The sequence below is a fragment of the Saccopteryx leptura genome, chromosome 6 (genome assembly GCF_036850995.1).
Source record: "Saccopteryx leptura isolate mSacLep1 chromosome 6, mSacLep1_pri_phased_curated, whole genome shotgun sequence".
Classification (NCBI taxonomy): Eukaryota; Metazoa; Chordata; class Mammalia; order Chiroptera; family Emballonuridae; genus Saccopteryx; species Saccopteryx leptura.
This window is the reverse complement of record NC_089508.1, coordinates 175,171,702-175,748,417: the sequence shown is the minus strand read 5'-3', so window position 1 is coordinate 175,748,417 and position 576,716 is coordinate 175,171,702. Positions and strand designations below refer to the sequence as shown.

The window sequence follows — 576,716 nt, the reverse complement described above, 5'->3', positions numbered from 1 at the left end:
CCCATTCATAATATCTTTTTAAAGGCTCTTATAAAACTAGGGTTTCTCCTAACATTCTCAAACAACAAGGCTCTGAAAGAAGCAGATATTAGTTTCATTGATTTTCTCTATTGTTTTTCAATTTTGCCTTTCACTGATTTCTTCTCTGCTCTTTATTATTTCCTTTCCTCTGCTTCCTTGGGATTTTATTTGGTCTTGTTTTCCTAGTTTCCTTAGGTAGAAATAAAATAATTGATTTAAGACCTCTCTTCCTTTCTAATAAAGTCCTTTAGTGCTATAATTACCCTCTAAGTATTTCTTTAGTAGCATCCTACAAATTGTGATATATAGCTCATTCATTTTTTTTTTTAGTACAAAACACTTTCCTGTTTTACTTTAAATCTTATTTTTCACCCATGAGTTATTTAAAAGTATTTTATATCGTTTCCAAATACTGGGGAAGTTTCAGAGAACTTTTTGTTATTGATTTCTAATTTAATTTTATTGCATTTAAAAACATACTTTGTACAGTGCTAATCTTTCTAAATGTATTAAGACTTGTGTAGACCCAGAATAAAGTCTAACTTGGTAAATGTTCTGTGTGCCCTAAGAAAAGCAATGTGTATTGTTGTGGTGTGGAGCAGTCTATAAATATCAATCAGGCCAAGATGGTTGAGAGTGTTGCTTTAGACTTCTCTATTCTTACATATTTCTGTCTACTTGTTCTGCCAAGTATTGAAAAAAATATTTAAATCTCAAATTACAATTGTGCAGTTGTCTGTTGCTCTTTGCAGTCCTAATGGCTTTTGTTTCACATATTTTTAAGCTCTGATATTAGGTGTATAAACATATAGAAGTATGTTTGCTTGATAAACCAACCTCCTTAACATTATAAAATTACCTTCTATAGCCCCAATAACATTCTTTGCTCTGAAGTCTACTTTGCCTAACATTGACATAGCCACTCCAGTTTTCTTTTGATTAGTATAGAATAGTGTATCTTTTTTCTTTTTTCAATTTTAACCTCTTTGTGAATTTATATTTTAATCAGCTTTTTCATAAGTAGCATTAACTAACACCTGCTTTTTAAATTCAATCTGTCTCTGACTTTTTTAAGTGAGAGGAAGGGAGATAGAGAGACTCCTGCATGCACTCTGACCGAGATCCCACATCGGGATCCACCGATGTTCTGCCCATCTTGGGCCATGCTCATAATTAAGCTATTTTAGTATCTGAGGCGGAGGCTTCACAGAGCCATCCTCAGCACCCAGGGCCAATGCATTCGAACCAATCGAGCCATGGCTGCGAGAGGGGAAGAGAAAGAGAAAGAGGAGGGGAGGAGAAACAGATATTTGTTTCTCCTGTGTGCCCTGACCAGGTATCAAATCCAGGACTTCCACATGCTGGGTCGATGCTCTACCACTGAGCCAACCAGCCAGGGCCTATATCTGACTTTTAATTTAAATATTTAGATCATTTACAACTGATGTGTTATATTTAGCTGATAGATTGTGTTCTATTTGTAACATCTAATCTTTTTTCTTTACTATGATTTGTTCACTAAGATTCTGTACAAAAGGGGGCAAAATAAGTAAGCAGAAAGCTCACAGGAGACAAATGAAACAAATAGCCATTGCTAGTTAGGGTGAGAATAAACAAACATTATCAAACCCTTCTGGTAGAAATATGATTTGGCACAACTTTCTAGAAAGCAATTTGGTTACCTGGACAAGCATCTTAAATTATTTCTACTCTATGGCCTCATAAGTCCATACATAGGGCTCTCTCTTAAAAAAATATTCAGAGACATAAGCAGATACTTGGAAACATAAAAGTCCACAGCAAAATTAATTATTAGAGCCAAAAATAGCACAAATAAAACTTGATATTTTAATATTACGGAACTACTTTCATACCTTTTAATTTATCTTTTCAAGGTATATAATATAATCATCAAAAACTGTATTTTCAAAGAATTGTAATAATGTGAAATGGTCTTGATATAATATTAAATGAATACTGAATAGGACACAAAGGCATTCAGTTTCATTTTTGTTATTTGTAATGAATTAATTTGTGTGTGTATGTGTGTGTGTCTGTGTGTGTGTGTGTGTGTGTGTGTGTGTGTGTGTTTGAAAGAAACATAAAACAAGGTTAATGGTGTTATTTCCAAGTTGTGGAATTATGGGTGATTTTTGTTTCTTTTTATATTCCATCTGAGATTTTATATCCTCTACATTTATATGGCATTTCTTAGGAAATCAAAATAAAATGAGCACACATTTGAACATTTAAGTATCATTAATCTCAAATAAGAAATAGAAAATTAGTCTGGATTTGATTATTTTAAGGAAATAAGTGAAAACATGTTCTCACCCACCACCCATGGAAATAAATAGCATTATTTTTAAGTACATCAATTTCTTAACAAACCACAGTCATCACATAGAATACACAGACTGCAAATTCTGTGCTCTTTTCAAATATTTTTTACATCTTTCACTAACATTTGCTGATTCACAAGTACAGTGTGTCCGTAAAGTCATGGTGCACTTTTGACCGGTCACAGGAAAGCAACAAAAGACGATAAAAATGTGAAATCTGTACCAAATAAAAGGAAAACCCTCCCAGTTTCTGTAGGATGATGTGGCAGCATGTGCGCATGCGCAGATGATGACATAACACCGTGTATACAGTGGAGCAGCCCACGGCCATGCCAGTCAGTACAGAGGAAAGTTCAGTGTGTTCTGTGGCTCACTAAATTCGAATCCGTGACCAAAGTGCAACGTGAATATCGGCGCGTTTATAATGAAGCACCACCACATAGGAATAACATTACTCGGTGGGATAAGCAGTTGAAGGAAACCGGCAGTTTGGTGGAGAAACCCCGTTCTGGTAGGCCATCAGTCAGTGACGAGTCTGTAGAGGCTAGCAGGGGTCCCCAAACTTTTTACACAGAGGGCCAGTTCACTGTCCCTCAGACCGTTGGAGGGCTGCCACATACAGTGCTCCTCTCACTGACCACCAATGAAAGAGGTGCCCCTTCCGGAAGTGCGGCGGGGGGGGGGGGGGGCGGATAAATGGCCTCAGGGGGCCTCATGCGGCCTGCGGGCCGTAGTTTGGGGATGCCTGCACGGGATAGCTACCTAAGGAGCCCTAAAAAATCTGTGCGTGAGCCCACATCAAACTGCACTGAATAGGTATGAAACTGGGAGGGTTTTTCTTTCAGTTGGTACAGATTTCACATTTCTATCATCTTTTGTTGCTTTCCTGTGACCGGTCAAAAGTGCACCATGACTTTATGGACACACTGTATATGGAGATACAAAGTTAAACTCTGGGATACAAAGCTCTACAAGCCATAATTCCTGTTCTCAAGAAATCCACAGTCTTATGAGGGAGATGAGTATACCACGTTCAGCAGGAAGGTTGGAGAGGGTATCAGTAGAACACAACTAACCTGAGATTGCATAATAAAAAAGAAAAAGAATACATCCATTCACTTATTCACTTATTTATTTAATATTTATTGAACACCTACTAGCTGCACACTGTTTAACTTCCTGGTTAACAAAACTGACACCATCCCTGCCCTGATGGAAATGGGACAGTTAACAAATAGAAAAGGAAATACACTTCACAACTCATGCTCTGGAAGAAACAAGCTAAATTCAAAGAAAGATAGTAATAGAAAGGGGAGAGATGTGAAAGCAGTAGCAAAATAGATGAAAGGACCAGGGTAAGTTTTTCCTGGGGAGGGGGCATTGGAGCTGAGACTGAAGATGAAGGTGAACCAGCCATGCTAGATCGGAGAAGGCCATCAAACAAGACTGACCTTGCACTGTTGATGGGACCAGTGTGCTGGAGGCAGTGGACAAACAGGAGAGTAGAACACAAGAAGTTGGAGATGAGGTAGGGATCAGGTTATGCAGGGCCTTGTATTTCCCAACACTCAGAATAGACTGAAATCTGAGCCTCATCTTTATATTTTTGACATCCTCAAAAGACGTTTTAGCAAGTATAAATTTCAAGAGGCATTCCTGGAAATATTTGAGCAACCAGATGCCCAAGATGCTATGTGAACTTGAACCAGCTTAGACATTGCATCTCCTCCTCTAGAAAAAGAGGAGTGATGTAGAGTAACAGTTCTGTTGGGAAGGAAACTGAAGGAGAAACATGTCTTGTGCAAAAGTATCACTTTTCTGCAAAGAGCAACAATCAGGTAAGACAGAGGAGGGGGTTCATCTGCACTTGAAATATAAATTTATGAACTCTCATTGGTCGTTATTGAATGCTATCAAAAATAGTTCTTCAGCATTGATTCAGAACCATGGGGTGCACTACTGGCATAATTAAAATGAAAGAGTCTAAGCCATTTCCCCATCTTGCTTCCTTATTATTGTCTAATTGTTCAGAATGTCTGTCTGTTATGGAGACAAAGCAATTATGCCCAGCAAGTCGCAACAATGGGGATCATAAAATGGGGGCCTGCTTCATTAGCAACTTGGATATCAGCGTGGAAAACATTAAAGAAAGAAACGCAATTGTAATTGGAAATAATTGGATGGCACAGTTCACTTAGCTGGGGAAGATATGCTATCTGCATTTGCAGGCTTTTTTACATTTTGTGGGTCTTTTTCACCTGGGCTCTGTAAATTGAGTTCCATAAACATCACAGTATCATAGTTGAGGTACTGAGGGGCTCAGTGAGCACCAGAGTCTTTTTAAGGTAATAGCACCTGTTCCCTGGGAAACCAAAAAGGATTTTGTTTTTTGTTTCATGCTAGCTGTCAACAGGCCTAGGAAGAAAAGAGCAGAGGGGTGGGGGTCAGTCAATGCTTCAGTTAAACACAAATCACAGGGATAAAAATTTGTGTCTCTATTGCCCTATTTCTCATAGAAAAGAGCTCTCTTCCAAAATTCAAAGTCTACTCTTGGAACATATATATATTTTAAGTACTGGTCATCCTTAAATACATTTACAATGCAAGAAGTTATGTTACAAACAGAAAGAATCACAGGCATTATTAGATCTGGGATTGACAATAGTTTTGAAAGCCCCCTTGTTTAGAAAAGAAACAAAAACAAAAACTGAGACTCAGAGAAGAGACTAACATGACCCGGGTAAGAGCAGGTAGAAGCAGTAAAAAACACAGGCCCCCTGGTAACAATAATAATAATAGTTATAGTTATTATTATAGTTATTGTAGATTATATTAATATCATGAGGTGAATACTATAATAACAGTAGCCACTCCAGATTATATTAATATCACGTGGTCAACACTAAGTTTAATGTTTCATGTATGTTGTATCATTTAGTCCCATGAGGTACAGGAATATGACTTTTATGGATAAAGAAGCTGGTGCTCAGAGAGGCTATGCAATCTTCTCTACAGTGAATTAAAGCTAAGATTTGAAACTAGTTGTGTCTCAGTGCCAAGCCCACGCTGGTAACTGCTAAACAACTCGCCTTCCGATACCAAGGACAAAACGTGAAGCAAGAAATGTGTCCTATTGTTCCTGTTACCAAACTAGAAGGAAGAGACAGGAGAGGCAGTCAGGTACTGGTCATGAATGGCTTTATATCTTTTAACGGCTTTAAGAAATCCAAAGAGGAATATTTTGTCACACATAAAAATGATGTGACGCTCAAATTTCAGTGCTCGTCAGGCTTGCTGGCGCACAGCCACTCTCCTTCGTTTATGTCCCCTCCGTGGCTGCAGAGCTGGGGAGCGGAGAGGGACCGCATGGCCCTCCAAAGTCAGAAGTAGGTACAGTCTGGCCCTTGACCGCAAACATTTGCCAATCACCTTAGACCACACCGAGTTCAATTCACCGAACAGGACCATGAGGAAGTATCTATACGGTCGAGGTTCTGTACTTGCAGAGAGAGAATCACGTGGTAAGAAGACAGGAAGGGGGTGAGTGTGTGTCCCGCAAAAGGGAAGAGCAGGGAGGAGAGCCATGCTGCTGAGTCTACTGAACTGCTGGACCCTCCATCCTGCCAAAGGGGCCCTCTGAAGGGAAATGTTGTTAAAAATCTTAGTGGCGGCCAACAGGGGGCAGCCCTCAGGCTGTACTTTTCTCCTACTTAGGCCCAAGAGTTGGCCAATGAAGTGAGTTAGGTAGGAGAGCAAAGACCTTCCTCTTTCAATACCAGAAAACACAAAAGAGAAACGGTTATCATGCTGGGCAATGGACCCTATTCTGTTCTCCCTGGAACTCAGCCCCCTGGGTACCAGTAGGGGAAAGTGAATCCAGCTGGGAATGAAAGTGACCTGTCCACCCTCAGTTCGTGCCATCCCCCAACTGCCAAGCTCGCAGGCCCTTCCCAAAACACACGCCAACAGAAGGACTCGCTTGGGAAGTGAGTTAACCCTCAGTCTACCAAAGGCTTTTAGCAAATAAGCTTGGACCATTTCTCATTTCACCTTCAGTATTTCAGGATTGCTTATGTAAATAAGTATAATTTGACTTCCTGCACGAGCTGCCTGTAGGAAAATGACAGTGATCTGCTGAAATCAGCATTTTAGCTTGTGCAACAGATATATTTCTCAGTGTAAATGGAGACTCTGCTTCATATGCTTATTGGTCTCTATTAACCAGGGAAACAATTGCTGTTGTCGAAATTCTGAAATCATTAAGATTTTAAGGGCCAGACTCTGGATCATATTAAATTCATTAAAGACCACCCTATGACTCCCGAGAACACAGGCATCTGATTCTCTCCCGATGAAAATGCTCTATGAAATTGTGTGCAGAACACAGAGACCTTGCAGCATATGCAAATTTAAGATATGTAAATTCAATAATATGTGCTGAGACAGAGAAAGAGACACAGAACTATTTATGTAGTATGGATGATGCCCTGGGCCATTCCACTAACCACATTTACCCCGCCCCCACGGCTCAGGATGGGAGATAGAAATGTGCTGTTCCCTCAGTCAGTCTTCATTTCCACTCTTTATTTTTTTAGTGAGATGAAGGGAAGCAGAGACAGACTCCTGCATGTACCCCAACTGGGATCCACCTGGCAAGCCCACTAGGGGGCGATGCTCTGCCCATCTGGAGCCCTTGCTCCGTTGCAACCAGAGCCATTTTTTTAGTACCTAAGGCAGAGGCCATGGAGCTATCCTCAGCACCCGGGGCCAACTTGCTCTAATTGAGCCATGGCTGCAGGAGGAGAGAAGAAGAGAGAGAAAGAGAGAGAGAAGCAAGAGGGGGAGGAATAGAGAAGCGGATGGACACTTCTCTTGTGTGTCCTGACCAGGAATCAAACCTGGGACATTCACACACCAGGCCGATGCTCTACCACTGAGCCAACCGGCCAGAGCTCCACTCTTATCTTAAAATGTGAGCATTTCATCCTGATGAGTAGGATTCTAATGCTTAAAGACACATGCTCCTCAAACTAGATGGTGTCCAGACACTTGATCTGGTACTCACAAAACAGTGACTGTCCTGGAGCAACACAGAACGTCTCAAGTGATGGAAAGTCAGTCTGTCATATCTGATACCATCTCACAGTTGTCTTCAAAGAAAATGTTAACTGCAATGCACCTTTTATTTGGTGCATTGACTCTGGTTTCTAACCCTCAGGCGCAATGTAACTTCACGGCAGGTTCTTTAAACTTGAAGAATCTACAAATTCCAAGTGCAGGCAATTAAACAAATTGATCTCATATGGGGACGGGGATGCAGGATTATATACAGTTTACCTGTGTCAACAAGAACAATGAGTCTTTCCAGACCGATACTTCCTATACTGTGTTTTTAATAGGTGTTCCTTCAAGCCAGGGCTCTGCCATTTTAAAAGTTTGGACAATGTGATATATATTACTCTTCTTAAATGTCACAATGCACATTAGCATTGCTACAGATGAAACAGTGTCCCCTCAAAAATCCTGTGTTGAAGCCCTACCCCCAAATGTGATGATATTTGCAGAAGGGGGCTTCAGGTGGTAATCTGGGTTAGAAGCGGTCATGAGGGTGGAACATGCATAAAGGGATTAGTCCCCTTGTAAAAAGAGATACCAGGGAGCTTGATCTCTCTCTGCCATCCATGTGAGGGCACAGCAAGAAGGTGGTCATCTGTAAGCCAGGAAGAGAGCTGTCACCGGAAACCAACCCTGCTGGCACCCTGATCTTGGACTGTCAGCCTCCAGAACTGTGAGAAAATAAATGTCTGTTACTTCAGCCATCCCATCTATGGGGTTTCTTAGAGAAGCCTGAGCAGACTAAGACAAGCATGCTGAGAAAATCCTGCAGGAAAGAAATCAATTTTGCTTTTTTAGAACCGGCGTTTTCCACACGCAGTTGGGAGAAGGTCTCAGCTGTTTTCGTCCCGCCTTTCCTCCTCAGTTCATTGTGGTAGCAGCGAGTCCGAATCTGATTGCTCAGCTCTGGGTTAGAGATTGGTGCCCGCTTAGTAGAAGGCAGGATCACTGTTACTAAAGGCAGAGAAAGACCCACAAGCGAGTGAGCAGACCCAAGGCCTGAGCTCTAGGACAGAGCTTCTCACGTATGAACATGCATACAAATCAGGTGGAGATATTGGTTAAAATGCAGATTGTAATCTAGTAGGTCTTGGATGGGGCCCCAGATTCTGCCTCTCTAACAAACTTCCAGGTAATGCTAATGTTGCTGGTCTATGGACCACACTTTGAAGAGTACGGTGCTGGGAATAATCCCAGCCATCTTGCTCCGTCTTCTTGTCTCTTCCTGAGTTGACATTCAGGTTATTTATGTCTCCAGCAGCCAACTGACGGGAAGACTGGAAATTAGAAGGGAGAAAGGGCTTTGCTAGGCTTGGCCTGGCATCCGAGCTGCCTGCTCCAGCCCAGCTGTCGGACACAGCTCCCATGGGGGTACAATGCTCTAGCTTCAGTGGGGCTAGTTCTGATCCCCCACTTGCTTTGCCTCTGGTATGAGAGGTCTCTTCAGTGACCCCACAGTGAATGTGGAGACTGACAAAACAAGATCCTTGCATTTCTGCGTCCCTTAGCCATCAGACCATCTTAACACAGCCCAGTTTTCACCTGTGCCCTTTACACAATCCCTTCTAACTGATGAATCCTTCTTTGCAGGGCACATCTTTTAGCTGAAGGAAGACCATGAGGTGGGAAACAGAGCTGCTAGTGCTTTCCTTGTTTAGGGCCTATGCTGTGGTCATTATCCATGCTGACGGAGCATAACACTAGACACCTGCACGCAGAGCTCCCCGGCCCTTGTCTTACAGTACCTGTGGCGCTCAGATCCCGCAGCAGCAGGGAGTGCGTGTTTGGAGTGTGGAGCCCCTTCCTTTACTCTCTAGAACACAGGCGAGCACGTGCTAGATCTGCTCCTAGGCACCAGGTAGCCCAGATCTGCAGTCTACCGGGTAACTCGCAAACAGGGTGATCCAGGGGGACCCTCTCTGTCGCTGCTCAGAGGAAGAGACTGATCTCCTGGGGCGTGTGGACTCAGCTGGGAAAATGGGCCCTTACTCCATGTCCAAGCGCTAAGGGAGAGCTGTGCACAGTTGGGAAACTGAACCACCAAAACAAGCAGAAGGACCCTCCCAATTCACACCTGGCAGTTAGAAAATCCTTTCCCTTTGCGTTTATTTCTCTGTGCATGACTAAACTGTCTTTCCTATTGGATGACGATGAAGGTGATTTCCACAGAGGAGGGTAGGGGGAAGATAGTCCAAACGACCTCGTCGAACTGCCTTGTAATATCTGAAGCACAATTGTCTAAAAATTACGTCTTGAGAATTTCTGATCTTCTATGCAAGAAGGTAAACTGCCTCCCCTACCCTGTTAGCAGTAAAGGATCAGTATCCCAAAGAAGGATTTAATAAATCCGGCATCCTTATTTCAGAGCAAAAGGAAAAATGTTTAAAAAAAAAAAAAAAAGCTTTAATGTGCATTATCTTGTTTGCAATGCACGACCTCTTGAATTCAATAACAAAAACAAACTTCAGATATATTGAAGGGGATGGCTGTGGTCTCCCAGGGGTCCTCTTTAACATAAAGATCTGACCTTGGCCACTCAGTCTTTCTCCACGCGTGGAATATCATCACACATAAATGCCGGAAGGGAAAACTGAAGTGTGTCGCGAGGTGAAGGCCTTTTTCCGCTTGGGGTATGAGCCGAACACAGAAACCAAGAAATGTGCTTCCCGCTTGGAACTCTCTAACCAGCAGAATGGTTCAAAACAAGTTATTGCACCAATAGGCCCCTGGGTCAAAAAAAAGGTGAGGTATGTGTGTGCAAATCTTAACAACAGTGGAAAGAACCACTTCATTGTCCATTTAATAACTTAGAAAAGTGGGTAGATATGTTCTCATTCATTTGTATTTAGATGTGGCTTGAAGAAAAATCCTGGAAGCATAATGATCAAAGGAAGCTCTTAATAATAGCCCTATACCTATGGTGTTTCTTCATTTCATACAAAAACAACCCTTGGTATTTTTCTAGAGATTTATACTTTTAAAGTATGTAACATATGTATAGAACATACTTACCTATAGAATAATCCATAAGGTGGGCAGAAGAGGTAATAGAATGGCCAGTTTTAGAAGCCACATGAAACAAAATTTGAAATACATGTGAAGTTATTTTATATATTATTTTTTCAATAAGAAGAACAATTGGCTACTTTGAGGAATTCAGAAGCTCACCCACAATCCACAATATATTGTATAAGCATGGTCCCCCTTTCTCCAGCAAGTCAAGGTGTTCCGTAACAGGTTTTAGGATGAACTAATGCACACATATTACTATGAGTGGAAGTCCTTTAGCCTTTTTCAACCTCAGTTTCCTCATCTGACATAAGAATTAATAAGATGAAATACCTAAAGTATCTAGGACATAGATAATTAATAGAAGGAAGTGACTAATTTGTTAGTATGCCTTAGAGAAAGAACACTTTAACATGTATAACTGAGTGTAAATCTTTGTTCCCTTGAGGGTCACCTCCTGAGGCTAAATGCCAAGAGAAGCCATTCCTAGGTCTCAGAATATTTTCACAGTTTTAAGCCTCTTAATGTATCTTTCTTCAGGTTACCTTCCAAAATGGATTTGCCATGCTTTCTTCCCACCAGCCACATATTTATTGCAGTGCCTGTTTTGTTCCATTTCATCACTAATACAAGCTGATATAATTTACAAAATGTTTTCTAAATTGATAGGTCAAGAAAGTACTTTTTTTTTTGTTTTTTTTGTTTTTATGACAGAGACAGAGAGAGGGACAGATAGGAACAGACAGACAGGAAGAGAGAGAGATGAGAAGCTTCAATTCTTTCTTGCAGCTCCTTAGTTGTTCATTGATTGCTTTCTCATATGTGCCTTGACCGGGGGTCTACAGCAGACTGAGTGACCCCTTGCTCAAGCCAGCAACCTTGGGCTCAAGCTGGTGAGCCTTGCTCAAACCAGATGAGCCTGTGCTCAAGCTGGCAACCTCGGGGTCTCAAACCTGGGTCTTCCACGTCCCAGTCCAATGCTCTATTCACTGTGCCACCGCCTGGTCTAGCAAGAGTATTCTGTTTTAAGATGAGTAATCCTTTTATAGCTACTATAAGGACTAAGCATGAAAAATGTGAATAAGTGGTATATTATAAAATTCCCAATAAAGGAAGACGATCTCAGTGACTCAAGGATATACCTAATTGCATAGAGAAGCAACACATGAAATTTTGGAAGCCAGGTTTAAAGGACATGAAAAAAGCTCATAGGGCCCTGGCCAATTGGCTAAGTGATATAGCATCAGTCCACCGTGTGGATGTCCTGGGTTCGATTCCCAGTCAGGGCACACTGGAGAAGTGACCATCTGCTTTTCCAACCCTTGCCCTCCACCTTCTCTCTCTCTCTCTCTCTCTCTCTCTCTCTTTTCCCCTACCACAGCTATGGCTCGATTGGTTCAAGAGCTTCTGCCCGGATGCTGAGGATGGCTCCATGGAGCCTCTGCCTCGGGTGATAAAAATCATTCTGTACTCAAGAATTGGCCCCAGATGGGGGTTTCCAGGTGGATCCCAGTCAGGGCACATGCAGGAGTCTGTCTCTCTATCTCCTCTTCTCTCACTTGGAAAAGAAAGAAAAAAGTTCTTATGGTTGCAGAAGGGAGATAAAGTTTAGAAGGCACAACCAGCATGATGCAATTTCCTGGCACAGATCCTATACTCCCCTTTCCTACACTCATCAGACATGTCTAATTGACCACAGAACTCTTTCCCTATGAACTTGGAAGCAACCTGGGTATCCTTCTTGATACAGCACACCAAGCAGCAGTTGACTGCAGTTGGCACATAAGATAAAGCCTCAAGCTCTCCTTGATTTAATACATTATAATTTGCAGGTCAAGACAGGAGGAAGAAGCACATAATATTTAATGTTGCTTTGTATTTCAGCCAATACAATTTGTAGCTGGGTATAACGAATAAGTGCTATTTGCTGACAGGCTGTGTTTACTCAGCCCAGAACCAGCCTCATTATCATTGCTGAAAAATTCACCATTCACAAAGCAGGATAAAAGGAAAGAGATAATACCTGGAGTTCAAGAGGTAACCTAAATAATGATACCTGAGCTGCCCAGCTAGGGATGGGCTTCCTGTGGAAAGAAGAAAGCGATCAGGCCATCTCCAAACATCTCCTGACATTTAGCAAAGCCTATTTCCTTTAGGAAATCAAGAAGAGGGAGACAAGAATGAGGTTCTTCTTCTGAGGTCTTCTTCCCTGCCCTATAAAGATTCAGGTCACAGTCATTGGAACTCATCAAATTCAAATTTCTGGAGGTGGGACATAAAGAAAAGCAGGACTTGGAAAAGGAAGAGCTGTGTGTGTGCATGTGTGTGTGTGTATTAGTATATTACAAAGTGTTATGAGAGAGTGTAGCTTGCATGATTAGAGAGGTATAATAAGGTAGAATAAGGCAATTTACTCATAAAAACAAAACAGTCACGGGGATGTAAATTTTTTTTCTGCTCTCAGAAAAAAGAAAGAAGAGGGTGTTCTGCCCTGGCACTGGCTCAGTGGTAGAGCATCAGCCCAGCATGTGGAAGCCCCAGGTCCAATTCCCGGCCAGGGCCCATAGGAGAAGCACCCATCTGCTTCTCTACCCTACCCCTCTCCTTTCTCTCTCTCTCTTCCCCTCCTGTAGCCAAGGCTCCATTGGAGCCAAGTTGGCCCGAGAGTTGAGGATGGCTCCATAACTTCCACCTCAGGTGCTAGAATGGCTCCGGTTGCAATGGAGGAATGCCACAGATGGGCAGAGCATTGCCTGCTGGTGTGCATGTTGGGTGGATCCTGGTCGGGTGCACCTGGGAGTCTGTCTCTCTGCCTCCCTGCTTCTCACTTCAGAAAAATAAAAAAGAGGGCATTCTGACATGCTTGTCAGACAGTAAAGACACAATGCCTGGAGACCTTAGTTTCCACCCTGTATCAGCTCTCCAAGGAGAGGAAGTGCTCAGAGGGAAACTCTAAAATGGACGTGTCAACTCAGGAGCCCCAGACAGAGGTTTCTTTTTGGTCTGTGGCTCAGTTTTTGTTTTTGTTTTTGTTTTCACTGAGATGCAAATTTGTAAGCCGGTTAAAGGCTACACTAAGGGTCAACCAGGGTCACCACCACCATTAACAAGCCAGTGTGACAGCATTCACGTCCCCACTCCCTCATTTTTCTACTTTCTGCATCTCACCCTAGTGTGCTCCTACAGGGCTGTCTGGTGATGTACAATTAAGATAATAAGTAAAATGACACATATCATAAAATCTAACTACCACTAAGGGAAATTTTCCAATATAAAGAAATATGTTTATAATCCTCTTCCATCCAACCTGAGTATTTACATGACTAGCCATGCCTATACTTTCTGGCTCTTTGAGCCAATCAGATGACTTCCCATAACCTGTTTCTCCCTGCTCTCTCCCAACAATGGTAACATTTCTATTCCTTATGAGTAAATTGCCTTATTCTACCTTATTATACCTCTCTAGTCATGCAAGCTACACTCTCTCATAACACTTCGTAATATACTAATACACACACACACATACACACACACACACACACACACACACAGCCCTTCCTTTTCCAAGTTCTGCTTTTCTTTATGTCCCACCTCCAGCCAAGATGGGGCCATCATTGTCTCCACTGGAATAGGGAGAGGTTTAAGATGGTGAGAGCAAAGTGAGGACACAGAGACCCTCAAGATGAGAAGGTAATGGCTCTCAGGATGCATTATTTTAAAGACAATCAAAACTTTGCACGGCAGATCCAACATGGTAGCAGAGTAGGTGGAAGACACACTCACCTCCTCCCAAGGCCAAACTGCAATTACAACTAAAATATAGACCAACCAACATATATATATATATGAACAAACAACACAGAAACAGACTCACAGATACAGAGAACAGACTAATGGTTGACAGAGGGGGGGGGAATTGGGTGAACCGGATGAAAAAGGTGAAGGAATTAAGAAGTACAGAGTGGTAGTTACAAAACAGTCATGGGGATGTAACGTACAGTATATAGTCAATGATATTGTAATAACTCTGGATGGTGCCAGGTGGGGACTGGAAATGCCAAGGGGAACACTGTGTAAAGTATATGATTGTCTAATCACTGTGCTGTACACCTGAAACTAATACAAAATAATATTAAATATAAGCTGAAATTGAAAAAAATTTTAATGAATTAGCAAAAAAAAAAAAATCCACCTATTTTCACAAAGCAGACAATTTGTCAAGTAAAACACATTCATTTTGGAAAAACACTGGTGCCCAGATCCGAACCCCTGTATTGCACGCACATATACACACATCTAAGCACATATGCACCTACCAAAAGGCACAATATCACAATAGCGCCTGTACACATGCTTTTTAAATCAAAATGCAATAGAAAAGAAAACACATATTATACACTGCTACTTAGTAAAATTGGCTTAAAAAACAGCATGTGCCATTTATTCCTGCTTTGTGTTACATCTCCCTTTTGTACACTTCACAATCTCTCCTGTGTGCCAATATGCAATCGTGGCTTTATGGAGGCTCACAACTTCTCAATTAACTGTGATTATCATTCCCTTTTTAGTGTTCAAACTGGGCAGAGGGACACCCTTTAAGCTGACTCCTTTGGGTTTTGGAGTTGCTGTGTTGTTGTTTTCACCATGTCTGCTTTCTGGCAAAAATATGGTGATCCAGCCTGACCTGTGGTGGCACAGTGGATAAGGCATTGACCTGGAATGCTGACGTCGCCGGTTCAAAACCCTGGGCTTGCCTGGTCAAGGCACATATGGGAGTTGATGCTTTCTGCTCCTTCCCCCTTGTGTTTTCCTTCTCTCTCTCTCTCTCTCAAATGAATGAATAAAATCTTATATATATATATATATATATATATATATATATATATATATATATATATATATATGGTGATCCAGCCCACCCTGATTTTTTCCCTATCCCAAGATGTAAGCTACTGCCCTTTAAGTAATGGAAGGAGTTCGGGCTCCTTTCAGTAACTGATTGCACTAGAGATCTGGGCTTTATGAGTTTACATGAGTAATGGTGGTGAGCAAAAGTGTTACCCTTGGGCCATGTTGGTGACAGGGCTTAAAGAGAGGTTTGTTTATAAGCTTGTAAGTTCAAAATGAATTTTCCCAATTTAACATAAGTTAAATTGCTCTGCTTTATTTTTTATAATGTGAGATTTCAAAGACCTCCAAGACTTCCTTTCCAACAGAAGTATTGACTATTCAGCCATTCTAAGCCAGACAGCCCTCTGTGCATGGTTTTAAATTTGCATGTGATCATTTTGAACAGAAAATCTTGTATCTTTTCATCTCATTTAAACCTGCAAGATTATGTTCATTTTTATTACAAACCTTTATAAATATGATTTTTAAAATTCTATACACAATCCCATCATTTATAGAAACCATAAAGCAAACATTTCCCTTTTATTGAACATTTAGTTGTTAACTTTTTTTTTTGCTATGATAAATATGACATTGATGAATTTCTTTGTGGATCTAGGTCTTCTATATTAAGTATTGTTTCCCATGGAAGGAATCCTTACAATTTGAATTCCAAGGTCAAGGGTTATGAATATTTTAAGAACACCTCGCATGAAAACAAAGATGGTAACTATAACACCTACGTCACTGGATTGTTGTGAGGAGAAAATGAGTGCAAAGCACTGAGGATAGTTCCTGGCACGGAGCGAGCATTCAATCAGTGCTGGCCCCAGTTATTGTTGCCGAACGGCTCTCCACAATGGTCCTCCCCGCTTACGCTCCCATGAGCAGTATCGCAGAGAGCCAGTATTGCAGGCAGCTCCTGAGCTCAGAGGCTTTCCAGGAAGTCTGCGATGGCACTGTGAACAAATATCTCCCCAGCTGGCCAGCGGAGATAGCTATGAGTGTGCTGGCTGCTCACCAAGAGGGGCTGAGATTTCCCATTTAAAACCGCTGGTGTCTGACTTGCTCTCTGCTCCCTGTAATAATGGGTGAATAGAAGTCATCCCCGGGGCCACAGACGTGGCATGGTGCAGCACCCTGAGGGAATTAGTCCCTTGAATTTCCTCTAGGCAGCAAAAGTTGTGAGAGGCTGTATAATCCTGTGAGGAAGGAGCTCTCCACCTCCATTTCAAAGATTCCTCCCCAATAGTCTGGAAAAAAGGAGGAAGAATGTATCTCAGCTCTGCAGACCCTGTGCTAAGCGATGTAGAGAGTTAAAAATAATGAACAACAAGACCAGTGCCTACCCTCAAGGATTGTATGATTCTGTAGACATCATAGTACAGAGAGGATGGGGTCATAGACTGTTTTGGCTTTGTCCAGATCTTCTGTGCCTTCTGGTACACCCAGCCCCCAGCAATGGCATGTGTTATGGTTAACGGAACCCTGTCTGGGATCTTGCCCTTGGCTGAGTCCGTCCCATGAGGCTCCATGCTCCACCCTGCCCTCCAACCAGGAGCAGCCAATGCCTGACTGACATGACTTCAGGGACGACACTTTGCGGGGTGGTTTACGCTTCCGAGTCTCCCCCACCCCCACTCAACCCAAGGCTGGACTTTATTGGATACCACATCCCTGCTTAGCAATCTACCTTCCTCACATCTATCCCCAACCCCACCCCTCCCCACCCCAGCATGCCCTGGATAAATCGGGTGTACCTGAATTTCTCTGTTTTTAAGGAAATCTGACCTAGGACTAGGAAACAACATGGATGAGCAAGGCAGACTGTTCCAGGGGAAACACAGATGTAAGGGGGAGGAAGCGTGTGTGTGAGACAGGGCGTGTGTGTGAGACGGGGGTACTTCCTGGAGGTGCTAACCTGTGAGTTAGGTATATGTGTATAGACACATACTGCATGTAATTACAGCAGAAAACAAACATGTTTCTTAAAAAATAAACAAGCTCATTTTATACAATGATGAGTGTTAGGAAGAAATCATAATGTGATGTTTTAGGGAGATGTAATATGATGACTTAGAATAATTATTTTAACCTTTTGGTTCTCTGCTTAGAATGACCTATACAGCACTCAGGGATTCTGGCTGGTGTCCTGGTACCAACTCTATAATCCCAGCTGCCATTCATATAACAAATATGTACTGAGCATTTACAGTGTTCCAGGCATCGCATTGTGTGCTGGAATAAAAAGAGGGATCAAGTCGGGTCACCTCTCTATTAATTGCCTCATGCGTAATTGGAGGGAAGAACATCTAGCTGTCTCGAGGAGTTCTGAGCATCCACCTCTCCTGCTCCCCTCCCACCCTCCCTTTGCTGCACAAAGAGGAAAGTCATTTAATGGCTTCATTTATCTGCTCTCCTATTACTAGGGAAAAGAAAAAGCCCCTAGTGTGAGAGGATTTCTATAAAGACTTAACAACTTTATTATGACATAAAAGAGTCATCATGTGTTATCCAAGTCCTCCTGCCTCTGTTACATACACATTAGAAGAAGGGATTGAAAACTCCAGAACTTTATGCTGGTTTTTCCTCCCACGACTGGAAAGCCCACGGAAGAGCGATGAGAAATATATCAAAACAAGTCGCACAGTGTTTGATGGATAACAAACCCTGAGCCCCGAGATGTATAAAGTATACAATTCAATAGAATGCTTTTTTTTTTTTTCAAAAGTAGCTTCAAGGGGGGAGAAAAAACGACAGACAACAGTGGTTTCACACACAGCTGAAAATTTGCTCCATCTCTTAGGGGAGGAAATCAATAAACACTTCCCGGGAATGAAAGGTCTTCTCTCCCAGAGGACAGAAAAGAGACAGTGGTCATGAGCTCAAGATAGCAGCTACAAAATATGTTTGCTCTCACATTAATTTAAGGGGAAAAAAATGTTCAATCATAGGTAATTGATGTCCCAATTGGAATGAACTCATTAAGTCCAAACCTGCCCCTCCCCCTCCTGTGGCCCAGTGTGCACAGCACACATGTGCACAAACCCACACACAGTCTCAGATCCAGCAGACCTTCCCAGGCCCCTGGGTGTGATCACGCAGGTCCTGTTAGCTTAGCCTCATGCCCTTAGATTATAAAAAAATTCACTTGATCTTTCAGTTCCCTAGGAAGTTTCAATTCAGCAACCCATGTGTTTTGTCCCATCGAAGAGTAAGGGCTTGAACTCAAATCTAACTTGCCCCCTTCCCCAGCTCTGGCCGGGGCTGGCCACCTCCAGTGGGAAAGGTGAGGGTGGGCACCCCACCAGCTCGGCTGTTACTCCGCCTTTTCCGTTATATCCTCTCACTTCCCACGTGATCCCCGCTAGCTAGCTATTCGGTGGAGGTCAGGAAAGGATTTAGAAGACTGGCATTAGTTTTTTCCTCTGGCCTTGCCTCGTGTTTCAGGGTGACTTTCACATGAGCTTCAGTGAACAATCACAGGTGGCCAATGGTGGGCTCTTTGGAGACGCCCCCCCATACTTGGGTAGATAAACTGTCTGCATTTCCTGCAAAGTAGGTGTTGCTTTCTCATGTGCTGGCCTTTTGAATCTCCCTTGTCACTCCCAGGGACTACATGGTTGACCTTGTTCTTTAATATTTTTTCACCCTTTCAGATAGTACTCTAAGCCAGGGTTTAGAGAAAGCTGGAGGTCAGTTCTCCTCCTCTCCCCTGTGGCTCATGCCTAGGACCCAAGAGACCTTTCTTTACGCATACCTGCACTCTGTCCTTTGGGGGTGGGCAGACAGATCACAGTGCAGATGGGTCTCTCTCTGCCCTGAGGCCTCAGGTTCATAGCCAAAGCCTCTAGATTCCTTAGTTATGAGACTGCTGATCGGTCCAGGGTTTCTCCAGATCTCCAGGAGACTCATATCAATCTCTACTGGGGCAATACCATCTTTCTCAGTCTCCTATCTTGCCAGCTGAATTCTTAGTCACAGCATAAGTAGCTTAAGGTTCAGACAAGGGTGAAGATAACACGGTAAGGTTCATAAGGAGGTAGCCCAAATATCGGTATTATCCACAAGGGCCCCTCCCTCAGCTTAGACCTCTGCCTGCATAAGGCACCCTGTATGACTAAGTGATAGAGGAGGAAAAAAGCCAAACTCATTTATGAATGGATCGACATGGTATGTGACAGCAGCATTGCAGTCTCGAGACTGTGACTGAAGGACAGTGACAAAGAATAATCCTCTCAGTGGGTGGAGCTCTGGCAGGGTACCTGACTGCCCATTTGGTATGTAAGGAGAAGTAGCCACAGGTTAAAATATATATGGAATTATGAGCAGTATCAAATATATATGGGCTTATGGGACATATATTTTCTTTGGTATCTGTCTTTATTCCTCCTTTACCTCTTTCTTGCTCTTTTTTCCTTTTCCTTAGTATAGTACTCGGAGCATGAAAGTATGATTATTCATTCAAACATCTATTCAGGCTTACTTTGTGCCGTGCACTGTTCTAGGTGCTGTAAGGAATACTAAAGTGAAACAAGCCATCACTTTATTTTTTTTCTCTCCTCCTCCTCTTCACTCATTCATACTTACCATGTGCTTCCTATGCACTTGGCATTGTACTAAGTGCCTCACATTGTGCGTGAGCTCCTTGAACCCTCAGGAGAAAAAACCATGATGCATTGGTGGTGCTACGAGATGAAGTTTATTTCAACAGATGCTCAAGTAACTTGTCCAAGATTTCACAGCCAGTAAGTGGACAGATACACCGTTTTGACAAAAGACTTAATGTCGTTATCCTATGAAGTTAAACACCTGAAATGAGACCAGCCAATAACACCTAGAACATAAACAAGCTTTATTTTCTCACTTGTATCCTTTTTATTCATGTTAATGTTGATGCAGGTCAACTGCTCTAAATTGCCTGTAAATTCTCTGTTGTACTGAGGATTCCTCATGCTACGGTATCCTCCATGGGTCATTTCTTATATCCAGCCGGCAAGATGGGTCCAGACCAGACGGATTCTCTCTGAGCACTCTAACCTGATGCTCTCCAGTTTTTTTAATAGAAAGTCTTAAATTTTTAAAAATCTTTCAATTACAGTTGATATACGATATTCTATTATTTCAGGTATGGAACATAGTAGTTAGATATAGTAGTTTATATAACTTGGGAAGTAATCACCCCAGTAAGTCTAAAGCTCTTAAAAAAAAATTCTCCTTCCAGCAAATTCCCAGAAAAGTGGCAGTGCAGCAGCCACAGAGCAGTATGATTGACGTGTGGAGGGGTCAGATTGCTTGCCCAGGCAATTCTGCAGGCTAGGACGATGCCAGTACATGACCTGTAATTCTGGCTCTGTGCCCTTAGCTGTAACCACTGGATCAAAGAGTCATCTTAGAATCAGGGGCACCTGTACACAGCTTCGGAGTGGCAAGTGCATTGCACACTGTTGGAATTTAATACACTACCCGTGTGATCAGCAGGCTCTCTGTGTGTGTTTCCTTCAGTAACTGCCTCTTCGTGGAGGTAACTTGACATTGTTTGCTTAATTTTATTTTCTTACTTGTATTCTGTTTATTTTAATGTTGTCTCCATCATCATTGGTAATAATACGATATTGAACAACTTCAAAGGAATAGCACTGATAGTGATATATGAAAGTTCTATTTAAAGTGCCTTACGTCAACCCTGATGTCCTCCTTGTGACACAAATCTCAGGCTGACGTTGATCATCTAAGCTGCCAGCAGTGATGAGAATTTACTTCAAATAAAATGATTTTGCATAATGAGTTGACTCCAAAAAATTATCTAATAAATTGGCATGTGTTCACAGATGACTTTATAAGCTGGGAAATGTACATTGCTCAGCAATTAGACAATGAATGAACAAATACTTGCTTAAATATATAGAACCTTGTCCCATTCAGAAACAGACTGACAGCCACAGACAGTCGTAAAGATTCTCTGAAGATATATGTCATAAAGGCTTGGTCATTTGCTAATGTCCAAGAATTGTTTGGTGGTTGGGGAACCATACGTCCCAAACTGAAACTGGGTGCAAAATCCAATTTGGATACACACACACATTTTTTTAAATCATGTAAACTACCCTCCCCCGCAAAAAAAAGTGAGGAAAATGGTCCCCAAAGAGATAGGCTTATTTTAGGAAGGGCAATCAGCACCAACAGTCATTCGTAATAAACCAAGCAGAAGGAGATCTCTGCTCTTCGTTAGCGCCAGTAATCAGACACGGTGACCAGTTGAAGGAGTAGGTCTAGCAGAGTGCCCCACGCTGATCAATGAGCAGCGTTACAAAGACGAAGGGAAACTAAGCAGACTTGACTCCTTATCTCCTAGAAAATGGAACCTTAAGCTGACCCTCTTAATTATAACGAGGTCCTGACAAGGCATAACAGAACCTACCAGGACTATACACCCTAAGGGCAGAACAATGGGATAGATCATGGAAGCCAGACTAAAGTTCAAGAGTACACCACCATCTCTTGGAAAGACAACAGTCATTTTTTAAAAAATTCACATGAAAATGATAAATCATGGCTTAACCAGAACATCCTGACTGTAAAGGAAGAGGTAGGCTAATGATGCGTGGATTGGGCACGAACTACCTTGGACTTCATAACCAAGGCCCATATCCTAACCACATGGACATCAAGCCAGGTTCTAAACTTCTACTAATCTAAAATAGTATATCTATTTTTTCTTTTGAGGTGGGTAAATGTGACGATAATACTAGGAAGATGTAAAATGACATTCAGCAAAACGACTGCACCCTTAAGAAGGTAGCCTTTGAAAGAAATAAGAACAAGAGAGATAATGAAATACTATATTTAAATCTACAATATTCATACTTTAGATTAGATTTTTAATCACAGTATAGGAACCAGTTTAGTAATCATTTAAAAATGTTTCTTCTACATCTCTGGTGCTTACAACATTTAAGCTCTCCTAATATATCAAACTTAAAATTGTAATAAACTCCCAAAGAGTTTATTAAATGAGTTGGCAACCCAATGTTTAAATATTTAGGGAAGTATTGATTTATCAATTGTGTAAGCAGTATACAAAATTTAAAGAGGTATTTAGAGGAATGTTTATTATTAAGTTAATAAAATTTTAACATCAAGCTTTATACCTAATACAAATTGTAGTGAATCTTTTTCTCCATGCCCAGGAGTTGTTTGGGTAAAATCTACTACTAGAACTTCCTTTAGTATCCTGAGACACCATTAAAAATGTAATAACAATGTTTAAGTTAAAACACACAATAGTGAGAGAAAGAGAAGGAATAACAGAAGAAGGATGTGTTTCTTGAACACAGACAGAGCTGGGTAAGTGCTGGGTGATGAGCAGAGAGGGAGAAGCTGAAATCCATGGAGTGTGCGGAGACAGAGCAGAGGAGAACTAGGGGTAGCAGAGAAAGGAGCAGGGAACTGACACAAAAAGGGGGCTCGACCAAGCCAGCCTCTCGCCCACCCAATGGCAGGACTTGAACTACCCACCTCTTGCTCCAAAATCTGGAAGAAAAAAAAAAAGGCTCTCAAGAAAAGATCTGAGGAGAACAGGGCTAGCTGGCAAGAACATCCAGGTTTTAAAAGAAGAAGCAAAGAGGATCAGAATATGGCACTCCAAAATGTGCCACTTTGATATAAGGATTATTTTGAGCTGAAGGCATTTGAAAAACAGCAGATGCAGAAAAAAGCTCTCTACTCTCTCCCTTTCTGTCTAAAAGCAGGGCATAAATTTCCAGCCACAAATGTGTCCCTGTCCCCTCTCCCAGCAATAAGTCATCGCTGGAGATGGCAATAACTTGAGCTACATAAACAAGCCTTACTGATAAAACCTTTATCTTTCATTAGTTTCCGCCTTATAGTTACCTCTCACAATATCCGCCCTCTGGAAGCCCAAATCCCTTCCCCTTTGCTTCGGCACACACCCCCACAATGTATCACTCTTTGTTAAAATGGTATATAAGCTCACAGGTCTAAGCACTTCTCTGGGGTTTTCACTTCTCTAAGAAGCCCCATGTGTCATGTTTTTTAAAAAAAATCATCAACATCAAATAAAATGTGTATACTTTCTCTTGCCTATCTGTCTTTTGCTAGCTTAATTTGCAGGGTATATAGTGCTCAACTTCAGAGGGCAGTGGGGGAAATTTTTTCCTTCCCTTCTAGAAGCAAAGATCATGACATAATTTAAGGGAGTTAAGTACCAGGAGTGGGATTTTTAAGCATGAGGAGCAGAGCTGCCTCAGACAGAGAACATTCTCATCATTTCTGCAGTTTCCCCCAAATAGGCAACTCTCCACCTTAGGACCTACTCTTAAAGTCTCTCTGCCTTCTTAGTATAGTACTATTACCTTCAAGAAGTATCAGTGGAGGCATTAACAAATTTAGAGTTAGAAGAGTTTTCAGACCTATTCCGGTCTACCGTCCCTGAAACTGAGAAGAAGAAGGTCCTTGGGAAAGCCACTGCACTGGACAGGGACAGAGCAGGGTTTCCTGACTCCCGGGTTCAGCCCTCGTGTAAGCTGGGCAGTCAGGTGAGGGTTCCACGTGAAATCCAGAAACACAACTAAAATCTGCCCCGCCCCCCCCCCCCCCGAAAAAGAACATCTCCCACATATAAAATTCTAAGCACATTTGGAATTTGTTTTAAGTGATCTGATGTTGAAATACTACCAAATTCATCAAACAAACTACTAGCAAATTCATTGAACCAAAGAAATGTTTTCTTCAACCTGAAAAATAAAAAATGTAAGAGCTCTTAGCATGTTGTGCACAACCACTGAGCCACTGTTGCTTGAATAGATGAGATTCACACTGTCACAGAGTTGAGCAGAGATGAACACAATTTGTCGTTAATTTTTTTTAAAATCTACATAGAAAAGAGAAAAGATGAAAGTTCTTTTTTTTTCTTTTCTTTTCTTTTTTTATTTTTACTTGCAGTGAATCAAAGACATGAATAATAATGATTCTCAATCACAACCCACAAAGCATCAGCCTGGTGCGTCAGAAGGAACCCTGATTATTAAGACCCCGTCTAGTATGAACTATGGCTCCTCCACAGACCTCAGAGAACTCCATTTCCTTCTCTGGTTCTTGGTTTTTACATCTGAATCTTTGGGAGGTTGAACAGTCCAGATGATCCTACCCATTTCTTTCCTAATTCTTTTATATGTATGTATGTATGTATGTATGTATGTATGTATGTATGTATATATGTATTTTAAATAACTTTTTATACAATCCCATTTTTTATAAGTCCATGTTTTTAAAATGTCTCCTCTTATTCTTGTAAGCATGACCACTAGCTTTTATAAAAACGCACTTGTATCCAAAGTGCTGAATGGCTAGAACTGCAGTATTTTTGGCTAATAAAGCTCCAACTCTGAGCACTGGGCCTTCCTCGTGGAGCGAGGAACTAGGCCAGGCTAGCCAGAGCTCTGAGAATATAACCCGAAACAATAGAAATGTTGGCAACTAGAAGAGACATTCAGGAGCTTATGACAAATTCTTACAAAGAATCAGCCCCAAAACAATATTTCTTGATATATAGTCAGGTTTATGAAGGAAGAACTAGGCCTTAAATTGTGAATAGGACCTGGGCTGGGAATCAACTTTCCTCAGCAAATTTTCTTGAGTTTCTACACTGTACAAACACCAGTGCTCAGAGCGGTGGAGGATGTCAGAAGGCACCACGTGGTCCCCCACTCCTGAGTTCACAGCATCACAGAGTCAAGTCACTAAAAGCACGGCTTGTGCATTTCTTCCTGACTCCACCTCCTACGAGCTTTGTGAGGTTAGCCAATGTACTTAATCTTTCTAAGCCTCCATCCCCTCCTTGGTAAAATGGAGAGGATAATGACAGAGGATAATATGCCTAAAAGTACTAGGCACACTGAATTCTCAGTAAATAAGAGTTAATATGTTATAAATGTTAAAAAGACTGAGCAAGGTAAAAACAAACAAACAAACAAACAAAAATAAAACACCAAGCGGTAATACAATCACAGGCAAGGTGAAGTAGTACTTCAAAGATACAAGCAGACTGTCAGGAGTGCGGAGGCAGGGGACGAAAGCCAGCCATTGCGGGTAAGGGCGCACCAGACAACACGCGACAGGTAAGGAAGGTAGGGAAGAGTCAAGTTCTGACTTGTTCCTTTTCTTGGGGCCCATGATCAAAGCACTCAAGTTATTTCAACATTTCTAAATAAAGCCCTTCTAGCACCAGAAATGTTTTAAAAGGCGTAACCGGCAAAGGATTTTGGGTGATGCGAATGCCACAGGACGCGGAGGCAGGCCTTGGTGCCTTGCGGGGACAGGAGGCTAACTATGCTAAGTAATTCATTATTAAGATGTGTGAGGTTGCAGTCAGAGAATAAGTCGGTTCAAAAGAAGCCAAAGAGTTAGGATAATAAAAATATCTAACCCCACCATACTCTAGTCGGTGTGTTTGTTTCTATACGTAACTCAACTCAGCCAGAGTGATGTACGCTCTGTCCCTATCCAATTTTCCAAGTAAAAGATAACTTACTAAAATGGCTATCACTTTATGAAGTTACGAATAGTCCCATCTTACAGATCACGTAAGTAAAGCGCAGAGAGGGCAAACAACACACCTAAGGCCATATAATCAGTATGTGGCAACAGAACCTTCTCTGATGGTCCACCATTCCGGTGCCCAGAGGAGTGAACGTGCATAACGGGCACTGGACAGCAGTGTGTTGCTTGGATGAATGGAAAATGCTGGGGATTTTCCCCCCAGCACTGCTTGGCTCATATCAAGGCTTGGCCCTTACAACACTCACTGCCTTTCTTGTTAACAATGTGTAGTCATGTGTCTCAGCAGTTGCTGCCAAGCCTCACTTGGAAATCTACAGATCCTATGGTCTGGTCAAACATCAACACAGGCTCTAACTGCACATATTATTAATTTTTAAAAAAAAACTAACATTTAGTGAGCACTTACCAAGACCCGGGCACCATGCTAAGTACTCTATCTATTAAGTCCTTTCGTCCTCATATCAGCCCTTTGATTCAATTACTATTATCATTTTCATTTCCAAGAAGAAAACTGAGGCACAGAAGGGTTGAGGAAAGGAGCAGAGCCAGGATTCAAACGGGCGCGGCCTGACACCAGCGTCCACGCTGATAACCAGCTCGGCACACGCTACACGTTCTCCGCAGTTTCATCGTGGGCATCAATCAAGTTGACTTTCAGTCCTTGACTGAAGAAATAACAAACAGTGTGTCTTCTCTCCTCTTAGAATAAATCTTGATGGTGAGTCCCCAGGCAGTGACTTCCTGGGGGGAGCTTTGCTGACCCCAATCGTAAAACTAGATTCCAGGAGGAGGGAGGAAGTGGAGCCAATGGTGGTGATGAATGGGAGGGATATTGAATGTGAGCCGTGCGACGCGTGAGTGACAGCAGCTGCCTTGTTAATCTTTTACTGGCTTCCTCTCCTTGTAAAATCCCCACTCTACTACATTTTAATGAAAAGGCTGATTTGGGCCCTGATTTAGTGGGTGTCTTTACATATGTCTTTCCGAGACGGGCCTGTAAGACACAGCTTCTCCTGACCTTGGGAGTTAAAAGGCAGAGTTAGGAGCGTCCCCACTGCACAGGAGGCAGTTGCCTAGGAGACGGGACTTCCATGGGTGGGCAAGGCTCTTCCCTGGGATAAAGGGGAGGGAAGAAGCCAACCCTTTCGTCTCTATGAAGCCTGAAAGTCCTCAAAGAGGGTAGAATAACTTTATTCCACAACGACGGATGGGGTTTACATGCAAAAACCCATAAAAAGGAAATACAGTGATTTCAATGTACATTAAAGAGGAAAGCGCTCATATCAGAGCATCTCCTGAGAGTCCATGGCAAAGAGGAGAGAACACACAAGGAGGAACGGGGATCCCATAGAGGAGGAGGGGAGGACCAGGGAGGAGTACCGCTCACTCACACGTGAGACCCAAGCACCTACCTACCCTGCCTCTCCTGTTCCCATAGCACTTTCTACATCCTTTTACTACCATTATTCATATTCAGTTTGTCAATAAAAAAGAAGCTGTGTGATATACCTGACAAGCTCAAGGGGGTCACATGGCAGGCCTGAAAACCTCAATGACCAAAAATAACCACACAGGATGGGCAGAACATAAATTCCTAACGGGGCAACCATGAAGGGTCACCACCCCTGGGCCCGTCGCTTCCCTACCAAAGTCAGTCTTTACCTTAAGTGAGCTCTGTCCCCTGTTTCTCTGCACCTAGGATAGCAAGCCTTTGAATGTCAGAGTAGTTTCCTCTCCTTACCCCTGGAAGGCATGACCGCTGGGACCACAGCACAAGACCTTCGTTATCTTGTTCCCACATCCCAACTGTGTGCCGTAAAGGCTGGTTGTTAACTAGCCTGCACCCACCGATGTCATATATGCAAAAGACATGTGTTTCTCCATTTTGCTTTCTATCCAATCCTAGAGATGTTCCTGCTTTGCTTTCTCCTGACCCCTTAATCCAGAACCAGTGGGTTTCAATGAAACCCCTTACATCTTCTTTGACTCTAATATAGAAAATAAGCTGCCAAACTGCCTTTCTCCTTGAATGTTTTCTCAGTCCGTCGAGATTTTACTTTCAGGCGTGTCTTCAAAATTTGGCTCAAATAAACTCTTATGAAAGTTTTCTATAGGTTGAACATTCTTTCTTTGACAAGTTTTTTTTTAAAAAGGAGAAAGAGACAAAGAGGGGAAGAGGAGGGGAGAGGAGAAAGGCACCACGTGCTTTATTTCATGTCTGTACTATTGTGAGGAGGTACTATTATTTCTAAATTATCTATAATACAAAGATATGGCTTCACAGAGAGTAACTTTGGAGAGAGCCAAGAGTGCAACCTGTTGACCAACTAACTCAGGGGTCGGGAACCTTTTTGGCTGAGAGAGCCATGTACGCCACATACTTTAAAATGTAATTCCGTGAGAGCCATACAATGACCCGTGCACGTTATGCATTATCCAATAAAAATTTGGTGTTGTCCCGGAAGACAGCTGTGATAGGCTCCAGCCACCCGCAACTATGAACATGAGCAGTAGGAAATGAATGGATTGTAATACATGAGAATGTTTTATATTTTTAACGTTATTATTATTTTTTATTAAAGATTTGTCTGCGAGCCAGATGCAGCCATCAAAAGAGCCACATCTGGCTCACGAGTCATAGGTTCCCGACCCCTGAACTAACTCAATCTGGCTCCAAGCCCTCTTCCTTATCAGAATTTATAATCCAGTGTTTTCATGGTCATCTTCCCTGGTAGACAGACCACGAACTCACTCCTTGAGCAAGAATTCTGACAAATGCATTGTTTCCTTTTGTGCTGTCCCCAGTTCAGAGCTAGAAAAAGCTTTGCTGAAGGGAAGAATAAGAGAGAAAGAAGGAAAAGAGGAAGGTAGCAAGGAATAGAAGAGTGATTTGATAAAGAAGGAGATGGCGGTGGGGCGGGGGGGGGGGGGTAATCTCAGTGCGACAATCAAGTGTTTGCAAGCAGCCTGACCTGTGGTGGCGCAGTGGATAAAGCGTTGACCTGGAAATGCTGAGGTCACCAGTTCAAAACCCTGGGTTTGCCTGGTCAAGGCACATATGGGAGTTGATGCTTCCAGCTCCTCCCCCCTTCTCTTTCTCTGTCTCTGTCTCTGTCTCTGTCTCTCCCTCTCCTCTCTAAAAAAAAAAAAAAAAATGTATAAATAAATAAAATAAAGTGTTTGCAAGCAAAGTTATGCCCAGGAATCCACAAGTAGGTCCTGGAGCTGTGTCACCAGCTCTGCAAAGACTGACACAGGCAGACGCAGTCTCCGCCCGCAGTTGCAGTGGCGGGATCACATTAACCTTAAACAGTGTCTGGTACACATTATGCCTTCTATCTAGTAGTTGGGACAATCTTGCTCTTAGAAGAATGCTATTTTTTAACAATCACTGAGCCAGACTCATTCAGTGTGCTTACAGCAATGATTTCTAAGTGCTCTGCAGTTCTGACAGCCTGTGAGCACTTGGCCTCCGGACAGAGGACCGCCATCTTCAGCAGGAATGTACGGCAAGCATTTTATCATTAGAGATTTTGCTGATTGCCAATGTAAAGCCAGCTTGTTGCAAGATTTGAAATGATGCTGAAATGTGTAACCTATAAAGCGGAAGTTCCTCTTACCTCTCTCCCTCCCAGCCCCCATTCCACCCTTCCCTTGGAGATAACCACAAAGAACCACTGGCATGTCAACTAATAAATGTATGGTCCTTACACAGATGGGGACTATGCTATATGGAGTCTTACAGCCAGTTTTTCTCACTTAACGGATTTTGGACACCTTCCCACAGCAGTGCAAAAACCCTTTTCATTCTTTTTAGTATCTGCATCAGAGTCCACTGGGTACTATTATTTATTTAACCAATCTCCTACTGATATATATTAATACTGTTTCCATTTTTTTTCCTATTAAAAACAATTCTGCAATAAAGGTCTCTCTAGTGATGTAGACGACACAGATGTAGATAAGTATGAGTGTGTATACATATTTCTACATATAGATGTTAATGTAAATACCTATCTTTGCATCTTGTGCAAAAATTCTATAGTATAGATTTCTGGTGAGGGATTCCTGGGTCAATAGGCATGTATATCTAATTTTAAGAGATGTGACAAACTGTCCTTGAAAAAGTTTTGGGTTTTTTGGGTTTGTTTGTTTTTTTTAGCTAGAAAGAGAGACAGACAGACAGGAAGGGAGAGAGATGAGAAGCATCAATTCTTCGTTGCAGCGCTTTAGTTGTTCATTAATTGCTTTCTCATATGTGGCTTGACTGAGGGGCTACAGCAAAGTGAGTGACCCGTTGCTCAAGCCAGCGGACCATGGGGTCATGTCTATGATCCCACGCTCAAGCCAGCCACCCTGTGTTCAAGCTGGTGAGCCCATGTTCAAGCTGGCGACCTCAGGGTTTTGAACCTGGGTCCTCAGCATCCTAGGACAATGCTCTATCCACTGTACCACTGCCTGGTCAGGCAAGGAAAAGTTGTACTATTTTATACTCCCACCAGGTACTACACGTGATGAAAAGAATACTTTTGGGAGTGTGATTCAGACAAAAATGCTTCTTACCTAGAAGCTTTGTTTTTCCTTGTTTTAAAAAGAGAATATCTCTAAGATTTTAAATCTTTGTGGAGAGGAAGTATTAGAAAACCAAGTTGGAAATGACTCCTTTGAGATAAATAATTAGATCCCTAATGTTTTAGAAGAATTCAGGTGAATCCCAAAGGTGCTTCACACACTCCCCCATGTTGAGAAGGTGTAGAAAATACTTCCATTTCCCTCACTTTCCAATCCTACACATGGGCCCATTGACTCCTGAAGCCTCAACCTCAAACACCTGCAGGGCCAGAAGGTGAGGTCAGGACCGGAGCAATCCAGGGTATCTCGAGCTGAGTGATTGTTCTATCACTATCATCCAGAATCCCTAATGTTAGGTTACACCATAGATATTAACATTCAGCCACCATGCTTTATGTTCATTGGCCAAGGGGAAACTACCCTACTAGAGTGAAAGAACATGGTAAAAGCTGCACATCATTCGGGGTCCTCAGTACCACCCAGAAGCCAGGTTTTAGCTTGCTCGGTTTGAGCACAAATTGCCTGGCTCCAGTGTTCCTTCCCCGGAAACCCAAAGCCGGCTCACGCATCGCGGCTCCTCCTCCTCCCCAGCACCTCCGTCAGTTTCCCAAGCTCGTTTTTCACTCTGATGCTGGGTGAAGAAAAGGTTCATTCACATAGGTAATAAATGAACCCCGGACTTTGGAAGAGGGGTAATTAGCGCACATTATCACTTGGGCTAATGAGATCAAGAGCGGTGCTGTCTGTGCCCAACATGCCTAATCGGAAATTTAAATTAAGAAGTCCCACTCTCTGTGATTAAGGAGATAGTCACGGAAACACTGCACTCCTAATTCCTTTGTATTTCCATTCACCAACGCTGTATCAAATGTTTTATGACAATGAAAATACGCCCAAATCTTCTAGTGCTTATTTAGAGAGACTGCTTGATTTCTCTTCATCTGGGGTGTTATCGTTCAGGATTACACACAGACACAAAGACACACAAGTAATTTTACCTAGGTTTGGCTGGAACTGTTGTTTTGCAAGCTATATTACAGAGCTTTACCAAAAATTCCACCACCTCAGGAAGAAAAGAAAAGGTTAGATTTGATAGAAGGTAGAAAGGGACGTGTCTGAATCCTATTTTCATAATCATTCTGGCAGGGAATAATGTACCCTTGAATAATCCAACACATTTTCATTAATTCTTACTCTACGTCTGACCATCTTCTAGACACTGTTGCACGGAGAAGGTCTAATCCGACAGGAGATCAAGTTTTCCCTCAGATTCGGACTTAACTCCGTCTCAGCCACCTATAAAAAGACCTTATGGAAGACACGAAGAGGCTAAGCCTCGATTTCATCTCTTATTAACTAGAGTGCATTAAAATTAAAAACTTCCCTCCGGCAAGAGGGTGAAAAGAGAAGTCACAAGTGTAGAGAAGCTATTTGTAATAATGACGACAACAAAAACAAAATCTAGTATACAAAATATACAAAGATCTCCTGAAAACAAATAAGAGAAAAGATAAACAACAAAATAGAAAAATGGGCAAAAGGCTTGGACACACACTTTACAAAGAGAAAAATCCCAAGGGCTAATCAACATAGGGAAAGACACCATCTCATTAGGAATCAGAGAAACGCACACCATTGAGATGCAAACCAAATGAACTCCTGAGGACCATTTCACACACTCGCACCCAATGGGGGGGGGGGGGGGGAGCCTAGTGATAGCAAGTAGTAACAAGAATGTGGAGCAATGGAATATTTACACTCCGCTAATGGAAGTGAATTTTGTTATAATCGCTTTGAGAAACCATGTGGCATTATGAAGTGAATGTGAAGATGGGCATACCCCCTGAACCAGCAATTTCCAATTTTCTCCTTCAGGTACCCGCTCTTAAGAAGCCCTTTCTAACGTAGACCAGCATTTGATATATTTTTATAGCAGCATTGTTTATAGTAATAAAAAATATGGAAATCACCTAAATGCCTATCAACTGCAGAGTTGATGATGGGTTACACATTCATACTGTGGAGTATCATACAGTAGGAAAAATGAAGGAAAGCTACGACATGAATGAGCCTCCGGAGCATAATGCTAAACCACAAAAGTAAACTGTAAAGTAATTTATGGAGCATGATTCTATTTATATCAAGTTTTGAAATGTGCAAAATTAAATCCTATGTCAAACCCAAAAGTCTTACTTCAGAGCCCGTCACTCAAACACAAGCCTTAACCTTCTGTGCACAGTGGGGCACGTGGGAGTGGAACAAAGGAATATACAAGAGGCTACAGAATTGCCTGGACCTCGAGAAGGACATTACAGTGGTGTCTATGGAGTGGATAAAGTGGACAGAGAGGCTAAGGGAAGAGACACAAATCACGCCTGGTAGGTTAGCTTCGAGGGGTTTTGCTGATTCTGCTATAAGAAGATTTCTTAGTGCTTGGAGCCCATTAACCAGAGCTGATGCCAGCAGGCTCTCCCAGGACAGCCTAATGACAGCAGCGAGCCTTCAAAGAGCAGGCATTTAGAAGGTGTTAGCTTGTGCCCACTCCTTAATCCCAAATTAACACTGGGCTGCAGCAAAGACTCCCACTCAAACGTGGGTGTGCGAGTGCCTGCTTCCTTTTTCAGGGAAAGAAAATGACAAGAAGCACCTGCTATGATCTAGACACAACACACAGCATCACCTCAAATCCATGCTGCAGTCTTGGGCAGGAGTTAAGATTATTCCCATTTCCCAGTGAGGGCATCAATGCCCAGAGAAGTAAAGTAACTTGCAGATGGCCACACAGCTAGACAGGCATTCAAATCTAAGTCTGCAAGCACCATAGCCCCATAATCATCCTGTTAGATATCAAAACCATCCTCTGGCATCCTTAAGCTGGAGGCCATGTAGGACAAAAGAGATGGGTAGTAGAGTAGGTATGGAGAGAATACAGAAGAGTATAAGGTGTCAGAAGTCACATCTACTACCAAACAAATAGCTTTTAGCTACTGGAAAACCAGCAACCCAAAAACCCACTCATTGGAAGAAAACAAACACAAACTTAGAAGATTTTGTAATGGGAGAGGATTTACGAGAGGAGATAAGTGAAAACCCAGAGCTGGAAAAAAAAAAAAAAAAAAAGAATGATGTAATAAGAATTACAGGCCTCAGAAAATTCTCTTACCACCCTTTGTGGAGACCAGAAGTCATTCATCTCTCTGTTTAAATCAGGGTCACCATACCATTGGCTTTCTGTCCCAAATCCCTCGAAGTAAATCCAGGCACCACAGCCCACTCGCACTCCTTCACCCCAGAGAAGTGAATAAATTAGCTATCAGAGGATGTTTCTGTCTCCCTGCTCACCCGATTGATAATCTACTGGGGATGAACAGTGCACAGACTGATGCCAGGTGAACACTAAGGAATTCCAATTTATTCCTCAGAAACCAAGTCTCCTCTGACGGGTTTCTCTGCAGAAAGCCCCCGCCTTTACCAGAGCCAAAGGGAGCAGCAAGGTGGTCCAAAGCCTTTAGAGCAGGGGTCTCAAACTCAACTCAGCATGTGGGCTGCAGAGCAAGATCACAGCCGTTAGGCAGGCCGCACTAGGTCTACAAAAGGCAACTGTTATGCAACACTTTTCAGTGTCACAAAACGACCAGAAACTGTAGTTCGCATCAAAACTGCTGTTAACTAAGCTAATATCTAGCTAGGATGCTAGAGAAGTGAAAAATACAAGTAGGCCCCTAGGCTTACTTAATTTTATCCAAAATATTTTGAACTTCGTGGATTAGTCTGCGGGCTGCACAAAATTGTTCGGTGGGCTGCATGCAGCCCGCGGGCCGTGAGTTTTAGACCCCTGCTTTAGAGAAAGCAGCCTTTGACTCCTACTGGGTACGGCACTGAGCCGACAGTGCAACTAGGGGCTGCCTGGAGCAGGAAGGCAGGTGGAAGTCTCCCAGCCTACCTTCTAGCCCGATATCAAAGCCCACTTAACACCTTGCTCATTTCCATGACCAACCAGTCTCCCCACAGACTTTACCCCCAGTGCTGCTCATTGCCATCACTCGTGAGGTGTGCACGCTGTGCCCAGCACTGCGGGGAATGCGGTAGGGGGTAGGGGCACAGCTTTCACATGAAACTGCCCTCAGTGGAAAGATGGCTCTGCCTTTTGCCAGATGTGGGATCTTTTCATTTTAATAATTTTTATTTTCAATATGCATCCATATGTTCTCTGCATCATTATTTACAATAGCCAAGTATGGAAGCTACCTAAGTGCCCATCAAGAGACAAATGGATAAAGATGTGAATTATGTATGTGTATATACATGTGTGTGTATATTATATATAAATATGTATGTATATATATAATGAAATATTACTTGACCCTGAAAAAGAATGAAATCTTGCCATTTGCAACAACATGGATGAACCTGGAGGGTACCGTGCTGAGTGAAATAAGTCACACAGAGAAAGACAAATACCATAGGATTTCATTTATATGCGGAATCAGCCATGTGATCTTGAACAACTTGCTCAACTCTCCCAACTGCTCACAGATACAGTTATTATGTTTTAGAGTTCACTGTTTGACTCTTGTGTAATTTCCCCAAATCTCAGCGTCCTTACCTAGAAAATGGTTACATTAAATTTATGCACAAAAGATTACATGATTAAAACACTTAGGGCAGCAATTTTTTAAAACTTTTTCAATCTTACAGCACACATAAACTAATTACTAAAATATTAAATTTTAAAATAGTATATTTCTGGCTGATCTGACAAAAATAGCTGCAATTTTGTGCTGATTTACAAAAAGATAATGATTATCCTACAGGTAATTTCTGTGTAAGCCCAGTTTTATTCCACTGGGATATTTACCCTTAGGACCATGTGGGGTAATAGGGAGGCAGCCTAATGCTTCATAAATGGTCAGCTTCAATGTTCATATATTGGTTGTCACTCCTGCAGGAAGTAACTATGGCAATCCTGATTCCACAAGTTTGGAAGGAAATCATTACCTCCTTAATGTTAATCTCAGAGACCCAGAATGGCCCCCAAAGCATCCTAGAGCATACATTTATGCTCAGTGTCGCAAAAACCCCTCTAGTTGCTAATATTTGTAAATTTTTTCACATGAGAAGAGGGTAGGCTGTTTCCCATCTCCCCCATGACCCTTCTTAATGGTAAGAGGCAGGAACATGATATCACAAAACTTATATGGAAGGAAGCTAAGCAAATCACAGCTGGTACAAGGGGAGAATTCTATCCTCCGCACATCATCTCTCCAATTCACCTTTTAAGACTCACTTTAAGTTCCATCTTTTCCAAAAAGCCTTCCCTAATGACCACAGACAGAACTCCAGCCAAAGAAGACCATGAAAAATCTTAGAAACAGTCTCAGCTGGCCCCTTATTCTTTACTGTTTGATCACATCGGAAGCTCACAGATACAGTTATTATGTTTTAGAGTTCATTGTTTGACTCTTGTGTCATTTCCCCTCTTTAAATTGAATGTAAGCTGACTAAGGGAACTCCCTAATACCTGCAATGGCTCATGATACAAACTTCAGTTGAGGAAGCACGAGTCACTTGCAGGTGACACCATCTGTGTTTGTGTCTTGCCAAACTTGTCATTTCACTAAAGCTTTTTATCAGTCCTGGTATTAGTCAAGGAAACATAATGGAACCATTGCATCTAGGCTGAGACTTCCAGTGGAAGGAGCAACAAGGTCCTGACTTCCTTCCCCTGATAAGCCAGGAGGCCCTCCTCCCAGGCAGTTGCTTTTACTTGAGTGTGACCAAGGAAAGAGGCAATGGGGAGGGCTGTGTCTGGCAGGTGTCTGGTTTGGGTCTTATGAAAATAGGGTCTAGAGGATTCATGAGATTTCCACATTAACTAGTTCAGCTGACCAGGATGTATCATTTTACTGTTCATGGTTCATTACATTTTTCTCTCCAGCTTTAACCTCTTCCACAGAACGAACTCTGATTGGTTCAGGGATGAGCACATGGTCTGAGTAGAGGCAATCAGAATTCTTCTCTAAGTTACTATATGGGCATTAAAAATGAGTTCTCCTTCTGCTGTGGGGGTTCCAAACTAGATTCTATTAGCAACCATCTTCCATGGCTGTATAGAATACTGTCTGTGGTATGGTAGAATGATGTCATAAACATAGAAAAGCAAAGACAAGAAATGAGGGAAGAAAGTCACCCTCCCTAACATCATTTGAGCCACTGAATCCATCCATGCTTGAATCCACCCTCCACCCCTGGACTTCACAGTTTTTAGAGCAAATTTATCCTCTGAACTTATGCCAGTATACTGTGGGCTTCTGTCACTTGCAGAGACAAAATCCTGACAAATAAAAGAGAAGCTGTAGTAGGAACAGAAAGTGTACATGAGGGTATGGGCCATATCTGTCTTGTTACCTAGTGTCCAGCTTGATAATTATTTGGTAAATGAATGAATAAATCTCCATGAATTCTGAATATCTCAGCAGGAATTGGTCCAGCAGAGAAGAGGCAAGCACTTGAGTCATGACCATTTGCTCTTTGAGGAAGAGTACTATTACTTCTCCTTATTCTAGTCTATCCTATAAGGTTTTCAAGAAGGCACCTGACAACTTATGTTAAATACTCCAACTTTCTAACTTGACTACTCTTTCCCTTGGTGATGTACTCCAATTTTTAACTATATATTATGACTAGAATGCTTCTTATGTTTCTGAGGTATTTGTCTCTGAGACCTTCTGGGTTTTTCCCTCATCCATCAAGCTTCTTTAGTCCCTGCAGACACTTACCAAACTGCAAAGAAGGTCTTTGGTAGGATATTCACCAGATGCTTTAAAATAACTTCCATTCCCCAAAGTAGAATCCTTCAGCAGTGGTAACTTAGCAACATGACAAAACCCTGCCACAAGCAAAAAAAAAAAAAAAAAAGGCAGGAAAGAATGGGTCTTTTGACATACTTATTTTCTTGCAACAAGTGTGTAACTTACTGATAAGCAAAATAAACAGAGAATTGCCACCACATGTATGTTCCCTTTGTTGGTGTTGACAGAGATGTCTGTGTGCAAACAGGATGCCAACAGAGCCCATGGACAAAAATGGAATCTAGCATCTGCAACATTTCCAAGTCCCTCAGTTCATTTTTCAGCCCCATCCCATCCATGTGAAATATCAGAGACTTAAAAGAGAGAAAACCCTTGGGGTGAATTTGTAAGTATGGTCTTTTTCCTGTGCCTTGGCAGGGAGATAAGGAATACCAAAGCAAAATGTTCACGTGGATTCTAGGCGCTGGTATATCTGGTGAAGTCCAACAAAGTGTCTGCAATTAGGAAAAACATGCTGAGGATATCACTCCTGCTTTTTAGGTCTGCATCCAAGGTTACTAAATGGGCTCCCTTAACGAGGCACGGGATCATCAATGGTAGTGATGGGAAGGCATGGCAGAAAGTCAGGGCTAACATGGTGAGGCAGGTACCCCTGATGAGGAGAGTTTGTGAGTCAATAGTATGTGACTTCTGAGTTTCCCAGGCCTTTTTGATGTTGCTCTAAGATGTTCATGATTACAAGCCAATGAGATCACAAATGCCATCTCAACATCTGTTCAACATCTGGTAACTCTGACAACTCCAAAATGTCACCAGAACACCAGAGTGATCTTACTTATGAAAAAATTAGTCCTGGCTTTGGATCAAGATGATGATATAGGTAAATATGTTACTCATCTCCTCCCACAACCACATCAAAAATACAACTAAACTGGCCCTGGCTGGTTGGCTCAGTGGTAGAGCATCGGCCTGGCGTGCAGAAGTCCCAGGTTCGATTCCCGGCTAGGGCACACAGGAGAGGCACCCATCTGCTTCTCCACCCCTCCCCCTCTCCTTCCTTTCTGTCTCTCTCTTCCCCTCCCGCAGCGAGGCTCCATTGGAGCAAAGATGGCCCGGGCACTGGGGATGGCTCCTTGGCCTCTGCCCCAGGCGCTAGAGTGGCTCTGGTCGCGACAGAGCGACGCTCCAGAGGGGCAGAGCATCGCCCCCTGGTGGGCAGAGCGTCGCCCCCTGGTGGGCGTGCCGGGTGGATCCCGGTCGGGCGCATGCGGGAGTCTGTCTGACTGTCTCTCCCCGTTTCCAGCTTCAGAAAAATAAATTTAAAAAAAAAATACAACTAAACTACAGAAGAACCATCGTTTAGAACCACCTGAAATCTAGCTGAACAGAAGTCCTATAACTAAGGTTATAAATAATAAGCCACATGGAGACCGATAGGATTGGGCAGAGATGAGGAACAGAATAGTCCCACACCCATGTAGAGCAGATAAAAATCGGGAGGGGTATCTTGGCTGCAAAGGTCCCCCTAATGACAGAGAGGTCCCAGTTCCATACCAGGTCCCCATCCCATTGTTCCAGTGCTGAAAAGAGAAGTCCTCATAACTTCTGACATGGAAACCATTAAAAAGAACCAGCCAAAAACGAAGGATGTACTAACTAAAATGAAGACTAATTTATACGGTATCAACAGTAGAGTAGATGAAGCTGAGAATCAAAACAGCGATTTGGAATACAAGGAAGCAAAATGCACCCAATCAGAACAGCAAAAAGAAAAAAGAATCAAAAAAAAAATGATAATAGTGTAAGGAGCTTCTGGGACAACTTCAAATGTACCAACATTCACTTCACGGGGTGCCGGAGGAGAAGGGAGAGAGCAAGAAATTACAAGCCTATTGGAAAAGAAGAATGACAGAAAAGTTCCCTAACATGGTGAAGAAAATAGTCCAGAAACACAGAGAGTCCCAAATAAGATGCACTCAAATTGATCCACACCAAGACAGATCATAATTAAAATGCAAAAGGTTAACGGCAAAGAGAGAGAATCTTAAAAGCAACAAGAAAAAGCAGTTAGTTACCTATAAAGGAGCTCCCGTATACTGTCAGCTGATTTCCCAACAGAAACTTCGCAGGCCAGAGGGACTGGCAAGAAGTAGTCAAAGTGATAAAAAGTAAAGACCTACAACCAAGATTACTCTACCCAGTATGACGATTATTTAGAATCAAAGGACATAAAAAAGAGCTTTCCAAACAAGAAAAAGCTCAAGCAGTTCATCACAACCAAGCCAGTATTACATAAAATGTTAAAAGGTCTTCTTTAAGAAAAAGAAGAGAGAGAGAGAGAGAGAGAGAGAGAGATGAAAAATATGAACAATAAAATGGTAATAAATACATCTCTATCAACCATTGGATCTAAAAGCCAAAATAAACAAGCAGAACAGATACATACTCATAGATACGAAGGACATCCTGAGGGCTGCCAGGTGAGAGGAGGGCAGGAGTTTGGTGAAAAAGGTGAAGGGGTTAAGAAGTACAAATTTTTTGTTACACAATAGTCATGGTGATGTAAAACATAGAGACTATAGTCAATATAAAGTCAAGAATAACAAAGAGCCTGACCAGGCAGTGGCGCAGTGGATAGAGCGTCGGACTGGGATGCCCAGGACCCAGGTTCAAGACCCCGAGGTCGCCAGCTTGAATGTGGGCTCGTCTGGTTTGAGCAAAAGCTCACCAGCTTGGACCCAAGGTCGCTGGCTCGAGCAAGGGGTTACTTGGTCTGCTGAAGGCCCGCGGTCAAGGCACATATGAGAAAGCAATCAATGAACAACTAAGGTGTTGAAATGCGCAACAAAAAACTAATAATTGATGCTTCTCATCTCTCTGTTCCTGTCTGTCTGTCCATCTATCTCTCTCTCTGACTCCCTGTTTCTGTAAAAAATGGGTCCAAGCTTTATCAGGATGGTACCTTAAGTTATCTAATATCTAATCACTGGGGTGTATTCCTGAAACTAATTTAGTACTGTATATCAGCTGTAATTAAAAAATAAACAATGATTTTTAAAAGTATAAAAAAAAAAGAAAAAGTTAGTCCTTATCATTCCACTGGTTTAGAGTAGAGGCCACACTGCTTAGCATGGAACAGAGTCACTGGTGACCTGGGACCTCTACACTCAGCTGCATCTCACACGTGCACAGCTGGTGCTTTTCTCTCCAAAAGCACAGACTTCCTCAGTATTTGCACTCATCTGTCACTGATCCTGGCTCCAGTGTCTTTGCTCATTCCCGTTCCTCTGCTTGGCCTCCCCAGACCACCTCAGTGGTCAAAATCAAACCCATCTCCTCCCAGACTCCTACCCTGACCCTTCTGCTCCACCCCGTACACCCACAGGCTGAGTCGGGCCCTCTGGTTAGCACTCCCACAGGCCCTGTACCTGCTGCTCCTGTTGCATTTATCACAGATCATTATAACTTTCTGTTTAGTAGTCTGTCTCTTCCACTAGACTAAGACCTCCTCCTGGGTGAGAACTGTGTCTTAGGCAATTCTGAATCACCAATGCCTGGCACAGAAATTAGCACAAAGAGATGCTCAAAAATATTAAATAATGAATAAATTAACTTCCAGGTTTTCCCAAGTAAATCATGATTCCCATTAAAGCACACCCACAAACATTCACATATCCTTGCATATGCATACATACATCTTATTACCACCTTTTAACAGTGAGAAAAGGAATTCTAAAACAGTAACATGTCAGCATTAGAAATAAATTGTTAAAGGCTAACCTTTGTTTATTCATGAATACATTCTGTAGCCATCCCAGTAGGTCATGTCCAACTTGTACATCCCCAATGACTGACAGGAAACTTGCCGCCTCCAGAAGCAGCCTTTTCTATTCTTGAGCTACTCTAAGTATTAGTGGGTTCCTGCTTATGATAAGCTGAAATGTGCTTGACTATGACTTCCACCAACTCATTGGTCCTAGTTCTGCTGCCTCGTTCTACACAGAGCTAATTCTTCCCACAAGGCGGCCCTTCAAGTAGTTAAAAAAGCCAAGTCCTCTTTTCCAGGGTAAACACTACAAATTCCTGAAACGATGCCCAACGACTTGCATCCTGAGTCCCCCTCACAGCCCTGGTCATTCTTCCTGGACACGCTTCCAGAGTCAGCCCTTGAGATCACCTGTTAAAAAACTTTGGAAGTACTTATCGGTGTAAATTCTAAAATCAAATTCTTCAACTTCATTGGACATTAAAATCACCAGGAGAATTTGTTTAAAATGCCCCATGGGGGACCTTCACTGCAGAGAGTCAATCTCATGGGTGTGTGGGGGCCCCAGGGACCTATTTTAAGAAGGTGTTCAATCATTTCCGCTGTCGGAAATTTCTCTGTTCCCCAGACCACTCTTTAAGAAACACTCATCTACGGCGCTGCCAATTCCTGTTCTCTCATCTGCAAATGGGGGCTCAATCTGTCTTCCTCTTGGATCACAAGGTAAGTTGGGACCTAACCCCTACATCGGTTACAAAACACTGCCTAAATACTGACTGCATGTTAACAATGACAGAGTGAGACACGAGCATTTACAAACCTACACATTTGAGCAAAAGAAATGCTGGCAGATGGCGTCCCTTCGTCAGAGATTGAGTTAGAAGAGCTGGTCAAGGAGGTGAGAACATATTTCATGCTCTTCATCCTTCCTAACGGTCGTGTTTTAAAGATAAGTGATCTGCTCTCTGCATTTTCTGAATGTGTCCTGGGAAGCCTCTTCCATGCCATAAATACTTACATTAGTAAATCAAATAAACTGGAGAAGCAGTTAGGCATGATGCCAGGAGAAAAAAAATCAGGCCAGCATTCTTTTACTTGGTTAATATTATTAGTAAATTATTAATTGCCACTATTGATGAATCCTACTTAAAGAGAATCTATTTGAGCTACAGAGGACGAGCTACAGAGAGTAAGGCAGGACGAAGACATTCCCAGGGATGCGGGTGAGACATGACACATACTAAAAGCTCAGACTCCGGAACCAGACAGTACTGAGTTTGAATCCCGGCCCTTCCACTAATTCCTTACCTGGAGTAAGTTACTTAACCCTTCAGACCTATCACTTTCTCAACTGCAAAAAGGAATGTCTAATGGTTCCAATATTGTCACAGTGTTATAAAAATGAAACAGCACAATGCAAAGTCCCAACTCATTAAGCATTACTCATTTCCATATCCGTGTACGCTTGTGTTTATTTACTCATGTATCATTTCTTCCACCTCCATGCTGCACGAATTTAGTAGTCAGACTGCTGCCATCATTTCATTGATGAAGACCCCAAGGTGAAGGTTTGGCAAATCACCATGGAAACAAAATCCAGGTCATTCAACCATGAAACCAAAGCTCTACCTCCCATCCATCTCCCTCCCAGAATGCTGCCCTGGTATCCACAGGGTCAGGGAAGCTTCTTGGAGCAAACGGGCCAGATGCCCAGCCCCGGGGGGGGGGGGGGGCGCAGCGACAGGCCTAGATTCCATTCTCTGCCACGCATTCGATTATTCCTTCATTGTTTTGTTTCACAAATCTTTACGGAGCCCCTGCCCTGCATCAGGCACCGGGCTAGCACCTGGAAATAGCAGCGTGTAAATCAAACCTGATGGTCCTTGTTCTTGCTTCATCTCTACTCAGATGTCACCCTTCCAAAGAAGCTTCCCGGACCGGCCGCCCACTGTGTCTGACCCAGCAGCCTGCAACCCTGTCTCACTCTCTCCTCTCACCTGCTTTCTCACATACTATTTTTCTCTATTTTCTCACATACAATTTTTATTTCTTTTCTTGCCCATCCCTCCAATCACATAAGCTCAGTGAGGCAAGGACCATCTCTAGTTTGCTCACCTTTATGGCCCCGGCTCCAAGAATGGTGCCCGGCTCTCTGTACATGCTCCACAAATATTTGTTCCCTGAATACACAGAGGGGCGATATCTTGAGGGTGAGGTTGGCAGGGAGATGAAATATTAAGTGACTGTGACTTGTAAAGTACTAAGAAGGAGACGTGTAGAGGTTGGCTAGGGAAGGACAGGCAGGGGGTCACTTGGTGGACAGACAGAGGGTGACGAAGACGCTCTCTGAGGAACTTGTGACTGATCAGGAGCCGACAGACAGGGCGTGAGCTCTGTCCTCTGTTCCCTGTGACCGTGGGCCAGTCGCTGCCCTTTCGGAGCTGCAGCTGAAGCCGGATTCCCCATCAGAAGGGATTCTTGCCTGTCAGACCCCTCCTAGGGCTCGGCCCCGCCCCGGGACATGAGACCCAAACAGAACGCCTTGCTAAAACCCGCGCACGTAACGCCGACTTTACAGCAGAAAGCGGATGTAAGCCGGGGCTCGCAGCTCGGGAAGCCGCACGCCTCTGCAATATTTTGGTTCTGCTCTAATTAGTTGTTAGCATAGGGTGCAGGTGTCAGATCCTCTGCACGTACCAGAAAGACATCTGCAAGTAGCAACCAGCATAAAGGGAAACCGGGAAGCCAGGGCACGCCCACCCCTGGAAGAAATCTCCCATCCCCTGTGCCAAACGTAGGTGGTACCCAGAGGCAGGACTGAGAGGGCTGTGGCGTGGTGTGCTAGGGACTTGGGTGGGAGCTAGAGATCTGACGATGAGCTGCAAAGGGAGGTTGGTTCCCAAACCAGCAGGGGCCATTGGAGCGTGGCTCCCCATGGAGGTACTGGGAGAGAAGTATTTCTCGTGTTTCCCGTTGTGTTGAAAAACTAGGTAGCATGAGTCATTACTATATCCTCGTACTAGAAAGGGAAAGCAGGGGACACTCAGAGGGGACAGAGCTCACCACGCAGGTGCCAGGCCACCCTTCACCCCCTCCTCCTCTCCTCCCTGCCTTCCCGAAAACACGGGTCCTGCAAGTGTGAACCACGATCCCCCAGGCCGAGAGTACGCGCACCTCTAGATTAAAACCACCACACTCGAAGTCGGAGAGCAAGATTTATGTCCCCGTCCTGGCACGTGGCAGACCAAGACACCCACATCCATCACTTCAGCCCTGGACCTCAGGAGTCACAGGCCCACACATTCAGGAGAGAGAATCATTCCCTACAAGATCATTCACATTATGCCGTCATCGCTCTACCTGGAATTCATTTATTAGATTAGCTTTAAGGGAGAGATGATGATGAATGAATAAAATCAAGAACATGCAAGTTTTCATGAAAATAAAAGTTAGAAAAGAGCAAAGATATGGCCCTCTGCTGGGGTGAGCCGGCCTGGGGGTCTTACCGGCCCACCCTGAGGGTTAGAGGAGACAGAATGCTAAAAATCTGGAGACAGTGGGCTCAGAGAGGAAGACACGAGCCAGAAAAATAGCACTTTCTGCCTAGTTGTGCCAAGACTGTGTGATGTTCCCCACACCCTTCTTGGGTGCCAGTCTCTCTACCTGCGAAATGGGCCTCACACCACCTACGTCTTACGTTTGGGTTAAGATCGGGTAAAGCAGCATTTGCCCAGCACCTGGCCGAGGGCTTGGTATGTAGAAGGCATTCAGGAAATAGGACCCACCTTCCCCTTCCTCCTCGAATGAGGAGCTGATTAAAAAAAAGAAAGAAAGAAAGAAATACTAATGGTAATAAGATTATGACAAAGTGAGCGCGCAGAAAGGAACCTGAGCCCTGAATAATGAAGACGAACTTTATATATTCAGCCCCAGAGTTGGAGGACAGCTACGTGGAAATCATTTCCCTAGAGAAAGAGGCGGCTCAGAGACGGGCTGCTGAGGCCTCCCCCACACTGAGTCAGGTGTCTGTGGGCCCCGAGCATCTCAGGTTTGCCTGAGGTAGACAAATGTTCCCACCTTATCGGTGGATTTCTTTCCCAATTAAAATGCATGAAATCCTGTAAGCTCCAAGTGCCCAGAGGAAGGGGGAGGGGGTGGAGAGAATGAGAGGAGGAGAACAGTAAGCCACAAAGAATTAATATCCAACAACAAAAAATGGTTATTACCTAAAAATGTAAGAAAAGATCGCAGTTGGCCTGGCAGGAGTGTGCTCTTTAGAGACAGAGAGACACCAGATTAGGACAGAAGGAAAAACACAAGAACGGATGGCCCGAAGGTCCTTCCCCAAAGAAGTGGGTACACGCTGTTCGGGGCGGGTGGCACGCAGTCTCTTTCTGTCTCTGCTGGTACTTTCCGAGTGATAACACCGCAGGGAGCCAAGAAGTTTCCATTAAAGGGCTGTGAATGATAACAGTGACAGCTGACCCTCACTGTGTGTCTCCTTCGTCTCCTTCAAGGCAGCACTTTCCACTCATCATCTATTCCATAAGAAGGCTCTACATTTTTCCCATTGATTTGAGAGAGAAAGAGGAAGGGGGAGAGGGGGAGAGGGGGAGAGGGGGAGAGGGGGAGAGAGGGGGGGAGAGAGAGGGAGAGAGAGAGAGAGAGAGAGAGAGAGAGAGAGAGAGAGAGAATCATCAACTCGTTGTTCCATTTTTCTTTTTTTTTTTTTAGTTGTGCACTCATTGATGGCTTTTCATACTTTCCCTGACTGGGGATCGAACTCGTGCCTTCAGTGTGCCAGGACACTTTATCCACAGAGCCACCCGGCCAGGGCCTAAAGCAACTCTTGCTTTGGTACGATTAGTATCCTCGTTTCACAGATGAGGCACCTGAGGCACCAGAGAGGCGACGTTCTCAGGCCTCTTAGCTAATAAATGGGTGATGAAGATGGGATTCCAACCCCAGGAGAACAATAATAATCACCAGTATTTGCAGGGCACTCACTAGATGCCAGACACTGTGCTCAACCCTTTACGACAGACATCCTTCCGTTTCATCCCCATGACAACCCGAGGAGGTGGCCTTGTCATGGTATCCGTTTGACAGATGAGTAAACTGAAGTTCAGGAAAGTTAGGTGACTCATTCAAGGTTATACAGCCAGTAGTGGAAATAGGACCCAAACCCGGAATCCAAACCCATCTTGCCAAAGGCTGTGCTCTACACGCCCCACTAACTGAACCACGCAGTACGAGGAGGATGCGAGGTGTCTGAACTGGAATACCACGTGCTCCGGAACGGGCCTGGGGAACTGGCGTGTCTGACAAGTTCCCAGGGGATGCACGTCTCGCATGTCGGGGGTCTCACTTTGAGAACAGCTGATCCAGGGAGAGTGGCCTGAAGAATGAATGTGGGGTGGGTAGAAGGTGGAATGAGCTGGAGACTAAGAGAAAGGAAAAGGGATGGAGGTACTCAGAGGGCAGCTGCTGGGTGGCACACCCCCATAGGTCACCTGACGAGGCGGACTGAGGCTCTGACCGTCACTTTCTACAGGCGAAACACCTTGTGACCCAGCCCATCCTCTGACTGACCTTCTGTCCTATGAGGTCCCAAGTTGGATGTCATGGACTCCAGAAATCTTCTCCCCCAGCCGCTCCTGAACATTGAGTTAGATGTACTCTGAAAGGCACGCACCCCGTAGATCAGTGGTCCCCAACCCCCAGGCCACGGACCAGTCCCGGTCCATGGGCCATTTGGTACTGGTCTACAGAGAAAGAATAAATAACTTACATTATTTTCGTTTTAGTTATATTTAAGTCTGAACGATGTTTTATTTTTTAAAAATGACCAGATTCCCTCTGTTACATCCGTCTAAGACTCACTCTTGACGCTTGTCTCAGTCACGTGATACATTTATCCGTCCCACCCTAAAGGCTGGTCCGTGAAAATATTTTCTGACATTAAACTGGTCCATGGCCCAAAAAAGGTTGGGACCATTGCCCTACAGGACCAGATTCACACTGCAATATAAAGGCACAGGTCACGTATGTCTGCCCCATGGTGAGATGTCAGGCCTAGAAGTAAGGTCCAATATGACGCACTGCCTTGACATCTGAAATAGGGAGGGCTTCAAATGACCTAACCACGAGTTGTCCTGAAATAAATTAAGCCACCTTTTTTAAGGGGATCAGACACAGCCCCTGCTTATCCCTGAGTAGTGGCTTTCAGTTCCTGGCCAGGCCACAGAGTAACCACAACCCCCACATGTCCCCAAGTGGTACGCAGGCTCCTCCCCCACATGTCAGGCATCACGTGTTCAGCTGGACCCACAGCCCCAGGGAGGGAATCCTTTCCTCACCAATAGGGAGAAGAGCAGGGTGTGAAAACCCTCTAGGTGACAAGATCCATGCATGACAGGGGACATTTATCCATCTTAGTGTCCTCTCCACAGCCTGCCAGGAGCCCAGGGCGTGGTAAGAGCAACTAAAGACACAGAGGCTTGAATTGTTTCAAAGCCTCACAACGACCCTCTGGTGCTTTGGGGGGTGGAGGGGCAAATGGAGAAACTGAGGCTTCAGAGTTGACATGACTCGCCAGGCCTGCTCTCTGCTGGCCCACCGCAGAAGGGCAATGTCTGTGGAGAACACAGACATGGCCTTGCTTGGTAAGCAGCGCCCTGTTCTGTGGACCACCCTGCCAGGCCTACTCTACCCTCGCTGAGGGGCTCCAGCTGCAGGGAGGGGCGTTGTTGTAAATGAACAGAGAGGAGCAGAGGGGAAGGAGACAGAACACAATGTATCAGAAGGCAAACCACAGGGTTAAGTATCATTTCATTGATTCTATTTCAGCATGTGTATGTGTTTGTGTGTGTCCAATGAACAGTACTGTAAAATAAAATCATTGCTTTGGGTCTCTGTGGAACCTCTGAAAGTCACCGTGTCAAGTGACTTGCCTGAGGTCACACAGTGAGTGATTTGTGGAGCCAGAGTTCAAATCTGCATAGCTGGTCCCCAGAGCCCACGCTCTTGACCTCCAAACCAGAGCTGCCCAATAGAAGTATAAAATAAACCACGTATGTAATTTAATGCTTTCTAGTGGCCATGTTTAAAAGGTTTAAAAAGCCACATTTAAAATTAATTTTTAAAAATATTTTATGTACCTCACTATTACAAAAGAATACACTATCATTTCAACATGCGAGTATTAATTTAAAAATTAAATCGATACAAATTGATTTTTTTTTTTTTTTTACTTTTTCTGTTTTAAGTCCCGGATATCTGGTGTATATCTTACATAGCCAGCACATCTCCGTTCAGACTGGCCTTCCTTCAAATGCTCAGTAGCCACGTGTGGCTAGTACCACCTCTGCTATCCCCTTGGACCCGGGTCCCCATCCTCAGATCTCACAACGAAGGAGAATTCCTATCATATTCCATTCATCCCTTTTACCTTCACACAGTTTCCGGGGCATCTAAACCCAGTGCCTGTGGCTCCTTGTTTATTCTTGGCTCCTTGTCGATTTCACATCCTCGCCATGACTTCCGGGAGAAGAACCCAGTAGGGAAGACCATGTAGCCAACCGGTGCTGGAGCAGGGGGAGCACAATGCCCGAGCAATAGGAATGCATGCGGGGCAACAGCCCACGCGTGCTCTTTGCAAAGCTGCAGGCTCCCTGGCTACCGGACACCAGCTCTGAGAAGTACATCCTCCTATTCCGCTTTGCAGAGACACACTGGACCCTTCACACTAAGCCCTGACAGGAGCCAGCCGACCCCATTTCCGTTCCTTTGCCAAAACAGGCGGACTGCGGAACTGCAAAAAGACTGGCGTCTCAAGTCCTTAGAAGAAGAGGCGACGTCAGAGCCGTCTCTCTGTTAGCTAATCTGATAAATATCACACATAGATATGCCATAACCATGTTCTGTAGGCTCGAAGCCCCAGGTAGCCATCACCTAGGCATGCTCACGGCTCCTGCAAGGTGAGAGAGAGGTTTGGGCACAGGCAAAGGGAAGGCCGGGCTCATCACCCAGCAGCAGCCAGAGCTAGGAAGCCAGACGCCTGCTTCCAGCTCTCTGAAGTGTCTCCTGGCCCCTGCTGCTGTATACCGAGGAAGAGTGGTTTTAGTCCATCAGTTTGGTTTCCAAAGCACTGGATAAGAGAAGCCTTGCTGTAGAACAGGGGTCCCCAAACATTTTACACAGGGGGCCAGTTCACTGTCCCTCAGACCATTGGAGGGCCGGACTATAAAAAAAAAAAAAAAAAACTATAAACAAATCCCTATGCACACTGCACATATCTTATTTTAAAGTAAAAAACAAAACGGGAACAAATACAATATTTAAAATAAAGAATGAGTAAATTTTAAATCAACAAACTGACCAATATTTCAATGGGAACTATGGGCTTGCTTTTGGCTAATAAGATGGTCAATGTGCTCCTTTCACTGACCACCAATGAAAGAGGTGCCCTTTCCGGAAGTGCGGTGGGGGCCGGATAAATGGCCTCAGGGGGCCGCATGTGGGGACCCCTGCTGTAGAAGAAACAGGAAAACAAGGCAGGGACCGAGAGAAGGCCATCAGGCACTTTTACCTGGATGGCGTGTCATCACTCTTTGGATGGAGAAATAAAACTCCAAGTCCATGGGGCGTTTGTTCATGGCAGTGGAAGGGATCAAGAGTTCTTCCATCATTCACTGGCTCCCTTGTTCAGTAAGCAACTGCTGTGTGCCAGGCATCCCAGCTGGGACCTGGGCACTCAGAGATCTGCTGCCTACCCTCCGCCCATCCAGGAGCTCGCATACCAGCCAGCAGAACAGACTACAGAGAGTGCATGATGCAGGGGCAGTAATCACGGAGCAAGCAAAGTATGCCATGGGCCTGGAGAAAGGAGTAATTAACGTGCCCGGGGAGGGTGGCCGACTGGTACACACAGGATGCCAACAGCTCTTTACAATTTATAAGAGCTTCCAAAGAACAATCTAGTCAAGTCTCATATTTATTAGGTCCAGCAGGATACACATTTCATCATTAAGGAAACAGTCCCAGTCACCAAGCTACCTCCCTCAAGGGGCACAGAGAAGGCATTAGGTGAGGGACAGCCATGCATAACTGTTTTGTCACAGAAGTGCCAGGCACACCTGCTCTGCCCTTCTGCCCCTACATCACAGGGTCGCCTCACAGCCTCTGCCCGGGAGGACAGCTGCCACGTGACCACAGCCACCAGAGTCTTTTCTCTAGGAAGGACCAGCCCCTTTTTTAACTCTCTGTGGGCTACCTGCACTAAAAGGTTACGCAAAGCCACCTGGACAGCTATTTCTCCCACTTTCATGGAAAAGTGAAAGTCAACAGTCTACTCATAATAGCCAAATCATGGGACAACCCAAATGTCCCTCAGCTGATGAACAGATAACCAAAATGTGGCCTATGTATACGGTAGACTATTCGTCAGCTACGAAAGGGAATCCAGCTCTGAAACCTCCTACAACATGGATGAACCATTATTCCAAGTCAAATAAACCAGACACAAAAGGCCACAGAGTCTATGACTCCATTTACACAAAAATCCCAGAACAGGCGAATCCATGGTGACAGAAAGCAGAGTAGTAGTTCCCAAGTGCTGGAGAGGAGGAGGCATGGGAAGGGACTGCCCAGTGGGCATGGGGTTTCTTCTCGGAGTGATGATGAAAATGTTCTGAAACCAGGTAGTAATGATGTTTGTGCGGCTCTGAAGCATCTGGAAGTCACTGAACTGTACACTTGAAAATGGTGAAAATGGTGAATTATATGTTCTGTGAATTTTGCTCCAAAAAAGGGGATGGGTGGCGCAGTGGATAGAGCATCAGACTGGGATGCAGAGGACCCAGGTTTGAAACCCCAAGGTTGCCGGCTTGAACGTGGGCTCATAGACATGACCCCATGGTTGCTGGCTTGAGCCCAAAGGTCACTGGCTTAGAGTCCAAGATCACTGGCTTGAACCCAAGGTCACTGGCTTGAGCAAGGGGTCACTTGCTCTGCTGGAGCCCCCTGGTCAGGGCACATGTGAGAAAGCAATCAATGAAAACTAAGTTGTGGAAACAAAGAATTGATTTCTCCCTTCCTGTCTGTTTTGTCCCTATCTGTCCCTCTCTCTGTCTCTGCCACACACACACACATACACACACACACACACACACACACACACACACACACACACACACACACAAAGGAGAGGCAGGGGGAATTCACTAGCCTACACTGCTCTCTTGAAAAGAGCTGGCTAGGATAGATTTGTATCTATCACAACTTAAAATCGTTGACTAAAATGTGAGGATGGCCAATGTCTGGTCCTGCTCCTGCCGATTGCTGACCTGGCTCCCTGGCCTCCACACCATGCCCTGACTTAGCGTGGAGGAGGGACGTCTTCTGCATCTCCTGGACAGACAGCTGGCGGCCGCCCAAACCCACCCACAGGTGACGAGCGCCCGTGCAGAGGCGTTTACTTTGGGTGCTGTCAGCAGAAGCCAGACTTCATTACGAGGATGTTAGGCCTCTTTGCTTTTCCGCTTCTGTGAGAATTCTCACTGGCTCCAATGCACTTATGTCATTTTTCAGCAGAATCTAATATTTGTGTCATTTCCAGGCAAAGAACATTTGAGGCTCCCGTAATGTTTCACCCTTTGCTTCACTCTACAGCACAAGCTAGACAGATCGCTCAGCCATTTGTCACATTTCCCTCACCTACCTTCCAGGTTGAGGGTCAACGACACCTTTCACAGAGGCAGGGAAGAGGGAGTGAGGTCCCAGGACAAAAACTGAACCAATGTGGCAGAACCTCCCTGGTCTGGTGTTCCACAGAATCTTGGATCTAGAAGAGACCTTGAAACTTAAAAAAAAAAAAAAAAGTCACAGAACTTTTGCATTTAAAAAAACAAAACCCCTCAAATCGTGGCTTTAGCGAGAAAGTTTGAATGTTATATTTCTTTATACTTAATCAGTCTTCTTGTTACAGCTTAAATAATAATACAAATAGCTAAAGTTTAAGGAAGCAAAGATGGTGGGTGAGGTGGGTATATATTCCCTACTTGAAAGTTGCTTATAAGAAGATGGTGGGGGGACCCTGGCCGGTTGGCTCAGCAGTAGAGCGTCGGCCTGGCGTGCGGGGGACCCGGGTTCAATTCCTGGCCAGGGCACATAGGAGAAGTGCCCATTTGCTTCTCCACCCCCCCCCTCCTTCCTCTCTGTCTCTCTCTTCCCCTCCCGCAGCCAAGGCTCCATTGGAGCAAAGATGGCCCAGGTGCTGGGGATGGCTCCTTGGCCTCTGCCCCAGGCGCTAGAATGGCTCTGGTCGCGGCAGAGCGAAGCCCCAGAGGGGCAGAGCATCGCCCCCTGGTGGGCAGAGCGTCGCCCCTGGTGGGCATGCCGGGTGGATCCCGGTCGGGAGCATGCGGAAGTCTGTCTGACTGTCTCTCCCCGTTTCCAGCTTCAGAAAAATACAAAAAAAAAAAAAAAAAAATAGAAGAAGATGGTGGGGGGCAGTGTGTGACCCATACTGGGTTCACAGTTTACATGTGTCATCTCACATGCTGGGTAGTATTACCCGCCCTTCACAGATGCAGACACTGAAGCTTGGGGGGGGGGGGGGTTCCATGACATGCACCAAGTTCCAACATAAAGTGAGTGAAGAAGACAGATCTGATCTCAAAACTCCATTATTTTAAACCACCCTGATATAATAGAATGATTATGTAACAATGAATACGTTAGAGCTGCAATTGCAGGAAGACATGGTGCTTTATAATTTTCAAAGACATTTCAGACCTGAAATGCCTAACGTACAGTCACTGAGGGATACAGCACTTCTGAGAGGAGGGCGGTAAAGGGCTAGAGACCCCAGGAGAGAGTGATAGATGGGGCGGGCCTTGAAGGATAGGGCGCATGGTAGCAATTAACAGGAGAGTGAAGAGAGCAACATGGAACTGAAAATCCAGCAAGGCCAAAGCATGAGGGCAGAGGGGTGAGAAACAGCTGGCTGGGGACATATGCATCCCTTCATTTCCAATATGGAATATGGTCCCTGGTTATCACAAAGACACCTGCTTTGGGTCCCTTCCTTAAGGAACCAATAACAATAGCACAGCTACCATTCAATGGGAAATTTATAAGTGAGCCTATCACTGTGCTAAACTAAGCACTTTTATGGTCCTCTGCTTTGGTTACCTCCTCTGGTAACCCACCATAGTTCCCCTCTGGGTAATTATCTGCACACACATTTATATGCACATTCAGGCCCTACGGTTCTCTCAAAGCTCAATGCAACCCCAGCTCCCCAGGTGAGCCATGGGGCCCAGGCCTACACCACTCAGGCATCATATATGAACTGATACGGGCCTCAGTACTGGGGCAGAGGTGGACATAGTGGCCCGTCAGAGCCAATGACAGATAACTTTTTCCTTGAAACAGTCCAGGGTTGGAGCTACTGTTTCTCTCTTGGTTAAGAGGTGCAAGGTCCTCAGGACATTGTCAGAGCCCTGAATCCAGCCTCCATCCTGGTCTCTTGCTCCAGTGAGCAGTAAATTGACTTTTGGCTTATGCCAGTTGGTATCAGCTTAGGTCTCTTCCAACTGAGAAAGTCCTAATCAACATAAGCAGATCAATGTACCTCATTTAACCCTGACAGCAATACTGAGGTGAATATCAGTAATCGGTACTGTTCCCCCCTTTTTGAGATACAGAATTGAGGCACAGGGCGGTCAAAGCACCTGGCAGCTGGTAGAGGCAGGATTTGAACCCAGGTAGTGTGTGGTTCTAGATTCAACACTCCCAACCTCCACACCAGCCGCCTGGAGTCGAGCTCCCCTCTTGTGAAAACCGGGCTCTCCGCAAGCCTAAAATAAGTCTTTTCACTCGAAATAGTTCCGAAGGCTTAAAATACCTTAGAGAGTGTAAATTTTCTCAAGCTCCTTTAGGTTCACAATGATCTCTTTTTGGCTTCGGTTGTCTCCCTGAAAAGAATCATTTAAGCAATAAAAATGTCTCTTCGCCGAGTCATCCTTCAACTGCTGATACTTAGACTTTCCCAAAAATTACAGACAAAAATAACAATGCACAGAAGCAGAGACGACCCAACCATTCAAACGGACTGGAGGGGAGGAAGGAGGAGACCCTGGCCGACTGTTTGATGTGTTGGCACATGGGAAGCATGGATCCGCACTAGATGGTAATTTTAGAAGTCTATATCTTAATTCAAGTGTGCTTTTGTTCAAGTGTGCTCACAAAACCTGACTGGTGGCATGGGGAGTCATAGCTGCTCCTGCCTGAATGCTTTGGAAATTAAAAAATAAAATAAATACTGGCTAGGAGGACAGTTTGACATGCGTATCTTGTCTAGGCAATTTTCTCTCTTCGCCCAGTTTCCCAGCAATGTGCCAGAGGCCGGGAAACTCCTCGATGAAGGAATAAGAGGTAGCAATCTGGAAATGGAATGAAAGCAAGGAGGATGTACTGCACTAGAACCATGGCTTCAAAGAACTAGAAGACCTGACTCTGGCCGATTGGCTCAGCAATAGAGTGTCAGTCTGGTGTGTGGATGTTCCACGTTCAATTCCTGGTCAGGGCACACAGAAGACACGACCATCTGCTTCTCCAGCCCTCCCCTTCTCCCCTCTCTTTCTCTATCTCTCTCTTCTCCCCCTGCAGCCATAGTTTAGTTGGAGCAAGTTGGCCTTGGACACTGAAGATGGCTCCATGGCCTCACCTCAGGCACTAAAAATAGCTCAGTTGCCAAGCAATGGAACAATAGCCCCAGATGGGCAGAGCATCACCCTGTAGGGGGCTTGCCAGGTGGATCCCGGTCAGAGTGCATGCCGTCTCTCTGCCTCCCTGCTTCTCACTTAAATAAATAAATAAATAGAACTGGAAGACCTACTGGTATTCCTGGGGAGCATCAAAGGTGCGCCCCAACCATGAGTACTGGCAACTCCATCACAGCAACTGAGGCAAATGTCCGGGAGCGAGGAGCAGGAGAGAGATGTTCTATAGTTTGAACCACCTCTAACTTTGAACCTCACATTACCAAATATAATTTTGTTGTTGTTGTTGGATACCAGTAAATGGTGAAGAGGTTATATAGCACAGGGAACGAAAGTATGGGCTTTGCCATCAGAAGGAGCTGGATCCCAACTGCAACTCTGTGATTCCATCAGTAGGACCTTGAACCACACCAGCCACGGTCCTTCATCTGTCCAGTGGAAGAAATGCTGCCTATTTCCTAAGGCTATGCAAGGGTTAAAGGAGAAAATACACTCAGCACAGGTCCTCACCCAGCTTTAGGAGGAGGAAAAATAAATAAACCATCATTGTTTTATTTGCATTATTAATAAAGTTTAAAATTCCATATAATGACAAAAGCAATAATGCCCTTCCCCACCATAAGCTATGTCTGAATGCTTTCTGGAAAGGGTGGCAATATAAAAATCTGGCCTTTAGACAGCTCAGTTGGTTAGAGCACTGTCCTGATGTGCAGAGATTGCCAGTTCGATCCCCGGCTGGGGCACATACAGAAACATAGCAATGTTTTTGTCTCTCTCTTTCTCTCTCACTCTCTAAAATCAATCAATAAATAAAATCTGGCCTTGAACTTCAGTAGTTTTTTAAAGATGTTTCTGTTCTCTCTTTTTTGTTTGTTTGTTGGTTTTGTTTTGTTTTGTTGTATTATCCAATTCTTACTAAAATGCAGAGTTGTATGTCTGAATACTCCCAAGCATATGTTGACAATACAAAGACTTTGACTCAATTTGACTAATGGGAAAGCTCAGGGGCCAGCAGATGGGCAGGTTAGACCCACTCCAGCAATGCTGCCAAGTCCGGCCACCTTCCAGCTTGACCCTTCACGGCTGCCTTTAAGGGGATCTTGTGAGACACTGGTACTTGAGTCACCTATTAAGTCATCGTCATTCTCTCTTGAGAACCATTCGCTATCATTTGGATGTTTCCAAATGATCAGAAGAAAACATGGTTAGTCATGCTTAGGTCTTCAGCCCAAGAATAATTCAGCAAACCTCAGGACTCAATAGCATCTAGTTGGCCAGAAATCTTTGGTTTTGACCGGCCAATACAAAACTCCCAAGGTAGGATGCCTCGTGTGGAATGGGGCAAAATCAGAGAAGTCAGGCAAGTTAAATCATTGTAGCCACAGATTCAATGGCTCCTTTTCTGCTTGTTTTTTTGGCCTCAAAGTAACATCCTCTGAAGGAGTCTATATTGATTACAGTAATTCACACAGTCTCCTCTCTGAAACTCAGCAGCTCCTGGTGCCCACACCACGCAGTCGAACGCATAACTACACGCCATCTGGTGGTAGTCTGATTGCCTCTGTGAGTTTCAATGTAGAGAAGACAGAACAGCAGGCCAGGGATCAGGACACCAGGCTCCAGTCGCCATTCTGCACTGATGCTCACACAGCCATGGGCATGTGCAGCAGCCATGGAGAAGTGCCCATGGATCCCTCTTCAAGAAGGGACTGGTCGCCTGACCTGTGGTGGCACAGTGGATAAAGCGTCAACCTGGAATGCTAAGGTCGCCGGTTTGAAGCCCTGGGCTTGCCTGGTCAAAGCACAAATGGGAGTTGATGCTTCCTGCTCCTCCCCCTTTCTTTCTCTCTCTCTCTCTCTCTCTCTCTCTCTCTCTCTCCTCTTCCTCTAAAAATGAATAAATAAATACACTTTTTTTAAAAAAAAGAAGGAGGGACTGCAAGGAAGGTCACTGTCTGACAGCCAGAGCTGCAGGACCTACCCCAGCTGTCCAGTGAAGACCTGGCTTCCCCAGGCCGTCCCAGCCAAAGGATGGTCATGGCGAGGAGACCAGGACCTGGCTGTGTCTACTCAACACGGGACTCCTCCAACGGAGGTCTGCGTCCTGGAGCTCCTGGCTCCATCAGATATGCACTGAGGTCTGAGGCATTCATGTCTTGAAATCCCGTTTTCCCCTTCTTTTCCTTTCATAGGTGTCAGACAGGCACCATGGTCTGGAGCCTCTCCTGATAAACCTACTTCCTTCCTTCCGTTGTATCGTTCATGAGAGTTACCAATGGCTTGTGCTCCAAGTTCAGTCTCAACATCTCTGACCTAGAATACCCAGCTAACACAGGATTCAGTTTTCTAAACCTCTGCTGACTTTGCTTCTAAAGTAGGCCCAATAATAATGAGGAGGAGGCGGAGGGGAGGAGGAGAAAGAGGGAAGGAACAGGAGAAGGAGATGGCAGTTTTGCGAGATAATATCTTGAGGTATGTAAACAGAGAGGAAGCCCTCACAATTGCCATTTACTCTGAGGAACCATGAAGCCTCGGGGAATGGGTGTCAGGGCAGAAGAGCAGAGAAACTGCTGCAGAGATTCTAAGACACACCTTTTAAGTCATAATAAGGGCCAGACATTTTGATGTTCACACCTATAAGCCCTGAAGTATTAAAGACAAAATTGATGCCCTAAAAAAGTAGATTTGAAAGAGAAATTACTGTACCTAGGGACCCTTTAAATAAAGATGGAGTGAACTGGAAGAAGAGAGGAGAAAAGGCCTGGTGAGAGGGTGGTCAGTGGAGCCTGGCGTTAAAGGGACCACACCTTTGAGGAGCTCTGTGAGGGCAATCAAGGTAATCATTGTCATGAATGAATCACAGCGCTTCCCTTCGAGAAAATGCTGACCTTCTCCCAGCACTTGGGGCCTTAACCAACTGAAGCCCCAGCTTCTTCTAGGTGGGCCCCTGCACGGCCAATGCCAGGGGACTTCCTGAGTTGTTCCTGCTCTGGGAGACCTCCCCCTGATCACAGCCAGCAGGAGTGTCACCTCTCTGGGCAGTGAGACTTCGCTTGATTTCCATTAATTTCCCCTCCATGGACAACCTCTTTCTCAACAGCTTGAGGTGCTCGTCATCAGCCTACAGCTTCCTGAGGGATAGGGTGAGCCCCACACACCTCGGGGAATGGTGGTGTGGGAAGAAAAACAAATTCCACCCCAACTGAAGACAGTGATGGAACAGAAGTAGTAATAATAATTCTGTTATATAGTTCAACATAGGCCTGATTGCATGGCAGACATAAGCCCCTGACTCCTCACAACAACCCTATGAGGTAGGTGACAATGCCATCCCATTTCACAGATAAAGTAAGTGAGGCTCCGGGACTTGCCCAAACTCACTGAGCTACAAGGGGAATAACAGGGTTGCACTTTAATTCAGGTCCCTTCCAACCTATGACATTATACACCTTGAGGACAGGACACACCCAAGACTCTTCTGCCTCCTCCCTCTCTCCCATAACTCCCAGCCTAGTGCTAGGCAATTGGAAGAGTTTCAAGAAATACTTTGTGGTTTGACCAACCAATTTCCTTCTCTCTCTGGGGGCGGGGGGAGGGGGGACTGCTTGAAATGTGTGTCTCCATTTTCTCCATAACAGCAGAGCTCCTGGCGCAGCCCCTGGAAGGAGGCGGGAGGCAGTGAGTGTACCTCCATGGAAGAGATCATATTTCAGTCTTTTCATTTGACAGGAGAAATACTGATTAAAACCAGCTGCACATGTCACAAAAGGGTAACTGGGTTCTTCACTTCTCGTGTGCCGAGACAGCCCCCACTACACTCCGGGAGCTAACTCCTCATGCATAAAATTACTAATAGACACCATCTAGCTGATGAATGTCTTCTTAATAATTTATATCACTTGATCTATTTTCAAAGGTTAGTCTTACATTAAAATTACAGTTCTGAATAGGTCAGCCCGTTATTTAAGGATAAATTACTTCACCCCTTCATGTTAGTGTTGTGTTTGGATAATGAGGAGGTTTTCGTCGTGTGCCATCCAGGAAACCATGAAAGAAACTGCTTGCTTGACCCAGCCCCTCTCACCCCAAATCCGAGTCCTCGATTCATGCTGACTCACTGTCAGTTTCCAGCCCGCATCTTTCAAGATGCTTGATTCCCAGTCCTGTCCACCTGTTTGTTACTTTTCTACATTTCTCTCCCCAATTCTTGTCTGGCCATCTCTGCCGACTCCCTCTCCTCCCCACCCCCACCCCGCCTCTCCTCTCCAACCAAAGAACAACCCATTGTCAGGACCCCCCACTGGACACACAGCCTACATGTGTCTCATCACTGGTCCATTCCATTTCGTTCTGAACAGGTGACGCCTGTAAGGAACGTCCATAGCTTTTCCCAGGCTCTGACATCACTCGTTGGCTAACAAGGATGGACAGGCCCTATTCTTAGTGGAAAGAAGACTAAAGAGAAACTGGTTGGAGTCCAGTAAGATCCAGGTGTGAACCCCTCCTGGTTCCAGGTTTTCCAATGTGATGGAAAGAACACAAACTTCCGAGTCAGAGAGTCCTGGGTTCGAATCCACATTTCTTATTAAGAGCAATATGGGGCAAGGCTCTCTGAGAATCGGTTTCTTCTTCTATGAAATGAGGATGGTTAATACCTTACACAGAGGGTTATTATAAAAGCTGACAAGTTAAATGGGGGAAAATATCCTATATAATACAAACACTATAGGAGACAGTTAATAAAAGTCTGTTAAATGGATTCCAGGTAAGTGAGTGATCAATAAACGACTCATGTTATTATCAGAAAAGTAACTATTCATGAAAAATTTGCTTGGCCAAGATGATTAAAACTGGCAGGCTGAAGTAAAAGAAGAAGTCGCCCGTGGTGAATTATGTTTAAAGAGCATAGGTCTCTCAGACCTGGCTTCAGACTCTGACCCCGTCACTAACCAGCTGTCTAACCTTTGGCGGGTTGCTTAACCTCCACTTTTCCATTCTGTAAATGTGACAAATACTATTTCCACTTCCACTTCATTGGGTTTGGGGAGACGTAACTGGGGAAATGGCTGGAAAAGACCTGGCACAGCGCCCAGCGTAGAATGAGCCCTTCGTCCAAGGTACTGTTGCTAGGATAGATACAGGTAAACCACAGTGAAGGGTCCAGGTCACATCTACCCCGGGCCGCCCTCGCCAAGGTCAATGGAAAAATAATGCTTTGTAACCAGAAACTATATAAGTACATAAAAGGCTTTTTATTACTATTATTAGAGATAATGACAATCTGACTGAATGACCTGTTGGGACAAGCACCAACCCCACAAGGCCCTGCGCTAATTGACAAGTACAGACGTGCAGCAATGCCAGAGAAAGGTACAGGGTTGGCTTGTTTAATTAAAGGATCATTTCTGTTGTTGCTCCGAGTGCACAGAGTCTCAACGTGTGGATGTTTAGGAGAGAGAGACTGAAGTAATGTGCGGAGAACTTAATTGATACTCTAGTGCTGTTGACTGTAAATATGCTCAGGAGGTAGAGAAGTTCACACTGTTTGATGGCAGAAAGGCTTTTCATTGGTAATTTCACGTCATTGTGAAATGGGAAGGATCGTAGGGCAGGAGGTTTTCTACATATCCGGCCGGGAAGTGTTTCCTGTTTCCCAGCTTTGAGGAGGCCCCCCTCCAAGGCCCTGGCCATGAGCTTCCACTTCCTCAGTGAAAGGTTTTCTCTAAAGGGGCCAAGAGAAGGTGTTGCCACATTCCCAGGGCGTCCATTACCCATAAGCCTGTGTTTGGTAGGGTTCCCTCAGCTACTGGCATCAGAAAACCCCTCTAACTAGCCATGCTGGGAGGGGAAGGGATCTTACTGTGGGCAGGCCCCAGGAACTGACGGGGAACTGAGACACCGCCCACCTTGCAGGACCGAGGCTCCGCCTCCTCCTCCTCCTCACCTGCGTGCTTCCCACTGTGCTCCTTCGCTCCCTCTCATTGGTTCCCAGGGTCTCTCCTATTTCATCCCCTTGTATGGCTGCCCCATCGCTCTCAGTAGACTGGCTCCCCTGCTCCTTCATGAAGGTGACAGGCGGGGGATGATTGTGACACCACTCCCAAGTTTGACTTAAGCTCAAAGAGCTAGCGGAAAATCGACCTCACGGTGAGAGACTATTGGGTCAGATGTCCATCCTCATGGCCTACTGGGTCACACAGTACCAACATGGCTGCCAGCACCTTTGGAGGCTGCTTTCAGACAGGTCAGAGCCTGAGCAGATATCCTATTAGGTGTCTATCACACTGAGGTATGGAAAATCTGAAGGGAAGTTTTTCATCCCTAGAGATGAGGCCCAACCACTGACTACATACTCATGACTTTATAGCTCCTCAGACTTAACGGAGCTAAGAGCTATAAGCTGCTCCCAATCCAAAGACCATCTCCCATATGTGCTCAGAGGAGACAGGAAGCATGTACCATGGACCCTTAAATTCTCCAATGGCTCAATTTGGCATCGTCTTTTCCATGTTGAATGAGTGAGAGGAATACCTTCTGGAACACATATTAGAGCAGAAATGGAAATACTCTTGTGAGATCAACGTGGACTTGCTATTTCTGCTTTGTTCCAAAGCCACAGAAAGAAGCTGAGGCTCTTACCATGACCTAAGTTATACCCACTCCACACAAAATTAATTAGATTTACTGTCTATTGTATTGCTGATGGACTTTCCTAATGGCCCCTTCCTTCAAAGAGCATTGTTCTTCAAGTATTATTGCATAATTTATTTGGCTCAGAAGCCAGACCTGTGTCTTCCTATGCTATATAGCTGGTAAAACTTCATCTGGAGGATAAAGTGATTTCCCAAAATCAACTGACTAGTAAATGTCAGAGCCAATAACAACACTCATATCTTCTCATTTATAATCCAATTGCCTTTTTGCTATGTTGCTTTGTCTCCCTATAGGCAAAATTACTTGTTTTCTTTTCCCTTTGCCCTTCCCCCCAGAGCTACCCTCACTCTCCTCCATCCTGCTCTGTGCCCTGGAAAGATAACCTTAGGGAATAAATTAACATGGTCCCTTGGCCTCTGCCTGCTAGGGGACTTAAACCAATGGAAGGCACCAGCAAGAACTCAGAAAGTGAGGTCAGAGAGCGTATTGTTGCATCCTTCCTATAGGATATATCAAAGGCCAGTCCACAGCACCTTTTGGACAGCCCCTGCTTTCTCCAGGTTCCAGTGACACCTTCCTCTCTCGCCTTGGCCTCTCAGGGCTAAGGGTGGTAAGGGTCCCCACTGCTGCCAACCCTGAGGGGCTGCACCTTTCCTGGTCAGCGTCCCTTAGCCCTTCCTTCTGTTAAACTCACCTGAATCACTCTGTTGGCGTGATCCATCCCTTTTCTGCCAAAACTATGACTGATCAATAATCCAACAGTGTGCCTTAAACACCTGATTATTGTGTTATTGAGGTGTATATATTTTTCATAGTAATCACCTTTGAGAGGATAGGCATTACAGTCATCTACTTGCCACTCATCACCCACAAATACTTTTCTGATTTTAGTCAAAGGGTGCAAGTGTTTCCCCATACTGTGTTCTAGCTTCTCCCCATCAATACCAAAGGAAACATCCTTTTGCTGATCTGAGTCTTATATACAGCAGGCAGTCTGGATGGCTGGAATCCATCGTCATGGTTCTCATCCTTCACAGGGAGGATTATCTCTATTCCATTCATATAAGAAGCTCAAAAGAAGAGGAGATTTTGAAAGGACTTGCCTATCTTGAGAGACATGTGGGGCAAAGACTGGGATTGAGAGACAGAACATAAAGAAAAACCAGAGAGAGAGAGAGAGAAGGGAAGAGACGTTGGTGAGTTGTATATAGACCTGCAAAATTGTGCCCCAGTCCATTATGCCTGTAGATAGACAGGGATTGCACCTGAACTGCAGTCAGTTGTTCATTTTCTGATAGGCTTTATTCTGCAGAAGGTGAAATCCAGTAAGTGGCTTATTTAAAAGTTGAGTATTTTAAAACACTCATGTATAGAGCAACTTTAAAATGGGTCACTGTACTCTTCTCTCTTCACCGAGATCTACATACACCGAGTCGACATTCCCCATGCAAATTACTCTGTATTGCTATTATGGTGTTTACTGATCCCTGTCAGCCAACTGTGCTCAAAACTCCAGCAACCATCCTGCCCCAAATGACAAACGCACTCAATCAGAGCAGCTTTTCTCCCTCTCCTGACTGCCCCGGGACCTAGCACAGGCCTGGCACACAGCAGGCATTCAGAAAATGTTTCTAGATAACAATGAATGGCTGCAGGATTTTGGAAAGTGCTAGAACACTGGCATCATGTCAGAGAAAAGAGCAAAAAGATGGAGGATGTTCTGAGAGAGAAAAACAGTGCTGGGCTGTGCCGGGCTACTTCCTGTCCCTATCTTCAGTTCCTGCGGTCCAGCCCCTCGGAAGAGCCGCATTCTCAAAGCCACTTCTGCCCCAGAGCTTGTCAAACCCGGCAGGCTGGCTGCTGTCATTCTAGCTGTAAACGAGCATTAACACAGGCATCTGAAGGCAAGTTGGGTCTGCCCTTACCAAGCAATGCTTAACAATGGAAGGCAATCAGTCCCCAATTACTCTCAGAGGAGGGCACAGCGAGGCTGTATTCTAACCCTTCACACCAACAAGTCACATACCTGAAGGGCTGTAATAAAAGACACCTCCTGCCCTTCTTGCCAGTTAGCACCTTAGCTTTTCCTGGGTGACGGGAAAACTCAAAAATAGTTTCCAGGCACTGTTTTGAGCCTCCACAAGGAACACAGAATGTCACTGGAGGTAAAATATGCAGCTCTCCTACAGCAGAACGGCAAAGTGGATTCTTTCCGGCTGCAGCACAATGGCTTACTTCTCTGGTACAGCGAAGGGCGAGGGCCACCACCCCCCACCCACATCCTGCTGGCCCCTGTAGGAACTTTAAGGTATCGTCACGCCACAGCACCACAGAATGTGCCTGATATGCCTTAATCCTCAGAATCGGGAAATTTCACCGCAAATAAATTCAAGACACATTTTTCTGAGGTCTAGAACCAGGGGCTGCAGACTATGGTGAGATCAATTACACCGGTCCTTATGCCGAGGAATTTATAATCTAGTATTTCTTTATATTTGCATTTACCCATTTATTTAATGGTCCTCCAACCTAATAGGGGTTAAGTTGGCTTATAAAGAATACAAATGCTACAACGAGGTAAAATGACACTTAGAATTAGCTGGTGAAGAACTCAGGAAAGAAGTGAAATGAGGACAAGGAGCCGAGGCGGAGCTGGGAGGGAAGTGAGCACCCACACGGCAGGCTGTGAGATCCCAGGCACTCGCTAGGTGTCGTGCCCAATGTGACTGCGGGATTTCTGGCAGACAGGACACAGTCTGGTGGAGAGAAGCCAGGTCTACAGAGAACTACGAAGATGACAGGTGTGAGCTCTGGGGCCAGATCACCTGGATTCCAAATGCCAGCTGCCGGTGATGGGATTAAGGGGTATCACTCGGTTTTTCTAAATGGCAGTTTTTGAAAAGGCACATTCGCTAAATGTCTAAAATGGGAATAATGGCACCTACTCCGTAGGGGGATTTGAGGAATAAAGAAGTCTATGACTGGAGGAAATAGAAAGCACCCCCTACCTAGTCAGTGCTCCATAAGCCTTGGCTAGTATCAGACACAGTATGACAAATGCTCAGAAGTTCAAGTTCATTATCACTATAAGAACATCGAAGGAAAGGATTGATTTTGGCTGATGATAGGAGAGGGACATAGAGTAGGGCTCCTTTGCAGAGGTGGCAGTAACCCAATAAAGTAGAAGAAAGATTTGTGCTACTAGATGGGAGGGGGGGGAAAAAGGGAAGATATTTTGAGCAGAAGGAACAGTACAAGTGTTAAAATAGAAAAGCACGGTGGGTGCCCAGTATTTGAGAATCCAGAAAGGAAGGTTTCGGGATTTTCTAATCATCACTGCATTAGTGAGGAAATTCAGGATTGCAAGAGGCAGAAACCTAGTGCAAATTGGCTCAAGAAACCAAATCAGGCAGGCTGTATGAATTGTGCATAACTCAGAAGCTCAGGGATGGCTTCAGACACACCTGGCTCCAGGACTTCCCCCAATATATTATCAGAAGTTACTTTCTCTCCCCTCAGCTTTATTATCCTTTATGTTGAATTCCCTCTCAGGCAGGAAAATGACCCAGCAGTTCTGGGTTTTCACCTACCCGGTGTCAGGCCAGTAGGGATACACAGAGAATAACCTCTTAAGAGATCAGTGAAGATACTTAGGACATCTTGAAGAAGAGTTCTGTACTTCTGGGCATATGGTGGCACTCAACTCCCCCAGGCCTTTCTGAAGTGAAAGGGGGCCATGTGACTGCCATTAGCCAAAGAAATTTGGGTGGGATAGGTCTGTTTTCACATTCAGGTGGGAGCTTTAAGAAGCAGCCATCTTCCCTTCCCTTGCCATGATAAATAGGGTTCCCTCATGTCAACATAGGGCTCTGTCTACCCACCTGGGTCATCGATGAGCAGAACTCCCAAGATGACCTTCTCTGAACAGGTGGCAAAGGGGAGGACCATTTTTTTGTTGTATTATATCACTGGGTTTTGGAAGTTGTCAGTTACCACAATATAATCTAGCCTCTCCTGTGATAAAAAGACTCTCTAGTGGGATCTGTATTGGGGTTCTCCAGAGAACCAGAACCAATAGGATGTGTGGAAATATAGAGGGATAGAGATTTATTTTAAGGAATTAGGTCATACAATTATGAAGATGAGCAAGTACAAAATCTTCAAGGTAGGACAGCACCTGGAGAACCAGGAAAGCCAATGGTGTATTTCAAAGACCATCATCTGGCATGATTCCATTTTGCTAGGAAGAGGTCAGTTTCATTCTCTAAGGCCTTCAACTGATTGGATAAGGCCCACCCACATTCTGGAGGGTAATCTGCTTTATTCAAAGTCCCATGATCTGATTTAAAAGTTTATCTTATTCCTGCCCCTCCAAAAAAAAAAAAACCCTCAAAAATATATAGTGGTACCTTGAGATACGAATTTAATTCATTCTGTAACTGGGCTCGTAAGAGAGTCAATTCGTTTATCAAACTGCCAATACTGGACCCATGTGCCAACGCACCAACTAGTGGCAGCTTCCCGAATCACAACTCATATATCGGAATTTTGCTTGGATCTCAAACAAAATTACAGACCGAGTCGCAGCTCGTATCTAAAAAAAAAAAAAAAAAAAAAAAAAAAAAAAAAAAGCTGATACATAAAATTAGCCATCATGGGATACAAGTCACCATGTCAAAGTGAGCATGGATAAGTCCCTTGACAGATACTTGGTCAGAATCTTATTTCTGAGGGAAATAAACTCATGATGTGAAACTTAAAAAAACGTAAGTCTCACCTCTCCTCCTGTGGGTTATGTTCATGATTTACTCCAGTCTAGAGAAAGAGCTTGTCGATCTCACTTCAGTATCAGTTCACTTGGCAATCAAGGCATCTGTTTCTATATATCCCATCCTGGTTAAAGTCTTGGTGCCTCTCTCGAGCTGTGTGTTCTAGAAAAACGCTTGATCTCCCTTCAATGCCTTCTTCTCTGTTGCAGACACAGCTGCCCACTGGTCAAGCATTACATGACCGATCACAACACACAGGGCAGGTGATGTGCCTCAAACCCTGTGCTAACCAGGTGAGTTAGTACAAATCCCCGGGAGCTGGTTACCGGCCCTATTTGATGAAGCTTCCAGGCGTCCCCAAACTACGGCCCGTGGGCCGCATGCAGCCCCCTAAGGCCATTTTTCCGGGCCCCCGCTGCACTTCCAGAAGGGGCACCTCTTTCATTGGTGGTCAGTGAGAGGAGCACTGTATGTGGTGGCCCTCCAGCGGTCTGAGGGACAGTGAACTGGCCCCCTGTGTAAAAAGTTTGGGGACCCCTGCTAGGCAATGAGTCTTTGGCAGGTTTGGGTCTTTCTAAGCTCCTCGTGAGCAGTGACTCTCCTCTGGGCCTCCCTCTCCATCACCTAACAGAGGTGAATGTTCAGCACGTCTGTGGCTTTACCCAGGAAACAGCTTCAATGCGTTCATAAAGGGAAAGTGGTATCCGGCATGGATCAGGAAGGCTGGTAGCACTGAAGTTGTCAGCACTTCCCACCCACCAGGGAGAAGAACTCTTTCCAAATTCTAAAGCAGGCAACATTACCTTTGCCCGCTCAACACCTCTGCTTCCCGAGCTCCACCCTTCTTTGCCAGCACAAACTCCCTCACGTCTGCTGCTTTCTGCTGACAATTCAAACACCCCACATGCGGAACCCTCTCGTCCTCCAGCCCACCCACTCAACTCATCACCTCCGGGACCTCCTCTCCAGCGGCTAGCAGACAAGATGGTAGGTTTGACTAAGTCATTGACACTATGGTATTCACAACTGATAACAGCTTGACTGTGAACCTTCTCAAAAGCATTTGAAAGCTAAAAGATGATTCTTTTAGGCATCATCAAGCTAAGCTCATGAAACTGCGATGTGCTTTCCACGTCCCTCTGAGTGGAACCTCTGTCTCTCTCCACAAAGCCCCGGGTACTCCATGGTTAACCAGCCCAGAGCATAACCACCCAGCACAGACGCACGGACCCAGCCTCGTGCTTTCAGACAATTTCCACTTGAGAAAACCTGACCTTTTCTCCCCACTCTTCCATTCAGTCTGTGTCCTCGTGGTGAAAAACAAAGGGACAGCTCCTACATCATCGTTTGCTCTTCCCTACCCTTGAGGTGTCGAGTGGGCCTGTACACAGGGAAATTACGATACCGGGCACCGAGGACAATGAAGATGAATGGAACGGAGCTCTAGGGAACAAAGGCATGAGCACTAACGCTGCCCTGATGGCAACGTCTTCTCAGAACTCCTCTGTTTACTTTAAATGTGAAAAAGAATCCAAAGCAAGTTATTACCATTCAAAACAGACATACTTCAACAGGAATCCAGGTTGTCATGTTGCACATATCCAAGAGACATCATTCAGAATTCTCCAAGTGAGTGGCGCCCCCTGGAGTTGTGCAACAGAGTGATGCTGTCAGGAAAATATAGCATAGTTAACAACAGGCTCTTCCATCACTTGGCAACCAGTTCTATTAGACAGGTAAACCTGTTCGGGGGAGTTAATGGAGATCAACGACAGTATTCTCAGGCTTATTTTGACTTCTGATGCTCTTGGTACCTAATATGAGCCTCCAATCTTACTAAAGGTATTATCTGGCTCTATGACATCTTTCCCTTAAGTTTGGCCAACAAATGGTGACAAAATTTAGTTAAAAATTTTAAAATTCTTTCCAGGCAAAAAGAGTTTTGAAATTCTTTCCACATATTGCCTAGAACTTTCTAGAATTCTTTTTTTTTATTATTCTAAATTTCTCAGTAACCATCTTTTAATGTTTTTCCTAGCAAAAGATTTTCCTCCTAACTTGCCAATTTGTGTTCATGGCACCATTTTGATAAGTACCCAGCCATCCTGGCCAAGCCCTCTTCTCCCTCTTTCCTATAGCTTAACATCCACTCAGCTCACCATGTCTTGGTTCTATCTGCAAGGTTTCTATCACCTGTCTCACTTCCAGTCCCCAGGGCACCACCTCTCTCTTAGTCAGCCACCTGCACACCAGCCTCTCTCTTCTCTGATGAAACCTCAAAAAAATTCTACTTCTTTCTCCAAATACTTTTAATGGCAAGTAAGTACACATCAAGTATAACTGTTCATTCCAGCACAAAAGAGTCTCTCCAATATGGTCTCGGTTGTTTTATCTTTCATCATCACTTTTAACTGCTGTTTCTCCAAGTATGGTCAATGGCCCATTGATCAGTCCCAAGGATCACTCAATGGACCATGAACACATCCTAAAAGGCAAATCCTTTCCTCAAATCTCAAGTGCTAATCATGATCAATTCCATAAATTGCTATTTATACTTACAAAGGAACACTTTTACTGGAATCCACTAAGTAGGTAAAGGGAGCAAAATTAGGTAGTCATAAGCTGTAATGAACACCACTGGAGAGTTTCTAAAACTCTAATTCAGTATTCCACTCAACTAGTTGGCTTCTATACAACATTGAAAAGCTACAACATATATGCACATGTGGATGAATGGAATTCCCATGAATACGCATGGATGGCATGAGTGGACTGTGATATGTGCTGCTTAAATGGTCTCATTAAAAAAAAAGTGGAAGGAATAATCTAAATTCCAGTCAAATTAATTAACTAGTCTCGGAATGAGTCTGTTAGCTTTCCTGCCTCTGTTAACTCAGTTCTCTCAACTTAGGATACCCTTCCCATATCTGACTGTGGGAATATACCTCCTTTGGGGCCCATTTCACAAACTCCCCACCCCATCAGATACGCTAATGTCTCTCTTGAACCCCTGGTGGTCCTTGCATATTTCCTGTGAAACAACTGACCCTATCACACATTACCATTGCTAGCTCCTTGTATTAATCCCTCTGCTAGAAAACAGTCTTCTTGAAGGTACGCACTGTGCCTAATTTATAGTTGCATCTACAAGCACCTAACACAACGCCTTACACATAATGACCACTCCATGTTTTCCCCAAAAAGAAAAAAGTACTAGCCACAAAGATATAATCCACAATGAATTTTCCTGGGGTTAATGGAATGGAATAGTTTTATATAATTGAGATACTTTGGCTAATACAAATGGAACTGTGGACTGTTTGGTCCCCAAAGATAGTTATCACATATGCAATTTCATTATAAAATTAGCCATAGGCTGGAATAAAACATTTTAGGAAAGAAATGGCAAAGATATCTAAGGCTGGGTCCTACTGAGAATTATAGTACCAAGAAAACTTTCCCAGCATTTTCCTGAGTCTGAAACCTCTCCACAATTGGTCTCTACTGCCCAGAAGCAATCCCTCTGCTCCACACACTCACGTACACACACACATTTGAACATACAAGTTGCTGCCATGGCCCATTTAGGGAGCTCCCTAAATGTTGCCTTTCTCAGTATCTGTGCCTTTAAAATGTCTTACAGAATTAACTACAACAAGAGCACTTTCCTAAAAAGGTCAACATCTAGAACTGTATGTTCCAATGGTGTTCTAGAAGGCAGCTGAGGCACAATACAGAGAACACTGGCCCTGGAATCTTGTTGCCAGGGCTTCAGTTCCAGCCCTGCCTCTGTCGAGCTGCCTGTCATGGGGAGTCATCCTCTCTGAGTCTCCGTGTCCTCATCCTGAAGATGGGGTACAACAAAGTCACTATCTACTTTGCAAGGTTTTTTTTTCTAAGAAGTCGATGCAATCGTGAATATGGACTCGCTCCCTAAGCTCTAAGGCGCTCAGGAATTATTTCTGCTTTACTCCTTAAGAGAGGAAGGTAACCGAAGTCCAGGGATTTCATCTGCCTGTCACATCAGTGCAGAACACGTCAAGTTCTCGTTCGTGATGTGATTTCGGACCTTCTGTATGTAGGCGGCATGGCTGAGATCTGGACTACACACCTGATCGGTGAGCAGAGGGGAAACAAGGACAAGGAAAGTCAAAAAAACTTCTCAAATGCTGATGACAGCCTTCGAGTCGAGGGGGACACATGTCCAGTTATGACAGAGGCTGAGCATCGCTGCCCTGGTCACATGCTCGCCTGTTACGTGCACAAACGGGGGTGCTGGTGACCCAGTTGAGAGCAGTGTCCCCTGAATCCACAGTCACCTTGTGTAAGCCTCTGCTCTCTGGGCTTCAGCCTCCGTCTCCTGGAAAGCAAAGAACTCCCGAGGCAGTTCTGCCAGCTTTGTGGCTCCTCCCAGGAAGGAGATGAGGAGGGAAATGGCAAACCTAACAGACGACCAGTTCCCCAGGCTATTAATATTTCAGGTCTAGTGGCCTGGTTTGTGGTGCAGAAGGTGGCGCCAATGTAGACATAATCCTCAATGAGGCAACTGTTTTCTCACAAAGGAGGAGGAGACTGATCTAAGATGACAGACCCTACATGCCTAATACCCTCCAGTCATCTAACAGCATAATGGGAGAAGACATCCATCCATCCATCCATCCATCCATCCATCCATCCATTCACTCAACAAATATGTATTATGTCCCTACTATGGGACAGGTATTGGTTCAGGTGCTGGAAATAAAACTGACGAGAACTCTGCAGAGTTTTCTGTCTGGTGTGTGGAATGGGGGTTGGAGGGACAAAAGGGAGAAGAATGAATAAATAAAATGAGGTCATTTCAGACAATGGTCGAGGTCTTTTAAAAAAAACAATACAGAGTTGTAAGATTGCAGGGTGGCTGGGGAATGGTTTCAGTTTGGGGGTCAAGGCAACCCTCCCTGAAGAGGTGACATCTGAGCTCAGAACCAATGAGAAGGACCCAGTTGTGCAAAGATCTGAGGGAAGAGCATTCTGGACAGAACGGGGGACATGCCTCTGTGAGCAGCCCCACCACCTCAACTTGAGGTATATGTTTTACTCATAGTGCTTCCATGATGGAGTTTCCATACAAGCTTAGTAATCCATAAGGAATTGAGCTGCCGAAGGAGCCGACTCCGCCAATCCTTGGGAGCCTAGAAGCACTTCCGAGGCGGACCAACCAATGATTTGGAGCCTCACTGTGCCCCTTTGAGATGGGATGTTCCTCAATCTTTCAGCGTCCCTTTTCTCAGAAGGTCCTCAAAAGCATCTCAACACACACACACAGAGAAAATGGTATATATGTGTATGTATACATATGTGCATATATATGTATGTTTCAAGTACACACACACACATATGTATACATATATGTGTATATATATACACACATAGAATAATTCAGACCTACCTTCTAGGCAGGTCAGTAAGTTTGGGACAGCCCTTAGGAAACCTGTATGAGGAATCCAGAGGGGAAAACTAAGGCAAATAGGGGGACATGTTGTCTGTTGATCTTGGTGCTGTTGACCCCCACCCACTTCATATCTACCTCAGGTTTGGACATGAATCTGTGTCTGAGCCACCCAGCAGGCAGAGGCTGGAAATGGGTTCTTAAGAGGTCCATGAAGCTGATTAGGGATCACTTCGCAAGGTGACAGGACGTGGTGGCAGGAAGTAGACATGCTTCTGTTCGGTGAGAATGTGCACCTTTCAGCATCTCAACAGAAAGCATCTTCTGCAGTGACGGGTCTGATTAATGTACGCTCCCCTCGCTGGGATGTCCGTAAGGCTGGGGACTCTGAATGTCAGGATATTGCCTGAAACGTAATAGATTCACAATGGGCTTTTGCTGAATTTGCTGGATTCATACGAAGGTCACTGGGAATAATGACAAAAGATAGACCTCACTGAGGAGTTCAAAGACAAGAACAAAAGACACAAGGAGATTATTTACAAGCACATCAGACACTTCCTCGTATATCCATAAATGCATAGGGGCAAGTCGTGCACATTAGCAGGGGGACAGAGGCAACTGAAGGTAGGTCATTCCCATTAGCTGGCTCCCTTTGCAGAAGCCTACAGATGCAAAGACGGTCCGGGATGATGTAGCATTTGAGGTTCTAGAGACCATCTCAATGTCTATGGTCAATTTATGAAATTGTTTGAAACTGTCAGGAAACCATTCTATTTGAGCATGTGCTCTGAACACAGCCCCAAGTAGATGCTGAATTCCAAACCAAACCAGGGTTAGGACCCTGGTTTCCTAAATCATTGCTGCTGGGCTCACCACCCTCCTAAAAAATTCAGGTGACACCGACATCCATGTTTTCTCAGTAACTTCAATACCAGGATTGTAGCTCTGCAGTCCCTGCTGAGAAAGCAATGACTTTTTTTTTTTAATGGGGCAAAGAATCTCACTGTTGCCTGTGGCTTTGCATGGGCAGCCCAGTCGGATGTAGTTGGAAGACCTTCCTTGAGGAATTTTGACCTGGGTCACTTTGAGGATCTGGCAATATTCCTTCCATCCACAGAACAATTTTCTTCTTCATTTAATTTGAACTCTGTGCTTGCTTCATCAGACAAAGCTGAGCCCTCCGGAGGTCAGTGTACAACTCTCGTTTTCTGGAAGCCCAAATATGTGTAAACTTCCACTGGGAGTGCTCACCCAGGACTTCGGAGCTGTTAACTTTTACAAGCCATTGTGATATGAACGCCAGCTTTCACATAGAGAAGGGGATAGAGGCTTTCCTTGAGAAAGGGAGACTCAGCACTTCCACTGACGATGAGATCCCTTAGCCAATGAAGCCAGCGCACGCGTGTGCTCTCTCTGTCACACGCACACATACACAATGCATTCTAACAAAATGGTGCTGGGAGTGCGATCTTCTGTCCCTGTTCAAACTCAGGCTCCAAGGTCCGTCAATTTTGCAAGCCTCAGTTCCTTCACCAATAAAATGGGCATAATCATGCCCACCCACCTTAGTGGGTGAAAGGATGATTAAATGAGAAAATACATGTAAAACCCTTAGCAGAGTTTCTGGGATTCAGCAAGCATTCTGTGAACATTAGCAAGTAAAGAGAAACCTAATAGAACCCCGTAAATTCCTTCCCATCCCCTAAGTAAACATGACTTGGGCAACTGGAGATACGGCGACAATCACTTGCATGTTCTAAGAAACAGCTGAGTGGGGTTTGTGGGTGAGAGAGGCGCCAGGGGTACTCTGGTTTTCGCTACTGAGGTGACTTCATGAGAAGCACAGGATGAGGAGTCTGGAGACAGCCCACATGACAGATTCGCTGGTCTGTGAGCCCAGTGACAGAAACCACTAATACAGTACTGGGCTGGTCCTTCAGCAGTTTCCTCGTCTGGCCCTGCCCTAGGCTCAGAGAAAACACATTTCCACTTACCCAGATACCAAAAACAGACTAAGAATCTGCCCTTCCCCAAGGCTGCCTCCTCCATGAAGGCTCCTGATTCCCTTTCCCTCAAAGACACTGACTGCCCCCTCCTCCTGGTCCTGCCAGTTCCTGGCATCCCTAGTCCATACTCAACACAGAGTCGAGCGTGGTGCTTACGACCACTAGCTCTGCAGGGAGCTCAGCCGCCTTGAGTCTCAGATCTGCTGCCTTGGAGCTGGAGGACCCTGGGTCAGTCACCTAGTTTTTTTTTTCATCTATCTGAAACCAGGAGGAAAAGGTTAGTACTGACTTCCTAAAGAAACAAGGTGAAGAGCAGAAAGCCCCTAGCATGGCTCAAAGAGTGAATCACCCTGGTTACCATTTGTTGAATCGGAACAGGGTCAGAGAGCAGGGGAAGGGTCCAGGGTTCACCAACCCTTAGTGGCCCAAGTGGTCAGTGTGAGCGGACAAACCGCAACCTTCAGAAGCGCCCTTCTCACCGGCTTCAGCAAGACAAACAGGGAAGGGACCCTGCGCCGCCCAAACTTTGCATGGTGAATAATTGATGCCCCCGCCCGCCTGCCTGCGCGCCCGTCCCGTGTGTGTTCTTTTATTCAGAAACACCTTTGAAGTTTCTCCTTGCCCTTGCCGGAGGGATTTGGGGGATGGGGGGGAGCAGGGAGGACGTAAGGGAAGAAACCACAGAAGACGAACGGGTCGTGTGTGATCAGCAAGATGGAAAAACTAAAGCCATTTCTGGTCTCTGTTCAGGTCTGAAGTCCATAATTGTAACTTTTAATCAAGCAAGGATTCCTCGCAGCCAAGCACCAGAAAGGGAAGACGGGGAGGAATATAAAAGCGAGTCTGAGTAACAGCTGTGGGTGCTAGACCGACAGCTCCCTCCTGGGAAGGCGACAGTTGGTGAAAACATTCAGCTGCCGGCAGGAGTTTACCTGGGCAAGAGCAGCCAGCCGGGCCTCACAGGGACTAATTATGAAAATATGATTATAATGGATTAGTAATCTTGTCAATCAAAGCCACATGCCAGGAGCACCTGGCAATGGGTGAAAATGCCATAGGATAGAAGAATTTGATGATGTGATTTTTTTTTCCACAAAAGGTCCCCCCCCCAAGAGGGAAGGCCTTACTGGGCCCCCAGGATGAGAATGGGCAGAGGAGGCACTGAGAGACCCTCTGGGGAGAAAAGGGCAGAACACACAACAGGACGGCCCTAGCATGTCTGAACAGGAAATTCTGGGTGGCACCCTTGAGATGTGGCCCAGCGTTTGCTCCTGTTTGGTATAAGCCTGACGGAAGATTAGTATTGTCTCCCCATGGCAGTCAAGGGAAAGTAAATAGAGGTTAAGAAACGATGCTATTGGTAAAAATCCTAATATCAGAGCTCCCTCTTCCTGAACACATAAAATGTGCCTAGCCAGATACCCAGAACTTTATAGTCTTTATCTCGTTTAATTTTTACAGAACCCTGTGAGATAAGCCCTATATCTTTACTGAATAAACGGAAGCTCACAGAGGCTGCGACTTGGCCGACGCCATACCACAAGAAAAATAGATTAGCTCATTCTCCTAATCACCAGCTTCGACTGCCTGTTGTAGAATGGTAACCCCAAACCAAGCTCCCCGCCCCCTGTCCAACAGCTGTAAAAGCATTCCCCATGTTACAGGGTCAATCAAGAAAAAAGAAAGGGAGGTGGCAGGGTCAAGAGGACAAGACACTGAACCAGGAATCAGAAGACCTATGTTTCCTAACAGGACTGAGAACTCCTGTTAATTGAGCATTTACTATGTCCTGTCATTGTACTCAATGTTTGGATTACTTATGATATTTATCCCTCAAAGTAAATGTGCAAAGGAGGTGTCATTAATCGACTCACAGATGAGAAAACCAAATCTTAGGAAAGCTGAGCAATTGCCCCCACGCTGTAGAGCTGTGAAGAGTCAGAAGAGAAATTCCAAACCAGGTTGCTCTGATCCCCAAGCTTGGCTTCTGAGGACTCCTCTCTCCTGGGAGACACTGCGAGAGGTTTACCAAATCCTCATCAGCCCTCTTTCCAACCCTGGACGCGGGGCACTGGGCTGGAGACCGATCGACCCGGGCTTTGCAGACCCCTCCCTGAACAAGGATAATGTTTGTCAAGTCTCTTGTTCTGACCCATCACGAGGAAAAGTGACCTGAGGTAGCGGGAGATAGACTTCTGTCCAGATTCACCAAGTTATTGTTAGTAAGGGAAATTCTAGAGCAACCTAAATTTCATTCATACTTCTTCATGCTAAAAGAACAGTGAAGTTAACAGATGTTTCCCAGCTTATGATTGTTAAGAGCATAAAAAGTGGAGGTGTGCTCGGTTCCATTTACCGAAAAAAGCATGTTGCACAATGTATACGTGTATCAGAACATCACATTGTACACATTTTTCAGTTGTCAATTATTTGAAGGGAAAATTGGCACACACACAAAAACCCCCACAGTAAATTAGCTTACGAATGAGTACATTTCTAGTAAATATAATAACATGCTGCAATCATTATAAATAAAAGTGTGTGCTAGTGAAAAGGGAGAAAATGAATAAAACATGTTTTTAGTAACACCGTGATGGCAAAAATGATACGAATAATAATACATCAAAGGTACAGGGGTCAGGCTTCCACCTCTGCTCTGCTCTCTCCTGTGAAAGCACTTACCGTCCACTGCTGTGATTATTTATTTAGATGGTTTACAATTTTCCAGCACGCACCTGTGTGCCAGGGTGCAGGCTGTAAATCCCACAAGTGCTCCTCCACTGCCCGCTCCCCCCACACCCAGCAGAGAACCTGGGGTGGCACTGAGCAGGTCCGCGGCCCCGCCCTGTGTCATGCGTTCCCTCGGGCTGATCCCAGTAGAGGCACAGAGGGAAACTGAAGAGTCTCTCCACTTGCTTTCAAGGCTCTCCATTCCGCAGTTCTCGGAGAAATGGGTCTCAGTGATATATAGGAGGCATTCACTCCTCAGACTTGTACTCTCTGACCTGAAAGAAACAAACCTCTAAAAATATGGTGGGGGAAAAAAAAGCGATGTGCACAATGGCCTTTTGCAGTGACAGATGATGCTGTCAGAGACGTGAAGGGTAGCAGGAGCCGCCATGAAAAAGGATCCATGCATAAAGTACACAAAGGAGTAAGAGAAGTACATTCCGGCAACCCTGATAGATTCCCCCATTTCATTGATACGTCCCCTGGTGCACGGCAAGTAGCCGGGACTGAAGTAGAATTCCTACACAGGGGCTGATGGATGCACATCAGGTGCTTTGAGTAATACCTGTGTGAGAATCCCGGGAACCAGGGGGTGAGTCTGTTCACAAACTCCGCAGAAGCAGGAATGTGCCCATAGCTCAAACACAGCCTTGAGCATCAGTGTCTTCACGGCAAACAGCAGCCTTGAATATACAATGCACATTGTGAGCCTGTTTCTGGACACACACACACCCCCATCCTAAGCCTGCAGAATGAAACTACAGTGTTTCAGGTGAGGGAAGAAAAGAATATCCTTAACACAGCTGAATCATCCCTTTGAAATATGCTGGTCACTCTTATCCAGCCTTCAAAAATAAGGGTGTTTTAAGAAACGCCCTCTTCCTGTTCTGAAGAGATGGAAATTGCACTGTGCTTTTCGGTCAAAGGAAATGACTTGTGAGTTTTCCTCGTGGTGCTTAAAGCAGCATCTTTAGCATCTCATTTCCTCCAGGAGAAGGTCTCATGCCTCCACCTAACGAATGGCCTTTACGTCTCTGCCTAACAGCATCCCTATCCCTTTGCCGGCATATTCCTTTCACTGTCCTGCATAACGGGCAAGCCATCCTCTGCCATGTCCCCAGCATGCCAGCTTCAGGGTCACCATCATGCTTCTCTTCATGTCATTAGCATTCACTGGACTCTTCTTCTCTCCAGGAAAATCTCAGCTAACCCTCAAAATCAAGTATATACTTCATCCTAAGAAAGCCTTTCCCAAATTCTCAGTCTATATAATCTCTTTCCTCTCTGAGTTATTCTCTAGGTCCTAAATCTGACAGTGGGCCCTACTATAATTTAATGATTCCCCAATGTTCATATATTTGATCAATCCAATAAAATGAGAAAATCAATCATTGATATTTACCAAGTACTTAACACATTTTCAGACATTAAACTAAACCCTTTATAAACACTATCATATTTAATCCTTAAAAGCAATCCTTATGGTAGCACCTACTATTATTCCCATGTTACAGAGGAGGAAAACTGAGGCACAGAAAATGTGTCTGGCTCAATGTCACACCGTCCAGGCATGAGTCCAGGTTTTCTGATTCCAGATACTGTGACCTTAACCCTGTGTAACCATAGCCTAAAAAATCTCAATGTCTCTTAGAACCTTATACTACTGTGTATTTATATTTTGAGTGAGATAAATTATAGAATGACCTAAATATGACTCTTGACTTCTCAATGCCATTGCCCTTGAGAATTTTTCATATGCAAAGCACTGTGCTAAGTACTGGGGATGCAGCCCCTGTCCTCAAGGAGCTAATAGAGTAAGGACTCAATAACTATTGCAATTGAATTGCCATAAACATAAACTAATTACAAGCAGCCTCAATCAGGTATGTACAGTAGCCACTTAACTCAAAGAAGCACTAAGTTACGGAGAGAAAACAGAACTTAAACACAAATACTCTGGGGTTTACCCAGACTCCCAATAATCTGCCATTCGATATCCAGCACGGAATATCCCACCCATTGATTGGCTCATGTCTAAAACTGAGACCACGTCAGTGAACTCACAACGTGAGTCCATCATCAGAATCCCCTGTTCAATGGTTTTTACTGTATTGCCCAATAAATATCTGAGTGACTGGAGTCGGGAATGAATGACTGACTTGGCTGATCTGTTGTGAGATTTGGCACAAAGGCAGAAAGGGACTCTTCTCAATGATTGTCCTTTAAAGATATATATCTGTCTTCATTATTCTCAGATTCCTTCTCTTCCTTCTTGTGAATTTGTCTACTCACCCAATTTCCTTGTAACCCCCAAATCAATACTCATGGTGCTTTTGCAGACACTCACAGACATGCTCAGAGCAGCAAAATAAAAATTGAGTTGGTCAATGTATCTGTCTGACGTGAGGTCAGACAAGGAGACGCTCTGTTTATTGGTTCCACTCTCATACCGGAAACAAGTGTTCTTTTCTCAGTCTATTTAGTGCCACATTTTTCGCATTTTTGTTGGTGATGTCACTGTTTAAAGCAGCCCCAAAGCCTAGGGCTGAAGTGCTGTTTAGTGTTCCTGGGCACAAGAAGACCGACGTGCCTCACAGAGAAGACATGTGTTAGAGAGGCTCCCTGGAGGCATGGATTGCAGTTCCCTCAACATCTCTGAGCCTCAGTTTCCTCCTCTGGAATAAAAGGAAAGTATCGGTCTTGAAAACCTGTTGTGAAGAATAAATGGAGTTATCAGTCAAGGATCCCTGAGAAAGAGATGCCAAGTCAGAATTAGGTAGTAAGAAATTTATTCAGTGGACAATATTGTACAATGAGTCAACAGTTTCTCTCTGGGATTAAAAAAATTTTGGAAATAGACAGTGGTGATGGTTGTACAACATTGAGTATAATTTATGTCACTGAATCCTGTACTTAAAAATGTCTAAATGGCCAATTTTTATGTTATATATATTTTATCAGAATTTGTAATAAATAAATTTATTAGGGGAAACACCTGTAAGATAAAATGCAGGAGAACTTAAGAGAGGCTAGGAGACTTTTAGGAATATACCCCAAAACACCATAGCACTGTTTCAAAAGAAGAAATGCACCCCCATGTTTATGGCAGCATTGTTCACAATAGCAAAGATCTGGAAACAGCCCAAGTGTCCGTCAGAGGACGAGTGAATTAAAAAACTGTGGTATATATATATAATATAAAATACTATGGGGCCATGAAAAAGAAGAAATATTACCTTTTGGAACATGGATGGACCTGTAAACTATTATGTTAAGTGAAATAAGCCAGGCAGGAAAGAAAAAAAATCATATGACCTCACTCATTTGAGGAATCCAGGAACAATGAGAACTGAGGAATGGAATTGAGACAGAGGAGGGATCAAAGGGACCAGAGGGAAAGAGGACAGAGGGAAAGGGGAGGTTAGGATGGGATAAACCTGAGGGGAAGGGGGAAGGGAGATGTTGAAGGGAATATGGGAGAGGGGAGATGCATTTGGGGTGACACTAGAATCTATGTAAACACAATAAATTAAATTAAAAAAAGAGTGGCTGGAAGAGCCATCGGTCTATGACAGGTATGGCCCCAAGTGGAGAGGCAAAGGAAGGAGGGTTGGGTGGAAGGGTCTTAGACTAAAGTGTAGTTCTGAGAAAAGTTCAGCAAGGCCATCAGGGGACCCACTGTCTCCCGGGGCTCCTTACTACCCCTGCCATTCTCCGCTAGCTGGGAACCCATGGGGGCGTGTTGTTGGCAAGAAGGCATTGATGAACTTCAGAGCCCAGCAGCTGGGGCCATTAGCCACTACCTTCTCTGCAGCTAGAGATCTGAGAGGCCCATTCTCATGGCTGCCCCAGGGATCATGCATGTTAAGGTCCTTACCATCAAGACAAGGCAGTAGAAAGCAAAAGTAGTAGTATTTTTATACCAACTCTCAAAACCATTGTCAATCATCATCACCATAATCTTTATCTCAGTAAAAGTTTGCTCCACGTAACACATAACCAAGTCTAAATTCTTTTCCAATGAAGATGTGATTGTGATACTCATCTGGACATCTTAAACTGCACTGTAAACATTAGAATCAGTTAACCTCTGTATTTCTTATAGGTACAGAACAACCAGGTGTGACTCAAAAAACATGAGTCAAGAGTTGTGAGCAAAACTTAGGCAGTGCCTTTAAACCCTGCAGCTTTCATTCACTTTATAAGGACAGTGTTGGCCTGCACTGACTTGGGCACTGTCACACTACTCATGTATTATCTGCCTAAACCACTTCATCACCTACAACTCATGTGACCAGGACAAAGAAGTCAGAGTGAACTTGCCCTCACCAAAAGTGGACTAGGAAGCAGTTTCAAAGTAGGTAAGTCTCTCTTGTTATTCATGGCAGTAAGATTACAACTTTGCAACTGTCCATTTAGATACCTGAGATGATTCTTTTGCCCTGAAGACAACATATGCTTCATTGCAATATTCCCTTAGGAAAGAATAGTATGACACTCAATCAAACATAATGGGGAAAGACATTTCCCTGTCTTTCCATAAGGAGAAGTTAGTCAATTCTGTTTTAAAAGTAAGAGTGGATGACTGGGAGAGAGAGGTATTGAGAGAAAGGTACGTTTAGACAGCATTTCCACATTTGAAACTGTTAGCTTTCCCCAGTCATTTAATTAAAGGCAGAATTGTGTGTCTTTTATCTATTCCTTAGGAGAAAATTGAATCTGTAAAGGAGAGGTAAAATCTTAAACAACAAAGCTGAATGCTCCTTTCTATTGTCACATGTTTTCTACCAAGTAAAGGCTGCTGCTTGTCTTCCCATTATGATCCTCTGACTCCTCTCCCTTCTTGTGCAATGCCTAGCTCTCTGGACAAGGGGATTAGGCACATGATCCTTGACTGGCCTGGAGCACAGTCACATGAGTCAAAATGACCAATGAGAGTCCTTCCCTGATACATTTATATATACTGAAGGGGAGAGGATGGGTCTGAGGCCAGGAACCAAGGGCTTCTCTCTTTCCTTTATGGTAACTAAGCTTGAGTTATTTCAGTCTAAATTTCATTTTACTGTGTGAAGAAAAACAATATGTAGGAAAGAATCAGATGAGCAAAGAGAAACAAAAAAAGAAGGAAAAAAAGAAAAGAAAAGAAAAGAAAAAGATGTCAGTCTTGATGATACCTCAAGTCATGTGTTTCTGTAGTGTTTTTTTCAGGGGTTGTTACCATTAGGTAATTTAAATAATATATATCATATTCATTATTGTCCATTATCTCATGAGTGCTTCTGCACTCCATCTTCCTTTGCTACTGCTAATCTTTGTCTTCTCCCCTTTTTTGTTTTTGTTGTCACAGATTATTCTTGTTTTTATTGTGATCTTATTGGAGCTTTTACTTGTGATTTTGTTTTGTTTTGTTCTTTGTATCTGGTCAAGTTACCCCCTTTAGTATTTCCTGAAGTGGGGGTTTTCTGGTGATAAATTCCCTCATCTTCTCTATATCTGTGAATGTTTTTATTTCCCCTTCATATTTGAAGGATAGCTTTGATGGGTATAGTATTCTTGGCTGCAAGTTCCTCTCTTTCAGTACTTTAAATATTGGGGTCCACTCTCTTCTGGCTTGTAGAGTTTCTGCTGAGAAATCTGATAATAGCCTAATGTGCCTTCCTTTATATATTGTGGTCTTTTCCCTAATTGTCTTGAGGATTTTTTCTTTGTCACTGATTTGCGATAATTTCATTACAATGTGCCTTAGAGTGGGTCTGTTTGGGTTAAGGTAACTCGGTGTTCTGTTTGCTTCTTGGATTTGAGGCTCTAATTCTTTCCACAGGCTTGGGAAGTTCTCATTGATTATTTGTTTGAATATGTTCTCCATTTCTTTTTCTCTCTCTTCTCCTTCTGATATACCCATTATTCTTATGTTGCTCTTTCTTATGGAGTCAGACAATTCCTGTAGGGATTTCTCATTTTTTTAAATTTGTGAGTCTCTCAGCTCTTCTCTCTCTGTAGTCTCTCTAGTTGCCTGTCTTCTATGTCACTAATTCTCTCCTCTATCTGGCCTGTTCTATTAGCTAAGCTTGTTACCTCATTTTTTTTTTCAGTTCATGTATTGAGTTTCTTATCTCTGTTTGGTTCCTTTTCATAGTTTCAATTTTCTTGGTGAAGTATTCTTTTTGTTAATTAAATTGTTTTTTGAACTCTCTAAATTGCCTTTCCAAGATTTCTTGTATTTCACTAAGTAATTTTTAGGACTTCAATTTTGAATCCTCTGTCATTTAACTCTAAGATTTCCAAGTAATTGAATTTTTTTTCTAGAGATTTTTCATCATCTATCTGTGCTACAGCTCTGTCCTTTGTATCCATGATATTTGATTGCTTTTTCCTTAATGGCATTTGAGAGTGGTAGTGTTAATAACACTAATAAGAGATAATTAAAAAATAAAATAAAAATTGAAAAAATGAAAATTTTATAATGATAAGTGGAATAAGAACTACAGAGAACAAGGATCAGGAACTGAGGAAAAATGACAAAAGAGAGAAAAAATGAGGTAAAAAACAAACAAAATGCCACAAAGAAAAATATGAGTCCAAAATATAATAATTTCATAATAAATGATGATCAAATATGAGAAATAGAAGAAAAAAGAGAAAGGAGAAGAAACAATAAGAGAGAAGAAAGAAAAATGGAACAAAAACAATAACAACAACAATGAAAAAAAAGGTTTCTGAAATGAAACCCTCACAAAAAAAATGAATGAAAAATGTAACAACTATGGATAATGAAGTTCAAAAGGAAAAGGAAAAAGGAAAGAAGATAAAATTACTAAAATGAAAAAAAGTTATAAAAATGTAATTTTTTCCTGGTTTTGAGAGGTAACTTTTTTTTGGTCAGGTGGCACTGTACTACAAGTTCTGCCCCTGTGGGGCTCTTGGGCAGAGGTCTGCTGGTGTGTCACTGTGCCAATGACATACACTGGACCTCAGTCCCATTGATAGGCAGGGCTTGTTAGGGCTTTAAGGCTCTAACAATGGCAGTCTCAGCTTTCCAGGTGCCTCTTCCCATGTCCCTCCCACCTGAACCAGCAGCCTGGGGACCCAGCTGTGAGGTTCACCCCAGCCACTGTCTGCAGAGCAAGAGTTTCTAAGAGCAGCCACGTCCTTCCTCCAGCACTGCTCAAAGCACAGTTCTGGGTAAGGCAGTAGCAATTAGAGCTGCCAGCAAGAGCAGGCAGGGCTGGGAGCCGACTGCAGATCAAGTGCCTTTCTATGGGCCTGAGGGCAGGTCCAGCAGGCCTCAGCATGCTGCAGGTCTAATCTCCACAGGCTTCTCCCTCGTGCACTGTTGGGTAGCCTGCAATAAGCCACATGTGTGTTCAGCTCCCATGACTCCAGCAATGCACACAGCAGCCTGCACCCGCCCACTCAGGTACCCAACGCCTGTGATCTCAGTCAGAGCTGGGAATGCACTCAGAAACCTACATCGGCCCATGGAAGCATCCAGCCTGGCAGTCTTAGGCCAAGGGTGTTGGCCTATGTGCGCGCCCTGCACTGGTGATCCTGGAGCCTGGAATGTACAGAGATGCTGGCAACAACCTAAGCAGGTGCCTATCACTGATAATCTTGGGCTAAGCCCTCTGGTCCACGTGCACACTCACACATGCCAGTAATGCTAGGTGGAGCCACTTGCACACTGCGGGTGAACATGGAGCCGGGAATGCACAAAGATGCAGGCACCAGCTCACGAGGGCACCCTGCACTGGCAATTCTAGGTGGAGCCCGTCGCCTATGCACGCGCCCTGATCCTGAAATCTCAGGCAAAACTGGTGTGTTCTTTCTTCTGTTTGAGCACCTACCCTAACTCAGCTCCTTCCCCTCTAACTCAACTCTTCACCTCACTCGGCTTCAAACAAAAGCGCCCCTTCCTCAGATCAGTGAGGAAAGTGAAATACGCCATTCTCTGTCTTATTTCCTTCAGAGTGGATTATATATTCAGCCACCTTTTCGCCTAGTCATACCTTTGTTTGGTGTGTTTATATTTCAGGTGCTCCTGAGATTTTTTTTCTATGTGTTTAGTTGTTAAATTTGTTGAAATTTTAAGGGGAGAGATTAGGAGTGTCCCTCACGGTGCCATTTCTCTGACATCACTCCCTGATGATACTTCAAACTCTTGGTCCAATCCAGTCACATGCCAGGTCCACTCCCCCACCCCCCACACAACCTTTTCTAATACTAATAGATGGGCTCTACCATGTAATATGTCAAGAACTCACAAGAAAAAGAGCAGCTACCAGATAAAAGTTCTGAAGACAAATGCCCCTAAATTAGGAGAAAGGTTTACAATGACAGCAGATGTGTCCTCCATCTCCTGATAATTATCCCTCTGATTGCAATAAAATTTGTGCTAACATGGTGAAGGGAGGAGACTAAGGCATTTCATGACTATAAAAGACATAGTGATCTGGAGAATGACAGAAAATATCTAATCTCAGTCAGTACTTATTCCTTTAAGATGAACTGGAAAGCTAACATCACTTGATCCCTTGGCAACAGTAGGCATAAAAAGGACAGTTAAATTCTGCAAAGCAGAATGGTCCTGAAGGAGGTCCCAGTTATTAAGAGAACCCAGGATCAGTATTTCTGATCCCAAGAAGCCATTAATTCCAGAATGACTAGAATCAAGATTCAAGATAACAAGCCACACTAGGACACTGACATTGGATTTCAATGACAAAACTACTGCAACTCTTCTTCCATTTGAGGATCAATTTATAATGATTTCTCCCTTTGGACGATTTGCTCAGTAAGAGGTGCGGCACTGGTTTTCAAACTTTTTTAAGAAGGTTTTCACCTTTCAAGATGCCGAGAGAAATGGAGCCTTAAAAGTTGGGTGTCTTCCTTCTCACACCCAAGCAGGATATGGTGCACAAGACCGATTCAAAATCTAGAGAGTAGGTACAAAGAAGGGCAGGACTACAAAGAAGGGCAGGTGTGGCCAACCTGGCAGCTCTGGTGCAGCAGAGAGTCAGACACTCTCCAGGTCTCTCAAGAAGCTGGGCACACCCACTGTCTGGCCCACCTCTTCACGGCACTCACCGGCCCAGAGCTAGCAGACTCCTCTGGATGGGAAAAGGTCACTGCTGGCTGGTTATACTAGATGACGCCATCTGCTACAAAAGGAACTCCAAACACAGAACCCAGGTCTCATCTGGAAAGGATGGGTTAGATAGGGCACGGTCAAATAATCCATTTACAGGACCAAGAGATTTGGTCCAGTTGTTGGACACAAACTCCATGCTGCTCTCCATTCCAATCATAGCTCAGCTACTTAGCACAACAAAGCCATTGTCTCCATTATCCCACAGGCACCTTGCTGGTCACAAGAGGCAATAGTGAGATGCCTCAATTTTCTCAGTGATCAAGTATAAAAATATTTTGCTTCAACAAATCTGACCAGTATCATTCCTTACTGCTTGCAAAAGCATATAAGGCTCATGAAGTAAGAACCTGCCCGCTTTCCTTTGAAGCCCTCCTCTCTGAGAAGGGCACTGCAGGAGAGAGAGAGCCTGCCTGGCTGGACTCTCCATGAATGCACGTGGGGCCAGCTCAGCGGGGTCCTCACTGCCCTTGGCAATGCAGGATCTACTAATTCACTGTCAGACCAGCAGACATCTTTACTTGACTTTAAATTGTAATTCCAACTGCCACTCTTCTAAATCGCTCACATTTATTTCAAGCCTCCAGCCCAACATTATCACTTTAGTCTTCGCATGAGGCTCTCTTTCTTCCCTCTGAAAAAGTAGGGTATCTACTGTGAGCTTCCTTGTCTCACATCTGTCCCCACTCTTCTCTTCCCTTTGTCACCACTCTACACAGCCCCTACTCATCTCCATGCGACAGTGAGCATAATAGTCTCTTAGCTCCACTCTCTCACCAGACTCTCCCCCACCTGTCTATCCTCAATACTGCCTGCCAGGTTAATATTATTACAGCACTTCTTTAGCCATTTCACAAACACACGCCATAATTTTCACTGGGTCCTAACTACCTAAAGAGCATTCTTTCCCTGTTGGTAGGCATGCTCCAGTCATACCTTGGGCTCCCTTTCCTCTGCACCATTGTTCAAGCCACTTCTGCCACCTCCGCTTCTCTCTCCTCATCGCCATCTATTCCGATGCTCCTCACAACCTCAGGACCAGGTGACAAGCCGCTGGCTACATGAAGTCTGTCCTGATTATTGCTCTCACCTCTACATGCCCAGAGCTCTTTGGGATATTATGGACTCATGCATAAGCATATCATTACTGAGAGGCATCCATATGCCAGATGATATGTTAAGCACTAGCATAATAGAAATAACAAAGAAGAAAATTGGAGTGGGGTAGACAGTAAATTGGTAGTAAGGACTATGACAGGGATAAGCATGGGGTCTCTGGGATCCACACATATGATCCCATCAAGTCTTCATGGGTTCCTATCAAGACTTCTTGGAGGAAATGACATACACATGTCTAAGTTAAGTGCTTCAAAAGAAGTGAGAGTTCTCCCAATGAAGATGTGGAGAAAGAAAGGACCAAATTTCAGCAATGAGAATAGTATATTTAAGGGACTGTTATGGTTTAATAGAGCTGGAGCACTGAGGGAAAAGGCTGGTGACAGAATCAGAATGGCTCATAAAGAGGCTTGTGGACCACACAAGAGAGCTAGGACCTGCTCCCGAGGGCACTGAGGAGCTACTGGAGAACTGTACAGGTGTACACAATCCCACCTGGATATGGTGAAGCCTTTCAGTAAAGAGTATGAATGAAGAGATCCAGTTGTTACAGTAAAGTAGACATAAGACAAAGGTGGCCCCCAGTTCCATGATGATAGAAAGTGATTGATTTGAGAGTGATTATGGAGAAAGAGTTGATGTGACTAGCCAGTGATTAGGTGGGGGTGGGGAATGAGAGTCAGGGGTGATGCTTAGGTCTCTGGCTGGGACAACTGTTTAGACAGTAGTATCATTTACTGAGATAGGAGAACCTGGGGTAGAAACGGGTTAGAATGAGCTGACTATGAAACACCTGTGAGATGTTCAAGGCATCGTGTCCAATTCACCAACAGTGAGATAAATGAGTCTAGAGTTGAATAAAATGATCTGGGCTTAACTCTTCAACTTGGGTCTCCTCATTTGTAGGTAAGTGGTAATCGATACATAGTAAATGGATGAAATCAACCCAGAGAAATGTATATATGAGGATAGATGAGGGCCATGAAAAATACAAATAGTTGAAGAATATATAGAGGGGAAAGTGCCAGAAAGAAGCCAAGAAAGAGGGAGCCCAAGTTGTAGAAGGAACAGCCAAAGAAGTTGAAACCATGTAAGCCAACAAAAGACAAAATTCCAAGGGAAAACTGCTAGAAAGTCAAGTAAAACAAGGGCAAACAATCAGTCTTTGGATTTAGGCACAAAGAGGTCATAGACGACCTCAGAGAAGGTGTTTCCCGTAGACTGGTAGCATCAGATGCCAGTTACACTGCAATGCAACTACACCTCGACATGAGCCAGCTTGTGCCTCCTGACACTCCTCCAGGACCCCCAACTCTGACCAAGGACCTATCGGCTCTCTACCTGGGCACCTTATGCAGCATCTCACACAGAGGAGGCAACCAATAAAAACTTGTAGGAAATAAATGCACGTTGACATTCTCACCTTTAAAAAACTTCATTTGGAAGCAAAATAAAAGTTTCTTGAGAGAGGAGAGAGGAAAAGATGCTTACAGTTGCTCACTACCTTGTATGGCATTTGTCTATCTCCCTGCCATTTCCAGGCATTAAATTAATCATGCTCTCTCTTCCCACCTCTCCGCCTGAGCCAATAGACAAGGTCGTTCTGGTCTAATCAGACTCCTAAGTGAGCTCTAGAGGTTTAACGCAGAGCCCACACCGAGGACTCCTCTGCTCCTTTCTCTCTTCTATCTAATTGTATTTAGTTGACACTACCAAAACAAGCCAAACAAAACTAAACTAAAGGAAAAACTAGGCTGGTTTTGCTTCTGATTATTTCTGTCTGGCAATTTGTGTCCTTTCTCAGAGGGTGACCACTCATCACTCAGATGACACAGACGAGAGCCGTACCAGCACCAGTCCATGTAGCCACCCCTAATTAAGAATTTCTACGAGCCAGGTACTGTGCTGCCCTTCCTGTAGAACGTCTTCAATCACATCACAATTCTATCCAAAGTCCTTCCTGGCTCCACATAGTCCGAAGGATGAATTTAATTTGCCTCCATTTCTTATTTAATGCCTTTAAATCATTCAGAACAATGCAAAACAAAAAACACAAAAGGATACATTAAGTTAAAAAGGCTATTATCAGATTATAAAAACATACATGGGCTAAAAGTACCCTACTGCTTGTATCTCTAACAAAGTTCATCCTAAAAGAATATTCTCTTCTCTTTAATTAAAAAAGACAGCAAAAAGCCCTGGTCCAATAGCTTGGTTAATTAGAGCATCATCCTAAAGTGCAGAAGTTGCCAGTTCAATCCCCGGTCAGGGCCCATACAGGACCAGATTGATGTCTCTCTCTCTCTCTCTCTCTCTCTCTCTCTCTCTCTCTCTGGCTAAATCTTTCTCCCCTCTTCTCTGGCTAAATCAATAAATAAAATATTTTAAAAAAATTTTAAAAAGACAGCAAAAAAAATTCTCTTTTACTGGTGTAATCAATTTATTAATTGTGGCACTAGTCATATGTTGTCAATGGTAGGACTCATTCTCATGAGGGGATTACAATCTCTACTACATATCACCTTACATAGAGGAGGCTTTACTCAAAATTGCAAGGTTAAACACAAAAAAGAAAAGGAAGTACTTAGTAGAGGCTGCTGAGTATTAGTAACTATTGTGGGTTACTCAGTGACCTCATGCCAGGGGCAAAATACTGGATATGACGACACAGTCAGAATGCAGGATTCGTTTCTTCACCATTTACTCCAGGTATCAATTTATTGCCTGTCGGCTCCAAAATCACCCTTCATTACCTGCTTTATAAAAATTAAGGTGGGTCCTTTCAGTTTCATGTGCTGGCTAGCATGCTGTAGGGACTGGAGCCGGGAAGGGTTTTTCTTCCAGGTTCCGGTGTGCTCACGGGCCAGGCTCCTGCAGCACAGGTGGCAGCTTCTCCAGCACCTGGTTCCGGGACAGCACAGCTCCTCCCAAGCCAGCTCCCACAGCGCATGCGCTTCCTGCAGCCTAACCTTCTGTAGACACAGTGGTCAGGAGCACGGGGGAGGTTTTTATAGCAGAATGCCTCCAGGGGGACGGCTCTCTGAGGCAGCTTTCCCCCGCCCCAGAGAGGGTGCGCTGCCTTCAGGTGCCAAAGAGTAGATGTCTAGTAAGTTCCATCAGCACAGTACCATGGCCTCTTTGTCGTGTAGCAAGTAACAGCCCAGTCCTCTCAGCTACGTCTGAGTCTCAGCCTGGCGGGGGAGGGGCAACTTTCTCCAGCATTTTATCTCAGCCCTCAGGGGAGTGGCTGTTCCTTCTCTCTAGTATGTCTAACTTCTTTAGAGCTCTCCTGACTCTTATTAACCAATCACTCATTACTCTAACCCCCTCTACTAGTTAACAATTCTTTATATAAAATTTTCCCTGTTCAAATTACTGTATGACTGCTGTCTCCTGATTTGGCTTTCCAAAACTGGAGATTTTTTTTTACCTAAGATTGAGGATTATTCTCACGTCTTTTATCCTAGCTTCCCTTTTAAAAATCAAGATTTAAACCCAGGCTCACTGACTCAGAAACCTACGCTCTTAACTGCTGTCATATACTCACAACCTCCATCCACACCCCCAACATTGCACCTGCTCTTTAATGGGGCTTGTGAGGGTAAAAGTGACTTCTAGTCGAGACTTCAGGCTTGCCTTGGATTTCTGGGAAATAAGCTCTTGGTGAAACTCTTCCCATGTCCAACTGTGTAGGCTGCTGCAGCAAAAGGGGCCCAGCCTGTGACTCAGGAACTGAGGAAGGGGGCTGACGTCAACCAAGCGACTTCCATGCTCAGGTTGACACCCACTATTCAGATGAGGAGCCAGCATTTTTCATCCAGGGACAGCTAAGAGCATGAGGACTGGCTGTGTTTCTTCAAAACGGGGCAGGCCCTGGCCAGTTGGCTCAGCGGTAGAGCGTCGGCCTGGTGTGCGGGGGACCTGGGTTCGATTCCCGGCCAGGGCACATAGGAGAAGCGCTCATTTGCTTCTCCACCCCCCCTCCTTCCTTTCTGTCTCTCTCTTCCCCTCCCGCAGCCAAGGCTCCATTGGAGTAAAGATGGCCCGGGCGCTGGGGATGGCTCCTTGGCCCCTGCCCCAGGCGCTAGAGTGGCTCTGGTCACAGCAAAGCGACGCCCCGGAGGGGCAGAGCATCGCCCCCTGGTGGGCAGAGCGTCGCCCCTGGTGGGCGTGCCAGGTGGATCCCGGTCGGGTGCATGCGGGAGTCTGTCTGACTGTCTCTCCCCGTTTCCAGCTTCAGAAAAAAGAAAAAAAACGGGGCAGATATTTACTCAAGATTAAGGATCCTTCTTCCTTTTCCCCCCCTGGTCTTCTCCTTTAAACAAACAAACAAAAAAATACCACCTGCTAAGCATTTGTTGGGGAATTTTTAATGACTTGTTAAATCCCAAGTCATTATCAAAACAAGACTTGCATCTGAAAAGGCTTAAACATTGTGATCCGTTCCCCTCTCTCTAGAACTCACATTAACCTCCAAACGAATGGTGCCAACAGATTAAACAGACAAAACACCAAACAAATAGGAATGTTTTGAAGCAAAATCCTTCCTTGTAAGAGTGACTACATCTTTTTATATTCCAGTTAAGTCCTGGCTTAGAACTCTGTTTTGCCTGAATCAAAGACCAAGGTGGGCTGCCAACAGTGGCTTCCCAGTGCCTGCTGGAGGCAGTTCAACTCCACAGGCGGGAGCTCAAGGTCTTTAGAGACTGGCTTTGCCTCTTTGGCATAGCAGCATCTCCTTCACTCCCAGAGCTGAGATGCAGCCAGAACTCACCTGAATAGTTCCTCCAGTTGTTCAAATACCATGACCTTTTCTCTGTTCAGTAAACAGTCCCTTCCTTCCCCAAGACTTCACCGCCTACCCTCCCACAATCCACCAACTAAAATGATAGATGCTTTGCACAACCAGGAGACCTTCTAAGATGTGTTTCAAGCTTCTGCCAGCATAATACCTGGTCCATAAGTGTCCCTACCAGTCAGCCCCTTATGTGGGCTTTGCCAGAGCAGCTGAGGACCTCAACAGAAGAAAGGATACTCTGCACAATGGCCCCTGTTACTGACATCATGGTAGATAAATGTGCAATACCCATATGGACCCCCAAGGCTGTCACAGACACCACCAGCCTACTCTCCCTGGGGTTGATCTCATGTAGCCACTGGCGGTAACTATGGCCTCTGGGTGACTTAAACTGTGAGATATTTTGGGTTCAGCAAGGAAAAATGAAAGAGCTGGTGGTAAAGTGGTCCACCCCAGATACTGGCCAAGCATTATGAGTTCTATACATATGGTGGGATCTATTAGGCACTCTAGCAACAAGAAGAGGCTACAGATAAGAGACAGAACCCAAAGGAGTCAAAGGAGTGGTTAACCAGTCAGGTAGCATGCTGGCAGTAGGCCCCTCTACAATGCCACTACTGAACTTCACCTCCATTTAACAGAATGGGTTAAAACCTTCTGAATTCTCACCCAACATGAGCTTTACCAACATTAATTCTATTCATTTATATGAGAGCTATCATGTACATAGCAAGAAACACGTTAAGTACATATTAACTTATTTGAGGACTAAAACCATCAATATCATCATCCCCATTTTACAGAGAGATATCTGAGGCACAGAAGGTTAGATTTAAGAGGCAGAGCTAAAAGTTAAGCCAGGCATTCCAGCAACAGAACTGTTTCCTCTCTTCTGGCCTGAAGGATTAAGTTTGACCTAATCAAATATGGCACTCCAATAAACTGTGTGTGTGACCTGCTTAATAATGGAGATGTTGAACATTTTAAAACTTCACACAGTATTATAAGAACTGGGGATTTAGCAGATGTTGAGATTTAGCACCATGGACAGTAACAGGGAACTCACCGGATGGCTCTGATGCAGTTCCCCAAGCTTTAACCTACTTTTGTTTATCCACAGGACAGAATGGTGGCTGGCACATTGCTAAATTGAATAGTCCAAGCATAATGGTTGAAACAATTAACTTTATGCTCTTAAATCTTATTTTCTCATTTGTAAAAAAAAAAAAGGGGGGGGGTTAGTGGTACTTAAAAGGAATGTTCGCAAAGATTGAATTTAATAACTCACATAAAATGCCTATGAGACTGCCTGGTTTCCGGAAAGTGTGCAATAATGTTAAGTACTACTATTTTTGAATGTTGTCTTTATTAATCCAAAGAGTTGTCTGGGATTTTCTGAAACAATGGATATGCCAAAGCTGAAACCCAGAACTTGTCAGAAGTCTAAACTCAAGCAGTTATGGACTTTGTGCAAATGATGTAGCCGAGGAATAGCTACTCATGGGTTACACAAACCCTATCCACTGCTCACCTTGACTGTGGATAGGCAAAGCATTGATGCCCCAAGAAGGTTGCTTAGAGCTATATTATGCCTCAGTCACTCTAGCTATAACATTAAGAAGAATTCTGAGTTTTGCAGAAAAACAGTATGGTCAACTCAAGAGAAGTCAAGATATGTTTGATATCAAGACAGTGAGTAACGAACCTCCCCTCCCAGGAGGTTAACTACTTTGATTAAAGGGAGGAAGGTGATTAACAACATTCAAGAGTAGAATACTAGTGCAAAGTTTAGAGTCCTCAAGGAGATGGGTGGTTCAATTCAACAGAAGTTAGTTGAACATGTGCATTCCAGGCAGCGTGCTTAAACATTGGCAATGCTGTGGTGAAAAACACCAGTGAGGATGCTACCATGGCCTTAGCGTAGAACAAGGTATGAGTGAACATCAGCATCATTGGTTAAGCCAGAAACAAGAAATAGAATGCAAATAATGCAATTGCTGGATTTGTTATTCCTTAGCCCCCTTGACTGAAAGCAATGCCAGCCTCCAGGATGAAAGTCCACTCGAACATAGGTGTATGATGGGGCTTCTCAAACATATTCCCCAATTAAGCACCAAGTCAGCTGTTGGGGCCCCTTGGACCTTCCTCTCTGGTCCCGTTCTCCAGCTCCTTCCCAGTTCCTTCACTACAAAACCTTTCTTACATCCCAGTTTCAGAATCTCAGCTCCTCATTATTCTCCCTGCCTTTGCTTTATCCAAATATTTGCTTTGGATTCTTCCCCAAAATCCAGTTCTTCACAGGCATGTACTCCCATTATTATTATTATTATTTATTATTTAGGCAAGAGGATGAAAGATAGTGAGGCAGACTCTCATAAGCACTCTGACCAGGATCCACCCAGCAACCCTAGCAGGAGCTGGTGATCAAGTACCAAGCTACTTTTAGCACCTGCGGTTGATATGCTCCAATAGAGCTATCCTCAGTGCTCAGAGTCACATTTGAACCAATCGAGCCACCGGCTGCCAGAGGGAAAAAGGGAGAGAAGGGGGAGGGGTGGAGAAGCAGATGGCTGCTTCCTGTGTGCCCTGACCAGGAACTGAACCCAGGATGTCCATTCTCCAGACTGATGCTCTATTCACTGAGCCACCAGCCAGGGCCTGCATTCCCATTATTCTGTCCAAGTTCCTGAAGCTGAGTCATCACTACCTCCTAGAAGCTAAATGCCCAGCTCCCCCCATCTTTGCCTCAGACCCACACAGAGACCTCCACTGATGCCAACTGCTTATGGCATGGACTTCTGCCGATTCCATGACCCCTCTGGTCCCCGGTCCCAGTCTTATTCCGGTTCATCCCGTAAACCCAGTTGTGTTCTCTAACAAGCTTTGGTAAAGAGGAGGCCAGTTTTAGGGTCTCAGTTTAACTGGAAAAGAAGAAATAAGAAATAAAGTCCGAAGGAGGCCAGAGGCAGAGCCCCAGAGCCTACCAAGAACAAAGTGTGCTAGCAGCAAGCAAGAATTTAAAAAACAAAAAACACAAAATGAAAATAGCAGATGAGAAAAAGAGAAGGCCCTGCCCTAATCAGACATTTGACAATAGCACAGCTAAGCTCACAGTCACCCAATGTCCAGGCTTCCAATATTAATGGAGTATGAGTCCTCAATCACAGTACTGTGCACCTGATTCCTCCCTTACCCCACCCCCACCCCCAAAGGAATCATGACCTCCTAGCTGGCAGATAGCTCAATGGAGCAGATGGAGACCTTGCTGACACTTTTTTTTTTAATCAAGTGCCACTGAAAGTGGAGGAAAATTCATGCTGCAAGATCCTATGTCACATAATCATCACAGTGGAGGTAGATGATAATGAAAAAAGCAAGTGCCGGCAGAAAGCTAGAAGGCACCAGGCAGCACAAAATGAGGCTGTAAGTGGTCCTCCGAGCGAGCGCTCTTTCCTTTTCAGAGCCAATTACAGGCCACCCAGCTCAGAAAATGATATTCACGAAGTCCACCCAGGAAAATTCCAAGCAGGGATGCAAAGGATGAGACTTCTCCTTCAAAACCAGGAAGGAGGGAGAGCGCGTGTTCAGACTTCAGCGCTCGTTCCAGCCCCTTTCCTCCGCTCACCCCGCCCTGACTATCTTGTCCCTTCCTTGATGCTCACCAAGCGGAGGAACAGCAGACAGGGAGTGGGCGCCCACTGTGTCCCAGCAGCCACAGAGACGAGTGCTACAGGCTCAGCAGAGATGGGACATCTGTGGCCTCGGCCTCCGTGAAGGCTGGTTGGGAAGATGAACAGAAATTTTTAAATGATTATGTAAGGACACTGATAACATGTGCTGAGGAGGAGGGCGGGAGGAAGAATACCAGTATGTATTCAACACAGCCTGACTCTCCTTCGCCAGAGAGTACAGTACTAAACTCTCTCCCCAACACCCGCGTCACACTGCTGAGACATACCTGACACTGACATGGGCTGTTACTGATGTCTCTGTGAATTTAATTGACCGGTGATTTCCACTGGCTCAGGTCCTTCGTGTTCCAGGTGAGCAACTTGACAGACTGTTATGATCTTCCACAACTTGCAAAGGAAGGGGACCAGCCTGTCTTTTAAATAGAGCCCTGCGGTTTCTCTGGGACTTAGATACTGTTTTGGGAAATGCCTAAAGCATGAAACGTAAAACCAAAACTAGACAAAAAGACTGCAAGAAACAGATGGAGTCCTCGCTCCAATGGTAACATACATAATCTAAAGAGAGCATTGTACAATAAATTGGGAGAGTGTTAGATCTGACACAGATTATAATGTCACCATGAAGCCTGACCTGTGGTGGTACAGCGGATGGAGCATTGACCTGGAACACTGAGGTCGATGGTTCGAAACCCTGGGCTTGCCTGGTCAAGGCACATACAGCAGACAATCAGTGAGCAACTAAAGTAAAGCAACTATAAGTTGACACTTCTTGTTTCCCGCCTCTGGATAAAAATCAATAAATAAAATCTTAAAAAAAAAAATCACCCTGCAATCTGGTTTTCACTCAGCCTTGGTTTTCCAAGCAGTAGCTTTGGTTTATTAACTTCACTCATACCTGGGTTAAAAATTATTCTTGACTCACAATAAAAACAAGCAATGTTCTTTAAGAATGTGTCTTTTTTCCTAGAGATCCCATCTAACCCCTGTAGACCATCTAAAGCCACTCGGCAGACAGGACCATGGATATATAGTAATCACCACCATTCACAAAGGGACCTAGAAAACAGCCCACCCAATAGAAATGCTAATTCTTCCCACAAAGACATCTAACCTGGTACAGCCCAACTGTCTGCCCATCTCCCCCAGCCAGTCAGTGAGTCCATGGAATTAACTGGGCACCCACCAGACACGCTGCGGAAAATGTTCACAGTGAACAGGGATGTGGTCCCTTCCATCATTTGCGGTCTCCAGATACCATTCAATGATCCTTAACTGAATATGTCAAAATGAAAACAGTGCAAATGAGTTAAACGGGTTCGGGTGTGGTTGCACAGCCTGCATATAAAGACATTCAAAGAAGGAGGAGGAGGAGGAGGAGGAGGAGGAGGAGGAGAAAGAGAAGACTTATTGAATGAAAAACATAGATCAGTTCAATCAAGCATTAGTTAGAGCCCCAGAACTTAGCATTCTCCTTTCAGATCAGAGTGGAAAACAGGCAGAGCAGGACAGAGAGAATGGAGACAGAATCTACAACATAATTGCTTCTGGCGCCTACGGACAGTAACATTTAAGGAGTGCTATTCAGACTGCCTATCTCCAAGATGGGAGAAGCCTCTATTTACACAAGGAATAACCTCCATGTTGGTTAGCCCCCTACAAGGAAATAAGGAATCTGAGTCAGGATGCAGATCAACATACTACTTCCTTGAGAGAATTTTGCCCCCTCTCCACTTAAAAAAAAAAAAAGTCATCTGGCCTCATGATATAGTTGACTTGCAAGCTAGCTCAAGCTCCTTATGACATCAGGGACTGGTAACAGTTTAGAGGCCTCAGCGGGTCCTAAGACCACACTTTGGGTGGAGAGGGGTTAAGGTAAAAGAACTCAGACCCCGGTTTGGGAAGGGGGATGGCGGCTGGGTACGAATCACAATCTCATTCTTCCTGTCGATGCAACTTTGGGCAAATAATTCTCCTGCCTCGCCTACTCATTTGTACAATAAAGGTGTTACTACCACCGACTTCATTAGGTCATGGTGAGGATTAAATGGGAAGGTGTCTACAACACTTACGGAACTTGGTGTGTGACCAACAACAGCGGAATGTTAACCAACCTTACGATCTGGGTTCTTCATATCCCTCCTCTTCGTATGTTAGAGTTAAAAAGAAACTCAGAGCTAACAGTATCCCTTCCGATGCAAATGGGCTCCTTCTCCCTTGACTCACTCCTTCCCGGCAGAGCGACAAAGAACAAATGCATGAGGAGGCACACAGAAATGCTGATGGGAGGCCAGACTTCCCAGGTTCCAGTTCTCACTCACTACACAGACCCCCGGGGCAATCCATGGCCTCTGTCGCACATGCCACCATCCTTGCTAGCAAATAAAACCGTGTCTGTGAAAGCATTTTCTTTTTACTAGCCACAGAACACGAATACAAGTGGAGGTGTGCGAGGAGGGCCCCGCACAGGAGCACTTCAGATAGCTGAAGGGGCATCGCTGTCCTTCCTGGTCCAGAGTCACCCATTCTCGAGTTCCTGCAGTTACTCGCCACACAGTTTTCCCCTGGATGAACTCCACAGCAACTCCCCTCCGTGCCAAACCACCAAACCGGGGAGGAGCTGAGAACGCCGTCCCAGGGCCATGTCCCTGTCCGGCAGCGCTCCCAGCTGTCTGCAGACACCCACTCCATGAGCTCATTACCCGCGGTGAAAGAGCCATTTATCCTCAAATCCCCGAGCGCAGAGCGCTTTCGGGTTGGGGCCCTCTTGGGTTTTGAATTGTGTTGCTTCTAATTGGCTGCGACGTCCACCTTCTCTGTATGCTGCAGAATGTTCTCCCCGGTGCCTCTCTTCCCGACGTCCACACTGGTTCCCACTCTTATTAATTCTGGGGCTTGGGGAGCCCTTGTGGACTTCAGACATTAAGAGACCTTAAAATGTCACCTAGTGAGAGAGACAGTGATGGATAGGCAGAGTCCGCTGCAAAGATATTGACCTGAAATTGGAAACACTCACAGGGCAGGGAAGGCAGAGAAAATATCCAGATAAGGAGGAAGGGCATGTCCTCGGGTGAATTTTTATCCTACAGGTAGAATTTGGTGTCAGGTGACAAACCTTATGTGTGTATAATGATTTCCTGCTGTGGGGGCACTCACTCTACAGCTGCATTATGGCTCCAGGGGCAAAGGCGTCTGGGAAGTGGTGCGCTCTCCGTGAGCGCTGAACTCCCTGTGACTCTGCAACCCGACACTGGGCTGCCTGCTCAGAAAGCCGGAATGCCCAAGGCAAACTTGAGAATGCACGTTTCTGGTGGTCCCTGGGACTACCCACCAGATGGCTTTGCTATTAGCCCCCCTAACGCTCCTCACCCACTCTAAGAAGGGAGCCTACCCCAGGAGGTGAGTGGATTCCTCCTGGCCCACCCCCACAGGCAGCCGCTGCTTTGCCTGTGTAGGTGAGTTTCTTCTATTGAAGCACTTGTGACTTTGAATCCTAAGGTTCCGTGTCAGTTCTCTGGAAACAATCCTGAACTTAGACTTTTGGGGCTTTCCCCCAACACCTGGGGAATCTTTCTCCTTATGCCCCTTACTCCTTGCAGCAGAGGACAAATAGGAGTTACAGGGAGACAGTACCTCCAGCAGTGTCTCCTTAAGATGCAAAGTCTAATTCAGTGAGTCTAGGCGCCTATATTTTTAACAAACTCCCAGGCCATGCCAACACTGCTGGGTTCTAAGCAAGCTGGACTCAAGTGGCTAAAACAATGGGTAGCCTGTGATTAAAAAACATGAAAAGAGGCAGATAGATTGTGTGCCAGTCTAATTCAAGGGAGGCAATCATGAAGAAGCCTCTATTTACACATGTAATAAACTCTTGTAGATTCCTACCTTGTGCGAGGCATGCGTGCTGTAGGCTACCGTCTCTAACCATAAAGCAATGAACAGGACAAAAGGGTTTCTCCCCCATCAAGCTTGTAACCCAATACCAGACCATAGCTTCAGTGCATCGGGAGACAACACAGGTGAGATGTAGGCACTCCCGGTAGAATTCCCACATCAGTAAGTGCCCTCAGCCAATGCCTCCAAAGAGAAGCTCAATGCCCCACTCCTTCCCACTGCCCGTGCCCTTGCTGCTGCCCACATCACATCACAGCCAACTCCTGGACCTGGACAACCCCCACCCCCTTAACTATGCTCCAGGATTCATTCCCCTCAACAGTCAGGACCAGTCTTTGTTAGTTTTTTCATGTGAATTAGAATGCTGCTTCCGCTCAAGACGGAGTAACAGAGAACAAATCTACCCTCCTGCTCAAAAACAAATAAAAGATAAAATACATGAAACAATGGTTTTGAAGACACGGAACATCAGGCAATGAAAGACCGATCCCTTGGAGACAGGAAAAACAAACACACACAGCCAGCCCCAGGATTTCCCCAGCTAACGGTTTTGAGGCCCGACTCCAGGCAGTGGCTCCGGGAGGGGGACCCAGGCAGAGCCCGGAGGACTCCCTGAGTTGAGACAGAGCTGAGAGTCTGGGGAGACCCAGGCAGCTGAGACCCAGGCAGCTGCAGTACAGAGAGGCAAGAGCTGCACAGACCGGAAGCCTGGGTCTCTGCCCCAGGTCCCTGCTGAGCATCCACTGAGCACTCCTCTGAGTAGGGAACAGCAAACCTACGTGAGAAAACTCCCAGCATCCAGGTGGTGGGTGGGTGGGGTGCGGGGGTAAGCACGGGGAGGATTGGGTACCAATTCCCTGTGATCCTCCCCTGGGAACTCAGGCTCACCCCAGGTCAACTGAACCCCTCCCTCCGGGGGTGCGACCCAGACATCTGGGTTGGAACAAGCTCTCCAGGTGATATTCCGAGGCACACGCACTTTTGAGAACACCTGCCCTGAGACAGTGATTCTCAACTCTGGATGAATACTAGAGCCATCTGGGAGATCTGACGGAAATAAATCCTGATGCCTCAACCCCCTCCAGAGAACCATCAAATCAGTCTCTGACTCAGTAGGTCTGGGTGTGGCCTGAAAACCTGCGTGCACTTCCAACAGGGTTCTGGATGATGCTGGAGCCGCTGTCTGAGAACCACTGGTCCAGGGTTCGAGAAGGGACACTGCCAGCCACGAGGAGCCAAGAAAGATGCCACAGCTCGGAAATCAGACGGAACCCGACAGGTTTCCTCAAACCCTTCTAACGATGGGAATCACCACATTCCAAAATATCCTATTTGGGGACAAAGCTAATTATAAACAATTTCTTTTTGGTTGTTTTTGATATGGTTCTAAAATGCATCGTCTGTACATTGTCCTGTGTGCTCACCACCCCGAGTCAAGTCTCCTTCCGTCACCATGCACCCCCTTTTACCCAATTCCACCTTCTCCTACCCTGCCCCCTTTTCCTCTATGAGGTTTGGGGGGGGGGTTCTGTTCATCCCCTCCCCTTTTCCACACTAACCCTCCAGCCCCTGAACAATTTCTTACTTAGTGAACAAACTCTAACGTCCTATAGCCTTTCAATAGTTAGTCTGTTTTAAGGTTGTTTTCCCTTTACTGACTTTATTTTTCTCCCCTTTGCAGAGCTTAAACCATAACTATTCCCAAGCTCCAGTTAATTATTTCCAGTAAAATAATGCTGCAGTGCTCCGACCCTGTCGCACGGGAACCTGCTGAGAACGCTCCCATGTGGGCCCCCAGCCCCCAGAGCGTCTCATTTCACAGTCTGGGGTGGGCCCCACATGTCTGCTTACCAGGGGCATTCCTGATGCCCAGTGGCCACGTCCTGGGGCCTACGACCCTCGGGGCCCGCTCTCGAGTTCAGTATCCAATGAAGCCTTCTCAGAATGGACTCACCCAGGGATTTTTAAACAAAGCTACAGCATCCTAAGGCCTCCTTGTCCTAACACTGCCTATTTTGCTCAACTCTCTGAGCGCCATCCTGCCAACAAGGGCCCCTGCTGTTTCCAGGTGGCCTGGGTGTCCGGATGACAGTCGAGGTTTATGTAAACAGAAGGCCTCCCTCCAAGCGGCAACGTCCATGGCCGCGGTGACTGATGGGAATCATATTCATTTTCTCCCACTTTTTTTTCCTAATGTTTTTACCCCTTTTTTTTTTTCCTCTTTGGTCCCCATCCCTCTTCTCTGTATCGTCTAATGATGACAATAGCTACTATTTGTGGAGCCTCTATTTCAACAGCCGGCACTCAGGTAGAAATTATATATACGCTATTCATTTAGTCTCCATGGTCACCTGTGAGCTCAGCCTTATCTTACAAATAAAGGAAATGTCAACCTGTTCTGTGCCACACAACCAGTGACTGGCAGCACCTGACCCCGGTCCAAAGGCTTCTGATCCCATAGTCTAGTCTGTTGCTCCCACTTCTTTTTTCTTTTCTTTTTCTTTCTTTCTTTCTTTCTTTCTTTCTTTCTTTCTTTCTTTCTTTCTTTCTTTTTCTTTCTTTTCTTTCTTTGTTTTCTTTCTTTCTTTCTTTCTTTCTTTCTTTCTTTCTTTCTTTCTTTCTTCCTTTCTTTCTTCCGAGCACTTCTCCATTCCCTCTTCCACATTACCTCGTTGTCTTTCTCCACCACTCTTGGCACAGAAGTCGCTGCTCCAGCTGACAGCACGAGCCCAGAGCTTAGAGTTTGAGGGTACGTCACACCCACATGCACGAGACAAAGAGGGCACAGGCTGCCCTGAGTGGTGTGTGAGTGCCTGTGTCATGGACCAGGGTGGGTGGGGAGTCTATGTCCTTTGTACATTTGAGGCCCCAAAACAGAGACAAGTAGTAGAAATCCGGTGGTTAAAGATACTTGAGGCTTTTGATGGCATGCTGTCTAACAATCTCTTCCCAAATCATAGCCCCACCCCTAGCAGCCAGGCCCAGGGACTGGTTTCCTGCTTGCCAACCTGCAGAATCCCCTCTCTTCCAGCAGGGGCTCACCTACATGCAGATGGTACACTTACTTGGCACCAAGGAGGGCAGCCTGGGTGACAAGAGTCAGCAACAGGACTTCAGGAGCTGGATCCGCCCCGACAGCTCTCCTGGCCCCAATGAGAGCTGCATACAGAGCCATTTGGCAGAAAAGCTTCATCGGCTCCCTTGCCAAGAAGCCAAGGCCGTGCTGAGCCGAGTACCCCTCCGCTTTCATCTGTAGCGCTTCAGGTTCCTTTAAGCATCAGTTAATGGTTCATGACTCATTCAGTGTATTCAGGATGGTTAGAGCCCAGATTCAGAGAAAGTTCGCTACAATCCTAGCAACCCCCACCCCTGGAGGGCTTACAGTCTGGCTGCAAGTGGAGCTCTCAGACCGTCTAAGAATTCCTTTTCCCTAGGAAGCCCTGGGAGCTATGCAGAGACCTCCAAAGAGTGTGAAAGCATACAAGGTCTCCATCCAAGTAGCAAGAATTAGTATATTTCATATGAGAGGGAAAATGGCCGCTAAACACAAAGAGCTCTCTGGGAACTCAAAGCAGATTTCCGATAGCTACCGAGCAGGAAAGGAATCAAGTCATGGGCAGATTAGCACTTATCCCTGCAGAGTTAACTCTTAAAGAGTCCCAGTTTAGTTTAGCTAAGGGTAGGTACTTTGTTTAACTCAGCTGAGGGTAGACACTTCCCGGATCATGTTGAAAGACCAGTTAGTGTTTGTTGGCATACTGCAAAGATGACATCATATTCAAAATCAATCTACATAACTTTGGGCAAGTCTTTAATTTCCCTAACCTATACTTTCCAAATCTCAACAAAAGGGACAATAACCCCTGTCCCTTGAATCTCAAAGTTCCCTACAACCATAGGAAAATGTCAACCACGTGAGTGCAAACAGGAAATGCCACTTGGATTTTGACATTATGTGTTTCTTAATTAACCCCTAAGGGGGCATAGTCATGTTGCCATGAGAAACAGAACCAATAGAATAGATACCAATATATCTAAGAGGATATTTATTACAAGAATGGGCTTACATAGTTAGGAAAGCTGAGGAATCCCACAATCTGCCACCTGTCCACTGGAGAACCAGGGAAGCCAGTGGTATAATTCAGTCTGAGTTCAAAGGCCTGAGAACACTCATAAGTGCCACTGTGAGACTGAACAGCTAAGAACCAGGTGCACCGGTGTGCAAAGGCATAAGAAATGGATGTCTCAGCATAAGCAGAGAGAGAGAATGTGCCTTTCCTCCTCCTCTGTTCTGTTCAAACCCTCAATGGATTGGTTGATGGCCACCCGCAGGGATGAGGGAAATCTGCTTTACCCCGTCTACTGACCCAAATGGTGATGTCTTCCAAAGACACCCTCACAGACACACCCAGAAATAATGTTTTACCAACTATCTGGGCACCTCTAAGCTATCTGAGCTCATTCAAACGGACACGTAAAATTGACCGTTCATAGGAGGCTTTCCTTATTGATCATGGTATAATTTGTGCCCACAATGCCCTCTAAAGAAAACTTGCCCGCCCATAGCTTTTAAAGGTGGGGCAGCCACATTCCACACCTACCACCTCCATCACTGTCTTCCAGTGACTCTTGTTGGAGTAGGATGACACTTCTGTCCCAAGGTAAGCAGTTCATGAGCTAGTTGATGGGCCCTGAATTCTCATGAGGACAAAATGTTCTGGCTAATCTCAGGAATTTTAAACAGGGAACGAATGGGAGGATGCTCAAGCCACTAGGAGAAAAAGCGTAAAGAAGCAGAAACCGGGAGCACGAGAACTGAGGGAGAGAAAAACTGTGGCAGCTGTGGAACACAAATAGTAATGGAAGGGAACAGACTCAAAGCAGCAGAGATGGAGAGAAGACCTCGTTTGAGTTCATGATGAACCACAGACTGCAGAGCCACCAACGCCTACTGCTGGCATCTCTACAAATATCTTTAATCTGGTCCCTGACTCCAAGAAGCCAGATTATACCATGGTTTCATCTTTTGTATCTGCTGCAAAATCCCTGTTTCCTTTATTGCCACGTGTCTCCTCTCCCTGAGCTAGGTTTTTACAGGTCTCTGTCTCTTAGAGCCAGAAGGACTTAATTCATCTAACATCTGAATGTGTGAGATTCTGGTCAGATAGTAATGTGACAGGTATTAAAAGGGGTCCATCTCCAGTAATAATTGCAAGGAACCCTTCAAAGCCTAGCCATTTTGCTATGAGTCTTTGCAACTTCAGGCAAAATAAAGTCTTGGTGATTCTCATCCTTCAACTTCCTACCAGGCGGCAGGAAGGACTTGTCTGAGGAGCCTGGACATCAATACTCCTAAAAAGGGAGATACTGATTTGCATAATAGTTATGCCAAAGCTTCAATTTATTTCCTTTTCTCCAGAATGCATCATTTTTTTTAAAAAAAAGAAATAATAGTAATAAAGAGAGGGGACCCTTGATGATCTCTATTTTCTCCTCCAAGTTTAATGCAGGCAGCAAAGGAGAGGAGAATTGGAGGACTAAGCAGTTTGCCGGAGCGGCTGTTAAAGTGATGTGTGGAGGGGACAGCAGCGAAACCTGCTGGGAAACTCCTGCTGGGAAATATTTTTTCTGCATGGGTTGCAAATAGCATGAAAACAATTTTCTTGCCTTTAACAAAAGAGGGGCAGGTGGGAGGGGGCAGCTGCGTTTCCGTGGGCTAGCATCGCTGAACGGAGCTGCAGCCACTGGGGGCTGAGAGAGCAGGCAGGTCTCCGCTAACTCTGGCCCGAGAACTCTGCTGAGCTGACCCTCGTTCTGCAGTGGTGAAGGGAATTTCTGGCTCAGGGCACCAACTCCCACGTGGCCACCCTCAGTTCTGAGGTGTAGGGGATTTCAGAGTGCCCTCTCAACCTCGACTCCCTGTAGCCAGGGTGGCAAAGGCATTTTATTGAGTGCAGATGGTGAGGAAAACACATCCCCAGCTCCCCTCTCTCTGGGGAGGTCACGAGCTGACACCCCCCTCCTGCCCGTTCCGCCTGTCCTAGTTCAAGTTCCGAGCAACTTTTGGCAGAATTATCCCGGTGGCCACCTAACTGGGCTCTCCGTTTCCAGTTCCTCTCCCCTCCCATGAGTCCTCCACACTGGTGCCACAAGTATCTACAATGAAACAGATCCTACGGGGCCAGTGTCCAACTACTTCCACGGCTTTCGTTCGGCCAGAAAGTTAAGTCCTAACCTCTGAGCCCTGCTAGCCACAACCTGATTCAAAGCCACGGATCCATCTTCGAATCTCCCATTAGGCTCACACTGTCCATCTCCGCTCAACCGCTCCTGATCCCCTAAGCCCTCCCCGAGGGTCCTTCCCCCTCTGCCTCTGCTCCTGCTCCTGCTTTCCCAGGGGTACCTTTCTCCTGCCTGAAGGATTCTACATGCCAAGGCCCTGGAGACCGAAAGAATAATGACATCATGGACATAAATAGGACATTTGGAAAGTAACAAATTCAGATTCACATAAGGTTGAGGTTTCAGATGATGCTGGGGCTTCCGAAAGTGTTCAAGGGACTGAGGCAGTATTATTCAGATCCCAAAGGCACGTCTGAGCCAGGGCTATAGATCTAAGAGTCATTGTCTAGAAGACGATTAGTAGTTAAACCAGGGGTCCCCAAACTATGGCCCGTGGGCCGCATGCGGCTCCCTGAGGCCATTTATCCGGCCCCCGCCGCACTTCTGGAAGGGGCACCTCTTTCATTGGTGGTCAGTGAGAGGAGCATAGCTCCCATTGAAATACTGGTCAGTTTGTTGATTTAAATTTACTTGTTATTTTAAATATTGTATTTGTTCCCGTTTTGTTCTTTTACTTTAAAATAAGATATGTGCAGTGTGCATAGGGATTTGTTCATAGTTTTTTTTTATAGTCCGGCCCTCCAACGGTCTGAGGAACAGTGAACTGGCCCCCTGTGTATAAAGTTTGGGGACCCCTGAGTTAAACCATGGGTTGTGTTATATTTGCTAAGGAAGCAGGTGCCTTGGAGATGGGGCAGTTCTCTCCCAGCTCTGAAATACTTTTGTTTTTTATAAGTGAAGCTCTTGTTTCACATATTTTTCTTCCCAAAACTTCATCAAGATAGCTTGGACCTCCAAAGAACCAGAACAATTGCATACGGATGAAGAAGAGGGACAGATGGGCAGCCATGGTGGTGCGACATTTCCTGAATTATTCCAACCCTGATATTCCAACATGGAACTCTTTTGCAGGGGGCACTCATTAGGGTATCAGACACAGCCACACCTGCAGCAGTGAACTGCATTTTTCTGTCTTTCCCCCAGAACACATACAACCTTCTCCCTCACTGTGTCCTACTTGGAAGTAACCACACCGATATTGTAAATAGTACTCTGAACTTTGAACTTTTCCTCTTTCCTTTTCCTTATCCTCTCAGGGGAAATCAGTAAAGAACACCTCAAGCACTGCTAAGAACAGGGAAAACCCAGGTCAAAGAACACCTGTCGTGTGGTCTTTCCTCAGCCCACTGGGAGTCCCTAAGGCAGAGTGGTGACGCCCTAGACTCACGCGTCCCTTGCTGGACCCTTGCATCTCAGATGCAACAAGATTCAAATAACCAAATAAACTGCAGAGAGAACTAAAGGAGCAACCCTGGGTAAGACCATGGTCCATGGCTTTGGGCAAATGCACTCATCTTCCTGTTGCCATTTTAACAAGACCGGAGACCTCTCAGAACACTAATTCCTCCCCGGATCACTGCTTCCCAGAGCAATCACATAAATCCATCTAACATTTAAGCGAAAGGATATTGAATTGGGCAGATCAGTACAGTGTATGTTTGCCTCCTGGAGTGATAAGGTCACCTACTAGGAAAGGCGGGTGGAGGCGCTTAGTGCCACAACGTGAGGTGGTCAGACAAAAAAAAATAATGGGAGTGTCAAGCCAGAGCCTGTAAGAGACACAGACTTGAGGGTCCAGCTGTTACTAAGAAATGCAAAGAGTTAAAAACAGGTCAAAAGGCATCCTGGCATTGCAAGGACATGAAAATGGACATTCTTACATTTGGAAGCCCCGAAGAGGCAGGTTTGCAGCCCTGAAACAATGAGCTTTACCTACTCACACCTGATTAGGTGATACTCTGCATGTCAGTTCACAGCCTTCTAAATCTAACTTGCACCCAGATTTTCCCGACAAAACACCAACGTTTTCCTCATTACAGAATGTCCTGGACACTGGCGAAACCTCTCAAAGATTGCATGAGGAAACAGACATCCTTCAGGGTTGGTGACAGCAGTGTAAATCAGACCACCTTTTGGGGGAACGGCTTGGCAATATCTAGCAAAATTTCAAATGAACATAGCGTTTCATTTGGAAATTCCACTTTGAGGAATGTATCCAAAAGATACATTCATACATAGGCAAACGTATGTATACAAACTTGCCTCACAGCAGTGATTTTTGTAATAGCCCTAAACGCAGAATATTTGAAATATACGTCAGCAAGGAATCTGGTTGAAACCTGCCATTGAGATAGGAAACAGCCACTAAAAAGGATGTAGCGAGCCTAAAGATACTATGCCAGAAAGAACAACCTCCCAAATGTACTGTTAAGTGGAAAGATCAAGGTGAAAGATGGTATGACCACATGCTACTACTGTTTATACAAAACACAAAAATGGGATATAACTTACATATATACATACATGAGTACAAACACACATAGATACACACACACATACTCATATCCATGTATAAGCATAAAATATCTCTAGAAGGCCCTGGCCAGTTGGCTCAGCGGTAGAGCGTCGGCCTGGCGTGCGGGGGACCCGGGTTCGATTCCCGGCCAGGGCACATAGGAGAAGCGCCCATTTGCTTCTCCACCCCCCTCCCCTCCTTCCTCTCTGTCTCTCTCTTCCCCTCCCGCAGCCAAGGCTCCATTGGAGCAAAGATGGCCCGGGCGCTGGGGATGGCTCCTTGGCCTCTGCCCCAGGTGCTAGAGTGGCTCTGGTCGCGGCAGAGCGACACCCCGGAGGGGCAGAGCATCGCCCCCTAGTGGGCAGAGCGTCGCCCTGGTGGGCGTGCCGGGTGGATCCCGGTCGGGCGCATGCGGGAGTCTGTCTGACTGTCTCTCCCTGTTCCGGCTTCAGAAAAATACAAGAAAAAAAAATATCTCTAGAAGGATAAATAAAGGCTTATAAGGATACACAGGTAACAATATCTACCTTCCAAGTATGGAAGGAGAAATTTCCTTTCGGTTGTTTGAATATTTTACTCTCTGCAAATATTACGATAGATGATTAAGAGAGAAACGTATTTTAACGTAGATTATTTGGTAGGTTTCATATGCGTGGTAGCTACAGAAACCCTTCAAATCTACACCTCTCAGCAACCTCCATCCCAGCCGGAGGGTAGAACAGAGATCAAGGAAGAGCCCAACAGATAGTGTTAACTTGCAGTCATCTGTGTACACAGGATACAATTTTGCCCATTATCAACTGTAATTCTTTGTATTCGAAGGCGTATTATCCCTGACACACCAACATCCTTTTGATCCAATTCAGCACACCATTGGTTTGCAGTGAAAACTAATTTTCAAATGAGCCTAAGAAAATATGATTTAGAAAAGTAAATCTGCTCACCTAGGGACAACATACTCAAGTCAAATCTAAATGCTTTATTGGAGCCGATAGTGTGCCTAGAAACACAGAGGGACAGCCCATCATGAGAACACACTTTCCAGTTGGCAGATACAAGAGGCTTGTTTGGGGTGCAGCTCTGTGCAGGAAACCTTCTGCGGCACACGCACCCCCCACCTGATCAAGACTCGGCTTCTGTGTTCCCATCACACCCTGCAGCACTCTACTTACCAAGCTGTGTTATAATTGCCTTTCTGCATATCTGTCCCTCGCACTAGAGACCATAAGGTGCTCAAGTTCAGGGGCCACGTCATTATTGTTTCCCCAGCCACTCACTGGGGATGTGGCAAACAGGAGATGCTTAATAAACATTTACAAAATTGACTGCAGCAGTTTCCCGGCAACACAGGGCAGCGTTCATCGCATGTAACCTTTGTACAACATCGAACACTGTTACCTTTCACTGCTGAGTATCTTTTTGTGTCTGATTCAAGGGGCTTTCAATGATAGAAGGAGCAGGCAGAAGTCTGAATCATGACAGTTGTGTTACCGCAGGCAAGTTACTTCATCTCCTGGACCACGTTTTGTTACCCATGGAACAGATATCACCTACCGAGCCAGACTGAGGTGAGGAGTAAGTCTGATTATGTACAAACAGCATACCTTACACATGGCAGCCACTAAATAAATGGCAATGGTTACTGTTGTGTTTTTTTTTTATCTTCCACATCTTAAAGCTGAGTCCTTGTAGAGTAGGGATTCTCTTACTCTGAACCCTTCTCATGCTCACCATGGTACCTTGTGCATACTGAGTGATCAGCAAATGAGAGGAAATGTATACTTTTTGAAACAATTTCTTTATTTAGAAATTTAATTTAATGGGGTGACATTGATCAATAAGAGTACACAGGTTTCAGGTAAACATTTCCGTAGCATATGAACTGTAGATTGTGTGAAAATGTATACTTTGACGCTGTCAGACACGAGCTGGCATCTGGGTGTTAGCTGATTGTTTTAGAAAAATATACCCAGGCAAGTTACCTCACCTCTGAGTCTCGGTTATCTGTGAAATGGTTATGCGGATGCTTATTTCACGGAGCGGGGGTAAAGGTTACATGAGATGGCACACTGAAGGCGTGCAAAGCCCGAGGGCAAAGTGTCACTAAATAGTAGCACTTGTTCTTACCTACAATAAAACACAGACCACCAGCACAGTGGGGCTTTGAGGCATGCACACAGCTCACGGGGTATCCACCCCTTCCCCTGGGAGCAGACAGAATGATGAGGCGCGCTCTGCTGGGAACGAAGAAGTTCTGTGAGAGGTAACTTACAACAGCACCGCTTGCAGGGGCTGAGATCAGCCCCAGGGGTGAGAAGGAGGATTTGTCTAAGCAGTTCCAGTACTTTGCCAAAAGCAGTCCAGGAGGACAGCCTCTAGCAGGCCACACGGGAAGGTAATAGCTACCCAGGAACCTGGGTACTATAGTCCCCATTCCCTGGATACAGAAACCGAGGGGGGCTAACTTGGCCAAGAACACTAAAAAGTAGTAGAGCTGATCTTTATACCTTGAACTCTGGACAAGTAGCCCGATGCTCTTTCTACTGTCATCTACCTTTAAAAAAGAAAAGAAAAGAAAATGAAAGAGTAATAGTAGTCACAAGCTACCCAAATGATAATAATAGATGCAATTTCTGAAAGCATAACTGCAAAAAGTGAAAAACATGACCCTTCCATATTTAACTTATTAAAGAGGAAACCAGCTGGAAGGTGACACTGGTTCAAAGGTCATTAGAGGAAAAGAGACTTACAGAGACAGAAAAGAGAAGACAAAGTAAGTTTGCTACATTTGTTCTGTTTCAGTCCTAAGGAGTAATAAAACTTTAACCTTTGAGGTAATCTCCTTCCGTGGACAGAAACTGTTTGACTCTCTACTGAACAACTGATTATATCATTTCACAGGGTCTGGTTACTAATAAATGATAAATAACAAGATAAACAAAGATATGAGCTTTAGAATTCAATGATCCTTAACTAATATTACAATGAAGGAACATGCAGTCATCTTTTCCCCAAATTTGAATACTCTTTAAAACACACAAAGTTCACTTACTTTGTGGAAGGTATTGTGTTAGTGCTTTTGTATATTCCTTCAAGAGATCCTAGCCACAGCTCTCTCAGATAGTTGCTATAGTTACCCCAGTTTTACAGATTAGAAAAGTGAGGTAAGTGACTTGCCCAAGGTCAAGCAGCTAGTAAGTGGTGCAGCTGGGATTCCAACCCAGGCTAATGACAGAACCCCCATCCTTGGCTGCTAAGCCATTCTGCCATCCCAAGATGTACTGTGAATCAGCCTTCACAGGATGGACTGTATGTATCTTGTCGTTATTGAACCCCTAGCACCTAGCTCAGTTTCAGTCAGACAGAGAGACAGTAAGTGTAAGCTTGCTTTTCAAGTCTAGAGCTAGGCGTAAAGAAAGCTACAACCCAGGCCATGAATTATTCTGTGCCAGTTAGTGCTGGACACTGAGCTGGTTCATGAACTAACTCGAGAGTTAAGTTGAGCTACCCAGAAGCATTAAACTGTTAAATAAGCATGAGAGATAGGGCCCTGCCCTCACAGAGCTTATAGTGCAATGGGGAAAACAAACATGAAAATAGCAGAAAAACATGACATATTGTGACAGAGAGTACAGGGTGCTGTGGAGTACAGGGATTCATGAGGCCCAGTGATCGGGGTCACTGAACAATGACCCTTGGCCATTTGTGACTGTTTGGCTCTTAGGGACCATCTCTTTCCATTTCAGGCCAAAGTCAAAATTAGCCTTGTGTAGACCTTACAAGTGGACTCATAAACATACTGACGGATTGGGATGATTGGGAGAGGATAATGGTGGACATATCACTCTAGGGGACCTGTCCATTCTTATCAAGATACTCAATAGTACTGTGCAAAGTGGATATTCAAATACAGTAGTACCTTGAGATACGAATTTAATTCATTCTATAACCGAGCTCGTAAGTCAGTCAACTCATATATCAAACTGCCGATACTGGCCCAGTGCGACAATGCGTCAACTAGCGGCAGCTTCCCGAATCACGACTCGTATCTCGGAATTTCACTCGAATCTCGAACAAAAATACAAACGGAGTCACAGCTCGTATCTTAAAAAATTCGTATGTTGGTCTGTTCATATCTCAAGGTACCACTGTAATATTTATCAAGTTCATCCACTGGAATAGATCAATTAAATATGACTATTTTTTGCAAAGATTGGATGCAACAAATAAAATAACACGTTAGATTTTAAAAAGACATATTTGAAAATTTCATCTTGGAGCTGAAGGAAGGATCTGCTGTCACCGGAAGTGTCAACTACTCGTGTGAAATAGCACCCCACTCCTCCTGACACCCATGAGACTCTAGAGGAAGTATCTCTGCACCAGGGGGGAAAATGGTATTTTCCCAGGAAGAATGATAGGAAAGCCATGCTTTTAAGAGTTCTGACTCATAGCTCCTGAGAAGGGAGCCTCTTCACTAGCTATAAAGAAGAGAATTGGACCCAGTCGGTGAGCCCGGCAGGGAAGAAGCTAATGACATATTTTATTCAATTAAAGCTGCTCTCTGTGTGCACAAGTCTTGGTGGGCTTTAGCTAATGTAGCATAGACCAGCAGACAGGGAGCTACTGACCGACGCTCAGGAGTTAACCTCCTGTGCTCATGCTTCCTACAAACGACTGACACTAAGCCGAGACTCGACCTTCGCTCTTTCCCAGAATGTCTATAATTCTATGCACACCTCCAGGCCAGGGACTCCAAACCTGTCTAACCCAACTGGGCATCCCAACAGCCTGCCACAGGGCCTGGAGCACAGAAGAGACACTGCCAATGCTTATCCTGTCCAGGTATGTGTCCGCTGTCCCAGACAGATTCTCTTGAGCTGGGAGTTTCCTGTCTTAGCAGCTGGGCAGAGAGCAGCTTCCTGTCACGCCTCCCGGCTTCAAGAAGAACCTCGCTTACCTCGCTGTGACAGAAAGTCAATGAGAACCATGTGATTTGTGGAGCCTGGCTTTATCAAGCAGAGATGAATGGCCCAAGGTCAGGCTGGCCTCTGGGCTAGGGTGGCATCGGGCCAGTGAGTTCTTCTGGGAGGCAGGGCAAGGGGCGTGAAGAAGGGCAATTTGTGATGCAGCTCTGAGCCCGTTCTGGAGGGAATTTACTCCTCAGGCTTTGATCTTGGGGCTTTGTTGCTGAGGACTGCATCTTTCAATAGTGAGAACTCCAAGTTGGCGTCTGAGAGGACATGGGATATGATTTGGAGTCTTTCTTTCTTTCTCTTTTTTTCTTTTTAATTCTTGAGGTAGAAGCTAGATGCCTCGAACTCCCCAGGGGTCCTCCTGCAACACTGACTGAGGAAGCTAAGGCTGGCTGATTTGTAAAGCCCAATGACATTTTGTTATTTCCAAATCAAACCGGGGTTTTCCAAGTGTTTTATCCACCACTTCCAAGTAGTGCTGACAGAAGACGGCTTGTTTTTCCAGGTTGTAGGATTTTATGTAAGTTAAATACCAAAACGTCATCTATGCCAGAGGTCGACCCTGCTCTTATTATGAAGTTCGATTCAAACACAGCCGCACTCCCTCCTTTCCGTGCTATATAAGGCAGCTTTCACGCCACGCAGCCCTGAGCGGCGTGCCAGAGACAGGGGCATCCACAGAACCCAAACCATTTCCTAACTGGGCCGGTATGGAACAATGTTGCTGGCCCCCGATCTGGGCTGTTCGCACATTTTGCATTACTCTTTCCAGGTGAGAAACAAGGCACACCCCTTGGCACACTACTGTGGGAACTTGAACAGAACTCGACTGCCTATGATCATGGCAGAAAGTATCGTCAGATGTGGAACAATGACAATTCTGTGGCTATTTCCCCAATGCATTTTCTAATTTAATTATTTATTTATTCATTTTAGAGAGGAGAGAGGGGGGGGAGAGAGAGAGAGAGAGAGAGAGAGAGAGAGAGAAAGGGGGGAGAGCAGGAAGCATCAACTCGCATATGTGCCTTGACCAGACAAGTGCAGGGTTTTGAACTGGCAACCTCAGCATTCCAGGTCAACACTACATCCACTGCGCCACCACAGGCCAGGCCCCCAATGCATTTTCATGTTCCCCTCACTCACAGTCTGTTGCAGTCTCTGAGTTTTCCGTCCCAAGCACAGGAGAACTATTTCCCTAGTCTTCACCGAGACGATCAGAGTGGAAGCCAGGCTGTGGGGGAGGTAGGGGGGCGGCGGGGTTCATAGTGTGTGGATCTGATAGGACTTCAAACCCACTTCTTTATGCCAAAACCGACCTTGTCTTTAACAGTGAAGCAAGATGTGTCAGGAGAGCATCATCTCCCTGTGGTGGTTCACCACTCAGTAGCTCAGCTGCGGAGGGGCACTGCTGGGGGCTTATTATTATAAAACCTCTGACAATGCAGCGATGGCAAGGGGACATTTAGAATGTAAATACTCATATTTGAGGACAATTCAAGAGTTTTGATCTGGGCAAGGCGCCTCGCTGCTGACCCAAATAGTGCTCCCAACACCTCTGGGGCATCAGCTCCTGCCCCGGGAAAGGCTACTCTCCCAGAGTGATGCAGAAAACCTGGCAGTGGCCCTCGAAAGGGGGTCCCTTGCCCATCAGCACCACCCCATCCTCCCGAGCAATGTGCTCTAGAAACAAGGGACCGGCTGTGCTCATTTGCCCCGGCAGCTGGACGTTGGCCCTGGGTTGACTTAGCCATCTCTCCTGAGCACCAACTCATAAACAATACACCCCAAGCTAAATTAGGACTTGCCCAGAGCAGTAGTGTAGTTAATCAGCCATTGCTTTGGAGTATTTGTATTGGCTTATTAAGAGACATTATCCTGTGCACTGGCCGGTTGGCTCAGCAGTAGAGTGTCGGCCTGGCGTGCAGGAGTCCCGGGTTCAATTTCCGGCCAGGGCACACAGGAGAGGTGCCCATTTGCTTCTCCACCCCTCCCCCTCTCCTTCCTCTCTGTCTCTCTCTTCCCCTCCCTTAGCCAAGGCTCCATTGGAGCAAAGATGGCCCGGGCGCTGGGGATAGCTCTGTGGCCTCTGCCTCAGGCGCTAGAATGGCTCTGGATGCAACAGAGCGACGCCCCAGAGGGGCAAAGCATCGCCCCCTGGTGGGCATGCCGGGTGGATCCCAGTCGGGCGCATGCGGGAGTCTGTCTGACTGCCTCCCCGTTTCCAGCTTTGGAAAAATGAAAAAAAAAAAAAAAGAGACATTATCCTGTATGCTATTGGCTTGTGAAATTATAATCCCTGCAGTGGACCCATGTTAAGTAAAATGCTAGAAAAACAAGCTCAAGTCTCTGAGCATACTTTTGCTAATTGAAAAAAAAAAAGCAGATCCACATCCTACACCCGATGGTCAACTATACTCAAATTAAAGAAACTGCATTTTGCCTGCAGTGGATGGACGTTGTAGACCTGGCTGAAAAGAATCTATTTTGAAGCCCTTTGGTGGCTCACTTTTTGGACAGTAACTTCTGGTTAACACCATTTGCCACAGTCTCCGTTTTCTTAATCTCAGGCTAAGTGTTGACCAGATGGCCAGAAGTCACACATAGAAGCAATGTGTATAGCAGGGGTCGAGAAACTTTTTGGCTGAGAAAGCCATGAACGCCACATATTTTAAAATGTAATTCCCCTTTTTCCGCCATCTTTCCGTGCCGGTTATATTGGCGAGTTTGAAATTATTGATGACCACAGGGCTGGGAAAATTGTTGTGAACCTCACAGGCAGGTTAAACAAGTGTGGAGTAATCAGCCCCAGATTTGATGTGCAACTCAAAGATCTAGAAAAATGGCAGAACAACCTGCTTCCGTCCCGTCAGTTTGGTTTCATTGTACTGACAACCTCAGCGGGCATCATGGACCATGAAGAAGCAAGACGAAAACACACAGGAGGGAAAATCCTGGGATTCTTTTTCTAGGGATGTAATACATATATGCAAATAAAATGCCTCAAAGGACAAAAAAAAAAAAAAAAAAAATGTAATTCCGTGAGAGCCATATAACGACTCGTGTACTTTACGCCTTATCCAATAAAAATTTGGTGTTGTCCCGGAGGACAGCTGTGATTGACTCCAGCCACCTGCAACCATGAAAATGAGCAGTAGGAAATGAATGGATTGTAATACATGAGAATGTTTTATATTTTTAATGTTGTTATTTTTTTTATTAAAGATTTCTCTGTGAGCCAGATGCAGCCATCAAAAGAACCACATCTGGCTCTCAAGCCATAGGTTCCCGATCCCTGGTGTACAGGGTAATGAGGGAAGTAATGCTAAATACCAAAATTCATCAACACCAAAGATGGCTAAGCCTATGGATCACCCAATAAACTTGTTTTGGTTAGTTCATCTGTTCTTTCTCTGGTTCACTCATTCATTTCTTCCTTCAACAGATATTTAATAAAACACCTGAAACATGTCAAGCGTTGACCTAAATTCTGGGGAGATGGAAATTAACACAGCAGACAACAACGCTTCCTCGTGGGCCTTATGTTCTAACACAAGGACAAATAAGTGAATGAGTAAAATTTCCACATGGTGATCGTTGCTAGAGAGGAGACCGGCAGGGAGAAATTATAGGGAGTAACGGGGAACCGACGAGAATTCTTACTGCCTCGCATACAACCGGGTACAATGAATGTGCACTGTTTTGATTCTAAAGGACTGACTGTGAAACTGAATGTTTAAAATGTTGTATTTGCTGTCACTTCTACGGGACCAAAGCTCAGGCTAACTTTGATTTGTGAACAGGACAAAAATGGAGAGAGAAAAGGCTTAGACAGCACTCCTCGCCTCCACGGAATCTGTGATGGACAAAACCACAAAGTCTCCTTCAAGAGGAATTGCCATGACAAGGCACGCGCTTTACAAAGATCTGTCTCAACAAGCTAGTCTGGAAATCAGAACTGAGCTCAGTGGTTAAGAGAACAAGATCTCAGGTCTGACATCCCGGGTCCAAGACCAGACTCTGATCTTCACTATGTAGCTTTGAGCCAGGGCTTATCATGTCCAGGCCTCAGCGCCTCATGTTTAAACTGGGTATAAAAACAGTACCGACTTCTTCGTATTATTATAAGAATTTGGTGGTTTAATGTTATGAAAATGACTTAGCACCGAGGCCAAGCATGTTGTGGGCATTTAACAAGTGTTACAGTCCCTTCGCCTCTCGCCTGTTTTCTTATCTGTGTGAGGAAGATAACATCCCTTCCCCACAGGAATGTTGAGAGGATTAAATGAATTCATGCACATTTAGCAGCTACAACAGTGAATACTCAGTGAGAATATCAACTAGTATTATTACTGATCTGATTCACTTGCTGGTGACAGTGGACGTGAACCCAGACCATTTTAAAAGCAGAAAGGAGGGCTCTGAGCCCTAAATGTCCAAGCAAATCTACAGAGGAATCAGATGAACTGAGCCAGACCCACTAAAGCACTGATTCCCGTGGACTAAATTCTTCACCACTTTTGACAGGGAGGATGGGGTGTGGGAACCCAGAATTACTTTAAGTATCTCAGAGTTTATGTGCCTAACATGCTTTAACCGCCTCCTCTGAATTTATTCCCTTACTCAACTTTCATTTTCTAAACCACATTCTTCTCTGTGTTATCATACTGTTTCTTCAGTTTTTACTACTGGAAGCAGGCCACAATTAGAGCAATCATAACGTCTTCCATTTCTTCACTCTGAAGGTCTATTTCTGCTCAAGACGGCACATTCCATGAGGGCAGGCGCCATGCTGTTTGGACCTCACTGTGTCCCCAATGCCTGTGAGGTGCCTATAAGGTTAGGGCTTTGTATATATCATAGGTGCAGAATTATAGGGATGCAGAGAAACAGAAGTGGGTGGGGAGTGTCTAAGGGACTTTGCCCACCACAAGTCCTCCACCTTCAGGCACAACCAACCCAGGTACTGGGATGGGCATATGCTTTCAGCAGAGCTGATCACTGTCCTCTCTCCAGTTTTTCTGGCCAGAGCTGGTAACAGAGATTCTTCTGCTCACTGGCCACAAGTTACAAGAATGAAAGCTCAGAGCTCTCTGAGGGCACCTTTCCCTGTGTGGCAAAAGCCTTCTCTGAGGGCACGTTTCCCATGTGTGGGAAAAGCATTCTCTGTAACAGAAGAAAGATGGTGCTGCATAGAAGATGCTAAGAGGAAAAGTTTGAGTTCAGATGGTGCATAAGACCCAGTACCTAGTCACCAAGGCCACTTCTACACCTGCCATTCCCACAACTTACATCAAAGAAAACCCAGAGGTGGACAGTAGTTGAAGTGGTAAAAACACGTTTTATTCAGAAAATATTGCTATAGGGGAAAAGAGATCTCAGTATAGAGCTGGGCTCGGTTCTGAATACAGCAGGGACAGTATACAGCCAGGAATCAAAATGGGGTGGTACTAAAAGTAAAAATCAGGGGTAAAGGGATTCTGGTGAAACCCATTTAACAGGACTCTTGCTGAAGACCCGCCGGGGTGATCAGACGTCACCTGGGCGATGGTGGCAACTGAGGAACCCGATTAGACATCGAGGGCAGTCAGATATGAAGACGGGAGACACTTGCTAAAGTGACTTGCAGAGTTCTTGCTCAAACTGGATCTTACAAGAACCTGCACTTGTGGGCTTAGGAGAAGCTTCAGAAGTCTGACTAAAGTGCGGTCAAGCAAAGAGTCTTTGTTGTTTACTAAGACCAGTGATTTCCAACCTGTATGCTATAAGAATTATTAAAACATGCAATACCTGACTATTTAGTCAGGGGCACTGACCTGTTTCCCCTTAGATTTTTCAATTTTTAAAAGATGACATCAGCCAGCACAATAGCTGTCTGGTGTGAATAAATCAAAATTATATCTTTTTTTTTGTCAGATCAGCAAAAAAAAAAAATGTACTTTTTGGGGTGGCACAGAATTTCAGTAATTAGTTTATGTGTGCCATGAGATGAAACAGGTTGAAAATTGCTGACTTAGACCAATACACTCCACTTTTACTGAAGTTTCCTCTCCTTCCTTATATCCTAAAGTCTAAGACGGCTCAGAGAAAAGATGGTCAAGTCCATTATCAACATAACAGCATGGCATGTTGAGGGCTTACTCTGCGCCACACACTGTATTAAATACGTTTTTCTGCATCACTTCATTAAACACAACTTAATCAAGTAAACACTAACATTATGCCCCCCCTTTTTTTTGCAAGGGGAAATGAGCACAGAGATATCAAGTAATTCTCTCGAGGTCACACAGCCAGGAAGCAGCTGAGCTGAGATTCACACCATACCTACCTGACATCAGGGCCTACCACGGACATGTGCCAATGTCAGTATGTCCTCAAACATGTTTTCTGGACTACTTCCATTAGGATTACTTAGGGTGCTTGTTTAAAATGCAGATTAGGCTCCACCCTCATTTTCTGAATCAGAAACTCAGTAAGGGGATTAGACTACAGGATCATAAATTGGTGGAAGGCCTCTAGGGAGAGACCAGAACATACCATTTTCTCGGCAATGCATCCTCACCGTTATACTCACTGTGCACAAAAGCAGATTCGTCACGTCAGCAGTGATGTCCCTTCAGTCTTTCACAATGAAAGGAGAACAGTGGGATAAATAGAGAGAAGGAAAGACAGCAGTGCAAACGGACAAGAATCAAGAAACCACTTCCCCAGGGCGACCCCTCTCCTCCATACCCAAGTGGAGCCTCTGACGTAAGAGAAACAAAGCTAGGGTCAACAGGTTTAGCAACCGGACCCACAAACCATTATAAATAATTCTCCCCTCTGTCTACCTTCCGTGCATGGCTTAGATCTCCAAGCTGGTAAGCACTTTGCACGTTACTTCCTTATTGTAACAAACAATTTCAGACAGAACCTTCGAAAGCTCTTTTAGCCCCACCAAGAACAGAGTTAGGTAATAACAAGAAGTTATGAAGTGCAGGTTCGATTACCCCTCGATCACTTTTTCCTCCTGATGGCTTTGCCTTCTCCCTTCCTGGAGAGATGTTTTCATTTTATTCTCACCTCTGAGTCTGTTTGGGTTCCCCGTCGACCCTGGAAATCGTGTTTTCTTGCTGCTCCTCCATCGACTTGTGTTTTATTTATTATACTTCACCCCCCATTAAAAGTTTCTCCCTGGAAAAGTTTGATCTGTATGTTGCAGCTTCACCTCTCTCCTGACCCGCTGCGAGGAACTGATGGGCCGCTGTCCCCATTATCTGTCAGTTACTCTCCACCAGCAAGAACTGCATGTCCACAGGAACGGGGCGGGCGATGACTCTGAATCGAGTCCAGGACCTCCTCGTATGAGCGACAAGAGACCTGGCTGGTGCTTACAATTCTGTCCTAACTCTGTTCATTTTTGCTGTTATTGTTGATAAGAGGTCCAGAATCCATTTCCCGCCATAGCGATGGCCCCTCGAGCCAACACTGAGGGGACAGAAACCTTGTGACCTCAACAAATCCTAGGAAGTTTAACTGGGCACATGGTGGCCCAAGCTCATCAGAAAGACAATTTCACAAATCTTTCTTAAGTCCCAATATTATAACATCCCTCCCCACTATTTCCTCCCAATCTCATGGCTGACACCCTGCCACCACCGGTCACCATGGCAACCCGCCTGAGGAAGGAGGACAAAATTCCTCGTACATAATATGTTTGGGGTCTTATTCATCATTTGTTATTTCATGATTTACATCACCATCAAATAGGCCTCAGCCAAACTCCGTGACTGACACCAACAGCAAACATCCCTGAAACTCAAATATTTAAAATCCTAAATAAACAAATGTAACATATATATTTTATAAGGTATGCTACCCCCACGCCTTGAGACCATAGCACAGACATCTTAAGGCAGAGTTGGAAACGATAGGAAAGCCATCTTGCAAACATATGGCCCTTGAAGGCCAGTACGTATGAGGAATTACAGACCAGGGAACAGTGGGGTAAGAGGGTTGGAAGACTGTGATCCTTTCTGTTTCACACCAATTCTGTTTGGATAGCAGATCTCTGAAATCTTGACGTCCTTGATACTCTGCAACTCATTTTCCTAACTTGGACTCCTAATGCAACAAATAACACAACAAACTATGTTTTGTTATTATGTTAGCTAGGAGTAATAAGTGAAGAAGAATCACCTCCCCTCAACTAACACCACTGGGCCATTGTACTGAAACGGTTAAGTTATAAAGATGTTAACAAGGGAGGGGCTGCTCAGTGACACTATGTAGGAGAAATGCCCTGGGTCCCTGGAACAGGCATGTGTAGTGTTGCCTGCCAACGACCTAGAGTCGACTAACCCTCCTGGACCTGGCTGAGGACCATGGTCTCAGCTTTAGTGACACAACACTGAATAACAGCCTATCTCAATAGAGAACTTCCAGGCCACTTTGGATCCCATCAGACATTGCCCAGACTTTCAGCCTACTTAGACAAAACTTCTCTCTCAGGCTACATCTAGCTCTCTTTCCATTTGAGGAAGCTAAAGTAGCTTTCCTAAAAGAGATGAGTCTCCAGTGCCTAGCAAACACAGCTCTGTTTGGGACCATTTAAGTGGCTTTGGGTCTATTCTGTGATAGCCCCACCTACTTCTTTGAGTCCATTACACTGTCCATTACATAAGCATTATTGCTCATGGGTTGGGATGTCCATTTATCCATCCATCTACATAGTTATTATTCCATCCACCCAATAAATACTGCAATACTTACCAACCTTTTTAACATCATAGCAATTTCATTTCACCCTAGAGTGAACAGAGGAAGCTTCTAGAGGTGGGAAGAGACAGCCCCAGACCCTTGGCAATGTCTACCCCTGCCTGAACTTCCCAAGGGCTGAGCCCTCAGAACACACATCTGTGCCAGGCACCTGGGTGGGCATGGGCAGGGGGGCTCAGGGAAGATTCTGAAGTACTGTATCCAAACCAAGAACCGGGCTAAACCGTGAACATACAACTAACAAGTGTGGTCCTGGCCCTCGTGGACCTTACAGCCAAATAAGGACAAACCGTGAACACATTATTTCAACAGCAACAAACGCTACAAAAGGGAAGTTATGGGGGTGGCTCACACCCATCAGAGCCGGGGAAGCCGATTAATCAGAGCTCAGTGAACTGGGGAAGTGATCCAAAGGCACTAAGTCGGGATTTAGCTCTGTGGGAAGATGAGAGATGCATGTAGAGAGGTAACGCTGTGTGAAGGATTAGTGGTGCAAGTCTCTTCTCCCTCTTTCTGGGATTATGATAATACGTGACTCCTGACCGTATTCGAGATCACGGACCACTGGACCATTGTTGCATAGCTAACATACTCCCCAAATACAAAAACAATTTCTCAAGTATGTTATCTTTTCCTTCAATTTGCATATTACCTCTGAAAACATCACCACCCTTACTTGAAAGCTGCAAAATACTGAGAAGTGAACTGATGATGCTTAACATTTATCAGGTACTTAACATTTATCGAGTGCTTAATACACACAAGCCACGGTGATGAGCATGTTTGTATGAAATGCATCTCCTGAATCCTCACCACGACTCTAAAACATGGAGACTGCGTGTTCCCCCCACTTACCGATGGGGAAACGGAAACTGAAACAGCAAGTCGCTTACCCAAGGTTGGCAGTGATGGAGCTGATGTCGAAAGCAGGCAGCCTGGAGCCAGAGCCCCTGTTCATAACATTCGGCAATACTGTCTCCATTGCGGTGAGAGACCAGAAAAACCCAAGACCACAAGTAGGGATTTACAGCCAACATGAACATCCATTTTCCTGCACACACTCGCTGAACACTTCTGACTGCAAACACTTGTTTTTCTAGATCTAAAACCTGAGTGCTAGGTTGCAAGGTTTTTTTCACGTGGTGCCCCAGCATTCAGAAGGTAAACTGATTTCTATGGTGCAGAAAGTGTTCCACTGACCCAGACGTGGCAGGACCAGGGTACAGAATCAGGCAGAATCTGGGGACCAGAGACTTAACCTCCTGGAAGTGACCTCGGAGAATAGGAAACTGTAGCTGTCATGGCCGTCCTGCAGCGTCACCTCGGCTTCCGGGACCGTCTAAGACCTGAGCCTTTATAATTATATATTTATGATTATTCACAGCTGTTCTCAAACTCTCATGAGCTCCGCAGGTACTAATAATAAAGCTGGTCCAGAGCCACAGCTCCAGATCTAGAACAAACTTCTCTTTTAAAGATGGGGAAACTGTGCTCGCTTCGGCAGCACATATATACTAAAGATGGGGAGGCTGAGGCACGGCAGGATGAGGCAACTTCTCTGGGATCACATGCCAGCTTCTGACACACAGTCTTCTTTCTTCAAGCATGTGGTGGGTCTATCACTTCTCTTCTCCCCCTTTTCTTCATTTAAAAGCTATACTTTTTCTACATATTGCTTTTCCTTTAAAACAACAGAAAGCTTGTCTATCACTGGAGTAAATGTGTAGAATTAGGAAGCAATTCCATTAAAAAATAAAAGTAGGAGCCTGCTTCTTCGATAAGCTAGCTTGAAATAATACTTATGTCCCTCTCAGTTCTTCACGCTTATATTTAGCAAGCCATCTCCTGCATTGTACTTGGCCCAAGGTCAACAGCAAGGAAGTTCACGGCTGGAATCAGGCATGCCAGCTTTCCGCACCAACCGCAAGACAGGTGTTGCCTCTGCAGTGATTCTCCCAGTCCCCATGTCAGAGAAGACAAGAGCCCGCGCCCAGTGCCAGCGTTGCTCTGGGTTGTCAGTCCTCTCTTCTGGCCTCAGGGTCCTCTTTGTTTGTTTTTATGTTTTTTGGGTTTGTTTTTTTTTACTTATAAAACGGAGGAGCGTAACCTCTGAGGTCCGTCCATCTCGCAGCTCCTCGTTTCTACAAAGCTGAGTGGAAGTGGAAGCAACGTGCTTGAACCCCAGGAAGCCTGAGTGACGATGAGTGCTCGTGTGAGCGGCATTCCCATTACGCAGAACCACTGGGAAGGACACCGTGGAGGGAGAAGACTGTCGTGGTGGGGGCGCAGAACAAAAGGCAGGAAGGGAGAGGGAGAGCCATTGGGTCTGGGTCTGAAAAGACGAGAACAAATGACTCAGCACATTCAGAGCAATGACGTGTCCTCTTGGCCCTCCTCCCCGTACCCCATCTCTCCCTTGGATAAATAGACCCAGGACACCTGCAAGGATTTTTTTCACACCATTTCCATTTATAATGACTTCTCATTTATGCTTGGCTAAAAAGACCAGGGAGGCAAAGGAAGCTTTTTACAACCAGAAAAGACACTGTGGAGGAACACAGAGTCTTGCTCATTAAAGCAGAGTCCAATCCCTGCCTAGCAGCCAAGCAGAGGCTGGCCGGAAACACTGCGGAAGCCAGACCTGCCCCCTTTCAGGTAAATGGATGAAACTGTCAAAAGACTACAGGGCTATCATTTTGGAATTAACACCCGTCAAGGAGAAAAGAAAACTATTTCGGGTGCATAATCTGTCTGCTAGTCAAGGTCAGAAGCAAGCAGGTCTCTCTTATTTTATTCATGTTTCCGCAGGTATGAAAAGATTGCATGTGGCTGATGGAGGTTTTTCGCATAAAATAAATTCCTGCACCTGCATTTCTTCACAACAACAAGAAATATTCAACTGCAGACGGGGATCTGTTTCTAAATCTTAAGGTAGAGGGCAAGGAAAGTTTTCAGGTTTAGCTTTTGGATTCACGGAATAATCATTATTTTCAAGCACAGACACCATTAACATCAACCATACTACGTTGTTTGTTGTCTAAGGTCATGCATATTGTATAAGGGTTTTTGCAAAAATGATAATACCAGGTGTCAACATATATATCTCAGTAGCCCTTTAGGAAAAGAAAAAAAAATGACTGTGTTTGCAAAGTATTACCTGAGCACCCATTCCTGTGAAGAGTTCAGTTTGCATTTGAGCCTTCTTCTGTGCTCTGATTGGTCCACTTACACAGAAATGGAGATTAAAAGCTGATGGGATTTACTGTCTTTTTCTCAGACCTCCAAATCAGACCCGTGACACACGACACGTTCTAAAATGCCCTCATCTCTTTGGACACACATAAGGGCAAAGCATTGACACTAACCGTGTCCTGAAGACTCAAGATCTGAACTGGTTACTGACTCGGGAAAGTCATCACAGGCTTATGTATGTAACATACAGTAGTAGGACCAGTCCTGAGTGAGAACTAACAGGACACTCACTACCTCTGCCTGCTACCTCATTCCACTGTGGGTCAGCTCGGCTTTTTAAACCTTTCTAAGTTTCTAAAAAAAAAAAATTTAATTTATTGATTTTAGAGAAAGAAGGAGAGAAACCTCAACTTGTTGTTCCACATATTTATGCACTCATTGGTCGTTTCTTTTATGTGCCCTGACTGGGGATCAAACCCACAACCTTGGTATAATGGGACAATGCTCTAGCCAAGTGAGCTACCCAGCCAGGGCTAGACCTTTCATCCTATGTTCGGCCAAAGATCTGTTTACCTGGAACTTCAGAAAAGCAAGCCTAGCCTGACCAGGCGGTGGCACAGTGGATAAAGCGTCAGACTGGGATGCGGAAGACCCAGGTTCGAGACCCCGAGGTCGCCAGCTTGAGCACAGGCTCATCTGGTTTGAGCAAAGCTCACCAGCTTGAACCCAAGGTCGCTGGCTCGAGCAAGGGGTCACTCAGTCTGCTGAAGGCCCGCGGTCAAGGCACATATGAGAAAGCAATCAATGAACAACTAAAGTGTCACAACAAAAAACTGATGATTGATGCTTCCCATCTCTCTCCGTTCCTGTCTGTCTGTCCCTATCTATCCCTCTCTCTGACTCTCTGTCTCTGTAAAAAAAAAAAAAAAAAAGAAAAGAAAAGCAAGCCTAGACTTGAAGTTCCACAAATCAGTATCAGTCACAGCCCAATCCTTTGCACCAATATTTACAACATGATTATGTCAACACTGAACTTTTTAACTAAAATAATTACTTCTGCTGGCCTTTAACAGCACTTTATGCAAAGCAGCAGTGGGCCATCAATTCTTAAAAACAAAAAGATATATCTGGGCGGAGTGGAATTTTGCTGATTCTTAGCATTTGGGGGGTATTCTGGGAACTAACATTTCAAGGCTCTGCAGCTGGGCTGTTCTGTGCAATAGCCACTAGCTACATGAGGTTATTTTAATTGAAATGAAATAAAATTTAAAGTTTGGTTCCTTACTCACTATTATATTGTCATATCATGATGACATATTTCGGGTCCTCAAAAGTTATGGCTAACGGTCACCGTATCAGACAGCGTAACAGAGAACATGCTCAGCATTTCAAAAATCTTGGTAGAGCAGCAGCAGAGCTTAATGTAAGAAGGATCTTTCCAGTCTCTCTAGTTCTGCCTGACATTTAATCTAGGACTTTCTGTATAGAATCCCTAAGAGTCTAAAAATAAAATCTGAAGAAGGAAAAGTGAAGATGTTTAAGATTTTTCTGAAAAAAGTTCATCAAAGTGATGAAGACCCCAGGTACAACAAGGGTTGGATCTTCATTCAAAACCTTGTTCTTGGACCTGCTGGCATGTAATATCGGCATGTCACCTCGTCTCTAAGCCTCGGTTTCCTCACTGCCCAGGGCCTGTCTAGTTTCTCTCCACTTCCTTCTTCCCTAGTAGCAGAACCCAATATATTTCAGCAGTTAACAGAGATACCTTGATTTCACGAGGACCCCTCCACAGATCTCGGTGAAGCAGTGCTATACGATGGGATGTTGGGGGAACTCTGCTGGGGAGGAATTGCCTTCCCAAATAAAAAGGCAACACCTTGTGAAGACAAAACTTTGCATCTTCTTCTTGCCTGCTGTGTGGGTATAATGGCTGGAGCTACAGCAGCCATTCTGCAGCCATGAGGCATCAAGCGTGAGGACAAACGCCAGCATGCTAAGCACGGAAGAACAGAAGAGAACTGCACTCTGAATGGCATCACTGAACAGCCACATACTTCTATATACTGTTTTATGTGACAAAAATAAACCCCTCTGTAAGATTCTATAGGTTCTGTTCACAGTTGCCTATATTCAAAAGATTCCAAATTAATATCTCATCTTCTATCAGTTAGTGTCAAGTTTGGCCGTTTTAATAAAAAACCTCAGATAAGTTTTTTTTCTATAATAATTTTATTTTTTTAATGGGGTGACATCAATAAATCAGGATAAATATATTCAAAGATAACAAGTCCAGGTTATCTTGTCATTCAATTATGTTGCATACCCATCACCCAAAGTCAGATTGTCCTCTGTCACCTTCTATCTTGTTTTCTTTGTGCCCCTCCCCCTCCCCCTTTCCCTCTCCCATTCCCCCCTCCCCCCCCATAAACACCACACTCTTATCAATGTCTCTTAGTTTCATTTTTATGTCCCACCTACGTATGGAATAATGCAGTTCCTGTTTTTTTCTGATTTACTTATTTCGCTTCGTATCATGTTAACAAGATCCCACCATTTTGCTGTAAATGTTCCAATGTCATCATTTCTTATGGCTGAGTAGTATTCCATAGTGTATATGTGCCACATCTTCTTTATCCAGTCATCTATTGATGGGCTTTTTGGTTGTTTTCATGTCCTGGCCACTGTGAACAATGCTGCAATAAACATGGGGCTGCATGTGTCTTTACGTATCAATGTTTCTGAGTTTTTGGGGTATATACCCAGTAGAGGGATTGCTGGGTCATAAGGTAGTTCTATTTTCAGTTTTTTGAGGAACCACCATACTTTCTTCCATAATGGTTGTACTACTTTACATTCCCACCAACAGTGGATAAGGGTTCCTTTTTCTCCACAGCCTCTCCAACATTTGCTATTACCTGTCTTGCTAATAATAGCTAATCGAACAGGTGTGAGGTGGTATCTCATTGCCGTTTTGATTTGCATTTCTCTAATAGCTAAAGAAGATGAGCATCTTTTCATATATCTGTTGGCCATTTGTATTTCTTCCTGGGAGAAGTGTCTGTTCATATCCTCTTCCCATTTTTTTATTGGATTGTTTGTTTGTTGTTGAGTTTTATGAGTTCTTTGTATATTTTGGATATTAGGCCCTTATCTGAGCTGTTGTTTGAAAATATCATTTCCCATTTAGTTGGCTTTCTGTTTATTTTGTTATCAGTTTCTCTTGCTGAGCAAACACTTCTTAGTCTGATGTAGTCCCATTCATTAATTTTTGCCTTCACTTCTCTTGTCTTTGGAGTCAAATTCATAAAATGCTCTTTAAAACCCAGGTCCATTAGTTGAGTACCTATGTCTTCTTCTATGTACTTAATTGTTTCAGGTCTTATGTTTAGATCTTTGATCCATTTTGAGCTAATTTTTGTACAGGGGGACAAACTGTAGTCCAGTTTCATTCTTTTGCATGTGGCTTTCCAGTTTTCCCAGCACCATTTATTGAAGAGGCTTTCTTTTCTCCATTGTGTGTTTTGGCCCCTTTATCAAAAATTATTTGACTATATATATGTGGTTTTATTTCTGGACTTTATATTCTGTTCCATTGGTCTGAGTGTCTATTTTTCTGCCAATACCATGCTGTTTTGATTGTCGTGGCCCTATAATAGAGTTCGAAGTCAGGTATTGTAATGCCCCCAGCTTCATTCTTTTTCTTTAGGATTGCTTTGGCTATTTGGGGTATTTTATAGTTCCATATAAATCTGATGATTTTTTGCTCTATTTCTTTAAAAAATGTCATTGGAAGTTTGATGGGAATTGCATTAAATTTGTATATTGCTTTGGGTAATATAGCCATCTTGATTATATTTATTCTTCCTAGCCAAGAACAAGGTATATTCTTCCATCTCATTATATCTTTTTCGATTTCCCTTAACAATGGTTTATAGTTTTCATTATATAAGTCCTTTACATTCTTTGTTATGTTTATTCCTAAGTATTTTATTTTTTTTGTTGCAATCGTGAAGGGGATTATTCTTTTGAGTTCGTTCTCAATTGTTTCATTGTTGGCATATAGAAAGGCTATTGACTTCTGTATGTTAATTTTGTATCCTGTGACCTTACTGTATTGGCTTATTGTTTCTAGTAGTCTTTTTGTGGATTCTTTGGGGTTTTCGATGTATAGGATCATATCATCTGCAAAAAGTGATACCTTTACTTCTTCTTTTCCGATATGGATGCCTTTTATTTCTTTGTCTTGTCTGATTGCTCTGGCTAGAACCTCTAGTACCACATTAAATAAGAGTGGAGAGAGTGGACAACCCTGTCTTGTTCCTGATTTAAGGGGGAAAGCCTTCAGATTTGTGCCATTTATTATGATGTTAGCTGATGGTTTATCATATATGGCCTTTATCATGTTGAGATATTTTCCTTCTATATCCATTTTGTTGAGAGTCTTAAACATAAAATTGTGTTGTATTTTATCAAAAGCCTGTTCTGCGTCTATTGATAAGATCATGTGGTTTTTGTTCTTTGTTTTGTTGATATGGTGTATTACGTTAACCGTTTTACGTATGTTGAACCATCCTTGAGATTCTGGGATGAATCCCACTTGATCATGATGTATTATTTTTTTAATATGTTGTTGTATTCGATTTGCTAGTATTTTGTTTAGTATTTTAGCATCTGTATTCATTAGAGATATTGGTCTGTAGTTTTCTTTTTTTGTGCCATCCTTGCCTGGTTTTGGTATGAGGGTTATGTTGGCCTCATAAAATGTGTTTGGAAGTATTGCTTCTTCTTCAATTTTTTGGAAGACTTTGAGGAGAATAGGAACCAAGTCTTCTTTGAATGTTTGATAAAATTCGCTGGTATAGCCATCAGGGCCTGGACTTTTATTTTGGGGGAGGTTTTTAATGGTTTTTTCTATTTCTTCTCTACTGATAGGTCTGTTTAGGCTTTCTGCTTCTTCTTGACTCAGTCTAGGAAGGTTGTATTGTTCTAGGAATTTATCCATTTCTTCTAGGTTGTTGAATTTAGTGGCATAAATTTTTTCATAGTATTCTACAATAATTCTTTGTATATCTACAGTGTCCGTGGTGATTTTTCCTCTTTCATTTTGGATTTTGTTTATATGAGTTCTTTCTCTTTCTTCCTTGGTAAGTCTTGCCAAGGGTTTGTCAATTTTGTTGATCTTTTCAAAGAACCAGCTCCTTGTTCTATTAATTTTTTCTATAGTTTTTCTGTTCTCTAATTCATTTATTTCTGCTCTGATTTTTATTATCTCCTTTCTTCGGCTGGTTTTGGGTTGTCTTTGTTCTTCTTTTTCTAGTTCCTTAAGGTGGGAAGTTAAGTGGTTCACTTGGGCTCTCTCTCGTTTGTTCATATATGCCTGAAGTGATATGAACTTCCCTCTTATCACTGCTTTTGCTGCATCCCATAGATTCTGATATGTCATATTGTAATTTTCATTAGTCTGTATATATCTTTTGATCTCTGCACTTATTTCTTCTTTGATCCATTCATTTTTTAAAAGTATGTTGTTTAGTTTCCACATTTTTGTGGGATTTTTTTCCTCTTTTTTGCAGTTGAATTCTAGTTTCAAGGCTTTATGATCAGAAAATATGCTTGGTACAACTTCAATTTTTCTGAATTTGCTGATGTTGTTTTTGTGGCCCAACATATGGTCAATTCTTGAGAATGATCCATGTACACTGGAGAAAAATGTATACTCAGTCACTTTGGGATGAAATGTCCTGTAGATGTCTATCATATCCAGGTGCTCTAGTGTTTTGTTTAAGGCCACTATGTCTTTGTTGATTCTCTGTTTGGATGACCAATCTAGAGCCGTCAGCGGTGTATTGAGGTCTCCAAGTATGATTGTATTTTTGTCAGTTTTTGTTTTAAGATCAATAAGTAGCTGTCTTATATATTTTGGTGCTCCTTGGTTTGGTGCATATATATTAAGAATTGTTATGTCTTCTTGATTCAGTGTCCCCTTAGCCATTATGAAATGGCCATTTTTGTCTCTGAGTACTTTTCCTGTCTTGTAGTCAGCATTATCCGATATGAGTATTGCTACACCTGCTTTTTTTTGGATGTTATTTGCTTGGAGTATTGTTTTCCAGCCTTTCACTTTGAATTTGTTTTTATCTTTGTTACTTAGATGAGTTTCCTGTAGGCAGCATACAGTTGGATTTTCTTTTTTAAACCATTCTGCTACTCTGTGCCTTTTTATTGGTGAGTTTAATCCGTTTACATTTAGTGTAACTATTGACACTTGTGAGTTCCCTATTGCCATTTTATATCTTGCTTTCTGTTAGTTTTGTGTCTTGTTTGATCCTTCTCTTTCGTTTTTCTATCTTTTGTTTTTATTTGGTTGTATTCCATACATCTTTCCTCTGTTGCTATCTTTTTTATCTCATGTGCTTCTGTGGTGGTTTTTTCAATGGTGGTTACCTTTGAGTAATGAAAAGGGTCCCTACCCTGTTCATTGTAGAGAACTATTTTGTGAGTACTTTTGCACTCCATCATCCTTTGCTACTGTTAATCTCCATCTTCTCCCCCCCTTTCTTTTTGTTGTTGTCACTGTTTAAATTTGGTTTTATTGTGTTCTTCTTGGAGCTTTTACTTGTGGTTCTGTGTTTTTTTTTGTTCTTTGTATCTGATTGGAGAACCCCCTTTAGTAATTCCTGGAGTGGCGGTTTTCTGATGATAAATTCCCTCATCTTTTCTGTATCTGTGAATGTTTTTATTTCTCCTTCATATTTGAAGGATAGCTTTGATGAGTATAGTATTCGTGGCTGAAAGTTCCTCTCTTTCAGGACTTTAAATATTGGGGTCCACTCTCTTCTAGCTTGTAGAGTTTCTGCTGAGAAATCTGATGATAATCTAATGGGCCTTCCTTTATATGTTGTATTCTTATTTTCCCTGGCTGCCTTGAGAATTTTTTCTTTGCTGTTGGTTTGTGTCAATTTCATTATGATATGCCTTGGAGTAGGTTTATTGGGGTTAAGAAAACTCAGAGTTCTGTTTGCTTCTTGAACTTGAGGCTTTAGTTCTTTCCACAGGCTTGGGAAGTTCTCATCTATTATTTTTTTGAGTATGTTCTCCATTCCATTTTCTCTCTCTTCTCCCTCTGATATACCTATTATTCTTATGTTATTCTTTTTGATGGAGTCAGATAATTCTTGTAGGGCTATCTCATTTTTTTAATTTCTGAGTCTCTTTCTTCTTCTGTTGTGCCTCAAGTTGCTTGTCTTCTATTTCACTAATTCTCTCTTCTATCTGACCTGTTCTATTAGCTAAGCTTGTTACTTCGTTTTTCAGCTTGTGAATTGAGTTTTTCATCTCTGTTTGATTTGTTTTTATAGTTTCAATTTCCTTGGACATATATTCTTTGTGTTCATTGAGTTGTTTTCTGAGCTCCCTAAATTGCCTTTCTGTGTTTTCTTGTATATCTCAGAGGATTTTTAGGATTTCTATCTTGAATTCTCTGTCATTTAGCTCCAAGGTTTCCAATATATTAAATTTTTTCTCCATAGATTTTTCCTCATCTAGCTGTGTTACCTCTCTTTCTTTTGTATCCATGATATTCGATTTTCTCTTCCTTAATGGCATCTGAGGGTGGTTTTGTTGATAGTATTAATGAGATTTAATAAAGAATAAAAAGTTAAAAAAATAAAAAATAAAAAAGAGGTTTTTTTTTAATTAATAATGAAATAAAGAAAAATAAAATAAAAATTTTTAAAAAAGGAAATTATTCCCCCCCTCCTTTTTTCCTCTCCTCTCCTCTCCCCTCTTTCTTGAGAAAATCTTGTGGTGAACTGTGAATTATAACAAACAATGCCTGTAATGGAGGGCCTGAATTGGGGAAAAGTAATAAAGGGGCAGAAAAAAAAAAGAAAGAAAGAAAGAAAAAAGAAGGGGGTATGGACCCACAAAAAGCAATTAAGGAAAAAATTTGGGTCAAAAATAAAATGATTTGCTTTTAGGTGTTGGTTGACTAAGAGTTATGATGAGAGGAATAAGAGGAAAACAGAAAAATGGGGGGACAAATTAAAAAATTACTATTGTATTTAGTGGAACAAGAACTAGATAAAATGGAGAGCCAGGGATGGGAGCACTGCTAGTGAGTTAAAAAGGTGAAGTAAAAACCCCCCAAAATGCCACAAACATAAGTTTGAGTCCCAGATAAGATAATTTGTTTGTTATTGAGGTTTGAATGAGAGGAGATGTAAAGGAGAAAGGAAGAAACTAATATAGAGGGAGAAAAGAAAGAGAGAGAGACAAAAAAAGAGGGAACCACTAAAAGAAGAAAAAAGAAAAAAGAGGAGAGAGAGAGAGAGAGAGAGTTAAGGGTTTTGGAGTGCAACCCTCATAGAGAGAAAGGAAGAGGAGAGAAAAGATAATGGGAGATGTAACACTTATGGGTAGTGTAGTTCAAGGAGAGGAAAGAGTAAGACCAGCAGAGAGTTAATCGACCAAATTGGAGGAGGAAAAAAAATATCAAGAATGAAGATAAAAGAAACAAATGAACAAATATAATAAAATGGGATAGGTTATAAAGTCTGCAGATTATTCTTGATTTTGAGAGGTTATCTTCTTGCTTTTTCTTTTTTCTCCCTCTTCCTGGTCGGTGACTCTGTACCCCGGGTTCTGCCCCTTTGGCATGCTCAGGTAGAGGTTTGCAGTTGATAAGTCTCTATGGCGATGTCATGTATTGTGCTTTAGTCTCATTGGCAGTCGAGGCTCATTAGCATTTATAGGCTCCGACAGTGAGAGAGTCTGTGTTCCTGGAGCCTTTCTCCTAGTCTTTCCTTCCTCAATTAGTAGCCTGATAATCCAGCTATGGGGTTGCTGCTGCCTCTGCCTGGATAGTAAGAGGCTCAAAGAGCTGGCAACTCCCCACTCTATTTCCACTCAGCACAGGGCTCTGGGTAAGGCTCAGTCAGTCAGAGCTGCTAGCATAATCAGGCGGGGTTTCTGCCTACTCAAAGACCTCTGGCTCTGCCACTCTGTCCGGTAACACAGGCGGGTGCCCACTTCTGGGGCGCTTGGAGGAAACTCTCGCTCACTATCTGCCCACGCAGACCAGGATATCCGGCCAGCAGTCTCACGCTCTGAGTGAAACCCCCAACCACATGGAAAAGTTGCAGCGTTGGAATTGGCTCTCACTCCGTCCCATGTGCGGCTTTTGCAAGGCGCTGGGGCGGCCCGAGATTCCGCTTTGGCCCACACAAAGGCCCCTGACTCTGCCCCTCTGTGCGATAACACGGGCGCGCACTGCCGGGGCACTCGGAGGAATCTCTCGCTCACTATCTGCGCGCGGAGACAAGGATATGAGGCCGGCCGCGTTTCCCTCTGAGTGAATCCCCTACCAGCACGGAAAAGTTCCACCACTGGAATTAGTTCTCGCTCCCTCCCGTGTGCGACTTTCCCAGGGCGCTGGGGCTGCCCAGAGATTCCGCTTTCGGCCCACAGAAAGGCCTCTGACTCTGCCTCTCTGTGGGGTAACATGGGCACCCACTCCTGGGGCTTAGGAAGAAATCTCTTGCCCACTATCTGCGCGCCGACCAGGAGATCGGGTAAAATGGCTGCCCCGCTTGTCTTTCTTTGTCTGGGTTTGGCGCGAGTGTTAGCTTGTATAGCCCAGGTTGCCACAGGATCAGCTTTTCCTCAGCTTGGATCTCTGTGCCACAGCCTGGTTCGGCCGTTTGTGCCGCGGTCTAGATCTATTCCCCCCTTTGCCCGCCTCAGTTTCTATATTCACGGATCCCAGAGAAAGCCGCCCTGTTTAGGTTAGTGAGGAAGGCGGAGCATTTCTTACTCCCTATTTCCTTCGGGGTTTGGTTATATATTTAGCCAATTTTTCACTCGACCATACCTTCGGGTGTATTGCGAAACATCTGGAGGCTCCAAAGATAGGTTTTTCTGTTTCTGGTTGAAGATCTTGTTGAGTTTTGGGGGAGATTTATTGGTATCGCCTCCTACCCCGCCATTACTCTGACGTCATCTCGAAAGTTTTAAAGATAGAAGTTTATTTATATCTCAGGTAAAAAGGGGTACAAGGTAATAGTCAAGAGAAGGTACAGCTCCATGCTCATCACGGCCTCTCACCGTTTCTCTCTTTCTACTCCACCATGCTCGCATTTGGTTTCCATCCTCAAGTTTGTTTTATGTTCCAAGGTGGCTGCTGGAGTACCATCCATCACTAAGGCATTCCAGGCAGCATGAAGGAGGAAAAGGGAAGGACACATGAGCACTTCTTCCATATGAGTTAGCTTCCTGAAAGCAGCCTTAGTTCCACACAACTTTGAAGCTCATCATTTTTCGTTCATCTGTCAAAACAGTCACATAGCGTTCCTGGTTGCAGAGCTACCTGAAAATATAGTCTTTCAGCGGAGAGTCATTTCCACCCCCAATAAAATCAGAGTTCTGCTGTTTAAGAATAAGAAAGGAATAATTCTTGGGTGACAACGGTTGTAAGATAAAATGAGCTGATACAAGTGAAACATTTGGCACGGTGTATGATATACAGTAAACCTCGGATAAAGGTTGAGAGTGAGCTAGGAAGTAAAATATCTGTGCTTCTGAGCTATTAAACAACTGGTTGGTCTTTGCTGCTTAAAGGTGTTCCCCAAACGTTAGCCATGTGCGTACCATCTTTGTTTTTTTCCCATATTCATATACTACCCTGTGCTATTATTTTTTTTAATCAACTTAACTTTTCAACTTAAATTTAAGTTTACCATTCCCAGAACTAGGAAACCGATATTCATCTAACAAAACGAAAATTATAAATATTAAAATAAAATATTCATTTTGGATAGTACTGAACACCACCTCGCATGCCACATTTTAGAAAACGTTTCTCTGTTGAGAGCTCTGGAATAAATGAGTTCTGTGATTGATCGCCTCCAGCTTGCTTCGGTCATGAATCAATCTTGGCTGCTATTTATTTGCTTCATCTAACATTGTAAGATGGAGATTATTCCTTAAATATCTTCGGTAATTAGCAAAACTGGCATTTTCTTTAGGTTCAACCAACCTTTAATGAGAATTGATAGCAAGAAAAATATGGTTATGGGACCTAACAGAAGGCTGACATATTCAGTAGCTTTGCTTTGCTTTTTTTTTTTCTTCTTTTTTTAAAGATCCAGACAGAAGCCTACTAAGAAATAATTATTAAAGAGATTTCCAACTTCGGGTATGTCTTCCATGTCTTTTCTTTTGGACCTCTAATTGATCTGTGTTTAACTTTCGCTGCCAAACTTCTTGACATGACATTCACTGTTCTCCGTGATGCATCCCGACATTCCCCCTCCTGCCCCAGGCTCTCGTCGGAGCCGGCCTGGCCTTTTCAAGCCTCCCTGCCATTCCTCATCTGCTACTGGCGTCCCGAGTCCCTCCCCTATAAACTGGCAATTTTGCCTCCTCCCCCATCTAACCACTAAGCCTGTCATGAGGACAATGTAAGACCACCCTGTGAAAGTTCTTGGAAAAAGGAGATGTTCTACACAATTTAAGATGCTATCACCTAAGTCAGCTGCCTTCATGCTGACATGGTTCCCAGCATGGGTGCCACAGCCAGAGCCCCTAGCTCATCACCATTTTCGTGCTGTGTGACCTTGGGGAAGTTACTGTACCTCTCAGTATCTCGCTTTCTTCCTCTGTTAAATGAGGACAGCGTACAATGCCACACAAGGTCGCGTGAAGATGCATCAGGAATACCTAGAACGGTGCCTGGCAAATGCTCAGCTCTCAGAACAGGTTAGCTGCTATCTTTATTATCTCCATAGCGATATGTAAACAGGTCACGAATCTGCTCACGTCACTCTCCCACGCGCCAAGGAAGTGGTGGTGCTTTACCCATCCCCCTAACAGACCCGCTCTTTCACACGCGCCAAGGAAGTGGTGGTGCTTTACCCATCCCCCTAACAGACCCGCTCTTTCACACGGCCCTCACACCGGGCAGTGGGGAACAAGCAAACAAACAAACAAACAATGACGAGAAAACCTGGATACCAGATACAGCCTATTCCAGCAGACCTAGACCGGCACGATAATTTAAGATTCCTTAGAGAAAGCTCTCTTGCTTTCAACCTAAGTGTTGGGAGACTTTCCCTCCCTCACCTGCTTCTCTCTGAGGTGTTGACTGGGAATACAGGAGGTGGATTGATGTGACCTTGAGGTGGAGGAGCTAGTGCCTCCTCCCGGGCTGTGACCGAGGCAGCTCACTGTTGTCACTGTAGTCCCAGCCCTGGGCAAGAGTATTCTGGTCTCCAGCTGGCCTCAGGCTATGAGCCAGCCTGCTGGGGACCTTGTAGATGCTACTGGTTCTGTCCCGTGAGTATCCTGCGACGCAGGCAGGTCTTCCTCTTTCAGTGATGGTTTAGAGAGGATCTGTCCATAGGTGGTTCGATCCCACCTCAGCCCTTGCTGAAGCTCTGAACATGTCACCTCTTCCAGGCAGTCCACACACGTTCTCCATACACAGCCCCGAGGTCCCTCAGACCCCTATACAGGGCCCACCCTCAGGAGCAGGTGGGAATGCCGGGTTTTCCCCATACCACAAGGGCACGGAGACAACTTAGGAAGCTACACGTCAGCCCTCTCTCTCCCTAACCACACTGGGCGGCCAGGTTCCCTCACTGCGGCTGTCCACCTATTTGGAGCAGGGCAAACTGGAGGTCATTTCTCCCCAGAGCCCCGAATGGGCCGTGAGTCCAAAGCCCCTGACCTTGTCACCTCCTCAACTAACCCGCCACCTGCTTACTCCAGCAAGTCCCCAGTGGGGAGATGGGGGCCCACAGTCCCAGCCCTGCCTGTCTTGTCACTTCTCCCCATGAAAGGCCCAACCAGAGGGGCAGGATCCTCCCTTTTCCATCAAACGTTGCCATATCTTCCTCCTGACCTGGGGCGGGATGCCCGACAGCCCGGCCAACGGGGAGAAGAGGCTTCTTTTCCACCCTGTGGAAGAAACTGTGATCTAAATCTCCCAAGTGTTTCTTCTGATATGCTAAAGATAACAAAAATAATAGACAAATGTCCTGTCTTCCTCACTTCCCCTCTCCTACAGCCCCTCCCTCTAACATCTGGCCTTTAATCTTACTATCTTGTCCCCAATTCTTTTATTGAGTGTCGGAAGCCAGTTGACTTATTCTTCTGTCTTTGCAATTCTGCAATGATGTTCCTAATACCCCCACCCATCACGGAGGTAGAGAAATGACTTGGGCTCACTGAGGAATCAGTCAAGTGCATGCAAGTGCCCAGGGAGAAAGTACATTCAACAGTTTTTCAAACTATCACCCCTGTTGCATTTACCACCTTGGGCAAGTTTCATCATTTGTTTTCATTGTCCGAAGAAAAAGAAATTATGATTCTAAACCATAGGGTAATTGAGACAATTAAGATTTTGTGTGTAGTCGCAGAGCTCCAGGGAAAAGCAACCTGGTCTCAACTCTCCAGGCAGAGGAGAACAGAAACTCCATCTCCACACATGCTGCAGATAGCTTTTCCAGTCTACCTGAATCATTACCAGCTAGAAGCAGCGGTCATTGGGTCTTGGACATGAGCTGCAAAGTATAGAATTGTGACAACAATTCCAGTGCCATGCGGACTTTTCCTGGAGGTGGACTTGTCCTGGACTCCTGCTCCTAGTGACAACTCCTAACAGACTGAACTGGGGTTGGGTTGCATTTTTCAGGGATTTGGCATGGTGTTGGGGCCAACTTGGACTTGGTAAACATGTTTAAGGACACTACTCTTTTATGGATTCTTGCTGCATTGGCCAAGAGTTTGCTTAAAGGCTTTAATCACTATAGCCAACGAGAGACTTAAAAAAAAAATAGAAGACTGGATAAAGAAGATGTGGCACATATACACCATGGTATACTATTCAGGCATAAGAAAAGATGACATCGGATCACTTACAACAAGATGGTGGGATCTTGATAATATTATACGGAGTGAACTAAGTAAATCAGAAAAAAACAAGAACTGCAGGATTCCATACATTGGTAGGACATAAAAACGAGACTAAGAGACATGGACAAGAGAGTGGTGGTTACAGGGGGCGGGGGGGAGGGAAGGAGGAAGAGGGGGAGGGGGGAGGGGAGGGGCACAAAGAAAACTAGATAGAAGGTGACGGAGGACAATCTGACTTTGGGTGATGGGTATGCAACAGAATTGAATGACAAGATAACCTGGACATGTTTTCTTTGAATATATGTACCCTGATTTATTGATGTCACCCTATTAAAATGAATAAAAATTTATTTATAAAAAAAAATGACATTGATCAATATGAGTACATAGGTTTCATTTCTGTATCATTTGAACTGTTGATTATGTTGTGTACCCACCAGCCAAAGTCAGATCATTTTCCATCATCGTATATTTCTCCCTCTTTACTCCCTTCCCTTCTCCTCCTCCCCCATAGATTCAAAATCATATATGCGACCCTTTAGGGAGTTGTAGTAAATGCAGAGGTGTGATAAAACAGCTTGGGCAATACTTTTTTTTTTTTTTTTTTGTATTTTTTCTGAAGCTGGAAACCGGGAGGCAGTCAGACAGACTCCCGCATGTGCCCGACTGGGATCCACCCGGCACGCCCACCAGGGGGCGATGCTCTACCCATCTGGGGTGTCGCTCTGTCGCGACCAGAGCCACTCTAGCACCTGGGGCAGAGACCAAGGAGCCATCCCCAGCACCCGGGCCATCTTTTGCTCCAGTGGAGCCTCGGCTGCGGGAGGGAAAGAGAGAGACAGAGAGGAAGGAGAGGGGGAGGGGTGGAGAAGCAGATGGGCGCCTCTCCTGTGTGCCCCAGCCGGGAATCAAACCCGGGACTTCCGCACGCCAGGCCGATGCTCTACCACTGAGCCAACCGGCCAGGGCCTGGGCAATACTTTTGAACATAATATTTATTGATGGAAAATTTAATAGATGATCTGGCTTTATTTGTTGTTAACCATGATTTAATAAAACAACTGCATTTCAGCAAAAAAAAAAAAAAGAAAAAGATTTTGTGTGTATACAAAGACACGTAAAAAATAGTCATTGCAGTATTACAGTGATTCAAAATTGGAAGCTATCCAAATGCCCATCAACTGCTGAATGGGCAAAGAGAATGTTGCACAGCCACACAATGGAATACTATTTGGTAATAAAAATGAATAAACTCTATAAGATGCTCAGAAGGAATAAATGAATATACAAAATAAATAAACACCATGTGTACAATGACCGGGAAAAGAAATGAATAAACTACTGATGTCTAGTACTACATGGATGAACTTCCAAACCATTGTGCTCAGTGAAAGAAGCCAGATGCAGATGGCTCCATTTATATGCAATGTGCAGAATAGGCAAGTGCATAGACAGTGTGTAGAGCAGTCCAGGTCTGGGAGATAGGAGTGACATGATGCCAAACAGGCACCAGAGAACATCTTAGGATGAGGGGCACGTTCTAAGACTGGTTCGTGAGGATGGTTGTACAGTTAGTTCTAGAAATTTAGTAAAATCACTGAATTGTAATTTGCAATGAGGAAATATTGATATGTAATTATACCTCAATAAAGTTATTTTAGGACGGTTTTTAGTGCATATGAGTATGGTTACACACACACAAAAGAACGTGTGTTTCAAAAGAGAGAGAAAAAATAGCCCTGGCACCTGGCCTGTGGTGGCGCAGTGGATAAAGCGTCGACCTGGAATGCTGAGGTTGCCGGTTCAAAATCTTGGGCTTGCCCGGTCAAGGCATATATGGGAGTTGATGCTTCCTGCTCAACTCCCCTTCTCAGTGTGTGTGTGTGTGTTCTCTATAAAATGAATAAATAAAATCTTTAAAAAAATAGACCCAGCTGGGTAGCTCAGTTGGTTAGAGCATTGTCCCAATATGCCAAGGTTGCAGCTTCCACCCTCAGCCAGGGCATATGTAAGAATCAACTAATAGATGCAAAAATAAGTGGAACAACAAATTGATGTATCTCACTCATTCCTTCCCCTCTCTCTCTCTCTCTCTAAAAAAAATCAATAAATAAAACACTTTTTAAAAGCAGAGAAAAACTTCAAACTATATTATAGAGCCACAACAATCAAAACAGCATGGTATTGGCAGAAAAATAGACACTCAGACCAATGGAACAGAATAGAAAGCCCAGAAATAAAACCACATATATATGGTCAAATAATTTTTGATAAAGGGGCCAACAACACACAATGGAGAAAAGAAAGCCTCTTCAACAAATGGTGCTGGGAAAACTGGAAAGCCACATGCAAAAGAATGAAACTTGACTACAGTTTGTCCCCTTGTACTAAAATTAATTCAAAATGGTTCAAAGACCTAAATATAAGACCTGAAACAATAAAGTACATAGAAGAAGACATAGGTACTGAACTCATGGACCTGGGTTTTAAAGAGCATTTTATGAATTTGACTCCACTGGCAAGAGAAGTGAAGGCAAAGATAAATGAATGGGACTACATCAGGCTAAGAAGTTTTTGCTCAGCAAGAGAAACTGATAACAAAATAAACAGACAGCCAACTAAATGGGAAATGATATTTTCAAACAACAGCTCAGATAAGGGCCTAATATCCAAAATATACAAAGAACTCATAAAACTCAACAACAAACAAACAATCCAATAAAAAAAATGGGAAGAGGACATGAACAGACACTTCTCCCAGGAAGAAATACAAATGGCCAACAGATATATGAAAAGATGCTCATCTTCATTAGTTATTAGAGAAATGCAAATCAAAACTGCAATGAGATACCACCTCACACCTGTTAGATTAGCTATTATTAACAAGACAGGTAATAGCAAATGTGGAGAAAAAGGAACCCTCATTCACTGTTGGTGGGAATGTAAAGTAGTACAACCATTATGGAAGAAGATATGATGGTTCCTCAAAAAACTGAAAATAGAACTACCTTATGACCCAGAAATCCCTCTACTGAGTATATACCCCAAAAACTCAGAAACATTGATGCATAAAGACACATGCAGCCCCATGTTCACTGCAGCATTGTTCACAGTGGCCAAGACATGGAAACAACCAAAAAGCCCTTCAATGATGACTGGATAAAGAAGATGTGGCACATATACACTATGGAATACTACTCAGCCATAAGAAATGATGACATCGGATCATTTACAGCAAAATGGTGGGATCTTGATAACATTATACAGAGTGAAATAAGTAAATCAGAAAAAACCAAGAACTGTATTATTCCATACGTAGGTGGGACATAAAAGTGAGTCTAAGAGACATGGACAAGAGTGTGGTGGTTATGGGGGGGGGGGGGGGGAAGGGTGGAGGAGGGGAAGGGGCACAAAGAAAACTAGATAGAAGGTGACAGAGGACAATTGGACTTTGAGTAATGGATATGCAACATAATTGAATGACAAGATAACCTGGACATGTTTTCTTTGAACATATGTATCCTGATTTATTGATGTCACCCCATTAAAATTAATAAAAAACAAAGAAACCTCAAAAAAAAAAACAGTCACTAAACAAACAAGAACAGAGATCAGTTGCTTGGGAAAAGAGACAAGGGCCATTGAAATCCCAAAGATATGGATGCAAATGCAACATTTACCCAGTATCTCGTCAATGGAAATATAAAAACTTGGATACAATCTTTTCAAAACAGTAAAATTATTCCTACATGGTAATAATTCAAATGAATTATAATAGTGGTTAATTTATATGGAAGATGCAATAAGTGTTCTAAAACTTCTACCCTTGTTACTTCTGCTTTCTTCTGTCTCTGGGAAGAACTGGAGTTGTGCTGTCCAATATGGTAGACACTGGAAACATGTCTATTTAAATTCAATTTTAATTTATCTAAAACTAAATCAAATTTTAAAGCAAAAAAAATAAAAACAGAGAAAAGATACAAATTAAATACACAAAGACTGTGAGTTCAATCCCCAGCCAGGGCACATAGAACAGATCAATGTTTCTTTCTCTCTCTCTCAAATCAATAATTTTTTTTTTTTTTTGTATTTTTCTGAAGCTGGAAACGGGGAGAGACAGTCAGACAGACTCCCACATGCGCCTGACCGGGATCCACCCAGCACGCCCACCAGGGACGATGCTCTGCCCACCAGGGGGCGATGCTCTGCCCCTCTGGGGCGTCGCTCTGCCGTGACCAGAGCCACTCTAGCGCCTGGGGCAGAGGCCAAGGAGCCATCTCCAGCGCCTGGGCCATCTTTGCTCCAATGGAGCCTTGGCTGCGGGAGGGGAAGAGAGAGACAGAGAGGTGGGGGGGGGTGGAGAAGCAAATGGGCGCTTCTCCTATGTGCCCTGGCCGGGAACAAATCAATAATTTTTAAATTAACTTTAAACAAATAAGAACATAGGTGCATGCACACACATGCACACACGTACATATATGCAGTCCCTGTCACAGAATAATCACTTTAAAGATGCTGTTTGTCCAAGAGGAAGGGAGTTGGAGGCTGGATGGAAAAGGTGAAGGGATTAAAAAAAGAAACAGAAGCTCACAGACACAAACAGCAGTGTGGCGATTCCCGGGGGAGAGGGACCTGGGGGAGGTAGAAGAGGGTAGGGGGTCAGTGGTGATGGACGGAGACTTGGCTTGGGTGCTGAGTACGCAGTGCAGTGTACGGATGGTGTGTTATGGAATGATGCACTTGTAACCTACGTAATTTTATTAACCAATATCATCCCAATAAACTCGGTTAAAAGAAAAAGAAAAATGTCGATCACATTTATTTTCATATTATTGAAATGTTTATTTTTGTTATTAAACCTCTCCTGGCATATCATTTACATGGCTCTTGCACAAAAATAAGTTGAGTGGCTATTTATGTTTAGGGGATTATCTGTTTAATTAAAATCCCTATCAAATTCTTTAAAACTTCTAGGAGCTACACGGAAGTTTCAGAAATGCTCTCATTATTTGCATGTACTTTATAACAAACAGGTGAATGTATATTGTTGGCATAATGTTAGCACTCTCAATGGCTCTTCTGCCTATTGTGAAGGTCAATTTTCCCAGTCACAATACCTGGGACTAAAAATAAGTAGTAAATAAAAACAAAAGCATTCAGCTCACCTGCTTCAGTCAGGTGCTGTAGGCTTTTTACAGAATGTTGATATTTTTACCCTTCCCTTTAGTTTTTATAAAAGATCGTTCTTTGTGTTTCAAAGCTTCGCTGTACCACCCACTTCCAAGTTCCCAGCCATTTGTTCTTATTTATAAAGTCACGTGTGTTTCAGCAGAAAAAGAACACTGACAGACACGTGCCCCCCTCACGGAAACAGAGGACTCACACAGCTTACACCCCTTCCTGAAGGAAGCCTTTTTCCTCCACATTAGATGTGACTGACCCTCTGATCTACATTCTCCGGGATTAGACTTCTTCTCCATCCAGCCTTTTGTGTCCCCACACTGGTCTTTCCTCTCCAGCCAGCCAGGTCTCCAACTCCTGGTCCCCTGATCCACACACATCCACTCTGCTTTGAGAATTCCCTGCTGCCATCGACCCGCCCCCAAACACCCTCGCTCCTCCAAGCCCCACCAGTGCTTCACACTGCTCTGACCTTCCACCTCCATCCATTTACTGACACTCGGGACAACTTTCCCTCTATTTGCCCGGCTTGCCTTTGCTTCGGGGTAAGTGGCATTTTTATTTCCTCCAGCGTGAATGAGGTGACAAGTGTCCCAGACACCGTGACTTCTTTGAGAGTCCCCTGGCTCTAGTAGGTAGACGTCATCTCCCACTGCACACTCACCACAGGCATGTGCTCGTGGAGGAAATGGTGTTCTGAACTGCCCACCTGTCGTAAGACCCCCCCACCGGGTGAATTCTCCTAGCTTAGTGTATGTCAAACCCTGGTCCCCACCTGGCAGTGTGTTGTTCAAAATGCAGATTCTCAGGCCCAATCTCCAGTGTAGCAAACCCTCTGGATTATCCCGATGTCCACTTAAACTGGAGAACCCCTGCTCCGAGCTAAACACTTGCGCGATGTAACCCCACTGTCATTGCGGTCAGTGTGGCTGCACGCTCAGAATTCTCACTGCACTACCCACACTTCTGAGTGGTCAGCTACCCCATGAAAAAGACCTCCGTTACCTTCCAGACTTTTTGCCTTTACTGTAGCCAGACAACCACACAATGAGGAAAAAGCAAGTCAACTGTTTCACTTCCCAGACTTTCCAGAGCGGACCCGACATTATCAATGATCCTTGTCAGAGACGTGGATGGAACTGAAATGGACCTTTGGTGAAACCACCTCGGTTTGTGCTCCACAGGAAACAGATATGGGAAAGGCTCGGCCTTTGCCGCCAGAGAAGGACCAGTGTAACTGGAGAGATCTGGGAGCAGGACTCAGAAAGGATAATGCAGTGATTTCAAAACATTTTATTTAAAAAAAAAAAAAAAGTAGAGAAGAGGTCAGAAAAGGTCTCTTTCAAATAGCAGCTACAATGGCTCTATTAGCAGAATAAAAAGGAGTATAATTTTGAATTTTTAAGAAATCCTTTTAAGATATCATTCTGGTTCTAACATTGGGAGCCTCTAAGAAGACATTCCCTTCGCTGTGGCCTAAAAAGATACTACAGCTAAAAATTACTTTAAAAAAGAAAATAAGAATGAAAGTAAATGTGTTTAAGGCCAATTTGTACAGCTATTAGAAGGAAGTGGCCCTGACCTGTTGGCTCAGTGGTAGAGCATCAGTCCAGTGTGTGGATGTCCTGGGTTCAATTCCTGGTCAGAGCACACAGGAGAAGCGACCATCTGCCTCTCCACCAATCTCCCTCCCCTTCTCTCTCTCTCTCTTCTACTCCCACAGCCATGGCTCAATTGGTTCATGCCCCAGCACTGAGAATGGCTTCATGGAGCCTTTAGCTCTGGTGCTAAAAAAAAAAAAAAAAAAAACCCTCAGTTGCAAGCATGGCCCCAGATGGGCAGAGCATCCGCCCCAGACAGGGGTTGATGGGTGGATCCTGGTCGGGGCACATGCAGTCCTGGTGAATACAAAGGATAATCATACAATGAGCACCTCTTGTAGGTCAGGCTCTTTGCTAAGAGTGGATCACCACCTTCCCAGCACACCACCATCATTTCTCACCGGAACCACCGCAAAAGTCTCCTAGCAGCTTCTGGCTTCCATTCTTACCCAGCATACAGCAGCCAGAGATACTTCAGAAGTATAAATCCTTGCCCATCACTCCTCTGTGTAACTCCACACCCCCAGCATGCCATAACCATCAAAATGAACTCCACAGTCCCAACCTGGACTAGCTCCATCCTCAGTGACCTGTCTTCTTCCCACACTACCTCTAAATCCTGTGCCACTACCCCGCCCTTCCTTGCTGCACTCTGGCTCCTATTGCCTTGCTGCTGTCATTTAAACACTTCAAGCACATTCCTACCTCAGGGCCTTTGCACCAGCTGTTCCCTCTGCCTATAACTCTTCCAGATAACAATATGGCTTCTTTCAGCAGCCACCTACAGAAAACAGCACACATGCACCCTTCCCTTCACTCTCTCTCCCCTTTTTCTCTTTTATTTCTCCTCATATATGATGTGTTATATTCTTATTTCTTAGCCTTATCTTCCCTTAAGAATTTTAGCTCCAGGCTCTAGCCGGTTGGCTCAGTGGTAGAGTGTCGGCCTGGCATGCGGGAGTCCCGGGTTCGATTCCCAGCCAGGGCACACAGGAGAAGCGTCCATCTGCTTCTCCACCCCTCCCCCTCTCCGTCTCTCCCTTCCCCTCCCGCAGCCGAGGCTCCATTGGAGCAAAAGATGGCCCAGGCACTGGGGATGGCTCCTTGGCCTCTGCCCCAGGAGCTAGAGTGGCTCTGGTTGCGACAGAGCGACACCCCGGATGGGCAGAGCATCGCCCCCTGGCAGACGTGCCGGGTGGATCCCGGTCAGGCGCATGTGGGAGTCTGTCTGACTGCCTCTCCGTTTCCAGCTTCAGAAAAATACAAAAACAAACAAACAAACAAACAAAAAAGAATTTTAGCTCCAAGCAGAGATTTTGTTTTCTTCACGGCTATATCCTCATCCAGCACCAAGAACAGTGCCTGGCACATAGTAGGTGCTCAGTAAATGTTGGTTGGATAAAATAGCTGTTAAATGGCTAAGGGAGTGTGAGGTACTAAGGAGACAAAAAGATAAACCACAGATCCCTGCCCTCGATGGACTCGCCATCAGGTTCTCACTGATGTTCTCTCTCCAACTGGAGAAGTTAAAATTGGTGGCAGATGTCAATTCTGCAAGGTGTCTGCCCCTCATACATTCAGAAAATGTGCAAACATATAGGTGTTTGAATTGTTTTGTAAACTGTCTGGTAAGTCAAACCCATCCAGTGGGACTCAAAAGGACAATCACTTTAAACTGTGTCTCCTTAATCTGTCTCCATTCACCAGAAGTAGCCACATTACTTCTGACTGATGGTGGAGCCCGGTGTCCTGAAGTTACTTAATAACTATTAGGTGACCTTCCTCACATATTAGTCCCGAGAAAATGAAATGAAAGTAATGTCCTTTTTTTTTTTTTTTTTTTTTTTTTTTTTTTTGCGAGAGAGAGAAAGGGACAAGAAAGGAGAGATGACAAGCATCAACTCATAGTTGCGACACTTTAGCTGCTCATTGATTGCTTTCTCATATGTGCCTTGACCAGGAGGCTCTAACCAAGCCAATGACCCCATGCTCAAGCCAGTGACCTTGGGCTCAAGCCAGCGACCATGGGGTCATGTCTATGATCCCACACTCAAGTGGAGACCCCCCGCTCAAACTGGTGAGCCTGCGCTCAAGTTTGTGAGCTTGTACTCAATCCAGCAACCTCAGGGTTTCAAACCTGGTCTTCAGCATCCCAGGACGATGCTCTATTCACTGTGCCACCACCTGGTCAGTCAGAAGCGATGTACCTTTAAATGTGATGTACCTTTTCTAACTGCAAGAAGGTCAATAAGATTTATGGTTTAGCCCTGGCCGATTGGCTCAGTGGTAGAGCGTCAGCCTGGCGTGCAGAAGTTCCAGGTTCGATTCCTGGCCAGGGCACACAGGAGAGGCACCCATTTGCTTCTCCACCCCTCCCCCTCTCCTTCCTCTCTGTCTCTCTCTTCCCCTCCCACAGCCAAGGCTCCATTGAAGCAAAGTTGGCCCGGGCGCTGAGGATGGCTCTGTGGCCTCTGCCTCAGGTGCTAGAACGGCTCTGGTTGCAACAGAAGCAACGTCCCGGATGGGCAGAGCATCGCCCCCTGGTGGGCGTGCCAGGTGATCCCAGTCGGGCACATGCGGGAGTCTGTCTGACTGCCTCCCCATTTCCAACTTCAGAAAAATACACACACAAAAAAAAGAGATTTATGGTTTACCTAACATGTAAAATACTTCACTTTATACTGAATACCCCCGAGAGCTGGAGAATACTAATAACCTATCTTCTGCAAAGGCAAGTAAAATAATCATTACTATTAGAAATGTCGTTTGCTCATTAATGTGGAGGAGTGAGTCATGAAACTGATGTCAACAATACTTTTCCTTTCTTGTGGTTTATTTTAGTGGAATCAACCTGATGTAGTCATTCTCTCTCACTGTAACCAGTTGTATGATGAAGTGATTTTAAAAACACTCCCCCTCCAGACAAATTCACTCTTTGTACTGTCTGTTCCCTTGGTTGCTATCCTTTTATACACGAGACATATGGGGCAGCTTGGCTTTTAGCACAAACCAGGACCTGATGGTGAAACATTAAGCAACGGTTGCCTAGCGATGCCCCTGCAGACCCTAACTCAGGACGTACTTTGCAAAGGTCTCCTGTGAAACTATATCCTTAAAAGGACTGTTAAGTCAGATCCAGTGAATGGCTAATAGGATTTCTTAAACAAATTTGAAGATTTCAAGTGTCACGAAGGTTGAAGTCTGAGGCTTTGTGCATGGCCCCCGTGTGGGATGGTATTACATCTCTGCATGTACCAGGTAAGGGGCTGAACTGTCTGCGTGGGCTCCCCTCCCTGTCGCAGGGAGCATCCACAGGAAACATTTCCCATGCCCAGCTGGGCAGGTGGGGCTTTTCTGGTGAGAACAAGACCGCTGGTCCTCCAAAGGGCTCCTGCTGTGGGCGCTGAGTGGTTTTCAAGTTTCCCCTCGACCAGTCACAACAAGCACCCTGCCACTAGCCTGACTTCCAAGATTAGTCCAGCGAGAGTTCAGTGCTGTCAAGGATGCTTAAGCTTCAAAAGAGTCAGCAGCCCGAAGGGCGGCTTTGTGAGATGTCTCCTTTCTGCCGATGGCTCGATGGCTCGTGGACAGGGCTCCCCTGTGCTTCCCCTGGTGGCTGTGACTCTGCAGAGGTGGTGCACTCAGAAATGCCCGGACTGTAAGCTTCACTCCAGCCTGATGGGAAACCTGGAACTCCCACAAGAGCTTGGGGATCCACGTTTTCCTCAGCCCCCAGGTCCCAGCCTAGGCTCATTCCGGCAGCGTGACTGTGTGCTCTGAGCCAGGGACACAACAGGGGTGCTCAGGCATGTCCACCAGCAAGCACTTCAAAGGCGGCAGCTGTGAAGTTGTATGAGCCGGAACGTGCCAAGATATGGACTACAGACAATGAAATGGAGGAACGGAGAAGGGGAGGAGGGAGACGTCTGTGGTAAGAAAATGAAAAGCTTTTGCTGACATGGCTAGGAATGATCGAAGCAGCTTAGAAACCTCAGATCTCTCAGATTCTCTTGGGTAGAAGGGAAAGGAAGAAAAACCCAATGCCAAGGGATCTCAAATATGAAGAGGGAGAGAAATGAGATGTGCTTGAAAGATTAGAATAAGGAGCCTGGGGAGCTTGTCTCAGGAATATTCTGATGCTCAACGTGGTTTTTATTCTGAATAATTTGTTGGTGGTATTTCTGAATGAATAGAATATGTATGGAATATCTGGGGGACCAACTGATCTTATAAATAATAACAAAGAACATTAGTGGAAAGACTTTACAAGACATCTTGTTGGACGAGTCTTCGAGGCCAAGCATTAGGAGAGACTTTACAGCACCCAAAGAGTTCCTGGGGACATAAACACCCCACAGGGAGTTGGTGGCCCTAACAGACTGTGACTACAGCACTACCAGCCCACTCCCAGCAGTTCCCGAATAGAACCATTAAAACAGCATGAAATCAATCCGAGTGAGATTGGTTCTTAACTATGGGTTTATCCCATTATAAAATGTTTAAAAAATTCATCACACGCCCTATCAGCCTAGGACCCCCGGTGTATGTGAAGCAGGGGACTCAGCACCATGAGTAGTTAAACACCTGGGTTATAAACTCAGACAAGCCTACGTTTGGAGTTCAGCTCGACCAGCCATGAGTGGAGGGGCCCCAGAGGAGTCCCTAACACTGCAAACCTTAGTTTCCTTGCATATTCTGATTATCCCCACCTTACAGATAACTTTTAGAGTCACTGTCAGAGTTCACTGAGATGACATGAGTCGAGCACGTGACATGATGTCCAAAGCAGACTCAACTCGAGATGCCATCGAATGACAAGGGGCTTCAGGAAGCGTGTAATGGAGCTTAGCAGTGGCCAAGATGTTGAGTAAGAACCACTATCCTCACGTTGAAAGAGGATTTGGAATCGTTTCCAGACAGACTGACTGAAAATGCTCTCAGGACCACAGGCAGGTGAACTCTGAATCTATTATGTCTTATTCAACTCTTGCCTATGGGATTCCAAACGTTAGCCAAGGAAAGGGCTCCACGTGCCTCTCTCAGACTGAACTGAATTTGCGAACGAGGCCAGACTTCAGATTTGTGTCTGGCGGTATCCCACTCAAACACCTACATCTGTTGTTTGTTTTTTTTAATTTTCAACACTAAAAGAAATATTTCAGGGCTGATGTATTCCGTTATTTATTGTGCATGAGACTAGCATTTGCTAAATATTTTTTTTAAAACTTGTTGTGAAGCAGTCCCCACGTGTCTGCAAACATGTGCACCCCCACACTGCAGGGGGGAGAAGAGAGGCACAGCCTCATTTTACGGAGGGGAGGGACATCAAGGTGGGCACGCAAACTCTCCAGAATACTGAGAAGGAGAGAGGGGGCCTTTTAACAAGGAAAAGCAACAGGAACGGGCTGCTCTAAAACAGAGAAAATATCTCTTTACAGTCTAGCTTTTAAAAAAGGTCAGAGGAGTTTAAGGTTTACTCGAGTGTAAATGTCAATTGGAATAAGTGATACCTGTGAGAAAATGGGAAGACCACTGACCTTTTATCCAAGAGGAGGCTAGAAATGCTGTCAAGAGAAGGGTGAGGAGAGGGGGGAAAATCATAGGGATTTTGAACAAGAAAAGGAAGCCAGGATAAAGAAAAATTTAATGAACTGAAATCATTAGTTCCGCACATATGATGCTTTTACTTGCAAAGCCATACACAATCTGGTGAAATGTTTTTTTTTGTTTTTTAATTCAGTGAGGGGAGGTTAGGTAGAGAGACAGACTCCTGCATGTGCCCCTACCAAGCCCACTAGGGGGTGATGCTCTGCCCATCTTGGGTGTTGCTCCATTGCTCAGCAACTGAGCTTTTCTTAGTGCCTGAGGTGAAGGCCATGGAGCCATCCTCAGCACCTGAGACCAATGTGCTCAAATCAATCGAGCCATTGATAGAGAAGAGAGATAGAGAAGGGGGAAAGAAAAGCAGATGTTCGCTTCTCCTATGTGCCGTGGCCGGGAATTGAACCCAGGACAGTCAAATGCCAGGCCGGCATTCTAACACTGAGCCAACCACCCAGGGCCTGGTTAAATGTTTTAAAAGGGCCCTGGCTGGTTGGCTCAGTGGTAGAGCGTCAGCCTGGCATGCAGGAGTCCCGGGTTCGATTCCAGGCCAGGGCACACAGGAGAAGCACCCATCTGCTTCTCCACCCCTCCCTCTCTCCTTCCTCTCTCTCTCTCTCTTCCCCTCCTGCAGCCAAGGCTCCATTGGAGCAAAGTTGGCCCGGGCGCTGAGGATGGCTCTGTGGCCTCTGCCTCAGGCGCTGGAATGGCTCTGATTGCGGCAGAGAGACACCCCAAGATGGGCAGAGCATCACCCCCTGGTGGGCGTGCCGGGTGGATCCCAGTCGGGAGCATGTGGGAGTCTGTCTGACTGCCTCCCCGTCTCCAGCTTTAAAAAAATACAAAAAATAAATTAATTAATTAAAAATGTTTTAAAAGGTGATATGTTAAGTTATTAGTTGGTCAACTTGCAGGAGAAATTTAACACTCACTGTGACCTCCGGGCTTCCTCTTTCCTCCTCAAGACTGGGCTGCACTCTCAGACACATTTTCTCCTGGTCATACCAGAAACCTCCATCTCCACACAGAAAGAATCCGCTCACTGGATAACTTACACAAAATCCTAGAATGCGGTCTTTTCTTTATTGGTCTGTATGGTTGTCTCTGCCCTATAAGCTCATTAGAGGTGGAAACAAGTTCTTATGCTCGTGTTTATCTTCCCAGAGTCCATCACATTGCCTCGCTCAAAGGCGTTCAGCCAATGTTTGTTGAACAAAAGGCATTAATTGCTTTCTCCTGTCAAAGTGGTTTTTGGAAGCAATAACCTGGTGAAGAAATCACCCCATCTTCTGTTTCTTCCCACCTTTTGATCTCACACACAGGAGCTGTCTGTCCTAATGCATGATGAGAAAAAGCCCCCAGTACCTTAAACAATCTTCTCTCCAAACTGCACAAGTCAATCTATGACAAGAAAGCAGTGATGAATGGCTTTTCTGCCAAGGGACACTTACTTACCTGAGAGGAAGTATGATCCATATTTCACATGAGTTTCCCTAAAGTTCAAACACAGATGGAAAATTCAAACTCTGCTCCACCAAGCTGTGGCTTCCCACTGTGTGTCTTTACCCTCTTCTTGCCCTGATTAAGCAATAAAAACTTGAAGGGAAAAATCTACAAAATGTACTTCTCCGTATCCCACGCAGTACCTAGCACAAAGCTCTACAAAGACCTGTTGAGTGAGGGAATGAAAAAGATTAACTTCAACGGCTCCAATGTTGCAGTCCAAACAAACCGTGTCAGAGTGACATTCTTCCACCGAGCGTGGGACGTTTTTAGGATACATATAATTTAAAGGCTTGGCACAGACTGTTTCTGGGATAAGTCGGTCTTAACCAACGTGGGTGAATGTCAGTTCTGAATCTTTGTGCTTAATATTCTCCTTCTGATTCTTCGATTGGAAAGGCTGCTGGACTTGGGAAATATAAAATCTAGGTTCTTGCTCAAACTTCGCCATTTATTAACATTTAAAAATAAGGATAATAGTATCTCAGAAGCTGAGTTGTAAAAATGGAATGAGTTGACACTTGCAAAAGCACCTCAGAAATTATAAAGCATGATACAAATGGCTGTATTCTCATTGTAATCATTCCCACTTGGGTGGATGCATTTAAACCCGATGCTTAATACTTGGAGCGATAATAACTAAATTTTAACGAGGGTTTACACAGTTCTAATTTACTGCTCACACAGAGTCCTTCTGTGTTAGGTACCACCATTATCCCCATTATATAAGGAAACCGTGAGACTCACAAAGTTAAAGGGCTACGTTAAGGTCACACAGTTACAGAGTTGGGATTCAAACCCAAGCAGCCTGGTGCCAGAGCCACTACTATTATGCACTGCGCTCTGCTGTCTCCTAAAGAGAAGGCAGAGACTTTGTTAAATCTAGTTATGAGAAAACTGGTTAGAGAGGGGGATCATGGGACATCTGATGTGTTCTGTCCTTGACCATCATTTCTACACTATCCCCAGATGATCTCCTCTGCTTCTCCTCCTCGCTACTTCTACCATCACTGACGTGCTAACAGTATCCACACCTCGGTTATCCTGGCATCTGGACACACCTATCTACTTAACCACCCAGTTATTCGTTCAGCAAATTCACCAAGCATCTACGTGCCAGGCCTGAGCTAGATGTTTAATAAAGCATAACATAAACAACAGGCCTGATTTCATGCAGTTCACTTTAGGCTGAGTGGAGAAAGGCAATGAATAAACACATTAATTAATACAATCATTTCATATAAGATTACACTGCATGCATTTTCAAGGGGGTGAGCAGCCTAAAAGAGAGACATTCTGGTGGAGCAGTGTTGCCTTTTGTAATATAGACACCTGAGTCAGCAAAGTCACTCACCTCATTCTATTCATTAAAAGCAAGTCACTAAGCCCTGGCCAGTTGGCTCAGTGGTAGAGTGTCAGCCTGGCATATAGGAGTCCCAGGTTCGATTCCCGGCCAGAGCACGCAGGAGAAGTGCCCGTCTGCTTCTCCACCCCTCCCCCTCTCCTTCCTCTCTGTCTCTCTCTTCCCCTCCTGCAGCCAAGGCTCCATTGGAGCAAAGTTGGCCCGGGTGCTGGGGATGGCTCTGTGGCCTCTGCCTCAGGCGCTAGAGTGGCTCTGGTTGCAACAGAGCTACTCCCCAGATGGGCAGAGCATTGCCCCCTGGTGAGCGTGCCGGGTGGATCCCAGTTGGGCGCATGCAGGAGTCTGTCTGACTGCCTCCCCGTTTCCAACTTCAGAAAAATACAAAACAAACAAACAAACAAACAAAAAATAATAAAAGCAAGTCACTAAAGCCAACCCATATTCAAGAGAGGGGAGTTAGGTGCCGTCTTTTGATGGAAGGCATGTCAAAGAACTTGTTGATGTATTATAAAACCACCATACCAAGCCATTTTTTCCGACCTTCAGAAGGAGATGAGCATCTCAGTTCCCACCGTCAAATCTGTCAGTTTTAGGTAAAGTTGCTCTGATACCCACAGTGTAAACTCAGCCCCATTCGTGTGTGGCAACTCCTCTGAAACGCCAAGACTCAAAGGAGCTGGCTGTGTTCATCCTGCCCAGGGGGACCCTTCCTCTTCCATCTTCTGAGCTCAGAGCACCCAGTGTCTCATCATGACACTACCTCAATGGCCATTTCATATTTCAACCCATTCCATATAGAATTTTGTCTTTCTGGTCTCCTCATCTAAGTCATAAATTCCCAGAGACTATCTGATATGTATTTCACAGTATTTTAAGTGGAGCTATTCTCATAGATCGTGGAATTTTAAAAGAGAAAGAGAGAGAGAGGAAGAAGGAATTTTTTTTCCTCTTCATTTTCTGAGAATACCTATCCCTCTAAGGTTCACAGTAACTTCAACACTATATGAATAAGATGCACAGATACACACATGGTGTGGATCCCTCTGCAAATTATATGAAATGTCAGATTCTCAGATACCTAGAAAGCCCTTGATGATCATCTCGGGCAAAACCATCCTATTTTCTCCTCAAGTTTTGCAAGCATTGCTCTATTTAATTCACACAAGTCCATGCGAAAAGTACTGGTATTTCCCTCATTTCTCCTATGGGGAACATGAGGCTAAGAGTATGATATTCCCAAGTTCACACCAGTCAGTAAGTGAGAACTCAAATCTTGGTCTGCCTGACTCCAAATCCAGGACCCCATCAGAGAGGAATCTCAGGTTCGGAGAGAGCCAGGGACTTACCTAAGATTAGGATTTGAGTTTCCCAATTGCCCATCCAATGTTCTACTCATATAAGAAAGAACAACAAGTCTTTCCTCTCTAAATTCAAAATAGTCATTTTACCTCCAACCTAAAATTTCAGACTATATCTTTTGTCTTCATTTTTTCCCCTCTTGAGCATGATGGGAAATAATTGGTAAAGGGCAAAAGGGCAAAAAAATCATAAAAAGAGGGAATTCCAATAATACAACATCTTGCCACATGAAAAGGTCAAATGGAGCTCTGTTTCAGTCAGTAATAGGCTACGATCTGAGCAAGCCCAGCCATGAAATATCAGGCAATTTCCTGACCTTTTTAGCTGTAGCTGCAAGTGCTTTGATTCTTGGGACATTCTACATCTATATTTGAAACTAACTAAAAAGAAAAGGGAGGAAAAGGTGTTTCCAGATACTCTGCTCTCATGATAGAAAATGTAATCCACAGGCATGTGTGGTAGACACTGTTGGTGGTTTTATTCGTTTGCTGTGTTTTGTTTTGGTTACAAGTTATCCTAATGCCCTTCCTATGGCTGAAGATTCCCTTCTTAGGAACCCTGGTGGGGAGCAGGATCCACCTCCCACTGTAGAAGCTAAAGAGGCAAGACCAGCTTCCCTTGCAGCTAGGTTATAAGATGTGGGCTTGGTCAGTCAGATGCTTCTACTTTGGACTGTAAGGACATAGTGACAGAAATAAGCAGGAACAGAGAAGGATCTCTTCTGGAACAACAATGGCAGAAGTTTCCAGTTTCCAAAGACATCAGAGTCAGGGATGGTAAAGTATCCTCCGTTCAATGCCAGTGGCGGTGCAAGCCATGGCACCCAATGTTCTACAGAGGGGACAACAGTGTCTTCACAGACTGCTTCTCAGCACTATTTGGGCAGTGGAGGTTGTTGCTACCATTATCCTTTGTTTCTGTCCATTCTCTGGGCAAATCAATACCACTTTAATATGGTTCTTCCCTGTTTAAGTCAGCCAGAAGCGATTTCTTTTGCTTGTAACCAGGAACCCTCATACATCAAAAAAGTAAAATTAAAATGTAATAAAAATACTGGGTATAGAAAGGAATAGAGTTTCTTTTAAACATTATATTCAAATGTACTTGATGGAAAATTTTACTGACACTGACTTGTATATAAAGGAAGCAATACTGCCGCCTACTATCTATCTCATTTTCACAGTTTGTAAAACAGGGTGAAGATATAGACTAATTCCCCATCCATACTCAGTCTCCATCTAGACAATCTCTGTTTCTGTCGAGGATACCATTCATTTCATTACTCAAGCTCAAAACCCCACCATTATCTTCACCTCTTTCTTCTCCCTTATATCCATTAACCAAATGCTCTCTATTTTCCTTAATAATGACCTCCCAGGTCTCTTTCTGCCTTCATACTCCCAGTGTCCAAACTTAATGCAGAAAATTATCTCTTACATGAGCTAATGCTATAATTTTTAAGCTGGTCTATCCATCTCCAATGTGTCCTGTGCCAAATAAATTTTTCCAAGTCACTTTTTGTGGCTTATCACTCTCCAGATCAAATCCTTGATGGCTGAACATTTCCTCCAAGATAAAATTCAAACTGTCTAGCATAACATAGGAGACTCCTCATGACCTGATGCCTTCCTACTTTCCAATTTTACTGCCACATGTTTCTAGATATTTAATATAATAATATTTGACCAAGAAATATATTTTAATGAAATCAAGAGATATAATACATGCTTGAATAACAAATACAGCAATTAAAACTTATAAAATATTGCCCTGGCCGGTTGGCTCAGTGGTAGAGTGTTGGCCTGGTGTGCAGGAGTCCCAGGTTCGATTCCTGGCCAGGGCACATAGAAGAAGCCCCCATCTGCTTCTCCACCCCTCTCCCTCTCCTTCCTCTCTGTCTCTTTCTTCCCCTCCCGCAGCCAAGGCTCTATTGGAGCAAAGTTGGCCCGGGCACTGAGGATGGCTCTGTGGCCTCTGCCTCAGGTGCTAGAATGACTCTGGTTGCAACAGAGTGATGCCCCAGATGGGCAGAGCATCACCCCCTGGTGGACATGCCAGGTGGATCCCAGTCGGGCACATGTGGGAGTCTGTCTGACTGTCTCCCCATTTCCAACTTCAGAAAAATACAAAATAAATAAATAAGTAAACATATAAAATGTTGCAAGAAGATTTTTATTGCTGCAATGTTATAATAACCAGTACTAGAAATAACCATCATGTTCAAAATGCTTCTTATCTGCCAATGTTCTAACTCTCCTATTAGTATTGTATATATAAACATTAGAGCAACTTTATAAGGGAGGTGTTACAGTTTCTGTTACATGTGGCAAAACTGAAGCACTGAGGGGCTGAGAAACGTACTCAGAATCATTCAGCTAATAAATGAGTGAAAATTCAAAATCCAAGAAGTCAATTCTTAATAAGGAGCATATTTTCTTAAAGGCATATTATCACACAGGTAGAACAATTATATAAATGGGTCCCTTTTATGTGATCTATGCTTTAAATCAATTGTAAAAGAGACAATATTGCCAGCATTGATTTCCCAGTGGAGCCTTACTAACATTTTATAAACTATCACTGTTTTATGCACAATAACTTAGAAAGTGTGTTTAAAGCCCACAATACCTTGTCCTACCTTATAATAACTTAGAAAGCTTGTTATGAAAATTCATATTCTCAGGCCCCATGCTTCAGGAATTCTATCCCAGTTTGTCTGGCATGGAGTTTATGCATTTTTATTAAGTGCTTGGGTATTGTTCATGTAGCTCAGGGGTCAGGAACCTATGGCTCGCGAGCCAGATGTGGCTCTTTTGAGGGCTGCATCTGGCCCACAGACAAATCTTTAATTAAAAAAATAATAACGTTAAAAATATAAAACATTCTCATGTATTACAATCCATTCATTTCCTACTGCTCATGTTCATGATTGCGGGTGGCTGGAGCCAATCACAGCTATCCTTCGGGACACCAAATTTTTATTGGATAATGCATAACGTACATGGGTCACTGTATGGCTCTCATGGAATTACATTTTACAATATGTGGCGTTCATGGCTCTCTCAGCCAAAAAGTTTCCTGACCCCTGATGTAGCTGGTGCAACTGGTCCATGACTCTAGGTTTAAGAAATCCTGAGATAGGCAATCATCATAGAATACTTACTGATCCTAAGACTTGGGCATTGTTTCTCCGGGCTCTGCCCCTTACTTGTTGCATGACTTTGAATAATTATTTTATTGATTCTTAGTTATATAATCCTTAAGTGAAGGAAAGTGGAGTAGATACCTAACTTTAATCACAAATCCCACTTACAGATGTCCTAGTTCAGAAAGACCAAAACTCTTATCTCCCATGTTCAAATTGTTCAGTTGGTCATGCCTGCCTGAAGCCCTATGTTCCAAAGGATTCTGAAGTGCTATTTCTGATCAGTGGGAGAAATCAGATGATCATGAAGAGAAGTGTACCATGCAGGTATGACACACACGTGTGCTCTGATTGTTTGACTGTCACAGCATAGCCACACAGACCTATTTTCCTTGCCCCAACAGACTATTCCTTCACTCTCACTGTCCCCTAACCTTAATGAAATTACCCCTCTAGTTCCACTTCAAAGGCTCCATAAATACTTTCTTCTCACTTCTTTCCACATCCCAATTTGTTTACTTCTAACAAGTAATTGCTTCATTTTTCGTAGCAACATGATTAGCAGTTTATCTGCTTCTCTATTCTTTGAAAGAAAGTGAGGTCACTGAATTGTGGTGAGGCTGCATGGAAATAAATCTAAAATGCTTAGGAAAACATTAACTAACTTAAAAACAAATAAAATAAAATGCCTAGAACACAGTAGGAATACCATGATTATTTACTGCAATATAGCCAGCTCTAAAATAGAATTCTAGACTTTTATGGTAAAAGTTAGTCAACATTGGTAACGGATGCAATAGACAAAAATGCTTGAGAGAAGGTTGGGGTCAGCACCTTGGACAGCTCAAAGGCTACGCACCTTCCTGCTGCAGCTCCGACACAAACCACGGGGTGTTCCAGCCTCACCACTCTGTAAGGAAAACCTACAGGCTCTCGGACGTCTTACAATGAGGGGATCTGTGAGTTTCCAAGAAGAGGGGTCCTACTAGGCACCTGTAGTCTATGACATGGTCTAACTAGCTTTCTAACTGAAGAATAACAATGAGGTTAAATATGTTATTAACCAATGTTACCCCCAATAAATTTAATTTTTAAAAAAGAAAGAAAAAATAAATACAGGGGTAGGCAAAAGTGGTTTTACAGCTGTTCATATGGAAAATAATACAATGATTAATCATTATAATACAAGAACACACTCTGTGTTTCGGCTACTCACAACTGCAAACCTACTTTTGCCTACCTCTGTACAAAGATTCTAGGTTCTAAGTCAGCCTCTGATTTTAAGTCCTTATTCCCCCACTTACCAACTGTGTGACAATAGACAAGTTGTGTGATACCTTAGTATCTCATTTACCTTCTCTCTTAGATGGGAGTAATCATAGTTAACTATTTCATGGAAATTTAGTGAAGACAGAAAGATATTTACCTACTGTGTCTACAACAGTCTACAACATGAGCCCAGACCAGGTCCTCAGTAAACGTTAGCTGTCAGTTGTCACCGTAAGGCCACAGAACTGGTCCTCTCCCGGCCCTGCCACCGACTCGTGTGACCCCCAGCAAAGCCTTTTACTTCTCAACAAGAGAGCTGGACCCGAGCAGATATTTCTAACATGATTACACAAAGCCTGAAATTGTCCATCTGATGTCCCAATAAAAATGTCGCTAGTCACCTGCTGTTCCTTGGTTCAGTCATCCTTGGGCGCGGTCAAGGGTCAGGCGTGAAGCACTCGGTGGATCCTGGACACCATCAACCCAGCCCTGCAGGTCAGGCCCCTGACTTGACTGTTTTAAATTTTGGATGACAAAAATAAAAAAACATGAGGTTTTCAACATCCCTCTGGGCCCAGGTTTTCTGAGCCTTCCCCAGGCTTAACTGCAGCACCAACACCAACTTCTGAAGGAGGGGCCGTCAGCAAAAGGGAGGAGGCGTGGGCCAGCAGCACATGCAGGCCACTGCCTTGCCCTCTGCAGCCCATCAGGACCCCCCCTTGGTCCCTCTGGCTATTCACTTCAATAGCTCAGACTGTGGCTGCAGGTCGGTGGGCGGTCTGTGTATTTCAGTTCTTGAGTGCCCCTTTCTCATTGGGAATTCCTGAGCCCAAGCCCTGCCGCCCTCAGTTCCTGTGTACAGGCCTGCTTAGGAGTTGCCCCCTGAACCCCCTGCATCTTTGTCCAAGTGCTTCCAGAAGCATTATGAACCCAAACAGTCTCCTGGCCCACTGGAGCTTCTCACATGAGATCATAGCTTTAAATCTCAAAATCACAGCATACCTGCTTATTAAGAGCAAGAGATTTCAGCTTCACACAATGCTCTGGTAGACTGCCAGCAATCCAAGTTTAACATCCTCCAGGGTGTGAAATTAAAAGAAAAAAGAAATCTTAAAAGCCTGAGAGTTTCTGTTTGTTTGAACTAGAGTTTTAACTCCTTCTCTACACCTTACACTTTCCGGTGACTGTAAGAGCACTGCTCTTTAGGGTTCAGGATCTTTTTTTTTTTTTTTTTTCACTCCTAGGGCAAAAGACTATGCCTTATTCATCTTTGTGGCCTTAGTGACTCATATATAATAAGTGCTTGCTGGAAGATTGGATTATTGTTCGATAATAGTCACTTTCTCCTGTTTACTTCCGTAGGAGGAGCAAGTGTGATGGATGTTGGGTTTGGCCACGTGGCTTGCTTTGGCCAATGGGATGCTAACAAATGGACCACAGCCGGCCGAACACGCGCTCACGCAGTGGGACCTGCTCTCTTGGATCTCTGCCATTCCCTGAGAAGAAAATGTCTAAGCTTACCCACTGGTCCCGGAAGGAGGATAAGAAATATGGTGAGCTGAACCTAGTGAGTCCTGCTCACCCAGACTATAGCACATTTGAAAAGTTAGTACACATGACCCATAATTTGTTATTGTTATTTAACACCAGGCTAAGAGACCAAGTTTTCCAGTTTTGCTACATACTCTCTTTCTTTCACTGACCTTGTCTCCATCCCACAAATAAGAAAACTGCCCCTTCTGAGAAGGGCAGAACTGTCCTGAAGTCACGCTGTGCTGGTGGAAAAAATCTAATCTCTGCTGTAATAAAACTCTGCAGAATTTATGAGAATCGAGAATTCCCAATAAGCATATAATTGAACCTGTTTTTACTACTGTGGTAAAAACTGAACTAAAATTAAAAATTCATTACCTAGTGCAGTTTACAGAAGCTATGTTTCAGCTCCTTGGAAAAGGTTCCCAATCCACTTGATGTAGCAAATATAAGAACACAGAAATTACCAAACCAGGTCAGATCCCTCGTACCCTTCAGCATAGAATTCTCTAGCAGGAAAAAAAAAAATGTCGTCCTTGATGAAAAGTGAGGTTGCAAGCAAAAGACCCCTGGTTGTCCTTAATAAATCATCCTGAATCTGTCATTCAAGTAAGCTTCAGATAGAGTAGCAGGGACCAGACTTTCCCCATGCCACAAACAACCATTAAAAAAAAAAAAAGATCAAGGAAGCCACTGTTTTCAGGTATTGAAAAATAGTACAAGAAATGCAACTCCTAACAGACAGGAAACTCAGGCTGCTGCAAAATCACCCCAGCAATATGCCCAGGACAATTTCCCAAATAGGGCACAAGGAGCTGAAGTCCAAGCAGAGGATGGAGGTCCTTTTGAGCTTTGGTGGCAAAGGTCATGATTTGGTACATGAAACTGCTAGAAATTGTGGGGCTTGTCATAGAGAGGAGAGAACTGCAAGAGAAGGGCGCCCGGAAGTCTGTGTTGGGGTCCGAGTCCAAGGGCTGAGCTCACAGCATGGGCTGAGACGGGGCTTATCTGACACTGGCTGCTGGAAGCGTAAGAATGGATAAGGGACACTGGAGGTCAAACAGGACTAGAACGCTCCAGAAGTCCAGCCTGACTAAGTAAAGAGACCTATTAACAATGCGTTGGCTACCAAGGCAACAAGCTTACATACCAGCAATTTTCCTCTATGAGTAAGGACTCTATCTATTCTAAGCCTACCCTAATAAAACCTTAAACCTAGCCCTGACCAATCCAAGGAGGACACAGCTCAGAACCTGAGTCCCACCAAATAAGAGGGACTTGTGAACTATATACCTCTTGGGTTCTGCGCAGGTATGGTGTAACAAAGTAGAAAACCAAGTTGACACAAGTTACTAGGTGATCATCCAATAATTCAGCTGTCTATCAAACAAAGGTAAACCATCTTCAGAGGAGGATTACAGAATCAGAGGCTACAAAATATCATCAAGGAGCAGTACAACAATAAAATATTACAAGATGTGGAAAAACAACAACAAAAACAAAACCCTAGAAAAATGTAATCATCATGATGAAAAATCGGCCAAGAGAAACTGACACCCAACAGAAATGAAAACTCAGACTCCTACAAAAGCCTGCACACAGATGTTGAAAGCAGCTCTATTCATGATCGCCATAAGCTGAAAACAACTCAAATGCCCTTCAGTGGGTGAATGGATAAACACATCTTTGCACATCCATCCAAAAGATTGCCACTCAGTAATAAAAAGAAATAAGGTATTGGATACTTAAACAATAGGGATGACTCTCCAAAACATTACGCTGAGAAAGAGAAGCTAGCCTCCAAAGTTGTATTCTGCACAGTTCCTCTGGTATTACATTTGAGAAGAGGCAATATGACAGCCACTGAGAACAGAGCAGTGGTTGTCAAGGGTGAAAGGTGAGGGAGGGTTTGACTGCAAAGAGGCAGCACGAGGGAATTTTCTGGATGATGGGCCCATTCTACATCCTGATTGTGGGGGTGGTTACAAGAACCTCTGTATGTATTAAAACTTATAGAACTACACACCAAAAAGATAAATGTTACTATATGTTAACTTTTAAAATAATGTTTAAAGTCTGGAAATGGATATAAAGGGAATATTATAAACATCTTTCATTCATTCACTAACATAAAATTATTATGCATCTGAACCAATCAAAAAATTAGCAAAGGAATAGCAATAATAAAAATAAAATAATAAGATTGCCTAAAATTGATGGAGCACTTCTCAATTGTGCTTAGTGTATGTGGCAGGCAGTTCACTACGCCCTTTACATGAGTCATTTCAATTTTGGCTTCAGTTATAATTCCTTGAGGTCATGCAGCATTGTGAGGGGGTGGAGGGTTTACAGATTGGTAGGAAGGGAAATCAACACACATTCAAGCATAAACACAAACACACACTCAACTTTTTTTTTTTTTTTAGTAAATTTTTTTTTTTTTTTGTATTTTTCTGAAGCTGGAAATGGGGAGAGACAATCAGACAGACTCCTGCACGCGCCCGACCGGGATCCACCCGGCACGCCCACCAGGGGGCGACACTCTGCCCACCAAGGGGGATGCTCTGCAGCGACCAGAGCGACTCCAGCGCCCGGGGCAGAGGCCAAGGAGCCATCCCCAGCGCCTGGGCCATCCTTGCTCCAATGGAGCCTCGACTGCGGGAGGGGAAGAGAGAGACAGAGAGGAAGAAGGGGGTGGGGGGTGGAGAAGCAAATAGGCACCCCTCCCACGTGCCCTGGCCGGGAATCGAACCCGGGTCTCCCGCACGCCAGGCCAACGCTCCACCGCTGAGCCAACCGGCCAGGGCCCACTCAACTTTTTAATATGAGGAAGCTGAGACTTAGAGAAGTAAGCTTACATAAGATGAGCTCATCTGTTACATCCAAGAGCTCCAGATTCAGACACGGGCAGCCTGACTCCAAAGCCCACGCTCCACCTGTTACCCAGCACCACCTGTAACTGCAGAATTTTTGCACAGGAGGAAGTCTTGAGGTCCCCTGGTTAAATCTCCCACTTTACAACATGCTTGACAAGCAGCTACCCAGCCTCTGCTGAGTGACAGGAAGTTCGTGCTCTCCTCAGACATCCCATTCCATCACAAAACATCTCTAATTCCTGAAAAGGCACTTCCTTTCTCAGAGCTCAAACCAGCTGCTTCCTGACACCCCCTTTTCCTTTCCTCTGGAGTAACACACAATGGGTGACTAATCCATCTGTCACAGGACGTTCCTTCCAGTTTGGTGAGACAGCTCTCCTGCTTCTCTCATCTCTCTCCTCTTCTAATGGGTCCCTAACTCTTCCTGAAAAAAGACTCCAAGCCTCCTTAACATCCAAAAGGTCCTCCAGTTCAATACTTCTTTAGGGTTCTTTAAATATATAAATCCACTGTATGCAGCGTAGCTTACATAGAAAGCACAGGCTTTAACTATTATAACTTAATGGGTTTTGACAAAATATCCACATCTGTAAAACCCACACCATTATTAAAATATAGACTATTGACCCTGGCTGGTGGCTCAATGGATAGAGCATTGGCCTGCGGTATCTACGTCCCAAGTTCAATTCTCAGTCAGGGCACACAGGAGAAGCGGCCATATGCTTCTCTCTCTCTTATTCTCCCTATTCTCTCCCTCTACACCTCCAACTGCTGGTGGCTCAATTGGTTCGAGCATGGCCCCAAGCACTAAGAATAGCTGATTGGTCTGAGCATGCGAGCCTCAGACACTAAAAATAGCTTTGTACTCAAGCACTGGCCCCAGGTGGGGTTGCTGGGTGGATCTTGGCTGGGGTGCGTGAAGGAGTCTTGGAGTCTGCCTCACTATCTCACCTCCTCTCACCTAAAAAAAAATTGTATATATATATACACACACACACACACACACACACACACACACACACACACATATGTTGTATATGTATATATACACATATATGTATATTTATATGTATATATTGATATACAGATATACACACACATGTGTATAGATAGATTAGATAGATAGACTATTGCTACCACCTAAAAAGTTCTCTGGTGCTCCCCTCCCAGGGGACCCTCCTCACATCCCTTCCCTAGGGAACTCCTGCCCTGCTTCCTATCACCATAGATTAGTTTTACCTACAATCACACAGTAAGTACTTTTTTGCATCTGGCTTCTTAAACTCAGCATAATATTTTGGGGATTCATCATACTATAAATTATAATAATGTGTTCCATTTCTTTTGCTGGGTAGTATTCCATAGTAGGAATATGTCATAATTTATTTATCTATTCTCCTATTGATGGACATTTAATTATTTTCAGTTTGGGGCTGCTAGGAATAAATAAAGTTGCTATGAACATTTTTATACAAGAGTTTGAAAGTCCTTTTCATTTTTCTTGGATAAATACTCAGAAATGAAATAACTAGATTCATGGGGTAAATGTATGTTTAATTTTCAGGGAAATACAACTACAGAGAGATACAACTTGACAACTAGTAAAATAGGTATAATTTAAAAGACTAAAAAAAAAAAAAAGACTGATAACCCCGAGTACTGGCAAAGATGTGACACACTACTCCTCTTAAAGGAAGACTCTACAAATTGCACGTACAACCATGATGTTGGTTGACTAGCTCCGGGTGCAGTCATCTCTTTCGTTCTGGGCCCTTGGCCTCCATTCATCAATTGAGCTGGACTTTGTCCTGCCTCCTCCTAATCTGGCCACCAGCTCTCACACCACCACAGACCTTTCACATGTACTGTTGTAAACTTTATTCCCTTGAACCACTTGTGTGAAATGATTTTTCTCATCCAGGTGCTAGACATAATTTTCCAATTTTAAGGAACTTCATAACACATTACACATGTTAAAGAAGGAAATCACTATGTACCATCAAAGCAATTGAAAAAAAGCACCTCAGGGAGGAAATAGAAAAAACTATTAAAAACCTCCCCAAAAATAAAAGTCCAGGCCCAGACGGTTATACTAGTGAATTCTATCAAACATTCAAAGAAGACTTGGTTCCTATTCTACTCAAAGTCTTCCAAAAAATTGAAGAAGAAGCAATACTTCCAAACACATTTTATGAGGCCAATATAACCCTCATACCGAAACCTGGCAAGGACGGCACAAAAAAAGAAAACTACAGACCAATATCTCTAATGAATACAGATGCTAAAATACTAAACAAAATACTGGCAAATCGAATACAACAACATATTAAAAAAATAATACATCATGATCAAGTGGGATTCATCCCAGAATCTCAGGGATGGTTCAACATACGTAAAACGGTTAACATAATACACCGTATCAACAAAACAAAGAACAAAAACCACATGATTTTATCAATAGATGCAGAAAAGGCATTCAATAAAATACAACACAACTTTATGTTTAAGACACTCAACAAAATGGGTATAGAAGGAAAATATCTCAACATGATAAAGGCCATATATGATAAACCATCAGCCAACATCATATTAAATGGCATAAAACTGAGGACTTTCCACCTTAAATCAGGAACAAGACAGGGTTGTCTACTCTCTCCACTCTTATTTAATGTGATGCTAGAAGTTCTGGCCAGAGCAATCAGACAAGAGAAAGAAATAAAAGGCATCCATATCGGAAAAGAAGAAGTAAAGGTATCACTTTTTGCAGATGATATGATCCTATACATCGAAAACCCCAAAGAATCCACAAAAAGACTACTAGAAACAATAAGCCAATACAGTAAGGTCGCAGGATACAAAATTAACATACAGAAGTCAATAGCCTTTCTATACGCCAACAATGAAACAACTGAGAATGAACTCAAAAGAATAATCCCCTTCACGATTGCAACAAAAAAAATTAAATACCTAGGAATAAACATAACAAAGAATGTAAAGGACCTATATAAAAAAACTACAAAGCATTGTTAAAGGAAATCGAAAAAGATACAATGAGATGGAAAAATATTCCTTGTCCTTGGATAGGAAGAATAAATATAATCAAAATGGCCACATTACCCAAAGCAATTTATAAATTTAATGCAGTTCCCATCAAAATTCCTATGACATTTTTTAAAGAAATGGAACAAAAAATCATCAGATTTATATGGAACTATAAAATATCCCAAATAGCCAAAGCAATCCTAAGGAAAAAGAATGAAGCTGGGGGCATTACAATATCTGACTTCAAACTATATTATAGGGCCACGACAATCAAAACAGCATGGTATTGGCAGAAAAATAGACACTCAGACCAATGGAACAGAATAAAAAGTCCAGAAATAAAACCACATATATATGGTCAAATAATTTTCGATAAAGGGGCCAAAAACACACAATGGAGAAAAGAAAGCCTCTTCAACAAATGGTGCTGGGAAAACTGGAAAGCCACATGCAAAAGAATGAAACTCGACTACAGCTTGTCCCCTTGCACTAAAATTAATTCAAAATGGATCAAAGTCCTAAATATAAGACCTGAAACAATAAAGTACATAGAAGAAGACATAGGTACTAAACTCATGGACCTGGGTTTTAAAGAGCATTTTATAAATTTGACTCCACAGGCAAGAGAAGTGAAGGTAAAGATAAATGAATGGGACTACATTAGACTAAAAAGTTTTTGCTCAGCAAGAGAAACTGACAACAAAATAAACAGCCAACTAAATGGGAAATGATACTTTCAAATAACAGCTCAGATAAGGGCCTAATATCCAAAATATACAAAGAACTCATAAAACTCAACAACAAACAAACAATCCAATAAAAAAAAATGGGAAGAGGACATGAACAGACACTTCTCCCTGGAAGAAATACAAATGGCCAACAGATATATGAAAAGATGCTCATCTTCTTCAGCTATTAGAGAAATGCAAATCAAAACTACGAGATACCACCTCACACCTGTTAGATTAGCTATTATCAACAAGACAGGTAATAGCAAATGTTGGAGAGGCTGTGGAGAAAAAGGAACCCTCATTCACTGTTGGTGGGAATGTAAAGTAGTACAACCATTATGGAAGAAAGTATGGTGGTTCCTCAAAAAACTGAAAATAGAACTACCTTATGACCCAGCAACCCCTCTACTGGGTATATACCCCAAAACCTCAGAAACACTGATACGTAAAGACACATGTAGCCCCACGTTCATTGCAGCATTCTTCACAGTGGCCAAGACATGAAACAACCAAAAAGCCCTTCAATAGAAGACTGGATAAAGAAGATGTGGCACATATACACTATGGAATACTACTCAGCCATAAGAAATTATGACATCGGATCATTTACAACAAAATGGTGGGATCTTGATAACATTATACGGAGTGAAATAAGTAAATCAGAAAAAACCAAGAACTACATGATTCCATACATTGGTGGGACATAAAAACGAGACTAAGAGACATGGACAAGAGTGTGGTGGTTACCGGGGGTGGGGGGGAGGAGGGGGTGCGGGAGGAAAGGAGGGAGAGGGGAAGGGGGAGGGGGAAGGGCACAAAGAAAACTAGATAGAGGGTGACGGAGGACAATCTGACTTTGGGTGATGGGTATGCAACATAATTGAATACAAGATATCCTGGACATGTTTTCTTTGAATATATGTACCCTGATTTATTGATGTCACCCCATTAACATTAATAAAAATTTATAAAAAAAAGAAAGAAAAAACTAAATTTAAATGTTTATAAAATATCTATAAAATAGTGTCTTTAAAACAAATCAAAACAAAATCCAAAAAATGTAAACATAAGAAAAAGAGAAGTGCAAGTGGTTGGGAATAAAATACCTTAACTATAGTTTAGTCTAGAAAAGATCTCCAAAACATGATCTTATTCCTATCCCAACCAATCTGTCCAGTGAGTATTTATTTCTATTGCTCCTATTTTGTGAATAAGGAGGCAAATTTAAAGAGGGTAGGAAGTACTGAAGGTCATATGACTAATAAGATACCAAATCATAATCTAAAACCAAGTGTATAGCTGCAGATTAGGGGGGAGTTGCTTGTTTGTTTTTGTTTTTGCCACACTGGCACACCTCACCCAGATTACTCTAAATATCCCATAAGCAATCCAAATCCATTTGGCCAATTTGCAATAGACTTACTGAGGACTGTCTCTGGCCCCTATTGTATGACTCTTGGTGGTTAGTTAAAATGTGACGCATCTTTTGAAGCGCTTTCATTAGCATTTTCTTACTGACAAAAGAGTCTAGAGACTTGAGTTCTGATCCTGCCTCAGCAATGACGAGCTCCAGGACCAGAGAAGAGATAATACAGCAAAGGGAAAGAACAACTATCACCCAGGTTACTCTGGGAAAGTTGGCATGAGGCATTACCACTTAAAGAAGAACCAGAGGTGCTGGCCAACTGTCAACCTTGATAAACTGTGGACCCTTGTCAGTGAGCAGACACGGAGAAATGCTGCCAAAAACAAGACCGGAGCTGCTCCTATCAGCGATGTGATACAATCAGGCTACTACAAAGTTCTGGGAAAGGAAAGCTCCCAAAGCAGCCTGTCATTGTGAAGGCCAAGTTCTTCAGCAGAAGGGTGAGGAGAAGATGAAGGGTGTTGGTGGGGCCTGTGCCCTGGCAGCTTGAAGCCACACAGAGGGAAGTCCATTAAGTACTCACAAGTGCAAAAAAAAAAAATGATTTCTTGACTCAGTCATGCACTCATCCATTATTGGAAGCCAACTATGTGCGAGGCAGAATGTTAGGCAAGGAATAAGCATTCAATGAACCTGACAATTATCCTGTTTACAGAAATATGCATCTTTTTTTCTGTAGACACATACAACAAGCAATGAATAACTAAAGTGAAGCAAATATGAGTTGATACGTCTCACTCACTCTCCATCCCTCTCTCTCCTCTCTCTGTAAAATCAATGAATAAAATCTTTTTTAAAAAATCAGTAGCAGAAGTGAACCACACTGGGCTGTGTGGACTCAGGAAAGGAAGTTACAGGGAGGCAAAATGAGGGTTTTTGAAGACAGGTTCAGGGGGTTAGCCCAGGACGAACTGCCGCTGTCCACAGCTGCCCTGGTTGCAAGTCTCCAGTGACCTTTAATGCTTAGGAGAAAGAAAGAAAAAGTCCACTCCTGAGGAAACGGGGTGGGGAATGTGTGCTCAAGAGAGAAAACACCATGGTGCTAGTCTTTAAAACTAAAACAAGTGCTTTTGCAAAGCTAAAAATCATCTGAAAAAGTAAAGAATTATTTCTGAAATAAATTTTATACATCTAGACTTCTAGTAAAGTCTCTAGTTCTAGGTTCATGCATCAAAGTTGCTTAATAAAACAAGGTATATGTTCATTTTCTACGAAAATTCCACTTAAACCTTTTACACGCATGATTATTTATCATTGCGGTCTTCAGCCACCAATGAAGTCCAAAAATAATTCATTTCTATTTCATTTCATGAGAAAAAGGTACATTAAGAAAACGAGGCAATAAATGGCAATTTTCGTAAGATTTAGCTCTTTCACACAATGAATTAGCAGTAGCTGAGAGTATCTGAAGGTTTAAGTTAATATACAACCCTCTTCCTCATTACAAAGGGAGTAGCATAAGAAGGGCGTGAAGACAGGACTGGGAAGAAAGGCCCACCTTCCAGAACAGGAAATCTATTTGACTACCAATTGGCAAACTGCATTTTATTAAAACTATAAGTACCCACAGGACCCTTATTTGCAAAACCCACGGAACGAATATTGACAGTTGGCCCTGTATTAAGGTGCCTGGTGTCATCACAGAGCACTGGAACCTTCCTTATCTGGATTAGTGTTTGTGGAGAAGAGTTTTTTTTCCTCCTGAAAAGGCATAAAAAACTGGGAGGAGGTCCTGGCCGGTTGGCTCAGTGGTAGAGCGTCGGCCTGGCGTGCAGAAGTCCCGGGTTCGATTCCCAGCCAGGGCACGTGGGAGGGGTGCCCATTTGCTTCTCCACCCCTCCCCCTCTCCTTCTTCTCTGTCTCTCTCTTCCCCTCCCGCAGCCGAGGCTCCACTGGAGCAAAGATTGCCCGGGCACTGGGGATGGCTCCTCGGCCTCTGCCCCAGGCACTAGAGTGGCTCTGGTCGCAACTGAGCGACGCCCCGGAGGGGCAGAGCATCGCCCCCTGGTAAGCAGAGCGTCGCCCCCTGGTGGGCCCCGGTCGAGCGCATGCGGGAGTCTGTCTGACTGTCTCTCCCCGTTTCGGGCTTCAGAAAAATACAGAAGAAAAAAAAAAAAAAAAACCAAACTGGGAGGAAATTGCTTTATGACAACAGCTCCTCAGGTCAGCTATCAAAAAAGGGAGAGAGCAGGTACAGGGTCTTGGGGTCCCTTCTTTGCCTCTTTCTCAGCCCCTCTCCATTGCACCCCAAGTCCCCGGCAGGCTTTGTGGATGGATATGCAACGTGTGCACAGAGCCCTGTGTTTGCTCGAATGTTCTGTTGCGGTCTTGAAATTAATACAATTTTGAACAAGGGGCCCTGCATTTTCATTTTTCACTGGGCCGCACAAACGCAGCTAGTCCTGCCAAGCGGGAAGCCGCCTGCACACACATGTGCGTGCACATGTGCACGCGTGCATGCGCGTACACACACACGCCACAGACATCTTCTCTGGACCCTCATTATAACCACTGGTTCTGATCTCTACAGGGTCAAGTCGGTGGAAAACTGACTTGAAGCTAGAGTTCTGAGTGGGCTGCCTGGGTTCAAACCCTCCTTTTTATTATATAATGAGCTCTGTGGCCTGAGTTCTTCATCTGCATAATGGGGAGAGCAGGCGTCTACACTCACAGGGTTGTTCTCAGAGTTAAATGAGGAAAGCATGGAGAGTGAGTGAGCACTCCTTACAGATAAGGATTCCTGCCTTGGGAAACACATACTACGAACGGGGAGAAAAGAGAGAGAGAGAGAGAGAGAGGGACAACGGCCTCCACTGGGAAACCCTGCCTGCCCTCCCTGACTGAGCTCATGGCCCCTCCTGTACGTCGTGGACCGCACTGGGCATAGCGTCACTGCCCTTCTGTTCAAAATGCAGCCTTTCTGAAACCTCAGATATTCCTGTACCACTGTCAGGATTTTCACTCTGTCAACCACTTCTACTTACTGAATAGATTTGTTCAGATTAAATAGCTTTACCTTACAAACAAACTTTCTATCACTGCTATAAATGAAAAACCAGTGTCTCCCATGAAAAAGAGGTCATACACAACAGCTCACATCATTATAAGTTTTTTTTTTTCACATAGTACTTAAAATCCTTTAATAGTATCACCAGTATTAACCCTGCTTCCTCTTACACCAGGCCCTGAGCTCTCCAAGGGGAGCGATTGTATTCTCCTTTCTACATATTTCACCCGCTACAGCACAATGCACCGTGAACAGCAGGTTCTCCCGAAAGGACTGCCGAATGGAGACCTGTTAACAAACCGGTAGGAGGGATAGCTCCTTTGCCAAGATGCTTACACTGGCTGGTGGCTATGCTGAGGCCCTAAAACCTTTGTCGCCTGAGAGCAAGGGGTTTCTCTAACGCGCCGTCTCCCAAAATGTGGTCCTGCATTAGAATCACCCAGTGAGTTTGCTGAAAAGGCAGACCTTGTGACCCAGTCTGAACCAACCGAATCAGCACCTCTGCAGAGGAAGTAGCCCCAGCGGTAGAATTTCAGGCATCGGCATTTAGGAGGAGTGATAGCAGTATTAAAACAACTAACGCACTGTGTTCTTCATATGAACCAGGAATTACACTAAGCATTTTACATGGATTGTCTCACGCAATCCACTTAACAAGTCAATGAGGTAGGTACTTGCCAAAGTCACAAAACTATTAAGGGGCAAGGACAGATTTTAACCCAGGGAGCCTGACTCCTGGGCAGAGGGGAGGCTTCTAGAGGGAGGTCCCACTCATGAGTTCATTCATGGATCCTCTGGGTCTCACCATACATGTTTCAGTTTGTAAGTTAATTCCCTGCCTATCTATGGTACAGTCATCATCCAAGCAGAACGCATCACACACACACACACACACACACACACACACACACACACACACACAAATCAATGTTATTTCATCATGTGCATTCAATCAGCATACTTGCCAAAGTTGCCAGAATACAATTGGAATCAGAAAGGTTCCTTTATTATTAAGGGCAAGGGGACCATCATTACTTGGAAGGACAAAGCTGCTCCTTTCAGATTCACACTAAGGAAGCCAGGATCACTGACCTCCGAGGACTGGTAGAAGGTTCTCCTAAGTGAGCGCTCTCAGTCTGAGGTCACGAGTTCCCCGGCACTGTCTGTGAACAAGCCAGGGCTAGATCATCTCTGTCCACACGTTCTACAGATTTCTGCCCTAGCTGGGGAATTTGTCGATCAGTTCCTGAGTTCTCTTCCAAATCTAAGGGTCCAGGAGTCTGTGATTTTTTGCAACTAGCAAAAAGAATATTGATTTAAAGCATTGTTTAGAATAAGCACATTTGTGTTCTACTTTTTTTAAAAAAAAGCAAAGAAAAAGCAAAAAGAAAGGGAAAAACTGCTGGCTGATGTTAGGAGTCATTAAAGTCTCCTAAACACAAGAGAGGAGCAGACCAGCTGCCGCACTGCTGAGCAGGCACATTATTAATCACAAGTCAAAAGAAAACAAAAAACCCACCCAGTCGGGCGACATCCATCGGGGAAATATCGCGTGCAGTGTGGTTTCTGTCCATGTCCTGAAGTGGAGATTTACAGGTCAATGCCCAGTGGAATCGCGGACCTTTGTAAAAGCCGAACACAGTGTACATTGAAGCCAGATACGACGCACGTCTCTGGTTCCATACAGTTAGCGCTCTTGACGGTGGCAAGAAAGATTGTAAAATAAATTCATTAAACTGTATCACTCCCTGTGCTGGAGTCTTCTGCTTTAATTCAGCCAAAGGGATGGGAGTCATCTTCCTCTAAACTAGATTAGTCAATCGGTGATGAGCAGTTCTTGCCAGGGACCAATGTGTTGAGCGGAAGAGAAAAGAGTCACTTCAGAAATCGTCACCAAAAGAAGGAAGTCCTCGAAGGAGTTCAGGTTTTCTGCAGCTGGGGACTTTGTGTGGATGCTTTATTTGGGTCTCAGAGGGGAAAAAACCCACAGAGAGGCCATGTTCTCAGGGCTGCTGTGGGCCTGGGTGCTTTAATACTATTAAAAGTCACTTTGTAAATAAATTACTATGAATACGCCCATCTTCTGTCTGTGCTATGAGGCATTATGTGGCCCAATAGTGTTCTAGTGTAAGAGACGTTAATGGGGTGGCCATTTTTTTCTCCTTGCTAGTGTTTTTGTTCCCTCAGCTAGAGCTTTATGTACCTGCTGGCCTTTTTCTCCCTTCTGCAATGTTCTTATTTGTTCGTTTCTGGTTTAACTATTTGTGGTATGAAACACTTAAGAGTTACTTTGCATAAGTGGAGCTGTTTGGGAGGTGTGTTTTTGCTTTTTTTTCTTCTTCTTCTTTTCCAAGTAAGAGAAGATAGAGAGACAGATTCCCACACATGCCCTGACCAGGATCCACCAAGCAACCTCTGTCTGGGGCTGATGCTCTGCCCATCTAGGGCCATGCTTGCAGTTGAGCTATTTTTAGCACCCAAGCTGAAGCCTCCACAGAGCCATCCTCAGCGCCTGGAGACAACACACTAGAACCAATAGAGCCAGGCTGTGGGAGGGGAAGAGAGAGAGAGCAAGAGAGAAGGGGGAAGGGTGGAGAAACAGATAGTCACTTCTCCTGTGTGCCCTGACCAGGAATTGAACCTGGGACATCCACACGCCAGGCCAATACTCTACCACTGAGCCAACCGGCCAGAGCAGGAGAAATCTTTCCTGAGACCTTTGCATTTCCTTTGGATCCCTTGGACAAAGAATGCTATCTTCTCTGGGTATAAAATTTTGGAGTCACAGCTGAGTTTTCTTGGAACTCTACAGGCGTCATTTATGTTCTTCTGGTTTAGATATTCAAGTAAAATATGGTGAAAACTAACTTGATTGATGTCCTTTTCAAATAGCCTCTTTTCTTCTGTTGTCTCTAATTTTCGGTTTGGAAGCTAGTCCCTGAAACGTACAATCCTTCGCAGAGCTCGCCTTGACACAGATTCTATTTCAGGTTCACCTGAAAAGCCTAGGAAACACTCACTTTCCATCTAAATGTTTGCTAATTTTGGAAAGTTTCCTTCTATTGTTCCTTCCATCATTGCCTATATAACCTGTTGGCACTGTGTCTTTCTTTAAAATTTCTTATTTTTTTCTAGGTTGCCCTTGTCACCTCTGGCTTCTATAGCTCTTCCCCTCTTTCATCTTTCCTGCCCTTTTCTGCATTCCCGGGAACTTTCTCTCAAATGTACCCTCGGCCCTGGTGACATTTTCTGTGGTGTAGATGCTCCTTCCCTGTTTCTAACCAACAGTCTCAGGTGTGCTTTTTCATCTTGCATATTTTAAAGTCTTTTTCATCCCAGGCATTTTCAGAAAGGATACCCTCCCTGTGCATTGTTTTCAGAATAAATTCACCTCCTCGATGTTGCCTCTGTTCATCGGGAGGTTTATTTCAAGAGGAGAACTTGCCTCCGCATCTCTGCCTCTTCACTCCCCTTCCCGCTGCGTGCCTTCTCCCCGAGTTCTCCTTTTAGAAGGCAGTTTCACCGGGATTTGTGCAGCCTCTATGGATTTGAGCTTTCTTGGGCTCTGGTGTGGAGATACACCTGCTCTCTCAGATCCTATGCTCCCAGAGAACTCTTGGCGTAACGAAGAGTGGCAAAATATTGCTACTTTGGCATAAGGGTTATTTGGAGCTAAAGGTACTTCTAAAAAAGCAGGAGCAAGAAAGGCATTCTAACCTCCCCCTTTTCTTCCTGGAACCAGGACACAGAGCCCCTCACCCTCACCCCCTCACCCCCCCCCCCCACACACACACACCAGGAGAAACGAAACATTCTTCAACAGGGCATCACAGCCCAGAGAATTCTGCACAAACAACCCTTGTTGAAACTATTCTTAGCTGCCCTTAGCCTCCCCACATCGTTTAGGCACCTTTCCCAACTGCCTCTCTTCGTTCAACCTGGTGTAAGAATACTTAGGTAGGTGTTGGCGCTTCTCTGGGTCTCCATTTCCTTATGAGAGCTCTCTGGTCACGTGAAGCATCTATTAAACACATGTGTATGCTCTTCTCCCGTTATACTGTCCTGTGTCCATTTCATTCTTAGGTTTAGCACCCCCCTAAAATAAACTCTAATAGAGTGGAGGTAAGACGTTTGCCTCCCCTATACGCTAACAGTTCCAAACTCAAACGCCTACAAGCTCAAGTGGGGAGTTGAGAGCCAAGAGAACACAAGGACAAATGTCCTGACCAAAGGTACCATCACTCAGTTCTAGCTGGAAACTGCAATGTTCTGGAAATAAATCTAGATGTTTATATATTAACACCTAATTTGGAAAATTTTTAAAACTTGGTCCAAGCCAATCCACACTACACACACATATGGATAAGAGTCAGGCTAGGGGGTTATTTAATTATTATTTTATTTATTTACACAGCTATTACTAATTTATATTTTATATATAATTATATCTCTATATTATTCTATATATAATATATAGTTTATTATACAGTAATGTATAAAATATTTACTAAAGTGAAAAGTGGTTTCCCTACCATTTTAGAAAATAAGAACACACTTCCCAATGATCCATTTTCCCTATTTAAAGGCTGATAGGTGTCCACACCCAGTTTCCCATCACATTGGCATCTGAGCCCCAAATGCTCCTCTGCAGCCAGTGGTCCCAGCTGTGAGAGCCTTGGACAGTTAGCGCTTTCCATGGTTACCAACTCTCTGGCCCCACCTGCTGGCCACTCAGTGCATCAGTTAGACACAGTACAAAGATAAAAGTCCCCAAAGATGAAATAGAATTCATTTGTCTGAAAAAGATGAAATATCTTTAAGGCCAAATTTTAAAGGCTCAGGCCGTGGCTGGATAGCTCAGTTGGTTAGAGCAACGTCCTGAAGCACAGAGGTTGCCGGTTCAGTCCCTGGTCAGGGCACATAGAGGAACAGACTGATGTTCCTGTCTCTCTACCTTCTTCTCTTTCTAAAATCAATAAAAGAAACATAATAAAATAATAAAATTTAAAAAATAAAGGCTCAGATGGACATGACAGGAAGTGTGGCCCAAGAAAATCTCCCCTCTTCTCATTCATCCTCTGTGTTCTCAAGTTAAAACATTTGTTTCTTTGTTCGTTTGTTCGTTTGTTTTTATTAAGTAAGAGGTGGGGAGGCACAGAGACAGATTTCTGCATGTGCCCCGACAGGGATCCACCTGGCAAGCTTCCTACTGGGCGATGCTCTGCCCATCTGAGGCCACTCCGTTGCTCAGCAACTGAGCCATTCCAGCTCCTGAGGTGGGGCCATGGAGCCATCCTCAGTGCCCAGAGCCAACTTGAACCATTCAAGCCATGGCTGCAGGAGGGGAAGAGAGAGAGAAAGAAAAAGAGAGAGAGAAAAAGAGAGAGAGAGAGAGAGAGAGAGAGAGAGAGAGAGAGAGAGAGAGGAGAGAGAAAAGGGGGAGGAGTGGAGAAACAGAAAATCGCTTCTACTGTGTGCCCTGACTGGGAATTGAACCCAGGACTTCCATACACCAAGCGATGCTCAATCACTGAGCCAACTGGCCAGGGCCAAGACTTTTTTTAAAATAAATGTGGCTAAAAGAAATTTGTGTGAGTGGCAGAACAACCACAACCATGACAGCACCTGCACCATCTAGTGAGTTTACTACGTGATGTGCACTTTATAACCGTACAATAGTCCCAGAATGGAAGGGGCCGTGCCTGGAGGACAGAGACTAGTGTCCAGTTCCTCAAAGAACGCCCCTCAGCCCCATGACTGTGATAAAGGAACCTCTCCTTTCGGTGCCTGTAGTGAATACCTAGTTCACTGAACACTGGGCTCCAGCTCTACAATAACCCAGTGAAGCCATGAACACTAGCATCAGGCATTCAAGTGACCTTACCAACTCCTCCTGTCCAGTCCGGAAGCCACAGCCAGGGATGACTGAGAACATGCAATGCAGCTGGTCCAATCCACGATGCACTGTAAATGTGAAACGTACACTGAATTTTGAAGACTTAGTGTGAAAAAAAGAATATAAAATATCACATCCATAATTTTTATATTGACTACATGTTGCTATGACAATACTTTGAACATATTGCGTTCAATAAAATGGTATTAAAATTAATTTCACCAGTTGTCTTTTTATTGTTTATTGTGGCACTAGACCATTTTAAATTGTAAAGGTGGTGCATGTTGTATTTCCATTGGACAGTGCTGCTTTAAAGTAGCCAAATGTTGTTTGTTTGGTTGGTTTTGGTTTTGGTTTTGTTTGTTGTTTTTTTTTTGGGGGGGGGGGGTGACAGAGACAGAGAGAGGGACAGATAGGACAGACAGGAAAGAAGATGAGAAGCATCAAGTCTTCGTTGCGGCTCCTTAGTTTCTCATTGATTGCTTTCACATATGTGCCTTGACTAGGGGGCTACAGCAGAGCAAGTGACCCCTTCCTCAAGCCAGTGACCTTGGGCTCAAGCCAACAACCTTGGGCTTCAAGCCAGTGACCTTTGGGCTCAAGCTAGCAACCATGGGGTCATGTCCATGATCCCACATTCAAGCCGGAGACCCTCACCAGCACTCAAGCTGGTGAGGCCACACTCAAGTTGGATGAGCCCACGCTTAAGTCGGATGAGCCCGTGCTCAAGCTGGTGACCTCAGGGTTTCAAACCTGGGTCCTCTGCATCCCAGTCCAGTGCTCTATCCACTGCACCACCACCTGGTCAGGCCATAGCCAAATGTTTTAAATCCACAGTTATCTTAAGTCAGCAGATGGAAGACCACTGCCAAATTAAATTTGTTTTTAATTTTTAAATTCTTTTTTAAATTTTTAAATTATTTCAAAATTATTGTGTCCTTTTGGTATGAGTCTCTGTGGCAAATAAAAATACCTGCGCCCTTGCCGGGTAGCTCAGCGGTTAGAGCATTGTTTCAATATGCCAAGGTTGTGAGTTTGATCCCCAGTCAGGGCACATACAAGAATCAACGAATGAATGTGTAAATAAGTGGAACAATAAATTAATGCTTCTCTCCCTCTCTAAAATCAATAAATCAAAAATATTTTTTTAATTAAAAAGAATAAATACCTAGATCTCCCACTCATAGGATGGTCACTTTTTTCTGTCAGCACTTTAAAATTTTGCAGATGGCCTCCATGAAGCTAGAGCCAACCTGCCCAAGAAATCGTGTGAAATCTTTTCTAGAAGACGCCCTAAGGGGGTGTGAGGTATACTAGAAGGCAGTCTGGTCCAGAGATGTACATCCAGGGGCCAGGAGCAATTTAAGGAGAACTACAAGTAACCAGTACATATGCTTATGAAAGAAATGTTCTCTCGTGCTGGTCATCACAGAAATGGAAATTAAAACATGAGTTCCTGTGTACAGCCCATCAGGATAAAGACTTGTTTTAAAATTATAGTCAGAGCAAGCAAAGGTATGTACATTTGTTCTCTGCCTTTTGAGACGTAACTTAGCATATGGAAAAACAGCCTTAAAACTGTGCATGCCCTCCCAGCCTGCAACGTTACACACACACACACACACACACCATGCTTTCATGGAAAGCAATCATCAGGCCTGTGCACAATAACTTTGCTGTGGGGACATTAATTATTTTGAGAATTATAACAGAGATAACACCAAACCGAGGCATCTTCTTAAATTAAGGCATATTGAGGAAATAGACTGGTATGTTACCGTTAAAAACTGTGTTGCAAAATATTTAGTGATCAACTCCGTCTCTCCTCTCCTCATCCATACTCCTCAGCTCAGCCAATGCTGATCTTTACACTGAAGATCACGGCACTCCCTGTAAAGTCCTTCAGGGCCTTCACTATAATTAGGATGGAGCCCCCGCCTGCCTCCCTGTCCAGTTTCACCTCCCGCCAGGCTCCTCCCCCTTGCTCGCCCCCCACAGCTTCTCTGGGTCTTTTCTCAGCCCCACAGCCCTGCAGACTTGTTGGCTCCGCGCCTTCCCTCGTGCTGACCAGATGCTGCCTGCACCCCGCCCCACTCCTCTGCACCAAGCCCTCCTCACCCTAGAGTACTTGGTGTCCAGTGCCACTTCCCCAGAGAGCCAGCCCCTGACCGCTCAACCTAAATTATGTCTCCTGGGCTCCTGCCTGCCATCACCTTCTCTCTTCCTCGCTGTGACTTACCACAGTCCCTGACTCTGCATTTATTCCTGTGATTATGTATTGCATGCCAGTCCCCCCATGTGACTCTGGGACTTAGAACACACCTGGAGTATAGGAGATGTTCCCGCAATGCATGCTAAATAAACGAGTGATATTCTAATTTAGAAAAAGGCAGGTGATGTTGAAATAAGTCCGAGAAAGACAATTATAGCATAATTTCACTTATATGTGGAATCTAAAAAAATAAAAAAACAGAAAACCCTGAATTGATAAACACAAAACTGATTTGTGGCAGAGGGTAAAGGAAGGGGTGAGAAAATTGGATAAAGTTGGTCAAAATAAAATAAATAAGTAAATAAGTGCTGGGGATGTCATGTACAGAGTGGTGACTATAGTTAATAACACAGTATTGCATATTTGAAAGCTGCTAAGAGAGAAGATCTTTAAAACTTGCATTCCAAGTGGAAAAATTATAACTATGGCCTGACCAGGCAGTGGCACAGTGGATAGAGCATCGGACTGGGATGCAGAGGACCCAGGTTAGAAACCTCAAGGTCACCGCTTGAGCGCGAGCTCATCTGGTTTGAGCAAGGCTCACCAGCTTGAGCCCAAGGTCGCTGGCTTATGCAAGGGGTCACTTGCTCCGCTGTAGCCCCCGGTCAAGGCACATATGAGAAAGCAATCAATGAACAACTAAGGTGCCGCAACGAAGAACTGATGCTTCTCATCTCTCTCCCTTCCTGTCTGTCCCTCTCTCTGTCTCTCTCTGTTCTGTCACACACACACACACACACAAAAAAAAATTATAACTATGTGTAGTGATGGCCACTAACCAGACTTACTGTGGTGATCATTTCCCAATCTATATAAATATTGAGTCACCTAAAGTAGCACAATGCTACATGACATTATACCTCAAAGAAACGGGTTATAAAATGGTATGTGTCATAGGATTTCAACATCAATAAAAATGTGCATATGTACATAACTAACATATCTGAACATAAAAATTTAAAAAGATCAGAAGAAAATCCAAGTGGTTAACAGTAACTAGCTCTGTGTTATGATTTTACCTTTTACTTTTTTCCAGATTTCCTACAGGAAACATATCTGACTTTCAAAATCAGGAAAACCTATTCTCAACACCATAATAGAAAAGAAAGTCCTGGGTTTGAGTCTCCACTCTTAATAACAGTTTGCTCCTGGAAAACCTCAGCTATCCACAGCGTCTCCATTATCAACAGGGCGAGGAGACCTCCCCTGTCCCACAGAAGAATCAGTGGAATAATGGACTTGCAACGTTTTACACATATTTCAGCAATCTCTCTCGGTGTTTGGGGGAATGCAAAAACCAGATAGAATCACGCTATCTGCCCAGTGGCTGTGAATTTTGCAAACAGCACAAGGAGATGACAGTTGAGTAACTGGGACCCGTGCCTTCTGTTGGACATATTGACAATAGTCACAGGAACAAGGACATCTCCTCTCCTTGCCCCAAAACCAAATGCAAGGAAACAGGTGGCCTACAGAACCCCTGCCAAGTTCTCAGCATGGGTAAAAAAAATACAAGTTGAAACACAAAGTTATTGGGAGAGATGGTATATTTTGTGCTGAATAACAACTTGGTGGACATTTTCTGCATTTTCTCGGCAAAAACAAACAAACAGAAAAACAACAACATTGATTACGGGCAAGTTCTTTGGGATATGCTCTGGCTCTAATGGAAGACAGCAGCTCATTCCTTTATTCCATAAATATTTATTGAGCATTAATAATGTGTTACGCACCATGGAGGGGCAGTCTCAAACAGACAAGGCACCGTGCCTGCTTTCAAATAGCACACAATCTCTTCTCTATGATTTTCCGGTCATCAGTTCCCTCGAACTCCCCCAGCACTGCCCATCTCATGACTGTTCTGTGTCCCTCCTACTCCCATTTCAGCCTCCAGTCACCTTGGACCCTCTGTCGTGAGCCCCTCAGCTCCTGGCGAACACAGATTCTGAATTTTCATCTGCAGCACAAGGCTGCGATCTATGGTTTTCAATGAACAAATGACTTAACTGCTGGAATCGTTTGGCAAGTCAATGCCAAGAGCACAGTGAAGATCATCTGGAAAGTGCGTGTGCAGCGAGGCTTCGTGTTCTGCAAGCTGAGCGGGGAGGGCTGCCATCTTTGTTTGTGCGTCCTCTCTCTAGTAAGTGCACTAGAGATGGAAGAAGCCAGGTATAGGAAATGGGGAGCTGTTTCAGTGTTGACCTTTTAATAAGCTCCCCAGAGGAGTGCAGCCTACAGAGCCCCACAGACTAAGAGTTCTTCTTAAGAGAAATAACTGCCTTTATTGAAAGCTACCATCAAAACACAGGTCATCTGTACCCTCAATTATCTCACCAGAAGGTGTTAAACTGGCCCAAAGTGGTAAACACAGTAGCTATGTCAACAAGAGGTACCAAGAATGGGGTGAGCCACGTTCACAAAAACAAAAGAGAGAAATGGAGATGGTTAACTCAAAGGAGACAAAATTCAGGGGATGCATAACAGCTGACTGAAAATATCAGAACAACCAGGGTGCAGAAAAGAGGTAATCCTTTCTCCTTATGACTTCCAAGGTCATAAGTGAGTCCCACAGTGGGTGTTAGAGGGAGAGAGAGTCTTGGCTCAAGAGAAGAAACACGTATTAAAAAATCACAATAAACAAGGCAAGTTTATAACTCAAGGTCAGAGGCAGCAACACTAAACAGAAATGCTTTTGAAACGCTGCTTTCAAAGTTCACAAAAAGAGTGCTGGGTATACATGCTGAGGATACATAACTATGTCATCTTGCTCCCTGTCTACCAGGAAAGAATGCTAAATCTCACATCCTATGAAAATGCTCTACTGAGGTTGATGGACTCACGACACTCTGAATGGGCTTTGGCTTTTCAGCAACACACCCTGCTCATAATAGCTCTACTTACTTTGAATGCACTTTTGACCTATTTGAGTACACTAAGCCCAGCTAACATCTCTATAATGTAGTGTCCATAGATGACTGCAGGCTACAGTGATCCCTCCATTCTTCAAAGCTCTCATCACAGGGTCCTTCTACTTTGACTTCTTTAGGCTTAGCATTTTAACTCCTCAAGTATTTTTGTTTGGCACTCTCATGAGACTCTAGCCTCCTTAAAGGAAGACATTCTATGCTGTCAATCCACTGGAACTTGCATTCAACAGGCCCTCGGTACACATCCACAGATCTGGTGCTGCTGGATTCCAGCCAGAGAATGGAGGGAACCATTCTGTCAAGGTCTTGGAAAACATCTGTGTTTTTTCAAGGCAGCATTTGCCATCCATCACAGATGAGATTGAAACAGAAAGAAGTCGAGTAAAGTACAAGGTCATTTGCAGGAGCCCCAGAAACTCCATTCCCCAAGGTTGGAATGTCCTATCCCTCTCTTCAAACAGCAGACCAGATGGTCTCCTAAATCTTGGCTTTTGTGGCTTCACTCTAATTACAACGTTAGTTCCAAATGAGTTCAGTGATTCAAAATCACTAGTAGATTCTATCCAGGCCGTCAAACGTCGTGGTTCTTTTTGCTCTCACAAAGAACAGGGTGGCTTGGTCATCAGCCTTGCTCTTGTTTCCTGTATTAAAATCGCTTTGCTGTTTAGAAAATGAAATGGGCCCGAGACTACCAAGCCCAGCTGAGAGAGGCCCACGCCCCAGGACACCCGAGGTAACAGCAGCCAGGTGGTTAAGTGGCCTCCAATGACACAGCAGTCAAACTGAGACACACAATCAGGAAATGCTCCTCGATTGTGCAAATGCCACATGCCAGGGGTTGAATTCAGAGGTACACATGTGTCGGGTTTGCCAACGTGGCCAAGAAGAAAGCCTTAAATGTAAGTCTTTGGAATTGTAAATGTTGGGAAGAACATTTCAAGGTTGTCCGATCCAGACCCTTCCGAATGCACAAACCCACGCTCTGTTCAGACATTTCGCATAAAGGAAACTGGTGACTTCGAGAGGCAGTACAATTGGGAACAGTTGCAATTAGAGTTGGTTTTCTCTAATATGCTCAGCACCGAACTTTCAACTCCCTGAAGCGAAGCAGAAAAAAGGACCCCCGCATTCATGGGATAATTATTTTCTAACAATTAAGGAAGCTCTCAAGTCTCCACTAAATCTTTATTTCTTTAAATATCCCAAGTACTTAACTGCTCATTACTTGATGTAATCTCAAATCTCTGCACTTACCCTACCACATCATTCCCTGGAAGAATCTGTTCCCTGCCAGAGCCTTGCTGAGTCAGCTTGATCAGGATCCATACTACATGATTCCACCCCCTCATCACATTTGATTGGTCCAGGGCTGGAGGCCTGGCACAAGCGCAGCCACCCATTGGCAACCTGTAACATCAGTCTAGCAAAAAAAAAAAAAAAAAAGATGAGCTGAGCCAATCGGGTAGCTCGTCTGAAAACTAGGAAATGGGTAGCCAGGAGATTGTTGTCATGTAACCCTGGGCTACTAAGCTGGGGAAGGTCTTGAATGGCAAGGTTCTTAGGCAAAAGAGAGATATAACCAGAGTTCTGCTTAAGGTGATAGCAAGGAGAATGGAAATGAAAAAGGGCTTAGAACCAGGTCAGTGGTTGAGTCGTCACCGTAGCACCAGGGTGTTCCAAGAGTCCTTTCCCCAAAAGTGACAGTTTCTTTCATGCTAAATTGGCAACAGGAAAGTGGAATTGCATGGGCCTGTTTAATATCACCCTAAAACATGTTTCAAGGCACCTGTGCCTGATACCTTTTCTATCCATTTCACCTAAGTTACGCTAACTGTGGCATTCAGAATGCTTGATAGCCAAACCGGATTCACGTCCTTCCGGTTTCTTTGGGGGCAAGGTTAGGGGTTCTTGTGTGAGAAGTCAGTAACTGAATGAGTATTAAGGTGAAGGTGGAGATGGGGTCGTAATGTAAACACAAAATTTCAGCAGAAGGTGATGGTGAGCATGTGTTGGAACTTTAAGAAGGTTCTTCATATGGTTGGACTGCAAAAGCTCCACTCCCCCTGAACCAGGAGTTTTGAAATACTGACACTTAGCTTTGGTCAGCTGAAAAGATGTATTCCTCCATGTGATAGAGCCAGCATAAATTTACAGAAACATCGGGGATCAAACTTCAGCTGTGTGCACCCCAGGACCCGGACCTTGCACCAAAAAACCGCAGTGTATTCTAACCCACAGCCAACTTTCTGTCTACCTGGATGGCAGTTTCAGGCTTTCAGTAAAGGCAAAAATAGCCTGTGAGAAATACTTTGCTTCCAGATTCAAAGATTGCTTACAGAAAGGTGAGCCAGCCTGACCTGTGGTGGCGCAGTGGATAAAGCATCAACCTGGAATGCTAAGGTCGCCAGTTCAAAACCCTGGGCTTGCCAGGTCAAGACACATACGGGAAGCAACTATGAATTGATGCTTTCTGCTCTATCCCCCTTCTCTTTCTCTCTCCCTCTCCCTCTCTCTCTCTCTCTCTCTTTCTAAACTGAATAAATTTAAAATCTTTAAAAAAAGAAAAGAAAGATGAGCCAGTCATTAAAAATTATTATCAACCTTATTTCACAGAATAATCTTGTTTTATCACCCAATAAACTGCCCATTGTGGGAAGAAATGTTTTACTGTCCACACAAGAGATCAAGAAACAGAGCTGAAGTAGAGGCAGAGACATAAGGGGTGTGCAAAGGAAAAGAAGGCATTTCAGAGGTAAGAGTATCTGATGACTAAGACTAGTGATTGAGAAAGAGAGAGGGGTCAAAGAGGGCACCCTCACTCAATCAGCAAGTACGCTCCCTGAGCCCAAAGCCTGCTCAACATTGTGCTGGCTTTGGACAACTGCAACCTCTCTTGAAGATGATACAGATGAGATATGTAGGCAACTACAGCAAAGTGGAGGAAACAGATAATGCTGTAGAAACAGCTAAAGGAAGAATTCTAACAGAGCTGGGAGACATCAGAAAAGATTTCCAAGAGGAATCTATGTTACAGTTGAGACCCATTAGAGGTAGTGTATAAAAATTTAGTCACGTAAATGAGAGATCCACTAGAGCAGGGGTCCCCAAACTACGGCCCGCGGGCCACATGCGGCCCCCTGAGGCCATTTATCTGGCCCCCGCCACACTTCTGGAAGGGGCACCTCTTTCATAGGTGGTCAGTGGAGGACCATAGTTCCCATTGAAACACTGGTCAGTTTGTTGATTTAAATTTACTTGTTTGTTATTTTAAATATTGTATTTCTTCCCGTTTTGTTTTTTTACTTTAAAATAAGATATGTGCAGTGTGCATAGGGATTTGTTTATAGTTTTTTTTGTAGTCCGGCCCTCCAACGGTCTGAGGGACGGTGAACTGGCCCCCTGTGTAAAAAGTTTGGGGACCCCTGCACTAGAGTGATTCAAGGCATGTGCCCTGAGTAAGATTTTGCAGATTCAAATCCTGGCTCTGCCATTTGCCTTCAGCAAGTTACGTAATTCCCTTTGTTTCATTGTCCTTCTACGTTAAGTGGTGATAATAATTTCTTCCTCATAGGGCTCTGGTAAGGACCAAATTAAATAAACCAAGCTCTTCGCACAGTGACGGGCACATGGTAAGGGCTAAGTGAGTGGCAGCACTTTATTATTAAGGGATTAGTATACATATTATCGTGTATAAGCATGTGCAAAGGCTCGATAGTAAGGAGGAACATGGCAAGTTCAAGGGAAGTAGTTCAGTGTCGCAGAGTGGACGGCATTGCTAGGAGAACAGTAAATGATGAGCCTGGAGAGGGAAGCAAAGGTTCAGGGCAGGGAGGCTCTTTAATATAACTGAAATGGGCAACAAGGTGCAAGTCATCAGCCAAGACACTGACTTGGAGAGAAATACAGAGCGTTCTTCTGGGGGCCAAAGTCACAGCAATTACTCGACAACCATCATATGACCACTTTCCTGGGTGCGTGCTCTTTCGAGGGGGAAAAATGCTGGAGGGGAGGTTCAGGTAAGAGCTACGAGCGCTGGGTCCATGGATGAGAAGCAACCAGAGCGTCAGGAGTGGAGAATAAAACCGGAAGAGAGCCAAGCATTTGGACAAAAGGTCTCAGAGCAGGAATAAGGCCCATTTGGATAATGTGGCAGGAGGAAAGAGCACCTTATAAAGACTCTGTTTCTGACCCTGCCGATTACTGTGTCTTGTAAACAGGAGCAGCCTCCATTGGTCATTCACAACGTAGGGTACACAGACACCTAGGGATCTGTGAAGATGTGAATAGAGGTCCACAGTCTATTCTCAACACACTTTTTTGAGACACCTCCCCCCAAGACAACACTAGCTCTTTCAAGCCAATCCAGAGCTCCAGGGGGCATGGCATGCCTTTAATTGGTCCATAGTCAGTGGGAGAATCAATTAATAACGCCCAATTACCGGTAAGTGCTGTTTTTTCTTTTCAAAATTGAAAAACATAAAAGAGAGGGGTAATGGCAATGCACAAGTTTGACAATACTGGACCAACTGGTTTCCAACGGTCATTCCAGCGGAACATTCCAGAATCCTACTTTCACCTAATGTTAGGTATCTAATGTTTAAAAACATGGGATTCAGAATCAGACAGATCAGTACTCAAATCCCAGCTCCGGAACTTGCTAGCTGAATGACCATGGCCAAACGACTTAACCTCTCCCAATCTCAATTTTAGAATAACTAGGTTGATTTTAAAATAGTATCTTCCTGCCAGAGTTGTTGCAAGGAGTGAGATAACGCAACCTTTAGTCACAATAGCCTGTGTCCTCCTTCCTGATCTTTGCTAGATCTGCATAAAACCTGAAATAGTAGTTAGGTAATAACTAATTTTCTTTAAATCAATCCATATTTTCACTGAATGTCCTTTAACAGGAAACTTTATATTGCTACCATAAATCGACAAGCAGTATCACTGTATAAATCGATAGTGACCATAAGAATAATGCCAATAAAATTGCATTGAAAATTTTGTCTAATAATGAAAATTTGGTTTAATTCTGGGTAAATACTATTTCCCGTCAAAGGCTCTGTGCCTGAGGCCATCCTCTCTTTGTAACAATGGAGAAGAGCATGAACAGAAGGGAGTTAAAAATGGCAACTTCAAAACAAGGCTTCCTCCCTGAAGGAATCAGAAAGCTCCCAAGAGAATTAAAAAGGAAATTCTTCATGTGATTCAGTGTCATTCAATGCCTCTACAGGTATTGCCTAAAATAATCCCTCATAATACATATGCCACATTTTGGGGTACACTGAGACAAAGAAGTCAAAGCACTTGTTGCTAGGCTTATGTTTTTGTTACTGTTGCTAACAGAGCCACGCATTTGGCCTTGACACAGGCCCCTGTGCTGTGTCCCTCCCACCCTGCGTGCTGACAGCCTGGCCACCCACTGCAGAAGGCCCTGTCGGTGGCATTGCCACTATTGAGCAAACAAGTTTGTAAAGTGTGTTTAGGTTTGCTCGCTTGTATTTTGCATTGGCACGGAGCAGCACCGTGTATGTGGTCTGTGGAAGGTTGCAGTGCTTGCCCTAAGGGTGGCAAGGTTGCAAATTGCGGATTGCCGACCTCCTTGGGGAGGGCGATTGTTGGCGATGGTTTGCTATTGTTTGCTGGAGAAGGGGTATTGCCCGCCTAACCTGTTTTACTTGTGGGGGCCTGTGAATCTGGTGAGACTGGTGAGTCCAGGGAGTCGGAGAGGGAGTAGAGCTTGGGAGCCCTGAGAGAGAGGGAAGTGGTCCTCCTACCTGGTTGCTCCTCCGCCATTGCGAGACTCTAATAAACGGAACGGCCCACCATTTTCCAGCTCCACAGTTCCTTCGCCGTCTGCCCGAATCCCAGGTGAACCTGCACGGCCACGGCAGCGGCCACTGGCCTTACAGTCCCTCACTCCTTCTGTATCAACAGCACTTAGTTTCTTCTCCGTCGTGCATCCTGAATGCACCCCCTCTGTCCACTTCCATAGTGATCACCCATTACATAGCCCCGGTTCTCCCAGCAACCTACCCGGCCTCCTGCCCCCAGTCCCCCTGCCAGTCAGAGGCCACAGCCCTTTTCTCCTGTGCCCCCTGGGCTGCCAACACACATCTCTGTGGTAGTAAGTGCCTGGCCACATGCAGTGCTCTGTTTGTGTCTGTCTTCCCTACTCAAGCAGAAACTTCTAGAAGCCAGGGACTATGTATCACTTGTCCTAATAGATGCTCAATTTTGTTTCCATATATAAATGGAGAAAGAATGGAAACAGGGATAGTTGGTGGGTGGGTGGATGGGTGGATGGATGGATGGATGGATGGATAAATGAATGGATGGATGGATGGACGGACGGACAGATGGACAAATGGGAGGGAGCAGGGGTGGGGAATAGTCAGTCTGACAATGGTAGGTCACATTGCTTCTGACTTTATTCCTTAAGACAGAAGAAAAACAAGGTAATTCAGGCAGAGTTGGCTTAGTTTCCCCCTTGTCCAATTTCTGCGTGCACCCTTCACACGCCATCCATGGCATTTCCCTCATCTCCCAAACACCTAAGGACTCCAGCCTTTGCAGTAACTACCTCGGCACCTCGCCAGGAAGCCAACAAGCCTAGGAATAAAGGGAAATAAATAAATAACAACAGCCACGTCTCGTACTTTGAGGTCTGGGGAATGAATTCCAAATGGAAACCGAACTCAAAACCAAATGTTTGGCTTTCAGTGACAAGCGGCTACTTGGCAGAAATCCTCAACCCCCTCCTGAGACCACTTAGAAAATGATGGCCCAGAGCTCTTTCTGAGAACAGCAGCCTCCCTCCTCCTTCCTTCCATAGGCCAGGCAGGAATACTGCCAAGTGAAAACAATCACACTTCTACCTGCTACCTCAGGGCTGTTCACAGACGGTGTTTTTCTATCTTGGGAACTTTCCAAATAGTTCCTAGGGAATCAGACGGTATTTGAAGAGAGTTACTTAAACCAGCAGATTAACACCTGTCCGTGTGTGACGCGCACGCGCGCGCGCACACACACACACACACACACACACACACACACACCAGGCTTTTAACCTGGCACCTCGGATTCCAGAGGAATTTATTTGTGACAGCCTGTAGCTACTTATGCGCCCTAAGACTGGGGACAAGATAAACTCCCGGGAATGGATGACGTTGAGCAGAGGGACTGAGGAGGCTCTGAGGAGGGAGGGAACCCTGGGGAAAATGCATGAGCAAAAGAAAGCCTTTTCCATGCACTTGACTTAGCTAGACTAAGCTCCGGGAAAGATGCTACTAACACGGCTCCTGCAAAGATCCTGGAGTCACTTATCTGCTCCTTTCTCCTCTTTAAAAACATCTCTTCAGACCACGCACTGAAAAGCCAAGTTCAAGGCCTCAGTTCTCACGTCCCTAGCTGCAACATGGGGCGTTCGCCCTTTTCCTCTCGCCGATATTCCCCTGCGGCAAGGCATCCACAGCGACCCAAGCAGGCCCGCCTTCCTGACCACGCCGTTGCGTCTCAGCACAGCCTGACAGACGCAGCAAGCTCTAACCACACATTACGGCAAACGCAGACCTGGAGACTTGCAGAGCTTAGATGCGGGGCAGCGTCCCCAACCAGAGGTGCAGCGTTAGAAAATGCGTCTCCCTAGGGCACACCTTCCACAGTCTCTAGTGATGGAGGCACCCACTTCACTGGGCCAATCACACAAGCCTTGGAGGAAAGCCTCGCAGACTTCTTAGAATTACCGCTGTCCCGATCACCCTCCGCCATCGGGCAAGGTCCTGAGAACTAAGGGAAAAAATGGACCCGAGCAGAACAAGCCTTAACTAACATGCATGAGACTGCAGACACTGAGGACGACGCTCTAATGTTTTGTTTTCCAGATTTCAAGAAACCTTTTCTCTTAAGCTATAAACAATTTGGGAAGATATACCTTTGTGAACGAAGATGAAACATTTACTTTTCTCCCCACCTGATCCCTTCTGAATTCAGAAACTCGGTGAGCACCTTATTCTTATGATAATATATTTATTTGCATAAGTTCAATAAGAATCTCTTCTCCTTGTAACAAAACACAATTGGAAACACTGGCTGTGTTACCAAGGCTTTGTCAGGAATGACTTATTTGAGATGTGCATCGACTGGGATATGACCAGACAGTTTCAGGGAACTGCTTGGAAAAATCAACCCAGTACGCAGATTACAAGGTTTCAGTTAAGCAGTCTGAGAAAGAACTCTCATGGTCACTCACTATTTGTGCTACCATCATATAAATAATCAGGCCAGACTTAATGCAAACAAACTGAGTTCTGAGATTTTCTATGATTTAAGAATACATGGAGACCCTGGCTGGTTGGCTCAGTGGTAAAGCGTCGGCTTGGCGTGCAGGCGTCCTGGGTTCGATTCCCAGCCAGGGCACACAGGAGAAGTGCCCATCTGCTTCGCCACCCCTCCCCCTCTCCTTCCTCTCTGTCTCTCTCTTCCCCTCCCACAGTCAAGGCTCCATTGGAGCAAAGCTGGCCCGGGCGCTGAGGATGGCTCTGTGGCCTCTGCCTCAGGTGCTAGGATGGCTCTGGTTGCAACAGAGCGACCCCCCAGATGGGCAGAGCATCGCCCCCTGGTGGGCGTGCTGGGTGGATCCCGGTAGGGCGCATGCGGGAGTCTGTCTGACTGCCTCCCTGTTTCCAACTTCAGAAAAATAAGAAAAAAAAAAAAAAAAGAATACATGGAAATTAGAAAAATTATGTTTACATCTTTATAAATATTAGACTGTAGTTCTGTTCATTGTCTTGGAGGATTGTTGTTTTTTTTTAAATATCTGTAAACTGAACTGGTTCCAGAGTTCTAGTTTCCTCAAACATCTGGCAATGACCCACTAAATGAATGTTTTCAATGTTCTCCAACCCTTTGACTGGGAACCACCAAGCTCCTTGTAAGGGACTGTACCAGGTCCTCCTCCCCAACCAGATGGCAGCCAGACTTCAGGGACGTGAACCGTGCATACACATCTCAAGACTGTGACCCCTGGTCCTGCGCAAACACTGGAGACCTTCTCATCAAATCGACTGGGGAGAGAAAGAACAGACATCGGTGTTGACTGTTTCCACCCAAGAAGCAAATCAAGACTTCCTACTTTAGCTAAACATGAAATCCTTTCTTCTTTCCTTTCTTTTCTTTGCTCTGGCATTGGCCTGGAAAGATCACGCTGTCACCTGTATTTCCAAGGCCATCGCAAAAGGGATGGGTAACCTCTGAAATTTAGAACGACGTTTATCTCAGGCTAGGAGAAAACCTAACTGAGCCATGCTTTGAATGGGCAGTTGTGCACTGACAGGAATTATCTTTGTCGGTGGTGGCCGGTCGTTATTCTCCTTGGGCTTCTGAATGCCTAGATCGGGGGTGCACAATGCCTCTTGGGTGTTCTAACTGGTCTAGGCAGGACCTGCCAAGAGGCATTGATGATTCAGCAATCACTTCCTTTGGCAGGGCCATATTTTCCTGTTAGAAATAAGTGCAAATGGGAATATGATCAGAAACCCCCTCCTTCACTCTGGGAGGCATTGCAGACTCCCTTGCTAAGGCATTAGCTGCCCAGCAGAGATCTTTTGATTCTCTGATCAAAGCTGTTCTTGATAATTGAATAGCCCATGATTATCTTGAGCTGAGCAAGGACGTGTCAGTGCTGTGGCCAACGCTACCTGATGTACCTGCATCCACACTTTGGTTCCATGAGGTCATTGATCAAGCCATTTGGCTTAAAAAGATAGCTTTTCTGGATTGGTTTGGGTCTTGGGGACTATGGCCCTGAAGTACACTCCAAATGCTGGAAATTATCCTGCTTATAGTTATCATAATAATCTCCCCGGTGTTGTATTCCCACAAAAGCTTTTAATGCATATTTGTACGCGCTAACTGCCAAGCAAATGACCTCCCTAGGACATCAAAGAGGGGACAAAGAGAATGACCAGCTGAAGGATCATGAACCTGAAACTGTGACCTGTGAATGTCACAAAGATGAAACCAAATGGCATGCCACACCAAGGGTCAACAGAGTTGCCGAGACTTTGGTCAAAAGAGGGAAACTGTTAAAGAGAAAAACCACAGGCTCAAAATGGCATCACTTGTGCTAAAGCCCATATGCCAAACCCAGATCTAAAACCTGACTTAACTGCTGTTTCAACCTCTACCAGAAATAAAATCTTAATCAGTCTGGAATTTTCTGGTCAACACCAACAACATAATCTGTTACATAGGATAGGTCCTCTCTATCCCCATAGAAAGAAGAGGCACTCTGCATTTAAAAACTATGTCATTCCCTTCCCCCCAAAGGATGTTCTAGTCTATGATAATCGATAATCCTTCTTTCTTTTAACAGTTCTCTTGCCCCACCCTTCTCTCTATACAAACCTTCCACTTGTACAACCCCTCAGAGCACCACTTTGTTGCTATGTGAGATGCTGCCCAATCCGTGCGTCACTTAATAGAGCCCAATACATTTTCAAATGTACTCAGTTGAATTTTGGTTTTTTAATCACAGTTTTGGGAGTTGATGCAGATCCAAGCTCAACGGTGTGAATTACTTCACATCTCTGAGCTTGAATTCCTCATCTAGAGAAATGCTGCTTGTCTTAAAGTGTTAAATATGATAATTAAATTAAATGATGTTATATATGTATAGTGTAATGCACAGGGCTTTTTAGCAAGTAGGCACTTAACAAATATTTGTTAAATGTTAAAAGAATGATGGACTTCCCTGTTCTGACCGCTTGTTAAAGAAACCCAGGGAGCTCGTGGACTCTCCAAGAGCAGCCTGCTCAGTCCCCAGCATCCCTAAACTCCTTCTCGCCATAGCCCCAAAGCCTCAAGACAGATCCTGGACCTGTGTTCAGAGGCATACAGGGTAGGCAGTGGGACAGTCGGCCCTGTGTGCAGATAATAAAGGGACGCACTGTCTTCAGAGAATTTAAAAAGTCTGATTTTGTTATCATTATGCACTGCAATACCAAACAATGTTGATAAAATACTCCCCGTTCCCACCACCCACCTGGGTTACAAAACGATTATGCACCATGAGTAGCCTGAGTCCATGCCCGGCCCTAAGACTCCCATCTGGATGGGTCAGAAGCCAAACCCCTGGACTCATCCAGCAACTGGAAATAGTTCTAGATCTTTGTATTTATTTACCCAAAGAATCCCTAAAGACTTTTGGCCCCAAAGTATCTTGAGAAGAACACAGTGTAAGATTAAGAGGTAAAGTTATTGCAGGCCAGCAAGTGTGTAAACAGGCCCAGACCTGAATAAATAATGAGGTCAATTTATGAGACAGACCTTTTCATCTCTCCTGTCAGGGCCCCTTGCTTGGTGTTGTTCAATGGGCCTAATTTGCTTGAAAATTGAAGCTTGACCCTAGGTGGTCCTAGGCCTCTATTTGGGGTTGGAGTGTCACATGAGAGAGCTGGAGCAGTTACCTAGTTTAAATAAATAAGGAAACTCATAATGCTCAGAGAGGTAAAGGAACCAGCTGAAGGTCACATAGCAAGTGAATGGCAAAGAAGGGAAATGAGCTTCTGTGTCATGTCATTATGAAAAGTAAGGGCATGCACATAAAATGCCAGGCAATTCTGCCTGACCAGGCAGTGAATAGAGCATCGGACTGGGACACATAGGACCCAGGATTGATACCCTGAGGTTGCCAGGTTAAGCAAGGGCTCATCCTGTTTGAGCACAGGGTTGCTAGCTTGAGCATGGGATCACAGATATGACCCCATGGTCGCTGGCTTGAGCCCAAAGGTCACTGGCGTAAGCCCAACGTCTCTGGCTTGAGCAAGGGATCACTCACTCAGTTGCAGCCCCCCGGGTCAAGACACAAATGAGAAAGCAATCAATGAACAAGAGACTAAGGAATAGCAATGAAGAACTGATGCTTCTCATCTCTTTCCCTTCCTGTCTGTCTGCCCCTGTATGTCCCTTTCTCTGTCACACACACACACACACACACACACACACACACACACACACACACACAATGCTAGGCAATCCATAAGCACTGATACTACTTTTGTAGGGTTGCAGTTGTTGTTCTTAGGGTCATTAAAACGAGACTAGAACCCATACCTCCAGGCTTTAGGGAGGGCTCTTCCCAGCACCCAGCTCAGTGACATCCAACTGAGATCCCTACCCTCCAGAGACAACCCCCTCCCACCTTTGGGCCTCTCTATTAAACAGCTCTCCTTTATAATGAGTCCATTCTAAAAATCTATATCTTTATCCCTGTGCCCATTGGATAGTACTAGATTTAATCTCACTAGCATTGTGCTTTTTACAAAGAGATTTCGATGTCAATTCCACATGTGTTGGTCTCTGGATAGACACCATCCAATTAACCTGACTGAGTGGTAAAAAGAAATAAATTTATCTTCCATCAGTCATTCACCTCGAGAAAGAAAAGGTCAGTCTTTATCTTAATAACAAAGAGGATACCTTAATCATGGCGAACGTGCTGAATGAATCAAAACAGTAAGTTTGCAGGAGACAGATGCCCTCAATCAGATCCATTAAGATGAGCGCCTCAGAGAGTGCCCGGTACCCTGACAGGAGCAGGGGGCGAGCCTGTCTCTGTCCGTCTTCCACCTGCGAAGGCAGCACGGATCAGACACTGGCGCCCGTCTGTGTCTGAAGAGCAGGAATGGAAATAAACAGAAAGGATGCCTCAGACACCACCTTTCCACTCAGCCACACGCGGCACGTCCAACACTGACTTGGAGCTTCCCACGCCGTTTGTACACCGGGCAAGGGCTCCTCGTTTTATCTGGCCCTCGAGAGAATTCTGTGATATGAGTGAAGAAGGCGCTGGGTTTTACAGATGAGGCAGAGACACAAAGGGTGGCCAGACACGGGCTGGACAGGCTGTTGATTCATTCATTTGGCACGTGAATAAAATGCCAAACGCTGTGCTAGGTTCCACGGAGGAGATGGTGAGCACGGCACGCTCTCTGCTTCCACACCACTCACAGGGGAGAAAACAGCGGATTAAACAGACTCTTGAAGTAAGTGCAAGGGCAGGGGAAACAGGGAGAAGCGTCGAACCTGGTTGAGGGTCCTGAAGGATGACCAGGTGGCAGCCCAGCAGAGACTTTGACCTTGGGAGGCAGGCTAAGGTCAAAGATGTGATAGGGGACATGATGAGAAGTACCAGCAAAACATGGAGATACAAGCAGCAGGCCTCAAAACAAGAAGGGAAACAGAATGGTAAATCCAATCGCTTTCATATTTCACAGGTTCCTGGGGCTTCAGAACGTTCTGGAATTCCATAGTGATGGTGTTGAGATGTAATAAGATTTGTCCACAACATTTGAAAGACGAGGGCTGCTGCTGCTTCCTCCTGCCAGGTGCCTCCCTTGGACTTCCTGTTTGCTTCTCCTGGCAGCCGGACAAGACTGAACGTACGAGTCCCAGGACGCCCCTGCCGTCTCACTGCCCATACAATAGGTCGTGCCTGATTTGAGGGGGCTCTGCATCTCACCAGACAGATACAAAGAGGAAAAGGCCATTTATCTCCTGTCCTCTCTCAACTTGAGCCCTAGATCGACAGGGACATACGTAGGAACAAAAGGGTGGCAGGCACTAGGGAAAGAGGAGAGACTTCAGGACCCTCTGACCTTGTTCCTGTTGACACTTTGAATCACTTTTTCATATTGGTGCACTATGTATTTTTGAAACAAAGTTAACATGGGTTTTTCCCCCCATCTTTATTCCTATGACTGGGTCAGGGGGGAATCCCAGTACAAATGAAACCAGCTATGGGTCCTCAGTTTGGCTCCTTTGAGGTTCTCCTTGTCTAACTGTTTATCAGTCCTTCTCTCTGCAATGTGGAGTTCTCGTCCATAACCATGTTCTCCCAGCTCTGAGTTCTACTCTGTCTGGTTTGTTTTCCAAAATCGTAAAATGTTTTGTCTTTCCCCAGTCAACGGAATTTATGAAAGTTATTTTGCTCTAAGTTGCTACTCCAGCACCCTGCTCCAGCAGTCATAAATTCCTAAAACAACCCCTCTGGGCACCAATTTTGTGAAGACTGGGCAGCTGTTGCGACATTGCTCTAGGGGCAGAAGCACTGCCAGGGAGCTCAGACACATGAAGAAACAAAGAGCTCTAGCCACAATCCTCTGCACCAAACTCCCCCTCAATCAGGCAAATGGAGTTTCTCTTGTGCCCCATGAGAACTCTGAGATTACAATGGCTATGGTTCTACTCCTATGTTCTTGGAAGTATCTGCTGTCGACCTGTGGTCTGGGGCCACTGGTGGCCAGTAAGAAGTCTTTATTGATTTACTTAACAAGCATAGCATACTTGCTATTTATAAACTCCACCCTTACTTCCTTTATAGGAAAACAACATTTTTGTTGCACACATTACAGTCTGAAATGATATTTTTGTCTTGGTTTTTTCTGCTTTTCCCAACCAAATATATGTTCCATGAAACAAGGACCTCATTGGTTTTGCCCAGAATTATAACTCCAATGTACAGTGCCTGATATAAAGTAGATGCAAAATAGGTGTTTGTTGGATGGATGGATGGATGGATGGATAAAAAGATGGATGGATAAAAAGATGGATGGATAAAAAGATGGATGGATGGATGAAAAGATGGATGGATGGATGGATGAAAAGATGGATGGATGGATGGATGAAAAGATGGATGGATGGATGAAAAGATGGATGGATGGATGAAAAGATTGATGGATGGATGAAAAGATGGATGGATGGGTGGATGAAAAGATGGATGGATGGGTGGATGGATGGATGGATGGATGGATGGATGGATGGATGGAAAGATGGATGGATGGAAAGATGGATGGATGGAAAGATGGATGGATGGAAAGATGGATGGATGAATGAATGGATAGATAGTGATAAGGTACCATAAGGATGACTCAGTCCACTCAAGGATTTTCAAACAGAGCAGCTGGTTTTTTAACTCCTTCATATTCACAATGCAATTATGACTTGGTGTTCTCTTGTACATGAATCTTTTTTCCCCAGACCAGGCATCATATCACTTGGCAGGAAGTCAAACAAGTATCTCTCTCCTCTGCCTTTGATGAGGGGAATTTGGTCTCACACATTAGATGTCAAAGTTTGAGACGTAATTGGCAAGGCTGGGACTTTAACATGCTGGGATAGTTTAAATACTGCCTTCTGAACATTTCTGGGACACATGTCAAATTAAACCTATTTAATGGTGCTTAATCTAAATCAAGAATCTGGGAAGACTAGTAAGAACTATGAGGTTTCAAACAGAACAGCATCACTTATTGGTTAATTGTATTGAGTGCCATAAAGAATTCTGTCAGGGGAAAAGGGGAGTTTCTCAAATTTTTTTTAAAAAATTTACAGATCGTACCTAAGGCCCTTCCATTTCTAACCTACAATTCTATTTCCACTCAAGGACTCCAAACTCTTTTTTCCATACACCTTACACACTTATAAACTTATAAATATATGTACAATGGAGCTCTGAATCTTATTTACATAGATCTGTATACCCTTCAAAATGGAAATATAACCATATATTATACAGATCTCTATACAATAATGGGTCAAATCTTTTTTTAATCTTTATGACAGACTTGTGATCTTTGTTTGATAGACTATCTTTTGTCCCCTACATTGGCATCTGTGAAAATGAGACTGCTGAGCCTTGTCCCAAATCACATAGTAGGTTATGGCTAAACCAAGACCAGACCCATTCCTAATCCGGCCATTTCTGCACTGGTTGAGGATGGCATAGTAAATGACCCTCTTCCCATTCCAATCCATGCTAGGCATTACTAATCAACCACTGCCCTCCTCACTGTACCCGGAGCCAATTTTATTTAGAAGCCACTACCAATCGACATCAGGTTGAAACCTATTTTCTTTCCCTGTACCAACTGAGTTTCTTCCTCTAGTTAGGAAGCCCCTGGTGAAAAGCAATCTGGGGTGAAAATTGTGGTTTACAAAAGGAGAATGAGTATTAGAGGAATACAAGGAAGGTGAGTGACTAGGACGGGAGACGGGGTGCATTTTGAATTTTACACTCTACAGTTCCCTGAAAGTCCAAAGACCTGGGTTAAATGTTCCTCTAGTTGCTGTCGGAAGCAGGAATGAATCATTGTCACCACCATGAAATATTCAACTGCTACACACAAATGGATGTTAATTACATTCCCGCTTCCATTAAAAAGGTAAATGACTATTTCAACCTCTCCCTGGGTGACCAGCAGGCACATATTCCGTTCCTAATTTCTCCGTGAAAACATTTAAACGGTGCTCTTGACAATCAACCTGGCTTTCAAGGGGCAGCACTGGAGACCCCGTGCTGACTTTGGAATAACATCTTACGTAAACTCAAATAATCCTTAGTTAGGGGGAAACAAGTGCAGGTGCTTTTCTCTCAGAATCTTCCTTTCTTGGGTGACTCATTCTTATTCTTAATTTGGCAAAGATGTTAAATAATAACAAAACTGATAATATACCTGAAGAGGTGAGTCAGCCAACACAGAAAAAGACGGGCTTACAGCATCTGTCCTATTTTCTCCCAATAAAGAGGTTTTAAAAAAAAAGAAATGCTTCTGAAATGAGCATTTAACAGAAACAAAAACCTATGTATTATTTGCTGGAAAACTAGAACAGAAATAGAAATATGACTGTGTCCAGGGATTGACGTGTTTCCCAGAATTGCAGCCTAAGCAAAGGTTGCTGAGATCATCTGGGGCTAAAAACATCTTCCGTTTGTGTTCTGCAAAGAAGTGCCCCACCCCAGAACAAACCTTCTGTAAACTACAAATAAACATGTTTCCTGAGCTGACTCACATCTCTGCCTAACCTAAGCAGATGGGCCATCGGGATGGGTCTGCAACATGAGATCATTGAGTCTCTTCCTACTTAATTGTACGTTGAAAGCAGATTGTATTCTCGGGCACCTGTGGCCAGCTGGCATGGGAGAATTTGCCCATCTTGTTTGAGAAGGATGTCAAACTCAGAGTCACCCACTTCAGCATTCATTATGACCTCCCTGCCCCAGAAGGCACATGGCTGGTACATCCCGAACATCTGAAGTCCTTGTATTTTGACTCTTCTGGCTGATCCCCAAACTCAGGTCTCTCTAGCTTGGCCATAATAACTACTATTTATTAGATACTGTTATATGCTTGGCACTGACCTCAGAGCTTAATGGCTGTCATCTCACAAGAACCCTATGTATGAAGTAGGTGGCAAGGTTCTCCGCAATGAGAAAAATCGAGGCTATCCTGGGATAGATGAAATGATCGCTCCCAAGTCACCCAGCTGCTAAGTGGCAGAGCCCGACTGCAAAGCCAGGATCCAGAGCATTTGCACCAAATTCTACAGACCCTGGCCTCATAGCCAATGACATTTCATTCTGGCACTCAAGAGAATGAAAGAGATAGTGGCTTCTGTCATGGTTCTTTGGCCATGTTGTTGTGTTGAACCAACAAAACATGTTTACTATCAGGATCTAAAACACTGAGGAGATGATTTTCTTACTGTTACCAACAGTGGTTTAAAATGAAAACGTTATAGGCATTTGCATTGTGGTGACTCAGCAGATGAAATTCTTTTTCATGTTTGGGGCATTTTCTCCACGGAAGCTTCTTGTTAGGAGGTAGAGCCCACATTGGGATGCCTGCCTTCCCAGTCAACTTCGATGGTTGGACATGGGACATGGTCTACACTTGCTCAGATAGCTCCGCCCAGGACTTTAAAACAGCAGGTAGAGAGGCAGAGTAGTGGTGACTGTGAAGAATCTATTCTAAGGGCAAGTGGTGGGGAAAAGCACCCATTCCCAGGGGAAGCAGGGTCCGTAGTGCCCAGTGTACCAGCAGCAGCTGTACAGGCTGAGGCATCCGGGCACTACTCCTCAGCAGCCTAGTTCTGCGGCGAGGGTCCGTCTGCAACTCCAGCCTTGCTCCTGGTGGCCCAGCGCCCCAGCCTTTGCAGACATTGTGGGGTTCGCCCCCCGTGCTCTTTCAGTCGGTTTCTGTTGCTTGCTCTGACTAGACCAGGGAACAGAAATCGAGGGTCGGGGGTGTCTCCATTCCCCACAATCCCTTGACAATCACTAAAGGGGCAGGGGAGAAGCAGGGGGACTTATGTTTATGTTAAAATCCAGAGTCAGGAACTTCTGCACCCACTGATAAGATGATCCGTCCAGGGGTAAAGGTCAGCTCTGAAATGATTCATTTGTACGTGACCGCTGCTGTCAAACTTACCAAATTTGCAGTTGTCCCCAACAGTGTAAGTTTCTTCCCAGCAGGATGGAGCTGGATCCCAGTAAAGACCATGAGGGTCGCAGAAGTACGAAGTATCCGGAGGAGCAGGATAATGTGTCTCCAGATGAAAGAGAAAAGACTTGAACACCACACAAGGCAAGGAAACTGCCTACGGGAAGAAGGCTTTTGTGAAAGAAAGCGTTCTTCAAAAATTGAGTGAGTAGAAACTGACATACCCAGGGTGCACGCGTCCTGTGCTTTACCCTCTGTGACTCGGTACAACGTTCAAAGCCGCGTGCCTTTGTGGAGTGGGCTTTCAACCACGCACCTGCTATAAAATCCTGTTTCCATGTTTCTACCTCCAATACACTTACCCCTTAAAATTCCCAGCTGCTTAGAATTGTGCTTCTGGTAAGATACCCACGCATGCTTATTTCATTCAACTGTAATTCACCAGATGTGTTCCATGCATGAAGCACTCAGCTAGGCCTAAGAAAATAGATGAATCAGGTGGGTCCCTTGCCCTGAGAACGCTTGGGCTGCTTCAGGAATGGCCTCCTGAACAGATAAGACGCAGCGTGACAAGAGCTAACAAAGTGTGACAGGGACACTGAGAATGACTGAGGAGCTGCCAGGGGAAACCTAGAAAGACAAGCCATATGTAAACAACCCTCAAAGGAAAAAATATTAAGAAGTTGACTCTTAATTAATAAGTCATCAGATTTCGTTGTTTTACGTGCTGCAGGTGCCTACATCCATTTTCTCCATCCCAATGATGCCCTGACTTCCTGCCCAGGGGAGTCACCAGCATGCCCGTGTGTTTAATGGAGGATGGATAGTTCTGGGTGCCCGCCTTCCAATACAGAAGCTGGAGTCCCCAGAGCCTTCCTCTCAAAATAGCCAAGAAGCAGACCTGTGGCCTATGCTCAGCCAGTGGGACCCGTTTCTGGGACTCTGAGTCTGGAGAGAATCAAAACTGTAGGAGAGAAGGAAGCGTGGATGGTAGACCAATGGTAGAGAAGCCGGGCTCTCAGAGCTACGGGTCCACTTGCTGCGGTCCCAGTCTTCCCGAGTCCCTGTTGCTTCCTGCCCTTCCCCACACTGGGTCCGCCAGCCCGTCTTGGCCTCTGAGAACCTCCCATCATTTCTCCCTATGAAAGTTCCATTCAATTCTCACTTGTTTAAGTAGCTAGTGTCTTTGCAACCAAGGATCCTTGGAAGCTGGACCTCTCGTGGCAGGGTGTGGAGCCCACCAAAGCTCTCCACCGTCCAGGTCACGTCTTTTCTGACAAAGACCACCAACCATTTTCCCGCCACAGCTACCTGCATGCTCCTCTTACCTGTTATCTACCCCAGCAGGTATTCAGCAGCTCGTCTGAAAACTACAGCCTCAAAACCCAAGAAGGTATTTTCCATGGGACTTTGGGGCCATGGCTAGGCGCTGGTTAGTGAGGAGCCGTGCACACACCCTTCCAAGACTTTGAAAAGCATCCATCGGAATGTCGCAGGTTTGCCCACAAATAGATTACTGAGCCGGAAAATGATGTCAGACCTCAAATACCCTTGTTTCAGTTTTACGAGGAATTAAGCTGAAAGTGCTGCCAGGACTTGAGGAATCAATTAAATCGAACGTATGGAAGAGAGTGTCCGTCCCCACTCCTTGTTCTGAAAGGTGTTGGGGGCTTACTATCCAGACGGAGTGGCCACGGGAGCTTCCTGTTCAGCCTCCATGCACAAAATAAATGGGCTAACAGCAGGGGGTTATTGCTGAGGATAATAAGCAGTTACCCCCGCTATTTATCAAAGTGTTTCGAGATGGCACAGACCAGATCTACTTTGTCCACCGCTGAATCCCCAAAGCCTAACCCGCACACTAAACCAAGCGCTATTTTTTGCATCAATGAATGTCAGGCATAAAGCTCAAGACTTTCTCGACATGATCTCACTACATCCCTTCCACAATGTGGCAAAGGCGGCTCTCCATCTGGAGCAGATGTCACAAGGGAGGCTCTCAGAGGGCACTTAGGAAGTGATGTGAGTTAGGACTTGAATCCAGGCTCAAGTGACTCTAAGGCTTAGGCTGTTTAAGTGCCACGCTGGGCAGCTGTGCTCCACACCGACTGCCCAAGCACCGGCCTCACAGAGGCCACTGTCCAGGTTAGGAGGCGGATATGGACAGAACTGTCATTGCAGGCAACTGAGCAGCATAGGATTCAAGAATGAGCCGCAGGCGGTGCTCACATGCCCACTGCCACCAACTTAGTTGACAAGTCTCACATGACTGTCTACTGCCACCCACTCCTGACTGGTTTCCATTTTCAGGTTTGTTCACCTAATATCCACTCATCACAATGCTGAAGATGGGATATTCCTGCCACACAATTAAGTCATTTCCTTCTGCTAACTAAAACTTTTCCATAGTTTGGCCATTGCCCTTAGGATCAATTTAAAAGCTTTGCTACTCAAAGTGTGGTCCATGGACCGGCAGTATTATCATCAACTGAGAGCTTGTTAGAAATGCAGTCTTAGGCCTTGGCTGGTAGCTCAGTGGATAAAGCCTCGGCTGGGTGTGTGGACATCCTGGGTTCGATTCCCAGTCAGGGCACACAGTAGAAGTGACCATCTGCTTCTCTCTCCCTCCTCTCCCCCTTCTATCCCTCTTACCCTCCCACAGCCAGGGGTTCATCTGGTTCAAGCATGGCCTCGGGCACTAAAGATAGCTCAAATGATTTGAGCACCCACCCCAGATGGGGTTGCTGGGTGAATCCCAATCAGGGCACATGCAGGAGTCTATCTATCCCCTTCTTCTTACCTTAAAAATAAAAAATAAATAAATAAATACACACACACACACACACACACACACACATACACACACACACACACACACACACACACACACACACACACACACACACACTAGAAAGCCCGGCGGTCATATGAAATGACCGCTGTTCTAGATATTATAAATTGTAATTAAAATGATTTGTGCAAAGGTGTCTGCTAATTCAAACTGAATTACCCAGGGCAGGCAGCGAGGACGCCCCTTTGCTTACTGCCCCACGGGGTTTCCCCCTTCTACTTTCTTAATTGCTTAAAGTAGAGTGCAATGAAGGAAACCACTGGCGGTACATTTCTTAAGAGCCACAGCTAGCTCAATAAATAAAGGTGATTTAAATAATAAAATGTTAATTCACATGTCAAAGATCTCTTTGTACACAACATTTCTTGTGTAGATCTTTCCATCATTTTTAAGCTCGCCTTGCAGAGGACCATCAATTATTTTTAATTTTACGTCCGTTCTTTCACGAACTCTTGAACAGGCAACATAAAGTTGACCGTGTCCAAATGCAGGCTCAGGTAAAAAAAATGCCAACACGCTTAAGCGTTTGGCCCTGAGACTTATTGATGGTCATAGCAAAGGCAAGTTTTACAGGTAATTGTCTACGTCTCAATTGAAACGGCAACCCTGTTTGAGATGGAGCCAAATCAATTCTTGGAATGACATGTATTTCACCTTTAGAGGAGCCAGTCAAAGACTTAGCTATTATGACATTATTTTTCAATTGGAGAACCTCTAGTCTTGTACCATTGCAAAGACCCCTTCTGGTGTTAAGATTTCTTAACAGCATAATAATTGCTCCAATCTTTAACCTCAATTTGTGAAGTGGCATGCCAGAAGGCAGGACTATTTGAATGCCGTGGCAACTTCACCCCATTGGCTAGTACAGTTACGCAAGCAACCAATAAGCTATCGGCGACAAACAGACACTTAAGCCGCATATAATATATAATATATATATATATTTATGCAGTCTTTCATGCCAACTTAGACCTTCTGAATCCAGATCTGCCTTTTTAACAAGATCTCCAGGCAACTCCTAAGCAGATTAAAGTTTGAGAAGCATGGATTCCTCAAAGTCATACGACCTGCCTACTTCTATGGCCAAGTTTCCAGCCTCTTCACACCTCACAGTGAAGCCACTCTGAACATCGCCCTGTTCCCGGCACGTGCCAGCTCTCCCCACGTGGTTTCCGCCCTGTGCTGCCCTCCTTCAGCCTCGGCAGCGCCCACCGCACTCCTTCAGCCTCAGTTTCTAAACATCAGCCTTCTCCACAAGCCACACTGCCATCACCCTGATCCGGCCCCGGCTACGTCAGGTGCCTCTGCTATGCAGGCCAGTAGCCCAGTGTTGTACCCATTTGCAGCTGCAGGTTAAACTCTCTCTCTCTCTCTCCAGCAAAACAAGGAAGGGGCCTGGTCTGTCTATTCTCATCATATCCCTGGTGCCTAGAGCAATGCCTGGCAGAAAGTACATAACAAAATCACTCTACTAAAAATAATGGTCGACTCCCTAACTGTACTGTTGTCCAGCTCACATTTCTACCCTTTCATCCCCCAAAATTTTGGGGAAAGGATGCACGGAACCTATTGAAACAGTACTTCTCTCCCTGTTGGCTTTTGTGAGGAGTTAGTAGAAGAGGTGGCGGACAAGCTGATGCCAACACACACACTCATGCCCGCTTACTGGCACAAAATAACAGCAATTATTCATTCAGATAAAGGGAGAAGGAATTTGCACACAAGTCAAAAGGTCTAGGTCCCTGGTCGGCAATCTGCGGCTCGCGAGCCACATGTGGCTCTTTGACCCTTTGAGTGTGGCTCTTCCACAAAATACCACGTGCAGGCACTACCTCATCGATAAGGAATGTACCTACCTATATAGTTTAAGTTTAAAACATTTGGCTCTCAAAAGAAATTTCAATAACTGTACTGTTGATATTTGGCTCTGTTGACTAATGAGTTTGCCGACCACGGGTCTAGGTGAAGGCGCATTAGTAAAGAAAATTAAGTCTCAGCAACATGTGCTGAGTCATAAGAGATGGGGGGAGGGGCTGTGATACTTTAAGAAGTAAGGATGAAAAGGTAAGCAAATATTTAACAGACAGGGTACAAAAGTAAAGTGTGATGGTTTGATCCAGTGCCATCTGTCTCTAATTTTCTTAAGAGCTCAGCTAGACTCAGGGGAATAAGTGAAAAATTAGAGGACAAAACACAGCCATTGAGAGGTTTCATTAAAATAGCAGAATATGGAAGACTCTTCACACCCATGGTCATGGTGACAACCTAAACCAGGGGTCCTCAAACTTTTTACACAGGGGGCCAGTTCACTGTCCCTCAGACCGTTGGAGGGCCAGACTATAAAAAAAACTATGAACAAATCCCTATGCACACTGCATATATCTTATTTTAAAGTAAAAAAACAAAATGGGGACAAATACAATATCTAAAATAAAGAACAAGTAAATTTAAATCAACAAACTGACCAGTATTTCAATGGGAATTATGCTCCTCTCACTGACCACCAATGAAAGAGGTGCCCCTTCTGGAAGTGCGGCAGGGGCTGGATAAATGGCCTCAGGGGGCCACATTGCGGCCCACAGGCCGTAGTTTGGGGACCCCTGACCTAAACTATGTCTTTTTCCCAATCCCAATAAGGTTGTCTTTATATCATTTTGCACAAATGTATGCATGGATTAACATAAAGTTACTGACACGTTCCTATAACAGAAAATAAAGTTAAATTGGATTTTCATCAAATCCCCCCAGAAAGGTGATATGAGAGAAAAGGAACTAACTAACTTCCAAACTTACAAAAATTTTACTCTCAGCATCAACTGAGACACCAGCCCATGCTTTCAGGCTGCAAGTCTGATACTGTCTCACCCCGCCCCCCAGCTCTGGGAGGGGTGAAGAGCACGGGGCAGGCATATGCTGAGTCCCTCTTCCTTGTGTCCATATCAAGTACCACAGTCACTTCCAAAAGCTCATGGTCCAGGCAGCCACCACTAACCAATCAGGACCAGCATCCACAACGAACCTTCTTTGCCTCTGCTCATTTAGAGCATGATGCCCTTCATAAAATAAAGCTGGTTTTCTCCCTCCTTCCCACATAGCTGCACATTTGGCTCAAATCCCCTGATCTATCAACCAAGGATTTTTCTTTGCATCAAAGTACCCTTTCCGTGCACATCTTGAACGGAGAGGTCTTTTCTGATTCGAGTCAAATGTTAATCCATTTAATGCCTCTCTTTTTATTGTGCTTTTAACTTTTTTTGAAAGCATTCTAAATTATATTGCCATTTCATTCTCAGAAAAATCTCTGGGAGCTACGTTAACCAAATACTATTATCTCCTAGAGAACTAAGGTCCAGAAAGTTGAAATCAATCACAGGACATCACCCAGTGAATTAGCAGGAAAACTGGGTTGAACACTCAGGTTGCCTAGCTCTCACTCCACACCCTTCACACAACACCACCCTGTCGTATGTTCATCAACATCTCTCAGGAGCGTGCTTCTTCCTCTCAGCTTCCTCCACTCCGCTTGAGCTCTAGACAGACATACACACATGTGCATGCACACCTATACACAGACACTCATGCAGTCAGAGATACAGGACATACCCACACATCGGAAAATCTGTACACAAAATGAGGTACCTACACAGAAAGAGACATACTCAAATACACACAGAGATACCTACATACTTGCCCAGAGAAAGAGACACAGAGGCATACACTCAGAGAGACACACAGAAAAAGACACAGAGAGACACAAAGAGGTACATACACATAGACACATACACACAAAGCACACAGACACCCAAAAAGACACACACAGGGATAGATATACACAAGGTAAATCACATGCAAAGGCACACACCTACAGATACACCACACTTTCTAACAACTTTCATTTCATCTTCCCAAAATGAAAAAACCCCCATTTTTCTGTGGGACGTTACCCACGGGAGTCTGTTCTGTAAAGAATGGGCCTCCCTCTGTGCGCGCGGTGAGAGGAGTGTGTTAGATGGGAGATTATGGCTCTTAGCAGAACTGGCATGTGGCGATCTGAACAGCACTCAACCACTTATTAATCACTCACTCACAACCTAGTTTGTGTTGAGATATTCTCAGAGGCTGTTACGCTTATTATGATTAATCAGGGATGCATTGTAGCTGTCACATTGGGTTCTGATGACCCCATCTGAGGGCCGGATCCCTGTAGTAACTGTCACATTTGCTTTAAGAACATGTTATTTGTGCCATCATCTGATTTCCCAAGAACAGAAGCGTTTGCTCTTGGAAGTAAAAATTGTAATGGATCTCTGTAGAGAGGTAAAAGGAGGAAAGGACAAAATATAAGAGGAAGAGAATGTAAGAGTAATACAGAATTAAAATTGTGGCCTTTTTTAGGGTCTTAGGCTACAAAACTAATAAAAGCCATCTTTATCTTTTTTCTTCAACACTTCCTAATCAGGCCAGACTCTTCTTATGGGAAGTTTATGCAAGTACTGTCGGTCCCCTACCTAAATCCATTCTCTCTGAAGGTTGTCCTGTGGTTGCAGAATTCCAGGTTGAAGAATATTTGCTGCCCTGGCTGCTGGCACAGTGGATAAAGTGTTGTCTGGGAGCACCAAGGTCACCAGTTTGATCCTGGGGTCACCAGTTAAAACCTGGTCACATATGAGAAGCTATCAATGAATGCACAACTGAGTTGTACAATGAGGTTGATGCTTCTCTATCTCTCTCTTGCTCTCTATCTCAAAAAAAATGTATCATCTTGGCCAGTTTGCTCAGCAGTAGAACATCAGCCCCGCGTGTGGAAGTCCGGGTTCGATTCCTGGCCAGGGCACATAGGAGAAGCGCCCATCTGCTTCTCCACCCCTCCCCCTCTCCTTCCTCTCTGTCTCTCTCTTCCCCTCCTGCAGCCAAGGCTCCATGGGAGCAAAGTTGGCCCGAGCGCTGAGGATGGCTCCATGGCCTCTGCCTCAGGCGCTAGAATGGCTCCAGTTGCAGTGGAGCACTGCCCCTGGTGGGCATGCTAGATGGATCTTGGTCGGGCACATGCGGGAGTCTGTCTGTCTGCCACACCCCTCCCTTACCACTTCGGAAAAATACAAAAAAAAAATGTATCAATGGAAAAAAAATTTTTAGTAAAGTTTTTTTTAAAAAAGAGTATTAGCATATTTCCACGAGACTTTATGCTCAAGGAAAGTCATCCTATCTTTAGGCTAAGCTGAGTACAGTTAATTACATTCTTTTTGCCAGTAACTATCCTGGGAAAGGGCATATGCCCCAATTCTGGTCATGAGATTTGGGGAGAAACCTGTTGGTAGATCTTCTGGGAAATGTTTTCTTTTTCTCCTGGACACTGACATACAAGACAATGATTCACAGAGCCACTGCCGCCCTCCTAACGGCCATGGGAGGAAGCAACTCACAGGCTGAGCATGGATTGGCAATGTTTTTTAAATGGCTGACAGTCCTTTGACATTCCTGGTACCTGTGTTCATCTGCTGGCATTTTAGAGGGCTTTTGAATACTTCAGCCAATATCACAGAAGACACACTAGGTCATGAAAAGGCATGCAACTTCTGCCTGTTTCTCGTGAACACTCACTCCTGGAATGCTTGTTCTGAGGAAAGCCATTCGCTGTATAAAATGCCCGCATTCCCTGACACCCTCGTGCTGGAGGGGCCCAGTGTAGCTGTTCTGGCTGGCGGTCTCAGCAAAGTCCAGCCCTCTCGTATCCCAAGGTTCCAGACACGTGACCTCTCAGAAATGGAACTTGCAGCTCTTGCTGCTTCAGTTCCCGGTGATTTGAGTCACCTTCAGTCATTCAAGGCATGTCAGCGGAGGGCTGAGAATCATAAAGCAGAAACAGATCATCCGTGTCCGAAGTCCTGGCCCACAGAATCCACGAGTAAAATAAAATGGACTTATATGCTGCCATTTTGAAATGCTTTGTTTGGTCAGCAAAAGTAATGGGGACAAACGGCAGAGTGAAAAGATAGAAAAACCTGTCTCCTTGATGGCAACACTGTGTGGGTCAATTAGCCAACCATAGAGCTGCCTCCTCTCTAGGCCCCTGGTTACGGAGCTAATTAGTTCCCCTACTGTCTGAGCCCTTTTGAGATGGTATATTAGTTTGCTAGGGCTGCCATCACAAAATACTACAGACAAGGTGTCTTCAACAGCAAAGATTTGTTTTCTCACCGTTTTAAAGGCTGAAAGCCTAACATTAAGGTGTCAGCAGGGTTGGTTTCTCCTGAGGCCTCTCTCCATGGCTTGCAGATGGTCAGCTTTTGCTGTGTCCCCACATGGCATTTCCTCTCTGCATGCCCCAAGCCTTATGTTTCTGTGTGTCCAAATTTCTTCTTCTTAGAAGACCATGGGTCAGATTGAATTAGGGGCCACCCTATTGGCTTCATCTTGACTTAATCAGCTCCATAAATGCCCAGTCACCAAATAGTCACATTCCAAGTTACTGAGGGTTAGACATTCAATACATGAATTTGGGGTGGACAACACATTTCAGAGCATAACAGATGGCTTCCTTGCTGCTGAAATAGCGCTTAAAAATAAAATGAGAGAAAAATAAATCATCCTACCTTTGCAAATGCTGAAATAGCTAGAGAAGTGAAGAAAGAAGAACATGACAGAGAAGCTCCATCATAGAACTGGGGGTTCAATGACACCCAAACACACAGTCCCCTCGCTCTTTTCCTCTGACATCTCTGATTCTCTCTGGGGTTTGCCTGCACTCTCCCAAGAGCCACCACACCGAGCAGCACCTTGTCATTCTCACACTGAAATGCATCAATCCCCCAGTGACCTATGGGAATGTTGAGGAGACTCAACTAGACCTGGCAGAGTTCCACACACCTCCTTCGGGAAAGCAGCAAGATGCTTGCTGTTAGTGAGAAGAGTGAGCAAGGCATCTTGGCTTCCTGGAGCTGCCTGCCATCAGCCCACTGACCTTTTGTCCCAGCCAAAGACATTCCTTACTTTATGATATCAAGAGAAAAATGAGCCTGACCAGGCGGTGGCACAATGGACAGAGTGTCAGACTGGGATGCGGTGGACCCAGGTTCGAGACCCCTGAGGTCACCAGCTTGAGCGCGGGCTCATCTGGTTTGAGCAAAAGCTCACCAGCTTGGACCCAAAGTTGCTGGCTCGAGCAAGGGGTTACTCGGTCTGCTGAAGGCCTGCAGTCAAGGCACATATGAGAAAGCAATCAATGAACAACTAAGGTGTTGCAACAAAAAAACTAATGATTGATGCTTTTCATCTCTCTCCATTCCTGTCTATCCCTATCTATCCCTCTCTCTGACTCTCTCTGTCTCTGTAAAAATAAAATAAAATAATAAATAAAAATAAATTTTAAAAAGAGAAAAATGAGGCCCCAGCTGGTTGCTCAGTGGATAGAGTGTTGGCCCAGCATATGGACATCCCAGGTTCGATTCCCACGTAGGGCACACAGGAGAAGCGACCATCTGCTTCTCCCCACCTCCCACTCCCCCTTATCTCCCTCTTCCCCTCCCACAGCCAGTGGGTCGATTGGTTCGAGCATGGCCCCACGCACTGAGGATAGCTCCTTTGGAGTCATCAGCCTCAGGTGCTAAAAATATCTTGTTACTCAAGCATTGGCCCAGATGGGTTTGCCAGGTGGATCCTGGTTGTGACACGTGCGGGAGTCTGCCTCACTATCTCTTCCTCTCCTCTCACCTAGATAAATAAATAAATAAATAGTTTTTAAAAAAGAGAAAAATAAAACATGAACTAATCTGGTGAGAACAAAGCCACATGGTAGCCCTCATGGAAGAAAAGTTGTTGAAAATTGCTGAAACTGAGGCTTCTGCTATTAATGCACCGAAAATCTCATAACATGTATAGAACTTTAAAATAATTCTCTCCCTTGGCCCTGGCCGGTTGGCTCAGCAGTAGAGCGTCGGCCTAGCGTGTGGAGGACCCGGGTTCGATTCCCGGCCAGCGCCCATTTGCTTCTCCACCCCTCCGCCGCGCCTTCCTCTCTGTCTCTCTCTTCCCCTCCGGCAGCCAAGGCTCCATTGGAGCAAAGATGGCCCCGGCGCTGGGGATGGCTCTGTGGCCTCTGCCTCAGGCGCGAGAGTGGCTCTGGTCGCAACATGGCGACGCCCCAGAGGGGCAGAGCATCGCCCCCTGGTGGGCAGAGCGTCGCCCCTGGTGGGCGTGCCGGGTGGATCCCGGTCGGGCGCATGCGGGAGTCTGTCTGACTGTCTCTCCCTGTTTCCAGCTTCAGAAAAATGAAAAAATAAAAATAAAAAATAATTCTCTCCCTTGGTGATAGGTGGAGATTTGACTTGGGTGGCGGGGCTGGGGGAGGGGAGAATGAGGGATGTGAACAAACAATGCAGCGTACAGAAGATGTGTTATAGAATTGTATACCTGAACCCTGTATAATTTTGTTAACTTGCATCTCCCCAATCAACTCAACTTCAAAAACCTAAACAATAAAAACAAAGAAAAAAATTCTCTCCCTTAAAAACAAAAAAACAGAGAGTAACCTAAAATCTGAAATGTAGATAAATTATGATGTGCCCACAAAACAAATGATGCAATCATTTAAAAAGGATGCAGCTTCTCTACATGGATATAAAGATAAAAGCAAGCTGCACAACATCTATAGGATGCTACTGTGGGAGGAGGGGGAAGGTATAGATATCTACATCTTTTTAAATGTATGCATTATCTCCAAGAAAACAGTGCCCAATGAACTGGTAACAGTAGTTGCTTTGAGATAGGGAAAGTGGAAGACTGGGTCACAGAAGGAGAAGAAAGATCATTATACAGGAAGTAGTCACCCCTTAGTAGAGGTCTCATTTTTCACAATTTTGTTTACCTATGGTAGACCACAGTCCAATAGTATTAAATGCATAATACCAGAAACAAACGATTCATAAATTTTAAATTGCACACCATTCTGAGCAGCATGATGAAATCTCGCACTTTCTGCTCTGTCCCACCCAAGATGTGAATCCTCCCTTCATCCAGCACATCCACACTCTATACAGTAACCACCCATTAGTCACTTAGTAGCTGACTCAGTTATCAGATTGACTGTCACAGTATCATAGCGCTTGTGTTCAAGTAACTATTATAATAGCTTCACGCTGGGTCACAATGCCTACATCACTCACAGCACCGTCTCATCACGTAGGCACTGTGTCTCACATCATCACACTGGTGAGGACTGCACGGTAAGGTTTTTTGAGAGAGACAGAGAGACAGACCACCGTCACATAACTTTTATTACAGCATATTGGTATAATTGTTCTATTTTATTATTAGTTATTTTTGTTAATATCTTACTGTGCCTAATTTATAAATGAATCTTTATCATAGGTATGTATGTATAGAAAAAATAAAACATAGTGTATATAGGTTTTGGTCCTATCCCTAGTTTAAGGCATCCACTGAGGGTCTTGAAATAGATCCCACATGGATAAGGGGGACTTATTTTGACAGTATGTTAAACACTGCAGAAGAAAATATTCATGAACCTGAAGACATAGCAATAGAAACTATCCAAAATTAAACACAGAAATAAGACCAGAAAGACAAGTGAACAGAGTATCAGGAAACTGAGACAACTTTAAGCAGCCTAACATATGTATCATTTGAGTCCCAGAAGTAAGGGGAGAAGAAAAAGATATATACTTTAAAAAAATATTCCAAATTTGATCAAAACAATAAACTTACAGATTCAAAAAGTTCAATGAACTCCAAACAAGAACACAAAGGCACATGATGATCAAATTGTCTAAAACCAATGATAAGGAGAAAACCTTAAAAGAAGCAAAAGGAAAAGAAGATACACTAAGTACAAAGGAAGAACAAAATAGAATAAAAGCAACTAGAAAGCCAGAAAACAGTGAAGCAACCTCTTTCAAGCACTGGAAAAACAAATCAACCTACAATAGAATGCAATATCCAGTGAAAATACCTTTGAAAACAAAAGCAAAATAAAGAGGCTATTTTGGTGTTTGGTTGTTTTTTTTTACAAAGACAGAGAGAGAGTCAGAGAGAGGGATAGACAGTGACAGACAGACAGGAACGGAGAGAGATGAGAAGCATCAATCATTAGTTTTTCGTTGCAACACCTTAGCTGTTCATTGATTGCTTTCTCATATGTGCCTTGACCATGAGGCTACAGCAGACCGAGTAATCCCTTGCTCGAGCCAGCGACCTTAGGTCCAAGTTGGTGAGCTTTGCTCAAACCAGATGAGCCCACGCTCAAGCTGGCAACCTTGGGGTCTCGAACCTGGGTCCTCTGCATCCCAATCCAATGCTCTATTCACTGTACCACTGCCTGGTCAAGCTAAAGAGGTTTTAAGATATAAAAAAAAAAAGCTAAAGAAATGCATCACCAGCAGTCACATGGTATGAGAAATACAAAAGGAAGTTAATTGGGCAGAAGAAAAACAATACCAGATGGAATATGTGGGCAAATACATAGTAATTTGGGGGTTTTCCTGTTTATTTGTTCTTTGTTTTTGTTTTGTTTTTAAGTAAGAGGAGGAGAGAGAGTGAGACAGACTCCTGCATGCACCCTGACTGGGATCCACCTAGCAACCTCTGTCTGAGTCCATGCTCAAATCAACCAAGCTATTTTTAGCACCTGAGGCCGACATGCTAAAACCAACTGAGCTATCCTCAGCACCCAGGACCAACACACAAACCAATTGAACCACTAGCTGTGAGAGGAGAAAAGAGAGAGAAGGGGAAAGGGGGGGGGGGGAAAGCAGATAGTCACTCTCTTGTGTGCCCTGACTGGGAATTAAACCAGGACATCCATATGCCGGGCTGACGCTCTATCCACTGAGTCAACTGGCCAGGGCCTGTTCTTATTTATAAATCACTTAAAAATATTTTAAAAATAAAAGTAAAGTATCAGGATGCATTTTACTGTAAAAGTATTATATGAATTCCTATATGATGGCAATAAGAAAATACTTTCATGCCCAATCCATTCAAAAGAAATGCTAAAAAGCAACTGAATTCAGTTAACAGTTTACAATGGATGTTTTTAAATTTTAATCATAATATTATCTATATATATTTTTAAATAGTCGTGTATTATGTGCAAATGCCTATGTGTCAGTAGATTTCTGTATATTATATATTCTTGGTGAACGTATGGATTTGTGAACTTCTTGCGACAACCCCACTGCCCAGGGTATTCCACAAGCCACAGACAGGGAACCAGGACGAAGATTCTTCTGCAAATCAGACAAGAATGACACAGCCAGTATAAACACTGACACATTCCCTCTCATTAGCACCTTGATAACAGACCATTTTATTTTTTTGTATTTTTCTGAAGTTGGAAACAGGGAGGCAGTCAGACTCCCACATGCGCCCAACTGGGATCCACCCGGCATGGCCACCAGGGGGCGATGCTCTGCCCATCTGGGGTGTTGCTCTGTTGCGACCAGAGCCATTCTAGGATCTGAGGCAGAGGCCATGGAGCCATCCTCAGTGCCCGGGCCATCTTTGCTCCAATGGAGCCTCGGCTGCAGGAGGGGAGGAGAGAGACAGAGAGGAAGGAGAGGGGGAGGGGTGGAGAAGCAGATGGGAGCTTCTTCTGTGTGCCCTGGCCAGGAATAGAACCTGGGACTCCTGCACGCCAGGCTGACACTCTATCACTGAGCCAACTGGCCAGGGCCTGATAACAGACCATTTTATACATCTGGGTGTCTAAATGCTACTTTACCATCACACCTACTGTGTCACAAAGCAGAGCCTTCCTCAGGCACTCAATAAATAGTTGTGCAAAAAATGCATGGCCTCTCCAACGTTATCAATAGATGGCAACTATTTTCTGGTAGCTACTAAAAAATAAAAAAACCCATAAGTCCCGAGTCACAGATGTCAGGACAAATATCTAAACTTGAATTTCTCTTCTCAGTTATCTCTGCCTTTCCCAGTGCATATCTTCACGTCTTGCTGCCCAAGCCTGACGCCAACGACCCTCTCCTGCACGGCATTGGCTGAGTCCACCGCAGTAAATCAGTCTTCAGAGATGGACTCAAGAGGATATATTCAAATCACAAAAAATTGCAGGTCAGAGTTGCAATTATGATCAGTGAAGCAGACCTCAGTGTGCTGCATGTAATTAAAATGACCGTAGGGCTGATTTGTATACAGCACCTGGAAAAACGTCTTTCTGTGGGAGCAGAAAAATGAGACATGAGCAGGTTGTTGTACCGAGGTGAAAACTTGACCTTGAAATCACTTTATCATTTCCATTCCCCGGGCGATGAGGACTGTTCCCACCTCACCTGTTGCCTTGAACCTTGACAATTTCAAGATGGTAAAAATACCACAGTCATAAACCCCTCGAATAGGTCAGAGATTGTGGCCTGGTCTGAACTCACCTTGTCAGACTTCCTTAAAACCTGAGGGGGGTTGAAAAAGAAGACCTTTCCCCTGGGAAGTTCCCAATGCTCACAACAATTTAGAATGTGCCTGCAATAAACAATGGGTTCCCACCCAAGCTTGATCTCTTCCACACCTATTTTACTTGCTTCCTCTCAGTGTCCCCACCAAGCGGCAGGACCTGAAGAATTCTCATACCATGTGCTCCACCAGCATCACGGGAAAGAGAAATGATTATCCACACTCTGCCTAAAATGCCAGCTTAGACAGAGTGGGAGCAGTCAGCAAACCTAATTTTCTTAGTTTCATTTTTGATTGAACAATGTTAAAAGAACTGTTAAAGTGGCCCTCAGCCCTGGCCGGTTGGCTCAGTGGACGGCGCGTCGGTCCAGCATATGAACATCCTGGGTTCAATCCCCGGTCAGGGCACACAAGAGAGCAACCATCTGCTTCTCTCCCCCCCTCACACTCCCCCTTTTCTCCCTCTTCCCCTCCCACAGCCAGTGGCTCTACTGCAGGGGTTGCCAAACTTTTTACACAGGGGGGCCAGTTCACTGTCCCTCAGACCGTTGGAGGGCCGGACTATAAAAAAAAAAACTATGAACAAATCCCTATGCACACTGCACATATCTTATTTTAAAGTAAAAAACAAAACAGGAACAAATACAATATTTAAAATAAAGAACAAGTAAATTTAAATCAACAAACTGACCAGTATTTCAATGGGAACTATGCTCCTCTCACTGACCACCAATGAAAGAGGTGCCCCTTCCGGAAGTGCTGCGAGGGCCGGATAAATGGCCTCAGGGGGCCGCATGTGGCCCGTGGGCCATAGTTTGGGGACCCCTGCTCTACTGGTTTGAGCATTGGCCCCAGGCACTGAGGATAGCTCCCTTGGTCCAAAGCTGGGCCCTAGACAAGGGTTGCCTGATAGATCCCAGTCAGGGTACATATGAGAGTCTGTCTCTCTATCTCCCCTCCTCTCACTTAAAAAAAAAAAAGAAGAACTGTAAAAGTTATGAAACTCCATGCTGTATTCAGTTTAGGATGGGGTGGCTAAGGATACATATAAAAAGAGTTCTTTTACTCTTCTCTTCTTAGCAATAACATTTGGCACTCAGATATTGCTTTTCCATCTCCATCATTCTGTATAAATATTAATGGTACAATTTCATTGCATTAACTGCAAAAAGAGAGTGAGAGGTGGCCCTATAATTTTGTAGTCAGTTTGGTAGCATTTATTGTCTCTCAAAATGATATACTATACCTGAAAGTATATGTTTTACCCTGGTTCGAGGTAGGAAGGTTAGAAAAAAAAAAGAAAAAAAAGTCATATTTTAAAATAGCAGAGATCTCGGAAGCCTACCAAGGATTCCAGGGTTAGATTCTACAGATTTAGCACATGGAGTTGGATGAGTTAGCAAGCCGAATGGCATAACTAAATTTTGAATAATATAGTGTTATGCTTAGCAAATGACAATTTGTATTTTTATTGTTATATACATATATATTTTTAAAAAAACAGCAAAAGTTTCCAAATCCTTCCTAGCAGAGAAAAGTGCCTCCAAACTAAAAAATAATAATAATAATAATAAATATATTGAGTATCTGGATTTAATACAAACAAAGGGCATGCTATCATTGCTGTCATTGTTGGTAATACTTTTATAACTCACCTCCCCCTTGAACCATGTTTTAGGGAAAGGCCCTCCAAACAATACAAATAGCTACCACTTGTTGAATATATACTATGCATGAGGATGAGGCACCGTGCTAAGTACTGCAAATACGCTCATTCAACTCAGTCTGCCCACTTGCAAAGTGAAGGGACTTATCTAGAGCAGGGATCAGAGAACTACACCCCCGTAGGCTAAATATAAATACTACTTTTGTAAATGAGGCTTTACTGGAACAGAGCCATATCCATTCACTTACGACCTGCCTGCGACTGTGTTCACACTGCCAGGGTCGAACAGAATACTTGTCACAAAAACCGTAGGGCCTGCAGAGCTTAAAATATTTACTATCTAGTTTCTTTACACACAAAAAAAATATGCCATCCTCTGATCTACAAGATGAACTCAAAGAACCTTCAATACTAACGTCCTATTCCCTGACTCCGCGTTGCAAACGCCTCCCTCACTGTGCCATGAGTAGCATCAAACATCAAAAAGGGTCCACTGGCCTGAATTTTGCCTACTTAGGCTTCTATCTAGGTGCCAGTTCTTCAGGAACATATTCTTTGTGTTTCTAATTCCACAATTCACTTATCAGCCCCTTGCTGAGAGCTAACAACTTTGGTTAAACCAATCTTTTCTTTTTTCCCCATTAATTTGAGAGAGAGAGAAAAAGGTAGGAAAGAGAAAAGCATCAACTTTATTGTTCCACTTACTTGTTTCATTTTGTTGTGCACTTATTGGTTGTGTGTCTCATGTGTGCCCTGACTGGGGATCAAACCCACAACCCTGGTGCAGTGAGAGGACATTTTCCCCACTGAACCACCTGGCCAGGGCCTCCATTAAGCCACTCTTAAATTGTATGCCACTGATAACAGCCACTTCAACTGTTAATCGGTAGAATTTGGGGGCTCATAAATCACCCCAATAAAGGAAAGAACGTCAAATTCTGCCACTTCTTCCCTCACTCTCTCCAGTCATTGCTCCTTTTCCATTTTCTCTGCCATCCCATTGCCTGTTGCCCTTCGCCTCGTATTTGAATTATCACCCGAGCATCCTTCGGCCCAATCCTAGGCATGAAGTAGGAGTCTGCACACTTGAAACCCAAGAGTCGCCTTTTGAAAGAATAAAAGCTAGAGATAAGAATTTTTCTTACATGTTTTCATTTATTCTCACAACCAGACACAATAAAGGCTTCGCCCATTTTTTTCATATCCTCTCATATTCACGGCTAATTTTCACACGAATTCTAAGCAATGTGATTGGGGTGGGAATTTACAAGGCATTAAGTAAGCATTCTTGTCACCATAGTTGTTTTAGAAAGCCCAGGGATATCAGTAGTTCACAAATAATTTGATTTCCTACACTAGCTTAGGTTCTGGGGGGGGAAAAAAAAGAGCAGTCTAAACAGCCAGAGCCCCAGTGGAGAGAGGACACGAGCACACTGTGATATATCAGGCTGCCGAGTTCGCATCAGCAGGTGTGGGGCACCATGTCACATGTTTCTAACCTCAATAAACATCAGGTGCTGGGTTTCAGCATTGTCCATGAAAACTCTTTTTCCTATCAACCCTAAAATAGTCATCATTTCTTCATTCAATTAAATCACTGGCTTCTCCATCCAATTTGTGAATAGTTTTCATTGATTCACTCTGAAATACTTCAGGACTGACCCAGTAACATCTAGATTCAGTTATTAATTGTAAATTAAGTATTATAAGAAGTAAAAGTATCCTCTTTACCTCCTTGAGTGTCAACTTCTGATAGTATCATCAGAACAGCAGTTAAATACCACCCATGAGCCTTCCATGACAAGATTGGCTGTTAGGGAGAAAGATTAAAAAATACAAATGTAACCCATCTTGAAATGGGTTCTGTAGATGTGAGCCCCCCAGGAAGCGCCCCAGCACACCAGGATGCTGGATGTCTGTCTGACACTTCCCTTTCCCCACTGGAGAAACGATAAGCCAGGGAAACCCTCCAGTGTGACACCGAGCCCTTCTAGCGCAGGGACAACTGGTCAAAGGGAAACTGCTCTTCTTAACCTTTAAATGCAGCTTTTCTCCATTTTCGTCCTCTAATGGGGGTGTTCCAGCTTCACCTCTATGTTCTGGGATCTTTCACAAAGACATTCTTGTTTGGGAATAGCAGCCAATGTGTATTTTTGTAAGGAGCGCTACAGCCAGGAACCTCCTTTTCTGCTGAAACCCTGTGCTTTGTCTACACTACAATGTTACCGGAGAGACCCACAAGCTTCCTGCCTTCCGTGGTCTCTCATCTTTTCCCTGGAGCATATGTACAGTCTCTAGTTGCTACAAGCGTCATATAAGGAGACCCATTTCAGAAGAGGTAGACTCCAAGCAACACCCCTTGTATCAACATTAACATGAAGGTCAAGAGCACACCAAAAAGAGACCGGAGAGCCTTCCATGGCAGCCAGCTCCTCCCGGTTAATACCCCTTGTTACTCTGGTAATGGAAGGAGATTGAACCCAGAGGGCACAAAGAAAGGGCACAGTGGGGAGGGACATTCTTGTACTTCAATTTTAATGATTACTTCCTAAACCTGCTTTAGAATATAATCACAAGACCTAGTTCATTGAAACCTCAATTGCTCTGCTGTAGGCTTTGCATACATTATCTCATTTAATCCTCTTAAAAGCCTTAGCAGACGGAACTACCATGTCCACATTTACACAGGAGGGACCCTGGATGAAGGGCTGTAAGAAGGGGAGAACCAGGACTTACACGGGGTCTGAATGACTCTCTGAACCGGGCTTGAGACACTCTTATTTTGACTCCCCTGACATGTCCCAGATATCGAAGGACAAAAATGCTCAAGACAAAGAAAGTCAGATGAGTGTATATTCTTCTTACATCACTCCAGACCCCTAAAAGTTCAAACTATTTAAAATGGGTCCGAGGCCCTTCCTGGATAGCTTGGTTGGGTTAGAGCGTCATCCTGATACACCAAGGTTGTGGGTTCACTCCCCAGTCAGGGCACATACAAGAAGCTACCAATGAATGCATAAATAAGTGGAACAACCGATGTTTCTCTCTCTCTCTCTCTCCCCCCTTTCTTCTCTCTCTAAAGTCAATTTTAAAATGTTGCCTGGCCTATGGCGACACGGTGGATAGAGGGTTGACTTGGAATGCTGAGTTCACCAATTCAAAACCCTGGGCTTGCCCAATCAAGGCACACACAACAAGCAACACAAGCAAGCAATGAACAACTAAAGCGAAGCAACTGTGAGTTGATACTCCTCACCCTCATCCCGCCCCCACCCTATAAAATCAGTAAATAGAATCTTTTTTTTAAAATGTTTCAACAGGTCCTGAGGCTCACCCTCATGCTGGGACCTCTCTCCCCCCGTCTTCTTCTCCCAGGCACGTTGCCTTTGCCTTTCTCTCTCCTAAACTCGGGCACCCTTCTGCCTCTGTCACTTGTATCCTGAGCCCACACAGCCCAGCTGGCTCACTGCCACTACTACCTCTGCAACCTTCTCAACAAACTTCTCTTATAATCTGAAAAAGAAAGTGAGCCCTAGAACTGGTGAAAACACATATTTTACCAAAAGTGAATAATCTACTGATATTTGGCTTCTAACGTTACAGCGGGGGGGGGGGGGGGGGGGGGGGGGGGGGGGCGTGTTAAATGAATAAACAAAAATAAAAGTGAACAGAGATCAGAGGCAAGCATATAATACATTCCCCTTGTCCTTTCTCCGTGAGTGTTTGATTTCCTTGGCCCCAGCCACACACCAATAACACATATGTGTATGCCAAATTCACACAGACTACACCAGCCCGTTGTCCTGACACAGGCCTTGAGCAGACAAAGGAGAAAGGGCACAGTGTCTGGGCCTTGGGTCCTGCTGAGAAAACTCCTAGCCAAGTGTGGAAGCAGGAGCAAGAAAGGACCAAGCTGTTCTGCATAATCAAGTGAAAGGAAGTCTTTTCATCGTTGGAGGAGTGGAGAGGAAGACAAAAAAGAACACTGTGGAATGGATGTAGCTCAGGGAATGTTCTTAAGGAACGGGAATGTCCAATATTCACATGTAAATCATATACAAAACCTCACCATGAAACTGTCCCACCTCCCCAAATTCTCAGGGAAGTTAGCTGAACCTCACGAAACCACTAGATCATTTTTCCTTCCTTCGATACAAAGATAAGTGAAGAGATTGGAAGAAAGGGCAACTTTCTTAAGTCTTTCAAAATGGTGGCACTTCCTGTTTCACAGGCTAAAAGAAATGCAGATGGAGGATAAAGATAGTGTCCCCAGAGAAGCAAGGAAAGGCTAACAGTTAGAGCACACGCTGGCCACCCGTTCATTCCTATAAAGGAAGTTACTGCCTATTTTCAAAAGTGAAGAAGTGTGTTCCTGAAACTTTCCAGGACAGGACCAGCCAGTCCCCATCTCTGACCCTATTCTATCACCTCTCTCCCTGAGCAGCCCAGAGAGCAAGGAGCTCAGCCAATAGACAAGCAGAGTCAAACTCCAGGTGCTGAACTTCTCAGCTCCCCCACCCCCCTCCCCCGCCCCCATTTTCCACATTCCACCTAATCTGATCCAACCTCAGGATGCATGCGGAGCGCGAGTCCTTTGAACTTATTTACAAGTTTTATCATTATACTTGCCCACATTATGCAAGCCGTTTGCAATCTCCCCTAATTCTCTGACTTTAATTATATAATTGAACAAGGCGAAAACTCATTTTTCCCAGGAAACATTAAACCATTACCATCTTAATGAAATTTGTAATGAAACGGTCCACTCTGCATGCAAATGACCGGTCGTGCCTGGGCCACCAGCTTATCGCTGGGCCAGGCAGTAAGACAAAGGCTCTTTCCTTTGTCACTCAGTGGGCATGGCAGGTCTTGCCCACCCCACCGGCTGGAATGATAACTCCGCAAAACCAGAAGATGGGGACTCGGTGAGACACGTGGATATCATTAAGATTGGATGAAAAGACTTCAAATGAAGTGGGAACTGATCTTAACCTACACAAAATCAAAACTTATTTTCAAAGCTGAAAGGACTCACACTTTTCTTGCCAATTAAAAAAAAAAATTAATGTTATCATCTGTCTCCAGAGACGAGAGATCTGAGAGATTAACAATTCTCTTCTCAACTTCCTGTCCAGGACTGAAAGCAGAAAATGGATAAAATGTGAGAAACTTGAGGGCCTTCTGAAATGTTCAGCATAATGAACAGGTGCCTCTTTGAGTGCCTGTTCCTTCCCGACTGCATTTTTCAAATACCTTTGTTGCATAAAAATCAAATTCCTTATACGCTACACAGTCCCTACTTGCTAAGACAGACGCATGGACAACAACGTCCTGTGCTAAGTAGGCACCAAAGTAAAGTACCTGATAATAGCCACTATTTGTATAACAAATTCCCAGTTCCCAGTCCTTGTCGAATCTTTTCATCGCCAGATAAGTCAAGATACCCAAAAGGTTCAATGGGGAACCTTACCCTAAGCGTTTATAGTGCTTTAGACAATGTAGCCGCTGCTGAATAAATAAACCGTTCCTAGCTGAATAAATATTACTTCCCTTCTTTCTTAACTTCTCCCATTTTTCCACAGGAGGACTTGATGGCAAAGACACCCTATGTTTGTAAATTTTTTAACACCTTGTAAATTATTGGAATATAATTCACCTATCATGTTATTTAGCCATTTCAAGGGCACAATTCGATGATTTATGGCGTATTACATTATTAAATTTTTAACTCTCCATTTCTCCTCCCTACGGCCCCTAAAAACCTCTAAGTTTCTATCACTACACAGTTGCCTATTTTCAATATTTCGGAGAAGTGGAATCTGATAAATATCTGTCCTTCTGTGTCTGGCTCATATCTTTTTACCCACTCATCTGTTGATTGCAGGTTTATTTTTAAATACTCTTGAGTATGAAGATTTGAGAAATTTCAGTTCACAGCACACCCTTGTCCTCAGTCCAGATGTGCCCCTCTCCCAGGCCCCATCAATTTCTTCATCCCCAACTGCCTCTCCCATTCCCTCCCCTCCACCAGGTGTGCACGCTGATGTGTTTGACTTGAGTCCTTAAATACAGTGTGTCCATAAAGTCATGGTGCACTTTTGACTGGTCACAGGAAAGCAACAAAAAACGATAGAAATGTGAAATCTGCACCAAATAAAAGAAAAACTCCCCCAGTTTCATACCTAGTCAGTGTAGTTCGATGTGGGCTCACGCACAGATTTTTTAGGGCTCCTTAGGTAGCTATCCCGTATAGCCTCTACAGTCACTGACTGATGGCCTACCAGAACGGGTTTCTCCACCAAACTGCCGGTTTCTTTCAACTGCTTATCCCACCGAGTAATGTTATTCCTATGTGGTGGTGCTTCATTATAAACGTGCCGATATTCATGGTGCACTTTGGTCATGGATTTGAATTTAGTGAGCCACAGAACACACTGAACTTTCCTCTGTACCATCCACATCTCGACTGGCATGGACGTGGGCTGCTCCGCTGTACACATGGTGTTACATCATCATCTGCACGTGCCACATCATACTACAGAAACTGGGAGGATTTTCCTTTTATTTGGTGCAGAATTCACATTTCTATCATCTTTTGTTGCTTTCCTGTGACCGGTCATAAGTGCACCATGACTTTACGGACACACTGTATGCACGTAGGTTTGTAAAATGTAGAACTGTGTTGCTTTAATTTATATAAATGCATTTAATTCATGTAAATATTACTCTGTTTCTTACTTTTTCACTCAACTCTGTGTTGTTCAGAGCCACATTTTTTACTCCATCTAGTTAATTGCTCATTGTTTAGTCTCTGAAATCTGGCATAAAGAGATTAAATGGTCTCACGCTATTAGATATCCTCCACTGAGGAAGTTGACTTCCAAGGTCAATTTCTGTACTTCTCTATGAGCACTGAACAAATCTCAATCTCTTCAAGTCTTAGTTTCTTTATCTGTATAATGAGGGGGTCGCACCAGATCAGAGAGTCTTGTTGGGTAGTGTACCTCAAATGACTGGGGAAACTTTGCCAATATAATGTGCCCAACCCAGGAGCAAAATCTGAGGCAGTAAAATCCTGGCACAAACAAGTATTAGAGGGGAGGGAGCTCAAGTGATTCTGGTGCATGTCCCTAGTTAAAACCCCTGCCCAAGGTGGAGCTCTGAAATCCCTTCCCTTTAAGATACTAAGATTCTATGATTATAGGGAAAATCTCTTGGCAAAGGTCCTACAGAAAACCAAAGACTAGAAGCTGGCAATAAAAATGATGCCCATGTCCCTGGCTCTTTGTTTTCCAAATATAAAATCTATTTTTAAAGCACATATGCTATTTTATTGCTACCTTCTATAAGTATATTCCGAGGATTAACTGCTCCCTGGTTAACACACTCATCCATAACTCCTCAGGGCTCAATCTTTCCTTAGCTTGGATCATACCCTCTGGTTCTGGTATTTGATAAAAGCCGCAAGAGGCTGGGAACATTTTTCATCTCTATTCCCATCAGAAATTTGTGTAGCTCAATAGGGTCACCTCTGAGTCTCTGCTTTTGCAAGGAATACAGATCTGGTTTCTATAGTCTGGTTTAAAAAGAAAATGCCCGGACAACTCGATGCATCCATAGCCTGTTCTGAATTCCATCATCAGAATTAACCTTCACAGTCTTTCAGGCCCCCAAATAATGTGGTTTAAAAGTCTGGACATGCAAAAAACTAGGAAGAAGAAGAAGAAAATAAAAATGACTATTAGCCCACTCGGTGAAATCTTTTTTTTTTCTCACAAATGTGACCCCGACCCAATTGTCTCAGTCAGTTCAGGCTGATTTAGCCAAGTGTCCTACGCCGGGTGGTTATAAATAGACTTTATTTCCTCCCTGCTGGAGGCTGCAAGTCCAAGATCAGGGTTCCAGCATGGCCGGGTCCTGGTGCGAGCCCTTTTCTGGGCTGCAGATGCTGACCTGTGCGTCCTCACAGAGCGGAGAGCAGAGAGGGGAGGCAAGCTTGCGCGTGACTCTGATAAGAGCATTAATTGAATCATGAGGCACCATATTCGTGACCTTCCAGTCACCTCACCAAGGCCCCACCTCCTAATACCACCATGTCGGGGAATAGGGTTTCAACATATGAATTTGGGGTGGGGACACAAACATTCAACCATAACATTCTCACCCATTTTGGTTAGTGGTACTCTATTGGTCCCCCTGCAGGCCCCCAAACTCAGGAATTATGTTTGTCCTCTCTTTTCCTTTCTACCTCTGACCCATCAACCCAACCCCCAAATCTACCCTAAATCCATCCTTGTCTTTCTGTTTCCATTCCCTACCGCCCCAGGGCACACTGCCGCCATCCCTAGCCCAGCTGCTCACTCAGCCTCCCCGGTAGACTGCGGAAGGGATGAGAAACATCAACCGACAGAACCAGGGAACAAAACTATCCAGGCTGGCGGAATGAATCAAGTCAGAACTAAGGAGATGAAATTTAACACAAACAGACGTAAGCCTCTGCATTTACTTTCCCAGATTCCAAGGTGCACTCGTAAGATGTATGAAGGATGTGGGTGAGTTACTTGACTGTGAGCTCAAGTGGGAAAACATGACGGATCCGATCAAAAAGAAAAAATAGGGGGGAAGGGTTGTACTCCTTTGGCCGAATGAATAAGAATGCAGCATCCAGTACAAAGGGCATAATATAGTCCTTCTGTGCTGGTCACAATGTTTCACTCTGGGGGGGAGGGGAGAGTGTGTGTGTGTGTGTGTGTGTGTGTCCAGAATTGATTGAAAGAGATTCTGAGAGCTAAATTAGGTCACATGAGCAACAGCTGAAAGAACTGGGGTGCTTTTATGGGAAAGACTGAGGGTCTAAAGGGCATACCCACACTCAGGACACATGAACACACACCCCTGACAGGAGGACAAGCCTCCATCCAACCAGGTAGCTCCAGAAGGAGGGGCAGGCTTTGGTTCAAAAGAAATCCTTCCTTCAGAGCGCGGCTGAAATGCCTCCTCCTCAGAGAAGCCTGCCCTGATTGCCCTGTCTAAATAGCCCCATCGCCCTTCAGCAAATCACCCTGTTTCATTTCCTTCCTTGCACTTACTGCCAGCAAGAGTTATCCTAGCTTTTTGCTGAAGCATATGCTGCCTCCTCGACTTTAATACACCATCTGTGAGAGCTGGGATCTTGTTTATCCTGTTCGGCATAACATTCAGGACCCAGAAACATATAAGGCCCGTAGTGGGAGCTCAATAAAGCCACTGAAGGAATGAATGGAGGAATAATGCTTTCCTCTCCAGGGTCGCTTCCAGCAGTCGAGGGTCATGAAGAGGCATTCTCGAGGAGACCAAGCAAAGCATGGGGGGCCCCTGCTGGGAAAACACTTGCCGAGAGCTGGATTCGTGCCTGCCCGCCTCCTGGGCTTTCCCCTTACTCAGTATTCTTCATTCTGTGACTCAGTCTGCAGGTCCACAACTAGAGAGTCCCTGGACGTCCTCTGGTCTCAGCATGTCCTTGGATCAGAACCTTCCTTTGGGTTCTTCCCAGAGTGAGCTCCTGCTCTCACCTCTGGATTCAGCCGGGCCTTCCTGAAGTCCGGGACATTGTGCCCTTGACCTTCCTCATGCTAGATCATGTGGAGGTACGTGAGAGTCCCGGGTACTGTGAAAACCCCACAGCCTGGTACGTTCCTTCCCAAAAGGTGCCCTGACTCCAGCGAGCAGGTTGCATTCCCAATCTCGTCTTTAGAAGGCTGCTTCCCATGTACAGCCATTAAAATAATAGGTCCCTTTTGCCTGTAGACATGAAAACCTGCCAATGGTATATTTTTAAATTAAAAAGTAAAAAAAATAGACTGACTATAATCCCATTCTTGTTGTAAAATAAAATACATACAGAAAATTTGGCAGGAAATATACCAACATATCAGCTGTGTGATCACTGGGTAGATGGGAGACGTGAGTATCCTTCCCTTCCTTTTTATAACTTGGAAAAATCACTTGCAATTATCCAAAAGCAACTTATTTTCATAACTTTTGAAATGATACTTTGGGGTCCAAAGGGGGGTCTGCTAAGAGAGGTTGTTTGACCTTGCCCCTGAGCCCGATCAGGACGTCCGGAGGAAGAGGCCACTGATGTCTGTGGGGCGCGCACTGAGGCAAGTCCTGCCCCTGCTTCCTCTCCTTTAACTAAACCTCACATCCCTCCCAGGACGTGATAGCCCCATTCTATAGCTTAGAAAACTGAGGCTCGGAGCATGGTTGCGATCTGCTGAAGTCATACAATCGAGCAGAGCTGAGATTTGAACCCAGCTCTGCTCAGTCCTGCCCTGGGCACAGGGAAGACACACTTCCTGTCCCGAAGCTGGCCTGAGGCCAGGAAAAGAGAAGCACCAGTCTTCGGGGTTTGGTGGACTTAACATGAATGAGTCTCAAAGTTTTAGACTCCTCTGTCCACGACCAGCTTCTTCACTCACAGAATGGTCCCTAGCCGCGCTGAGAACACCTGGGAGCCCGTCAGACATGAAACATCTCAGGCGCCATCTCAGACTTCGGAATCAGAACCCGCTGTTTAACAAGATGCCCAGGTGAGTCACCTACACATCACAGTTTGAGAAGTGCTGCTTTCAAAATGCCTCCCTACCCCCACTCCCTACCCACATGGCTATGGAAACCACCTCCCCTGGCCCTGGCCAGTTGGCTCAGTGGTAGAACGTCAGCCTGGCGTGCGGGGGACCTGGGTTCGATTTCCGGCCAGGGCGCATGGGAGAAGGGCCCATTTGCTTCTCCACCCCCCCCCTTCCTCTCTGTCTCTCTCTTCCCCTCCCGCAGCCAAGGCTCCATTGGAGCAAAGATGGCCCGGGCGCTGGGGATGGCTCCTTGGCCTCTGCCCCAGGCGCTAGAGTGGCTCTGGTCGTGGCAGAGCGAAGCCCCGGAGGGGCAGAGCATCGCCCCCTGGTGGGCAGAGCATCGCCCCTGGTGGGCGTGCCGGGTGGATCCCGGTCGGGCACATGCAGGAGTCTGTCTGACTGTCTCTCCCCATTTCCAGCTTCAGAAAAATAAAAAAAAAATAAAAATAAATAAAAAAATAAAAAAGAAGAAATCACCTTCCTCTGCCTCTCCTCCCAATGCCTCTCCTCTCGAACCCTGAAACAAGGTGCTCTGTCCCAGTCACACAAGCCTCGGGGCCCAAAAGGAGAAATGCTCTCTGCAAAGACACTTTATTCATCAAAAGTAATGCCTGGCACTTCACAGTTTAAATGTGTTCGCCTCAGGGCTAGCTGAGCCTGGTCCCTCCACCACAGCCAGAGCAGCGTTGTGTTGATAAATGTTTAACGCCCAATTCCCCTGGAGTAAACACTCCCACCGGGACCGATGCCAAGCCCCCACCATGATGCCACCGAACGTGGACTTGAGAAGGGATGCCCGCAAGGGAGTAGGTGGTTCCGGCCCGGGACACTGCTCAGCCGGAGCCTGGTTTTTTCGGAGTTGAGATGCTTTGTATGAGAGGGGAAGCCACCGCATTACTTCGGCTAATGAGGACATAATGTTTTATGGTTGGCTTCCACAACCATTTGAATTTATCCATCTCTAATTAGTTTTGGCAAACAGAAAATGACTCGCCAAATATACGCTGCAGCAGGCTGTCAGACCGTGAAACTACGCTTGGCTGTTCTCTCGGAAAACAGGGGAGACTTGGGTGTGTGGTAGAGAAGGGCTGGGAAGCCCGGCCTCCACCTCAGGAATTAGACACTTCTGGGGGCTTCTAGCTGGGGGGAGAAAGGGATCCAGGCAAATTCTATGCCAGAAATGTTCCCGAGTTCTTCAGTGTCTATTGTTGTCTTTCTTTTCTCAACAGGGACAAGCTCTGACCACAGGGCCATTTTGAGTTGGGAAGACGGAAAGTCCAGGTGGCATCTACTGCATGCCAGACTCTGTGCTAAGTGGGTTTTGTTTGTTTTTCTTTTTTAGCAAGAGAGACAGAGACAGAGAGAAGGACAGATAGGGACAGACGGAAAGGAAGAGAAATAAGAAGCATTAATTCTTCATTGTGACACCTTAGTTGTTCATTGATTGCTTTCTCATATGTGCCTTGACAGGGGGGCTCCAGTCATGCCAGTGACCCCTGGCTCAAGCCAGCAACCTTGGACTCAAGTCAGCGACCTTGGGCTTCAAGCCAGCAACCATGACGTCATGTCACTGATCCCACGCTCAAGCCAGCCATCCTACCCTCAAGCCAGCCCCCTCAGGGTTTTGAACCTGGGTCCTCTGCGTCCCAGGCCTACACTCTATCCACTGCACCACTGCCTGGTCAGGCTGTGCTAAGAAGCGTTTTAAGTCCATTGCCTCAATGACTCTCACAAATCCTGTATCATCACCACTGTCGTCATTGTCATTGTCATCATCATTTCTATTTTACAGGGGAGGAAAATGTGGTTTTGAAGTTGAAGAGATTTGCTCAAGGCTGCATAACTAGTAAGAAAAAGGGGCAGAACTCCAACCCAGTTCTGTTATATTCTGAAGCCCATGCTGTAAGCACCACAAAACATCACGTCTGTGTGAGTGGGGCAGGGGCGTGCCTCACGTGGGAAAGGGAGCTGTCCCTCCCTAAGACTCATACCCCTGATTGGCCAGACTGGCAGAAGAAATGGAGGTGGGAGGGACCACTGATTCTCCCCCAGGGTTCTGAGGGCTGAGAGCGAGTGCTAAATTCCAACAGCCTCGCCCACGTCCTGCCCAGATCAGACCACTCCCGGGGTTCTGAGGGCTGAGAGCGAGTGCTACGTTCCCAAAGCCCCACCTGCATCCTGCCCGGATCAAACCACTCCCAGGTTGAGGGCTGAGAGCGAGTGCTAAGTTCCCAAAGCCCCGCCTACATCAGGCCGGATCAGACCACTCCCAGGTTGAGGGCTGAGAGCGAGTGCTACGTTCCAACAGCCCCGCCCACGTCCTGCCCGGATCAGACCACGCCCGGGTGCCACGCTCAGTTCTGGAAATGAGATTTTCAAAGAAACACTGAGAAATCAATGCATAAGCAGAAGAGAACGACAAGATGGTGGGAAAATTCAAAAAGCTCCCCTTGTTGGGTAAGAATCAGGCCAGAAAGGATGAGACTGAACCGACAAACACGTTCGTCAGAGCTTGCTGGTTCCTCTTCTTCCAGAACACAACTAGGCCTCATTTTCTAGTTGTCCTCACAGTCCAGCAGCGACAGGCTGAGTTCTGGCCCATAGAATGTGGGTGGAAGTGATGTAGCAGACCACGGCTTGGCCCCTAAAACCCCCCGTGTGCAATTCATGCTCTTCCCTTTCACGGCAGCCATGGAAGCCATCTGTTGAAGAAGACAGAGCCTCATGATGAAAGGAGCCTGTCTTGGAATTACTGCTTGGAGACAAGCCTCCCACCAATCAAAAACACGGAGTTAGACTTTATACGAAGGAGAAACCAAGCTTGTACTTAGAAAGGTTCTCTTTTTCAAAGACACTCTTGCCAAAGCAACTGGAACCTTGAAGCTGGAGAAAAGTCAGAGGTGGAAAGTGATCATGACCTCCAACTTCAAATATCTGAAGTTGTTAACCACACTTAAAAGATTTCTTGAGGATACTCCAAGGTAGGTAACTAAGACCAGGGGTAGTGACTCCAAGGGGACTGATTATAACCCGCTGTAAGGAAAATCATTTCTACCTATTAGAAATGTCCAAAGATCTAGCTCCTGCCCTCTCTCCAACCTCATCTCCCATCACTCTTCAGGGTCTCCCCACTCTTCCTTCTGTTCCAGGAGCTCTTTCTTGCTTCTGGGCCATATGCATGCAGATCCTTCCACTTCAAACACTCTTCCTGACACTTGAGAGGCCTTACGCAGGCCTTTACCCATTCAACAACTTGCATTGCTCCATGCCACTCCATGACAGGCATTGTTCTACGTTCTTGGGATATAGCAGTGAACAAAACAGACATGAGTCCCTGCCCTCCTGAAACTAAAATTCTAGTCAAAGAGAAACACCATAAATAATGAATGTAGTTGGGTGAATAATGTAGCGTCTTAGATGATTGTAAGAATGAGACGGGACTCGATCACCAGGTGTGCAGGCTTTATTAGAGGAGCAAGACCTGCCAGGGCACTCCTCTGGGAGAAGTGCACCAGTACAAGCTAGGGGGACAAATTATATGGGGTCAAGAAGAATTTCGAGCATGTGGGTGTTGAATCAAAAGTCCTGGTATGTCCGGAGCCCCTCCTTGGGGTGGCTTGTCAGCTTCTTGGAATTCCTCTCTCAGGGGCGATAGTCCAGTAAGGGTGAGGTCTGACAGATAAGCGGAACATCAAGAGGGCAGTTTGGAATAGACATATCTATCATTTATAAGTTCTAAGGAATATAAAATGAGATATAGCAAAGAAAGGAAAATTAGGAGTTCTACTCTGCAAGGTGGGCATCGTGACAGACAAGCTGTCACTTTAGGGAGGGTGGGCGTGGTGATGGCGGGCCTCACCGAGAAGCTGATGTTAAAGGGGACACTTGAGGGAGGTGAGGAACTTACGATAGAAGCTGGGGGGAGAGGGCATTCCAGGCAGAGGGGACAGCGAGAGCAAAGTCCTCGCAGTCGAAGCATCTCTGGTCTGTTCAAGGAACAGCACAGAGGCCAATGTTCCGGAGTGCAGTGAGCGAGAGGGGGCTGAGTAAGAGGGGGGTGAGGGAGGCAACAGGGTAGGTACCCTGGGCTTCAGATGAAGTGTCACTTTCTAATAGAGGCCTTTGGGAACCCGCCACCCCCAGTCTGAACTACACTTCTGTCTCTGTACCGCATGATTTTTTTCTCATAGCACATTTGTCTTTTGTGACATCGTGTCCCTTAGGCGGGACGGCCACAACAAACTGGGTGGCTGAAACAACAGAGATGCATTGTCTTGCGGAGCTGGAGGCCGGGAGTCTGAGACGAAGCTGTCAGCTGGTTCATTCCTTCTAAGAATGGTGGGGGAAGGGTCTAGTCCAGACCTCCCTCCGTGCCTTGTGGATGGCCATCTTCTCCCCGTGTCTCTTCACACCACCTTCCTTCCATGCACACCTGTGTCCAAATGTCACCTTTTTATCAGGACACCATTCCTACTGGATTAGGGCCCATTCTGATGACCTCGTTTTAACTTAATTACCTCTGTAATGACCCTGTCTCCAAATAAGGTCACATTCTGAGGGACTGAAGGCTGGGACTTCCACATATCAATTTTGGGGAAGACAACTTAACCCATAACAGACACTGTAAGTTATTATTATCTCACCCAAGCATTTAACTGTTTTATGTCTCTAACCCCTGCTGGACCGTAGGGGCCACCAAGGCAGGGACCGAGTCAGTTTCACTCATCTGACTGCCCCCAGCACCTCGTCCAGGGCCCGGCAGGTGCTCAGTTGCTCAGTTGCTATTTGGTGCTTCGTTAATATTTGTTGACCAAATGAGTATTGGAATGAGCTGCCTCTGAGCCCGGAGTTGCTTAGGACAGAGGTTTGGGAGTCATCCCAGGGTGTGGGTCATCACAGAGTAAACCCCCAAACTCATTCCCACCCTGAGGGTTGGTAAGATCCTGGCATTCCTGAAATAAAGCCTGAAGTTGTTTTGCTCTGTGGCAAGCAGGCAGAACAACCTCCTCCTGCCCTTCGGTTGTGCTGATTTCTCTGTTCCCGTTTAAAATCCTAGTCCCTCAGGGCTGGGCTGGGTTCTGTTGACAAGTGAGAAATCTGCAGGGCTTCCAGCCTGACGCTGCCCTTTAGCAACTGGAAAGAACAGCCAGGTAAAAATCCCGGTAGTTTTCATAAAGCTGGGGTTACTCAACTCTCCTCTCTCTCCACCCCACCCCCCACCTTTGCAGGCTCCTTAACACATTCAGTTGGCTATGGAAGCGCACAGTGTAGCAAGTGTACACCTTCCTGACAGAAACCAATTAAAGCATCCAGACTCTCCCTGGGAGAAACTTGCAGGAAAATGGCAGAGAGAGCAAAGGTACAGGGTGGAGTTAGGTCTCTGTTAGGTTTAGGTTCAGGGCTCCTTTAAATGCAGAGCCCCTTGAAAACTCAAAATTCCCCTCAGCCAACTTCTCACCCAGGCTCAAAATAGAATATTCTCACCACCACCACCACCACCACCACCCCACTGTGAGGCTGTAGTTAATGTGCTTGCTATTCTCTCTCTTAATGGCTTCCTGGCCTTCACTTTGAAATGTAGCAAAAAGTTTTATCTTTGCAGAAACGTCAGGGAAAGCTTACATTGGAAAGGGACCTGACAATTAGGGGAGTTTAAATCACAACAGTTGTTTGTAAAAGCCTAGCCACGGGCCCAGAGATGTTGTCTTCTGACAGATCAGCCCTCATCCCAGCCAGAACCTTTGAACCCGCCCAGGCCTTCTTTAGACAGTGTAGCAGGGAGATAAACAATGTGGAGGAGCTTTGGCACTGCTCCAATCCACACACGGAAAAATATTACCTTGTACCCATAGAGGCAACGATGCCAGCTGTTTTTTCCAAGACCCCTGACTAACTTATATATTTATATATATACACACCCTACTCTGTTCCTACCAGGGACTGACAGCGCTTCATCTGTCTTGGCCGCCTGCACCCAGACATTTTAAATAAATTTTCCTTTTGGAACATATCAACCTTGTGTTTTTGGTCTGGCTCTCCCCAGCGCCCACCCAGAGACCCGGGAAGGGGTTTAGCCTGCCAGCTATCTCATACGGAATAAGACAATACAGCTGGAGTCCCTCCAGGTCTGACCTAGTTGGGGGTTTATACCGACCTGCGGTTGCCGAGAGAAGCTGAAGGGAGGCTTCCCCCCTCCCCCCTTCCTCACGGCCACCTTCCAGTCGGATGCAAGGGGCTTAGCCTGTCCATTCCCCCTTACGGTATAAGGCAGTCCAGCTGGAGGCCTCCAGGTCTGACCTAGTCGGAGCTTCATACCAACCTGCCAGTGGCCAAGGGAGACTGACAGTAGGCTTTCTCCCCCGCCCCAGGCCCCCCCCCCCCCCCCCCCCCCCCCCCCCCCCCCCCCCCCCCCCGTTTCAACTGTTCAGTCTCTGTGACTGTGCAGATGCTGTTTAGTGATGGGATTTCAGAGTGGTCCTTTAATCCCTCCGGGTCAGAAAGTTAAAGTAAACAAAGACATACAGAAACAGTCAAATGGCTTGCTAGGTTAGTGGGACTGTGGGTGTTTCTGTTATTTTTTTCCTCTTTCATTTCTGCTTTTATTGCCAGAATGCCTTTGCTGAACAATTATAGTTTACTTTTCATTGCTAAACCAGGCACACTGCAGAAATGCCCCCAAAAGGATTCAGACGTTGTTCACAGGAGGATGCAGAATAAACTTTTTTATGCATTTCTAGAGCCAGCTATGGCCTGCTGAAGTGGGGAGCAGGGGGCAGTGTGGCCTTTTGAGCCCCTATAAACTTGGCCTTGTAATTATCCAAAATACCTGTAATAAGGTGACTGATTTCCCAGAGGGGAAGTCAGGGTGTGGCAACTAATTAAGAAAGAAAATGCCCGCTCTCTGGCCATAAACAACTCCAATAACCCCTCCATCCGTCAAGATTTCTCAGAGCAACAACTTACACGTGCACAATGTCCCCGTCTTTAAAGCCATTTGACAATCATATTCTCGTTCGACCCTCACGACTCCTCTTGTGAGGCCCTTGGTTACCATACCTATAGTACCAAGCACACACTGACCCGGAGAGACCACTGTCTTCTTCGTTCTTACCTTGCCCGCCACTGCTGCTTCAACACAGGTGGGGAGGGCTAGAGCCCAGAATCACGTTCCTGGGAAGAAAACTGCGCCGTGAATTTACTTAGCCAGCTCATTCGAGATGGATTCTCACGACTACACAGCAATAGGAAGGCTAAACAGCCAGGGTACACAAATGCCTGCCCATGAAGCCCAGCAGGCTGGTTCAAGAGTCCTCAAGCAGTTCCCCATTGAGACGCAGATGACGGATGACACTCACATGTGTGACAACCTCCATGAAAATCCTCAGGGTCACACACAGTTACCGGTCACTCACTGATAGGACTTTCTCACCTGGCCAGGGAAGCACCCTCTGGCACAAGTAAGACGGGAGGTAAGCAAGTAACTCATTGGAACACCTCGAGGTTTTCACAGCTACCAGCATGGGAAGCAGTTCTGCGCAGTGGCTAAGAGCACAGCCTTTAGTAACAGGCAGAACATGACTTCAAATATCAGTTCTAGTTCTTCCTAGCTTACTGAACCCCGAGCAAGTTTACTTACCTCTCTGACCCTCGCGTTTGATAAACTGGGAATAACAACACCCATCTCATAGGATATCTGGAAAGGGTAAATAAGATAATACAGTTGTGCCCCATATAACAACATTTCGGTCACAGACAGACCACATATACAATGGCGGTATACCGGATGGCCTAAGTGTGTGCTAACTAGGCCATGCCATCTAGGTTTGTGTAAGTACACTCGGTGATGTTTGCACAGCAATGAAATCACCTAATGCTGAATTTCTCAGGACATATCCTTGTCAAAGCACGGATAGACATCCATATAAAGTTCTTTCCAACAGGCACGGGACACAGCACGTGCTCAGTAACTGTTAGCTAACTGCGGCGGCAGTAGTGCTATTAGGGATGACTTGAAAACTCCAGAGATGACCACAGCACACTAGACAAGCTCTGGCTCCAAGTGACCTTGTTCCCAGAGTTTGGTCCACAAAGAACCAAGAGCTGGGCAGCTGGCATGAGAAAGTTCAGGATGAAAGCGTGAACCGTTCCAGCAGAAATCCTGCCAATTTCTGTGGGGTTCCCGCATTGAGGTTAGACCCTGTGGCGGGCCTCGAAGGAGAAAAGGTCACAGAACCCATAAAGGGATATGTGGATCAATCAGGGGAGGGAACTTGGCACACCCAGCACACATTTACAAGAAATACAGACATCCAGATCTCTTTGGAAGGCTTCCGGAAGGAGGAAGGGGTTGGCCTTGAAGCGCAGGTGAGATGTGGGTGGGAGAAGAGAAGCAGGGCGGAGCCAGATATGCAGGCGAAGGAGGAACCCATCGCCCAAGCAGGGAGCCTGGGCCCGAGTGCTGTGAGCCAAAGGCCCCTCTGCCTTCTCCTCGCCTCTTCCATCCCCTGCCCTTCCCAAAATAACTCAGCCCTTTGGCTAAGCTATCAGGATGTTCCAAGTGGGTTCTGTCTGCAGTGTTTCCTCAGCTAGCTAATTAAACATAGGACATTTAATTGAATCATAGTGAAGCCCATCGCTGATGGCTCTGCACCCCGAAGGGAAAAGGTGGGGTATGGGGAAAACCAACTGTGTCCTACGGGGACCAGCTGGAACTCGGTAGATATTTTCAGACCTCAGCATAAAAAGCAGGCTATTTGAGGCAATATCACATCACGTACGGATTAAAGTCATCTCCCAAACACGCGAGGAGAAGATATCCCTTTTATACAACAACAGTTCAGTAAATTTTGTTTAGCTTGCGTAGGATACTGTTAATTACAGTAATTTATCAAAGTGGCATAAGGTGGTATTCACACGCACAAAGAGTATTTTCCCACCGCTGAAAACCCTTAGTTTTATGTAAGCTGAAGCTAGGACTAATTGAATTTTCACTTGGGTAGATAAAATCTTTAACAACTCCGGAATAACAAAATGCTCTTTGCTCAATGATGTGCATCGGAATGATTTACAACACCTTTCACACAATCATGCTAATTTTGCTTTCATATGATTAATTAAAACAATATGTTCATTCTTCCTAAAGTGGAATTAGGGCACCCAAGGAGTTGGCTTTTATTGCCAGTTTCCCTATCCAGCAATAAAAGCAACGTTCACACATTGTCTTCCAGACAGGGGTAAGTGAGCACGTGGAGCCCCAACGAGGAGCCTTTGTCAAGTTCAGCTCGGCTGTTTGCAGGGCAGCCGAGGTGACTCTGATGGGCGGAGAGAGGTTTCTAGACTTCAGAACCGAAAAGGACTTGAGGATCTCGTGAAAAACCTCCCGTTTCACAGAGGAGAAAACTGAGGCTTGGCAAGGCCAGCAAGTTGTCCCCAACTTCTAAGGCCCCATTTCTGGCCAGAACTGGTATCAGTATCCAGCTACCCCAAGACTTAACTCGGTCTTCTGGAAAAACAGCACTGGATTCGGTATCAGCAAACCTGGATTTAAGACCCAATCCTGCTGATGTCTCATCGTGGGACCTTCCGAGGCACAGAGTCTCTCTGACTTGTCCCTTCTGTGGAACGGGGGTTATAGCATTTGACTGTCATTCTTCCAAAACAAAAGCCTCTGAGATACATGACACCTGAGGCCCTACTCATCCACCCCCTCCCCTTGCTCCTCAATTTCCCAGACCTCGCTGCCGCAGTGCCTTATACCCTCCATGCCTCGGGTCCTCGAAAGGGGCCCTCTTGTTTTTTCCAGCTGGCAAAGCTGAAGGCTGGGAGGTCCCACAGCTAATTAGTGGCAAAGTCGGTTTGGAGGCCAGCGTCGCTGCCCCCTCTCGCTGCCTGGACCCCACACCCGTTCCCTCAGAACCCTGCCCTCTGCTGTGGGTGAGAGTGGGGAGCAGCTCTCTTGGGTAATTAACATGGAGGCACTTATCCACCAAATCAGTCAAAAAAAAAAGACTCCTTTTTTTCTTTTATCAGGACCTCTGATACGAGCCTGACCAGAGGTGGCACCTTGGACAAAGCGTCGACCCAGAACACTGAGGCTGCTGGTTCAAAACCCCAATGTCCCTAGCTTGAGCAGGGGATCATCCACGTGATCCCAAAGCTTGCCAGCTTGAACCCAAAGGTCACTGGCATGAGCAAGGGGACACTGGCTCAGTCCCGGTCAAGGCATATACAGAAAGCTCAACATACAACTGAAGTGAAAGTAACTACAAGTTGATGCTTCTCACTCCCTTCCTGTCTCTCTCTCTCTCTCTCAAATAAATAAATAAAATCTATTAAAAAAAAAAAAAAAAAAAAAAAGGACCACTGATATGAGACTCAAATAAGCAGTTAAAGACAGAAAGCACCTTAACCACTTCACTTTACAAATGGAAACACTGAGGGCCTGGGGGTGGGGCCAGGGTGGGGGTGGAGGGAGTACCATTTACTAAAATGGCAGAAAAGTCCCTCTGATTTGATCTGCCAGATACCATTTAAGGTGCTTTCTCAGATGATCACCTTCAAGGGCAAGAAAAGATCGTAACCAGGTGGTGGCACAGTGGACAGAGCATCGACTTGGGACTCTGAGGACCCAGGTTCAAAACCCGGAGGTCACCGGCTTGAGTGCAGGCTCATCCAGCTTGAGCACAGGGTCACCAGCTAGATCAGGGGTGGGGAACCTATGGCTTGTGAGCCAGATGTGGCTCTTTTGATGGCTGCATCTGGCTCACAGACAAATCTTTAATAAAAATAATAATAATGTTAAAAATATAAAACATTCTCATGTATTACAATCCATTCATTTCCTATTGCTCATGTTCATGATTGCGGGTGGCTTGGAGCCAATCACAGCTGTCCTTCGGAACACCAAATTTTTATTGGATAGTGCGTAATGTACACGGGTCGTTGTATGGCTCTCACAAAATTACATTATAAAATATGTGGCGTTCATGACTTTCTCAGCCAAAAAGGTTCCCAACCCCTGAGCTAGAGCGTGGAATCATAGACATGACCCCATGGTCGCTGACTTGAGCCCAAGGTCGCTGGCTTGAGCAAGGGATCACTCGCTCTGCTGCACCCCCCCCCCCCCAGCAAGGCATACGTGAGAAAGCAATCAATGAACAACTAAGGTGCCACAACAAGGAATTGATGCTTCTCACCTCTCTCCCTCCCCGTCTGTCCCTCTCTGTCCCTATCTCTTGTGCGCACCCTCTCGCGCTCTCTCTCACTCTCTCTCTCTTTCTCAAAAAAAAAAGAAAAGAGGGGTGAGGCAAAAAAGAACTACTGACTTGTCCAAGGTCGTCTTGTTGCTAAGGGCTTAGTCCAGACTTGGACTGCTCTGGGGTGCATGCAAATATCCGCCCCTCCCCCACACGCAGCCTCTTCTCGACCATTTATGGAGCGTCAGCGTACAGTGTGAACTAAGTATCTCACATGGACTAATTCAGTGTATACTTTAAACCAGTGGTCCCCAACTATTTTGGGCCACGGACCGGTTTTGTCAGAAAATATTTTCACGGACTGGTCTTTAGGGTGGGACGGATAAATGGATCACGTGACTGAGACAAGCCTTAAGAGTGAGTCTTAGACGGATGTAACAGAGGGAATCTGGTTATTTTTAAAAAATAAAACATCGTTCAGACTTAAATATAAATAAAATGGAAATAATGTAAGTTATTTATTCTTTCTCTGTGGACTGGTACCAAATCTGCAGCCCGGGGGTTGGGGACCACTACTTTAAACAATCCTCTACAGAGGGTCCTTCTCTCACCTCCACTGGAGAGATGAGGAAAGGGAAGCAGGGAGGTAAAGTCACCTGCCTGAACTCACAAGACCAGGAAGACGACAGACTGAGATTCCAATCCAGACTGTGTGTCCCTGTCCCCAGAGTGCACAATGTGACCCTGGGTGCTCCCTCCACTGCCACCTGCAATGTGCTACCTGTCCTTGGACTTCCGTGGGGCTTGCAGTTTGGACCTTTAATGGAGCAATGCTCTCTATACCCATGTAAAATAAAATCAGGAGGGGCCAGGTACAGATGTCACAAGCCTTCAAACTGATAGCTCAGAGACTTCACATGGACCTTCAAGAGTTCTTGCTTCTCCCAAGGGGTCACTGGCTCTGGCTCCAAGGATGTCATTGGCATAATGACAGCCCTGTTCTCAGCCCCAGGCCCCTTGTTGACAATACCTGAGTGAGTGGCTGCCTCCTTTCCCTCCCCTCTGCTCCGTGCTCCGGAGAGCACCGGTGGCCAGGTTCATTTATGGCAGAGGTCCTAAAACCCACTGGGACAGTGCGTGGCCGGTTCGCCGCAAAGGCCTGTGGGTTTCTCTAAGCTGGCCCGACAGTCAAAAGGAAGGAAAGCAATAAAATAAAAATCACAGCAATCTGGGATAATCGAGCAGGGGAAAAAATGAGGCTTTATGATGAAACCATTAATTCATTTGTCCATTAACTCATCATTTTTATTATGACAACTTCTCCCCTTCCCAAACTCAGTACCTAGTAAGTGAAGTCTAGAATTACACCAAATAATCAAATGTTTCTTCCTCACTCTTTTAAAATGAAAAAAAAAAAAAATTACAAGGATTTGTATTTCACTTCTGCAAAACAGAAGGAATTATACATACCTCTGTAAAAGAGCCACGAATTATTTTGTCATCTTTTGGAGATAATTTCAGGTGGAGAAACAGAAAGCAGTATACATTTTCCACAAACCATGATGTTAAGCCTCAGACTCCCATGGGGCTGTGCTAAGATTGTGAACCTGAGAGCCAGGCTGCCCAGGACCTGCTCCCATCCTCCCACTGACACACTGTGTGACCCGGACAAGTCACCTGGCACGGCCCAGCCTCACTCTCTTCCTCTGTAAAGTAGGGATCATAAGTATACAAATGTGAGAATCCTTATAAGGATTGAGGTTATTGTCTATGTAAAGTTTTCAATAAACGTTAGAGGTGATCAGCATGGGATTATTTTCTTTCGACAAATATGTGTTATGTCAATGAGAATTCTTCCTATTATTGGGGAAAAAAAACAAAAACAGAAGTTAGCTAAAACAAAAAAGGGAATGTTTCTGGCTGACTCATCTGGAGGTAGGTGTACAGGGGGTGCTGGCCCCAGGCTAGTCAGGGTCCCGGAGTCAAACAGTATTAGAATCTTGTTCAGTTCTCTGCATTTCATGCTGTCCTTGGTCTATGAGTCGTCCTCATTGTGTCAGCCTCCTTGGGGACATCGTTTGCAGGACCAAATCCTACCGCTCATGATGCAGGGGGAAAGATGGAGTTGCCACCTCCACCTTCAACTCAAAAAATTTCAGGGAAGTTCTATGCCTTTTCCAGTGGCCAGGGAAGTGGGGGCTATAATCAGTAACCCCATCAGAACCACATGGGGCAGGAGAGAGGTTTTCCAAAGAAAAGGGTGTGTTGCACTGGACAGACTGGAACAGTAGATGTTTGTTACACCTGTTTTTAATTTGTGAACCAGTCAGTATTTTCACAACAAAGTCCCGAGTACACAGAGCACTACCTACGTAGGTCTGTAATATTCAATATATACGCATGCTATTCGACAGACAATAGAAATGAGCCCTAAATTGTACAAACTTTGCTAACAGAGATTGAGTTTACTCTTTGTTCTATCCTCCATAGCGCCCAGCACAGAAAAGACACTTCGAATAGGGCAGGAACAGAGCAGACTGCTGGGATACCTTTCACAATTCAATATGGAGTCACTGTCAGCCACTAGTTACGTCGAGTGCTATGTCAAGATTGAGGTAAGAGGGTGTAACGGGAATGCCCTTAGGTGGGATAAGGAACACCCAAAACCATAAGTCTGGACACTTGGGTCAGACCTCCATCTGGACACAATATGTGTGGGACCTCTGCCCCTGTGCGCTATAAGATCTCAGAGCTCTGACCACCCAACGTTGAAGCTAGAATGTACCACGGGCCACACCCGGATCCAGTGGGACTTTCACCCCACAGGACACGTAACTGCACAGTAGCTACCTGGCTTGAAAGCAAGGCCCGCCTCTCCGTCCGCAGGCGCCACAGTGGCCAGGACTCTGCACCGGACACTCGCTCGGCTGCTTCTATCGTAGCTCCCCCTCTCTGTGCGTAACCTGCACGCGACTCTCTGGGCTTCCTGGGAGGTCTCCCGAGCAAACCGGGCCTTGTGGGAAGACACAGCGTGTGTGAGGAGGCCTTTCAGGGATGCTCCCTTGCTCACCACACACTGTAAGAACTATTTCTGACAGGACTAATAGCTTAGCTCTGGAATCAAATTATGTCACTGGATTATTAGTCTGGATTAATTAAATTGTGCTTCAGTTAAAAATAAAATAACTCCCAAGTCTTAATGACTTAGCAGTTTATTTCTGGCTCACTCCAGGTCCACTGCAGGACAGTTGACTCTCCCGGGCACCTGTCCTCAGGAGAAGCTGAGACGCAGGTGGATGGAGGACCCCCATCCGGCAATGCACCACCTGTAACCCGAAATCTGCTCAACCAACATGCAAGAGCTCGAGGGGGTCGCCTACTGGCAATTAAGTCCTTCCCTCCCGATGGGACCCTTGTCATTCTGCTCACAGCACCAGCTAGACACAGTCACCAGCCCCTCCTACTGCAAAGAACTGGAGAACGTCACCTTCCATATGCCTACACAGAGAGGAGAATCAGGTATGCGTGAGCTCTAACCATCCCTACAAAAATCAACGAAAATAACACTCTATTCTATAAAAATTATACCCCAATTTTTAAATATTAACATCTGAAGAAAAGAAAATTGCATAAAACCTACAAGTATGCCTTTCCTCCCAGTCTTTCCCTACACCCAGCATTTCTGTCTAAACCCACAGTATAGTCCAGCAGAGACTAATTCCATTTGAAAGTATAAAGTGTATTTATTTTGCACACTCCACTCTTGGACAGAAATGACCTTCAAAATCCAATTGATCACGCAATCTTTCTAGTGGCAATTGGCAGTTCTTTGCACAAAGCCTTTTTAGAAAAAATAGGCCCACTCTTTGACCCCATCATTCCATTTCTGTGACATAACCTGAGAAAATAGCACAGAGGTACACATAGGCTTAGCGACAGGGACGTTTCCTCAGACCATATGTACCAGGGAGAAGAATTAACCTAAATGCCAGCAAGAGTGTGTTGGTTAAATTCAAATGTGTCCTCACACCAGCACAATATGCATCCATTAATAATCACGCTGTGAAGGTGGGGGAAATGCAGGCTGTAAAATGGTATGTATCTTGCCTGGGCCTGGAAAGTTTCCGGAAGAAAATACGTCAAAGAATTAATAATGTCTGCTTCTGTGTGGGCAGGAATAAGTGTTCTGTTTGTTTGCTTTGCTTTTTAGCAGAAGAGAGAGAGAGAGGGACAGATAGGGACAGACAAGAAGGGAGAGAGATGAGGAGCATCAATCCTTCATTGAGGCACCTTAGTTGTTCATTGATTGCTTTCTCACATGTGCCTTGATGGGGGTGGGGAGTTTCAGCAGAGCAAGTGACCCCTTGCTCAAGCCAGTGACCTTGGATTCAAGCTAGCAATCATGGGCTTCAAGCCAGCAACCTTTGGGCTCAAGCCAGCAACCATGGGGTCATGTCTATGATCCCATGCTCAAGCCTGTGACCTCGCGCTCAAGCTGGTGAGCCTGTGCTCAAGCCGGATGAGCCCGCTCAAGCCAGAGAGACCTCAGGGTTTCAAACCTGGGTCCTACATCCCAGGCTGATGCTCTGTTTACTGCGCCACCACCTGGTCAGGCTGGAATATGGGTGTTTTTATTTTCTCTCTCTCTCTTTTTTTTTTTTGCTAGACTATTACTCTGCTGTTATGCATATTGCCATTGACAAAAGAAAAATGAGGTAGTTTAAATTATAGATAAATCATGTCCTGGGGCCTATCACACATCCACCACTCGTAATGGGGCTTTTATCTAGAAACTGACTGTGGGTGATTTGGTTTTTTTTACTCTTTCCTGCTCACCATCACTACCGATGACAGTGAGAGCAGGAGACTCTGGGGAGACCGTGCTTCCTGGCTTAGAACCCGCTTCACACTCGCAAGCCGCCTAGAACTGTAAGGGACAGCGGCCCGCGCCTTGCCAGCCTCAGCTTCACAACTAAGGCTCAAAGTCACAGAGTGACTTGCCCAAAGTTGGAGACTGCAGGAGAATCCAGGGCTGTTTCGGGCCACCGCCCCGTCCGACTCCAGGGAACGTCACTGTGTCCAAGGGGCGCCGTTCACACAGATGCTCGTGTGAGAAGTGTCATCCCCCTCCCCGGAGTTGTGCAGTGTCCAGGGCTGCCCCCACCCTCGCCGGGTCGCCAGGAGCCCCCTGCACCAGCTAGCCAGCTGCGTCAACAGTGGACCACGGGGAAGTAAGCAACTTAGGGTTGCACCGATGTTTCTTGAGCATCCCTATAAATTAGCACCGTCAGGGTACCTGAAACTAATAGCCGTAGTTCCTTTAAGCAAGGAGGAGATACTTGAGGGTCCTATGTGATAAAATGGTGTGATCAGAGGTGTGTTTTAGAAAGAAAATGCTGGCAGGAATAAGAGTCGGGGTGGGGGGGTGAACAAGGCCAGAGGCAGCAGGGAAACCCAGGAGATGGGAGCAACAGCCCTTGTTTGAGCAGAAAAAATGTGATACATGGCAGACCCTGAGTGACGGAGATGCCCCCGGGCAGTCGCCCAGGGTCCCACGGAGGGAAGGACCGCAGAGGCAGAGGTAGACCCTTTCGTGAGGAAATTAAAGAATGCTCAGTCAGCACCGGTGGGAGGAAGATGAGTGGACAGGCACCCTAATCAAAGAGAAACATAGACATGGAAACGCAGAGTTCTATGAAAACTAAAGAAGTCTACAACTTCGGCGTTGGAAGAGGCCGGAAAGGCTGTTCACCAAACGCCAGGGGGAACGCACTTTCTGGCCCTCTGTGTTTGTGCGGGGACAGAGGACCAGGTCCATCCAGTGAGTTGTGAGTGGGCAGGACATATGTCACCTCTCAGCCAACTGACTGGCAGTGAGAGCGCCTGGAGAGTGCATCCTCCTTCTGTCATAGCAACCTGCAGTGACAGACATGGTGGCACTCCACCCACCCGAGACCCGGAGCAAGGGGACACGGAAGCAAGTCCCTACCTGGCCCACAGTGGACACCTGGCAGGAATGAGAAAGACACCTGGCTGGTATCACACCTTAAACATGACCTGCATGGGGAAACTGAAGAGCCGGAAGGAAAGGGGGCAGCCCAAGACCACCCAGTCAGCCGCCCGGAGCCACCGAGCAGCCAGAATCCTAGTCTCCAGAGAGTACTTTCTCTCCACCGCACGGGGCCTTTCACCCATCTTGCAGGTCACTGCCCCTCCTAACCTGAAGCACATTCTGCTTCTGTAGAATAGATTAATGGCTAAGGCAGAATTAAACTAATCCTTGCCTGATTTTCACATACTGACTCCTAGTACCTCATGTTCAGAGTGCGGTTTTCTCAAGAGGTAAAGGGAGAAGGCGAGGGGGTTCCGCAGGGGCGTGGAAGAATACGCTGCTCCATTATTTATAGAATCAGGACTAATTTAATTAAGTTTTGACAGAAAGTACTCAGTTTCGCCGACAACTGCCACCCGTCCTCGCTGCAGTCTGGGGATCCCCGTAGTAACGGACTCTGCTCCGTCTTCCTACTTGATGTATGAGGCTCTAAAACGGAGTGAGAGGTCACCTTCGGAGAGGCCTTTGTCGTCGCAATAGCTAGGAGTAATTTACAGGCACCCAGAAGTCGGGTTCGCTGTCTCTGACTCAGCAACAGACTGAAATTACAATCGGTTTGCTGGCAGCCAATCGGGAGGTCAGAGTGACTCCCAAAGGTATCAGGTCTTCTAGGATCTAGGATGAGAAAACATCCGAGTCCTCACTCAGCAAAAATTTTAGACCCAGCCTGCACCTTGGCTATTTGGGATTTACTTCACCTTTGGGGTGTCCTGGGATGCCCTCTCCCCATTCTGACCAGCATCCAAGTCCCTCCTATCCTTCAAGGCCCCGTTTAATCCCTGCCTCTTCAAGGAAGCCCTCCCTGACTACCCTAACCTATGATATGTATTGTATACGCTGACTTGATTCTTTTGGCACCTGTCACTTTCTTGTTCTTTGTGTTTGTATGTCTGGACTCTGTAGGTCATGTTTCTCATAGAAATAGGTTTCACCTCATGTGCCAACTCTGATCAATTAGTAATGGCTGCCAAGAGTGGTGTATGAGAACTCTGAGGCTGCCCTGGGCTCAGTGGTTATGAGTACAGTGATTGATTAGTAAGGTCTGCAATGGGCATGGCCAGGTTAAAAAAATATATGACATATACATTCTTCAAAGATAGAGTCCATAACATTGACTTCCTCTTATTCCCAGGAGCATTTGCGTAGGAACGCAATGCATGCTCAAAAATCATTTGATGACTAAGTATTCCCCATGTTAACCATGACCTAACTCTAATGCATTAATTATATGTGTTCTAATTACGATTCTTTCAAACAACCCCTAACACACATATGTGTGTAGAACTGACTGACAGCAGAAATGTTTCCAAAGGCAGATTTTATATGGTTTTGGCATACCAGCCCCGTTTTCTGAATCTGAAAATATTAATACCTTAGAAACGCTTAGTGCTGCGCAGTTATTAATGATTTCCAAAGTTTCTGTAATGTGTCGCTCCACTGATTACTACATGACTTTAATGAGGAAAAGATGTGAAACGAGTAGTTGAGTAGCATAATGACTTAGCGAGGACCGAAGAGGTGACCCGCGAACATTTAGCAGTCCGTCTGAAAGTCCAAGTCTAGGCCAGTGTTCCCTAGAGTCATTGTCTGGACATCTGTAGGGCTACTCGATGTCTTTTTGTGGTCAAATAGGTTTCAGAAACAGCAACAGATTATCCTACAATAGGACTTCTCAGCACTTTTACTGCATTAAAGCACTTGGTGAATGGCACAGAGGACCCCCAACATGAAATATTTCTCCCCTATTTGACTCCAAAACCCCTTTTGACAAGAAGCATCTGAGTTTTACAAAATCATCTGGGAAATGCTTGCCTGGGCTCATCAAACTCCTGTCCTTACACTCATCTAGGGACAGCGGAGGAGTTTAGAGCCCGGGCTCTCGAATCCACCTGGGTTCAAGTCCTGGCTCTGGTGCTGTGAGCTTTGATGGGTCCCTGAGCCCCAGCCTCTACTTCCCTGCCTGTGACATGCAGGTCCTCCCAGGGCCTGACTCACAGGGCTTGTCGGGAGGACCGAGCGAGACAGGGCAGCTCGAATGCCCAGCTCCTGTGAGCACACTCCATACATGCCAGCTGACATTATTGCCGATGAGTAAGAAGTCGGAGTGGAATCTATTTTAGAACAGAACAAAAGGTCAGGCTCCTGAGAAAGTGGATCCCAAGATGAGGTTTAGTGTGCAGGAGGCTTCTTGAGGAGTGATCCTGAGCTGTGACAAAGCTCAGTGACAGTCACCACATGGAGAGAGATCTAAAGTGAAATCCACCCCCAGAAGTGGCCCCAGTAGGGATGAGAAGGCAGGACTTCATCACCCCACGTGGGTCAGCCATCAGATGCGGGCCACCTGGGAAGGACTGACCTTGAGTGAGAGAACTCTATACAACTCACGCAGCCCCGCCAGGGGCCACCAGCATGCTCAGAAACCGGGACAAGGGCTCCAGCAGAGGGGCGTCTGAGCAGAGCACACAATGTCCCACAAACAACATCCACCACACACACGTACACACACACACACAAAAGAAAGCAGAAGCTTCCTCTGACCCTCTGGGAAGGAAAAAAGGCAGTCTGTAGACATCAACCAAATCTAGTCACTCATTCATTTATCATTTATTAATGCCTACCATATGCCAGGTCCCGGGGCTTCAGGCTTGTGAAACAAGCACTGCTTCTATAGCAATAACAATAATAACATTTCCTCTTGACTTCTTAAGGCATGAAAACAAAGTCAGGGAAACATGGGAGGAAGAGATATCAAACCACTTGCAGCCAGGAGATACTCTCAGGTGATCAGTCACCTGTCAGCCCCATAAGGAAAGGTGTTCACGAGCACAAAGGGACGCGGCAACTTTCCCCCCACAGCAATACATTAAGTTGTTCTCCCAACGACTTTGCGTTCTTGGCAAACCATGTGCACTGCACAGAACTGAATTCCCAGGCTTGGGGAAGGCAGGGTAGGCTCGGGGGACAGGGGGATTTATCGCGTTAGGTACTAATGTGCCTCCCACTAAATTTGTTATGACCTTCTCCCCGTGCACACGGCCTCAAGTTAAACACAGCCTGGGGCTGAGCGAAGGGTAACGCACCCCCAATCAAACAAGAGCAGCCCAAGGGACAGCTCCCTGCCTGGTGTGGGGAGAGCAGATTCCTCCCCCCCCCCCCAGGCTTGGCTGCCTTCCTCCCTCCCCTTTGTGCTTAAGGTGTTCCCTTAAAGCATTGTTCTTTCGCACCAGATAGCTCTTGCTTTCCACAATAACTTTCTCACCTGTTTATGTCTTGTCTTTTCCAGAAGGTAGCAACTCACAGCTCACATTTGCATATCACACTGCAATTTATGACCAGTTTCTGCGCCTCCCCACCAGCCGGGAGGCAGGCATGCAGAAATGATCGCTTCTGCTCTGGACAAGAGCAGGCGGAAGCCCACAGAGGCAAAGTGACGCCCAAGGTCACAGAACAAAAAAGGCAGGACAGAAGCCAGGCCTTCTGTGCCACCAACCAGCTCCACTCACTGCCTCTCAGCCACCGGGAGCAGGCCATGCATTGGCAATGTGTCTTACTCTCAGTGGGACAAACATTCCAGACCACAGGCTTGGGGGGTTACCTGGGAATCCACGGTGAGGATGTGCAAATATATATATTATCTAACTCTAGCAAACCTAGAGGAACCAAAGGGTTCTTTTCCTCTTTGTATTACTTACTATCAAGCCAAAGCAACAGATTGAAATTTTGGAATCGAACTCTTAGGTTTCATTTCTTTAACCTGCCAGTAAGTCTCCTTCCAGGGCCTGCAGCAAAGGACTAATCGCAAAGGAAAGTCTGAGGTCACAGGCCGAAAAGTCCTGGCAAACTTCCATAAAAGACCCTCCTTGGTCCAGCAGCCAATGGGCTAATGCCCCACGACCCCGTCTCACTCCCCCTCCCCAAAACTCTTAAAAACCTGGTCCCAGCCTGACCAGGCAGTGGCACAGTGGATAGAGTGTCGGACTGGGATGCTGAGGACCCAGGTTCGAGACCCCGAGGTCGCCAGCTTGAGCGTGGGCTCATCTGGCTTGAGCAAAAGCTCACCAGCTTGGGCCCAAGGTCGCTGGCTCGAGCAAGGGGTTACTTGGTCTGCTGTATCCCCCAAAGTCAAGGCACATATGAGAAAGCAATCAATGAACAACTAAGGTGTCGCAATGCGCAACAAAAAACTAATGATTGATGCTTATCATCTCTCCGTTCCTGTCTGTCTGTCCCTGTCTATCCTTCTCTCTGACTCTCTCTCTGTCTCTGTAAAAAGAAAAAACAAAAATGGTCCCAGGCTGTGCCTGGTGCGGGACTCTCCCCTGCGAGTCAGCCCGGCAGGGTTCCTTTCTTCCTTTCTTTTTTTTTTTTTTTTAATGGGGTGACATCAATAAATCAGGATACATATATTCAAAGATAACATGTCCAGGTTATCTTGTCGTTCAATTATGTTGCATACCCATCACCCAAAATCAGATTGTCCTCTGTCACCTTCTATCTAGTTTTCTCTGTGCCCCTCCCCCTCTCCTTTTCCCTCTCCCTCTCCTCCCTCCCCCTCGTAACCACCACACTCTTATCAATGTCTCTTAGTCTCACTTTTATGTCCCACCTACGTATGGAATAATGCAGTTCCTGTTTTTTTCTGATTTACTTATTTCACTTCATATAATGTTATCAAGATCCCACCATTTTGCTGTAAATGATCCGATGTCATCATTTCTTATGGCTGAGTAGTATTCCATAGTGTATATGTGCTACATCTTCTTTATCCAGTCATTACTAATGGGCTTTTTGGTTGTTTCCATGTCCTGGCCACTGTGAACAATGCTGCAATGAACATGGGGCTGCATGTGTCTTTACGTATCAATGTTTCTGAGTTTTTGGGGTATATACCCAGTAGAGGGATTGCTGGGTCATAAGGTAGTTCTATTTTCAGTTTTTTGAGGAACCACCATACTTTCTTCCATAATGATTGTACTACTTTACATTCCCACCAACAGTGTATGAGGGTTCCTTTTTCTCCACAGCCTCTCCAACATTTTCTATTACCTGTCTTGTTAATAATAGCTGGTATCTCATTGCAGTTTTGATTTACATTTCTCTAATAACTAAAGAAGATGAGCATCTTTTCATATATCTGTTGGCCATTTGTATTTCTTCCTGGGAGAAGTGTCTGTTCATGTCCTCTTCCCATTTTTTTATTGGATTGTTTGTTTGTTGTTGAGTTTTAGGAGTTCTTTGTATATTTTGGATATTAGGCCCTTATCTGAGCTGTTGTTTGAAAATATCATTTCCCATTTAGTTGGCTGTCTGTTTATTTTGTTATCAATTTCTCTTGCTGAGCAAAAACTTCTTAGTCTGATGTAGTCCCATTCATTAATTTTTGCCTTCACTTCTCTTGCCTTTGGAGTCAAATTCATAAAATGCTCTTTAAAACCCAGGTCCATGAGTTGAGTACCTATGTCTTCTTCTATGTACTTAATTGTTTCAGGTCTTATGTTTAGATCTTTGATCCATTTTGAGTTAATTTTAGTACAGGGGGACAAACTGTAGTCAAGTTTCATTCTTTTGCATGTGGCTTTCCAGTTTTCCCAGCACCATTTGTTGAAGAGGCTTTCTTTTTTTTTTTTTTTTTAATTTTATTTATTAATTTTAGAGAGGAGAGAGAAGGGAGAGAGAGAGACAGAGAGGGAGAGAGAGAGAAGAGAGAGACAGAGAGAGAAGGTGGGGAGGAGCTGGAAGCATCAACTCCCATATGTGCCTTGACCAGGCAAGCCCAGGGTTTCGAACCAGCGACCTCAGCATTTCCAGGTCCATGCTTTATCCACTGCGCCACCACAGATCAGGCTGAAGAGGCTTTCTTTTCTCCACTGTGTGTTGTTGGCCCCTTTATCAAAAATTATTTGACTATATATATGTGGTTTTATTTCTGGGTTTTCTATTCTGTTCCATTGGTCTGAGTGTCTATTTTTCTGCCAATACCATGCTGTTTTGATTGTTGTGGCCCTATAATATAGTTTGAAGTCAGGTATTGTAATGCCCCCAGCTACATTCTTTTTGTTTAGGATTGCTTTGGCTATTCAGGGTTTTTTATAGTTCCATATAAATCTGATAATTTTTTGCTCCATTTCTTTAAAAAATGTCATTGGAATTTTGATGGGAATTGCATTAAATTTGTATATTGCTTTGGGTAATATGGCCATCTTGATTATATTTATTCTTCCTAACCAAGAACAAGGAATATTCTTCCATCTCATTATATCTTTTTCGATTTCCCTTAACAATGGTTTATAGTTTTCATTATATAAGTCCTTTATATTCTTTGTTATGTTTATTCCTAGGTATTTTTTTGTTGTTGTTGCAATCGTGAAGGGGATTATTCTTTTGAGTTCATTCTCAAATGTTTCATTCCTTTCTTCCTTTCAATAAAGCCTGTCACACTGGTCTTTTCCGACTCCCATGGATTCCAACATAAACAACATAGATTTTTTTTTTTTTTACCCTCATTGTCCTAGGTAAAAATTAGGAAATTATGGTCCTCCAAGCCTGAATACTTTTCTTGTCAAAGTTCTTGTTTAAAAATTTTTCCCAGTCATTCCCTTTAAGAACGAGTCCTTGGCAGGAATTCCTTCTACACCTTTTCCCTCGACAAATGCTAGCTGAGCACCTAACATGCCCATTCGCTGTGCTGGGTGCGAAGGGTTCAGCTGAGGACCAGGTGGGCATATTCCCACCCTCGGGGGTCTTCGAGTCTGCAGGATACTCTGGTTATTAAACAAGTACCTTGCAGAATTTAGAAACCTCACCCTTTGTCACTTTGTCGGTGGGAATTTAAAATAGCACAACCTTTATGCAGAGTGATTGCAGCCATAATGATAAAAGTTTTAAATGTGCGTCACTTAGGATCCAGCAGATGCAAAAGTAAAAAAAGGCAAAGTAAACTAAGGTATGAGATACTAAAGCAAGGGCATAAAGTTATAAACACTCTCGTTCCAAGATTGTTAGCAATAGCAAAAAAAGGGGGGGGGGTAGACGGATGGAAGAAGGAATACAGTTTTTAAAATTATGGTACACGCATAGATTATTATGAGGTCAATAAATATATGAGATCTAGCCCTGGCCGGTTGGCTCAGCGGTAGAGCGTCGGCCTAGTGTGCGGAGGACCCGGGTTCGATTCCCCACCAGGGCACACAGGAGAAGCGCCCATTTGCTTCTCCACCCCTCCGCCGCGCTTTCCTCTCTGTCTCTCTCTTCCCCTCCCGCAGCCAAGGCTCCATTGGAGCAAAAATGGCCCAGGCGCTGGGGATGGCTCTGTGGCCTCTGCCTCAGGTGCTAGAGTGGCTCTGGTCGCAACATGGCGACACCCAGGATGGGCAGAGCATCGCCCCCTGGTGGGCAGAGCGTCGCCCCATGGTGGGCGTGCCGGGTGGATCCCGGTCGGGCGCATGCGGGAGTCTGTCTGACTGTCTCTCCCTGTTTCCAGCTTCAGAAAAATGAAAAAAAATAAAATAAAATAAAATAAATATATGAGATCTATATTTGTACTGACTTGGGGAAGCATTTATAAAATGTGCTAGGTAAAAGCAAGCGCGTTGGAAAACAATGTATGCATTATACATGTCTATGGACATGTAGCTATACCTGCATAGGCACATATGGGCGTGTATACGAGTATGGATTTCAAGTCAAAGGGGAAAAATCAGAAAGGCTACAGACCGATCTCTCTGAGGAACGGTGAGGGTTTAAACTGATAAACTGAACTGTTGGCAAAGCCATGTTACCATTGTAATTTTCAAAACCCAGTTTAGCAAAATAAAAAGTATTAAATGCTCTGACAGGGGAAGAAGAGAGGGTGTTACTTCTGAGCAGCAAGACTTAGTCACCCTTCATTTCATGTCCTTTTTAATCTGTTTATCCCAAAATCTCCAACCTGTCCCAGCAAGACCCCGAGCATCCTGCAATTTATAGCCCCACCTAGTGGCAAAAAGATGAATTTCAGACGCCAAACAGTAGGGAGACATTGTTTTGCCAAAGGAGGGTGGATGTGATGTACGCTTAGCTAACTGCTACAATATGACTAGTGACTGAAAGGGGTCCTCAGGCCCCACTGACCTCAAAGTTTCCTGTGAGGAGAGAATGAGCCCAGTACATGTAGAGGCTCTGATTCCCACTCGGTTCACACACTTGCTTGTGCAAGAAACACAATTTCTCATATTTTTTATAATTCAGGGAAACTTCTATTTTGAGCTCTTATTCTGCCAAGAGGAACGAAACTGATTGTCAGTCATTAAAGTACCGCCGGCTCTATTCCCACCCCCAATTCCAATAGCAGGTTTCCACAGGTCACAGCAGGATTGTGTGGCAGCCCCCGGGGCAGGAGTGTCCGAGAGCACCTGTTCTGGGAGCGGGGCTCAGGTCCACACAACTGCTGTGAGGTGCCCCGGTGCCTTTGCACTGGCTCCTCAGGCCCAGCAGCTCCTCCGGGCTCCCCTCAGGACCGGCCACACCACTTTTTTCCTTTGCCGCTCCCTTCCTGGTGCTGAGCTCAGGGGCAGGACACAGGACATCTCTCCCAGGTCCACAGAGGGCACTGTCTCACACCTGGGCCTCTGCACTCCTCCCTACGCAGCGTTCTATGACTAAGTCTGGATAGAGTTGCCGGGAGTCAGGACGCCTCTGTCTTCCAACATTCCTGCGGCCAGCTGATGGAGGCACATGGAGCCTGGAGGCTCCGTCCAGCCTCCCTGAGATGAGGGAGCATCGTGCAGGGCCAAGGGGCAGTTGACACCCAGGGCCAGGGAGAAGGGCAAATATCAAGGGGAAAAGAAGAGGCTGTAGCATTGTTGATGCTCGCTTAGGGGAATGCAATTGCATGGGTCTGAATCCCCATGCCACCCCTTACTAGGAGAGAGCCAACTATTTCACTCTTCTTCAAGGATAACAGTATCCACCACAGGGGTCTCTGTAGGCATAGAGGGAGGCAGACACTGAATCAGTCTTATTCCTTTCCATTCTGCTTGAAAATAAAGATGGACATTGGACCTTGGTCCATTGTGAACCAGCTCAGAGTGCCTTACACACCACCCTCTGCCTGAAGGTGGGACATGTCACGTGTCGGACCATGGACCTCTCATTGCTATCACTTACTCTTCTGAGGGATGAAGGACCCAGAGTAGTGTCACCATCTACAGCTGAGCCTCTGTAAGGGGTTTCCAGGCCAGCATCTCTTCAGGAACTGTAACTTTTTCTGAGGCTAAAGCTAATGGCAATATCTGCTCAAGCCTCCTCGGGGCCTCTTCTCAAAGATTTGATCAGGAAAAGCCTTCGCATATATGCATCTTAGGGAGCCTTGACCACAGAACACACCTCTCCCTAAACAGACGAAGACCAAGGCCGTGACTCCCCCCAGTGCTCACATGCATCAGAATCACCGCGGGACTTTCTGGAACTGCTCGCTGGACCCCAGGCCCCAGGGCACTGATCCTGCAGGTCTTGGGAGGGGCCATGAACTTGCATTCCTAACGAGTTCCCTGGTGGTGGAGACATGGCTGGTGGGAGACCGTTCTCTGAGAAGCACTGGATTAGGGAAAAACGCAGCTCAGGGGGAAGGCCAAGAGGAACTCTAAATCGGGGATTTGCACATGTAATTCACGTTCCCTCAGGCGAGTTTACAGAATCTTACAGCAAAGAGCTCCATGATCTTCGGCATACCTTGTTCAGTCTCACATTGATTAGCACTTTTTTCTTTTTCTTTTTTTTCATTAGAATGGAAAATGTTACATGGCTGGTCCCTAGGATTCAATGGGAAGAGAGTTTTCCCCAAATCCTTCCAAACACCACCCCAATATAAGCCACCTGGACACGACCAGGGGACCCATCAGCCCTGTAAATGCTACACACACCTTTCCCCAGCCTGTGATCACTCTCACCCCTACTGTGATTGGCCCCTTCATCCACAGACTCAGTAAAGCAAGGCGGCCACTAAACTAGACATCTGCCCCTCACAAGTCCCTTCTCCAGAAACTTCTCCCTGATCCACGGGACGGGACGGGGTCCACGGGACCCTACTCCCTGTCAGGTCTGATTAGACCAGATATGACTAGACCTGACCCAAGATCAGCCAGTGAGACTCACTCCTGGGAATCTGACACTGGGATTCAGAGACGCCTGTCAGCATGTGGAACTGGCTGGGCTGGTCCTGATGAGGTGGCCGGAATTCACCAGGTAGCCTGAGAAGCGGGAGAAACTAATCTATAGAGAAACAGAAGGAGTAACTGTGCTCAGGCGGAGAGATGACAAGCATATCCCACGGCTTTCCAGGCCCCAGCGTATTTCTCCTCCTGGGGGCTTCCCAGGGCCTTCCCCACAGGAATCACACCTACATAGTCTGGATCTTGAGAGCCACTAAGAAACCAGAGAGAGAGAGAGAGAGAAGGCTCCAGAACAAAGGTAGATAATGAGGGAAGACACACACACTTACACTCAAACACGTGAAGAATTCCGGGCCAGCTCTATCAGCACAGACAGGGATCCCTTTGTTCTTTGCCAGGGGCTGGCCTCTCCGCTTCATCTCCATCCTATAAGGAGACAAAATTCAACCCCTCCCCCTTCCGGAAATGACCTTGAGGGGCAGCTCACTAATACTTTAACTGGACATGAGCCTTCCAAATGTGGCCTCCTGAGAACAGCAGGGGTGCATTCCCACCTGCCTTTTAGAAAATGTGCCCTCCCCAGACTGCATATGAATGCTATTAGGAAAATGCCAGAGAATCACTTCTAATGTTTTCTACCAGTGGTTGGCACCTACTTACTGGACACCCCCCAAGAGCTCCATTCAAGTTCCCTTTCAGTTCCAAACCGGTCTGCTCCCTACCAGGCCCGGGAGAGCAGGCAGCAGCTCTGATCCGGATGGATGGAGGTGTGGGTCGTCTCCGCACACAGCCTCTCCCACCTCGGTGAGAGCAAGCGAAGCACTCCAAGGCTGGCCAAGGCTTCAAGCCCACAGAGGCTGGGAAGGACCCGGGATGGCAAGAGGCAAGAGAGAACAGGGAAGCAGGGTGCAAAGACACAGTGTGTGCACCCCAGTTTCTTCATCTGTAAAGCTGGGAGTCTACAACTGACCGTGCCTGGAAACACACACCATTTACAGAACACCGGCACCACGTTAAACAGTTGCATGTGATTTTAAAGAACCCAAGTAGGGAGAGATGACTGTCCCCACTTTATAAGTGAATACTGAGGCTCCAAAAACTAACATTGGTTCACATAACTAGCAAATGGCAGAGCCGTCGTTTTCCAAGTGGCATGCTCTTAGCCCCTAGCTGGCTCCCCTCGCCTTGGGAGGGGAGGAGCGGCAGTGGGAAGGGCACAGCCACCAGCACGCCTTCAGAACTTGCCGGCAGTCAGCCCCTCTAGCTGGAACGCCGTTTCCTCACCCCACCCCCACCCGCACCCACCTCTTGAATTATCTCCTAACCCAGTTACCAGCTTCTAAGAACCATTTTCAGGATCCTAAAACAGGAGGCTTCACCCCAGGTCTCAGCAGCCAGTGTACAGAGCTCTGATACAAACAGAGCCCGACAAGTCCATCTCCCCCCCATTGTGCCTGCAGATTTTTTTTTGTATTGTTCCAAAGTGAGAAGTGCAGGTGGAGAGGCAGACAAACAGACGTTGCTCCACTGCAACTGGAGCCATTCTAGTGCCTGAGGCAGAGGCCATGGAGCCATCCTCAGTGCCAGGGCCCAACTCACTGTAATGGAGCCTTGGCTGCGGGAGGGGAAGAGAGAGACAGAGAGAAAGGAGAGGTGAAAGGGTGGAGAAGCAAACGGGCACTTCTCCTGTGTGCCCTGGCTGGGAATCGAACCTAGAACCTCCACACGCCGGGCCGATGCTCTACCACTGAGCCAACCAGCCAGGGCATGCCTAGAGATTTTTAAAAGCAGAAATCTGAGACGTGCAGAAGGAAGTAGTGGGAAGGGGTCTCAGAGTTTAGGCTTCGAATGCTTCTGTAAAGAACATTCTGAAGTGTCTGCCTTAAAGCCCCGGAGAGTGGAGCTCTGTGATAAATTTGGGGAGATCTCTTTGAAACCCTTTCTGCCTCCCCGTCCTGCTGGTAAAAATCACTCCCACTCCCCATTCAGTATTTCCTGTTTTGCCCTCACACAAGCTTCAGGGTGAGCTCTCTTTCTCTCTCTGTCTCTATTTGCTCTTCCTAAATTCACAAGGTTCTCAACAAAAGAAAACTAAACTAAAACTACCAAACATCCATTGCCTATGGGGAAAAAAATCCTCACAGACACGTGTCCCAGGCCAAAGCCATCCCTCTAACCACAGAAATGGCAAAGGCCTCACGAAGGAAGCATGGCTTCCCCAAACTCCTCCGAAGGTGCAGATATTTCCAACCAGGGGGCTCTAAGACCTAGATGCTCACAGCAGGGTCCCCACTGGATGGGAGGCATTCAAAATCCCATTCAAAGTCCCCCGAAAGGCTTCTCGCCAGCCTTCCTTCAGTTCCTAGTCTGCTCCTCAGCGCCCACCGGCTCCATTCCATCCCGAACAATTTCCTGGTGGCCGGTGTATGAAAAATTCTAGGTGCCGGTAACCCTCAGTTTGCATATGAACAAAGGAAATACTGTTTGGTCAGACTAAGCCAGGGGCTGACACAGGAGAGCAGCTCAACAGTCTACACGGGCCAAGTAAACAGCCTAACAGTATCAGCAGAACTAGAGCAATGGGAGGCCCCATCACTCTCCACACCACAGACTGAGTGACTGAAGGTTGGAAAACGCTGCCTACAAGCCAGTCCCATACCCGTGTTGTTTTTCCAAATCGTTCAGCACAAGGACTACGGGCTACACTGGACCTTCTGACATGAAAGACGCGGCCAGATAACTGACCATGCGTGAGCCCATTTACCGTAGTTTATGACCCCTACGAAAGAAAAGTTTGGAGCTGCTCTTTAAAAGTCCAACACTTTTTTGCCTGACCAGGCGGTGGCGCAGTGGATGGGGCGTCGGACTGCGATGCTGAGGACCCGGGTTCGAGACCCCGAGGTCGCCGGCTTGAGCGTGGGCTCATCTGGCTTGAGCGAAAAAGCTCACCAGCTTGGACCCAAGGTCGCTGGCTCGAGCGGGGGGTTGCTCAGTCTGCTGAGGGCCTGAGGTCAAGGCACATGTGGGAGGGCAATCGGGCAACTGGGGTGTCGCAATGCACAGCGAGGAACTGGTGATTGATGCTTCTCATCTCTCAGTTCCTGTCTGTCCCTGTCTATCTCTCTCTCTTACTCTCTCTGTCTCTGAAAAAGAAAAAAAGAAATAAAAGTCCAACATTTTTTATTTGTTTTTTTGTTTGTGTTCAGAGAGGGAAGAAGAGAGAGAGAGAGACAGAGGAGAGCATCAATCGGTTGTTCCATTTATTTATGTACTCATTGGTTGATTCTTCATGTACCCTGACCGGGGATCGAACCCACAAGCTTGGCATGTTGGGATGGCACTCTAACCAGCTGAGCTATGGGGCCAGGGCCTAACATAATGTTATGCATGATCTTAAGGTTCCCAGGCTGGCCACAAAAGCCTCTTGACTCCTACAACGCTAGTAGCATGCTAGCTCAGTTACAGAACAAGTGGCTAGGTAGGTAAATGTACAAAATCACAGACAAGTAAATCAAATATATTCACAGACTCTTTCAGAGACTGTCAAAATTAGGGATCTCTCCCCTCCATAGTCAAAACATTCTTTGTTTTGTTTTTAATTTTCCAAGAAACAAAGAGGCAGAGACACATAGTGCTTTCCCTCTCCTTCAATCTCAACCAACTGCAGCGTTTAGTGATGCTGTCATAGCTAATGATCATTTTGGCCACTCAGCGTCTTGGAAGCATGTTATATAAGTCCATTTCCCCGAGGAAGAAGCCACGCTCACCCAGCCTTCCTCGCAGCTCGGGCTTAAGCCTGTGGCCTAGCTCCGCCAATCAGACATAAGCAAGCTTTCACTTTGGAAAGGAACCACGAGGAAGCAGGCACCGGGCCAAGTCCATACATGAATGGAAACATCTAGACTTAGGGGCCATCTTGGCAGAGTTCTACGGTCCAGTCTCTAGCGTTATCCGTGACTGTGCCAGTGTTTCTGCTGAACAGGAGGGCCGTCTTCATGATAGCACCTCCCCAGCATGGCCAGGGTTTGTTTCTGAATGAAGAGCCAGCCTCAAGCATCATCTCTGTCCTTCTTAAAGATTGCATGAGGCTCCTCTACCCTTTGATGAATTCCTTCCCTGAATAAACCAGCAAAAGTGGGTGACTTTGCTTGCCACTAAGAACTCTGACTGATACGCCATCTTCCTGGCATTGCTCCAGCCTTTCGCTCAGAGGTGTGATTCTTCAACTGTCTAGAGCAGGGGTCGGGAAACTTTTTGGCTGAGAGAGCCATGAACGCCACATATTTTAAAATGTAATTCCGTGAGAGCCATACAATGACCTGTGTATGTTATGCATTATCCAATAAAAATTTGGTGTTGTCCCGGAGGACAGCTGTGATTGGCTCCAGCTACCTGCAACCATGAACATGAGCAGTAGGAAATGAATGGATTGTAATACATGAGAATTTTTTATATTTTTAACGTTATTATTATAAAAATAATAATAAAAATTAAAGATTTGTCTGCAAGCCAGATGCAGCCATCAAAAGAGCCACATCTGGCTCACGAGCCATAGGTTCCGACCCCTGGTCTAGAGAGACTGTTGTGAGAACCAAAGCTGGCTTGGTTCACACACAGCTGCAGAAGCAGGTGACAGGGCTGTTCGGACACCTTTCACTGTTTGCTTTTGGAAGCGACATAGAACCCATGGTGGCATCTCCCATCCAAACGGAGAGATGCGCTTTTCATAGAATGCTATGGAGATACCAGTGCCGAGAAGCATAGTATCTAAATAATGGGGCTTTAAACAATAGTTTTTTACAAGTGATATACTCCACCCCATGGCTAAAATGCAGCTTACCTTTCCTGAGGTACACACCACAACCTTAGCATGTCTTGCTTGACAAGAGTAGCCTTTAATGTATGCCTGACCTGTGGTGGCACAGTGGATAAAGCATCAACCTGGAATGCTGAGGTTGCTGGTTCAAAACCCTGGACTTGCCTGGTCAAGGTACATATGGGAGTTAATGCTTCCTGCTCCTCCCCTCTTTCTCTCTCTCTCCTTTCTTTCTAAAAATGAATAAATAAAATCTAAAAAAAAAAAAAGATCAGAAACAAGAGTAGCTTTTAAAACTCATCTGTTCTCCCTGGAAGGAAAAGTGATCCCATTCCAGTGATGGGAGTGTCAGGTTCCACAATGGATATCTTCTCAGGGGGTCTTTGCAACTCCATCCATCTGTACACATTCTCTTCTGTGTATTTTAACACACATCTGATCATGCCACTCCACTGAGCAAAACTCGGTCACTCTGCAGTGAGTTTGGAAAACAGTCCCAGTTCCTCAGCATGATGCCTAAGGCCAAAACGCTGGTCCCTCCAGCCCATTGTCTAGCTGTCCTTTAAAACTCTTCTCCTTGCCTCCAACATCCCAATCTCTGGTTCACTCATGGAATGGAATATACTGCCCCTCACTTCTGTAGCTTTGCTCATACTGCTTTCTCCAACCAGGGTCGCTGTCTATATTCCGTCTAAATGGTGAACCCTGACCCTTCTATCAACACCCGCCACCAGCTATATTACGCTAGCGGCTAGAGGATCTGCATATTCACATACAGATTTTTCTTTTAAACAGCATCCTTTCATTTGCAAGCAATGGATCATTCAAACTGGCTTTAAATGCGCCAAAGACTGGACCAGACCCTTTACAAAAGAAAATTTACAAGCGGCCAATTAGTACATGAAAATGTGTTCAGTATCATTAGTCGAAAGGGAAATACAAATTAAAAACCATAATAAAAGGCCATCTTACATCCACGAGAAAAAAGAAAGTGACAACAAATGTTGGCAAGGTATGCAGCAACTGGCCCCTTCAGACATTCCTGACCGCAGTGGGCAGTGGTGCAGGACTGTCTGCCGCTCCCTTCTAAAGTCAAACATCCCTCTACCCCACGCCCCGCAATGCCAGCCCTGGATATTTACCCAGGAGAAATGAAAATGTATGTCCACAAAAAGACTCACTCATATTCATGGTGGTCTTATTTATAATAGTGTAAAATGGCAATAATCCAAATACTCACCAATAGGACAATGATAATAAAACTGTTATATATTCATACCCTTGAAGACTACTCAGCATATAAAATAATCAACTAGCCTGACCAGGTGGTGGCACAGTGGATAGAGCGTCGGACCGGGATGCGGAGGACCCAGGTTCAAGACCCCAAGGTTGCCAGCTTGAGCGCGGGCTCATCTGGTTTGAGCAAAGCTCACCAGCTTGGACCCAAGGTCACTGGCTCGAGCAAGGGGTTACTCGGTCTGCTGAAGGCCCACAGTCAAGGCACATATGAGAAAGCAATCAATGAACAACTAAGGGGTCGCAACGAAAAACTGATGATTGATGCTTCTCATCTCCGTTCCTGTCTGATTGTCCCTATCTATCCCTCTCTCTGACTCTCTCTCTCTCTGTCCTTGTAAAGAAAAAAAATCAACTACTAATATCCACAGGAGCGTGGATGAGTCTCAACAACACTGTGCAGAGAAGAAAAAAATAATAAATACTACACCAAAGAGTAAAGGCTGTATGATTCCACTCATAGGACATTCTAAAACAGGATACAATCATCTATGGTTAGGGAAGCCAAAATGGTTACAGGAGGATAGGGAAGGTTCAGTGAAAAAGGACACAAGCAGGCTCTTCTGGAGTGAAGGGAATGTTTTCTTATCCTGCGGGGGCTTCTAAGGGCTTTGCAGTTCTTCACAAACTCGGAGTTCTCTGCAGAAAAGCCAGTCGTGGAATCCTGCTGCAGCCACCAAGTCAATAGGGGAAAGACGAGTCCCTTCAACTCCACTGATTCATTCACCTTTCACCCACTGCATAAATCAAGAAACGCTGCTCACACACAGCTTTCCTGGGCGTGTGCTGCGAAGGTCCACTTCTTCATCCCAGCCCCATGGAGCAGGAGTGGAAGTCAGGGCGCTCTTCCTAAAGAACATGGACTGGAGACGGCTGCACGCCAGGGGAGATGCACCATAAGCCCCGCGTGGGAGCCTCAGCTTTATCACCAGCAAGCTGAAGAAACCGAGGAGGGATCCATTGGGACAACTGCCTCACTTCAAATAGGAGCCCACTGAGTCTCAGAGAGGGGGACTGGTTGGCTCAAGTTCCAACTGCTAAGTAGCTAAGCCTGGATTAGCACCCTCCCTTAACAAACCTCACTGTTGTGGATCCCACTGCATTGTTTACCCGGGGTCTATTTCCTAGGAATTTCATTTCCAGGGCGGTGGGGAGGAAGGAAGGAAGAAAGGAAGGAAGGAAGGAAGGAAGGAAGGAAGGAAGGAAGGGAGGGAGGGAGGGAGGGAGGGAGGGAGGGAGGGAGGGAGGGAGGGACAGTGGGTGGGGGAGATGGGAGAGAGGAGGAAAGGGGGAGGGGGAAAGGGGAGAAGAGAAAGAAGGGGAGGGGGAAAGAGAGATTAGATGCTTGTACTATACATATACACTGAGGAGCTGTTGGCAATGGTACGTCCCATGGTCTGAAAAATCCGTAAATCCGAGGTACCCAGGTCTAGGACCGCTAATCAGGAATTTTCAGAAATTGCTAAACAATCTCTCGGGCTGAGATTCCTTATTGTAAGGAAAGAATGTGTGAAAAGATATGACTGCTCATCATAGTTATATTAGCAAAAATTAGCAATCACCTAAATGTCCAAAATAGGAAAAGTGTTCAATTCTGATGTAGCCCTGTGACAAAATATTACATTGACATTAAATAGCCTGTCTGAGAAGAATATTTAATGATGTGACCATTGCTTTCAATACGTTAAGTTTAAACAACATAATATCAAACTAGATAAACCATAATAATCCCGGTTTTGTAAAAATACAGGGATACATATTTATATTTCTATGCACAGGAAAAAAGACAGGAAGGAGAAAATATGCCAACAGATATTATCTCTGGTAGCCAAATTTTGGGTTTATTCCGATTGGCCCCCTGGTTACCTAACAGAATTCAGGACAGGGGAAGCAATGTCCCCTGCTTCCACCTGATCCACCCATGACATTCAACACACAAAAGGACAGGTGTCTTTAAAATGGGACTTATTTATTGGAATTGCAGTCCGATAAAGACTTGACACCAACCCTGTGTTTCTCTGGATGTTTTGCTCCAGGTCCCAGCAGGATGCTTTCAGGATTTTAAACATCACCCTCAAGCCAAGGTGGCTGGGGCCGGCTGCAGCCCTCATACTGGACAAGAAGCGGTATGGGAGTTTGCCTCACTGCCAGGCTCCTGCCAAAGATGCTCGCTCTGGGGAAACCCAAGTGGGCAAGGCGGCCTCAGTGTGCCGCCAGATCAAATGGATGTGACCTATAGCAGTGGTCCCCAAACCCCGGGCCGCAGACCGGTACCAGTCCGTGGGCCATTTGGTACCAGTCCACAAAGAATAAGTAACTTACATTATTTCCGTTTTATTTATATTTAAGTCTGAGCAATGTTTTATTTTTTAAAATGACCAGATTCCTTCTGTTACATTTGTCTAAGACTCACTCTTGATGCTTGTCTCGGTCACGTGATACATTTATCCGTCCCACCCTAAAGGCTGGTCCGTGAAAATATTTTCTGACATTAAACCAGTCCGTGGCCCAAAAAAGGTTGGGGACCACTGACCTATAGCATCCCAGCCCACCATCTGAGCTCTGTCTTCTCACAGTCCCCACCCTGCTCCTATCACACTCACAAAATTGCCTCTGCAGAAGCAAGGGCATAGTGTTTGTTGGTGACTGACTCATCAACGGGAGTTAATAGTCAAAACGCCTAACAGCCTGACTGGCACATCTGCCATCCAATCAGAACAGCTCTCGGAGAGTATTCTAAAGGCTTCCATGTGCTTGGCATTGACCTGTGGGTCAGGGGCAGAGCCAGGGCAGCAGGAGTGCCGGGGAGGAACCCCTCAGGTCTCAGAGCCTCATCTATTACCAACCACAGGGACGTAATTCAGTATTTTAACAACCAGGAAGGTCATACCGGTGTACAGTGCCGCCCACAAGCCCGGGCAGGAGGGGTCCCACAGTTTGAATGGCCTCACGTGTTACAAAAAAATGCATGTTTATTTACAAATATATTTATTAGATATAGGCACCTCTGACAGTGCTCAACACTAGCACATGTGGCCTAGTCCCTAAACACCTGCTCTCAAGACAGCACCGTTCAGGCCCCAGGGAAGCAGCTGTGGGCCCCTCTTGCCCAGTGGGTCCTTGAACAGAAGATGACTGAGGCCGAACGCCATGCAGGCTTGTGGGCTGCACCCCTGCTGGTATCACAGACAGACACTAGGCAGGGTGCGAGGAGGATTTGTATGGTGGGAGTGCTGAGGTTAGAGAAAAGACAAGTTAATTAATCTGTCTAATCCTCCACTAAGATAACACAAATGTGATAGATTCTTGAATAGTGAAGCATCATTTCCCGGTTGTGCTGAGTGTCCAGTTTTTTGCTTCTCTTGGTCCAATATGTTATTCCAGAGGGTATGTAAAAATTAGCGTGGTATTCATAACTGCAGATGGGGACTAAGGCATATTTGCCGTATTGAACACTTCATCTATCATGGAAAGATAGATGGCCAAAACTCACTAGATAAAATAATAAGGTGCAGAATAGATGCATTAAGATCCCTTTGTTGTTGTTGTTCACACATATAGATACACACATCTGGACAGTCATAGCAAATTTCTGGAATTTCCTGTCTTGCTGGGTATTTGATGAGAGAGAGGGACCTTACTTTATTATTTCATTCCCTTCCGAAGTGTTGGAATATTTTTTACTGTTATAGAATTCTTTTTCCATTAAAAACGAGTATTTGATTAAAAAAAGAACTTCCTTATACACTGAATAAATTTAATTTTCTTTTTACCTGTACTTTCTAATTTTTCTATGTTGAACATGTATTATTTAGTGACTTCCCTAAAAAAATAATCACTTCTAGTGAATTCATAAAAGTTATGGAAGGTACAGTCAGCAGTACCTTTCCTTGTTCATTAGCCCAGTATGCTTCCATGGTTCACTGTCCCCGTAGCTGAGCACACGGGGCCCTCTAGTCATGCTGGGAGATGAGCCACTGTGCAGGGTGTGTGCGTGTGTGAGAGAGACAGGCAGAGGACGCAAAGACAGGGAGAAGACAGACAGACAGAGAATAATCACAACAGTTACCCAAATCTCCCTGGACAAGTATAGCAAGGAAAGCAGCAAAGATAACACTGTTTTGAGATACATTCCTGCTGGGGTGTGTCGGAAAACCTTCCCAGCATTCCTCTCTTCTGGAAATCCCAAGCCCAGTGCCGCTTGGGTAGCATGCAGATTGCTAACAGGAGCGGAGGCGTCCAAAGAACACAGGTCCGGCCCTGATGTCCGGTTCGTATCAGCCCTTTAGAGTGCAAAGCCCATTCCCGCAGCCGCCCGCCCGCTGATCTCCCCCACCTGAGCTCGGTTGTCCGTTCCAACACACACTCCAGCCCCCAGCTCTGTAAGCAAGCTGTCCGCAACTATAGAACCAGAGCGCGAAGACTCCGCGGTGTTCGGCTCCATACCTCCCGCTCCAAATCCCTATCGGCCTCCTCTTTTTAAAAAAAAATGCCCATTAGCTCCATTTCATTTCATTTCATCTCACTCTAAAATCCACTAATTCATTTGGGGAAACAAAGCCTCTTTTCATCTCTGATTGCCATTCTTAATTGATAACCTGCATTGAAAGAAAAAAAAAAGTCACCGTTAGCTGTTCCATTTGAAATGCCCCAGAGCTTCAATTATGGACACCCTACTAGTTGAACAGAACTTTATTCCAATGAGATGCATCATTAGTGATGGGGGGCAGAGGAAGGGTAGGAAGAACAAGAGCAACAAAGAGAAAAGGAGACAGATCATGAGTCCGAGCACCAGACACAGCGAGGGAGGAGGTAGACACAGAGAGAGAGAGAATCCTTCAAACCTCCAACACCGAAAGCATCAGCCAGGGAGGCTTCCAGACCATCCAGGCTGTTCTCTGAACTCAGACGTGGTGAGATCCCCGGGGAACGTCCTACCTCCCTTCAGCACAGAGAACAATAGGAAGCAGAGCTCCCTTCGTCTGGCAGCTCCTCGTGCTCAGCACCTGCGACCTTTCCAGCATGCTCACTCATTATCCCAGAGGCCTCAGCCCCCTGCGACCTTCCGAGTGAGCGGGAACAGGGAGGCACTGTGCCCTTAAGGATGCTTCTGTTAGGAAGGCTTAGGTGCAAAGCAAATGAGAATGGGGGAAAGGAGGCAGAGGGAGGTGGTTCAGGGGGGTGGAGGAAGGGGAAAACCTGGGAGCAAGTTCAAAGGAAATAGACTTTCTTAACAAGAACTTTGAAGTAACCAGCTCTTCTTAAAAGAATGCTCCGTTGCCTGACCTGCAGTGGCACAGCGGATAGAGTGTGGGCCTGAAATGCTGAAGTCGCTGGTTAGAAACAAGGCACATACAACAAGCCACCAATGAACAACTAACGTGAAGCAACTATGAGTTGATAGTTCTCATTACCCCACCTCTGTAAAATCAATAAATAAAATCTTAAAAAGAAAAAAGAAAAAGGATGTTGTTTCACTACTTAAGCCTGACGAGGCAGTGGTGCAGTGGATAGAGCGTTGGACTGGGATGCGGAGGACCCAAGTTTGAAACCCCAAGGTTGCCAGCTTGAGCACGGGTTCATCCAGCTTGAGCATGGGCTTACTAGCTTGAGTGTGAGGTCACTGGCTTGAGCTTGGGATTATAGACATGACCCCATGGTCACTGGCTTGAGCCCCAATGTCGCTGGCTTGAGCCCAAGGTTGCTTGAGCAAAGGGTCACTTGGTCTGCTGTAGCCCTCTAGTCAAGGCACATATGAGAAAGCAATCAATGAACAACTAAGGAGCTGCAATGAAGAATTGATGCTTCTCATCTCTCTCCCTTCCTGTCTGTCTGTTCCTACTGGTCTCTCTCTCTCTGACTCTCTGTATCTGTCAAAAAAAAGAAAAGAAATATGTTTACAGTGTTCAATCATATCACTGCTGACAGAAGTGGAATGCTTCAGCTATCTAAGTAGAAGGCTCTTTCTGGAATATTCTATTGCAATGCAAAACAATGTGCTCAAACACACACACATATCAAGTAACCTGACCCCCAAGTAGTTTCATAGGCTCCCAAAAGCCCCATCAAGGTGACTGGCATTAGCAGACCTATGTACAGAGGGTCATTAGGAAAGAAAGATGTAATTCAGTCCCCACAACTACAGCGTACAGATCACTGATGCAGCAACAACTGAATTCTCATCAATTTGCTTTGAAAAGCCTGACACAGGCATTTTTGAGCCCTAAACCAAGATGACTGCAGCTCTCCTTAAAAAATCTGATCAGCAAGCTAGTTGCTGAATTCAATGTCCAAATCCCTTAATCGTGGGAAACAAGTTCTCAGATGATACCGTTTGATGGATTGCACCGCACCTTGTACTCTCCAGTTCACGTGCGTGGTCGCATCTGAGCCTCTCCGCTGCTGGCGCTGGAGTCAGGGCTGGGCCCAGGGCTGCACTCATGCGAAGCGATGTCCCGCCTGTACTCTGTGGATGACTCAGGGACAAAACCCTGACTTCAGGATCTTTCTGTGATGTGTGGGAAAACTTGCACACTGACTGAGCCTCACATTTTGTTTTATTTTATTTTATTTTACTGAGAGAAAGACAGAAAGGGAGGGACATGAGAGGCATCAACTTGTAGTTGTGGCACCTTAGTTGTTCATTGATTATTTTCTCATATGTGCCTTGACCAGGGGGCTCCAGCCAAACCAGTGACCCCTTGATCAAGCCAGGGACCATGGGCTCAAGCCAGAGACCTTTAGGCTCAAGCCAGCAACCACGGGGTCATGTCTATGACCCCACACTCAAGCCAGCAACCCCACAATCAAGCTGGATGAGCCCACAATCAAGTCGGCAACCTCAGGATTTCAAACCTGGGACCTCAGTGTTCCAGGTCGAGTCTTTACCCACTGTGTCACCACTGATCAGGATGTTTTATTATTATTGTTATTAAATTTACTGAGGTGACATTGGTTAATAAGATTATATAGGGTTCAAGTGTACATTTCTATGATACAAGAGCCTCCCGTTTTAACTGTCATCACTCTGCTAGGTTGGAGACACTCACAGCCTCCCCACCTGGGCCTTTGCCTCTCCCTCTGTTTGGAATGCTCTGCCCCCAGGAACAGACACTTCTTTCTCATGCTTCACATCTCGGCTCAAATGTCACCTCCTCAGAGAGGCCTTCCCTGACTACTCATTGCTATCATATCTCTTGCTTTACTGTCTACATAGACGATTTATTGACTGCATAGCCCTTCCTGAAATTATTTCCTGTATTAGTGATCTTGTTAATTGCCTATCCCCCCAGAAGTACCATAAGGACAGGACCCTTGCCTAGCTTGTTCATCATTCTGTCCCATGTGCCTAGAACAGGAGATGTCCCAAAGTATTTCCCAAATGATGAAACTACTTCATTAATACTCATAGACAGGCTTTAATCACTGTAAAAAATATATATAGAAGACTGGATAAAGAAGATGTGGCACATATACACTATGGTATACTACTCAGCCATAAGAAATGATGACATCGGATCATTTACAACAAAATGGTGGGATCTTGATAACATTATACGGAGTGAAATAAGTAAATCAGAAAAAACCAAGAACTGCATGATTCCATACATTGGTGAGACATAAAAATGAGACTAAGAGACATGGACAAGAGTGTGGTAGTGATAGGGGGGAGGGAAGGAGGAAGAGGGGAAGGGGAGGGGGAGGGGCACAAAGAAAACTAGATAGAAGGTGACGGAGGACAATATGACTTTGGGTGATGGGTATGCAACATAATTGAATGACAAGATAACCTGGACATGTTTTCTTTGAATATATGTACCCTGATTTATTGATGTCACCCCATTAAAATTAATAAAAATTTATTTATAAAAAAAATACTCATAGACAACCTTGTAAAACAAATAGGGAAGCATTATCATCCTCATTTTCCAGGTGAGGAAACTGAGCCCCAGGCTGATTAAGTGACTTAGCTCAAGACCACACAGCTAGAAAGTGAGAGTTGGGAAAAGAACCTGGGTCTCTCATATCAGGTCCAATGGTACCTATACCGTAGAGCTTTTTTAATACCAGAAGCTTGGGGAATGAGAAATTCTCACGAATCAAGAATTACTGTACCATTCATTCACAGGCCAAGTCTCAGCTTCCCCGTCCCTCAATGAGGCCACTGAACCATGTGGTTTGGAAGGGCCTCGGCAGCCGGCTACTTCAGAAGCTGTGAAAGACACCCTCTCCCCGACTCAGTTAAACAGTTTTCTTCCTGGGAGTATTCTCCTCACAGTCGACAGGCCAGCCCCACACATTTGAACATGATCATTAAACACCTGGCGAGAAACGCTGCCCCGCATACAGTTTAATAATTCACATTCCGATCCAATTACCGCGAGTTTCATAAACAAGTGCTTATTAGAATACAGTCGTTGCCTCTGAGCAAGGAGGGTTTTTAGAGGGGAAATTACAATGATTGCCTTCAAGGTAGAGACATGAGTAATATAATCATTCCTCCTCTCCCAGTTTCCCTTTCATGCTGCCTCAGATAGGAGGCTCCCGGCCAGTAGTGGTAGCTCAGTGCGGCCACTTGTTCCACTGCAGACCCTTTGGTCCCCTCGATGTAAGGTCCTCCCATCCCCCTGTCTCTTCATCAGAATGCATCTGTCCTGGGCCCTCGAGGAGCTGAGGGATTCTGTAAGGGTCCTATTTATCACTTACTCATCTCTGCCTTACTGTTGCCTGTGAAGTTGGAGGGAGTCTGGCGGGCGATGAGCAGGAGACTGACAGTGAAGCAACTGTACCCCTTTGAGCTTTTGTGACCTCTTTCTGGGTCTCTGAATCCTCGTTTCTAAAACAAGGGGATTGAGTGAAACCAGGAATTCTTAACTTGGGGCACACGGGCAAGCTTTGGGGAATCTCAGTATAAGCCTAAATCGTCGGCAGTAAGTTGTGTGTATGAAGGACACTGGTGTCCCCAGTCTCTATTTAGAGAATAATGTGGTCCCTGGAACACTAACTCCGTATCAGTCCCATGGCAGAGCCAGTGGCCTAGCTAAGACAATCAGTGCTCTCTATTTCCTGGCCGAGGTATTGGTTCAGAGACGAGCATGTGCCTAAACCTTCCAATCAGATCAAATCCTAGAACCTTTGCTGGGAATGCTGGAACAGAGACACTCTCTCATGCTCGACATAAACAAGTAAGAACGCAGCGCCAGGAATTCCCACCAGCTTTCTTGGAAGCCAGAGGGGAGCCAGCCTTCAGACGAAGCTGACATGGTAGGAGGCAGAACGGAGAGACATAAAGAAATGAGAGACTTAGCCCTGGCAGGTTGGCTCAGCGGTAGAGCATCAGCCAGGCATGTGGATGTCCCAGGTTCAATTCCTGGTCCAGGCACACAGGAGAAGAGACCATCTGCTTCTCCACCCTTCCCTCCTTTCTCTCTCCCCTCCCCTCCCACAGCCATGGGTTAAATGGAGCAATTTGGTCCCAGGCGCTGAGGATGGCTCCATGGCCTCACCACAGGCACTGAAATAGCTCCGTTCTGAACAACAGAGCAGCGGCCCCAGATGGGCAGAGTGTTGCCCCCTAGTGGGCTGGCCGTGTGGATCCTGGCCGGAGCACATGCGGTAGTCTGTCTTTCTGTCTCCCTGCCTCTCTGCCTCCCCGCCTCTCACTTAATAAAACAAACAAATAAATAAATAAATGAGAGGCTTAGTGAAATTGTCAAAGTGCTAGATCAAGCTCTACCTGACTCCCTGGAAGTTTTTAGTTACATGAACCTATAAATTTCTCCCACTGTTTAAGCTGCTTTTGAACAGGACTTTCTATAACTTGAAACAAAGAGCAACTTAAATGATAAATACAGTATGTTTATTTGTGAAATGTTCTCAGGAGAGAAGCCATAGTTTCTGGGAGATCTTCAAAGGGATCTGTGACCCCAAAAAACTTTTAAATCTTTAAACTAGGATAATCTCTCAGGCCCCTTGCAGCCTTTAGCATTCTATAACTGTATGAATCTATACGGTTCTAAATTGTTGGTTTGACTGATAACATGTAACCTTTGCCGTAGTAAAACAGTTTTATTTTTAAATAAAATTGAGTTTTTCCATTACATAAGAAATGCATACTCAAAGAAAACTTGTAAACTATAAGAAAAAAACTAAACAGAAAGACCACCACAAATTTCCTCTTAAATTTTTCATTTTTCCACACATAATCTTAGGGAAGTTTTAATACAGCCGAGTTCATATACTATGTGCAATTTTGCATCATGCTTTTTAAACCTGACATTACCATATAATTAATTCCCACACCATTACAAATCCTTTATAAACAATCTTTTAAAATGGCTTAACATTCCACTGAATGGGTATTCTATAATTTACCAGGCCACAAATGTTGGATGAAATGAGGCTGTTTCGGGGGGGGGGGGAGGCGTAGGGGATCCCTGTTTGTTTGCTTGGTTGTTTCTGCTATTCTATTTCTTTTTATAACGAAGAACTCCTGGCTGAAGGCAAAGGAAGGAGACCCCAGCCCTGGAGTGCCCGTGTCCGACCCTGTGCGGAGGGAGGTGAGAGCGTCATCAGGACACTGGGAAAGTCTGCCTTGCCGTGGAGACAGCTCTTACGGAGCCGTAGCTGTCCACTGTTAAACCACCTCCACCCTTCTCGTGGCTTTTCTTCCATTTAGACGGAGCTCCACTTGGGGCGCTCCTGGCTTCTCTCCCACAGAGGTGGATGGAGGGCCAGTCCTGACTGGTGGGCTCAGGAAGGTACCCCCGCATTGAGGGCCAGCGTACCCCTCTGTTCCTTCGTGCTGTAAGTGTAGCAGGAACAGGCAGCTCTGCAGGGACCCATCTTTGTCTATGACAGGGTGAGAAGTCTCATTGTGGGGTCTGGCAATAAGAAGTCCCATGAACCTTCGGAATCATCTGGATTGCTGTAAAGGTGATATTTTGGTCACCTGATCCCTTAGGTTTTGTCTTATCTCCTCGGTGGTTCAGGACTCAGGCAGGGAAGAAGGATGCTATTTTTATTCAACCCCTTCAAAACCACAACTAAGTCCATAATACCCTCTGCTGTTGCCGACTTTCATCCCTGACCCACAGGCAGGCTGCTGGGGTCTGGGATTCTGTCTGAAGCACTTAGCTGAAGGCGAAACTTCTTGCTCCCTCTGGATGCTGGCAATCAAAACTACACTCGGGCCATCACCACAGGCAACGGAGTTTTATTTATAATAGCCACTACCATCTATTGATTGGTGATAATGTGTTGAATGCTGTGACATTTAATTCACACTAACAAAATCCTATGAGGTGGATATTATCACCTCAATCTTACAAGTGAGGAAACTGAGGCTCAGAGAGGTTCTACAACATCCAGATTCACCCTGTCAGTAGTGGCTGGGTAAGGATTCTCACTTAGATTAAGGTCCCTTGGAAGCCCAGGCTCTTAACCTCCTGGGTCAGGTTCGGGCAGCACTGTGCTTCCTGTGAAGGGGGGGGAGGATGAGGGAGGGGGCGAGCCAGAGGAGTGAGGGGCCCAAGCTCCCACCACACTCAGTCCGGGTCATCCTCCCGTGAGCCCGGCCACAGTTTTCATCTTTCCAGAAGCCACCGCAAGGGCATCAATGTGGTTTAAAGGGACCTGTGGGAAGGGGGGGGGGGGGGTCGGCTCCTGTTCTCTGAGGCAAAATCCACATAACATACAATTCACGATTTTACAATGTACAGTCCAGTGGCATTTGGCCCAGTCATAATATCGTGCAACCTCCACCTTTATCTACATACCTCCAGCATCACTAAGTCAGTAAGCAAATACCAGGACCTCTTCGGGAGGTTAGTATTCAGTGGTTCTATTCTTAAATCAGGAAATGAATGTTCTACAGCTAACAACCCTAACCTTAGATGCTTAATTGGAAGCCCAGAACACTCCCCTCCACTGATCACACTGTGTCGGTTTCCTAGGGCTGACATAACACATTACCACAATCTAGGAGGCTTAAAACCACATAAACATATCGTCTCACAATCTGGAGGTTAAAATTCCAGAATCAAGGTATGGGCAAGGCCATGATCCCTCCAAAGTCTCTGGGAAAGAATTTCTCTTTGCTTCTCCCAGCTTTGGGTGGTCACCGGAAACCCCTGATACTTCTTAATTAGTGGTTGCGCCACCCCAGTCTCTGCCTCTGTCATCATATGGCATCCTCCCTGTGTCTGTGTACAAATCTCCCTCTTCTTATATGGACACCAGTCATTGAGTCAGAGCCTGCCCTAGTCCAGTATGACCTCGTTTTCACTTGATTACATCTGCAAAGACCCTATCTTCCAAATAAGGGTACGTTCACAGGTACTGGCAGTTAATACTGGAACACATCGTTTGGGATCATACAATTCAGCCCGCCACACCCTCTAATAAGGACCGAACCAGAGGCCTGTGGCATGTAAACAATAGAAAGATTTTCCTGCTGTCTGTTTCCGGAACCCCCCAAAAATACATCCTCATCAATACCACAAAATAGCGATATTTACTGAGAACTTACTAAGATCCAAGCTCTGTGCCAGCTATTTTACACAAATTTCCTTGTTAATCCTCATATTTACCCTATGAAGTAGGAACTATTACTGGCCCTGTATTACAAGTGAAGAAATTGAAGCTTTAGAAAATTAAGTAACTTACCCAGGGAATATAGCGATCGATCCAGGATTTGAACCAAACTCTCTCTGACCCTGAAGCCCACCAGAGTTCTTTTGTATACTTCACTTTCGAGCTAAGCTGTGTGACTTTGGGCAAATAAGCACCTTTCCCTGGGTCTCAGTGTCCTTGTCTGTACAAACAACAGCTCCCCTACATTCCCAAGGGCGCTTCCTGCTGCAAGTCCACGGCTTCGTGAGTCCTCTCAACCAGTCACTCTGGCCAGCTGATCTACGTTTGAAATCCACTGCAGAAAAACGTGCTCCCCCTCCCCGAGAGCAACCAGACGTCTTACAGAGCGTGTTTACGCAAGATTCAAACAAACAGGACTTCGAATACTTTTCCCCAATTTCTGACACCTGGCTCTGACAGCTTCAATGGAAGTGGTGATCACTTTTATCTGTTTGTTTGTTTTTTTTACAGTGACAGAGAGAGAGTCAGAGAGAGGGACAGACAGGAAGGGAGAGAGAGATGAGAAGCATCAATCATTAGTTTTTTGTTGCGACACCTTAGTTCATTGATTGCTTTCTCATACGTGCCTTGACCGTGGGGCTGCAGCAGACCGAGTAACCCCCTGCTCGAGCCAACGACCTTGGGTCCAAGCTGGTGAGGTTTGCTCAAACCAGATGAGCCCATGCTCAAGCTGGCAACTTTAGGGTCTTGAACCTGGGCCCTCCGCATCCCAGTCTGACGCTCTATCCACTGCGCCACTGCCCAGTCAGGGCATTTTTATTTGCATCTATGCTGCAGAGACAGCCTAACTGACCCACATGGAAAGACCAGCTCCACCTTTACGGCACTTAGTGGGGGAGACTTGCATTTCTAATTTACTTCTTACCAGCAGTGTGCTTCTGCAAGTAAGCAAGAGCGTTGAGTTTGCAATTGACTTAAATGAATATTTCATATTCCAATTCTAGAGAACAGGTTAATAGAAGGGCCTTCCATATTTCTTGATTCCCTCTCCCTGGCGTTTTCCTTCTGGGCAACATTATGTGGGGCTCTAGGCATCATGACAGGACAGAGGCCAGCAAGGGAAGCAGGTGGGGAATGACCAGAAAGATTAGGATCAGCCAGGGGACCCTAACTGGTGAAAAGACGAAGAACAAGCTGGGGCCAAAATGACCCCCAAATCCTAAAATGATTCACGCTTATTGGACACCACTAGTTTCAGGTGCATTTTCTCGTGTGATGCACTCAGCAATTATGTGGAGCAGCTGTGTGATGGTCCCACCTTGCCGGAGCAACAAACCAAGGCTGAGCTGGTAAATGAGATTCAGGACCAGGTGTGGCCTCTTTCCTCTACAATCCAGGGCCCAAGGATCACAAAGAATAAAACAGTCACCTCCCTCTTACTAGAGTTTCCGCTGCTACTGGGGTCACGGCTGCCAACTTCCAAGAGCATGTACTCTTTTTATCTATTTTTTTTCATGGAGGAGGAGACAAGATCTTACTCTAAATAAGCCAATAGCAAGTGAGATTACCTTAGGTCCGGAGTCTCCGGCAGTCAGTGCTGGGAAAAACTGCGGGTGGAAGGGGAGGACGGCGTCCTCCTCATCCTAGGCTCTCCCCTCCTCTTGCTCTTGATGCAGAGTTAGAATCAGGGGCTGAATGACCTCTGCTGTCCCTTAAAGCTGCAGGACCGGACCTTCCTCATCCCACCTCCCTCCCACCCTTCCCCAGCAGCACACTCAAGTCTCACAGGCCCAGCTGCCAGTCCTGGCTCTATGAGCCTCCCTCGTCTGTAAGCTGAGGGTGATATTCATACCTACTTCAGATACACCCCGAATCCCAACAGTCCTCACTCTCCGCACTCTCGGGCCCCGTCCAAGCCCAGCCTCCTGCAGCAGCCACCTAACTAATGCTCCTTCTCGCCCCCAGCCACGTCCACTATCCAGTGGGCCCCGAGCCTATATAAAATGCAAATTGAATCATGCACCTGTCTTGCTCAAAACCCTTCAGTGTTCTCTCATCATTCCTCAAGTTTCAAAAACTCTATTGTGCTCTCCAAGGCCCGCCCCTGCCTCCTAACCCCACACTCTCCATGCCGACCACGTGCACCTTCTGTTTCCTGAAGCACGCCAAGGTCATTGGGGCCTTTGCACTGGCTGGTCCTGCTGGTGGGCGTGCTCTTCCCAGAGCTTCACATGCTTCCTCCGCTCTTTCTAGAGAAACTTCCCCTAGCCCCATCCCACCCCATTTAAAAAGCAGTATCCCGCCTGACCAGGAGGTGGCGCAGTGGATAGAGTGTCAGCCTGGGACACAGAGGACCCAGGTTCAAAACACCGAGGTGGCCGGCTTAAGCACGGGATCATAGACATGAACCCATGGTCGCTGGCTTGAACCCAAGGTCGCTGGCTTGAGCAAGGGGATGTTAACTTGCTGTAACCCCCGCACCCCACACCCCGCTCAAGGCCCATATGAGAAAGCAATCAATGAACAACTAAGGAGCCACAACTATGAGTTGATGTTTCTCATCTCTCTCCCTATCCGTCCCTTTCTCTCTCTAAAAAATATATATATAAATTTTATATACATCAAATTTGTGAGCAGTATATTTACATATATAATAACCACAACTCTATTTTGCATATGAACCAAATAAAGCTCAGAGAGGCTGTGACTTCCTGGAGAAGCTAGCTCAGCACCAGGGCTCCTGAGATCAGCCCAGGACTTCTACCGCAAGGGATAGGGAACCGTCACTCCACAAACACACCAACCTCAAGCAAGCTAGAAGATCAGAGCCCTGAGTTTTCTAAGGAGCCGTCTAACATGCTTAACCCAGCACCGCAGCCCAGCAGCAGGGACCTGCCTCTTCCATGACACCATGCTGAGGGTGCTGCTCCAACAGACAACAGCTCGATACAGACCCTGTGTCACTTACTCTCCTTTGTGATAATTAACTGGCTTGGGGACCAACGGTGAACACACAAAGGAAAATTAAACATTTATGTGTCCTTTTATCTCTTCATTTCCAGACAGATAAGACCTAGCAGGTGTCTACAAGATATTCTCACTGACAGTGTTCATCTAGTCGACTTGACTCCAAATGACACTTGAAAAACAAGAACACACCTACTGTGTTTTTATACAGAAGTGGTGACCACAGGGGGCCAGATAGTAAAGAAAAAATTTCTAGCTGGCGACCCTAGTACAGCATAAACTCAGTGCAATTCGACACCAAGAACCAGGTCCAAACGGGTCGGAGCTCAGTAAAGCCTTCTTGGAAAAACACACCTGGGTCCCTGAGTCCCTGCTCACAAGTAACATTGTGCCAGGGATGCACAAGGGTTTCAGGTCACGTGCCGGCTTTGTGCGAGCGCGCAAGCCACTGTGCTGAGAACAAGCCTGAGGCCTGGTTCAGCACGGTCACAGCACAGAGCCAGTTATAGTGCCCTGTGATCTTGTCCCCCACCGGCTTTCCCGCCTCACTTAGACCATCTGTACCTCTTTCCTGTGGCGGCCCAGGCTCAGGTCTATCTTGGGCTTCTCAAGGTCGGGCAGCATAAAGGTGAGCACTGGGACCAGAGACCTGTGCTGGAATCTCAGTGCCTCATTCACCACCTGTGTGATCTGGGGAAGTTCCCTGACGTCACCGGTCTTGTTTTCTCGTCTCAGAACAGGGGAAAATGAAATCGCCCACCTAGTAAGAGTGTCATGTGAATTAGGTGAGATGATCTGCACCAAGCACTGAGTGCCATGCCTGGTGGCAACAAGGAGTAAACAGATGGGCTAAGAAGCCCACAGAGCCTCCCACTGTGTGAAAGCACACAGCCCACTTTCAATAAGTATTTCTTAACGGTTATCTCGGGGTGATAGAATGAGTGATCTTTTAGTTGTTTTGTTTACTGTATTTTATTAACACTGGGTAGTATTTATTGAGCACATATTATGTGGTAGGCTGTTGCAAGTGTTTTATATGCCTTAACTCATCTAATCCTCACAGAATCCAATCATTCCATGGGCAGGGGGAGCAGGAATGTGCACCCAGGCAACACGGCTCCAGCTCTTGTCCTCTTAGCCATGATCATTGCTGCCTCTGCCAAGGAGCGGCTATTACATCCTTTGCAATCAGAAAAAAAAAATTTTTTTTAAGGTGAGAGAAGTGGAAATAGTGAGGCATATTCCTGCATGTACCCCAACCAGGATCCACCCAGCAACCCCATCTGGGGCCAATGCTCAAATACAGAGCTATTTTTAGTGACTGAGGCTGATGCACTTGGACCAACCAAGCCATCCGCAGTGCCTGGGGCCATGCTTGAACCAATGGAGCCACACTGGCTGTGGAAGGGGAAGAGGGAGAGAAGGGGGAGATGAAGGAGAGGAGAAGCAGATGGTCACTTCTCCTGTGTGCCCTGCCAGAATCGAACCTGGGATGTCCATATGCCAGGCCAACACTCTGCCCACTGAGCCACCAGCCAGGGCACAAAATATTATTTTTAAGACAATTTAAGATGTTAAGTATACATTGGATGAATGACTGTCTGCTCCCATCTGAATCTGTAAGAAACTCAAGATTGAGGGATTAAAACATCTTTAATTGAGACTAAAGTTTTTATTGAGGATAGAGTGTTAGACACTGGGCTAGACACTGGGAAATATAATAGAAGACATGATATCTTGCCTCCAGGGGCTTATCGATGTGGAAGGTAAATTGTTACTGCTAACAGCTCACATTCATTCAGTGTGTACTGTGTGCCCAGTCACTGTGCTAAATGCTTTGTCTACATTATCTCATTTAATCCTCATAACAAATCAGTGAGCTACATACAATTAATATGCCATTTTGCAAATGAGAAAACAAAGTCTTCAAATGTTAATAATACTTTGCTCAGGCTTCCGAAAAGAAATACCGTAAAGCTAACTGGCCGGTGCTGCCACAGGCACTGATTTCTGTCCATTCTTCTTTTCCCTGCTGTGTCTTCCAAAGCAGGTCACCTGGCCCTGGCCAGATAGTTCAGCCAGTTAGAGCATTGAACAATACACCAACGTTGTGGGTTCAATCCCCGGTCAGGGCACAAAAAAGAATCAACCAGTGAATACGTCAATAAGTGGAACAACAAATCGATGTTTCTCTCTCTCCCTCGCTCGCTCCTGTCCTCTCTGTCTCTCTAAAATCAACCAATCAATAAATAATTTATATTTTAAAAAAGAGGAGGTCACCTGACAAGTGCTTGAAACATTCCTGACAAAGTGAATATCAACTTTTTAATACACTCCCATCACTAAATATCAGTGCACTTACCGGACATTAAACTTCACAGACACACACTTACGGAGCTCGTGAGCACTAAAGGATTCCACTCCCTGAGCTCATGGTCCTCTCCTTGCATCCTCCCCACCGGGACGTCTCCCACCTTCGGCATTTGGAGATGGCCTGCAACCGACAAGACCCTGCTGCCTTCCTGCTAATTCTCAATTTCGAGATGTTCTATTCCACCTTTTATGAGCTTGGCACGGCTTGGCTCGGTCTAGCCCACAACCTTGAGCTTGTCAAATGCCCGGAAAGGTTGGAGGCAGGGAGGGGGAATTTACTAATGACTGCGTTCATCTTAACACACTGTAGGGAATTTTTTATTTTTTTTTTAAGTGAAAAAGGTTCAAGAAGCAGGGAGGTTGCAAATAGCCAATTATGAATAACAATCGCCGGATGGCCGAGCGAGCACAGTTGATCTTCCAGCTCCTTTGGTTTTCATCTAATTAAATCTTTCATTTCCACCAGGCGGGCACCGTGCCTGCGATGCAAGCTTGCGGTTGGCTTTGTCAGCAGGAGACAATCAATAGGAGTCGTGTGGATGCGTCTCAGCATTTATTAGCGGCTCAATTGGAAGTTGTTTTATTCTAATAACATCCTTTGCCTTCTTTCTGTTTGGGGTAAATCGACAGCTTTGATGAATAAGGGACGACAGAAAACTGCTTTCTATTATCCCATTAAGAGTAAAGAAATCAGAGAATGAAAGAGAGCTGAGAGAGAAATTGAAAAACACTTTAAAGCTGCATTTTCTTTGTTCCAAAAAAAAAGAGAGAGAGAGAAAACAAATAAAAATGCCTTCCATTCCCTCTAAAAGATCATCCGACCTATTTGATTTCAGCTGGCTATACCTGCCAAGGTCAGGACAACGAATTCCCTCTCTTGGAGGGTTTCCACCACATCTATTTGCAGCCCATATTTAGTTATTCTTGGTTAATTTCCACTGGAGCTGCAAGACGGGTTAGAGAGAACCGGGAACAAGATGATATTTGTTCACCAGAAGTAAGCTCAAACGCCTAGATGCCCACATCCTCCCACAGTGGGCATGCTGGTGGGGGCCGGACACCCTACGAACAAACACAGGAGGTCCTCAATGACGGGGCATTTACAAGCACCCCTGCGGGATTTCAACTGACCCGTGGGCCAGAAAGGCCTCTTTCACAATCCTGCCTGATAGCGACGAGCATTTACTTTGTGAATATATCTCAACTAAAAATCTAACTGCCTGGCCTGGGGATGGTGTAATGAATAGAGCATCAGCCTGGAGCACTGAGGTTGCCGGTTTGAAACCCTGGGTTTGCCGGGGCAAGGCACATACGAGAAGCAATCAATGAACAACTAAAGCGAAGCAACTACAATCTCACTCCCTCTCTCTGAAATCAATAAATAAAACCTTTAAAAAAATCTATTTTGCACAATGAGATATCACCTCACACCCATTAGGCTAACAATTATCAAATTAATAAGTAAATAACAACTGTTGGTGAGGACATGGAAAAGTTGGGACCCTTGTACACTGTGGGTAGGAATGTAACATGGTGCAGCCACTGTGGAAAGCAGTTTGGTAGTCCGCCAAAACTCTAACAGTAGAATTAATTATCCTATGACCCAGCTGTTCCACTTCGGGGTTCACCCCCAAAAGAAGTGAAAGCAGGGACTTGAACAGATATTTGCACCACTGGTGTTCATAACTATGAATCACAATGGCCAAAAGGTGGAAGTAACCCGAATGTCTGTGAGCGGATGAATGAGTAGATGAAATGTGGAGCACACGTACAGTGGAATATTACTCAGCCTCGGAAAGGAAGTTCTGACCCACGACAGCATGGAGGAACCTTGGTGACACCATGCTGAGTGAAATAAGCCAGTCACATTACATGAGAGGCCTCGCTGAAGCAGTCAGAGTCACAGGGACAGAAAGAGGATGCCTGGAGCTGGGGTAGAGGGGACATGGATTTGGTGTGGGATGGGGACACGTTTCAGATGGGAAAGTGAAGAGGTATGACAATATAGCAGTGATGGTGACACGACGGTGTAAATGCATTCACTGTGACAGACACCTACATTTGGAAATGGTTAAATAGTGAATTTTGTTACATATATATATATTTACATATACACATACACAAAATGCCTTTTGAGTATTTCAACCCCTAGATGTGGTTGTCCTCTGAAGTTTCCCATCTGAGCACACGGCACATCCATGCATCCCGCAGCCAGAGACCTGGAACCAGCCCCACCTCTGAGCACCCCCTGGACTCTACTGCCTGAATGACCGCCAGGCCTACTTCCTGTCACGCCAGGCCTACTTCCTGTCACGCCAGGCCTACTTCCTGTCACGCCCTGCCATCTCCTCTTACCTGAATCCTCAGGTGACCTCTGAGCTGGTTTCCCACTTCAGCTGATCCCTGCCCACTCCAGGCCAACCCCCACCTGCAACCAGACTGAGCTTGTAGGGACAGGAGCCAGGTCCTGTCACCCCCCAGCTTCCAAGCTTCTGGTGGCCCTCAGCAGGACACCTGGACTCCCCTGCAGGCCTGCCTGTCTGGAAGCCAGCCCACCTCTCCTACCTCTCCTGCTGCCATGTTCTCCCTCACTCCGTTCTTCCTCTCGTTCCTCAAACCAAGTAGCCCCCTCCCCATGCCCGGCCTTTGCCCATCGCACCCCTTGGCCTGGAATATTCCCCCACCCCCATTGTCGGCCTGGCCAAAGGCTCCTTTAACGTCAAGCCTCAGCATAAAGGGCACTTTCTCAAGGGTCCTTCACCGATGCCACATTGCCAAAGGGGTCGCTCTGCTCTGTGGCGGGTGCTCTCTCCTCTGCCTCTGGGGCACTTTTTACACTTGTGTATTCGAGTGTTCCTCCTGACCCACGCGACTATCATATCCTTGACGTTGGCACCATGTCTGCCTTGATCAATATTCCCAGCGCTGAGTGCGACCCCTGGCCCAGGGTAGGTACTCACCTGTCAGATGAGTGAACACATAGAGGAGGGCCTGTCCTTTTAGGTCACAACCATGAGGAACAGACACCCTGCCTTCCACCCAGACTGCCTCCACCGTTCACTTCCTTAGCGGCCCGGGCGCTGATCCGTGGCGGTGACCGTGATCTGACGTCCGCTCCGCCCGCATCATCCCACGCGCCTGCTCCTCACCACTTGGTGTTGGACCTACACACCCAAAGGTCCTCTTGCAAAAGTGTCTCGCTGTTCCCAGGACGAGGATAAGAGTGACGCTTGTTAAGGACAAGGTGCTGTGATTGCTTGAGTTGTTTCCTGAAATCACATAAATCCACAAAGGCCACACAGCTCCGCGCGCTCCTGGTCCCACTGCTGCATGTGTGAACAAATGCCATGAAACAACACGAGGTCGGCGACATAGACGGGATATCGAGGTAGGTGTGTCGGTGCCAAGCTCCCCGGAGCTGCCCGGACCCCCACTGCAGCAGCCGTGACGAAGCCTGGGCTCCCTCGGATCCTTCCGCCCCCTGGGCAGCCATCCTCCCGGGGCCATGCGCCAACAAACGGCAACCTGGGTAATGACCGATGCTACAGTGATTATTATTGTTATTATGGACTCCGTTTTATTCATTTAATTAGCAATTATTTTAAATTACATGGCTGAAGAGCCGCTACAATGGGCGATTCCTGGCAGTCAGGGGCGGTTTCTCCATCAATGCAGAAATATGGGCAATTTTCAGCTCCCCGGTTAGAAGCTGTAGTGACGGACGTCTCTCGAGGCCATATGGTGCAGTGTAAGCCTCGTGTCTTTTTACAACCATACTTTCACGTCGATTACCATGGAAGAGAAATGTGTAGGAACGGTCTGCTCGCTGAGAGGAGGAAACCCACCAGTCCTGCCGCTCAGATAGACGCTCGTTCCTTCCTGTGCCCCCTAAGGGTTATTCAAGTTTACAGCTGATATCTAACCGGCTCTAAAACGCACATGTCTTCTGTTGGGGTTGACGCCAAATGAATCTGGCGACAAACCAGGGGTGAAATCTCAAACCCGTGTGGCTAGTGGGTGCAGCCTTTTGCACTTTTAAAGTTTTTAGAAGTAGCCTTATTTCTACAAATAAATATGCTCTCTTCAAGTTGCTGGATGGGGGGTTGGGGGAGAACATAAGACGAGCCCAGAATGTGTCATAAAGTAAGGAAGTGCTCGCACAATAATGACAAAATGTCAGAGGGGCACAGGAACCAACCTTAGTGGCTCCCCCCGCCAGATCTAAGAAATTTTGAGCCTTAAAATAATGATCATAACAGATTATAGTCCACTGAATCAAGTACTCAGTATCCGTGCCCATACTGATAGAAATCAATCAATCAATGTGAAGAGAAAACTCTTTATAGTAGAAAGAAAACTAATAAATGCAGAAGGAACAATGATGGTATCAGAAAAACCACCCTTGGTCAACATTATAGTAATAGCTCAGTCAGCACACATCAGTGGATGTTCAACTCTAGTGAAGAAAGAGAATATTGACATAGTCTTAAAGTATCTCCTCACAAGTGTAAGGTATTTTTCCCCATCAAGGAAGAAGGAAGGGGCCGGAGTCACGAAGTGTGGAATAATAAAAGGCTTTATTGAGTACAGAGCGCATCCCACCCTGCGATGTTCCCTGGTCCTGGGGACACAGAAGCCAGGGAAGTCGCATGGGGTGACCCGCGTGGGAGATATTTAAAGGGTCTCTAGGGTGGTCAAGCTAATATGACGTGGTGAAATCTCACTGGCTGGCAGACAGTGGCTTTTTTCCAAAGGATTCCTGAGAAGTTTCTTTTGGTGCACATGGTTGTGGGCGGTTCTAGCCAAAGTTCCCGGACCTGGGTTCCTCACGTGACCGTCCCCCATTGCTGGCCACCCCACATTCCAATCTTTTTGTGTTAATTAGGGACGCCGCTTATTCGTCTGGCTACTTCCTGCTGATTAGGGGCGTCGTGGGGAGGGGGCGATCGGCAGGTGGTGGCTTTGAGGGGTGTCAGGAGGAACATCTGTTTGCCCGTGAGTTGTGAAACTTCGCTGATGCGGTCCTGTAAGGATTTTAAAAAAAGAGGAGTAATAAGGGGATCTGCAAGGTCCAGCCTTTTGGTGAGCTGGAGATGGGTAGGGGCCAGCAAATTTGAGGCAAAACTGTATGCCAGTAGTGGCGTACGAAGGGAAAAAACTGCATGTCAGAGGTGGTGTGTGAAGAGGAAAAGAAGGGGTCCCATTCACTCCCATAACCGAGACCTGGGAGGGAACCAGAGATCTAGAGTGTGATGGCAAACACACAAGGCAGCTCCCGTGTCCACAAGAAATGAGATGGACTTACCCGTTCCTGTGGCATTACCCTGGGGTTTGGTGAGGATGATGGGGGTCCCCGAGGCCAGGCCGTGTCAGCTGTCCATTATGTCTAGGAATTCGAACGATGGCCCGTCTGGCTAGCTTGGCCTCCCATTTGGGTGGCTTGTCCTCCATGTAGAGACACTGAGGAAAAGCCTGTTGCCCAAAGGGGGCAATCGCTCTGCCAGTGACCGGGCTGCTTGCAGTCAGGGCAAGGCTCAGTGGGCAGCCACGGGCAGGGGCCCTGCCGGGACCATTGACCCTGCTTGCCACATTTAAAGCAAGCTGCTGGTGGGATTCCTCCTTGCAGCGCGGACTTGGGTTGGGCACCTTCTGTGCCTTGTCCCTGTTGCTCTGCTGGCCTCAGGGTTGCCACAAGAGCCTGGGTTTGGAGTGTTACCTCTGCTGCATGTGGGCCTGGTGAACAGCCTTGGCCTGTTCCTACTAGTTGGGACCATTAAAAACTTTAAATGCCATTTTCACAGGTCTTGGATAGGGGTTTGGGGGTTAGAATAAAAGGAGGTGGGCTCCTGGGGAGCCCGGCACCCAGATCCAGCTGGAAACGCTGGAGCCAGAGGCAGGACAGGGCCAGAATTTCCTGTAAGAAAATTGGGGTTGGGTCTTGGGGTTCTGCAAACTGGTAGAAGAACCAATGGCAGGCTGAGAATGGCCTGATGGAGGAGGGCCTTAAGAACACAGTGGAGAAGGGAGGGGCCCCTGACCAGCAGGGGAGGAGAAAGAGAGACTGGTATTTGCAGGTAAATGGAAACAGGATCCAGCAAAGGGAGGAGAGGGGCCTCTTGGAAGGAAGAGACCTGAGCAAAAGATGTCCACAGAGGCACCAGAGAGGGGTCCCAAGAGAGGGGTGCCCCCAGGGTCAGGCAGGAGGGGGAGAGAGTTGGGGTTCGGGCGAAGGAGAATTAGGAGTGGAGGGTTTTAAGTAAGGTTTCTCTGGCTAGAAAAAGGGCCTGCATGGTAGAACAGGCAGCACAGAGTTTAGGACGGGAGCGTGAATAACTAGAATCCCTGGATGTAAGGGATCTCCAACCAGTTCCCAGCTTTCTTGGAGACAGTTAAATTGGTGAGGGTGTTAACACCGAAAGTCCCTTCAGGAGGCTAATCTAGTGGGTTCTGTGGCCTGGCCACAGGGGAGAAGAAGAACAGTTTCTTCTTCTTTAGGGAGGGAGATTCCTGTGCCCCCAGGGCCGCCCTCAGTCTCGGAGAGGTCAGAGTTGAGTATTGGCGTCCAGCAACTCAATCTCTGGCCACCGGACAGTTAAGTAAAGTGGATGTGCTCCAGACGCCTCCACGGGCACACACACACTCGGAACGGAATGGAAAGAGGTCCCTGACGCAGCTGCAGTTTCAGACAGGGAGTCTCGGTGGAAAGAACTGAGGGGAGGTTGGAGGCAGGGGACTTACCGCACTGTGCACTGAAGTGGGTGGAAGGTCGGAGGTCCTGGTTCTTTCTCAGAGGGGAAGGGGAGAGGAGCGGTCCTTGCGGACTTCAACTCTTCCCAGGTTTTCGGCACCAGAATGTAAGGTATTTTTCCCTGCCGAGGAAGAAGGGAGGGGCCGGAGCCACGAAGTGTGGAATAATAAAAGGCTTTATTGAGTACAGAGCGCATCCCGCCCTGCGATGTTCCCTGGTCCTGGGGACACAGAGGCCAGGGAAGTCGCATGGGGTGACCCATGTGGGAAGTATTTAAAGGTCTCTAGAGTGGCCAAGCTAATATGATGTGGTGAAATCTCATTGGCTGACAAACAGTCGCTTTTTTCCAAAGAATTCCTGAGAAGTTTCTTTTGGCGCACCTGAGTGTGAGTGGTTCTAGCCAAAGTTCCCGGACCTGGGTTCCTCACATGACTGTCCCCCATTACTGACCACCCCACAACAAGATACTTATCTCCTCACAGAATAGTTATAAAAGGACTTTACAGTAACTTTACAGACACCTGGCACCTACCAGCATTAGTGGCCAAAATTAAGAACTCTAGCAAACAGACATTGTGTGCCACCGCCTGGGGTACGACAAATAACAGCAGCATCTGTGGCATTCCGGCCACAAGGCATCATCACCTGTGTCTAACCACGAGGAAACAGATCCAGACCAAATTGAGGGAGATCCCACAAAATGACTGGCCAGTAATCTTCAACCATGTCCACGCCAGGAAACACGGGCTTGCCGTGTGATCCAGCAATCCCAGTTCCGGATAAGCACCCCAAAGAAGTGAAAGCAAGGACTCGAACAGAAATGTATCCACTCGTGTTCACAGCCAAAAGGTAGAAGCAACCCAAGTGTCCCCTGATGGCTGAAGGGATAAACAGAACATGGTCTGTAGACACACACTGGGATACTATTCAGCCTTGAAAAGGAAAGACATTCTGACACAGGCTACATACAGAGAGGATGAACCTTGGAGGTATTATGCTAACTTAACTAAGCCAGTCACAAAAGGGCGACTATTGTATGATTCCAACTGTCAAAGTCACAGAAACAGAAGGTAGAATGGAAGTGGCCAAGGGCTGGTGTGAGGGAGAAATGGGGAGTTACTGTTTTATGGGGACAGTTTCAACAGGGGAAGATAAAAAGTTCTGGAAGCGGATTGTAGTGACGGTTGCACAATAATGTAATTAATACCACAGAAGTACACACTTAAAAATGGTTAAAAGGCTAAGTTTTATATTGCATATATCTTACCACTTAAAAAAAAAGGAATTCAAGCTTTAAAGTCAGGGAGAAGGAGGTAATTTGGGGAGGTGATAAGTTAATAGCACTGACAGTTTCACAGGTGTCTACTTATCTCCAAACACATCAAGTTGTGCCTACAGCTTTCTGTACGTCAGTCATATATCAATAAAGCCATTCATTCAAACCTAGGTTCTAATTCTGACTCTGCCACTTACTAGCTGTGTATACCTCGGCAAATTATTTAATTTCTTTGAACCACTGGATTCTCATTTATAAAAGCAACACTATTCAAGCCTACAAAACAGGAGGATTGTGACGAGGAGGAAGATAATGCATTTAGCACTACATCTGGCCCATTGTAGGCATTTGAAAATACTAGCAAGACTATCAATGCCTAGAAGCATAAAACAACACACCATATGTGTTCAGAAAACTAAAGCTGGTTTGGTATGGTTTGGCGTATGTGGCGATGAGCAGGGATGCTAGAAGGAAAACCAGCACTTTTGCGCCAAAATAAAGACTTTACACTTTGTCCTGAGCCTGTGGAAGATCACTGGAGGGTGGTGAACAGTGAGGGGAAATATTAGAGAAGGCAGCAGAGAGGAGAGGGGAGTCAACACTAAGCTACATTTTAGGGACATTTTATAGATGTCTGCATATTTCACTCAGTAATGGGTTTTCTCCTCTCTAGTAACACAGATAATTAACACCATTGGCTTATGGGAAAACAAATCATTAAAGGAAATGCCACATGTAACACTCTCACTTTGCACCTAACACCTCATCAGAACAGGAAACTGGATATAAAGTAACTAGCTGCATGGGAAAGTCAAGTTAGGCTCAGCATAAACTCCAGAAAGACAGCTCGCTCCTCCTTTCCATTTTAATCACCGGGCGGAAGGTACAAGGGCTTCCCATGCTTCTGTGACTTCACTGAAGCTTCCCACTGTATTCTCCATCTGTCCTCTGCCTTGTGCCAAGCTTTCCTTGGACCCTAACATCTGTGACGAGCAGGGCTGGGTCAGGAAAGTTTTGCTCGGATACAACCTGCACAGCAAGGATGGCCTATGTCACAAACCTCATCTCATTTAGACATTCCAATGTGGCCATTTTCACCACCATCCCTGAAGGTCATTCTAAATAGCTGCTCTCCATTGCTTTCTCTGTCTATCTATTAAGCTGAAGCCTGTATGAGAAAATTCAAGGTAATGAAAGAAGCCAAAGCACCCATTTTCCCCTGGGAAAGTCACATGCTTGATCTGCTTCTGCTCAGTCCTCTAGATTTATTTTTGATTTGACAAGATTTTTTTCCTTCTAATTATATGAGTAATATATATTCCACCTAGAAAATAGCATAGGCATAGAAAGACACAAAAATTTTTAAAAAAAGAAGTTGGCCCTGACCAGATAGCTTGGTTGGTTAGAGCATCATTCCAAAGCACAGAGGTTACCGGTTTGATCCCTGGTCAGGGCACATGCAGGAACAGACTGATGTTCCTCTCTCTCTCTCTCTCTCTCTCTCTCTCTCTCTCTCTCTTTCTCCCCCCCCCCCGTACCCCTCTCTTCTTCTCTCTAAAGTCACTAGATTTTTTTTTTAAAGTTGCCCATAATCTTAAAATATTGGTATATATCCTTCTAGGTTTATTGTTGTTTTTGTTGTTTCTATGCATATATGACTTACTCTTTTTTAAATTGGGCTTATGTTGTACACACTTAAAATAATACCATTTAAATAATAGCTATTACTACATGCCAGAAAATATCCTTAGCACTCCCAATTTGATATGATTAATAGCATTATGTGAACATATCCGTCATTCAAAATTGTTTTTTAAAATGTTATAATGGCACCTGACCAGGCGGTGGCGCAGTGGGTAGAGCATGGGACTAGGACGTGGAGGATCCAGTTTCGAAACCCCAAGATCACACTTGAGTGCGGGTTCATCTGGTTTGATCAAGGCTCACCAGCTTGAGCCCAAGGTCGCTGGCTCAAGCAAGGGGTCACTAGGTGTACTGTAGCCCCCTGGTTGAGGCACATATGAGAAAACAATCAATTAACAACTAAGGTGCAGCAACGAAGAATTGATGCTTCTCATCTCTCTCCCTTCCTGTCTGTCTGTCCCTATCTGTCCCTCCCTCTGTCTCTCTCTGTCTCTGTCACACACACAAAAAGATGTTTTAATGGCTGCCTACTATAGCATCACATTGGGTATACCAGAAACATTGTATCCAACATACAATTGTTGCCCACACAAGCCATGGGCCTGGCATGGGGCAGGGTCCTCCTGGAGTAAGAAGAAGCATCCTTTCTAAGTCACACAATGGTGCCATTTTGGCTAGCAAATGCTCAAGTATGCAAAGGTAACGTAACATACCCTAGCCAGTTTCCTGTCACTGGAATGCTTTAAGTCATTTCCAATTATCACCATTATAAATACTTTTGTGCATATCTTGTTAAATCAAAGCATAGACCAGTTTTGAGGCTCTTGTTAATGTCGCTGAATTCCTCTCTGACAACTTCCCAATACCACGTTTCCATTCTTCTCCATCCTGGACAACTGGATGTGTGATAAGTGCACATTTTTAATGTGCAACCATTTGATGACTAGAGAGAATGATTATTTTTAAATGCTTATAAGTCACCTGTATTTCTTCCCTTAAAAATGGCCTGTCCATATTCCTTGCCTGTTTTCCTACTGGAATATGGGTCTTGTTGGTTTTAAGGGCTCTTTGTATTTCAAGAACGTTAACCCTTTATCTGCCATATATTTAAAAAAATATTTTCTCCAATTGCATACTATATTTCAATTTTGCTTTGATGTTTTGAAAATTGTACGTCATTTTTAACTTGGGAGTAGTCAGATATATTGCTCTTTTCCTTTATGGCTTCTGTCTTCACCGTGATGTTTGAAAAGGCTCTCTCCATTCCCTGTCAGACAGATTTCACCTGCAGTTGTTCATTCTTTTATTAACCATCTTATTTATACCTGCAACCTACGTTCTTTCTGGATGGCCTTGGTGTATGAGGCTCAGAGTCTGTTAACTTGTGCTAAGTCACATGGCTGCTTCGGCTGGTAGAGGTTTGGATCCGGCATGGAGAACTGGACCAGGAAATGGGAGAAATTACAGTGGTGCCTTGACACACGAGTTTAATTCGTTTCATGGCAGAGCTCGTGACTCAATTTGCTCGTGTGTGAAATCGAGTTTCCCCACTTAAATTAATGGGAATGCAATTAATCTGTTCCGGCCCCCAAAAACCACACAAATTTTTTATTTTATATGCTTTTAAATAAGAAAATGTACTTTATAAGTAACAAATACATATATACATAATAAAAGAGAATGTAAAGAAATAAACTGGTTTATGAAGTGTATTTACCTTCAAGGTCAGGCGAAGATGCTGGTGGGAGGGGGAGGAGACTGTCAGAAGAGGTTTTCATTTCGTGCGCTATTGCTTAACATAACTTACTCTCTACACACTTAATGCTACAATTTAACTGCAAACTTTAATTTACACACGACATATGATATGTAACTTTATTGCTAAACCTAATTGCTATTTTTTTACTTTGCTTAATCATCACCATTTTCCTCGCTGACTTTTTGGCTTTTTCACCACACTTTCCTCACTTTCACTTAGAGGCCATTTCAACAAAAACCTTTCCAGGGAAGTTTGTTTCTTCCTTCCTTTCAGAACGTTTGGCAACCTATCTAGTGGAGGGTGGTGGAAGCTCGTGATTCAAATATCCACTCGTGACTTAAAGCAAAAAATCCCGCGAGTGACTGCTTGTCTCTCAAATTGCTCGTGATTTAAAGTGCTCGTGTGTCAAGGTACCACTGTAATCTTCACCAGTGGACTTGGCCTTTCTGTGTCTAAATCCTGTGTGCACAATGTACGCAAGTACGTTTGAACTCCAATGGCACCTCTTTTTTTCTCTTGGTCTGTATATAGAGGGCCACAGTGTGATGAATGGTCACAATAAAACAAATGTCCATGTAGTTGCCACCCATATTGATGAGATAGAGAAAGGGAAAGAGAGAGGGGGGGGAGAAAGTGAGGTAGGGGGAAGGAGGGAGTAAAAGAGAAGAGAGAGATTCCTGCCTAGGTCCTGCCTCAAGGACACCCTCCTCTTAAATCTTGGTAACCATTATCCTCAGTTCCTTGTTTTGCTTTATCCTTTCATCTCCTACCTGTATTTTCCGCCTATTTCTAAGTTCTTAATGGTCTTATCTTTTCACTCATAGCTATCATCCATTTGGAATTTATCTTCTATGATGTGAGGAATCAAAAGTTATATTTCCCAAAATGGTTTACCAATTCTTTCAGCACTGTTTATACCATTGGACTTTCTTTCTGAACCACTATCTGGTCAGGTTTCTTCAGATGTAATTTCACCCTTTTTAAGAATATAATTCTATAAATTCTGACAAACACATTCAGTCATGTCGTCACCATAACCAGGACACATAGAGTATTTCAATCATCCCAAAAAGTCCTGTTACGCCTTTCTGTAATCAATTCTCCACCCACCATCCTCCCCAGACCCGAGCAGCCCCTGAGCTGGCCTCTGCCCCTAGTTGTGATTTTGCCTTTTCCCAATCTAATATGATCACACAGTATTCAGCCTTCTCTCATTCTGCATAATGCCTTTGTTGTTGTTTATATCAGACGTTCATCTTTTTTACTGATGAGTAGTATCCCATTGTGTGGGTGATTTATAAATTCAGTGTTTCACCAGTAACTACCATGCAAGCTGCAGGTTTCTGGAGAGGTCTTTCATCAGATTTGGAACTGGATGTTCAATTATATCAAAAGTTTTTCATGCAGCTACTGAGCAATGCAGCTCCATTTGTCTGCTCTGGGAGTAATATACTTTCCACCACAGAGACTTGAGACTTTGCTCAACTGTCCACGGAAAACTGTCCAGGGGAGTGGGCAGGACCTTGTGCTCCACACCCACTGATCACTTCCAGCCCTGTGGGCAACAGGGTTTGCTGCCCTATCCCTAGTAGCTTAAGGCTTTTGATTTCTGAGAGCGAAGAACCCAGGGAATGCCATGGCATCACTGACTGCCTCCTCTGGCCTGAAGCTCAGAAGTGAGCTAGAGCTAGAGAGAGCCAGTCTCCGGCCCGGCCCCGCCCCAGCAGTTCTTGTCAGCACCTGGCCGAAGTCCAGGGAGGAGTTTGCAGCTGAGCGTGAACTCCTCCAAGACCTCAGCTACGCCAGAACCCGCGTGTGGGCTGTGGTGTATGTTACAGTTCAGCTGATTTTCTTCCTACATGGGTGGGTACTGGTAGTGCCTCTGCTTCCTGAGCTCTGCCCGGGTAGAGAGTCTGTGTAGCCCATCTCGCCTCCGAGGGGTTTGGTTACCGCACAAACCCATCTTTCTCACGGGCTCAACAACGGTAATGAATTTGTAGTTTATCCTTTTCTCATTGTTAGAGCAGGAACCATGTGTTAGCAGCTTTCCATAGTCTAAGAAGCCTAAGAGCAGTTCAATCCCACCTTGATCCTACACACTGCATGCATACTTGAACCTGTGTGGGGCGATTTTTATTCTTCCACAGGAATCATGCTGCTTGGTAATAAATTGTTCCGTCTAGCAGTGTAAGTCACCCCTCAATCTTCCAAAACCTCTCCAGCCTTTTATCAAGTTTCCCAGGTGACCTTGTATCGTCCAGTTAAAAAAAAAAAAAATGACCCTGGCCGGTTGGCTCAGTAGTAGAGCGTCGGCCTGGCGTGAAGAAGTCCTGGGTTCGATTCCCGGCCAGGGCACACAGAAGAAGTGCCCATCTGCTTCTCCACCCCTCCCCCTCTCCTTCCTCTGTCTCTCTCTCCCCTCCCGCAGCGAGGCTCCATTGGAGCAGAGATGGCCCGGGCGCTGGGGATGGCTCCTTGGCCTCTGCCCCAGGCGCTAGAGTGGCTCTGGTCGCGACAGAGCGACGCCCCGGAGGGGCAGAGCATCGCCCCCTGGTGGGCAGAGTCTCACCCCTGGTGGGCGTGCCGGGTGGATCCCGGTCGGGCACATGCGGGAGTCTGTCTGACTGTCTCTCCCCGTTTCCAGCTTTGGAAAAATACAAAAAAAAAATACTTTTCACATGTTTATTAGAACTGAAATGGCTGAATTCTTGAGTTATGCAGCTAAGAATACAGTCTGCCCTATTATTTATTTAAATCTTCAAGTCCCCCAGTAAAGTCTTACAGTTTTATTTATATGGGTCCTTCATATATTCCTTATGTCAAGTTTATTCCTAGGTATTGTACATTTAAGTCTCCATTTTAATGCCTTTTTAAAATTGTATTTTCTGATAATGGACTTAAAAATAAGCATTGATTTTTGAATACTGGTTTTGTAACCAACCACTTCATTGAACTCTCCTTACTTCTAATAATTTATCAGCTAATTTTCTTGGGTTCCTAGGTAGGCAATTATAGGCGAATAATAATTTGTCTTCTTCCTGTCAAAGGTTTTTCCTCTTACTCCATTTTGTCTTGCTGCTTTGACTAGGCTTTCAGGAAACATCAAATGGCCATGGAGAGGGTGGGCATACTTGGCCTTACCTGACTTGGGTGGGAAGCTCACACCAGAGCTTTACCATTAAGTGTGATGAAACCCGAGGCACGTAGAGTAAATTTGCTCACTCAACACTCTAATGCCCTTTCAGCTCCTATGTGAGAAATGAAACAGCAGCCACTAACCTTCAGAAACTGGCCACGCACTCACAGCGAGGCCGGCTTGTTCTCCAAGTTGGACATAAACCATCTCACTGAGCACCAACTCAGACAAGCTCACTCTGAGGCCACGACTAAAGGAGGTAAAGCAAGTCCACACCACAGTTTTGTCTAAGCACCGAAAAAAATAGGGGTGCTTAGACAAAACTGCGCCACTCACAAAATACCAAACATCTCCCTCTCTTGGTTAAAATCAGTGACTATAAATTCCTTAACAATTTTGCCTTTTTTCTCACCCTCGTTTGCTCTCCCAATAGATGGAATTCATTGCGATACTCCACCATAGAATCCTCACTACCACACACACTTTCTGATGGCATCCAACCTAGGGTGAACCGTTGCCTCTTTGGACTCTCCACAAACCATCCAACCAAAGCCCAAATCCTGTACCAGGTTCTAACACTCTCTTATCAAGACAACCTATGGTTCCCCACAGTGTGTATTCTCTCTTGCTGCAACAGTGAGCCGAACTTGTTCAACTCCAGTCATATTCATGATGGTCTCTGGCTGGAGGACACTGACATGCTTTGAGAGTCTAGAAAACTACAAAGAACATTTCTAGACTCCCTTATAGCTCAGGTTCAGTCAGATGACCTTTCTGCCCACAGTTCACACCCATGCAAGAGTCAGAGGAGGAAGGGAACGATGTGGAAGCAGTCACAGATTGGGAGAGTCCATATTCTAGCAAGCACAGAGCAAAGGATCTGGCTCTCTGGAGAAGCAAGGTGGAATCCTAGTATCACGGCCAGAGCATCATGGTGGTCTTCCCACCAGCCCAGTCCTGTTGTAGTGAAAGTTTTTTCCTGGCTGTGTCATACTGGCTGCACAGTTCCTGACTATGTAGCTCTAAATGCTAGTTCTTGGGCCCACCTGGAAATCCTTTCTCTTGAGCTATCTAACATTCTTTAAAAATTCCCTTTGGTTTAAATTAGTCTTGAACAAGATGACGGAGTGGGAAGCTTGCTACCTCAGCATGGAGTCTCAGACTGAAGTAGCATGGTGATAGATAACATATGCCAAAATGATTGCAAGACCGTCACTTTCAACTCTCAAATCTTATTCATCTTTTGGCCAGTTCTAACTCTGAACCATAGAGGAGGGGATGCTGGGAAATGTAGTTCCAGGTCAACCAAGTGGGCAATAGAATGATCCAGCTCATTCCTACATAGGATTCTTAACGTTTTTTGTATGTTTTACGCCATTTGACCATATCTAATGTTTTACATTTTTTTTTTTTTTTCATTTTTCCGAAGCTGGAAACGGGAAGGCAGTCAGACAGACTCCCACATGCGCCCGACCGGGATCCACCCGGCATGCCCACCAGGGGGTGATGCTCTGTTGCACCCAGAGCCATTCTAGCACCTGAGGCAGAGGCCACAGAGCCATCCCCAGAGCCCGGGCCATCTCTGCTCCAATGGAGCCTCGGCTGCGGGAGAGGAAGAGAGAGACAGAGAGGAAGGAGAGGGGGAGGGGTGGAGAAGCAGATGGGCGCTTCTCCTGTGTGCCCTGGCCGGGAATCGAACCCGGGACTCCTGCACGCCAGGCCGATGCTCTACCGCTGAGCCAACCAGCCAGGGCACATTTGTACTTCTTAATTGGACTCGTAGAATCTGTCCATTTCAATGATTTTTCCCCAAAGAACCAAAAGTTAGGAATGTTCTGTTATCAAATATATATCTAGAAGCTCACCTACTCCGAATCATTTCCTGTTTTAAATGCACGCATGTGATGAGCCCCACTTAATTAACTGAAATTGTTATTCCAACCTCTGTATTAAAATAAAATGCTTGGGGGAAAAATTTAATTTTTTAAATCACTTACAGAAAAACACGCCCATCTAATTTTGTGATGTTTGCAGTTTACTTCATGTCCTTCCCCGGGGGCTCATTTGGAACCTCATAAGGTTTGATAAATCTGAGTCAGCTCCTAGGACAAGAATATTCCCCGTCTGTGTCACGCATCCCACATACATCTGAACTGGTGGAGAGATGATGTGGTCCTGATGTTTATGCTGTTAAAAACAAAAGCCGAGTTGGCATTCTGGTAACAACTCTTTACTAATCCAGATGACATTGTGGTTGTTATCCTTTCCCCTCATTCTCTCCAAGAAAACTAGTAACTAGTAACTGCCCTGGCTGGATAGCTCAGTTGGCTACAGCGTCGTCCTGAAGCACAGAGGTTGCCAGTTCAATCTCTGCTTAGGGCACATACAGGAATAGATCAATGATTTTGTTTCTCTCTCCCTTCTCCTCTTGTTAAAAATCCATAAATAAATTTTAAATTGACCTTAAAATGTTTGCTAGTACACTTTAATAATACCTTAACTTTAAAGATTGTAAGCATTTTCAGTTTAGCCAGTTTAGGAAATCCAATAATAGAACAATGCATACAGACAATGAGCTATAACATGCTTAGCAGCCTCTCCTGTTCTGACAGAGGTTACTATAGATCCGGAATATGTATCCACTGTAATGTGGACATACGACTGTTTGCCAAATGAAGGTATATGAGTAACATCCATCTGCCAAAGTTGTCCTGGTAGGGGTCCTTGAGGGTTAACTCTAAATGAAGGGGCAGTATAGGACCCCTTGGACCGGATTTCCCAATCTGCCGTGCTGCTTCCCGAGAAAGTTGAAACTGTTTACACGGGGCTGCAGCATTCTGGTGATGAATAGTATGAGACTGACTTGCTCGGTCTGTCATGGTTGCTCTATATAATTTTCTTTTGGGTAGCTTGATCAACAAGGGCATTCCTAGGCCCTGGCCAGTTGGCTCAGTGGTAGAGCCTTGGCCTGGTGTGCAGGATTCCCGGGTTCGATTCCCAGTCCGAGCACACAGAAGAAGCGCCCATCTATTTCTCCACCCCTCCCCCTCTCCTTCCTCTCTGTCTCTCTCTTCCCCTCCCGAAGCCAAGGCTCCACCGGAGCAAAGCCACCCCGGGCACTAAGGATGGCCCCATGGCCTCTGCTTCAGTCACTAGAATGGCTCTGGTTGCAACAGAGCAACACCCCAGATGGGCAGAGCATTCCCCCTGGTAGGCATGCCAGGTGGATCCCAGTCAGGCGCATGCGGGAGTCTGTCTGACTGCCTCCCCATTTCCATCTTCAGAAAAATACAAAGAATAAATAAATAAAAGAAAAAATACAACAATAAAAAAAAATAAAGAAAAAAGAAAAAAAAGAAAAGGAAAAAAAAAAAAAAAGGGCATTCCCTTGTGCTAAAGCTCCAGGGAGCATGAAGTGAGCTTGAGTATGTCCTATGAAACATGGAGCTCTATGTTGACATATAAGTCTTTGAAGGAGGAATCCATAAATAAATTTTAAATAAAAATTTAAAAAGACATGCCTTTAAAAAAATAAACCAGCCTGACCTGTGGTGGCGCAGTGGATAAAGCGTCGACCTGGAAACGCTGAGGTTGCCGGTTCGAAACCCTGGGCTTGCCTGGTCAAGGCACATATGGGAGTTGATGCTTCCTGTTCCTCCCCCCTTCTCTCTCTCTCTCTCTCTCTTTTCTATAATGAATAAATAAAATCTTTTAAAAAAAATAAATAAATAAAAAATAAACCAGTAACTCTTTCTCAGGGCACCCTGAGGTCTGCTCCCGTAGTCCTCTACTTCCGTGACATTCGGCACAGTCAACAGTTGCAGTTACGGATTGACAGTGTCTTACCCATCAGCGCATAAGCTCTGTGGGGCCGGAGCTGTTTCTTCATTCACTGTCTGTATCCTCAGCACCGGGCATATCATGGTTGCCAAATAAATTGTGTTGAACAGAAATAAACAAGATAACCATTTTTAAATCCCATCATGTTATAAGTCAGGATAGTGGTTACCTTTGGGGACGACAGGGGGTAGTGACAGACAGGCACGAGGGGACTTCAGGGTTGCTACCATGTTCTACTTCTTCAGCTGGTTACCTGGGCACGTTCACCAGTTGATCATTTATTGAACCATATACTTGTGATTGGTGCACTTTCTGAAGGTGCTTCACTCCAACAACAAAGTTTAAGTCTATCATAATCCTTGGACAAAGAAACAAGGAGATTCCAAGCACTCAGAGATTGCCATACAAGAATAATAGACATTAGTTCACAAACAAGTAACATTAAACTTCAAAAGTGGGGACCAAAATGTTCGTATGTGTTACAAAGTGCACATTTGGCCATGGAAACCAACCAGATGCATGTACTACGCACTAGTCACAATGGGATTCATTAATTGAGATCATGTATATTAACACACTTAAAACAGTGCTATGTACATACTGCTACATGTCAGCTATTATGACCCTTTTTAACACACCAGAGGCAGTTCCAAATGATGACTTATGCTCTTACATCACAAGCAGACTTTCTTCATTAGAATCCAAGGTCTGTTTTTGTCCTTAACTTTTTCAAAATAGCTTGAACCGCCTTACTAAAGCAGTACCTTCATTTACATAATTTATAGTGATAGAGTCCACATCGCACCTGGCCTGTGTTAGTCACACCCGAGCAAATCAAAACTCCAAGCCAGGCTGAGTCACGGAGCACCTCCACTGAAGAACAGCGGAGAGATCCTGCGACCCTGGGACGCTCCAGCACGCATCACCGGGTGCTGGTGAAAGGGGCACGTTTCCTGGTATCCCACACCAGACTCTGCTTCTCCGAGTCTGAGAGCAGGGCCCAGGAAGTGATTCCAGAGGTCGTCTACAGAGAACACAGAGCTTCGTGGCCTCCTGCTTCCCAGGGAAGCGCCCGGTCCTTTCTGGTTATTGCGTGTGCCGGGACTAGAATGAAGGTCGCCTTTACCACTCATGTTATTTCCACGAGGCCACGCTACGACAGTTCAGGACTCCAGGATCAAGCTGTCCTGACCCTCAGGGCTTCTGCCGCCGAGCCCTCTGCCCTGTGCCCACATGTTCGGTTCACCAAAGAGGCACAAAACCCCCCTGCGTGTTCATTAGGGACGCAGAACCAGGTCCTTAGAGACCCAGTTTAAATCATAGCTCCAATAGTTACAAGCTCTGTGAACCTGAGGGCAGTAACTTGAATCTTGTATGCTTCGGTTTCTTCCTTTATAAAGTGGCAAAACAACACCTCTGTTTGCAGGCTGTCGTGAAGGCAATGTGAAATAATGCCACAGAGGTTGGCAAAAACGAGCTTCCAGGACAGAGTAGCTATGATTAATGTCATCTTAAAACATGGCACTAAAAAATATTCTTCATTTGATTAGAGGAGTGTTCTCAAAGTGTGGTCCCCTCCACCAGAATCTCTTGAAAGTGCTTGTTTAAAACACAGATTTCTGGAACGAACAGGACCTAGGGGATCGGAACCATCGGGGCAAAACGCAGCGGCCTGCATGAACTAGTAAGCATCCAGCTCTTCCTCTGTCTTCATAAGTTTGAGAACCGATGACCTAAGGCCAGGGACAGAGTACCTTCTTGTCAACGGAAACTATTTTATCAGTGAGAGCCAGCTAGTACTGAACGCTGGAATTTCATACTAACAATTTTCTGCTAACAAGAGGTACATGAGCGCCACCTACTGCCTTGTTTTAGAATGCGGCGCTGAGATTGGTTCAGTTCTTTCTGTAACTGAATTCACTCTGAAAAATGAATCAATCCTAAACAAGATATCCGACCATGAGAAAGCAATGTTAGAAACAGACAAGAAAACAGTCTTTATTAATAACTAGAAAACTTTCTGAGTTAAAGGGTTTTGGGGGGTTTAAATTAATATATCTAATGAACTCCTGTAATTTCAAGTTACTGCTAAAGCAGTAAAGGAAAATATAATCATTCACCCAATGGCCTAAGGGAATAACAGAACCACAGAACACTCTAAAATAGCACAATGAGACATTCAGCTATGCTCACGCCCCCAGTCTCTGCCCCAGTCCCAAGGGAAAACCCAGTGACATTAAGGACAAACTTTCCTATTCTATAGTCTCCAGGGGTCCCCAAACTTTTTACACAGGAGGCCGGATAAATGGCCTCAGGGGGCCACATGCAGCCCGTAGGCCGTAGTTTGGGGATGCCTGGTACGCAATCCAGTATCAAAACTTACACCTGCAGGACACTAGCTGTACAGTTAACATTCCCTTCAAAAGGTACTCAGAAAAGCCTAGTGAATTACAGTCTGTTATGTTTCAAGCTATTTCCCCTTCCAAGTGGCAAATGCAGAAAGTACACCCAGAGGCTCAGAGAGATGGACAACTGTATACTCACAGAAAGCTAGCAGTTGTACTTTGTATTTCAATAATTCAATGACAAGTCATAAAAAGTATCTGTCTTTAATTACTATTTGTGTTTCGGACATGAGTGGCAAACTATCTACACTGTGGAGTCCGAGCTCCCCTCACAGAGTGTGGATGATGGTCCGGTTCCGAAGCTCCTGGATATACTCTTTGGCGTGGGCGACGGCTGTCTTCGGTGGCTCGGGTGGAGGTGGAGGGCCTTCCACCAACTTCACAAAATAATGGCAGAAAACCTTCTCCATGAGCCCAGAGCGACCTCTGCCATGGTAGCGAATGCGTTTCAGGTACTGGCCTCGCCCGGAGGTGGACTCAGCTGGACAGGGAAGAAAAGGAAAATTATAGGAGATGATTGTACTAACAAGACGACAGCCTGATCAGCTGAGTAATTCCTGTCCTTTCCTTGACTGGATTCTCAGCCATCCTGCTGGCTACAGGAGGCTGGTCTCAAACAAGTATCTCCCGAGCACTGACTACGGACCAGGCTCTTCTAGGCGTTGGAGAAACAAGAGTGAAGACTAGTCAGGACCCGGCCTCCATGCAGCATATGTTATAAGGAGAAAGACAGAAAATATGGCGGATGAGGTGTTGGGGCAACTTCAGTTTGGGGGCCGGTGTCAAGAGGCATCCTTGAGGAACAGACATTTGATCCGAGGCCAGAATGAATAATCTGTGCAAATATCTAGGGGCAAAGTGTTCCAGGCAGAGGCAGCAAGTGCAAAGGCCCAATGGTAGGAATGTGTTTGGCCTGTTTTAGGAACAGAAAGAAAACCAGCCTGTTCAAGCACAGTAAAGAAGCTGCAGAGCCTTGTAGAGTGAGGTAAGGACTTTTTATTTTATTCTAATTGTGATAAAAGCCCCTGGAACCAATGGTTCCCAAATGCTGGTCCTTAGGTTAGCTACATCAAATAACCTAGGGAACAAATGCTGATGCCAAGGCGCCATCCCTGGAAATTGCAATTTAGTACATTTGAGGTGGGCCTTGGAAATTACATCCTGAGCAAACACCACCATGCCCATCCTGCCTCCCTCCCATTCTGATTCACAGCCAGTTTTAGGAACTCCTGAATCACAACTGTCCCCTCATCTTCCATTCCCCATTCTTCATGTCACAGTTTGACCTCGTAAAATTTGAAAAACTCTTTAATACTACATAAGAAATCTGTGCACCCACAGTAAATCAGTAATAACCACCTTCTGTTATTTTCTGAATTTATTTAGTTACTTTTTAATTCAATTTAATAAGCCTTGTCAAGAGGCAAAATATTGCTCTGGCCAGGTAGCTCAGTTGGTTAGAGTATCATCCCAATATGGCAAGGCCGTGGGTTCAGTCCCCAGAGACACCAATAAATGCAGAAGTAAGGGGAACAATCAATTGGTGTTTCTCTCTCCCTCCCTCCCTTCCTCTTTATCTAAACTCAGTAAATTTAAATTTTAAAAGAAAGGTAAACTCTATAGACTACATATCAAATTAATCCACTTCAATACTCTCCATATGTATATTCTTACTGCGACATAACTGCGTTTACGAATGCAGGGGACCATAGCAGAGTACGCACTGGACAGCCCTCTAACCGCAATCCTCTCACAAAATGGGTCTCGGCAGGAGCATCCTAGCTCAGCCAACGGGAAAGCTAAGGACAAAGTGATGAAGAAAACTGCCTAGGGTCTCAGGAGGTGAGGAAAGAGCTACTGCTCTTCTATCAACTTCATCGACTTGGCACTCAAGAAACGAGTTTAAGAGTTTCCAAGGTGGTCAAAAGGTACAAGGGTACAGTTATAAAAAAACACAACACACAAGTCATGGGTTACAATGTACTGCAGGGCAACTATAGTTAATGACACATATCTGAAAGCTCTTATCATGTGAAAAAAATTCTGTAACTATGTTTGGTGATGGATATTAACTAGACTTATTGTGGTGATCATTTCACAATATGTAGAAATACTGAATCATTATGTTGTACATTTGAAACTAAAATAATGTTGTATGTCAATTATACCTTAATAAAAAAATTTAAAGAATTTTCTAAGAGAAAATAGCATTATCCAAATCACTTTATAATGAAGTGTCAGAAAGGTTCCCTAGATCTATCCATCAGGAAGAAACCTACAAATAATGATGCCGGAAAGAGTGCACAAAACTTCTACAAAGCATTTTACAAACATGGTGGCTGCTTCTATTCAAAACTGCTACTCTACCCAACTGGAGCACCAACTTGCGAATACTGAGGATAAGGTACACTACTCCAGTGAAAGAAGTATCGAGACCAGCTAACTGTGTAGTACTAAAACAACAAATCAAAACACAATGAATCTACACCAGGGGTCCCCAAACTACGGCCCCCTGAGGCCATTTATCCGGCCCCCACTGCACTTTTGGAAGGGGCACCTCTTTCATTGGTGGTCAGTGAGAGGAGCATAGCTCCCATTGAAATACTGGTCAGTTTGTTGATTTAAATTTACTTGTTCTTTATTTTAAATATTGTATTTGTTCCCATTTTGTTTCTTTACTTTAAAATAAGATATGTGCAGTGTGCATAGGGATTTGTTTATAGTTTTTTTTATAGTCCAGCCCTCCAACGGTCTGAGGGACAGTGAACTGGCCCCCTGTGTAAAAAGTTTAGGGACCCCTGATCTACACTGTCAGGGGCCATGTTAACTGCCATTTTCCTCTGTCTTCCCCAAAACACATAAGTAGATTCTCAATACCTGCTAAATGCCGGTCAAGCCAAAAAATATCACCCCACCTATCTTTTTTTTTTCACACGCCTATCTTAATGGCACATAATGCCATCAGTTTTTATGTCAAAATAAAAACATTAATTCTACTGAAACACTGGGATTCTTTAATACACTCTAATGGGAATACGCAACACAGCTACTCTGAGGTCTGAATATAGTCAGAACTTAGAATCTAGATTCCAGACTGGTTCCTGGTCCCCCTCCTCCAGCCTCTCCTCCTCTGATTCTGTATGCTAGGGGTTTCTCAGCACGTCTGTGTGGAACCACTTCAGTTTCAGTGCAACTATACATACAACCCCACTGTCATGTGGGTCTGCTTTGACTGGAACACGGGTGGGGAGACACAAACCTGTGCCATTCATTCACCCAGCAAATGAGTTCCTCCTGGGTGCCAGGCTCCATCCTGGGCTCCCAGGACACAGCAGTGACCAAGAGATCAAGAAGCCCTTCTTTTTTTTTTTTTTTTTTTTGTATTTTTCTGAAGCTGGAAACGGGGAGAGACAGTCAGACAGACTCCCGCATGCGCCCGACCGGGATCCACCCGGCTCGCCCACCAGGGGCGACGCTCTGCCCACCAGGGGGCGATGCTCTGCCCCTCCGGGGCGTCGCTCTGCCACAACCAGAGCCACTCTAGCGCCTGGGGCAGAGGCCAAGGAGCCATCCCCAGCGCCCGGGACATCCTTGCTCCAATGGAGCCTCGGCTGCGGGAGGGGAAGAGAGAGACAGAGAGGAAGGAGGGGGGGGTGGAGAAGCAAATGGGCGCTTCTCCTATGTGCCCTGGCCGGGAATCAAACCCGGGTCCCCCGCACGCCAGGTCGATGCTCTACCGCTGAGCCAACCGGCCAGGGCCAAGAAGCCCTTCTGTTTGCTGCAGGCCCCACCCCTGCAGGCCCCACAGCACAATTTTGAAACCATTGCTTAGAGTTGGAACAGTCCTAAAACACTGCCTTACTAACATAAAGCCCTTGCCCAAAATGTCCTGTGGTTCCTCTTTGATATGGTCTTAACCAAAGCCCACCTGCCATGTTCACCACTACGGCATCGGCATCGAGCCCAACCCACCCTCTGACTGTGTCTTCTCTAGGCCAGCCCTCTGCCTCCTTCACACCGTTCACTTGCTGCACCAATCACTGCCCATTCCAACCCATGCGCCTCTGCGTGTGCTCACCTCACTGACGGTCTTCTCTCCTCCCGAACACTCTTTCAGATCCTCAAAAGCTATGTTCAAAAGCCAAATTTTGGGGCCCTGGCCAGCTGGCTCAAGCGGTAGAGTGTCAGCCTAGAGTGTGGAAGACCTGAGTTCAATTCCTGGTTAGGGCACACAGGAGAAGCGCCCATCTGCTTCTCCATCCTTCCCCCTCTCCTTCCTCTCTCTCTCTTTTACCCTCCCACAGCCAAGGCTCCATTAGAACAAAGTTGGCCCGGGCACTGAGGATGGCTCCATGGCCTCTGCCTCAGGCACTAGAATGGCTCTGGTTGCAATGGAGCAATTCCCCAGAGGGGCTGAGCATCACCCCTGGTGGGCATGCCGGTGGATCTCGGTTGGACGCATGCGGGAGTCTGTCTGTCTGCCTCTCCCCAACTTCTCACTTCAGAAAAATATAAAATAAATAAATAAATAAAGCCAAATTTTTGTACAAAAATCTCCACGACTATTCTAACCCATACTGATCTCCTCTACTCCAATACTGTTTCACTATATTATTCTTTGTGGTCCCAAACTATAGGCTATCTTGTGTAAGTGTTCATATTTCCTCTGAAAACTCACTTCTTCAACCTTTTGTATTGCCCCAGAAATCCATGCTCCACAAGAAATAGACATGATTTTAAAATACATCCTCTGCTAATTGTCATACCTTTAATACAGATATCTGGTAAGTTTGCCCAAATTCTAATAAGTTTCAAAGTTTTCCAAGAACATATAACACTCAACAGTGTATATAGTTTTGTTCCAACTCAGAAGAAAAATTTGTGTATCCTTCCAAAGGGCTATTACTGGCAAAGAACAGAACACTTGTGCTAAACGTTTGAAACTGCTATAAAAGACACACCATCATGTGTGTGCACAGTGTCCACAGAGAAGGTACTGAGATACTTTCTGAATAAGAGAAAAAACATTAAGACATCTCAAACATGGGAACAACCTTCCAAAGGCAATGCCCAGGAGACACCATGTATTTAAAATAATGTCAGTATTTCCTATTACTAGCATTTAGATAAAAGGGAACTTTGACAATTTTAACATTAGAAACCCTCCCCTCCCCACTTCCTCGCTCTCAGCCCAGAAGACTGATTTACAAAGTCAGCTGATCACTCTCTAGTGAATCACTTCAGACGCCATGAATCACTAAGCAGTGACATTTTATTAGTCCGTGTCCGCTTGTTAAGGCTATTCACAGTGCCATTAGTCATCATTATAAGTTTGAAAGGGAAATGAACTTTCCAAGTCTGTGGTCATGCAACACCAAGTATTAGCTTCAGACTGATGACAGGCATTTGAAGAAATTACTGTATAATGAGAACATATGCTACCAAAAAACACTTCCTTTAAAATACCTATACTTTGGAAAGAGACTTTGCATGGGCCAGGGGGCGGACCATGATGCGGTGTGTGGAGTGTGTTTCTTGAGTGGGACACTTAAAACCATGTTAACACAATAAATTAAAAATAAAAATGTAAAAAAAAACAACCTTATACTTAATTATCTCAGGTGACTGAAAGAGCCATTGCTGAGATGAAATGGTAGCCAATAAGGAGCTAGTCCTTCAAAATCTTACAAGAAGTCTATAGAATGAAATATGGAGGTCTTTCCCAATGGTGAGGCCTTAGAATCTGTATTTTTGTAAGAACCCAGAAGACTCTAATCAGGGCATCGGGCAAACACAAGGATAACACGTCTGACGTGTGCAAGACACTTCATCTTCCTGAACTCGGTATCGACTCTTTCTCACTCTTCATGGAATGAGGCAATAAAATGCTTAGTAAACGAGTTTTTAAATCATGAGACAAATACAAAGTACCGTCCCTACTTAAGAAAAGAGATTTTTACACAAAACTACATGTAAAGAAGGTGCAGGTGGGACAGACATTTGTCAGAAGAAACCGCAGCAGAGCCCAATGAGTTAAAGGCCCATTCACATCGATTTGGTTGTGCTGATTTTTGCTTGAGGGCAGCAATGAACTTGGCTCATTCATTTGGGGGGACAGGATTCCGCTCTTCATGCTCTCTCTCCACTACAGTTATTAAAATGGATTTGAAGACAAATTCTATTTCATTGCATCTGAATTCCATTGCAAGGTGTTGTCTATCAGCTAAGAAGCCCAAACATGCCAGTGAGATTGAATAAAACTAATTAACTTTGACTTGATATTCAGCCACGGAGCAGGAAGGTCACCATGAGGTTTTAAGCAAACGGCCTCGCTCTTCATCCATTTCACCTCCTCCAATAATTCTGGGTGCTCCCGGCATTATCTGCTCAGGCTGCTCCCAGGAGAAAATGCTTAAGACTAACTCCTGTGGCCCTGAGTCTTCTGAGATGCAGTGTTGATTTCCTTTGGCATCCATGCACGTATCAGAATATTAGTTATACCAGCTTCGATTTTAAAAATGAGGTATTTCAATGGAAAATCTCAACCCATTAGAACCTGAGAAGTTGCAGGGTTGCGGCCCCAGGTCCCAGAGAGCGGAAATGAGATCACCACTGACCGGAGCAAGGATCTGCCCCAGGACACGGGTCACGTGACACAGCAAACTTAGATGATCCCAGAGAGCAGAAATGAGATCACCACTGACCAGAGCAAGGATCTGCCCCAGGACACGGGTCACGTGACACAGCAAACTTAGATGATCCCAGAGAGCGGAAATGAGATCACCACTGACCGGAGCAAGGATCTGCCCCAGGACACGGGTTACGTGACACAAACTTACATGATTCCTTTGTACTCCAATTGTTGAAAAATTATAAAGTACTCTAATCTCCCCCATAATGATTCAGTCTTTCTTCCTCTACTTGAAGAGTATCAGTTCCCCATCTCTTGAATTTTAAAAGCCTTATGATGAAATAATCCTTCTGATACGTAGGTTTGGCAAATGGAGAATATTTTGCCTTGACATCAACATCTTCGTTTGCTTACAAAACTGCTGAGGTTAGGAGTACCGGCTGCTGAAGTGAGGGGAAAACATTACCTCCAACACTGCTCCACTTCGCTGCGGTGTCGGGAGGGGCAAGGGAGCTTGGTGATAAACGCTGATCTCTTTCTGGGAACAGAGCTGTGTGAAAAGTACACTACAAAAAAGTCCTTATATTTGTACAAACGCTTCCCAAAGCATTTTATGTACAAGTCTAATTTGATGTTGGAACAAGCACACAAACCAGAGAGAATGCTTCAAGATGTGATACCAAAAAGACCGAGCACTGGGTCATCTGGGTCTTCTAGGGTCCCTCGACCTCACAATTAAACAGATTTTCCATTCTGGTGACTGAAGGCTCACTTACCGGACACCTTATGGAGTAGGCACCTGGCTTGGCACATTATAAACAAAGATTCTTTTAGGTCCACCTATGATCCTTGTACGTCCTTTCTTTGGGTTGACAAATAATCCGTTTAAAACAAAATCAGTTATGTTCTTTCTTAATTTTGTTATGATTAAAGGACCACTCCATATATCACCTTAGTAGCCATTATTCAATAATTACTGGCAACAGGTTTGATAATCTCATTCTCATTACAGAATAGGCAACAATAAAGCAGTCAGCCTATTACCATTTATAACTGATTAACATTAGCATGTTGAAGGCTGAAAAATAAGGCATTATCAGCAATTTTTAAGTGGCAAACCCAGTCCTAAGGAATTAGATATCAAAGACTGCTATTAGATAAAGAACTTGGCATTGCTATTACAAGACATTTTCCAACATTAAAAATTGTAAAGCTCTTACCTATGTATAAATTGGATCTGAATTCCACATTGTGGTCTCTCACCGCCATATCTTGTGCTTCTAAAAGAACCTTAACCAAAGAAAAGAAAGGCATTCATATGGCTGACCCTGAACTAAAATGGAATTAAATTTTCATTTCTTGTTGCTATCTCTATTCTATGACTGCTAATCACATGCCTCCATTGTGTATTCAATTTTAAAAAGAGAATATCAAATGTAACGTGACCAAGGAAAAGGGATAGAGGGAGCTTTCCTCCCTCAGACCAGCACTGCAAATGCAGGAAACAGAGTCCGCCCGGCTGTTCTAAAGGGAACGCGCAGGCTGTGAAGGAGACAGCAGCGCTTGCAGCAGCACCCTCGCTGATGAAGATTACGTCTCTGAGGCTGAGACTGGCCAAAAAGTTCAAGAAGCTCAAGAGCTAAATCTTTTTCTTTTTTTAATATTTTTTTCTTTCTATAGAGGCAGAGAGAGAGTCAGAGAAAGGAATAGATAGGAACAGACAGGAACGGGGAGAGAGATGAGAAGCATCAATCATCAGTTTTTCATTGTGATACCTTAGTTGTTCATTGATTGCTTTCTCATATGTGCCTTGACCGTGGGCCTTCAGCAGACCGAGTAACCCCTTGCTTGAGCCAGTGACCTTGGGTCCAAGCTGGTGAGCTTTTTCTTTTGCTCAAGCCAAATGAGCGCGCGCTCAAGCTGGTGGTCTTGAACCTGGGTCCTTGGCACCCCAGTCCGACGCTCTATCCACTGCGTCACCACCTAGTCAGGCTCAAGAGCTAAATCTTATTGAAAATACTTAAACTCAGGTCCACAGTAACCATTGACATCAGGCAAGTACAGAATATCACACTTGAAAACTTCCTTTAAGAATGATTAAATTGAAACTCCATAGATATTCTGAATTAACTTCCCCCACAGTACATTTTTTAAAATAGGACAATTGTCAGAAATAACAGAGACCCTTGGGGTGGAGAACACACAATACAACGTACAGATGATGTATTAGAGAATTGTACAGTTGGAAATATATATATATATATATACCTTTTTTAAAAATTGACTTTAGAGAGAGAGAAACAGAGAGACAGAAATATCCATCTGTTCCTATATGTGCCCTGACTGAGGAATGAACCTGCAACCTTTGTGTACTGGGACAGCTCTTAATGCTCTAACCCCTGGTCAGAAAACTGTGGCTCGCGAGCAACATGCGGCTCTTTGGCCCCTTGAGTGTGGCTCTTCCACAAAATACCACGTGCAGGCGCTACCTCGATAAGGAATGTACCTACCTATATAGTTTAAGTTTAAAAAATTTGGCTCTCAAAAGAAATGTCAATCGTTGTACTGTTGATATTTGGCTCTGCTGACTAATGAGTTTGCTGACCACTGCTCTAACCAACCAAGCTATCTGGCTGCAGCAGAACATATATACCTTCATTAACAAACATCACTTCAATAAATTCAATAAAAATTCTAAGAAATCATAACGAAAAAGAAACAAAGAAATAACAGAAACCAGATCTTTCACTTCTTTAAAGATAAAGAACATAGTACAAGGTTGGATACACAACAGACGCTTGGTAACTGCATTCTCAGTTGAATTAAATATACACATGCCTGGCCCGTGGTGGCGCAGTGGGTAGTGTGGACCTGGAGCACTGAGGCTGCTGGTTCAAAACCCTGGGCTTGCCCGGGCAAGGCACATATGGGAAGTAATCAATGAACAATTAAAGTGAAGCAACTATGAGTTGATAGTTCTTGTTACCCCACCTCTCTCTCCTCTCTGTAAAATCAATGAATAAAAATCTTAAAAAATAAAAGAACTGATTTACCCATTTAAAAAATAATAATATATATATATATACACATATATACATATATATACACTGTGTGTGTGTGTGTGTGTGTGTGTGTGTGTGTGTGTGTGTGTATAATACAATGGAATGTCTTAGAAGTCTGAATCCATTGATCTTAACTATTCACCTACTAACCTGAAAAGACAAGATCTGACTTTAGGTGAGAGACTTAACTGAAGTACAGAGAACAATGCTGATGTCCCTAGATGTCCTCACCCAGTTTTGTGAAACAAGAGTTAGCACACTTACTATTAGCATATTTTTACATAGTGAATCAGCTACATTTAGAGCTGGGCCTTTTAAGATCATCTAATCCAGTCCCACTTAGTTTATAAATAAGAAAAATGGGACCAGACAGATTATCTTGTCCACAGTCACAACAGAAATATCAGACAGAGAAAGAACTAGACTCCAAGTCTCCAGAATCCAATTCTCTTTCCAATCAACTAGTTATAAAATCATAAACTCTTGGCCCTGGCCAGTTGGCTCAGTGTAGAACATTGGCCCATCGTGTGGAAGTCCCAGGTTCAATTCCCAGCCAGGGCACACAGGAGAGACGCCCATCTGCTTCTCCACTCTTCCCCCTCTCCTTTCTCTCTACATCTCTCTTCCCCTCCGGCAGCCAAGGCTCCACTGGAGCAAAGTTGGCCCAGGCACTGAGGATGGCTCCATGGCCTCCGCCTCAGGCGCTAGAATGGCTCCCATTGCAAGAGAACAATGCCCCAGATGGGCAGAGCATCGTCCCCTAGTGGGCTTGCCAGGTGGATCCTGGTCGGGCATATGTGGGAGTCTGTCTGCCTCCCTGCTTCTCACTTCAGAAACACACAAAAAAATCATAAACTCTTAATTGGGGAATTCATAAAAAAAAAAAAAAAAAAATTCTAAAAAACATATCAGGCCCCAAAATATTAAAAATAAGATTTATCATGGTTGGCTCAGTGGTAGAATGTCAGCCCAGTGTATTGATGTCCCAGGTTCAATTCCCAGACAGAGCACACAGGAGAAGCGCCCATCTGCTTCTCCACCCGCACCCCCTCACCCACCACCCACCCCCACCCCTGCTTCTCTCTCTCACTCTCTCTCTTCCTCTCCTGCAACCACAGCTCAATTGGAGGGAGTTGGCCCCGGGCACTGAGGATGGCTCCATGGCATCTGCCTCAGGCACTAAGAAGAGCTCAATTGCTGAGCAACAGGGCAACACCCTAGATGAACAGAGCATCACCCCCCAGTGGGCTTGCCAGTGGATCCTGGTTGGGGTGCATACAAGAGTCTGTCTCTCTGCCTCCCCTCCTCTCACTGAATAAAAATAAATAAATAATAATAAGATTTATCACTATCACTTCAAATATAAATGTCTGGTGCAAATGAAAGTATCTCAGGAAAAAATGTTTAAAGCACACAACATTCAGAGGTATAACAAAGTTAATGAACCTGAGCACTTTAAATCGCATTATATAAACTATGCATTAACACCAGGAAATTCAGAATTTAGGCTGAGCTTACCAACACTTGCAGTACAACTATGCACCCCACACCTCAAATCACAGTTTACCTCTTTAATTATTTGGGCTCCTTTTTTGTCACTGAATTCCAACTGAGCCAAAGCCTGATCAATGGACATTCCTCGAATCTAGAATTAAAGGGTGACAGACAAGAGAAAATAAACAAAATTCGTTTACCAAGTCAATATTCTCCTTTTCAATAAAAAGAAAAGCCTTATATAATCTAAATAAGTTCTAAAAATAGCTAAATAGTTACAAGTCAATTATACCTCAATAAAATGGGGTGAATGAATGTTTAAATAAAATAACAAACTAAATGCAGGCAAAAGAAAAGTTTGAGAAGGGATACCGCCCTCTTCAAGCTTAAACATGTTAACCATAAAACCTAGATTGTCAATAGTTTCAATAGTATTAAAGAAGAGAGCAGGCCCTGGCCAGGTGGCTCAGTGGATAGAGTCATCCCTGAGCCCAAGGTCTCCGGTTCAATCCCTGGACAGGGCATATATGAGAAGCAACCAACGAGTGTGTAACTAAAAACGGAACAACTACGTGGAACGAGTTGATGCTTGCTTTTCTTTCTACCTCTTTCTCTCTTCCCTTTTCCCTTTCTCACCCTCTCTTTCTCTCCTTCTCTTTCTCTCTCTCAAATCAATGGAAAAATTAAAAAAGAGAAAGACACAACAGAGAGAGGTCATGGGTTGGCAAGGACCACATCAGGCCTTAAAGGCATCTCTTTCTTCTGAAGGATAAATCTGTTACTTGTAAATTTGTTGCTTGTCTCCTCTCATATCTAAATTTCATTTTCCAGAGAAAAACCTTAGAAAGCAACAGTTTTAAATCAGGGTGAATCAACCTTTACATGTGAGTAAACTTGCTTTCTGCATTCTCTGGTTACAGCCAGATTCCTGATGCCTTTGTTCTAAATATCTATGTATCCAATGTGACAGCTTCTCAGAAGAAAGGTAGAATCAAACAAAATCACTCACCTCTAAGCAATCACTTTTGAGTTATCTCTTAATTGTCTGAACATGCAATTACACTCCTCACTTTTTAGAGAAACTGGGGAAATTTATTTAGAGTTTTCAAATCCTGGGGGGAAAGTGACAGCTTAGCTTCTTTTCCTAAGTATTATATGACAATAGTCATTTTAGCTTACCAATTTTGCCAAATACCACATCTTGTCTTTGCTATACTTTATTTGTCTTCGACAATGGTAGATTTCCTTACAAACAGAAGAAGAAGAAAAGAAACTTTAGCAAGTTTATATCAAAATGACGGTAACATACTGTAAATAAAGTTTTCACTTTCTATGCCTAATGAAAATGGTGCCATAAGAAGAAATAAAACTACTATTAACAATTTGCAGCCCTCGCCGGGTAGCTCAGTTGGATCAAGTGTTGTCCTGATATGCCAAGTTGCAGGTTTGATCCCCAGTCAGGGCACATATAATATCAACTAATGAGTCTGACTGGTGGTGGCACAGTGGATAAAGTGCCGACCTGGGACCCTGAGGTCCCAGGTTTGAAACCCCAAGGATGATGTCTTGAGCGCAGGCTCACCAGATGAAACATTTGATAATACTTTCACAAAGTGAAAATCAGAGAAAACAAGCGACTTGTTCAAGACCCGAAAGCTTGTGAGAGACAAAGCTGGAAGCCGAAGTGCCGTACAGGGAAGTACGTGAATTCCTAATACAAGGTCCGGCAGATATAGCTTCAAAGTTCCCCCTCTGACTCTAAAACCCAGATTCCTTCCACTACTACTTATGTTATTAACTAGCCTGTACAGTAGATGAGTTAAAGTTATGTTAGGATATAATGTGCAAAATAATTATTCGAAAGAAGTAAAAGTAGGTCTAACTTATGAGACATATAATCCAGTACCTAATGCCACTTTGAAAAATTTAGGAAACAGAGCTGGCTGTTCCTCTCTCTCTCTCTCTCTCTCTCTTCCTCTTCCTCCCCCTCTAAAATCAATAAATTTTTTAAAAATTAGGAAATATTTGTCATGGCAAGCAATAGCAAGGAGACCTCAGAATTTTCTAACATTCCCACTCCTGCAGGAAAATTTCCAATGCCTTAGAAACAGCAGAGTTTTCTTGAGTGGCCATCTTTTAATCTGTAGCAGACTTCATTTCAGTTGCAATAGAAGCTGGCAGGCTGGAAACAGGAGCAAACCCTAAGTACATTTCCAGCAGTAAGGTATTCTGGGGCGCCTGGGAGAGGAAACAGAACTGTCATGACTGATGATACTAATCTGCAAAAATTAATGCCCTCAAAAAATCCTTCACACAAAACCTTTCCATTTTTGGTATCCCATGGTGGGCTATCTTTAAACCTAAACTGTATATAATTCTCTTCAAATTTGTAAAAAAGATATTGTAATCGTGGCAATAGCATGGGAAAAAGGGAATCAAAGATTTACAAAAATGTCTGACTGGTCATGGCATAGTGGATCAAGTGTCAACCTGGGACGCTGAATAACCAGGTTGGAGACCCAGAGGTCACCGGCTTGAGCAAGGGGCCACTGGCTTGGCTAGAGCCCCTCAGTCAAGACACGTATGAGAAGCAATCAATGAACAACTAATGTGACGCAACTATGAGTTAATGCTTCTCACCCTTCTCCCTTCCTGTCTCTCTCTTCCTTTAAAAAAAAAGTTTACTAAAAAGGGAAAAGTTCTTCAATCACCCTCTTATAAAACTAAGAAGATCAACATTTACTTTAGGCAGGTGCAATGTCTAAGGATGCTTTCTGAAGATAAACGTAAATCTCAGTAAATAAACCTATCGTGGCCAAGCTGGAGGTCAGAAGGCCTGGCTAAGTATCACTGCATTAACTAACCTGTATGGTAAATGAGGTAAATTAGGATATAATGCATAAAGTAGTTATCATCCAATGAAGTAAAAGTCTAAATCATGAAACATCAACCAGGAACTTTTAAAGAAGTTAATTTTTAAAGAAAATGTATATAATTATTTAAATGACAAAAAAAAATACCACTTAACAAAAGTCCTTACAAGAGCCAAGATAATCTACATTATTAAAGTATATATAAGCATGACTTTTTATCAATGTTTTCATTAGTTCATTAATTTAAAATATGACTCTTATAGATATGATTGTTCAAACAGTTTTGATATACAGTGTGGGGCAAAGTAGGTTTGCAGTTGTTCATATGGAAACCATTATAGCCCTTACCAGTGGCACAGTGGACAGGGCATCACCATGGAGTGCTGAGGTCACAGTTCAACCCCGGGACCAATGGCTTGATCCCGCTTGATCCCGAGGGTGCCGGCTGGGTCCCCAGGGTGCCAGCTGGATCCTGAGGGTGCCGGCTGGATCCCGAGGGTGCCGGCTGGATCCCCAGGGTGTCTGTCGGCTGGGTCCCGAGGGTGCCGGCTGGATCCCCAGGGTGCCGGCTGGGTCTCGAGGGTGCCGGCTGGGTCCCGAGGGTGCCGGCTGGATCCCCAGGGTGCCAGCTCAAGCCCTCATCAGAGCACGTATAAGAAGCAATCAATGTGTGCACAACTCAGTGGAACAACGAGTTGATGCTTTTCTCTTTCTCTCCCTCCCTACTCCCTTCTTCTCTCAAAAAATAAAAATAACATAAGAATAGAGGCTGTATTTTGCATATATACAAACTCACAACTATAAATCTACTTTTGCCTCACCCTGCAGTCTCACTACACTTTTTATTTAACAGATTTTTTTTTTCAAAGATACTGCAAAAGTAAACCCAAGCCCAAATTAACAAAGTATGACTAGTATAAAGAAACCATAATAATTTCTCTTCTGGCTTATTTTCTTTACCATGATGAACCCACGTGTAAGATAAAATTTACATAGGAAATTACATTGTTTGGAAATTTGTGCTTTTTAAATGAAGCAGGTAATCTTTAAAATAACAGGAGTGGCCTGAAATATGCCTAAATTGGTGTCATTAATTTAAACTTTTTTTAAATTCAGTGAGAGGAGAGGAGGCAGAGAGACTCACACATGCGCCCCGACCAGGATCCACTCAGCAAGTCCACTAGGGGGCGATGCTCTGCCCATCTGGGGCGTTGCTGCATAGCTCAGTAACCGAGCTCTTCTTAGCACCTGAGGTGGAGACCATAGAGCCATCCTCAGTGCGCGGGGCCAACTCGTTCCAATCGAGCTATGACTACAGAAGGGTAAGAGAGAGAGAGAAGCAGGAGGGGGGGAGTGGAGAAGCAGATGGGTGCTTCTCCTGTGTGCCCTGACCAGGAATCAAACCCATGACATCCACACGCCAGGCTGATGCTCTACCACTGAACCAACTGGCCAGGTCCTATTTTTAACTTTTTAAAATTTATTTTAGAGGGAGAGAAAAGGAGATAGAGAAAGAGGCAGGAACATCTATCTGTTCCTGTACATGCCCTGGCCAGGGGTCGAACTGGCAATGTCTGTGCTTTGGGACAAAGCTCTACCCAACTGAGCTACCAGGCCAGGGCTGGTGACACTAACTTTAACTTACTGCTATAGAATGTACTCAAAACCCCATATACTACTATTTGTTTAACTATGTATTCTAATGCTGAAGGTCAGAATGAGGTAGAGTAGGAAATATCTGGTCCTCTGTTAAGTTAAAAATAAAACTAATTTTTAGAATGTTTGCAGCTAAGAGATTGACAAGTGTAAGGTACACTGCACATGATGGCACAGGGTGTGAACTGTGTGGCTAGAGAAGCAAATTATTCCTGTTAATAAGGTAGGTATTTATGAAGGGCATTCATTTTCAGTCATAATCGGTATTAGTGATACTGCAGAATCAATTTACAAAAATACTATCTAAAGCCAGAAAATGTTAAGGTATTTTCCAAAAGGCTCCCAAAAGATTGCTCACTCAAATATAATCTTTGCAAAATAGAAAATTAAATTGGGTTTCTCAAAGTGCCCATATAAAATCAAGCCAAATGTCTTCACACAGGCACTTGTGTAATAATGAGTATAAATGATACAAAAAAAGTTAATCGAAATAGTTTCAGGAATTATACCACATAACAAATGACTGGGCTGACATTGCTCTTCATTTGCTGAAGTTAATGTCCTGTGCTTTTAAAATTAATTTTGACATTTGGGATGTATTCTGGAATACATTTGTTTTAATATCCAAAAAAGACTAGTATTACAAAATATATAACTTTGCTCTTAGATTCTGATGAATACGTACTACAGTGTGTCCATAAAGTCATGGTGCACTTTTGACCAGTCACAGGAAAGCAACAAAAGATGATAGAAATGTGAAATCTGCACCAAATAAAAAACTCTCCCAGTTTCATACCTATTCAGGGCAGTTCGATGTGGGCTCATGCACAGATTTGTTAGGCTCCTTAGATAGCTATCCCGTATAGCCTCTACAGACTCGTCACTGACTGATGGCCTACCAGAACAGGTTTTCTCCACCAAACTGCCAGTTTCCTTCAACTGCTTATCCCACCGAGTAATGTTATTCCTATGTGGTGGCGCTTCGTTATAAACGCACCGATATTCACGTTGCACTTTGGTCACGGAATCGAATTTAGCAAGCCAGAGAACACACTGAACTTTCCTCTGTACCGTCCACATCTCGGCTGGCATGGCCGTGGGCTGCTCCGCTGTATACAAGGTATTATGTCATCATCTGCGCATGCGCACATGCTGCCATATCATCCTACAGAAACTGGGAGGGTTTTCCTTTTATTTGATGCAGATTTCACATTTCTATCGTCTTTGTTGCTTTCCTGTGACCGGTCAAAAGTGCACCATTACTTTACGGACACACTATATTATGATTTCTTTACTCTCAATTAATAACTAAGTTCAAGGGGCTCAAGGAAGAAGTAAAGAAATCTCATTAATTATAGGGCATATGCTATTTATGATAAATTGTGCAAATGTATAACCTTTTCCAATTTTTGGTTAATTACAAATGGAGTTAACATTTGTACAGATTTTGTTACAAACCTAACTGTTAAGTTCTGATGGCATGATAAAATATAAAAATTAAAACTTATTTAATTAAACTATTAGCATCTCTTTCTCCTCATATTTCCCAATCAGATGGGAATTCTTTGAATCAATAAATTAACTTCATTAAAATGAGAAAAGAAAAAGAAAACATAAAACTGTATTAATTCGAACCAATACTTAAACAGCAAATGAATCTTAATAAAATGTATACTGTTAAGTTCATATAAAAACTAAGTAAATGACAATAATTAGATAGTATTAATTTTCCAGGAGCCTTAAATAACCAAAGGCCTTTAAAAGATGTTTGTTGAACTGAATGGTTTATAATTAACATAGTAATTCCATTTCTAAAGTACAACCCACAGTTTGAATCTTAATGATTCAAGTGTTCCCATCTTTTTTATGCTCGCTATTACTACTAGCGTAAACTTTTCCACAGATGTAAAGGTATCCCACAACCATTCACATGAAGCTGGAAATCAGTCATGTCTCAGATAAGAACAATCCCAAGCAATATGAAGAGAGTAAACAAATTCTGAGCAGCTAAAGATAAAACCGCATTAAATTCAATCCTTTGGTTCAAAGGTTTGTGAATTATAAAATAACAAAGTATGTCTATATTCAAATATAAAACCCAGGAAAACCACATATGATTTAAACACCGGCCAATGGCTGAAGTCATTCTTGCCAACTCCTCAGGCTCCATTACCAAGAATTGCCTAGTAAGCCTCTTGGAATCAAAACTGAGTAAGCTTTAGGGTTAAGGCCCCTATCCAGCAGGTTCAGTACAGCAAACAAACAGGTACAACAAATACAATCTTAAACTTCCAAAGCGATAAATCTAGAACATTTTCTTTGTCAATTAAAGGATCATGCCAATTGCTATGTAATTTTTCTTTCCTTAACATGGAAAAATATTATAAATCACCGACAGCCACCTTAGAGTGGGTGTGTTTTATCAGAATTGAGACAGCAGTTGTGCCACAAACTTACCGCGGGTCTCCGAGGTTCTCCCGGCAGTTGTGGGGGATAAACAATTTCATTCTTCTTCTCCCATTTTCGATAAATGTCAAGAGAAGCACTTGTGTGGATGTGTGATTGGGGTGAAACACTCTGAGATGAAAGAAGCCTGTAAAACAACAGACATTTAGAATCTTTCTGTGGAGCTTATGTATCTTTTGAACCACATCAGCTCTACTTTGGCAGAAACGATTTAAGGATCAAGAGTGGAAACAGTCTAAGCATATTCATTAATAGAGACTGCTTTTACATAAAACAGGCTAAGAGTGAAAAGCTGGTTACTTGTAAAAGTCAAATATGCACCCAGGATCTCTTGCTCTAATTGGCCAATAAATATTGACTTTGTACTATAAGTCAGCCCAGTCCTAAAGCAGATTTAGAAAAGAAACATGGTCCTGGTCAGTTGGCTCAGAGGACAGAGCATCAGCCTGGCACGTGAATGTCCAGGGCTTGATCCCTGGTCAGGGCATCCATGAGAAGCAATCATCTGCTGCTCTTACCCTCCCACCCCCCCCCTCTCTTCTCCTCCCACAGTGTCAGCCCCAGGCATTGAGGATAGCTCAACTGATTTGAGCATCGGCCCCAGAAGGGGGTTGCTGAGTGAATCCCGGTCGAAGCAAGTGCAGAAGGGAGTCTATCTCCCCTCCTCTCACTTAAAAAAAAAAAAAAGAAAACATAAAGGATCCCTGAGATTTGGCATGGTGATGGGGCCAACTTGGACTTGGTGAACATGTTAAGGACACTACACTTTTATGGATTCTTGCTGTATTGGCCAAGAGTTTGCTTAAAGGCTTTTAATCACTGTAAAAAAAAAATAGAAGACTGGATAAAGAAGATGGGGCACATATACACCATGGTATACTATTCAGCTAGAAGAAATGATGACATCGGATCACTTACAGCAGAATGGTGGAATCTTGATAACATTATGCGGAGTGAAATAAGTGAATCAGAAAAAAACAAGAACTGCAGGATTCCATACATTGGTGGAACATAAAAACGAGACTAAGAGTCATGGACAGGAGTGTGGGGGTTACAGGGGGTGGGGGGAGGAAAGGAGGGAGAGGGGGAGGGGTACAAAGAAAACTGGATAGAGGGTGACGGAGGACGATCTCTCTTTGGGTGATGGGTATGCAACAGAACTAAATGACAAGATAACCTGGAAATGTTTTCTTTGAATATATGTTCCCTGATTTATTGATGTCACCCCATTAAAATAAAAATTTATTTAAGATAATGCTCCAGAAAAAAAAAAAAAAGGATCCCTGACCTGAAGTTTGGATTTCCTCAACTTTGTTGGGTAATAAGACAAACAGTATTATTTTATAATCCCTAAGAAATTAATGAATAAAGTTGGAACAATGTGTCTCCTGATGAAAGAACATATCAACCATTAACCATGAAGTAGTCTTTCCACAAAAAATGAAACTGAATTGATCAAGCCTCTAGATTCAATACAGAAATACAGAGACAGGGGAACATATCAAACAACATCAGGAGACTGCACACAGCAAAATCCAAGCTGTACAAAACTCTACAAAACAAACAATGTTTTTTTCAACAAATAAACTATAAAGGGAATAAAAGAGAACTGAATAAAGAACCTACAGATTAAAAGAAATAATTAATTTCAATGTGTGGACTATTATCATTTCAAAAATATGACAGCTACTTAAACATTAGAAATTGAACACTAAATGGACCTTTGATTCTTCTTCTTTTTTTCTTTTTTTTTTTTTTTTGGTATTTTTCCAAAGTGAGAAGGGGGGGGAACAGACTCCCACACACACCCCACCGGGATCCACCCACCCAGCATGCCCACCAGGGGGCAATGCTCTGCCCATCTGGGGCTTTGCTCTGTTGCAATCGGAGCCGTTCTAGCACCTGAGGCTGAGGCCATGGAGCCGTCCTCAGTGCCCGGGCCAACTTTGCTCCAATGGAGCCTTGGCTGCAGGTGGGGAAGAGAGAGACAGAGAGAAAGGAGAAGGGGGAGGGTGGAGAAGCAAATGGTCGCTTCTCCTGTGTGCCCTGGCCGGTAATCGAACCCGGGACCTCCTCATGCCGGGCCGATGCTCTACCGCTGAGCCAACTGGCCAGGGCCACCTTTGATTCTTCTTAATGAAATGTTTCAGAATCTGATGGGGGAGAGCAGGGGCTGTAGTCAAAACAAGATTAGCCACTTGTTAGTAATTGTTGAAGTTGGGTGATGGATTCAGGGGAGTTCATCATATTGTCTATTTTCATATATGTCTGGATATATCCAAATAATACAACAAACTTCGGTGTCTCCCTACTGCGTAGAGTCCAAACTCCTTAGCAAGACACGAAAGGCCTTTTATAACCTAACCCCGACCAGCCTTTCAGCTTATTCACTTTATAGTCAGTCTAGCCACCCAGACATTCTTTGTTTCCTGAAGGATGTATATCATTTCATACCTCTACACTTTCGCTAGTATTGTTTTCTCCTCCCTCATTATCTCCTAAATGAAATGCTTATCCTGTTTAAAGTTCCACCTCAAATGTCACCTCAATGTGACGTACCACCTAGTCCTCCCAGACAACCATCCCAGCAGTCTCAGAACTGTGTCCTGACCAGCCATGCAGCAATGAGCTGGACTGTACAGCTCATTGTACAGTGGTGGTTACTGCACTGGACTGTACAGTGCTGGTTACTGCACTGTAACCAACTGGCTGAGTACAAGGAGCTCCTGTAGTCAGGGTACAGCGTTGAGCATCTTGAGGGCAAGTCTGATGTCCTTTGTGTTCTAGCACCAAAGGCAACATCCGGCATCTGGGTAACGAGTCAATATTCAAACCAGACTTCAATGTACAAAGTTGTTGTATATTGGCCGATTCCCACACAACACATGCAGCTGGATGATATGCTTGGCCACGCCTTTGTTTTTAGCCCTCAAACCATTCAAACTAAAGAATTTTTAAAACCAATTCTTCTCCTGGTGGCTCATTTTCCCTACTCTACCTCAAGTAACCATTGTACATCACAATATCAAGATCAGTGCCTCCTAAGAACATCACAATATCAAGATCAGTGCCACCTAAGTACATCATAATATCAAGATCAGTGCCACCTAAGTACATCACAATATCAAGATCAGTGCCACCTAAGTACATCATAATATCAAGATCAGTGCCACCTAAGTACATCACAATATCAAGATCAGTGCCACCTAAGTACATCATAATATCAAGATCAGTGCCTCCTAAGAACATCACAATATCAAGATCAGTGCCTCCTAAGAACATCATAATATCAAGATCAGTGCCACCTAAGTACATCATAATATCAAGATCAGTGCCACCTAAGTACATCACAATATCAAGATCAGTGCCACCTAAGTACATCACAGTATCAAGATCAGTGCCACCTAAGTACATCACAATATCAAGATCAGTGCCACCTAAGTAGATTTAGGTTCCAGGGTTTTCAGTGAAAAGCACAAAACTAGGATGCATGATGTTAAAGGGCAGGATCTCCTAATGAAACTATAAGCCAGGGGACGAGGGCAGAGACTATGGAGTCAGGCAGACCTGGGTCTAAACTCTAACTCTAATTTACTGGGTGAATGTTGGAGAAGTCACTTTATAGATCTGTTTTCTCAACAGTAAAAAGAATAATAACAGTAATTACTTCATAGGCTTCTTCAGAAACTCAAATGAAATACTGTAAGTTAAATACTTAACCTGACACTTAATAGGATTCAATAAATTTTAGATATTACTTTTAGAATGAGGAGAATAATACCTACTTCACTCGGTTGTTGGTAGATTAATAATTAATGTGCCATATCCCACAGTGTCTAGAAGATGATAAACACTGATGGCTATTATTAATTTTACATTAGGCCCTCTCAACAGTTCATCTCCCCTGTTACCCAGAAAGATAAACCCCAGGAACTATAAACTTCATAGTATACACATTTTCTAATCTTCCCATGTTTACAGTCATGACCATTTATGTTTCTACAAAGTTCTAATTAACTTTGGGTACACTACTTCTGTCACCTTAGTTTCTTTTTTCTATGAAAAGAGGAACTGGCCTGACCAGGCGGTGGCGCAGTGGATAGAGCATTGAACTAAGATGCGGAGGACTAAGGTTCAAAACCTCAAGATCACCGGCTTAAGCACAGGCTCATCTGGTTTGAGCAAGGCCCACCAGCTTAAAGCCCAAGGTCACTGGCTTGAGCAAGGGGTCACTCGGTTGGTCTGCTGTAACCCCCAGGCCAAGGCACATATGAGAAAGCAATCAATTAGCAACTAAGGTGCTGCAACGAAGAATTGATGCTTCTCATCTCTATCCTTTCCTGTCTGTCTGTCCCTCTCTGTCCCTCTGTCTCTGTCACACAAAAAAAAGAAAAGAGGAATTGGATTATGTCATCCGTAGAGTCTCTCCAAACCTTAATTTGGTCTCCAATGCAAATATTTATGAGAAGTGCATTTTAGTCAACTGAATGACCAAATACATACGTAATCTTACAAGACACAATACCATAATCCCCCAGAACTAGCACTGTGTCTTGCACTTAATTCTCAATACACATTCGATGAATTCAATATGACGCTTAATAAACTAAACATATTATGAATTAATGACAAAGCTTTCTGAATACCTACAACACTTTTAGGGCTCAAATGGTTCATAAAATGAATCAGCAAGTAAATATAAAACTATTGTAATCAAATTAAATTATTACTCAGAAGTGTATCAAATCCAAAGTTCTTAAGTGCCCTCTCCTGGCCAGCTGCTAGAATAACACTAAAGTAAAAATAAAAAATGAAGCAATCATAGGGGTAAAATTGAAAATAAAACTAATTCAAAACTTAAGGCTTTGATGACACCTTTTTATGTGAGAAAGCCTATGAAGGGTCACTGGAGAAAACAAACTCAAAAAAAGGAAGTTGTTGAAATTAAAATATGGTAACACAGGTTACTGCTATTGGTTTTCCAACAAACATTAAATTTTAAGTCTACCTAGAGCTCCAGTTTATTTTTAGCATTTTAAAGATTCAAAACAAGCCAAGTCTCCTTTTTTTTAAAGGCACTGACAGACATCTACGATCAACATTTATTATTTTGAAATTCAAGTATTATCACTAATAAACAGCCTTTCATTTACTAGGAATCCTAAATCCCAGTAACTTCACTGTATATCTGTAAGTTGGATGGAGGTATGTAGGTGTGAACCAACTCTCCAGGGTGCCTGTACACATAACACACACACAGGGGGCCTACAGTAAGGGGAGAGGGCCACAGGTCACGTAGAAAGCAGGTGGGACTGAAGCTAGCACAGGAGGCATTTCCCTACTCTCATTATTCTGGCATTTCCTATCTGCCCATACCTCAGGATTAAGTTTAAGGATCACTTTTTAAATTCTGAGAGTCTTTAGGCGTTGAACAGTAGTAGATAAAAGCCAAACTGTAGAATTAAGAGTTAATTCAGATAAGATAGAAACTCTGTAATTTTCTAAAGTCACAATTGAAAGAAAGAACTAATACTTCCTATTTATTACTCAAAGTTCATTTTGAAATTCAGAACAAGTTATACCCAGAGAAGATAATACTGGCCTCAGGCTCAATCTTGAGAATATCATGCAATTCTATGCATTAAGGAAAAAATTCTTTGTTCCAAATTTACTTCTGATAACATTAAGTTAGTCTTACACTTGAGACTGAATGAAAGAACAGCCTCCCTCTTGCCTCATTTAAAATCTAAAATAAAGGGCTGAAGTGATATGTACATTCTCATAATTCAATATAACCTTGCTTTGTGAAAGTCAAGGACAATCAAACAAGGACACAGTTTAGCACAAAAAAAAGTGAAATTCCAGCAACTTTGGATGATGATATGCTCAGTTTCTCAACCTCTGCACTATTGACATTTTGGGCCAGATTATTCTTTGTTGTGGAAGGCTGTCCTGTCCCTGTAGGATGTTTAGTAGCATCCCTCATCTCTACCCACTAATGCCAGTAACGAACCCTGCCTCAGTTGTAAAAAATAAAAATGTCCCCTTGGTTGGCAAAGTTGCCCCCTGTTGAAAGTCATTATTAACTACAGTGACAGTAAAAAAAAAAAAGAAAAGAAAGAAAGAAAAACAGTGGTAGTTTTTGTACAACAGGAGCATGAGCTCTCTGTCCCAAAAGTTCCTGTTATTATGTCATACATACTTAATGGTAAATAAGGCAGATTTTCTCACTGTGTAAGCCAAGCTAAACTAAATGCCTACATTTTACATTTTTATTCATAAACCCCAAGTAGACCCTTACCGCTGCCTGGCATTCCTATCATATTTCCTTTGTCCATTTCCACTTCTAGCCCCTACAAGCAATATCATACTTCTTCTCGCTAGTTCAACCTCCCATATCTCCTCTCTCAACCTGGGTCTCACCTGATAACCACGCTTATTCAGTTAAGAAAATCAAACAGTTGGAAGATAATTTCCACAGGCTCCCACCACCTAACCCATATACCTACCTAGATCCATGTCCATACATACTTAACTACTGTACCTTTTCTCATTACTATGCACAAACTGTCCACGGCTAGCTAGGACCCCTTTCATCCCTTGCTGCCTAGATCCTATTCCTTCCCAGCTACTCACCTACATTGCTCTGGCAATTCTTCTCTCTTTTCATCAGCAATGTTTTCCTCTCTATTGAATCACTCCTCTCAGCAAACAAATATACTACCAATATCTTCCAATTTAAAATCAACACTCCCGCCTGACTGGTGGTAGCACAGTGGATCAAGCATCGACCTGGAACGCTGAGGTCGCTGGTTCAAAACCCTGGGCTTGCCTGGTCAAGGCACATATGAGAGTTGATGCTTCCTGCTCCTCCCCCTCTTCTCTTCTCTCTCTCTCATCTCTAAAATGAATAAATAAATAAAAATAATTTTAAAAAAAAATCAACACTCCCCTAACCAAGTCCTCTACTGCTGCAAAACTCTATTGTGTACTAACCAAGTCCTCTACTGCCGCAAAACTCTATTGTGTACTACACCAATCATTATTGTGTACTCGCTGGAGACCACTACAGTACCTCATGCATCACAAACAGATGCTTATGTGTAGCTGTGATGTCCCAGTGCAGATTCCTAAATTGAGGATTATGAAATTACAAACACAACTATGACTGTAATATGCATTTAAAGATGCTTGGTGGCTTTCCTCATATTCTCAAGGGGTCAGTGACTCAAATTTAAGAACCAGTGTCTCTTCTCCAATGCATGTGGAACATTCTCAAGGATAGATCATATGTTGGGTCACAAAACTAACCTCAACAAAACCAAGAAGATTGAAATTATACCAAGCATATTCTCTGACCACAACACTTTGAAATTAGAAACCAACTCCAAAAATAAAGAAAAGAAATGCAAAAATATGTGGAAATTAAACGACATACTACTAAAAATGACTGGGTCAAAGAAGAAATAAAAGGTGAGATCATAAGACATATAGAGACAAACAAGAGTGACAATACGACATAACAAAACTTCTAGGATGCAGCTGAAGCAGTAACAAGAGAAAAGTTTATATCATTACAGGCCTTTCTCAAGAAACAGGCAAAATCCCCAGTAAACCTAACACTACATCATAAAGAACCAGAAAAAAAAGAGAACAAAAGCAACCAAAAGTTAGCAGAGGAAAGGAAGCAAAAATTACAGCAGAATTTAATGAAATAGAAAAGAAAAAGGCTATACAAAAAATTAATACAACAAAGACATGGTCCTCTGAAAAGATTAATAAAATTGACAAATCCCTGGCTAGACTCACTAAAGAAAAAAGAGAAAAGACTCATATAAACATAATCAGAAATGAAAGAGGAGAAGTAACCATAGACATCACAATATACAAAAGATCATACTAGAGTACTATGAAAGACTATATGCCACTAAACTCAGTAACCTAGAAGAAATGGGTAATTTCCTAGAAATATATAACCATCCTAGGCAGAATCATGAGGAATAGGAAGATCTAAATAGACCGATAAACAGTGAGGAAATCAAAACAACCATTAAAACCTCCCATCCAAAATAAAAGTCCAGGACCAGATGGTTTCACTAGTGAAGTCTACAAACATTCATAAAAAATTTGGATCTTGCCTGACCAGGCAGTGGTGCAGTGGATAGAGTGTCAGACTGGGACATGAAGGACCCAGGTTTGAGACTCTGGGGTCGCCAGCTTGACCGCGGGCTCATCTGGTTTGAGCAAAGCTCACCAGCCTGAGCCCAAGCTTGCTGGCTTGGGCATGGTGTCACTCAGTCTGCTGTAGCCCCAGGTCAAGACAACATATGAGAAAGCAATCAATGAACAACTAAGGTGTCTCGCCTGACCTGTGGTGGCGCAGTGGATAAAGCGTTGACCTGGTATGTTGAGGTTGCCAGTTCAAAACCCCAGGCTTGCCTGGTCAAGGCACATACAGGAGTTGATGCTTCCTGCTCCTCCCCCTGTTCTCTCTCTCTCTTTAATTTCTCTCTCTCACCAATAAAAATGAATAAATAGAATCTTAAAAAAAAAAACAACTAAGGTGTCTCAATGATGAACTGATGCTTCTCATCTCTTTTCCTTCCTGTCTGTCCCTCTCTCACTGTGTCACACACACACACACACAAAAGAATGTGGTACCTATCCTTACCAAACCCTTCCAAAAAATGGAAGAAGCAATACTTTCTAACACATTTTTTTTGTATTTTTCTGAAGCTGGAAACAGGGAGAGACAGTCAGACAGACTCCCGCATGCGCCCGACCGGGATCCACCCGGCACGCCCACCAGGGGCGATGCTCTGCCCACCAGGGGGCGATGCTCTGCCCCTCTGGGGCGTCGCCCTGCCGCGACCAGAGCCACTCTAGCGCCTGGGGCAGAGGCCAAGGAGCCATCCCCAGCGCCCGGGCCATCTTTGCTCCAATGGAGCCTCGCTGCGGGAGGGGAAGAGAGAGACAGAGAGGAAGGAGGGGGTGGGTGTGGAGAAGCAAATGGGCGCTTCTCCTATGTGCCCTGGCCGGGAATCGAACCCGGGTCCCCCACACGCCAGGCCGACGCTCTACTGCTGAGCCAACCGGCCAGGGCCTCTAACACATTTTATGAGGCCAACATAATCCTGATATCAAAACCTGGCATGAACAACACACACACACACACAAAAATCAAGATCTCTGATGAATACTACAAAATCCTAGACAAGGCCCTGGCCGGCTGGCTCAGTGGTAGAGCATCCGCCTGGCATGCTCAAGTCCCGGGTGCTAAAGTCGGCCAAGGCACACAGGAGAAGCGCCCATCTGCTTCTCCACCCCTCCTCCTCTCCTTCCTCTCTGTCTCTCTCTTCCCCTCCCGCAGCCAAGGCTCCATTGGAGCAAAGATGGCCCGGGCACTGGGGATGGCTCCTTGGCCTCTGCCCCAGGCACTAGAGTGGCTCTGGTCGTGACAGAGCGACGTCCCGGATGGGCAGATCATTGCCCCCTGGTGGGCGTGCCGGGTGGATCCCGGTCGGGCGCATGCGGGAGTCTGTCCGACTGCCTCCCCGTTTCCAGCTTCAGATAAATAAATAAATAAATAATCCTAAACAAAATACTAGCAAATAGAAAACAACAATACATTTAAAAATATATAATGATCAAGTGGGGTTTATTCCAGGAGCACAAGGATGTTCAACATATACAATCTATATAATATACCACATTAACAAAACAAAGGATAAAAATTATATGATCTTATCAATAGTTACAAAAAATCCATTTGATAACATACAACCTTTTAGGATTAAAACATTCAATATAATACATATAAAAGAAAAGTACTTCAACATAAAAAAGGCCATATATGACACTCAGCCAATATCACTCTCAATGGTGAAAGGCTGAAAGCTTTTCCTCTAAAATCAGAAACAAGACAGAATGCCCACTCTCACCACCCTTATTTAACAGAGTTCTGGAAGAACGAGCTAGAGCAGCAATCAGGCAAAAGAAAGAAATAAAAGGTACCCAAATTAGGAAGGAAGAAGTAAAACTACCACATTTGCAGGTGACATGATTCTGTATATAGAAAACAGTGTATAGCATCGACCTGGAAATGCTGAGGTTGCCAGTTCAAAACCCTGGGCTTGCCTGACCAGGCGGTGGCACAGTGGATAGAGCGTCGGACTGGGATGTGGAAGACTCAGGTTCGAGACCCCGAGGCTGCCAGCTTGAGCATGGGCTCATCTGGTTTGAGCAAAAATTCACCAGCTTCTGCTGAGGGCCCGCCGTCAAGGCACATATGAGAAAGCAATCAATGAACAACTAAGGTGTCGCAATGCGCAACGAAAAACTAATGATTGATGCTTCTCATCTCTCTGTTCCTGTCTGTCTGTCCCTGTCTATCCCTCACTCTGATTCTCTGTCTCTGTAAAAAAATTAAAAAAAAAAAAAAACAAAAAAAACCCTGGGCTTACCTCACCCAGTCTACGCACTTATGGGATTGATGATTCCTACTCCTCCCTCTCTTCTCTATCTAAAATGAATAAATTTTAAAAATCTAAAAAAAAAAAGGAAGATGCTCAACCCAATTGAGCTCCCTGGCTGGAGTCCTAAATTTATTTATTGTTTCTAATAGTAGCAGCACCTCAGTTGTCCACTGACTGCTTTCCCATATGGGCTTTGATTGGGGGGGGGGGGGGGGACACATGCGCACGCCAGCGGAGCTCCCACCAAGCCAGCAACTTTGTGCTCAAGCCAAGGACCACAGAGTCATGTTTATGATCCCACGCTCAAGCTGGCAACCCAGCTCTCAAGCTGATGAGCACGCACTCAAGCCGGCAACCTCAGGTTTGGAATCTGGGTCCTCAGAGTCCCAGGCCAATGCTCTACCCACAGTATGACTGCCTAGTCAGGCTTAGTGATTGAGGTGCAGTGATAGAAAGTAACCTAAAAAAAGCAAAGTAGGCAAATCCTAAGGGCTATGCCCCCTATTTTCTTCATTAGCCCACCTCTTCATCCCCTTAAACCAAGAATCTACGACCACCTCTTCATCCCCTTAAACCAAGAATCTACGACAAAGCTAAAATAATGAGAACTCAAAAACAGTTTATAATGACACAAACAGCAATGGCAGCTAGAATTTAGGGTGGAATTATTACATGTCATGCACTGTACTAAACATTTCATACTCATTATCTCATTTAATCCTCATAAAAATCTGTGAGGTAGTTACTAATATTCCTCATATAGCATATCTGAACTGAAACTTAGAAAGGACAAGTTTCCCAAAATCAAACGTTAAAAAGTAGATCTGCGCCCATCTGTCTCCAAAGCCTATATAAACCAAAATAAATGCTAAGTGCACTGATCAGAAAATTTACAGATTATCAATCTCCAAATATCAACAGTTGTACTGCAAAAGAGGACAATAAGAAGGGGGCGGGAAAGGGTTCTTCCCAGTCCTGACCTAACCACATTCCCTAATCTTGAAGAACACTTTTGTCCTGAGGTCAAAGAATGTTCTGGAGAGTAAAGTATAAAGCTTCAAAACTTCCTATAACTGGGAGACCTTACAGGTTATTTTGCTTTTGAGAGCTCCAAGCTCCTTTTCGGAAAAATGGGTATAGCGGTATGTATACTACACAGGATGTTAAGAGAATGAGAAAACGCACAGAAGGCGATTGACACAATGCCACGCACGACGTGAGCTGCGGCCGTGGGTCACACAGTCCCTGCTCTTGTAAGCGAGAACGAGAGCCGTAACCAGGAGAGCTGGACGTTGCGACACGGTTGGGAGAGTCAAACCACGTTCAGAAAGCTCAGAACAGAGTGTTTAGAAAAGGCACTTATCCCTTGGGTGACAGACGCTCCTGATCCCCTGAAGGCTATGTAATAAGGCGGCGAATGGTGAGGTGACAAAGCGGGACTGTCCATAGCCCCAGGCCCAAAGCAGAGCCCGGCACAGAGGCTCTTAGTAGTTGACTGACAGAGCGGTAAGGAGGCCTTCGGCCCTTCTGAAACTCCGAGGCGACTTACCCCAAAGCCAGTTTCCCCCTCAGATTCTGCATCCATAACGCACCTGCAACAGCAACACAAGATGTCAACTCAGATTCCCACCTCCACTCCGTTCTACCGCCCCTTAACCACTAAGAAATCCTTACCAAGACGCTCCAGCACCGCCGCCGCCATCTTTCTCCCACCCTCTACGGAAGCCTCCGAACTCATTCACCGTCTGACGAGACGCATGCGCAACTCTCCGCTCCCCTCCCCCCCCCCCCCCCCCCCCGCAGAAAATTCACACCTGCGCTGTTGTTATGGAGACCAGGAGCAAGCGGCCGGCGTTTAAGGTGTGGTCAGCCCAACGTGGCTTGGGAATTGAATGACTTAACAAAGGCAGCAACTAGTGAGTTTTCGGAAATTAATTGGGATTCAGAAAAACTGTGAAATATCACTGCACAAATGGTCTGAAAGGATTAGGAAAACAGAGACCGTTAACAAGCCGCCTAACTTGGGTGGGCCTCAGTTTTCTATCCAGTAAAATAGTCAGAAAAATGATCCCTACAAGCAGTTTTGTTTTAAGATCATTAGAGATCATGTGGAAAGCCCTTTTATAAAATAAACAGTTCAAATATAAAAGTATGATGTTCTAATCCCTATTCATCTCCAGGTTGACCTACAAGAAATAAAAGTTAACAATCATTGGGCACTTGCTACCATGTATGTCCAGCAGGCATTTCACTAAATCTCAGTATTCCTCACATCAATCCCACAAGGCGTGGATTATGGTCTTCCTTCTTTAAAATGAATAGATTTAGGATAGGTTAAAGATAACTGGCAAAACCAGTAGTTAATCTAGGGCTGGAGGATGCCTCCAAAGTTAGTGCCAATACCCACATCCAAAGTATGTCAACGTAAGAAACCTCCAAATCTGTAAAAATTTTTACGAGTTTATTTGAGCCAAACTGTCGACAACTGCTAGGAAACAAAGTCTCAATGGATTAAGAAAGTGCTCCGGAAAATGGAGGTTTCACCACACTATACATTAGAATCAAAGGGGAAGATTTCAAAAGCATGTTATCTGGTACCTACCCTATTGTAGCTGCAAAAGACAACAGACAGGCTTAAGGTAAGCATTGACCTTTGTTAGAGAAAAATACCTCCCTAGGTCAGGTCTACCCATCTGTAAAGCCAGAAGCCATGGCTACCAACACAGCAGCCGCCTGGCCCATGCAGGTTCGCATTGGATTCGGACAGTCGGTAAAGAAACAACGGAGCCACAAACTCGTGGGCCATAGTCTTTAATTCTAGCTTGCACCCGGAGGGCAAGTAAAAACACACACTGGGCTCCAAAACCCACTCATATTCAGTGCTCACAAAGCCACTGACTTATCCGAGTTTCCTAGAATCAAAGGTTTCTAGCTCACCAGCCTTATTCTCCTCAGTTCCCCATCTCCTTCCTTATCCCAGATACAAACTCTGCACAAATTGGCATCTCACTCAGCACTCCGCCATCTTGGCCGCTTCTCCTGGCCACATGGCCTCTTTATGCTCTCTGCTCTGCTCCCTCTGCTCTCTCATGCTAATCATCCCAGGAACCAAGAGCGCAAGCTCCTATTCTGCCCCTATTTTATAGTGTAGAAATCCAAACCTTTAATCCAATATACAAAATAGGGAAGTCTCTAATACAAAGTCACTTCTCCGAGGCATGATTGGACTGTACCGCCCCACATCAAAAAGGGTGGGAAAGGCTCAATTCCAAAACCAAGCCCCAGGCTACAAGGATTCTCAACACACATTAATATCACCTGGGCGACGGCCCCACGTGGGCAACACCATCTCCAACAAAGTGAGCACAATACACTTTATCTGCCCAACACCATCATAAACTGTTTTTAGTTAGAAAGTCTCAATTTCAGACCACCCTGTGTGGTCACTTCAGGTCTCTGAGTTTGCAAGGCCACCATGCAGGCTTCCCTTGAGCTTGTCAGGTTCAGCATGTGGCCCTTCTATTGTCCACAGATATAGCAAGTTTCAATTACTACATATGCAGAAGTGCCAGATACCCACTGCAAACAAGCAATACTGGAGTGGGAACAGTGTAAATCCAGAAATCTGAGCCGTTCAGCATGTTTGAGTTGGAAGGAAACTTCCATTCTTTTTCCTCCACAGCACTTACCCTGTACAGTTTCACAGAGTTGACATTCAATCAAATTGAGTCACTATTCTTCTCCTTAACTTACCAAGAACCCAGAACTAGAATTTCTACCCAATTGCACAAACTCTTTCCTTTTTGAATTCTGATTCGAACTTTTATATTTTTAACTGGCTTCTTGTACGTATCTTTAGAGCATTTCCAGAGCTAGCCAAGTGCCCTGATATATACTGCCCAAAAAATACTTGATGGATCAAAGTTAAACAGGGCCAAACAATAAACCGGCAGAGCGGCAAGATGACTCCACCAGTCAAACCCGTTAATTATGTACCTGAACTGTATGAGCAAGAATGCCTTAACCCCGGGGCTGAGCTCAAGAAATAACTCCCTGCCGCCGCAGGCGATACTGGAAGGCAAAACGACCGGAATGCGGCGACCCTACCCTCTTCCAAAGCCCTGCGACGGCTGGAGCAGAGCGCGCAGTGAGGCCTGGACCTCGGCGCACGCCGTAGTAGCCGCCCGGGGAGGCGGGGCTCCGAGTTAACCCCGCCCCCTTCCCGGCTACAGCGTGGGACTGCAAACCGCCTGTCCCAGTGACTCCTTCCCTCTTCCCCGTGGCTGGTAATCATGGGCCAGGAGCCACGCACGCTGCCGCCTTCCCCTAACTGGTACTGCGCCCGATGCAGCGATGCCGTGCCTGGGGGTCTCTTTGGGTTCGCGGCGCGGAACTCCGTCTTTCTTGTCCGCGTGGGCCCGGGCGCTGGCGCGATCCCTGGGACGCCCCCTTTTCGAGGTAACTCCCTGTCTCTGTCCCCACCTTCCCTGCATTTCTTCCATTCCCTGGGGGCGCCGAGTGTACGTCTTCAGCCTCCCTCCTTAACTGATGGAGAAACTGAGGCCCAGGCAGAGAGAAAAGTCTGCTCACAACCCCTAAGCCGAGTCTCGTCCGGATCTCCAATATTGAGCTCCCCAAGGCTGTGGATGAGCGGTCCCGCCTCCTGGCGCTCTCACTTGGGACTGCTCGCTTACTAAGAAAGTTATCCCTGTCTAGATCCAGGCATTTTTAACATCTGAGGGACTCCTCCCCTTACCCAGTGTGCGTGGACCCCTTAGAAGCCTTCCAGGGATTGGGGGCTTCCTACAGCGTCAAGGCCCTAAGCAAGAACCTACAAATATATGACACTCATTTCTGTAAAGTGGATGAGTTGAGCTAAATCCTTTTAAGCTCCAAATTAGATTTTGATTATGCCTTGGGATATGGCACGCCAGATACTCTATTTCAAACGATGTCTGGCCAGATCCAAATAAAAATTACTTATACTTTTCATTTGGGCTGTGAACAGGCACAGCAGGGAATATCAGCTGCGCTTTACAGTTGACACAACTGAGGTTCAAGGAGATAAAATGACTTGTTTGCAGTCACGTGGCAGAGCCAGTACCCACAGTTGGGGTTTCTGAATGTGAGTCCCTGGATACCTTCGTTATACCATGAGATAAGTGAGATCTCTGCATTCATCATCTAACAACAGTATGACTCGAACAGTATGCCAGAAATCTTAGGTAGCACTTTAACTTGGAGTCTGGTTTTGCTTGAAGTCATAGGGGAGTTGGTGGGACACACCGAAAGAGTCTCTGGCTTCACATTTTCTCATCACCCGGATCAGTACAACCTTTGTGCCACCAGCTCCGATGATGGGACTGTGAAAATCTGGGATGTAGAGACCAAAACAGTTGTGACGGAACACGCACTCCATCAGGTACGGTGGCTTATTGGTCTCCCAGACTGCTATACGTACATCTGTGCCGAGGGTTCTTCTGCCTCAAGAATAGTTTCGCTGGCACACCTGTGCAACATAACTTTTATAACTGCATTCACTAATTAGAAAAGAAACTCTGTAAGAAATCTTTTTGGAAGGCAATATTGTAAACCAAAGGTCAGCAAACTACACTGCAGCCTGTTTTTGCAAATAGACAGTCATTCATTTAAGCACTGTCCACTATTTAAGTATTGGCTGCTTGTGTGCTACAATCTCAGAGTTGAGTAGTTGCAACAGAAACAATGTGGCCCACAAAATCTAAAATATTTACTATCTGGTTCTTTACATCAAATAGACTCCTGACATAAGACTGTAAATCTGTACATGAAACTTGTTTCTAAACCAGATGATTAGTTGATATACCTGCCCTTTTTTTTTTTTTTTTTTTTTGTATTTTTCTGAAGCTGGAAACGGGGAGAGACAGTCAGGCAGACTCCCGCATGCGCCCGACCGGGATCCACCCAGCACGCCCACCAGGGGGCGATGCTCTGCCCCTCCAGGGCGTTGCTCTGTTGCGACCAGAGCCACTCTAGCGCCTGGGGCAGAGGCCAAGGAGCCATCCCCAGCGCCCAGGCCATCTTTGCTCCAATGGAGCCTCGGCTGCGGGAGGAGAAGAGAAAGATAGAGAGGAAGGAGAGGGGAGGGGTGGAGAAGCAGATGGGCGCTTCTCCTGTGTGCCCTGGCCGGGAATCGAACCCGGGACTTCTGCACACCAGGCCAACGTTCTACCACTGAGCCAACCGGCCAGGGCCTATATCCCTGCCTTTTTTTTTTTTTTTTTTTTTTTCTCTTTTTTTTTTTTTTTTTTTTTTTTTTTTTTTTCATTTTTCTGAAGCTGGAAACAGGGAGAGACAGTCAGACAGACTCCCGCATGCGCCCGACCGGGATCCACCCGGCACGCCCACCATGGGGCGGCGCTCTGCCCACCAGGGGGCGATGCTCTGCCCATCCTGGGCGTCGCCATATTGCGACCAGAGCCACTCTAGCGCCTGGGGCAGAGGCCGAGGAGCCATCCCCAGCGCCCGGGCCATCTTTGCTCCAATGGAGCCTTGGCTGCGGGAGGGGAAGAGAGAGACAGAGAGGAAAGCGCGGCGGAGGGGTGGAGAAGCAAATGGGCGCTTCTCCTGTGTGCCCTGGCCGGGAATCGAACCCGGGTCCTCCGCACGCTAGGCCGACGCTTATCCCTGCCTTTTGAGAGACTGTAGGAACCCTGACCAGATAGCTCGATTGGTAGAGCATCAGCCTGAAGTGCCGAGGTTACTGGTTTGCTCCCCGGTCTGGGCACACACAGGAATGGAATGATGCTCCTGTCTCTCTCCTCTCTCTCCCTCTTCCTTCCTCTATGGCTAAAATCAATCAATGAAATTTAAAAAAAAAAAAGAAATGTAGGAAAGGAAAAGACTTACTTAATCTTAGTAAGAACTTTGCATTAATCTATTAAAGGAAGTTATTTTAAATGGTTTTTTATCCTTATTAGCCTAAATTCTACCATTTGGTTAGTATAGTCTTGCTATATAAGTGGTACTAACTACTTATTAGGTACCTATAACATGTCTAGTATTATACTGGTTAAAAACTAAGTAAAGTCTGACCAGGTGGTGGCGCAGTGGATAGAGCATCGGACTGGGATGCGGAGGACCCAGGCTCAAGATCCTGAGGTCGCCAGCTTGAGCGCGGACTCATCTGGTTTGAGCAAAGCTCACCAGCTTGAACCCAAGGTCGCTGGCTCGAGCAAGGGGTTACTCTGTCTGTTTAAGGCCCACGGTCAAGGCACATATGAGAGAGCAATCAATGAACAACTAAGGTGTCACAACGAAAAACTAATGATTAATGCTTCTCATCTCTCTCCGTTCCTGTCTGTCTGACCCTATCTATCCCTCTCTCTGACTCTCTGTCTCTGTAAAAAAAAAAAAAAAAAAAAAAGTTCTAAATCATAAACAACTGAAGAGAAATACAATTTAAAAGAATTTGGTTACGCTTTCCCCTAAGGAGTAAGACAATAAAGGCTGAATTATTTAAAAAAAAAAAAAAAAAAAAAAAATCTAAGTAAAAATCCAGCATTGACAAATGAAAAGCAAACATATATTTGTTTTGTGTTAAAGCATACAATATCAGCATTGCATTGGTCCCCTCGAGTAAAGGACTTAATAGTATCTGGAGATGAAAAAGGAGTGGTTTTCTGTTACTGGCTTAACAGAAATGACAGCCAGCACCTCTTCAAAGAACCCAGGACAATTTTCTGTCTCACTTGCTCACCTCATCATGAAGATTTAGTAGCCATTGGGTAAGTACTGTACTATCTGTGTGGATCGTTTGTTTTTGCTTATGATCATATTTTACATTTGCTTTACCGCCTGCCCCTTATTCTCAAAGGAAACCACTTGCAGATGTTAACCTCTCACTCTCCCACTGAGCCCCTGGTACCATTTGTTCCTGTGACCTCCAGGTCCTGACTGTCTCTCCCACTGTCTGTTTGTAATACCTTGCTTCCCACAATACCGTAGTTCCCTCCATCATATTTGATTTCTCCGTTCAGCCTCCATGGGTAGGAATTGTCCTCTTTCACCTTTTCCTCCCTCTTTACTTGCCCTCAGATAGAACGTTTTACTTCCAGAGTGTCAAACGACTCAACTCTACCTGCTTCTCAGCTCTCCCTCGAGGGGAAAAGTGATCTGGCATAGGGACCTCTCTCCTTATTCATCACCAAGGCTGTGGCACATGCGCTGCCGGAGTGGGGCCTCCCCCTTTCTCTTACCACTCAATCTACTTCTCTCCAAAAGATGTCTGTTCACTCCGGTTTGAAGACTGGATAAGCATTAGAATGTTGGGAGGAGAAAGTCTGACTGGAGAGGATTCAGGAGACGGGAGTTGAGGGTATTAGGTAGTAGAGAACACACGGAGATAACTTCTTCACCGTTTGTTACAGAATACTGTGCACAAACATGAAGCCAGGAGCTATGGGGAGGGGAGTTAAGGACATATTAAATTGGAAGGTAACAAGGGCAGGTTTTACTTTGCTGGAAATGAGGCAGAAGAGAGAGAGCTTGTTGCAGGGGTAAACCATGCTAAATGCACGATTGGTAGGAGTGACGTGGAGAAGTCAAGAGGGGACTGGATCCAGATCGCGAGCAGAAGGAACAGCTGAGACTATGGAATTAGGAGCAGGTGGATTGGTAGATCTGGTTAGAAAGAGGGTGCTTCGTTCTGACAGCTTCTGATTTTCTCAGTGAGGCATAACTCAGAGAGGAGATGGAGTCAAGTCCAGGGCAGGAATGGGAGTGGATGCAGGAATAAGGAATGAAAACAGTCATCTCAGAATAAGAAAGGGAACTTACTGAGAGAAATTGTAGATCCATTGGTCCCTGGTGAGTGCCAAGCTAAGGGTCACAGTCATGACTTTACTCAAACTGGTTGAGGAAGGAGATGGTTGAACTCAACCAGGTTTGAGGTTTTGTGGAGTTGATACCCCTGAGAGAGGGGGTCAAGGAGATTAGGGTTTTCTAAAGGAGTGATTATAGTGATGGATTATGAGATCTGTGCTGCATGGGGGGGGGGGGGAGGTAGGAAGGTAGGTGGGGTGAGTAATAGTAAAAATGGGAGGGATCTGTAGAGGCAGTCTCTGCGCAATGGGGGTACTAGAGAGAGGGGGCAGAAACAGTGGTGGGCAGGGGTCTGAGAAGGTGAAATCGAACTGACCTTGAGAGAAGAGCTGGAATTCACAAGAAGAGAAGAGTTTTTCAGGGACAGTCAGACCCAGGATTGAAGAAGTGTGATTCATCTTCCAAGGATCTTCGAAATGCCTGACTATTTTGTTACATATCTCGGTGGTTTTTCAAAGTCTGTGTCTTCAAAGATCAATACAGTCTATGATTTCTTTTTTTTTTTTTCAATAAAGTTGTAGTGGGGAAAAAAAATTATAAAAGGAGAAAACTAAATAGATAAAGCTGTTAAAGGTATTTTTCCCTGTGGGTTTGTGTCCTACCCAGGTACCAAAAGAAGAAAAGGTATTTTTCCCTGTAGAATTATCTAGTGTGTAGGAAATGCAAATAGGTACACACACTTTGGAGAGCAGTTTTGCACTTTTTAATAAAGCAGCAATGTATGTATTTTACATCCTGACAGTTCCATTACTAGGCATCAAACCTGAAATTGTCTTAGCAGCATTTTTTGTTTGTAATACCTAAAAATGTAAGCCCTTCAAGAGGAAATGAATAAAGACACCTGAGGTGTATTCACACAGTGGAGCACTGCACAACAGTATGAAGAGCTGCCCGGCAACTAGAGTTACATGTGTCAGCGTGGTGAGTCACCAACAGAATGAGTGAAGAAAGCAAGCTGCAGGTAGACCACGTGGTATCATGTGGATGAAGTTTTAAAATACAGAAAATGATTCTTTATCTTACTTAGGAATATAAACAAAGAAAGGCTAGGAATGATATAACAAAATTCATGAATAGCAGTTTCCCCCTGGGGAATGTTCAGATGGACAGAGGACATCAACTGTGTTGGAAATTATTTTTTTCTTAGGCTAGGTCAGTGGTCAGCAAACTCATTAGTCAGCAGAGCCAAATATCAACAGTAAAACGATTGAAATTTCTTTTGAGAACCAAATTTTCTAAACTTAAACTATATAGGCAGGTACATTCCTTATCGAGGTAGCGCCCGCATGTGGTATTTTGTGGAAGAGCCGCAGTTTGCCGACCAAGGGGCTAGGTGGTAGATACTATACTTTGTGTCTGAAATACTTTATCACTTAAGAAAAAGCTATTAGAATTTCTCAGTTTCTTTTGAATTTCAATAAATGATAGCCTCGGAATATCTACATCTAGAATTTCTAGAGTTCTGCAGCTTTTGTTAAGTTTATAGCTAGAAAAGCAGGAGCACTGGTAAAAAGGAGTTTTTTGAATGTATTATAACTGTTCATTTCTAATTACAGGAATTGGTAGGCCCCTACAAGAACTTAGAACTTAACATGCTCCAGTTTAAGCTCTGTGCCAGGTTACATGTACACTGTTACTATTACAAAGTTGACCATGGAGGAGGGTTTAAAAACACTAAGAAGCGCCCAACCAGGCAGTGGCGCAGTGGATAGAGCGTCGGACTGGGATGCAGAGGACCCAGGTTTGAGACCCCAAAGTCTCCTACTTGAGCGCGGGCTAATCTGGTTTGAGCAAGGGGTCACTTGCTCTGCTGTAGCCCCCGGGTCAAGGCACATATGAGAAAGCAGTCAATGAACAACTAAGGTGCCACAACAAAGAATTGATGCTTCTCTTCTCATCTCTCCCTTCCTGTCTGTCCCTATCTGTCCCTCTCTCTGACTTTCTGTCTCTGTCACAAAAAAACAACTAGAAAGCATAAAATGAACACTTTGAAGAAAAGACAAAATTAATAATGTCTTCTTCCCTTCTCCCCAACCCCCAATGCACTTAACTTTTACAATCTAAAATAACTCCTAAGCCAAATATTTTAATGGAAAACAAACTGTTTTTCAACTCTTATTTTTCAGCTACAAGGATGGCATGGTGGTTATAATTGACATCAGCAAGAAAGGAGAAGTCATTTACAGGCTTCGGGGCCATGATGATGAGATCCACTCCATAGCCTGGTGTCCTCTGCCGGGCGAAGATTGCTTATCAGTAAATCAAGAGGAAATTTCAGGTAGAGGTCATTAGAGGCAGGTAGAGGTCATTAGAGGCAGGGTTCAGTACTCTTGCAGTGGGCGGCAAACTCATTAGTCAACAGAGCCAAATATCAACAGTACGACGATTGAAATTTCTTTTGAGAGCCAACTTTTTTAAACTTAAACTATATAGGTAGGTAATTCCTTATCAAGGTAGCGCCTGCACGTGGTATCATGTGGAAGAGCCACACTCAAGGGGCCAAAGAGCCGCATGTGGCTTATGAGCCACAGTTTGCTAACCAAGGCTTTAGAGCTTAAGAACACAATGAATAAAACTGTATCCTTTAAATTACGTTTAAAACGTTAGGTTTTACAGGTCAGATCTATGAAAGCAATAGCTAAGTTTCAAGAACCCTTGCAAGATACTTTTTCTTTGAGGTAAGCACTTGTTTCATGCAAATTTTTAAAAATTACCATCTCTATCCTAGAAGAACCTGAAATTCCTAATGGGAAAGTTATAGCACAAACTCCAGTAACAAAAGGCTGCTACTTAGCCACTGGAAGCAAAGATCAGACCATCCGAATCTGGAGCTGCTCTAGAGGCCGAGGTAAGATGGATGTTTGATATTTCTTTTGTGATATAACCTGTATTGATCTGGTAGAAGCAGAAAGTTTTTTTATTCTGCCTTGTACTCAAAATAGATCATATGTCAAAAGCAGTTCTTTTACTTTTCTATCCAGAAAGCTGTTTCCCAGCCTAGCCTGGACTAGAGCTCTGTTCTTAACATCTGGCTTTGGTACTGGAGATGAGGGTTTCTAATACATTCGTAGAAGGGTCAGTATTTTGCATGCAGTATGTCTGTTATAAGGCCGGGAATATTGGGACTTGGCAAAGCCTAGATCAGAGGAATGGAAAAGGTCACTAGAGCTAGAGCTTACAAGCACAAATGGAGAATAAATAATCTGTGCCCAACAGAGAAGTGCACATTTAAATGTAAAAGCTCAGTTAACCCAATTACGGAAACCCTCAGTCATTCAGCTTTCCTTAGCATTTCTTTGAACAGAACTTTCACCTTAAGACTGAAACTCCAGACAGAGTGGATGTTATCTATGTAGTAAAAATCTAGCCTTTCCTTTTATAGCAGTCTTCTTTCTCCACTTTATTTAAAACCATAGAAGTTTTATTATCTTTGTCCAAATGCATTAGTATATGTAAAGCAAGTAGCATAGTCAGAGCTTAATCAGTGGTAACTTATTATTATTTGGGGAAAGAGAATATTTTAAGGTTTATGGACCATGGCCAGTTAGCTCAGTAGTAGAGCATTGGCCCAGCATGTGGAAGTCCCAGCATCGATGCCCAGTCAGGGCACACAAAAACAACCATCCCCGGCACTGAGGATAGCTCCATGGTCTTGGTCTCAGGCGCTAAAATAGCTCAGTTGCCAAGCAACAGAGCTGCCCCAGCCGGGCAGAGCATCACCTGGTAGGGGCTTGCCAGGTGGATCTCGGTCAGGGCATATGTGGGGAGTCTGTCTCTGCCTCCTTGCCTCTCACTTAATGAAAAATAATAAAAATAAAAAAAGGTTTGCGGGCGGTTTTTGGACATACTTGGCTAATACTCCCAAGTGGAGACAACATCAAGCTAAGAGTCTGTCCAGAAGGGTAACCTTACTAAACTTATGGACAATAGTCTTCAAATTTACTAAATCAGAATCTCAGGTGTTGGGCCCTGGCATATGTATTTTTAGAAGTTGCTTCTGATACACCATAGGGACTTAAGAACCACTCGTTAGTAGCAGGTCAGAGGTGGAGGGACTTCCCTGTCACAGTTTGTTAACTGCCAAATTTGTCACCTTTGTTAGATTTCTTCCCAGCTAGAAGGAAACCCACCCTCTGTCCTTCCAACTTTGGAGAATCAGATTGTGTTACCACCTGGAAACTCATTTTCCCAAACAAACAATATCCTTGATATGTTTAAGTTGCCATGACAGCCTGTAAAAACTTATCTGACTTAGATTAGCTAGACTAGTATTAATTAGCCACTATGCATAATAACGTTACCATGAGAAAATGAGTTTTAAATGCTAAGTAACCAAAACTAACAAACTTTTAAACCACACACTGTACAGTAGTCCCCTCTACCTGAGAGGAATCCGTTCCTAGAACCCCAGCGGATGCCTGAAACCACAGGTAGCACCGAATCCCAGATAGACGGTGTTTTTCCTACACATACATAGGTGTGATAGAGTTTAATTTACAAACCAGGCGCAATCAGAGATTAATAATAAAATAGAGTGATGATAACGACACACTATATTATGTGAATGACTTTGGGGTCATTATTAAATAAAACAGGGTTACTTGAACACAAGCACTGTGACACCACAGTAGTCTGATAACCTGATAGCTACTAAGTGACAGACAGGCAGGGAGAACAAACAACATGGATGCTTTGGACAGAGCGGTGATTCATGTCCAGGCAGGACAGAGAAGCAGGACAGCACAAGATTTCATCACGCAACTCAGAACAGTACACAATTTAAAAATTATGAATTGTTACTTCTGGAATTTTCCATTTAATATTTATAGACCATGGTTGACCACAGGTAACTGAGACCACAGATACAGGGGGGCTACTGCACTGTGTATTGATCATGACTTTACGCACAGAGCTTCACTATCTTGAGCGCCCACGGGCCTTCTTTTAATCTGCAGATGTGATGACTTTGAAATTGCCCTTCCTGAAGAGAAGAGGAGGGATAGACCCGACTGTCAAGGAGCGCCTTTGGTTGACGCTCCATTGGCCCAAAGACCAGCCAACACAGCTGGTATCTAGCTGTTTTGGGTAAGTCTTTTTTTTGGTCATGCTCTTTGACATACTGTGTTTTCTTCTCTAGTCTCAGGAATTCCTAGACTTTTTTCTAGACACAGAAGATGGAGAAAGCAATGGCTGAAGCCTTATATGTATTATAAGCCATTTGTAATGGAAATATCATGGGACCAATGTCTGTGTTATCTGATAACAGAGTTGGGAAAACACGAAATAACTATCGTCTGGTGGTTAAGAGTGTGGACTCTGGCCTGACCAGGCGGTGGCACAGTGGATAGAGCATCGGACTGGAACATGAGGACCCAGATTCAAAACTCCAAGGCCACTGGCTTGAGCAAGGGGTCACTCACTCTGCGGTAGCCCCCCCCCCCGCCCATCCACCCCCCGTCAAGGCACATATGAGAAAGCAGTCAGTGAACAACTTCCAGCCTGTCTGTCCCTTTCTCTGTTTCTCTCTGTCTCTGTCACAAGAAAAAAAAAGTGTGGACTCTGAAGTCAGGCAGAATTTCAGTGTTAGCCTGCGACTTACTTGCTGTGTGTTTGTGAGCAAGAACCCTCACTTTCTGAACTTCAGCGACTTCACATATGAAAAGGGGAGGTTATAGTACTTCCTGTCTCAGGATGATTGTAGCCATTCATTAAACAAAAATTATTGAGCACCGGCTTCTAGTTGCTTGAGATAATAAGTGAATTTAACAGAAAAGGCCCATGTTTTTAAATGAAACAACAGGAAAAGCATATAGAAATCCCACCAAAACATTAGTCGTGGCCCTAATCCCCACTGACCCATAAAAGAGATGTGTCTTAAAGCCCTTGGGGTTGTGCAAATTGTGGCATTTACTAATTACAGCTGTTAGCAAAATCTGTTCAAAAGGGAGTCCAACACAGTGACATGGTCCCAAAAGAAGGAAAGATACAATAAAGTAAATACCTTCCACCTCTGGGTCCGCGGGCGCCTTGGTTCTCCTGCCCATAGGAGTGAGTCCGTGTGTGCGCACGCGCGCGCTTCCAGAGATTTCTGTGCATATTTCAGAATATGCAAGTTTTCTCTCCTTAAAGGAACAGTGAACAAATGATTTTGCAACTCAGGGTCCACACACTTTGGCCCAAAATCTTTTCAGATTGCTTGTGAAAGGGAATGAATGTCTTTCTCCTTCACAGAGGTGAATTGCTGCTGTGGGATCTCACTCAGTCTTGGAGACGAAAATACACCCTTTTCAGTGCTTCATCAGAAGGGCAGAATCACTCACGAATTGTGTTTAACTTGTGTCCGTTACAAACTGAGGATGGCAAGCAGCTGCTGCTTTCCACGTCAATGGACAGAGACGTAAGAACAGTTTATTCTCTGCTCAGCACTGAATTCACGGCAGTGGTTTGTGCTTAGATGGGATTAGAGGGCTGTTTCGAAGCGACCAACAGTTCTCATACCCACCTTGTCTCCAGTTCCAGAGTTACTGATTGGCAATAAACACAGTAACAGCAGAGAGGCAGAGGAAAGGCAGGGATCCACCGAGATGCCTTTTCGTTCAAGCAGATACGATAGTGAAGAGTAGACGTGCTGGGGAAGGAGGGGTGAGATCATCACGCTTTGGCTTTACTACATCCTTGTCTAGTTTAGGTAGCAGTCCTCTGCTCTTGGTGAGATCTCTTTAAGGCAGAATTGGCTTTAAGAGTCTGTGGCCTGAGAAGCAATCAGTGAGTGCACAACTAAATGGAACAACTAAGTGGAACGAGTTGATTTTTCTCTCTTCTTCCCCTCTCTCGCTCACTCCCTCTCAAATCAGTGGGAATAAACAGGGTCTGTGGCCTTACTCTTTTGCAGTTAAACTAGGCTCATTTGATAGACTTTTTCTCCCAAGTCCCTCTGTTAAACAAGTGACAGGTAAAAACTTAGTACTGCTCTTCCCTACCGTATGCTAAGATATTTTGCTTTTTGAAATAACAGCTCTGATTTTCCCGCTGTCCTAAGGCCATCTTTATTGCTTAGAGTTTGCCAAATAGGCTAATGCATTAGAGTGAAAAGGCCACTGAACTTGTAAATGGCAGGCCTGGGTTCTGGTTTATTAGTTGAATGGCCCTGAATTCCCTCGTGATCTCTGGGAATAAATGTATGCTAAGATTCCTTTGAGCTCTACAACTTATTACTGGTGCTTTCTTTTTTCTAAGAGACACATTTCCAGTTCCTATTAGAATAGTTAAATTACATTATCCATATCTACCCTCTGAACCCATCCTATTTGAAATGTCTTTTTCCTGTTTCTCTGATCTTTTTTGTATTTAGTCCCTAACCCTTCATCTTTCCAGGTAAAATGTTGGGACATGGCCACCCTGGAGTGCTGCTGGACCCTGCCTTCCCTCGGTGGCTTTGCCTACAGCCTGGCTTTCTCTCCTGTGGACACGGGCTGTTTGGCCATAGGTGTCGGGGATGGCATGATCCGTGTATGGAATACATTCTCCATAAAGAACAACTATGATGTGAAAAATTTTTGGCAGGGCGTCAAGTCCAAGGTTACAGCGGTAAGGATGCTTTCTTTGAGCTTGCTATGAACTATTTTTCAAGTAAGTAATTCTTTCTTAGAGAATATCTTTTCATTAAACGAACTCTGTTGGGAATCACAGATTGTTCAAGAGTATTTTCAGTCAAGTTTGAGACCAGGAAAACATAAGGACCCTCTCTAACCAAACCCATTCTCTCCAAATTTAGGATATAAAATTAAAGCTTTGGTCATGTCACCACATGTTCTAATTGTAAAAAATCAGAAATAACCTGGTGTGCATTCATAGACACTACATTAAGTTCTAACCACATGTTTGAATGTATCAAACTATTAGAAATGATAATGCAGATCTTTACTTGATGTGAACAGATGTTAATGACTCAGGAAGCGTGCAAATGACAAAACACAGACAGCACATGACAAAAACCATATGTATAAGGTTTTCTTGTTTTTCTCCAAAGTGAAGACCTCGGTTATGGCCACTTAGTCTAAAAGCAATAAATGTGTGTGGTTTTAAAAGAAAACCATATAGTACAGGAGTGCAAAAGCGAAAACTTTTCCCTACTCTGCCCTCCACTCCATTCCCCCACTTCCATAACCCAGAGAACCGCTGCTGACAGTGTGTGATGCATCTGTCCGAATTTTTGTTAATTATTGAGAGAATCATATTTTCTAAACTGTTCTAGCAGCTCTTGCCCCCACTCAATGGTGTATCATGTACATCGTTTATATGTTTCAACCTATTTTTGTTTTTTTGAATTGTGTATAAAGTTTATTCATAAAAAAAATTCTGGAAAAATACAGTAGTGGCAATGGGGTGTTTTGGATGGTGAGATAACTGGTGACTGTTCCTTTGTTCTTAGCACCTTTGTTTTTCTTAAATAACGAGAACATGTAAAATTAGAAGACGCCGAGAGCAGGAGAGTTTTCCATTCAGCCACTGAAGGACAACCCGAGAATTCCTTTAACGGTCTGCCCCCTCGTGTTTTTGCAGCTCTGCTGGCACCCAGCCAAGGAAGGCTGCTTAGCGTTTGGAACTGATGATGGAAAAGTGGGATTGTATGACACCTACTCCAGCAAGTAAGAGAAATAAACAGATGATTCTTTGTTTAGACCAGAATGTCAGGGATGAAGTTTCGAGTTCAGAAACCTGGGCACGCATTAGAATCAACCAGGGAAGCCGCTTTAAGATTCTGGTTCTGACGCCGGCTTGAAACTCAGAATTTAACTTAAAAAGAACAAAACATTTTTCAGGTGATGGTGGTTCAGCTTATCTTACCTATGGGAATATAAAGTATATTTGCTTTTCTTTTCCCTTAACTTTGTTTTAATTAAAGTTTCCGTGAACATTGAAAGCCTAGTACAAAGAACATCTCTGTATCTAGCTAGATTCACGTTAACATCTTGCCATACTTGATTTATCTATGTAACTTAATTAACAGTAATTCCATAATATGATCTTATATCCAGCCATATACAAATTAAATAAAGTTTTATTGGAACCCAGCCACACTCATTTGTCTGTGTCCCGCCTGGGGCTGCTTTCCTGCACCACAGCAGTGGGCTGACTGTGACAGGGCCACGTGGCTCAGAAGGCCCGAAAGCGCCACCGTCTGGCTCCTTGCTAGGGACGTTTGCCTACCCCCGTTGTAGATTCTTTGCTTTCAGTGAGAATCATATACTGCAGGGCGAACGTTTTTGCAATTACTCTAAGTACTTATATATAATCTTTCAAAGAAGCATTTAAGAAAGTAAAACTATATATTAATTTAAATAGCTGTGTCATCATAAAATTGCCTACTAATTCTATTACATTAATTTCTTCTGGTTATTTAAAGCTAAATATTCAGACTAACACTAGAAAAGGTATGAAGCAGGAGGAAGGGAGTTGCTACGGACATAGTCTTGGGCATTCACCCAGAACTGCCATTCTTCCTTCACGAAAAAGACCTGGTCTGTTGTCTAGAATGATAATAGTGAGTATGTCAGACACTTGCAAGTAAGTAAGTCACCAGCTAGGCAGTCACAGGTTCTGGGTCCTGGGGTTCCAGAATTATACAAAGATTACAGTACACACTAAAGGTAATAACCGTACTGCCTTTTACTGACACATTACACATATTATTTCTTAATCACCATAGCAACCTTAAAAAGTACCCTTGAGACCAAGGTTTCTTTAAAAAAAAAAAAAGGTCCATCCACATTATACTGAGTGAAATAAGTAAATCAGAAAAAACTCAGAATTGTATGATTCCATACATAGGTGGGACATAAAATTGAAGCTCATGGACATGGACAAGAGTGTGGTGGTTACGGGGAGGGCGGGGGGACATAAAGAAAACCAAATAGGTGACAGGACAATTTGACTTCGGGCGATGGGTATACAACATAATCATACGTCAAAATGAGATGTTTTCTCTGAATCTATGTACTCTAATTGATCAATGTCACCCCGTTAAAATTGTCTAAATATAATTTTTTTAAAAAAAATCAAAAACTTTAAAATCTAAGATCTTGTCTTAGTTTAAGAATGTGATGTTAATGATATTTAGGGTAAAACTAAAATGACTTACAATCTTTTACTTGAATATGAGGTGGCTACATTGGCATGATGATAACGTACGCCTAGCAGTGACCTTCGTTCTGGGCTGTGCAGTTTGCATTTTCTAGCTAATCCTATTTTTCTCTTGTGATAGCCTTTACCACTGCTCTATAAATACTGTAATATTAGAATATTTACATTTAAATAAAGTGAACAACTCGGAGAGGGGGGGAATGATTACAAACTGGCCAGATGAGTTGGTCAGCTGAGGGGAGGGGTATAACTTTTTTCTGGGTAAAGTGTATTTGAGACTTACTCATTTTGTTCATAGGTATCATTGCATGATATGTTATTTAAGTATTTGCTTCTTTACAAACAGCTATTTGAAGAAGGTTACTATTATTATTTTTCTCCAATATCAGTAACTAAGTTTCTAATAGGGACCTTTTAGAAAAAAATGTGTTTCTTTCCCTTTTTGTTTCAATCTTTTTGTTTGTAACCCCCTTTCCTTTCAGACCTCCACAGATTTCTAGCACGTATCATAAGAAGACTGTGTACAGTTTAGCCTGGGGACCACCAATACCCGCCACGTCCTCTGGTAAGTGTCTGAGCCATTCTCTTACAAATGCTAGAGTCGTCCCTTACTTTCAGTTTAATCCTAGGATATTCAGGAGTCATAAATATTCTGGTGCAGTGACTGCTTATGCTGGCTGCTGTGTCCCTGGGGGTCCATGAGGGCAGTCGTGATGGGTGATAAGTCAGAAACCATTCAGCCAAAATAAGCCTCCCTAAACTCCAAAGCAGACTAAGGGTTTCTCCAGTGATCTCTCTTTGCCTTTCATTGTATTCCAACCTTTCCCCTTCCAGCCCCTCAGCCTCGTCTTTCTCTTTCTTATTCCTACAGTCATAGTTCTTTCAGAGTATCTTTTAAAATGTGTGCTCAGCAAAAATCTTTAGGAAAGGTCTCTTTCTCGCTACAACACTGAAATAATTTCTTTGAGGACAGCTCCTTAGAATTAGTCATAGGAAGTGTTATAGCTCCATATGCCCAAAGAATAGAGTACTTATTTCTGAAAGAAAAGATAAATTCTCAAAAAATCTGAGTACATGTATTCTGATTCCAACTTTGGCTCCCTACTATTTTGAATGGCAAAAGAATGTTTAAAACAAATGTTGCATTATAACTATTAATGTAGCATTATTAGTATCATTTTTACTTCTACTCCCAACAACTATGTTCAGATGCAAAGAACTGTGGCTTTATGACAATGTATTAATGTAATCCTTGTAAACCAATTGATAGTATGACGTGCTCATACTATAGCTGGTGGAGTGCAAAAGTGACCAGCTTCGGTATCTGATACAGGAGAAGGAGACAGACCTTCGCTCACTTTGTACAGCTGTGGAGGGGAGGGGCTTGTCTTACAGCACAACCCCTGGAAACTCAATGGAGAGGCCTTTGACATCAACAAACTCATCAAGGACACCAATTCAATCAAAGTAAGTTCTTGTGGTCTCAAGCCTTCTCTTGATCTCCATATCTTGGTTTCCTGTCTTACATAATAAATGCCATTATTAGCAAGATCTGTTATGCTCAGATTTCTTAGATGTTCTTAAAAAACTCAGTGAGTGTATATTATAACACATGTCTTAGAATTCTTTATCCTTAATTAGAGCAAGGAACTTAACCAAAAAGAAAAATGCATTGTCTCAGTTGCAGTGGTGCTCCAGTATAAACTTTCAGATCTTGGAATCAAAGCGTCCCTTCTGGCCAGCACTTCCTCCACGGGGAGGCCTTTGCATAATACGGTGTCCCACTGCGGCTGCGGGGTATTTCACTCAAGGTGGAATTGTCATTTGTTTTTAATTTTTTGTACAGATTTACTCAAAAGCTGCAAAAATACTACAGAAAATTCCCTGTTTTCCCTGACTCAGATTCCTGCATCTAATCACATGTGCTTTTCATGCTAGACTGCTTTTGAAGTGAAATCGTAAATGCGGCCTATGATTTCTTACTCTTTCAAATGAGCATTTTTTATTGTTGCTCATTATTTTTGTATGGCTAGCATACAAATAACTCCATTTAATCATAAATGGAATTATTTTTATTGACTACATTTTTCCATTGTCTTAAATATTATCTGAACATTAACATTCAGCAATAAATAAAAGAGACCAAGTTCCCGTTCCTAATGAGCTTTGAGTTTCGTGGCAGTTGTGTATCTGGGTCAGAAGCTCTTCCAGGAGTTGGAGCTGGAAGTAGAAATCTAGAATCCCTTTATGTGGATGGTAGCCGAAGCAGCTGCAGGCGTGTATGAGCTGGTCTAAAGAGACGGAAGGCAAGCCCTGGCTGGTTGGCTCAGTGGTAGAGCGTCAGCCTGGCGTGCAGAAGTCCCGGGTCCGATTCCCGGCCAGGGCACACAGGAGAAGCACCCATCTGTTTCTCCACCCCTCCCCCTCTCCTTCCTCTCTGTCTCTCTCTTCCCCTCCCGCAGCCGAGGCTCCATTGGAGCAAAGATGGCCCGGGCGCTGGGGGTGGCTCCTTGGCCTCTGCCCCAGGCACTGGAGTGGCTCTGGTCGCAACAGAGCGTCGCCCCAGAGGGGCAGAGCATCACCCCCTGGTGGGCAGAGCGTCGCCCCCTGGTGGGCGTGCCGGGTGGATCCCAGTCGGGCGCATGCGGGAGTCTGTCCGTCTCTCCCCGTTTCCAGCTTCAGAAAAATACAAAAAAAAAAAAAAGAGAGAGACGGAAAGCAGAGGGCCTAGGCAGCCCTGGGGAACACCAACATAGATCAGAGAGGCATGAAGAGAAATAGAAGGGTAGGAGGAAAACAAGGGCAGTGTGTTGTCAACGCCAGCAGATGCGTTTCAGTCTTCATAGGGGGATAAAAATCATTTTAATGAAGTTCATTTTACAACAGTAGGCATTGTAGACATTTAGTATTTACTGGCTTCTTTTTGTCCCAAATAGGAAATTACAATTAGAACATTTGCTCTTCGTAATTCTTTGGTTAATCATGTAGCTTATTTACAAGAATGGCTGCTGTGTAATTAGAACATTTTTAAACTCTAGGAATTTTTTTTCTAATGCTGTCATCATTGATTTGTAAGATATATGAAGAGAAGAGCAATGTTTTTAGCCAAGATGGTTTCTTTTGCTTTCTAGTACAAGTTGCCCGTACACACAGAGATCAGCTGGAAAGCAGATGGCAAAATCATGGCTCTTGGCAATGAAGATGGGTATGTGTTTGTTTCTTTTAAAAAAAAGACTTTGTGATGGCACATACATTTGATCACAAGCTGGCTCTTGCCATCTGTAATGTTAGTTGGAGAAGCCCAGCTGTATTTGATATTCTGAAATATCCTAGATATCTGTGAATGATCCAAGAGCTCTCTGCATCTTGGAGAATTACAAATAAGTTGGGTGTTTTCATTCCAAAGCGTGTTTGCCGTCTCTCTGGCTATTTTATGTTTCCCGAAATGCTCGTCTCTGCACTGAACTGCCTGCATCCCCTCCGTGTCACTAGAGTAAGCCTAGGCACAGGTCCTGCAGAGGTCAGCGTGCCCTTCCGTGTTGTCCACAGTAACGCAGTCCTGATTCGGCCACTGAACTGCCTGCATCCCCTCCGTGTCGCTAGAGTAAGCCTAGGCACAGGTCCTGCAGAGGTCAGCGGGCCCTACCGTGTTGTCCACAGTAACGCAGTCCTAATTCGGCCACCGGTTCATTCATTCTTCTCGTAGTGCTCCACAGCACTGTTTATTACAAGAGCCTGATAAGCACAACTTTCCAAAGACATCTGGGATTTTTCAAAGCTGAAAGTATTTGTTTGAGACACAACCTTTTGTACCTGGTTCTTTGTAAGAGTACCGTCCGCAGCGATAGATAGGGTTATCCTCTTCCTTGACTGATGGATTGAAGGAGGTACCTGCTTGTGATGACTGTAAATTGATTATTCACCTTTCTTGTCTTGGTGTGTTTCTTATTTCAGATCAATAGATATATTTCAGGTCCCCAACTTGAAACTGATCTGCACCATCCAGCAGCATCACAAGCTGGTGAACACCATCAGCTGGCACCATGAGCACAGCAGCCAGCCAGAGCTGAGCTACCTCATGGCCTCCGGCTCCAACAATGCGGTCATTTATGTGCACAACCTGAAGACTGTCGTAGGTACTGTGCTGTCTTCCTCCTGGGCAGCTGTCACCTGTTCAGCTACTTTCCATTCCAGTCTGTGCACCTTTTCACTTTCTCCTTTGCTATTAGAATAAGTGGTTTTTTATTTTTTTTTTTCTGTTTTCAAAGGTAATATATTCATCTTACTTAAAATGAGAAAAATTTCAAATATTACAGAGATGGGAAGAAAGCAAAGTTCTTCCCCTGATTTCATCTCTGCCTAATAACCTATGTTATCAGTATGCTACGTGTGTTCTCCAGATTTTTTAAAATTGATTTTAGGGAGAGGGAGAGAGGAAGGGAAAGAGAGAAAGAGAGAAACATCAGTTTGTTGTTCCACTTATGCATTTCGTTGCTTGATTCTTATCTATGCCTTGGCCAGGATCGAACCCACAACCTTGGTATATCAGAACAATGCTCTAACCAACTGAGCTACCCAGCCAGGGCCTCCAGATTTTTTAAAAATTGATTATTGCCAAATGACTCTCTGAAAAGACTGTTCCAGCTTCTAGCCTCTTCCTGTAGTGTTTGAGTACTTTACACACACAGCACATCCCGTGTCTGAGTACTTTACACACACAGCACATCCCGTGTCTGAGTACTTTACACACGGCGCATCCCGTGTCTGAGTACTTTACACACACAACACATCCCGTGTCTGAGTATTTTACACACGGCGCATCCCGTGTCTGAGTACTTTACGCACACGGCGCATCCCGTGTCTGAGTACTTTACGCACACGGCGCATCCCGTGTCTGAGTACTTTACGCACACGGCGCATCCCGTGTCTGAGTACTTTACGCACACGGCGCATCCCGAGTGTGAGTACTTTACGCACACGGCGCATCCCGTGTCTGAGTACTTTACGCACACGGCGCATCCCATGTCTGAGTACTTTACACACACAGCACATCCCACTCACAGGTTTGGCTGCGCCCACTTCTCACAGTCCTGTGAGGTAGTTTGTTCTCCTTTCCCCTTGTCTTTCAGAGAGCAATGCGGAGTCTCCAGTGACCATCACAGAGCCCTACCGGACCCTCTCGGGGCACACAGCCAAGATTACCTGCCTGGCGTGGAGCCCGCACCATGACGGAAGGCTGGTGTCTGCCTCCTATGACGGTACAGCTCAGGTGCGGTGTGTCTCTGGTTCTGGTTCCGTGGGTTCTTCACTGTGTACTCTCACTGATACTCTTTCCCCTAGATGGGTATGTTTTTCCTTCCCTCACTGTTGTCTTTTATAGAAGGCATTTTAATATCCTGCATATCTGGGCCCTTGACAGGCTAAGATTGGGAGGGTTTTTTTACTTAAATGAAAAGGAAATTATTAATAGGAACTAGCTAAATTCTAGTATGTCTTAAATTTCATTCTGACCTGCTGTCAGTAATGATGGACTTATAAATTGATATGAAAAGCACTTGTTCAAACACAGAAATGGTGGCTAAACAAATTGGTAAGTCAGAAATCTCCAGCCCGACCAGGCGGTGGTGCAGTGGAAAAGCTTCAGCCTGGGATGCAGAGGACCCAGGTTTGAAACCCTGAGGGGGCCGGCTTGAGCGTGGACTCACCAGCTTGAGTGCAGGGCCACCTGCTTGAGTATGAGATCGTAGATACGACCCCAAGGTCGCTGGCTTGAGCAAGGGGACTCGCTCTGCTGTAGCACCCCTCCTCCCATCAAGGCACATAGGAGTAATCAATGAACAACTAAGGTGCCACAACGAAGAGTTGATGCTTCTCATCTCTCTCCCTTTCTGTCTGTCTGTCCCCATCTGTTCCTCTCTCTGTCTCTGTCTCTCCCCCCCCCCCAAAAAAAAGAAAGAAAGAAATCTCCAGGTTCTAAAAATGAAAGATGGCATGCCAAGCCAGAACTGTGAGGCAGGAGTTTGGGACTAGAACCAGAATAGAACTTAGGAGCTGAAGGGCAGAGACCCCTGCGGGAGATGTCGAGCTCAGTGTCGAATGTAACTGAGCTATCTGCACAAAGCTGACAGTCAGGAAGGCTGCCCTCTGTGAAGTGAGGACTGGTATAATTCAGGAAACAGCAAGGACACTGATCAGTCGCCCCGATGCTTGGGGACAAAAGACTCCCCTATGAGAAATTACAGCCCTAAGTATGTACCTCCCATGCAGGTGTGGGCTGAGTTGGAATTCCCTTCATAAATGGCACACAGGACTACTTCAGATAGTGAGATCCATGGGCCACCACTAGAGGCTCACTCAGAGCCACCCGCAGGAGACAGCACCCTCTGATATTGAACTCCTAAGAGAATATTATAAATCAGGGGTCCCCAAACTTTTTACACAGGGGGCCAGTTCACTGTCCCTCAGACCGTTGGAGGGCCGGACTATAAAAAGAACTATGAACAAATCCCTATGCATACTGCACATATCTTATTTTAAAGTAAAAAAACAAAACGGAAACAAATACAATATTAAAAATAAAAAACAAGTAAATTTAAATCAAGAAACTGACCAGTATTTCAATGGGAACTATGGGCCTGCTTTTGGCTAATGAGATGGTCAATGTGCTCCTCTCACTGACCACCAATGAAAGAGGTGCCCCTTCCGGAAGTGCATCCGGGGCCGGATAAATGGCCTCAGGGGGCCTGCGGGCCGTAGTTTGGGGACCCCTGTTATAAATCATAAGAGGAAATAAATGTGCACAGATTTATTTTTTTTTTTAATTTAATTTTAACTTGCCCCCGGAACAATTAGAATGACCAGAAATCGTCTATTCTGCCCCGGGACTTTGGGTTTCAGGTGTGGGACACTCTCCGGGAAGAGCCCCTGTGCAATTTCCGAGGACATCGAGGTCGACTGCTCTGCGTGGTGTGGTCCCCCTTGGACCCAGACTGCATCTACTCGGGGGCAGATGACTTCTGTGTGTACAAGTGGATCGCTTCCATGCAAGAGCATTCCCGGCCTCCTCAAGGTCAGTGAGAACCTGGAGCCCATAGGTGCTTGCCGACTGCCCCTCCCCCTTCCCCAGGAACGGGCTGGTCAGGGTCAACAGGCAGACATTCGGGCAGGCAGCTGTGACAGCGCGGCAGGCGGTTAGAGCCCATGCCGGGGAGGCAGCCACGAGGGGCCTGAGGACCACACCCAAACACACTGCACACAGAAATGAGGGGTATTTCAGAATGAGTATGAAGCAATAAAATACCCCCTAGTTTTTGTGAGCAGTGTAGTAACAAGTATACCTGGCACCCGGCTCTTGGTTTCTAAGTACCATTCTCTGTTAAAAGGGGCCAATCAGGGCTTCTTGGAGAAATGGCTAATTCCAAGTTGGGAGAGGAAAAATACAAGATGAACCTAGAACATCATTTTATACCACAAAGGAAGAAGGTGCTCAAGGAACTGAGCTACATCAAAAAGACAAGCCAACTCCACTAGCCAAATCTGGGACAGTTTGTGCTTAAAAATAATTAACAGGAGAATTCTGTTCCTGGCTATGAAAGATGAACTGGTATCAGACCTGCCCACTCATCATAAACAGCTAGATAAATACACTATATATTAAATAACTAGAAATGTCTCCAAAGAAATGAAATGATATATCCACACAGTACTTGTAAAGGAAGGCTCATGGCAGCTTTATCCCAAATACCCATCAACCAGTAAACAAACTGTGACATATCTTTAAAATGGGATTTTTTTCTTTAGTAAAAGAAAAGTAACTATTGGTACAACGAAATGGGTGGATCTCACAAAATATTATGCTGAGCAAAAGAAGCCAGCACAAAAGACTACATACTGTACAATTCTAATATACAGCACGAAATATAATTATACACAATATGAAATTGTCAAATAGACAGGTGGAGGGAAATCCGAGAGAATTAACAGTCCTGTAACCTTCAAGTTTCAAGTCATGTAACCAAAGGAAAAGAGAGCCTGTTCCAGGCTGAAGGAAACAGAGCGAGCGTGGTGCATGGCTCCTCTCACTGAGAGACCCCGGGCCAGACTGGGGAAGCCTGAGTGGAGAGTGTGGGGTGGGCGGCAGTGATGTCCGTGTTCATTTCCAGAGGTTAATGGCTGAGCCGGATTGATGGAGGAGACTGCCCGTGTTCGTGGGACACACGCTGGACTGTTCAGGGATAATTAGGCATGGGATTTATGATTTAATGAAGTCCCAGAAGAGGTTGGTTTGGCTTGGTTAACATTTTTGTAATGTAACTAAAAATCCATTGTGAAGGAAGGGAAGGGTAAGAATGCTATTCAAAAACAGTGGTTGTGGTTTGGAGATGATCTCTTAGAGCGCTTTAAACCAGGAATATATATTTTTGTCTTTTTTTTTTTTCATTGTGATTCCTATAGGCAAGAAAAGTATTGAATTAGAGAAAAAAAGGCTCTCTCAACCTAAGCCAAAGCCGAAAAAGAAGAAGAAGCCCACGTCACGAGTGTCCGCGAAGCAGGAGTCCGAGGGCAATGAGGACGCGAGCGCGAGGGAGAGCGCGGGGCCCGTGGAGAACGGCAGCGTGTCGGACCAGGAGGGGGAGGAGGAGGCCCGGGAGCCAGAGGCGCCCTGTGCTGCTGCCTGCGCAGGTATGTGCCCGAGTCCCTGTCACTCACTCTCTGGGACTGCGTGGTCGTCACCAGGAAACTAAGGGAAGTCCTTACTCAGTGTGAAACTGCTCTGCTCTGACCTGCCTGCTGCCCCACTCCTTAGCTTAGCTGGGATTCCAGTGCCTTGGTAACTACAGTAGGTATTCTTCAAAGGGCGTCGTTAAGCCTCCAAACACCTTTGAGTTGTTATTGAGGATTCGGTGGGTGATTGGGATAGAAATGTTGTAGTAAAGTTCTGTAGAGAAACTTATCAACTTGGGCAGGGTAAGCTTGTGGGACAGAGCAGAGCCAGGGGCACATACCTAACTTACATGGGAGAAGTTCTGACGTTTTGACATCACCATCCACATTTACTGAAAGAAACCAATTCTCCCTTACAAATATCTGATCTAGAAGCTATAAATAGAAGCAGTGACTAATGGTTAATTCTAAAACAGCATTTTGGCCTGACCAGGTGGTAGCGCAGTGGATAGAGTATTGGACTGAGACACGGAGGACCCAGGTTCAAAACCCCAAGGTCGCTGGCTTGAGCAAGGGGTCCCTCACTCTGCTGTAGCCCACCAGTCAAGGCACATATGAGAAAGCAATCAATGAACAACTAAGGTGCCACAATGAAGAATTGATGCTTCTCATCATCTCAAAATGGCTGCAGAGAAAACATCCTTTGCCCCTGTAGATCAACAGCTGGTTGACGTGCATGGTTGTGGTGTGCTCAGGATTATGACTCCATATCACACACCCTCAGTCTTTTCTGTTAGTAAAGTTGTTCCTTGTTTGTGTAATCAAACATGCAATTAGTACTTTGTCATCTAACTATGTAAAAAGTCCTTTGTCACCTGAGCAAAGTCTAAAGTTATGGAGGCTTGAGGCTTATACCTTTTCCTTAGCTCAGTTAAAGTTGTAAGCAGTGAACTTCGAGGATCCTGTTACACTGAGGGGAGAAGGGGACAGCACCCACACTTCCTTTCCAAAGTATTTTCTCTCATATTCTGAGTAATAGATAAAATTGCACCATTAAACCTAGTATCGTTTTTAATTTTTACAAAGAACTAGATTCTACATTGTCCTTATCCAAACTTTATTTCTCTCCTATGATGTAGTTTCTCGAGAACCAGTTTTCTGCCCTCCAGGTTCCTTAGGCTTAGAAAAGCCAAAAGTCACTGTTAATAACAAATTCGCTTCACTGAATAAGGACCCACCTAAAGACAAGCCAGGTTGGTATCTACTAAATAGAATACTTTATTAAAACATCCTCAGATGTTACATGTAACTGAAAACTCAACAGTGTGGGTGGCTGGGTTGTTTTGAAGTTTTAAATATCTATTTTGATTATATTAATTTGGGGTCATGCTTTTTTAAACATTTGTTGCTACATGTTCACATGCTTGTGTTAGGAACACTGCCTCAAGCTGATGTGATGTGAAAGCTTCTTCATAATAGTAGGGACTTCCTGTGCCCAGCAGATCCCTCCAGCAGGCGACATTCACACAGGGGGCTCACACAGGGGGCGTTCAGTGTTGTGCTTCTGATCAGCTGTTCTTCAGTCTGCACTTCTGTTACATTTCAGAAGCCTTGGTCAAGAAGCGCAAAGCCCGTTCCATGCTTCCACTGAGCACAAGCCTGGACCACAGGTCCAAAGAGGAGCTTCACCAGGACTGTTTGGTCCTAGCAGCGGCAAGACATTCCAAAGGTACAAAAATGCACTTCCTTGGCCCCCGTGTAGTCCTCTGGAAACTGGTACACAAGAGGCTTACTTGTTGAGTGAAGGCTTCCCTGTCCTGCACTCCACGGCAAGAGGCTTATTATTATTAGTTGAGTGAAGGCTTCCCTGTCCCACACTCCACGGCAAGAGGCTTACTTGTTGAGTGAAGGCTTCCCTGTCCCGCACTCCACGGCAAGAGGCTTACTTGTTGAGTGAAGGCTTCCCTGTCCCACACTCCACGGCAAGAGGCTTATTTGTTGAGTGAAGGCTTCCCTGTCCCGCACTCCACGGCAAGAGGCTTATTTGTTGAGTGAAGGCTTCCCTGTCCCGCACTCCATGGCAAGAGACTTACTTGTTGAGTGAAGGCTTCCCTGTCCCGCACTCCACGGCAAGAGGCTTATTAATTGAGTGAAGGCTTCCCTGTCCCGCACTCCACGGCAAGAGGCTTATTAATTGAGTGAAGGCTTCCCTGTCCCGCACTCCACGGCAAGAGGCTTATTAGTTGAGTGAAGGCTTCCCTGTCCCGCACTCCATGGCAAGAGACTTACTTGTTGAGTGAAGGCTTCCCTGTCCCGCACTCCACGGCAAGAGGCTTATTAATTGAGTGAAGGCTTCCCTGTCCCGCACTCCACGGCAAGAGGCTTATTAGTTGAGTGAAGGCTTCCCTGTCCCACACTCCACGGCAAGAGGCTTACTTGTTGAGTGAAGGCTTCCCTGTCCCGCACTCCACGGCAAGAGGCTTACTTGTTGAGTGAAGGCTTCCCTGTCCCACACTCCACGGCAAGAGGCTTATTTGTTGAGTGAAGGCTTCCCTGTCCCACACTCCACGGCAAGAGGCTTATTTGTTGAGTGAAGGCTTCCCTGTCCCACACTCCACGGCAAGAGGCTTATTTGTTGAGTGAAGGCTTCCCTGTCCCGCACTCCACGGCAAGAGGCTTATTTGTTGAGTGAAGGCTTCCCTGTCCCACACTCCACGGCAAGAGGCTTACTTGTTGAGTGAAGGCTTCCCTGTCCCACACTCCACGGCAAGAGGCTTACTTGTTGAGTGAAGGCTTCCCTGTCCCGCACTCCACGGCAAGAGGCTTACTTGTTGAGTGGAGGCTTCCCTGTCCCGCACTCCACGCCAGGCTCCCTTTCCTGCCCTCTCAGCACTCCCCAGTGCCTTCGGTAGGTGATGCTCTGCTTTTATCGTTACAAATCACGTTATTACCAGACAGCTGTGTGCTGGAGTCAGAATGCTGGCTTAAATATCTCAGCATGAGTCAACAGTATCTTCATGTACAAACAAAATTTGCTTAGTAGAAATATATACCACAATATAGAAGTTCCTTGAACCCTCTGAGTAGTATAAACATTCATGTACGTCTTCATGCCTCCTGACCATTATGAAGACGATTGCACAAAAATTTTTATTTTAAAAACGTGTAAGGCAAAATATATGTTCTTCTTCTTTTCATAAATTGGTTATCAAACAAACATGATTTTAAGTTAATAAAACTGTAACTGGAACTGATTTCATTTTTTTTAAAAAAACTCACTCCCGGGGGTCAGCGAGCATGAAAAAAACTCACTACTCAAGGGTTAAGAAGAATTATGAGGTGAGTAAAGAGGGACAAACATACCCCACATAGATGGGATATAAAACTGCGACTTACGGACACGGATAAAAGTAAAGCAGTTCCCAGAGGGAGGGGTGGGGGGTGAGAGGGACAAATACAGTGATGGAACATGATGTGACTGGGTGATGGTGCACAACGCAATCAACAGTTCAAATGCTGTAGAAATGTTCACCTGAAACCTATCGATCAGTGAAACTTACTGATCAGTGTCACCTCATTAAATTTAGTTTCTAAATAAAAGAAAAAGAAAAATTATGGAAGTTTTTGTTTACAGGAAGTATTTTGGTTTTAATTTTTCAAAGCCATCATTCTAACACCCACTCCTCCATTTGTCCCCAAGGCCACACTGTGATTAGTTTGTTGTCTCCCTCCTGAGGTACTTCATGCTCTTATTACACACATAGCCCTCTTTTGGGAACTTTGTGATGACTTCTTATAATTTACACAATTAACCATGTAGTTTTACATTATTTTCCTTATGGGAAAATTAGTTGATTTTTAAAAAAATGAGAATGAATACTGAATCCCTTTGTGGTAGAGCAGGGGTCGGAAACCTATGGCTCGCGAGCCAGATGTGGCTCTTTTGATGGCTGCATCTGACTCTCAGACAAATCTTTAATAAAGTAATAATGTTAAAAATATAAAACATTCTCATGTATTACAATCCATTCATTTCCTACTACTCATGTTCATGGTTGCGGGTGGCTGGAGCCAATCACAGCTGTCCTCCGGGACAACACCAAATTTTTATTGAATAATGCATAACATACACAGGTCATTGTATGGCTCTCATGGAATTACATTTTAAAATATGTGGCGTTCATGGCTCTCTCAGCCAAAGTTTCCCGACCCCTGTGGTAGAGCCTAGTGATCATCAAGGACTCTTTCTTTTTTTTTTTTAAGTGAGAGGCAGGGAGGCAGAGACAGATTCCCACATGTGCCCCAACCAAGATCCACCCAGCAGGTTCCCTGCAGGGCAGTGCTCTGCCCACCTGGGGTTGCTGCTCCGTTGCTTGGCAACTGAGCTAGTTTAGCTCCTAAGGCAAGGCCATGGAGCCATCCTCAGCGCCAGGGGACAACTTGCTTGGACCATTCGAGCCATGGCTGCAGTAAGTGAAAGAAAGAGAGAGAAAAAGGAGAAGGTCGGAGAAGCAGATGGTTGCTTCTCCTGTGTGCCCTGACCAGAAATCGAACCTGGAACTTCCAAACACCAAGCCGACACTCTACCACTGAGCCAACTAGCCAGGGCCAAGCACATTTCTGTCTTTTGTGTGTGTGTGTGTGTGTGTGTGTGTGTGTGTGTGTGTGTGATAGACAGAGAGAGACAGATAGGGACAGACAGACAGGAAGGAAGAGAGATAAGCATCGACTCTTCGTTGCGGCACCTTAGTAGTTTATTGATTGCTTTCTCATATGTGCCTTGACGGGGGGAGGGGCAGTACTGCAGAGCGAGTGACCCCTTACTCAAGCTAGCCACCTTAGGCTTCAAGCCAGCGACCTTTGGGCTCAAGCCATTGACTACAGGGTCATGGTTATGGTCCCACACTCAAACTGGGACCCCACACTCAAGACGGATAAGCCTGCACTCAAGCCAATGACCTCAGGGTTTCGAACCTGGGTCCTCTGCATCCCAGTCCGACACTCTATTCACTGCGCCACCGCCTGGTCAGGCCCAAGGACATTTCTTTACTTACTGTTTTTGATTTTTGGTTTGTACAGCATTTAAATACATGTTAAATTTGGGGTTGGCTTTTTAAATTCTTTCCTCCCCCCCCCCCAAGTCCTTCTTTGAGCAAATTAAAAACTAAATTGTCTCAGTGGATTGGCGCAACCTAAGCTTAACAAAACTGGAAATATTTTCATATTTGGCTGCCTTTATAACCTGCAGGGGTCTCTGTTAGGGTCAACAGGGCATGGGTCTCTTAGGGTCTGAAATTGGTGTTCTGGGCAAAACATTTGGAAGTTATTAGAAAACAGTAAGCTACGTAATCATTTCATCTGGTTCTTTTGGTCTTTTTGAATGAACAGAACTCAATGAGGACGTGTCTGCTGACCTTGAGGACAGATTTCACCTGGGGCTGTTCACAGACAGGGCTACCCTGTACAGAATGATGGAGGTTGAAGGTGAGGCCAGTCCAGTCAACGCAGTCCCTCCGTCTTTATACTTCCCGGATGCTTTGTCCGTGCCTCTTTTACGGCTGCCTTCCTGTGGCCTTGTAGCTGTTAGTTTTACCTGTCAGCTCACTAGTTTTTGAGCTCCCTGATTTGCATACTTACAAATCTCTTGCATTTGTCATAGGTCCCAAACACAGTGTTCACTCTGAGTGACTGAGGGAAAGTGAGTGGGTGGACAAGTGACTGGGCTTCAGGCCCCATTCTGCACACTCTGGGAGGTGACTTACCAGTCAGCAAGTGAAGACATTTTCTAGGAGTTGGTTCCTCTCTTTCATCCTGCCTTTCTTTATGTGGAAGTTAGTGTAGGCAGGTGTTTCTGAAATAACTTCCATACATCATCTCCTCCAAACAGGAAAGGGTCACTTGGAAAACGGCCACCCTGAGCTGTTTCACCAGCTGATGCTTTGGAAAGGAGACCTGAAAGGTGTCCTCCAGACTGCAGCAGAGAGAGGGGAGCTGACAGACAACCTCGTGGCCATGGCACCCATCGGTACGTTCTTCCCAACAAGGTGCTGTCACCTCTAGGATATGTCCTCTAAAGATGGCAGACAGTGCTTGAAGGACAATTTGGCCATGTCTAATAAACTTAAAATGCACGTCCCCCTTGATTCAGCCGTCCTAATTGTAGGAATTTAACTGTGCTCATATATGTGAAATGACAAATAGACATGGACTATTGTTGCTTCTCTCCCCCTTCTCCTTCTCTTCCCCTCCCACAGCCAGTGGCTCAATTAGTTTGAGCGAGCGTGGCCCCCAGGCGCTGAGGGTAGCTCGATTGGTCAGAGCGCATCAGCCTCAGGTGCTAAAAATAGCTCAGTACTCGAGCATGGGCCCCAGAAAAGGTTGCCGGGTAGATCCTGATTGGGGCACTTGGAGGACTCTGCCTCACTATCTCCCCTCCTCTCACCTAAAAAAAAGAACGAAACATAACATTACCAGCACCCTGGTAGCTTCTGTCATGTTCCATTTCAGTCAGTACCCACACACCCCAAAACGGGAACCATTATCCTGGTTTCCATACTTTCTGTACCTTTTGAGTTTTGTATGCATTATATAATCAAAGAAATAATTTATGTTTCAAAATGCGGGTATGGGGAGGGGTAGGTAAAGTAAATGCTGTATAATGGCAATTGAATTATCTAAATTTTCTGCTTACTACAGTGACTAAAAAGGTATTTTCAACCCAAATGAACATATGTACATGCTGGGGTTTTTTTCTTAAAACTGCTTTTTATTTAACCACCATCTTTTCTTTTCTTTTCTGAAGCTGGCTACCACGTGTGGCTGTGGGCCGTGGAGGCATTCGCCAAGCAGCTGTGTTTTCAGGATCAGTATGTCAAGGCCGCCTCCTACCTCCTTTCTGTCCACAAAGTGTATGAGGCTGTGGAGCTGCTCAAGTCAAACCACTTCTACAGGTCTGTATAAGCTCCAGTGAGCCGGCAGCTGGACACAGTGTGAAGTAGTCTATATACTTAACAGCTCTAGCTTACAGCCTTTACGGTAACTAAACATGTGAAACATACAGAAAAACATAGACTAGCCGAACGAACCTCAGTGCGCCCCCCACATAGACTACTTAACAAATGTTTGATTTTGTCAGTATGTGCCCCTCGTCTTCCTTTAAACTTTACTTTTGTAAACGTCTTTACTGTGTGTGCTACTTTCACACACGTAGAGAAGGCAGTGAGGCAGATGAACAACTTAGTGAATTATTAAAAGAGGAGTTCGTCCTTAGGCTCCATGTGAAGAGACAGGCTCCCCAGCCTCCCCAAAGCTCTCCACATGCCCCAGTATCGGATCTTGTTTGGGGTTTTTTTTAAAGTATAATGTCCACCAGTCAGACCAACCTTTCTTTATAAAAACTAAGGGCCACTCTGACTGGGTTGCTCAGTGGGTAAAGTTTTGTCCCAGCGCCCCAAGATCACAGGTTCAATCCCTAATCAGGGCACATAGGGGAAGCAACTAGGTGGAGAACAAGTTGATGCTTTTCTCCCATCCTCTCTCCCTCCTTCTCTCTTTCTCTCAAAGCAATGGAAAAAATTTTTAAACATAAAAATAAAAAAGTGGTCCTGGCCAGCTAGCTCAGCGGTAGAGCATTGGCCTGGCGTGTGGAAGTCCTGGCTTCAATTCCTGGCCAGGGCACACAGGAGAAGCGCCCATCTGCTTCTCCATCCCTCCCCCTCTCCTTCTCTGTCTCTCTCTTCCCCTCCCTCAGCCAGTGCTTCACTGGAGCAAAGTTGGCCCGGGCACTGAGGACAGCTCCATGGCCTCTGCCTCGGGCACTAGAATGGCTCCAATTGTAACGGAGCAATGGCCCAGATGGGCAGAGCATCGCCCCCTGGTGGGCATGCCAGGTGGATCCTGGGCGGATGCATGCAGGAGTCTGTCTGACTGCCCTCCGCTTCTCACTTCAGAAAAATACAAAAAAAATAAAAAAGTAAAACTTCACCTGACCAGGTAGTGATGCAGTGGATAGAGTGTCAGACTAGGATGCAGAGGACCCAGGTTCAAAACCCCAAGGTCGCTAACTTGAACACAGGCTCATCCGGCTTGAGTGTGGGGTCGCTGGCTTGAGCGTGGAATCATAGACATGACCCCATTGTCGCTGGCTTGAGCAAGGGGTCACTTGCTCTGCTGTAGTCCCGTCGTCCGTCCCCCCCACCTCCCCAGTCAAGGCACATATGAGAAAGCAATCAATGAACAACTAAGGTGCCACAAGGAAGAATTGGTGCTTCTCATCTCTCTCCCTTCCTGCCTGTCTGTCCCTATGTGTCCCTCTCTCTGTCTCTCTGTCTCAGTCACATACACACACAAAAAGTAAAAGTTCAAGGGCCACTACCTTGGTTCTTGCTCAGGTGCCAGCAGTTACCGCCATTGCTCTTGCATAATCAGGGCAGATGTCAACACAGAAAACGCAAATAACTTCTTAGCATTATTATTAAAGTAGTTTTGACCTCACCCCCCTAAAAGGGCCTTGGGGGCCCTTGGGAATCCACAGAACTGCTGACCTGGGAGAGGACTGAGCATATAGGCTGTGGCGTAACGCCCCGTGTGTGCAGGAACACAGTTTTTTATAGGTTGGAATAACACAAAAGGGACAGTTTGTCCTATCTTGCAGCTCCTCCTAGGGGCCCCTTACAGAGAAGGCTAATTATCTATTTAGATAATTGGCTAATTTCAGATTGGCTAATTATGTATTCTTGCCCCTAGGGAGGCTATTGCTATTGCCAAGGCCCGGCTGCGCCCAGAGGACCCGATCCTGCAGGACCTGTATTTCAGCTGGGGAGCCATCCTCGAAAAAGATGGCCATTACGCCGTAGCTGCTAAGTGGTGAGCTTCCGAGACAGGAGGGAACCCGAACGGAAAGGAGCCGTGACAGAGAGCAGGAGAATAAAAGTGATCGGCTTAGGGGTGGCAGTTAGGTGACTAGAAAACAAAGAAACATACGTGTATGAATCCCAGCTTCATAAGACTGATCAAGTTCTACCTCCTTGATATTTATATAAATCACTATAACTATTCAAGAAACCCCACAGCAGTAAGAAGTTACCTTTTTCTAGGGAGGCCTTGTATCATCAAATATAGAAATTGGGAGGGAGGGAGTCCTTTGCTTGGGATCAGTTCAGCAAGTATTGAGATTCCTTTAGGTCCTTAACCCATACGATGCTGTCTCATTCTCTGCTGCGCTGGACATGGCCCTCACGGGGATAGCCGGCAACAAGGGTCTCATTCTCTGCTGCGCTGGACATGGCCCTCACGGGGATAGCCGGCAACAAGGACCTACCTGGGGCCTCAGGAGAGCACAGGAGGCAAGAGAAAGCCAACAGAGAGAAATGATTTGACCCTCTGGGGAGGAACAGGAGATGTGTTTATGCCACTTTGTGTGAGTTTTCTTTTGTATTGTAGCTATTTAGGGGCTGCTTCTGCTTATGATGCAGCCAAAGTTTTGGCCAAAAAGGGGGATCCAGCATCACTCAGGACAGCAGCGGAGCTGGCTTTAATCGTGGGAGAAGACGAGCTGTCTGCCTCCCTGGCTCTCAGAGGTGCCCAGGAGCTGCTTCTGGCCAGGAACTGGGTGGGAGCCCAAGAAGCCCTGCAGCTCCAGGAAAGTCTGAAGGTCAGTCTTGACTCATCTCCTGATTCTTCGGAAAGAAGGGCCCCAGCCTGACCGGTGGTGGTGCAGGCAGAGAGCATCGACCTGGAACATCGAGGTCCCAGGTTCGAAACCCTGAGGCCGCCAGCTTGAGCATGGGCTCATCCGGCTTGAATGCGGGCTTGCCCACTTGAGGGCGGGGTCACTGGTTTGAGTGTGGGATCGCCAACATGATCCCATGGTCAAGGCTTGAGCCCAAAGGTCGCCGGCTTAAGCAGTGGGTCACTGGCTCGGCTGGAGCCCCCTAGTCAAGGCATATAAGAGAAAGCAATCAGTGAACTAAGGTGACACAACTATGAGTTGATGCTTCTCATCTCTTGCAAAAAAAGAGGGGGGGCAAGTCCTTTTCTCGTCAAACTCCAAATGAGTAACGCAGCCGCACAAGCTGTACTAAGTTGGCAGGTGTCCTGGACATACTGCCCTACTGAAGTACTGTGGCCTGTCAGTTGCCACGTGCAGAGTAGGAGGTAATAGGGTCGTTCACATGAATTCCCATTGCTTATCAGTTTGTGTACCCGTTCCCGAGTAGTCAGCTCTGCCCCTGCCGGCCTGGCAGTCTCGTGTTTCTTCATTAATGTCACCGGCACACCAATGAAGAGGGAGAGGGATTTCTCCAACAGAAATCACAGTGCTCTGCCCATAGCACCCCCCTTCGGCTGTCTGCTATAAAGAAGTGTGAAATCGAAACATTTTGTTAAATGTTTTGTTCCCATGACGTTAAAAATGAGTAACTTCCACTGTCCTTTTTGACACATGAAAATTGAGAATACTTAAAAAGCTGCAGCAGCCCTGGCTGGATGGGTCAGTGGGTAGCGCGTCACCCCAGCACACCAAGGCCATGGGTTTGACCCCCAGTCAGGGCATGTAGAAATACCAGTGAAGGCACAACTGAGTGGAACAATAATTGATGAGCTGATGCTTTTCTCCCTCTCTCTCTCTCTCTCTCATAAGTAGGAAAAAAAATTTTTAAGAAAAGCTGCAGCACTCACCTAGTTTTCAAAACACTTAAACACCTGGTCCATGTTAGATAACTTTACTTTGTGAGATACTAACATGAACCTTTTCAGTTCCTCTTTCTCTTGTAGAGTAGTAACCGAGCCTTAAAAGTAATTCCTGGCTGAATATTCAAAGCCCAAGAAAAATGCTACTAGCTGAGGAAGTCGCTTTCTGGGAACTGCAGAGTAAAAGGAGCGAAGGGAGTGCGCCCTCAGAGTCACTGGTGGATTACTTACAGAATGGCCAAGCCGGGGAGATTTTAGCTTATCCACAACAAAACGTTTCTAGAATGGTCATTTAGCATTTCTTTTTTTCTCCTAAACAGCATCCTTAACAAACCGAGTACAGCGTTCGCTTATGCTGAACGTTCTGATAAGGGCTGTCTGGCCGGTATGGGACAGACACCTCCCCGGTTTGGCTGAGAAAATAGGACTGGTAGGGTACACAGAATCTCATGGCACTGAAAAACCCAGCAAAGAGATTCTCCAGGCCGTTCTCTGTCTTTCTGTTCTCTTCCAGACAGCTCCCTCTGTTAACCCTGCTATGTGGACATGCCCCTAACCTTGAACTGCCCAGCTCAGAGCTACAGTTTGTCTGCTCTGGCCCCTTCTGTCATGAGGCTCTTCTCTGTACCCTCAAGTCTGGCAGGGGAAGAGCTGGATGAGCCCAGACCATCTTATTTCAAATCGGGGCACAGTCTTGGCTGTTGTGTGTGGCTTAAATTGCAGTGGGTGGGGCTGTATTTCGGGTTCCATGTTATAAAAATGGTTGTTCGGCTCCAAGGGCTGTGGATAGGAATTCCTCCTGAAGACATCTGGGAAAACTGCCAGGTCACCTCTTTCCCCTCCTCCGTGACTCGGGTTGGCAGGCCGCCCACTGAGGGCGTTAGGTTGCTACAGATGTGGGAGGGATACGGTGAGAACCGTAGGGAAGCTGTCTAGTTACTAGGTACTTCCCTGCATAACAGCTCCTCTCCTTTGTTGTTGGGTTCCAGGGCCAGAGATTGGTGTTTTGTCTCCTTGAGCTGTTCTCTCAGCGCCGGGAGGAAAGGCAGCCGTCCGAGGGCAGAAGCCCTCCTTCCCACAACGCCTGGTGCACAGACACTGAGGGGCCCCTCGCGGAGAGGGTGGCTGCCGTGTGGAAGAGCGCCTTCAGCCTGGCCACGCCGGAGCAGTACCAGGCAGCATTTCAGCAGCTGCAGAAGATCAAGTACCCGTCTGCTACGAACAACACTCCCTCCAAACAGGTACCGTCGGCAAGAGCTGTGGACAGGACCCACTCCGTTGGAAGAATACCTTAGTCCACGTCTAGGACAGTAGAGAAACAAGTCCAGTGCCAGTCTGCACTTCAGCAAAGACTAAGGCAGGCCCCGGCAACCTGGGAAGATCCCTTCAGACTTAGCTGTTCCACTAAAAGAAACAAAGTCAAGGGTCCACACAGACTTGTGCACGAATGTTGGTCACAGCTTAGTTCACGATGGCCAAAACTAGAAACAGCCCGAAAGTCCATCAGCTGGTGACTGGGTGCGTGGCTGACCCATTCAGTGGGAGACTACCGTGCGCAATAAAAGAAACAGACAGACTGACGCACAAATAATGTCAGTGAAGTCTCGAAAGCGTTAGACAAGAATCGACACAAAAGACGACATACTCTATGGTTCCATTCCTGTGACATCTATAAAAGATAAAATTATAGTGGCAACAACCAGATCAGAGGTGGCCAGGGGGTGGGAAGAGGGGTACTGCAAGGGGCACATGGGAGTATTTTACAACGATGATAATGTTCTGTGTCTTGATTTTGGTTGTATTGTTACAACATATATATCGATACAAGTATATATTTATCAGAACTCAACAAATTGCTCACTTAAAATTGATAAATTTTTCTTAATTATACCCCAGGTTTGCTTGTGGTGGTTGTTGCTGTTTCTAGTTCCAGGAACTCAGTTTTTGCTTTTAATTAAATGTGAACAGCAAGGGATTTTCTTAGCATGAGCCAACCTAAACTCTGTACGTTGCTGTGCGCCTAGATGTGACAGTTTCAGGTGGCGAAGCAAAAGCGGAAGGTGGAAGGGGCCCTTCTTAAACGTGGGCCCTGTGTTCTGTCCAAGTGCAGTTACCAGGAACAGGTCTGGCGTCATCCTGGTGCCGTCTGGGGGGGATGTTCAGCTGAGACTGGCTTCTCCCTCCAGCTCCTGCTCCACATTTGCCATGACCTGACGCTGGCAGTGCTGAGCCAGCAGATGGCCTCCTGGGACCAGGCTGTGGAGGCACTGCTCAGGGCTGTGGTCCGCAGCTACGACTCGGGCAACTTCAGCATCATGCAGGAAGTGCACTCAGCCTTCCTGCCTGAGGGTGAGTGACCCACACCGCCGACCGGACGGCACTGGGAGTGTGCGAGTTACTGGCCAGCTGTGTCTCTGAGTAGACAGTTGTACTTCGCTTCCCTAGGCTCCTAAGAGGTAGCCTGAGGGACTGAGCTGACTTCACCTGGCCCTGCCAACCTACTGCCTCCCTACTTACTGTGCTACAAACCGTTTAAGAGCAAAAGAAATAGCACTGTGCTCATAAGTTAGTAAGACTGGAGAAGCACAACAAAAGACAGCCCCTTGAGCTGCATAGTGAGTCACTGAATAAATCACTGTGTTGCTGTGCTTTTTCTTCTGCAGACAGTAGGACCCCCAGAGCCTTCGGTAGGACAGACTGAATACTTTTTCTGTCACGCTTTGACTGCCTGGTAGCCTGTAGCAACAAGAACATTGTCCTAAGCCAGGAAATGTTTATCTTTGCTTGGCTTTTGGTAGAAGGCACTGGTCCCATGGGTCACTGTGGTCCATTTCAGGGAGTCTGCCTCTTCGGTGATGGGACACAACACGCAGGTGGGAAGCCAGGTTTCGGGCAGGTAAAGACATGCACAGCTCTAAGTCCCCCTCTTCTTCTCCTAGGCTGTGACCACCTACGAGACAAGCTGGGTGACCATCAGTCCCCTGCCATGCCAGCTTTCAAGAGTCTGGAGGCCTTTTTTATTTATGGACGTCTGTATGAATTCTGGTGGTCACTCTCCAGGCCCAGCCCCAAACCCAGTGTCGGGGGAAGGGCTGCTCACAGAAGGACAGCGTCTACGGAATGGAGCCTGCAGTCGGACAGTGCCAGCCCGGGAGACGCTGACCCCCACGCCTCTCAGCCGGAGCCAGGCAGGCCTCCAGAGGCAGACACGAGGCTCCTGGGAGAGAGCGAGCCAACGCTGAGCGCTTGTAAGGAGCTCTTTTCAGAAAAGCACGCCAGCCTCCAAAACTCACAGAGAACCGTGGAGGAAGTTCAGGAGACCTTGGCCGAAATGATCCGCCAGCACCAGAAGAGTCAGCTCTGTAAATCCACAGCAAATGGTCCTGATAAAAATGGCCCCGAACAGGAAGCAAAACAGGCCCCCTCCTGTCCTCAGAGCCCGTGGTAAGTGCTAAGTCAATACGAGATGGAACGTGAAATTCCCTGCTGGGTTCTCATGTATTCGGATGAAATTCAGTACCTGGTAAGATTGGTTTCGGGACACTCAGAAGCAGCATAATATAGTGAGGAATGCACAGGCTTTGGAGTCAAATGCAGGTTCTTATCCTAGCCCTGCTAAGTGACCTCAAGCAAGGGGTGTTTTTTGTAGTGAGAGGAGGGGGCGGCAGAGAGAGATTCCCACATGCGCCCCAACCAGGATCCACCCAGCAAGCCCACTAGGGGACGATGCTCTCCCCATCTGGGACATTGCTCTGTTGCAACTGGAGCCATTCGAGCCCCTGAGGTGTGGAGGCCATGGAGCCATCCTCAGCACCGGGGCCAATTAGCTCTAATCAAGCCATGGCTACAGGAGGGGAAGAGAGAGAGAGAGAAGTGAGAGGGGGAGGGGTGGAGAAGCAGATGGTCGCTTCTCCTGTGTGCCCTGACCGGGAATTGAACCCTGGACTTTCACATGCTGGGCCAATGCTCTACCACTGAGCCAACCGGCCAGGGCCAGGCAAGAGTCTTAATGTCTCTGAACCTCCGTGTCTCTGAGCTTTAGTTCCCTCATCTATAAATGGGAGTACCAACTCATACCTTGCTTGTTTTGAGAGTTAAATGAAATCACAAACATTATTAATAGCAATACTACAGTTAAATCCTTTGTGCCATAAGTAGATTCCCAAAAAATCACTCATGTAAAATGAGTTGTATTGTTGCACCATTAGTGAAACCACTGAAACGGTAGTATGTTGTGTACTATCATAAAAAATACAGAAAGAGCTCTCTTGGTTCCTGCTATCACCATTGCAGGGACCTCCCTTATCCCTAGCCCTTAATGGGAAAAGCAGGTTTTCTGCTTTCCCTTGTCTTCTCTTGTGGCTTGCCTGCCTGCCTTGGTGAGACACCAATAAACAGAATGGCCCACCATCCTCAGACTCCACCATTTCTTTATCGTCTACCCGAATCCAATGGGAACCTGCATGTGAATGGCCATGATGGCGGCTCCTGGCCTTACATCCTCATTTTAATAAAACCCTTCAAAATTAAAAAAAAAAATACAGAAAGAGGGCTGTGTACAAAACTGCTCACTGAGACTCTGGCCGGTTTGCTCAGTGGTAGAGCGTTGGTCTGGCGTGCAGGAGTCCCGGGTTCTATTCCCGGCCAGGGCACACAGGAGAAGCGCCCATCTGCTTCTCCACCCCTCCCCCTCTCCTTCCTCTCTGTCTTTCTCTTCCCCTCCAGCAGCCAAGGCTCCACTGGAGCAAAGTTGGCCCTGGCGCTGAGGATGGCTCTGTGGCCTCTGCCTCAGGCACTGGAGTGGCTCTGGTCGCAACAGAGCGACGCCCCAGATGGGCCTAGAGCATCGCCCCTTGGTGGGCATGCCGGGTGGATCCCGGTCGGGCGCATGCGGGAGTCTGTCTGACTGCTCCCCATTTCCAGCTTCAGATAAAAAATTTTAAAAAAGGCCCTGGCCGGTTGGCTCAGCGGTAGAGCGTCGGCCTGGCGTGCAGGAGTCCCGGGTTCGATTCCCAGCCAGGGCACACAGGAGAAGTGAAAAAAAGAAGATAATGAACAAAACTGCTCACTGAATTGAGAAAATTCCAAATGATTGGGACGCTGCAGCACCCTCATCACTTCCATTGGAAATAGGGACCCGAGGGCTGCCGGAGCCAGTGAGCAGCCGCGTGGAGCATGCGTTATTCAGGCTCTTTGCTGTGGGTGTCTGCGGTGATTAACAGTTGTTTACTATTATGATGAGTGCCTTTTACCTTACATCCCCGGCACAAGGCCTAAACCATAGTGATTAGAACAGTTGACAAAGTTATACCTGTTATTACTAATTTAAATTAAGAAGCTTTGAAACCCTTATTTGTTGCTCTAAAAATACTCCATTGAAATGTTGAGTCAGAGTTGTTTGATTGGTTGGTTGGTTGGTATTTTTTGAGTCAGAATTTTGAGTTACTTCTCCAATAAGCTTCCACACTCTAAGCAGCTTTAGGTTTGATTTTAGTAAAAGTTTTCTAACCAAGCACTCTAACCTTTGGGTCAGAGTGTGTTATACTTCTCAAAGCTTCTCTTCTTAGAAAAATGTGCATCTGTATACCCCCACGGGTAGGAGCCCGGCTCTGTCTAACCGTTCCCCAAATAAATATAGCCTCTCTGCTCATGGCTGCAGGTTGACTCTCCTGAGGATCCTATATTCTCATTGGAGCTGTGTGTCTAAGATTTGGGGGTTTAGAAAATGATAAGGAATAATGGTGCATTTTGCAAACTTTATGTGACATCACATTAAATTGCCTTCTCTTAAACCTTGTATTTAAAGATGGGAGCTAGCCCTGGCCGGTTGGCTCAGCGGTAGAGCGTCGGCCTAGCGTGCGGAGGACCCGGGTTCGATTCCCGGCCAGGGCACATAGGAGAAGCGCCCATTTGCTTCTCCACCCCTCTGCCGCGCTTTCCTCTCTGTCTCTCTCTTCCCCTCCCGCAGCCGAGGCTCCATTGGAGCAAAGATGGCCCGGGCGCTGGGGATGGCTCTGTGGCCTCTGCCTCAGGCGCTATAGTGGCTCTGGTCGCAACATGGCGACGCCCAGGATGGGCAGAGCATCGCCCCCTGGTGGGCAGAGCGTCGCCCCATGGTGGGCGTGCCGGGTGGATCCCGGTCGGGCGCATGTGGGAGTCTGTCTGACTGTCTCTCCCTGTTTCCAGCTTCAGAAAAATGAAAAAAAAAGCCTAGCGTGCGGAGGACCCGGGTTCGATTCCCGGCCAGGGAACACAGGAGAAGCGCCCATTTGTTTCTCCACCCCTCCGCCGCGCTTTCCTCTCTGTCTCTCTCTTCCCCTCCCGCAGCCAAGGCTCCATTGGAGCAAAGATGGCCCGGGCGCTGGGGATGGCTCTGTGGCCTCTGCCTCAGGCGCTAGAGTGGCTCTGGTCGCAACATGGCGACGCCCAGGATGGGCAGAGCATCGCCCCCTGGTGGGCAGAGCGTAGCCCCTGGTGGGCGTGCCGGGTAGGATCCCGGTCGGGCGCATGCGGGAGTCTGTCTGACTGTCTCTCCCTGTTTCCAGTTTCAGAAAAATGAAAAAAAAAAAAAAGAAAAGAAAAATAAATAAATAAATAAATAAAAATAAATAAATAAAGATGGGAGCTAAAGACCCAGGTGACAAAGGATTTTTATTTCTAGATAATAGAGTGAAAAGTTACCCAGCGCAAGACACATGACTTATACTTTCTGTTATTCCTTACTAGTAAAGAAGAGAAAAATGAGCCAGTCTCTCTGCCTGAGTTAACGAAAAGGCTTACGGAGGCAAAGGAGAGGATAGCTAAGTTTCCTGAGAGTGTTAAGGTAAGATTTACAGCAGTTCATTTGGTAAAAACATCACTTTTTGTGTTATCAATTGACTATACAAAATTCTTTAAGATCCTCTACTTTTCTGTTCAGTTTCTGAACGCTCAACACATTTATGTATGCTTAAAATTTTAGGGTCCAGTTGCTTTTGGTTAGCTAAAATGTTTGGTGACAGTAGAATTATTGGCAACATGAGCAGTTTTCTATCTCAGTCCTCAGAGGAATCTAACAAACTGTGTAATTGGGAGGTAAAATAAAATTAAAGTTGGTGCCATGTATTTGGTAGCTTCCAGATGGACAGGTGTATTTGGATGTGGCCCTAGTAGGAACAGAAACACGTTTTAAGTTAATTAGAGCTCTAGAAGGCTGTGTTGGTTGGAGAAGGACATCCCAGTAGCCATCCCCGTTTTGAGTATCGTCTCTCCTTAGAGTAACTGACGGAGAACCAGACATTGTGAGAGGAACAGCTTAGGTGGGCCTTGAGAAGTGTCGGTGGGTGAGACCTGGAGTTGCTGGTGCCCTCTGTGCGGGTGCTTGTGGCTCCTTTGCAAATGCCCCCTTGTTCATCCTCATGTCACCTTTCAGACCTGGCCCTTTCCAGATGTGCTGGAGTGCTGCCTCGTCCTGCTTCACATCGGGTCCCAGTGTCCTGGCCGCGTGACCCGCGAAATGCAGCAACAGGCCCAAGAGCTCCTTCAGAAGTTCGGCAACACCGAAGTTTACCAAAGACACTGCCAAGCCTTTTGCACATGAACTGTCGAAGACCTTTCCGAAAAATTGTGCCAAACTCAAAGTGTCTGACACACCTTTCGGCTCTGCCAGACATTCGCTCTGATCCCTACATGCTTTTGCGGTGATCCAGATAATACAAAATGAGGGTCAAGTTTGAGTCGTCTCTACTCTTAGACAGGAATATCTGACTCTGGACTCAGTGTGGTTTCCAGCTGAAGGATCACCAGAAGCCAGCAGCAGTTATTGGAACACCTGCCAGAGTAACTGGGTCATCTCTAAAGCCTTACGTGGGTTTCACCCAAAGAGGAGAAACTTAGTCACCCAAAGTGTTAATGTTCTTACACACAGCTATCTTTATAAACACTTCCCCTGACCATAAATGTGTCATTCTTGTTCGAGATAGAATTGCTGCAGTTTGTGACAATTGGTATCATTTTTTAAGTTGTTTTTGTTAACTTGGACTCTGCTTCTAGTCTACTGCTACTACTTCTACTGACTGTGAAATAGGCCTTCCCCATCATGTGACACTGCCCTCTGTCTGAACTTTAGGTAAGAAATTTGGATTTATGTAATTGCTTATTTGAACAGATCACTAAAAGTGTTAGAAGAACAAATAACTCAAATGTGTCTTATCCCTTCAGTTGTTTTTTTTTTTTTTTTCATTTTTCTGAAGCTGGAAACAGGGAGAGACAGTCAGACAGACTCCCGCATGCGCCGGACCGGGATCCACTCGGCACGCCCACCATGGGGCGACGCTCTGCCCACCAGGGGGCGATGCTCTGCCCATCCTGGGCGTCGCCATGTTGCGACCAGAGCCACTATAGCGCCTGAGGCAGAGGCCACAGAGCCATCCCCAGCGCCCGGGCCATCTTTGCTCCAATGGAGCCTTGGCTGCGGGAGGGGAAGAGAGAGACAGAGAGGAAAGCGCGGCGGAGGGGTGGAGAAGCAAATGGGCGCTTCTCCTGTGTTCCCTGGCCGGGAATCGAACCCGGGTCCTCCGCACGCTAGGCCGACGCTCTACCGCTGAGCCAACCGGCCAGGGCATCCCTTCAGTTTTGATGGTGATCAGAATAGCTCAGGAATTAATTACTGTTTCAGTTGTCCTTAATCTTTTTGGGTCACAGGACCACTTGAGAATTAGATGGAAGCCACAGATGATCTTCGAAGAAAAATGCATATTCCTCCCTAATTTTGTATATGTAAGTTTTGGATCATTGGACTCAGACTTGCGGATTATTGCCTAAGGGGACCCTGCATCCTATTTAATTACAAATCCTTGTTCTTTTTTTGACTAATGAGCATCCTTTTGAGGTCTGTTTTTCTCTTCAGTCATTTAGATAGCTGAACGATGTCAGGAACAGGTTTCTGTAATATCCCAGTTTGCTAGGACATAAAAATAAGAAAGTTGGGTGAGGTTGCAATGGAGAAATCTTTCCCAGTAATTGAACTGTTTTCTTTTGGGAGTCACACTAAAGGCTTTTCTGCTTCAGTGTCCAATTTATTTTCCCCAGGGTTGGGATTGTTGTGGGCAGCAATAAAGAAACTCACTCTCTAATAGGAAGGGAAACGTTTAAGAGGCAGTTTAAACAATGTGATTTACTGGGGGGGGGGGGGTTAGACCTAGCTGTAGAGTTTTAAAATGCTAAACTCAAAAATGGAAGTATTGAACCTCATAGCTCTTTACAGAGTTAAGTGAGCTCTAGGAAAAAGATGGTTGTCAGTAGAGGCTGGAAAATCTTGGTTACAAAGATATAAATAGGCGTGGCTAACTGGAGAACTAGATACCAGTTCTGCAGTCTGATAAAATGAACAAATGCTTCACTTGCAGAGATGGAAAAATATTTCCTTCCACTTACGTAAAGGGAAGTATGTATTACTTAACTAAAAAATCTAAACTTCGTGATTTGCCAAAACCATCCCCTGTGAGAGGAGGCACCGACACTCCTCCGTTACTGCTCTGGTAAGAACAAGAACTACTACTTGACAACTAAGCAGTAAAACTACCCAACAGCGTGTACGTAACAGAAATGGCACAGCTCCGTTTTCTTGCCCCCTCTCCAATACTATATAATGTACTCACGCTGTTCTAACTTAAATAAATGGCTTTCATTTCTACCTCCCTAATTATCAGAACTGCAAAGACCAGAACACCCTGGAGTCCACTCAAGCTGAGTGGATAAAATATGTCACTAAGCAACTGAAAAATTAGTTTTGGTTCTTTACCCGATCCAGAGTAACTCTAACAGGTGTCTAATACAGAACACCACCCTTAAACGCAGACGACTGCACTCACCTCCCAATGTCTCTAAATGTGCACTTTCCTAGTAATTCCCCATTCCTTTATATGCCAGCGCCTCTTCTGAACTGCACATCAGACCTCGTCAGCACCCTGTTTAAAAAGTCTTTCAGTAGTTTCCCATTGCTCCTGGCAAAAAGGTCATCTTGAGTGAGCTGTTTGATCCCAGCTTTTCCCTCTTGGTCATCTGTCAAGATAGTCTCATCCCTGCTTCTAGCGACCGCCACACTGGTCTCTGAGCTGCTGGAACCCACCACGTAAGATCTCTTGTCGTTTCAGGTTTGCCCGTGTTCCCCTGCCTGACCCACTCCTACTCGTCTCTTAGGTGTCACTGTCTTCCCTCTGAAAAGCTCGTCCCTGAACCTCAAACCCAAGCACGTCAGTGTCCTGTACTTCACAGTTCACAAATTGTACTTGTAATTATTTACTGTCTATCAACACAGGTAGATTTGTAAACTCCAATGAGGATAAAGACTGTCTTCCATGTGCTGTTTTATCCCCAGCACCTCCTTATAGTGTCTAGATGGTGCATAATGGAAACTTAATGAATAAATTATGAAATTGAAAGAATACGCATTAATTGCTTGGACTTGAAGAGGATTCTAAACCGAGCTCGTTCACACCAGCACCTGCTGACAGCAAGGCTGTGGGGACAACCTCACAGTGTTGGCAGAACACTGGAGGGTGGAGCTACAGCTAGCCTCCTCCTGGTCACTCCTCAGCAGTGTCCTTTCTGCGTGGAACCACTCCCACGGCCTTACATACACACACGAACACAGACGGCGAAGTTCCCGTCGGCTCTGTACTTGGGCCCTTGAGCACTTTAGGAAACGAACTTGACTCCAAGGAACCACTGAGAATTCCTCTTTAGGCATCTTAGTAAGTTCTTCTCTCTCCCATGCAATAAATGACCAACCCCCGCCCCAACTCAACACTGAATTCCTCAACCCCTCATTTCAACATTTCTTCTGACACATCAGTCTGCCTTGGTGCAAAGGTAACTCCTCTATTTTAATCCAAATTTGGAAGGACATTGTGCAGTTGTCACCAGCATGCCATGCACCTTGGTTGAGAACCAATGACCTATAAAATGTCACTAAGCAACTGAAAAATTAGTTTTGATTTTTACCGCAAATCTTAGTGATAAATATCTCGCTTCCTGTATGTGAACATCCCAGTCAAAATCTTCAGTCTGCTCCTGTACCTGACTGCTTACAACCCACATTCCTGTGCCAGCAGAAAGGGTTAAACACAAAGTTCTGAAGCAAGCCCAGGATATCAGAAATTCAATTTGTCTAAAAGCCCACTAATTAAGTTAACTCACCATACATAATAGAGTGGTCCCACAAAATAGTTAAACCTGGTTTCCAAGTAATGCCCAATAATCAGTGGTGAGTGTGAAGAGATGATTCCACTTACACAGCTGCTCATGAAAAGCTTCCTTCGAAGTGAGACGTTTTGTCTGCAAGCCGACTTGTGGGAACGGGGAGCAAGTTGGGAGACAGACAAGACGCTGCTGGTCCCACGGCAAACGTCCACCTCTACAGCCAGAAATCCACGGCTATGAAAGACCACACCTTCGTGCCAGTGGTAAAAAGAAATCTTTATTATACAAAATTAAAAACATAAATATATTTACAAGCATCTTAAATACCAGCTTATAATACTTGACATTTTTTAATCATTTCATATTGAGTTTTCTATAAGCTTTTAAAATGCACGACTATTCGGCCACTTCAGTGAGTTATCAGTTTTCATTTCCACCATTGCAAATGGGTGTTTGGTTTTTGAAAATTGTCCATACTGTAGTCATTCAAAAAAAAATACAATGTACTTTTTAAAGACTACTTTGGTGTATGTGGGGGAAATCACAGTCCTGAGCTTTCTACCCCAGTTGTGGGACGCTACTACAAGATAACTCGATAAACCCCATTCTTTACCGCCTGCTAGAACTTTTGAGAAAGACTCGCATTGCTGGTACTCCCATTACTCCGTCGCCCTAACTTCTGCTCAGGTCTGCTCGAAGGAAAAGCAGGGGAAACAGAGAAGAGAGGTGGGGCAATACAGATGACCACCTGAAATCAACAGATTTACGATCCAAAAATCTGACCTTCGTGAATTTCCTTCAGGATCGAATCCATGATTTTAATATATGCACTTGTGACAGCAAATCACGGTGGCATAAAAGAACATGAAGACACTTAAGGGGTTAACTCAATACCTACTCAAGTTCCGCATCAATAAAGAGTAAGACATTCAGGGGAATTTTATTTTTTAAAAAAGTTTTCATTATCCGGTCTTCAAATTTCAGCAGAGTATGTAATTCATTTCCATATAATGGTACATAAAAAACCAACAAAATGAGAAGAAAGAAAAGTTGAGAGGGGTCAGAAAAGGGGGGGGACTAAACACCTATCACCGCACTTAACAAGAAGACCCTTTCGTTCCACTCTTCCTGGAAGCCTTCAGCTCAGCTGAGAACCACTGCAAGAAGTCTTCGTCCTCCGAGATTAATAACAAATTTAAAAGAAAAAGAATGACAACAGGTAGAGTTATATACATTTTACTAGTTTGTTTCGCACTCGTCCTGGTATTTAAAAAGATGTCAAATGAGCCATGGATGCTGGTGGCAGAAGGCAACGAGAAGAGGCCTGGGGACGAGGAGCAGGTCAAACTGTTTACAAATTCAGGGCAGACTCCCTCTTCTGGATCTAAAAGACCTCTTGTCTTCAGTAAAACCAGTGTCTTGCTGCTCAATGCAGATGGTAAGTACAGTTTGCTCAGAGCAGCGTTCTCTCTCGGGGAGGAAGGCGAGCGCCCAGGCAGCACGGAAGCGCACAGCCTCACCGCCATCACTGCTGCATGTTGTTGATGATCGCCAGGATGCTCATCTTCTCCTGGGCAGAGTCCACGTCCTCGTTCTGCTTCTGGGCCACGCCCGTGCCCAGGCCATACAGCCGTCCACAGTACTTAGCATCGTCAATGCTGTCCTCAAAAAACAACTGCAGAATGGGACAGAGAACCCGTGTGAGAAGCATGCCAAGAATCCTGTCAAGTCTCAAGACTACCACACCAGCACCTCCCAGTTCTCAGAGCCCTGACAATGCAGCCAACTAGAACTAATTCCAGAGAAAGGCTCCGAACCTTCTCATGCTCCTTTCTCAACAGCCTTCTATTCCCCATGAGTTCTTCTGCCAGGATCCCTGGGCGGCTGCTGCTGCTGCTGCTGCTTAGTACAAATGTCCCATCTCCCTTCTCTTGAACAGCCAGTGCAATCGATGGTTAAGAGCTTGGGCTCTATAGACTGACTCACTGTGACCTTGGGAGAGTCACCTCTCTCTCCAAGCCACTGCTCCCTATCTACAAACAAAGTAACACAGTAACAGGTTGTCACGCGTGAGAGAGGGACATTAAACACTTATACCGGTGTTATCTCAGCCCTGACACTACTGGGCAGGATAACTTGGTGGGGGTGGGGGTGGGGTGGGGTGGCTTTGTAGTACCACGAGATGCTTAGCAGCATCCCTGAAAGGTAGCACACTCCCCCCAACCCCTACCTCCAGGTTGTGACAACCAAAAATGTCCCCAGACATTGCCAAAAGTATGATACGGCCAGCTTTGTTCTTTCTCAAGATGGCTCTATTTGGAGTCATCTTGTTTCCATACGAATTTTAGAACTGTTTACTCTATTTCTGTGAAAAATGCCATTGGTAGTTTATAGGGATTGCACTGAATCTGTAGATTGCTTTGGGTAGGACAATTTAACAATATGAATTCTTCCAATCCATGAGCATGAAATATTTCCCACTCATTTGTATCTTCAATTTCTTTCATCAGTGTCGTAGTACTCAGTGTACAGGTCTTTTTTCCTGCATTTTAAAAAAGATTTTACTTATTGATTTTACAGAGAGGAGAGAGGAGTGAGAAGTATAGTTGCTTCACTCTAGTTGTTCACTGCTTGCTCGTTGCTTGTCTTGTGTGCCTTGACCAGGCGGGCCCCAGGTTTCAAACTGACGACCTCAGCATTCCAAGTCAACGCTCGATCCACTGCACCACCACAGGCTAGGCCAGTGTACAGGTCAACAGTTAAATTTATTCCAAAGTATTTTATTCTTTTTGATGCAATTATAAACTGGATTGTTTTCTTAATTTCTCTTTCTGATACTTCATCATTAGTGTACAGAAACACAACAGAATTCTGTATATTGATTTTTGTATCCACCAACTGTACTGAATTTATTAGTTCTAATGGGTTTTTTGGTGGAGTCTTTAAGGTTTCTATATATAATATCATGTCATCTGCAAATAACGAGTTTTACTTCCTTTTTTTAACTTACTGATTTTAGAGAGAGGAAGAGAAAGAGAGAGAAATGTCTCTATTGTTGTTCCGCTTATTTATGTATTCATTGGTTGATTCTTTTATGTGTCCTGACCAGGGACTGAACCTGCAACTTTAGTGTAGTGGGATGATGCTCTAACCAACTGAGTTACAGGGCCAGGTCTACTTCTTTTTTGAGCTGGATGCCTTTAATTTCTTTTTCTTGTCTAACTGTTCTGGCTAGAACTTCCGATACCAAACTGAATAAAAGTGGCGAGAGTGGACATCCCTGTCTTGTTCCTGATCTTAGAGGAAGAGCTGTTGAGTATGATGGTAGCTTTGGAATAAGGGGATGGTCTAACAACTGTGTCCACATTACAGAAATCAGAGGAAAAATAACTGCAGCAATTAGAGCTGCTGGAAACACCAAATACTCTTCTAGACTTGGGCACGCTCCATTTCTTTGCTTCTCAAACTACATTTAATATATTGAACATAAAACAAACCAAAAAGACCCCAAAACCCTGCTTCCAATGAGGTCATCAACTTCCAACAGAAACTAGGTTTTTACCAGCCCTCAGCCCAGTCACCTGTGTCCTCAGCCTTACCTCTTTCATCCTGAAGAATGCCATTCCCGTCAGCAGTGAGTCTGAGCCCGCCTGGTGCTGTCTTCCAATTCTCTGCAAGTCCAACTGGTCAGCAACTTCCTGAAGACCTCCCTGGACATGTAAGGAAAACAAAGACAATAGTACAAACCTAGCTCCTCTACTAGAGTCAACTAAGTCCATTCTTGAGTTTACTTCTTAGGTGATGAGAGGTGGTAACAGGCCATTTACTTTTAATAGGCCTTATCCCAGCCCTCCAAACAATTCCTTTTCACTCCTTTTTTTTCCCTTTATCATTAATTTTTTTCAGATCTCTGCCCTATCAAGTCTTAAATGCTACAAAACAAGGCTTAAGAAATAATAAATGCCAACCTAATTCAAGAACGCAAACTTCTTGTCTGACCAGTGGTGGTGCAGAGGGTAGAGAACTGACCCAGGATGCTGAAAACCCAGGTTAGAAACCCCAAGGTCACTGGCTTGAGCAAGGAACCACTGACGTGACTAGTGCCCTCCACCGTCAAGGCACGTATGAGAAGCAATCAATGAACAACTAAAGAGCCACAACTACGAGTAGATGCTTCTCATCTCTCTCCCTTCCCATCTCTCTGTCTCTGTCTCTATCTCTTGCTAAAAAAGAAAAGGAAAAATAGCAAACCTCTTATGTCAATAATTTATTAGAGTAGGAGTTCTTAAACTGTCTAGGGCAGTGGTTTTCAACCTTTTTCCTCTCATGGCACACATTACTCAAATTCTACAGCAAGCCAAAAAATTTTATCTTTTTGCCCATCTGAAAAAAAAGGGTAATTTTAATTGACTTACAAAAAAAAATAATAGTAATAGTAATTACCTACTCGTTTTGCATGTACTGACTTTCTAAAAAATCAGGTGCCTATACTTATATAAGGATTTCTGATACCAAGAATTAACTCATCAGACACCATCTTATTAAGCGATGTGACCAATAAGATGCAACTCGATTACATGACCTATATATTTGTTTCAAGACAGGGTATTCTCACTGGATGGCTACTGTTGTGTTGGCTGTTGTCACTTTTTTATTTGATAATCTAAAGGAAAAGGGGTCAGTGCCCCTGACTAATTAGTCAGTTATGGCATGTTTTAAAAATTCTTACAGCACATGGGTTGAAAATTGCTGATCTAGGGTAAAGAATTCTCTGATCTGAGAGTCTGGTACACTGTATACCCTATTCCTGACAAACTGAAGATACACCTCACATTACCAACTGCTTCACTAGCTTTGTGGGCCTGAAATGACAAAAAGCTGCCTTAGGATGAGAGAATCAAGGGGTTTACGCCCAGGTTGGTGACAGTCATCACAAACTCCTGTGCCAGTCAGGTCCACATACGGCCGGTCAAGAACGCATGCTGAACAACAACAAAGCAAAGTGCGAAGTCTGCTTTTTTGGCTTCTCTTGTTGCTGTTACTAGTATTAAGGAAAATAGTGTACCTTAAGATTTTTGCAGCTCTTCATCAGGTATTTCACATCGTAAATAGATGGGAAGAAAAGGTTCAGAATATGAAAGAATTCATGTTCCTCTTCTGGCAAACGAGAATCCGTAAGTAACTTAACCATGTAGCCAAAATCATAGCCACTACGAGGAGAGAAGGGGCACGAAGTGAAAAAGCAGCTGTTGTCAGGCCCAGCGTTCAACCACTTCATTTCCCAGAGTTGATGATGCTGCCTTTCCGTCTTCCAAAGTAGTTGAACCTACTGTAATCTGAACTTTACATTAAAAAAACAGCAGACTAATATGGAAGATACGGAAGAAAGTGCAAAGGTTTATAAATGGGGGTTTTATTCATCAAAAATTCAGAAGTACTGAGAAGGTAAAATAACATCTTCTAAGGGGAATCCAGCTATCACATACATAGGAAACTCCAGGCAAGACACTTTAACAAATAAGAAAAATCAACCAAGTTCTTCAATCCTCCACATCCTCCATCTTTCCACTTGGAATATACCGCTGACAGCCCCACAACAGAGCCCAGTACCATCTGACACAAACAAGTATGAGCTCCACAGTGTTTTTTGAAAAACATTGAGTAATAGTTACCATTTCAACTTCATAAGTGCTAGTGACCAACAGAAGAGAGCCAATAGGACTTCAAAAATAATGTATTTCAACTCCCTGCCCCCAAATGGAGAGACACACGTTATATGAGGCTGACCTGTGAAATGAAAGCCATTTGACGTTGTCACAGAGAACCACCCCTGATGTCATAAGCAGCTCTGCAAAGTGCAATGTGTCAATCCCTTCTTCTTCATGCTTCTGAAACTGCAGCCCGGAGTTAGCAAGCAGATCTATGGAATCCTGGGAGTACATGTCCTCTCTAAAACAGAAGGTGTTCGCATTTTAGCTAATGGGTAATGTAAGAAGTAGTGGGCAACAATATTACCCCACTTATCACAGAACAGGTATTCTTGAAATGCTTTCATAATTTAAAAATAGACCAATTTATTCTTTCCAGTATTCCAGCAAGCATGGAAAGTGGATGATCTTATCCCTACACCAGATAAAAAATGGGATCTTTTCCCATAAAATAAATGTCCTATTTATAAAGTATCCACATTTTGTCACTGTTTCAAGAAAAACTGAATCAACAATACAAAAATATTTCAAATATAAGAAAATGAAAAAAAATTAATGTTCTCATAACGCTGCCCCATAGAAAGAACTGTTAACAACTCGGTTTGTATTATATATCCTCGCAGGCCATCTTCTCTGGCTACACATACACTCTCCATCCCTACATCTCCGTCACCATTCTTTCCAGATCAACTCAGACATGCCACAGCCTTTATAACTCTGCCATAGTGCCTCACTGTGCAAATATCCCTTAATTTAAACACAGTGACATTTAGAATAACACAAAAGTAGGGAAATAACTCATTTACCATTAGGTTTCACTGTTATTTTCTTTTTCATATAAACTTAGGCAAGATGACTAGAGAGAAAACCACCACAATTTTTCTGTTTCCCGCTAAATTAAAACCAGTGTAAAATTACATCAAGCCTGACCTGTGGTGGCGCAGTGGATAAAGCATCAACCTGGAATACTGAGGTTGCTGGTTCAGGCTTGCCTGGTCAAGGCACATACAAGAAACAACTGCTATGAATTGATGCTTCCTGCTCTCCCCTACCTTTCTCTCTTCTCTCTCTAAAGTCAGTAAATAAAATCAATAAAAATAGGCCTGACCTGTGGTGGCGCAGTGGATAAAGCATCGACCTGGAAATGCTGAGGTCGCCGGTTCGAAACCCTGGGCTTGCCTGGTCAAGGCACATATGGGAGTTGATGCTTCCAGCTCCTCCCCCCTGTCTCTCTCTCCTTTCTCTCTCTCTGTCTCTCTCTCTCCCTCTCTCTCCTCTCTAAAATGAATAAATAAAAAAGAAGATTAAAAAAAATAATAATTAAGTCAAAATTTTCCCACTACCTGATAGGCTTTCACGTTCAACCACCTTTGATCAGCACCCACTCTATACCTTATTTTTATTACGAAAACTACTAATAACCCACTTTTACAGATAAGAAAACTGAATTACAAAAGGAAAAATAACTGACCCAAAGTCAACAATAAACAAATGCTAGAACTTCAAATACCGATCTCTTAACTGGAAACTTGACTTGACTTTAATTTTTCCATTGGTTAAGAGAGGGGGAGGCCCTGACCAGGCGGTGTCACAGTGGGTAGAACACTGGACTGTGATGCGGAGGACCCAGGTTTGAAACCCTGAGGTCGCCAGCTTGAGCACAAGGTCGCTGGCTTGAGCCCAAAGGTCGCTGGCTTGAAGCCCAAGGTTGCTGGCTCGAGCAAGGGGTCACTCGCTCAGCTGTAGCCCCGTGGTCAAGGCACATATGAGAAAGCAATCAATGAATAACTAAGGAGCCGCAACAAAGATTTGATGCTTCTCATCTTTCTCCTTCCTGTCTGTCCCCATCTGTCTCTGTCTCTGTCAAAAAAAAAAAGACAGAGAGAGAGAGAAGGGGAGGGAGGAGGAAGTAAGGAGGAGGAGAAGCATCAACTCATTGTTCCCCTTAGTTGTTCCATTTAGTTGGTACTCTCTGATTGCTCCTCATACGTCCCTGACCAAAAATCAAACTTGCAGCCTCAGTGCGCTGGGACAATGTTTTATCCACTCAGCAACCCGGCCAGCACCCACTTTAAACAGCCTTATTGAGATATAATTCACAAACTAAACAATTTACTCATTTAGAGTATTTAATCGTTTTTAGCAAAGCAAAGATTTGCAACCACCACCACCATCGATTATAAACCCTTTCATGACCTCAAGAAGCCCTGTCCCCACTCTGCACTCACTCCCATTATCCCTTACCCTCCCCACCCTCTGCTCTAGAAACCACGAATCTGTTTTCCGTAACATTCACCTACACGGACACATTGCTTCATTTATCCATTTGTCAGTTCACAGATATCTGGACTGCTTCAATTTGGGGGCCTTTATGAATAATGCTGCTATGAACATCCATGTATAAGCTTTTGCATGGATATGTTTTCATTTCTCTTGGACACACGCCTATGAGTGGAACTGCTGAGTCATATGGTAACTCTCATGTTTAACCCATTGAGGAACAGCCAAACTGTTTTCAAGAGACTGTATCATTTTACGTTTCCAATAACAATGTATGACTACTCTAATTTTTCTACATCCTTGCCAACATTTATTTCATTTTGATTATATCCACTTAGTGGGTATAAAGTATCTCACTGTGATTTTCATTTGCATTTCCCTAATGGCATGATTGTGAGCATCTTTTCATGGGCTTATTAGCCATTTATATATCTTCTTTAGAGAAATATCTATTCAGATCTTTTGCCCATTTTTAATTGGACTGTTTGCCTTTTTACTGTTGACTTGTAAGAGTTCTTTAAGAGGGCCTGACCGGGTGGTGATACAGTAGATTAGAGCATCAGCCTGGGTCCTCAGTGTCCCAGGCCGATGCTCTAATCCACTGTGCAACCTTTGGGCTCAAGCCAATGACCATGGGCTCATGATCCCACACTCAAACCGGCAACCCCATGCTCAAGCTGGTGAGCCGCATTCAAGCCGGATGAACCCACGCTCAAGCTGGTAACCTTGGGGTTTCGAACCTGGGTTCTCAGCACCCTAGGCCGATGGTCTATCCACTGCATCAATGCCTGGACAGGCAAAAAAACAGTTCTTTAAGAGGAACATTAGTTTCTGAGATTCTTTATTCCATCCTTTGCTTGTCCAACCCTTACTTAAGGCTTGGTGGAAACAAAACTTAAATTCAGTTAGAAATCACAGTCTGCACAAATGTAGCAGATCTAAGAATAACACTCAGAAGTGTCTCCAACACTTACGTAAGGTTGAATTTAAAGTTGAACTGCCAAGTGTTGATTCCAGAAGGATATTCTCCCTTCTCATTCGTGAAGGTAAGGCCCAGCTGGATAATTTTTAAAAGGTCAACATTACACCGTAAAAGCTGATACTGGTAATCTATGGAACTACGAAATTCACCAATTGGTCGCACCACAACACCTGGAAATTCTGTATCCTGGAAAAGAAAAGTTTCTTATCATAAGGTTTCACAAAATAATGGATGCTGAATTGATCATTCGTAAATATTTTTATAAAAGTTATGTGGCAAGTCCCATGGTTAAACAGAAAATCTATCTTAAAATATGAATCTTGGCACTTACAAAAGCACTGAAATAATGAAGCACTGCACAGCAACTTGGAGATCCTCCGCAGGATGTGAATAAAGGTAAGTACTGTAACTACAGGTAAATATGTAGGCAATTAAGAACATTCTAGCCTGACCAAGCAGTGGCGCAGTGAACAGAGTGTCAGACTGGGACACAGAGGACCCAGGTTCAAAACTCTGAGGTCGCCAGCGTGAGCGCAGGGTCATCTGGTTTGAGCAAGTCTCACCAGTTTGAGCCGCTGGCTTGAGCAAGGGGTCACTCGATCTGCTATAGCCCCCCCCCCCCCCCATCGGTCAAGGCACATATGAGAAAGCAATCAATGAGCAACTAAGGAGCTGCAACGAAGAACTGATGCTTCTCGTCTCTCTCCCTTCCTGTCTGTTTGTCCCTATCTGTCCCTCTTTCTGACTCTCTCTGTCTTGTCAAAAAAAAAGAACATTCTAAGTTGAGAACATCAGAAGAATAAACATACAAAAACAGGTGAGAATGCCATTCAGAAAAAACAATTAATAGCCATGTTTAGCTTGAGTAAAAGGAACAAGATCACAAAGTACTCTATACTGGGCTAAAGACTTAATTCTGTAATCCCTATAGCAGGAGTCACAAACTCCAAGTGGCTCAATGTAAAGGGTAAAGCAAACTGGATATAAAAATGGTTGAGTTATGGAGGCTAGAGCAAACTAGAGTACAAGCCTCCGCTAAAAGAGGCCCTTGGTATCACCACAATACACACATCTCTCTTAGTCACTCAAAGTCAGGCAGGAACGTGACCCCTATTTTGCCAAATCTTCCCAATTTTTCCAGATATCAAAAATCTGAAATTTATGTAAGGTCTGTTGATTTTATTTATTTATTTAAGAGAGAGAGAGAGGGAGGGAGGACGGGAGGAAAGGAGAGTGAGAAGCATCAAGGTTGCTTCACTTTAGTTGTACATTGATTGCTTCTCATTTGTGCCCTGACCAGGGATCAGACCTCGGGTTTAAGCCAAGCCAGTGATCCTTGCTCAAGCCAGCAACTTTTGGCCTCAAGCCAGTGACCTTCGAGTCATGTAGATCAGTGGCCCCCAACCTTTTTTGGGCCACAGACTGGTTTAATGTCAGAAAATATTTTCACGGACCAGACTTTAGGGTGGGACGGATAAATGCACAAAATAAAATTATGTGACCGGCGTAAAAACTGATATTTTTAAATATAATTGTCGAACTTACAAGACAAGCGTCAAGAGTGAGTCTTAGACGGATGTAACAGAGGGAATCTGGTCATTTTTTAAAAATAAAACATCGTTCAGACTTAAATATAAATAAAATGGAAATAATGTAAGTTATTTATTCTTTCTCTGCGGACCGGTACCAAATGGCCCACAGACCGGTACCGGTCTGTGGCCCAGGGGTTGGGGACCACTGATGTAGATGATCCCACTCTCAAGCCAACAACCGCTCTCAAGCTGATGACCTTAGTTAGAGTTTCAAACCAGCATCTCAGCATTCCAAGTCAACGCTCTATCCACTGTACCACCACCCATCAGATGGTCTCTTGATTTTTTTTTAATTTAGAAATTAAATTTCATAGGGTGATACTGGTCAATAAGAATACATAGGTTTCAGGCCCTGGCCGGTTGGCTCAGTGGTAGAGCGTCGGCCTGGCGTGTAGAAGTCCTGGGTTCGATTCCCAGCCAGGGCACACAGGTGGAGAAGCAGATGGGAGAAGCGCCCATCTGCTTCTCCACCTCTCCCCCTCCTTCCTCTCTGTCTCTCTCTTCCCCTCCCGCAGCCAAGGCTCCATTGGAGCAAAGATGGCCCGGGCACTGGGGATGGCTCCTTGGCCTCTGCCCCAGGCGCTAGAGTGGCTCTGGTCGCAACACAGCGACGCCCTGGAGGGGCAGAGCATCGCCCCCTGGTGGACAGAGTGTCACCCCTGGTGGGCGTGCCGGGTGGATCCCGGTCGGGCACATGCGGGAGTCTGTCTGACTGTCTCTCCTAGTTTCCAGCTTCAGAAAAATACAAAAAAAAAACAAAAAACATAGGTTTCAGGTAAATATCTCTATAGCACTGGAACTGTTGTTGATTACGTTGTGTGCACACACTCAAAGTCAAATCACTTTCTGTCACCATATATTTGTCCAACTTTACTCCCTTCCCCTCTAACCCCCTCCCTCTAGTAACCACTTCACTTCTGTCTATGTCTGTGATATCATATAGTTCTTAGCTTTTTTTTTTTTTTTTTTGGCAGAGACAGAGAGAATCAGAGAGGGACAGAGAGGGAAAGACAGACAGGAAGGGAGAGAGATGAGAAACATCAATTCTTTGTTGCAGTTCCTTAGTTATTTATTGATTGTTTTCTCATATGTGCCTTGATTGACGGGGGGTGGGAGGGGGTGGCCCTATAGCAGATCAAGTGACCCCTTGCTTGAGCCGGCGACCTTGGGCTCAAGCTGGTGATCTTTGCTCAAACCCGATGTGCCTGTGCTTAAGCTGGTGACCTTGAGGTCTTGAACCTGGGTCCTCTGCATCCCAGTCCGACACTCTATCCACTGCGCCACCGCCTGGTCAGGCAGTTCTTAGCTTTTTCTGATTTACTTATTCTACTTAGTATAATGTTCTCAAGGACCATCCACGTTGTCATAAATGGCAATATGTCATCATTTCTTATGGCCAAATAATATTCCATTGTATAGATGTACCATATCTTTTGTTTGTTTGTTTTTGTTAAGTCAGAGGCAGGAAGGCAGAGACAGACTCCCGCACGCACCCAGACCAAGAGCCACCCAGCAAGCCCCGTTCCAGGCAATACTCTGCCTGTCTGGGTGCTGTTCTGTTGCTCGGCAACCGAGCTACTTTAGCATCATCTGGGGCCAACTTGGCTCAAACCATTCGAGCCATGGCTGCAGGAGGGGGAGAAAGAGAAAGAGAGAAAGAAAGACAAAGAGAAAGGAGGGGGCGAGAAATGGAGAAGCAAATGGTCACATCTCCTGTGTGCCCCGACCGCGAATCGAACCTGGACTTCTCTGCACGCCGGGCCATGCTCCACACTTCCACACTGAGCTAACTGGCCAGGGCCTTGTACCGTACCTTCTTTATCAGTCCTCCACGGAGAGACACTTTGGTTTTGGTCTCTTGATTTTTAAATGCCGGCAACTAATTTTATAAAATTGTTTTAAACACTATACAAACTTACTGTATCTGTGGGCAGATGCGCCTATGTCTGACATACTTCTGTGTTAAAGACTTTCAAACACAGAGTAACATTACAAAACAACTGAGACACTGACAGAATCTTAGCTACCTTGGCTACCTTGATGTTTCATAAAGGCAATATAACCTTCCATCACGCTTAGTTTACCATCACTTCAGGGTAAATCTCACAGTAAACAGTCCCTGAGTCCATACCAGGTGAGCCAAGTACAGGAGAGCTCTTTACCATGGCAATGTAGCTGTAACTGAGCACGATTTCTCGGATCTTCCTCATCTCTTCTTCCAGGTTGCTGGCCCAGACTTCACAGATCACCTGGCTATTCTCCACAAGTGCTGCAGGCATCCTGAAGAACCTTGAGAAGTCACTTGCAGCTGACTATGACAGAGGGCAAGCCAATAGCTGATCCAATCTAGATTCAAAAACACATTTTGCAATAACATAAATTTACATACTGGCATAAGATGTCAATAAGACAACGGCATCAAAACAATATTTTAATTTCACTTCACCAGCTGAAGCTAAAACATTAAGACTATTATAGTATTTATTCTCCACACACACAGTCACAGTTCTTTAATGTAAAGAAACTAAAATTAAGAAACTTGAAAAAACTTTTACCCAAGCAAAGAAGTCAAATCACTACCCTAAACCAGTTTTCAGCCCTCTCCAGAATACCTAAACACTGAAATAGTCCCCTGTGACCACAAATATGACCTTATCTGTAACTTGCACAGCAGTTTGCTCAGAGACCAAATCATGGAAACATTCTGAAGAAATCACTTTAGCCAGTTTAAATGGACCTGGGATCTCTGACAGTATGAAAGAATATGGACTTATACTCTCACACTTAAGGTCTTTATACCTATGTGATGATTATGGGTATGGGAATCCCCACTCTACCCCTCAGGAAAGGGAAATTCTTTCTTCCTACAATTCAAAAGTCAAAAAGAAATAGAGATAATTAACTAACTTAATATAGTGCCTCTTTGGATTTCTGCAAATAGGGATGTAAGTGGTAAAACACTTTCTAATTTCAACCTTAACAACCACAAGAAAAATTTGAATTTTGAGTTATTAATGTCTACTTTTAAACACTTATATTGTACAGAAACCGAACAGCAATTCAACAATCAAGACAGAGAAGAAAGCAGGCATAAATAATTCAACCAAAACCAGAATGGGTTATGGTGTATACTCTGGGGGGAAATGGGGGGGGGGCAATAATCTGCAAGATAAAGCTCCACATGGCTCTGCCTCAGTGATTCTGTTATTTTAGCAAACTGAGCAGGAGATGCTTGGTTATACAGAGACTGAAAGAAAGTTACCATAAGGGCATTTACTTAAAAGGCAACCCCATCACATGGATCCCTAACCCATGTACAAGTGGGCACCAGTGTATCTATAGATATTCAGGGGAAAATTCCTAGAATCGGTAAAATGCATGTGTCTTTCAATGACCAGAGCACGGAAAATCTTTGCTTTCCACTTTCAGGAGACAGTAAGAATCTGGAAAACAAAGTTGGCATCCTCAAAACTGTCATTTCTCTGAGAGACTTCTATGAAAGCGATGTCAGTTAACAAATCCTTGAAGATTCCATTCATTTAAAGGCACCCTACTCTGCTTCGAGCTGTTTCTCTGAAATCATAGCAGACTTTTTATAATTACTCTGAAATCTAGTAGATTGTGTTATCTTCCTAACAAATATAGGTGGACATTCCTTAAAGGCAGAATCCATTCTTCTCGTTTTTATTCTATACACAATGTGCATGAATGAAAGGCTTGCAAATGACCAAATCAAGAATATCAGGAAAGGGCAGAGTTCAGACTGAATGTGGACTTTACTATCTGACCATAATTTTAAAAATGTCGGGACTCAGAATTTCAGGTTCTAAACCATGCTTAAGGATTTCCCCAGCAGAAGGCCTTTAAGCCATTTCTATGACCGTTAACGTGAAATCAGTACCGCTTAGCTTCCTTAGTTCCCTAACTGAAACAATTCACTTCCGTTTTGGTGTCATTTCAAACACTTCCTTAGAGGAAGTATCACTCTTGCAGATGTTTCCATAAAAGCAAAACCAACAAAAGGAACTCAAGCAAAAAAGCAATGCCTTTGGCTCCAAGCAGAGAAGAGCAGACTTAAAAAGAGGACAATTATTTACACTAAACCCTTCGAACCGGGCTCCAGCTAAGACACTCTTAAAGTTGTTTCAAAAGAACTCAAGAAACAATCTAAAGAGGCTCCCCCTCTGGTTAAAAAAAAACCAAAAAATCAAAAAACAAAAAAGCAGTATGAACATCATTTCAGATATCACTAGTATATTAAAATTTTGCAACTAGGCTTCTATCCATGAGTTCATAATGAACTAATAAATTAATTGGTCATCAGTGGAGAACGCTAGTGAATCGATTTGTTTAAAATTGTATTTCATCTTTCCTACCTAAATTGCACCTCAGATTAATCAAATTACCTCAAAGAAATCAAATAGCTGGAGGTTTTTCTTCAGAGAAGTTATACAGCTAACAAATGAATATGAAACAATAGAACGTCACCATTTTGTGACTCCTAATGAAGTATCATGATGGTATTAATATGGAATAAGCAGAAAAGCGAGTCTATAAAGAAAGTAGACAATAGCGGTGGGACGGGTAAGGAATGGGGATTAACAAACAATGGGCATGAGGCATCTTACTGAGGATGGAAATGTTCCCTAACTCAGTTACAATGATGGCACTACTCCGGAAGTTTACCAAAAATCACTGAGCTCTACGTTTAAATGACCAAGTTTTCTAATATGCAAATTACACCTGAATAAAGCTGTTAAAATAATCACAAAGGCTGTTCATCACAGAAAAGGACAACCAGGTATTATGCATCTCTTGATAGAACACATCACCACTATGAAACAGTCATGCACCACCTGAGAGCATTCATTCTCCAGAAATAAAATGCATCACTAGGAAACTTCATCACCGTACAAACATTGCAGAGTGCATGTACACAAAGCTAGACGGCACAGCCCACTTCACACCTGGCTATATGGTATCTAGCCTATTGCCCCAGGCTACAAACCTGTACAATGTCACCGTACAAAACAACACAGGATCAAGTCCAGCACAAGACAAAAGGATGCAATCAAGAGGTTTAGTCAACACCAGATGTATGAGTCTGCCGCAGGTGTAACACAGCCCAGTGTTTTACAACAAACTTTCTTTTTAAGTAGAAAGAGTACCCCCTAAAATAACAGTATTAAAAGTATAGTATTTTAGCCTGACCAGGTGGTGGCGCAGTGGATAGAGCGTCGGACTGGGATGCGGAAGGACACAGGTTCGAGACCCCGAGGTCACCAGCTTGAGCGCAGGCTCATCTGGCTTGAGCAAAGAGCTCACCAGCTTAGACCCAAGGTCGCTGGCTCCAGCAGGGGGTTACTCGGTCTGCTGAAGGCCCGCGGTCAAGGCACATGTGAGAAAGCAATCAATGAACAACTAAGAAGTCGCAACGCACAACGAGAAACTGATGATTGATGCTTCTCATCTCTCTCCGTTCCTGTCTGTCTGTCCCTGTCTATCTCTGCCTCTGTAAAAAAAAAAAAAAAAAAAAAAAGTATAGTATTTTAAGTACATAAGCCATTATCAGTCATTTATTATCAAGTATTATGTATCATACTTAAACTGTATGTGCTATACTTTTATATGATTGGCAGTGCTGGTCTATTTACACCAGCATCGCCTCAAACACATAAGTAATGTGTTTCACTTCAATGTAAGGACAGCCATGAAACCACTAGGCTGCAGGAATCTTTCAGCTCCCTTATGATTTCATGGGATCACCATATTATATGTGATCTGTCGTTGACCAACATGTTGTTATGCCGCACATGACTGTGTTTTGCCAAAGCAAATCTAATTTGAATCTGACCACACCTCTAGATTTAACTATCAATTCACAAAAAATATATAGAGGACAGAGGGACATGTTAAATGACACCACAGAAATGCAATCAGCAAAATCCAGGAACTACTGTGGGAAACTACAGAACCACCAGCTTCTTCGACAAATAGCAAGAAATAAAGACTCTCAGGAGACATACCAACCAATCAAAATGTACAGGCCTTAGTAGGATCCTGCCTCAAACAAACTGTTGTGGGGGGAGGGGGGAGTCACATTTTTGAGACCATTAAAAGTCTAAACAATGACTGGCTGGTTTTACTTCTTTTTTTTTTTTTCTTTTTTTTTTTCTGAAGCTGGAAACAGGGAGAGACAGTCAGACAGACTCCCGCATGCGCCCAACCGGGATCCACCCGGCACACCCACCATGGGGCAACGCTCTGCCCACCAGGGGGCGATGCTCTGCCCATCCTGGGCGTCGCCATGTTGCGACCAGAGCCACTCTAGCGCCTGGGGCAGAGGCCACAGAGCCATCCCCAGCGCCCGGGCCATCTTTGCTCCAATGGAGCCTTGGCTGCGGGAGGGGAAGAGAGAGACAGAGAGGAAGGCGCGGCAGAGAGGTGGAGAAGCAAATGGGCGCTTCTCCTGTGTGCCCTGGCCGAGAATCGAACCCGGGTCCTCCGCACACTAGGCCAACGCTCTACCGCTGAGCCAACCGGCCAGGGCTACATCTTTATTTTGGGGTCTTGTGAGGGTTACCCCCTTTTTCGGTGTTATACTGTGGTTATAGTTGTTAAAAGAGAATCTTTACCTTTCAGAAATAACACAAAATATAGGTGATATTTGACACGAAACATGGGGTTTTGCTTTAAAATAACAGTGGAGCCTGACCAGGCGGTGGCACAATGGATAGAATGTCGAACTGGGATGCAGAGGACCAAGGTTCGACATCCCAAGGGCACTGGCTTGAGCAAGGGGTCACTACTCTGCTATAGCCTCCCTCTTCCAGGTCAAGGCACATGAGAAAGCAATCAACCAACTCAGATGCCACAACAAAGAATTAATGCTTCTCATATCTCTCCCTTCCTGTCTGCCCCTATCTCTCTCTCTCTCTCTCTCTCTCATACAAAAAAATAAATTAAAAATTAAAAAAACAATAACAGTGGGGAAAACTCCTCACAACTTTATACAATGTACATTTTATAGATAAGAAACTGAAATTGAGAGACATTAATTTTATTTTTTTATTTTATTTTTTACCACTCAGACTGTGTCCTCTCCCTCTTACTCTCCCAAAGGAAAAGAATGATCATCAGTGGCAAAAGGCAGTTGCACAAGGCCCTGGCCGGTTGGCTCAGCGGTAGAGCGTCGGCCTGGCGTGTAGGAGTCCCGGGTTCGATTCCCAGCCAGGGCACACAGGAGAAGCGCCCATCTGCTTCTCCACCCCTCCCCCTCTCCTTCCTCTCTGTCTCTCTCTTCCCCTCCCACAGCCAAGGCTCCATTGGAGCAAAGATGGCCCGGGCGCTGGGGATGGCTCTGTGGCCTCTGCCTCAGGCGCTAGAGTGGCTCTGGTCGCAACAGAGCGACGCCCCGGATGGGCAGAGCATCACCCCCTGGTGGGCATGCTGGGTGGACCCCGGTCGGGCACATGCAGGAGTCTGTCTGACTGCCTCCCTGTTTTTGGCTTCGTTAAATACAAAAAAAAAAAAAAAAAAAAAAGGCACTTGCACAAGCAACACCAAAAGCCGGCTTCACACTCAAGAGAGAACACTGCAACTCCTCCTCGTGGTTTCGGGTGCTCTACACAATCAGAGAAACTTCTCTAGTAATGAACTATAAAAATGATCCCTGAAAGTATAGTCTTGAGAGACATTAATTTTAAAAGGCACCATCGGCCCTGGCCGGTTGGCTCAGCAGTAGAGCGTCCGCCCAGCATGTGGAGGTCCCGAGTTCAATTCCCGGTCAGAGCACAAAGTAGGAACATCCATCTGCTTTTCCACCCCTCCCCCTCTCCTTCCTCTTTGTCTCTCTCTTCCCCTCCCACACCCAAGGCTCCATTGGAGCAAGGCTGGCCTGGGCGCTGAGGATGGCTCCATGGCCTCCACCTCAGGTGCTAGAATGGCTCCGATTGCAGTGGAGCAACGCACCAGAGGGGCCAAGCATCACCCCCTGGTGGGCATGTCGGGTGGATCCCAGTCAGGTGCATGCGGGAGTCTATCTGCCTGCCTCCTACCCGCTTCTCACTTTGGAAAAATACAAAAAATAAAATAAAGGCAGCATCATGACTTCCATTTCCAAGAGAATTTTTTTTAAAAAGCTAAACTGGCCCTGGCCAGTTTGCTCAGTGGTAGACCATCAGCCCAGCATGTAGATGTCCTAGGTTTGATTCCTGGTCAGGGCACACAGGACAAGTGCCCATCTGCTTCTCCACCCCTCCCCCTGCCCCTCCCAGTTCTCTCTCTTTCTCTCTCTCTCTCTCTCTCCTCCTTCTACAGTGATAGCTCGATTAGAGTGAGTTGGCCCCAGGTGTTGAGGATGGTTCCTAGGCCTCTGCCCCAGGCACTAAGAAGAGCTTGGTTGCTGAGCAATGGAGCAATGCCCCAGAAGGGCCAAGCATCACCCCTCACCCCCAGTAGGTTTGCCAGGTGGAGCCAATGGAGCCCAGTTTGAGGGGGCATGCAGGAGGCTATCTCTGCCTCCCCTCCTCTCACCGAATTAAAAAAAAAGTCAACCACTATTATAAAATTAACCATTGTTATATATACATAACTGACAAATGGGGAACAAAAAGAAGACTATTGGCAAAAACATTCTTTTGTGTGTGTATGTGTGTGTGTGTGTGTGTGAGAGAGAGAGAGAGAGAGAGAGAGAGAGAGAGAGAGAGAAGCATCAACTCGTTGCTCCACTTAGTTGTGCCACTGATTGCTTCTCATATGTGCCCTGACTGAACCAGTGCCCTCAGAGTCAAGCCCTCACTGGCACTTGAACCCATGACCTCAGGGGTCAAGCCAGCACTAAGACAAGGGACCTCAGCACTACAGGACAAAGCTCTATCCACGGTGCCACCAGCCACGGCTATTGGCAAAACCATTCTTGCACTAAACCCTTACCTAGAAAAACTATTAGAAATAAACAATCGCTTACAAGCCCCTAAATGTAGTTCCACTCAAAAACTGAAGAAGAGCCTGACCAGGCAGTGGCGCAGTGGATAGAGCACTGGACTGGGATGCAGAGGACACAGGTTCGAAATCCTAAGGTCGCCAGGCTCATCTGGCCTGAGCTTGGGCTCACCAGCTTGAGTGTGGGGTTGCTGGCTTGAGCACGGGATCATAAACATGACCCCATGGTCGCTGGTTTGAACTCCAGATTGCTGGCTTGAGCAAGGGGTCCCTCATTCTGCTGTAGTCCGTCCACCCCACCCCCACCCCCAGTCCAGGCACACGTGAGAAACCAATCAATGAACTAAGGAGCCTCAAGGAAGAATTGATGCTTCTCATCTCTGTCCCTTCCTGTTTGTCCCTATCTGTCCCTCTCTCTGTCTCTGTAACAGAAAAATAAAATTGAAGAGGAATCATATTATGCACAATTTACCTTAGCATAAATTACTGGATATGCTATCCAAAAAGATAAATAATAATAAATAAAGCCAGCAATTCTGCCTGCCTCTCTCCATCCAGTGAGCACATGCCCCAGAAGGAGCCTAAGATAGGAATCACAGACACAATGCTCCCCTCGGTCAGTCTTCCTCCTTTTAAGCCTCTCCATGCAGAATGAGTGTGCCCTTCCAATACCTGTATGTGTGCAACACAATCCCTGAATGTAACCAAGTACTTTATCCGGTTTACAACCAAAGAAACAGTAACAAGTTTCAAAGCTGAAGGAAGTACTGAGCCTGCTGGGTTTTCTGAGACAGGTCTGCCATCTCCCACTCTGCAACTTCCTAGGGCATTTTCAAGGATGAGTTTTCATCACATGCAATGTTTGCCTCACAGACTGACTTTAAGACGACTCCACACGAGCCACCTCACTGCCTATAAAAGCAAAAGACAAGCACCAATTGAAACCTGTTGCTTCCCAGCACTAGACTGTGCAAGAATGAAAGGTCCCTCTCATACATATACATACACACACACCCTACGAATTACTGAGGTCCCTGCCCTGTGCTCTGTGGCAGTTTGTTCAGACCGTTCCTGAAGAGTGTATAACACAATTCCGACACAAAGCCCCGTTTACCCAGGAAAGCTCGGAAGAGCAACTACCAATGAGGCCACCTGAAAGCTTTCTCCGCATGCCATCCGGGGCAAGCTTTGTAGAAAAATGCTTGTTTTTCGGGTTTTGCTTTCAAGCCTATGTGTGTAAGGAAACAATCAACACCACATCCCCTGCCAGAGGGCTGAACAAAGACTCTGCAGCGCATGCATACGATGGAAAAGGAAGCAGAAGCCCGTTAGAAGAGAGGGCAGCAACTCGGAAGAGGGTCCTCTTTCTAAACGACCACGGCCGGGGGTTGCCGCCGCTTCCCACCCCCAACCCCCCAAAATACACAGTGTCGGAAGACACGACCCTGGACTGAACGGCAAGCAGTAAAACCACCCGGGGAGCCCAGGTGTGTGAGTTGGTTGCTCCAAAGCAACAACTCCGCTCCCTCGAGCCGTAGAACAGCAGAAGAAAGTTGCGGGGCCACAAGCACCAAGCCTGCCAGGTTCCAAACTCGTGTCCTTTCTCCTAAACAAGCCCCCGTCACCATCCTCTCCCTGTTCTGGACTACCCACCCACTTCGCACTCACCCGCCCCGCCCCCTCCTCTTCTTGCCCCCCCCCCCCCCCCGGTGCAAAGCAATTTAAAATTACAGGCCTTAGGGCCAGGCGGACCTAACTTCGAAGCCAGACCACCCACGAGCTGCATAAATTCCTTAACCTCTCTCATACCTCAGCTTTCCTGGCATAGAAAATGGGTTTAATAAGAGTATACACTTCGGAAGACTGCAGCAGAGATTAAGTAGGATACAGCACATTTAAGGTGCTTTGTAAAGTCTCGGCACACAGCAACAGGATATTATTATCCTCTGGTAGTGGGTGTTGTATTACTACTCTTCTATGGGCCCCTTTCTCGCCTCACACACCCTGCCTCTCCACATGCCCCACTCCCCTTCCTTCCACAGGCCTAGATGGCCTCCCACACTCTCTCGTCTCACGTTCCTCTCTGGTAAGCGCAGGCCCGCTTACCCTCACAGGCAGTGCCCGCGAGAGCTGGCGGGCTGGCGGGCGGACTCCGCAGGAGCGGCGGTTGCGGCCCCCGACCCAGCGCTCTCTTCTCTCTGCCCCGGATCGGCTCCTAGAATCCAGCAGGGCCAGTGAGATGGGCGCCCTCGTACCCAGAGCGGCCTTACGCACCGCCCACCAAACAAGCTGGCTGTGCCACTCTATCCACCCGATTCGCCCAACTCGCCTGCTCTCTTTGCGTCACTCCCGACGCGCGCGCGCCTGAGCATGCCTACTCCACCCCTTCTGCGCGCACCCGCGATTCCAGGCGGGTTCGCTCAACCGGCGAGCACGCGAGAGCAAACGCGCAGGCGCAAAACTATATAGGCGCCGTGAAAATGGCGGGGCGGGGGTGGTGTCGGAGGACGCATGCGGAACACGACCCGCCCTACGCCTTCGCGAGATTAGTCGCGCTGACTCAATTTAAACTTGATCCCTACTCCTCCATTTTGTTTCTCCATCCTGGAGCCGGGGAGGGGCGTGGTCTAGAATTAGACCCGCCTGGGGGCGGGGCCTCAATGGACCGAAGGACCTAGGATCGGGCCAAATCCGCAATTACGCCTCCTCCTCCCTGCTTGGAAGGACCTTCAAGTCTTTGGTAGGAGCGGACTTGGGCGAAGATTGGTGGGGCGAGATCCTGATACTTCACTCAACATTAATGCGCCCCCCGGACTCTTCACTTACAAAGCATCTATCTAACGGCTTCCTTCCTGGCAGTTAGTTACGGATGGGGATAGCACCCCCAAACTGAGTGTGTGACGTCCGCCAAGACCCTCCTCCCGGCCTATAGGAACTAGGCAAGCGACGTTACCATACCAACGGGTCCCCCGGGACCGGCTCGAGTTACAAAGGGGACGCGGGCTGCGGTGGGGGAAGCAGCCCTCGAACTCAGACGTCGCCCGGCCTTCGAGAAGCTCCGAGATCTGGGGAAAGCTAAGCAGGCTTGGCAGGTGTTCATTGCAAGGGCAGTGGGGCCCAGGTCCCTAAGACCCCCACCCCATCCATTACTTCCCTGGAAATCCTCTTCGGAAAGAGGGCTCTTTGCCAGCGCCTGCCCTTTGCAGCGTTTAACCAGGCTGGGGTGCAGCGCTACCTCGTGGCCTCCAGCCGTGGGAAAGAAGACAAAAGCATTGACTCCCCGCTCGCGACCACCAGTTCCCAGTGCCTGAGAGGAGGCGTGGACGGCCCCAAGCACCGTGCTAGTAGGAGAGGCTTTTATCCCAAGTCACTGGGCCTTCCTACTTTTAAACATTTCCCCCTCAAACTCTTATTTCCATTTTCAAGGCTGGGCGCATTGCTGGCCTTAAGCAACAGTTTCAAATTGGATCCCCAAAAGCTGTTTTCCAGGGCGTGGACCCGACCCCAGCCACCAGGGTAGAGCTTCAAATGCTCTTTCTGAACTCTTCTCCCCTACAAATGAGGGTCTCTCTCCTTATCTGTAACATAGAGCTATAAGTAACTATCTCACAAGGTGGTTGTATTAATAAAGGGAAAAAATACCCCGCACTGAGGGAAATACATGTGTTCAATAAACAGTTGTTTCTGGTGGTCTCAGTTTGTCATCTCTTGAGATAGTCAAAGTTTGTTAGCTCTGCTGCAGATTTACCAGCCATTCCGTTAAGCAGTACTGTACTGCGATGGAGAAGGCGGGGGGACACCCTTCCCCTTGTTGCGTGGGTTTCTAATACCCTTTCACACACAATTAGGCTCAGGAGAGGACAGCCCCATGGGGGCTAGTCACGTGAAGAGCAGCCTTCACAATCCTTTCTTGGAATTTGTTTTTTCCTGTAGCACTCAGGCCTGGGAGGCACTGGAACAATCAAACAGGAAAAAAGCCATCTCCATCCCCTCAACCCTTTCACCCAGAACGTGGTGTTTATTTATCAGCTTACTGAAAATAAATAGAACACAGAAGGCTTGTATTTCAGGAGGTGCTGGAGTGTTTGTTGTAAACAATATGTTATGCTGCACTAAAAGCTACTTCAGAATTAGAACAAAAACATTCTCGATGGGAGAAGGGCAGTTGGAGAATATATTCAATAATATAATTTTTAAAGCTATTTTGAACTACAAAGTATAGAAAGTAAGACTTAAACATATCTCCTCAGCTGGAAGGGTATATAGGTTTTAAAAAATGTTGAGAAACACTAGTTGGAAAATGAATCACCTTAAGAACGAGTCAGCCATGCCTTTCTGTTACTCCCAATTCTAAATAAATCTAGCCGGGTGTATTTCTTAAAATATACATGAAGCCTGACCAGGCGGTGGCACAGTGGATACAGCGTCGGACTGGGATGCCGAGGACCCAGGTTCGAGACCCTGAGGTCTCCATCCTGAGCGCGGGTTCATCTGGTTTGAGCAGAGGCTCACCAGCTTGGACCCAAGGTCGCTGGCTCGAGTGGGGGATTGCTCGGTCTGCTGAAGGCCAACAGTCAACACACATATGAGAGAGCAATCAATGAACAACTAAGGTGTCGCAATGCGCAATGAAAAACTGATAATTGATGCTTCTCATCTCTCCGTTCCTATCTGTCTGTCCCTGTCTATCCCTCTATCCCTGTCTGACTCTTTCTCTGTCTCTGTAAAAAAAATATACATGAAAAAAATATATAATACATGTATAAGGATAAAAGGTAATAAAAATATTTGGGTTTGGAATATTTTGAAAATGGGGAAGAAAGAAAGTAAATACCTCCAGGTATATAGTACCATTGTAGATCACCCTCTGAGCCCAAGTCTCAAACACCTTTGGGTCCCTTAGAGTGCTGTCACATTTAGACAGCTGTCAATTGATTAATACCTTTGTTAAAGTGCCCCCCCTAAAAAATGTAGCCAAGGTCTCTCACTTTGTAGAATGTTGTCTTTTATCAGATTATATATTTATCTTTACATTCAACTGAAGAATGCACCAAACTGGCTTTCTTGGTAAACTTGGGGTTAGCTTCCATTTTTTGCAGTACATTGTCCCTGCTTTTTCTACATAATTGAAAAACCTTCTGACTCTTGAAAGTTATCAACAGATCATCAAACTTCCCCTAAATATAAAGCAAAGCAAATACCATTTCATAACCATGTTCCTGGGTATTATTTTGATCTTTTGATTACAATCTGAAAAACTCTCTAATCTCTAGTGAGACCAGAGTTCATTATTTAAAATCCAGAAACAGATATAAAATCTATTCATATCTCATTTGATTTTCCTTGATGTTCTTTTTCTCCCTTAGAGTCTACTAAACTAGCATTTCAAAATCTACCAATAACAGCCCTTCAAACTTTCAAAGTTGAGAGGGTCCGTAAAGATGTCCATTCTAAATAATGCATTCCCCTAATTTCACGAAAAGTGAAAAGTCATTAAGTAATTGAAGATCACCCAGCTCCCAGAGATAAAATCAGGACTTGAGTCCTTCAATAGGAGATTAGGTATTTACCCAGCTTTGTTCCCTTTGTTTAGGGGCCATTTGCTCTCTGTAGGGCCCCAGGTTGACATTGGAGGTCACACTGGTGAAGGAAACAGACGTGGTTCCTGGCCTTGTGCAGCTAAACATTTGGTGGCAGGGACTGGCAATAAGACAAGTAAACACTGACCAAGAAATACAAGGATAATGAGAAACTTTAAACTATCATGAAGGAAACTAATGGGGTAAAGCGCCAGAAAATAACTGGATTGGGGTAAGATAGCGGAAATTACTTAGGTCAAAGAAGGCCTCTCTTAGGAAGATGCATTTAGGCAGAGATGAGGACAAGAAGAACCCAATCAGGGGGAGAGAGGCCTGAAGAATTGGGAGCAGTAAATTTCAGGCAGAGCGAAAATGAATTTTGCAGGTACAAAAGCTTCTATTTGAAATGATTATAGAAAAAATTATCTGCTTCTCTAGGAAGTGTGGACCATATACGCTATAAAAGTTCAGAAGCATAGACAGGAACAGGAAGGAAATTCGGGGTGGGAGGATCACTAGAAGCAATGACATGGAGGCACGAGTGACAGAAAATAGAAAACAAAAATGTTTGCACATGGTGAGTGAGCAATAAATGTTTGCTCTTGACAGTCATGCTTGGAACATTAGAAAATAGTGAGAAATAATGTTATATGAAAGCTGCTAGATTAAGGTGAGCCTTGGAAGCCAGGTAGCAAGGTTTGATCAGTACACAACACAGGGAATATATAAGGTCCACCGGAAAGTACTGTCCGTTTCCATCACAACAAATTTCGACACGTAAGCACATGTTTATTTGGCGCATGTGTGCCTCTCTATTTTTATCACTTAATGTATACATACTGACGTAGCAAATTAACTAAAACAAAGTTGATTCACGTTAGTCTTATGTGTGAAGCGATAGTGTACCCATGGCTACTGATAAAGTTCATTTACGCCACTGTAATTTTTACGAATTTCAACAAGGAAGAAATGCTACAGAAGCATGTCTGTCGCATCCACCATATTCCCCGGACTTAGCACCCTCTGACTATTACTTGTTTTTGTCCTTACAAAAATTTTTGAAGGGCAAAAAATTCAAAAATGAAGAAGATATCAAACAAGCACTGGTTCAATTTTTCACATCAAAAGATAAAACATTTTTCAAAAATGGGATATACAAATTGCCCTCACGCTGGCAAGAAACCATTAATAATAATGGCAATTATATTATTTAATAAAGTTTATTGACTGTAAAAAAAATTTGTATTTTGTTTTATTCCAAAAACAGACAGAACTTTCCAGTAGACCTTATATATATGTATATTGTATAAATACCTGGGATACTGAAAGGAGAAATGAGGGAAAACATGAACAAGCTGTACAAAATATAATTAATTTGTGAATAAGCATTAAATGTTTTCTGAGTGCTTGCACTGTGCAAGGAATGGTCCCTTAATGGCCAAAATAAAGCAGGGCACTCCTAGACAGTGGGGCAGCAGGCAGCCACTAAAAAGAATGTGGAATCACTTAAAGCTACAATATGAAACTATCTACACAGTTGAATGTTAAGTCAAAAAAGCAAGGAGGCCCTGGCCGGTTGGCTCAGCGGTAGAGCGTTGGCCTGGTGTGCGGGGGACCCAGGTTCGATTCCCGGCCAGGGCACATAGGAGAAGCGCCCATTTGCTTCTCCACCCCCCCCCCCCCTTCCTCTCTGTCTCTCTCTTCCCCTCCCGCAGCCGAGGCTCTATTGGAGGAAAGATGGCCCGGGCGCTGGGGATGGCTCCTTGGCCTCTGCCCCAGGCGCTGGAGTGGCTCTGGTCACGGAGGAGCCACGCCCCGGAGGGGCAGAGCATCGCCCCCTGGTGGGCAGAGCGTCGCCCCCTGGTGGGCGTGCCGGGTGGATCCCGGTTGGGCGCATGCGGGAGTCTGACTGTCTCTCCCCGTTTCCAGCTTCAGAAAAAGAAGAAGAAGGAAAAAAAAAAAAAAAAAAAAGCAAGGAGCAGAACTAGCACATATGCATACTGTTTCTAAAAAGAGGGGCAGACATATGTTTGTATTTACATAAACAAGCTCTGGACCAATAGAAAAAACAGTGGGGAGGAGTGAAAAGAGACTGGTGTTTTTACCACCCACTCTTCTGACCCTTTTGTATTTCATATCAGATGTCCATATTGCTATTTAAAAATAATTTTCAGAAACTTCAAAATAAAAGCTTGGTTCTTTTTCAAAGGTGCTCACCAGTTCATGTCATGGACCCTGGATCCTAATTGCACCTGTTCCAATCAACCTGTAAACTTCGCCTCTACAAGTGTCCCTCTCTAGACTCACTAGTAGTATTAGCTGATGCCTCTCCTCTTCCTAGCCTGGCCTCTGTAGCAGCAGAAGCAATAAAAAAAGAGAGAAATGAGGTCCCCTGGTCCGTGTAACCTTTCCATCCACTTGGACAGCCTGCCCTCTGCTTTCCATATTCTCTGATACCCATATCTCTTATTGAAGTTGCCTCCTACGGGACAGCGACATTTTCTCAAGTTGAGGAAGATGAAGGAAGTTTTTAAAAAGAAGAAAAAAAACCCAGAGTTTGGCCAAAGGCACTCTTTCAAGCAACTGCCTGAACTGCTCTATTCCCTTTCGGCTTTAGGGATCTGTCCTTGGGCAAGAAGGGCTTTTTGTGTCTCTAGTCCGCACAGACCCGTACTTTTTTTTTCTCTGGTCACGTGTCTGACTCAAGCCAGTGAGCTGCTGTGTAACTCGACCTCCATGGCCAGCCTCCTGACCCACTCCGGTAACAGCAGGGTTAGACACCGGTACAGCGGCAGTCGCTGCCGAAGTAGGGGCTGAAGGGGAAGAAGAAGCAACCTTGAGTAGTGGCCGGGACCTTGGAGGAGGGGACCTTGGAGGAGCTGGGAAACAGCCCGCTGCAGAGGTGAGCTGGGGAGGGAAGCTGGTTGCTAATGTCAAGACTACTCCAAGTTCATTTAAAGCCAAGTACACAGCTAAATGGAACTAAGTGAAATGGCAAGTTGATGCTTCTCTCTCTTTCTGTCTCTCCATCCCCACCCCCTCAAATTAATGGAAAATAAAATTTTAAAAGCAAAGCAAAGTAACATTCTTCTCACCTTTGCCACCTCCTGTCCTCTCCACTTAAGGGACAGCTGAGAGTTGCGTATGAACAACGCCCCAGGGTGTTTTCTACCATCTTTCATTCCTTCTTTTTTGTAAAATAAATTCATTTTATTGATTTTAGAGAGAGAGAAAGAAACATCAGTTTGTTGTTCCACTTGTTTATGCATTCATTAGTTGATTCTGTGTATGCCCAGATGGGGTATCGAACCCACAACTCTGGCTCAATGGGAGGACACACCATCAACTAAGCTACTTGGCCAGGGCCCTTCCCTCTTTCTTAATTAATTAATTAAAATATTTTTAAATTGAGGTGATATTTGTTTATAACATTGTATAAGTTTCAGGTGCACATTATAATTCAGCATCTGTATGTACGACCTCACAGTCACCACCAAAAGTCTACATTCCACCCATCACTGTACAGCCGACCCTCTCTTACCCATTCGGCCCTCCCTCCGCCCCATTCCCCTCTGATAACCACTGATCTGTTGTCTGCCTCTGTAAGTTTGCTTTTTATTTTGTTGCTGCTTATTCATTTGTTTTTGTTTTTATATCCCACATCTGAGTGAAATTATAAGGTGTTTGTATTTTTCCATCTGACTTATTTTATCTAGTATAATATCTTTCAGATTTATACATGTTGCCTGACCAGGTGGTGGCGCAGTGTATAGAGCATTGGACTGGGATGTGGAGGACCCAGGTTCGAGACCCCGAGGTCACCAGCTTGAGCGCAGGCTCATCTGGTTTGAGCAAAGCTCACCAGCTTGGACACAAAGTCTCTGGCTCGAGCAAAGGGGTTACTCGGTCTGCTGCAGCCCCACGGTCAAGGCACATATGAGAAAGCAATCAATGAACAACTAAGGAGTCGCAACACGCAACAAAAAACTAATGATTGATGCTTCTCATCTCTCTGTTCCTGTCTGTCTGTCCCTGTCTATCCCTCTCTCTCTTTCTCTCTCTGTCTCTGTAAAAATATATATATATTCTGGCTAGTTGGCTCAGTGGTAGAGCATCGGCCCAGCGTGTAGATGTCCTGGATTCAATTTCTGCTCAGGGCACACAAGAGAAGTGCCCATCTGCTTCTGTACCCCTCCTCCTCTCACTTCTCTTTCTTCCTATCGCTCTTCTCCTCCTGCAGCCATGGCTCAATTGGAGTGAGTTGGCCCGGGAGCTGAGGATGGTTCAGTGGCCTCTGCCTCAAGTGCTAAGAAGAGCTCAGTTGCTGAGCAATGGAGCAATGGCCTAAATGGGCAGAGCATTGCCCCCTAGTGGACTTGCCAGGTGGATCCTGGTGGGAATGTATGTGGGAGTCTGTCTGTGCCTCCCCTTCTCTCACTGAGTAAAAAAAAAAAAAGATTCATCCATGTTTCCATGTTGTCATAAATAGCAGGATTCACTTTTTTATGGCAGTGTAGTATTCCTGGTATATATTTCTTTATCCATTTAGTTGTCGATGGACATTTAGGTTGTTTCCATATCTTGACTGTTGTAAATAATGCTGCAGTGAACATAGGTGTGCATATATCTTTTCAAATTAGTATTTTATATTCTTCAAATAAATGTCCAGAAGAGAAATACCCGGGTCTTACGGTAATTTGAGGAATCTTCACACTGTTTTCCATAGTGGCTGCACTAATTTACAATCCCACCAACAGTGTATAAAGGGTTCTGTTTTCTCTGCAACATTGTGAACATTTGTTATTTCTTGTCTTTATTGTGATGGCCATTCCAATAGGTGTGAGGTGATATCTCATTGTGGTTTTGATTTACATTTCTCTAATAATTAGTGATGTTGAACATCTTTTCATGTGCCGGTTGGCAATCTATGTGTCTTCTTTGGAGAAATTCAGATTCCTTGCCCATTTTTTGATTAGGTTTGTTATTTTTGTTGTTGAGATGTTTGCATTATGTATTTTGGATATTAACTGTGTATTGGGTATATGACTTGCAAATATCTTTTCCCATTCGGTAGGTTTCCTTTACATTTTATTGTTTCCTTTGCTGTACAGAAACTTTTTAGTTTGATGTATTCCCATTTGTTTATTTTTGCTTTTGTTTCCCTTGTCGTTGGAATTAAATCCCCAAAAAACATCGCTAAGACTGATGTCCAGAAACTTAGCATTGATCTTTTCTTCTATGTATTTTATGGTTTCAGGTTTTACATTCAAGTTTTTAAATCCATTTTGAGTTAATTTTTGAGTATGGTTGATAGACAATCATCTAGTTTCATTCTTTTGCATGTGGTTGCTAGGACATTTTCCTCGTGCACAGAGTACCCTGCGTGTCTGTCGCTAAAGTCTGCATCCTCTGGCTGTTTATACTATCTTCTTCCTCTGTAGTCTTGTTTTGGTAGCAGCTGACCAGTAATTATGTCATACGGACTTGGGTTTGGCTTCAAAACCATGTGCTGGATAAACTCCCAAGCCAGAACTCAAAAGAGAAAAGTCTAACTAGAAGAGACTGGCAGGCAGCAACTGTGGTCAAATTGCTTCTCTCTAACCTGCCAGAGTCACCTGGAAGGAATGGGGCCAATTACAACAGTCTTCAAATTGTGAAGACCTTGGCCTAGATGACATGTGGGCTAGGAGCTGGAAACCATGTCAAAGGTGCTGCGATGCAACATACTGAGATTCATCAACAATAGCTCTGGTTTTAGAATTGCTGGTCTCCTGGTAGTACCTATGACAGCTACTACTTATCTGTGCTATTCAGAAAACATACATAGCACCAGGCAAAGTATTTAGGAAGCCTGGCTTTTGCCAGAAACTGTGGAGTTCAGGACAAGTCAGTTGTTTTCTAGTCTTACCAAAGTTAGTTACTGGTTGAGAGGAATACAGTTGATGTGTTGATGGGAGTGAACAATACGCCCAGGGTTTGGGGACTCTCATTCAGGTCCTTTGGGTTTACAGCAAGCAAGACAAGATAGGCCTTGGCCGGGTTAGAGCATCACCACAATACGCCAAGGTTGTGGGTTCAATCCCCGGTCAGGGCGCATACAAGAATCAACCAATGAAGGCATAAATAAGTGGAACAACACCTGGAAATGCTGAGGTTGCCGGTTCCAAACCCTGGGCTTGCCTGGTCAAGGCACATATGGGAGTTGATGCTTCCAGCTCCTCCCCCCTTCTCTCTCTCTGTCTCTCCTCTCTCTCTGTCTCTCCCTCTCCTGTCTAAAATGAATAAATAAAAAATAAAGAAAAAATTTTAATAAAAAAATAATAATAATAATAAGTGGAACAACAAATCAATGCTTCTCTCTTTCTCTCTCTTCTTTCCGCTCTCTCTAAAATTAATAATTTTTTAAAAATAAAAGCAAGATAGACAAGTTACAGACCTGTGGACTGCTTCAGTTTGTGTGCAGTTCCAACTAAATTTCTCTAGTTAGGATAGAAAGATTCAATCCTACTTGATAAAACAGAAATGCTCTGAGCAGCTACTACTGACCGTAGATAGGAAAATCCTTAGTACAGGGAAAGGTGTTGAAACGTTCAACAGCAAATATCCGACACATTCTGAGATCAAAACACAATGCTTTTCAGTCATTTCCCCTTCTTTTATTTATTCAACAAATACTTCCTGAGTTACCTGCTGCGTGCCAGACTTGTGTTCGGTGCTGTGGATATAGTAAGCAAGATAGGCAGGCTTGCCCTGGCCCCGATAGCTTGGTTGGTTAGAGCATTGGCCTGAAGCACAGAGGTTGCTGGTTCGGTTCCCTGTCAGGGAGGGCAGGCACATACAGGAGCAGATTGTTGTTCCTGTCTCTCTCTCTCTCTCTCTCTCTCTCTCTCTCTCTCTCTCTCTCTCTCTCTCTCTCTCGTGCACGCAAATCAATAAAATAAACATTAAAACAAAAACAAACAAACAAAAGAAAACATAGGCAGGCTTTCAGCCTCCAGCGCCACGCAGTTTAGTGGGGCAGGAGACTCAAGGGTTCCAGTACGTGGTGCCAGCAAGACAGGGGAAGGTGTATGACTACCACTGTCCGGCAGCTGTTTTCGTCCCAGAGATGAACCTTGCCCTTCAGGCATTTCGTCTTCTTGAATGAATGCCTTTTTCCTCACACGGACACAGACCTTGGTCATAGCAGCTCCTCAGAATCCTCTTCACCAAAGGCTTCAGAGTGTGTGACTGCGTTTCAGGGCGGTCTCCTCAGCTGTGGAGGCAGATTGCTCAGCTCCTCGTAGGTGAACAAACAGCCTGAAAGACTGGAAGTTCAGCCCTCGTGGCAGCAGCCCGTAGAGAAGTTCGGATTCTACACAAAGTAGAATGTGTGCTATTACAAAACGCATGTATCACCAGGCAAAGTGTTAGGAAGCCTGCATTTTGCCAGAAACTGTGAGCAGTTCAGAAAGAGTCACTTCTGCTATCTAGGCCCATCTCCTTAGCTATAAAATGGAAGGGGTAAACCAGATGATCTACCAGGTCTCCCCACTCCCTCTGAAAGTTAGTCATTGTAATCATTTCACATACTGTTTACAAAGAAATCTTATACATTACATAAAAAAAAAGATTATAGCCTGACCAGGTGGTGGTGCAGTGGAGAGCGTCGAACTGGGATGTGGAGGACCCAGGTTTGAGACCCTGAGCGCGGGCTATCTGGTTTGAGCAAAGCTCACCAGCTTGGACCCAAGGTCGCTGGCTCGAGCAAGGGGTTATTCAGTCTGCTGTAGCCCCACGGTCAAGGCACATATGAGAAAGCAATCAATGAACAACTAAGGTGTCACAACGAAAAACTAATGATTGATGCTTCTCATCTCTCTCCATTCCTGTCTCTCTATCCCTGTCTATCCCTCTCTCTGACTCTCTCTCTGTCTCTATAAAAAAAAAAAATTATAAATCTGCGTTACCTGTGGTGGCTCAGTGAATAAAGCATTGACCTGGAATGCTGAAGTCACAGGTGCAAAACCCCAGGCTTGCCCAGTCAAGGCACATAAGAGAAGTAACTATTATGAGTTGATGCTTTCTGCTCCTGCCCTTCCTTCTCTCTCTCTCTCTCTCTCTCTCTCTCTCTCTCTTTCTCTCTCTCAAATCAATAAATAAAACCTCTAAAAAAAAAGTTATAGATCTTGGCCCTGGCCAAGTGGCTCAGTTGGTTATAGAGTCACCCCAACATGCCGAGGTTGGGGATCCATCCCCAGTCAGGGCACTTACAAAAATCAAGCAATGATGGCATGAATAAGTGGAACAGTGAATTGATGTTTCTCTTTATGTTTCTCTGTGTCTCTCTCTCTCCTTCTCTTTCTAAGAGTCAATAAATGAATAAAGTAAAGTGGGAGTAAAGTGGGAACATTCATCAACCATGCAGAATATCTAGGAACCTAGAATCTAAAAGAATCAGGCTACAGATAAATAAAACTTAAAATAAGACTCTCTCTACTCCTCCCTCCTCACTCCAATCCCCTGTCCTATATTCAGATCTGTGAGGTCATAAACATCAGCTATAACCTCATTGCATCATTGGGGATTTTGCAGTAAAAAGCTTGCACCGTCAGAATCATCTGCTTTTAAAAGAACCACACTAACAAGTATCTAATTTGGATAATCTCACAATATTGATCAAATTCCCTTTAAGGGAGAATCGATTCATTGTTATGAAGTATCAGAATACTTACTCTTAGTGCATTGCATTTCTCTCTCTTCCCTGAATGCGTTCTTATCATAAATTCTATTCCCTCACCCTCTCATACACACTTTCTCATCTGGAAGATCAAAGTTATATAGTAGTACTTTCTTTAAGTAGGGCAAGAAGCATGCCTTATTTATCTTTGTCACCTCTGTACCTTGTACTATATCTAGCACACAATAAATGTTTCTTGAGAGGATGATTAATATTTTATTTTATTTTATTTATTTATTTATTTTTGTATTTTTCTGAAGCTGGAAATGGGGAGGCAGTCAGACAGACTCCCGCATGCGCCCGACCAGGATCCACCCGGCACGCCCACCAGGGGGCGATGCTCTGCCCCTCCGGGGCGTCGCTCTGTCACGACCAGAGCCACTCTAGCGCCTGGGGCAGAGGCCAAGGAGCCATCCCCAGCGCCCAGGCCATCTTTTGCTCCAATGGAGCCTCGGCTGCGGGAGGGGAAGAGAGAGACAGAGAGGAAGGAGAGGGGGAGGGGTGGAGAAGCAAATGGGCGCCTCTCCTGTGTGCCCTGGCCGGGAATCGAACCCGGGACTTCTGCATGCCAGGCCGACGCTCTACCACTGAGCCAACCGGCCAGGGCGTGATGATTAATATTTTAGAGAAACATGTTCTGTTTTTCTTTTGGTGTTAAAGACACGCACACACGCACACACACTCACACACACGCTAGCTAATCTATTCATGGCTAATAGAGACTGATCTCATTCCTCTGTGTCCCTTTATAACCCTGATGCCTACCCCACATTCACTAACATCATCAGCACAATTCTATACCTTTTGCAGACTCCGTTGGTAGCATGAGCACTGAATTCAAGTTCCGCCCCCGAATAGCTGTGTGATTTGAAGTTGAATATTGAATATCTCTAGGCCTCCATGTCTTCAGATGGAAAACGGGGATGTTGGAACAGATGAGCTTAAGACAACTTCTAATTCCTAGATTGGAGAATTCAAAAGGTAGAGAAAAAGCATAGTAAAGATGTGATGATTATAGGACCTTACCATATTAAATACTTAATAGTTTATTTTGTTTGCCAAAAATTACTTTATTTATTCATTGATTTTTAGAGAGAGAGGAAGGGGGGAGGGGAGAGAGAGATCGATTTATTGTTCCACTTCTTAAGCATTCATTTCTTGATTCTGTATTTGCCCCGACCAGGGGATCAAACCCACATGGCATACTGGGCTGACACTCTAGTCAACTGAGCTCTCATGCCAAAATTTCTAACCCGAGCACTACTGTTGGCAAACGATGTTAAGGAGCTTGTCTGGGCGGAGACACATCTGCCTCCTGCGAGGTCTCCCCTAGACTCTCTCTGACTGACTCTGTTCATTTAAAACTGAAAACATGCCTGCAGACAGCTAGGGAGGTACAGAAAACAAGCTCTTTGGCATAAAATATTCAGCAGAATGATAGAACTGAGTAGCTTAGAAGGGTCGGCTGCCGAGATAAGGATCTCGGGAGATAGCATATGGCTTCTTGGCTTAGCCGAAGAATGAATGTCAGGTTAGGAAAGACCTGATTGCTTCTATTGCTTCTAATGAGATCACATGTCAATAGATAAATGTGACTCTTCCATCCAGAGAGGCCTTTCACCTTCAGAAGATAAACAGTTGCTTTCCCTTTGGTCAGAAAGTTTACGTGGAGCGGCAGGTTCCAAGGTCAGATTTATATATCAGTCCCTATCACTCAGTCTCAGCGACATTCAGTTCTCATGGCATCAGCACGCACCCTGGCTTGTGAAGTCAACCAGAGCTGCCTCCTCCCAGGGCCAAGGTCTTATTGTACTTGTGTCATCCTAGTCTTGCTGAAGTTTTTTGTTTTGTTTTGTTTTACAGAGACAGAGAGAGTCAGAGAGAGGGATAGACAGACAGGAATGGAGAGATGAGAAGTATCAATCATTAGTTTATCGTTGCTCGTTGCGACTCCTTAGTTGTTCATTGATTGCTTTCTCATATGTGCCTTGACCGCGGGCCTTCAGCAGACTGAGTAACTCCTTGCTGGAGCCAGCGACCCTGGGTCCAAGCTGGTGAGCTTTGCTCAAACCAGATGACCCTGCACTCAAGCTGGCGACCTCGGGGTCTCGAACCTGGGTCCTTCCACATCCCTGTCCAACGCTCTATCCACTGCGCCACCGCCTGATCAGGCTGAAGTTTTGTTCTTAATTTTAACGTCTGGTTTATTTATACTTTATCCCCAGCCTCCATCTCAAAAGAGTTTGAGATAGCTTCCAATAAAAGGATATATACAGTAGAACAGCTGCAGATCAATGGAAACTGATCAGCAACCATCAGGCACTCAGTAACTACCTTTTGTACTGCTGTGATGGGGGGGGAGGGGGTGTGATCTGCAGAGAAAAGAACCAGGTACTTTATTGCTATTGCTTTGCTTTCAGACCATGTAAAATTGTTAACAAACAAAGAAGAGTGTTGGGCAGATAAAATATATTATGATCACTTTGTTAAAGACGGCCCACGTGGAAGCCCGTCGCCCAGAAGATAGTATTAGTTGCCCTTCTTGCTTGGGATGGGCGTGATAATATTAATGTGTGTTGGGGGAGGGCTTTCACGCCAAAAGGTTTTAAAAGGAGAGATCACGTTGTTCCAGAGAAGAGGGATTACATTCTAGGAGGAGAGCAGAGAGGAGAGCCGATAAAGGCCACGTGGAGGAGAGGAGAAGCAGCCAAGATGGCAAAATGCTGAAGTAGAAGCCAGTTTGTGCAGAGAGAAGGAGATGGGGAACAGAGGAGAATAAGTCTGGTGAGCTAGAAACCTTTGATTCTAGGAAACTCGGATAAGTCAGTAGCTTTGTGAGCACTGAAGGAGTGGGTTTTGGAGCCCAGTGTGTGTTTGTACTTGCCCGTTGGGTGCAAGCTAGGATTAAAGGTGATGGCCCACCAGTTCTTGGCTCCATTGTTTCATTACTGTCTGTCTGAATCTAATGTGAACCTGCATGGGCCAGGCGGCTGAGATGGTGGCCGTGGCTACTGGCCTTACAAAGAGAAATAGGACACTGGCTCTTAATCATCATAGTTACTTTTAACAATCTAATGAAAGCCCCATATGGATCTTTCTGCCCTGAAAAATGAGCACGGAAAAATTGGCATACAATTTCTAGGGAGACAAAGACTTCTCAAAGCCCTTCAGGAATTGAAATTAATCTGATTGACAGTAAAGAGAGAGCAAATTACTCTATGCCTCGGTAAAATGTTTCCTATGAATGTGCACACTGAATTCATTTAAAAATGTTTAAATGTTTCTGCAATTTTCTGAGGAGGTAAAATGTAGTCATGGTACAGAATTCAAAATGGAAAAGGGCACACCATAAAAACGATAGCCTTCCTCCTGCCTTGCCCTCAGCTTCCCCGTTCGCCTCACCAGAAACCACCATTCTCACTAGTTTCATAGACATGCCTGCAGTGCTAGTCTAATATTGTATGTATTGTTTTATGCATCTGTAAACAGCATGCAAATACATTCACATTTGCATATGTTCCACATGTTACTTCTTCACTTACTATCTCCAGAGAGTACGCACAAAGCTGCCTTACTTTTTTAATGGCTGCAGAATGTTTGATTTACTGGCTGTACTATAATTTATTTAATCCTTTCTTGATGGAATTTACATTGTTTCCAATCTTTAGCCATTAAAAACAATTTCACAATGAACATCCTTGTGCATACTTCCCTTTTTATATACAGGATTATATAACAAAAAAACCTCCAAGAAATATAATTGAGCATTAAACTTAACTCTGGGCTTACTTGCAGAGAGTGGGAGAGGGGGTTGGAACGGACTGCCTTTTTTTTTTTTTTTTTTTTTGCATTCCGCAGGAAAGCATACTACTTTTTCCAAAGAGAAATACTTAAAAAAAATTTTTTGTTGTTGTTAATTGATTGACTTAGAGAAAGAGAGAGAGGAAGGGAGAGGAAGAGAGAGAAAGAGAAATATTGATCTGTTGTTCTACTTAGCTGTGCATTCATTGGCTACTTCCTATATGTGTCCTGACCGGGGATGGAGCCTGCAACCGGAAATGCTCTACACAGGAAAGGTGGAGAAAACTATTATTTAAAGGAGAATTCTTTGGAATCCTTATAAACCCAGGTTATTAAGTAACAGCGTGGTCCTAGATGTCAGGCAGGGGTGTTTCCCATCCGATTGGGTCCTGACATGCCTGCTCAGCTGTCCTTCTGGAAGCGTCAGGTGGTACAGAAAGACTGCAGAGCCGCCCCTAACAACCACAGACGCAAAGGAACATGACTGCTGTCCTGTGTCACAACAGGGAGTGAGTGCCTGCAGCCTCACACCGTTACTTCTGTTTTGTTGGTTTTCATGATAACTCACAGCGCGGCAGAGGTCCCCACATACAAGCAGCCACAACAGGTCCCCCTGCAGTCATCCAGCTTAGGTGGGACATGGCCATATAGTCTGGTGCCTTTAAAAAAATTTTTTTTTCATTTATTGATTTGAGAGAGAGAGAGAGATACAGAAACATTTGTTTGTGTATTTGCCCTGACTGGGAACCAAACCAGCAATCTTTGTCTATCAGAATGATGCTCCAACCAACAGAGCTATCTGGCCAGGGCTCTGGTGCCTTTTCTTAATCAGATGCTATCTCCCTGACTGGGTATCACATGTCCCAGCACTTCTCAATGACAAGCTTCTTCTCCGAGTTGACTGCGTCCCTCCTGCTGTAATGTGATTCACCATGGAGAGGGCAAGCGGCTTGCCCGTCACCTGCTCTGCTGTCCTAACTTTAGGAGTCACCATTCTTTCTTCCTTCTTTCAGCCTAAGTAACCTCTAAGAAATGTGGGTCAAGGGAACCAGTATCTCCTAAGGTCATAGCTACTAAATGTGCATTTAGGATAATAAAACCAAATACAATCATCAAACACAAAAGAATAAAATGTCCTTAGAGATATCATAAGCTAGTTCCTGATCCTGGCTTTGCCATCTATAAACTCTGAGAGGTTGCCTGGCCTCCTTTGTCTAGCTTCCTTCTTCCTGATCACATAGCAGGACCAGATGATCTGTCATGCTCTTGTTGAGCCAGTTATGACACTATTCAGAAGGGACAATAATAAGTGTCGGTGAGGATGGAGAGATATAGAAACCCTCACACATTGCTGCTGGGAATGGAAAATGGTGCAACCACTTGGAAAACAGTTTGGCAGTTTCTAGAAGGTTAAGTATAGTTACCAATTCCACTCCTAGGCAGATAGCCAGGAAAAAGTTTAAAACTTTCCCACACAAAAATTTATGCATGAATGTTCATAGCATTTTTCATAATAGTCACAAAGGGATAACACCCAAACGTCCATCAACAGATGAATGGATAAACAAAGTATGATCTATCCATATAATGGAATGTTACTTGGCAATAGAAGGATTGAAGTCCTGATACATGTGTCAACCTGAATGAGCCTTGAAGATACTGTACTAGGTGAAGGAAGCCAGACACAAAGAACCACACTGTGTCTGTTTCCATTGCTATGAAATGTCTAGAATAGGCAGGTCTATGGGAACAGAAGGTGGACTAGTGGCTGCCTAGGGCTAGAGTGAGAGTAGTGGACTAGCAGAACTAGAGATGGTGGCTGAGGGGTGTAGCTTTCTCTTACGGGCAATGCAAATATTCTAAAATGAATGGTAGTGGTGGTCGTATATACAACTCTGTGAATATACCAAAAGCCATATAAATGCACACTTTGAGTAGGTAAATTTGTATGGTATGTGAATTATTTGTCAGTGAAGGTATTTTTTAAAAGGAGAAAACAAATACAATTTTAAAGTCCCCTTAACCTCTCCTCTCTCTCTCTCTTCCTCTCTCTCTCCTTTCTAAAATGAATAAATAAAATAAAAGCCTGACCTGTGGTGGCGCAGTGGATAAAGCGTCAACCTGGAAATGCTGAGGTCGCCGGTTCGAAACCCTGGGCTTGCCTAGTTAAGGCACATATGGGAGTTGATGCTTCCTGCTCCTCCCCCGCTTCTCTCTCTGTCTCTCTCCTCTCTCTCTCCCTCTCTCTCTCTTTTCTAAAATGAATAAATAAAATAAAAATAAAGTCCCCTTAGCTTCACCAGCAGAGCATATGGTCAAAATTTTGTATTGCCATGCTGATGATGGGTGAGAAATAATACTTTATTGCAGTTTAAATTCACATCTCTCTTTTTATGGGGGAGGTTCAGCACCTGTTCTATTGAAATTCCAATGACAGGGGGTCCTCAGGTTATGACACAGTTCCGTTCCTACGACAGTGATGTAACCCGAATTTTGGTGTAAGTTGAAACACACCCTAGCCTAAGTCACTAAGTCACCAATCCTAACACATTTGTAGAATCATAGGCTTTCCTCTTCTTCGAAGCACTATCATCTGAAGACTGACTTTCTTTTAGGAGGCATGATAAAACAAAGCAACACAAACAAAACACTTGCGCTCTTAACAGTCCAGAGTGGGGTGGGTCAGCGTCCTGGGGGAAGCCCACTCCCTCACTCACACGCCAGGTTATTGCGTATTGTTCCACCGTGCAACCAAAGTAGTTCGCTCAGGTAGTCCGTAAGTACGGCGTATGTTAATGGCGTAAGCTGAAACACTCCTGTCTCAATTTTTTTAAGGTTTTATGGGCATGAGTGTCATAAACTCGAAACATCATATGTTGAGACTGTCATAACCTGAGGACCCCCTGTATATTAATTATTTTTATCATATACTAAATTCATATATATATATATATATATATATATATATATATATGCCTGTTTGCCTATTCCTGGACTGTTTTTTTTACAGTGACAGAGAGAGAGTCAGAGAGAGGGAATGGAGAGAGATGAGAAGCATCAATCATAAGTTTTTCATAGCGACACCTTAGTTGTTCATTGATTGCTTTCCCATATGTGCCTTGACCGTGGGCCTTCAGCAGGCCGAGTAACCCCTTGCTCAAGCCAGTGACCTTGGACCCAAGCTGGTGAGCTTTGCTCAAACCAGATGAGCCAGCGCTCAAGCTGGCAACCTTGGGGTCTCGAACCTGGGTCCTCTGCATCCCAGTCCGACGCTCTATCCACTGCGCCACCGCCTGGTCAGGCTGGACTTTCCTAATCTGTTACATATATCTGCCTATTCATGGGCTAGCCCACCCTTTCATTTATTAAAGCTTTATAATAAAACAGGTAGTGGAATACTCAACAGCCTTAAGCCGCCCGCCAACTCAGGCTCCCTCCCACCAAACCCAGCCACTGCCCCAGGCTGTGGTTACCTTCCCAGAAAACTCATGGCATTGTTTCAAATATAGAGCAACACTTGAAGCTTGTTGCAAAAACACTAAGAATGCTAAGAAATGTGAGAAAGAAGACACTGAAGTCCGAGCCAGATAGCTCAGTTGGTTAGTGCTGTCCCAATACGCAGAAGTTGCTGGTTCTATTCCTGGGCAGGGCACAAATAGAAGCAGGTCGATATTTATCTCTCTCTCTCTCTCTCTCTTTCTCTCTCTCTCCCTTCCTTCCTCTCTCTCTAAAGTAAGTAAATAAGATAAAAAATTCAGTTGCTTTAAGGAAGAAGACACTGAAAAAGGGCAAGATTAAAAAGGTCATTCAGGCCTGACCAGGCAGTGGCGCAGTGGATAGAGCATGGGACTGGGATGCGGAGGACCCAGGTTCAAGACCCCAAAGTCGCCAGCTTGAGTGCGGGTTCATTTGGTTTGAGCAAAGCTCACCAGCTTGGACCCAAGGTCGCTGGCTTGAGCAAGGGGTTCTCGGTCTGCTGTAGCCCCACGGTCAAGGCACATGAGAACACAACCAATGAACAACTAAGGTGTCGCTATGAAAAACTGATGATTGATGCTTCTCACCTCTCTCCATTCCTGTCTGTCTGTCCCTATCTATCCCTCTCTCTGACTCTGTCTCTGTAAAAAAAAATAAAAATTAAAAATAAAAAAATAAAAAAGGTCATTCAGAAGGACACATAGAAGTTGTAAGAATATGTACTGAAGACACAAACCATCAGAAAAACCAAGCAATTAATTTCCTGAGAATATGGGTCGGGGTGGATGGTAAGGAGACACTGTGGCAGTAACTGAAGTGACAGTGACCAAAGGCAGTCTGTGGCAGGTGTAGTCAGACCTATGGGTGCTGCATTGAGGAATAGGAACCCAGATCCAAGATTCGCTCCTTGAATGACAAATTTGGACAGTGGTTTGAAACACTGGATGTTCACATGCAAAAGATGGAAGGCACGATGAGAAGCACTACAACCCTAACACCACCACAAAACCAACATGATGTGCTTGCTGCTTCAAGAAGTGGCGGATGTTGCCTGACCTGTGATGGCGCAGTGGATAGAGCGTAGACCTGAAGCATTGAGGTCCCTGGTTCAAGACCCCTGGCTTGCCCAGTCAAGGTACATGCGAGAAGCAATCAATGAACAACTAAAATGAAGCAACTGTGATCTCTAAAAATCAATAAATAATGAAGAAAAAAAAAAAAAGAAAAGGCAGATGCATTGGCCTTGACCTCAAAATGGCCGCCACAGGGGCAGGCAGGTGATGTTGACACAAGAACAGGGTGAACTGTCAGAGACTGTGCCCGTGTCCGTAATCTTGTGTAATGTAAAGAACTGGTGTTTCTGAACTACTCCTTGCAAGTATATATGCATGGGAACCCTGGAATTGCATGGGAAAGACTATTTGTATCGGAAACACTGTTTGTCTACAATGCTCTCATTTGGCTTTCCCTGCTTCCCAATTACACTGGGAAATTCCACAAAGCTCCTACATGAGCAGGTTTTACAGTTCTATGTAGTCTGTGTATAGGTGTGGCAGACGTAGTTTTTGTAGATGTTTTTGACAATAGTGAACTAGCTTATTGTTAATGAAATATCTTCCTCAAAACTTAGATCAAAAACTCTAGTAACCAAAGTAGAATAAAGGTTGAATTTTTTAATTCAAGGTAGTTTATCTCTGCATGCACTGACTTGTGACGCATAAAAATAAAAGCAGGGGAAAGCTGATATGTTTTAAATGTATATAAATACACCTACTGTTTGAGTCACGTTGAACAGTTTATAACATGCTTCAGTTTGAGTCAGCGTGACAGATCCAGCCCATATTGGCAACCTGGCTTCACAGAGGCGAAGGAAGCTGTCTAAGCAAGTCAGGGGCAAAGCCCTGGTTCCCTGGGGTGAAAGGTCATTGGCAGCTAGGGGATAGTTCAGAGGACAGAGATTTCTTCTGGATGAGACAGAGTCACACTGAGGCAGAGAGTGAAGCTATTCAGAAATAAGGACTTACTTATCACAACCCATCTCTGAGAAAGAAAGCCAACGGCAGGCAAAGTCCCACTGCCGACGCCCTGGTTCATATTACTGATGCCTGGAGTGATTATTTTTTTAACTCCCCAGGTGATATTAACGAGTCGCCAGCACTAAGAGCCACCACTAGCCGTTCCCCTTGACTTCCTCCATTCCCTGCTCCCTTGGTTGCCTGTGAAAGGACATGTGCTCACCTGTGCTTTCTAATTCCAGATGAAGGGAGAAGCCGGGAGTCGGCTCCAGGATGAGAAGCCGAAGCAGGTAACTGCCAGCACCCCGCACCCCCCCCACACGGAGAGAGCCAGGGACTCTCTCCATGTCTGTGCTTGCTGTCCCTCTGAGGTCTCCCCCAAGATTGAGGGGTAGCTGGCATGTTGGTGATGTGCTCAGTTCACAGCTTAGCCAAGAACGCTTGACTCCAAGCGGCCTGACTCCCCCTCACCTGCACACGGGAGAGAGCAGTCTGCCCGACAGCTGCCCGGCCATGGTTTCTCGGCCCTGAGGAGGCCCCAGGCCTCAGGCCTTTGGATCCACCCCTTCCTGGGGACAGGGAGGCCCACTGGGGGCTGGAAACGGGGGCCGGGAACGAGCTCTAAACCCCAGCCAACACCCGCATGGCATGTTTCTGTCCCCCACTAAAATCTGTCCCATTTACATTCCCTCCCCTTGGACTGTCGAAGAGAGAAAACACCTTCATCCCTGAAAACGTATCTAACCCGAAATGGGACATTGAGGTTTTACATTTGGCTTAGCTTGATTTGATTAAAACTTAAATGAAAAATTCCTAGTGTATGTGGAAAAGTTCGCACAAAGGATCATCTGAATTCCAGAAATGGCATAGTTACAGAAGTCGAAGATATCCCGTCTGACAAGCTTGGGGTGACCTTGGAATGGCCTGTGGGGAAGAACAAGTCCATCTGGTCCCATGGGTCCCGTCCTCAAGGAGGGAGAGGAAGAGGGAGACGGTGGCGGGGAGGGAGAGAGGGAGAGAGAAAAGATCATTTCTAGAGCTCAAGACCCCAATGAGCACTAGCCCTTCAACAGTTTTCACTGGCCATGGAAAATGACCTGCTTCCTTTCGGTCCTTTGATCAAAGGTGGCACAGGTAAGCCGAGAAGAAATGATTCAGGGCAGACTCAGGTTGCTCTGACTGGGTCAGTCAAAACCATCTGCTCCTCCAGATCTTAAAAGTCTAGATTAAAACAGTGTCCTATTCGAGCCCTGGCCGGTTGGCTCAGTGGTAGAGTGTTGGCCTGGCGTGCAGAAGTCCCGGGTTCGATTCCCAGCCAGGGCACACAGGAGAAGCGCCCATCTGCTTCTCCACCCCTCCCCCTCTCCTTCCTCTCTGTCTCTCTCTTCCCCTCCTGCAGTGAGGCTCCATTGGAGCAAAGATGGCCCAGGCGCTGGGAATGGCTCCTTGGCCTCTGCCCCAGGCGCTAGAGTGGCTCTGGTCGCAACAGAGCGACGCCCCGGAGGGGCAGACCATCGCCCCCTGGTGGGCAGAGCGTCGCCCCCTGGTGGGCGTGCTGGGTGGATCCCGGTCGGGCGCATGCGGGAGTCTGTCTCTCCCTGTTTCCAGCTTCAGAAAAATACAAAAAACAAACAAACAAAAAAAAACAGTGTCCTATTTGACCCCCTCCTCCCCAACAACATACCCCTGACCCTTCACACGTGGCCCAATTCACCAAACTGCAAATGAGCCCAAGGTGCACAGGGACCTGCACCTCTGGTTCTCTCCCATGAAAGAATACGAGCAGACTCCATCTGGGCTTAGAAACATGGGGCGGAAGGGACCTCGGTAATTCCTGTCCATCACAATAGACACCGGTGACTCACCCGGCAGCCAGTGACATCCCCCTCCAAGTCTGGGACTTTGTGAGCATCAAGGCTCTCAGAGGACAGGTAAGCACCTCCCAGTCACTGCCAGGGGTCTGTTCTTTGTCGCGAGAGCCACACATTGTCCAGCCCAGCTGGCAACCTTGACTAGTCTTGTGGGAAAGCTGAGGAACTATTAAAGTCAGAACCTAGACCCTGGCCAGTTGGCTCAGTGGTAGAGCATCGACCTGGTATGTGGAAGTCCCGGGTTCAATTCCCAGCCAGGTTACACAGGAGAAGCACCCATCTGCTTCTCCACCCTTTCTTCCCCCTCTCTTTTCCCTCTATCTCTGTCTTCCCTCCCTCAGCCGAGGCTCCATTGGAGCAAAGTTGGCCCGGGCGCTGAGGATGGCTTCATGGCCTCTGCCTCAGGTGCTAGAATGGCTCCAGTTGCAACAGAGTGACGGCCCAGATGGACAGAGCATTGCCCCCTGGTGGGCATGCTGGCTGGATCCTGGTTGGGCACATGCAGGAGTCCGTCTCTCTGCCTCCCTGCTTCTCACTTCAGAAAAAAAAAAAAAAAAAAAAGGCAGAACCTATGTTCATTTACTCTCTTCTCCCAGGACAAGACGGTGACAGGGATGGGAAACTGGGCCTGGCCCATGGACACAGTGGTCCCTATGTCCTCACTGAGGATTCTGCTCATCCTTCTGGGATGGCTGTCTCAGACTTGGAATTAGCTGGGGGAGCTTTTAAAAACCTAGAGCCCTGGTTCCACCCCAGAGACTCTTATGTAATTGGGTGGGGAGGGGCCTGGACATCTGAATTTTTAAAAAAGCTTCCAGATGCTTCCAATGCGTGGTCATCTCTGTTCAACAAGAGGACTGGTGACCAAATCCCACAGCTGTTGGCAGGCTCACGTGCCCTTCTCTGGGTGACAGAGTCCCCTGCCAGTTTCTCTGGAGTCAGGCAGGTTCCTTTCCCCACTGCCACCCTTGAGCTCTCATTTTCATAAACACACCCATATACTGCCGCGAGCTCGTGATAAGGACGAGCCTCCCGTAGAAGCTGGGGAAAGTCCAGCAGAGAGTGATGCTGGCACAGCTGGGATCCTGATCCCACAGTGCTCAGGTCCCTGCGTCAGCAGCGAGCTGCGTGAGAAGGCAGGCTTGCGGGGGGCCTGATACTTTCTCATCCTCCTCAGGAGGGACACGTCTGGGGCTCCATGAGGAGGACCGCGTTCATCCTGGGCTCTGGCCTTCTCTTGCTGGTGGCCTTCTGGAACTCAGTCACATGGTAAGTCTGGTGGGCCAGCTTTAATTCAGGACTTGAAGGCCGGCAGTGTGGAGGTGGCCTGGGGTCAGAGCGCCCGCCAGTCTTCACCCAGAAACCTGAGTGATTTTTCTTCCCAGGCATCTTCAGAGATTTTGGGGTGCTTCTGGCCACTTCTGGCAAGCCCAGTGGGAGAGGCTGCTGTTCACGTTCGAAGGGAGGGAGTGGATCCTCTTCGTACTCGGTGAGCTGCCTAGACCACCCACGCCGAGCTGAGGGTTTGGGTACACGATTATCGTTTAATTCTTTTTCTATCGTTTTGTTCTCTACTGTGGGACTTCTCAGCTCATTAGTACAGGGAATAAGGACTTATGTTTAAGGCAGTGGTGACCCCAAGAGCGCTAAACTTGTGGGCAATCCGGAATGGATGTCTGAGAATATCTAACAAAAGAAGTTGAGAAATGGAGACCTCCCTTCCTCCAAAAATAGAGTTGAAAAAAAAATAGTTTGTATGAAAAATGAAGGCGTGTTTAGAGCAACAATCCTGCTTCTAGATGTCAGGTCCACGACTGTGGAGAGCTGCTCTAGGATTCAGTGTTTTTCAGCAGCTGGTCTGTGGACCAGCTCACCAGAAATTGGGTGCCGGTCCGCCAAAGAGTTAAGCACATTGATGTTGTATAAAGATTATAGACCCAGTGATCTTAGTCAAATTTGCTCATGCTCAGGGTGATTTCTGCCTTAACAGTCCCCAAAATAATTCTTCTGTTTTCACAGTCCCCAAATGTAGAAAGGTTGAAAACCACTGCTCTAGGTTATGTGAGGCTGTGTCCTTGTACTTGGTGCCATCTAGCTCTGGGGACTGGACAGCAAGTGGTCACACAAATATTTACTGACAGTGTGAATGGCTCGAAATGCCTGAGAAAACACAGTGGAAGAAAAAGCCATTTCAACTATTTTTCCCCTTTAGTTATTGAGTTTAGAGAGAGAAGAAAGGAGAGAGAGAGAGAGAGAGAGAGGGAGAGAAATGTCGATTTGTTGCCTGAGGATTGAACCTGCAACCTTGACTTATCAGGACGATGCTCTAACCAACTGAACCACCTGGCCAGAGCTGCCATTTCAACTATTTATAACAGCATTATCTACAATAGTGACTGTCCTTCACTCAAGTAATAGTTATTAATGTTACTCTGTGCCAGACTTGTATGGAGGGTATAGAGATATTTAAGATCAAGTGTTGAAGATAAAGCATTTGTCTACTCCAACAAAAAAAGCTTATGTTACCGTCTAGAAGGGGAGATAAAAAAGTGTCAGCTGTCACAAAGCAAAAGTACAAATAAAGTGTCCCTTGTTTTCAGATGGAAGTACAACTCTAAAAACAGGCTGAACATTAAAAATGACTGGGTCAGAGGAGTCTTAAGCAGTCATTGAAAAGTGCAATGCGGGTTGCAAATGCGTGTGGGAAAAGTGGAGGGAGATGCTTTGCCTATTTCTGCTATGACGAGAATACTACCTATCACCGCGGCGATAAGCAAACATCAGATAGAAATGTATGCAATTTTAAGCATTGCAGCCTGAAGAAAGTTCAAGGTCATTCCTTGTGGTTTTCATTCTGTATTCCTCAAGGAGCCCTTGGATTTCCACATCGGCACCCACCCTGATGGATGGCCCACCAGGCCACCACCAAACCAACATTTTTTCCAAAATAAAAAAAGTTTGTTATTATGGATAAAAGAAAATACACGCTCATTGTTAAAATAAAAGCCAGACAATTCGCCTGACCAGGCGGTGGCGCAGTGGATAGAGCATCGGACTGGAATGCCGAGGACTCAGGTTCGAGACCCTGAGGTCGCCAGCTTGAGCGCGGGCTCATCTGATTTGAGCAAAAGCTCACCAGCTTGGAACCAAGGTCACTGGCTCGAGCAAGGGGTTACTTGGTCCGCTGAAGGCCCACGGTCAAGGCACATATGAGAAAGCAATCAATGAACAACTAAGGTGTTGCTACGAAAAACTGATGATTTTTTTTTTTTTTTTTTTTTTTTTTTGCATTTTTCTGAAGCTGGAAACAGGGAGAGACAGTCAGACAGACTCCCGCATGCGCCCGACCGGGATCCACCCGGCACGCCCACCATGGGGCGATGCTCTGCCCACCAGGGGGCGATGCTCTGCCCATCCTGGGCGCCGCCATGTTGCGACCAGAGCCACTCTAGCGCCTGGGGCAGAGGCCACAGAGCCATCCCCAGCGCCCGGGCCATTTTTGCTCCAGTGGAGCCTCGGCTGCGGGAGGGGAAGAGAGAGACAGAGAGGAAGGCGCGGCAGAGGGGTGGAGAAGCAAATGGGCGCTTCTCCTGTGTGCCCTGGCCGGGAATCGAACCCGGGTCCTCCGCACGCTAGGCCGACGCTGAAAAACTGATGATTGATGCTTCTCATCTCTCTGCGTTCCGGTCTGTCTGTACCTATCTATCCCTCTCTCTGACTCTGTCTCTGTAAAAAATAAAAACAACAAAAAAACCCCCAGACAATTCAAATTATCTAAAGAGGGTGGAAAATCACCCAATCTCCCTTATTTAAGAAATAACCACTCTTGGCCCTGGCCGGTTGGCTCAGCGGTAGAGCATCGGCCTGGCATGTGGAAGTACCGGGTTCGATTCCCGGCCAGGGCACACAGGAGAAGCGCCCATCTGCTTCTCCACTCTTCTCCCTCTCCTTTCTCTCTATCTCTCTCTTCCCTTCCCACAGCCAAGGCTCCATTGGAGCAAAGTTGGCCTGGGCACTGAGGATGGCTTCATGGCCTCTGCCTCAGATGCTAGAATGGTTCCAGTTGCAATAGAGCAGTGCCCCAGAGGGGCCGAGCATCACCCTCTGGTGGGCATGCAGAGTGATCCCAGTCAGGTGCATGTGGGAGTCTGTCTGTTTGCCGACCCCCTCCCTGCCCTGCTTCTCACTTCGGAAAAAAAATACAAAAAAGAAAAAAAAGAAATAACCACTCTTAAATATATTAGTAATAATCTCATATATTAATTGGATAGATGGTTGAACTTTCTTTTTTTTAATTTATTTTTTATGACAGAGACAGGAAGGGAGAGAGATGAGAAGCATCAGTTCTTCGTTGTGGCACCTTAGTTGCTCTTGATTGCTTTATCATATGTGTCTTGACTGGGGGCTACAGCAAACCAAGTGACCCCTTGTTCAAGCCAGCGACCTTGGGCTCAAGCTGGTGAGCCTGTGCTCAAACCGGTGATCTCGTGTTTCGAACCTAGGTCCTCCACATCCCAGTTTGATGCTAGATGGTTGAACTTTTAAGACACCAAAGTTTTAAAACTTTTTTTTGGTTAAATAAATTGCAGACCTCTTTCCATATCCATTAATATAGAGTTACTTAATACTTTAAACTTCCCAGTCCATTCCAATGTAGTCCATTTCCTACTAACCAGTATTTAGGCTGCTTACATGTTCTGTGATTTAAAAGATGCCGTGGCATACATTGTTGTGTATCTCTTTTTCTGTCTTTGTCTGTCTCTCTCTTGCACTTCTTGCTAAACTGCCTTCCAGGGTGTTTGTGCCAATCCTGTGTCCCCACAGTGCTGGCCAAGTATTTTCCAGGTATCAACTGCCACCAGCCACTGTAGTTGATGGAGGAACAAAGAGTTCAGTAAAACATCCATGCCCCTTTGATACTAAACTTAGAGAAGGCGAAACAGAGACAAAGGAAGTGCATAGTATAGGAGTTAGGTGACATAGGGGTGGACAGAGTGCTTGCTTGCTCACAGGAGATGTCAGCGATACTTGGAATGACTTCATGGAAAAGTGCGATGTGGAACAAAAAGCTGTTATCTAAATTTTAAGTCTTGTTCATTATTTTCTGACATATCCTACACAACATCAGTGCTGTGGAATGGTCATCGGTGGGGTGGCCATATAACAAACCATCCAAATAGGGACACTGTTAGAGTAAATGAGATGTTATTAATTATGCTGGAATGACTGATGGCGATCGAAACTGTCCTGGGCATACCAGGATGCATGGCCACCCCATTCTTAGGCGTTCTATGGTAAAAAAAAAAAAAAGAAAAAAGAAAAGAAAAGCCTGGGAACCGTTGAGTGCGTTTAACAAAGTCAAACAGGAATCTTTGCCTGACCTGTGGTGGCGCAGTGGATGAAGCGTCGACCTGGAATGCTGAGGTCGCCGGTTCTAAACCCTGGGCTTGCCCAGTCAAGGCACATATGGGAGTTGATGCTTTCTGCTCCTCCCCCCTTTCTTTCTCTCTCTTTCTCTCTCTCTCTCTCTCTCTCTCTCCTCTAAAATGAATAACTAAATAAAAATAATTTTTTTTAAAAAAGGAATCTTTGCTGCGGGAATTCTCCACGCCATGAACACACTCGTCTGAACAGTGGCTCTCCCAGAGAGCAGGGTATGAAGCCTGTTTAACCAAGAAGCCTCTGGGGAGATGAGCTCTCCACTCTGGGGGCTGCTGACGGTGCAGACGCTGAGGCGGCCCCGCCTAGTTAGTAGAATACCAGGGATGAGGTCTGTGGTGGACTCCTAGTCTAGTGCTCCTTGCCAACCGTACCATACTTCTTTGCTTTTCCCTTCCCTGGGAAGTCAAAGGGTTCAATGGGCACAGACTCCCGAATGTCACCCTAAATTGATTTGTATTTTAGAGCTTACACTTTTTTGTTGTTGTTGTCTTTAACCACCTAGAAGGTTGTGGTCCTGTATAACTAAGAAAATAAGTAAAGACACTCCTTCACTGAGCTGTCCAAGTTGCCCTCAGCTAATTTGTCACTCAGGACTAGAGGTAGGTCCCCTGGCCTGGAGCACCAAGCCCTCCCGGGCAGGGGACTGTCTCGAGTGCCGCCTGCACCCTTGTCAGGCGTGTGATCAGTGAATGCACGTGCTAACCTGACGGTTCCTTTGTGCTTCCCCACCGTAGGCGTCACCTACCTGCCCGCTCTGTTCTTCTGGGGCTTCAATGGGCTTCTACTGGTGGTCGACACGACTGGGAAACCCAACTTCATCTCCCGCTACCGGATTCAGGTCGGCAAGAACGAACCGGTAAGAGTTGTCATAGCACCTCCTGGTCCAAGCCCAGAAAGCAAATGCTGAAGCCACACACTCAAAATTCTCACCACTGGCCCAGGACAGCCTGGGGCTGGCGTGAGCCAAGTTATGGCAGACGAGGCTCCACCAAGTTCGAAGGTGAGAGAGAGGAAACAGTTTGGTCCAGACCTCAGAGCCTGCACTTCTGGTCTCTGATCCCTGGCCCCAAATCCCCGGCCCCACACTGTCCCTGCCTGTGCGTCCCCACAGCACTGGGGTCGGCATTGTAGGGACAGGAGCGATCTCTGCCTGGCCCTGGGCTGAGTTCTGGAGATGTCGGGCAGCTCCACCTTCTGCCACTGGAGCAGGGACAGCAACAGTTGTCCCGAGTGAAGGAGACAGCTGCCACCCCTGAGCCCGGCCCAGTTCCTTGGTGCTCTGAAAACCTGCAGGAGCCTTTTCTTACCCAACAAGGAAAAAGTTGATTCTTGAACCAGGTTCTGTCCCCAGCTGCACCCAAATCTCATCCTGGCTTCCTTCCCAGAGAAGACAAGCATCTTTTAATGATCTGCCCAGATGTCTGGGAGAGCCACCTCAGCTCTCAGGGCCTGCTGCCCCAGCCCGGCGCCCCAGAAAGCAGAATGGGTAGAAGATTGTGCCCTTGACCCAGGTTTTCAGAAGGCCCCTTCTTAAACCAGAGCTGATGGCCTGACTCACAGTCCTCCTCACCTGGGACAAGAACTGCCACCCAGTGGACTTCCTCCAGGCCTACCTTGGCAGGCGTGGACTGGAGCCCAAGTGTCAAAGCCAATACCTGGCTGTTGAGAGTCCTTCATCTGTCAGACCCGGCGGGTCTCCTTACCAACCACCGTTGAGCAGATGCTTACATCCTCAGACCAAGTCCTGTAATAACCTACATGGTTCAGATGAGAAAAAGGAGGCTTTGAGACGTGACGTGGGCAGAACCATGATGCGCAGTCCGGGGCTCTGCTGTCATCCACAAGGCCACATCCACTCTCAAGGATTTCACCTGACATGGCCACGCTTCTCAGTCCACGGTGACTGGGGAGCCACACCGGGAAGCATTCGGCAGAAGCTAAGGTTCAGAAAGACGCAGTGACTAGGTTGTCAGACTCTTACCAGGAAACAGAGCCAGGGCTGGTCTTGCCTGACTCTAGGTCCAGCGCTCCCACACTATGTGCCTCCTCAGGGAGACACACAAGCAAGGAGGGAGCCCCGGAGGCTGTCAAGTCTTTGGCTGATTCCAGAAAGGCCTGGTTCCTCACCTAAGACATCAGAAACACATCCCCATGGGGGGACTCGAGTGCTGTGGGCGTTTGTTCGTAAGACCTGTTCATGCTGTTTCCTGTCCCGTGCTCCTGGATAGCTAGTTCACACCTCCCCTCTTTCCTCAACCCCTGACACCTCCTCCCCCAACCTGCTGGGAGGATGGCCTTGCTTCCTCTTCACTAGGGCGAGTGGAGCAGGCAGAGGAGACTCGTGCAGCAGGCTTCCAGGGCCTCGCACCGCACGCCCTGCCTCCCCACCTGCTACAACAGGTGAGCTCCCCGTGCTCCTCCTCCGGCCACCCCCACCCTCTGTGCACCACAGCCCAACACTTCTTCTTCTTTTTTTTGGTATTTTTCTGAAGTGAGAAGTGGGGAGGCAGAGAGACAGACTCCCGCATGTGCCCGACCAGGATCCACCCGGCATGCCCACCAGGGGGTGATGCTCTGCCCATCTGGGGCGTTGTTTCATTGCGGCTGGAGCCATTCTAGCACCTGAGGTGGAGGCCATGGAGCCATCCTCAGTGCCCGGGGCCAACTTTGCTCCAATGGAGCCTTGGCTGCAGGAGGGGAAGAGAGAGACAGAGAGGAAGGAGAGAGGGAGGGGTGGAGAAGCAGATGGGCGCTTCTCCTGTGTACCCTGACTTGAAATCGAACCTGGGACTTCCACACGCCGGACTGACGGTCTTCCACTGAGCCAACCGGCCAGGGCCTCCAGCGCCTCTTGCTTAACCCCAGGGAATTGTTCCAGTGATTCCCCCTTCTCTTCCAATGTGTCTTTTTTCCTTTCCTCTCCTAGGTTATTTCTCTCTGGATTATTATCAACATGCTATAATTTTTTCCATCTTAAAATTTCACCTTAAATTCTTCAGCCTGCATCTCTTAAAAAGTAATCATACTGGTCAGGCGACCAGGTGGTGGCGCAGTGGATAGAGCGTCAGACTGGGATGCGGAAGACCCAGGTTCGAGACCCCGAGGTCGCCAGCTTGAGCGCAGGCTCATCTGGTTTGAGCAAAAATTCACCAACTTGGACCCAAGGTCGCTAGCTCAAGCAAGGAGTTACTCGGTCTGCTGAAGGCCCATGGTCAAGACACATATGAGAAAGCAATCAATGAACAACTAAGGTGTCACAGTGCGCAACGAAAAACTAATGATTGATGCTTCTCATCTCTCCGTTCCTGTCTGTCTGTCCCTGCCTATCCCCCTCTCTGACTCTCTCTCTGTCTCTGTAAAAAAAAAAAAAAAAAAAAAAAGTAATCATAAAGCCATTAGCACTTGATGATCTAGTACCTGGAAAAGCTGGAGGAAGAAGAAGCCCTAAAGTCTGAGGACCACCATGAACTCAAGTCTCCCTTTGGGGCAGAAACCCTTCCACTTACAGAGAAAGAACTCAGGGAGAAATCCCTTTGACCAATCCTAAACCAGTTCATCACACCCTGTGGTTACGGAGCGATCCCCGGACCCCCAGTGCTCTGATGAAGGGAATGGTCAGGGGGTTACTGATTTGGGGGGTATGCTGGCATGTATGGGCATTTGGGGGCCAGCTCTCCACAGTGACCCTGGAGAGAATGCTGGGCAGGCCCCCATTGTGACAGCCTGACTGTGAAAACCAGAAGACCAGGTCACAGGAAGTTAGCCAGGAGGCCGGATGGGCAGCTATCTGGCTCACCTCCTGCACTCTGGGCCCAGTCCAGTGAGGCTGGACCACATGAGGAGGCAGATGGCCTTGATCACTGCCTCTGATCATGGTCACGTTTCTCTGGACGAGGAGGGGCTAAGCGGCTAAATAAAGATGTCAACCTGAGAGTTGACAGCCTTCTCCAAGCATCCTGGAGGCTCCCCAAGGGCTTGGCTGCAAAAATGCAAAGGACAGTGGTGCTAGTTGCAGAACCAGGGACAAGGCAGGATCAGGCAGAGACTGAAGGCTGCCGGGAGAGGAGTTCCCCAAGGCAGGGGCATTACCAGATGGTTCCACTGCAGGGCTGGGCAGCAGTCAGGGGCTGCTGGCTATGGCCAGACATCACTCTTAGCATCCACCTCGGAATGAGGGCTTCCTGTGAGCAGGTCACAGTGGAGCCTCGTTTCTGGAAGGACAAGACCTACTTCTCACACTCTCATCCATCTCCCTCCTTCCCTCGGGCAGGTGGATCCTGTGAAGCTACGCCGCTCTATCCGCACCGTTCTGTTCAACCAGTTCCTGATCTCCTTCCCCATGATGGTCCTATTCTACCCCCTCCTCAAGTTGTGGAGGGACCCCTGCCGCCGAGAGCTGCCCACCTTCCACTGGTTCCTGCTGGAGCTGGCGGTCTTCACGCTGATCGAGGAGGTCATGTTCTACTACTCACACCGGTGAGCGGGGCCACAGCCCAGAGCAGCTGGCTCCCCGCTCCCGCGGCGCACGAGGACACTGAGGCCTCGGGGTGGTAGGCCGACACCATCCGGCCCTGACAGCCTCCCACGGGATGGTTAACAGGGAGACGACTCTGTCCCACAGCTGACACTTGAGACAACTGAGAGGCCAGGAAAGAACAAGCCTTCTCAGTTCCCTTGTGCTGCAGGGCTTCTCCCAGCCATTTCTTCAGTGCGTCCTCCCTGGGTATCAGCCCCATTTTACAGCTAATACAGCTGAGGAGGAGAGAAGCAAAGCAACCCACCCCTAAATCATACAGCATAAGAGATGGGGCTAGACCTCAAAGGCAGGTCTCCGTGTTTCCAACCTTGTTCCATAGATGTAACCCCGATTCCTACCTTTGGTTTCTTGTGGTCTGCTGGGGAAGGGAGGGAGACTGGCAGGTCATTCACTAGTAACCATTTTCCAGGCTTCTTCACCACCCGTCACTCTACAAGAAAATCCACAAGAAACACCATGAGTGGACAGCTCCCATTGGCGTGATCTCTCTCTATGCCCACCCCATCGAGCACGTGGTGAGTGGAGCCCTGCTCTCCCCAGAGGCAAAGGGCACCCCCCCTAACGTCTCCTGCAGAGAATCAGACCACACTGACCCTTCCTTCTTCCCGTTAAACAGCTACCACTTATTGTTGACTTAGCATATGCCAGGCTACGCTAGATGTCCAACATAAGTTATCTCATTTAATCTTCCCAAGAACGCTTTTAATCCTTTTACCAATGAGGAAGCTGAGGCTCAAACCATTAATAACTTGTCCCAAGTTACAAAGTTGAACGATTCCAGCAAATCGAGGTCCTGAAATGATCAGCTTCATCAGACCTGAGTCAAGGAAGTCCTTCCTCCTGTTACCACCCTGGGGCAAAGGGGACACCCAGCTGGGTCCCCTCCATCTCCTCGGAGCCCATCTTCCAAAAGCCCTCCCTTTTCAGGTCTCCAATATGCTGCCAGCGATGGTGGGTCCCATAGTAATGGGCTCCCACTTGTCCTCCATTATCATGTGGTCTTCCTTGGCCCTCATCGTCACTACCATCTCCCACTGTGGCTACCACCTACCCTTCCTGCCTTCACCGGAGTTCCATGACTATCACCATCTCAAGTAAGGCCCCCCTTCCCATTGTGGGGCCCTGGCCAGTGACCCCCACCTGGACTTCTGCTAGCAGACACTGGTGTCTCAGCTTAAGTGTGGGTGCTCGTGCAGGGAGAAGTCCGAAGGTGGGCAAAGCAATGACCATACTGGATCCCAGACCACTTTGCTCTTTTCCTTCTTTCTGACACTGGATCTTCCTGCCAGTGGGGTGTTCACCTTTATTAAGGTCCTGGGTGCTTTGCGTATCTAGTATCAGCTATGGGCACTGTCAGAACAATGTATATATGCAGAACTGTGTGCAACATCTCCCCCCCACCCCGTTATTCCGATGCAGGTGGTCAGTGTGGTGGGGATAGGTGGGGGTGGGAGAGGGCTTAGGAATGAGTGAGGCTGGCACACATGAATTGGAGACCCGCACAAAGGCCTCCAGAACCCTCCTCTCTCCTGCAGGTTCAACCAGTGCTACGGGGTGCTGGGCGTGCTGGACCACCTCCATGGGACAGACACTGTGTTTAGGCAGACCAAGGCCTACGAGAGACACATCCTCCTGTTGGGCTTTACCCCACTCTCCGAGAGCATCCCAGACCCCCCAAAGATGGAGTGAGAGTGGGCCTTACTGCCATCCTTGCTGTCCTCCCTGGAGCAGAATGCTAAGGTGGCCTGAGGCCCCCTGATCACGACTGAGGACTTGCTTCTTCGGCGACGCACTCTAATGACAGCACCATGAGGGCAGGGCAAGTTCGGCTTCCAGGACATGCAGGGCCAAGGATGGAGTCACGGCGCCCATGACTCACCCTGTTGTCCCTCAAGGGAACCAGGAGTTAGCTGAAGGAAGAGGAAATAAACAGCCCCCCAGGATGGCAAGTTCCCAAGGTCCTCTGCTGTAAAAGGGAAGAGGGAGCCCAAGTGACTCCTTGTGTAGGCAAGACGTAGAGTGACAGGTGGCAGCCACAGTGGAAGCTGCATGGCTCCAGAGAGCTGCTGCCGGCGTGGGAGAATGATGGAAGCGCTTCACCCCCATTCTTGTCCCCAAACTTCTCATATTCTAGTCAGGCCAGGGCTGGGACACCCTGGCAACAGTTGTAGGGGTCATGTCCCCTTTGCCCCTCCCAAACAGTCAGTGACAGAGGTCCCATTTTATTTCTGACCCACTGCCAACATCACTCTGAAAAGAAAAATACCAATCACAGAAGCACTCCCTGGATTACACCCGATACCAAAGAGGTGCAAACCAAATGCGAATACTTCCGTTCCAGCCGTACATGGGAACTCAAGGCCACACCCTGTAAACACGCTCAATGGGGGCCCTGTTAATCCACATCTGGAAGGATCCAAGTTGCTGACACATAGCTGAGGCCCCTAAGTAGCCTCTGAAACATGGAGAGGTTACAACCCTCTTCCTCCAGTGAGAGGAAACCATGGCTGAACAAAGGGCAACATCCTTATCCCCCTCCCCAAATGATTAACCAGTTATTTCAACACCATTTATTCAGGATTTTAGCAGTGATGCCTTTCCAAATGAAAGCTTACCAGGAACCTTACCTGAAACAAAACCACAGAGCTACCTGGGTTGAAGCAATCCCACCCTGGCTTTCCCTCAGCACTCACCAACATTGCCAGGAACCCTGTGGCCTCCAAGAACAATCTGGAGACTGCTCTGATTTAAAAGGCCACCATCACCAGTTTCTAAATTCTTATATATACTTGGGCCTATTCCAGAATGCTCAGTTCTTGTACGTCAAGATAACCACCCACTGTAGCTGTATATCACATCTTAATGTCGGATGTGGTCACCTCCAGGCAGACCCATCAGAAAGGACTTCCTTCCGTCAGCCCTAGGACCCCAGAGAACCTGCCCAATAGGTCAACTGGGCGCTTACCAGGCAGTCCTTTCTGGCCTTGCAAAGCCCCATCCACCTCTCTGGTCCTGGTGCACCCGGCCCCTCCCTACCATGACCTGTATCCTTAGCTCGAAGTGCAGCTTCTGTTGCATCCGTGCTCGAAGTTACCACAGCTGCTGGCCTGCACTCACAACCCGTTCCTACAAACAAACTGGCACAACAGCCTACCTTCAGTATACTTAAGGGTGGGATATGAGGAGCAGAGAGAAAGAGGAAGAATGGAAACGTTTTTTCCCTGTAAGACCTCGAGATTTTGCAGTTACAGCAGAGCACCCGGGGGACAAGAGGCTGTCTACCTCTCATCCCCTTTGGCAGGCGAGTGGCTGGGCCCTGGTAGGAGGCCCCGCCTAATCCTCTTCTGCATCAAACAGGACACCTGGAGGTTGGTAAACAAAGGAGGCTCTAGAAAAGGCTGAGGTCTCAGATTCGCAGCAAAAAATGTGAATGTGTAAGGAGGAAGTATGTAAAATAAACCAGTCTCCTTTTAACTCCATGAGCTACTGCAGTTTTTTTCTCTCCACTACATGACTCGTTCTGACAACTCAGGATCATATGGCTTCTGGGAGCTATGGCGATGCAAATCAAAACAATCACAACCGGGCCTGTATCACACACATTCCTAACAGGTTGTGGAAGTGAGGCTGAATTAACTGCCGTCCTGTCCAAGTCGGTCCATAGAAGCCTTGGCCATGATCTCCTACCCTCTTTGGCCTAGGGAGGCCATTGGAAGTAGTCAAGTACCTGTCCACCTGCCAGACGATGGAATTCTCTGAAAACCAGGCATAGGAGACAATTATCAGATGAGTGAGTAAACAAGGCCACACCTCACTTTTAGTTTTCTAATTATACATCTAGGCGAGACTGGCATTCAGAATGTTGCTACTGCCAGTGACTGATCTCATGGGTTGAGGAAAAGCCACCAACAGCCCAAAAGCCAGTCATGATGGAGGTTTGGGGGGGGGGGGAGGGTTGGGAGGGTGCTCCTCCCAGGCATCATCCTTGGGGCTCATGAGGCCAGTATGGAGCTTTATACACCCCAGCAGGTCAGTCTGTTCCATGATGGGCTATGCCAGCTGTCCTGTGAGAAATCACAGCCACCTCCATTCTGGCTGTCCCTTCCCACAACGGCAGGCCGCAGCCAGTGCAGGGAACCCTGGCATTCTAGCAGGGCTGGCGTCTGCTCTATGACCCTGGCTCGCAGTCCCCCACATCTTACTTAAGACACAGGGTGAAAATGAATTCCAGACTGGCAGAAACTCCCATGGCCACACCAGCGGCCCGGGAGGCAAAGGGCCCCAGCCCGAGGCTGACCGGAGGCTGCAGCGGTCCATGTGCAGGGCTGGCTCACCCTGCGCCAGCATCCATCCTTCACACACAACAGATGCTCCCCAGACAGCAGACCAGCCAGTATTGTGCCTTTTCAAGTTTTTATTTTTATACATTTTTTTGTATTAAAAAGAAAAGCATAATTACCACAAATTACAAAGGACTAAAGCAGACTAGAATAATGAATGAATCACTTCAGCCTGGAAAGCAGATACTCTCAATAATATTAATGTTATAATACAAGCTCATTCAAGTATTTTACATTTTTTTGTCCTTTTAAATGTGATATCCTAGCACATGGTAAAGATAATGTACTATGAGCGTCAGGTGGAACCTTCTCCGCAAAGACAAGTTTTCCTCTCCAGTGAGAAACGGGCTGTAAGGTCCACTCTTCTGCCTCTGCCATCACACAGCTGAAGGAGGGTGGGGCTGGGTGGCCCAGGGACCCGTGCACAGGATCCTCTCGGTCCCACTCAGGAGGGCGCCAGATGACCCAGTCCCCTCTGCCCAGGCTTTTGGCAAAAAACCACCCCAACCCTCCCTAACCAGTAAGCTTCCTTGCCTCTCCTCCCTGCTTCCAGGGCCTTCTGAGCAGCTTCCTTTCCTAAAAATCAGTCACCAAGAAAGGGGGAAAAAAGAGCTACAATTGAACAAAACAAAACATAACAACTTTGACACGGGCTCAGCACCCGGACCCGAGCTGCAGGGTGCAGGCTGCGGCAGGGCCGGCGGCCCTCACTACCGTAGTGTCTGCTCCCAGGTACAGGACAGGGAAGAGCCTGCTTGCTCCCCAGCAGGGCTGAGGACAGAGACCTTTTGGTGTCTGACGCCCAAAGGTTGTGTTGGCGTGGGCCAATCCTGGGAGGGTAGAGGACGAACAGAAGGGTTGGGCAGGCTGTTGCTTTGTGTCTCAGATCTTGGATCCCCATGAGAGGATGGTGGGTGTGAAGTGGCAAGCCCTGATGGCCCCTGCCACTCCGGGCATGCTTGTCACAGATACATCGGTCCTAAATTCAAGTGTCTTCAGAAAGTGAAGATGTAAACTACTCTTTGCAACATCAACTCCTAACGTGTTACAAAAAAAAAAAGAAAAAAAAGTCTTTCTCCCCATCCTCAGCCTATGTTGAGATGAAGTCCTCACCTCTCACCTCAAAGGGCTTCCTCTTTCTGGGGGGTCTGGGGGAGGATCCGGGAGAAGATGGCAGCCCCCTGGCCTGGGAATAACGAGATCAGAACAGCTTCTCCCCACACCCAAGGTTCCCTTGTGCCCCCAAACCCAGCAGAGGACAGACACTGAGGTTTCTGTGGTGCCGGATACAGTACAGGGCTGAGCAACCCGATGGAGAGGGAATCAAGCAAAGGAGGCGGGGTGCAGGGGCCCAGGGTCTGGTACAAGGTGGGCGGGCACCGGACTGGGCAGGGAAAGGCCTCAGGCCCCAATGTCAGAGCAGAGGTCAGACACTCACCTGGGCTTTTGAGACAACTGGGTCACAGGGACTGAGATGGGCTCTCCAACATACTAACCACTGGGAGGGCAGAGCTGAGGCAGGGGCAGGCCAAACGCAATGAGGCGCCTAAGACGGAGGCAAGCCCTTGCCAGCCTGGGACACCGTCTCCTACTCCCAACCTTTGGGCCAAACAGAGGGAGCAGTTGAAAAAGAGGCCCAAGTGTCAGCGATTGAGCTGTTCACTCATGAACTTTTCAGTGCCACCTGATCCCCACTGAGGGTGAACGCATTATCATGCCCACACCCAACACATAGCCCACTCTGGGGGGGTCAGTCCTTCATGACCCTCCCCAGCTTCAAACACCAGTGGACGCCAGACTTGCACTGCCATTCACAGTCCAGCCCCAACAGTCAGAGGCTGGAGAAGTCAGGTATACTCTATGTCCGCATATACCTTCCTGCCGTGGGGCTTCTCCGACGGGCAGGGTTCTCCCCAGCCCCTGGCTCTCCCCACCCCTCATTCCCAGGCAAGGGCAACCAGACGGTGGGCAGAGACGGCTTGCAGAGACAGATGCAAGATGGGGAGACCCCACCAGGCCCAAGGGAGGAGAATGGCGTTTTTCTCCACCTTTTATGAGACAAAGCTTGAGGTCTCTAAGAGATCTCAGGACAACACCAGAAACACTCCTGAGCCTCAGCTGCCAGGGGTCCACCTCTCCCCCAAGGCGAGGAGACAGTCAAGCCGAGGGCAGTGTGTCCCAGATCCAGGCTAACGCTCTTCACCAACAGTCTGAAGCAAACTTGGCCTTGGGGTTCCCAGGGGAAGATGAAGGGTGTCACAGCAGGACGGGGCCTGGGGTGGGACAACAGCAAGCAGAGTGAGGACACGACAGTGGCAGCAGTGCAGACACGGGACGTCAGCGTCAAACGATGCAACAGCAGGGATATTTGGGGCGCGGTTCTGTCCAAGCCACCCCGACTCTCTTGCCTCCAGGGCGGGAGGCGCTGTACATGCAACTCAGTCCAGAGGAAGACTCTGAGCCAGCCCAGCCCAGGCACATCCAGAGAGGGCGAGAGCTCCGAGGTGACTCCACCGAGGAAAACAGGCCTTCGGGTATTTCCCATTCTCGCTCCACAATAAGGCAACTTTTAAAAAAATATTATTTCCAAGAACAAAACAAAACAAAAGAATTCCAAGGGTAGGAGAGAAACATCACTTTCTGTGGATTAGGTGGGGGGTTTCTGATTTTTTTTTTTTGTCTTTTATCATTGGTTTTGTCTTTTTTTTTTTTTTCCTTCTTCTTCTTCCCCCAGGATGGAAAGGTCAGAGAAAAATAAAATAAGTCATCTTTCAATAGTCTTTTCTGGTACGAGCAGCGTCTCTGGGCTGGGGAGTAAGGGGACGGGGGAGGGAAGTGGGGGGAGGCAGAGACGCTCCCCCACCTCCACTTTCAGATCCTTTGGTTTCCTTCTCCCAGGAGATGGCAGGAGGGCATGGTGGGGACAGCAGGGAGAGAACACGGTGACGGCGAGTCCCAGATGACAAAGGGGCCGGTGCTTGTGGGGCCCAGGGCTGCTGCCAGAGCCTTCCATGGGACAGTGCTGGGCAGTGGGGCCCACAGGGCCTTCTTGTGGGCTGCATAGTTGGCTTGAAGGAGAGCAGGAGGCTGTGGGGTGGGGGCCAGGGTTGTGACCTATCAGCCATGGGCAGGGCTACAGAGTGATTTTGGTAATCCAAATGAACTATCAATAATTTAAAACTTGATATATATATGTATACATATATATATATATATATATATAAAATCTCCCCCCTTTCCCTCCCCCCTTAGAAGAAGCTAAGATGTGAAGAAGAGTCATAGAGAGAGGAGGGAAGGGGACATGTGGAGGCTCCTGCCCAGGGGGTACTTCTGATAGCCCAAGTGGTGTACACATTGCTACTCAGCACGAAGGCCCGTCCTAGTAACTCTAGGCCTGTCCCTTCTCTGTCCCCTCTCCTGGGACTGGGTGCCCCCATGGACTCTTGCCCACCCCTCTGTACCCCCCCAAACTCCCAGGGCTGAAGGGCTTTCACTTCCCCAAAGTCTGTGTGTCTGAGTGCTGGCTTGTCCATTTGGCATCTTCCCGGATGGGCTGGCCGGCAGGTGGTGTGGGGGGTTGGCTGTTCACGGGAGCCGGCCTGCTGGAAGACTGGGAGGGGCACCGCTTCCTGCCCTCGCTGCTGCCACCTCCTGCTGCTACTGCATGTCGCTTGTGGTTGCCCTCTTCACCCATGGGGGGCTGTAACAGAGAAAGGAGTCACAGGTGATTAGGGGGCACTACCCACGCTCCCCTCCTTGCCAGAGCTATCTAGGTAGGCAACACCTACTTCCCACCTCCAAATGTTATGTAGATAATGAATAAAAAAACAAATCACCGGTTTCACTGAGCATGTCTCCCTGCTAGGAAACCAAGCACCCTATGCACTTACACCACCCTCGGATGCAGACGTGATCATTGATATTGCAGATGAAGAAACTGAAGCACACAAAAATAACTTGCCCAGGGGCCCACAGATGGTCACTAGTGAAGACAAAATAAGGACTGGGCCATGTACCGCTAAAGCCAGGCTTTTATCCACAGGAGTTTCTGTTTCCATTAGGAGATGGGACCACTGCTCAGGAGATGATATGCAGACTGTCGCATGCAACAGGACAAGATGTCTCAGCTCAGAAGGCCGAGAGGCTCCCAGAGACTGCCTCGTCCCCCAAGGCCCTAAGCCGGACACTGAGCTAGGAGTCAGGCCATGACTCAGTCTGGCTGCACCACTACCAAAGGTCCCGTACTGAGATTTCCTTCCCTTTCTGGGCCCAGAGCGGAGTTCAGCCTGTTCCACTCTAACCAGTCCTCCTGTTACTAGGATTCTCACATGTCCCCCCTCCAACCTCAAAGGAGGGAGTACTTAAGGGTGACAAAACCCTCCTCATCTTTATATTGGGAGACCGAGGCAGTGCGGCCACGGCTTCAGTTTCCCTGTCAGTCCAGGGGTGGTAACAGTAAACCCTGCTTACTTCACTGCACAGAGGTTACATGAGGACAATATAAAATTTCTAGCACACAGTAAACAATCAATGGCAGTTTTTTAAATGATATAAATTATTATTATTTTTACACATATAAGTTGTCATTTTGCTAAAAGGTTTCAAGGGAGTAACTGGCATATCCCCACTACATTATAAACTCTTTGAAGGAAACCGTGTCTTTTACTCACTGCTGGAGGCCCTAACGTGCCTCGCACAGACACATCCGATTACTTCAACTGCCACTTTTACTAGCAAAATCCAGTAGCAATAGCCCCAACCCACCACTGGATGTCACTGTTGAGGTACTACTACTCCAAGAAGACGGGGGAGCAGGAGTGAATGTGGAGAAAAACTGAACATGATTTATAAACTTCCGGGGTTAGAACTGGCCTCTTTCAGAAGAGCAGAAACATTGTACCTTGGGTACCCATCCTGTTCAACTAAGGCCCAGTAACAAGCAGGGTTGTGAGAAAAGACAGAAAGAGCATTATGAGGGTTTAGCCACTTCTATCATGGGAAGGGGAGGGAGGAGTAACCCTAGACCCCTTCCAATAAATCCTCACTGTCCACTTCTCACCCTCTATGTTACAGAGAAACCAGACCCGAACTGGGGTGGGCAGTGTCCCTAGGCTAGTGGCACGGCTGGGACCAGAACCCAGGCTTTCTGATCTCTGGTCCATTTTTCTTTTCTTTTTATTAAAAAGAATTCTTTACCGATCTTAGGGTGAGAGGAAGAAGTGAGGAACAGAAACAGCTATCTGTTCTTGTACGGACTCTAACCGGGGAACGAACCCACAACCCCTGCATATCAGGACAATGCTCCAACCGACCGAGCCATCTGACCGGGGCTAGTTCCATTTTCTTTATAGGACAACCAGGGTGATAAAGGGTGTTACTCACATCCACTCGGAAGTCTTCGAGACGTCGAAATTTGCCGAGGTATTCTTGAAGTTTGGGGTCAATGTCCAAATTTTTGGCTTTGGAATATTTCAAAAAGGCCCAGAATTTCTCTAGCCCATAGAGTTGGCCTATAGGGAAGGAGGAGAGAGAGGTAGAGAGAGGCTGGGCTCGTGAGACGTTAAGAATGAAGGGGCTCAGAGGAGAGGGAGGTGTGACGTGACTGACAGACCCAGGTCAAACTGGGGAGTGAGGGGAAGAAGCCTAGGCCAGGGCCCACAGAGCTCCAACTCTGGCTCTCACCAGCTTCATAGTCCTTCACGGTTTCCTCCTGAAAATCCTTGAATATATCCAGCCGGAACTTCTTTTCCAGGCCGTAACTGTAGTATCGAAAAAGGCACTCCAAACCATATCTGTAGGAGAGAACACAAGTCAGTGAAACCAGGACTCAGTTTCTTTCATCTTAACAAAGGAAAGTGAACCCACGTATTATAGATGAACTGTGAAAGAGTTTACAGCCCTGGCCGGTTGGCTCAGCGGTAGAGTGTCGGCCTAGCGTGCGGAGGACCCGGGTTCGATTCCCAGCCAGGGCACACAGGAGAAGCGCCCATTTGCTTCTCCACCCCTCCACCGCGCCTTCCTCTCTGTCTCTCTCTTCCCCTCCCGCAGCCAAGGCTCCATTGGAGCAAAGATGGCCCGGGCGCTGGGGATGGCTCTGTGGCCTCTGCCTCAGGCGCTAGAGTGGCTCTGGTTGCAACATGGCGACGCCCAGGATGGGCAGAGCGTCGCCCCCTGGTGGGCGTGCTGGGTGGATCCCAGTCGGGCGCATGCTGGAGTCTGTCTGACTGTCTCTCCCTGTTTCCAGCTTCAGAAAAATACAAATAAATAAATTAATTAAATAAATAAAATAAAAGCAATCAATGAACAACTAAAAAGACAGAACTACGAGCTGATGCTTCTCATCTCCCTTCCTGTCTCTCTCTCTCTCAAAAAAAGAAATGTCATTATTGTTTTCTGCTATATGAGCAGAGTTGAGTACTTGCAGCTGAGATCACAAAGCATAAAATACTTCTTTCTTATCCCTTTACAAAAGCAGCTTGCCAATCCCTATGATAAAATGTGGCATAGCCACTGACCATGCCAATTAGTAGTCTGTTCATTTATCTGACTTAGAAATTTCACTCAAGGAACACAACAGGGAAATGGCCAAAAATGCAGATTTAGATTTTACAAATGTACCAAAACTATTCATAGCAGAATTCTTCAATAAAAGCTAAATGTCTCAGAGAAGAAGTTAAGGAAAACATGGTGGCCCTGGCCAGATAGCTCAGTTGGTTAGACCAGGGGTCGGGAACCTTTTTGGCTGAGAGAGCCGTGAACGCCACAATTTTAAAATGTAATTCCGTGAGAGCCATACAATGACCCGTGTACGTTATGCACTATCTAATAAAAATTTGGTGTTGTCCCGGAGGACAGCTGTGATTGGCTCCAGCCACCTGCAACCATGCACATGAGCGGTAGGAAATAAATGGATTGTAATACATGAGAATGTTTTATATTTTTAACATTATTTTTTTATTAAAGATTTATCTGCAAGCCAGATGCAGCCATCAAAAGAGCCACATCTGGCTCACAAGCCATAGGTTCCCGACCCCTGGGTAAAACCATCGTCCCGAACAGGTTCTCGGCAATTCAACCCCAGTCAGAGTTCCTGTCTCTATCTCTTTCTATCCCCTTTCCTCTCTCTTTAAAAAGTAATTTTAAAAAGAATGATAAATCTGTTTAATGAAATAATATAAGCCATTAAGAATTAAAATGTAGCCTGACCAGGCGGTGGCGCAGTGGATAGAGCGTCGGACTGGGATGCCGAGGACCCAGGTTCGAGACCCCGAGGTCGCCAGCTTGAACCCAAGGTCGCTGGCTCCAGCAAGGGGTTACTGGTCTGCTGTAGCCCCACGGTCAAGGCACATAAGAGAAAGCAATCAATGAACAACTAAGGTGTTGCAACACGCAACGAAAAACTAATGATTGATGCTTCTCCTCTCTCCGTTCCTGTCTGTCCCTATTTATCCTTCTCTCTGACTCACTGTCTCTGTAAAAAAAAAAAAATTAAATTAAAAAAAAATTTAAAAAAGAAAAAATTAAAATGTAAATATTCACTGATGATATTGACAAATGCTTATGACATGTATCAACTGGAAAAGACATGTTTCAAAGTATTATATGTAGCATGAACCCATTTTTGTAAACAAATATGGAAATTTTACATCTACGTATGCACACAAAGTCTAGAAGAACACACTTAAATATATTAACACTGGTTATCTTTGGGAGTTGGAACTTTTCAAGTGATCCTATCTACATTTTCTAAACTTTCAGGCAAAAACATGTAACTTCTCTGAGGTCAAAAAGCCAATTATTATTATTTTTTCTTTTTTTTGAGGGAGCAAGAGATAAGAGAGATGAGAAGCATCAACTACAATAGTAGTTGCAGCACCTTCGCTGTTCATTAATTGCTTTCGCATATGTGGAGGTCCTGGGTTCGATTCCCGGCCAGGGCACACAGGAGAAGCGCCCGTCTGCTTCTCCACCCCTCCCCCTCTCCTTCCTCTCTCTCTCTCTTCCCCTCCTGCAGCTAAGGCTCCAATGGAGCAAAGTTGCCTGGGCGCTGAGGATGGCTCCATGACCTCCACCTCAGGCGCTTGACTGGCTCCAGTTGCAGCCAGAGCAACGCCCCAGATGGGCCGAGCATCACCCCCAGCGGGCTTGCCAGGTGGATCCCAGTCGGGCACATGCGGGAGTCTGACTCTGCCCCCGCAATTCTCACTTCAGAAAAATACGAGAGTCTTTAAAAGGTTTTAAAATAGTAAAATATTGAAATATCCTAGCCTGACCAGGCGGTGGCACAGTGGAGAGAGCGCAGGACTGGAATGTGGAGGATCCAGGTACAAAACCCCAAGTTCACAAGCTTGAGTGCAGGCTCATCTGGTTTGAGCAAAGGGTCACTCACTCATCTGGAGCCCCCCCCCCCCCCCCAGTCAAGGCATAATATGAGAAAGCAGTCAATGAACTAAGGTGCCACAGCGAAAAACTGATGCTTCTCATCTGTCTCCCTTCCTGTCTTGTCTGTCCCTATCTGTTCCTCTGTCTCTGTCATAAAAAAAAGAAAATAGGCCCTGGCCCGTTGGCTCAGTGGTAGAGCGTTGGCCTGGCGTGCAGAAGTCCCGGGTTCGATTCCCAGCCAGGGCACACAGGAGAAGCGCCCATCTGCTTCTCCACCCCTCCCCCTCTCTTTCCTCTCTGTCTCTCTCTTCCCCTCCCGCAGCGAGGCTCCATTGGAGCAAAGATGGCCCGGGCGCTGGGGATGGCTCCTTGGCCTCTGCCCCAGGCGCTAGAGTGGCTCTGATCGCAGCAGAGCGACGCCCCGGAGGGGCAGAGCATCGCCCCCTGGTGAGCAGAGTGTCGCCCCCTGGTGGGAGTGCCAGGTGGATCCCCGTCAGGTGCATGCGGGAGTCTGTCTGACTGTCTCTCCCTGTTTCCAGCTTCAGAAAAATACAAAAAAAAAAGAAAAAAAGAAAAAAGAAAATATCCTAAGTACGTATTAGTACGAAACCAGTTAAATAAATTATAGTATATCCACACAGTGTTAAGACCATACAGATGATAAAAGGAATAAGAAAGTTATCTATGGATGGACACTGAATGATCTTTAAAATACAGCACTAAGTAAAAAATCAAGGTGCAAAAGCACATATAACACAGGACATCTCTGGTGTAAACAGAAGGTGTAGGGAGACTACACAGGTGCATGTGCTTGTTTCCATACACAAAGTATTTTCAGAAAGGACCCACAAGATTCTAATACTGGTTGACTCTGGGGAAATGAATTAGATGGCAGGAGAAAGGAGGAGACTTCTTACTATTTAATCTTTGAACTCTTTGTGAGTCTTGAACCATGTGAACGTATTATTCATCAAAAAATAACAAATTTTAAATAAAGTATATGAAGTACACATAAGAGATTTCCAGTTCTAGTTCTGGAAGCAGACGCATAGCAACCAGAGAGCAGCAGCCAGAGCCCCTCCCCAGTCCTGCTCACCTGTAGCCTTCTTTGGCATCCTCCAGAGCCAGCTGCTTGAACTCCTCATACATCTTTTTGTTGAAGTGATCTCGGAGGAAGAAGGACCAAAATCGAAAAAGAGTGTTCATCTCCTGAGACTGGCCAATGCCCAAGCGTTTCCGCTCTGATGGGGGAGAAAGAAAAAAGGTGTCAGGCCCTGGCTGCAGGTGCTTTGGTAGACAATGGCTCCTAGAACTCAAGGGCCTGGTCCTTTGCCAGCACCTCCCAATTCCCTTCCTTATTACCTGGCCCTTCAGTCTTTCAAGAGATATTTATTGAGCACTAACTACTCTATGTCAGGCCCTGCGCCTCACTAGAAGCAGGTGGCATGAATTTCTGAACCACGTCTTCCTGGTCTAGCTCTTCACCTCAAACGGTACTGCTCTCAAGTGTAGTAGAACAAGGAAAAGCGTAAACAAATAATCTGTACACTCCAATAGTCTTCATTATTCATCCCAGTAATTATTTCAGGAGTCCTAGTACAAACTGGTAACAAAAACACTACACAACACCAAAGCACAAGCAATAAAAGAAAAAATATAAATAAATTTGATTACCATTAAAACACTTAAAAATCTTTGTACTTTAAAGGACACTACCAACAAAGAAAAGAGAACTCACAGAATAAGAAAAATATTTGCAAATCATGTATCTGGTATTTCTAGAATATATAGTGAACTCTTACAACTTAATAATAAAGACAAATAGTCTTGTTAAAAAATAGGCAAAGGAGCCCTGGCTGGTTGGCTCAGTGGTAGAGCACTGGCCAGGCATGTGGATGTTCTAGGTTCAATTCCTGCTCAGAGCACACAAAAGTGATCATATGCTTCTCCACCCCTCTTCCCCCTTCTCTCACTCTCCTGTCCTGCAGCTGTGGCTTGATTGGTTTGAATGAGCTGGCCCCAGGAACTGAGTGTGGCTCCCAGGCCTTTGCCTCAAGTGCTAAAAATAGCTCCATTGCAGAGCAGCGGCCAGATGGCAGAGCACTGCCCCATAAGGGGCCTGCTGTGCGGACCCCAGCCAAGGTGCATGCAGGAGTTTGTCTCCCTGCCTCCCTTTTTCTCACTTTAACAATAATAATAATAGGCAAAGGATCTGAACAGACACTTGTCCAAAGAAGATATATAAATGGCCAACATGGAAGAATGTTCAACATTATTAGGTATCAGGGAAATGCAAATCAAAGCCATATGGGGGATGCTATAATGAAGACAGACAACAAGTGGGATGAACCCAAGAAATTGCTGTTAGGAAAATAAAATGGTGCTGCTACTTTTGAAAACAATCTTCCCGTTGAAAACAGTTAAACATAAGAGTTACCACCATATGACCCAGCAATTTCACTCTTCTGCCCATGATAAATGAAACCTTACATCCACACAAAAACTTGCATAGGAATGTTCACCGCAACATTATTCATGAGAGACAAAATGTGACATAACTGTAAAATGGAATGTTACTTGGTAATGAAAAGGAATGCAGTACTGATACATGCTACACTTTAGATGAATCTTAAAAGTATTATGCTAGGGGAAAAAGCTAGTCACAAAGAACATACTGTATGAAACCATGAATACGGAAAGCTCACAAAAGGCAAACCCACAGAGACAGAGTAGACTGGTGGCTGTATAAGCCTGGGACTGGTTGGGAGTAGGTAGGGTGCTAGGGAGGCACTTACAGGGGCACAGGGTTTCTTTCTGTGGAAGTGTACATGTTCTACAATTGACTCTGGCGAGTGTGTTGTACACTTTAAATGGTGAATGGTATGGTATGTAAACTGCATCTCAAGCAAGCTGTTATTATACACATCCATGCAGAGGAAGAGAGAAGAAGGGTAGGGAACCAAGCATTTAGCAGCAAAGTTTGCTGAATGACAGGGGTCAGGTAAGGTGGTAACTACAGGTGAGTATAAAGATTGGTTTTGAGTACTTTACAGCCAACCTGATAGAAACTTCCAGTTCAAAGGCATCTCATTTTGTGATGAACGGAAACACGTGAGAGCATCTAGTGAGGTTTTCCTTAGACCACCGTCTAGAGCAGTGTTTTTCAACTGCCGGTTCACACACCAGTCCATCAGAAATTTCATGCCAGTCCGCAAGAGTTAAGCACTCTGATGCATGAAGATTATAGACCCAATGCTTATAGACTCTATAATCTCATACACATCTATAATCTTCATACAACATTCAGGGTAGTTAACTCTTCTGTGGACCAGTACAAAATTTCTGGCAGACCAGCAGTTGAAAAACTCAGGTCTAGAGCAGGGGGTTAGCAAACTTTCTTCTGTGAAGAAGGCATTGCAAGCCACATATGGGTTCTATCATAAATTCTTTTTTTCCCCCTCAACAACCCCTTTAAAAATGTAAAAACTCTTCTTAGCTCAAGGACCACACAAAAAATAGGTTGCTGGCTGGATCTGGCCCACACTATAGTTAGGTAAGCCATTGTACAGAATACATGCTGCCTCTTGCATACCTTTTGTGATGGACAGTGAACCACAGTGGACAATGGTGGAACTGGTAGTCTTGCCAGAAATGAAAACTGGCAATACTTTTTGTATCAATAGAGGCGGCTCAAGAAACAGGAATGTTCTGAGTACTGTACGAGCTTCTTGTAGCTTCCTGTATTCCAAAACTACCTGCCTGAATCTAACATCACTCCTTCTTGCTATCATGTCATACCCAATTCTTGTTCTGAGATTAGAGAACACAGTCACTCCACCACATTTACATCTGGTATCTAAGCAGTGGCCCTAGAGGCTTGGCCCCTTCCCCGTGCTTCTTACCATTAAGGCAGCGCCTACGATACTTGTGGTAGACGTGTTGTGTGAAGCCATTTTCCTTGAGCAGCTCATGGGAAGGATGCTGGAACTTGGGCAGCGACTGAGGGGTACAGCCATAGCTGCCAACTGTAGGTGTCCCTTCTGAGGGGCTGGAGCTACAGAGGCCACAAGAGATGGTGTCACTAAATTCCCCAGAGCAGCTGGACATCAGATTACCAGGGGCCCCTCTAGTCTCTTCCATATCAAGATCCAGCCTCTCCCAGGACAACGAACAAAGAGGTCAGGTAGTCCTGGGCCCTTGACTTATAAGCATGGGTCAGACTTGCTCTCGCACCATCCTTTAATTTTACAGAGAGGTCACTCAAGGTCACAGAGTCTGGGAGACTCATCCCAGGTCATGAAGCTATTTAAAGGCCGAGATACAATACTCAAACCTGAGCCTTAAACCATTTCTTTATTCGGGGTTAAACATTCACCTTTCTGAGTGAACCACTATGGGTTAATTCATCCATATTTTTCTTAAAACCATGCCTATTTTTGGTCTGTACCATCTTTGCAGGAAATAAAAAGTATACAGGTCAGCAGCTCCCACATTTTGCTTTGAAATGGAATACTGAGGCTATTTTCCTAAAAACAAATAGAAAGGAATCGCCCAACTCCAGTAGGGCCCAGGAATCTGTATTTTTATTCAGCTACCTGGCTACCATATATCAAAGGCAGCAAACATCTTCCTTAGAAATCAAGCCAAGGCCACTCCCTGAGAATCTGGTCCCATGCGGCTATGACAACGCTGCTGTAGGAGACAAGCCAGGCTGAAGCTTTCTAGACTACAGGTGTTTTGATTTTTTGTTTTTGTTTTTGGATTTATAGGAAGTTGCCGCCCCCCCCCCCCTTAAATTTTCTTTTTATCTTCCTGGTCCCATCGATGTCATGGCTCTCCAAGCCAACCCACAGTCAGCCTGGTCGCTCCACCCCACAGCCCCACACCTGATGGAAGCAGTCCGGGGCCTGTGCTCTCGGGAGTCCATCACCCAGCCCACGTGACTCTCCAAGGGCGGGTTGGAGCTGTGTCTCGTCTTCCTTTTCCGAGGCATCTGCAAAGATCAGTCCAGGACCCGTTACACAGTACACTCGTACAGCTGCGAGGAGCAGCAAGCATTTTGTAGGGCCCCTTCCTACGTGTGTGTCATCTCACAATTTACAAAGCATGTTCATATCTAGTCTCTTACAATGCCCACAGCTACGAGCTGATACGCCTCTTTCACAGAGAAAGAAGTCAAGGCTCGGGGGTGAAGTGATCCGCCCAAGGACCTACACCCGGTCAGGTCTCCCTAGGTCCTATCACCGCTCCATGGGCCCCCCACTGCTACACCCAGTGCACTCTGTACATGTAGATGTGGTCACTGAATACCCAGGTGGGCCCAGCAGCCTAAGAACACAGAGCAGTAGGGGACTGGGCACTTTCTTGGTTTAGACAAGTCAGGAGAGAGAAGCAAAGCACTGGGGTGCGGGGAGGTGGGCCCAAGACTCCTAGCAGCCCCACCAGAGCGTCCCACCTTGGCATCCAGTGCCCGTCCTTCCTTCACGACTGGGTAAAACCGTGACGTCTGGCTTGAGTCTTTGAGCTGCGGTGTCCGGGGAGTGCGGGGGGTCCTGGCATTACGGTAGTTTGGCGACTCTGGGACAGTGGTTGGTAGCGAGCGGGCAATGGTAGAAGGCTCAGGAGCACCAAACAACTTGTTGGCCAGGGCATCAGTGGGAACTGCAGAGGCAGAGGGGGGTCAGCAAGCAGGAGTAGGCCTGGGACTGCCTATCCTTGGAAGGCCCCGTCAGAGGGCTCCAGACCCTCCCCAAGCCAGGGTCTCCAGTGTCACCCCTCACCTTGCTGGAATCGGGGTGGCCCGGGAGGGACCTCCTGGTTGGGATCCACAGGGGGCTCAGGGGTTAGTGTGTCAAACTGCTCCCGGCTGATCATGTTGACTTTCTTGAAGTTCTCAACTTCTTGCTGTAGAGGATACGAGATGGGGGGGGTAAGATGTTAGCAGGAGGACTGCCCAAGCCTGTTTAGGAATCAAGACATGCAGGAAACAGGAGGGCAGCTCCCACGTCCACATACATGGAATTCTGGTCCCCAGGCTCTCTCTCGGCTGCCCCATCAGCCCAGCTACCCGGGCACAGTGTGCTAACCTAGAAGGGGTTAGTACGTGCCCAGCCCACTCTGCAACAAGGCAGACTCCGGCTCCCCGGGAACTCAATGCAGACTCCCCCTCGAATCTCTTCCTGCTACTACTGTCCACCAAACACTGCTGCTTCCTACACAGGCTCATCCACCACCACAGATATCCACCCTGTAAAAACCTAAAGCAGGGTTTTGACTGTTTCCAAGCAGCAATAATTTTTTTAAAATTAAAAGACCTTTTCCCCATCTTTCATACTCAAAGTAAGCTCCTTAAAAGGCTTTTAAACTTCTACATAGGCTAGAAATGACAACTTAATCCTTATACTATTGCCCACAGGAACGTCTAGCTGACTGTTACAACATCCCACACGGATGCTCTGGTGGCACAGTAATCATTCTGCATGCAGAGTTTACCATGTTTAAACACCTCTTCCTTCTTAATGGCCCAGTAAGTTGTCAGTTACCATCCCTTCTCACACTGAGGATATGGTGGTTCTGTGCCCAAGGCCACACAGCTAATTAGCTGCCTTCTTCCCCATTTGCTGTAGGTGCCCCAGGCCCCACCTCAATGCTCTATTCAAACTTTACCTTGATCTGGGAATATTCAGGTTCGAACTTTGCAGTCCACAGGTCCTGCTCATAGTAGAAGAGCCCATCATTAATGACCTTGGCCAGCTCAGCGCTCATCTTGGCACGAGAGGTGTGGTTGCCTGTGCGGTCCCCCCCTGGGTGTCGGCGCATATAGGGTGGCGTCTGAGTGACAATGAGGATCTTGTTGACATCCCGGTCATCAATCTCATAGTCAGAGTCCTCATCAGACCAGGCGGTGAAGGTGTTCTTCCGTCCATCCATCTGCTCCATCTCCTCATCAAACAGGAAATCCAGCTCCTCCTGCTCCTCCTGCTCCTTGGACATCAGCTGCTGAGAGGGCAGCTGCTGGGGCAGGGAGGTCTGGTGGAGGAACCTGGGCTCCTCTGACTTCTAACTCGGGGACAGACCGAGGGGAAAGAGAATCACCAGGTGTCCTTAAGACCAGGCTCTGTGGCTGTCCCACAACTGAGGTCCCAGCCCTTCAACATGAGATTGTCACAACTGTGGCCCTGATAATGCAGCAAGTCACACGTGCCTTGCAGGTAGCTTCATGGTGAAGCAATGCCCCATAGGATTCCAGGTTTCTTTACCCACAGCGCACTCAGGAACAGTAAGAGGACAAGTTCCCTACAGGCAGGAACTACGCTCTCATCTACATCTACCTTTTTTTTTTTGGTATTTTTCTGAAGCTGGAAACGGGGAGAGACAGTCAGACAGACTCCCGCATGCGCCCGACCGGGATCCACCCGGCACGACCACCAGGGGCGACACTCTGCCCACCAGGGGGCGATGCTCTGCTGCGACCAGAGCCACTCTAGCGCCTGGGGCAGAGGCCAAGGAGCCATCCCCAGCGCCCGGGCCATCTTTGCTCCAATGGAGCCTCGGCTGCGGAAGGGGAAGAGACAGACAGAGAGGAAGGAGGGGGGGTGGAGAAGCAAATGGGCGCTTCTCCTATGTGCCTTGGCCGGGAATCGGACCCTGGTCCCCCGCACGCCAGGCCGACGCTCTACCGCTGAGCCAACCGGCCAGGACCTACATCTACCTTTATACCCTACATAGCACCTAGGCCTGAGAGGGGGCGCACGGCAATTCAACAAGCTGAACCATTCATTTATCCATCTACCCAGTATCTCCTGATAAAGCTTCATGAGGCAAAGACCTGCCTTGCTTTTCTTCATCTCCTCAGTACCTAGACTGGGACCCAGTGACGGCAGATGTTCACCTGTCTGATAAGTGAGCAAGTACTCACTGGTACCAGGCCCTGTATGAAGAACACTACACACAGAATAATGAGTAAGACAAAGCTCACCATTTGGTGGGAGAAAAAGTCCAGCACCAACCAGCCTAGTGCAAGGTGGACAGTCAAGACTATGAATAGGACGTGTGGGAGTGTACGGGGAGAATAACCAGTTGGGCCAGGAATGAGGACAACCAGGAAGACTTCCTCAAAGAAGTGACTACAGTGGCACAGTGGGAAAGGGAGTACAGATTTCCACGACCCAAAGTCCAAGGTCATCTTTGAGGCCTCCTCACAAGCCCCGGACCACAGAGGGTGTAGGGAATGGAGAAATGGATGGAGCAAAAGTCCGCTCCTGGAAAGGGAGGCAGTAATTTCAGTTTGAGAGTGAAGCACTTCTCCAGCAGAAGACTCAATCTGTTCTATGCACATATTGCTTTACTACTATATTTCTACAGCAGTCTAACCCTTTCTTCATCTGCAGATGGGGAAACTGAGGCCTTGAGATATTAAACAAGCGCCCCAAAGTCACTGGCCACCAGTGACAGGAGACCTCTGTCCTAATCTAGACCCTACCTCTACACTTCCAGGTTGTGACCCTGCTCTGTCTTCCCTCTTCCGAGGGCCTGAGGGGCTCATACAGGTGCAGCGAGGACACACTCAGGGAGAAGGACTTAAACGCAACCCCAGGGAGTTAGATGGTGCAAAAAGAATAGCCAAGCATCAAGAAACTTGGAACACTGCATGATCTCCTCCTGGGAAAAACACCACTCAGGAACTTCGGCAGGTAGGGCTGTCCTGAGGGTGGTCACCGCTGACAGTGGGAAGAGACCACATCAATCTCCTGCAGTCACTGGTGACCTCAGCTCACATGACCACCCTGAGCCATCAACTTGCCCAACAGCCCTTCAGAGCCCAGAGCTATGTGATACCCCTCTAAGTACTCCAGCCCGCGCCCCCGGAACCTAGGGCCAACAACAGGCCTCACCCACCTTAGGTCGTGCTGGGGAGGGCCGAGGCCTCTTCTTCACTTCAATCCAGTTCTCAGAATCCAGGTCAGGCAGGCTGGCGGACAGGCCCTTGGGCAACGTCTTCAGGTTGCTGACCTCCTCTGTTTTGGTTGGCACTGGGGTGACCGCACGAGGAGAGCCAGGCGCCGACTCTGAAGGGAAGAAAGGTGAGGTCCTCAGTCCCCCAGTCGTCCTCCTGATGCCAGCCCCGAGAAAGACTGCTGGCCAGAGGACAAGGGCAAGGGCAAGCACCCATATGCCGGCAGGGTACCCACCTGTCTCCTTCTGGTAGTGCTGGCGGGGCACAAACTCAGGGCAGTTGATAAGCTGGGAGAAATCAGTCTGGGAATAATCCACTATTGGTGGACCAGGAAGAGGCCATTTCTCCGGCTCCTCCCTCCTGCGGACTTTCTCATCAACAATCTCCACCACCTTGCTGTCCTTTAGGGCCTGCAGGGCAGAAAGGGAGAAGATGCAGAGACAACCCGTGATCAGACTGAGACTGAGAAGCCAGCAGCCTGGGCCCCCATGAGCGCAGGCATGAGGCCTGCGCTGGCAGGAGCATCAGAACACTGGCATCACCTTCCACGACTAGCGACCCAGTGAGATAGATGTTCAAACTCTCAACAGCTCATGACATGAAGAACACACTTGCCCTCTGACCCTGCCATTCTACATCCAGTAATCTGCCCTAGAGAAGTATCTGTACAAACAGGTGACAACTGGTATACTACAGACATAAAAGGTCACTCAGAACACTGTCTGTAATAGAAAAAATATGTGGAAATTTTCTAACCTGCCACCACAAAGGCAATTTAAATCAACTATGGCACCTTCACTGAATGGAATACCACTCAGACATTAGAAACCAGCTTCATGTGTGCTGAGGTGCAAAGAGCCACAGAAAAACAGGTCTAGGTCAGTGAGTGTAAGACCCCACTGGTGTTTAAGTAGAAACATACAAATATAAATTTTTCTAGGATCCACTAATTAACTGATTATAGGTATTTGCATTTATGTAAGAAGGTGAGGAGTAGAAAGGGGAAGAAATTTTTCTTTTAAAAGTCTTTTAAATTGAGCCTGACAAGGTGGTGGTGCAGTGGATAGTGTCGACTTGGGATGCTGAGGTCCAGTGTTCGAAACCCCAAGGATGCGGCTTGAGCCCGGGGTCGCTGGCTCAGCTGGAGCTCGCTTCCACTCCCCCCCCAGCCCCCACCCCGGTCAAGGCACATATGAGAAAGCAATCAATGAACAACTAACTCAAGGGCCACAACTACAAGCTGATCCTTCTCATCTCTCTCCTTTCCTGTCTGTCTCACCAAAAACAAAAACTATGTATCTTCTAAATGAATGGGAAAACACTTCAACCTGTCAGAACAGACTGTTGGTGAGGCTGGGGAAAAGAGGCACCCTGATATACTACTGGTGAGAATGCAAAAGGCGCAAGCTCTGAAAAGAGCATTAGGCAACAGCTAGCAAAATTTTACATGTATTTGCCCTTTAGTTCAGCCATTCTTCTTGTGGAAATTTGCACCAAAGACACACTGGCAAAATTATAAAAAGATATAAATCCAACTGTAAAAAGAATTGAAGATTATCTTTCTATTATATACTATTGTGCTCCCAAACATACTAATTGAAAAGTGAAGCAGGTGAAGAAATGCACATGTTATAGGTTACCATTCACCTAAGGAAGAGGAAGGAGGCAAGGACATATAGAGGTGTGTGCCTGTATTTAATGGAGGGATTCCTACAAGGGAAGAGAGGAAAAAAGGTGGAAATGAGAGAATTTTAAGTCAGATTTCTATGAATACACTATGTCAACTTGAAATCATGTAAATGTTTTATGCAAATGTAAAATAAATAAGAAATTAGGGGAGAAAAAGCAATCTTGAGAACAAAATGAACTAATATATATCAAGGTACAAATAACTACCTGAAGATTATTTCAAATAAGTTGAAAATACAGTAACTTCACTCTATAAGTAGAGAAAAAAACACCCTTTTTTAGTAGTTACAGAGATATTTTAAGAATAATGCATATCAACTTGTGAGGTCAAATGAATAATTATGCTAATGCCATGGAATAAAGGGGTAGTTAGAAACAAAAGATCCATGGGGTTAAGTAAAGACTATATATAGTCCTAAATTTTAATAGAAAATATCAGTATAATCTTATGATTTATTTAAAAAAAAGCTCTAGAAGCCCTGGCCAGTTGGCTCAGCGGTTGAGCGTCGGCCTAGCGTGCGGAGGACCCGGGTTCGATTCCCGGCCAGGGCACATAGGAGAAGCGCCCATTTGCTTCTCCACCCCTCCGCCGCGCCTTCCTCTCTGTCTCTCTCTTCCCCTCCCGCAGCCAAGGCACCATTGGAGCAAAGATGGCCCGGGCGCTGGGGATGGCTCTGTGGCCTCTGCCCCAGGCGCTAGAGTGGCTCTGGTCGCAACATGGCGACGCCCAGGAGGGTCGCAACATGGCGACACCCAGGATGGGCAGAGCATCGCCCCCTGGTGGGCAGAGCGCCGCCCCATGGTGGGCGTGCCGGGTGGATTCCGGTCGGGCGCATGCGGGAGTCTCTCTGACTGTCTCTCCCTGTTTCCAGCTTCAGAAAAAAAAAATAAATAAAATAAAATAAAATTTAAAAAAAGCTCTAGAAATAACGGCCAATCAAGTAGCAATAAACACCTCTAAAACTCAAATGTGTGGCATCTAAATATCATAAATATAATTTCCCCAAAGCAGAAGAGCTAGAGTCCCTTGAACAAATGGTCAATTCCAGATCTCAAGCAGGAAATGTGCAAGATGAACAGAGCCCCAGCAGCCAAGTATGGGACAGTTTGATGAAGCATATCAACTGCAATAGATTGAAATAAAATATGTTTGCATCTATAAGTTTGTAATAAAGTGGAACAAAAAAAGCCCAAGCCTTATGGTTGGAAGTTATTAGGGATCAACTCATAATTCTGAAAACTGGTTGATAAAAGGGAAAGAGCAAGCATTTGTCTATTGTTCCTAAATAAACGATATACCTCTTGGTAACTGAATAGTTGATGACGCAAAGATCATCCTTAAAGAAGTATTTCAGTTAACAAGTGAAGATGGATCGACAGAATTAGCATATCACCATTTTGCAACCCCCAATGAAATAACAGGCAATGATTACCAACAGAAGCTTCTTTCACAAGAGGGAGAATCAAATTATCTATAAAATACTCTTGACAAGGAGGGGTAATTCTTAAACCTGAATCTGATCAGGCCTCTATATCACCAATTCACAAAATACTTGGAGTATAGAACATGTTAAATGATACCATTATCCCTCCTACAAGATATACAACCCAGTTTATTCAAATGATAAATTACAAGGAAAAATGTGTGTGTGGGGGGCCCAGATAACCTGAATCAGTAGAGCAAATCTGCACCTGACATAATATTTGGTGATCTTAAGGAATTAATACTTTACATGTGATAATGATATGGTGATTATATATATATATATATATTTTTTTTTTTTTCAATCTTTACTTATTGATTTTTAGTGGGGGGAGGAGAAACATCAGTTTGTTGTTCCACTTATTAATGCTGTCATTGGTTGATTCCTGTATGTGCCTGACCAGGGACTGAACCCACAACCTTGGCCCTGATAATTTGGGATGATGCTCTAACCAACTGAACTACCAGGCCAGGATCTGATTATATATATTTTTAACAAGTCTTTATCTTTTAGAGCTAGGTACTGAAACATCAGTTTATCTGATACTTTCTTCAAAGTAATCTGGGGGAGGAAACACTTTAGGGGCAAGTGGAGTAAGACCTATGCTGAGGACCCTGAGCTGTAAACTGCTGAGGCTGCTCATGGGTTCATTGTGTCAGGTCAAAAACTTTCCATAATAAAAGGGGAAGAGAGGGAAGGAAAAAGAGAAGGAGGGAGCAAGAAAAGGAGAGAGGGAGCAAGATTGGCCAGGTCTTGGAACTTGACCAGAGTAAGCCTAAATCAGGACCTTTCTTTCCCGGCACCCCAGCCGCAGGAGGGGGACATACCGCAAAGATGAGTGAAATGTCAGTGGTAAGGGCCTGCACTCGGTGGAAAGAAGCAATAAGAGTGATGGGAAGGAAACCGTCAGCATCCATTTTCCGTCGCAGGAAGAAGTCTCGCTCTAAATTGTCCACGCTGAAGTAGTACTCACTAGAAGGAGGGGAGAACAGGTATGACTGCTGTATCATTTACAAATATACCTTCCTCGTTCTGTTGTACATCCGTCACCTCGCGCGGCCTCTGACTTACCCCCGTGATCCTAGTGTACACACAATGGTTGTAAGGACTGAAAGAAACGGTACCCTCTCATGGCTCCCCAACCGTGGGCCAAACCATTCCCTCCACCCTTCTGCCCCTTTGCAGCCTGGCTAACCCCTTCCTCTTCTTTTCCTAAAACACTATCACTCCCCGCCATGATCTACTTCCTTGAATGGTTCCCTACTGAAGTGGTTAGAAGTCGGTTTTGCAATCAGAAATGGATTCAACTATGTGCCTTGTCAGTGCCAGTTTTAAGATACTGGGCCTGTTACCTTAACTGTAAAATGGGGATAAGACCAGCTCAGTGGAATTAAGTTGGTAACTGTAGGATTAAATAAGAGAATGTCCAGAATTTAGAACTGGACAGAAACTGAACCTCACCAATAGTAAGGACTCAATAACTGTCTGCTAGCATTCTGGCAATGCAGCCATTATAAACAGAAGCACCACAGGGGGCAGGGTCTAGACCAGCGGTTCTCAACCTGTGGGTCGCGACCCAGGCGGGGGGTCGAATGACCAAAACACAGGGGTCGCCTAAAGCCACTGGAAATACATATTTTATTTAAAAATGTATTGTGGCCCTGGCCGGTTGGCTCAGTGGTAGAGCGTCGGCCTGGCGTGTAGAAGTCCCGGGTTCGATTCCCGGCCAGGGCACACAGGAGAAGTGCCCATCTGCTTCTCCACCCTTCCTCCTCTCCTTCCTCTCTGTCTCTCTCTTCCCCTCCCGCAGCCAAGGCTCCATTGGAGCAAAGATGGCCCGGGTGCTGGGGATGGCTCCTTGGCCTCTGCCCCAGGCGCTAGAGTGGCTCTGGTCGCAACAGAGCGACGCCCTGGAGGGGCAGAGCCTCGCCCCCTGGTGGGCGTGCTGGGTGGATCCCGGTCGGGCGCATGCGGGAGTCTGTCTGACTGCCTCTCCCCGTTTCCAGCTTCAGAGAATAAAATAGAAAAAAAAAAATGTATTGTATAATAAACATGTATTTCCCGATGGCTTTAGGCGACCCCTGTGTTTTGGTTGTTCGACCCCCGCCGGGGTCGCGACCCACAGGTTGAGAACCGCTGGTCTAGACAGTCTGTTAGTGATAACTTTAGTTCCAGCCAGAGCAGCAACTAAAGGGCCTAGACAGCCCTGCTCGGCTCCGCTGCCCAGCGCAGGCAGCCCCCAAACCCTACCCACCTCTCCAGAAAGGCTCCCACCCACTCACATCTGGCGCTTGATGTAGTCTTTGAGCAGCTCCTGGTCCACGCTGTAAAGCTCAGTGCTGCTGACATTGTCAAAGTAGTAGGTGATGTTGTTCATATACTTGGGGGTTCGAGGCCCCTCTGCACCATCAAACTTTCGATAGCTGAACTGATAGTCAAAATGAGCTACAGGGAAAACAGGTGCCATTGAGGGAGAGATGTGATCCCTGCCCACCGCCCCACCGTACTCCCTGGGACATCCCAGAGCCCAAAGGGGTCTCACGTACTTCGAGTGCCACCCCGGCCGCGTCCCCGACCACGACCACGCCCCCGTCCACGGCCACGGAAGGAAGTCCGTGCCCCACCAGCCCCATCACTCTTCACACTCGATGTCTCGTCCTGGTCGGGCCAGGCAGGCTCCGGTTTGGTCTCTGGTTGCCAGGCTGGGGTGGGGGGAGCCACAGGCACAGGCATGTAGGTGGCAGACTCAGACCCTATAAGGAGAGAGGCTCTGGTTCAGGCCTCAGGATGGCACTCATGCCCGGGCCCTCCCTAATTGGCAGTGCATACCTTTGATCTCCCCGCGGCTGGCCGGTGGGTGTCGTGGCTCTGGGGGGCGAGCAGGGCGCGAGACCAGTTTCTCTCTGGGCACTTCAGTCTTCATGTCTATTTGCAATGGGACCCACTTGTGTTTGTTCCCTGGAGGACAGCACGGGCACACGAGAGAGGCTTGAAGAAGGTCCCTCCCAGCCACCCCTACCCCCAACCTTCACCCCTGTCTGGGGCTTCAGGCCCAGGTCACAATCTGGTGACCTTGGATAATTCCTTCCGCATGCTGGACCTCCTTTACAGCTCTAACATAAGAAGGTCGTGGAACTCAGTGCGCCGGGCACGCCGGGGTGACTCCAGACACGTTTCTCCATGGTCAGAGAACCCCCTTCGGTAGCCAGACACACAGCCGCCCAGAATCAAGACTGAACTCCCAGGCTCCCTTCAAACTCGTGCCAGAGCGCTGGCGCTGCGAGCTGAGTGAGAGCCCTCCGTGCAGGACGTGTCCCTGTGAGGCAGCCACTCGCCCTGCCCTCCCCCCCCGGCCGGTTGGAAGGAGACGCCATACTGAGCCGTCCTGGGTGAGAGGCTCCGACACACTCTAGCAAGATGGGAGGAATCAAAGAGCTGCCATTCTGGGCCTGGCCGCCTTACACTGAGCTGTCAGGTGAGAGAAACAGACTAAACCACTGTTACCCTGGATCTCAATTAGAGCAGCCGGACTTGTGCCCCAACCTCAATATCAGCCACAGCAGTGGGAACTCTTGTCTTTAAATGAAATCTCTGGCCCTGGCCAGTGGCTCAGTTGATTAGAGTCTCGTCCCAACATGCCATGGTTGCAGGTTCCATCTCCAGTCAGGGCACATACAAGAATCAGTCAATGATACATGAATACGTGGAACAACAAATCGATCTTTCTCTGTGTGTGTGTGTCTCTCTCCCTTCCTCTCTCTAAAAATCAATGAATTAAAAAAAGAAAGAAATCTTTCATGGGACAGCAATACTCAGGACACACAAAGAAGACTCTGAGACAGGGACCTCACCTGTCTGGTGACTGCTAGAGCCCCACTGCTCAGAGCAGGGCTTGTCTAACGAGGGACCCGACAGACCGAGGGCTGAAGTGAGACTGCTGCCCAGAGGCTGCAGCTGCCACACCCCTCGACTTCTCAGGGCTCCTGAAGTTCCTCTGCAGCCCTCACTTTCTGCCATGGCACAGTGCTGCCCTGTCACCTCCCCCAAGCCCTGTTCCAAGTCACTCACCTTTCTTCTTCTGACCCCCGCGCTGGCCGTCCTCATCCCCATTCTTCTCCTCCCCTGATTCATCCGATTTGGTTTTTGGGCTCTCTTTACTATCGCTGCCCTCTCCTTTCTCCTGTTCCTTCATGTCCTTTTTGGGTGGCGGCTTACGGGTAAGCTGAGACTTGGGCTGTGGCTGCAGCAGGAAGTAAAGTAACGGGAGTGTGGTGAGCCTGAGAGTCCCCCGGGATGGGACAGAAGGAGCCCGTCACTAGAAAGACAGGGCATGTGATGGAAGGTTGGGCTGGATGTATTCTAAAGTCCCATTTTCACGCCTGAGATGCTTTCAAAGAAAAGCGTGGTCACACAGGCTAGAGGTGTAAGACAATCTGTCTCTCTAGGTTCTCCAAGTCTAAGTGAAAGAGACAGTGGACAGAAGGGCTGGGGCTCACAAAAGTCAAATGTTTCCTCCCTACAACAGGACAATATCCAGGTAGTTTGTGGGATGGAGGAGATGCTGGCCCTCAGCCTGTTCACACCAACCAGCCTGCAAACAGGCCAGAAGCCACAACCAGGGAGGGACCTAGACCATCAGCCCCTCCTCTGCTCGGACTCAAGACAGCTATAAAGCTTCCCCATGACACATGGTCCAGAGGCAGGTACGTGGCCAATGCACTCTCCTGCTTCACTCACTGGCAATCTAAATGCAGTGATGGAGAGCACAGGTTCTAAAACAATGCAACACAGCTCACTTCCAGTCCCCCACCTGGCCATCATGGGCTAGTAATTAACCTCTCCTATCCTTAGTGACCTCGTCTGTAAAATGGGAATTATTAAAGGACCTACCTTGGAGTCACAGTGAGGGTTAGATGAAATGATGAATAAACAGCACCTGACAGTCCCTTATACAAGGCCAAGGCTCAAATGATGACTTAGTTATTTCATTGCTGCCCAATTGTACCAACCGTTTCTCTTAAGACCGGAAGCTTTGAAAGCTTGGGAAGCCAAATGTGTACATGTAAGACAGAGTTCCATCCTACCCTTTCCTTTCCTCAGACTCACCTGTACACTCTTGTGGGCTATCTCTCCAGGTGTGGGCCAGTTGATTGCATCTCCAAAGTCACCAACCTGCAAAGCACATTCTGTAAGGGTCCTGGGGTGGCTCTGTGCCTACCATTCATCCCCTCACCCAAAACACGGCTTCATCAAGAGATCAAGAGGCCAAAATCAGTCTGCCCACTAAGACCAGAAATACTAGAGGCCCAAAAGGGCATCTCCTTCAATTCAGAGAGAATCCAGAACTACCCAACAGCTCAGAACCACTCAACTAGGACTGGAAAGAAGTCACCACTTCCAGGAAGCCCCCTTAGGTTGCTCATTCCTATTCCTTACCTTGCTGCCTTTGCGCTGTTTAGGAACTGCTGCCCTCACCACCTTTGCTGGAGCAGAATGTTCTGCGGGAACAAGAAGGGAGAGATGGTTATTCAGAGTCTGTAGGAAAGGGCCACCACCAGCTCCCATCCCACTAAGCACCCTGCAAGGTTCCCAAAGGAGAAGACTTGGCAGAGAGATAAAGGATGCATGCTCAAAACCAATAACAATTTTACCAGCCTTTCTGAAGAAATCATGGAATCAATCAGTAGCCAAAACCCCAGGAACTTGACTGAGGTGGAAGGGCTCTCACAGCCCTCTCTTCTCTTGTAAAAGGAGCACTGAGGCCTGGAGAGGTCGGTTCAAGGCAGGCTAACTACAGGCCAGAGTTAGCACTCAGATTCTATAAAGGAAGGGGCTAAAAGACCCTCACTGGTACTAATATTTTAGAAGTCTGTGTGTGAGCAGACCTAATCATGGGGAAGGCAAGATAAAAACCCTAACTGGGCAATCTAGAAGTTTAGGAACCTCTTGTAAGCCCTCACACGCCAGGGCAGGCTTAGTCCTCAGTGACCTGTGGTCAATGGGAGTTAGCCACTCAGGAAAAATTGTCTTCTAACTTCCAGGGAAAAAAAGACCCCATTTGACTCAATGGTCTACTTTTTGGAATTTATTCTAATGACACAAATTAGACACATGTTTACATTTATGTACAAAGATGTTCACTAAAGTGCTGTTTATCACTTCAAAATATTGAAAACAACATTCATGCCCGACAGTAAGGAACTGGCTCAATTAAATTTTAACAACTTTTTTTGTATTCTTCCGAAGTTAGAAACGGAGAGGCAGTCAGATAGACTCTCACATGCGCCCGATCGGGATCCACCCGGCATGCCCACCAGGGGGCAATGCTCTGCCCATCTGGGGCATTGCTCAGTTCCAACCAGAGCCATTCTAGCGCCGGAGGAAGAGGCCACAGAGCCATCCTCAGCACCTGGGCCAACTTTGCTCCAATGGAGCCTTAGACAGAGAGGAAGGAGAGGGGGAAGGGTGGAGAAGCAGATGGGTGCCTCTCCTATGTACCCTGACCGGGAGTTGAACTCAGGACTTCCGCACACTGGGCCAACACTCTACCACTGAGCCAACCGGCCAGGGCAAAGTTTTAACAATTTTTTTTTTTTTTTTTTTGTATTTTTCTGAAGCTGGAAATGGGGAGAGACAGCCAGACAAGACTCCCGCATGCGCCCGACCGGGATCCACCCGGCACGCCCACCAGGGGTGACGCTCTGCCCACCAGGGGGCAATGCTCTGCCCCTCCAGGGCGTCGCTCTGCCGCGACCAGAGCCACTCCAGCGCCTGGGGCAGAGGCCAAGGAGCCATCCCCAGCACCCAGGCCATCCTCGCTCCAATGGAGCCTTGGCTGCGGGAGGGGAAGAGAGAGACAGAGAGGAAGGAGGGGGGAGGTGGAGAAGCAAATGGGCACTTCTCCTATGTGCCCTGGCCGGGAATCAAACCCGGGTCCCCCGCACACCAGGCCGACGCTCTACCGCTGAGCCAACCGGCCAGGGCAAAGTTTAACAATTTTTATAGTCATTAAAAAGATAGTATCTCTAATGATATAAAGAGATAAATAATAAATGAGAAAAGTTACAGTTCCATTTTTATAAAACAAATAAAAAATGTGTATATGCACATATACATAAGTAAAAACTCTTGAAGGACACATAAGCAGTTATGGAGTTAAGTAGTACGTTATAGTGATTTAATTTTGTTTGGAATTCTCCAGCCACTTCACAAAAGATAGGCATGTGCTTTTAAAAAGAAAATAATTTGTGTGTGTGTGTGTGTGTGTGTGTGTGTGTGTGTGTGTGTGTGTGTGAGAGTTAAGGGCATGGCTCTGGTCCCTTCCACACCTACACTCGTGTAACACGGTTCTGAAGACTAAGGGTTTCTGAACCCTTCCTTCCCCAGAGACCCATGAGACCCTGTCCACCCACTTCTCTCCTATCCCTTGGTCTCCACGGGTGGCCAGCCATGCCAGGGCAAGAGCTGCCCCCACTCCCTGAACACAGCAATTTGCAAGGCTGATCTCAAAAGGAATGTTGCAACTCCTTGATCAAACCCATGTTCCAGTAATGAGTGGAGAACAGAATCCTTGCCTAACTCTGGGAAGTCACTGCATTCTTGGCTTCAACTCCATACCAGAGCCACTGGCCCTAAGACACCCCACACGCCTGAGATGTGAAGCCATGGAACTCAGGCCACAGCACACCCCATTCCCAGTGCTGGGCAGTGGAGAACAAGAACAATCTGTTTCTACAGGATGGAATCCTGAGGCCTAGAGAGCTACTTACTCCACATTGATTGTCCTGTTAATTAATCCCAAGCTGGCCCAGTGAACCCTAATAACACCCAGTGCCCTGACTAGGCTGCTTCGACCCATGACCCTGGCAGAGGCAGCCAATGCACCCTAGGGTCAGCTTCCTCAGGTATACCTGAACTATGTTGGCAATCACTTCTCCTAGACCCATGCGCCAGGCCCCAACACTCCCTGCATACTACCAGGAAGAGCGCAGGCGAAGGCCAGCGACACTAAATTCATTAGCAAGTTAGAAAAGGGAATTGGGTTTGGTGAGTGGGTTATTTCTGAAGACTCTTGGAAAAAGTAAGGCAAAGTTTTTTCAGGACGTAATAAAAACTCATTCAAAATTGGTGTCAGATCCTTAGGTCACCCAGTCTGATATTTCGTTCACCAAGATCACAAAGGCAGGTGTGAAGTACTGAATGTTCAGTCTCCAGGTAAGTGGAAGGCCTTCCTGCCACTTAAAGAGACCCCACTGATTCCATACTCCCCCCACCAAGCCCAAGCTGACCAGGGGGATGTAGCCAGTCTGAGCACACAGGAAATACTCTTCAGTCAGTCTTGTGTGAAGTTTGGTGAGAAAGCCCTATCTATCCCCAGCTAATGCCCCTCTGTCCCAAGGACCCACAGTGGCTTGGTCTTGTTACTCCCAAGTAGGGACTCAAGCTGCTTCCGCCCCAAGGAATAAAGTCCCCCAAGAGACAGAAAAATCCACTAGGGAGAGAGAACTACTTCTGCAGTTAAACAATATTCCTAGGCCGTGGCTGGTTGGCTCAGTGGTAGAGCATCGGCATGGCGTGCAGGAGTCCTGGGTTCGATTCCCGACCAGGGCACACAGGAGAAGTGCCCATCTGCTTCTCCACCCCTCCCCCTCTCCTTCCTCTCTGTCTCTCTCTTCCCCTCCCGCAGCCAAGGCTCCACTGGAGCAAAGTTAGCCCGGGCGCTGAGGATGGCTCCATGGCCTCTGCCTCAGGCACTAGAATGGCTCTGGTTGCAACAGAGCTACGCCCCAGATGGGCAGAGCATTGCCCCCTGGTGGGCGTGCGGGTGGATCCTGGTGGGGCGCATGCGGGAGTCTGACTGCTCCCCGTTTCCAACTTCAGAAAAATACCAAAAAAACCCAAAACAATATTCCTAAATATGTTCAAATCCTGTGGGGCCTAGGTAACCCAGGATGGCTCAGCTGAGCTGCTCTCAGGCTCTGTGGGAGAATGGAAAAAAGATTAGGCTTACTGACTTCAATTATACATCCCTTCCAGAGTCTTCTCCAGCCACTTGCCTTTACTAGGCACGTGCACGTGTCCCCAGTATACATATAGGGCCTGGCATCTAAACGGCTCCCAATGAAAACCAATTCCTTGCAAAGATGCCAGCCTCTTCCTCCCACCCCTAAATTCTGAAACTTGCACCAGCCGCCCCGACCTAAGCTCCTGACCCAAATTCAGCTCTGGAAACACTCAAGTCACCACGCTGCACCTCCCTAAGAAACAGTTGTAAAATGTGAGCACAGCAAAAAGAGCCATGGTCCTAATGCCCTCTGTTTGCAGATAGGGAACTAAGGCCCCCAAAACGGAAGGAGCTTCCCCAGGAAGAGCCAGGATGGGAGCTAGAAGTCTCAACTCCCTTTGTCCAGTGCTCCAACAGCTCACCATAAACCTCGTGTCCACTGGTGGGAGAAAGGGTCCCAAACCTTCCTGGGGCAATTCTAGGGCACGTCCCTGGTGTTTCCTGGTGAGCAAGGTTACTGACAGGCAGGGGTTCTCAGGGAGGGGGGAAGATGTGGGGTAGGGTGGGCCTTACATGGAAACCCCATCCTACGTGGGGAGGAAGGTGGCAGACAAAGGCTGTCCATTGGTCATTCTTTCTCCTTGACTACGCAAGTCAGGAGCTAATGGGAATCTGGAAAAGGAAACAAGCTGCTGTCTCCCACAGGGCAGGAGGCAGCACCAACTCTAGTTTCAGAGTCCAAGGGTTTCACACCCCCACATGCACCTGTAGTATTAGATGCAGCGCCCCAGAATCCCCATGGGGCGGGGGCGCACTGGCAGACTTCCCATGATCCTGTACCTGCACAGCCCACTCACAATATTTACTTAATATTGAGAGTGGTGGGAAGAAGGGACCTAAACTCTGCAGCTAATGCAGGACGACAGGAAACAAGGGACTGGCTGGGGAGAGGTGGCTGGGCTGAGCATTCATGAATGGGGTGGTGGGAGCGGAGAGAACAGCTTCCCGGTAGAGTGGGCAGGCTGACCACTAATTAACCTGAGATTCTGTCTCTCTGTGTTTCACCTTTCAAGTGTGTGACACCCCTTTACTCAAACTCTTGATTCTGAAAGGACAGCCCATCCCTAAGCACACAGACTTTGTTATGTGATGTACTTGGGTCAGAGTTCCTGCACCTTGTGCCCCTTGTAATTTCAGTCTCCTCATCTGTAAAACTGAAGTCTTAATTATTGGATAGGGCTCCTGCAACAGTTATATGAACAGAGAAGAGTGTGATTGTCCAGCACAGAGACTCAATACAGCTGACCTCAAATAATGCAGGGGTTTGGGGTACCCAGCTCTACACAGTGGAAACTCCACACATGGCTTGACACCCCCAAAACTTAGTCATCCTTCAGTATCCACGGGGTATTGTTTGGTTCCAGAACCGCGCCCCCCCCCCCCCCCCCGGTAAAATCCATGGCTGCACCAGTCCCTTATATGAAACAGCACAGATCGATGCATAGTCAACCCTATCCACCTGCAGATTTAAACAGTGCAGGTATTTGGGGGGAGGAGGCACATGTAAGTCAATCCATATAGTTCAAACCTCCATTGTTCAAAGGTCAACTGTAAATGTGAAATATTACAATTAAAATACACAAAGAAGTTTAGCATTTCTAAGCAATCCCTATCCTCATCAGGAAAGAGCATTAAATAATCTCTCAACATGAAAAGACCACAGCATGTGGGGAAAAACTCTTGGGGATCAACTAGCTGAATTCACTGATCTGATGACAAATGAGTCCCCTCTGAAGCCTGGCTCTCACCTGACACTGCCCTCCAGAGACAGGCTGGGCTCCAGGGCAAGTCTCCTCAGGAAGAGGAGAGAAAGGGGGGGGGGGTACCGCAGGCCCCCAGGGCCGCCTTGGCTGAACCCTCTGCCATGCTAGAGGAACGGAGAGCCGAGAGAAGGCCCGAGGTCCCCGTCAGAGGACATGCAGTCACCCAATGATCTGCTCAGCATGGACCAGGAAGAGCCGGGCCTCAAGTCATCTTCTCCAGCTACAAAGGGACTAAACCCCAAAACATGTAACAAAGCTAGATAACAAGACAGACTGTCTTCATGTTGTCTTGTTCCAGAAAGATCCCTAAGGTTGCCAACCTGAAATAAAAACCACCCAGAGGGGCCAGAGCTAGGAAGTCTAAGAAGCAAGAATTTGGTCAACCAAGAAAAAACAAATGCAGGTCTTAGGGGGAGAGGCACACAGGGAGCCAGACTCATCGATGAGGCCGTAGTAAGAACTGGCTGGAGGGAGAAGCTGGAACTGAAGCTGAGGGCCCAACGTGGGTCACAGGTCGAGGGGGTTAGGAGGGAGAAAGCCTGCAGGACTGAGTGGGGCCCGGGAGGACTACTCAATTTCAGCCCTTACTGCCAGTACAAGGAGCAATGCCAAATGTTTATTTGGGGGCTGGCATCATCTCCCGGAGATTGGCATTTGAAAAGACTTAAGTTTGCCCTGATTGCAAAGAAATTCTACCTTAGGGAACAAGTAGTTTGTTAGGCTTTGCTTGAGTTCACACTCAGCCCTCTGCTGCTCCATCCCCAGCCTGGCTGGCCTTCAGTCAACCTCCTTGGAGGGAGCCCTGGGAGCCCTCTTAGATCCCCTGGGAAGTGCCCGGTCAGGCCAGGCTAGGCTAGGCACTCTCACAGCCTTCCTGTAAGGGTAACCACCAGTTATCTACCTAGCCCCCACCCTGCCCTGTGCTCCGTGAGGGCAGAAACCAGGCTGTGTTCACAAGAGTACTCCTAGTGTCTAGCTCAGGGCCAGGCAACACAGCTGACGGCTGTTTAATGATGACAAATTCACACACCCATCCCCTGATATTACACCAGAGAAGAAAAGAGGCTTTGCTTTCCCAGTGCCAATTCCTCAGGCTCTGGCCTCAATCCTTCTTCCGCCAGCCCTCCTCCGCCATGCTGTCTCCTAGAGGAACCCAGGCACAGCCCAGCCCTGCCTTAGCTCAGAGCAGACAGATCACCGATTATCAGTGCTGGGTCCCAGTCCAGACTCCACTCATCAGTTCTATCACCTTGGGGACACTACCTATCACTCTCCCTGAGCCTCACCTTCTTCTTTGTCTTCTGTGTGTGTGTGTGTGTGTGTGTGTGGTTTCAGAAGTTTTAAAAATTATTTAAAAAATTTTTAATTTGTGTTAACATGGTTCCCCAAAACATGGACTGTTTCACGAATCTGAGTGTCACCCTCGCGCAGGGTCATGCTAATCTCTGTATCGTTCCAATTTCAGTGTATGTGCTGCCGAAGCGAGCATGAGCCTCATGTTAAACTGAACCAAAGGTGGTAATATTAGGTCTAGAGGTATGAGAGAGAGCAGGATCTCAACCAGAGATGCCTCATTACAGCAGGAGAGATGCTAGCTAGCAACAAGCTGTGGTGGTGATACCATTAGCAAGTGCAGATAATATGTAGTGAGTGCTTACCAAATGCCACCACTGTTCTAGCACTGAGTTAGTTCCTCTAATTGGTCTCATTTTACAAACAAGAAAACCAAGACATATGGTGTAGGGTTTGTTGTGGGGTGTTTTTTTTTGCCAAGATCACAGCCAGCAAGCAGAACAGAATCTGAAGCCAAGCGGTAGGACTCTAAAACCTGTGCTCTTGATGGATAGAAGGGTCCAAGTTACGTCCTCAGAGTGGCCAACAGGTCAGGCACTCAACGGCAAGGTTGCAGGGGTATCACTCTACACACTGGGGAAAACCAGGCCCAAGTGCAGAGCAATGTAAGGTCACAGAATGCTAGCAACCTGACAATCCTTTTCTCCCCTACCCAAAGCAAGGACGAGAGAAACTGCCACAAAGCATAACCAGCTGCAGTCTCTACCTCTGGCACCACAGGAGACCTGGGAGGAACAAGGCATTTGCTTCCAGCCCACCTGACATGACTCTGCCCCCACCCGCTGCCTGAGCTGCAGCCTAGGCCCAGACTGTGGAAGGCAGGGGAACCATCGAAGGAGAGGGTGAGGCAGGCAGGAAAGGGAATCTGGGTTACATCACCAACCCACCAGTGATCGTCCATTCCAGGACGTCCTGGGGCAGAGTCTGAAAAGCCAGGTGTACTCTCAGCCCTCACCCAGCCCGCTGATGGGGTGGAGTCACAAGAGCCTGGAGCCCACAGGCCTCTGTCCCACCCCCACTGAACACTGTACTACAGAGTGAAACAAGCCGGGTAACCCTCCTCACCTTGTTTGCCAGTTCTCCCACTGCAGTTGCTGAGGCCTCTTTGCCCAGCCCCCCCCTGCGCCCAAATTTCTCCAGACCTGCAGATGAAACCTAGGAGGGGGCGGAAGGGTGGCCTTGGGGAGGGGTGGGCAGAGAGGGAGAGAAGCCTTCAGAAGGTCAGAACATCTATCTTGAGGCTCCACTCAAAGGCCCAGCAGCCAGCCCAGGAGTGCAGTCCACGCCCCTAGGCTTGGGAGGAGGGGCACGGGCAGGGCTCCTGTCACATGATGCCGCCCAACATCAACTATCTTTAGCTCGTGGTGACTCAAGCAGCCTGGTGTCCATGCTCTCCCTGCAGACATGGACCCTGCTGCCCTCCGAAGGCTGTGGCCGCCCTTATTGCTGGTACTAGTCTCTTAAATCCTGCCCAAAAGCTAAGTGTCACCACAGATGAAATATATCGGCAGCCAGTGAAGTCCTTGGCCTCCAAGTGCCAGCTCCATAACCCAGACTGTCTGAAACAGCATGTTTAGTTCTATTTAGAAGAGTAATAATAATAAGCAACTTTACTAGGTGCTGAAGGTGCCAAAAACTTGTCTATGTTCCTTCTTATTTTTTTTGTATTTTTCTGAAGTTGGAAACGGGGAGAGACAGTCAGACAGACTCCCGCATGCACCGACCGGGATCCACCCGGCACGCCCACCAGGGGGCGATGCTCTGCCCCTCCGGGGCATCGCTCTGTTGCGACCAGAGCCACTCTAGTGCCTGGGGCAGAGGCCAAGGAGCCATCCCCAGGGCCCGGGCCATCTTTGCTCCAATGGAGCCTCAGCTGCAGGAGGGGAAGAGAGACAGAGAGGAAGGAGAGGAGGAAGGGTGGAGAAGCAGATGGGCGCTTCTCCTGTGTGCCCTGGCCGGGAATCGAACCCGGGAGTTCTACAAGCCAGGCCGACGCTCTACCACTGAGCCAACCGGCCAGGGCGTCTATGTTCCTTTCTATGTGTGAGTTCACATAATTACCTCAAAACATCATATTCCAGTTGTTCAGAAAGTGAAACTAAGGGAAGGGACTTGCCCAAAGCCACACAGTATACATTCCATGTGACATTACTCACAAATCTCAACATAAATTCTTCCAAAGACGACTGCCCCATAGAAGTGCTACCTAGCCCTGGCCGGTTGGCTCAGCGGTAGAGCGTCGGCCTAGCGTGCGGAGGACCCGGGTTCGATTCCCGGCCAGGGCACACAGGAGAAGCGCCCATTTGCTTCTCCACCCCTCCGCCGCACTTTCCTCTCTGTCTCTCCCTTCCCCTCCCGCAGCCAAGGCTCCATTGGAGCAAAGATGGCCCGGGCGCTGGGGATGGCTCTGTGGCCTCTGCCCCAGGCGCTAGAGTGGCTCTGGTCGCAATATGGTGACGCCCAGGATGGGCAGAGCATCGCCCCCTGGTGGGCAGAGCGTCGCCCCATGGTGGGCGTGCTGGGTGGATCCCGGTCGGGCGCATGCGGGAGTCTGTCTGACTGTCTCTCCCCGTTTCCAGCTTCAGAAAAATGAAAAAAAAAAAAAAAAAAAAAAAAGAAGTGCTACCTAATTAGTAACTAGGAATCAAGGTCTAATCCAGCCCATACTCTGGGGTCTTCTGAGCACTGACCCCTCACTGAAACAGTTGGCACAGTATGTCCTTGCAAGGAGCCAGAGTGCTTTACATGCAGTAGCTCCATTACTGCTCAGGTCCACTCTAGGAGGTAGGTGTGATGAGGAAACAGAATGAGGAGGTACCTAAGGTCACCAGGCTAGTAGGCAGCAGAGCTGGCATTAGAAAGCCAGGCTGAGCCTAAGCCCAACCCAGGCCTGACCAGTCTGCACCATGCCTTAGGTAGAGAATGGCAGGAAGCTCCACAGGGAAGGACCTTTTCCATCTTGCCCACTGGTCCCTGGAACCCAGTCCTGCATGGCAGGCTCATAGTAAACACTTAATGAAGTAATTTACACAGACATGGAGCTTCTCAAAGAACTTCCAGAAAATTCTCTCCTGGGAGGAGAAGTTCGTTACCCCCTTGCTTTCTAACTGAACAGCACAGCAGCGACAACCCCCTTGGAGCCACCTATGATCTGCGCTCCTCAGAGCTGGAAGCAGTGTGCTGCAATCCCAACACCAGGGGGCAGCTCTGGGAAGCAGCGGCCGGAGGTGTGCAGCAGGCAGAACTGCGCAGGGACTCCCCAGAGCGCAGGGACTTGACTTAAGCCTCCAGGCCGGGGCTGAGGGGGCAACACCCACTCAAGATCAGTGGAGTCTCAAACACAGGCTTAGTGTTGCTGGAGCTTCTGAGTTTCCAAGAAAAGTAGAAAAAAAAAAAAAAGGTACGTATCAAAGAGAAATCTCCTGCTTTCTAGATGCTGTTAATCAGCTTAGATGTAAAAAGCCCCCTAACACACCATATCCAGCCTGTGGGCTCTCCCAGGCCTGCAGGGCGGGCAGCCAGCGGTGGCCGGCATAGATTTCCAGAGCAACCCCTCTCAGGAAGGTAACAAAGCACATGCAAGGCTCTGCAGCCCAGCTGACCCCACTGTCATGACGTGGGAGGCTGCTGACATTAAAACTGGTCTTCCGCTGTCCTTAGTGGTCACCCACCAGCCTCAGGTAATGCTAACTCTTTTTTTTTTTTTTTTTTTTTTTACAGAGGCAGAGATAGACAGGAACAGACAGACAGGAACGGAGAGAGATGAGAAGCATCAATCATCAGTTTCTCGTTGCACGTTGCGACTTCTTAGTTGTTCATTGATTGCTTTCTCACATGTGCCTTGACCATAGGCCTTCAGCAGACCGAGTAACCCCCTGCTGGAGCCAGCGACCTTGGGTCCAAGCTGGTGAGCTCTTTGCTCAAGCCAGATGAGCCCGTGCTCAAGCTGGCGACCTCGGGGTCTCGAATCTGGGGTCCTTCCGCATCCCAGTCCAACGCTCTATCCACTGCGCCACCACCTGGTCAGGCGCTAACTCATTTTTATTGTCTTAAATGTAGGGTATTCTCTGCTGGAAGAGGCTTCTGAATCCCTAGGAAATTACTTTGGATTATTATTATACTTTTGCACAGAAAAACTGAGGCCCAGGAGGCACCAGGCTGGGCCTGAAACGGCCTGTGAATGGCTGTGGAGCTTGCGCTTAACGCCGGGGTCCTGCGCCCAGACCCAGGCTCTCACCTCTGACAGGAAAGCCCACTCGCCCTCAACAAACATTTTCTGTGCACCACCATACCCACACGCTCTGGGGGGGGGGGGCAGGGCCCCCGGGGAACCAAGCAGAAAGAGCCAGCTGACTTCTCCCAGGGAAGTGGGATACTCTGGATGAAGCAACATGCAAGAGGGCCCCGCCACCTCCCCAAACTTGCCTTCTTCAATGTCTCTAGGGAAGCCCGAACCTCAGTCGTCTCTCCTCCACAGAAATGGAAGGGTTTGCTGGTGCCCCAGAAGCAGATGGGGAGCTAGAGTCCCCCCAGGCTGACCTTGCGCCAACCTCTGAGGCCCCTTCAGCACCACATGCTCTGTCTCAACTGGGAAAGAGCAGAGACCTGGGACATCACGGATGTGAAGACAGGAAATGCTCTATCTGCAGCTCAGAGGTCTTCGAGGCACCAGCAGGTACCCTATACCAGTGGTCCCCAACCCCCGGGCCGCAAACCCGTATCAGTCCATGGGCCATTTGGTACCGGTCCGCAGAGAAAGAATAAATAACTTACATTATTTGTTTTATTTATATTTAAGTCTGAACAATGTTTTATTTTTAAAAATGACCAGACTCCCTCTGTTACATCCATCTAAGACTCACTCTTGACGCTTGTCTCGTAAGTTCAACAATTATATTTAAAAATACCACAGTTTTCACGCCGGTTGCATAATTTTATTTTGTGCATTTATCTGTCCCACCCTAAAGGCCGGTCCATAAAAATATTTTGACATTAAACCGGTCCGTGGCCCAAAAAAGGTTGGGGACCACTGCCCTATACCACCCCTCCCCCCTTTACCAAATGTAGAGGGGGCCTGACCCCTGCCCAAAAACCCACCCCACCACTAAATTATGAGGCTGCTGGGCTAAGGGTGTGACAGGGCAGTTTAACAGCAGGTACTTCAGGGTCCACTCAAGGAACTTCTAAACATCAGCTGCCATCAAATAAGTAACTTAACAGGCCGGGTAAAATGGTCAAATGGGACCAATCTCTCATTCAGCCTGGAATGTGATAGATATTAACTGGGCCACACAAGATAAGGGCCAGGAAGCAGGTGCATGAGGAAGCAGGACGGCACCTTACACAGAAGCTCTCAGAAGAGTCAAGACTTAACCTCTGGTTTTCTGAAACTATGAAAGGGGTTCAGGACAGCTGCTAACTCACAGGATTTAAGCAGTTTAAATGAGGTCACAGTTAAACAGAACTGGTATATTAATGCACAATAGTATTGTTTTGGTTTCCTTGAGGCAATTCTTTTTTTATAAAATATTTTAATTGATTTTTATTTCTTTTAGAATGAGAGGAAGCCAGTGGGGGGGGGGGGGGAGAAAAGGAGAAAGGGAGAGGAAAAGAGAGAGAAACATCGATTTGTTGTCCCATTTATTTATGCATTCATTCATTGGTTGATGTGTGGCAGAGACAGGGAGAGTCAGAGAGAGGGAAAGACAGACAGGAAAGGAGAGAGATGAGAAACATCAGTTCTTCGTTGCGGTTCCTTAGATGTTCATTGATTGCTTTCTCATATGTGCCTTGACCAGGGGGCTACAGTAAACCAAGTGACCCCTTGCTCGAGCCAGCGACCTTGGGCTCAAGCTGGTGAGCTTGGGGTCTCGAACCTGGGTCCTCCACATCCCAGTCCAACGCTTTATCCACTGCACCACCGCCTGGTCAGGCTCATTGGTTGATTCTTATATGTACCCTGACTGGGGATCAAACCTGCAACCTTGGCATATCAAAGGGTGCTCTAACCAACTGAACTACCTGGCCAGGGTGAGGTAATTCTTGAACTTGTGCTAAAAAAATTTTAAAAAGGAGAACTACAGTTGTAGCAAATAATTTAGGACACCTACTTAAATATGAATTTCAGATACACGGCAAGTAATTTCTTAAAAATCAGTATGTTGCAGCTCTAGTCAGTGGCTCAATGGATAAAGTCGGCCCTGCGTTATGGGCATCTCAGGTTTGATTCCTGGTCAGGGCACACGAGAAGCGGCCACCTGCTTCTCCCAGCACTGTTCTCTCCTTCCCCTCACACACAGCCAGTCACTTGATTGGTTCCAGCGTGGTCCTGGGTCATTGTTAGCTCCGTTGGAGCACATCAGCCTCACGTGCTAAAAATAGCCCCATACTCAAGCATTGGCCACAGACAGGGTTGCCAGGTGGATCCTTGTTAGGGCACATATGGGAGTCTGCCTACCTCCCCTCCTCTCACCTTAAAAAAAAGTATGTCCCATGAAATATTTTAGATACCTTACACTAAAATATTATTCAGTTTATCTGAACCTCAAATGTAACTGGGCATCCTGCATTATTTGCTAAATCTGGCTACCATAGGAAGGAAGGACCATTGCCCTAAGTTCCCTGACAGTGGGGTAGTGAGCAGAGCTCAGGACTAGGAGTCAAAGATGGACTGCCAGTCAGTCCTGGTGCAGAACCCACAGTCCCTGCTGTGGGGCCGGGCAAAAATTACCACCTGGATGTGTCTGGTTTGTCCATTGAGAGGCCTGTGGTGGGGTGAGGGGAACATGTCATCTGCAGCCCTACCAGTCCTAAAACCCTTTGAATTTAACCCTTAGTTGCTCAAGGATCACCTGAACCACAACTTCAGATGAAGCCAGCTTTCTAGGCTGCACTTCCCACATCAGTTGTGGATACATGGGTTCTTGTTTTAATATTTTTCTTTATTTTATACTATGTCCTTTTGCATTACATATTTACTAGTTTCTTGAAAAGAAGAATAAATGGCAGAGCTGTACCAATGGAAATGGAACTTTCCCCACTTTATCTCCCACTCAGCTACAGTGCCTGTGCAGAAGCCGATATGAAAACCCTCACTTCACAACTGTGAACACTGGGACCAGTGAGCTAGCAGGCTTGCATTACCACTTCTGTAATCTAAGGACACTTGGGCAGGGGTGGCAGCCTTGGTTAAAATGCAGACTCCTGCTGTCACCCAAGCTCCAGAAATCATGTTGGAGAGGGGGCAGAGTTAGGGCGTCTGCAGCTTTAACAAGTTTCCTGTGCAATGCTGATGCCAACCGATGTTTGAGAACTAAGCTGCCAATGAGTGACATCAATAGGAAGGGACCTGGTCTCCAAGCCCCCGTAGTCCAGGGTCTTACACTTGAAAACAGGAATTAACAGGCTCCCAAGAGAAGGAGGCAGCACGCTTTATTCACATTCATTCTCTCTCTCTCCCTCTCCCTCTCTCTCACACACACACAAACCAACTAGGAGGATGCATGAGGAGCATATCCCCTCCGCTCACCCACTAGTCCAATCTCCAGCCTCAAGAACCAAGACTGCTCAGGTCAAGAAGCCACGAGCTGAGTGTCTTGACAGACGTGAGGTCACAAACAATCAGTCTGGGCTGGGCTCAGGGTCTAGTTTCACAACAAGCTCCAAACTGCAGCAGTGCCAGAGAGAGAAGAATGAAGGCTCTGAAGAGAACTGTCTGCCTCCTCCTTACAGCCAAAGAGCCTCCACTCTGACCCTAGGCCTTTTTGCTCACCCAATGCTCTGAGGTCTGTGTCCTAAGCATTTATGTCAGGTCTTCTGCTGTGGGCCTTTTGTGCATTACGCTTTTTAATCCTCACAAAAGCTATCTCATGTATAGAGGAGACTCAGAGACTGAGTAGCCAATAGTCACATAGCAAGGTGTCTAACCCCATGGATCTGAAATTCCAGGCTACCCTGGGCCTTTCTCAGCTCTGCAGAAGACAAACACTGGGCTTTAAGTCCCCAAAGGGCTCTAGCTCATGCCTGTAGGCCCTACAGAGGACTGAGGCCACTGGCACCAGAACCCACTTCTCTGAGCCTAATATAGCTCACCTGCCAGCTGGGGATAATGCCACTCAGCAAAGGGGAAGAAGGGCAAAGCAGAGCCAGGAACCAAAGCACTGTATATTGCACAAAGCTCTAGGGCCACCTGCAACCGAAAGGGCTGGGCCCCAGCCAGCACCAAGCCCAGAACAGTGCTTCCTCCAGGTCAGAAAGGAGAGGATGAGAGAAAGTGCAGAGCCTATATATAGGACAAAGGACAGGCAGGAGAGGGGGACAGGAGGTAAAAAAGCAGGGTTTTGTATAGGCCCTGCCCTGGGGGCATAAGGGAGAGCTGAACAGAGAATAAATCATCCATCCAAGTAAATTACCTTTCCTCCCCCTTGGTAATCAGGGCTAATCAGCTCTAAGGTACTCCTCACCAACCATGGCACCCAAGTCAAAATAAAGTTTGAGGCAGGGAGGGTAGACACAGCTCTCCCTGTATTAGTGTAGCACTGACACCCAGTGAGCTCCCTGAGTTGTCCCCAGAAAAGGAAGGGACCTGTTTCTGAGACCCCAGCCCTGAGGTCCTGCCGCCCTATCAGGAAACCTGACCAGGGCAAGCGTGGCTATTGAGGAGTGTGTGTGTCAGCCACTGCAGAAATAATGGTGAACATGACAGTCCCTTTCCTCTGAGCATTCAGTTTAGATAAGGGCTTTAATGTTCAATTCCACCTATGACTGGATGATCCTGACTGGGATCAATTAGCAGTGTCAACTGTGGGAAAAAGGGACACAGCTATGAATGTATTTATATTTCTAGTTTGGTAATGGCTGAAAATACTCTTCATCTCAACAACTGTTTAGCCATACTGTGCACTGTGGATACAGAAAGTGGCTAAGACTGCCAAGGGTCCAGTCGTGCAAGTAACAGCTGCTGCAAGAACTAATATGGCTGGTGTTGGGTTCAATGCTCGTTCTCTCCAGAGGCCACTGTCCTCACTTCAGGCCAGTCCTGCAACCCTTTGGCCTAAGCTCTCCTGGAGGGATGATGGCAAGGCCCACGAAGAATAAAATGCAGAAACATAAGGAAGAATTATGGAACAGGTGCTTCTGTGGAAAGAGCACGGGGCTGAGAGTCAGGAAAACTGTCCACTTTCCCAAGGTCAGCCTGGGTCACCCGACTGCACCACCAGCAGCTGGCTGGTGCAGTGGTTAAGGCCGGGACCTGGAGTCCAGGATCTGCTACTTCTACCTTGGTGATCTGGGTTTCTGTAAATAAGACTCTTCCTAAGCTAATGGAACTGTGAGGACTAATGGAATTGGTATTTGGAAAGTGCCTAGCACATAGTAAGCACTCAATATTCATGAGCTATTATTTTGGAACTTTATAAATGTCTCTTAACATCTGATTACGACCACTAACCCCTTTTCCCACGCCACCCCAAGCCCAGTGGTGAACCCCCTATCTGGTACCTAGTTTCAGATGTCTACTTAGTGCCCCCCCCCCCCCCATCCACTTGAAGAGCTCATCAAGACAGAGTAGTAGAATGATGGGCCTGTTTTCAGGAAATTCAGAGCATTTTCTGGATAGTATCTCCTCCATTTGGGCGCTGGCCTTCTCAGGGTATGTCAATGGCAGGTCCAGTGTGTGTGTGGGGGGGTGGGGGGGGGTGGGGGCTGAAGGCTGTGTCTGGAGGACCATGAGCGACAGTACCAGCGCTCGTTCTGCCGGGCCACATCCTCATCAAATCCCCCCTCCAGCAGCACCACCCATCCAAACGGACTCCTGTTCCTCTCTCCCTGAAGAAACAAGGCAGAATGAAGCGAGACTGAGCACGGGCATCATTATCCCCTTGGTGACTCCTAGGGGACTGGCCAAGAGACCTCAGTTTCCTATAAAATGAGAAGCAACCAGATGGCTTCCAAAGCCCCTTTGATTCTGGCCTTCCTCAAATCTAGGCTCTCCAAAGAGCTGCCACCTCAGAGGAGCAATGCCGGTCAGGAGGAGGGACCAAGAAGGCCTGGAATGGCAGAGAATATCTTAGAGCAGCTACAGGCCAAGCCACAGCCAATGGGAACTTTAACAGCCTTTCCACTCCCAGCCAGCAGCCTGGCATTCCCAGGCTGCCAATGTCCTCACACCCCTTTCCCTCAGCAAGAGGGCCTCCTATTCAATGGACAAACTGCTGTGCCCACAGCTCTCCAGGAAAAAGGCCAACAGAGTCAGATATCTTTTTTTTTTAAGTTTATGGAGCTACTATTGAGCCATTAGAATGATCTGTGGCTGTGATCTGTCATTGTGCTAAATGGTTCCCTTGCAATATCTTCCTTAACAGGAAGGCTGATGCTTACCTTCTTACTTTCCTGACTTTCCCCCTTATTAATTGTGCTCTGAAAGGGGGGAGGGGAGAACTGGCTCTGCCCATATTAACCCTGGTCAGGTCCCTTAATCTTCACAAGCCTATGGAGAAGGAATTTCTCCACAAAATGGAGAGAGACTACTGCTACCTATGTTAAGAGCACTAGTGAGATGAATAAAAAAGTGCTTTGTAAACTCTTCTGAAGTTCTGAGGGCTATCCCAAAAGCAGTACCAACCCTTTCAATCCAAGGGCTTGGTGCATAAGACTAAACCCGAGAAATCAAAGGATGGTGGCATAGAATCCTCCGGTCTCTCAGGCACCATCTTGGACACGTGCCCCACCTCAGGGCAAGAGTGCAAAAACCAAGTCACCTTCTGGTTCTCTGGATCAGGCCCCTCCCAGGCTGTGGAGACTGTGCTGCTGGGTGCTGCAGTGACTGGGCAAAGACCACCCACCCTCCCTGGATCCTCCCAGTCTTCAAAATCACAACCACCAGTAATTGGTCCCCTTTACCTGAAAGCAAATTCAAGGTCAGCTGCTCACCCAGCCCTCAGAGGAGGAGCCCGGGGTGGCCAGCAGCAAGCTGGTGATACACCTAGAAGGCAACTCCAGTTTACCAGTGACTGTCCTAGTTTCTCAAGCTGAGAAACTAAGGCACAGATCTAGGTGTGGAGGGAAAGAAAAAAGAAAATAAAACCAGGCTCCCACACATCTCAGACCTGCTAAGAGGAGGTTCTTGCCATTAAACTGGCCCGGTGTGAAGCGCATGTATCCATGCACCAGGGGGCAGAACTGTTTGACAAATCATCAATTATTTAGAGATTTCTAAGTCCCGACCTTACACAGGCCAGCCTGTGCCCCTTTCTGCTCCCACTCTGGCCGAGGCTGGTCTTTTCCCACTGCTGGCTAGCCCCCATCAGGGATGTCTGGTGGACTTAGGGGCACCCCAGGACAAACTCTTGTGGAGGCCTTTGCCCACCTCTACTGGCTGCCTCTTTGCACCCTGGCTACTTGCAAACCCAAGAGTAAGCTCTTGGATGGCAGCTAAGTGTGGTGATAAGAGCACCCAACTGGACATTGGGAGTGCTTGTGTTTTTTAATTATATACTCATTCATTTTTGTGTTTTTCTGAAGTGATAAGCAGGGAGGCAGATAGACTCCCACATGCGCCAGACCAGGATCCACCCTGCATGCCCACCAGGGGGCAATGCTCTGCCCATCTGGGGCATTGCTCCCTTGTGACCAGAGCCATTCTAGCGCCTGAGGCGGAGGCCATGGAGCTGTCCTCAGTGCCCGGGCCAACTTTGCTCCAATGGAGCCTTGGATGAGGGAGGGGAAGAGATAGAGAAAGGAGAGGGGGAAGGGCGGAGAAGCAGATGGGCGCTTCTCCCGTGTGCCCTGGCCGGGAATCAAACCCGGAACTCCTGCACACGCCGGGCCGACACTCTACCGCTGAGCCAACTGGCCAGGGCTGGGAGTGATTGTGTTGTGTTTTTTTACAGAGACAGAGAGAAAGTCAGAGAGAGGGATAGATAGGGACAGACAGACAGGAACGAAGAGAAATGAGAAGCATCAATCATCAGCTTTTTGTTGTGACACCTTAGTTCAGGCGTCCCCAAACTGCGGCCCCCTCAGGCCATTTATCCGAACCCTGGCGCACTTCCGGAACGGGCACCTCTCTCATTGGTGGTCAGTGAGAGGAGCACTGTATGTGGCGGCCCTCCAACGGTCTGAGGAACAGTGAACTGGCCCCCTGTGTAAAAAGTTTGGGGACCCCTGCCTTAGTTGTTCATTGATTGCTTTCTCATATGTGCCTTGACCATGGGCCTTCAGCAGACCGAGTAACCCTTTGCTCAAACCAGATGAGCCCGCGCTCAAGCTGGAGACCTCATGGTCTCGAACCTGGGTCTTCTGCATCCCAATCCGATGCTCTATCCATTGCACCACCACCTGGTCAGGAGGGAGTGCTTGTGTTTTAAAACACCACATCCTCCTGATCGCTGGTGGCTGGTGGAAAGTGCATTGACCTGGGATGTTGAGGTTTCAGGTTTGAAGCCCTGAGGTCCCTGGCTTGTGCAGGCTCATCCAGCTTGAGTGCAGTCTCATCAGCTTGAGCCCTGGTTTAAAGCCCAAAATCATTGGCTTGGCTGGAGCCCCCCTTACCCCTGGGTCAAGTAATGTATAAGCAATCAATGAACTATCAAAGCACCACAACTATGAGGTGATGGCTTCTCATCTCTCCTCCTTCCTGTCTCTCTCAAACAAATACTCCGCATCCCTGTATGGCGGCCTCAGTCAGCATCTTTTGTTATGTGGGCCTGCTTCCCTCAGCAAAGCGGTGTGGGGGCACATGCACATGCCACATGTGAATTCTGGACTGGGCTCAGGGGTCTCAGATCAACACCAGAAGCCTGCAGAGGGAGTGCAGGTGTGGCGGCCTCAGGCAGCAGAGCTGGGGTGGGTGTGCCTGCAGGGCCAGCTCCATAACCTTTCTCAGGGAGGCTCTACCTTCCTCACCAAGACTTAAAGCTTACAAGATAAGCGCCCTTGACTACTATGTTTCTAAGTAGGAGGAAAAATACAGCTCACAAAATATAACCCCACATTTTAAAAACACGTGTTTGTGTATATATATTTTATGTATGTGTGTCTATACACACATACCAAAAAAAAAAAAAAAAAATCCAGAAATGTGCCAATACAGTAGTCACTAGCACATGCGGATACTGAGCACTTGTAATGTGGCCAGTCCAAGTGGAAAAGTGATTTAAGCATAAAAGGCACACTAGATTTTAAAGACATTGTAAAAAATATAAAATATTTCACTAGTAATTTTTATGTTTATATGCTGAAACAATATCTTAAGTTATTTAAGTTGATTTCACCAGTCTTTACTTCTTAAAATATGGCCACTAGAAAATTTAAAATTATGTATGTGGCTTCACCTGTATTTCTTTTTTTATTCTTAGAAAGAAAAGGAGAGAAAGGGAAAGGCAAGGAAGAGAAAGAGAATGGGAGTGACATCGATTTGTTGTTACACTTATCCATGCTGTCACTGGCTGATTCTTATATGTGCCCTGACCAGGCATCACACCCCACAACCTTGGCATGCTAAGGTGACGTTCTAATCAAGTGAGCTATCCAGCCAGGGCTATGTGGCTCCCACTGTGTTTCTATTTGGCAGCACTGGTCTAAAAAGGTATGGATGCTTCACGGTAGTTATGGTAGTTAGTGGGACAGATTATAAAAGGATTTGTTTTCTCTTTGCTAAAGCATTTGGACATTTTTCTACAATAAATTAGTGTCAAGTTACAAAGATTTCTCCCTTGAAACAAGTTAAAAGGTCCAACACACAATAGTGTCTCCCATCCCCCCAGAGACACCCCTTAACCCTGGCACTGGCTCCGAGGCCACGCCTGAGAAAGCACAAGGTCAGCATGGCCCTTTCCAGCAGGCTGCACATGGCCTGACAGAGTGGAAGAGGAACATTTCTGGGGGAAGAGGCCAGGGCTCCCAGGAGGAACAGGAGTTCCAGGGCCTGGCTCACAGCTCACACCCACTCAGAGTGGCTAAATTTCTGCTGAAGATCTGTGTGGGTCCTCTCCCAGGAAGTTTCCCGGTTGGGGTACGTCGCATACTTCTGAGGTCGAGAATGGAAGCCAGACAACAGGTAAGGCCGGAACTCTAGGTCAGTCTCCTATTGGCTGGAATCCCAACTACTTACTAACTACTGCACAGCTCTGAGAAGTTTACTGAACTGTTTTTCCATCTGTAAATAGAGGATCATAACTGTAGCTAGATCCCATAGGGGTGTTGTGAAAACAAATCAAGGTAATGAATAAGGTGTGTGTGGCTTGGATGTTTGATAATCACATGAGAAGCGGAGGGTCTGACAGTCTGGCCTGGCTCCCTGGGGTATCTGTCCTCAACAAGGCAAGTTACCCTGAGGTAGATAGAGTCTAGGCCACCCGGCTAAGCCAGGGACACGATAATAGTACATTAGCAATGGATGAGCAACTACACTCATGAGCACGGGATCCAACTCCTTCATCAAGTTGTGAAAAATGAAGGTCCAGCAGGAGAAATGAGAGCGGGGCTGAACTCAGAACTTAGACCCCGACCTAGACTTTCAGCTCAGGCAGCTTGCTCTGGCCACCACGCTCCCCTGACCACCCTAAAGATCTCACCTGATATAAAAAAGCCCCTGCAGTTTGACAAGAAGTCAGAACTATGACACAGAAAAGGCCAAGTCAGGTTCATGTCCCATTCCCAGGCTACACCACCCAGCCCCAGCTCCTGCTGGTGCCCCACACTATTCACCCTCACCCTCACTCCACCTCCATGCTGGGTCCTGGAGCCTGGGACAGGCCAGACAAAGCTAGTCTCAGGCCACCCTCTGATTAATGGACACACTACAACAAATTTAGCTTTTGGACAGTTTAAGAAGAGAGGAGGAAGTAAGAAACAGCAATCAGAAAACTTCCTTTTAAGTGGTCTCGTCTCAGGGGAAAAAAGCTTAAAAAAATGTATATATCAGACCCAAGTCACTATGCCAGTGGTTCTCAAAATGTGCGCCCCAGAAGATTTCCAGGTGCACCCTATGGTATTCCAGAGAAACATGTGCCTGTTGGGTTTTTGGAGTTTAGATTTTTGGGGAACAGAGGTGTGCGTAATTGGCTGTAAGCTGACACCCAACCCCCCACCTCACTTGCCTGATTAGGTTGCAAAAGGCTGTTAAGCTGTGGTGCTGGATTGTTTACACTACCCCCCATGTTCCCCAGAAAGACTAGAGGTGAGTTTCTTCTATCCTTTGTTTGGTGTAAAGTTAAGATGATATGTATGGCGGGGGTTTTCTGCACTCAACACAATAAAGAGTAAAAAGAGAGGAATTCTTCAATGTATTGACGAGGAAATGAGAGTTTGCCTTTCAAATATATGCCCCAAAATTGAAGAAATCGCTAGGACACATCAGGCTCATGTTTTTCATAAACACCGGAATGAAAAAACACATTGGTGCTGGGACCTGCCGAATTTACTAAATCTTACCAAGAATGTATCTATATATATAAAACAGTAACTTTTTTGTCATTTTATTTTTTAACCCCATTTTTACGAATCCTAAAAAGCATAACAAAAAATATAACAAAAATGTTTTTTAACATCAGTAAGTTTTTGTCGTATTTATTTCATTTAATTACCATAACAGTACACTTGGACTTCATATACTCGGAAGCCACCATGCTAGAGAGAGACTCCAGCTCTGGCTGAACTCAGCCTTTCCACCGTCCCTGGTGAGTGAAACTGCAGTGGGCTCTCCAGACCTTCACCACTGCCACCGAGACAAGAATCACTTGGCTGAGCCTTGTCCTTGGTCAAACACTGACCCACAAATCAGTGAATAAAATGATTGTACTAAGTTTCGGGGTGATTTGTCTAGCAGTGATTACTAGAACTACCTTGCTGGTTTACTGTGTCTCCCGTTAGAATGGAAACTATCAGGGCGGTCCCTTCAGTCTTGTTCCCATCAGAATTCCATGGTCTAACAGTAGGTTACTCCAATGTGTGAGATAAATTATTCTCACTTCGGTGGCAACGAAATTGGCTTCTTTCAGAAACTAAGGTTAGGCTCAAGTCCTGGTGCTTCTCTAGATGAGCCTGAGGACTCTGGATACTCAGTTCCTAGAGATGGGCCAGCTTCCCTTCTGAGACAGCTGATACTTCTTCGACCCTGGCCTCCTCCAGACCTAGGTTCTAACCCTCAGGGCCAGAAGAGGGGTGGTCCTCAGCAACCACCCAATCCAAACAGGTACAGGATATATCAGAATCTTCTCAATAAGATTCCTGCCATCACTGTCTCCACACTGCTAAGGGTACTCCCAACTTTCTGGGGCAGCCCACCTTAGCCCAGCATTTTCCAGAAGCCTAGGTGAGAATGCCCCATTCCTAGGTAGAAGAATCCCACAACGATGGCCAAGCTCTCGGGGATGACACTCTAAAGCCAGTCCAGCCTGACCAGGCGGTACAATGGATAGAGCATCGGACTGGGATGAGGAAGGACTCAGGTTCGAGACCCAGAGGTTGCTAGCTTGAGCGCGGGCTCATCTGGTTTGATCAAAAGCTCACCAGCTTGGCCTGACCTGTGGTGGCACAGTGGCTAAAGCGTCAACCTGGAAATGCTGAGGTTGCCGGTTCGAAACCCTGGGCTTGCCTGGTCAAGGCACATATGGGAGTTGATGCTTCCTTCTCCTCCCCCTTCTCTCCCTCTCTTTTCTCTCTCTCTCCTTTCTAAAATGAATAAATAAAATAAAAAATAAAAAAATGAAAAGTTATTAAAAAAATGTTCCTAAAAAATGTTTAAAAAAGCTCACCAGCTTGAACCCAAGGTCGCTGGCTCGAGCAAGGGGTTGCTCGATCCACTGAAGGCCCACGGTCAAGGCACACATGAGAAAGCAATCAATGAACAACTAAGGTGTAGCAACGAAAAACTGATGATTGATGCTTCTCATCTCTCTCCATTCCTGTCTGTCTATCCCTCTTTCTGTCTCTGTAAAATAAATAAATAAGTAAATAAATAAATAAATAAATAAAGCCAGTCCGATCAGGTGGGGGAAATAATCTCGTTAGATTAAATCTTTCTCACCAACTGCAGTCTTGATCTCCATTTTAACCCGAAAAGACCTTAACAGGTGATTGACCTTCTGGCTCAATCACCTTTATTTTCAGTAGGGGGAAAGGAAGTCCAAGATGTTTCAGTAAGTTGCCCAAGGTGTCATAGCAAGTGAGCCAAACAGCTGGGACTAGAAGGCTAGTTTCCAATTCTCCTGTCCAAATTCCCTCCTCTATCCCTACAGGGCTCACACCAACAATTGTGAGGATCAGCCCTTCTTTGGAGAAGCCTCTCTCCAGTGCCTGTGGTCCCCAAAGAGAATTTAATGCTCCAGTAAGTTCCACTGCCCAAAAAGCAGAACCATAATGAGCAAGGTCCCTAGCCAGGATCTTTTTCCCCTCTTAACTCAAGACACAAGAACATCTGCCTTAGCTGGGCTCATTACCTAACAGGGTATTTGAGCTGAAAGGGACCTTAGGGACTGAAATCAAAGATGCTGTACCCCTTTTATAGATGGGTAAAGGGAGCAAAGGCTCATCAGGACCTAACATAACCCAGTGTCCCTGGCAGCCCATCCCTTAGCTCTCAAGACTGCTTTTCACTGCTACTCTGGGGCCTCAGACCACAATGCCCAGAGGTGGCCTGTCCCATCACACTCATTCTCCCCTCTAGGGACTGCGATTCCTGCCCTAGGTCCCTCTCCTGTCAAACTCTTTTCCCCCAGAATACGCTCCTCAGCTTCCAGGGTGGACAGACACTGTCCTCTCTCCTTTGTACAATAAAACATACAAAGTCTGAGCAACTAAGGGCTCATGCTGGCATCCTCGTCTAAAGGGAGGCTACATTCTATCATTGGACAGAGGCTCTGTGAGGCCAGGTCTTCTTTTTCCCCTCCATAACAGTTTTGTTAATCTAGTTCACATACTGTGCTACACAATGCAGCCTGACCAGGAGGTGACACAGTGGATAGAGCACCAGCCTAGGACACTAAGGACCTAGGTTTGAAACTCCAAGGTTGCCAGCTTGAGCATGGGCTCACCAGCTTGACTGCGAGCTCACAGACATGACCCCGTGGGTTGCTGGCTTGAGCCCAAGGTCGCTGGCTTGAGTAAGGGGTCACTGGCTCGGCCGGAGCCCCCTGGTTAAGGAATGTATGGGAAAGCAATCAATGAACAACTAAGGTGCCACAACAAAGAATTGATGCTTCTCATCTCTTTCCCTTCCTGTCTGTCTGCCCCTCTCTCTTTTTCTCTCATTAAAAAAAATAATAAAAAATTAAGTATACAATTCAATGTGTTTTTTTTGGGGGGTATATACTTACAATCTGTTTTTTTAAGGAGAAGTTGCAAATCTCTAGGTTTCCAGATAAATATTCTTTTAAAAAAATATATAGGTAATTACTTTAAATTGTTTTTAATGCAAGGCCAAAAACTCAGCAGGCTGGACTAGATCTTAGGAGATGAAGTAGAATAAATGCCCATTTGTGATTTCTAGGACATTAAGTCCAATCATGGCAGTAATGTGTCTTATTTACCCAAATTCTGATAATTCAGTATCTTCTTTCTTTCCTTTCCTCCCTCCTTTTTTTTTTTTTTTTAGAGAAAGAAGGAGGCTGACCTGTGGTGGTACAGTGGATAAAGCAAGCAACCTAGAATGACATGGAACACTGAGGTCACCAGTTCAAAACTCTGGGATTGCCCAGTCAAGGAACATATGGGAGCTGATGCTTTCTGCTCCTTCCTCCTCTTCTCTCTCTAAAATGAACCAAGTCTTAGAGAGAGAGAGAAAGAGATAGTGGGGGAGAGGAAGAGATGGGGAGAGAAAGAAGAAGGGATAGAGAGACAGAAGCATCAACTTTTTGTTCCACTTAGTTGTGCATCCATGGACTGCTTCTCGTTCATGTTCTGACCAGGGATCAAACTGGAGACCTCAGCACTCTGGGTTGTCACTATCCACTGCGCTACCCAAATGGCCAGGCTCAGTATTTTCTGAATGAACAAATCTAGTACTTTGCAAATATGCAGCTGCAGGGCCTTATAGCAAATTTCCAGCCAAACGGTTTAAATATTATCACCACGTCAAGCTCAGTACCTCCTGTGGCAGCTGAATACATGTGGGCACTGTTGAAAGTTACTACTTGACCAGAGCCAAAATCTACCAACCCTCTAGCTACATAAAGCAGGTCTACTCAAACACTTTATTTCAGAACAACCAGCATTTCTAGGCATCCCAAGCTTCAATTCTCTGGACAAAATAACCCTAGGTCCTTCAACCATCCCCTCCCCCTCCTCACAGAAAGGTGCATGCGTCCCAGGGCTGCCTTCTCTGTGTGCTCCTTACTTCCCGTCTCTCTCCCACACTCCCTGGAAGCAGCACCCAGTCTCTCACACCCAGCCTCACTCTCACAGTGTCTAAGTTCTCAGTGCCACCCTCTCCACTTGGCTCTACTTCAGGCAAAACCCAAATCAGGCTATTCTACCCACATAACTGGTCTCTTAGCCTCATAAAGTTGTTAATATATAATACATACAGAACAGGAAACAGGTAAAGAGGAGCCCCCCACCCCCCCACCCCCTCACCCCCGCTCCAAATAAAACACCGAGCCCACCTCACACTGACATGTCTTCTCCAGGGCATTCCAAAGCACAACGTGGGCTTCTCACTGCAGGACTTTACCCCTCAAGTAATTCTTACTCCCCTCCACTATGCAGCTGTATGACAGCCCAAGGCAGGGTTGGAAGAGCTGAGTCTGAGAAGTAGCATGGCTGCCTTCTGGGGCAGGCTCAGGACCAGACAGAGGGGTCAGGGGCAGAGGACCTAGGAAGACAGGAAAGCTGACAGTGGTGCCTGACCTCTGTTAGCAAAAGAAGAACCATCAACAGTTAATTACCACTTATTATTTATTTTTTGCCAGACTCTGGCTGAGTACTTAACTCACTCACCTAGCTCACTTTCAACAATGATGCCAGTATGTGGCACTCTACATATAACTCCATTTACTGAAGCCCACCTGTCCAAGGGCACTCAATCGGTAAGTGGCTGGGTTAACGCAAACTGGTTGGCTGACTCCGAAGTTCACACTCAACCACCCCATTCTATTTCTTCCTCCAGAGGTGGAGTAAAAATAGGACTGGATAGGAGCCAAAAAGACTTGGGTTCAAGTCTCAGCCTTGCTTTGAACTGACTTATTTTGAGCAACTCCTATTTCCTTTCTAGGCCTTTCATACCTAAACTATGAGGAGTTTAGAGTTAATGACTGCCAGGGTCCCCTCCAGCTCTATATTCCTTCCTCTGAAAGGAGGTTAAGGAAATCTAAGCCCCCTGAGGGCACAGCAGTGTGGACCAAGTTAACAACTTGACACGGGGCTGCAGAAGCCTGACTCTATAGCTCTGCATTCCCAGGAACTCACTACAACAGCCGACCTATGGGCAAATGCAAACCCACTGTTCTCAGCACAAGTGCAGAACATCTGAATTCAACCTACGGGTGGCACCCCTGAGAAGAACACCTTGTACCCATGGCTACCCGTACAACCTACAGAGCCAAGCTGCAGAGTGGGCTCGTGGCAAGCAGCCTAAACGTGGGCCTAGGAGTCCATGGTGCCTCCCAATGGAGGAGACGACTGCCACCTGGAAGCCTGTCCCCTGCCACCACTTACTTCCAGAGCCACCTCCTCTTACTGTCTAGACAGCTGCAGCAGGGACAAGCAGGCTGGTGGCTCTAAGCTCAAGTATGAGCTCAGCCTAGGCCAGTCCTTCAGCAATTGTGCTTCCAGCCAGCAACCAAGGTACCTTACAGCTAACCTGCCCCTCTGAGAAGTCAGAGAAATCCCTAGCCCTAACGGATGATAATTGCCCGAAACCTACAATTCAGGATTGACTTGGAAGCCTGTTCCCTTTTGTAACCTGGGAACACTGTCCCAAAGGACAGAACACCCCAAACCATCTGTTCTTTTGTTTTTTTCAATCGAATTTACTGAGGTGACAATGGCTAATAAAATTATATAGGTTTCAGGTGTACAATTCTGTAATACATCATATGTATACTGTATTTGTCCACCCCAAGTCAAGTCTCCTTCCATCACCATATCTTCTTCCACCTCCCCCCACTCCCGTTTCCAAACCATTTATTCTTTTTTTATTTTTTTAAGTGAGAGAGAAAGACAGGAACAGACAGACAGGATGGGAGAGAGATGACAAACTATGAATTTATAGTTGCACCACTTTAGTTATTCATTGACTGCTTTCTCATATGTGCTTTGACTGGGGGGCTCCAGCTGAGCCAGTGACCCCTTGCTCAAGCCAGCGACCATTTGGTCTCAAATCTGGGTCCTCAACATTCCAGGTTGACGCTCTATCCACTGTGTCACATCCTGGTCAGGCCAAACGATAGATTCTTAAGCTAAGAGGCTCTGCCACATGGCCAGAGTAATCTTTCAAAAGGAAGAAAATACTATTCCTTCACTTAAATCACTTAAATTTTTCAATGGCTCTCAACTGCTTTCCTGTTAAAATCAGAATTTACTTTCCAATCATCTACACTACAGCTCAGCTCCCTGAACCCAGGGCCTTTCCTCAGATAACTCCTAGCCATCCCTCCCATTTCAGCTTAGTCATCGCCTCCTCCAGAATGACTCCTCTGACTTACAGTGACTGAGCCCGGCTATACTTCCAAATGACCCACACCTTTCCTACACAGCACCTTCAGCGCTGGACAGGGAGTGCGTGTGCTCCTTGTCGGCATAGACTTTTATTATTCATTGTGGCATCCTGCATGCCAGACTCAAAATGTGCTGAATGCTGCTCTTACATTATGAGATCCATCCATCCATTCACTAATTCAATGTCCACCAAGCTGCCAATATGTGTCAGACATGCTGCAGGTGCTGGCAATACAGCAGTGGTCAAACACCAAAGCCTCTGACCCAGTGGTGTTAAGAGCTACAAAGGAAAATGGAGCAGGGTACAAGAGATGGGGCTCCCAAGTGTGGGGTGGCAATGTGCTGTTTCACACAGGGCGGTCTGGGAAGACCTCTCCATCACAGTGGTATTAAAACAGGAACCAGGAGAAAGTGAGGCTGTGAGCCATGTGGCTAGCTGGAGGGAAGAGCATTCGGAAAAGCTATGAAGCAGGAGAGGGCATCATGTGCCTCAGGAAAAGCAATGTGGTTGGGAGGGGAAAGCACTGAAAAATGTCAGAGCTTGGGGAGAAGGGTGGTGTAGGGAGCCAAATGAAGACTAGACTCCCTTATGAGGAGCCATAGAGGGTTTGGAGCAAGAGTGACAGGAGATCAGTTAGGAGGCTGCTATAATTTAGGTGAGAAGCCAATGGTATATGGACCAGGCTGGCAACAGAGGAGGTGCAGGAAGTATTTAGCTTTGGATGTGATTTTTTTAGGAGCCAACGGGATGTAAATTAGATGTGAGGTGACAAAGAAACAGCCAACGATGAGCCCAAGGTTTATAGCCTGAGAAATGAGAAGAATGGAGTTGCTTATTAACCTCTACTGAGTCTCATCTCACTTTCCTCATCTGTGAAATGGGTATAAAAAGATCTCCTACCACCTGAACAGGCAGTGGGGCAGTGGACAGAGCGTCAGACTGGGATGTGGAGGACCCAGGTTCAAGACCCCGATGTCGCCAGCTTGAGCGTGGGCTCATCTGGTGTGACCAGCTTGATCCCAAAGTTGCTCGCTCAAGCAAGGGGTCACTTGGTCTGCTGTAGCCCCCAGTCAAGGCACATATGAAAAAGCAATCAATGAACAATTAAGGTGCTGCAACGAAGAATTGGTGCTTCTCATCCCTGTCCCTTCTTGTTTGTCCCTATCTGTCCCTCTCTCTCTGTCTCTGTCACACACACACACACACACACACACCTCCTAGATCTCCTACTGAGACGCATTACATAGAACAGAACATGGAAAGCACCCAGTAAATGGTAACTATGATATTACTATTATAAATTTCAGTTATTGGGAGCTTCAATACACTAGTATATGTGACAAGGAAGACAGAAACCACATAAAGCCCAGGTGGACTACTCATCAAGAGGGCTCCCAGACACTGTGGGCCTTCAATTCCTCTGAAAAGCCTGCAATTTTAAAGCAGGGAAGAAATAAATGGCTACTTTGAGTTGCATTACGTCTAAAGCATAAGGTACTGTATTTCCCCATGTATAAAACACACCTTAATTTTGGGGCCCAAAATTTGGAGGGCGGGAGTATTACATAAAGTTTGTGGGTTTTTTTGTTTTTTTTTTTTGTTTTTTTTTCTGAAGCTGGAAACGGGGAGAGACAGACAGACTCCCGCATGCGCCCGACTGGGATCCACCTGGCACGCCCACCAGGGGCGATGCTCCGCCCACCAGGGGGTGATGCTCTGCCCCTCCAGGGCGTCGCTCTGTCGTGACCAGAGCCACTCTAACGCCTGGGGCAGAGGCCAAGGAGCCATCCCCAGAGCCCGGGCCATCTTTGCTCCAATGGAGCCTTGGCTGCGGAAGGGGAAGAGAGAGACAGAGAGGAAGGAGGGGGTGGGGGTGGAGAAGCAAATGGGCGCTTCTCCTATGTGCCCTGGCCGGGAACCGAACCCGGGTCCCCCGCACACCAGGCCGACGCTCTACCGCTGAGCCAACCGGCCAGGGCCTACATCAAGTTATTGAACTCAAATTTTTATTCATCATAAAATTCATATAACTCCTCATCACTGTCAAAACTCCCACCCATTAGCTTGTCCTTATCTGTGTCTGATGACGAAAGTCTTCAACAATGAGCACAAAAACAAACACGAAAAAGCGGGAAACCGCAAGTAAAAAATATCTACAACCACTGTGTAAGATGCACCAAGTTTTTAGACCACAAATTTTTCAAAAAGGGTGTGTCTTATACATGGGGAAATACGATAGTTACTACCATCACCATTTCAGAAGGTTATTACAAACACCCTGTAAACATCTGGGTTTACTAAGAGTAACCCAAACTGAGAGGGAAAGCCCCTCACCATATATGACATTCATGTGGCTGGCTTTATAAAATTCATCAACCAAAGCTGATACTCCCCAATGCTCCCCCCGAACCCCCCCAAGGCGGCAAAATAAAAAAGTGCCACAGCAAGACTGTCCTGATTTTGGTAAACTCTCTCACAGTCACCTTAAACTATCTGCCACAAGAAGTTGGCCAGTTGGTCCTGGTACCTATTATAAATAACGCTGCTTGAAAATTAAGCTAATTGGATTATTCATCCTCACTTAGGAAAGCCATGAAGAACTCCTCAGAATAGTTGATTACCTCAAACTAGATTTATCTACCTTTGGAATGCATCTTCTGAATATAAACAACTTACATCTGTGTGGGACATTTGAACTTAAAAACTGGACTACCCCCATACTTAGTAACAATCTGATTCTCAAAACAAACTCAGCATAGGGGCTAGGCCCATTCTGTGAATAAGAAAAACAGGCGAGATAAGCTAAGGCCATTAAGTGACAGCACAGAGAAATACTCTGCCCATGTTCTGAATTAATTCCCATCACCCATCCTCCTTTGCTCCTTCACTCCATTTTCCTTTTTCTTAGCACGAGACAGACAGGCAGGAAGGGAGAAAAATGAGAAGCATCAATTCTTTGTTGCAGCTCCTTTGTTGTTCATTGATTGCTTTCTCATATGAGCCTTGACAGGGGGGCTTCAGCCGAGCCAGCGACCCCTTGCTCAAGCTGGCGACCTCGGGGTTTCGAACCTAGGTCCTCAGTGTCCCACAGGCTGATACGCTATCCACTGCACCACCACCTGCTCATGCCACCCCCTTGTTTTCTATACTTTCATTAGTTAGGTACCAAAACTTACTTCCTAACATGAACAGCAAGGTAAGGCTGTCCTCTCTCCTGGCCACTCCCTTAGGTCACTCTGGACCAGCCAGGGAGGTTTGTGAGCCCAGATTGAGGAACCTGTGGGCCCTCTTGAGGCCCCAAAACTCTAATTACCCTCTTTGAGCTTGTCTTAGATTTTGCAAACAGGGGCACTCCCATCTGCCAAGCTCTCCATTTTAAAGAGGTTTCTTGTGGTTTCATGCCTGCTCCTCCTCCTCTCCCTAACCCACTTCCCAAAGGGAGGGAAACAGTGCTGAGTAACAGCTATAAAATGCTCCCCCTTGCCTAGGTCCCACTGCAAATGGGGTTGGTCGGCCGAAAGAAACTCTGCCTCTTGGGAGGGTCAGGGTTCAAGACAGATAAGATTACCCACACCTCCCAAGGACCTGGACCCGCCTCCTAACCCCGCTAACCTCTCCCTTCCTAGCAGGCAGTCACCACTCAGCGAGGTAAAACCTCCCCTCACCTCCCCTTCAGAAGGTGTCCTCAATGTGTGCATTCCTTAGAAGAGAGGAAAGTGATCTGAACTACAGGAAAAGAGCTTTAAACCCTCATTTATCTAGGCTAACCCAGCAGTCCCTAGCCAAATGAGTATAATATAACCAGCTGCAGAGTTACAAACAAAAAACAATACCATTATCACTCCCTGACAAATAATTCTTTAATATTATCTAAAGTGATCAGATTTCCTCAACTGTCACCACAATGTCTTCTTATAACTGGTTTACTCGAATCAGAATCCAAACAAAATCCACACAGTGCGCATCTGATTAATAACAACTCTTTTCATCTGTAAAATTTCCCTTTTAAAAAATGCCATTTATGCCTGACCAGGCGGTGGCGCAGTGGATAGAGCGTTGGACTGGAATGTGGAAGGACCCAGGTTCAAGACCCCCAAGGTCGCCCGTTTGAGCGCGGGCTCATCTGGCTTGAGCAAAAGCTCACCAGCTTGGACCAAGGGTTGCTGGCTCCAGCAAGGGGTTACTCAGTCTGCTGAAGGCCCGTGGTTAAGGCACACATGAGAAAGCAATCAATGAACAACTAAGAAGTCACAATGCGCAACGAAAAACTAATGATTGATGCTTCTCATCTCTTTGTTCCTGTCTGTCTGTCCCTGTCTATCCCTCTGACTCTCTCTGTCTCTGCAAAAAAAAAAAAAAAAAAAAAAATGCCACTTACTGACTGATAAAATAATCTGTGCGGTATAATTTCTCAATCACGAATAGGATAAACTGCTACCTCATGGTCAATTTGTTCCTCAGATCTGTGGTTCTTTTAGGTTTGGGTTCAATTGTCATTTGGTGGGGGGAAATTTTCATAGACAGTGCTGTATACTTTCCACTATAGCATGTAAGGCACGTTACAGCTGGTTGTCCCACAATGTCTGCTGTGCACCAAGAGAAGTCCAAGGTTCCTGAAGCCAGGAGAGTCATTTCAGCCCGCACACAGCTTAGACTGACAACTTCTTAACCACTACAGTAGATATAAACATAAGTATGTATAAAAGAACTCTGTTTTGGTTTCTTTCTTTTGTGGGGAGAGGGTTTATTTAAGAAGTGTTTTTGATATTAAAAAAAAACTTTGAGGACATTTAGACCTAACTCAGTCCCATCATTTGACAAAGCACGGGGGCTGCTGGTTTTCACAATGCTGACAACGAGCAGAACCAGAGGTGGAACAAACAGATCCTAATGGTGATCGTTTATTATAAAAAATTTAAAACAGCAATTATTAAATAGGTAGCATTTAACAGATGCTCTGTGCTTGGCACTGTGCTAAAGACTTTATAAACATCACTTTCCTTAATTCTCATGACCTCTTGGAAAGGTCAAATTCTCATTATGAGTAACAGTGGCTCAGAGAGGCTCATTCACCCAAGATTTCACAGTATGTTAAATGCAAAACTGGATATATACAAATATAGAATCATTATGTTGTGCACCTGAAACTAATATATAAATATTATATGGCAATTATCTCAATAAAGAAAAAGCAGCCTGAACTGTGGTGGCGCAGTGGATAAAGCATCGACCTGGAAATGCTGAGGTCGCTGGTTCGAAACCCTGGGCTTGCCTAGTCAAGGCATATATGGGAGTTGATGCTTCCAGCTCCTCCCCCCTTCTCTCTCTCTGTGTCTCTCTCTCTGTCTCTCTCTCTCCTCTCTAAAAATGAATAAATAAAATAAAAATATTAAAAAAAAAAAAGAAAAAAGAAAAAGCAGCAGCAGCAAAAGAAGCAAAGCTGGGGCTCAAAAGTGCAGACTACATGATTCTAGGTCAGAGATCTTACTTGCACCCAGTCTACTTCCAGAGGTGGGGAAGGAGGAACCAGGGGCTGAGGGAGCTCTGAAGCTACGAGGTCTTCACACAGCGAAGACTGACGCCCAGATCCACAGATGCCGCAATGAGTGCAATGGGGTGGGCAGACCTGAGGAAGGGCCCAAACCCAGGAAGGAAAGTAGAGAAAGGGAGTATCGGTTTATTTGAGGCCAGAGAAGTGAGGTGGATGATCCCTGGGGTTGTCATGGGTTAGCCGAGATTACAACCCTTTATTTTGTGCCATCAGTTAGCTACACTTCAAAGGGATACAGAAAAAAGTGATGCCCAGAATATAAACACTCAAGTCTCAGACCCTGCCACAGACTTTCATTTAAAGAGAAATCAAGATTGGGGTGGTGAACGCCCAGTGCAGTGTATAGATGATTGCACTGTGGAATGGTACACCTGAAACCTATATAATTTTATTAACCAATGTCACTCCAATATATTCAATTAAATAATAAATAAAGAGAAACATCCTGGCTAGATAAGCGTGGTTGGTTAGAACATAGTCCAGAAGCACAGAGGAACTGCAGCACTTGTTCATTTAAAGTCAGAGGCACTGGGGTGAGTGGAAGCTTGTAGTGATGATGCACTCTCAAAGTCTCAGCCCACTACACGTGCACTTAGCCAAACTTTTACTTCAGTCAGAGTGGCCTTTTCCCACAGCCCTGAAAGCATATGTGCACTCTCCCAAAAGGTAATCTAAATGAAAGGCAAACAAGCTAAAACTTATTTTTAAAACAGTCATCATACCACATTCCAAAGCAAAAATAGCCAATTCTTTGGGTAATCAACATTTAAGATTGTCCATACCATGCTTTTTATGTCTGTGGATAACCAAATGTCCATTTTCAAGGAGATGACCTCATGCATTTCATGGAGTACTGATCTAATACCAGAAAAGCAGTACTGCATCTCCAACCCTCTTTTTTTTACACGTGGAGAAAACAGAGACCCAGAAAGAGTCCTGGAGAGTCCCATAGGCTCAGTTTCCTGAACATGGTATAACAGCTACAAGCTAGGCACTAGGGCTAAGCTAAAACACCTCACACATATCACGATGAATGCTCACAACAGCCCCAAGAGAGAGATAAAGCCGTAATTTAGTCCCTAGTATATAAATAGGGAAGCTGAGGTACAGAATGGTTAAGGAACTTGCCCAAGGAGGCACAGCTCTCAAGTGGTTAAGAGCTGGCATTTGAACCCATACAGTTTTGATCCCAGACCCTTTTCTATATATCATTTCTTCTTTTAACTCAGATGTCCTGTGTCTCCTGTCCTTAAAGAGTTGTAGCTGGGATCGAGAAAAAACTGTAAACATTTTCAAATTATTTTAGAGGAGGGAAATACAAAATACCAAAATGTAAATCCCAAGATTTGAAACTACAAATGTAAAACAGAGAAGCGTAAACCAGAATGGAGAACTCCACAAGCAAAGGGGGAATATAGAAAAACATCTTTTATTACTAGTTACTGAATGTGTCCCTTACAGAACTAAAACACTAGCATCAGAGCCAAAAGGAGGGCTAAAAATAGGCATTTGCAAGCAAGCTTTGGAAAACTTTTAGCTTGCTTATGAGATACTCATTTCTGTCGACTCCCAAAAACATATGCATCACAGAACATAAAAATTCCCAAAACCACACTGCCACTCCAATGGTGTCACATTTAAACCTGTCCAAGCAGCAATAAAATCTAGGCTGGAAAAGGGCCTTACAGGTCCACGTAGACCCCAAAGAAAGGGCCATCTAACCTTACCAGACAGACAAGTCAGTCACAGAGTTCTCCCTCAAAAAGCATACAAGCCCCTAACTACAGACTTAACCAGAAGCGGCTGAATTATTTAGTTAAATACTATTCCAAAGGTTCAAAACCAACGAGTACACAGGACACTTTCTTGCCTTAAGACTCCAGAAAAACAAGCACAGAGCAAAGCTCAGAATTTTGCTTTGGGTATTTGAAGCAAGTTAGCTTCTCCACTCGGAAGAAAAGGTGAGATGTCAGCCAAACTCTTCTTCCCACCAACAATAAGCCAATGACGCGCCCTATCAAGGGCCCATGGACTTCCACAAAACACCAGCTCAGGCACCCAATACCACCTGATGTCATGGCTGATTTAAAACCCACAAGGCAGGTTCACCATTGGCTAAGCAGCAGTAGCAGCCAGGGTGAGTGAGTAGCTCCATTTAAACTTCTGAGGAGTGCTCTCTCCAGGGGATGATTATACCCCTTTGAGTTGAAAGAGGGGGAAGGACCAAAGAGTGTTTTAAAGTTGTTTTCCCTCCCTCTGTGGGTGGACTAGGAGGGATATGCAAGAAAATGGAGGTTTCGGCACTGCCCTTTGCATAAGACGGCTCTGGAAAGGAAAGGGGGGAAGGGCAGAAGGAAGAGAACACAGCTCGAGGTACTTTAGTAAACTCCAACTGTCCCCTCCTCCAAATGAAGCAACCTTAAAAGAAATAAAAATTGCAACACGCCATTTTCAGAATTAGCTGTTCTGGTTTTCCTAGGACCACGAGTGATCCTACTCCCTTGAATGTGAAAGCATTAAGCTGCCCCTTCAACTTTCCCCATTTTGATGGTTTAAACCAGTCAGCCTCAATCAACGACTGCAGAAATGGAGGAATTTTGAAAAAGCACTAGGGCTATGGCCACAGGCCATCATTCTAGTTACAACTGGGTTTTGATACTGGCCCACTTCAAAAAGACCCCAAACTGAAGAATCCAGACGCATAATGCCCCTACGCGCCGGCAAAAGGAGAGAGGGCGCACTCCTAACCCAAGCAGACGGTCTATTCTCAGCAAAGAGAGGCCCGACGAGCCTCCATATTCCGCACCGCCTCTCTCCCCCATGCTGACACGGCTCCTTTAAGAATCCCTTGCAACCCCACCTCCCCAAGGTCCAGGCCCAAAAGAACCAAAAAACCTAGGGAGAGCGAGGGCACGGGGAGCGTCGGTCGGCGGTCACATGCCGCTGCCGGTGCGGAGAGGCACCACGGTGTCTCGGCTGCGGAGGAATGCCGGGAAGAGGGGCCGCGCACTCACATTCGCGCACACGCACACTCCCGACCGCGCCGCCGGCCCGCACCCGCCTTCCACCCCTAGCGCGGCGGCCGGCGCCCAACGCACAGGCCGAGCCGCCGCGAGCAGCCCGCCGGCCGGCAGCGCATGGCGCCCAACTGTCACCCGCCCGCCCAGCCCGGCCACTCCCTCCCCCGCCGCCACACGCCCCTCGTGCCGCCTCAAGCCCCCTGACTCGCCCCACATTTTCCGCCTGCCCCTGAACTGGATTCCCCGCACACTCGCCATCCGGTTCCCTCTCAAGGCGGAAGGTCCTCGGGATTCAGGGGGGAAACCACCGAATTCAATGACACGTTGGGTTTCCTCCTCTCCCCGTTCTCTCCGTAACCGACCCCTCAACCCGTCGCCAATGGCTATTCTACCGCCTAATACCATCCTACTGGAGAACAAAAGTTGTTAACTTTTAAATCCCGAACTCATCGCCGGGCGCTTTGCTGCCCATGACATATACTCATTAAACATTTACAACATGGGGACGATCACAACGCTACCAAAACGGGGAGCGTGGGGCGGAGCGGGAAGAGAGGGCTTCCCGAGAAAGGTTTAGAATAGAAACCGTGTCTCACACCAACACGCGGTGGGAAAGAGGGCCCTTTTCACCGAAACCAGCGCCCACCAACTCCCGGCAAGGTAGGCCCGGACCACGCCGTTGCCCACTAACCGCTGCGGCCCAGGCAGTCGCCGGGGCCTCCCGGAGGCCTGGCCCTTCGGCAGGGGCAGGTTCCGAGTGTGTCGGGCGGGGGAGTACTCGGGGACCCGAATAAGCCAGGAAGCAATCAAGAAAAGTCCCGAGTCACCACGACTAGCGGCGGACCCCCAGGCCCAGGAGGCCGCTGGGGGAGGGGACGCCCATGTCCCCGGAAGAGGCCCCCAAACCCAGGATAGCAAGCAGAGAGACCCACCTGGAGGGGACTGTCCGTTCACAGTGGCCAGGACCGGGGGCAGCGCGTTCTTAGTCCACGGGTTCACCTTGGGTGGAGGGGCCTCCACGAAGTCTCGGCGCCCGGCGCCCGCGGCTCCGGCCACTCCTCCGCCAGCGCCCGGCTCGCCGCCGCCGCCGCCGCCCTCCTCCCCGTCGCTGAAGGCCAGGCCCTCGGCGCACGGCGTTTGAGAAGGCCGCGGGCTCTCGCGCTCCAGCTGCCCGGTGCCCTCCTTGTGTGGCTTGGCGCAGGGCGGCCGAGGTCTCCGGACACTGCCGTCCGGTTCCCCCCCTCCGACGTCGTTCGCCCCGGGTTCGCTTTTGCTCTCGGGCGGCGGCAGCGGCTTCTTTCTCACCAGCCCCCCATGCTCTTCGGCCTGCAAGAGCGGGGCGCCCCCCGGCAGCAGCGGCTCCACCTGAGTGGCCATCTGCGCGCCCGCCCCCCCGGAGAAGCCGGGCGCGCCAGAAGCGGCCTCCCCCGCCTCGAACTTGGCTCTCAGAGCGCCCGCGACGCCTTCCTCCGCGGCGCTGGGCCCCAGTCCCTGCGGAGAAGAGTCGGGGTTCACGCTAGGCGCGAGCTCCCTCCCGGTCGGATGCAGCCGCCGAAGATCCCAGGCGGGGCGGGGGGGGGAGGAAGGCCCCCCACTCTGCGGTCCAGGCCTCCTTGGCGCGCGTCCCCCCCCGCCCGTTCCTCGCAAAGTACCCTCACCCGGAGCCTGGCAGACTTCTTGCCCTGTCCCTCCCTCCCCCCCGCCGCCGGGGCGGCCCGGGCTTCCCGGCTCGGGGGCTGCAGCAATATGGACGGACGGGGGAGAGGCGCGGCGAGCGGAGCAGACCACGCGATCCGCGGCAGGCGGCGGGCGGGCGCGCGCCTCGCGACGCGGCCGACGAGGGGAGGGACGGTGCAGCGGGGGCGCGCCCGCTAGGGCAGGCCCTGGGCGACGGGCGGGCGGGCAAAGGAGCCGGGAGCGCGCGCGCACGGCCTCGCGGGCCCGCCCCTCGCCCCGCCCCTCAACTCCGAGTCCTCGGAGTACCTCACTGGCTAGGGGGTGAGGAGTGCTCAGACCCGACGGGGGCGAGCACGTGCCTGATGCAATTCATGGGGGGGGGGGGGTAAGGAGGGAGGCAAGCGACAAGGGGCGGGGGGGGGGGGGTAGGGAAAAGGGGGAGGTGTCTTAAAGGGCCAACGCCTGAGAGCGGCCGCAGGTGGAGCACATGGGAGCGGGCCACGCGGCTGGCCGGGCCTGCTCACGCTTTTTAGGTTGGGTGCACCGGGTTCGGGGAAAGAAACCATTAATGTCACCTTCGACCTACAGGAGAGTGGACGCGGGTGCCTGTCCACCCCGAAGACGTGCCGAGGCTGCCGGTCCCCTGGCACCCCACGGGCCTGGCCCCTCCAGGCCCCTCCGGGGTGACCTTGGGAGAGCCGCCCTCACCTCCGAGGGCTGTTTGGCTCCTCCTCGCCGACCCTGGGGACAGTGCCCGGAGGTGGGTTTGAGCGCCCGGTCCGGAAGGCGGGTCCTTAACCCTTAGAAGCTGGGGCGCCTAGAAAGTGGGAACGTAATTACCAGCAGTCCCCAACCTGGCCAAACCCCCGAACCTGGGTATTTATAGGCAGGAAACGTATTTTCTTTCAAGTAGATTTAGTTTTTTCTAAAGAATTGCTTTGGGCGGAGCTGAACCAACGCTAGATTGAGACTCCAGAGGTCTGAGATTGTTATCCTGGCCCTGGTGCTGCCCCTTATCAACTCTGCATCAGTTACTAACACCGTGGGCCTGTTTTCCTAATGGAAAACTAAGGAGTGAAGTATGACAGTGGTTTTAAACTTTAGTGCACATTCAATTAAATAAATATTTACTGACCTCATAGTGGGGGCCTTTGGGTTCTAGGAAACCGGGATTTGGCAATAAACCAAGCTAACAAAGTCTCTATCCTCATGGAATTTACATTCTAAGGAGGAGAGACAAAAAACGTTATGTAATAAACAAATTCTTGTCTAGTATCTATGAAGACAATAATAACTAGAGTAATAGGTTAGACTAGATAAGCTATTTTAGTTTGGGTGATGAGGGAAAACTTTGAATGCAGATTCCAAAACATTTGGAATCAGGCCTGTCTGGGATTGGAACCAGAAATCTGCATGGCTAGCTAACAAGATTCCTTGGGTGCTTACCCACCAGGTGGTCCTACACTTCACTTGGAGAAGTCCTGGCCTCTAACTGGCTATGATCCCAACTGCTCAAAAAGAGAACAACCCAGAAATGCTGGCCATCTTCAAGAAAATTAGAACCCTCAATCAGTTGAATAAAGGAGAAGGATTATATAAAAGCCTCTTGAGACTGCCTCACAGAGCAAGGCTGGTGTAGGGCTGTTGTAAGTAACTGTGACCAGGACTACAGGGAAGAGGTGCTGGTGGGATCAGCCAGGCAATCTGATGTCTAATCCCAACTCTTCTGTAATTCAAACTCTGAACTGGGGCCAGCTCTCCACACTTCCTTGGGCCCCGTTTGCTGGTGGAAAAATGGTGGTAAATAATGCCTGACTTGCTTCTACCCTCTGAACTTTTGTGAGGAGTCAAGTAAGACAATGTAAGTCAAAAATCTGTGTCGCCTGACCTATGGCTGTGCAATGGGTCAAGAGTCAACCTGGAACGCTGAGGTGGTCAGTTCAAATCACCAGGCTTGCCTGGTCAAGGCACATATGGGAGTTGATGCTTCCTGCTCCTCCCCTCTTCTCTGTCTCTCTCTAAAATGAATAAATAAAATCTTAAAAGAAAAAATCTGTGTCAATTACAGAGACTGAGGCCAATGCTTCAAAAGAGATACTAAAAAGGTAATGATTAAAGGGATCTCAGTGAATTTAAGCAGGATTTTTCATAATTGTGTTATGTATACCTTTGATCAGGAGGTAAATTATTGCACATTGCCACTGGAATGCATTATTTTTTACTGTATTTATCGATAATAGTTCCTGAAGAGGTTATTTACAATAGGCCCTCTCTAAACTTTGTTAATAGAGGGCATAATGGTCATTGTTGGTCATTCTTTTCAATATTCCTGTAATTGGAGGTAGAGGGGAAAGATGCCCTCATACAACTCTCAAGGGGAACAGGGCTCTGTGTGGACAAGTAACCAGTTCATGCCACTCAGCAGTCAGTCTGAGCTGAACAAGCACTGCCAGGACCTGCTGTGTGGAGGCTGGAAGGGCATTGGGTTCTGCCCACCTGGGCCTGCCCTGCCCCAGAGAGGGGCTTCTAAACACCTGTGTGTCATTTTACAGATGGGCTAACTGGGGCCAGGGAAGATGAGATCTGCATGAGATTATACCTGAAACCGAGGTTGTTAGAGCTAGAAGGAAAAGAATCTTAATGATTATTAAATATTTTTGTTTTGCTGGTGAGGACACTAAAGTTCAGAGAAGTAGAGCCAGGTCTCACACCTGAGCATCCTGATCCTAAATCCAGTAGCTTTTCCTACATAATGGAATTGGGGTTTGAATTCAGGAGTTTTTTTTTTTTAATTCCCAACCCACCATGGCATTCTATATGCATATGTTTAGTTCTAAATACTAATAATGACCCAATAGTTAGGAGTAGCTTTTACTGGGTAGCTACTATATAACCAGGTTCTATGAGAATTACTTGACATTCATTATCTCACTTAACCCAATGAAATAGGTATTAATTCTTTTCATAAATATTTATTGAGTTCCAACCATGTACCAGGCACTAGGCTAGGCCTTGCAGGTGTAATTATCTTCAGTTACAAACAATTATAGAGTTCAGAAAGGAAAGTGAAATGGGTGCCTGGGTCCCACCGGCAGCAGCTAAATAGCAGAGTGGGTTTTTTCAGGACAGTCTAACTCCACAGGCCTTGTTCTTACCCACCACATCACACTGTAAGGCCTGTGTTTCTTCCCTCCAGTGCAACATGCACAACCCATCAAAAACATAAGCCTGGAGCCTGACCTGTGATGGCACAGTGGATAAAGCGTTGACCTGGAATACTGAGGTCGCAGGTTCAAAGCCCCGGGCATGCCTGGGAGTTGATGTTTCCTGTTTCTCCCCCCTTCTCTCTCTCTCTCTTTCTCTCTCTCCTCTTCTCTAAAATGAATAAATAAAATCTTTAAAAAAAACAAACAAACATAAGGCCTGGGAAGATACTGAAAATGTTGAATCCTGTCTCTCTAAAAGGTAAATTCTAATTGAGGGGGAGGGCGACCAAGTAATTAAGCAATAGGTGACCTCAAGCCAAAAAAAGGAGTATGACAACAGGATTTAGGCAGAAAGGGACAGAGATCAGACTAACTTGTGCTATACCCATCACTTCATCACTACCATGTGCTGAAAACATAGACACACAAAGTAAGAAAATGAAACTTGAAAAATGATGAAGTAGGTCCAAATACCTAATTATAATCAATGTTGTGTTAGCTTGCTCCTGGTGCGGACAAGTTCCTAAAGAGACAGCGGAAGCCAAACGAGGGATTAGAGAGTGGGGAGACCTGGTTTATAACCTGAGTCTCACCTCCGGCTTTGCTGAATGACTTTGGGCCGACTCCTTCCTGGTAAAAGCAGGGTGGGGTCGTTCTGTGAGTTATCTGTGCTTATTAGGAAGGAAAATTTAACACACTAGGATGTGCTGTTTTATTCTTCATTGAGTTTGATTTTCCAAAGGACCTTGTGTTTCTGGGAGTACTTGGGCTGTATCATTTATCTGCTTCTGATATCAGGGGCTCCTGGGCAGGAGGCCTCTTTATACTGACATGGAGGAGTGGGGTGGGATCAGCAAAGGTAGGTGCCTTGGCCAAAACAAACAGTGCCAGCTGGGGAGTGGTTTTCCAAACCCTGAAGACTCTTCGGCCTTCTGACACATGCCAAGGAACTTACTTCAGTTCTTGGGAGAGGCTCAGCCTCGATCTCCTCTTGGGAAGTAGATAGAGACAGCAATGGTTAATGTGTAAGGCAAGGAGTGAGGGAGGATGCGGACTGTTCCCATAATAGCTGGGTAACCCCCAGGCAACGCTTTTCGGTAAGTATGATTGTTCCCATTTTACAGATGAGGAGGTATACTCAAGCCACTCAAGGGAGTTGAAAAAAGAAACAGGATGCACTTGCAGTAAAGAAGGGCTGATAGAGAATTAACTTTTAAAATATTCACTACTCTGAGTTAGAGACAGGCACCATCCTTGCCTCTTTCCCTTCCACTCTACCTAGATAGCCTCTTTCTCCAGCCTTAATACCATTCCTGGCATTTCTGCACTTCTCAGGTGGTCTCATAATGGGCTTCTTCCTAATTTTTCTCCCTGACACACACACACACACACACACACACACACACACACACACACACAACACAGAGTAGCTCCCCTTCATCCAAGCAGGATGAGTTTCAAGACCCCTAGTAAATGCAGTGAAAATGCAGATAGTACTGAACCTTACATGTACTGTTTTTTTCTATATGCACATTCCTACAATAAAGTTGAATTTATAAATTAGGCATAGTAAGAGATTAACAATAACTAATCATAAAATTTTTAAAGTATAACAATAGGCTGTAATAAATGTCACGTGACTGTGTGTGCTCCCTCTCTCTCTGGCTTGCGCTCTCTCTCTGATAACCAATTTGATAACTGAGACAGCTACTGAGTGACTAACAGCTGAGTAGCAGATAGTGTGGATGTGCTGGACAAAGGGATGATTCACATTCCTAGCGGGACAGCTCGAGATTTCATCATGCTACTCAGATTGGTGCGCAATTTAAAACTTATGGATTGTTTATTTCTGGAATTTTCCATTAATATATTCAGACTGTGGTTGAATGCAGGTAACTGAAACTGTGGAAAGTGAAACCACAGATGAGGAGGAACTATTGTATATATATTATATATATTATATATATTATATATATTATATGATATATAATGCACATAATAAATATACAAATTATATACTTTTAAATAATAAAATATAAAAATAAAATGTTAACTTGAGCAAACAAAAGAAAATTTAAGTCTAGCAAAAACAAAACCCATATAAAAGCCCACAACTTGGAGGTAATCACTGGCAACATGTTAGTGTACCTTCTTCTAGTCTTTTATCTCTGTATATTTTACATAATTGAGATCATAGTGCATTCAGTAGTTGTATTCGTTGCTTCCTTCCCCCCACACTATATTGTGAGCACTTTCACCACATCATTGCAAATCCCCTCCATACAGGCAGTCAGTGTCACCTATTAAGCACCTATGGTGCCTTACCTCACGGCAGCCCACCTTCTATTTGTATCACTGTGCATTTCCCAAAGGGCTTTTATGGAAACAGGACCAACTTGATTGTCCCAGTTGGCAGCTGAAGAACTGAGCTCCACAGAAATTCCATGACTTGCTCCTGGATGCCGGGGCAGCAGAATCAAGATCAGAGCCCAGCTTGACCAGGCAGTGGCCCAGTGGATAGAGTGTTGACCTCGGATGCTGAGGACCCAGGTTCAAAACCCCGAGGTTGCCAGCTTGAGTGTGAGCTCATCTGGCGTGAGCACTGGCTCACCAGCTTGAGCATGGGATCATTGACAGGATCCCATAGTCGCTGGCTTAAAGCCCAAGGTTGCTGGCTTGAACTCCAAGGTCACTGACTTGAGCCCAAGGTCACTGGCTTGAGCAAGGGTTCTCTGGCTCAACTGGAGCCCCCCTCCCCCCCTCAAGGCACATATGAGAAAGCAATCAATGAACAACTAAAGTGATGCAACTATAAGTTGATGCTTCTCATCTCTCCTGCTTCCTGTCTGTCTGTCCCTTTTTCTCTGTCTCTTTAGCTAAAAAAAAAAAAAAAGATCAGAACCCAGGTCTCACCCCTTCCCTTCCATGTCCATACATCACACAACAGGAGACACAGATAGCACATATGAAAAATGCAAAACCCCACAATCAGACAAACTCAGGTAACCAAGTTTAACCATGCCAGGGTTAGGAAACATCCAAGCAGCCAAAATGAAGGCAGAAGGCAATTTTCCTGGCAACACGAACATAACTAGTCACTGAGCTCCCAGGACAGAAGGACCCTGACCTAGGGACTGGAGTGGAAACAATAAAGGGTAAGTCATGCTCTCTGACCTGGGGGACAAACTTCACTACATTAGCGCATTGTTCGCTTCATAGACCACTTGCCTGTCCTTTACGTATGGCACAGAAAACAAACAAACAAAAAAACCACGCAAAAGTTTGAGATAAAAAGAATCAGGTTCAGGCTTACATTTGCCCACTTCCTAGCTGTGTGATATCAGGCAAGTTACTACACTTCTCTGAGCTTCAATATCTCCATTTGTAAAACGGTGAAAAGGGAAATACTTAACTGTTTTTCATTATGCCTTTGAGAACTTAAGTGAACCAGTATTTGTGAAAGGGTTTTTTCTTTTTTTTTAATTAATTAATTTATTTATTTTTAATTGGTGGGGGTGGAGAAGCAAATGGGCGCTTCTCCTATGTGCCCTGGCCGGGAATCGAACTTGGGTCCCCCGCACGCCAGGCTGACGCTCTACCGCTGAGCCAATCGGCCAGGGCCTGTGAAAGGGTTTTATAGTCCCATTCTGCCACCCATCAGCTCTATAACCCTGGGCAAGTTCTTTCACCCCTTTCGGCCTCAATTTTCCCATCTGTAAAATGAAGGTGATTGAACAGTACCTACCTCTTAGGGTTATTGTGAGGATTAAGTAAATTAATACATGTGAAATGTTTAGAACAGTATCTGACAAATAGTAAGTGCTCAATAAACATTCGGTATTATTATAAATGGGATAGTGGTCCTTGGCCTGGAGTCAAGAGAAACATTCTTCAAACCTCACACAATAATAGAGCAAGCGCTACCCTATTCTACAGTTGAGGAAACTTGAGGTTCAGAAACATGAGGGGTTTATCTGGAGTCACACTGCTAGTCAGTGGCAGCTCTAGGACCTCTAAGGATTCCAAATGCAATGCCTTACCCCTGCAGATAATATCCTAACTGTTGCAAGCTGTCAGCCCTCTGGCCAGCTGCAGCTCCCTCATGTGTTTTGTTTGGCCCCCTCAGTATTTTTTCTAATGAAATTTAACTGTGATTAGATGGGCCCAGCACACAGTAGTACGTTTGTTGCTCCCAGCCAACTACACTCATTTAGTTCCCTGTGCAGGCTGATGAGATACCATTCACTGCACACATGGTACAGTCAAGCTCTGGAGACCAGAAGGGAAGCAGGGAGGACCACGGTCTACAGGGACGGGGAAGAGGTAGTCAGGGAAACCTTCCTGGAGGTAGCTGTATTTGAATTAGGACTTAAAATTGGGGAGTGAGATGTGTCCAGATTAAAAGGAAAAGTTAAGGGATAGGGCAGATTGCTTTAGCATTTGGTGACCTTCAGGAATGCTTTTGAGTTTCCCTGCCAAGGCCTCGCCAGGTGTTTTCCTTGGTAAAGGAGAGGAAAGAAATGAGCTTGCCCTCTATCTCAGACGAGGCCACACAATTCAGGAGGTACAGAGTCAACACGCATTGTCAGTGTTTGTTGATTAATATGTGCTATCATCCTTGAGAACTCGGCACTGTACAAGACACCTGCAGAGAGGTGTGATCTCGTGAACTGAAGTATGAATCATGGCCCCTGTCCTTGAGGATAATAACAGCGAGAATGGCAATGAGAGTGGCAGGGGCTGTGGACAGGAAACGTTTTTGCTTAGGGTGGCAATTCCCAAGGAACATTCCCCAGAATGTGAAGAGATAGTCCAACAAGATGAATTCTTTCATGAAATCTGACTGGTGGTTGTGCAGTGGTTAGAGCATCGACTCAGGATCCTGAGGTACCTGGTTCAAAACCCCGAGGTCCCCAGCTAGAGCACAAGCTTGTTGGCTTGAGTACAGGATTTCCAGCTTGAGCATGGGATCATCGACATGACCCCAAGGTCACTGGCTTGAGCCCAAAGGTTGCTGGCTTGAGTGCCCCCTCCCATCGGGCACATATGAGAAGCAAGCAATTTAAAAAGAAAACAACTAGCCTGACCTGTGGTGGCGCAGTGGATAAAGCGTCAACCTGGAAATGCTGAGGTCACCGGTTCGAAACCCTGGGCTTGCCTGGCCAAGGCACATATGGGAGTTGATGCTTCCAGCTCCTCCCCCCTTCTCTCTCTCTGTCTCTCCCTGTCCTCTGTAAGATGAATAAATAAATAAAAAAAAATCTCTCTCAGTTCAGCAATCTAAGACAAGAGGAGTGGTATTTTAAAAAGAAAACAACTAAAGTGAAACAGCTATGAGTTATGCTTCTCATCTCTCTCCCCCCTCCTGTTTCTCTCTCTCTCTCTCTCTCTCTCTCTCTCTCTCTCCAAAAGAAATCATTTTGGGGAAATAAAATAATTTGGGTTAAGCAAGGTTAAATGAGTGTTTTGCTACACGATGTCTCAGGGCCCCCAGGTTCCCGGTGGATGTCTAAGAAGGACATAGTGACTGCAGCATTCCCCACACAGGTGACACAGAGCAAACCTGGCTCTGATATTCCATGGAGCCTCCTTTGAGAAACGCTGACTCAGGCTGGTGAAGGGGCCTCCCTTTCAGACGGTGGGATTTAGGCAGAGGTCTGCCTTTCAGTTCTGGCTCCGCTGCTACTTCCTATAGGGCCTAGAAAGTCCCCATTTCTTTTCTGGACTTCCTTTTTTCCATTTAAAAAATCTGGATAGTCTGGAATTTTCTCCCCATCATAGCAGGCTTGATAGCAGCTTCTAACGGTTCATACCTCCCCAGCAGGGAGGACGGGTGTGGTCACAGGAACGAGATGAGAAAGTGTGGCAAGCTGCAAAGGCTGCCTGCCTGCCTGTCCCAGTGGCAGCCACTGGCTCAGAGAGGTCTGTCAGTCCCCACGGGGTCCTACAGCACTTGAGTGTCTAGATCTGTGACTAATGATAAGAAGAGGGAATTTAAAATTATATGAGTGGCCTAATTACCTAATGCGGACAAAGTGGGTAGAGATCATTAGATAAAATAGGGAAGAAGTACCTAGCTCATTTGGTATGGGTAGCACTGCCTGCTGTGTTTTCCACAATCTGCCAGGTGACTGGGCTCCTAGGCAGCCCCTCAACTGGGAAAAGCAGGAAATGTTACAGCATGTCTGTCACTTTCCTGCAAAACCTGCTCCAATAACTTTATATTGCAACAAGAATAACCTCCATACCTCTCCCCTTGGCTCACAAAACCCTATGTGCTCCAGACTCCATCCACCTCCAACTTCCCCTCTTTGCTACTGTCCCTGGTCCTCGCCATGTGCCGGCTACCGAAACACACAGCGCTATCCTAGCCCAGGGGCTCCGGGGCATAGAGTTCCCGCTGCCTGGAACACGTTCCCCCAACACACACACACAAACAACATATGTACACTTCTCATCCTTCTAGCTTCAGCTTTGAATGGTCTCTTCTAAGAGAGACCTCCCTCGACCAAATTGGCTGATGTATTTTATGTTCCTCTTAATACAGATCACAATCTCTGATTTTATGTGTTTACCTGCTTTTTGCCCATTTCCCCCACTAATGTGTAAACTCTAAAAGACTGGGGCTTGTGGCTCTTTTGTTCACTCTTTAATATCGCCAGTCCTAAGTGTAGTGCTTGGCATAGTAGGTACTTAATATTCTGTTAAATAAGCGCTGTGAGGCTTCTGGCAAGTTGCTGTCCCTCTCTGGGCCTCCGTGTCCCCATGTGTGAAATGAAGTGGTTGGATGAGGTGCTGCTGAGAGCCCCTGGGCTCTGACTGTGGTTCCGACTAACATCTGGGCTTCGGGCCCAGGAGTGAGCCTGGTGCATTGTATCTCCACTATGGTGCACACTGTGCTCTGATCTAATCGGGCAGCAGGCACCCTGTAATTCAGTGCTCTGCTCTTCCTCCTCCCCCACCCCTGGGCCAGGGACCACGCTGTCAGATTTCCAGAGTGATCTATGCATAGCCACCTGTTCTCCCAGCTCCCTGATCCCAGGACCGATGAGGGGAGGGTGGTCGGCAGGCTGGGTGGACTGGGAGAGGATGTTCAAACTGGAACCTCAAGGGCCAGGAGGACCTGTCTCTCTCCTGAACTGAAAGACTGGAATTTTTGAGAGATTTCATTAAATCCTCTAATCTCTGGTTAGAAGTGACCTTCCAAGATGCTTGGCCAGCCCTCTGCCTTAAGCCTCACTGGCCTCTAAGCATTTGCTCAGCGGTGATCCACTTGAAGTGCTTGCTAAGTGCCTCACCGCCTCTTGGCTGCTCACCTCGCCAATGAAGAGCTTTGTTTAGAAAGTTCTTTAACCAGCAGCATCATGAAACATGAGGCAGTGCAGCATAGGGCAAAGGGCCTGGGCTCGGAGCCAGGTTGCCTGGGCGGAATCTCACCTTGGCAACCTCCTTGCTGTGTGTGCTAGAGCAAGCCAAGTAGCCTCTCTGTGTCTCCATTTGTCTTCTATAAAAGAGGGAAAACCTTTTGGGGGCTTTTGGGAGAATTACAAGTGGTAATGCCTAGTGGGAAGGTAATAAACGCCCACAACCTATGAGTGCTCTTATCGTTTTTATTACTGTATTTAGATTTCTTTGGACTCTGTTCTCTGGGTTGGTTGGTTTGCAAAAAAAGGCAGTGGTGGGGTCCAGCCCAAAGACTCAGGCCTGGGAATTCAGAGGGGTAGGCTCACTGGTGACTGTAGGAATATTCACTTCCTCTTTCCGGGCCTCAGGATCCTCACCTGTAAAAAGGAGTGCACATATTCCTTGCCTCGCTCTTTACCACAGGACCCACATATAGATCAAACAAGCAATGGCACAAGAAGGCTTTGAAAAGTGAAAAATGCCAGGTAAATGTGAGGGATTCATCTTATTCTGCTGGAGTAGCCCTTGCCTCTTTTAGCAAGGCACATTAGCTTCCAAACTGCAAAATAGCTCAACTCAGCCTATTTGGCAAACCGTGTGTTTTTGGTACTTGTCATGAATTTGAAGCTAATCGCTTCAGAAGCTCCTTTCATTAATGTACTGGAGCAAACAAATTTGAGAAGGGTTTGTTTATAAGCATTTGTGTGCTCACTTCAGCAGTACATATACTGATAAGCATTAGCGTGCATTCCTATTGGCTGCAGAGCTTAGCTGATTTCTGCCATCTTTGTTTATTGTTATAATATTATTTCTTTAGTTTCTCATCTTCAGGAATTTGATTAGAAGTATCTGGGTGAGGTGCATTCACTTTTGCAAATGTCAGCAGAACACAGTCGTGCTGCATAATTTCAGGAAGTCTTGTGTGACCTTTGTTCAATACCCATCATGTCGTGTAGACCTAAGGCTGGGGGAGGCCCCTAGAGTCAGCCTTCTCACTGTACAGGTCAGAAACCAAGGTCCAGAGAGGGGAAAGTACTTGTTCAAAGTCACACAGCTGGTTAATGAAAGATGCTAAACTAGATAACCAGGTCTCTTGTCTCTAAACTCCATGTCTTTCCAACAGTTGTATAGAACCTTGCAATTTCTCTAAGTTAGCTGATTTTGTATCCAAAGCTTATAATTCATAGGGGTTTACATTGGTCAAAACTCACTGAGCTGTACACTGAAAATCTGTACAGTATATTATTATAAACTTAGTTCAATTTTTAAAAGATGGTAAGATGGTATGACAGAGTCCTATCCCATGAGAGGGTCAGTGTCTAAGGTCAGCATTTAGGGCAAAATAATGTATAATCTAAAGGGTTTAAGGAATGTGCTGAGGAAGGCAGTACACTGGAGCCAGCATGATCCCTCCAACAGTGATTCTGTGGGCATTACACCAGGGTCCAGATTAGATGCCGGTTAGCGTGTAGAGGTCAGGTCGTGAGAAAAAAGAATGCATTTCTACAACAGACTAGTATTCAAGAGGGCAGGATGCGCGTGTGGTAGCCAAGACTGCTAAAGGAGTGGCAATTATAGTACCCCACCTAAGACAGACAGATACACAACACACACACACACGCACACGCACGCACACGCACGCACATGCACGCACATGCTCACTGACCTCTCTGAGCAGATTCCTGGCACAGGTTAACTGAGGGCTAGAGCTGGAGACACAGATCTGAGGGTCCCTGGGACCCAGCGTGTGGGTGGAGTCAGAAATTTCAGGGTTGCTGAGAGAAGCTGAGGGGAAAGGGGTTGGAGCAGGGCTGGAAAGCTGGAACAATGGAGAACACCTCATTCAAGAGGGGAGGACAGGCTTGGGAAACCACAGAAGGAGCAGATCAGAAAGAAGTTTAGAGGTAGCTCGGTTTTTCGAGGAAAAAGCAGTACCAAGGGTTGACCTGCAGCGTTGCAAAATTGTCCTTTGATAAGTAAACACCCTAAAATTCGAAGTGATGGAAGTGGGGGAGCCTGATCCACAAAACCAACTACTATGCTTAATGAGATTAAATTTGGTAAGATTCAAAACAATGTGTTAGCAATTTACATATAAAAAGGAGGATTTCTGGTATCAAGGGGTTTGTTCTTTTGAGGATTTTAAACTTTCCCTTTAGAATTGTGTTAAAACAATACAATTGCTCACCTCACATCCATTAGGATGTTTTGCTACCCATAGTAGCAAAAGGAAAGGAAGGGAAGGAGGAAAGGAAGGGGGAGGGGGAGGGGAGGTAGAAGGAGGGGGAAGGGAAGGAGGGGGGAGGGAAGGAGGGAGGGAGGGAGGAGGGAGGGGGGAGGGAGGAGGGAGGGGGGAGGGAGGAGGGAGGAAAACAAAAAGGAAAGAAAGAAAATAAAAAGTGCTGGTGAGGATATGGAGAAATTGGAAGTCAGTATACTGTTGGTGGTAATGTGAAATGGTGCAACAATTATGGAAAACAGTATGTATCTTGCTCAAAAAAATAAAAATAGGACTACATACTATATGATCCAACAATCCCACTTCGGGTAAATTTCCAAATTGAAAACAGGGTATTGAAGAGATACATGCACACCCATGTTCATAGCAGCATTATTCACAAGAGCCAAGAGGTGGACACAACCCAAAAGTCCATCAGCGAATGAATGGATAAACAAATGTGGTCTATACATACAGTAGGATATTATTCAGCCTTAGAAAGAATGCAAATTCTGTCACATGCTACAACATAAATGAACCTTGAGGACATCACACTGAGTGAAATAAGTCCATCACAAAACAACAGATACTGTGTGATTCCACTTATATAAAGTAGTCAAATTCATAGCTACAGAAGGTAGAAGGATAGTTTGCCAGAAGCTGGGGGGTGGGGAAAAGGGGGAGCTGTTTAATGGGTATAGTTTCAGATTTGCAAGATGAAAAGCTCTGGAGATCTGTTTTATAACAATGTGGACATCCTTAACATGAATTAATTGTATACTTAAAAAAGGTAAATTTTATGTTTGTTTTTTTTTATTAAAGTTAAAAACAAAAAATTAATACATTTGCCTGTAGACCTCCCTTTGTTGATTGAAAAACAGTTGGTTACAAACCAGCCTGTTTAGTATGATTCTATTTTTGTCAAATGTTCTTTTCTGTTCTGATATATGTAAACTATTGCCATTAGGCAATACAGCAAAAGATTAACAGAGGCTACTTCTAAGTACTGATTTTGTTCTTTTTGCCAATCTGTGTTTTCTATCGTTTTTATAAGCAAGCATTTCGTTACTCATCAAAACAAAAACAAGACCTTTACCCCATTCCAGCCCATCTTAAAAGCCACAAAATTTACATTAAGTTGAATTCATATTTTGAGGGTTTTTTTATATATAATTAGAAATTACCACTAATAATTAATTTTAACATAATAATAACAGTAATATTAGGGCAAGCTTAATCTATGCCACAAAAGGCATGAAATCACTTGTGCTTTTCATGAATTATCTCCCACAATAACCCTTTGAAGTAGGGACTATTATTAAACCCGTTCTGCAGATGAGAAACCCATTCTGCAGAGGTTAAGCAGCTGGTGCAAACTCATTTCTAAATGTCAACGCTATATTCTGACCCGCAGTGTCTGATTCCAAAGCCTGTTACTGACACCCTGGCCATTCTGCTAGACCAACTTGATGTACCTACGTGTCATCCTGTTTATGGTTCCCTTCATTAACCATGGGCATATAATTTATGTTACTTAAATTTCAATTTATCCACCCCTACCATTCTCTGATGGCTGTAGGATATTTGTCTCAAAGATAAGACAAAAGTCAACCTTCCTCTACAAGTCCCAGGCCATATAACATTCCAGGTGAATCCAGACAGCTCATGAATGAGAAAAGCCTGGGGACTAGGAGTGCTCTGGGACTGTGGGACAGTCACCTTCTTCATCTGCGTACTAACCGCACCACCACACTCTCCAACCACCAGGACATGCAGCCACCTCCCAGGACCAACTCAACCTGAGGGGAGGGCAATGGGCAGGCAGGAAAGGCTGTCAAATATGGCAATTGGAATAACATGATTTATCTCAAAAGAATGATTACAATTATGTAATTAACACTTTGTATTCAGACATTTTCATCTCTAAGGATCTCTGAGTGTCTTACAGATAATTTAAATATAGACTACATACATTGCTGGAGACAAAGTCTATAGTTTCAGAAGATAATTAAAATTCCTTCCCCTTTGGAATTCAGAGAATTGCCTATGGGATGACTACTATGCCCACCAGATAGATGAATAGAGCTAAACCTGAGAATTCTGAATAGAGGGCTGGAAAAGATCTTGAAGAGCAACCTAACCAGAAAAATCAAATAAATATCTAAGAAAAGTAATAGCATTTTTAAATCCCTGCTCATGCAGAAATTATTCATCAATTACAGCACTCCTACCCACTAAACCCAGACTTGTCCTCAGAATCATTCTCGATGTAGCCTGTAGCTCACTAGGCAGCCACTTCCACCCAATCAGAGTCAAACTCTATTTGCCATCCTGAAAATTACTCTCCTTTCATCCTTCCAATGTGACAGAGAAGGGACTGAAGGTCAGAGAGGTATATTAACTTGCTCAAAGTTCCACAGTCGGCAATGCAAAGCTGAGGTTTCCAAATTTCTGCTTTTATCTTCATCTCCATCCTGACTCCTTGCTCTGTTCAAAATACACTTGGTAGGTCTTATGCTTTGTAGCAGATCCTTCTTTCTTGAATGAGCTGTTCAGAATGACTCTAACAGGGATTTGCTAGTGACAATGGACCTATTGCTTAACCTCTTTCAGCATCAGGTATTTTCAGGTTGAAAATGGAGCTGGTAATCTGGGTTCATATTTCTGCCTCTCTGACTAGTAAATTGGAGTGCTCTTTTGAGAAATGTCTGCTGCTTCAATTTCTGTGACTATGGGGAAAGGATCAGATGTTTTGAGAGCACCTTGTCCAGGTAAGTTACTGTGCCTCTACTGCAATGTGTTTTTGATCTAGAGATTATAAAAATGAAGTGAGACATTGGCTCGTATGGTGATCTGGCTACAGTAAGGCCATTTGGAAGGAAGTTGCATTTGAGCAAGACCTTGGAGATCAATAGGATTAAATGGTTCTTTTGGTAATTAAAGTAAAACATGGTCATTACATAATTATTGGGAAAGATAAAATATCAAGAGGAAAAATCATTCCTTTTTTCCTTTACCCATAAACCATGTCAACATTTTGTTTTATTTTTCTCTTCTAATGTCTTTTTACTTCATGCATAGGTGTTTAGTTTTTTTTCTTTCACATGGTGTTTGTTAATCTATGCATGTCATTTTATATTTTGAATTTTTAAAAGTTTTAATATACTATGAGCATGCTCTTTAACCCAGTAATTCAACTTATCTAGAATAACCAGCAGGAATGCGTACATACCTATGTTCCCCAAAAGGCATGTGGAAGCAACACTTTTTAATAGCCCCAAACTAGAAACATCCTGACCATCCATCAGTAGAATGGATACATTGTGGTGTATACACAAAATAGAAAACTATACTGTGATGAAAATAAACTATAACTATGCATAGCAATGTGAATGAATTTCACAAATAGGGTGTTAGGCAAAAGAAGCCACACATAAAAGAAAACATACTATATGATCCGCCAATGTAAAAGTGCAAAACTAGCCATAGTGTAAGATGTCAGAAAAATACATACTGTTGGGGACATGCTAGTGACTTGCAGGGAGCGTGGAGGCAGGCATCTGACTATAGGTCACACAATACAGTGGACCCTTGAACAACACAGGGTTGAACTGCATGGGTTCCCTTATACATGAATTGGATCTTTGGTTTTTCCGCATCTGCAGATTCAACCAACTGTGAATGGAAAACGGTATTTTCACATTCCCAACTGTAGTTTCCCAACTGTGGATCGAAAGTACTGTTTTGGTCCGTGGTTGGCTGAATCCACAGATGCAAAGGGCTGACTACAGCTAAGTGTCTGGGGAGTCAAAAGTTATGCATGATTTTTAACTGCGCAGGGGTTGGCGCCCTGATCCCTGCGTCGTTCAAGGGTCAACTGTATAGTATTTGAAAAATGTATCAAGCTGTATATTTATGACTTGAGTACCTTTTCTGTATATATACATATAGGTCAATAAAACAATCAATTATGTTGTTGGAGGGAAATATATCCATCAGGCAGAAGGGGCCAAGAATGTCACTTTGGACAGAAGAAACAGCATAAATAAAGGTCACGGGAGTAGGAAATGGAAAACAATCCAGCCTGCAACATTGGTATTATAATATTTTGTATAAACAAACTACAATAAAACTTAGGGCCAAAAACAATTATGGCCCTGGCCAGGTAGCTCAGGTGGTTAGAGCGTCATCCCAATATGCCAAGGTTGCTGGTCTGATCCCTGGTCAGGGCACACACAAGAATCAACCAATGAGCCTGACCAGGTGGTGGCGCAGTGGATAGAGCATGGAACTGGGATGTGGAGGACCCAGGTTCGAGACCCTGAGGTTGCCAGCTTGAGCGCGGGCTCATCTGGTTTGAGCAAAAGCCCACCAGCTTGAACCCAAGGTAGCTGGCTCCAGCAAGGGGTTACTCGGTCTGTTGCAGCCCCACAGTCAAGGCACATATGAGATAGTAATCAATGAGCAACTAAGGTGTCCCAACACGCAATGAAAAACTAATGATTGATGCTTCTCATCTCTCTCCGTTCCTGTCTGTCTGTCCCTGTCTATCCCTCTCTCTGACTCACTCTCTGTCTCTGTAAATAAATAAACAAATAAATAAATAAATAAAAATAAAAAAATAATCAACCAATGAATGCATAAATAAATGGAATAACAAATTGATGTTTCTCTCTCTCAAATCAATAAATAAACAATTACATCTATTTGCTCATAACTCTGAATTGGTGATTTGGGCTGGGCTCAGGCAGACACTGCTGCTAGCTTCACCTAAGGTCACCCATGCGGTTGTAGTCTTGAAGATTGATGGGCTGGCTAGTCCAAGATGTCCTATACTGTTTATCCTTTTTGCTTGCTCTTGGAAAATGGATATGGGCCCTTTAAATATGTTTTTGTTTGTTTGTTTGTTTGTTTTGCCAGCTGAGAGTATGCTCTGTTTTATCATTAGAGGAAGCTGGAGAGACAGTAAAATAAGAGAAGTATTTGCCGTCTAGTTTCAGTGGGCTGGCTCACCAGCTCCTGCAGTGTGAGCGGGCCCCCCACACCCTGCTCCTGCAGTGGATGGCTCTCCACCATCGCCGGTGGTGCCCAGTGACCAGCAGCACCTGGCAGCCAGCAGCTTCCCCAGGAATCTCTCTCAAGTGATTTTGTAGCGAAGTGTCTCTAGTGAGACCTTTCCCTGTGAATGGATTTCCTAACACATTTTCAACAACTTTCAGAGGGTTGTTTCTCCAAGTCCGCTAGTCTGGTGTGGTACCACAGTGAGTGACTTCTCTTCCACTTAGCAGTCACAGCCACGTCCTCTCCAATGAGCTCTAGACCTCAGCTCTTTCTTGGGTGCTCCGTGTCAGCCCTAGAAATAGTAGCCATTCCTTTATCTGCTATTTCTATTTCTTTCAGGTTCTCTTTACTCCTTATTAGTCATTTCCTTGTTATTCCAACCCCCATTATAAGTAATAATTCTTTATGTTAATTTTTTCCTGTTCAAAGTACTGTGTGGTTCCTCTCCTGGTTTGACCCTGACAGATCACTGCCTCACTCATCTCTCTGGTGGTTTGCGCTGGCTGTGCCTTTTTTTCCATATGTCTCCGGCAGGATACGTTCTGGTTTTTTTGTTTTTGTTTTTTGCATGGCAGCTTAGTTCCAAAAGGGTGAATGTTGAAAAAGCAAGGCCTCTTGAGGCCAAGGCTTAGACATTCTATAATATCACTTCAACGGATACCTATTAATCAAAGCAAGTCATAGGTCAAGCCCAGATTCAAGAGGAGGAAAAATAAACTACCTCTTGATTGGAGGAGTATCAAAGTCACACTGCAAATGGCCATGGGTACAGGAATGAGAGGAACTGCTACAGCTATCATTGCAAACAATCTACCACAGACCCACTGATTCAGACACAGCAGAATACTTTTTGAAAGGCAATTTCTTGACTCTACTTCAGAGCTGCTAAATCCAAAAATGTGGGGTGGGATTAGGGAATCTTAAAACTTTAACACTTTTCCTTTTCCCAGCCCAACTGATTCATATACATTAAAACTTGAGAACCATTCATTCATCTGTACTCACATAATATTTATTCTCATTCATCACTCTGAAGATATCTTTCTACTGCCTTCTGGCTTTCATTATTTCTGTTGAGTATCTGTCAGTTTTATAAATTGTTTCTTTAAGATTTTTCCCCTTATCTTTGGTTTTCAGCAGTTATACCTGAGTAGGCCCTAGTTCAGGTTTCTCTTTATTTAATCTGCTTGGGGTTTAAAGTGACTTTTAAATCTGTGGCTTAAGCCTGACCAGGCGGTGGGCAGTGGATAGAGCATTGGACTGGGATGCCAAGGACCCAGGTTAGAGACCCCAAGGTCACCAACTTGAGCATAGACTCATCTGGTTTGAGCAAAAGCTCACCAGCTTGGACCCAAGGTTGCTGGCTCGAGCAAAGAGCAAAGGGTTACTCGGTCTGCTGAAGGCCCATGGTCAAGGAACATATGAAAAAGCAATCAATGAACAACTAAGGTGTCTCAATGCGCAACGAAAAAACTAATGATTGATGCTTCTTATCTCTCCGTTCCTGTCTGTCTGTCCCTGTCTATCCCTCTCTCTGACTCTCTCTCTGTCTCTGTAAAAAAAAAAAAAAAAAAAAAAATCTGTGGCTTAATATCTTCCACCAACTTTGGAAAATTATTGACCACCGTCAATTATTGCTTAATTTCTCTTCAGTTTTCTCTCTCCTGTCTTCTTCCTCCTCCCCCTCCCTATTCCATTCCCCACCTTCTTCTTCTTCTTCCTCTCCCTTTCCTTCCCCACCCCACCCCTTAGAATTCAATTAGAAATATTTAGACATTTCAACATGTTCCCCATGACTTTTTTCTGTATTTTATGTGCTGTAGTATTGGTATTTCCTACCGACCTGTCTTTTAATTTGCTAATTTTATCTTTAGCTATGCTAATACATTGTACTGTTATATCCATCTACTGAGTTCTTTTTTTTTAAATTTTTTTTATTTATTTTTTTACAGAGACAGAGAGTGAGTCAGAGAGAGGGATAGACAGGGACAGACAGGAACGGAGAGAGATGAGAAGCATCAATCATTAGTTTTTCGTTGCTCATTGCGACACCTTAGTTGTTCATTGATTGCTTTCTCATACGTGCCTTGACCGCGGGACTTCAGCAGACCAAGTAACCCCTTGCTGGAGCCAGCGACTTTGGGTTCAAGCTGGTGGGCTTTTTGTTCTAACCAGATGAACCCGCGCTCAAGCTGGCGACCTCGGGGTCTCGAACCTTGGTCTTCAGCATCCCAGTCTGACGCTCTATCCACTGCGCCACCTGGTCAGGCAATCTACTGAGTTCTTAATTTCAGTTATTGTATTTCAGGCTTAGAATTTTCATTTGATTCTCCTTGACAGATTCTAATTTTCTGCTAAAATACTTCATCTGATCATATAATTTCTTGAATATATTAATCACATATTTTTTAAATTTTCCATTGATTTGAGAGAGAGAGAGAAAGAAGTATCAATTTGCTGCTCCACTTACTTGTTCCATTTAGTTGTGCACTCATTGGTTGCTTCTCATATGTGCCCTGACCAGGAATCAAACCCACAACCTCATCATGCTAGGATGATGCTCTATCCACTAAGCCACCTGGCCAGGGCCTAATCACATATGTTTTAAAGTCTGTGTCTTATAACGTCAATATCTGGACCTTCCGTGAGCCTATATATTTTTTCTCTTGGTTTTCAGCCATTTGGTCTTTTCTATGGAGATTTCTGATAAGTGTTGATTTAATGCCAGATATTGTATATGAAAAAATTATAGGAAAATGTGAGGCCCTGAATGGTATTACTTTCTTCAGAGAGATTTTTACATTTGCTTCTGACTGGCATTTAAACCTAAGTCCTAAAGAAATCAATTTGATTAGATGCTAGTCTTCAGTTTTGTGGGGCTAGTCTATTTCTGATTCACCTCTACTCCTAAGTACAGCCCTTTGGGAGCTCCATTTGAAAGCCCGGGGTATTCATTAGGGACATTCTTCTTTGGTGGACCCGGAAATCCAGTTTTTAAACCCCAGCTGTACAACACCTCCTGATGCTCTGCTCAGTTTCTGAGCCATTGCTTGAGAAACAGTATTTGCCTTGAAGGGAGAAGTGGCCACTGAAAGTGAGGGTGACTTCCCTGCATCTCCCTTGTCTGTGGAATCTTGACCTCCGCAGGTTGTGCTGCTTAGGCAGTTCTCCAATGCCTTCAAATACACACACACACACACACACACACACACACACACACATTTATTTTGTTCAGCGTTCAGCTCTTCTAACAACTCTCAGTGGGAGAGTAGTCTTCAACAAGCTAGTCTATAATTATTTAAAAAAACAAACAAACTCTTATTCTAGCTCACCTAACATTTTGTCGTGGTATAAGGGGACTCTGATTTGTTGGTATGAGAGAGGCCCCACGGAGAGTTGAGAAACAGTCTCAGGCTAAGAGACAAATACATTAAAATCCCTTCAATGGTTTGTATAACTTTCTCTTTTGGTCCTCCTAACACCCGAGTATTATTGCCTCTGTTTAGCAGATGAGAAACTCAAGGTAGTGGCAGAATTAGGTAGGATCTTGAATTCAGGTCTCCTGACTCTCGGCCCGTGCTCGCCTCGGAAGTCTGCTTCCCTGAATGGCTGGCAGGCAGAGGTAACAGGAAGTGCACTCCCCACCACCTCCCGTCCCCACAGCCCCACCCCAGTCACCACCCCAGTCACCGAAGGGCAGTGTGCTCTGGCACGGCCATCTCCAACCCTGTGCTGCAAGAACCTTTAAAACATTCAATATCTAACTATTCAGTCTGGGGCAACGACCTCTTTTCCCTTAGATTGTAAAGAAAAATAATAATGACAATAGCCAACACAACAATAGCCGTCTGGTGTGAACGATTCCAAATTACACCATTTTTTTGTCAGATCGGCAAAAACTATAGTTTTTGGTGTGCCGCAGAATTTTAATAACTAGTTCCCGCGTGCTGTGAGATGAACAAGGCTGGAAATCGCTGCTCTAGCACCTTCCCTGCTCTCCCTCTCAGGTTTGCTTTACATCATAAAAGGTGGGAGGAGCCGAGCAAAGGTGTGTGACATTCAGACACAAATGGGTGATCCCGGGTTTTTTTAATAAAGGAATCTTACATAAACCACTAAAATGAACTCAGAAAAGACTGCTCAGGCAGAGGCAGTAGATTCAGAGGACAGCTGTCTCACCTGCCTCCACCATGTTCCAGTCTTCATGACACTTCTAGAATCCCTGGGTCTTATGGCCCCCAGTTTGCAAATCCCTGGACTAGCCGACTCCTGCTTGAACACCCTAAGTTGAGGCACTCTAAGCCTGCGTCCACAGTAGAATTCAGGAGCTTGGATGGGAGAAAAATTCGAGCTTCATTTTCGCCAACCTCTGTGTTCCGTTATGAATGCAGGCAGTTGACCACAGTAATATCGACAATTCCTGTGACTCTGTCACCAGGAAAAATCACAGATATTTTCATATCATATGACAGTCTTTGTACATCTCTCAAAATATCATTTATGCTCCTCATTACTTTAAAATTACAAGCTATTATATCTGCTGCCAGATCTCTTTCTAAATGTATTAGGAAGGAAGTAACATATTAGTCTATTATAAACATTTAAAACATATCTTGAGCCCTGGCTGGGTAGCCAGAGTTGCTTAGAGAGTCATCCCAACACCCCAAGGTTGCAGGCTCTATCCCAGGTCAGGACACATACAAGAATCAACCAATGAATGCGTAAATAAGTGGAACAACAATTGACGTTTCTCTCTCTCTTCCTCTAAAATCAATAAATTTAAATTTTTTTAAATAAATAAAGAATATCTTGATAATTGTAGTTTGAAATGATTGGATTTTTTTGTAGTCCTAGATATTTTATTCTATGTACTTAAAAACATTCTCAGAAGGGATCCATAGGCTTTAGCAAATTTCCAGGGGAGGCCATGGCATCAGCAAGGTTAGGAACCCCTGTCCTAGGACTGCTCTTTCAGAACAAAGGGGGCTGGGGAGCTTGCTGAAGCTTGCCAAAAGAGGGTATGTAGGGCCCAGGATCCCTGGGGGCCCAGGCTTCCACGTGCACTCTCTGAGCCCGAGGAAAATGAGACAGGAAACTGGGGCAGGAGCGAAGGGACTCTAAGAAGTGGAGCAGAAGCCAACAGGCCTGGCTGGCAGGGCTCAGCCTAGTGGGACAGAACAGAATTCCTTAGTCCTGACCCCAGCCAGGCTTCTTAGGGGAGCCAGGACTCCTGGGTCCTAGTCTTGCTTCTGCCATTTCTCCTCTGGTTCTCAATTCTCTTCTCTGAGCTAATACAGAGGAAGCAAGAATGGCTTCAAGGTCAAGAGAGACCCCGCCCCTGGGTCTTACTGGGCCTTGCCTTGCTGAGTCACTTTGGACAAGTCATATCCCTTTCCCAGACCAGTTTTCATTTCTGTATAATTTTTGGCAGAAGCACTATTAAAATCCCTTGCCGTGCCCTCAGTAGGTGGCATGATACTCACTGATGAGAGATCTCAGTGTGTGATCACTCCAGGCCCTTATGTAGCTTCAGAAGCCTTTTCAACACTCGACCAGTTGATTATAATTAGCCAATGAAGTAAAATGTATGTGCTATTATTGGACTAAATTATCTACATCTAAGGCACACCCACATTTCCATCGCAGCAATTTCAGGGCTCTCAAGATCTGATCTCAGAAACCCAATTGAGACACTCGGTAGATGTGAAGACCTATAAAGTGTGGCCGTTTCTGAGCCGCAGGCTGTGCATGTGCATGTGTGTGTAACAGAGAAAGAGAGAAGGTTTTCAACTGGGCTGCAGATTTTCACTCATGCACCCTACAGCAAAAGTGGGGTCAGAATAGGACATTTCAGATGCTGAAATCTCAATCAGCCTCCTGGAGAAATAAACAGAGGCATGTGAAAGTCAGATTTTTTGATCAAAAAAAATGTTGGGAATGGGCATCACACCAGGACTGGGTGCCACCAGGCCCAACCTGTCTCCAACTATTTTGTGTCACAGGCACATCAGACATGCAGTGCAGTGGAATGATGGTGACAAAGTGTGAATAACACTTGTCAACTCCTTGTGTCATTCATACAGATGTTGATCACACATAGCCAGGTGGCCAACATGCGGATGTACAGAAAGCCACTTAGGAAGTTATTTCAGAGTGCAAACTAGTCCAGGTTACAACTAAAGCCCAGAAAGATGTGGTAATTTACCTCAAGTCACAGCCAAGTTTAGCCAGTCCCAGGACCAGAGCCCAGGCCCTGGTATAAACACAAAGTGGGCTGGGTAGAAAGTAGTAGGGAATGGAGACTGTGACAAACTAGAGGTTACATGTCCCATTTAAAGGCGGTGGCTTCTAATCAGTCCAAGTTGATTGATGCCATATGAGAAGGTGGGCTCACAGTGCCATAGCTTCCTTCTAATTTTTAAAGAGAAGCCAGAATCTAGACTTTCTTTTTTTTTGATATTTCTCTTAAGTTAAAAGCAGGGAGGCAGTCAGACAGACTCCTGCATGCGCCCGACCAGGATCCACCTGGCATGCCCACCAGGGGCGGATGCTCGGCCCCTCTGGGGCATTGCTCCGCTGCAATCAGAGCCATTCTAGCACCTGAGGCAGAGGCCACAGAGCCATCCTCAGCACCCAGGCCAACTTTGCTCCAGTGGAGCCTTGGCTGCAGGAGGGGAAGAGAGAGAGAGAAAGGAGAAGGGAAGGGTAGAGAAGCAGATGGGCACTTCTCCTGTGTGCCCTGACTGGGAATCGAACCTGGGACTTCCACATGCTGGGCTGACGCTCTACTGCTGAGCCAAATGGCCAAGGCCAGAATGTAGACTTTTATATTAAGAAGTCTGTTTTCAAAGATTGACATCTGAGTTTTTTAAATGTTAAAACAAAACATTGTGAGAGCCAAAGATAATGTATCTGGGGACTTAAGTATTTGGCCTGATTTGCAACTTCTGGTGGGATGGGTTAAGAGCCCCAGCTCCAGACTGAGACATACTGAATCCCAGTTCAAGGTTTGTGGTCTCAGTACTCCCATCTGTAAAATAGGAATAATATTGTACAACAGGCTACTGTGAGGATTCAATGAAGTAATGAACTTGAAACATCCAGCACAATCATTAGCCCATAGTAGGTGCTCAATAAATCTAGTTCCTCCACCAAAAAGCCTCTAAGCTTCATGGTGGTTGGAATAATAGTCTACCCCAGTCCATCTATCTCAAATTTATTTTTCCCAAGGTATAGGTGCTCCGTGTCCATGGAACTCTAACTTATTGGACACCCAATAACTTCAAGCATGCTCACACACACCCTGCACACACCCTTGGGAGGCTTTTGAGATGCTAAGGCTGGTTACCAAGGAAAGATGTTTAGAGACTTCCCTGGGGTGCAGCTGCAGCCTTCTAGTGTTAGTTCGATGAGAGGTCTCCCCCAGAGCAGTGGGCTGGCTCACAGGGCCTCTCCCCGTCTTTGCAGCATTAGAATGTTTCAACTTAAAAACAAAAAGAATGTTTCAACTTTAATTTTGTTAGTTCCTGTGCACAAGTACACATGCTTATTGCCACCATCTGCTCAAAGCCCTGGGCAAGAGGGGCTGCCCCTCCTGTTCCTGGGAAACTTCTGTTCTAACTCTCATCTCATCTCATTTTCTCACAGCTCCACTGGGTGAGGAGGGGGCTCACTGTCACAATCCTGAGAACCAGCATCCCCTGAAATTGACTTGCTCAGCAGGTAGCTGCAGAGGAGGGGAAAGAAAGGGCCAATGACTGAAAGAAAGGTGCTGGGTACCTTGACGGCCCCAGGAAGCAAGGAGCAGCAACAGCCTTGTGCACTGGGGGACCACACTGGTTCCAAAGCATTTGCTTATCCAGCGTGTTCCTGGAGCCTCCTGCTGCCCCAGATGGTGGCCGAGGTGTGAGGGATCCCATTTTACACGTGGGGAGGAAACTGACCCAAGTGTCTTGCTCTGACTCGGTTTATTCAGCCCACTCGAGTCTCTAAGGATCAAGAGCCCTCAGACCTGGGAATATCCAGTGGAACATGCATATGGGTTCTGCTCCTATCCTAAATTATACCCCAACTTAACAACAAAAACACGGGCTACCAATTAGCCAGCATTTTTGTCATCCCACACACCCCACTGCACTGTAGAATTTAGAAGAAACTGAGGCATAGAAAAGTGACTTACACCCAAGGTCACTATAAGTAGGACCTACAGCCTGCATTTGCACCCAAGATGTTCTGACTCCCAAGTCCATGCATTAAGTACATACTATACTGCCTCATGCATTAGGGCCACATTCCAGGCCTGGGTTTCAGTTCCAGGAGTCATTAGAAAATATCACTACTCAGTGAGTTGTTTTCCCCTGCTTTCTGTTTATCTCAATCTACATTTCAAAAAGTTACCAATAAATTGTATTTCAAAAGTAAAAGAACTTAACAAGCAGTCCTGATTCTATCTTTATCAGAATAATTCTGTATCATGGAGGTCACATTTTACAAAACAGCCATTACTCTATCAGTGTTTTTCAACCAGTGTGCCGCGGCACACTAGTGTGCCTTGAGACATGGTCAGGTGTGAGTATAAATACATTTAGAAACTATATTATTAACTATATGTATAATATGTACTGTGTTAGAGTGTCATTTTGTGTCATTTTGGTAGGTGGTGTGCCCCAGGATTTTGTAAAAGTAAAAAATGTGCCGTGGCTCAAAAAAGGTTGAAAATCACTGCTCTATTTAGTTAATCGTAAAATGTATATTTGTGGATTTAAAAAAATTTTGAATCTGGATGCATCTTAAAATCTGTGGATTCTAAGCTTCCATGAAATACACTATTTTATTTTTACTTTTTATTGAGTTTAGAGACAGAGGAAGAGAGGAAAACATTAATTTGTTGTTCCACTTATTTATGCATTCATTGGTTGATTTTTTTTTTTTAGAGAGAGAGAGAGAGAGAAAGTGAGGCACAGACAGACAGGAAGGGAGAGAGATGAGATCAACTCATCTCTCATAGTTGTGGCACCTTAATTGTTCATTGATTGCTTCTCATATGTGCCATGGCTCCAGCCAAGCCAGTGACATTGGGCTCAAGCCAGCGACCATGGGGTCATGTCTATGGTCCCACACTCAAACCTGTGACCTCAGGGTTTTGAACCTGGGTATCTCTGTGTCCCAGGCTGATATTCTACCCTCTGAGCCACCATCTGGTCAGGCGCATTGGTTGATTCTTCTATGTGCCCTGACCAGGGACTGAACCTGCAACCTTGGTGTATCAGGACAATGCTCTAACCAACTGAGTTACTGACCAGGGCTACACTATGTTATCTGGTCCTAGGAACAATTTTGGTAGGCAAGCATTACCAAGATTACAACCCCCCTTTTTCTAGCTGGGAAAACTGAGGTTCAAAGAGGTTAGGCAACTCGCCTGCGGTCAAGTCCTTGTCTCCTGACTCCGGGCATAAGCTGGGTCCACTGTATACTCCTGGCTTCCAAGCATTGCCCTCACACCTACTTGTTCCCATCACCCCTGACCACTCCAGCAGAGGCCTGAGGGAGACCACAGCCAGATCCCCCAGCCAGGCCCCGCAGCCTCCTTCAGAGGCGGGAAGGACCGGTGTGGAGACTCCTGGGATCAATCCAGCCCCATATAGGAAGTTTTCAAGCCAACAGCTTCCATTATCAAGACTTAAGTCTCATATGTGAGGTGTGAGGGGGAGACCAAAGCTGGGTTTGGGGTGTGATGGACTTATTTCTGCCTAGTGCCCCATGAATCATGCAAGTTAGACCTGGGTCCCTCACCCACGGTCCCCATTCTCTGGAAATTACCCACAGGTGCCCTATTTCTCATATCTCAAAAGGGCAAATGAAAACCAAATATTAACTCTAGATAAGATCTCACAGACAGACTGAAATATTCCATTTCTTTGCTTTTGGTTAAACTTACATCAGCTCAGTAGTATCGCGACGGTTTGTTCCTGCTGACCAGAAACAGCTGATTGGCTACCCTATGGCCTTGATTAACATACAAGGGGGAAAAATTAATGACTTATGCAACAGGTACAGCTTGGCAGACAAAAATCCTTCAAAACTGAGGGGTGTGACAGGGGAGAATAATAAAAAGGAAAGCTGACGTGGAAGTTTGAGCTCCTTCTTTTCCCAGATGGGGAACACGAGGCTCCTGTTATTGGAGTGACCCGCCAGGTCACCCGGGAGGGCTGGACCAAGCACCCAAAGTTTCTGCCCCTCAGGAGAGGTCCCGCCCACCACACCCTGCTATGCTAAGGTTCAAGAAGCCAGAGCATCCCGACTCACCGGGGTGGCTGAGGGGGTCAGGACAGGGTAGCGTCTTCTCCCTGGCTGGTACCTGTGGGCTCCTTCCTGCCAGACACCTGCCAAGGCCACGTTGCCTTTCCTCCCTGGGTGTCTGCCAGGGCGGCTAGGCCGGGGAGCCTCCTGGGAAGCCAGCCCTGGTGGAGGTGAGGGAGGCCTCTCTGAAGAAAGAACCCTCCAAGACCTGCAGTGACCAGGCCCCAAGGTCACAGTGTGGCCACGGAGGGCTTAGTTACTCAAGATTGCACAGCCGCCTCCTGGCATCCAGGGAGCTCTCCAGGTTGTATGGCTGGTTTTCTTGCCAGCTGCTGGGAGCCTTTAAGAGAATGATTGCACTTCATTGGCTGAGCCAGGCTCCCCCCACCTCTTTACCTGAGCAGGTGAGAGTAGCTAGGCTAGGGGACTCAGGTGAGTAAACACACCGTGGCAACCAGCTGGCTCTCCCCTCTCCATGCCCGGGTCCTTAGCTTCCTTCCTTAGCCCCACCCCCTGCCCCTGGGGGTAGAGAAAAGGCCAGACATTCTGCCAAGTGCCTGGTGAGGTTAGTTCACAAAGCTCCATTATCTCACAATAACCAGAGTGTAATCTGTCTTCTCTTTGGGGTGGAGAAACTGTCCTTGGAGGGGGACATGCCTTGTCCAGTTCACACAGCTCTAGGAAGGAGGGTGGACAAGTCGGATGGTGTGAGGATCCAAACCCAAGCCTCCTGCTCTTGGCTTCCCAAACAGCACTACTGGAGCGTCCCCCTTCCTCTGCGCGGCCTTTGGCCGGCACTTGCTGCCTCAGTTTCCACATTTGTAACGTGGTACTGTCATGCTTGTATGTGAGTCTATACTCACGGTGTTGAGTGTATCTTGTTGGACTTGGAGATTAGTCCAGTGGTCGGCAAACCATGGCTCGCAAGCTACATGCGGCTCTTTGGCCCCTTGAGTGTGGCTCTTCCACAAAATACCACGTGCGGGCGCTACCTCAATAAGGAATGTACCTACCTATATAGTTTAAGTTTAAAAAATTTGGCTCTCAAAAGAAATGTCAATTGTTGTACTGTTGATATTTGGCTCTGTTGACTAACGAGTTTGCCGACCACGAACTAGTCCATCCGTGCATCTAGCAGACATCTTTTCACTCAGCAGGTACTGTTATTCAGTGACCACTGTGTGCCAGGCCTATTTTAGGTGCTAGGGAATCCATTGGTGAACAAGAAAGTCAAAGACCCTGCTCTTACTGTTGGCACTCTGAAGAGAGGGGAGAGAGACATAAATAAGTAAACAGATTAGACAGGTGATAGTGCCATGAAAAAATGAAACTGGCTGATATGATAAAGTGATGCAGATGCTGATGATTATTTTAGATTGTGTGGTCTGGGGGGCTCTCTCTGGGAAGGTGATTCTGAAGCTGAGACTTGAATCAGGATAAGGAACCAATCATTGGAAGAACTGGAGCGAGAGTGTTTCAGGGATGGGAAAGTGCAAGTGCAAAGGCCCTGGCGCAGGTGGATGTGGAGTACAGAAAGCAAGCTGCTGTGGCTGCAGTGCAGTCCAAGCCCTGCGCCCCTTTTAATAGATAAGGAAGTGATTCAGAGAGAAGAGTTGAGTTGCCCAGAACCCCTCTTGCCAAGTTCCCCTTCCTTTCTTTTTTTTTTAAATTAAATTAATTGGGGTGACATTGGTTAGTAAAATTATATAGGTTGCAGGTGTACAATTCTATAACATCATCTGTATACTGTACTGTGTCCTTGCCACCCCAGATCAAGTCTCTTTCCTTCACTACTTATCCCCCTATACCCTCTTCTACTCCCCCCATCCCTTCCTTTCTTTATCTTCATATATTAGGAAGGAAGACTAGATATCTGGAGTTCACTGGTGTACTTGCTTGGATTACCAACCCAACAAGCATCCCATGAGCCTCTGGTACCATAACCTCATACTTCTCCACTCTGTAGCCATGTATAAACTGTTAGAGCAGGGGTCGGGAACCTATGGCTCGCGAGCCAGATGTGGCTCTTTTGATGGCCACATCTGGCTTGCAGACAAATCTTTAATAAAAAAAATAATAACGTTAAAAATATAAAACATTCTCATGTATTACAATCCATTCATTTCCTACCGCTCATGTTCATGGTTGCGGGTGGCTGGAGCCAATCACAGCTGTCCTCTGGGACAACACCAAAATCTTATTGGATAATGTGTCATTTCCACGGGTCATTGTGAGGTCAGGAAGTAAACTGCCCTCCTTTTAATCAAGTAGTCAGCTAGCTAATTGCAGAAACCCTTTTGATGAAGAAGATGTCTAAAAGAAAAAAAGATGAGAAGTATCATACTTTTCAGCAGGAATGGACAGAGGAATTCGCCTTTGTGGAGAGAGCAGGTTCTGCAGTGTGTCTAATATGCAATGATAAAATTGCATCGATGAAACGGTCAAATATAAAGCGGCACTTCGACACATGCTATACTACATTTGCATCGAAATATCCAGCAGGGGACAGCAGGAAGAAAGCATGTCAAGAGCTACATGCCTCTGTTGGCAAGAACTGTTCATGATCATACCATCATGATGGCAAATCAAACTGAGGCAACACAAGTGAAGGACATAAATGCAGCACCATTCTTTTTCTCTCGCATTGGATGAGTCAACAGACATAAGCCATTTATCCCAGTTCAGCGTGATTGCAAGGTATGCTGTTTGTGACACACTACATGAGTAAAGTCTTGCTGTTTTGCCTATGAAAGAGACAACAAGAGGGGAGGATTTATTCAAGTCTTTCACTGAGTTTGCTAAAGTTTATTCATCTATGGATGGATAAACTTATTTCGGTGTGTACTGATGGTGCTCCGTGCATGGTGGGGAAAAACAGAGGATTCGTAGCGCTTCTTCGTGAACATGAAAAGAGACCCATCCTAAGTTTTCATTGCATCCTACATCAGGAGGCGCTTTGTGCTCAGATGTGTGACGAGCAGCTTGGTGAGGTGATGTCGCTGGTCATTCAGGTGGTCAACTTTATTGTTGCCCGAGCTTTAAATGATCCCCAGTTTAAAACACTGCTGGATGAAGTTGGGAATAATTATCCTGGTCTGATTCTGCACAGCAATGTGCGTTGGTTGTCAAGAGGGAAGGTGCTCAGCCATTTCACGGCTTGTCTGAGCAAAATCCAGACTTTTCTTGAAATGAAAAATGTTGAGCATCCTGAGTTAGCTAACACTGAGTGGCTCCTGAAGTTCTACTATCCCGTGGACATGACTGAACATCTGAACCAGCTCAATGTGAAAATGCAAGGCGTTGGAAATAGTCTTATCCCTTCAACAAGCAGTGTTTGCATTTGAAAACAAGCTGGAACTCTTCATTGCTGACATTGAAACAGGTCGTTTACTACACTTTGAAAAACTGGGAGAGTTTAAAGATGCATTCACAGCAAGTGACCCTGCTCAACATCTTGATCTCTAGCAGCTAGTGGCTTCACATATAATCTCCTGCAGTCATTCAAAGCACGCTTTGGAGAATTTCGTGAGCTCGTCTTTTTAAGTTCATCACCCATCCACACGAGTGTGCAGTGGACAGCGCCGACCTGAGTTATATCCCGGATGTCTCCGTCAGAGATTTTGAGCTACAAGCTGCTGAACTGAAGGCCTCAGACATGTGGGTGAATAAGTTCAAGTCACTGGATGAAGATTTGGAAAGACTTGCACGACAGCAAGCAGAGTTGGCGAGCAAACACAAGTGGGGAGAAATGAAAAAACTTCAACCGCGGACCAGCTGATTGTCATAACTTAGAACATGCTTACCGTCACAATCCACACACTACAGTGTGTGAGTATTGCTGTACTGACAAATGTTTGGCTCTACGTATGCATGTGAGCAGTCTTTCTCACATCTAAAGAAAGTTAAGACTGACCTACGATCACGTTTAACGGATGGAAGTCTCAACGCCTGCATGAAGCTTAACCTCACCATGTATCAACCCGACTACAAAGCCTTCAGCAAAACCATGCAGCACCAGAAGTCGCATTAATGGTAAGAAGTACTTTATTCATCATTGGTTAGCAACAGCATAACAACATTACTAAAAAGAATTCAGAGACTTATTGTACTTTAAAAGTGTTGGTCTTACGTAAAATGCACAAATTTACTTGTATTTAGTGTTAAACATATTGTATGACTCTCACGGAATTACATTTTAAAATATGTGGCGTTCATGGCTCTCTCAGTCAAAAAGGTTCCCAACCCCTGTCCTAGAGGGTAAGGGCTACGATTTTAGAAGTTTGCCACACTGAAGAACAAAACCCTGACCAACAGAGTATAGTATTAAAAATCCTAGCAGTGGTGCACTCTCCCTCCCAGGAGCACACCAGACCTTTCCCTCTCCCCTCTCCCTTTCCCCACAGGCTCCGAGGAATCCCACTAGACTTGCAACCAGAGGAACAGCGGGCAGCAGCAGCTCATCCACCGCTCACGCCCTAAACCTGTCTCCAAGGCCCCCTTTCCTCTGACTTCTCAGGGAGCCAAAGCAGCCCCGCCTAGACTCCCTCCTGTTGCTTCTATCCTAAGCCCTTCCTTGCTTCACCATCCCCAGCTTTAATAAACGTACTCATAAAAAATAAAATAAGCCTGACCAGGCAGTGGCACAATGGATAGAGCTTCGGACTGGGATGCGGAAGACCCAGGTTCGAGAGCCTGAGGTCGCCAGCTTGAGCGCGAGCTCATCTGGCTTGAGCAAAAAAAAAAGCTCACCAGCTTGGACCCAAGGTCGCTGGCTTGAGCAAGGGGTCACTCGGTCTGCTGAAGGCCTGCGGTCAAGGCACATATGAGAAAGCAATCAATGAACAACTAAGGTGTCACAAAGAAAACCTGATGATTGATGCTTCTCATCTCTCTCCATTCCTGTCTGTCCCTATCTATCCCTCTCTCTGACTCTCTCTCTGTCCCTGTAAAACAAAAAACAACAACAAAAATAAAATAAAATAAAATAAAATAAAATAAATTCTAGCAGCAATGAAAGTGCCAGCAGTCACATGGGGTCAGCACTGACCCTTCCTGCGGAGTTACTTTCTATTTTCATTTTCAGAACTTTTTACTCTGATTTTTTAAAAGTGCTTCCTGTTTTCAGTCATCATATTGTTAGTGGTAGCATTGGGGTCATTACTCTGAAACTGTTGAATAGGTAGTACGGGATAAAGCAAGAAGTTGGTAGTGTTTGAACCAGGACTTTTAGTGTGAGAGAAAAGAGATACAAATGAAAGATTAAAGGGATTAATAAATCTGAATTTGAATTCGAAGTTTCAGCATGAATTTTTTATGTAGCTGATCTAAAAACAAACACACAACCTTATCCCCTAGCTCTGCCTATTGTTTTCAGGTCTAGAAAGAATGACCAGCACTTTAAGTGAGCACCTTTAATGCCCAGACTATGGTCTCTAAATGTGACTTCCCACTTAAAGGAACCAGGATTCCTTAAAAACAAACAAACAAAAAAACCCAAAACCCGATTCCTGCTTTAGGGCAGAAAATGTACATGTACTTTGACTATCCTTTAAGCCACAAACCAAGGAAGCTAGAGTCGCACCAAAGGGACTCACTCAGAAGACAACCTGAATAGACTACTATTGGCCAAAGTCAGGACAATTAGAGCATCAGTAGCGAAAATAACTGTAGTCTGACCTGTGGTGGGGCAATGGATAGACTCTATCCGATAGAATGCCGACCCGGAATGCTGAGGTCACTGGTTCGAAACCCTGGCTTCTCCGGTTAAGGCACAAACGAGAAGAAACTACTATGAATTGATGTTTCCCGCTTCTCCCCCCTCCCCAACCCCTTTCTCTCTTTCCTCTCTCTAAAATCAATAAATAAAATCTTTTAAAAACATTTAAAAAGAGCCATTTAGAAGCATTTAAAAATAGGAACAATTGAAAATACCAAGATGGATACATTATAGTACATCGGAACTTTGAACCATAGGTATGAGGGGAGGCTTTAAAATGCATATATTTAGAAATGGCAGAGAGTATGGAGCTAGGAGCTCGGTGGGGCCCCATAAGGATATTCAGTGGCACCTTGACACATGAGTTTAATTAATTTCATGGCTGAGCTCGTGACTCAATTTGCTCGTGTGTCAAATTGAATTTCTCCATTTAAATTAATGGGAATGCAATTAATCCATTCCAGCCCCAAAAAACCACACATATTTTTTGTTTTATATGCTATTAAATAAGAAAACGTATATTATAAGTAACAAATACATATATATATATACATACCTAATAAGAGAGAATGTAAAGCAATAAACTGGTTTATGAAATGTTATTTACCTTCAAAGTCAGGCAAAGATGCTGGTGAAGGGGGAGGCTACATTAGCATAACAATGGCCCTTCCCAAGCAGGAAGATAATTAGCAATTTCACAGATAGCTGCCCAGTGCCATTTTTAACAATAAAAGCGAGCAAACTTAGAAAATACAAATTTTACAAACTCATTTGCCCAACAATCATCATTTTCTTCACTGACTTTTGGCTTTTTCGCTATACTTTCCTCACTTTCACTTAGAGGTTATTTCAACAAAAACTTTTCCATGGAAGTTTGTTTCTTCTTCTCCCTCCCTTTCAGAACATTCTGCAGGCTATTTAGTGGAGGGTGGCGGAAGCTCGTGATTCAAATATCTGCTCATGACTTAAAGCAAAAAATCCCATGAGTGGCCTGACCAGGCGGTGGCGCAGAGGATAGAGGGATAGAGCGTCGGACTGGGATGCGGAGGACCCAGATTTGAAACCCCGAGATCGCCAGCTTAAGCGCGGGCTCGTCTGGCTTGAGCAAAAAGCTCACCAGCTTGGACCCAAGGTCGCTGGCTCGAGCAAGGGGTTACTCGGTCTGCTGAAGGCCCGCGGTCAAGGCACATATGAGAAAGCAATCAATGAACAACTAAGGTGTCACAATGAAAAACTGATGATTGATGCTTCTCATCTCTCTCCATTCCTGTCTGTCCCTCTCTGACTCTCTTTCTGTCCCTGTAAAAAAACCAAAAAACCAAAACAAAAATCCCACGAGTGACTGCTCATCTCTCAAAATGCTCGTGATTTAAAGTGCTCGTGTGTCAAGGTACCACTGTATTTAGTGCAATACATGTTGACCCGGTGCCCACTTGGGGCCAGGCTGTCTGCAAAGTGCTGAGGACACACGGGTTCAAAATCTAGCTATCAGAGCTGGAGGGGGCCTAACACATCATCTAGCCCAAGCTACCTATTTTACAGATGAGGAAAATGAGACCCAGAGAAGTTAGACAGCTTGCCTAGGCATGCGTCTGGTCCGTGGAGGAACTGAACAAGGAGTGAGCGAGGTCTCTGATGCTCAGAGAGTCAGGAGATCCTGGAGCAACACATTCTTAGGTTGAGTCCTGACTGTAACTCACTAGTGTAACTTGGGCCAATTTAAAAAAAAAAAATCTTTTTCCTAAGAAGGATAATACTACCTACTTCATAAATGGATGTGAGGATTAAGTAAAATTTAAGGATTAAATAAAGTCCTTGACCCTGTGACAAAAAAGGAGTAAGATCTCAATGGATAGGTTATTTACTTTTATTATTAATACAGACTAAGGCTTCAGCAAAAGGACAAAATGCCATATTCTATGTTGCTCTTCAGTTAGTCAGCCCCACACTTGTTAGAGCCAGGATGGCGAAGGCTCTGGATCAAGTTGAAGGCTCGTCCCAGTCAGTTAGCCGCTTTCTATGCTGGTCCTTCCCCAAGCAGGGAGGTAGGGACGCCTCACCACTCTCCCATTCTGCTGTGACAGCTCTCTGAAGCCCTTGCTGAAACAGACAGGGTAGCACTCCTCTGCGATCTGCATAGATCCTGCTCTACCACCCTGAGCCTCAGCTCCCTGTAAAATGAGGGTAATAGAACCTACCCAATAGGGTTGTTGCGAGGTTTAAGTGAACTAATGCTTAGCATATAGTAAGCCCTCAATATATCGGAGCTATGACACCAACGGTGCAAGACACCTGTCCCAGGGAATCAGCCTCTGGAGACACAGAGAAGGGTCAACCGCACTCCCCACCCTCAAAGTGCTTCAGTCCAGTGGGGATACAGTCCAAGGCCATTCCATCTTCCCATTTCACCCTCTGCTGTCACGTTTCAGGCCTGGATCAGGGCCCCGGGGTCCAAATTATTCTGTTTGCTTTATTCTGCAGGGGGGCTGGCGCTAAAAGGACTGAACCAAACATCCGATGTCTGAAACCACCCACATGCTCACCTCTGCTGGTGAGAGCCCCACTCCCAGCTCTGCAGAAGTGCTGGACGTCTCTGACTGCTGAAACCAAAGTACCATATGCTCTGAATAATAAAGCATTCTAGAAAGTTCCCCCATGGAGAGCTGGGCACCACACTCTGGTCTACACCCTGGGGGCCAGGCAGCTAGAAATATCACACAGGTCTGCCCTCAAAGCCAAGCTCCTGTCCCCAGCACACTGGAGCCATATGGCCCAGGGAGTGTCAACGCCTGGTTCCTTTCCTTTGCCGCCGCTGCTTCTTCCAATGAGACCATTTTTATAGAGCCTAACAAAGCATTCTCAGTAGGCCTGATGACCATTTGTCCCAATTTTCCCAACCACAGAGAGCAAAAGTCATAAAAAAAAAAGGATATAGTAAGACCAATGTGAGGCAAATGGAACCAGTTAAATGCAGGGTAGGGCATAAGTAGGTTTACAGTTGCTCATATGGAAAAAAATACAATAATACAAGAATAAACTGTGTGTTTCATGTACTCACAACTGTAAACCCACTTTTGTCCACCCCTGTATATTCAGTTCACTGTGGGGGCAGGAGTACAGTTGTTCTTTCAAGCCAGTGTCAAAGCTGTAGACAGGCAGCCACTCACAGGCGGCAGGCCACAGGGACAGCTGGTCAGATGGTATATTGGTTGTGCACATGAGCTTCTTGTGGGCAGGGGCTATGCCTTGTTCCCCATTCTACCCAGTACTCAGCACCAAATACAGGGCCTACTACTGAGTGGTCACTCTGAACACATCTGTCAAATGAATAAAGTTGCTTAAGACAGCCAACGGTTTGATGCTTCTATTGCATTCTGATAAGACCCTGAACTTTTCTTTCTCTGTGCTTATGATACTTATAATTAAATAACTGCATGTGTTATTGTGTGCCTCGCTGACAAGACAGTCAGCTCCCTAAGGGCAGGAACTACCCCCAGTATTGCTCACTAGTTGTATCCCGGATGGGAGTTGGCATATAGCTGGCACTCAATAAACATTTGTTGAATGCATTAAATGAGCATAGATGGCAAAGATAAATGTGATCGATGGGCCAACCCACTTGCCAATCTTTTTTTTTTTTTTTTTTTTTTTACAGAGACAGAGAGAGAGTCAGAGAGAGGGATAGATAGGGACAAACAGACAGGAATGGAGAGAGATGAGAAGCATCAGTTTTCAGTTTTTCGTTGTGACACCTTAGTTGTTCATTGACCCACCTGTCAATCATGAAGGCCTGCACTGCCCTAGGTGCTGGGCCCCGCTACCAGGCCAAAGGAAGCTGCCCCAAGTTTCCATAGTTCAAGATGCCGACAGTTATCAGAAAGTGAGGGATGGGGGTTGCTAATACCTAGGCTCAGCTTTTAGAAAGAGCATAACCCCTTGAAAGTCGGTCCATTTACAAAATAGACAACGTGCAGTGGGAAGCAGGCCCATATGCTTGTTAGGCAATGGGCCTTCCCTTTGCCTCTAGTTGGTGATTTGGGATATCTGGCCTGGGGGCAGATGTACTGAATGTCAGCCTGAAGTTAATAGTAGAGTCTGCTCTGTGGAGTTGTTAGTAGCTGTGTAAATATTTACCACAGGACCTGACAATGGCACTAACGTTCAGCCATGCTATCTCGAGTTGCTGTTGCTATCCATTCCCAGCCTTCTAAGGCTGCCCTTGGAGCAAGGGCACCCTGGATGTTACCATCTGGATGAAGATCTCCATGTAGAAGTCTAGTGATAGGCACTGGGCTTCACCAAGGTATTTCCTAGGGCCAACCTGGCCGGGCTGCAGGCAAGAGAGTGAAATTACCTTGGTGTCAGGGACACTATTCAAGCTGACTTAGGCAACAGTTAGCCCACCTGTCCCTTAAATCCCGAACACAGACTTGCTTTTTGCTCAGCTGGATCCAGAAGCTCAAGCACATCATCAAGATGTCTCTTCCCTGTCTCCATCACCCCACGTTGCTATCTTCTGTGCACAGAGAGGCTCAGTGCTCCAAAGTGGCTTACATCCCATCCTCTGGCTACCACAGAAAAGAAGTTTCCCTTCCCCAAAGTTCAGACCAAACCCCCAGAACTGAGTCTCATTGGCTGTAATTGAGTCACATGATCACCCCTGAAGCAATCAGGATGAGGGGATACAAAGCTCTGATTGGCAGAGCTGAGTCACATGCCCACCTCTAGCACATGGGCTAGAGTCAGCTTCACAGATGGGGAGGGAAGGTTCCCCAAGCAATAAACATAGGTTGCTATTCCCAGAGAAAGGAAAATGTTGCTGGGTCAGCAAAACAAATCTCCATTGCTGATTGCAAACCTCTTTGCAGGTCAGGTGACAAGGGCAAAGGCACAGTCAGACCCAACAAACATTCACTCTTTCAGACAAACAAAGTGATCGGATCTGGAGGGCTTCCCAGAGGGCAAGGGGGCACTGCTCAGCTGTCTGCCCAAACACCTGTGTGGTAGGGCCCGAGTTAGGGTGAGGCAAGGGAGGCACAGCCAAATTTAGTAACCTAGATTCATAATATTTGAGTGCAATATTTTAAACATCAAAATGACCACAAAAGCTCTGTGATAAACAAAATACCAAAACTTGAAATAAAAGCAGGAAGAGTAATCACGCTGTGGAGAGCCATACAGGAGCTTAGAGCAAAATGCAAACTCAGAACTGCTCTTCCTACTTTTCTTTGTCTTTATTTTAATTTTTTTTTTTTTTTTTTTTTTTTTACAGAGAGAGTCAGAGAGAGGGATAGACAGGAATGGAGAGAGGAGAAGCATCAATCATTAGTTTTTCGTTGCGCGTTGCAACACCTTAGTTGTTCATTGATTGCTTTCTCATATGTGCCTTGACCGCGGGCCTTCAGCAGACCGAGTAACCCCCTGCTCGAGCCAGCGACCTTGGGTTCAAGCTGGTGAGCTTTTTGCTCAAACCAGATGAGCCCGCGCTCAAGCTGGTGACCTCTGGGTCTTGAACCTGGGTCCTCTGCATCCCAGACCAGTGCTTTATCCACTGCGCCACCGCCTGGTCAGGCTATTTTAATTTTTTAAGAATTTTATTTATTGATTTTAGAGAAGGGGAAAGAGAAGAGAGAAAGGGGGCAGAAGAGGAGTGGGAAGCATCAACTCGTAGTAGTCGCTGATTCTCGTATGCCTTGACCAGGCAAGCCCAGGGTTTCAAACCTGCAACCTCAGCGTTCCAGGTCGATACTTTATCCACTGCGCCACCACAGACCGGGCTGATCCCACTTGTCTCTAAAATGTTGGTATTTTGTTCGTCATGAACTTTTTGGCATCAATTCTGATTTTTAAAATGTTGCATTAAAATGTGATTTCTCTTAAAAATTAGGCACCGCCCTAAATGTGCCCGAGGTGGGTGCATCACTCCCCTCACCCTAGCCCGGGGCCCTGCTGTCTAGTGTGGAAATTATTAGAGGCAGAGAGGAAAAACAACCCGGACGTGAGTGGATGTATCCAAACTGGCCCCCCGTGGGAGGGGCCCTGGGCTGGAAGAGCAGCCCCGGCATCAGCCTGGTCCTGCTCTCAGGGTGCCGTCACTCTGCTACCCCGGGAAAATGGCTCTCTCTCCAGTCCTCAGTTTCTCCACTTGCATATGAGGGACAGAAAATGATTAGTGGTTTTCAAGCAATAGAATTCAATCTGCCAATTATTTTTTTAATGGTTAATTTTTCTTTATTTAAAAAAAACATTGTAATGTTTATTTTATTGATTCTAGAGAGGAAAGGAGAGAGCGAGAGCGACAGGATGACAGGAACATTAATCTGTTCCTGTATGTGCCCTGACCAGGGATCCAAACAGCAACCTCTGTGCTTCAGAGATGCTCTAACCAATCAAGCTGTCCAGCCAGGGCATCAACCCCCCATCAGGCAGGAAACAAATTTAAATGAAGCTGTGTGTTGAGATGGATCCATCCGTGCCTTCGTCCCTTCACCGACTCAGCAGCCCCTCTAAGTGTTCCATGGAGTCGTGCGCAGTTCCAGGGGACACAGTAGGAAACCCAGGACATTTAGTGACCTCTAAGACCCCTAAGCAAACCACTTTTCTGCCAGTATACATCTCAGTTCCTCCTGTCTACTCTGCATCCAGGTGTTGCTCAGCGGCAAGTGGTCCCAGTACCAGGAACACCACAGCTGCTTTATTTGAAATGAGGTTTCCCTGGCCCCACTCTAGCACTCCTGAACCAGAATCGCCAAGTCCAGGCCAGGAGGCAGCATTTTGAACAAGCACTTCCCTGCCAGCTGATGGACATCCACTGAAGTGTCTGGGTTCTCCCTAATTATTTCCACAGAATTTCATGAGTTGTTTTATTATGGAGCTTTCATTACAATTGTTCTTCTGAACGACCAGGGTGAGAGGAAAAACAAAACAACAAACAAAACACAGGAATAGTTGGATAAGCCTGAGTAAGACTTGCCAAGTGGAAACAGATCGCAGTGAGATCTCCAGAGAGTCTTTCCTCGACAGCATCCTGGTGGCCCCTGGCTCTGCAGTCCCGTAGTTTGTATCCCAGAAGAAATCACCTGGGCATTTCTTTTCCTCTGAAGTGGCACTGGTAACCTCAGGGATTATTTATTAAATTATCAGGTTTCTTATTAGTACATTGATGGGTTCCTGGGAGCTAGGAGTTAGCATGACCATAAAACTGTCAAGATAATTCATCTTTGGCTTTGGAAATATGTCAGATTCTTGTCAACTGCAAGGGAAATGGTCATCCATTCATTCACTCATTTTCTTCCCTCTCAACTACATAGCTTGGCAGATTCATGGGTGATATGATACTTTCTCCGCTTTTCTTTTTCCAGCTTTACTGAGAGATAATTCATACACATACAATTTACTCATTTTAAATGCAACTTCAATTGGTTTTAGTATATTAAGAGTGGGCAACCTTCACCATAATCTATTTTAGAATATTTTTATCACCTCAAAAAGAATCCTTGTACCCTTTAGTATCAATCCTCCACTTCTTCAGCCCTGAACAATCAATCACTCATCTGTTTTCTGTCTCTATAGACTTGCCTATTCTGGACATTTCATTTAAATCACTTAGCATAATGCTTTTGGGGCTCATCCATGTTATAGCATGTATCAGTATACTAGTCCCCCCTTATCTGCAGGGATACATTCCAAGACCCCCAGAGCTTGCCTGAAACCACAGAGACACCGAACCTGACCTACAGTTAACTCTCGAACAATGAGGGGGTTAAAAGCGCTGACCACCTGCACAGTTGAAAATCTGAGTAAAACTTAAGTTGGCCCTCTGCATACTTGGATTTCCAACCACAGATGGAAAATACAGTTGACTCCCATGAAATTTCAGAAAAAATAAATGAAAAAAATTCTTTTCGCAATTGCAGCAAAAAAAATAAAGTACCTGGGAATAAACTTAACAAAGGCTATGATGGACCTATATGTATACTGAAAACTATAAAGTATTACTAAAAGAGATTAAAAAAGATGCAATGAAATGGAAAGATATTTCATGTTCATGGACTGGAAAAATCAACATAGTTAAAATGTCTATATTACTCAAAGCAATATATAGAGTTAATGCAATCCCCATCAAAATCCCAAAGACATTTCTTAAAGAAATAGAACAAAAAAAAAATCATCAGATTTGTATAGAACTACAAAAGACTCTGAATAGCCAAAGCAATCCTGAGAAAAGTGAATGAAGCTGGAGGTGTCATACTACCTGAATTCAAATTATACTACAGAGCTCTGATAATCAAAAGAGCAACGTATTGACAGAAAAAAACAGACACACAGACCAATGGAACAGAACTGAGAAATCATAAATAAAACCACATATATATGGACAAGTAATTTTTGACAAAGGAGCAAAAAACATACAATGAAGAAAAGAAAGCCTTTTCAATAAATGGTATGTGGAAAATTGGAAAGCCACATGCAAAAGAATGAAACTCGACTACAGTTTGTTCCCATGTACAAAACTTAACTCAAAATGGATCAAAGACTTAAATATAAGATCAGAACCAATAAATTACATAGAAGAAAACATAGGTGCTAAACTTATGGACCTTGGTTATAGAGAATATTTTATGAATTTGACCCCAAAGGCAAGGGAAGGCAAAAATAAATGAATGTGACTATAACAAACTAAAAAGCTCCACAGAGCAAAAGAAACCACCAAAAAAACAGAAAGGCAACCAATCAAATCGGAAAATATATTTGCAAACAACAGCTCCAACAAGGGGTTAATATCCAAAATATACAAAAGCTCATGCAACTCAACACCAAACAAACACTCCAATTAAAAAATGAGCAGAGTATAAAGAGAGACAAATATAAGGTGATAGAAAATGATTTGACTTTGGGTGATGGGTATACAACATAATCAACTGTTCAAATGCTGTGGAGATGTTTACCTGAAATCTATGTATTCTTGTTGATCAATGTCACTCTGTTAAATTTAATTTTCTAAATAAAAAAAATGGGCAGAGGACTTGAACAGACACTTCTCCCAAGAAGACATACAAATGGCCAACAGATATATGAAAAGATGCTGAACTTCACTATCTGTTAGGAAAATGCAAATCAAAACTACAATGTGATACTACCCCACACCTGTTAGATTGGTTATTATCAACAAGACAAGTAATATCAAGTGTTGGAGAGATTGTGGAGAAAAAGAACCCTCATGTACTGTTGGTGGGAGTGTAAAGTGGTACAGCACTATGAAAACCAGTATGGAGGCTCCTCAAAAAATTAAGACTAGAATTACCATATCACCTAGCAACCTTTCTTCTGGGTATACACCCCAAAAATTGGAAAACACTTATTTGCAAAGATATATGCACCACTATGTTCATTGTCACATTATTCAGGGTGGCCAAGACATGGAAACAACTGAAGTGTCCTTCAATAGATGACTTTATAAATCGAGTGTAGTATATATATACAGTGGAATAATAGTCATAAGAAAAGATGGAATACTGCTATTTGTGACAACATGGATTGACCTTGAGAATATTACGCAAAGCGAAATAAGTCAGTCAGAAAAGGCTAAGAACCTATGATTTCACTCATGTGGGATATAAAACCGAAACTCACAGACACAGATAACAATATGATGGTCACCAGAGAGAAGGGGCTGGAGGAGTAGTAACGGGTAAAGGGCGTCAAATATACGGTGACAGAAGATGATTTGACTTTGGGTGGTGGGCACACAGTGAAATATACAGATAATGTATCACAGAAATGTATATTTGAAACCTATATAATTTTAGTAACTAATGTTACCCCAATAAATTTAATTAAAATAAATACATTTTTTTTAAAAAAGGAAAGAACATACAGTTGACCCATGAGAAATGTGAGTGTGAACTGTGCAGGTTCACTTAAACACAGACTGGACCTGCACAGTTCTGACCCGTGTTGCTCAAGGGTCAACTCTAGACTCATTTTTCCTATATATGCATACCTACAATAAAGTTTAATTTCTTTTTCCTTTTTTGAGACAGAGAGGAAGAAAGAGAGAGAAAGAGGAAGGGAGAGAGAGAGAAAGACACCAACTTGTTGTTCTACTTAATTGTGCCATTGATTGCTTCTCATATGTGCCCTGACTGGGGCTCAAACTGGCAACCTCAGGGGTGCAACCAGCTCTCTTGGGATTGGTGGCCCTGAGCTCAAGCCCATGACCTTGGTGCTCCAGGAAGATATTCTATCCACTGCACTACCAGCCAGGGCAAAGTTTAATTTCTCAATTAGACACAGTGCAGTGAGAGATTAACAACAATATCTAATAATAAAATGGAGCAATTAGCCCTGGCCGGTTGGCTCAGTGGTAGAGCATCGGCCTGGCGTGCAAGGGGTCCCGGGTTCGATTCCCGGCCAGGGCACACAGGAGAAGCGCACATCTGCTTCTCCACCCCTTCCCTTCTCCTTCCTCTCTGTCTCTCTCTTCCCTTCCCGCAGCGAGGCTCCATTGGAGCAAGGATGGCCCGGGCGCTGGGGATGGCTCCTTGGCCTCTGCCCCAGGCGCTAGAGTGGCTCTGGTCGCAACAGAGCGATGCCCCAGAGGGGCAGAGCATCGCCCCCTGGTGGGCGTGCCAGGTGGATCCCGGTCGGGCACATGTGGGAGTCTGACTGTCTCTCCCCGTTTCCAGCTTCAGAAAAATACAAAAAATAAAATAAAATAAAATAAAAATAAAATGGAGCAATTATAACAATATACTGTACTAAAAGTCATGTGAATGTGGTCTCTCTCAAAATATGTTATTGTATTGTACTCACCCTTCTTGTGATGATATGAGATGATGCAATGCCTATGTGGTGAGATGGAGTGAGGTGAATGACAGGCATTGTGACATAGCATTAGGCTACTATAAGCATTAGTCTACTATAAGGGTGACTTGAACGCAAGCACTGCTATACTCTGACAGTTGATCTGATAATCCAGATGGCTACTAAGTGACTAACAGGTGGTGTGCATCTACAGTGTGGAGACGCTGGACAAAGGGATGATTTGTGTATTGGGTGGGACATTTGGAGATTTCATCACACCACTCAGAATGGCATGCAATTGAAAACTTATGAATTGTTTATTTCTGGAATTTTTCATTTAATATTGTTAAACCACGGTTAACCAATGGTAACTTAGCATGGAAAGTGAAACCACAGATAAGGGAGACTATGTGCTTCCTTCCTTTATAGCTGACTAATATTCCATGGTATGGATATACCACATTTTGTTTCTCCATTTATCAAGTTGATGGACATTTGGGTTGTTTCCACTTTTTGGTTATTGTGAATAATGTAGCTGTTAACATTTGTGTACATTTGTGAGGAGGTGTTTTCCTTTTTCTGTTGTTTTTTTTTACAGAGAGAGAGAGAGAGTCAGAGAGAGGGATAGACAGGGACAGACAGGAACGGAGAGATGAGAAGCATCAATCATTAGTTTTTCGTTGCTCATTGTGATACCTTAGTTGTTCATTGATTGCTTTCTCATATGTGCCTTGACCGCGGGCCTTTAGCAGACCGAATAACCCCTTGCTGGAGCCAGCGACCTTGGGTCCAAGCTGGTGGGCTTTTGCTCAAACCAGATGAGCCCGCGCTCAAGCTGGTGACCTCGGGGTCTCAAACCTGGGTCCTCTGCATCCCAGTCTGACGCTCTATCCACTGTACCACCGCCTGGTCAGGCCCTTTTTCTGCTTTTTAAGTGCCCAGTCTAGCTGATGTAGGTACTAAAACAGGACCTATGTAATTACTGGTGCTGATAGGATATGCAGGAGCAGAGGCAACATAGTTCGAGGGTGAAAACCACTGATTCTGCCTTTACTAACTGAATGATCCTGGGGGTGAGTTTCTTCACCTTTCTGTGGGTCAATTTTCTCATAGGTAAAAGGAGATCAATATTATCCTTACCTTCTAGGACTGCTGTGAGGATTACATGAGACAATGCATGGTCAGGGCTTAGCACCATTCCTACCTAGTACATAGTAAGTGCTTAATAAAATTTTGCCATTATCTTTTTCATTCTGGAGATTCCTAAGAGTAAGTTTACTAACAAACCATGCACTATAGCAATAGTAAAGTCATCATTCATTCAGCAAATGTTTATTGACTATTTATTATGAATTTGGCAATGTAAAAGAATTACGGACCTGAATTCTTTTGAGAGTTCGTAATCTGTAATCTTAGGCAAGACCCACTGGCATACATTGCCAAAGATTAAGGCTTCTCCTTCATAACTATAATACACTTACCATCCCTCACAAAATTAATAATTTCTTATATCCCAGTTCATAGTCCAGTTCCCCCACTGTCTAGAAACATGGTCTCTATAGCTTTTTATTTAAAAAAATGAACCAAGAAACAATCACAAATCACACCTTACATTTAGACTCTTAGATCTTTAAATCTAGAACCTCCTCGTTGTTTTTGCTTTTGTTTTGATGACATTGACTTTTTTTGTGTGTGTGACAGAGACAGAGAGACGGAGAAAGGGGCTGATAGGCATAGATAGACAGGAAGGGAGAGAGACGAGAAGCATCAATTCTTTGCGGCACGTTGTTCATTGATTACTTTCTCATATGAGACTTGACTGTGGAGTTACAGCAGAGCTAGTGACCCCTTGCTCAAGCCAGCAACCTTGGGCTCAAGCCAGCGACCTTGGGCTTCAAGCCAGCAACCTTTGGGCTCAAGCCAGCAACGATGGGGTCATGTCTATGATCCCACGCTCAAGCCAGCGACCTCGGGGTTTTGGACCTGGGTCGTCTGCATTCCAGTTTGATGTTCCATCCACTACACCAATGCCTGGTCAGGCTGATGACATTGACTTTTAAGAGATTATGTCACTTGTCTTATAAACTGTCCCATATTCTATATTTGCCTGATTGCTTCTGTTTATTTAACATGTTCCTCTAGCCTCTGAAATGCCTCTAATGGCCTGATTAGACTCAGACTCAACATTTTTGGCAGAAGCTAAAGTAGGTGAAGTTGTGTAGTGTACTGCATCCAATTGGGAGGCACATAGTGCTTGGCTGTCTGTCCCACCATTAGTGATGCTAAGTGTAGTCTAGGAGTTAAGGTGATGTCAGGCATATAGAAGAGGAAGGAACTAGGAAGGGTGGAAAAAGTCTTCCCAGGTAACAGTGTTTGAATAGGGCTTTCAAGGGTGTGTAGGAGCCTGTGGGGGGAGAAAAAGGAAGGGGAAGGGTTTTCTAGGTATACATGGAGACACTGTTGGTAAAGCGAGTAACAAGCATCAGGAAGTAGGAGGTGGTAGCCAAATGTGGTTGTGAATTATTATAATAACAGGCATTAGGGTGAATTTACTATGTTCCAACAACTGTGCTAGTGACTCATTTAATTCCTCACACAGTCATGGAGTGGGTGCTACCACCCCCATTTTAATAGTGTGGAAATCAACGTTTAGCGATATGTGGTTACTTGCCTAAGGTTATATAGCTAGAAACAGGAAGATAGGATTTGAATCTGTGGGCCTGACTCCTGAGCCTCTGCTGTGAAGATCACAAAAGTCTGCGTTAAGGGAAGAGGGCAAGTGAGTTGGAAAGGCAGGTTGGGTGTGGGTAGAGACAAGCTTCCTCAGCCATTCTAAGGAGTCTGGGTGTTATCCCATTCGCAGTAGAGGCAGCCGAGGTGCCTGTGAATGTTCAATGGCTACCCTGGGGAGGATGTGGAGAGCTGCTGGGGTCAGTAACCCGCACTGCTCACCCTTGCAGGTGGAAGGCTGGGTGCCTTTCTGGAGAGCTGGGCTCCAGGGAACAGAGATCCAGAGAAATTCAAGCGTCTTCTAGCCTCTGCAGACCCTCACTCTGTGGGCACGGTGAGGGGTGGGTCGGAATGGGGCTGGTTTCCCGCAGGACACCTCCAAGCCTTCCAGTGGTCATAGAGGCTGGGGTCCTGGGCTGGAGCCCGGTGGGCGTGGCACCCACGCACCACAGCCACTGTGAACAGCTCGTTTTCACTACATCATCGGAGAGGCGGGCTGGTGGGCCACAGCGCGGAGGGGTTGGGGGTGGGGGTGCGAGCTGCAAAGAGCCAGTGAAAGAATCAACTTTAACATTCCGGGGCCCAAAGGCGGAAGCGACTGGACAGAGATCTCACAATGAGATAGAGGCAGGGGCAGGACTAGAATCCAGTCCAACCTCTTGATTCCAAGTCCCCTATTCTTTCAGGGTGGAGTTTATTTTAGAATTAAAAGGAATTAAGACAGTCGCCAAGGACTGGCTACTGGGATGCAGAACACTCCAGGGAATCCTTTCTTTTTTATTTATATTTACACACTTCAGGAAGCCGGAGGCGGGTGGAGGGGGAGAGGGAAAGGAGAGGGAGACAGGGAGAGGGAGGAAGGGGGGACTCTGGGCGTCCTCCTAGCTGGCTGTTGTCATCCAGACCCTCATCTCCACAAGGCCTGCGCATCCCCCAACCCCTACTTTCAACCAGCTGGCGGGGTGGGGGTGGGGGTGCTGGTGAGCCCATTGTGCTGGGGATTCCCAGCCAAGCAGCTGCGGCTGCAGCGGTACAAAGCCTGGGGCTTGAGAACCATCCTTCAGCCCAGGCAGGGAGGATGCAGGGATGAAATGCCAAGTTCCTCAGGGGCGATCCTGCCATGGTACTCATTTGCCTTGCAACCTTAAGCTGGTTACTTCCCCTCTTTGTGCTTCTGTTTCTTCATTTTTAAATTGGTGAAAATAAGTGGAGGATGGTGTGTGAGGATTAAATAAGTAGTATTCTAGGGCAGAGTAAGGTGCTTGCCACATAATAAAGGCTGGTCATTATTATTAACCTGTGAGTCAGTAGGCTTGGGTGCCTGCCACTAACTTACTTAGCAACAGGACAAGCCTTCAAGATCCTGCCTAAAACCCGCCTCTTCCACGAAGACCTCTCAGAGTGACTGCACTCAGTATAAAGCCTACCTTGATTCCCAGAATTCAAACCACAGCTGGCATTACCTAAGCTAACAGTACCTGGGGCAGGAGAGAGCAGCAGCCCTGTGGACCCATCCCCAAAGCATAAACCTACACGAGCCCTCAGATAGTACTGGCTATCACTTTTGGGCCAACCCCTTCATCTTTGTGACTGTTTCCTTGGCAAAATGGAGGTTACAACAGGATGAAAAAAGATCCCTCACTACGTTGAGAATGGAAGAAAATAAAAAAGCAAAATGTTTTTCTAAAGTATATATATTTAATAATCTGGAATAAAAGTGATGCTAATAAACATACGGTGCTTGTTATTTTCTTCTGAATTTCTTATTTAAAAATGTTACAAAAAGATGTATAAATACATCCTCACGATAAAAGAAGCACAGTGTAATGTTAATAAAAAAAAAGGGCCATCAACCGTCTATGAAATGTGGCTCCGAATTTGTTTTTAAAAAGTATAACTACACTGACAAAGAAAAAGATAACAAAATCCACCAACATGTTAAACATGTTAACGGTGTTAACTCTGGGTGGTAGACTTACTGGTGATTATTATCTTCATCGTTATTTTTCTACACTTTCCAGTTTGTTCTAAAGAGGATATATTATTATTATAAGCAGAAGAAAATGACAATTATTTTTAAAGAAAAATAATGTGTTTGAAAATGCTCAAGGCTCAGTGAAAGCAACTTGGATATCACCTCTGTGTGAAGAATCGGAAACTTTGAAGATCAAAATTCTGCCTTTTAGAAGCACCTTGTCCCGAACATGGGTCAGTCCATGATTTTTTTTCTCTTGAAAGCCTCATGCAGAGCTCCCTACTCCTCTGGCTTCAAGAACAGCACCAGCCTCCTTGGCCTGAAGTACCTCGTTTGAAGTCAGGCCTGGCTGGGCCGGGGGAGCAGTGGGCAGGGCTCTATGGAGCTGGAGAAGACCCTTCAAGTCCCTGCAGCCACCAGCCTACTTAGGGGCAGAGGCCTGTTATCTACCATTCTGAAAACAAGGCGTGGCATTCATCCCTGGCTAGAGGGTTACCTGCGCCTTCTGTATGTTCTCTATAACCTGTGAAGACCTTCTTAAGAGTCCCTCACAGCCTTCCTGAGCTCAAAAACCTTTAATGGCCAATTTCCTTCAGCGTATGTATTAGCCAACTTCCTTAGTCTGGCATTTAAGGGCCTGTAGGATCTGAACCAAGTTTCCTGACAACTCCCATGTGTCAACCAAATGACTTGCTAGCCAGCTGCACAGCTAGGATGCAATGAATAATAATGAGTGAAGAGAGCTGGGTGGAAGAATGCAATAGGGAAAGGTGGGGACTGAGGCAAAATGGAGCAAGCTCTGGACTTTCGAAAGAGACTGTCACTTCTCAGTGCCAGTCAATTCCTTTTCTTTTCTTTTTCTTTTTTCAAGAGAATCAGGAAATGTGGATCTTTACGTGAAATCTGATTTTTCAATACTGGCAGCTAATTCACCAAACACATTTGGCCAGTCTGCCCATGTGACCTGTCATAAGAACACATTGCACTTTTTCCCCTCTGTACCTCTGCTTTTGCTGTTCCCACTGCCAAGAACACGCTCCTACTCATCTGGGTCTAATGAACTCCACCTATTCTATGAGGCCCAGTCCAAACACCACCTCTTCCATAAGCATCCCTCCCTGTATGACCTCAGCTAGAAGTGACACCTTTCTCCTTGGGGCAGCACCAACCTTTCAGCTCTGAGCCTGTCCCTCACCTGCCATAGTCATGAGTCCTATCTCCACTTATAGGCCATGAGCTCCTGAAACATGCAACAAATATTTATGGAACACCTGCTTTGTTGCAGGCACTAGGCTAGGTACTGGGGAGACAGCCTAGACTAACAAGAGAAATAGCTTTTGCCTTGATGAAATATAGAGCTAGTGCAGGGACTGATTTTAAATAAATCATTCCCAAGATACCTAATTCCAATTGTGATGAGTTCTATGGCATTAAGAATGTTTATAGTCTGACTAGTGGTGGCGCAGTGGATAGAGCATCGACCTGGAATGCTGAGGTCGGAGCCCGGTTCAAAACCCTGAGGTCACCAGCTTGAGCACAGGGGCACCGGCTTGTGTGCAGGGTCACTGGCATGATCCTAAGGTTGCTGGCTTGAGCAAAGGGTCACTGGCTCGGCTTGAGTCCTCCCCTCACCCCCATCACGGCACAAAATCAAAGCAATCAGTGCACAACTAAAGTGAAACAACTACAAGTTGAAGCTTCTTGTCTTTCTCCTCATTCTCTCTCTCCCTTCCTGTCTCTCTCAAACCAATACTAAAAAATCTATTAAAAAAAAAAAGAAAAATTTAGAAAAGGAGTGTGATCCAGGCAGGAGGATTAAGCAGCTGACGAGACAGCCTGGGAAGCATTAGCTCTTGGGTGGCCACACAAGGTAGTACAGTGTGTACACTGCAGCTCAGAGGGCGGGCGAGACCAGAAATCCAGGCCCTGCATGCTTGCCCAAGCTGTGCCCTTTTTCTAATTTGCAGAAAGACAGTTTTCTACTTTGTAGACTAATAGGGGCAGTGTTTAGTTCCTCTGAGCCTCCAGGGCCCCCCAAAAACGTTGCTCTATATAAACTTGGAATCTAAGTAAAATCAGTAATCTCTCTCTCTCCCCCTCCCTCCCTATATATATGCATGCAGCCTCAAGAGATGTGCTCTGATCTCCCTAACATAGCAGGTGTCTCTTGTTCTCCTTACCAGAATATAACCCTAAATCCTTACTTTAGAGGCTTTGGGGATCAAGGAAGGCATCTCTGAGAAAGTGGTGTAGGACTGAAGGAAAAGAAGGGGCCAGGCAGATAGGAGCATAAGGAACAGCATGTACGAGGCCTCTGAGAGACAAAGGACCATGGCCAAAGGCACTAATAAGTGGCCAGTGTGACTGAAGCGTGGACAGGGGGAAGAGCAGCAAGGGGTGAGCTGGGTAGTGACCATACCACAGATGACTTGTACAGCTCCATGAAGGGATCTGATTCTTATCCTGAAATGTCTTATATTTCCCCCTCCCTAACCATGTTGCTTATGAGTGTCACTACCCATGGTCACTCCCATAGAGAGAGTACACAACAGAAACTACCTTTATAGAGCACCTACCAGGAGACACACTGTGCTGGGCCCACATGTCCAGTTCATTCTTCCTTCCTTATTCCACTAAGGGAGTAAGTATTCTTTGATTCCAACTGAACAGCTGAGAAAATTGAGGCAGAGAGAATGAGCAGCCTGCTTAAGGTTATCTGGCTATTAAGGGGCAGGCTGGGAACCATACCCAGGTCTGTGGGATCCCCTCCTCTTGGTTGCCAAGTAGCAATGACCTTTATGAATAAACTGAAGATGCAAGGAGTCCAGAGCTTTGCTACTCAATGTGGGTTCTGGGGGCTGCTGGCACTGGGATTACCTGGAAGCTTGTCAGAATGTAGGATCCTACTGAGTCCTACTGAGTCAGAAGCTTCATTTCACAAGAATTGTGTACATATCACAGGCTGAGAAACACTATAGTAGAGAATAATTCAAGCAATAACTACTTTTGCAAAGCTTATACAACAGCTGCAGTGGTAGTCAACCTGGTCCCTACCGCCCACTAATGGGCATTCCAGCTTTCATGGTGGGCAGTAGCGGAGCAACCAAAGTATAAATAAAAAGATAGATTTAACTACAGTAAGTTGTTTTATAAAGATTTATTCTGCCAAAACTTAGTGAAAATCCGACAGAGAGTACTTGGTAAGTAATTATTATTATATGCTTTAACTTGCCGTGACTCTGCTTTATAAATTTTATAAAGTTACTTCCCTACTTTATAAAACACCATTACTGTGGAACCGGTGGGCGGTTAGAAAATTTTACTACTAACAGAGATACAAAAGTGGGCAGTAGGTATAAAAAGGTTGACTACCCCTGGTTTAGTGTCTCAAAGGCCAGGTCTCCAGTGACTTGAAAAGAGCTTATGACCAAATTTGTCAGAATTGCTGTCTTATCTCTCCACCTGCCCTGGTTTTGTCTTCCACTGTAACTCCAAGGGTATAAGGTTCTGAGAAGCTACCATTGGCTCCAGAGAAGGGCTGCTGTACACTCTGTTTCCGCTCAGTTTCTTAGCGTGAATCTGCCCTTGCCCAAGGGTCAAAGCTGTTTGATTCTTTCCTAGTCAATTACTGCTATGCTCTAAATCATCTTCCATTTTGGGGCCCACTCTGATCACATCATTTTCTGGAACTCACCTTAACAAGACAATTCCCTTGCTTAGCTGTATACCAAGGGATGCAGAACGGTTTGTTAGAAAAGATTAGTGCCTGACCAGGTGGTGGTGCAGTGGATAGAGCATCGGCCTGGGGCGCAGAGGACCCAGGTTTGAAACCCCGAGGTTCCCAGCTTGAGTGCGGGCTCATCTGGCTAGAACATGGGCTCACTAGCTTAAGCACGGGCTCATCTGGTTTGAGCAAGGCTCACCAGCTTGAGCACGGGGTCACTGGCTTGAGCAAGGGGTCACTCTACTCTGCTGTAGCCCCCTAGTCAAGGCACATATGAGAAAGCAATCAATGAACAATGAAGGAGCCACAGCAGAGAATTGATGCTTCTCCTCTCTCTCCCTTCCTGCCTGTCTGTCCCTATCTGTCCCTCTCTATCTCTGTCACACACAAACACACACAAACAAACAAACAAAAATTAGTAGCTGAGGAAAAGCAGGATCCTCCTTCAGCATTGAGGCCACATGCTGTGCGACTGGGGAACGTCCACCCCCACTTCCTCATCTCCATCTGTGAAATGGAGAGTTTGGACTAGATTAAGATCACTAGCTCAAGGGCTTGGCAGGTGACATAAAGGAAATTCAGTGACCGAGGTGAATAGAAGGGAGTAGTGGACACATGGCAAACTAGAGAATGCAAAGCCCTGACAGAAAAGGCTGTTCCAGTTACCGTGGGGCTATTGTTGTCATGGGAACTGTGCGGACAGTTTTGGCCTGAGCTCTAAATTTAAAAGAGTTGAGAGTCCTGGCTGGGTAGCTCAGTTGGTTAGACGGTTGTTCTGCTATGCCAAGGTTAGGGGTTCAATCTGGAGTCAGGACACATACAAGAATTAATCAATCAATGCCTAATGCACAAATAAGTGGAACAACAAATCCATGTTTCTTGCTCTCTTTCCTGTCCTCCTTCTCTACCTCTCTTAAAAAAGAAATCAATAATTTTTTTAAAATTAAAGAAATATAGAGTAGGGAAACTAATCCCCCCCTCTACCTATGATCTATCATACTAGATACTGGCATCTGATTAAAACTTAAAACTTAAAACACCACAGCAACACCATCTGCCCGTGGGCAGCCCGTTTACCATGTCTGGCCTGGGAGTCACCCTAATGTTCTGTGTGTATGATTCCACCGAGTGAAGCTCTTTTAGAATGCTGCAAAGCCGCTGCAGGAGGGGTGGTGGCCTCCTCCCCACCGCAGGCCTGGCCCTCATCCGCGCCCCGCCCAGCCTTTCCCGGAGAGGGTCGTGCGCGAAGACTCCACGGGGTTCGCGGTGGTGGTGACAGGTCGCTTTCTTCACACCCTCCCTACCTGCTGGCCTGCTCCCTAGGCAGCTCCGCAGCGATGACTCAGCCTCGGGCGTAAGGAGGGGAGGGGCGAGAGCAGGGCGGTGTCAACATGCAGGGGGCAAGGGAGGAGGAAAGGGAAAAGGGAGGGCGGAGGGGAGGAGATTGTAGGGAGGCCGAAGCCCCTACCCCCGCCTCCTCCCTCGGCCACTACGGTGGACTGGGCGGGGGCTGAGGGCACAGAGAGGGTGGAAGGTGGAAGGACAGAGCCAGAGCCGGAGGGGAAGCGAGACAGACTCGCAGAGTGGGTGGGGCTGGGGCGGGGAAGGGAGGGTCTTGTGCTAAGATTCCATTCATCTCCCACCCCGAGGCTCCCTGTGAACACGTGGTTTCTAGCCACACCCACAGGCCCACCCTGCCCTGTTTGATTAGTGCTGGGGAAAGCCTCTTTATGTTTATTTACTTTTAAATTTTTATACTTTCTACTGAGTTTACAGGGAGAGGATGGGAGAGAGGGAAACTTCGATTTGTTGTTCCACTTATTTATGCATACATTGGTTGATTCCTGTCTGTGCCTTGACCCGGGATGGAAACCTCAACTTTGGAAAATAGGGAGGACGCTCAGCTACCCCATCAGGGCTATTGTTTATTTTTCTTAAGGGAATGTTTATAAGAGTTTATTTGAGCCAAACTGGGATCCACCTTTAGACACGGGTCTTTAGCGAGCGCCTCTGGTGAAGGCTTTGAGGACTGGACTGGGCAGTTAGCTAGGAGATGAGTGGGCGGAGCCCTGCTTCCTGGAGGCTTGCAGGGGAGGAAACTCACAGCGCGCAACCACCATGGAAATTTAAAGGGAGAAATGGTCTACTGGTGCATTTTGCTGGGCTACACCAGCAGCAATAACACAAGGTTGAATTTGGAAGGTGCCCCAAGGAAGTTTCCTTGACCATGTTTTTGTATTATAAATGAATGATGGCCCTGGCAGGGATCACATTGAGCGTCGCCCCAATATGCAAAGGTTGTGGGTTCAATCTCTGGGCTGGTCACATACAGGAACCTATCGATGTTTCGTTCTGTCTCTCTCTCTCTCTCTTCCTCTCTCTCTAAAATCAATAAATCAATTAAAAAATGAATGAATGAATGAAATGTGTTATGGGAGCATGTCTGAGAGGGCAGGTGGGGTTTTTTTCATGTATTTTGGAATGTGTTTGGGATGATGTATTGGAGTGCATTTATGTGTTTGGATATGTATATATAGGTATGTTTATTGTTAAAGAACAGTAATTCGGTGAATACATTTGAAGATCTAATTGGCTTTCTTCATTGATTCATGAATTGGGCAGCATCCTATCTAGCGCTTAGAGAGGAGCCTGGAGAAGCTCCTCTCTAAGTACAATATGGAAGGTTTTCAGAGGCAGAAACTGAGCGGAACAAGAAAATTATTAGCAAAAGAAAGGATTGTTTCAAGCAAGGTTAACCTCCCTTAGGGTTTAGGTTGTTAATGTGTGTTTGTATTGTATGTGTGTACTGGAATACATTTGTTAGTTTGTGACCAGGGCTGGAGTGTGTATTAAGGTTGTGTGTGTGTGTGTGTGTGTGTGTGTGTGTGTGTGTGTGTATGTAAATGAGAACATATGTGCTTTTTGGAGTCATGTGGCTATTGAATGAATCTAGATGTATATCTGTATTGATTCAGTCTGTCAGTCTGTCCTAAGGACCAGTGATTCTTAAGGGTTGGGCTGATTAAGGCATTTCTTAGAGGAGGAGAACCTTGGGAGATGGGAGCAGTGGAGGTGGGAAAAAGCCCAGCGTGTGCTGACTTTGTGACCATCCGGAGCAGTGGGAGGTGGTGTGGTGGTGGGGTGATGGAGACTCAAGCAAAGACCAGGGCAGTCTGTAATGGCCAGAACACTATCTTGGCCTCCTCTGGCTTCCACAACTTCTCAAGCCCTTAGTTGGCTTCTCTCATGGCCCAGTGCAGGGTTTAGTCAGTGCTCCTCTGGAGAGCACATGTCCTTGGTAATTAACAGTAGTAACCTTATAGAACACTTACTGTGTATCTACCCCGGAAAAGCACTTAACCAGCATTGGTTGAGCTCTATGAGCCAGAAACTCAATATCCTCAATTTTACAGAGGGCGAAAGTGAGGAAGTTCAGTGTCTGTCCTGGTTATGCAGCCAGGGAGGGTGCCTCAGACTCCAGAGGCCGCATGCCCTCTCACCGCTAGACCTGGGTCTCATCACCTCGGCACTAGTGACACTTGGGTCCCGAGAATTCAGCGTGGTGGGGGCTGTCCTGTGCACTGGAGGATTTCAGCAGCATCCCTGGCCTCCATCCACTAGATGCCAGTACCACTCCCCAGGTGTGACAACCAGAATGTCTCCTGACATTTCCAAATATCCCCTGGAGGCAAAATGGCCCTGGACTGAGAACCACTCTCCTGCCTCCTTGGACCCGTGTTTTCTGAGCGGCTTACAGTCTCCACTTTGTCCAGCGGCTTTGGCCATCTCTCTTCTTTCACAATGATCCCACTTCCATGCAGATAGATTCCTTTGCCATAGTCAAACAAAAGGGTTACCAGGTGGGCCACCTTGCCCAGAAACTCAACCTCTCTGAGCCTCAGCCAAAGAAAGCACAGGGCTTACCACCTCATAGATACCTTTCAGTTCTTGTTATTATCCTTTGAGTCACAGGAGTTCCCTGAGGTCAGAGCCCGGAGGAAGAGGGCCCTGAGCCAGCTGACTGCCTCTAGCTCAGATCTTTGGACACTGCTGCTTCTGCGAATTTGCTTTCCTAGTTCAGAAGAAGAGTACAATGCTACAGTGCTGGGCCAAAACTGGTCTCATTTAACACCATTACATCTTATGCTGTGTCATCTTTGCAAATGAAGCAGCCGGACTTTCCCCACCCACAGAAACAGACTGTAATGAGCACTGCTGCATTGTAGCCAGAGCAGGTGCTCAGGAAGGTCAAGGCGGAGCCGGCCACAGGGCTCTCAGCATGTCCAGGCCTGGGCAGGGTGTCCACACTGCTGCGGGGCTGGCCACCCTGGCCTGCTCCGACCTGGGCAGCAGGTGGAGATGAGTGCAGCGGCTCTGCCACATGCACAGGAGGCCTGAGACCCCTGCCGCAGACTAGACATGGGCAACAATGCCCACAGAGGACTTCCACGCCACCCTTCTCTCTGCCACTCGGGAATGCTCTTCTCTTGACAGTGTGTTCCTTTGCCGCGTCACCTCTCCCTCTGCTGCTCCTGTTTTCTTGCAGTCTCTGCAGTGTCCCTGAAGTTTGCAGGGACATTCCTCTTGTGGGGCTGCAGAGCAGAGTGGTTAAGGGGGAGGATTCTGGCGCCTAGTCACTTAAGTCTGTGTGATCTTGGGCGAGTTACCTAACCTCTCTGTGCCTTGACCTCTTCATTTCTGAAATGGGCACACTGAGAGGCCCTACCCGGCAGGATTAAATGATATGTATAGTACACATGAAGGATGCTAAGCACATAGTAAGTCCTTAATAAATCACAGCTACCATCATTGCTATTATTCTCGATTAACCACAAAATGCAAATGAGCACTGACTAATTAGCAGACAGCTAGTAAGCCCTGGGCAGATTTCCCATTGGGTCCCTTTAACAGCTCTATGAGGAAAATGCTGTCATTCGGCCCACAGCAGAGAAGAGGAAGGTCAGGTACACTGACGTTCAGTCACTCACCCAGGCGGACAGAACACAGAAGAATCTGGGCCAAAGTGTTGTCACTGCGAAGCCAAACTACCCTGACCGCCACTGCAGCAGATTTCGCTGCAGGAGGGAGGTGCTCCTGTTCAGCTCTGTGTCCCAGAGAAAGCTGGGAGGCCTGGAGGAGAAGGTGGTGAGGGGCCTGGGCAGAGGGAGGGGCTTGTGCTCAAAGAGAGTGAAGCTTCCCCTTTTCAGCCATTGATCAAATCATCTAGCACAGTGAGCTATGGTCTCATGACCTCCAAGAGGCATCGCCAAGTTTTTACTAGCGCATAAAGTTTATTTTATTACAAGACAGGGTATATGTTGTTAGGGTGTTGTTGTTGTTGTTTTTTATTTTAAATTTTATTGATTGATTTGAGAGAGAGAGGAAGGGAGACAGAGAGAGAGAAACATTAATTTGTTGTTTCAGTCATTGGTTGATTCTTGTATGTGCCCTGACTAGAGGTGAAACCCGCAACCCTGTTGTAATGGGACAATGCTCTAATCAACTGAGATACACAACCAGGGCCTAACCACATTTCGGAACAATTAAGTCCTGGCTAGAATTGCCTGGGGGACTCTTAAAACTCTGTTCCTGAGGTAAGAGTGTTGCCTCTAAACCCTCTCTGGTCCACAAGGTGAAAGCCACTTGCCTGAATCCCTGAGGCTCCAGGAGGTAAGGAGAACAGAGGATGTGGGTCCAGGGAAATGGTTCCATTTCACCTTGATCATGAGTGAGTGTGGGTGGAGCTCTGAATTCTGGACAGTACTAGCCACAGAGTGACTATGCATCTGTGACCTTGGGCAGTGGAAAGGGCACCTAACTCTACTCAATGTCAAAACTTGGAAAAGTTATCTGGAAACAACCTAAATGTATCTCAAAGATGATTTACTATACCAGCTGGAATACTAAAGAGAAATAAATGATCAAAGATTTATGCAGATATACCTCAAAAACATGATGTTGAGAGAGGAAAAAAAACAATGTGTGTGCAGTTTGATACCATTAATGTAATCTGGTAACACATACACTGAACAATAAATACTACATATATTGTTCTTGATGCATATGCTACATATGACAGAGGATGGGCGTGGGGGGAAGGGCTGGGACAGAGAATGGGGGACTAATGGGGTTTCAACTCTGGTTTTTGGTTTTTTTTTTGTATTTTTCTGAAGCTAGAAACGGGGAGAGACAGACAGACTCCCGCATGCGCCCAACAGGGATCCACCCACCATACCCACCAGGGGGCGACGCTCTGCCCACCAGGGGGCGATGCTCTGCCCCTCCAGGGCGTCGCTCTGCCGCTACCAGAGCCACTCTAGCGCCTGGGGCAGAGGCCAAGGAGCCATCCCCAGCGCCCGGGCCATCTTTGCTCCAATGGAGCCTCGGCTGCGGGAGGGGAAGAGAGAGACAGAGAGGAAGGAGAGGGGGAGGGGTGGAGAAGCAGATGGGCGCTTCTCCTGTGTGCCCTGGCCGGGAATCGAACCCAGGACTTCTGCACGCCAGGCCGACGCTCTACCACTGAGCCAACCGGCCAGGGCCAACTCTGTTTTTAACTAAAAATATAAACCCAAAAGAGTAAGAAAATGCAAAAAACTTTTTAACAGCTGTCAATACTGAGCAGTAGGAATTGGAAGTTTGTGATGTTGTTATTTGTATTTTTTAATGTTTTCAGAATGAGAAGGGAAAGCTTGCTCGGTCTCCCTAGGTCCTGGTCTCCCCATCTCTACAATACGGCAGTAGATCGAGAACGGTGAGTGACTCACACAACAGAACTCCACAGACCAATGACCTCTGGGGGGGGGGGGGGGGAAGCCTTGTAAACTGACAAGAATGTCCATTTAAAATTTTTCCCAGAATGGGTTTTTTAAAAACCAATTATCATCTACTCTGATCATGAGTTCATAAAGAGAAGGGATATTTTCACATGAAATTGGTGGGAAGGACGCAGTTTCAGAGAAAAGTAGAATAAAACTGCCCTTGTTTTTCAATAACTTATTTAGCACAAGAAACACACACTCATTGCAAAACATTTGGAAAATTTATCAAGAACAGAATAAAAAGTACCCACCCCTATTCTCATCACCCAGAGGGATAATTACTTTAACATCTCAGCTATTTCTCTTTTTTTTTTTTTTTTTTTTTTTTTTACAGGGACAGAGAGAGAGTCAGAGAGAGGGATAGATAGGGACAGACAGACAGGAATGGAGAGAGATGAGAAGCATCAATCATCAGTTTTTTGTTGCAACACCTTAGTTGTTCATTGATCGCTTTCTCATATGTGCCTTGACCGCGGGTCTTCAGCAGATCGAGTAACCCCTTGCTCGAACCAGCGACTCTGGGTTCAAGCTGGTGAGCTTTGCTCAAACCAGATGAGCCCGCGCTCAAGCTGGTGACCTCGGGGTCTCAAACCTGGGTCCTCTGCATCCCAGTCCGATGCTCTATCCACTGCGCCACTGCCTGGTCAGGCTCAGCTATTTCTGTATAGTTTTTTAAATATATAGTGTATTTCTAATTTACACATGACTACTGTTACGATATTCTTCTTGTAAAAGCAATACACTGAAATTTAGAAAAAAAATACACAGAAGAAAATGGAGATATGAATAAAGTTAGGTTTTCCTCCTATATTAATTTTTCTCTTTTCACCTTGAATCAAACTCCCAACCAGCCATCAAGACATGCAGCAGAGGCAGAATGCAACTCTGAGCTGACTAAGCTGTGTCCATTTAAAATTCCTGGGAGAGAATGTAAATTCAGAGAGGGCCAGGGACCTGCCTGAAATCACCAGGATGGTGGCAAAGCCGGGACAAAGCCTGCAGCTCCCAGGGCGGCCCCTCCCCCTGTTCAGTGTTCTCCCCAGTTTAGTCACTGGGAGACACTGGGAAAGAGGACTGGGTGACTAGGGCTTCCCAAGGTCAGCCGGAACATTGGCCACCAAGAGTTCCACCCTCCCATTTCACAGATGTCAGAACTGAGATACTGCAGAGAGTCTGCAGAGGCTAGAAACCAAGACACAGAGACCCCAGGACAGGGCTTCTTTCCGTCCCTCACCTCCTGCCACTTCACCAGCACAGAGCCAATCTGACGGCCCTAGGCTGGGGGCAAACTGCTGCATTCCAAGGCTCCAGCCTTGAGCCTGGCAGACTTGAGGTGTATTTATACTTTGCCACAGGTTAGCAGTTCGAGGCGCCCAGAAATCTGCTTCAGTGACCACGCCTATCCTGGATTCAGGTGGAGAGAGGGGAAGCCCAGAGCATCCCCGGATCCAGTCCAGGGTCACACAGCCACCAACCAGAGCGGAACCAGAGCCAAGGCCTGACATGTGTCTAGCTTGGCCAGTGATCAGCCACCTGAGGCTTAGCAGAGACCTCAGCAGGGCAGGCAGAGGAGGGAGACACAGCCCTGGAGAAAGAGAATGATGCATCGTAGAGCCCAAGGTCACAGGCACCTCCGTCCACAGACGTAGCCAGTGCCTTGTACTCACCTAGCTGTTCTCAAATGTTTTGGTCGCAGGACCCCTCTATACTCTCAAAATTTATTGATGACCCTAAGATCTTTTGTTTATGGTGGTTACAGCTATCAACATTTAGTGTATTAAAAACTGAAACTGCCTGACCAGGTGGTGGTGCAGTGGATAGAGCGTCAAAGTGGGACATGGAGGACACAGGTTCAAAACCTCAAGGTCGCAACTTGAGTGCAGGCTCACCAGCCTGAGCACAGGGACACTGGCTTGAGTGTGAGATCATAGACATGACCCCATGTCGCTGGTTTGAGCCCAGAGGTTGCTGGCTTGAAGCCCAAGGTCGCTGGCTTTAGTGAGGGGTCACTCGCTCTGCTGTAGACCCCCGGTCAAGGCACATATGAGAAGCAATCAATGAACAACTAAGGAGACTAAGGAGCCACAACGAAGAATTTATGCTTCTCATCTCTCTCCTTCCTGTCTGTCTGTCCCTATCTGTCCCTCTCTCTGTTTCTCTCTCTGTCTCTGTCATACAAAAAAAGTCGAAACTGAGACATTTAATAAATATTAACCAAATTAATGTAAGAAACACCTGAAAACTCTAATATAATGTATTTTATGAAAAATAACCATATTTTTGGAAACAAAAATTAGTGTGAAGGGTAGCAGTATTTTACATTTTCCCAGAAATCTTTAGTGTCTGACTCAGTAGAGGAGAGTTGGATTTCCTATCTGCTTCTGTATTCAACCTGCCATGAGGTCACGAGACGTGCCCCCGGAAAGCCCCCCTGGATGCTCATGAGAGAACGAGTCAAGAGGCAAATAACACCTTCTCTGTTATAATGAAAACAAAACTGACTTCATGATCTCCTGACAGGGTCTTGGGGATCCTCAGGGGTCCCTGAACCATACTTTGAGAACCACTGGTATACATTATTGATTTAATCTTCACAACAACTCTGTGAGGTGGACCCTGTTGTCATTCCCATTTTATAGAGGAGCAAAGTAAGGCTGAGAGAGGTCATGAAGCTTATTCAAGGACACACAGCCAGTGAGTGGGGTCAGGGTTTGAACCCAAGACCATCAACTCTGGGGAACTGTGTTCTTAATAGCAACACTATACTCTCTAGCCCCTCGCTGGACAGGAGAGACAGCATAAGGAAGGAACCAGAGATTCTGGGGTGCCCTAAGCGGGGGGAAGGCAGATAACGTGTCATGGTTAAGAGTGTGAACTGAGAAACAGGCTGCCTAGATCCACATCCTAGTTCTACCCCGTACATGCTGTGTGACCTGGGGCAAAGAACTCAACCTCTCTGAGCCTCAGATACTCCTCTGTAATATGTGATATGATCTTTATATCATAGAGCCTTAAATTTTTTTTTTTTTTTTTTTTTTTTTGAGGAGAAGGGAGAGAGCCATAGACAGGAACATCCATCTATTTCTGTACGTGCCCTGACCGGGGATTGAACTGGCAACCTCTCTGCTTCAGGACGATGCTCTAACCAACTAGGCCATCCTGCCAGGGCTCATGGGCCCTTTAAAAGGATTAAACGTTGGACGGGGGATGGAGAAGGGTATAGGGGCGGTAAATGGCGATGGATGAAGACTTGACTTGAGGAGGTGAACGCACAGTACAGTGTACAGAGATGTAGAATTGGGCAAACCTATAAAATTATGTTAAACAGTGTCGCCCCAATAAAATTTAATTAAAAATAAAAGGATTAAATGTTAATTCATGTACATTATAAGTGCTCAATAAAGGTATAAGGTACCATCTTTCAGTTGGTATACACTTGCAAACATGCTGGAGAGAGGCAGGAGTCACCTGTATCACCGTTCTTTTTTTTTTAATTAATTAAAAAAAAATTTTTTTTTTACACAGACAGAGAGAGTCGGAGAGAGGGATAGATAGGGACAGACAGGAACGGAGAGAGATGAGAAGCATCACGGCCTGACCTGTGGTGGCGCAGTGGATAAAGAGTCGACCTGGAAATGCTGAGGTGGCCGGTTCGAAACCCTGGGCTTGCCTGGTCAAGGCACATATGGGAGTTGATGCTTCCAGCTCCTCCCCCCGTTCTCTCTCTCTGTCTCTCTCTCTCCTCTCTAAAATGAATAAATAAATTTTAAAAATATACAAGAATAAAAATTTAAAAAAATTTAAAAAAAAAGCATCAATCATCAGTTTTTCGTTGCGACACCTTAGTTGTTCATTGATTGCTTTCTCATATGTGCCTTGACCGCGGGCCTTCAGCAGACCGAGTAACCCCTTGTTCTAGCCAGCGACCTTGGGTCCAAGCTGGTGAGCTTTGCTCAAACCAGATGAGCCTGTGCTCAAGCTGGTGACCTCGGGGTCTCGAACCTGGGTCCTCCGCATTCTAGTTTGACGCTCTATCCACTGCGCCACCGCCTGGTCAGGCTCTATCACCGTTCTTACAGGCAGAGGTCAGGGGAGGGGAAGATGGGGAGCTGGAAGGTGAGACTGGGAACACAGTGCTTTCAGGGGACAGACTGATTTTTCGACTCCATGGCTTTCAGGCGTCCAAGCCACAGTGAGACGTGAAGTGACAAGAAGGCCAGCCTTGCCTGCCTCGGGGACAGAAACCAAATCCTTTGCTCAGGGTCACCAGCCTAGCCATCTGGGACTGAGACCTGGCTAAAAAAGCCACCAGACCACCTGCCTCTCCTGACCCTGTTCAGGGAGTCATGCCATAAGCTTAAGCGCCCTTTTTTGCCTATCGGCCCAGCTCTAGAAAACAGTCTAAACCACATTGTCAAAGGATCCTGAGTACCCTCTTGCCAAATGGTCCCCTTTCTCTTTTAGTGGATGAAGAACCTAGTCCAAAGACGGAATGGACTGCCCACCTCACACATCAAGTTGGGGACAGAAGGTGCAGGATGCCTGGTGTCTGACTGAGGCAGTATACACAATGTCATGTCACCTCCTTGCTGAGCAGGGACTCGTGACTAAGTGCTTTTGAGGGCAGCAGCTCCAGTGCTTGAGTGCCTGGTGTGAGTCTGGGCTCTGCCACTTCCTGGCTGTGTGACCTCAGTCAAGATGCTTAACCTCTCTGTGCCTCAGTTTTTCATATACAGAATGGTAATAATAGTTTTCCCTCCTCCATTGGGCTATTGAATGGATAAAAATGAGTTGATTCCTGCAAAACACTTAGACACTGCCTAATATTCTAATGCAGTGCCAGCAGTTACACTGTGACCACATCACCATCACCATCTTCAATGTCATTGTCAAGGTCTTGAACACCATTAGGGGAAACACTGAATGCTCCTGAAGAGTGCCCAGCTTGCCTTGTGCAAGGCCCTGGGGAAAGGTGGGGAAGGCAGAGCTGGATTCCAGCCTCTCCGTGGAAACGGATGCATAGGGTGATTTGGGGGCATGACGCTTGCCATGTCTGGGCCTGAGTCTCCAGCTGGAAGAAGGGGGCCTATATAAATTTTTTTTAAAAGAGAGGGGAAGAAGGATAGAGAGAAGTATCAACTTGTTGCTCCACTTAGTTGTGCATGACCCTGGGCTTAAGCCAGTGACTTCGAGATTGTGTAGATGACGTCTCGCTCAAGCAAGCAATCCTGTACTCAAGCCCCTGACCTGGGGTTTCAAACTGGTAACCTCAGTGTCCGGGTCTATGCTCTCTACCCACTACACCACCACTGGTCAGACAAGGAGGTGTATTTTTTTAAAATTTCTATTGTATTTCGAGTGTCCTGATATTCCCCCTGGAAAATTATGACCATAGAAATGTGCGCAGCTACTCATTGCAGTACCCTTTATTAAGTAACAGTAAACATTTGGAAACAATATGAATGTCCATTCTCACTGGAGTTTTTACAATGAGGGATTAACAGCCTCAAACTGGAAATAATCCGAAAGTCCATCAACGAGTGAAGGGAGACAGGAACTGGTACCTCCACGCAATAGAACCCTCCTCAGCAAAGAAACCGACAGAGTCCAGACAGCACAACACACAGGTGAGCAGCAGAAACAGAAGCGGAGAGAGGGAGCCTCACCCCAGAGCATGCCCGCCGCACCACGCACGTCAGTGCTGCTCTGGAAAGGGGAAACTGAACTGTAGGGACAGGAAACAGGTCAGTGGTTGCCTGGGGCCAGATGTGGGGACAAGGAATTGATTACCAAGGGACACGAGGGAACTTTAGGGATGATGGAAGTATTCTAGAATAAGGGGGAAGTGACATTGCCACAGGAGTGTTTGGAAGTCATTGAACTGTGGTGATGGGCAGAGAATTGACTTGGGCTGGTGGCCACACAATACAGTGTACAGACGATGCATTGTAGAATTTTGCACCTGAAACCTATATAATGTTGTTAGCCAGTCACCCCAATAAATTGAGTTAAGAAAAAAAGAAAGTCACAGAACTGTTCCTCTTGAAATGGGTGTGTTTTATTGTATGTCAATTATATCACAATCAAATTGATTGAAAAATAAATGACGATTCACCCATACTAGGAAGGCTCTGAATTTGTCAAAAGGAGTAGGCTACATCTTTGGCACCAATAGGAAAAGATGCTCATGTTACTGTTAATGAAAAAGGCAAGTGTTAGAATAATGTTGGTGATACTGACAGAGCTCACTGTGGGCTGGGCCCAGGCTATGTGCCTCACACGCATTATTTTGCTGAATGTTGGCAATATTCATGTGAGGTTTTACAGGTTAGAAAACTGAGGCTCAGGGAGACGAAGCCACGGGTCTGGGTGTGGCCCAGGAGCCACAAGGTTGGGACCTGGGAACAGGCTCTGAGCCACCATGCCATGCTCTGCCATATGATTCCAATCCAGAAATAAATGATAGTGTTAGTTTGTGTGCAGAAAATAACCTGGAGAGATGAACCCAAACTGGGGCTAGGGATTATGTCTGGGATGTGGCTTTCTAGGCACTTTCACTTTCAGTACCATCTATATCTGTTACGCTTAATTTATGCCTGAATCACCTTTCTAATCAGAGAACGCAAAATAGATTTAAAACAAAAATTACTAAAAAAAAATGACTCTGTTTTGTATCACATCTGCTCAAGACTTGGACACCCTCTCTCCTTGCTGCCTCTTCCAGATGGGGCCACGTGCCTGCCGAGAGCCCCGAGCCCTGCTGATAAAGGCCAGGCCTGCCCATATCAGGTCCGAGCAGCCCCTGAGCCCCATGCATCTGAGCCCGCCAGGGAGGGCGGGCCCTGTCCTAGGAATGGCAGGATCCAGGGCCCTGGAGATAAGAGCTGCGGGGGGGCGGGGGGGACCAGTGGGGCCAGGGTCTACAGTGAGGTGTGGTGGTGAGCCAGGCACCTTGGCCAGCCTGCCCCCACGGGACAGAGGAGGCTGCTGAGCCCCAGAGAAGGTGTGACCTGCTCAGTCTGCTGGTGTGTGGACCTGGCTCTGTCTGCTGTGCAGCCCTGGGCACATGAAATCCCATCTGTGATTTTCAGGTTCCCCTGGGATTCTTTAGTTCCAGCCTGGTCCTCTTTCTGGAAGCAACCTGAGCCCTGAAAACATTCCTGAGAGTTCCCAGGGTGCGAGCAGACAGCACGGGGTTCTCAACCTCCAGGTTCAACTCCAAGTGGATATTTGGAGGCCCACAGCCACCCTCATGACCCCGAGCACATGCGCACATGCCCTCCCGGGCACGCTCATGTCTGCAGGCCCAAGGACAGGACAGGCCACCCTGGGCCAGGCCATGTTTACATGTCCAAAGGTCAGATGCCGCCTGCCAGGGAGGGCCTCAGCTGGTGAGAGTCTACAGCTGTGTGCCCAGAACACAGATAACGTGTGCCTGGGAAGGGATGGGCAGACGTAGGAGAGGTTGGGTTGAGAATGACACCCAGGCTACCCTCTCTGCTAGAGCCCCAGCCAGTCCCACTGCTGTAACTCTGCCTGGGAGCGTCCCCCTCACCTGCAGGTCTAGCAGCACCCTCAAGGCCACTTAGCTCAGTTTCCCTGAGCCTACCCTGCTCTGTGCTGCCTATCACTTCTTTTACGCCATTGGGTACTTTCACCTCCCTAAGCCTCCGTTTCCTCATCTGTAAAATGGGGGAAATCACAGCTCTTACCTAATAAGGTGCAGAGAAGAATGTAGACATTAATATAGGACAGGGTATCAGGTGAGTGAAAAGGGCTTCACATAGGAGTCTCTAATTTTAGGGGTCACTCCATGTTCCGGAAGCCCCCAGTATGCTGCAAGGAGGCTCAGAGACCCCCCCCCCCCGAGTCTCACAGCCATGGGTGAGGACTGGAAGACCAATCTGACCAATCTGTTCTCCTTGGTCTCCCCCCCATGGTTGTTTCCCAACCGCTTTCAAATTCCCTCTTCGCCCCCGCTATTCACCCCCACCCCATCGCTACTGTCCCATATAAAGAATCACTCACACTTACGTCAGTGGGAGCCCAGATGTAACCTAGAGGCTTCTGGTCTGTTGTGCTGATGGGATCTGTACATCAAAACCTAAAACAGTGGCACCTATTCAATATGTCTGCACATACGGGGCGGGGGGGGGGGCACTAGCTGGAGACTGCCTGGGAGGCAACCAGAGACGGGTTCTTCCCTCGTCTCTCCCACCAGGACACTCTTGGTCATGCAAATTCTGACTATTCACCCGCTAGGAAGAGGGAAGCCGAAGGTAGCTCAATCTATGACAAAAATAGCAAAAATGTGCTTGTATGACAGTGGCAAAAAGTGAATGCTGATAACCTCCAGGGCTGGCAATGCCATGGGAGACAGGCTTCTTCCCACACTGTGCGTTAGAATAAAAATGGGCACAACCATCCTATGAGCATCTCTGTCAACACACAACCACACACACAAGCCACAGCCCAGAGATTGCACTCCTGGGAACCTACCTACGGGGCAGAAATGCTACCACAGAGACATCTGTAAACGGATGTTTGTGAAAGCAGTTTTTTGGAAGAATTTCAAGTGACTACCACAGAGGGTTGATTGCCTAGACATTTTATGATCCGACCACACTATGAAATACTCTAAATCTGCCAGAAGGCATAGACTCCCACGGAAATGTTTCCAAGCTTCACTGGCAGGTGAAAGAGGTAAGTGAAGAACAATAACATGTAACACATAAGTAAACCAAACTACTTTCTTTCTTGACAAATATATATAGCAACTCAGGTATACTGGCACAGGAACGTTCTGGGAAAACTCATGCCATATAACTAACCTAATATAACTAACTGTTGAAAATCATGTGGCACATAACAAGCGTTCCAGACATATTTAGGGAAGTAAGGCAGTAAATCGATTTTCAGCTAAGCTTTAAGTGGTGGAGGTTCGTCTGCCTGTCTTTGCTTCCACCTAGTGGTCATAAGTGAGAAAGCATATATGCCAGCCTTCTTCCCCTTTTTAGATTTTATTCATTTAAGTCACAAAGCGCCTAATACACACAGGTCCTGTGCCTTCCGGTTGGAAGTCTGGCAGGCTTCAGTATGGTCCCAGGTCTCTATGAGTCTCAAGGATGGGGGAGGGGAGGTCAATAACCACTTACCTCTACGTTTGTGAGCATAAAATGCAGTAATGCCTGTAAAGCATTTAACACTGGTCCTGACACAAAAGAATGTCTAGATATAGTAATGATTGGTATTTACACACATTATTTCATGCACGAGGAGCCTGAGGCTCAGAGAAGTCCAAGTACCTTGCCCAGAGCTATTTACTTAAGAGGGGAAGGGCTGGGCTGAGAATCAGGTCTGCCCTGCAGCTGCCTCCCACCTTCACCCCACCTCTCCCCGCTTTCTTGAAAAGGAGCTGTAAGGAGATGTTTTAATCACCATGGACATCTGAATTTTGGATCTCACATACCAGAAACATTTAAAAATACCCAAATGAACTGGTTACCTATTGCTGCACAACAAATTGCCCTAAAACCTATTTTGTGTTCCAGGTGCCCTGTGGCCTGACCCTAGCGTGGGCCCTGCAGCTGGCTCCACCAGGTGATAATCTTCTTCAAGGTCACGTGGCGGGGCTGCTGGCAGGGATCAATTCTTGAGGACTGTTGAAGTCCTGGCCTTCCAGCTGTTGGCCAGAAGCCACCTCAGTTCCTGACCACCTGGTCTGGTCCGTCCCTGCTACAGGGCAGTGTGCCTCGTCAGAGCATGTATGCAAGGCAAGCAGGTTGAGAGCAGGAGTCGCCTAGCAAGATGGAAGTCACAGTCTTGTGCAGCCTAGTCCCGGAAGTGATTACTGCAGTATTCTCTGCTAGAGACCGAGTCACTAGCCCAGCCTGTTCTCCAAGGGAGGGGATTACACAAGGGCTTGAATACCAGGAAGGTGGTAACACAGGGGCCCATCCTAGAGCCTTTCTGCCACACCAAGGAAGCTAACTTTTCATTTTGCCAAAGCAGAACATTTAGCAAAATCAGCTCCTACCTGGTCACCATCATTTCACAAAAAAAACGGAACTGGATGTGAAGAGATAGTCTCAGAATCAAGGATGGTTTCTGGTGGTTGAGTAAATGTAGCTGTGTGGGGAATGCTCCACATGGTCCCGAGTTTCCTCCCTGGGCTGTGCTCTGCCTCCTGGACTAGGCCTGGAAACCCCACCGGGAGTGGGAAGCAGAGAGAGGAGGGGTTGGCTGGGGCCCCGGCAGTGGCCAGCACCCCTCCTGCTCCTACTGAATGAATGAATACATGGGTGAGAAACCTCACGCAGAAGGGTCACATGTTCCTCCAACTCTCAGACAAGGCAGCCGGGTCCCATGAGGCTAAGTGATGGGTGTAAGGTTTCAGGGCTAGAAAGGAGATTAATGTTGCAGGATGCTTTATGCAACACAAATCCCTTCCACATTCATTAGCTAAACCCTCAGTCTCAATAGCACCTGGCTGGGGAGGAAGGTTGCCATTTCCCATTTTAGCACTGAGCAAACAGGTCCAGAGATTAAGCAACCTGCATGGAGTGACTCAGTGTGACTGTGGGAAAACGGACCCAGAGGAGGCCCGGGAGGTTTAAAAGTGAAACAGCAAGAGATTAGGTTAGTAGCCCAGTGGATGTGGCCTGGGGTCCTCTGGCCAGGCTCCCAGATCAGTAGGGTGATTCTTTTTTCCTTTTTTTTTACAGAGACAGAGAAAGTCAGAGAGAGGGACAGACAGGGACAGACAGACAGGAATGGAGAGAGATGAGAAGCATCAATCATTAGTTTTTCATCATGACACCTTAGTTGTTCATTGATTGCTTTCTCATTTGTGCCTTGACCTCGGGCCTTCAGCAGACGAAGTAACCCCTTGCTCGAGCCAGTGACCTTGGGTCCAAGCTGGTGAGCTTTGCTCAAACCAGATGAGCCTGTGCTCAAGCTGGCAACCTCAGGGTCTCGAACCTGGGTCCTCCGCATCCCAGTCCGACACTCTATCCACTGCGCCACTGCCCAGGCAGGAGAGTGATTCTGATGCTGGTGCTCTTTGCTACCTGGCCAAGTCTGACAGCTGTCTTCATCCCTGCAAACAGGGGCTAGAGGTAGGTAGCACCGCAGCAGGGGCCAGACAGGGGACCCTTGAGCCAGAGGGCCCCAGTGCTAAGCCAGGGGACCCTAGAGCAAGTGTCCAAGTCCCCCTCTGGAACTCAGAGCTTTTCCTGCTTCCCCTTTGCTCGGGCCAAATGTGCCCCATCCCAGCCATGCCCAGCTCCGCCCCCGCTGGCAGAGGCGCTGCTGCCCCATTTACACGTCCCCTCATCTACCTATGCCTTCTCTCTCCGAGGGGCACTCCACAGGGCTTCTCTCTGCTGCCCCAACCCCTAGCAGAGTGCCTGACCAGTGACATCACTGGAACGAAATGGCAACCTCTGTTCAGTACTTTTTAAAAAATGTTTTAAAATATTTATTTTATTGATTTTAGAGGGAGAGGAGAGAGAGAGACAGGAACATCGATCTGCTTCTGCATGGGCCCTGACCAGGGATGGAACTGGCAACTTCTGTGCTTTGGGACAATGCTCTAACCAACCAAGCTATCCGGCCAGGGCTCCATTCAGTATTCACTTTCCCTAAGAGCATCCACTTTCAATTAACCACATACAAAATCCCGAGGTAGATGCTACTGTCATCTCCACTGATCAAAGAAACCCAGGAACCAAGAGGTTGAAAGCACACAGCTAGTACTAGAAGACACCACTGGAAGGTGGAAAGACCACATTTTCATATCCTTATTCCTGCATACGAGGCATTGCATTAACACTTCTGACCACTGCCATGACCTCTGTCTTACCCACCAGGAAACCAAAGTGTAGCGAGGCTCAGTGCCCTGCCCTGGCGAGGTGGTGTGGAGAGTGGATGGAGCTGGCCCTCCTCCATAGTACCCCCTGCCTGGAACACTGTGACGGAGCACGGTTACTAGACCTGGGAGGAGTCAGGGGCCTGCTTTCCAACTCTCCTTTGATGGCTGTTGCCTTTGCTATGCGCTGTGGGTGGACCATGTGGACACTGGGGTAAGTCTGTCTGGTTTGGGGTCCTGGCAGTCGTCCTAGCTCCGGGACACTGGGCAGGTCCCTCAGCCTCTCTCAGGCTCAGTTTCTTCATCTGTAAGACGGGACTAGCCCGGCACCAACCTCACGTGCTGTTACGCGGCTGATGAGATAAAGCATGTGGCTCCCAGCAAAAGCTGAACATACACAGTTTCTGTAAGTTACAGTACAGCTTACAACATACTTTCGTCTGCATTATTTGAGTTTGTTCCCACAATAGCATCGAGAGGGTGTGCAAGGCAGGATTCATTATCCTTATTTTTTCACCTGAGGCAGCCAAAGTTGAGTGCATAAAGGCTTGTTCAAGGACATAAGGTCATGAATCAAGCCCAGGCCCACAGCTCCTCCTACCACTCGAGCTTTTTCTAGGACACTGTCCACAGGAAACACAAGGTCAGCCATAAGCATCATTTAAAATGTTCCAATAGCCATATTAAGAAAAGTCAAGAAAAGCATGTGGAAGTAATTTTAATAAGATATTTTAGTTAACCCTAAAATATGCACATGTGGCCAGCGGCTATCGTATTGGACAGGTGCACATATGGAACATTTCTGTTACTGCAGAAATTTCCAGTAGACAGCACAGCTTTAGAATACTGCCTTGGTTTCATGATTTCCTTTGTAAGTTGATGTCAAGAGAATGATTGGACAAGAGATGAAAGGCATTTTCAAAATACTGAAAATTGATCTTGTAAAGATAAGGTAAAAAATCTAGGAATAGAGTAATAAACATATTTTAAGGAGAAACATGAGAAGTACACCCACTCATGTCAGGAAGTGACAAGAATGCCCATTATTACCATTTCTATCCAACACTGTACGAGGGGTCCTAGTTAATGCAATTAAGCAGAAGAAAAATGGAATATAAATCCTTGAAAGGAAAACTCTATTTGTCAATGACTAAATCAGGTCTCTTAAAGACCCAAGAAAATCAACAGTCAAACCTTTAAAACCAATTACAATTCCTCAAAAAATTAACCCTTTGAGTAGTGAGTTTTTTTCATGCTCACCGACTCCTAGGAGTG

The 576,716-nt window shown here is 45.6% G+C and overlaps 5 protein-coding genes, 1 non-coding gene and 1 pseudogene across 11 annotated transcripts; 2 read left to right on the top strand and 5 right to left on the bottom strand.

Moving 5' to 3' along the window:
- Positions 1-301,727: 301,727 nt before the first annotated feature.
- On the bottom strand, positions 301,728-434,972 carry MRPL22 (mitochondrial ribosomal protein L22). 3 transcript variants are annotated; one of them, XM_066344528.1, is made up of 7 exons: positions 331,871-331,987; positions 331,746-331,788; positions 319,713-319,848; positions 313,906-313,971; positions 312,800-312,877; positions 309,391-309,460; positions 301,728-302,020 (listed from the first exon to the last, which is right to left on the bottom strand). In XM_066344528.1, exons 1-7 carry the CDS (start codon positions 331,932-331,934, stop codon positions 301,809-301,811), a joined length of 669 nt encoding a protein of 222 aa, XP_066200625.1. In that variant the 5' UTR covers positions 331,935-331,987; the 3' UTR covers positions 301,728-301,808. The 3 variants fall into 3 exon arrangements, with proteins under 3 accessions (XP_066200625.1, XP_066200626.1, XP_066200627.1); XM_066344529.1 differs by lacking the exons at positions 331,746-331,788; positions 331,871-331,987 and adding an exon at positions 334,193-334,331; XM_066344530.1 differs by lacking the exons at positions 319,713-319,848; positions 331,746-331,788; positions 331,871-331,987 and adding an exon at positions 434,968-434,972 and having other exon boundaries at positions 313,906-313,972.
- On the top strand, positions 334,430-376,749 carry GEMIN5 (gem nuclear organelle associated protein 5). Of its 2 annotated transcripts, none has more exons than XM_066342506.1 (28): positions 334,430-334,654; positions 335,458-335,618; positions 337,781-337,962; positions 341,185-341,336; positions 341,790-341,906; positions 344,014-344,143; positions 345,290-345,455; positions 346,433-346,645; positions 347,621-347,706; positions 349,684-349,766; positions 350,535-350,668; positions 352,333-352,406; positions 353,156-353,337; positions 354,331-354,470; positions 356,099-356,270; positions 357,656-357,883; positions 359,005-359,118; positions 359,472-359,594; positions 363,254-363,349; positions 363,753-363,890; positions 364,668-364,815; positions 366,611-366,730; positions 367,307-367,517; positions 369,544-369,795; positions 370,741-370,903; positions 371,494-371,998; positions 375,281-375,377; positions 375,966-376,749. In XM_066342506.1, exons 1-28 carry the CDS (start codon positions 334,489-334,491, stop codon positions 376,131-376,133), a joined length of 4,521 nt encoding a protein of 1,506 aa, XP_066198603.1. In that variant the 5' UTR covers positions 334,430-334,488; the 3' UTR covers positions 376,134-376,749. The 2 variants fall into 2 exon arrangements, with proteins under 2 accessions (XP_066198603.1, XP_066198602.1); XM_066342505.1 differs by having other exon boundaries at positions 341,787-341,906.
- Positions 379,991-401,506, bottom strand: CNOT8 (CCR4-NOT transcription complex subunit 8). The gene is made up of 7 exons (XM_066342776.1): positions 401,347-401,506; positions 392,460-392,643; positions 388,698-388,891; positions 385,523-385,684; positions 384,801-384,945; positions 383,335-383,445; positions 379,991-381,410 (listed from the first exon to the last, which is right to left on the bottom strand). The coding sequence occupies exons 2-7, from the start codon at positions 392,574-392,576 to the stop codon at positions 381,261-381,263; spliced, it is 879 nt and encodes a 292-aa protein (XP_066198873.1). The 5' UTR covers positions 392,577-392,643; positions 401,347-401,506; the 3' UTR covers positions 379,991-381,260.
- On the bottom strand, positions 397,783-397,985 carry LOC136377725 (small nucleolar RNA U3; annotated as a pseudogene).
- FAXDC2 (fatty acid hydroxylase domain containing 2) lies at positions 407,569-438,160 on the top strand. The gene is made up of 9 exons (XM_066344527.1): positions 407,569-407,721; positions 423,074-423,121; positions 425,880-425,971; positions 426,088-426,191; positions 430,879-431,000; positions 434,415-434,620; positions 435,091-435,196; positions 435,609-435,775; positions 436,217-438,160. The coding sequence occupies exons 2-9, from the start codon at positions 423,074-423,076 to the stop codon at positions 436,368-436,370; spliced, it is 999 nt and encodes a 332-aa protein (XP_066200624.1). The 5' UTR covers positions 407,569-407,721; the 3' UTR covers positions 436,371-438,160.
- Positions 438,161-441,674: 3,514 nt separating this feature from the next.
- LARP1 (La ribonucleoprotein 1, translational regulator) lies at positions 441,675-531,851 on the bottom strand. 3 transcript variants are annotated; one of them, XM_066343820.1, is made up of 20 exons: positions 503,597-503,741; positions 502,871-503,429; positions 464,969-465,030; positions 464,639-464,704; positions 463,601-463,772; positions 462,362-462,490; positions 462,079-462,285; positions 461,815-461,977; positions 460,360-460,504; positions 456,595-456,769; positions 456,302-456,471; positions 454,070-454,462; positions 453,184-453,307; positions 452,859-453,064; positions 452,290-452,396; positions 451,306-451,457; positions 448,500-448,644; positions 444,704-444,813; positions 444,404-444,531; positions 441,675-442,721 (listed from the first exon to the last, which is right to left on the bottom strand). In XM_066343820.1, the coding sequence occupies exons 2-20, from the start codon at positions 503,313-503,315 to the stop codon at positions 442,512-442,514; spliced, it is 3,309 nt and encodes a 1,102-aa protein (XP_066199917.1). In that variant the 5' UTR covers positions 503,316-503,429; positions 503,597-503,741; the 3' UTR covers positions 441,675-442,511. The 3 variants fall into 3 exon arrangements, with proteins under 3 accessions (XP_066199917.1, XP_066199919.1, XP_066199918.1); XM_066343822.1 differs by lacking the exons at positions 502,871-503,429; positions 503,597-503,741 and adding an exon at positions 531,810-531,851; XM_066343821.1 differs by lacking the exons at positions 502,871-503,429; positions 503,597-503,741 and adding an exon at positions 472,778-472,798.
- Positions 471,746-471,848, bottom strand: LOC136377828 (U6 spliceosomal RNA). Its single transcript, XR_010746452.1, has one exon. It is a non-coding gene; the product is annotated as a U6 spliceosomal RNA (small nuclear RNA).
- Positions 531,852-576,716: the final 44,865 nt, after the last annotated feature.

Coding starts and splice junctions, on each gene's coding strand:
- MRPL22 (XM_066344528.1), bottom strand. CDS start 331,934: ATGAGTTCGGAGGCTTCCGTAGAGGGTGGGAGAAAGATGGCGGCGGCG. Junction 331,789..331,870: donor GGCGGTGCTGGAGCGTCTTG/GTAAGGATTTCT, acceptor TTGCTGTTGCAG/GTGCGTTATGGATGCAGAAT. Junction 319,849..331,745: donor AGGGGGAAACTGGCTTTGGG/GTAAGTCGCCTC, acceptor GTTGTTTTACAG/GCTTCTTTCATCTCAGAGTG.
- GEMIN5 (XM_066342505.1), top strand. CDS start 334,489: ATGGGCCAGGAGCCACGCACGCTGCCGCCTTCCCCTAACTGGTACTGC. Junction 350,669..352,332: donor AGGACACCAATTCAATCAAA/GTAAGTTCTTGT, acceptor TTTGCTTTCTAG/TACAAGTTGCCCGTACACAC. Junction 367,518..369,543: donor AGCTCCAGGAAAGTCTGAAG/GTCAGTCTTGAC, acceptor GTTGGGTTCCAG/GGCCAGAGATTGGTGTTTTG.
- CNOT8 (XM_066342776.1), bottom strand. CDS start 392,576: ATGCCTGCAGCACTTGTGGAGAATAGCCAGGTGATCTGTGAAGTCTGG. Junction 384,946..385,522: donor AAATGGCTTTCATTTCACAG/GTCAGCCTCATA, acceptor CTCTCCTCGTAG/TGGCTATGATTTTGGCTACA. Junction 381,411..383,334: donor CATTCTTCAGGATGAAAGAG/GTAAGGCTGAGG, acceptor CCCATTCTGCAG/TTGTTTTTTGAGGACAGCAT.
- FAXDC2 (XM_066344527.1), top strand. CDS start 423,074: ATGAAGGGAGAAGCCGGGAGTCGGCTCCAGGATGAGAAGCCGAAGCAG. Junction 426,192..430,878: donor GTGGATCCTCTTCGTACTCG/GTGAGCTGCCTA, acceptor TCCCCACCGTAG/GCGTCACCTACCTGCCCGCT. Junction 431,001..434,414: donor AGGTCGGCAAGAACGAACCG/GTAAGAGTTGTC, acceptor TCCCTCGGGCAG/GTGGATCCTGTGAAGCTACG.
- LARP1 (XM_066343820.1), bottom strand. CDS start 503,315: ATGGCCACTCAGGTGGAGCCGCTGCTGCCGGGGGGCGCCCCGCTCTTG. Junction 463,773..464,638: donor TAGCCCACAAGAGTGTACAG/GTGAGTCTGAGG, acceptor TTCCTGCTGCAG/CCACAGCCCAAGTCTCAGCT. Junction 461,978..462,078: donor CGGCCGGGGTGGCACTCGAA/GTACGTGAGACC, acceptor TTTTCCCTGTAG/CTCATTTTGACTATCAGTTC.